The 576716-nt window shown below is 42.9% G+C and overlaps 1 protein-coding gene across 1 annotated transcript; it reads left to right on the top strand.

Annotated features, from left to right (window-relative positions):
- Positions 1-191686: 191686 nt before the first annotated feature.
- On the top strand, positions 191687-545103 carry LOC124597459 (the record flags this gene model as incomplete). The annotated part of the gene is made up of 10 exons (XM_047135941.1): positions 191687-191803; positions 323717-323902; positions 416758-416926; positions 443027-443198; positions 452264-452369; positions 463559-463784; positions 470043-470201; positions 487156-487338; positions 498521-498658; positions 540853-545103. Coding segments are annotated over 10 exons (4668 nt in total), but the record flags the coding sequence as incomplete, so codon positions are not given.
- Positions 545104-576716: the final 31613 nt, after the last annotated feature.

Genomic DNA, 576716 nt, shown 5'->3' with positions numbered 1-576716 from the left:
TCGTTGGGGAATTCAATATTCTGAGATCCACAGTGTTAAGACTGTGCCGAGACCACCATATTTCGGGCATCACCTCTCACCACTATGCCCGCACACCCACCGTCGTCGTGACTGCACAGATATCGCTTCGCCGTTCCTCCCCGGCGGCGGAGCTGATCTCAAAACTTTGTGTGTATATTGCCCCGGCTAGTTAAGATCCATTCCCTGCCGTATGGGTGGGGCACAAAACATCTCTGAATCACGTTGTGGATCTAATTGTGTGAACTAGCAGTTGAAAATTGATCTCTTTTTCAATTTCCAGAGATATTTCATACACTTTCAACCACAACGGATCCAGAGGCAGTGATTTTATTTATTACTCGGGAATAACATAGCAATCGGGTTCCAGTCTATTTTTTTCTAATTTTTGTTTCCCAAAGAATTTGATTTAGTTACCTTCGTAGTCAATATGCCTTCGTAAAATCCTATTCTCTGTTTTTAACAGGTTAATCAGCTTTTCTCAATAACCCTTGAATATTCACAGATATGTCTGTGTACTAGCTGATTTTTGGGATTTAGAAAACACGGAGAAAGTCTCGTATATACTCTGTTTTATTGACACAATTCACTTCTTAAACTAATGAGAAATGACACTGGTGAATCGATGAAGGAGGAGTTGATCCTAGTGTGTATCGTTTCGGTATAATAACAGTCAGTCCGTATCACATTCCTTCGCGTTCCTATCACGAACGATGTGATTTCCCATGAAACTGTCCTTTACCTTTAATATCTGATAAATCATAAATATGTCTCTGCCTGTACAATGTCTAAGCTTATTAATTCTCAGCTCACGATATTAATTATAAAGTCGAGTTCTTTCAGTGCCTGTTCAGCACGAATTTTGTCTTTTCACGGGCACTATATTTCACGTCTCGTTTATTAGCAGTATCGCCTTGACAACGATCGGCAAAGATATTAGTATGATAAGGCCCAACTATTTTCTGTCCCAATAACTCAAAATAATCTATTATCCAACACTCCAATGTCTAATGCAGTTATCAGAATGATATTTAATTAGGCTTATAATACCTAACTTCTGGCTAACGCGGAAGACGCCAGCAGCTGTAGCCGAGCGGTTCCAGGCGCTTCAATCCGGAACCACGCTGCTGCTGCGGTCGCAGATTCGAATCCTGCCTCGGTCATGGATGTGTGTGATGTCCTTAGGTTAATTAGGTTTAACTAGTTCAAAGTTCTAGGGGACTAATGACCTCAGCAGTTGAGTCCCATAGTGCTCAGAGCCATTTGAACCATTTTGTCAAGAAGGCAATGCGCAGGCTGTTGGTCGCTCCACAATGCTGTTAGTTGTGTTTACACGGAACCGATAATTGACTGGAAATGGTTCTGCTCAGCTACTAGAAGAACATTTGAAGTCGTCCATGGACTTCATGTTCCCAAACAACGATGGAATTTTTATGGATGACAATTTGGAGTGCCACCAGGCCACAGTTGTTTGCGATTGGTCTGAAGAACATTCAGGACAGTCGGAGAGAATGATTTGGTCATCAAGATCGCCCAACGTGAATCCCATCGGAAATTTATGGGACATAAACGAGAGGTAAGTGTTTGCACAAAATCGTGCATCGGCAGCACTTTCGCAATTATGGAAGACCATAAAGACAGCACGACTGAGTACTTCTGCAGGAGACTTCCAACGACTTGAGTCCACACCACGTCGAGTTGCTGCAGTACGCTGTGCAGAACCTAGTCTGATACGATATTAGGAGGTTCCCCATGATTTTTGTCACATCAGTGTAATTCGATGCGACAATACTGAAGTACGATTTTCTACTCGTTTTGAGATGCCTGACCTCTAGTGGTGCGCAACGGTGTTTATTAAAAAACAAAATTCCGACCGAACAGGCCATGAAGGCCCAACGGTACCGACCGGCTGCCATTACATCCTCACCCCACAGGCGTCACTGGATGCGGACTGCATGTGGTCAGTACACCTCTCTCCCGGCCGTAGGTCAGTTTGCGAGACCGGAGGCACTACTTCTGAATGGAGTAGCTCTTCAGTTTGCCTCACAAGGGCTGAGTGCACCCCGCTTCCCAACAGCGCTCGACAGACCGCATGGTCAACCATCCAAGTGCCAGTCCAGCTCGACAACGGAGATCATTAAGAATCGAAATTTGGAGAGATGTTCTTTTCACTGATGTGTGTTCGTTTTCCGTATATCTTGCACTTTGCACACAGTTGTCTTCTGAAACCCCGAAGAGACTTATGAATAATTCTGCACGTACACGACATGCCTAGTCAATTTGCATAGGAACTGTCCACATAAGGCGAGTTGAAAAAGAGGGGGAGGGAAGGTGAGATATATACGTGCGAATGATAAAACCCCTCGAAAATTTTCCTCCTTCATACCTGCCCTGTGTTACCACAGGCAATGTCTCATTCGTTGTAGGATTGCAGTATAGCGGAGGTGCCTATTTGCTTCCACCGCCCTGAGTGGAGTGGATAAGATGTAATTAATGTTTACCAACGTGCAGTCTTCTGTAGTTGTTGACCCCTGCGCAGAAAACGGCACGTAGATCGTGAATCTGTTATCTTCACTGATACCGTCCGCGACAGAGAACATGTCTGTCATTCGAGACGTCAGAACCAGCTCTCATCTTACAGCCGAACCACTTTGCCTGGTACTCGAAGATCTCCAAACTGTTTCGTCTGTTTTCTCGTTTAGTAGTTGTGTTTATTATTCTACTGGTTCTTAACACTTTTAATTAATGGAATGACAGCCTGCTATTGAGTGATGCTTTAATATAAAATGCAAGTAAATTGTGTGTTTACTTTTTAAAATATTTAATAAATAGCACAAGTTTATCATTTTGGCGAGCAATTTCCGAACTCAGCACGCTACATTTCGTCATCTTCCCACTGCTGCCTTCTCAGCTGATCTAAGAAGAGCTTCTTGTAGCTGAATACGATGGCTGCAAAGCAAGAAATATTACACACTGTCCATTTATGCGTGTCATTTTTTGTATGACTTCCAGTTCTTACACAGTCATCTTCTGAAACCCCGACAATCCTGTACAAATATGCGCGACATATCTACACATTTTCCTTAAGATCTACGTAGCCTTCATCTACCTATAATAGTAGCTCCTGAAAAGTTTTCAGCGTGACTGGTTTAAGTAAACAGCACCTTCATAACGACCAGATATTATATGCACATAAAGCAAATGGCTAAGAATTAGGTCAGGTAAACAAATACTATCCAGGTGGTTTGATGGCTGTATCCGGTGTTGGCTTGAAAACCAAAGCTTCGGATGTAAAAAAAAATTAACTTTTTGTTATTTTTACCGTTAACTTAATCTTGACGTACACGAAAAATATCATAGATTTCACTGGGATTCTCATCAAAGATTCGACGTAGAACTGGGGCTTCCTGTGTAACTGCCTGGCAGTATTACTGGTACATAACGGAGGACGACATGTGCGTACCGCGTCACCACGCCGGGTGCAACATTGTTCCGCCCACACACTCTAAAAATTCCTACACTTTTTTGCCGGACGCAATGGCTCGCATGCTGATGTTTCCGCGCGAATTGAGAAGCGATGTCTTGACTGGCGTTCTGGTTGACGTCGAGGCGCGCACCGTAGGGCACGTGTTTGATGGCGAAATGGATAAGGGATTGAATGTCAAATGAAACACCTTTCAGACGTCTAATTTCCAAACTGTCATTTTATTGGGCTACCAGTTTCCACGATACATTACGCCATATTCAGGCCCCGTCACCGACGTTTAGGAAGATTTCAACATCGGCTCTGATCAAAATAGGGGCGAGCATTCAAAGAATCTGTAGATTTCTGCTTGATCAAGTGATCACTTCAAAGATCATCTGGCGACAAGCAGAAATCCACAGATACCAGTTTTTGAATGCTGGCCCTTATTTCGATCGGAGCCGAGGTTAGAATCTTCCTACACGTCGGTCAGGGAGCCTGAAAATGGCGTAATGTATCGCCGAAACTGGTGGCCCAATAAAATAACACTTTGGAAATGAGACGACTTAAAGGTCTTTGATCTGACATTATGTACTAAACAACCGAGTACCGCAACTGTGGTGTCACTGCCAGACACCACACTTGCTAGGTGGTAGCCTTTAAATCGGCCGCGGTCCATTAGCATACGCCGGACCCGCGTGTCGCCACTGTCAGTGATAGCAGACCGAGCGCCACCATACGGCAGGTCTAGAGAGACTTACTAGCACTCGCCCCAGTTGTACAGCCGACTTTGCTAGCGAAGCTACACTGACCGATACGCTCTCATTTGCCGAGACGATAGTTAGCATAACCTTCAGCTACGTCAATTGCTACGACCTAGCAAGGCGCCATGATCCTTTGCTATATATATTGTGGTTATAACATGTACCGTCAAGAGAAATGTTCTACAATTGTGGATTAAAGTTAAGTATTACATCATCTACGTACTTTATTTGCAATTCTCAAGATATTGTCCTGTTCCAGACCTCACGCCAGTCAGCGTGTAATTAAACGCGTGCATTTCGGCCTCCTCTAGAAACACAGAGTTGGCTCTTCTGCCAACACTACAGCAACCATCTATGAAAAGGTGGACGTACAGAGATACAGCATTAGTCGAAAAGGATCTGCCCTTCTGTTAGAGAGAGGCACTATCGGGGGAAAAAAAACACGCTATTGGCGGAAAGGACCGTTCACGGCCTTCCATTGGTCGATTGCGCTTTTTGGAGCATTTCCACGTCGAGCATATATAGTTTTGGATGGCACTTAATTGCAGAATGTCTACGGTGATCTGGCAGTGGACAAAAGCACGGTGAGTCGTTGGGCAAAGCGTGTGTCATCATCGCCGCAAGGTCAAGCAAAACTGTCTGATCTCCCGCGTGCGGGCCGGCCGTACACAGCTGTGACTCCTACAGTGGCGGAGCGTGCGAACACACTCGTTCGAGATGATCGACGGATCACCATCAAACAACTCAGTGCTCAACTTGACATCTCTGTTGGTAGTGCTGTCACAATTGTTCACCAGTTGGGATATTCAAAGGTTTGTTCCCGCTGGGTCCCTCGTTGTCGAGCGTCAGCAGTGTGGTGAGCGGCGCGCCACGGCGGTGACTCGACCGTTCAGCGAGTACGGTGTGCGCCCCTGCAAACGGCAGCAGACGCAGTTCGACATACAGATGGCGCATAGTTTGCCGTTGACAATCTCTGTGAATCCAGTCAATTATTGTCAGATTGCGTTATCCACATTCCAAGTAGGACCGTGGTGCAGGATTCCCGACTCTGCCAAGTGGATTGCAGCAGTTTTCATATACCTTCCTACTATGTGTTTTTATGCTAGCTCGTCATATTTCACTTTTGTGTCTTTCTGACAGCAGATTTAAGTAATCACACCCAATATGTTTAATTTTAGTACAAATCAGAGGCTAAACACTTTTTAATACGTAGCGTGCGGGTGACGTAATGTTACCGCTGTTGTAGGAAATCGGAATGTGCGGCGAACGTATTATTACGCCACACCAGTTATGATTATTTTCCGCGGTTTCAAACGTATAATTAGGGCTCCTTCAAGTATCTGTTACGCCTGCAGCCTTCGTAGTTTCTGCTAGATGGTAACAGCGGTATCACTGGAAAAAATCGTCGTTTTCGAAACCTTTGTTATAGTCTCTTGTTTCCGGGGCGTTACCTGACGTTCAAATTCTCTCTGTTTCACGCGTTTTGTGTGCTTTTTCATTGCTCTTATGTTCAAAATGTGAAGTGAAGAGGAGGAAAGACCAGATGAAGAGAACAAAATATTTGATGACGATTCATCGACTTAGCCAGCCAACTGTGGACTTACCTACAGTTTCAGATGACTCCAAACCACGGTGCAGCTCGGCATTTCTCACATTGACAATCACTGACAGAGGGGGAAAAAGGCATAAGGGGTAGGAAAAATTGCAAGTACCGACGGGGAATCTGAGCTTAGACCTTCTGACTTGTAGTCTGGAACTTATCCACCGAGCCACAGCTAGTTATGGTAATCGCCGCAAAGTGTAAATTGTGGATTTTACGTTTGCGACAGCAATTTTATTGCTTTTGTATAACTATATGTTGTCAGTTTGCTGTAACTTACTATTCATTTCTATTGCACTATAGAGAAGGAACATTTGAGGGGAGAGAGGAGAGACAGACTTAACTCCTTTCTATTTCATAAGTTGGTCGATGTGTTTCTTCTTTATATGTGTTAATAGTCTTGTATAAAAAATTATAAAATTTCTGCCAAGATCCCCAGCGTTACAAATAAAAAAGTTTCCGATCAATGTGTGGTATAAATACTACAATTCTGATAGAAAATTTTATGAACAAATCAGTATACCGTAACGTGGTATATTCCTAGATATTTCACCCATGCCCAGTGCATTTGCGGGTGATCACGCACACAATCTGAGTTTTTTTCCTCTCCCAAATACATTATTATTTACGGACTGATTAGTTACTTCAGAAGATAAATTTAGAGCACATATTGTGATTGTGTGTTTGAAAATAAATAAATTAATAATCTGGTCCCTTTCTGAGAAAAAGTGCCTGTTCCTACAACAGTTGTTTTAGTATAAACTCAGTATGACTTGTATGCTTTGTATTCCCATTATTCCCATCTGAAAGTATCCTAAAAGCATCATAGAATTCTCCCCAGTTTCAATCGCTTTTGTTACAGAAGACATTTATTAAGTACAGTGTGATTACTTGGCTTTGCTCAGTCACTGATCAGTCTAAATCGCATATTAAACGGTAGTATAATTGTCTCCAATTCTCCAAGCGACCTCAAACCTGTGTTCTAGATCTCATATTGTTTGTTTTCGTTTTGCATCTTACCTCTTCCACACCTGCGCCTACTCAAAATATAGTTTTTTCCGTGTAGTTAGTCATATAATGCCTTAGATAGGATGATATTGCTTTAAGTCCACATTGTCATCCCCATCCCCATCTCCACCTGCACAAATAGGCGTGCTCGAGCGGTCGCCTCGCTCCCCACATCCCCTCTCTCCCTCCTCTCCCCCCCCTCCCCCCTACCCCCCCCCCCCCCGTCCGTCCACCCAACGTCCAGATAAAAAGTTGTACGTGTACGAAGTTTGGCAGAACTTGCTAGTCTTATTCCAGACTAATGTCTTACATGTCATCCGGTCCTATCACCACCTGCATCTCTAGTGGCAAATGCCAAAGGAACTGTTAGCCCAACGACATTAAAAAAACTGTAGATTCGACACTAAAGTAGTTCGTTTCAATAATTTTTTTTATGCAACCACTTCGAACCCCAAAAGTGGTAGGGGAATCATAAGAGAAGATTGGAGCTTAAGGTATCGTTGATAACAAGGTCATTAATGACGGAATTCAAGCTGGAATTGTGGAAGGAAATGAATTGTTTCGGCATTCGGATTCAATGATTTAGGGAAAGTTGGACAACTGTAGGGAGATTTGAACTGCCGTAGCTGTCTCATGATAATACATAGTGTGTAGACAACGTTTGTTTCAAATTCTCCAGACACACACACACACACACACACACACACACACACACACACACACACACACACACAGAGAGAGAGAGAGAGAGAGAGAGAGAGAGAGAGAGGGGGGGGGGGGGGGGGAGAGTGTGAGAGAGAGAGAGGGGGGGGGGGGTTACAAGTAGCGATCTTGACTTCCCGTTAGAGTGTGTTCCTGCAGCGTTTATGTAACCTGGGGCGACTCCGATGTGGATATGCAGTATAAGCACCGACGTGTAAGCAAGACGTTAGTGTAGCTTTCGAACGGGAACTTATTGGTCGCCCCTTATATGAGGACTATTCGGAAATTAAGATCACATAGGTCGCGAAATGGAAACCACATTGAAAATCAGAAACTTTTTATTTGCCACATTTTGCTACACCTTCCAGCTAATTCTGTACATAGTCGCCGCTCCGATTTAGACATTTGTCGTACCGTTGTACCAGCTTTCTAGCACTCTCGTCATGGAAGGCAGCCGTCTATGCGTTCCACCACTTCTCTACGCTGGTCTGCACTTCGTTGTTTGAGCCAAAATGTTGTCTTCATAGCCAGAGGTTCATATTAGAAAAGATCAAGATCAGAGGGAGCCGAGTCCGTGCTGTATGGTGGTTGATCAAACACTTGCCATGGAAAACGCTGCAGCGCCATCCTCGTTGCCCCTGTAGTATGCGGCCGAGAATTGTCATGTAGAAGGAAATGCATGACAGGTACAGAGAGACAGCAACAAATCAGGCGAAATATCTCAGCAGGCACCCATAATTGATTGGGGGGGGGGGGGAGGGGTTCACTACCGTTCTAGGCATCTTCACTGTTTGCTCGTAACTGAAAAGAGCGACGTGGTGTGATATACAGGCTTTTAGTAACGCTGCCCAAAACATCTGTGCAAACTATCATCCGATTTTCATTGTCGTTTCCATTTCACTCCCTATCGAACCTTACTTTCTGAATATCCCTCGCACAACGTGAGCAGACTGAAGTTGGCGCAGAAAATATTTCATGTACATTAAGGTGGGCAACCCATATTACTTCATCTGCCCTTGGAGCAGATGATATGAGTTGGGTGCTTGAAGTATGGTCCTAAGAAGGAAAGAAGATTAGGGTTTAACATTCAGTCGAAATCGAGACCTTAGAGACGGAGTGCAAGGTTGGACTGTTTCAAGCAATGGGGAGGAAACAGGCCATGCCCTTTCAGAGGAACCATCCCGGCATTTGCCTGGAGCGATTTAGGGAAATCTCAGAAAACATAAATCTGGGTGGCCGGACGTGTATTTGAACCGTCTTCCTCTCGAATGAGAGAGTCCAGTGTGCTAACCACTGCGACCTTCTTCGGAAAATGTATTCCTGGCTAGTTTATTTTCCACCCTGTATACCCTTTTTATGAATATATGTTTTACATGTTTCTGCACTTTGCGCAAGTACAAAGGCAGCAGCTGTCAACAGGTTCGCCTCTCGTCTTCGCCATTCTGAAAAATGCTTCTCAGACAGGAAATGCTCTGTAAGGTGAGAGCGTATCACGGTTCTTGTCAGTATCCCCACGTAGCCGCTTTCGCCGCGCCGCAATCCCTGTGACACGTTTTGTGAGCACCTCTCTCCTGCCGTGCTCTCCTCCAGAAGGAGTCCCTGAATCCTATCTACGTGGCAGCCTCCAGCTGGAGAGAAGGCGCCAGACTCCACAAACGCCGGAAATTGGAATCCGCACCCTCCGAGGCGGTTCTGCGCCCGTTGTGTGGTTGGGGGGTGGGGGCAGGCGGCACGCCTCGCTAAACCGACTTCCATTCGCCAGCAGCTTTCGCTCGCCGTTACGCAAATAATAGGATGGAGTGGCGAGGGCAGAATACCTCCAGACCTACAGAACTACAGCTGCATGTCCAACCGTCTCTGGCCATTCTGCACTGTACGGATACTTACATCATCTGGGAAAGAGTGGAAGCATATTCTGTTGTACAAGAATCCCACAGATAACTGAGAGCTATAAATATTTTAGGTAATTATTCCGAAAGTGCAGGGAGTCAATGTTGTTGTATAAGTGCATTGTAAGGAACAGTGTGCTGAGAGCAGGGTTTTCTTTTCCGAGTAGGTCGAGAATGACCTAAGCAAACAGGTCTTCTTCTGTAGTAGTCAATCCAAGGATTGGTTTGCAACGGCTACAATAGCAGCTTGTCTCCATTCTGGGCGTCTTTCAGCTTTTCTCTTCATTTCTTCCTCTAGGTCTTTTCCCCTTGACATATCCCTCTATGATTGTGTTCAGGAGTCCTTTATGTCTTAATAGATGGCCTGTAAATTGCTCTCTTCTTTTAACAATGAAACTCCAGAAGCTTCTCTTCTCACCTGCTCTTTCCAGAACCACTTCGTTTGTGACCTTGCCGATACATTTTATTTTGAGCATGCGCCTATAGCACCACATTTCAAAAGAATTTAGCTTCTACTGTTCCTCTGACCCGAGAGTCCATGTTTTACACCCATAGCATTCCACACTCCACTCATATGATTTAAAAAATCTTTTCCTGATTTCAAGACTGATGCTCTTAGATGTTAAGATGTTTTTCTTCTTGTTAAAAGCAGCCTTTGCTTGAGCAATTCTACTTCTCACTTCTGCCTTGCTCCTTCCATCCCAGGTAATATTACTGACCAGATAAGTAAATTTATCAACTTGTTCAGTTCACTGCCTACATAAACTTGGACTTTCACTTGATTTTTTTTTCGCATGCTTTACTTTTGTTTTTGCTTTATTAATAATCATATTATATTCTTCCCCCATAACTTTATCCATTCTATTCAGTGGGACTACAAGATCTTCTTCACTTTCAGCTAAGACAGCTATATCAACGGCATATCTTATCATATCTATTCGATGGCCGTGAATTACTACACCTGTCTGTGAATTTTTCCATACTTTTTTCAGCGCCTCTTCAATGTACAGGTTAAAGATAACAGGGGATAGTGCGCCATCTTGTCGGAGACCTCTCCGTATTTCCACCTCTTCTTGTTTTGTCCGTACACGGATAACTGCTGTCTCGTTCTTGTACAGGTCGTATGACATTAAATCCGTGGCAAACAATTTTTATTATGCTCAGAAGTAGGCTTAACACTCTGGATGGAAAGATATCATTGGTAAGGTTCGCCGATGATGTTGCTGTTCTCTGTGAAAGAGAAGAACGATTAGAGTAACTGTTGAGCAAAGTGAATAATCTACTGAGCACAAAATATACAATGAGATTAAACCAAAGAGAGACGAATATTATCAGCAGTATTATAAAAGAAATTAGCGAAAAACATCAGAACTGGGCACCACGTAGTGAAGGAAGTCAAGAAGTTCAAGTGACGGATGAAGCAAAGAGAGGCAAAATAAAAACGCGAAGAGAGCTTTCCTAGCCAGTAGTAGGTCGTAAATTCAGGGAGAAACTTCTGAGAATGTGCATCAGGATCGCACCAATGTATGGATGTGGTTCATTGGTTCAGTGGTTCAAATAGCTCTAAGCACTATGGGACTTAACATCTGAGGTCATCAGTCCCCTATACTTAGAACTACTTAAACCTAACTAACCTAAGGGCAACACACACGTCCATGCCCGAGGCAGGATTCGAACCTGCGACCGTAGCAGCAGTGCGGTTCCGGAATGAAGCGTCTAGAACCGCTCGGCCACAGCGGCCGGCTGTATAGATGTGAACGATGGACTCAGGGGAAAGCGAAAACTAAGTGAGTCGAACCTTTCGATATCTGGTATAGTAGAACGATGACAAAAATTGAGTGAGTAACTAGGAAAAAGGTAAATCGGTCAGGGAGTAAATGCGTGGAAAACACTGACTTGAAGAAGCTACAAGATGAAACGAAGTGTGTTCATACACCAAGAAAAGCAAAAATCGTCGAGGAAGGCAAAAATGTGTACAACAAATAATTTACATTTTCCATATTTGTGCTACTCTGAGATGAAGAGATTGGCGTACAAGTGCAAATCGTCGTGGGGCACATGAAATCAGTCAGAAGACTGATTAAATAGAGATATATTCCTTCAAGGAATTCATTTGTCTAGCGTTTTTTCTGTCTAGTGCGGGCTAGACTTTTTCAGGATTTAGCAAACTGGTAGGCCTGCAACAGCATGGGAACATAATATGTCCCAAAACGGTCCCAAAACGCTGTGCACAAAGACGGGATTTTTCCGCAACTCATACCTCGGGTTCTATTGACTATAGAAAGGTGGGGTCATGTGTTTTAGATAGCTATTACGCTGGGGTCATTTCTACACTCAACAGAGAAATCGTCTGTGTGACGCTGCAACAGCACAGGGTCAAAGTATGAATGTCACACATTTCCTCCAGCTTAGGCAAGTTGAGGGAATCGCTAAGTTCTTTTTGTACTTGATGTAGTCTACCATGGGCCTTAAGCGGCCTAGGGAGGTACCATTAATTCATCAGCGCTTTCTCAGAACCCTCCTCCCCCCCCCCCTCCCCCAAAAAAAAGGTTTGGGATTTTTTCGACAAAAACCGAGCCTCGAATTTGAAGATGACTATGCACAGAAAATGGCTGAAGTTTTTGCTATCTATTGTTAAAATTCTCGTCTCGAACAACCTCGAAAATTTTCGTAATATCTTTGTACGTGTTTGAGATACAGAAGTTCAAAATTACCCTACTTGTACACGTAAACTACGGTGGAAGGCGAAAAAGTAGTATATAAAGTGACGTAGCACGGGAAAATATGCTGTAAAGTGGCTCCGTTATCATTAAAAGGGGTCTAAAGAAGAACTCTGGGACCTCTGTTGTAGAACTCAACCACAAGCAAAGTTTTTCATCCAGTCTGAGGTATACTCTTTGCGTCATTTCAATTCCACATAGGTGAACTATAAAAATTTTACTGATCGATAAAGCTGTTTTCATGTGAGTGATGTGCCCTACAGTGGCAGGGGGAAGATGGGAACTAGGGAAAAATTCTCCTATCGGAGCACAAATAAGGCAAATATGCTTCTGTTTAAAAAACTCTGAGTGATAAGTCGGGTACCAGCTGTCTCATTCTCCTTTCTCAGCACGTTTAAATAGTTCCCCACAAACATTTTATGCTGATAGAGAAAAGGACAGGGACAGCACGAAAGAGACGGAAAAGTAATAAATATTTGAAGATAGTAGAGGTGGTTGTGGTATAGAAAGAGCTAAGGAGACAATGACAGTGTGAGAGAAGGAAAGGACACGGTGAGAGTGGAACATAGTTGATAGTGACAGAACAGTGCTAAGGAAAGAGTGAAGGAGACAGTACAAGTGGAAGAGGAATAAAGAGATGTAGAAAGTGGAAGTGGACGAGAGCCAGTGATAATGACAGACAGAGACCATGACAATGACAAGTAGTAAGAGAGAGATATTGCGAGTAAGAAGAGACACCAGCAGTGGGGAGGAATGAATAAGATAATACAGTAAAACTTGCTCAAATGTGCACGTGTATAATTCGGAAATCTGCCCAAACTGTACAAGTATTTCAGTCCCGACGCATTCAGTGCACTTTTACATGCTGATTTTTTGTATAAAGCGGAACGTGCCTAACGAGGATACGGAAATCAAATCTTAGAACATACTCAACAATTCAGTTTATAATGCGGATAAGAGCCTATACAGTACTACTGTATTATAGTTCATTAGTTATTGGCGACTCTATAAGGACGTTACTTTTAACACCTCTGTTAAGCGGCGCAAAACGAAGAAAAGAGATCCATCTCAGAGCGGCGCTCTTGGTGTGGACCCAAAACCGCGCCGCTCTGTGCAACAACGAATAAGTTACGCTCAGTGTCGATACAGTACATCAAAGGAAGCGGTTCGTTATCAGCGCTCTGTTTGTCGGCTTTCTCGTTTTCCTCATTATTGACGCACGCCGGCGCATACAGGAACATTGTTGCGCATTTACCAACACTTTGCTGCAATGTGTGCAGTGAAAGAGTGGGGTATTGTTCCGTTAAACAATGGGTTTACCCGGCAACATTATTTTCTGACAGTTTCAGTTGACTAGTAGCACTTAAAGAGATGCAGTAACATGATGTAGAAAAAACGGTTACGTGTCGTAAACACTGAACGAAAAGATTAATGTAACCGATTCGAGTGAGAAAGACAAACTCTCTGTGCACGAAATTACGTTGCATTTCAAATGCGGTAAAACACAAACTTATGAGACATTAAGTAACAAGGATAAGATTCGGGGCGAATAGATGAAATGGAAAGGGCAGATGAAAAGAAATGCGAAGAAGGCCGGAAATGAAGAAAGTAACGAAATAGTGTGGGAGTGGTTCGTGAGTGAGCGTGAAAAAAATTTACTTATGTTGCAGAGTGAGACTCAAAGTCACTCAAATGCTTGGAAATACTGAGTTTAAGTCATCCACAGGATGGCTGGACATTTTCAAAGCTAGGCACATCATTGTGTGGAATGAAGTGTGTGGGGAAGATAAGGATGTGCAGGAAAGTGTAGCAACAGAGTGGAAGACAACACTGTCCAACTTAAATCTGAACTGTGAATTATGACCTGAAAGACGGGTTCAGTGACGATGAAACGGGACTGCTTTATCTCGAGCTACGGTACCTTCAAAATCGCTAGCAGTTCGAGGTGAAAAGTACACCGGCGGAAAAATGTCCAACGAAAGACTCATTGTACTGCTGTGTGGAAACATGTTAGATGAAATGGAGAAGCCACTGGTGATTAGAAAGGCGCCAAACCCGACTAGACATCACTAAGCTTCAAGTCACACGGCGAAGCAATAAAAATGGGTGGATGGTTAGTGGTCTTATGGAAGAATGGCTGGGCTCTTTCAATGCCAAAACGAAAAAAGGAAATCGCCTAGTTCTTCTTTTCCTAGACAATGCAACCCGCCACTCGAAAGTAACGTTATCAAAAGTGAAATTGGCTTGGTTCCCACCAGGTTCAACCAGCCTCATACAATCCATGGACCAGGGGGTTATTTCCACATTCAAGTGTCATTATAGGCGATTATTGATGCAATCTCTTATTGTTAGTGTCGAAGAAGCCGAAAGTGCGTTTGCTCCTGCACGGTCAATTTCTGGCCTGGATGCAGTAAATTGGATTGGATTGGCAGTAAAGGAAATGTAACCGAAAACTGTCGCCAAGTGCTTCAGCAAAGTGGGGTTTGGGGGTCAAGAACAAGACTCTTCTATGGCCATCGAAGTTCAAGAAAACGCAGCAGCAATCGCTGAATTAATGAAAATGCAAAACATTTCATGTAGTGCAGATTATTACATTCTAAGTGATGACTTTCTGTCAACTCACTCCACTCTCACTTCAACAACAGATTTAATAGAAATCCGAAACACTGAAGAAGGTGAAGAAGAAACAAAGGAAGAAGAAGAGGAGCAAAATGATGTCCCTAGAAAAATTAATACGCCTGAAGACACCATTGTATGCATAAACGATTTTATGCAGTTTGCAGCACACACAAATTCTCCCAACTTGTTGGAACTATTGTATGGTGCAAAAAAAAAAAAATGCCTAGGAAGAACAGTTTTCAACAGGAAATTAAAACAAGTTTCCCTGCTTGATATGTGGCGAAAAAAGTGAAATGTTAAACAAATGAACATGGGAATAATATGTATGTACATACAATAGTAAACGAATTTAAAATTTGAGTAAAAATATAGAAATGCCGTTTTATTTATCAGTTATTGTAACAGTCCAGTGTTCTGTTGTCCAATATAGAGTAAATGAACGTCTACTGTGCTCGAGTGAAGGTACGTAAACACAGTATATGCATGGTTAAAAATTTTACTGTACTTTTGTGTATGATGCCTGACAAATTTCACGTAGCCCAGTGAGTTTTGTGTAATCGGGAAACTTGTCCAATTTGGAAAATTATTTTAGTCCCAGGCGATTCCGTTTTGAGCACGTTTTACTGTACCTGCAAGAGGGAGACAGTGGCAGTGATCAGAGACAGCAGTAGCAGGACAGAACGAAGGCGACTGTGGCTGTGAGACGGGGGACAGTGACAGAGAGACACAAAGAAATAATGACAATGAGTTCAGCTGAATGAGAGAGAGAATGGGTAAGTGTGAGTGGATGGGAATGAGCGACGTACGGCAATTGGCTAGAGTGTGTGAGGGAGGTACAGTAAGGAAAGATAGTGTGAGTGAGACATGAGGTGCACCTTAAAAGGAGCGCGAATACATTTGCAAGTCAAAATGTTTTGCGAAAGTATTTAATGGTGCTGAGGAAGGTACCCCACTTTTCAGTCAGTCTTTTAAATTGCAGCATATTAGACTTTTTTGTTCTCCAACAGGAGCCTCTTTCCGCTGATTCTGTTTTATTCTTTAATTTTGAGGCTGGATGCCACAGTCTTCAAAGTAATCTAAGGGAAGGAGAAGTCCTGTGCGCCATCTGTCTGTGAATGCTGTGAATTTCGTTCGGTGCGGTACCGTATTTTAACTGTTTGTGTGTCGTATTCTCTAATGCGGAATTTTGGAAACAGCCTTGCAGTTCATTAAACGAACGAGGGAAACCAGTTAAAATCCATCGTCGCGTTGGCCGGAGTATCAGCGCACGATCATCAAATCCGCCGGATTCGATCCTTGTGTAGCTCACCTTCCCGTAGAGCGCGTACACTGTACGAACAGATCGTCATCAAACTCCCCAAATCACCTGTATAAATTGGAGCAGTTTCTCCGTGACATTTTTACCCGTCAGTAAAAATGTCTCTCAGCCTAAATATTTCGCACAAAATTCGTTACTGAAGAACGGCGCTGACTGTGTACATGCTCACACAACATGTAGCCCCACAGGTTCATAAAATGACCAGAACCGTTTTTTCCGCCAACGTCAGTTGAGAGTCATTTATTTGTATTTATTAGTTTGTTTAAGTGTCTCGAATACTTTTTAATGACTAGATAACATGTGGGCACTGCATAACTGGTAAATTTCGTTTTTCGGTTACAAAATATCGTACTGAGGTGCAGATGATGCTAGTCAAGAGCAAATATGAAATTTAAAATCAATCGGTCTCTTGATGCCAGGTCTTGACGATCAGGCATCACCATAAAGTAACTGAGCTACTTCATCATGATATTGCGTAGATATTTAAGCTATCAATATAATTACCACAGTGAGTGTCTTCTGCTCCAAACGCAGTTTCTCGCTGCGGTATTCTTGTGTAAAGCTTTCTCGGTTTTCCAGTCATCTTATATTTAAGAGGCATCTCTTGTTTTCGACAACCATTTCCTCCTCATATTCGGGAGCTGATTCTCGTAACAGGTGCACCCCTACGTTTTTATATTGAACAGTCATCAGAGTTACGTTGTGACGACGTAATGCTGAGCCCAGGAAATTTTCGTGTACTACCGGAGATTATTTTGATGTTTACGATGGAGAAATGCTGGTAGAGCTACCTGTCTCAACGTTCCTGGCCTTTATAATATTCCTTGTGGATAGCTGTTACACTGGGCAGGCCGTCCGTACTGAGTCAGAACACTGAGCAGCACTTCGACGCAACATTACAGACCCATATTTGTACAAAGGAGCACTTTCCGAGTACTGACTCATAAAAAACACAGAATTATGTTTTGCAGGAGAAAAGTCATGCGTCGAACTGCTCAGATCCCGCCATTAAAAACGCCTCTGATATCAGGCTGGTTGTATGAAGCAGATCATCTTAGATTAGAACTTGGAAATAACTCGGAAATCTGCGTCGTATAAACGTTAATTTCGTATTATTTCATTGTAAACTAGGATCAACTCTGTGTAGCAAAATGTTGCAGGTCAAGTTCAGTTACAGTTGTTAGTTGACAACGTATTGACACTAAAAAAGAACGGATCCATTCGGCCAAAATACAAGTTGAAAACAAGTAAATATTAAAGAAGTAGTTGTAACTGAAATTGATACGCAAAATTCCTCCGCCTCACCCCTCCTCCGTATCGAAGCGAAGGCTGCTGCAGTAACGATCCGAAGCGCTATTCTACCATATGTTTAGTGATACAGAATGAGGCATATTCAATCCTTCGCGCAAATTCGTCATGAGGGAAACTGGCTGGCACTGCAGTTTTTATAACAATTACTTATTAATTTCTAGTTTCCTTTAGGTGCGGGCTTCGATGACAGCTTTGATACCCCATAACATACGCCATTGATTAGTCTGCATTAGCCAACGCAGCGAACAGTAGCAGGACTCTCCACTAACATTTGTGCTGTAGTTACTTTTTAAACTTAGTAAGTTCCTTAAACTTCTATCAAATTTGGTGGTTGTTTGTTTGATATAAAAAGCTGTGCTGCCAGTTTTCATACATTGTGTGTGTGTGTGTGTGTGTGTGTGTGTGGGTGTGTGTGAGTGTGTGTGTTTTCTACAGTGCTTAGTTTGTAATTTTCATGTTTCTTTTGTTGCAGGTAAGTAACAACATTATCTCTGGTAACAACACCGAAATACATAAGGAATATGGACCAGGATACCGCTACAGGTCTGGTAGTTCAGTAATACAAATATGTACGAAATATATTGCAGCAACAGCAAACTAAATTATTATATGTAATAATCAGAGTGATATCGTTTGTCTGTTGTGTTATGTTATAGCGATAATTGCATGCGTGTATGAATACGTTCCGTAACAAGACGCACACAGACAGTGTTCCACAAGTTGCTGCATTTTTTAAGCGTGCAGATTAAAACTCTAAATATTCTGTGCAGAAATTGCCCCGAATATATTCACGAGTTTTTGACACACTTCAGTGAGCTGATGCACGTTATCCTTGCTCCCGAGTTCTGCACTACGTGCCTTGTACACTATCTTCAAGCAGTGTATGTAATCTTTTGTGAATTACTTCTCGAAAGCAAAATCGTTGTCCTTCATCTGATGGACAGTCGAAAGAGCGCCTCACCTTTAGGAAATCACAAATAATATAACAACACTTGAGGGCTGAAATTTGATTTTTCCCCTCCAGTTACTCATTTTTTGTTCCTGTTTGCCCTTGAATCGTTTCTAGTAATTATCGAGGACCACCTAAATGACTTCAGAATTTCAAGGACTAGATAATGGATTCGGCAACTTCTCTTCCTTAAGAAAGCAACTAAGGTCGTGTGTGGAAGTAATGAAAGTGGTAATAGTAATCGTTGGTACTAATCACTAAGACAGCAGCCGCTGGCCCAGAGACAGCAGCAACAGATTTTGTGACATTTTCCGAGTTTCTATCCAGGAGTGAATGATTTAGTCTCACTGGTGTGCGTTGGTAGTTTAGTCTTTGAATCTCTGCGTGTTAATCTACTTTATTAGACACAGTTCTTGCATTTTCGACAGTGACTACAGCAGAGTTCCGCAGCGTGCGCCGATAGCCGTTGTTTGCCTGTGTAGTGCAGTTTTCCTCCGTCTTTAGTATGGATAGGGACTGTGATTGCTGTGTGCGGACGCGATCTGTGTTGCAGACACGTTGCCCTCAGCTCGAGGCTGTATTGGTTTAGGTGACATAGCTTGAGGCTGCAGTGGATGGGCATCACTATCCTGGGCTGGCTGATGGGCTCCAAAAAACATCCAGCACGATCCACGAATTCACTGATTGCTCCGCACCGGTTACCAGCCCAGTTACTGCTCGCAATGAGGTTGACCCCTCACACATTGTCTAGTGGGAGCTCGCCTCGGGGCGTGACAGGCTGCGAAAGATTTCTCGGGGTGCCAAACGTAAGGCCTCCCCGAACGGTCTGACCTACAGGTTCCAGGTGCTATCTGTGGCTGACAATGTTCCTCAGCCAGATGCTGCCGCCTGTCCTGTTTCAAAGGAAACCTCTCAGCCTGCAAGATCCAGTCTGTCACACAGGATGGAATTATTGGTGATTTAGAGCTCCAACGATAGGCGCGTTTGGGTCCCCTCAGAGACATGGCTGTCAAACAGGGGAAGAAAGCCAGTGTATGCTCTGTGTACACACTCGACGAAGTGATTCCAGATGTGGAGCGGTCCTTCCAGATGCCATGAAGAACAAAGGATGCAGCCAACTGCAGGTGGTGGCTCACGTCGGTACCAATGACGTGTTTCGCTTTGGATCAGAAAAGATTATCTCTGCTTTCGAGCGGCCACCAGAAGTGATAAAGGTTGACAGCCTTGCTCACGAGATGAAATCAGAGCTGACCATTTGCAGCATAGTCGCCAGGACCGATTGAGAACCTCTGGTACAGAGCCGAGTGGAGGCTCTCAATCAGAGGCTCAGACGGTTCTGCGACGGTGTGGGCTGCAATTTACTTGCGCCATAGGGTGGTTGGGTTTCGGGTTCCGCTAAATAGGTCAGGAGTCCATTACACGCAGAAGGCGGCTAGAAGGGGGGCGTGGACTGTATGGCGTGGACTGGACAGTTTTTTTAGGTTAGAGTGTCCCGGGGAAAAAATGGTGTTTCAGTCTCAAAGAGGGTAGGTCGAACACAGAAACAACGTAAATCTAGGAACCAGCGGTATAACAATTGTAAAATGTCTTATCTGTGTAGGAAAAGCACGAGAACTCCAAGCGCTTATAGAAAGCGCTGATACCCAAATCGGTATAGATTCTGAAAGCTGGCTGAAGCCGGAGTTAAGTTCAGCAGAAATTTTTAGAAAGGACCTAACGGTGTTCGGAAAGGATAGGCTAAATATAGTCGGTGCTGGCGTGATTGTTGCTGTTCAAAGTAGTTTACCTTGTAGCACAATTGAAGTAGATAGTACCTGTGAGTCAGTATTAAAAGAGGTTATTCTTGGCAACCGGAATAACACAGTAATTGCATTATTTTATAGACTTCCAAACTCAGATGATACAATAGCTCAAAGGTTCAAAGAAATCCTGAGTCTAATTTCAAACATGTACCCGACTCATACAATTATACTTGACGGTGACTTCAATTTACCCTCGATATGTCGGCGAAAATACATGTTTAAATCCAGAGGTACGCATAAAACATCATCCGAAATTGCGCTAAACGCGTTCTCTGAAGATTATTTCGATCGATTAGTACACGAACCCATTCGAATAGGAAACCACTCGGATAGTACACCGTTATGAAAACACACTTGACCTTTTAGCAACAAATAATCCTGAGCTAATAACGAGCATCAAAACCGATACAGGAATTAGTGAACGCATGATTGTGGTAACGAAATTGCATACCGGAACTCCCAAATCCACCAACAATAAACGAAAAATATATCTATTGAAAAAAGCAGATATAAATTCACTTGACGCCTTCCTGAGATACAATCTCCACTCCTTCCAAATTAATAATGTAAGTGTAGACCAGATGTGGCTTGAATTCAGAGAAATAGTATCGGCAGCAATTGAGAGATTTATTCCAAATAAATAACAAACGGCAGAGCTGATCCTCCTTGGTACACAAAAGGAGTCAAAACACTGTTGCAGCAACAACGAAACAAAGATGCCAAATTTAAACAGACGCAAATCCCCAAGAATTTAAACAGACGCAAAATCTCCAGAAGCTCGAAATATTGCGCTGACTTCAATGCGAGACGCTTATAACAGTTTCCACAACGAAACTTTTTCTCGAAACCTGGCAGAAAATCCAAAGAGATTCTGGTCATATGTGAAGTATGCCAGCGGAAAGACACAATTAATTCCTTGTCTGTGCGATAGCAATGGAAATACTATCGATGACAGTGCTGCTAAAGCAAAGTTACTATACACAGTATTCCGAAATTCTTTCACGAAAGAAGATGAAATAAATATTCCAGAATTCCAATCAAGAACATGAGTAACGTAGAAGTACATATCATCGGAGTAGTGAAGCAGCTTAAATCACTTAATAAAATCAAGTCTTCCGCTACACATTGTATACCAGTTACGTTCATTTCAGAGTATGCTGATTCAGTAGCTCAGTACTTAACAATCGCTTGAACCCATTCCAAAGACTGGAGAGTTGCATAGGTTACACCAACACTCAAGGCAATAGGGGCAATTCACTAAATTACAGACCCATCTGATTAACGTTGACAAGAAGCAGGATTTTGGAACATTATGAATGACCTCGAAGAGAACGGTCTGTTGACACATAGTCAACACGGATGTAAAAAACTTCGTTCTTATGAAACTCAACTACCTCTTTACTCACAAAAAGTGCCGAGTGCTATCGACAAGGGATTTCAAATTTATTCCGTATTTCTAGATTTTCAGAAGGCTTTTGACACGGTATCTGAAAAGCAGCTTGTAATCAAGTTGCTTGCTTATGGACTATCGTCTCGGTTACGCGACTGGATTCGCGATTATCTGTCAGAGACGTTACAGCTCGTAATAACTGACGGAAAGTCATCGAGTAAAACAGAAGTAATTACTGGCGTTCTCCGGGGTAGTGTTAGAGACCCTCTGCTGTTTCTTATCTATGTAAACGATGTAGGATACAACCTGAGCAGCCGTCTTAGGTTGTCTGCAAATTATACTGTCGTTTATCGTCTAGAAAAGTCATGTGGTACGAAAATTGGCAATTGAACCTGTATTATGGAAAGTGTTCGGTCATCCACACGAGTGTTAAAAGGAGTCCTTGAAACTTCGTAAACAGGGTAAATCAATCAAATCTCAAGGTAGTAAATTCATCTGACTACCAAGGAATTACAATTACAAACAACTGAAATTGCAAAGGACACACAGAAAATATTGTGGTGAAGGCGAGCCAAAAAACTGTAAAACTGTGTATCGTTGGCAGAACGCTTAGAAGCCGCAGCAGATCTACTAAAGAGACTGCCTACACTACTCTTATACGTCTTCTTTTGGAGTAATTCTGCTCGCTATGGGAGCCTCACCAGATAGGATTAACGAAGTACGTCGAGAAAAATCAAGGAATGGCAGCACGTATCGTATTTTCCAAAAATAGGGGCTAGAGTGTCACGGATCTCACACAAGATTTGGGATAAACATCATTAAAACATAGGCGCTTCTCGTTGCGACGGTATCTCCTCACGAAATTTCAGCCACCAACTTTCTCCTCCAAATGCTAAAATATTTTGTTGACACTGTAGAAGAAAGAACAGATGCCATCTTCATATAGATAAGGCCAACCGACCAAAGATGTTCTTCAGTGCGGACGCACTCGCATTGCTCAAACTCTTACGGGAATCGGTAGATCGACTGCCGCGAGTAATGAGTATAGTGGGCAGGGGCACTACAAATGTAGTGTGTGTTCGTTGGCGTCTGTAATAAAAAATCTGAGTGGAAGGATCAACAAACGAACTTTAACGGATGTCATGTGACGTCCGTAACGACAAAAAACAACGATATGAAAAAAGGGGGGGGGGCTCAGTCGGAAAGAGTGTTAGAGTGTGTGCCATCTAAGCAGGAGATCCCGGGTTCAAGTCATTTTCAACTGTCCCCGTTGATATTTATCAATACCTCTAAGCAGCTAATGGTCTAGATTTCATTATAATTTCATTAAAGATATAGGTGTCCATTTTTCCCACGCGTTGTTCAAGAGTGGAATAATAGAGAATCATTGTGAAGGTGGTTCTATGAATCCTCTGTCAGGCACTTAAGTGTTATTTGCAGAGTAGCCATACACAGGTGGATGCAGAACTCAGGACAGAATGGCCGAGTATTGTGCCTCGCTAGTACCGCTTAGCTCCGGACGAAGTAACTGAGATAGGAATAAGGTCGGTGCAGGTTCTGTGACGACATATTTGTGTTTCGTAACTCTAGTACTGTAGCTGTAACGAATGTTATGCCATCTTTCTTAAGCCAGTCCTCTTTTTTTAACTCTATGTGATGTAAACAGCTGTTTGCTGCTTTCAGCACTGGTACTGACGCAAGATTCAAAGCCAACAAAGAGTGGTTCGAATGGTGTGAGGAAACAATCTGTTTCAGTTTCTGGATAACTGTAACCATCTGGCTATGAAGAAACTGACATCCATCGTATTGTGGCAACAGTGCGAACGCACTGGACTCTTATATTGCGGGAGTTGAAATTCCACGGGAGGCAATGAAAGTGTAACTTAAAGTTTAATGGGATAAATTAAAACTGAGGTTTGCCGATGACACTGTAATTTTGGCAGAGACGGCAAAGGCTGTCGTAAAAGAGTTGAAGAAATAGATAGTGTCCTCAAAGTTATTACATGGTTAACAACAACAGAGGTGAAAAGTGGGTAAAGAAACAACCAACGAATAAATGAAGAAAAATAGACATAGCTAGCTCGGGTTTGTTGAAGCATATTGCTACATGTATATGCTTATGTTCAAATACATAAGCATCTATGCGCAGAAATTACAATATAGGAGTTTTAACAACGATTTAAGTTTATTTTACGATACCTAGATAGGCAAAATACGTACAGCTAATTAATCTTGATATGACATCGGCCGTAGGAAAGTTGAATATAAAAAGAAACTCAACGGAGACTGGGGAGCCTACGTCTGCAGATTAAATTGTTACTATAACCACTGATCGTAAAGTAAATTTCGTAGACGCACGTTATTGCTAGGCTGTTCAATAAGTAATGCAACACTTTTTTCTGAAAGCAGGTTGGTTTCTTTCAGCATTCCACTACACCCTATTATTCCCAACTCTTTTGGTTTCCAAACCCTGTTTTTCAGCATAATCTCCATTCGGCGCGACGGTCTTCGTGACCTTACTGGGCGGGCCGAAGGGCTGAAGGGCTGAAGGGTGGATGATGAAGAACGGTCCAATGTAATTTTGTGAGCTCCTCTCGGGTGCACAGACTTGTATGAGGCCTGGGGTTGTCATGGCGATCCGTCGATCACCTCGTCATAGCTGTGTGCACGTAGTCAGCACGTGGGAGATCGGATAGGTATGCGCGACCTTGAAGCGATGATGGCAGACGCCTCACCCAACAGTTCACCGTGCTTTTGTACACAGCCATGTCTCCGCAGACACTCTGCAGCGTCGATGAATCGCTGCGATGCTCCGATTTTCCATCAAAAGAAACTGAAAAACAGCTCTCTGCTTGGAACGCACGACTGTTACAGAAGCCATTTGAAAGGCTACGTATTGCGCCGCCACCTATCGGGACTTCATGAAGCCATACGAACTGGAGCGGGAATATTTCCCCTGCTCATCCTTTCTTAATCCTAGCTTGTGCTTCGTCTATAATGATCCCTTTGTCGAAGGGACGTTAAAACACTTATCTACCTTCTTTCGTTTTCGCAAACCAATTTTTTTTTATTTTATTCTACATTGCTTCTTCTGAGTACTGGCTAGAATTTGGATGTTCAGTGCAGTGTCCTGCTTCACGCTCTCAGTGGATTTCAAGTTCCGGAGCACCGAACGACGACCAAATTTTATAGCCTCGCGGATCGCTATCACTTCCCCAATAACATCTACATCTAAGTCTACGTGATTACTCTGCTACTCACAATGAAGTGCATGGCATAGGGTTCAGTGAACCACCTTCATACTGTCTCTCTACCGTTCCACTCTCGGACGGCAAGCGGGAAAAACGAGCACTTAAATTTTTCTATGCTAGCCCAGATTCCTCTTATTTTATTGCGATGATCATTTCTCCCTATGTAGGTGGGTGCCAACAGAATGTTTTCGCAGTCGGAGAAGAAAACTGGTGATTGAAATTCCATGAGAACGTCCCGTCGGAACGAGAAACGCCTTTGTTTTAATGATTGCCACTCCAATTCACGTATCATGTCTGTGACACTATGTCCCCTATTTCGCGATAATACAAAACGAGTTGCCCTTCTTTGAACTTTTCCGATGTCATCCGTCAGTCCCACCTGATGCGGATCCCACACCGCACAGTAATACTCCAGAATAGGGTGGACAAGCGTGGTGTAAGCAGTCTCTTTAGTAGACCTGATGCAGCTTCTAAGTGTTATGGCAATTAATCGCAGTCTTAGGTTTGCTCTACCCACAATATTATCTATGTCATCGTTCCAATTCAGGTTATTTGTAATTGTAATCCCTAAGTATTTAGTTGAATTTACAGCCTTGAGATTTGTGAGACTTCGAAAATTAGCTGATTTTTTTTAGTACTCATGTGAATTACTTCACACTTTTCCTTATTCAGGGTCAATTGCCACTTTTCGCACCATACAGATATCTTATCTAAATCATTTTTCAAGTCTTTTTGATCATCTTATGACCTTACAAGACGGTAAATGACAGCATAATGTGCAAACAATCTAAGACGGCTCCTATGTCGTTAATATAGATCAGAAACAGTAGAGGGCATATAACACTTCCTTGGGGAACGCCGGATATCACTTCTGTTTTACTCGATGACTTTCCGTCTATTACTACGAACCGTGACCTTTCTGACAGGAAATCACGAATCCAGTCGCACAACTGAGGCGATACTCCGTAGGCACGCAGTTTGGTTGGAAGACGCTTGTGAGGAACGGTGTCGAAAGCCTTGTAGAAATCTAAAAATATGAATCAATTTGACATCCCCTGTCGATACCACTTATTTCTTTATAAGTATAAAGAGCTAGTTGTGTTTCACAAGAACGATATTTTCTGAAACCGTGCTGACTATGTGTCAATGAACCGTTTTCTTCGAGGTACTTCATAATGTTCGAATACAGTATATGTTCCAAAACCCTACTGCAAATTGCCGGCCGCGGTGGTCTAGCGGTTCTAGGCGCGCAGTCCGTAACCGCGCGACTGCTACGGTCGCAGGTTCGAATCCTGCCTCGGGCATGGATGTGTGTGATGTCATTAGGTTAGTTAGGTTTAAGTAGTTCTAAGTTCTAGGGGACTGATGACCACAGATTTTAAGTCCCATAGTGCTCAGAGCCATTTGAGCCTACTGCAAATTGACCAATAAAAGTGGAACTGTATGGGTGCAAATGAACTGCATGGAATATTTCCGCTCTGGGACAAGAAATGCAAGTGCTACTAATGAAGTTGTTTTATATCGAGAACCATCTGTATGCACACGAAGGAAGTGCTGCCAATAAAGATTAATGTAACGCCGAAGCCATTTTTGATAAAATTATAATAATGAACGAAATTCGAAAATGGAACTAAGTGGCTGCCAAAGTGAATCCAACATTCGATCAGCGTTGATTCTGATGCAGTAACTAGGAAAGGGTAAAGATTCCGCATTTTCGTCGTAGATGTTACAAGCGGAAGGTTGTTTTTCATTTCTCGCAGGAGGGTGATTAATCTGCTGTTAGGCTGCTGACTCTTGTGACACACGGATTTAGTCGCCTAGTACTGACGTCGAAAACACGTCGCAGGATCACCAGTTTCTAATCACAGGGTGTCGTCGGAGTCGATCGCATAGGGCCACGACATATCTATCCACTGACACTGAAATCGCACAGTGTCCAGTTTCTAAAGAGCACGTTCTTTATGATATAAGAAGCATCCATAATCTATGACGTAGCAGACGTGGCCCTTTCACATCATCAAGAGGACAGAACGATCTGCACCATATCTGGTTCTAGCGATAGATCTCATTGCGTTAACGCTGTTTCCCGTTTCCCTGATTATACACTACTTGCTATTAAAATTGCTACACCACGAAGATGACGTGCTACACACGCGAAATTTAACCGACAGGAAGAAGATGCTGTGATATGCAAATGATTAGCTTTTCATAGCATTCACACAAGGTTGGCGCCGGTGGCCACACCTACAACGTGCTGACATGAGGATAGTTTCCAACAGATTTCTCATACACAAACAGCAGTTGACCGGCGTTGCTTGGTGAAACGTTATTGAGATGCCTCATGTAAGGGGGAGAAATGCGTACCATCACGTTTCCGACTTTGATAAAGGTCGGATTGTAGCCTATCGCGATTGCGGTTTATCGTATGGCGACATTGCTGCTCGCGTTGGTCGAGCTCCAATGACTGTTAGCGGAATATGGAATCGGTGGGTTCAGGAGGGTAATAGGGAACGCCGTGCTTCATCCCAACGCCCTCGTATCACCAGCAGTCGAGATGACAGGCATCTTATCCGTATGGCTGTAACGGATCGAGCAGCCACGTCTCGATCCCTGAGTCAACAGATGGGGACGTTTGCAAGACAACAAACATCTGCACGAACAGTTCGACGACGTTTGCAGTAGCATGGACTATCAGCTCGGAGACCACGGCTGCAGGTACCCTTGACGCTGCATCACAGACAGGAGCGCCTGCGATGGTGTACTCAACAACGAATCTGGGTACACGAATGGCAAAACGTCATTCTTCCGTTTACAGCATCATGATGGTGGCATCCGTGTTTGGCGACATCGCGGTGAACGAACATTGGAAGCGTGTATTCGTCATCGCCATACTGGCGTATCACCCGGCGTGATGGTATGGGGTGCCATTGGTTACACGCCTGGACCACCTCTTGTTCGCATTGACGGCACTTTGAACAGTGGACGTTACATTTCAGATGTGTTACGACCCGTGGCTCTACCCATTATTCGATCCCTGCGAAACCCTACATTTCAGCAGGATAATGCACAACCACATGTTGCAGGTCCTGTACGGGCTTTTATGGATACAGAAAATGTTCGACTGCTGCCCTGTCCAGCACATTCTCCAGATCTCTCACCAATTGAAAATGTCTAATCAATGGTGGCCGAGCAACTGGCTCGTCACAATATGCCAGTCACTACTCTTGAAGAACTGTGGTATCGTGTTGAAGCTGCATGGGCAGCTGTACCGGTTCACGCCATTCGTGCTCTATTTGACTCAATGGCCAGGTGTATCAAGGCCGTTATTACGGCCAGAGGTGGTTGTTCTGGGTACTGATTTCTCACGATCTATGCATCCAAATTGCGTGAAAATGTAATCACATGTCAGTTCTAGTATAATATATTTGTCCAATCAATACCCGTTTATCATCTGCATTTCTTCTTAGTGTAGCAATTTTAATGGTTGGTTGTTTTGGGGAAGGAGACCAGACAGCCTGGTCATCGGTCTCATCGGATTAGGGAAGGATGGGAAGGACGTCGGCCGTGCCCTTTCAGAGGAACCATCCCGGCATTTGCCTGGAGTGATTTAGGGAAATCACGGAAAACCTAAATCAGGATGGCCGGACGCGGGATTGAACCGTCGTCCTCCCGAATGCGAGTCCAGTGTCTAACCACTGCGCCACCTCGCTCGGTGCAATTTTAATGGCCAGTAGTGTATGTAACATGTGATCAGCCTATGTTAACTGCATGTCTTTCTCAGGTGAAACTATTAGGTCACTTAAACAAAATCAGCAGGTTATTCCGTAAATCGCGACACCTACAGTTAGGAAGAAAGATTCAGGAACTTGTTGTGTAGACGGAAGGCATAAATAAACATACTGGAGAGTTCTGAAGATGCGTTTTTAGTTTAAATCTAAAGGATGTAAATTATAAATAAGCGCATAAAGTGATTGAGAAAAAATAGTCCAGCTTTACCAGGGTAGCGAGAAAAGATCCAGCTTTCTTATCCGTAGCAGATGTTGGTGATTACATTCTCGAAAAGACATTTGCGCTCCCAAGAAATTAATAATGCACCCAGTATTTGAAATGTGCATGCTATTTGGAGCTTGTAAAACAGGCGGAAGCAACCATCGAAGCAAGACGGCTACTGCAGAGAGTCCTTTTCTTCAGTCTTATCCCTTGGGCGATCCATCATCCGTCATGACGCCAACGACGCTTTGATGAATAGGCTCTCCCTTAAGAAAAACCGCTCAGACACTTTGTCAGTCCTCCCCATCGGCTTCCTCAAAGTAGGGGTGAGAAGACAACCGCTTTCAGGTCCCACACTGTGGCTGCGACACAATAGACCTGCAGTAATCGATAAGGACTTTGCTATAGGGTCTTTAAATCATTTGAATGCTACGTTAAAATCATTCGAATGACATTGAGTTATATGTTATTTGACATAATTCACTTTTGTTTATGGGGACATGGTTTTCATTACTTATTTACGAGTCTAATTCTTTTACAACTAATACGGTCCCTTCATATGTTAGAGATACTGGGTTAACAGCAAGATTTTGTTGCATGTTCATTCTCTCGTATCACACCCACCTTGTACTTAGTAACATGCTCCATCATAAAATACACACATGTCCAATACATCATACGCAGCATGAATATTCTTAATGTAACTACCGTTGGGCTGTCACACAGTGTTTTACTGTATTGCCTTTACTTTTACTTTGATGAAACATCTTTTGTAGCACCTGTGTGCAACTATGTCAAGAGGACTGTACCTACTCGTCACCACTGATTCCGCCCAAATTTATGATATATCCAGTACTTGGACGGAAATGAAAGTGACAGAAGAGGAAGCTCCAGACGGCCAAACGTTTAGAAAAGATACAATTTTTGGCGCGGGTCGGGGAAGCATGAGCCAGTCATGTTAGCGCTGTTCCTGGCAGCATTTGCCGCTTCGGAATGAGAACAGAATGGTCACACAAAGTTCAAGTTAATATGCCTAATATATTACTTTTATTCTCCATTTTTACGTTACCTACGCGCAGACAAACCGAAATGATACGTAGTTATTGTAAATATTAATATTTTCATAAAAGGCACGAAAAGGAAAGGCAAAGGAAAATTAGTGACTGTAAATGAATTTCGAGGAAGGAACTGCAAGGCTTACGCGAGAGCTTCGAAATTGGATATTTGTATTATTTTACAGTTAATGATTTACATGTGCTAGGCTAATATTCATCGTAAAAACAAGCTCTGTTATGTCCATTTCTGGACAAGCGCTGGATATACCATCAATTTGGATGCAATCGAAGATATCAAGTAGCTGCAGTCCCTGTGTTGGTACGTTAATTGCTATGTTGCACACAGATACACGGATGAGAATTCATAGTCAACTCCAGAGGGAGGTTTGACGCTAAGGCAGTTATCTTCATCTCATTAGACCTAATATCATGTAATGGATTTTACAGACGAGGAAGACCTACAAAGTATTGGTTGGTAAAATACCGAAACTGAGTGAATGCCACCTTTATACAGCAGCAGTGATTTTCTCGGAGTCTTGCACGTGTTATAGCCACATTTTTAAAGCTACAAGGTTATTTTAATGTTTTTATACATTAATAAAAGGTTCTCTCTCATCACACAGATTGGCAGTAAATACCGTGTAACGCATAATTAGCGAGGATAGCCTGTGATGTACAGTGGAATGCATTTTTATGCAGTTTTATCGGGGTATGATTTCTTTTTCTCTGTGCCTCGGCGAGATGAGGGCAGTTTTGAAGCTTTTTGGTCAAATTCTTTAGCTGACGATAAATGTAGAAATCGTAGCGTTGCGCTAGTGGTGTGCATTTTGAAGGGCCAGTCACTCCAATATAGCACGATGTCAGACATTCATCTTCAAAAATCTCATCGTATAGTGGTGGATTTGTTTGTCCTATCCACGTGTCATTTAACAGAATAAATTTGCTATCCGGCACATAGGGCTTCATCACATCAAACACAGTACAATATATTGAGCTTTATCTCAATTTATTTGCAGTGTAACTGTTTACTCAGAGTTGTTTGCTGTTTACTCAGAGTTGTTTGAGTGTAAACAACTAGCTGTCAACCTTGGATTTCTACAACTGGTCAGATGGCTCCGTTAGTGCATAATAGAAATAACAATCCCTTCAACACGTTTATTAGTCGATTGTGTGTGGTTATCCATTGGCAGCTCTTATAGAGCTACTCATAGAAAGAAGATGCGCTTGAGATCATTCTTGTTTTGAATTTGGTCTATCCTTGAAGATATTGTACTTGGGACACACGCACCACCCTCCAGTATTCAAACAATCAAATATTATGAGTTTAGATTAACCAATGCGGAGGTAGTAAATCACGGGAACAACTGAAATAGCGCATCGCTTCACTGCACTTTGCATTTATGTGTTAGCACTTAATAACAAACGAAGAAAATGTCGCGTGTTACACTTGACAGATAGTAGCACTAGAACAATAATAAACACGTGATTCAGTTTTCTGCACTTTAACAGGGGAACACACTTTAAGTACTCCCATAGAAATAAATATGCGCGTAAGCGCGTTAAAGAACTGGTTATGAAACAGTGACTTATAACATCAAGGCAGGCACACTCCATGTAAAGAGTAAATGATTAGCAAGTTTACGCATTGACAAGAACATTAAAATGAATAACAGGAAAGTGCACCGTCCACAACACCTTACGGCGACAGTTAACCTCCAATAGGTTCCTTTTTTACAGTATCACATTAAGTACAGCTCAAAAGTAAAAAAAAAAGAAAAAGCGCATAAGTACAATTAAAACTGGTGGAAAAAGAATAAATTGGAAATTGACAAATCTATACTTAAAGGAGCAGCACTCCATCTAAACACCCCAAAAATGGCAACTTAATGGCTAACTAGAGTAACAATTTAAGACGAGCATGCCCATTGATTGACTAGAATAAAGGAATAAATAACACATACACGGCTTATGATGGCCGACTAACTGTGTTGGACTATTGAGCAGTGATTAATTTAAAATAGCCACAACATACGCTGAGTAGGTTAGCGGAGTATTTAAAGACAAGCGTCGAGCAAGGACCCTGGTCTGAAGGTAATCAAAACTAGCAGGATTCCCTTACATGGCAGACGCGCCAACACATCCGTTCATACCCCAGAATCAACTAGCGCAACATAAATCATTGACATATTTAAGATAATAATTTAAAACAACATACCTAAATAACTTTGTTTACCACAAGCCTTAATTAATTAACGATCGCACGTTCGATATGTATCGTTTGGACCCCGCGACTTCGATAGGCGATCATTCTTGGTAATTACGAAAATTAAGTTCACGTAAAATAATATATAAGGTTGCTATACTTTACTAAAGAACTGTCGAGATGTAAAAAACTGTTTCAAAGATTACTAAATAATTAACAGCGCCGGAACATGTACGCTATGCTGCAGACAATGGTGAACAATAAAGCGACGTAATTTCGAAAATGGTCCGGTTAGAGAAGAAGTCACCTGTATATGCAACGGACACAGCAGAGCCACCCACATCTTCGATGGGAGGCCGGCTTAGCGTTCCTAAATGGCGTTATCCCCACCGGAATCTTCTGATACTGCATAGAAGCTAGCGAAGTCCTCGTAGATGACGCTGGCGTCCGTTGCTAGGCGACAGCCATTGCCTTGGACTGGAGGGCGTTGCTGGGCAACGACAGCATGTGACATAGTGAGGTCGTGGCAGATCAACGTACATTAATGTTGGAAAGCATTCAGTATATACGGCAATCGTGCAGTATAGTAGATGTAGTAACAGAAAAAAAGGAGAAAATGCAAACAACAGACACTGATTTGTAAAAATAAACAACAGTCATCGGCATGTCAAAATATGTAACAGCAGGACAGTAGTCTAAAAGCAGGTGATTTAACGTGGAGTAAAAAGCGTTCCTGCTAGACCCATACTATCCATTAAGCAAGTTTTTTTAGAAATATTTTAAGTTTCCACATGCTGAAGAGCATTCATTAATTTGCCTTTTCGAGCACGATATGCATTTCTCAGTTATTGTATCAACCTGACGTTTGGATGTTATGTGGGATTTCTGAAGATATATTTAATAGCTGCCGTGCCTTCAGTAAGTTGTTAGAGTGCTATTAACCATATTCTACCCGTTTGCCCAACAGGCCAGCCGGTGTGGCCGAGTGGTTCTAGGCGCTTCAATCTGATACCGCGCGACCGCTACGGTCGCAGGTTCGAATCCTGCCTCGGCTGTCCTTAGGTTAATTTGGTTTAAGTAGTTCTAAGTTCTGGAGGACTGATGATCTCCGATGTTAAGTCCCATAGTGCTCAGAGCCATTGCTACCATTTTTGCCCAACATACATTTCTGAACAATACGAACAGCTGATCTGGCAGAGTCCAGAGGTTGTGAACTCATGAAAATCTTTTTCCTTATGTTTCATTTCAACGTGGTTAAATTGCAAATACGAGCTGATTACAGACTCTGGTACACAGGAGAGAGAGGTAGGCCACGAGTTTTTCTAAGCTCATGCTCAAGATGCTACAGAGGTTGTTGGACATCATACTGACAATTTTTGACACAATACGCCACATTTAACACGGATTCTACTGTCAGCAGCTGACATGTCTTGAAACACCGGCGATGTATGCAGTCGGGATAAAACCCACGAGCGGTATGATGCGCTGAGCCACGTGCCAATGACAACAGGTACGGCAGCCGGCACACCCTGACCAGGAGTGTGTGAACTGTGACGCCCTGACCGAGCGATCCCCAGAGGGAGTTCGTTGCAGAAGGCTCAATTATGTGCCATGTTCTTTTGGATTAATAAGTGCGCTTTTTTTACGCCAATGCATATGTAAATATTTGTTGCTGTGGTGAAGTAATTTCCAATCATTTCCATATAGTTTGACTATAGATTTTCTTCGTTACCACTACAACGCATATAAAATGAAATTTGCACTGTGCATCATGGGCCGGGAGGCCCCATCTGACATGATTGGCCACATGGAGCAAGTCGTTTTCTTTTGACGCCACTTTGGTGACTTTTGCGCTGATAATGACTTAACAACACACCACTAGCCCTGAGCGGAGAAAAACATGAACCCGGCCAGGAATCGAACCATTTTTAGCATATATGTAGTTTTATTTACAGACTAATGCCTACATTGATACAAACATTTAGGTACTTAGGATTTCAGAAAGCAAAGTTGTTTTTGTGTTATGGTCAGATTTTTTGTTACCAGCGTCATTTTCTCTTTTCTTACGTATCGCTCGCACTGAGTTTGCTAAAAGTTATGTTTAGTACATTAAATAAACTTCTTAAGATTATTTCTCTTTTTTTAAAAAAAAGTATGGGGGAGGTCACTTTCTGTACGTATTTCTTGTCGGTCATTATTAAGTTCAGTAGAGTCAAATTTTGTGGCATATGTTTTTCGTAAAAAGCATAAATTTGTAATTGATAATGCAATTTTTTTGGTTAGGGTATGGACAGATTAATGTTATGGGAATTATTATCATGAGGTGTGATAAAACATGGAGGCAACATATTTTCAGTTTGACACAATATGGTAGTATCTGTGGTGTCACCGCCAGACACCACACTTGCTAGGTGGTAGTTTTAAATCGGCCGCGGTCCATTAGTACATGTCGGACCCGCGTGTCGCCACTGTGTGATCGCAGACCGAGCGCCACCACAAGGCAGGTCTCGAGATACGGAATAGCACTCGCCCCAGTTGTACGGACGACGTAGCTAGCTAGCGACTACACTGACGAAGCCTCGCTCCTTTGCCGAGCAGATAGTTAGAATAGCCTTCAGCTAAGTCAATGGCTACGACCTAGCAAGGCGCCATTAGTAAGATTGCATGTATCTAGAGTCTCACTTGTATCGTCAATAGCGATGTATACAACAAGGATGGATTAAAGTTAAGTATTCCAGAAGCTACGTACTTTTCTTTATAGCATTCATCACGTATCCTGTTTCAGACCTCACACCCATCTGCGTGAGCGTAGCGCGAGCCTTTCGGCTTCCTCTCATTGTGTCTAGGCTGTCTTGTCTAGACACAACAGTATCAGTTCAAGAAATTAAATTGGTATACTGATTTACCTATACAGGGTGGTCCATTGATAGTGACCGAGCCAAATATCTCACGAAATAAGCATCAAACGAAAAAACTACAAAGAACGAAACTCGTCTAGCTTCAAGAGGAAAAACAGATGGCGCTATTGTTGACCCGCTAGATGGCGCTGCCATAGGTCAAAGGGATATCAACTGCGTTTTTTTAAAAATAGGAACCCCCATTTTTATTACATATTCGGGTAATACGTAAAGAAATATGAATGTTTTAGTTGGACCACTTTTTTCGCTTTGTGATAGATGGCGCTGTAATAGTCACAAACATATAACTACGTGGTATCACGTAACATTCCGCCAGTGCGGACGGTATTTGCTTCGTGATACTTTACCCGTGTTAAAATGAGCCGTTTACCAACTGCGGAAGAGGTCGATATCGTGTTGATGTATGGCTATGTATGCTGCTCGGTATCCTGGACGACATCATCCAAGTGTCCGGACCGTTCGCTGACAGTTCCGTTATTTAAAGAAACAGCACGTGTTCAGCCACATGTGAAACGTCAACCACGACCTGCAACAAATGATGACGCCCAAGTATGTGTTTTAGCTGCTGTCGCGGCTAATCCGCACATCAGTAGCAGACAATTGCGCGACAATTGGGAATCTCAAAAACGTCGGTGTTGAGAATGCTACATCAACATCGATTGCACCTTACCATATTTCTGTGCACCAGGAATTGCATGGCAACGACTTTCAACGTCGTGTACAGTTCTGCCACTGGGCAAAAGAGAAATTACGGGACGATGACAGATTTTTTTTTTTTTTTTGCACGCATTCTATGGTATTTAGCGACGAAGCGTCATTCACCAATAGCGGTAACGTAAACCGGCATAATATGCGCTATTGTGGGACGGAAGATCCACGATGGCTGCGACAAGTGGAACATTAGCGACCTTGGCAGGTTAATGTATGGTGCGGAATTATGGGAGGAAGGATAATTGGCCCCCATTTTATCGATGGCAATCTAAATGGTGCAATGTATGATGATTTCCTACGTAATGTTCTACCGATGTTACTACAAGATGTTTCACTGCATGACAGAATGGCGATGTACTTCCAACATGATGGATGTCCGGCACATAGCTCGCGTGCGATTGAAGCGGTATTGAATAGCTTGACAGGTGGATTGGTCGTCGAAGCACCATACCATGGCCCGTACGTTCACCGGATCTGACGTCCCCGGATTTCTTTCTGTGGGGAACGTTGAAGGATATTTGCTATAGTGATCCACCGACAACGTCTGACAACATGCGTCAGCGCATTGTCAATCCATGTGCGCACATTACGGAAGCCGAATTACTCCCTGTTGAGATGAATGTCGTTACACGTATTGCCAAATGCATCGAGGTTGACGGACATCATTTTGAGCATTTATTGCATTAATGTGATATTTATAGGTAATCACGCTGTAACAGCATGCGTTCTCAGAAACGATGGTTCGCAAAGGTATATGTATCACATTGGAACAACCGAAATAAAATGTTCCAACGTACTACATTCTGTATTTTAATTTAAAAACCCTACCTGTTACCGACTGTTCGTCTAAAATTGTGAGCCATATGTTTCTGACTACTACTGCGACATCTATCACAAAGCGAAAAAAGTGGCCCAACTAAAACATTCATATTTATTTACGTACTACACGAATAAGTAATAAAAAATGGGGGTTCCTATTTAAAAAAACGCAGTTGATATCCGTTTGACCTTTGGCAGCGCCATCTATCGGGCCAACCATATGGCCATCTGGTTTCCTCCTTCAAGCTAGATAAGTTTTGTTCTTTGTAGTTTTTTCGTTTGACGCTTATTTCGTGAGATATTTGGCCCAGTCATGATCAATGGACCACCCTGTATACTCATTACATCCATAGAGGAAAGCAAAAACACTTTTCATGTATAAATTAAAAAATGAAAAAGATACACAATGAACTGGAAGAAAGACAAAAATTTTAAATTAACAGAGATGGGGAGAGAGAGTGCAGTGAGGGAGAGAGAGAGAGAGAGAGAGAGAGAGAGAGAGAGAGAGAGGGAGAGATGGAGAAAGTAAGAATCAAAAAGAGACCAAATTTATACACGTAAGCACTAACTGAGTGCAGTGATACGCTGTAATGTTGGCGAGGTAATCATTGTTTTGGCTCAGGTTTTGTTTGCAGATGAAAAATTACAGAAATAAACATACATTGGAAAAAACAAGAGACACTTTGAGAATGAGAAATTAAAAAAGGAAAGAACAATTTTTCACTTTGAGGCACTTCGAAACACGGCGCTTTGAAACACGTCAAGCTCTAGAATTTTGTGGTGTGGTGAGACGGGAGGAGGGGGAGGAGGGGGGTTGGTGGTAAGGGGTAGGGTCGCCCGAAGCCACCTCACGTGTTGCTTCAGACATCCCCGCAGGCGGATTTCAGTGCGTATCCAGGCAGTTCCGAAACGTTTCACCGTAACTGGGCGCTGTTTTGTGTTCTTCCCACAACGATCTGCACTCTTTACGATTGTCTTTTCGGGATGACTGCGTGAGCTGTCATGGCTAGTATCCTCATCGTGGCAATGCGCTTCTTTGTAGGGGAAGGTTTCGCATCAGGGACGATGAGTGCCACAATTTGAATGGAACCCAGGACCCCGTGATCGATAGCCAAAACCTGGCGACATCCATTTCCACAAATTCTTGCATCTAGTTCAGTGAAACTGTAGTCTCTGAACTTAATTGTCAATAGTCATGCCTGTACTGAGCGCTACGATAATGGACAGTGTCCAGTCCGTGCGTTAGCTCTGAAGGGAAATGTGCGCGAGACTGCCACCACAATGCTTTCTCGTTTCTCTCTTAGGTCTCGCAGTTGCCAGCCAGGCTTTACCTTGAGAGAAGGTCGCGTGGTCGCACAGCTCCGCGCATGCGCACTGTCTATCTGCCGGCTGGCGGTGAATTACGGGAGCGCCGTAATGAAGGCGCCGCACTCGGCAGCCGCCGAGGTGTCAGCGCAGCCGCCGACGCAATTAGCCGGGGCAGCGTCCCTCAACACCAGTTCGAATATATTTTCTTGGGACTGAGAAGCTTGTGTCCTCGAATCAGCATGGTTTTCGAAAGCATCGTCCGTACGAAACTCAGTTTGCCCTTTTCTCACATGATATTCTGCGAGCTGTGGATGAAGAGCAACACAGATTTCCGGAAAGCATTTGGCACCGTGCCCTATTTCAACCTGTTAAAGAAGGTACAAGCACATAGAATAAGTTGACAGATATGTGAGTGGCTCGAATACTTCTTAAATAATAGAACCCAGTATGTTGTCATTGATGCCGAGTGTTCATCAAAGACAAGGGTGTCGTCACGAGTGCGCCAGTGAAGTGTGATGGACCGCCGTTGTACACTGTATGCATAAGAGATTTGGTGGACAGGGTGAGCAGCAGTCTGCGGTTGTTTGCTGATGGTGCTGTGGTGTACGGGAAGGCGGCGTCGTCGGCTGAGTGTAGGAGGGTACAGGATGATAGACGGAAATTCAATCTGGCGTGCTGAATGACAGCGTGCTCTAAATGTAGAAAAATTTAATTTACTGCATATGAGAAAGGAAAAAAAATCCGTAATTTTCGAATAGGGTATTAGTGGTGTCCCATTCACTTGACGCAGTCACGGCTATTAAATACCTAGGCGTAACGTTATGAAGCGATATAAAATAGAACGAGCATGTAAGGATGGCAGTACGAAAGGCGAATGCTCGGCTTCAGTTTATTGACAGAATTTTAGGAATAGGTATGTAATCTATGAAGGAGACCGCGTATAGAACACTAGTGAAATGCATTGTTGAGTACTGGTATCCCCGCCCCCCACACAACCAGGTCTGATTAAAGAAAGACATCGAATCGTTTTAGACGGATGCTACTAGTTTCCTTACCTTTGCATTCGATCAACACACGAATGTTAAGGGGATGCTTCAGTACATGAGATCTGCCAGATCCTGGAGGGAAGACGACATTATTTTTGGGAAACACCAATTGGGAAAATTAGAGAACCGATATTTGCGGCTAGCTGCTGCTAACGTACATTTCCCGTAAGGATGGGAAGACAAGACAACACAAATGAGGTGTCGTACGGAGGCATATGAAGGGTATTAAAGAGAGTGTCGAATATTTTCAAAGGTGGAAGTAACCACCAAAATAAGAAAAAAAGTCCAGAAAACATGTGCTCTAAACTGCATACCTTACGAGCTATGAGCTCTTGTTCATCTTCGATACTGTGAAACACACCTCTTCTACTGCAAGCTCTTTTTTTCCATATTTTGAGAGGAGGTAGTATGGACAAAAACAAGAAAAAAAAGTCCATCAGACGTGATCCCCATAAAGGGTACCTTGACAGATATGAGCACTTGTTCTCTTCCCTACTCTGAAACACATGTCTACTATTCAACAAGTGATCACAGGTCTTAAGCTGCGCATTTCAGAGAGCCCATGTTTATTTGACTTTATTCCTTGTTGTGCTCCGTACTACCTCTTTCCAATGTGCTGAAACCAAAGAGCTTGCAGTAGAAGAGATGGTGGTTTCACATTGTCAAATATGAACAAGTTTTCACAGCTTTTAAACTATACATATTAAACCCCACGTTTACTGGACTTTTTCTTGTTCTACCTCTCAGAAAAATCGAAATCTTTTTAACATGCTGTAGGCACTCGTTTTTCTTTCGCTCCGTTTAAGAGTGAAGCAGGGAAGGGAGTGGCTAACAGTGGCTAATACTCGGCCAAGTAGCGTGTGCTGGTTTGTGGAGTCTTACCAGCGACTGTTACAATATTATTATACACACTGTACTGTGTATAGAGCCCTGCGCATGTTTTCACCGCTGGCCTGCTCAGCCGGTATGAATTGTAGGTGGTTATAAACGTCTGCTAATCAGAATTGGTCTCATAGGCCTTAGGTATCTTGTAGAGTCCATATTACGAACAGTTGCCGACATCACAGCAACGAATTATCGTTTTATGTAAATGCTCATCCCCGCTATTTTTGCAGTTCAAAGCAGAGGTTTGGGCCCCCATGCATCTACATCCATACCCAGCAAGCCATTGTAAGGTATGCAGGAGAGTGTACCTCTGGTACTACCATCATTTTACCCATTCTGTGTTCCATCATTAAGCGGTGCGTGGGAAAAAACACTGTCAATAAACTTTCCTGTCAGCTCTAATTTCTCTGATTTTCTCGTCGCGGCCATTAGGCGAGACTGTGTGGGAGGTTGGTTGGTTGGGTTGGTTTGGGGGAGCAGACCAAACTGCGAGGTCATCGGTCTCATCAGATTAGGGAAGGATGGGGAAGGAAGTCGGCAGTGCCCTTTCAAAAGAACCACCCCGGAATTTGCCTGAAGTGATTTAGGGAAATCACGGAAAACCTAAATCAGGATGGCCGGACGCGGGATTGAACCGTCGTCCTCCGGAATGCGAGTCCAATGTGTGGAAGGAAGTAATATGTTGCTCAACCTATCTTCAAAGGAACATTCCCGGATTTTCAGAAGTACTTTTTCCGTTATACACAACGCCATTCTTGTAGCCACTGCCGGTGGAGTTTGTTAAGAATATCCGTGACACTATCGCGCTGACTGAACGATCTCTTGACGAAACGCTCAGCTCTTCGTTGGATGTTTTCTGTCTCTTCACTTAATACTACTTAGTAACAGTCCCAAAGTGATGGACAAGTGTTTTGCAAGCCGTTTCTTTTGTAGCTCAATTATGTTTGCTTAAGATACTTCAACTGAATCTTACTACGGCATCTGCTTTCCCTACAACTTTGTTTCACGAAATCCCACCACTTTACGTCGCTATGGATGTAACTTCTCGGTACTTTACGATTGCTAGTGGTTCTCAGTCACTTTTCCCAAACAGCGTAAGTTAACAGTAAATGTTACGTTTATTTACTTTCACCGTCAGCTCCAGTCCCTGCAGCAATCATCGAGCCGCTACAGGCCATTCTGCATTCGCTACAGCCTCCTGCTTCTGACATTCCAAGCTGCCAACAGACAACAGCGTCCTCCTGAAGAAACGTCATAGAGCTTCCAGCGTTACCCACTAGCCTCTTTATGCACATTATCTGGCCAAACGCATCCCCACGAAACGCGGAATTAACCACCAGCTGACAGGCGAGATGGACCGGCCAGTATCATAGGAGGCGGGAAATATTGCTTTGTCAATGAAGAAGCAATTGGATTGATCAGGAGAGCTCAGTTACTTCGAACATGAGCTAGTCATTGGACGTCACCTGGGTAAGAAATCCGTGAACAACATTTCAATTCTTCTGAAGCTGCCGAAGTCGATAACTTGACTGCAAAGTGCAAACGAGGAGAAACAACCATAGCTAAACCAAGATCTGGCAGATCTCATGTACTGACGGACGGAGAGCATTGAGCAGTGCGGAGGGTGGTAGTAAAAAATTACATTTAAATCAACGGATGGTAACGTTCATGAGTTCCAACCAGCAGTCCAGCTAGCACAATGGCAGTGCTTAGGGAGATGAAAAGAATGGAGGTACTGTGGTCGAATAGCTCCTGATGAGACACACATTTCTGTGCTCAGCGTTAACCGACGATTGAGATGTTGTAGAGGACGACGCCACTGGACTGTTGATGACTGGAAAAGAGTGATTTTGAGTGATGAATCACGCTACATCCCCTGGAAATCCGATCGGAGGATTTGGGTTAGACGGAACTGCCACCATGTCCAGTGTCGACAGTGACGTACGGAGGAAGCGGTGTTACGGTATAGGTGCAGTTCGTGATCAGCTTGTATTCATTGTTCATAATAAAACATTAAATATGAAAGGATATGAATGCATTTTAGAACATTGTGTACTCTGTATAGCAGAGGAATATTTCGGAGACGATGAGTGTACCAGCATGACAGTACATGTTGTTATAAAGCAGCGGTTTGTGGACAGTAACATTCCTGAATGGACTGGCCTCCCCACAGTTCCGAATTGAACCGCAGATTGATGCTCACCCTGTCCACCAAATCATTTGTGTACATAGAGAAGAACAGCAGTCCCATTACATTTCCCTGGGGCATTCCTGACGATATCCTTATCTCCAATGGACAGTAGCCGTCGAGGAAAACGTACTGCGTTCGATTACTTAAGAAGTCTTCGAGCCACTCACATGTTTGTCAACCTAACCCTCGTGCTCGGTGCTTCGTTAAATGTCTGCAGTGTAAGGGCTCTGTCAAACGTATCCCGGAAACCTAAAAATATGCAAACGTTCCTCTGGTCATCAGGATGCAGTAGCTCCTGTCTCGGCCTGCCGGAAGTAGAAGTCTGGAATCAGCAAGAAACCAAGGTCTGAGCAATACTCACTCTTAACACAGGATCTCACACACAGGGCGAAGATTATTGAAATACATGAAAAAAAAACGTAAATTAGTTACAAACTACGGTGTGCACACACTTTATTCGACATGTTAACGTCACTACAGATATTCAGATTTAGGTTATGACATGTTCGATATGCCTGCCATCAGTGGCAATCATGTGGCGCAGACGAATAGCGAAATTCTATATGACCCGCCAAAGTGTCGGAATATCGATCCTGCGATGACCTTCTCAGTGGCTGTTTTCAGCTCAGCACTGGTTTTGGGGTTCTTGCTGTACACCTTGTCTTTAATGTAGCTCAAATGGTTCAAATGGCCCTGAGCACTATGGGACTTAACATCTGTGGTCATCAGCCCCCTATAACTTAGAACTACTTAAACCTAACTAACCTACGGACATCACACGCATCCATGCCCGAGGCAGAATTCGAACGTGCGACCGTAGCAGCCGTGCGGTTCCGGACTGCGCGCCTAGAACCGCTAGACCACCGCCGCCGGCTTTAATGTAGCCCCACAAAAAATAGTCGCATGTATTCAGATCCTGAGAATGTGGCACCTAATCGAGGCCCATGCCAGTGGCCTCTGGGTACCCCAGAGCCAGAATGCGGTACCCAAAGTGCTCCTCCAGGACATCAAACACTCTACTGCATCTGTATAGTCGAGCTCCGTCTTGCATGAACAACATCTCGCTGAAATCAGGGTCACTTTGGATAACAGGGATGAAATCATCTTCCAAAACCTTTACGTACCATTCGGTAGTAACCGTGCCATTGAATAATATCGCACTGATTACTTCGTGTCCGCAGCTCGTGGTCGTGCGGTAGCGTTCTCGCTTCCCACGCCCAAGTTCCCGGGTTCGATTCCCGGCGGGGTCAGAGATTTTCTCTGCCTCGTGATGACTGGGCGTTGTGTGTTGTCCTTAGGTTAGTTACATTTAAGTAGTTCTAAGTCTAGGGGACTGATGACCATAGATGTTAAGTCTCATAGTGCTCAGAGCCATTTGAACCATTTGATTATTTCGTGACTGGACATCGCACACCACACAGTCACCCGTTGAGGGTAAAGAGATTTCTCGATCGCCTAATGCCGATTCTCAGACCCCCAAATGCGGTAACTTTGCTTGTTGACGAACCCATGAAAATGAAAGTGGGCTTCGTCCGTAAACCAAACCAAACTAATTTCCATCATGATCCGCGACTAATCGTATAGTTTGAATGTCCTAAAGCAAACTTTTCAGAAGTTATTACGGTTTTGTTTCGTATAGTTCAATAATAGTCATCCTGTACGTTTGCCGGAGACGGCACTGCATCCGTGTTACGCGGCAGTTGTGAGGCGTCGGCCTGAGACTCACGTGAAGCGAAGCTACGGTGCAGTATACGGTCAGGGCTGCAGCGCGCTTGTGCTGTCTGCGGCCGACCGTCGAGTTGGCTAGCGCGTCAGCCGTCGGCCGCAGCCCTGAGAAACGGCATTGTGGGGCGGTAGGGACGGGCGCGAACCCCAGACTTCAGCCAACTGCTGGCGGGCTGACGGTGAGTGACGGCTGAGGCAGCCAGTAGAACCGAGGCCGTCTAGCTACGGCCGCCGACTCCAACGTGCCTGGTAGCTGGATCGACGTGAGCAAACTGCGCCGCTATGACCGTTTGCTAGGCTGGTACAGACGGTAGAGTCGCTTGGCGACGTAGACGCAACGACCAGAATCACTTGTCACGTTACTCATTCACCAATAATAGACTGTGAGAGACTTACTGGGATTGCAATGTGGTCTGATGTAAAGATCCATCATACAATAATACAGACTGTGGTTATGATGATGATCATGACGATGATGACGATGAACTAATTGGGCGCATAATATCGTCGTCTTACGCAACCATCTTGAAGGTGATGAGTGTGGTAGAAACGACTTAACTGGAAAAAAAACTTGTACTAGAATGTAAAACATACACGCAAGAGTCAAAGAGCCTGGCACACTTGTCTAATATCGTGTAGCCCCCCCCCCCCCTCCCCTCGCCCGAGCGCGCAGAAGTGCCGTAACACGACGTGGCGTGTACTTGATTAATGTCTGAAGTAGTGCTGGGGGGAACTGACACCATGCGCTGTCCATATACACTCCTGGAAATAGAAAAAAGAACACATTGACACCGGTGTGTCAGACCCACCATACTTGCTCCGGACACTGCGAGAGGGCTGTACAAGCAATGATCACACGCACGGCACAGCGGACACACCAGGAACCGCGGTGTTGGCCGTCGAATGGCGCTAGCTGCGCAGCATTTGTGCACCGCCGCCGTCAGTGTCAGCCAGTTTGCCGTGGCATACGGAACTCCATCGCAGTCTTTAACACTGGTAGCATGCCGCGACAGCGTGGACGTGAACCGTATGTGCAGTTGACGGACTTTGAGCGAGGGCGTATAGTGGGCATGCGGCAGGCCGGGTGGACGTACCGCCGAATTGCTCAACACGTGGGGCGTGAGGTCTCCACAGTACATCGATGTTGTCGCCAGTGGTCGGCGGAAGGTGCACGTGCCCGTCGACCTGGGACCGGACCGCAGCGACGTATGGATGCACGCCAAGACCGTAGGATACTACGCAGTGCCGTAGGGGACCGCACCGCCACTTCCCAGCAAATTAGGGACACTGTTGCTCCTGGGGTATCGGCGAGGACCATTCGCAACCGTCTCCATGAAGCTGGGCTACGGTCCCGCACACCGTTAGGCCGTCTTCCGCTCACGCCCCAACATCGTGCAGCCCGCCTCCAGTGGTGTCGCGACAGGCGTGAATGGAGGGACAAATGGAGACGTGTCGTCTTCAGCGATGAGAGTCGCTTCTGCCTTGGTGCCAATGATGGTCGTATGCGTGTTTGGCGCTGTGCAGGTGAGCGCCACAATCAGGACTGCATACTACCGAGGCACACAGGGCCAACACCCGACATCATGGTGTGGGGAGCGATCTCCTACACTGGCCGTACACCACTGGTGATCGTCGAGGGGACACTGAATAGTGCACGGTAAATCCAAACCGTCATCGAACCCATCGTTCTACCATTCCTAGACCGGCAAGGGAACTTGCTGTTCCAACAGGACAATGCACGTCCGCATGTATCCCGTGCCACCCAACGTGCTCTAGAAGGTGTAAGTCAACTACCCTGGCCAGCAAGATCTCCGGAACTGTCCCCCATTGAGCATGTTTGGGACTGGATGAAGCGTCGTCTCACGCGGTCTGCACGTCCAGCACGAACGCTGGTCCAACTGAGGCGCCAGGTGGAAATGGCATGGCAAGCCGTTCCACAGGACTACATCCAGCATCTCTACGATCGTCTCCATGGGAGAATAGCAGCCTGCATTGCTGCGAAAGGTGGATATACACTGTACTAGTGCCGACATTGTGCATGCTCTGTTGCCTGTGTCTATGTGCCTGTGGTTCTGTCAGTGTGATCATGTGATGTATCTGACCCCAGGAATGTGTCAATAAAATTTCCCCTTCACGGTGTTCTTATTTCAATTTCCAGGAGTGTATCTGCAAGACTACGAGGGAGTGGAGATCTCTTATGAACAGCACGTTCCAAGGAATTCCAGATTTTCTCAATAACGGCCATGTCTGGGGAGTTTGGTGGCCAGCGGAAATGTTTAAACTCAGAACAGTGTTCCTGGAGCCACCCCGTAGCAATTCTGGGCCTGTGAAGTGTCGCATTGTACTGTTGGAATTGCCCAAGTGCATCGGGATGCAAAATGGACATGAATGGATGCAGGTGATCAGACAGAATGCTTACGTACGTGTCACCTGTCAGAGTCGTATCTAGGCATATCAGGAGTCCCATATCACTCCAGCTGCTGCACATACTCCACACCATTACAGTCTCCGCCAGCTTGAACAGTCCCCTGCTGACATGCAGGGTCCACAGGTTCATGAGATTCTTCCATACCCGTACACGTCCATCCACTCAATACAATCTGAAACGAGACTCGTCCGACCAGGCAACATATTTACAGTCATCAACAGTTCAATGTCAGTGTTGACGGGCGCAGGCGAGGCGTGAAGTTTTGTGTCGTGTAGTCATCAAGGGTACACGAGCGGGCTTTCGACTCCGAAAGCCCATATCGATGATGGTTCGTTGAATTCTTCGCGCGCTGGCGCTTGTTGATGGCCCAGGATCGAAATCTGCAGTAATTTGCGGAAGGTTTGTACTTCTGTCACGTTGATCTTTTCTCTTTACTGGTCGTATGTTCCGTTCTTACAGAATATTTTTCCGGCCGCAGCGATGGCGGAGGTTTGATGTTTTACCGGATTCCTGATATTCACGGTACACTTGTGAAATGATCGTACGGGAAAATCCCCACTTCATCGCTACCTCGGAAATGTTGTGTCCCATCACTCGTGCGGCGACTATTACCTCACGTTCAGACTCACTCAAATCTTGATAATCTGCCATTTTAGCAGCAATAATCGATCTAAGAACTGCGCCAGATACTTGTTGTCTTATATAGGAGTTGCCGACAACAGCGCCGTATTCTGCCTGTTTATGTATCTCTGTATTTGAATACACATGCCTATACCAGTCTCTTTGACGCTTCAATGTATTATAAAAGTCCTGGCAGATTAAAGCTGCTGAGGGGGTCGAAATTTGCAGCTTTGCAAATTCGCAGACAAGTGGACTATTGAGTGAGATACCCAAGCACGACTCACAATCCGCTCTCACAGCTTAAAGGCCTAGAAACGCTCGGCCACAGCGGCCGGCTGCAAACCAGTCGTTTGAGAGATAATCACCAACGAGTGGTTATTAGAAGCCACTGACTTCAGTTCATGGTACTGGCCTAGTTATTAAAAATGTATTTGAAGTGTATACTTTTCGATTAAATCGCCAGGTACATGGTCTCAAATTTGAGTGGCAGCCCTGAGTTGGAGAATGTGGTTGTGTAATGACGAACCGCCACGCTTCGCTGCTCATCTAAGACGACGTCTAATGTGAGGCTGTTCATGTAAGAGGACATCTAATACGCCACATTTCAGAGTTCACGTACGACGACGTTCAACGCGCCGCGTTTCGCTCATCATGTAAGGCGTCATCTAATGCGCTGCGTTTCAATACTCGTGTAAGACGAAGCCTAATGCACTGATATTGTCCCAGGTGAAAATATCGAGCAGAGCAGTACTGTTTCCTCCAGGAACACCTGACCTCAAACTTATGGGTTTTTCTGTCTGCAGTCATCTCTAACGTAATGTGTGCAGCAATATCGTTGATACGGTTGACCAATAGGAGTAGCAAACTGCACATTATTCTTAGGATTTAGGAGATGATCCAAGGGTATTTGAAATAATTCGTAGCTCACTGTAGAGACGAGTACGACACACGGAACACCTTCTTTAACGGGCTCGCGTGTACAGTGAACTGTAATGTGTAACCAACTGAAGTAGTATCGTATATCTTGTTAAGGTGGGCGTTGAGGATCTGACATTCTAAATAACCGCGAATATTACGACAAATTTCAGTAGGCGTTCGGGTGGTTACAATTCTGCCTTTCATATGGTATCTAACTACAAGAAAATTGTTAATAATTAAGTTGCAAATCAAAGCTTCTAAAGGTGTATTTACAACGCCATGATAAAGGATTCTCTGAACTGAAGAACTCTAAAATTTTAAATTACATTCTCAAAATCATGGACTTTGTAAGTTAGCGTTGATCATGATGATGCACTGCGCAAACTGATGCCGGTCTTATCGCAACTATACTCGAAGCGTTATTGACAAGCGATGGCAAAAAATATTATCTGAAAACAAGGACACGAGCGTGTACGAAATTTTAAATGAAAAGTTTTTTAAAGTGAAACACGGTCCAAGATGGCGACAGCGACCAAAATATCCGATAAGTTGCGGAAAAAAGGTTTTTCTGAAGGAAGTAAAAATGTTAAGTGAGAAGTTGCAGCGCTTAGAAAGACCAACCTGTTGCTTTCCATAGGTACCGATGGATTTCTTACGTTTAGAGTTATAGCGAAAAATTCGTTAAAACTCGAATTTTCTATAGCTCGTTTATATACACGCTCCCATACTATTTACTGGAAGTATAATCTGCAGTAAATCCAAAAGGGTACTCGTTTAATAAGTCAAAAAACTTTATTTTTTGAAGCATATATTTCTTTAAAAAATCGCTTTCGGTGATTGGTTCGAGAGAGGGTTTTAGGATTATTTTCTTCGCAAAGAGTTGTGCGTAATTTTTACGATTTCATTAATTGTAGGGTTCAAAAAATTATTTCGGATTTCACCACCTGTCTCAATTTTTAATTTATGAAAATAACATTTAAAGAAAGAAATTGCTGACATTTTTTCATCAGTTAAGAAAATTTTATACGACCTCCTGCAGCCGAGATAATTTATTTAAATAAATCTGTTGGACGCAATTAACATTTTACGGGGATGCGCTTGATGGAGACTAATACCGAATCGTCACATTTTAAGGTGCACTCGCGCTTTACCACTAGACCACCAGGATCCCCCTTCGGCTACAGAGAATGATTCTTTTTTTCCATCTTATAAGAGTGTAAGAACATCGAAGTATTTACTACATTTAACAAAACTTTAGATCTCTTTGTAAAATAACAAAATAGGAGAGCTCGAAAATGTAATATATGATATCAGTATTAAAAACAAATTCTAATTTTACACAGTAATTATATATTTGTAAACCTACAGCCTAGGGTTTTATTCTAGCCCATTGACTTTTGTAGAACTAGCGATCAACTGCACCATGTTCCTACAAATAGAAAGGAAAGTATGACTTTACTTCATTTTATTTAAGTCCTTTTGTTAACTTCACTTAGTGCCAAATAGTTTAATTGTAAAGAGTTATGACGGGTTTAAAATCAACTCGTTATAAGTGAATAATTCTCACATTTTCATATGAAAGGTACTTAAACTTTATGAAACTTTACAGAAAAGACACTGTTTCTTCTACTTGAAAAACACCGTCTTGTCAGCTGTTGGGACATCAGGAAGCTTTGGATAATGTGATGATCGAAGACGACAGCGAGAGACATCGCTGTTCTTTTTTCTACTTTTATGGAGATAAACTACAGAGCCAGTTAGTGTGACAGGTTGCCACTGCAGCGACGTGTGCGGGCGTGCATAATTTTTGTTTCCTGTCACCGGCAATTACTCTTTGCTTGTCTGCTAATTAACCATCGACAGGACCTCTGTCCGTCCGGGTACCATAGGCCGGCTTTCCGAGGTTATCCGCGGGTCGGTAAAGGCAACTGCCAGTGGACACGTTGCGTGGGGCGAACGGTGGCCGGTGTGGTAAGTAGGGCGTACCAGTTTTACACGCCACTTTAACGATTGTTAGTGTGATGTATTGGCCAGTTTGCGTCTCGTTCTCTGCGCACTTCCAAACTCATTAGACAAGTGTGTGGCTGATACTCAGTACCTGTAGCTCTAAGAAATCTGAGCGTTAGTTATCACTTGTGTTATGCATAGATGAACGTCACTGAACGTCGCTGAAGGGAAACACGTTTTCGGAAATCGAACAAGACCCGGATGGGAATACATAGAATGCAATGGGCAAAAATACCCTCCTGATGACTCTAAAAGTTACACAAGAAAACAATCCATTTATAGATGGGAGGAGGAGGAGGAGGAAGAGGAACTCTCAAGGCTGACAGTGTGAACTATAAACTCACCACCTTCTGCACCCTCGTAAACAATTGTAGGGTACTAGGTGATCCTATACACACTCTCAAAATCCAAATATTACCTTTTATAGAGACTCAGTGAGACATTTAGTGGCCGAAAAACACTAGAAATAAGGTAGTTATATTCCGTCTGCAGGGGAAAGATGAATTAAGTGAGAGAAATAACTGCTCGTAAAGTGCTGCTGAAGCTGAAGTTACTATCACGCGAAGACAATGTTGGAAGATTTGCAGGAAATTACTCTAGCGCCAGTGACTATGAACCTGCCCCTTGGCTCAGGTCGCTAAAATGCGATGCCCACTTAATACCTTCTTGGTTAGGACCTTTTAAAGAACAGACGCCACGCGGGATTAGCCGAGCGGTCTCGGGCGCTGCAGTCATGAACTGTGCGGCTGGTCCCGGCGGAGGTTAAAGTCCTCCCTCGGGCATGACTGTGTGTGTTTGTCCTTAGGATAATTTAGGTTAAGTAGTGTGTAACCTTAGGGACTGACGACCTTTGCAGTTAAGTCCAATAAGATTTCACACACATTTGAGCAAAGAACAGACATTTGGCTGCTTGACTATATGGCGTCACATTTGAGCAGGTCTTTCACGTTTTTGGGTAGCTTCCTTCCTCAGACTGATGTATTTACATCCATTAAGCAGATAGTGTAGGCTGTGATTAACCTTCTTTGCTTCTCTTTTCTTCTTCATATCCTTACACAATGGTTTTTAAAATTCATACTTTCTTGGACAGTACCCAATCCAGTTTATTTTTCTACGATCAGTTACATCCAGTAATTTCTTCACTCGTCACCACCTCTTTGTTTGGCGTTCTGTCTATTTAATTTACTTTTTCTTCCATTCCCCGCTGTGTCACATTTAAAAAGCTTGCAACCGTTTCCTGTCTTCAGTTCTCACGGTCCGCGTCGTCGTCTGTTCGATTGAAATTTTGTTTCAAAGTCCGATATATAGTGACGTATATCGGTGCTTAAATTTTTCTCACCTTTACATTCGTGATCGCTTTTCATTTGTTGGTTGATACTGCTTCACCTTGCAGTGAGTTAGGAGAGATCTCATTTTTATTTTGAGAACTCTGAAACAGTTCCGTACGAGTTTCTGTACTGAAGTGCTTACAAAAGAAGATAAATTTTTCCCTTACTGTTAGTTTCCGTGTGTGTGTGTGTGTGTGTGTGTGTGTGTGTGTGTGTGTGTGTGTGTGTACGCCGTATACTCCTCTGCAGCAATTTGGTATCTTTCCCATTTCTATTTCAGCTTTGAGGGCCTCAATGGGAATTTTTTCGGTCTCATTGTTCAATCTTTCCCAGAAATCGCCTATTTTGAGTTTGTTACTTTTTTCCCTGCTCTTTGGTGGCATGGATTTCATAATACAATCCTAAGACTGTAAGCTTTGTTACCAGGTGTGAATGGTGCGTGTGAAGTTCTTCCCAATGAAGATGAAGGCTGACTACACGTATATTTCATAACCACAAAAGGCTGTTCCTAAAATTTCTAATCATTCACGTGTAGGATGAATGGAGAAAGCCATGAGATCAGTGTGGCGAACCCCGTACTCTCTCTCTCTCTCTCTCTCTCTCTCTCTCTCTCTCTGTGATCTGTTACAGTTTGTGTAAACTGGGAACAGTGAGAGCAGCATGTGGCCAGAGGAGTTAAAGTATGTGAGCGAGAAGTTAAAATGTATGACCAGTACTGACTGGTAATGGAGGTTGTCGTCTCACACAGTATGGACAATGGAGACGTAGGTAGTGACTATCCAGATATTCCAGCTGGAATATCATCTTCAGACTACGGGTAAGGGCACAAAATAATTTTTTAATGTAATGATTATTTCAGTTATCGTGAATTTTAATGTTCCTACCAATTCTCGTATTATTTGTATCTGTTCCCACACAACAGAGTCTCTAATTACTTCGCAACGAATCTATCGGTGCAGTCAAACAACGAATCACGAAATAAAAGTTCCTCTATCGGCATCTCCAATAAACGTTGAAAAATTCAAATAAACGGGACACTATCGTTGTGTACGAACCTTTGGGTGAATGTAATAGGACAGCTCCACATGACAGGGAATTAAATCGTTAAAATTTTATGTAAAATACTGGTATATTCTCACAACTCGTGCATAAAATGGAGCGACGAAGTTCTTCTATCATTGAACTCCTGGCAGTTTCTAGTCAGCAGCACAATTTTTTCCCATCTGCGTCTCCAGTAGCCATGTAACACGAGTACCGTCTCCGTTCATCTGATATTTTCCCATCGTAAAGTGGAATCCGTTTATTGATATCTCTTACTGCACGTGGTATTTGTATCTGATAGCGGCCAGCATACAACAAAATAAGAAAGTAATGAAAAATTAAAGTTGACGGAAACAACCTATAACACTTCTGCCTGCCACTGTTATACCATACCCTCAAAGATGGAGGTAGTTCGTATAAATGAAATCATTTTTATTAAAGCAACTGCAGTATAAAGAAGCAGAACAGTGTTACCCTCTGAAAGGAATTAAGTTGTGTTGACCGCGATTTACCTAACGGAGGTGGCTTATCAGAAGTGAAAGTCAGAATTATGTAAATGTTCAGACAGTAACAAACAATATTTTACTTATGAACAGCGTCCAAATGATAATAAAGAAAACGGTCGCCAGCCGAATTAGGCAAGAGAATGATTAACATTCTTGTTCAAGAAAATAGGTATGAGTAACTTTAACGGAGAAACACAACCTCTACTTTGCCAACACGAGCGCAATGAACTCTGACACCTGCATATGTTAACGTTAAGGTTGGAGCTGACAGCTAGAGCAGAACAAACTATTTGCATAAATATAACAGATACGAAACACACTATTACCTTGAGGACTTAGTCAAACTGAATGGTCTCAATAATGTTACTATTAACATTCACTGTAGAATCGTAAATTGGACATAGGTTCATTATTACTTTTCAAACATATTCCTATCTGACATGAAATATGGATATGGTACACAGCAATATTACTTATTGTGCATAGATTACGTCTCTCACTAGTAAACACCTATCTACTTAGTATGAAAATTAAATGGAATTCACTAACAGATTACTTCTCACTGTCTTTTGAATAAAGAAGTTACTGTTTTCATAGATAGTGGTCTTTCTATTAATCGTTATCTAGCATGGGCATAACAGGCAAACTGTGGATCCTGTTACACCATTAATATGTACTTTTAATACGCAAGAGGAACCCAATATTGTACAGAATTTCACTTGAATAGCAAGAGCAATTCAAACTTTCTATAATTAAGTAACATAGTGCATTTTAACTACTTTCAATGGCGGGGGGCCCTTAATCTTGACCTCTGTAGCAGAGAAAAGTAAACACAGTTTCAATACACTAAAGAAACAAGCCCTTAACAAACACGAACATGTAACTTTCAACAGTAATAGTTCTCAACTTTACTGCAGTAGAACAAAGCTTGGTGTGGTTATAAGACAATAGCTCACCTTTGGGAGATTTTCAACAGACTGCACTGTGATCATTTAATTTGCAAAACTCTATAAGCCACAGTTTTGAGAACATTCACTTTACAAGTTGGCAGCAAAATATTAATAAGCAGTTTTAATAGAAAAAATATTTTTAGCAAGCATCATTTACTATATTACTCAGTTCTGCTACATTAACTTTAACGTAGTTTCTTCTTACTATCTTCAAGTGGCATTAATTAATAAAACACTGAGCTTTAATGTTCTTTCAATAAGGACACTCGGTAATCACTTTAGCGTGGGAAGAATCTTAAGATGTAATGTGATAGAGGATAAATCAAGGTAAGTTTTCATAAACAATCTTTTGGTTTACCTTATTATTGGAGACAATAAAGTTTGGAAGGTAGGAGACGAGATACTGGCAGAAGTAAAGCTGTGAGTACCGGGCGTGAGTCGTGCTTCGGTAGCTCAGATGGTCGAGCACTTGCCCGCGAAAGGCAAAGGTTCCGAGTTCGAGTCTCGGTCGGGCACACAGTTTTAATCTGCCAGGAAGTTTCATATCAGCGCACACTCCGCTGCAGAGTGAAAATCTCGTTCTGGAAACAAATAAATCATCCACATGAGCTGATCCTTCACTGTACATTTCTACTATTCCTAGGTTCCTTTTCAGTGATTGTGCAACGTGGTGGCGAGTGCATGTCGGTCTGTGGATTTGTAGGAGGAAAAGCTGGACTCTGTCATTTCTTGGTGGCGATTATAGGTATCAATTCCAGAATAGTTCCAGCTCTTTATTCATCCATCCATCCGAGGCATTGGAAAGCGGCGCGGAAAGCCTCTCTCGGCACCAGCACAATACACAACTTTTACATGAGCAGTTGACAGTTTGGTAGCTCGTCCCCGACTGACTCTCGATTCCACCTTTTTATCCATTCCAACCACATTTTGCACGCGCTACAAAGTTCCGTTCCCGAGGGGAACCGAGGTGGCTGAGCGGTTCTAGGCGGTACAGTCTGTCTGGAACCGCGCGACCGCTACGGTCGCAGGTTCGAATCCTGCCTCGGGCATGGATGTGTGTGATGTCCTTAGTTTAGTTAGGTTTAATTAGTTCTAAGTTCTAGGGGACTGATGACCTCCGAAGTTAAGTCCCATAGTGCTCAGAGCCATTTGAACCACCTTTTACACACAAAATAACTAAGAACCGTAAGTGAAGGTAAGCAGTTTACATAACAGCAACCAAACATATTAAATAAAACAGAACATTTGCACACATTGACATTCCCACAAAAAATTATTTAATCAAAATTACAATTATATATATTAAATTTTGTTCCCTCCAAATGAGGCAAAGAATTCAAATGATAGATACACTACAGTGCATAGAATCAAACCATGACATCAAAGTTTTTACACAGAAAAGAATAAACACTCTCATGGTATCGATTTAATCCAACAACATTACAGAAACGCAACGATATAACACCAACCACAACAAAAGGTAAAATGAATCAGTACAGCATTAGAGCTATGGTGTTACAAATCGTCATTCAAATTGTCAGTCTGGCCACTCAAAATTGGAGTCCGAGATGCGGAGACGTGCGACATAGCGGTCGCTTAATTTCACAGCCATAGACCCTCTTTATTTTTTATTTTATTTATTTTTTTCATCTTACATTCCTTGCTCAACAGAACAAGACAGGCTGTTGTAGAACTTTTTTCAGTCCAACATGCCAGCAGGCTGGGAATGGGCCAAAGAAGATCCCTATTCGAGATATTTGGGAGGGTATTTCTAGTTCCAGCCTTAGCCTGATGACCAAGGGAAACCTCCCGAAAACCTTGGTCGGAACTTGGGGATTGGGACTGTTTTATTTCTGGGACACACTTCCTGCTAAACTGCATCAAAACCTTAAATAACTTCACAGTTCATCGACAGATTCGAACGTCACTTCTGCTTTGTAGTGTAATCATTACTGCGAACACGCGTCAATCGACAGAGTAGACAGTGTTGCCGTGAGGTTAGGCAGCTTCCAGAACTCCGTAAAAATGCAAAAGGAGCTGTATTTGTCATTTGTCACTGAAATTATTTTTTTTTCCAAAGGAGAGTATCACCTGCTCAGTGACGCTGAGCAGAGTGTTTCACTCTCTATCAAAACAAGAGCCAAACGATTTTTCGATATCTGCAAAACGTGCAGTAAGAGAGTCAATGAGTTTCTGGAAGGTATCGACAGGGATGCATATCCAGCCAACTCCAGTGACGTGGCCAGCTGCGCTAGGACTCTCGCTTGAGGACCTGTGGCGCGAACTTCCCGATTGAGGTAGCTACACAGATTCTCAGTTGGGTTTAAAGCCGGGGCGGGTTTGTTGGCCTGGGGAGTGTGGTAGACACGCCCTGGCGCTCTTCGCACCACGCACGTATACTGCGAGATGTGTGATGTTGGATTATCCTGCTGGTAGATACCATGGTGCCGAGGAAAAACATACTTCATGTAGGGATTGAAATGGCCCCCAATGATACATGCGTACTTGTGTTGATCCATTTTACCTCCCAGAATGGCGAGATCACCCAGTGAATCCCAAGAAAACATTCCCCAAGCCATAGCGCTCCCTCCGTGTTGTAGGATATTTGCTTGCAGATGTTCCACGCAGAACACACCAATAACCCTCTGTCCGGTGGAGCATAAATCGTGATTCATCTGAAAACGTCACCTGTCGACACTCAGTGGACGTAAAGTTGCGGTACTGTTGTGCAGATTCCAGTTTTCGTCTCCGACGATACATGAAACAGGCGCCTGCTTCGAAGGCATTCGCTGTAACGCTGGCTGAACAGTCGTTGAACACACGCTGTAGGTAACACCTTGGTTCAACTGGGCGGTCACTAGCTTAACAGTTCCACGTCTGTTCCCCTGCACACATCCCCGCAGCCTTAGTTCACCCCTCTTATCTATGGCCCGTGGGACACCAAAATTGTGTCGGTGCAGATTTTGGATAGCGCCATTTTGCCACTCATGGTATACTTAAACAACGGCTGCATGCGAATAGTTCAGACTTAGCCGTTTCGGAAATGCCTCTACCCTTGGCCCCAAAGCCAGTGATCAAACAACAGCTGAGAGAAAATTCGATACGTTGCGTCGTTTCCAGTTTCCGAGTTAATTAGCATTGAAGTTGGCCAATCAGGCTTTAAGGGGAGGTTTACTATCTTTGGCACGAAAAAAGGATGTTCTTTGAGAATTTTGTTCACAGGATGTGTTATAGATATCAATGTCAAATTTGGTCAAAATGTTTATTGATATTTCCTCAAAAAACTGGAATTTTTTCGGTCGGAAATGTCGAAGAGCAAAGGTGGAAGTGCCGTCGGAACGAAACAAAATTTCGATATATTCCTCCACGCGAGGTGTGTTACAGGTCAGCCGGCTTGTCTGAAATCAAAATTGAGTTGACATTAGCGAAGTATTTAGGATTTGTACCTCGCTTAAGTTATTTGGACTATAGGAAACAAAATGGCGGCCATTTACAAATAAATAGGGTTTTTTAATAAATTTTTCTATTTCGTCGGCCAAGTAAAAATATTTATAGTTGATGGATCGAAATAAAAGTGGTACAACTCCTAGACAATTTAGTTAGCTATGTCGGAAACAAAGAATCATGCCAATCGGTTCGCTAGATTTGGAGTTACCATACCGTGCGATAAGAAAAAACGTCACTTCGAAAAAAACGCATTTGAAGTTTTGACTACATATAAATGCAATATTATGGAACGTACGTTCGATCTGATATTCCGGGTCCATAAACTAGTCCTTCCTCTTCCTCATAGGGGGCGTTCTGCTCGATGTGGGCCATCCTGCGCTGCTCCAGAGCCGCTCGTACGGCCGGTGACAAGCGGTTTTCGGCCGCTTGAATCCGGTGGTCGTACGAATGCTTGACGAACCGTGTCGAACAGAGTCCCAGGGTGACGTCCATCGTTGTCATGCTCTTCAGAATTGCTGAATGCCCTTCGTTGAAGCTCCTCACTGCCAGGAAAGTCGCAATCTCCACAGTCTTCGCACCAGAATGCAAATGCTTCGGGGCTAACTCCCAAACACACGCGATCAAAGTTTCATTTGAATTTTGTGTGTTTCGTCCCAAGCACCGGTACAATAACTCGTCCTCCGAAAGAACAAAACTGGTGCGTGAAAAAGGCCGATTGCAGGCAGGTGCATTTTTTGTTCAACCGCGAATAATAAACATTTCCGTTCCGTATTCCGAAAAATCGGTTCAGGGTTGGATTCTAAACACTTTTATGGATCCAAAAATGCAATTTAAAAAAAATAGATTTTTTTTTAACCAAAAGATAGTAAACCTCCCCTTAAGCGCGCAAATTCAAGCGGCCCACAGATACATGTCGCCAAACGTGTTCTTCGTTTGGTTTCCTAAAGCCGAATAAAGAGCGATGCAAAAAATGGGCATTGCACAGTAGGAAGGATCGAATCGGAGCCAAAGGCTGAGCAGTTTCGTGCACTGTCGTTTACGCTGTGAGAACAACTGACAGTAATTGTATCTGGCAGGCCGCGTGAATCTGAGCGCGCAGCAGTCTGATTGGCTTATGTCAATGCTAATTAACTTGGAAATGCCGCAACGTATCGAATTTTTTCTTAAGAATTATTTCTCAGCTCCAACACACTTATAAGACATTCACACAGTTTTCGACCACCCTGCGTACCGTACAGTTCTAGAGTTGCCATTTGCCGTCTGTGACTGGTTAATAGATGCCGTCCAATACAGACGTTGGTCACATTATTATGACTTGACCGTGTATGAACATCATGCTACAGTGTCATGTCTGAACTTCTTCAGTTAGCTCTATCGCTTAATTTACAATACACTAAGCTTGCTAATGTAATACATCATAGAGCAATGCCTAAAATAAGCGATTTATGTAAATTCGACGTTGAGGTTCATTATTTGCACCTACGTGCGGAACTCAATGTCTCTAGCTTGCTTCTATTTCGAATACCCTTGTAATGATTTTACCTCCTCAGTCGCTGCTTTCGTTCTGGTGGATCACTGTAACACCCCACGCGGCTTATTATCTTTTATATTATGCTCCTCTGCTCATGCCCTCATTGCACTGAATCAGAAGAGTCTTTTAGTGAGCATTGCAGTCTGTTTTGCCGCAAGTTAATCTTAAATTCATCTTACAAGAGAAGCATTTCCATTCGAAAGGCTGAAAACGAATAAAATTTATTATCAGATGCGGAAGCGTATCTCTTCTGCCATCTACATCTACATGGATACTCTGCAAATCACATTCAAGTGCTTGTCAGAGGGCTCTTCGAACCACCTTCACAATTCTCTATTATTCTAATCTCGTATAGAGCGCGGAAAGAATGAACACCTATATCTTTCCGTACGAGCTCTGATTTCCCTTATTTTATCCTGGTGGTCGTTTCTCCATATGTGCGGAGGAGAAAGTTGGTGATTGGAATTTCGTGAGAAGATTCCGTCGGAACGAAAAACGCCTTTCTTTTAATGATTTCCAGCCCAAATCCTGTACCATTTCTATGACACTCTCTCCCATATTTCGCGATAATACAAAACGTGCTGCCTTTCTTTGAACTTCTTCGATATACTCCGTCAGTCCTATCTGGTAAGGGTCACACACCGCGCAGCAGTATTCTAAAAGAGGACGGACAAGCGTTGTGTAGGCAGTCTCCTTAGTAGGTCTGTTACATTTTCTAAGTGTCCTACCAATAAAGCGCAGTCTTTGGTTAGCCTTCCCCACAACATTTTCTGTGTGTTCCTTCCAATTTAAGTTGTTCGTAATTGTTACACCTAGATATTTAGTTGCATTTACGGCTTTCAGATTAGACTGATTTATCGTGTAACCGAAGTTACACCATCAAGCTGATTTATCTAAAAAACTCTGCATTTATGTACAGTCGACGTTTTCAGGTTAAAGAATCTAGACTACGTAAGCACAGCTCGATGAAGAAAGGGTACCGTATAACAGGCTATGTCCGGCACAATTACATGAGTCATGAATCAGGTGTAACTTGGCTAAAAGCTGAACATTTGCTTGAAACAATATATGTTAGCACATGCAGTAGCTGCAGAGGCAGATTTCGAAAAGTAGAAATCACTATACAGTCGTGCATTCTTCTCCTATTCTTCGTCGATGTTCGGGTCTGAAGTTTCAGTGAAACTACTAAAACACAGAGGACTGGACCAATAGACCCATCTAACAGCGCCAACATGTGCACCTGCTACATCGTTTTGAGAGCGTGCGAGCTGCACTAATTCAGTATCGAAATCCAGGTAGTTCACATTATTCATATCTTCCCCCCGAAGCTGTTCCATTCTGCCATGTTGTAATCGCCTCACTCACACTCCACACTTGCACTTCGATGACGAATAAGGGAAGCAAAAACGACAACAAAACAACTTCTAATTTGGGATATACACTATGAGTCAGTAAGTTGTAAGTGTCGACATACAATGTTCGAAGCAAACTTGTACCTTTTTCCAATGTAATACCTCTCTGTTGTGGTACTTGACTGAGAAGTAGCAGCTCCCGTCTCGTAAACTGCCACACGGCAGGGAGAGCGGTGTGCTGACCACATGCTCCTCCATATCCGCATCCAGTGACCCCTGTCCGCTGAGGATGACACCGGTGGGCGGTCGGTACTGTTGCACCTTCATGGCCTGTTCGGACGGAGTTAAGTTAATATCTCTCTGTTCATTTTTGTGAATTTCCTGTCCGCAGTACTCTGTTACATGGTACTGTTTCTTCATCATCTAGTGCTCCCGTAGTCTCTATATTCGTTAAACTTCCGTTGCATTCAAATTCAGAGTTTTTTGTTCAGATGAATGACTTTGATGTATGGTACAAAAGACAAATCTCCGTGATTCTATAACTCCAACATAACGTTGGCGGAAGGACCAGCAACTGTAGTTACGATAATCTTTCTACACTACTGGCCATTAAAATTGCTACACCACGAAGATGACGTGCAACAGACGCGAAATTTAACCGACAGGAAGAAGATGCTGTGACATGTAAATGACTAGCTTTTCAGAGCATCGCGGTTCTAGGCGCGCATTCCGGAACCGCGCGACTGCTACGGTCGCAGGTTCGAATCCTGCCTCGGGCATGGATGTGTGTGATGTCCTAGGTTTAAGTAGTTCTAAGTTCTAGGGGACTGATGACCACAGCTGTTAAGTCCCATAGTGCTCAGAGCCATTTGAACCATTTTCAGAGCATTCACACAAGTTTGGCGCCGGTGGTGACACCTACAACGTGCTGACATGAAGAAAGTATCCAACCGTTTTCTCATATACAAACAGCAGTTGACCGGCGTTGCCTGGTGCAACGTTGTTGTGATGCCTCGTGTAAGGAGGAGAAATGCGTACCATCACGTTTCCGACTTTGATAAAGGTCTGATTGTAGCCTATCGCGATTGCGGTTTATCGTATCGCGACATTGCTGCTCGCGTTGGTCGAGATCCAATGACTGTTAGCAGAATATGGAATCCATGGGTTCAGGTGGGTAATACGGAACGCCGTGCTGGATCCCAACGGCCTCGTATCACTAGCAGTCGAGATGACACGCATCTTATCCGTATGGCTGTAACGGATCGTGCAGCCACGTCTCGATCCCTGAGTCAACAGATGGGGACGTTTGAAAGACAACAACCATCTGCACGAACAGTTCGACGACGTTTGCAACAGCATGGATTATCAGCTCGGAGACCGTGGCCTGCGGTTACCCTTGACGCTGCATCACAGAAGGAGCGCCTGCGATGGTGTACTCAACGACGAACCTGGGGGCACGAATGGCAAAACGTCATTTTTTCGGATGAATCCAGGTTCTGTTTGCAGCATCATGATGGTCGCATCCGTGTTTGGTAACATCGCGGTGAACGCACATTGGAAGCGTGTATTCGTCATCGCCATACTGACGTATCATCCGGCGTGATGGTATAGGGTGAACTCGCTCACATCTTGTTCGCATTGACGGCACTTTGAACAGTGGACCATACATTTCAGATGTGTTACGACCCGTGGCTCTACCCTTTATTCGATCCCTGAGAAACCCAAAATTTCAGCAGGATAATGAACGACTGCATGTTGCAGATCCTGTACTGTCCTTTCTGGATACAGAAAATTTTGGACTGCTGCCGTGTCCAGCACATTCTCCAGATCTCTCACCAATTGAAAGCGTCTGGTCAATGGTGGCCGTGCAACTGGCTCGTCGTAATACGCCAGTCACTACTCTAGATGAGCTGTGGTATCGTGTTGAAGCTGCATGGGCAGCTATACCTGTACACGCCATCCAAGCTCTGTTTGCCTCAATGCCCTGGCGTAACAAGGCCGTTATTACGGCCAGAGGTGATTGTCCTGGGTACTGATTTCTCAGGATCTATGCACCCAAATTGCGTGATAATGTAATCACATGTCAGTTCTAGTATAATATATTTGTCCAATGAATACCCGTTTATCATCTGCATTTCTTCTTGGTGCAGCAATTTTAACGGCCAGTAGTGTATTTCGTTATCTCTCTGTCCTAGTTACGTTCACACCTGAGATAACGGTGACTGGATCAGAAGGTACAGTATTTGTCTACTTACAGACCATTACGTCCGTCGTTTCCATGCGATTAAACGAAAAACTTCATGTTTTAACATTTATGTATTTCGAACTGTTCTGACCGTTCACATATGAGCATTCTGTGTCCTTGATGCCACTAACTACTAAACGCACAGACATCCGTTACTGAAATGTGACTAGGAATATTTGACAGGAACCATCTCCATTCACTTTGCATTCTTGCAATTGTCGCCATAGCATACTGCTAGTCAAGTACTCCCCACCACATTTCGCTAACAGATAGTGTGAGTGGTGGTCGGTAGCGTCAAAGACACGTAATGCTCAAATATGAGCGGTTCGGAACAGCTCGAAATGTATAAGTGTTATACTAAGAAATTTTTCATGAATCACATGAGAACGACTCAGCTAATGGTATAAAACGAACTAATACGTTCGAAACCCGACATCATTAACTCAAATGCCAGTGCAACTAAATCAATGAACTAATAACATTTCCGAATTTTAAAACCATTTTTTTCAGTTTCATAGTTTTGAGATGCGATAAATTACCTGTTAGTTTTTTTACATTATACCGTATTTCAGAATTTTACTTGACTTTATAAGCACTGTTCTTTTTATGTGAACTGAAGTAAGTTAGGGAAGTAGATGAGAATGTGACATATTGCCCAGTGGTGGAACAAATGCTATTTCTGTAATGTACTTATTGTGTTCTCACTGATTGGCTTAAGGTTCCTTAGAATGAGGAAATAACAGTTTATGAAGTTTAAGTGAGCGATTTCGGAGTAGAATGCGCCTCTATGTGCACTAGGGTATAACTACATCACAAGGCTATTCACCCCTGAAATTAAATTATGTTTCTTCATTTGTGTGGCCATAGTGTCCGTAGTTGCGTTATAATTCTTGAAGGTGCTGTTGTGCTGTCGTTGCAACTACAAAAATGAGTGATTTTTTTTTTCACCAGACGCGTTTCGCTTTATTGAGGTAAAGCATCATCAGTGGTCTGTAATTAAGTTATTTACGTTTTGGTTTGCTTTTAGATCGAAAAACAGTTCGTTAAGAATAGGTTGATTTGTAGTTACGGTGGTCTTTCGCTTACATCGGGAAATTACGTCTGCTAGCACATCGTCGTTTTCCTGTGTTATATTATGATAATTTTGGTCTAGTTCTTACATGTTCTGCAGCACTATGCATTTCTTATGTTTTTCGCAACACACTTTTAAGCACACCACTGTATTCTGTTTGCCGGCCGCGGTGGTCTAGCGCTTCTAGGCGCTCCGTCCGGAACCGGGGGACTGCTACGGTCTCAAGTTCGAATCCTGCCTCGGGCATGGATGTGTGTGATGTCGTTAGGTTGGTTAGGTTTAAGTAGTTCTAAGTTCCAGGGGACTGATGACCACAGATGTTAAGTCCCATAGTGCTCAGAGCCAGCCATTTGTATTCTGTTTGTTTTTGTACTTCAAGTACGCGTTTTTGTTTGTGTTTTGCAGTACTGCCAACACAAACTTTCCACTAATTTGTCTTTGACCTATGACATTTTTTTAACTAGATTATTGTATGCGCTTATGTTCACTCGTTATGGTTTCCTCTTCCGCTTAAAAAAATGCCTCCACCGCCATTCCTTCTTTTCTCTCACACAGTACATAAATACACAGTATGTTGTTGTTCTGGTCTTCAGTCCAGAGACTGGTTTGATGCAGCACTCCATGCTACTCTATCCTGTGCAAGCTTCTTCATCTCCCAGTACCTACTGTAGCCTACATCCTTCTGAATCTGTTTAGTGTATTCATCTCTTGGTCTACGATTTTTACCCTCCGCGCTGCCCTCCAATAGTAAATTGGTGATCGCTTGATGCCTCAGAATATGCCCTACCAACCGATCCCTTCTTCTAGTCAAGTTGTGCCACAAATTTCTCTTCTCTCCAATTCTATTCAGTACGTCCTCATTAGTTATGTGTTCTACCCATCTAATCTTCAGCATTCTTCTGTAGCACCACATTTCGAAAGCTTCTATTCTCTTCTTGTCCAAACTATTTATCGTCCACGTTTCACTTCCATACATGGCTACACTCCATACAAATACTTTCAGAAACGACTTCCTCACACTTAAATCTATACTCGATGTTAACAAATTTCTCTTCTTCAGAAACGCTTTCCTTGCCACCGCCAGTCTACATTTTATATCCTCTCTACTTCGACCATCATCAGTTATTTTGCTCCCCAAATAGCAACACTCATTTACTACTTTAATCGCCTAATTTCCTAATTTAATTCCCGCAGCATCACCTGATTTAATTCGATTACATTTCATTATCCCCGTTTTTCTTTTGTTGATGTTCATCTTATATCTTCCTTTCAAGACACTGTCCATTCCGTTCAGCATTTCTTCCAGGTCCTTTGCTGTCTCTGACAGAATTACAGTGTCATCGGCGAACCTCAAAGGTTTTATTTCTTCTCCATGTATTTTAATTCCTAATCCGAATTTTTCTTTTGTTTCCTACACTGCTTGCTCAATATACAGATTGAATAACATTGGGGGTAGGCTACAACCCTGTCTCACTCCCTTTTCAACCACTGCTTCCCTTTCATGCCCCTCGACTCTTGTAACTGCCATCTGGTTTCCGTACAAATTGTCAATAGCCTTTCGTTCCCTGTATTTTACCCCTCCCACCATCAGAATTTGAGAGTATTCCAGCCAACATTGTCAAAAGCTTTCTCTAAGTCTACAAATGCTAGAAACGTAGGTTTACCTTGCCTTAATCTGTTTTCTAAGATAAGTCGTAGGCTCAGTATTGCTTCACGCGTTCCACCATTTCTATGGAATCCAAACTGATGTCCCCCAAGGTCGGCTTCTACCAGTTTTTCCATTCGTTTGTAAAGAATTCGTGTTAGTATTTTGGAGCCTTGACTTACTAAAGTGATAGTTCGGTAATTTTCACATCTGTCAACACCTGCTTTCTTTGGGATTGGAATTATTATATTCTTTTTGAAGTCTAAGGGTATACAGAAACATAATTAAATAGAATTACACACATACTATAATCTAATTAAAAAATAACGTTATAGGTTAAAGTTATGTTGGCAACACTACAAAACACTAACAACAACACGTACGTGAAGTACAAAAACAAACAGAATACAGTGGAGAGAATAAAAACACGTTGTGAAAAACATAAGATATGTATAGTGCTGCTAAACGTCTAAAAAGTAAACCAAAATTATCATTGTCTAACACATAAAAACAACTATGTCCTAGCAGACGGCATTTCCACATGTAAGTAATAAATCATCGTAAGTACAAATCAACCTGTCTTAACGAACTGTTTTTCCATCTAAAAGGAAATAAAAATGTAAATAACTTAATTACAGACCACTGATGACGCTTTAACTCAATAAAGCGAAATGCCTCTGGTGAAAAAATCACGCATTTTTGTAGTTGTAACGATAGAACAAAAACACCTTCAATAAATTATATTTGTTTTCTTGAACTGTGGGTTCATATATATATATATATATATATATATATATATATATATATATATTCACTGAAGCGCCAAAGTAACTGGTATACGCATGCGTTTTCAAATACAGATATATGTAAACAGGCACAATGCGCCGCTGCGGTGGGCAACGCCTTTGTGAGACAACAGATATCTGGCCCAGTTGTTAGATCGGTTACTGCTGCTATAATGGCAGGTTATCAAGATTTAAGTGAGTTTGAACGTGATGGTATAGCCGGCGCACGAACTATTGGACACAGCATCTCCAATGCAGCGATAAAGCGGGGATTTTCCCGTACGGCCGTTTCACGAGTGTACCGTGAATATTAGGAATCCGGTAAAACATAAAATCTCCGACATCGCTGCTGCCGGAAAAAGATCCTGCAAGAACGGGACTTATGACGACTGAAGAGAATCGTTCAACGTGACAGAAGTACAACTATTCCGCAAACTGCTGCAGATTTCAGTACTGGGCCATCAACAAGCGTCAGCGAGGGAACCATTCAACGAAACATCATCGATATGGGCTTTCGGAGTCGGAAGCCCACTCGTGTACCCTTGATGACTGCCTGGGCCCGTCAACACCGAAATTGGACTGTTGATGACAGGAAACAAGTTGCCTGGTCGGACGAGTCTCGTTTCAAATTGTATCGAGCGGACACATGTGTACGGGTACAGGAAAAACCTCTTGAATCCATGGACGCTGCATGTCTGCAGGGGACTGTTCAAGCTGGTGGAGGGCCTGTAATTGTGTGGGGCGTGTGAAGTTGGAGTGATGTGGGACCCCTGATACGTCTAGATACGACTCTGACAGGTGACACGTACGTAAGCATCCTGTCTGATCACCTGCATCCATTCATGTCCATTGTGCATTCCGACGGACGTGGGCAATTCCAGTAGGACAATGCGACACCCCACACGTCCAGAATTGCTACAAAGTGTCTCGGGGAATACACCCCTGAGTTTAAACACCTCCGCTGGCCACCAAACTCCACAGACATGAACATCATTGAGCATATCTGGGATGCCTTGTAACGTGCTGTTCAGAAGATATCACCACCCCCATGTGCTCTGACGGATTTATGGGCAGCCCTGCAGGATTCATGGAGTCAGTTCCCTCCAGCACTAGTTCAAACATTAGTCGAGGCCATGCCACGTCGTATTACGGCACTTCTGCGTGCTCGCGGGGGCGCTACCCTTTATTAGGCAGATGTACCAATTTCTTTGGCTCTTCAGTGCATATACATGGTGACTCCCCTAAGAGTCGTTAGGCACATTTTCTCTGTTGTTAAGACAGATATTTGCAATTTTGTTTTTGTAACGTATAGCTGGAGTCGGCCCAAATAAACTCTGATCATCACGTCTTTCACAGGGCTTTCAGCTTCGGTTTGTTTCGCATTACAGACAAAGCGATTTTTAAGGTGGAATTTTACATGTCAATTTGACAGAGCGGTCCGAAATTAGTGTAGTGCGATGTTCGTTTTACCGATATGTGTTAGTAGGTACCAGTAAATCACAACGAATATCGAGCATTCCAGCAGTGATTGCACCACGCTGCCCCGCGCTGACTGATGCCGCCGTGCAGAAGCGCGTTGCTTAGTCTCTGCTTCATGTTTTACTGTGCCTCTTAACACGTATCAGTAAAACGAATATCGCTCTAGACTAATCTGGTAGTGCTGTATCGATTGGGCACGTAAAAAATTCCAATTTACAAATAGTTTTATTTGAATCAGAAAACAAACCGACGCTGGGCGCCGTATGAAAGACGTTACGACTCTTGGGAGGGACACCCGGTATATGGCCTGAGTGAGTTTGGCCTCCTTACGTTCAATCTTCTAGTGAAATATACCCGGACCTGTGCTGTTAAGGCTGCCACGAGCAGTTTACGCGGCTGAAGCATTAATCTGTTACGTAATTTGAACACATTCACATGGGTTGATTAGTTACAAACCTATCATCAAGCGATAGGGAATTTGTCGAAGTAAACGAATTCTGCGACCTTGGAAGCAAAATAATGTATGCCCGACGAAGAAATGAGGAAATAAAAAAACAGACTAGCAAACTCAAAGAGGACATTGTTGGCAAAGGGAGGTCTACAAGTATCAAACATCGGCCTAAATTTGAGAAATAAATTTATTAGTATGTATGTGTTGGAGCACATCGGTCTATTGCAGGGTTCATGGACTGTGCGAAAAACGAAATAGAAGAGAATCTCAGCATTTCAGATGTGATTAGAGATTTTGAATATTAGGACGGAAGAGGTTCTCCGCAGAATTAGAGAAGAGTGAAACATTTGGGAAACACTAGCAAGAAGAAGGCACAGTGATTGGAATACTTTCAAGAAATAATTTAGGACGTTTGGTGTTACTGTTCCTCTGAGCTAAGGAACTTGGCACTTTAGAGGAATTCGCAACGGGCTGCATCGAGATCAGGGAATAGCTTACATGATACTAAATAGAGCTGTAAATGGTAAAAGCTGTAGTGAACGACACCGAATGGAATACATTCAAGAAATAATTGAGGACATTCAGTGTTACTGCTCCTCTGAGCTGAAGAACTTGGCACTTTAGAGGAATTCGCAGCGTGCTGCGTCGAACCACTCAGAAGGGTCATTACTAAAGAAAATTTTTTTTGCGGTTCATCTAGTCGTCTTCTTCAACTACCGTAAATAAACAACTCATTAACTGGATGAACTTTCCACTGACAATATATTCAATATACATTGTTTTAGTGTTATTATGTACAAGTTATTTTGAGAATTACTCTCAAACTTGCCCTTCTATGCTCTTATATTCGCATTTGAAGTTAATCTACACTTGAGATAAAGAGACTAATGTCATGCTCCGTTTTTCCAGATAAGGAATTTGTAAAAAAAGTTTGTTTACCGGGTTTGATTTTAACTCACGAAGTAAATTTTAATGAAGTAACAAAAGTTTTCATTTCGTGTCAGCGGTTTTGGATATTACTCTTATACTGAAAGCAGAAAAATTAAGTTTCAACACAACATCCTGGATGAGATACTTTCAAGAAATCGTTTCATGTGCACTCGTTAGAATTTTAAAAAAAAATCCTGTTCAGTGATTACTTCATCGTCCTCTGAGAACAATTTTTATTGAAAAATTTCTGGGTCAGAATCTGTGTGCAGTATTATTTTTTGTTGTAGTTTAGCAACAGTTCTTGTTCAGTGATCCACGAGGTAAAGTGATGCACTATTCTATCTGCTGTATCATTCCATTTTTTTCATCACGATATGTGTGCTACCTCTAAACAGAGATATTTTTGAACAGTGGGACATGTTAATGGCAGATGACTGATTTGTAAACGTGGAGGAAACAGTGGACCTAGAACAGAGCCCTGTGTCACCCTCCTACAGCAATGCATTATACCAGTATTCACATTTGTTCACTATTTTTCCCACGTTTGTGTAGTTTCTGTAACTCGGGTGGTACAGTGGTTTCCGCAGAGCATCCAAATCGCCTGACCACGGCAGGCTACTGACCGAAAGGCGACGAGGTCCATTCATCAGCAGGGCCGAGCGATGACGTGCGGCGCACGCGCGGTGCTTCGCGGGTTGCCCGCCTACCGGGAGGCTGTAGCTGCGTTCCATTAGGGCGCGCCTAGTTAACCTAGTTAGCCGTGTTTTGCAACGTGCGCCCAAACTCAATAACCCGTCCAAAACGCTGCCAAAACTGGTTATGCCATCACCTGCGTGCGGGCGCGGCTTACATCCGCAGGGACTTGTGCGTTCACCGCCATCCCCAGGGAAGACGAGGAACTGGTCGTGTTTTCCTTATTCGAGACGAATCATGCTGAAATTCTGTTTTAACAGTGAACGAAATATAAAAAAAGTACTTTTCAAATTCTAGTTCTATATTTGGCACTCAAGAAGGTAAATGCAGCATGGCATTTACACTTCGAGTGGGCTCATGAAGTAACTGCATAAACGAGAAAGAATTTCGTACAATTTCGGAAGATATTTTATGCCAACCACAGGCTTCGAACATATGTTTTCGCCAACATATAGACACTAGATCGAGGTTGCCGCCAACAATAATTCTATGAGTGTGTACCTATTTGAGATGATACTAAAGTTGTCATTGAATCTTTCAGCATTTGTATCATCTGAGTTACGTGGTCTCTAAAAGAAAGCAATTATTAACCGCACTAAATCACTATTCTGTATTTCAATTCGCTATTGTTTCGCTGACATATATCATCAATGAATTTTCAGGTACGAAATTTTTGTCTTCAATCACTTCCCTGTTTAGTGAAGGGCTTTGTGTAAATGATGTTTTTCTGTAACGTTATCAGCTTTCTGTTATGATTGTTCACAGTAAGAGACTAAAGCCGAGGAGATTAATATAAAAACTTTTTAAAATGTTTACCAGGTATCTATTAGGGCGTATCAAAAAGAATCATCCTTTTTCTCACGTCTGTATTTCTGAAAACAAAAAAATAAGCAATGAATTATTTTTTTTTTTTTGTTAACTGGAAACTCAAAAAGATTTTTTTCATCACTTTTCATAGGTGTTCAATATGTCCGCCTTGAGATGCACGACGTATGTCAATGCGGTATTCAAATACTTCCCACACTGCAGCGAGCATGTCTTGAGTTACAGCTTCCACAGCCGCTGTTACTGAATGTCTCAGTTCATTAACTGTTGTTGGTAACGGAGGCACATAAATCCTCTTTTATAAACCCTCACAAGAAATAATCACAAACAGTCAGGTCCGGTGACCTTGGAGACCAGTAATGTAAGGCTGAATCATTTGGTTCAGTGCGACCCATCCATCGTTCAGTAATCCCTTGATCTAAGCCGGCCAGAGTGGCCGAGCAGTTAAAGGCGCTACAGTCTGGAACCGCACGACCGCTACGGTCGCAGGTTCGAATCCTGCCTCGGGCGTGGATGTGTGTGATGTCCTTAGGTTAGTTAGGTTTAAGTAGCTCTAAGTTCTAGGGGACTTATGACCACAGCAGTTGAGTCCCATAGTGCTCAGAGCCATTTGAACCATTTGAAGCCTTGATCTAAAAATTCCCGCGCTTCCAGATGCTAGATTGGCGGTGCCCCATCCTGTTGGTCAATTTAGTCGTTCGAATCAGTCATCAACTGTGGGAAAAGAAAGTTCTGAAGCATATCGATATATGTGCTTCCTGTGACAGTGTTCTCGGCAAAATAAAATGGACCATACATTTTATCTCAAATAACATAATAGCTATGATTTTTTTTATCGAATAATTCTTTTTTATGTACCATGTAAAACTCGTAAGTTTGCTCGTTCCAACAGTACACTGTTCATGCTCATATCTCATATAACATAATAGTTATGATTTTTTAAAAATCAGATGATTCTTTTAGATGCACCCTGCTTTTAATGTAGTAAGAAGAATACATGTTTTAGCACCTTGAGTTTAATGTAGTAAGAAGAATACATGTTTTATCGGCCCCTGGTAATGGTTTGAACATAGAAGAACCGAGACGTGTACGCCAGTCAAACAACTTTTTATTAAATTCCAGTAACTGATCTTGTACACTAAAGATATAGCAATAATCTTGCTAGCGTCCAAGGAAGGAGACAAACAGAAAATGATGATCGTTTGAAATACCTACGAATTACTTGTATGATATTTTTCGGTTGTCAGAGAATCGTTTGGTTTCCCTCGTGCTCTGCTTCGTCTATTGACGACAAAGTGGTGGTGGCATACACTTTCCTCCAATATATATTCATAATGGATGAAGTATGATTGACTTTGCATTTTGTCGCGAATTACTCTAGCATTTGTTCGCGTGGTCACTGATTTTGCTTGCTAGCCGCCATCCGCGCTTTTTGTGAGACAGCATGCACAGTCTCTTTAGGATATCGTCCATGCTGTTGTTCTCGCGCATTCTTTTTATAAATTGAAAGGCATGTCATCGCAACAGGTCCGTTGAGGACGGAGGGTGGAATAATGCGCTTTTTACGAGAGCTACCACTTAAGTTCCCTTATTCTGAGATGTTTACACCACGTTTACCCTGATGCAAACAGCACTACACTTGTAGCATTTTCATAAATAACTGCAGTATCGGGAATATTTTACTTATGGCTACACTGTGCATATTGAGAATTTAGCTGTTTAGCGAAAGTGTTTAATATGATAACATCAGCAAAAACAGATTTTTTGCTGTCCTTTTTCAGTCGACTGTCGATTATTCGAAGTTCAAGGAACCTCAGAAAAAGTTCGAGTAAGTGAGAGTTCGGTTCAACAAATGTCAGACTGAAAAAGGAAGTAGGGATATTCCCTCTAAAAACAAAGTTAAAAAAATATTGCTGTGATTTCAATAAAATTCGTAGTTCTTAAGAAAGCAACCATTAAAATTCAAAAGAAGGTTTGTATTTTCCTATTTTTATTAATTTTTATGTATTTTAACATTTCAAACGAAAGGCACGTTCGAATTTCCGAAAATACATAAGAATACTTCTGTTTTACTTTGCACACTAAATAGCAAACATTCTCTGATTCATTGATTCCAGCGTACTTGGTGAAGCGCATATTCTGTTATGACCAAAGCCGAAATTACGTCATCGTCTACACCTAGTCTAAGGATATACGTGCACAACGTTTCCAGTGACGGCTTTTCCTCTTGGAATCATAGATAGAATCGACTATTTCTTCTTCCTTATCTGTTTCGCCATCTTCGTTATTTCCACCCAGAGCACTGTATCAGGGGGCTGCAGACTTCTGTATAACAGTTAAAAGTACGAAATCACGAAATGTCACAATTTCTTCAAAATCAGAATTCCCCAAGTATCGTGGAACGACAAACCCATTTCTTCATTCGCCTTTTGTTGCAGCTGATTCCGTCGATCCTTTATGAGTGTGCATTTGTTGAAACAATTATAAATCGTCATCGGGGTAACATTCTTCCACGCTTCATCAGCTATGGATATCGTTGACAAAACTGTTACGTCGAGGAATGTCATCCAATACCATTGTCAAAACTTATTTGCGGTACAAAGTTTTGAAATCCTGATGTATTCTCAGGTCAAGAAGTTGTAATTTCAAAGCTGTGTTGGCAGAAAGCGGCAGCATTCTTCTGTCTGGCTTCGCTCCCTCTCTCTGTATGATACGCTTTCAGTAATTCGATATTTCTATTTCAGCATTGTCACCCATGCGGATAGTGGCATGCAGAATGTTTCCGCTACTTCCTTTTCTCCATTCCACATGCCACGGCCAAAATAACTTGCTTCTTTTCCGCGAGAGTCAGTCAATAGTATTTATTTGAATTCATCCTTAAAACTACGTTATGGCCTCAGTACTTTAGTCATTCTTGAGTATATAATGGAGCGAACGAATAGTTCAATGCCGAAACAAATATTAAAATAATACTGACGAAAAATACGAATAACTGACTGTTACATTGCCGTTGACTTCGAATTTCAGTTTGCTTCTGGGATGTCTGTCATGACAATCGCTTCGCTTTACCGTATGCAGAAGTATACACTCAAGTTGAGAAAAAAACAAAACACCTTGAGCGACTAGAGATACGTCATTCATATTCACATTACATGTACATTAGTATGTTCTGCAGAAATGTTTAGCATTTGAACCATGTTGGCCAGTGGGTGCAATGTCAACGTCGATTTTGCTGCGCATTCAAAAACTGGGGCCTGCGCGCTCGTTGACTCTATAAATCGAAGGTAATGGGTCAGCGTGACTTGAGCTGACGTACAGGATGCCTCTCAGACGTAAGCACGAGACGTACAACCAATCAGTTAGTTTGGCCGGCCGGTGTGGCCGAGCGGTTGTAGGCGCTTCAGTCTGGAACCGCGCGACTGCTACGGTCGCAGGTTCGAATCCTGCCTCGGGCATGGATGTGTGTGATGTCCTTAGGTTAGTTAGGTTTAAGTAGTTCTAAGTTCTAGGGGAGTGATGATCTCAGATGTTGAGTCCCATAGGGCTCAGAGCCATTTAAACCATCAGTTAGTTTGAAAGGCGCTGCAGTCTGGAACCGCAAGACCGCTACGGTCGCAGGTTCGAATCCTGCCTCGGGCATGGATGTTTGTGACGTCCTTAGGCTAGTTAGGTTTAACTAGTTCTAAGTTCTAGGGGACTAATGACCTCAGCAGTTGAGTCCCATAGTGCTCAGAGCCATTTGAACCATTTTTTAGTTTGAAAGACGGTGCATTATTGGTATGAGAGATTGTGATGCATCCACGCGGAAAACTGCTGCTCCTGTGAGACTAAGTGTTTGGGCAGTGCAACGAGTGTGTGCAAAATAGTTCACGGAGGGCCGTAGGGGTGTGTCAGGTCGCACCGCCAGACTACACCCCGAGAAGATCGACACCTCATCCGAATGGCATTGGAGGACAGATCTGTCTCCTCTCCCTTCTGGCGCAACAGTGGAACAATGTAACACGTCCTACACTGTTAGGGATGTCTGTACCTCGCCGTTTCTTACGCTATGGGTTACGTACGCGTCGTTAACTTCTGCAGTTACCTTTGACGAATGTGCAGAAACATGAGGGCAATGGTGTAGGAACGACATCACTTGGGACAGGAACTGCATCAGAGTTTTCGGACGAATCCAGGTTCTCTTTGTTTGAAAATGATGGCTGCATTTTGGATCGCAGCAGACAGGTGAAGGGGCGTCACAGCGTCAACTCGAGGCTTTGTGTTGTGGGGTGCTATTGGGTTGTTGCGTATCCAGGGCACGGTGACCAATGTGATCTACATAAATGACATCGCGCGACCCATGCCATACCCTTTCTGCGCAACACCCCAGACGCCGTTTTTTAGCAAGACAATGCAAGACGAGATGTTATCTCATGAAAACGCCCCTTCTTGGTGTCACAGGATGTCAGCGTTTTTCCCTGGCTCACCAGATCAGCAGACTTGTCGCCAATAGTAAATCTGTGGGAATGGCGAAACGACAGGTGCAGGGCTCTGATCCAATGCCAACCAACACAGATTAACTTTGGAATCAGGTGAATGCAGCATAGATGGCTGCACCACAGGACGCCATTCGCCCTTATACACGTCGATGGAAAAAGTTATCAGGGCCCATGGTGGACGTTGTGTCTCCTTGTCAACAGGACGCATGCTGACACCAGGTGATTGAAATACTAATCACGTCTGCAGAACATATTAATGTACATGTCCTGTGAATATCAACATCCTGTCTCTAGTCGTTCAATGTGTTCTGATTTTCGAAACATTAGTGTACATACAACGTTTTTCTTCTTTATCGATTTATTTCGTGGTGCTACAGAAGAATGCTGAAGATAAGGTGGGTAGATGACGTAACTAATGAGGAGGTATTGAGTAGGATTGGGGAGAAGAGAAGTTTGTGGCACAACTTGACTAGAAGAAGGGATCGGTTGGTAGGACATGTTTTGAGGCATCAAGGGATCACAAATTTAGCATTGGAGGGCACCGTGGAGGGTAAAAATCGTAGAGGGAGACCAAGAGATGAATACACTAAGCAGATTCAGAAGGATGTAGGTTGCAGTAGGTACTGGGAGATGAAGAAGCTTGCACAGGATAGAGTAGCATGGAGAGCTGCATCAAACCAGTCTCAGGACTGAAGACCACAACAACAACAACATCTACATTCAAATTACCAAGAGTCATCTGTTTATAATATAGCGCCAAAGCTATAGTGACTGCAACAGGTAACAAAAAGATTCTATTAGAGTTGTCCGAGAAAAATGTTGTACCGTTACTGATATGCCAGTAACGTCTACTTACAGATGTATACACAAAGTCAAATGGAAACAACAAACAGCAACGGTGGTGCATCGACCGATCAATTGAGGTACCTCTGTCCGTCGGCTGTAGCGCAACTGTTAACTACAGCATCTGAGTCCTGGAGAGGCGACGCTGAAATACTCTTCTTTTCTGATAATCCGTGGCAGCATTTTTCGGGATACGTGGACTCTCGAAACAGTCGAAATTAGAAATCTGGGAACCTCCATAATTTCCACCAAGAGCCGCTGAATGAACTGAAAATACGAATGTACTGTGCAATTAATGCAACAAAAATTATTACAACAATCTTTTTCCACCGAATCGTAAGTTCTGATTTGAACAATATGCTGCAACCTTTTCTTAGAAAACCAACCACTAACGAAAAGACCTAAGTTATTGCATACAGGGCAAAGTTAGAGGATACACCGACAATAATTTTACGGCAATATTAAAAGGTGTTTTTGATGATCGGAAATATGTTATCCTCCAGTAGTATCTTATCACACCAGTCGAAGCACTGTCGTCACTCGCTATGGTGTCAGTATGAGTTATAGTTTTGTGAGAACTTTCAAAGGCCGATCCTAACTTGTCTAACTTACTCGAGTGAAACCGATACGGCAGTGTTCCAACAGAGCACCGGGTCCACAAGCAGCGACACCACCAGGCAAACGCGGTGGTGGTTCCTCCTGCGACACTCGGAGCAGCGCTTGCTTGCGTCGTACGTAAAACACTCTGTGCTACTGGGGTCCACCATTGGATCGCCTGTACAACAATCAGGGAGAAATCAACTATACCGAAGGACAGCCACACTTGCTGTTGAAACAGATACTATCCAAATGATGTGGTACAAGTCAGTTTACAGGAAATATTAGTTTAAACGAAAGGCAACGTGCTGGCAATTTACAAATTTCTAAACAACACACTGGCCGAAATTTAAAGTTAACGAATGTATTTTTAGTCTCACTCATGCTACTTTTCTCAGGCGTTTATGGCATAGGAGTTACTCAGGAGAAATTATTTTCCTGTGATATACTCAAAGCCTGTGGGAGGGAAAATGGATGATCTGTACCTATTTATTTCCACATCCTGTCCCAGTCCTCTTGCGTCCTCGTACTCTTTCTGTGGTGTCACCGCCAGACACCACACTTGCTAGGTGGTAGCCTTTAAATCGGCCGCGGTCCGTTAGTATACGTCGGACCCGCGTGTCGCCACTATCAGTGATTGCAGACCGAGCGCCGCCACACGGCGGGTCTAGAGAGACTTCCTAGCACTCGCCCCAGTTGTACAACCGACTTTGCTAGTGATGGTTCACTGACGAAATACGTTCTCATTTGCCGAGACGATATTTAGCATAGCCTTCAGCTACGTCATTTGCTACGTCCTAGCAAGGCGCCATTACCAGTTACTATTGATATTGTAAGGAATGTACAGACAAGAGCTACGTTCAACATTAATGGATTAAAGTTAAGTATTCTACCAGTTACCTCCTTTTTTCTAAGTTCTGATCACCTTGTCCTGTTCCAGACCTCACGCCAGCCTGCGTGAGCTTAAACGATTGCCTTTCGGCTTCCTCCAAACTCCGTGGGTTGGCTCCTGCCGATCCACAACACTTTCCTAGATTTGTTGTGTGCGTTTGATAATTTTTCGATGTTTGAATTAAGTGTGGTAATCTGTGTGTCTGTTTCCGTCAGTGTTCGTCTGATACATTTGGAGACGAAAGTCATGATTTCTGCTACTGTAATCTCAAAAATGGTTCAAATGGCTCTGAGCACTATGGGTCAACATCTGAGGTCATCAGCCCCTAGAACTCAGAACTACTTAAACCTAACTAACCTCAGGACATCACACACATCCGCGCCCGAGGCAGGTTTCGAACCTGCGACCGTAGCGGTCGCGCGGTTCCAGACTGAAGCGCCTAGAACCGCTCGGCCACACCGGCCGGCCTGTAATCTCAATTCGTTACCAACTTGTGAACACCCCCTTCGGTGTAGAAGTCAAAGATGCGAAGGGACTTGCAGATGCAGTATGCTATGGTTGACTGACCTTGGGCAATCCAGCTCTCCACAAAGACCGGAAGGAGATTCGGTCTTGAAGAGCGCCATGTTAGGTACTTGGGCGCTGACTGTAAAGGAGTGAAGTTGAGTTTGGTATGTGCTCCGAATGATCTCAAAAATTTTGGTAATGTATGTGAGGTCTGTAAGATAAATTAGCTACAAATTCGTTTCTTTCGCAGGAAATGCTTGCAGAAAGCAATAGGAGAGATTTTTGTTGTCATTTCATATTAAAATTTTCAGCTAGGAAGGATTTTGTTATTTAGGTCTTGGTTGGAACAACTTTTCATTTAACGTATCAGAGAAAAGTTATTTTGCGTGCTCAGGTTAAATGGGGCACCCTGTGTAGAGACATGCCAAAACAATGACAGTAACTTACGAGGGTTATTCGGAAAGTAAGGAACGATAGGTCGCGAAATGGAAACCATAGTGAAAATCAAAAGTGTTTTCTTTGCTCATTTAGCTACACCTTCCAGGTACTTCTCTAAATAGTCGCCGCTCCGACTTAGAATTTGTCGGAGCGTTACATCAAATTTCCAACGCCATCGTCATAGAAGGCAGCCGCCTGTGCGTTCTGATAATTCTCTATGCTAGTCTATAGCGCACAGCCTGCGCCCAAGCGTAGTCTTCGTATCCAGCGTTTCATGTGAACAGAGATGATATTCAGGACGAGCCAATTAAGGCTGTGTTGTGGGTGATCGAACACTTCCCATCGAAAAGCCTACAGGAGCGTCTTCACTGCCCCTGCAGAGTGCGACTAGGAATTGCCATGAGGAAGGAAGCGCGTGGCAGTTGTGTTATGTGGGCTGCATTCATCAAGGCGAAGCTTCTCAGCGGACTCTCCTACTTGGAGGGAGACATTGTTGTTCTAGGGATCTTTAATCCCTCATAGTGCGCTCACAACTGAAAAGAGCGTCTTGATGCGGTCGACGGGCATACTAAAGACACTGCCCAAAAGTCTGTGAAAAGCCTCGTTGGATTTCACAGTGCTTTCCATTTCGCCACCGATCGTCCCTCACTATCCGAATAGCCCTTTTATTTATGTTCTGATGTTCGTGTTTTACTGACTGACAGTTGTATTACAAATGTAGCATATGTCAGTGTGCTTATTTGCGTTTGTAGGTTTTTGCTCGAAAATGAGTATACTCGCAATTGCAGTAACACTCGTAAAGGAAAATTACTCTGAAGGCTAAGGCCAAATCCCCTATAAAACTATCAGGTCTGATACGCTTCATGAATAGGAGAAACTGCGGAGGATTAACAGCTTGCAGACTGGAAAGTGCAAGAGTTTGCCCCAGGTATATCGGGAGTTCTAGGGCTCGAAGGGAATTATGCAATTTTATGTGGAACCGGGCGCCTCGAGTTGGCGCTGTAGGTTCGAATCCTGCCTCGGGCATGGATGTGTGTTAGGACCTTAGGTTAGTTAGGTTTAAGTAGTTCTGAGTTCTAGTGGAGTGAGGACCTCAGATGTTAAGTCTCATAGGGCTCAGAGTCATTTGAACCGTTTTATGTCTGAGCAGCTACATGAAACCTGAGCGCAGATCGGAAAATGGGTGAAATTAGAGTTTAGCAATTGGGTAAAAAGTAATGCAGTGTGAAATGCAGTGTATTATAAAAGAAGTAACACATGGAAAGGGAACTGGCTACTGATTTTTAAAACGGGAAAATTGAAGCAGAAAAAGGTATTTCTCGTTTTTGTTACGATATTTTTTTATTCTGCAGCCAGTGAATTTGCAGCACAAAGTCCACATCTGATGATGCAGATTGAATGCTGGCGGAGGGACACGCTAAAATTTCCTTCTGTCGGGGCCGATTGAAGCGTGAATCCGCCACCGGCTGCTAAGTGCCGCTATCGCGGTAATAACACGTGCCGGGCAAAGCGACGGACGCACGCGAGCAGCGCAGCGCACCGACCAATAGTGGGCTACCTCTCACTGCTCTCGGCAGGCCAAAGGGAGTCCGGGGCGCGCATACCTCTAATACAGCACCGCGCGCGTCTGTGTCAGCGGCAGCGCACCTGCACGTCACAAACGAGATCAGCCGGGCTTTTGTGTCACACCTACGTTCACACGGAGGTATGCCACTGCATACTAGTTCCAGACCCATACATCGACATATATTCAACGCAAGCCACCTTGCTATGTGTGATGGAATGTAATTTTGGTTCAATTGTCGTATCTGCTCTTTGCTGTTTCAGTCGCAAATTGTAAGTGGTAAGAGTGACTGTTGGTAAATCTAAGTATGATGTCTAATTGCAATTTCGCGAGATGTGTCTGGCAGGAAGTAATGCATCGTTACGCTCTGCTTCGACGCGCGCTGTCGGAATTTTATCACTAAAATTATTCGTGAGGCACAACGCCTCTCGTATACCGGCTGCCACTGGACTTTGCTAACATCCCCGTTACATTCTCAGGCCTATCAAACGATCCCGTGACGAAACGTGTTTCTCTTTTTAACATCTACTGTACCTATTGCAGGCGAGCTGGCTCGCAGTCACGTCAGCAGTGAGCAAACGGCTGGATCACGGTGAACAATGATGCTGGACGTGGAGGGAAGGGAAAGAGGGATCGGTACGACAAACTGTTGTCAAAGAACCTATTCTACGAGCGATGATGTTTGTGGTACAGAGATGTATCACTTCGCTGAGGCTGATGAATGTCTTCATTGACGAACAGATTTCCTAAGGCTCTTGCATTGGTGGAGCTGACAATGGAATGAAATTATTTGATAAGACGAGGAACATCGAGCGACTAAGTAGGAAACATCTTGAAACTTCCTGACAGATTAAACCTGTGTGCCGCACCGAGACTCGAACTCGGGACCTTGCCTTACGCGGGCAAGTGCTCTACCAACTGAGCTACCCAAGCACGACTCCCAACCCGGCCTCACAGCTTCAATTCTGCCAGTAACTCGTCTCCTACCTTCCAAACTTCACAGAAGCTCTTCTGCGTGAGCACGAGAGCTTCTGCGAAGTTTGAAAGGTAGGAGACGAGTTACTGGCAGAATTGAAGCTATGAGGACGTTCTTGAGTCGTGCTTGGGTAGCTCAGTTGGTAGAGCACTTGCCCGCGTAAGGCAAGGTCCCGAGTTCGAGTCTCAGTACGGCACACAGTTTTAATCCGTCAGGATGTTTCATATCAGCGCACACTCCGCTGCAGAGTGAAAATCTCATTCAGGAAACATCATATTCGTTACGACTGATGCTACCTTACGATGAATGTCGTTTTCGGACAAAGTTTAAATTAACATCAACTCGTAGTTCGTGACTATTTTATTCAAATCTCAAACATAAAAGCATTCGACGTCAATGAATTCAGCTTAGTTTGCTTTTCACTAAGGCATCAATGTCCGATACCGCTTTCAGAACAATGACAGTTCGAACATAAGCTTTTAGGTTGAAAGTCTGTGAGTGATCTTCGGTGGATGGATTTCATTCTCTTCACTGAGAAAAAAAGTTGTTCGATCAAGTATGTAGTTACAGGCATCGACATTATTGTAATTACGAACCTGTTGAGTTGTGGAAATATATGTATTGGAAAATTTTAATACGAGTCTACAAGACTTAATTCATTGCCAAATGTATCACGCAACTGCCTGTCACACTATAGGTCAGTAAGCTATAGCTGTAGCTAGCCATCCTGCACTGACGTCCTAACCCGGTCATAAGGGTGCTTTTCATCGACTGCTCTCAATTTTAAGCACTGCGCCCCCAATGAACCACGGACCTTGCCATCTGTAGCGTGGATGCGTTCTTCAGTGATACAGATAGCCATACCGTAGACGCAACAACAACTGGTGAATATCGGTAGAGAGGCCAGACAAATGTGCAGTTCCTGAAGAGGGCCAACAGCATTTCTAGTAGTTTCAGGCGGAACAGTCTAGACTATTGACTGATCTGGCCTTCTAACATCAATCATTACACCCTTGCCTTGTTGGTACAGCAAATGGCTGAAAGAAAGGGGAAACTACGACCTCAGTTTTCTCCGATGACATGCAGCAATAGTACATGGTTAAATGGTGACAGCGTCCTCTTGGGTAAAATATTCTGGAGGTAAAATACTTCCCCATTCGGATCTCCGGGCAGAGACTACTCAGGAAAGTGTCATCATCAGAAGCATAAAAACTGGCATTTTAAGAACCGGAGCGTGAAACGTTAGATCCTGTAACTGAATAGGCATGTTAGCAAATTTAGAAAGGGAAATGGATAGGATGAAGCTTGATATAGTGGGAAATAGCGAAGTTCGTTGTCAGGAGGAATAGCACTTCCGGTCAGACGAATACAGGGTTTTAAATATAAAGTCAGACAGGGGTAATGCACGACTCGGTTTAATGATAAATAAGAAAGTAGGAATGCGGGTAAGCTACTATGAACAGCATAGTGAACGCATTATGGTAGCCAAGATAGACACCGTAGTGTCCTGCGGTTAGCAGGGAAGAACTAACGATCAAGTTTGAACACACTTTCTTATAACTCAAACGCATTCTTGGTGTACGCTAATTTCAAAATGCAAGAGCAACAAGAAGGCAACAATCCTTGTGATTCCAAAAACCAGATAAGAGTACAAGACAATGAAAAGAAAATAATAACCAAAATACTACTCTACACAAAGACACAAAGACACAACTTCCTACTGAAGGCTACAGGCAGTGTCTATTAGGCTAGAGCCGGCCTAGGTATTGGCCAGAGCTGTCCTAGTGGTAGGTACACACTGAAGGTCCGACTCTGCCGATTCAGCGGAGTGCTACACGTAGTCACATTAGTTCCAGTTGGAGGATCTCTCTCACATGGCTTTTCACGAAGTAGTGCCGTGTTAAAAGGGAAAGTCTGTTGATGTTTACAACCACTGGCGATGTTTTGATCTGAGCTCTTGAAGGGCAGTCGGTAGCCCATCTTGTTTGTCTGTTGAGTGGGTCGCTAATAAGGGGCCGCTCCGACATTTCTCGCCTTGGAAAAAGAATACACAGCACAACACACGTCCATAGGTGTATAAGCGTCCTGGTCGACATCGATGGGTTTGTGGCTGGCATGGACTGGAGGTAGCTGGAGGTGGCGATGTAGTAGGGGCAGCAGGCGGCGGAGGCAGCTGTTGAGGCGGAGGTGGGAGCAAAGGTTCCGTCACAGGGTGGCCGGCGACAAGCACTGGCAGCTTCCCCGGGCATCATGGTCCATCAAACGGGAGCAGAGCTGGTTGAGGTGCTGGCAGGCGACAGAACCATTGGCCCACTGGAGAGTCGCCATCGCCCAGGTCCAGAGGTTGGTGATGATGACAGGCGCCCAGTGCACCTGAGGATGAGAGAAGATCCACGCCCAGACCTTCTGCCCGACGTAGAAAGAGTGCACCGCAGTTCGGGCAGTAGGGGGGGAAGTCTCGGGAACAGTTAAGGGAGAGCGGAATGGTCGACTGTGAAGTATCTCAGCTTGACGTTTACCGGCATGGGTGGCGGTGAGGCATGTTGCCTCAGTGAGTGATGGCTCAGCAACTTATCGAGCTGGGTCTTGAATGTAAGCTCAAAAGATTCCGCCAGACCATTTGATGCACGGTGAAATGGGGTGGTAGCATTGGCAGCACAGAATTGTTTAAATTCAGTCTAAGTAAACTGGGAACCATTATCCGTAGACATCATTTTGGGAGTCGCTCGATAGCAAAGAGGAGTTGGAGAATTTTGATAGTCTCAGCAGAAGTATCGTTCAACATGCGGGATATACAATGGTGTCAGACTCAGAGTCGATCAGGCTGAGCCACTGGGAGCCATGTAATAGCCCTGCGAAATCCAGGTGGAGACGTTCCCATGGGGCAACCGCATCTGGCCACGAAAAATATTGGCGCGGGGATGCTGCCTTACGTGTTTGGCACGTGGTGCAGGCCAACATGAGGGAGGCAATGTCTTTACCCAATCCGTGTCAGCGGCCAGTTGTTTGGTGAGGACAATTCCCCAATGGCCAGCGTGGAGGAGGTCGAGGACACAGCAGTATAATACATGTGGTATGACCACCCGGGGAACATCCGAATCCCTATGCCACTGCAGAAAAAAAGACTGTGCCGATGATCCCAGACATGCTGAACTTCCGCATTGTGGAAACTATGATGGCTGGTTGGCCAGCCCGCAGAGGTTTGGCAGCAGAGAACATGCAGTGTCGGATCTTGAGCAGTGGCTCGCCAGACCGCATCAGCATCCAATAGAAGGACCTCCAGAGCTGCATCGACATTCGATTCAACATGGACACAAACCAAGGGGTAGGCATCAAACACACCGTCCACCCCCAGGAGGCAGCCGGGAAAGGAAATCGGCGTTTGTGTGCCATTCAGAGATGCGATACACAATATCAAAGTCGAATGTTGCCAGGAAGAGCGTCCAACGCTGGAGGTGGCGCGCTGTCTGTGTGGACACTACGGCACCAGGGTGAAACAAAGAAACCAAAGGTTTGTGGTCGGTCTGCAGAGTGAAATGACGACCAAACACGAAAATGTAGAGTTTCGTAAGGGTGAAAACCAGTGCCATAGCTTCCTTTTCAATTTCACTATATTTGGTTTGAGCGTTGGTCACCGGCCTCTCAACAACTTTGACCACTTGCGAGAGGACCGCACCCAGACCATAGTCCGATGCATCAGTGGGGATGATGATGGGCAGGGAAAGGTCGTAAGCGGCCAGACAAGTGGGTGGGATAGAGCGGACTTTAGACGTGTGAAAGCCTGCTCACACACCACGTTCCAAACCCAACGCACACCCTTGCGCAAAAACCTGGTCAGGGGTGCTGAAATCTCGGCGGCGTGGGGTATAAAACCGTGATAATAGTTAATTTGACGGAGAATGGATTGCACTTGCTTCATGTTGGTGGTAGGAGGCAGGTTCTGAATCACCTCGACATGCTCCTTGGAGGCATTGAGGCCGTGGTCATGAATCGTGAACCCGAGGTAACTCACATTGCACGCAAAAATGTCAAACTTTTCTTTCCGACAATGCAGGTTAGCCTCGCAAAAAACCTGAAGTTCAAAAATGGTTCAAATGGCTCTGAGCACTATGGGACTTAACATCTTAGGCCATCAGTTCCTTAGAACTTAGAACTACTTAAACCTAACTAATCTAAGGACATCACACACATCCATGCCCGAGGCAAGATTCGAACCTGCGACCGTAGCAGTCCCACGGTTCCGGACTGCAGCGCCTAGAACCGCACGGCCACCGCGGCCAGCAAACCTGAAGTGCCTATCCAGTTTGTCTGCGAAGTTTACCGTGGACGAGCCACCGACGATGACAGCGTCCAGATAATTTTCCGCACAAGGCACCTGGCTTGTGAGGTATTCCAAATAATGTTGGAAAATGGCGGGGGCGCTGGCAAAGCCAAACGGGAGGCGGTTGTTCCAGAAAAGGCCACACGGGGTATTGATGTCTAGGATCTGCTGCGATTCCTTGTCCAATGGCAGCTGCACATAAGCATCGCGCAAATCAATTTTGGTGAAAACGGTTAAGCCCACAAGACGTGTAAGTATGTCATCAATCGATGGTACAGGATATGCATCGATGACGGACTGAGAATTTACCGTGATCCTAAAATCACCACAGATGCGTAAAGCATCGTTCGGCTTCTCAACTAGCACGATAGGGTCGTTCACCGATTGTGAGCTACGGAGAAAGGATGCCTTCATCTTGTAAGCTGCAAAGTTCTACCTGGAGTCTGTTTCGGAGAGCAAAGGGGACCGGGCGTGTCTCAAAAGAACGAGAGACAGCAGAGAGAAGAAGCTGAACATGTGCAGTCAAACTTTTCACCGCTGGTCTGGAGGATGAGAACAACGTTTCGTATTTGCTGAGCAACTGGGTGAGGAGGGTATCAGAGGAGGGGATCGAAACCGCCTGTACCTTGTCCTGCACTGACAAACGCAGACGACCAAAAATGTCCACACCCAGAAGGTTAGTAGCGCCGGGAGAGCCGACCACCAAAAACTGAGTGGTGAAGGAATGACCGTTGTAGCAGAGTTGTGTTGAAAAAACGCCGTCGATTGATAAAGGGTGATTACTGAAGCTACGCAAAGTGCGAAGGTGCTGAGATAAAGCTGGCGAGGCCAACCGTAGGTATGTGACACCATTCACAATAAAGACAGAAGATGCCGTGTCAATTTAGAAGACCACAGGAATATGCGCGACATCCAAGATAAGGAGAAAACGGGCTGCCGACTGGGGAATGATGAACAATACTTGTCCGTTAATGGAATACGAGGCTTCCAGGTCCTGTGCTGATGATTCGTGACGAGCCTGTGCGACTGCAGGTAGAGAGATATCTACGCGATATTTCTACGAAGCCTGACACACAACGGCGATATGGCCCGTTCGGCTGCAAGCCGTGCACCTTGCTCGCCGGTGGGTGCTCTCCGACTGTTGGTGAGTCCGGAAACAATCCAGAAAAGACAGAAAACGTGCGAAATATTTTCTGTCATGGGATGTACCAACGGACCGACGAGAGTCCCGCTCGGCGCAAGGCTACTGGCGAGCCGCGAAAAGAGCCGGATCGATGCTGTGTTGTAGCCGGTGAGACTGTTCGAACGCACGAATTATCAGTAGACAGAGGTCGAGGGACAGGTCCTGTGGCTTCAAAGTATCAGCCCGAAGACCCTCGGCTGGTACGTGAAACACCACCACATCGCGAATCAACGTAAGACTGCTTGCAGGCAACATTGGCGCACCGGAAATTGAAATCGCGGGAGAGACGCTGGAGCGCAGTGATCCATTCCCTGTATGTCTGACCAGGGGACTTTCCACAAGAAAAGAAAGTCTGGCGCGCGGAGGTGGCGTTTATTTGTGCATCAAAGTACCCAAAAAGGCAGCCCTTAATATGGACAATCGAGAGATCGCGAGGAGACTAGTCAGGTTGAATTAAACGATACACCTGTGGACCGACTGTTGTTAAAAAAAAACCTGACTTCGATTTTCGTCGTGGATCCAATGTGCCAGTAAATGTTGTTCCAACCGGTCGACATAATTTGACCATGGTTCGATAGACCTATCAAAAGCCGGAAACGTCGGTGGAGCTACATGCGAAAGTTCAATTTACCCACGATGGAATCAACTCTATGAGCTATCTCGTGCAACGCTAGGGAGTGAGGGCGATGTTCTGAACTTGTGCGCACTGCCTGAACTTGCTGTAGAGTTTCCACCAAGGACTGAAGAAGTTCCCTCTGAGGAGACCATTTCGATCGAAAATGTAAGTCCCACCCTCGTCGCCAATAACTATAGTGTCTTGTGGTCGGCAGGAAGAACTAACGATCAGTTTGAACACCCTTTTTTATAACTCAAACGCCTTCTTGGCATGCGCTAATTTCCAAACGCAAGAACAACAAGAACACAACAATTCTTGCGGTGGCGAAAACCAGAAAAGAGTATAATACAATGAAAAGAAAATAATAACCAAAATACTACTCCACACAAATACAAAGATACAGATTCCTACTGAAGGCTATAGCGAGTGCCTAATGGGCTAGAGTCGGCCCAGGTATTGGCCAGAGCTGTCCTAGTGGTAGGTACACACTGCCAGTGTGGCTCTGCTGGCATGCTTATAAAGCCGATTCAATGGAGTGCTACATGTAGTCACATTAGTTCCAGTTGGAGGGTCTCTGTCACATGGCTTTTCACGACGTAGTACCATGTTATGCGGAAAGTCTGTTGATGATTACATCCACTGGCGATGTTTTGATCTGAGCTCTTGTAGGGCGGTCGGCAGCCCACCTTGCTTGTCTGTTGTGCGGGTCCTCTAACTGATAAGGGGCCGCTACGACGGACTCGAAGCCCACACCTGCCATAGTACTACAAGTTTACTCGCCAACTAGCTCTTGAGATGATGAAGAGGTTGAAGAAATTTATGAGGACATATAATAAATTATTCAGATTAGTTAAAGGAGACGAAAATTTAATTGTGATGGGGTAATGGAATTCGATATTAGGAAAAGAAAGACAAGTAAAAATAGTAGTTGAATATCGACTAGGAGAAAGGAATGAAAGAGGAAGTCACCTGGTATAATTTTTCGGAGAGCATACGTTAATCATTGCTCACACGTGGTTTAAAAATCACGAAAGAAGGTTATATATGTCGAAGAGACCCTGAGACACAAGAGGATGACTGATTATGTTATGGTAAGACTGAGACTTCAGAACCAGATTTTAAATTGTAAGACATTTCCAGGGACAGATGTGGACCCTGAGCACAATTTATTGGTTATGAATTGTAGATTAAAACTGAAGAAATTGGAGAAAGGTAGGAAATTAGTATGGATAAGTTGAAAGAAGCTGAGGTTGTGGAGAGTTTCAGAGTGAGAATTAGGCAACGGCTGACTAGAATAGGGGAAAAATGCAGTAGAACACGACCGGATAGCTTTAAGAAATGAAACAGTGAAGACAGCAGGGGAAAATAGGTAAAAAGTCAAGGACTAGGAGAAATCCTTAGATATCACAAGTGATAATGAATTTAATTGATGAAAAGAGAAAATTTAAAAATGCAGCACATGAACGAGGCGAAAGGGAATATAAACGTTTAAAAAATGAGTGACAGGAAGTGCAAAATTGCTAAGCAGAAATCGCTTAAGGACAAGAGTAAGGATTTAAAAGCATATTTCAGAAGGGGAAAGATAGATACCACCTACAACAAAATTAAATAGGCCTTTTGGAAAAGAGAAGAAGCTGTGAAATCAAGAGCTCCGATCGAAAACCAGTCCTAAGCAAAGAAGGGAAATATGAAAAATGGAAGGAATATATGGAATGTCTGTAAAAAGGAGATGAACTTGAAAGCAATATTATAGAAAGAGAAGTGGACGTAGATGAAGACGAATTGGTAGAAACGATACTGCAAAAAGAATTTGACAGAGCACTGAAAGATTTAAGTAGAAACAATGGCCCAGGGATACAAGATATTCCTTCCAACTGATAGCCTTGGGAGAGTCAGCCATGATAAAATCTCTTCCATCTAGCGTGCAAGATGTATGAGACAGGAGAAATACCATCATATTTTAAGGAGAATGTAGTAATTCCAATTCCAAAGAAAGCAGGTGCTGACAGGTGTGTAAATTACCGAACTATCAATTTAATAAATCAGGATTTCAAAATACAGATATAAAAAAAAAGTTTTGCATCACCTTGATCCCAGAACTCCTGAAGATAGACGTTGACTGTGGATATTGTATCACAGACACAGTCCCCTTGACTGTTCAGAGGTGTCACTAAACCAACCCAAAGATGTAAAGAACCATGCATAACTAGCGCCTATTAGACGGAGGGGGTCCGACAGCCGATCAGTTCCAGTCATTCCACCAGAAAGGAGTTACACAGCTCGTGTTGTCTGTAGCTCAACTATGCCTAGACCGTCAGTGCCACGGTTCGATCGCGTCCGCATTGTTTCTTTGTACCAGGAAGGGCTCTCAAGAAGGGAAGTATCCAGGCATCTCGGAGTGAACGAAAGCGATGTTGTTCAGACGTGGAGGAGGTACAGAGCAACTGTCGATGACATGCCTCGCTCAGCCCGCCCAAGGGCTACTACTGCAGTGGATGGCCGCAACCTACGGATTATGGCTCGAAGGAAGACAGCAATGCCATCATGCTGACTAATGCTTTTCGTGGAGCCACAGGACGTCGTGTTACTATTCAAACAGTGCACAAAAGGCTGCATGGTGCACAACTTCACTCCCGACATCTATGGTCAGGTCCATCTTTGGAAACCGACAGCATGCAGCGCTGTACAGATGGGCCCAACAACATACCGAATGGACCACTCAGTATTGGCATAATGTTCTCTTCAACGATGCGTGTTGCATATACCTTCAACCAGGCAGTAGTCGGAGACGTGTTTGGGGGCAACCCAATCAGGTTGAACGCCTTAGACACACTGTCCAGCGAGTGCAGCAAGGGGGAGGTTCCCTGCTGTTTTGGGGTGGCTTTATCTGGGACCTACGTTCGCTGCTGGTGAATATGGAAGACGCCGTAACGACTGTACGGTACGTGAATGCCATCCTCCGACCGACAGTGCAACCATATCGGCAGCACATTGGCGAGGAATTCATCTTCATGGACGACAATTCGCGTCCCCATCGTGCACATCTTCTGAACGACTTCCTTCGGGATAACGACATCGCTCGACTAGAGTGGCCAGCATGTTCTCCAGACATGAACCCAATCGAACATGCCTGGAATAGGGCTGTTTATGGACGACGTGACCCACCAACCACATTTAAGGAATCTACGCTGAATTGCTGTTGCCGAGTGAGACAATCTGGACCAACAGTGCCTTGATGAACTTGTGCATAGTATGCCATGACGAATACAGGCATGCATCTATGCAAGAGGACGTGCTACTGGGTATTAGAGGTATCAGTGTGTACAGCAATCTGGACCACCACCTCTGAAGGTCTCGCTGTATGGTGGTACAACATGCAATGTGTGGTTTCATGCGCCATAAAATGGAATGGAATGATGTTTGTGTTGATCTCTATTCCAATTTTCTGTACACGTTCCGGAACTCTCGGAACCGAGGCGATGCAAAGCTTTTTTTTATGTGTGCACTAATTTGGAAATCTACATTTATAGCATCTGTAGACTTAGCTTTTGACAATGTTGAGTGGAATACTCTCCTTGATATTCTGGAGGTAGGAGTGGTAAAATACAGGGAGCAAAAGGCTATTTACACCTTCTGCAAAAACCACTGAACAAACAGTAAAGAAAACCAAAGAAAAATTTGTAATAGGAGATAAAGTTCGGGGAGAAGAAAAAAAACTTTGAGATTTGCCAATGACGCTGTAATTCTGTCAGAGATAGAAAATGACTTGAAAGAGCAGTTAAACGATGTGGACAGTGTCTTGAAAGGAGGATATAAGTTTAACATCAACAAAAACATAACAAGGATAATGAAATGTAGTCGAATTTAATCACGTGGTGCTAAGAGAATCAGATTAGAAAACGAGACACATAAAGTAGTAGCCGGCCGGAATGGCCGAGCGGTTCTAGGCGCTAAAGTCTGGAACCGCGCGACCGCTACGGTCGCAGGTTCCAATCCTGCCTCGGGCGTGGATGTGTGTGATGTCCTTAGGTTAGTTAGGTTTAATTAGTTCCTAAGTTCTAGGCGACTGATGAGATCAGAAGTTAAGTCGCATAGTGCTCAGAGCCATTTGAACCATAAAGTAGTAGATGAGCTTTGATATTTGGGCAGCAAAATAAATTATAATGGCTGAGGTGTGGAGGGTACAAAATGTAGACTGGAAATAGACAGGAAATCATTTATGAAGAAGAGAAAGTTGTTAAAATCGAATATAGATTTACGTGTTAGGAAATCTTTTCTTAAGCTATTTGGAGTGTAGCCATGCATGGAAATGAAGTAATGGTGATTAACAGTTTAGATAAAAAGTTAACAGAAGTTTTTAGAAATGTGTTGCTACAGAGGAGTGCTGGAGGTTAGATGGGTGGATCACGTAACTAATGAGAGGTACTGAATAAAACTGAGGAGAAAAGAAATTTTACCAAAATAGCAAGAGGCCATTTTCGTACATATCTCTTCTCCATGACTGCAACATCCCGATGAAATCGTTCTCCATGTTCTTCAAAACTGCTCCGCAATTTTCAGCGTAGATGTCGAAATGGGTATGAAGGAGGTGGATTTCAGAGACATTTTAAAGCCAAAATGACGACAATTGAGCTACAGGCGCCTTATAATTATGTGTTTTCTTATTCTCTAAAAAACTTAAGCAAACATATTTAAAACTTTCCCACGTAGTTTTCTTATCGCCATGCAACATTCATCAAATAGCTTGTCTTTCAAAAGCACCTGAATCTGTGGCCCAGGAAAGATACCCTCTTTTACTTTTGATTCACTCAATGGTGGGCTTTTTCGCTCAATTGCTTATACATCCAGCTAAGTAACGTAATGAATTATTATGACCTGAATGTTGTATAACATTATTATTTCTTTTGTTCTTATTATATTTTTATTACATTGTTTTATTCGTATTATATGTAGCAGTTATTACGTTGGCAATAAATTTCTGCAATTTTCTATCATAGATCAAAACCTTTGAAAACAAAAACCAGAGCTAACTTTCAGTTTTCTCTGTGATATTCACCAGTATAATACACTGAAGCACCAAAGAAACTGGTATAGGCATGGGTATTCAAATACAGAGATATGCAAACAGGCAGAATACGGCGCTGCGGTCGGCAACGCCTACATTAGACAAAAAGTGTCTTGTGCAGTTGTTAGATCGGTAACTGCTGCTACAATGGCATGTTATCGAGATTTAAGTGAGTTTGAACGTGTTATAGTCGGCGCACTAGCGATGGGGCACAGCATGTCCGAGGTAGCGATGAAGTGGGGGTTTTCCTTAGCGACCATTTAAGGATTGTACCTTGAATATCTGAAATCCAGTAAAACATCAAATCTCCGACATCGCTGCGGCCGGAAAAAGATCCTACAAGAACGGAACCTACGAAGACTGACGAAAATCGTTTAAATTGACAGAAGTGCAACCTTTCCGCAAATTGCTGCAGATTTCGATGATGGGCCATCATCTTGTGTCAGCCTGCGAACCATTCAACGAAACATCATCGATATGGGCTTTCGGAGCCGAAGGCCCACTCGTGTACCCTTGAAGATTGCACGACACAAAGCTTTGCGCCTCGCCTGGGCCTGTAAACACCGACATTGGAGTGTTGATGATTGGAAACATGTTGCCAGGTCGGACGAGTCTCGTTTCAAACTGTATCGAGGGATGGACGTGTACGGGTATAGATCTTTAGACCCTGCATGTCATCAGAGGACTGTTTAAGCTGGTAGAAGCTCTGTAATGTTGTGGGGCGTGTGCAGTTGGAGTGATATGAGACCCCCGATACGTATAGACACGATACTGGCAGTTGACACGCGCATAACCATCCTGTCTGATCACCTGAATCCATTCCATTGTGCATTCCGACCGACTTGGGCAATTCCAGCAGGACAATGCGACACCCCACACGTCCAGAATTGCTACAAAGTATCTCGGGGAATACACTTCTGAGTTTAAACTCCTCCACAGGCCACCAAACTCCCCAGACATGAATATTATTTGGCATATCTGCCTTGCTACGTGCTGTTCAGAAGAGATATCCACTCCCTCGTGCTCTTACGGAGTTATGGACAGCACTGCAGGATTCATGGTGTCAGTTCCTTCCAGCACTACTTCAGACGTTAGTCGAGTCCATGCCACGTCGTGTTGCGACAATTCTGCGTGCTCGCGGGGGAGCTACGCGATATTAGGCTGATGTACCAGTTTCTTTGGCACTTCAGTCTAGAATTGATAGGAAATAGCTAGCTTCATGCAATTTACATTTTCACTGTCGCATGGTGTAATGAGTCTCTTCGCCAGTTTGTGCGCGATACGTTACACCTATTTGAGGTTCAAGGTCAGCTACCCTCGGGCCCGGCACTTACCTCCAATCCTCCGCGAGTCTTGCTACTGTCTTCAGATGTTGACCACTAGATTACTTACATATACTGTGAACGGTAATGGCCGTACAAGACTCTACGATACTGCCGAACAGTATCGAAATCTTTCCGGAAGTCAAGCGGCGGCTGTTTGAGTCTTAAAGACAAATATGACAAGCTGATTCTCATAAGACGTCTTTTCATGTGTCACCATATGACGGAGTTTCTTTTAGTTTCTTTGAATTCATTAAGTTTGTAAGCAAGGCAATGTAAAGTTTAATAACACTAATTAAAATTGTCTTACGGAAATAATAAATGTCAGAGATTATGATTTGACTATATTTGTAGAAAATCATGCTGAAACCACAGCTGTTGACCAGAGGTTGAAATGGCCGTCTACTCAGGCCAGTCGTGGTCACGCATAAGTCTACTGACCCCTGATGAAGAACGGACAGTAAGTTCAACAGAACAATCGTATTGCTCGCTTACGGTGGTGTTAACTATGAGATGGTATTGCCGTTGAATTGAGCTTCATTGTTTGGGCCTCAGAATGATCTGCTAAGAGTAGAAAGTCGTCTTGAAGTGTCAAAAGAGACGTTACGTCGAAACTCACGAATAAAGCGTCCTTCAGCAGCCTCAAATTGCGAAGCTGTTCGATGATGTACTCACCACAACCTACTTTAAATGTGGCGGGAAGTCTTGTGAACAAGTTTTTAGAGTAGCCAGGAGCTCACCACTTGCCCCTGGGATTGTCAATCTCTATATGGAGTACTTTGAAGACATGGCGCTAAAAACTGCGTGGCTCAAACCCAGACATTTCTTCCATTAGACAAGTGATACCTTCATTGGGAACGTGGCAGATAGGTCCTGAATGAGTTCCGGGGCCACCTGAACGGCGGCCATCGCAAAATAAAATTCACAAAGAAGCTAGAACAGTACGGATGTCTTCCATTCTGGTCATACTAATAAGAAGAAAACCAGGCGGCGGTACCCAAGAACATGTAGTACACAGAAAGGTGACACACAGATTTGGACCATCATGCAACGAGTTTTCGTCATACCTCCCAGCGGTACACAGTCCTAACGTCTCTAGTACAAAAGAGCATGTTCCGCTTTTGACAAAGACAGTCTCCTATCTGAGTTGCAACTACTTAGAGATGTGTTTCGCCGAAATGTGTACAGGGAAGGGAAAATCAGACGTGCACTGAAGAAGACGAATTATGCAGCACTTTGTGAAGAAGAGGCAGGGAAAATGGCTCTGAGCACTATGGGAATTAACATCTATGGTCATCAGTCCCCTAGAACTAAGAACTACTTAAACCTAACTAACCTAAGGACATCACACAACACCCAGTCATCACGAGGCAGAGAAAATCCCTGACCCGCCGGGAATCGAATCCGGGCGCGGGAAGCGAGGACGCTACCGCACGACCACGAGCTGCGGACAGAGGCAGAGAAAAAAGAAGAGAATCTCCCCTGTATCCCCTGTTTGGGGGCCCTCAGCTAAAACTGTGAGCATCCTCGGACGGAAAAAAAACCAGCAAGGCCTTCTTTCGACCACCACGAAAAACAAGACAGGATTTCCACGGTAAAGTGTAAATATCCGGTATATATACAGTGGCATCCCTGCGAGTGTGACCGCCAATACATCGGACAAACACAGCGGTACATATCGCAACGCTACATGGAACGCGTTAGATAGGAACGTCGGGGGCATAAAGATAAGTCAGCAGTAGCAGAATACAGCCTTAACGAGGGACGTGCGTTCGAATTTGACAAAAACAAATGTTGTGCCGAGCTACCGGCTTTTGGTAGAGCATGATCAAAGAATCAGTTGAGATAAGACTACATGAGAATCTCTTCAGCGGGGACAATGGTTACCAGCTACATTCGGCATGGAAACGCGCAATCTCGACACTTCGCCAGAAGATGGTAAGAATTACACTCATCGACGTGTCGCGGAATTTCAACCGAGCTACCCGGCTGGAAGACCGAGAAGATGTCATCAGTAGTGTACGGCAGGAAAGTCTATACTCGTAAGAATTTTGTTCTCATTGTTTTGAAGTCACATACTCGCAAAGAGAGTACGTGCACGCAGCGCTAGGATTGAGAGCAGGATCTGCGTACAGCTTATGTCACGTGTACAGTGCTGGCCGTTCAGTTAGTATGAAAACTCAACTTACGTATATCGCCGATTAACGGACATTGACCATATTTTGTCGTATTTTAAAAAAGTATGCTCCGTCATGTGGAAGAGATACAGCTTTTAAATTCCGTGTTTTAATTTGCTTTTTATGTTTGTCATTGTACTTTCTGAAGATCTGGTCATAAGTTAAAATTAGGTAATTTCGTACAACATAAAATAAAATGAATTATGATCACTTTCAGTTATTGTAATTTTTGCATTACAGTTCTCGTTTGAGTATCTCTTAACCTCTTCGTCGGTAGTTCTTATAAACACCACGAGAGAGCCGCTGGCTGTGCTTCCTTCTGGGAAAGCTGCAGCGTTTGGCCACGGGGATTAGTGGACCTCTCCTCAACATTCTCTGGGCGCTGTTTACATGACATCTTTAACCTCTCAATACCGGAATAATTTCCTACTTGAAAGAAAAAAAACAAAAATCGTATTTTGTAACCAGTAATGTGATAGTACATAAGGTCAAATTTCAGGTATGTTGGACCTGCCGGATATCGTTGAGTATGAAACGTATTTGCGAGAACATACGTTTGAGAAACTGAACAATTAGAACACTTCATTTAGTAAAATATTTTAGTTAACATTCTAATGATATTTTATACGATTCACCCGGATAAAACGGAAATTACATGGCAACATATATTATAAATCAGTATATACGATACAATATAGCATTATTTGTGAAACTGTAGGAAACATTACTCTCTTGTTTCGATACAGATAAACATGACACTTCCTACACTTGAATACTGTCTGTCCTTCAAAATATCGTCTTTTACATCTTTGCCTTGTGTGTGACCTGAGATCAATGACTTACTACATCAGTTCGGGTAGACATATATGGAACCGGCTTTGTTGGATCCCGACGCCTCTTTCATAGCAGTTCTGCATCTGCACTGGCTGAGGTCCTAGACCTGCTTACGTTATATCTCTGCTACTATGGATTTGAGTCATAGTAGATCACTTTGCTTACTACTGAGAATTTTGAATCCATCGCAGGCCCATTAGAATTTCCGCATCGCAATAAGAGCGAATTGTAATCTGTCAAAACAGCGTTGAGATCGATTGTTCATATGAATTATTGAATATATATATATATATATATATATATATATATATATATATATATATATATATATATATATAAGGAACACAATCGGTCACTGAAGTATTTCGTTCGGTGCTACAAATCAACAGAAATACACTTACGGAAAAACCTTTACGTCAACTCGTTGTTTCTGTAGCGCTGTACCACAGGACCAAGGAGAGGATGTTGTTTGATGGCCGGTATCCCGTTCTACAACACAAACTGCACGCAGAGATTAACTGGGCTTTCTATTCATAAGAATGGAAATTTTACTTAACTTTAGATATTCGTTGTGCTACAAGCTCCTCTGTATATTCCACGTTTGCCTCATTGCTGGTGAAATAAAAAGTCCTCTATGTTCATAATTATGGTTGCTATGTGCTGCCTGTCTCTGAGTTAGTGGCAGAGCTAACTGCTACTGCGATTCTCTGCTGGGTTGTGACTGATAACACTGGAACTTATTCGGTGCGACAGACTGCGTCAGATTCGAACTAACTGGCCCTCCTGTCCGCGGCCTGTATCTAAATAATGGTGGCTGAGAGGGCGTTGGCGGCGCGTTTCCTCTGATTCTGTTTTTGGGATCTGTCGACCTTCTCGCAACCTCTTTGTCACCCAGTGTGCTGGCCCCAGTTTAAGCCACCACAAAAACAATCGCAACACCTAAAGATAGTTAATGTAGATTAATGAAATTTCGTGAATACATTTTTCTGGATAGCAAATTTAAGTGATTTACACTGCAAGATCACAGGTTAATCAAAGAGCGAGATAAGCCATTGCAAACGTGAAACGCTGGCACGTTATTAGCCTATGTAACCGCCACAATGTTGAATGCAACCATGCAAACGTGCATGCATTGTGCTGTGCAGGTGCCGGATGTCAAGTTGTGGGATGGAGTTCCATGTCTGTTGCACTTGGCCGGTCGATACAGGGACGGGTTATGCTGTCTGTGGGTGACGCTGGAGTTGTCGTCCAATGATGTCCGATTTGTTTTCGACTGGAGACAGATCTGGCGATCGATCAGGACAAGGCAACAAGTCGATACACTGTAGAACAAGTTGGGTTACAACAGTGGTATGAGGGTGAGCGTTATCCTGTCGGAAAACACCACTGGAATGCTGTTCACGAATGGAGCACAGTAGGCTGAATCACTAGACTAACGTACAGGGTGCGTGGGATAACAACGAGAGTGCTCCTGCTGTCATACGAAATCGCACACCAGACCATAGCTCCAGGTGTAGGTCCATTTTGTCTGGCACGCAGCCAGCTGATTGCAGTCCCTCAACTGGATTCCTCCTAACTAACATACGGCTGTCACTGGCACCGAGGCAGAACCAGCTTTCAGTAGAAAGCACGGCAGAGCCCCACCCTGCATTCCAGTCAGCTCTCGCTTCATAGCACTGAAGTCACAAACGGCGGTGGTTTGGGGTCAGTGGAATCTACGCTACAGGGCGTCTAGCGTGGAGCTGTCGTTGAAGTAACGGATTTGTAACAGTTCGTTGCGTCACTGTAGTACCAACTGCGACTCACATTTGCTGCTATAGATGTAGTACGATGCGCCAGAGCCGAACGCCGAACACGTTGTCGGTAGTGCCATGTGGCAGCCCGGGGTCCAGTTTTCTTGTGACTGTACATGCTCGTGGCAACAGCTGCCAGCAGTCATATAGGGTTGCTACATTCCTACCAAGTCTTTCTACAGTAATGCAGAAGAAACATGAGGCTTCTCGTAGCCATATTGCATGACCTCACTCAAACTCGGCGAGCTTTCACGAAGGCGTCTTTATTCCCTTAAAGGGATTCTTCATTAACTTCAATTCACCATATCTAATGACAAAGGTAACTAACGTTCTCAGCCCTTACAACATGTATTAAATTTTTTTTAAAAAAATCTGACTTGTGTTCTCACAGCAGCGCTCCCAGCGCCACTCTTATGCCACTGGTGAGAAATTAGATTATGTTGTGATTGCTTTCTGTCAGTGTATTTGCTTTGACTTCACTCGATTTTATATCTTGGATGCAATCACAAAGCTACACAGACGCATAATGATATGCATTTTACACAAACATTATTTTGGAAATCACTACGAATTGCAACTTGTTTTTTACATCAAAATGTGATTTACGTCACGTCACTGGTACTACCGCACAGGCAAATAATTTTCAGACTGGAACATACCTATGTATGTAGCTGTAGTGGTTCAAACAATGACGATAACTTTCCCCGTGTGTGTCGTGAACAAAGGCGCTAACAAATCGCTTTAGAAGTGTCCAAAACACTCAGGAGACAGAAGCAGATCTGAGAGGCCACACCTGTTATCACTAGCACTCAAAAACAATTAAGGTTCCATTTATTAGCGTGGCTTCAGTATGATGCGAATCCGCGACGTTCGCATTAAGGGATTAACGACAGCCACCTGTGTCAGCGTTGTCACGCAGGGTCTGCGCCGCACCTGTAACTCCTCCACTCTAAAGGCGTTTGCCCACCAGCAAGTAAGCTTTCGCAAGTTGCTTGCAGAAGCTACTTCTGCAAGTTCTTTCACGTGGGAACACCCTCAGAATGTCGATTACCACAAGTTTTGTCAAGTTGCAGAAGCAGCTCCGGCCAGTTGATGGAAAGAGATGCATCTTGCTGCAAGTAGCTTACTTTCCGGATTGCCAGTTGCTGGAAGTTTTTCTCAAACTTGCAGAAGTTTTGAGTGTTCAGTACAGGTACGTAAGTGTCAATCTCGAAACTGAGAATGGCGCGAAGACAAGTGTACCATTGGAGTCCCTAAACATATACGTATAATTGACCATCGCAACTAAGGATGTACGAAACGAATTTACCCATTTTTGTACCCCGTTTTCGTACATATGACTGTAGAACAGAGAAGAGATGTTAGGAACCATCATACGACATCTAAGAAAGTTTTTAATCTGTGCGAACTCCTCTGATTTTATTTCATTCAGCATCATTTCTGCATCATTTAAATAGGTACACCTCTTTATCCATTTCTTCACCTAAACATTTATTTTCCTGTTAATTTCGTTTTTTGTAACTATTTTTATTCAATAATAATAAAGCAGCAAAGGTTGCAGCTGCTGGTTTTTTTTTAACCAAGGCATTATAAACTTCCGCTTGCCTATCTTTCGATGTAATTCTAGTGAAAACACTTCTGCAACTGCTTGCAGCAAGTTCCTGAAATTAACGTGCCGAAGCAACTTGCAGAATTAAACTCGGGCAACTTTCTCTTCTAATGTAAACTCCTCAGCAACCACTTGCGGAAGTTACTTGCTAGCGAACACACGCCTTAAAAGCCATGCCTCGGCGGCTGAGCGTAGCAGCCTGTGGGTACATGTGAGAGCTGCAGCTGTAACTGGATGTGTGCAGTATCAGATGCACATCACGAGGTTCTTCACCTCGCCTTGCCTGTAAGGCTCAGGTGCCGTTGTGAAAATTACACACACGAAATAATCCACTACGTTCCACATGACTGAGTACTTCGTAAATCAGCATTTAACGCTTATTAATTATAATCTTGGTCACAGTTTATGATCACGGAATCAACACCAACGATCAATAAAACTATTCTTGGCATTTAACACACTTCAGATCACAAGAGCTCACGGTATAAACATTTCCTAACCACAACCTCATACTTGCCACTCAACTCTTAAAGCAGCTCCGTAATGCAATTAATATTTCCATGAGTAAATCTCGCACCAATTAAAAGACTTTACTGACTTCGTATCTAGTGTCCTCGCACTCGCTCGCGTTGGCTATCGCCATCTACCTCTCATGTCAGCGGCAGTGGATCTTCTGCGTCAAGTGCTTCGAAAGATCAGTGGCAAGGAAGAAAAAATGTTCAAATGTGTGTGAAATCTAATGGGACTTAACTGCTAAGGTCATCAGTCCCTAAGCTTACACACTACTTAACCTGCATTATCCTAATGACAAACACACACACCCATGCCCGAGGGAGGACTCGAACATCCGCCGGGACCAGCCGCGACAAGGAAGAGCAACGCTACCATATTTTATGCAGGCGCTGCGAACAGCCAATGACAACTGAAGGCGCTGTGGCCAAGTGAACTGACATGCCTTATGTTCCAACCAAAACACCACAACATGGGAAAATGCTACCCACACAATAGGGCTTGTGATTTATCGAACAATATTACGGTTGCTTGGAGGTAATTGACTACCAATGTTAGTAACCCCTGCCGGCCTCCATGCATCTGTAGCGTCCTTGCCCTACCGTAACAGTGTCCCCAGTGTACCAGCCAACAGCCAGCCTTATTGCGTTAGGGGCCGGAGCAGCTGCCCGGCAAAGCAGTTTACGTCCGGCGGCGACAGGCACCACGTGGCGGGATCAGAGAGGGCCACTGCAGCGCGCACCCCGCATCTGCCCTCCGTCGGCAGGGCACTCAATTATACACCTACCTGCTTTGAAGTCACACGCCTCAGAATTGGGCGTGGGCCAGCCCGACCCACACCCATCCGCCGTCACGTTCTGGGGGGGAGTGCCTACTCCACCGTAAGGCCGCATAGCTTCTGAGCATGTGTAGGCGTGGATATATGCGTCACTTATATCGGAAAAAAATGGACCATTTCCGATTTTACGTTAGGTATCTTGTAGCCGAAACACACACCTGTTAGGGATAAAACGGAACATGTCCTGCAGCGACCACTAACCACCGACAGATTTACTTCTAGGAAGAGATTTTCCGCATGTAAATTGAAGGGGATCACTGTTGCTACCTGCAACTGGACATTGCGCGGAATCATCGGCGATGAGTGAAAATGTGTACCGGATCAGGATCCCGTGCGCCGGCCGGAGTGGCCGAGCGGTTCTAGGCGCTACAGTCTGGAGCCGCGCGACCGCTACGGTCGCAGGTTCGAATCCTGCCTCGGGCATGGATGTGTGTGATGTCCTTAGGTTAGATAGGTTTAAATAGTTCTAAGTTATAGGGGACTGATAGAAGCTAAGTCCCATAGTGCTAAAAGCCATTAGAACCATTAGGATCCCGCGCTTACTAGGCAGGAGCATTAACCATTGCGCCATTCGGGACACAGTTGGTTGGTTGTTTGACCTGGGGGAGGTCATCGGTGCCATCAGATTAGGGAAGGATGGGGAAGGAAGTCGCCCCTTTGAAAGGAACCATCCCGGCATTGGCATGAAGTGCTCTAGAGAAATCACTGGAAACCTAAATCATGAGGCCGGACGCGGATTTGAACCCTCGTCCTCTCCAAAGCGAGTCCAGTGTGGTAACCACTGCGCCACCTCGCCCGGTCAGGACACAGTGTTACCACACTGCCTCCCGGCCGGTCCTCATTCCCACCGAGCGCCACCTATCTGCAGCCGCTGTCCATTTCCTCCATGCTCGCTACTCTGAGATTTCCGCAGGAAGTCAGGCGTACTTGTGTATCCTTCATTTAAGTGATCCATAGTTTGGAAACGGATCGACCTTCTTCAGTGCCGACGCACAAGTACGTCCTTCCGCATGTGGGAATCTCAGAGCAGCGAACATGGTGGAAATGGACAGGGACTGTGGATAGGTAGTGCGCGTTGGAAGCTTGGATCGGCCGTCAGGAGTACCGAGATAGTTCGCGCAGATGCGATAACGCTGTGTCCCGGTTGGTGCAGTGGTTAATGATGTGTTGGTAAATGTGCCAACACCTTGTAGATAGAGGAGGCCGAAATCTAACGCAGACGGGCGTGAATTCTGGAACAGGATAATTAGTGAATGCTAATAAGAAAAGTATGCAGCTCCTCGAATACTTAACTTTATTCTATCCTTCTGGTACATCGCTCTTGATAATACAAATAAGACTATCTTCAGATACGGTTAATGGCGCCTTGCTAGGTCGTAGCCATGGACTTAGCTGAAGGCTATTCTAACTGTCTCTCGGCAAATGAGAGAAGGCATCGTCAGTGTAGTCGCTAGCAAAGTCGTCGTACAACTGGGACGAGTGCTAGCCCGTATCTCGAGACCTGCCTTGTGGTGGCGCTCGGTCTGCGATCACACAGTGACGACACGCGGGTCCGACATGTACTAAATGGACCGCGGCCGATTTAAGCTACCACCTAGCAAGTGTGGTGTTTGGCGGTGACACCACATTCCTCCCCCGCAAATCGGCGAACGGTCGTGTTATAAGGCTTCCGCCCGCCGTGGGGAGGACCCCATGTTGACGTATGCGATGAGGTGGGGAGCCTAACAACAGGCGAGGCTGTGCCACCCGCACCCGGCCATTCGGTCCGAGGGGAGCTAGGAAACGCCTGAAAACCTAGTCCAGGGCGCACGTCAACATGCGGTGTATGCGCCCGTAAAGAGACAGGAGGGACCGAAGGGACGACCTCCATTGCGTCGGGGTAGCCGACGCGCGAAGACGCCATGTGGTCCGGAGCGGGCAAGAGTTCCATGGCGGAGGACAGCTGGTCACGGGAAGCGATCGGCGGCGCGTGACCCAGGGAGGCGCTTGGCGGCTGCAGCGAAGCGTCGAATGCGGGCGGCGCCAGCGGGAGAACAGGCGGCGGCGGCGGCGGCGGCTGCGGCGGCGCGTCGCCCTGAGGCAAAAGGGAAGGCATCGTCGGTAACACCTGGGGATGAGGCGAGCCAGTAGATGGGTCCCCAGGGCGCTGACCGGACGGCACCGTCGCTGAAAGTAGACGGGGAGCGGCAGAACCCGTGCGACGACAGAGGCGCAGCTGGTTGAGATGCCGACGCACCTCACCAGAGGCCCCCAAAACCAAATACATCGCGCGGCCGAGGCATCGAAGAATGCGCCCTGCGAGCCAACGCCGTGAACCTCGATAGGTGCGATAAAATACAACGTCGCCTGGAGCAAAAGCAGAAGTCTGCCGCTGCACAGGAACCTGATGCGGCGGATGCAGCAAAGACATCAAGGTTCGATGAGGACGACCGTGGAGCAACTCAGCCGGCGAGCGACCATCTCGGGGCGGAGAGCGATACGACGACAAAAAGAGCAACAATGCGTCCTCCCGAGAATGCGACTCTTTCAACTTCAACATTCGTGACTTGAAAGTCCGGACCAATCGTTCAGCGGCACCGTTTGACTGAGGCGAAAACGGCGCGGATGTCAGATGTTGAATACCATTGGCCTGGCAGAATGACTGAAATTCTGCGGACATGAAGTGTGGGCCATTGTCGGAAACAATAGTCTGCGGAAGACCTTCAATGCAAAAGATAGCAGACAACGCTTGGATGGTGGCAGAGGACGTCGTGGAAGACATCCGGACAACAAAAGGAAAATTACTGAAGGCATCTACCAGAACCAACCATCGAGCATTCCAGAATGGACCAGCAAAATCGATGTGCAAGCGTTGCCAAGGGGAAGTGGCTTTTGGCCATGCAAAGACTTTCCGCGGCGGTGCGGATTGTTGTTCGGCACACGCCATGCAAGAAGAACACATATTCGTAATCGCAGCATCGATTCCGAACCAAGTACAGTGCTGACGAGCAAGTTGTTTCGTGCGCACTATACCCCAATGTCCTTGGTGAAGGAGCCGTAACACAGAGGACTGTAATGAACGTGGGACCACGACTCTTGACTGATCATTATCAGAACGCAACAACAAAACACCACGTCGAACAAAAAGTCTCTCCTTGTGAGCAAAAAATCGGCGAACCAACGGATCCTCGATCCGTGACTTTGACAAGGGCCATTGCGTAGCAACAAAACGCAAAACGGTAGCAAGGACAGGGTCAGCAGCTGTGGCTGTAGCTACAAGACGAAAATCAATCGGAAACGATTCGACCACTTCATCGGTTTCCGAATCAATGAACATGCAAGCAAGTTCGGAAGAATCGAATGCTCTATCCTCAGCAACAGGCAAACGGGACAACGCATCGGCGTTTCCGTGCTTAGCAGTGGACCGATACAAGATATCGTAGCGGTACTGCGAGAGGAAAATAGACCAGCGAATGAATTTCTGCGCTGTACGCAGAGGTACAGATTTGTGCGGATGAAAAAGCGACGTCAGAGGTTTGTGGTCTGTGATGATGGTAAAGTGACGACCATACAAGAAATCATGGAACTTAGTAACACCAAACACGAGAGCCAAAGCTTCTTTCTCTATCTGTGAATAATGTCTTTGCGCAGATGAGAGCAATTTGGACGCAAAGGCAATAGGGCGATCATGCGAGCCAACTTTCTCCGCAAGCACAGCACCGATCCCGAAATCCGATGCATCTACCATCAACAAAAGGGGTTTCTGGGGATCGAATGGCGTAAGGCAAGTATTTGAAAGCAATGCCGATTTCAACTGGCGAAAGGCGCGTTCGCATTCCGTCGTCCAGAGAAACGGAACACCTGTACGGCGTAAGCGATGAAGCGGAGCTGAAATAGGAGAGACAATGCGCACATTCACTCACACCTTGTGAGTCTAAATCGTGTATCGTTCTTGCGACCTCATCACGCAATGCGTGAGGAACATTGCGCGCTCGGAAAAATTTCCGTTGCGCGTTTACTTTCAGTTCCAAGTGTGCTTCATAGTTCTTAGCGCAACCAAGCCCCGGGGCAAAAATGTCTGCAAATTCTTCACACAAACGAGAAACACTGTCAGAAGGCACAGTCTGATTCACTGATAGGACCTGATTTACTATAGACATGTTAAACAATTGAAATAAATCTAAACCAAACAAGTTCAGTGCAGTAGAAGAACGAAGAACGTAAAATGACAAGTTTTGTTTGTCCCTTGTATGTTGCAAGAAGAGTGCACTGTCCTAACACAGGGATTTGCTGTCCTGAATAACTTTTTAACTGAACATTTGCGGCACGCAATGGAGGTTTGTCCAGTTGTTTGTACGTGTCGTGATTGAGCAGTGAAACTGCAGCTCCGGTATCGAGCTGGAACGGTATGACCTTGCCATTAAAGTCCAAATCTACAATAAGTTTATTGTCCTGCTGACGACAAGAGCGACTGTCTCGTGCAATTTGAACTGATACAGGTACAGCATCACTTGCTAATTGACGTGATTTCCGGCGACGTCGACGCACACGTTTTATGGGACGAACACAGTCACTGTTAGAGAAAGTGGCACTGGACGAAGTGGAATTAACTACATGAATGTCCATGGGTGAAGGTTCACGAGCCCGAGTGTCCTTGGTTCGATTCCGGCGCGAAGCAAAGGGCCTGGAATGGTTGTGATTGTCTGATCTGAGCTTTTTCTGGCAAACACTTTGAACATGTCCTTTCTTATTACAGAAAAAGCAAATAGCTTGGCGTGACGGGCAATTGTCACGCGAATGTCTAGTTGCACACCGCGGGCATGATTTCACTGCATTTGTATGCTGGCGCGGCTCACCTGGGTTAAAGCGTGGCGGCAGCTGTGCGGACGTGTGCGAGGGCAGTTTACCGGGCCGCTTAGCGCGCCCGGCGGGCCGGTTAATGTTACACACGGCTGGCGAAGTTTCAAATGATTCCTGAGCAAAGTCAAGTGTGTCTTGTCTATCCAATATGTCTATCACTTGTTGAAGGAAGGGATTAACTAGTTTCAAAATTTGCTCCCGTATGCGAACATCAGAAATGTTCTGTGCAATTGCATCACGCACCATAGTATCTGAATAAGGGAGGCCACAGTCACATTCAAATGAACAATCCCTAGTAAGGCCTTGCAAAGTTGCAACCCACTCCCTATTAGTTTGACCGGCCGTACGTTTTGTACGAAAGAAAGTATACCTCTTTGCAACTACATTAACTGTTTCTTTGAAATAAGCGTCCAATGCCGACAAAATTTCATCGTAGGACAGAGTTGCTACGTCGCGTCGGGGAAACAATTTCACTATCACACGGTACGTTTGCACCCCTACACACGACAATAAATAAGGCTGCCGCTCGTTACCTTGAATTCTGTAGGCAGTGAGATGAAATCCAAACTGGCGGGGCCACTTGGTCCACGATTCCACGTCTGGGTCGTAGGGCCTAAAAGGCGGTGCAACTGCGTGTTGTGGCTGCGGCAGCGGTGAAGCGGCGGCTGCCGCATCGTTTTGCAGCGCACTTTGACCCTGGACGAGCTGTCCAAGGGCATCCAATAACGCCTGCGTCTGCTGATTCTGCAAGCGATAAAATTCGGACAGTACATCTGGCGAAGCCATGACACAAATAAATCAGAGCAAGTTACTATCAAAATGACTGCAACGCGGGCGCGTCACCAATACTCGTCGCCAATGATGTGCTGGTAAATGTGCCAACACCTTGTAGATAGAGCAGGCCGAAATCTAACGCAGACGGGCGTGAATTCTGGAACAGGATAATTAGTGAATGCTAATAAGAAAAGTATGCAGCTCCTCGAATACTTAACTTTATTCTATCCTTCTGGTACATCGCTCTTGATAATACAAATAAGACTATCTTCAGATACGGTTAATGGCGCCTTGCTAGGTCGTAGCCATGGACTTAGCGGAAGGCTATTCTAACTGTCTCTCGGCAAATGAGAGAAGGCATCGTCAGTGTAGTCGCTAGCAAAGTCGTCGTACAACTGGGGCGAGTGCTAGCCCGTATCTCGAGACTTGCCTTGTGGTGGCGCTCGGTCTGCGATCACACAGTGGCGACACGCGGGTCCGACATGTACTAAATGGACCGCGGCCGATTTAAGCTACCACCTAGCAAGTGTGGTGTCTGGCGGTGACACCACAGTTAACGCTCCTGCCTAGTAAGCAGGAGATTCCTGGTTCGAATCCTGGTCCAGTACACATTTTTCACTCGTCGCTGCTGATTCTGCGTAACATCCCTCTGTAGCTGACAGCTATGACCCTTGCAAATCACATGTACTGTTTCACAGCTACGGATCCTGCGTGGTACCTGTTCTTTCTGACATGTCCGAGAAAACAAAAAATGGCTCTGAGCACTATGGGACTTAACATCTGAGGTCATCAGTCCCCTATAACTTAGAACTACTTAAACCTAACTAAGAACATCACACACATCCATGCCCAAGGCAGGATTCGAACCTGCGACCGTAGCGGTCGCGCGGTTCCAGACTGAAGCGCCTAGAACCGCTCGGCCACTCCGGCCGGCCCGAAAGAACAGACATCACGCTTTCATACGAGTGATTTTCCTTTGTTCGGCCAAGTCATGAGTCATGTCCTTTGGGAGCTGAATGTCGCGGACTATCCTTTGGATCCTACGATTACAGTGGTTTTAGAGACAATGATATCAATACGTATTTGCATATTCCAGTTTTTTTAAGTAGACGTTTATCTACAGTGGTATAAGAAGGCCATTTCAGGGTACCGATTCGTACTGGAATTCATTTACTTGCTGTTACACCAAGTAAAATAGCTGAAAATTCAAAAACGTCGAACAGAACATACTTATCCAGTGGCAATGGAATTCAGATTCTCCACGGATGACAATGAAGATTGCTCTCAAACAGGCCAGAGGCTGTCTCTTGTATTCAAAGAAGAAAAAAAAGGTCGTCACATCAGAGAGAATACACAAAAGTGTTGGTATTGGTTAAAAACAGTCTTGGTTACAATTTTAGTTTTTTTATTTTTCAACGTCGCGTTTCGGATTATTTAGGAATCTTCAGGTTATCTACATAGAAAACAGAGAACACATACATCTATTTAAGAATCGCGATCGCGTTGTGCAGACTTGGATAACCTATAAGCATGTATAAACAGATCAACTATTGAAAGAGCAAAAACCTTAATTTGGTATTTCTTAGAAGAATGCCAAAGGGCATCGTCGAATATATCAGGCCAACATCGCCTTCATTAAACTCAGTAAAAACTAGAAGTAAAACTAGCACACGACGCTGTGGTGCATTATGCTTACTACCAGAACTCCCATCTTACTCTGTTACTCGCTCCTGTGAACGGGAACGCATTATGCAGATCTTGGTGCCTCTCGCGTCCATCTAGAAAAGGTAATGACTTTACTATTTTATATTTCTCGTTTTTACTGAGTTTAACGAAGGCAATGTTGGCCTAATATATTCGACGATGCCCTTTGGCTACACTGACTAAAGGATTCTTCTAAGAAATACCAAATTAGGGTTTTTGCTCTTTCAATAGTTGATCTGTTTATACATGCTTATAGGTTATCAAAGTCTGCACAGCGCGATCGCGATTCTTAAACAGATGTATGTGTCCTCTGTTTTCTATGTAGATAACCTGAAGATACCTAAATAAGGCAAAACGCGTCGTTGAAAATAAAAAAAACTAAAATTGCAACCGAGACTGTTTTTAACCAATACTGTTAATCACTGGTTTGCTGTATGCCACATATGGATGTCTCAAGAAACACTTTCTTAGTATGGACTTTACCAAGAACATTTCCGCCTCCTTAGTTGAGCGGTCAGCACGTCTGACTGCCGTGCAGCGCGCCAGGATTCGATTCCCAGCGGGGTTGGAGCCTAACTCCGGTCGGGAACTGGGTGTTGTGTTACCATCATCATCACCGACACACAAGTCGCCCAGTGTCGCGTCAACTTAAAAGACTTTGAACTCGGCGGTCGATCTTTCCCAGTTGGGGACTTCTGGCCACCGGTGACGCACGATCATTTCATCTCATTTATGAACGTACGATCATTTCATTTCATTTATGAACAAGTTGACAATGAGTAAACCAGCAACTCCAATATAGATGAAACAGGAAGTACTGTGGTTACGTGAACATGAGGACGTGTTGGACAGTAACGCCTCTGCATTTTTTATGTGAAACCTCTTAGAGCTATTTCAATAAAATAAACAATGTTAACCTCTATATACTTATTTCTCATGTTTTAGATAAAATAAACGTTAGTAACATGCTACACCGTTTTTCTTCATGTCTATATACACTACCGGCCATTAAAATTGCTACACCACGAAGATGACGTGCTACAGACGGGAAATTTAACCGACAGGAAGAAGATGCTGTGATATGCAAATGATTAGCTTTTCAGAGCATTCACACAAGGTTGGCCCCGGTGGCGAAACCTGCAACGTGCTGACATGAGGAAAGTTTCCAATCGGTTTCTCATACACAAACAGCAGTTGACCGGCGTTGCATGGTGAAACGTTGTTGTGATGCCTCGTGTAAGGAGGAGAAATGCGTACCATCACGTTTCCGACTTTGGTAAAGGTCGGATTTTAGCCTATCGCGATTGCGGTTTATCGTATCGCGACATTGCTGCTCGCGTTGGTCGAGATCCAATGACTGTTAGCAGAATATGTAATCGGTGGGTTCAGGCCCAACGGCCTGGTATCACTAGCAGTCGAAATGACAGGCATCTAATCCGCATGGCTGTAACGGATCGTGCAGCCACGTCTCGATCCCTGAGTCAACAGATGGGGACGTCTGGAAGACAACAACAATCTGCACGAACAGTTCGACGACAGACAGGAGCGCCTGCGATGGTATACTCGACGACGAATCTGGGTGCACGAATGGCAAAACGTCATTTTTTCGGATGAATCCAGGTTCTGTTTACAGCATCATGATGGTCGCATCCGTGTTTGGCGACATCGCGGTGAACGCACATTGGAAGCGTGTATTCGTCATCGTCATACTGGCGTTATCACCCGTCATGAAGATATGGGGTGCCATTGGTTACACGTCTCGGTCACCTCTTGTTCGCATTGACGGCACTTTGGACAGTGGACGTTACACCAGATTTGTTACGACCCGTGGCTCTGCCGTTCATTCGATCCCTGCGAAACCCTACATTTCAGCAAGATAATGTACGACCGCATGTTTCAGGTCATGTACGGGCCTTTCTGGATCAATGGTGGCCGAGCAACTGGCACGTCACAATACGTCAGTCACTACTCTAGGTGAACTGTGGTATCGTGTTGAAGCTGCATGGGCAGCTGTACCTGTTCATGCCATCCAAGCTCTGTGTGACTCAATGCCCAGGCGTATCCAGGCCGTTATTACGGCCAGAGGTGATTGTTCTGGGTACTGATTTCTCAGGATCTATGCACCCAAATTGCATGAAAATGTAATAACATGTCAGTTCTAGTATAATATATTTGTCCAATGAATACCCGTTTATCATCTGCATTTCTTCTTTGTGTAGCAATTTTAATGGCCAGTTGTGTATTTGCAGCCTTCCGCCGCTAGACAGCTCCGAATTTTAGCGTGCAACATGGCTGCGTGTAAGGTAACTATGACGGTGCGTGCGAAATAGCGTGCCGTAATCGAATTTCGAATTCGAAGAGTTCGTCCACACATGCAGCATCCTCTCATTTAGCATGACAATACCAGACGAAACATGACCTCTGTGGCATCTACAACAATCGGTCGCCTTCTATTCATTGCCATCGAACATTCTGCACGCAGTCCCGGCTTGGTTCCAACCGATTCTCATCTCTTTTAAGACTCAAAGAAGATCTACGAGGACTTCGCTATGGCAATGATGAAGTAGGGCAACCAGAGATAAGGTTGTGGCTCCGTCAACAGTGAAAGCGTCAACAAACTGGTCCTGTGTTGCGAGAAATGCGTTCGCGCCTGGGTGACTACGTTGAGAAATAACTATGTAGACATGAGGAATAAAGATGTACACGTTTAATAACTTTTATTTAAAAAACGTTAACAGTTTCCACATAAAAAATCCGAAGGTGTTACTTTTCAGGGTGTGCCGTTAATTTTAGATATTTGCTTGAAAACGTCTTGCAGTCAAAATATAACGCGGCCCTGATGAAGTGTTTTCCTCAAAATACCAGCTACTTTACAATAAGAAGCAGAACATTTTTTTTGTCAGGGTAACCACTGGACGCCTAATTCCAGCGTAACTGTAATTCTTAGTTTTATGATGTTCTAAAAAAATAATAAACTTGTATTTACATGTACACTTTCACATTTTTACTAACAAACAATGAAAAGTTCATGCGCGCATTTTTCTGCAAACTCGGAATATGGACGTGACCCATTTTGTTACTCAAGAGGCCAAATAACCTCCTTATCTCTGCTCTCAGCTGCCTTAAGCTTGAGAAATAGGGACGTGTTGGCAGATGACATGCTCCCTATTGTTGGTCATCGTGATTCTCCGCAGATCAGAAGTTTCAACAAGACTGACATAACTGACGAAAACTGTCAGAAACCTTGAACACCCTATGCAGAAACGGAAACAAACTAATAAAGAAATACTTTTGTTTCTTTAATCAATAAAAAACAAAATAGTTTACCTGTTTTTTCCCAATTACGGTCATACGACCTGCAACTTTTTACATAAAATTCCCCGTCAATTACCAACAGTACTTTAGATTTCTTTCTTATTTTTACTGTTACACTTTGTTTGATCCTATTTCAGTTTATAAATGTTTTATGGCACTTTATTTATTGCATTATAGTTGTTTACCCAAGTATCACATTTTGACATATTGACTCTATGTGAAAACCGAGTCCCATTTGGCCGTGGTTTACCATAATTTACGCAAAATGTAGCCACATTAATATAATTTCTTGTCCTCTTCTCCAAGTGTTTACACTTTTTATTGATACTCACAGCAACTTCTGGTTAATCTGCATCGGCCAAAACTCCTACAGCTACTTCACCTTTATCCTATAATTATGCATGAGCCCTTTTAAAAGTCACAGTTTCATCACTTTTTGTTTCAGATATCTGTATATATTTAAATGAGCACATTAGGAGTAAGGTGTTCTAATTTTCTTACCTTCAACAGCGCCTATACGTTCCGGCGACGGTTTCATCACCATCACTGCATTTCGCGTGATATTTGTTTTGTGGAATTTCCCTTGAGTTCTGCACAGTACTATCATTCAGTGCCTCTGAACGTGCCAATAAATGTCTAATAGAACTGTGGTGTTTCGACCTGCAAGCAAAAGATACCCCTGCCTTTTATTGCTCTGGGCTCAGTGTATTCGTCGTCCCCTTGGTATCCTTTTATGCCGTTCGCAGGGGTCGTTGGGATTCTTATAGCTTGCTGGCAGTCGTAGACAACTACATAAATACTGTTGTGAAGAGCCTTTACGCCTCGTGTCCCACTTCGCCTTCGTTTATGATAGGCATTGCCTAAACTACTACGAAGGAATATAAAGCATCAGGTTTCTTATTAGCGTGGGGAAAACTTTTTACCGCATACGAGTACGACACGTGTTCTTCCAACAAGCATCAGTTTTTAAAGATGGCCGCTGCAGCGCTGCGGTCGGCGATCCACGCACGGAACTCTGTTCCTGCAACAATAGGCAACTACGGAAGACATAATGGGAGAGTTAATCCACGTTTTCCTTATTTAATATTCCTGAATTAATTGAAAGGCCGAAATATCCACTGACTGCCAAATACGAGCACTTATGCCTTTTATGTCTGCCAAACTCGTGGAAGCGCACGAAATCCGTCGGCATGTTAGTGAAGTTTATCGAAAAGATGGGATGAGCGATTGAAATGTAACAAAATAGGTTAGAGCAGTTAAAGATGGCTGTTCATGATGGCGTGTAAAGTCTGGAGACCATTTGTCACAATCGGAGACGTAGAAAGTGGACACAAAAGTTCAAAACAAGTGACAATTTACAGTGTGTTTACTACTTGTTGCTGCAATTTCAAAATAAGTGACAATTTACTGTGTGTTTACTACTTGTTGCTGCAGCTGAACCAAAACTCACATAGCTAACAACACGACGCGACAACGATACAGTCTGAATGACCGTTAAACAGCGGTTAGCAGAACAGGCGGCACGGTTTTAGGAGACTGTAACGGCTGGTCTTTGTGGCCGAGCGGTTCTAGGCGCTTCAGTCTGGAACCTTCGGTCGCAGTCGCAGGTTCGAATCCTGCCTCGGGCATGGATGTGTGTGTTGTCGTTAGGTTAGATAGGTTTAAGTAGTTCTAAGTTCTAGGGGACTGATGACCTCAGAAGTTAAGTCCCATAGTGGTCAGAGCCATTTGAACTATTTTGAACCTGGACTTGATTTTGCTGAGTTTGTTCCTTCGCTTTCCCACTTCACAATGACGTCACCAACAGTCGACTTAGACAGCTTTAGAGTAGCTGAAATCTCCCTGATGGATTTGTTGTTCAGGTGAGATGTTCGAAGTTAATGAGTTCTTCTGACAGTTCCATTCTACTGTTACGGCTGCTCTGATGATAACGTGGTACCCCCCGTGTCCTTTTAGACTGACGGTATCGCCTCTCATGACATATGTTGGGCTGTTACTCATTACGTAGGGGTGTCCAGATACATTTAATAACAGTGTGTGTGCACCAGGTAGTTATAATTGAAGTGTGGGTACCCACAGAGGTCCAGTGTGGGCTGTAATTATCGTATGGCAGCGAAACTCGGTAGATATTCTAATGCGTTAATGCGGAAACGATTTACACTGGAGAAAATTATTTTGAAATTTGTGGTAAGGTCGTATGGAACCAAACTGCTCATGTCATCGGACCCTAAGCCTACACTCTACTTAATCCAACTTAAAATTAACTTACGCTATGGACAACAGACAACCCATGCCCGAGGGAGGACTGGAACCTCCGACGTAGCGAGCCTCACGACCGTGACAAGGCGCCCCAGACCGCGCAGATACAACGTACGACGGAGAAAATTAGTTCCAACTTTGACCACAAGGTGCACCTCTGATGGCGAGAATGCAAGAGAGTCGTATAGAAATATTTCCATATGTAATGGATTAGGAAAAGGATGTACGCAGAAAAGATGAGACAAGTGAGAAAGCCGTAATTACAGAACATTACTTCTCCACGAAACTTTACCTAAGAAGTTTGTTCTTCATAATTTAATGTAATATAAAATAATGGAACAGCTAGTCTAATGTACTACGTTTGTATATTTATAATCAAGAGAATTCCTGTAGATCTTACGTTTTAATATTAGTACACTTACTAAAGTAAGAGGCTTACTGTTACTTTTAATCACATGTGTAAATTGCAGTATGGGTGTATATATGGGTAACATTGTAAATATTGTGCACATTTGCTGTTCCCCTTCCCCCCCCCCCCCCCCAACTTTTACTTCATCTACTTCATCTGACTACCACATCTTTTCTCCCACATCAATACCCCTCCACGCCTTATCTATTTAATAACTCTGATCCATTCTAGTTCATCCTAATGTGCATCATTCCCTCACCCCCCAGAGGGTTCAACTCTCCTTGATGGGTTCGTGCTTACCTGCCACGGGGCCCCAGCCTTTGCTGCATGTTTTCCGTGCTGCATGTCTATCCTCTTGCTATTCTTTTTCCCCTCCTTTGGGGAATATGTCTGAGGCGTTATTGGGAATGTTCTGCATTGTCTGTCGATGATGTAAGAACAGTCTCACCACTGGTTTTCGCTTCCTTTACCTTTCTTTGTTTCCCTTCTCATCTCGTTCCTCTGCTTCGGCGTTTGAGGTCCCTCTTTTTCTTCTTTCTCCCAGTGCCCTCCTGAAGGCCGGCCCACGCGTCTGACAAGTAACAGGTAACTGCGTAACGCGTAATTTCCAGCCCCATGCCGCCGGCCGGAGTGACAGAGCGGTTCTAGGCACTACAGTCTGGACCCGCGCGACCGCTACGGTCGCAGGTTCGAATCCTGCCTTGGGCATGGATGTGAGTGATGTCCTTAGGTTAGTTACGTTTAAGTATTTCTAAGTTCTAGGGGTCTGATGACCTCAGAAGTTAAGTCCCACACTGCTCAGAGCCATTTGAACCATTTGAAGCAGCCCCGGATCGACAGGTAGGGTTCACACGTACCCTCTCGTACAGGCCAGGCCCAGGGAGGGGTGATTGTCCCATAGTACTCAGAGCCATTGTCCCATAATACTCAGAGCCATTTGAATCCAACACCTTGGGTCATCGTTTTTCGGACGTTTCGAGCTCTCCCCACTATTACCCTGCCTTCCTCCATCGGAAACGAGCGGAGGAGGCTCTGGCAATACCCTTCTCTTCTCAGAATCGCGTGTGCTACAATGCAGCCTTTACTACGAGGAAGCTAGATCATGATCTCAGTTCATCCTGATCCTCCGCTCCAGGGCCAGATGCTGTCCACATTCAAATGTTGCAACACCTTTCTCTTTCGGGCTAGCACTCTCGGCTTAACATGTACAACCACATCAGGGCAGAGGGCATCTTCCTCCGACTTTGGCGTGAAGCCGCCGTCGCACCTATACCTAAGCCCGGTAAGAACAAAACCTTCCTTCTAGTTACCGCCTCGTCTCTCTCACTGGCTGCATTTGCAAGGTGTTGGAGCGTATGATTCATGCCCGGCTGGTATGTTGGTTCGAGTGTCGCAATTTACTGACGACTGCAGAGTGTGGATTTCGAGCGCGGCGTTCTGCAGTCGAGTTGACTATCTCGTTACTTTGTCCACTCATGTCATGAATGGTTTTCTGCGGAAATTCCAGACTGTAGCCGTGTTTTTCGATTTGGAGAAGGCCTACGACACCTGCTGGAGAACTGGTATCCTCCGTACCCTTTACACGTGCGGCTTCCGTGGTCGCATGTCTTTGTCCTTCAGGAATTTTTATAAGACCGAGTTTCCAAGGTGCATGTGGGTTCTGCCTTGTCAGACACCATTATCCAGGAAAATGGCGTGCATTAGGGTTCCGCCCTGAGCGTCGTCCTCTTTGCTATCGCCATTAACCCTATAATGGCCTGCCCCCCGCCGGGCATCTCTCGCTCCCTTTTTGTTGTTGATTTTGCGATCTATTGTAATTCTACACGAACCTGTCTCACTGAGCGGCGTCTTCAGCGATGTCTTGATCGTCTTTATTCCTGGAGCATCGACAATGGCTTTCATTTTTACGCTGACAAAAGTGTGTAGTAATTTCTCACGGCGCAAATGGTTTCTCCCACCATCTCTACGTCTTGGGCCTGTTGCCCTTCCGTTCGTTGAAACTACGAAATTCCTGGGGCTCATGCTCGATAAAAAACTCTCTTGGTCCTCCCTGTGTTACCTGGCAGCTCGCTGTACGCAGTTCATCAATGTCCTATGTGTTCCTAATGGTACTACCTGTGGTGCCGATTGAACAACCCTCCTCAGTTTGTACCGGTCCCTTGTCCGTTAGAAACTCGACTATGGGAGCTTTACTTATGCGTCTGCACGTTCATCCCTCTTACGCCGTCCCAACACCATCCACCATCGTGGCATCCGTTTGGCCACTGGCACCTTTTGCACTAGCCTGGCTGAGGGTCTGTATGCTGAAGCTGCTGAACTACCACTGTCCTACAGCCGTAACTTTCTCCTCAGCAGGTACCCATGCCGTTTGTCTACCATGCGTGCCCACCCATCCTATGCCTCCTTCTTCGATGATTTCTTTGGTCGCCAGTATGGGACGCGTCCCTCCTCTGTTACCTCCTGGAGTCCGCTATCGGCACTTGCCATGGCGGCTTAACCTCACACTACCTGCGACTTTCCCGGTGGGTGTGAACCCTTCACCACCTGGACTTCGTGAAGCGGCTCATGTTACTCTTGGCCTTCATTCGCTTCCTAAGGACACTACTCCAGCCTCGCTCTATCGCCTTCAGTTTCACGACCTTCACGTGTAACTTCGCGTTAGTACCTTTGTTTACACTGATGGCTCTCGTAGTTATCCTGGATTTGGGTGTGCCGTCGTCATTGGCACCCGTGTCTTTCGATATTGGCTTCTCACACACTGCTCAGTATTTACAGCGAACTTTTCGCCCCGTATCAGGCCACGGAGTACATCCTGCGGCACAGACTTTCCAATTGTGTCCTCTCCTCAGACTCATTCAGCGTCCTTCAAGGTCTATGTGAGCTATACACTGCCCATCCCTTAGTGCATAGATACCAGGAAAACTATCACTTGCTCACACTTGGAGGAGCCAGTGTGATGTTTCTATGGGTCCCTGGCTATGTCGGTCTGCCAGCAAACGAGGCTGCTGACGCTGTTGCCAAGGCTGCAGTCCTCGTTTCTCAGCCCACTAGTTCCTATATTATCTCCTATGATCTCTGCATTGCCGTCTGTCTGGAGGTGGTGTCCCTTTGGAATCGCCAATGGCCCTCCCTTCACGGGAATAAGCTTCGTCTTATTAAGCCTCTCCCACTGGCTTGGACGATATTCTCTCGCCCATCCCGCCGGGAGGAGGTCATTTTAACTAGGCTGCGTATTGGGCACTGCCTTTTTAGTCATCGTCATTTGATAAGCGGCGCTACGCCACCACTTTGTACACATTGCGCCTAAGTTTAAACTGTCTGCCACTTCCTGACGGAATGTCCATTTTTTTTTAACCGCTTCCGTTCCCGCTTCTGTTTGCCGTCTGATTTATCGGCCGTTTTAGCAAGTGACGCGTGGGCTGTCGGCCGCGATTTACTTTTTATCTGACAAAGCAATATGGCGAATGCCACTTAATTTTTAGTTTTGGACCTCCGTTATGATGGAAACGCTGGCATCTTCCGCCCACTTCGAAGATAACGTAACCAGCTTGTATAATATATAATCCCACTGCCTGTTCCCATGACATACCAATGATCAAATGGTGCAGATTGGGACTTCTGTATGAACATCTTTGGCGATCGTTTCACTTACGTTTACAACAGTGGCTGCTTACATACAGTGTAGCGAAGCCTTAACTGTGATTTGGTCGTCTGTTTTATTCCACAATCTTTTCAAGTGAATAAGCCATGCTAAATTCCAGTAAATCAACCTTTACACAAATATTCTAGCATTTACTTTTGAAACAATTGGTTTATATAACCTAAGATACATACATTAAAGCGCCTAAGAAACTGGTGAAGGCATGCTTACTGAAATACAGAGATATGTAAACAGGCACAATACGGCGCTGCGGTCGGCAACGCCTATATTAGATAAGTGTCTGGCGAAGTTGTCGGATCGATTACTGCTGCTAAAATGGCATGCTAACAAGATCTAAGTGAGTTTGAACGTGGTGCTATCGTCGTCGAACGAGCGATGAGACACAGCATTTCCGAGGTAGCAATGAAATGAGCATTTCCCCGTACGACCATTTCACGAGTGTACCGTGAATATCAGGAATCTGGTAAAACATCAAATCTCCGACATCGCTGCGGTCGGAGAAAGATCCTGCAATAACGGGACCAACGATGACTGAAGAGAATCGCAGTGCATCTGTTCCGCATATTGCTGCAGATTTCAATGCTGGGCCATCAGCAAGTGTCTGCGTGCGAACCATTTAACAAAACATCATCGATATGGACTTTCGGAGCCGAAGGCCCACTGGTGTACCCTTGATGACGGTACGACACAAAGCTTTACGCCCCGCTTGGCTGTTGATGACTGGAAACATGGAGCCTGATCGGACGAGTTACGTTTCAGATTGTATCGAGCGGATGGCTGTGTACGCGTATGGAGACAGCCTCACGTATCTATGGACCATGCACGTCAGCAGGGGACTGTTCAAGCTGGTGGAATCTCTTTAATAGTGTAGGGCGCGTAGAGTTGGAGTGATATGTAATACCTGACACGTCTAGATACGACTCTGACAGGTGACACGTACGTAATCATCCTATCTGATCATCTGCACTTCTGATCGCCTGCACTCATTCATGACCATTGTGCATTCTGACTGACTTGGACAATTGCAGCAGGACAATGCGACACCCCACGCATCCATAATAACTACATAGTGGCTCCAGGAGCACTCTTCCGAGTTTGAACACTTCCGCTGGCCACCAAACTTACCAGGCATGAACCTTATTGATTGTATCTGGGATCCTTGCAACGTGCTGTTTAGAGGAGATCTCCTCCACCTCGTACTCTTACGGATTAATGGATCGCCCTGCAGTTCCCTCCAGCACTACTTCAGACATTAGTCGACTCCATGCCACGTCGTATTGCGTCACTTCTGCGTAGTAGCGGGGGCCCTACCCTATATTAGGCAGGTGTACCAATTTCCTTGGCTCTACCGTGTATTTTTTACAAGAGAACAAATCATGCAGCGGATACATTAATTTAACTGTTCGCCCAGCTATTTTTCTGATACTTGCACATTTCTTGCGCTTTGTCTGTTGCAGTTGTAACACTAGAAAGTGGACTAACGCCGAAATCTAGATTGTGGAATAAAACGTGTTGTTCAGTCAAATGGCGGCTATTTCTTTCATCAAGTTTTGTATAGCTGTGGCTCCATATCAAAGTAAAATCACTGAAGTAAAAAGCATAGTGTTGACTTTATCATTAACTGCCGCTTACACTATTCGTTCAATATGAGCACAGGAGACGTCAACGCGATAGTGTACAGCGCCCTATTTGCATCTGGTGGCCAAGATTGATACTAACTTTTACCCAGTGCAAGTCGGTTCTGCATTAACGCATCAGCACATCTACCAAGTGTAGTTGCCATACGATAGTTACAGCCCACACTGGGCCTCCGTGAGCAGTTGCACTTCAGTTACAATATAACCACCCGGTAGATGTGAGTTAGGCAGTCCAGTCCAGGCTGCTGTGCCTGTGATCGCGGCGTCGCTGCTGTGGTGGCCCTGCCTGCCGCTTCCGAAAATAGCGCCCCGAGCCGGCCAGCGCCGCGCGGCCAGCCAATGGGACGCAGCGCCTTTGTGGTGGGCCGCGCATTCAGCCCGCCTCGCTGTGCACAGACGGCGGTACAGAAGGGTACAGAGAGCCCAGGGCCTGCCTCTGGGCCGCGCTACAGCGAAAATATGTGCGAACACTGTAGCAGAATAAATGAAGTCGCACCGAGAGTTGAACACCTTAAAACGCGAAAGGCGCAAACACCTCGTCTTTACGCTTAGAGAGCAGTAAATGCATTGATTCGTAGCGGGGTGTAACGTCATTTTTAGTCTGTCGTCTCTGAGTTTCCGTAGCGTCTGACAGTCCCTCTCGCGGTCGCGTCCAGAGTCAGCGCTCTCATAGCGCCATGCGGGGCGCGAGGCCAGTCACTCGGCGTATTGCTCCGAAGAAACTTATGTTGGCGGATCCGGATTACTTCTGTGCACTGCTACACACATACTCTCATGCCAAGCAAAGGTCGCCAGCCAGCCTCATGTTGACCCACGAGACAGAGTTAAAAAAATTACGTCTTCTACACAGCTAATCATTGCCCTTATCAGTACCACTACAGGGTGACTATTACGAGGTCCGTTCAATAAGATTATTGTGTTTATAGACTGGCATGCGATGACGACGTTGACGATACGCACGTCGACGAGGCATAGTGCTTCAATGCTGTTGCAAATGGAGCTCACAGCGGAATGATGTAACGCGGCTGATAAAGGACTTAGATTCTGCACGCACCAGCAAGCAAGCGTTATCCCGTACGCGCGCTGTAGCCTTACTTTCAGCGCGCTTACCCGCTGGCGAGTCGGCCCAAGCGGGTTGCATCATGCAGCCTCGCAGGCGCTCAGCGGTCAACGCGGCACTATGTTTTCGATTTTTTTTTTCAAATTGTTGCAGATCAGACTTTATTAATAATTATAGTACAAGGTCACATCACCAGTTAACGTTACATTTTCAGAAAGTACACCAAGTCCTTTCATCCATATATGTATTTTTTCATCATTACTAACTTTACGACAGGAGCGGGTATACAATGTAAATGGCATATTACTATATGCATAACTACGTCTAGGTTGAGACTTAGCATCTATTCCACAATGCCAGGTCTTATAAGGGATGACATCTCGGTTAGTGCGGATGGTTTACCCTCGCTATCGTCCGATGTGAGAACGCCTCTCTACCTGGATTGGAGTCATTCGCAGACCGAGATGTCATCGCGTATAAGACCTAGCATTGTGGAATAGATGCTAAGTCCCAATTTAGACCTATTTATGTATATAGTAAAATGCTAAGTCCCAATCTAGACCTAGTTATGTATATAGTAATATGCCATTTACATTGTATACCCGATCCTGTCGTATCTGCCAATTTTGGTTAAAAAGTGAAAAATTTGTCTTGGGACATCGTGGAATATTTCCGCTTCAGCCGCTACAGTTTGATAAAGTTTCTACAGGTGCCAGAGCTAGACGTTCCCTTCAAATCAAGAAAATCACTGTGAGCCGTTGGGCGGGGCATCTGTCATCATCGTAAGAAACTCGCGCAAATCAGTCCGATCTTCCGTGTGCCTGCCAGCCGTACACAATTGTGATTGCTGCTATGTTGGAACGTGCGGACACACTCATTCGTGGAGATCGCGGATCACAACGAAGCACCTCGTGACACAACTGGACGTCTCTGCTGGTGGTGTTGACACACTCGTCCACCAGTTGGTGTACTCCAAAGTGTGTGTGCCCACAGAGTCCCTCGCCTCCTAACAAAAGATCGTAAGGAGGAATGAGGGCCATGTGTGCCGAATCGCTTGTTCGTTACGAGGCCAACCGTGACAATTTTTTCGCGAACATCCTGACAGGTGATGAATCATCGGTTCATGAGTTCGAACCGGGAACAAAATGGCACACCATCTGTCTTCTGAAGAAAAAGGTCAAAACCGCACACTCAGCCAGTAAAGTTATGGCGACGGTGTTCTGTGACTGAAGATTTTTTCTGTTTCATGGAGACCCTCATGGTGAAACCATCGACTCTGACGTCTAGGGTGCTACCCTCACGAAATCAAAGAAGCAACTTCAGCGTGTTCGTAGCCACAAAAAATGCAAACGAACTTCTCCTTGTCCGTGACAACGTTAGGCTTCACTCAAGTCTGCGCAGCCGAGAGGGGCTCACAAAACTTCACTGGATTGTTCTTCCTCATCCACCCCACGGATCGGATCTCGCACCTTCCGACTTCCGTTTGGCCCAATGAAGGATGCACTCCACGGGAAGCAGTAAGAGGTTCATGGGGACGTTACTGATGCGGCAAGACGGCTCCGACGTTGGTCCGTGGAGTGGTACCATGCGGGCATACAGGCACCACTAGCGAGGCGTTGTAAGGCCGTGAAAAATAAGGTTTTTTAGTGAAAAGAGTGAGGAATAATATCGTGTATTTTAATCCTGAATAAAACCAACCTGCTTTCAGAAAATAAAAAAGCTGTTGCAATACCTATTGAACGCTCCTCGCAACAACCAACGAATAGAGCTACTGTCATTGCACGCAGTATAATGCGTAAGTAGACTACAATAATTTCATTTCGACAGTTTCTCATCACAGAAACTGTTGTGACTTCGCAAGACAGCCAAGCCACTACGAGGTGAAGCCGAAAGGCACGCGTTTAAGCTCACGCAGGCTGGCGTGAGGTCTTGAACAGGACACGGAAATGAACTAGCAAAAACAGGACGTAGCTGTGGAATACTTAACTTTAATTCGTAATTGGTGAACATCGGTCTGACGGTACATGCATCACAAGATAAATAGCAATTGATAATGGCGCCTTGCTGGGTCGTAGCAAATGACGTAGCTGAAGGCTATGCTAACTATCGTCTCGGCCACTGAGAGCGTAATTTGTCAGTGACCCATCGCTAGCAAAGTCGGCTGTACAACTGGGGCGAGTGCTAGGAAGTCTCTCTAGACCTGCCGTGTGGCGGCGCTCGGTCTGCAATCACTGACAGTGGCGACACGCGGGTCCGACGAATACTAACGGACCGCGGCCGATTTAAAGGCTACCACCTAGCAAGTGTGGTGTCTGGCGGTGACACCACAGAAACAGTTTTATTAGGATGAACCTCTCTATGACACACGTCATACACAGCCTGCACCAACCAGTTGTAGCCTTCGAGAAATACATTTCCTCCAAGTTCGCGGAAGGGGTGCAGGCGTCATGAAGCAAGAGACTGCCTTTAGAGGTGAAACACATTAAGGACTTTGTGGCTCCCTACGGGGATCCTGAAATGTGAAGACCAACGTGTCTCTATTGCAGCTCTGATTGGCTAAGCAAGCCAGCAGTCAATGGAATACTGCTGTCAAACATGCAACGAGCCTCGGAGCACAAAAATTAACGATCGGGCAATGGGAAGAGAATAACAGTGAGCCTCCCTGATGTAAAAGCAATGAAAGGAAAATGGAAAGAACATTAGACCATATGGAAAGATGGAATATAGATGTGAGTGAATGTGAGAAAGAAAAGGATCTAAAACCATAAGGAAAGTTAGAAAGACATGGTGTATCGAAAATGGTGAAAGTCTGCGCTGCAGGGCATCCGAGAAGGACTGCAAGAGGAAACAAAAGGCGCTAAAAATATGATTATGAAATCTAAAAGCTGAGTAAGAGTGAGATCATGTAAATATATTCCCCACAAACACGTTCGATAGAGAGGTATAAGGTGGAATACCAAGAAGATCTGCTGGAGTTCTGAGCGCATTAAATGAAAATACTTCCAACAAATCTCAATCCGGATGTGAGGAAAAACAGGCCGGATATGAAGAAGCACTGGAACCAGAACAACAGACCCACTACAGCATGTAGGGAAAGTGGTTACTGGAAACGAAATCTTCCCTGGCTTCCATCCGAGTGGCTGCGTCTAAATTTTGCGTCGTTTCGATGAGTGTCATTCTGATCAAATTCACTAGAAGATGTTGAGAATGACACTCGTCGAAACGTCGTAGAATGTCGACCCATCCACTCGGATGGAAGCCCGACAAAATTTCATTAACAGTATACGCTGGTAAGATCTACATTCACATATAATTACTGGATCTTCGTATGAAAAACGGACTTCTTCCATGCAAATCAATTTACCAAAATCGCCTTTACCATCGACTGTCTACTTATTAACAAACAACTGACGGCAACAGTTAATGTAATCATGTCATTGCATCTAGAGCTCTCGTCGATAGCGAGTACCGCTGGTCCGTGGCCAATCTGCGAGAGAAGAAATACTGTCAGAGAGTATCTGAACAGGAGAGAAAGCCGTGGACCTCGCAGTGTGACACGTAAAACCGTTCACGTGAGAGTAGGTCTGGCGTTCTGAGGGTTCCATGCAAATTTTATCATGCATATAGACAGTTCATCTATAGGTTCTAATGAGTGAGTTTGTCGGTGTCAAAACATGTGACATAAATGGCCGTATGTTTTCACTGCACTGACTTAGAAGGTACATTTTATACACTGCAAGGGACTATAGACCTTTCTACTTGGCATATATTTGAACATGATACATCCAACCGTTCCACAGAAAAAGGACAGGCAGACAACAGAGTGATCCTATAAAGTTTCGGTTTCTGCCTTCTGAGGCACGGAATACTAAAAATTGATAAATGATGCGCAAATTATCAAGCACTGACGCCGTGACAGTGGGAGCAGAATGAAAGAGATTGAAATGAACTTCGGACACTCGAAATGGTCTGTGGAAGTACTGACTTTGGTTGGTTTGGGGAAGGAGACCAGACAGCGTGGTCATCGGTCTCATCGGATTAGGGAAGGGTGGGGAAGGAAGTCGGCCGTGCCCTTTCAGAGGAGCCAGCCCGGGATTTGCCTGGAGTGATTTAGGGAAATCACGGATAACCTAAATCAGGATGGCCGGACGCGGGATTGAACCGTCGTCCTTCCGAATGCGAGTCCAGTGTCTAACCACTGCGCCACCTCGCTCAGTAGTACTGACTTTTGGAGAAAGCAAATGGATATGACATATTCGTTGTGGCTGTTATCGTATTTAAATAAAGGGTTTATCAAAAAGGCCTGATGATCTTCAGTTAATAACAACTCGCATATTATACATAATTTTTATTGCAGCAAAGCGACACATTGCTGTCTGTGTGATGCCATTTCAGGAGCCTTGGAGCAGTGGACCTTTAATCGCCTTGCACTCGTCGCGGAAACATTTTTTAAAAGGAGCGATTCTTTCGTTTTAATTTATCATCAGTTTCGCCAGTACTTGAGCGTGGATCGAAGGACAGATGATCCACCCCACAACACAATCTTGTCAGAAGTTAAAAACTTCAGAGAACACTTCCAGCTCTGAAACGGAAGTCAGGGGGGCGACCAACGTCGGTCAGAACGGGAGAAAACATGAGCAGGTAAGACACGCTGTTGACAATAGTCCATGCCGACCAGCTCGCCAACACGCGTCCACTAACGCAGCATAAGGCGAATCCTTCATTACAGTAATCTACATTCGCGCCTTTACAAAACGGCCGTGGTTTAGCAACAGAACGGGTAACATATTCAGAGTATGGCGAAAGACTTGGTTCTCGTGATGAGCGACGAAGTTCATGTGTATGTAGATGGTTCCATTTGGAACCACAAATTTCACTGTTGGTTTGGTATAAACGTTTAAATATCCCCTTTACGGACAAGAGGCAATGGCTTAATGTCGAGTTATGAAAAGTGTGTTATTGAGCCGTACTTCCTTGAGGGATATGGTGGACAAACAGTCTCACTGAATGAAGCTTCCCTAGCATACAAACAAAGAAGATGGCGCCTAAATTCTAGTAATGGTGACGTTCGTTGACCCCTCATGTTTCCATATGTTCACATGAGAGTGACTTGTGTATGGTGGTGCCTTAACTCTGGGATGTATGTAAACAAATAACGTACATCTGACGATCTCCGTTATTCAAATAAAAGATTCGGGCGTGTTTCTGGCAGCTGAGGCGGGTGACTTGAACAGTGTATAGCCAAAACTGTCGTAGCGGCCCCTTATCAGTTAGAGGGCCCGCGCAACAGACAAGCAAGGTGGGCTGCCGACCTCCCTTCAAGAGCCCATATCAAAACATCGCCACTGAATGTAAATATCAACTGACTTTTTGCATGAACACTACTTCGTGAACAGCCATGTGACAGAGATTCACCAATTGGAACTAATGTGACTAAGTGTCCCACTCCACAGAATCAGTGTTACAAGGACGTCTGCAGAGTCAGACTGGCAATGTGTACCTACAGCTAGGACAACTCCGGCCAGTACCTACGCCGGCTCTAGCCCAGTAGACACTCGCCGTAGCCTTCTGTAGAAATTTTTATCTTGTTGGGTGTGACGTCACTTGGGAATCATGTAGCGTAGTATTTGGTTGTTATTGTTTCTTTTCATTGTCTTGCCATCACAAGAATTATTATGTTTCCTGTTATTCTTGAGTTTGGAATTAGTGCACGTCAATAAGGAATATTAGTTAAATAAAGTGAGTTCAGACTTGATCGTTGGTTCTTTTCTGCCGACCGCAGGACACTACAAAAACTGAAAACACTTAAATGACATCATTTTCAAATCCTAAGCTTTGTTTGATAGAAATTTGTATAAGGTTCAAATGGCTCTGACCACTATGGGACTTAACTTCAGAGGTCATCAGTCCCCTAGAACTTAGAACTACTTAAACCTAACTAAGGACATCACACACATCCATGCCCGAGGCAGAATTAGAACATGCGACTGTAGCGGTCGCCCGTTCCAGACTGTAGCGCCTAGAACCGCTCGGCACTCCGGCCGGCAATTTATATAAGTCTTAACATGAAAATACACTGTGAACATTAGTAAATTTAACAAACTGCATGGACGGTCTTCTGAGTGGAATTGGAGGAAAGAAGCATCCTATGAAAATGTCTCCGGAAATCGACGGTGAGCGTGCAACGACTCCAAATCGTTCCAGAACACGGTACAGAGTTGCATGGCATCCACGTCAAAAGGCATTCAAAGTGGCCTACATACGATGCAATGCATTCATTCACTCGTCGCTTCATGGACTGCCGCACTCTTTCGCACATTCTGGTCTCTCTTCGAATGGCGTCAAAGGCGTTATGAACATGCTGTTGAAAGATCTCCACTCAGGAACTGATTCAAGATACACAACGCTTTTCAGATCTCGCAGAGGTAAAAATCCAGCGGTTTAAGTCCGGTGATCTAGCAGGCCATGCTACAGGGTCTCTGTGTCTTGTCTAATGCCCAGAGATGTTTTGTGGTGTCGGCGAGCTGCAATGCGGAAGTGGGATGGTTCTCCATCATGCAGAAAGTACATAACCTATAGTATTGGCAAAGGCACGTTCTCAAGCAGTGCATGATGAGTATTCCGCAGGAAGTCCAGGTACGTTCCTCCATCGAGGCGTTGTGGAATAATAACTGGTCCAAGTATATGGTTGTTAGGAATCCCTGCCCACACATTGATGCTGAATCGGTGCTGATGAGATGCCTCAACCACTTTCTGAGGATTGCCTGTAGCCCCTAGACGATGACTATGCAGCTTGATTAAACCGGTTCTGGTTAAGGTTGCTTCATCGGTAAAGAGGACTGATGACAGAAATATCATAATTGCGATTGTCTGGTGCAAAAACCATCGACAAAATCCTTCCCGTAGAAGGACATCCATTCTGATAATCCTTGCTCTCGGTGCAGGTGACAGGGATAGTAGCGGTTGTCGTGCAGGATACACGTAGCCGTACTTTGGCTTACATCATGTTGCGGACCACTTGCCTGGAGCTTGTATTAGAGTTCGTCTCAATATTCTACAGAACACGGTCCTCCAAATCTGGTGTATGCACAGGCCACCGCCTTCCTGTACGTTCGTCCGTCTGAAAGGACCCATTCTCACACAAACGCCCAAGAAGGACTTGAAATTTTGTCTAATGTGCCTGTTGTCTGTGAGGGTACTTCTTTTGCTATAACTATGCTGCCTCTCATCGTTTCCACCTGCTTGGCCGTACAGAGCCACCATCTCGGCTTGTTCCCGACACGACTGCTGCTGCCTACAGAATTCTACTGCTTACAGTACACTGCTTCAGTCACACAGCCTGGAATACACAAGGAATACACGTCACGTGGTCAGAGGAACTTTCATTCGTCAGCACCATCTACCGTGGCAACGATGCATTTCCGGACATCTGTTCGTGGGACCTTTTTTCCTCTATTTCCAGTAAGGAATCCTTCCCTGCAGTTTGTCGGTTTTATTAATGTACAATATGTATACCCCAATATGTTGTATCAATAAAAATTTTATATGTATAATAAAATAAGTATTGTAAATTGAAAGTCCTTAGATCTTCTTGCATCGTCTTGTATAAGAGAATTTGTGTTCTGTATGGGGACAAATTTCCGTTCCCACAGAACATGAATTGGTATTAAATAAGTTCACCGGAGCAAATATTAGTCGCCCTCTTGGAAGAGCAGACTGGCCGCTTTGGAGCTCTATAGTCAGTACATGGTGTAGAATTGGTCACGTGACCCGACCATAGTTAGCGTAAATCATGCCATAGACGTTGGTCTGTGTGCTAGTCGGTTGTACGGGATCAGCGCAGTAAGGTGGGTCACGTGACAGAAACAGAAAAGAGACATCGTGTTTGCACATGGCTATGACCGGACCGCGAATGAAGTTGTGCGATTTGTTGACATAGCAACGCTGATCATTCGACGTGTCTACAAAGAATGACCTATCAATCGTAGCAGTGTAGCACAGCGCAAGAACAGTGTTCGTGAAACGCGCTAACAAACAGGGACCATAGACGACTATTACTGCTGCTGCTGTCAGTAAATGCAGGTTATCACATTCAGAGTGTACATTGCAAAAGAAGCTACATACAAGTACATCTGGAGACGACTACCTCGTAAAAGGGCATTGCTCGCAGCAGTTCATAATGTTCCATGTCTTCAATGGGGCAAACAACAGTCGCTGACTGGGGCAGGGTAATGTGATTCTGCGAATCGCAATTTTGCTTCATATCAAATAATGAAACGCGTCGAATGCGCCAATGATCCAGTGAAGCAATTAATCCGCAGTGTGTGGAGGTTACTGTGAACATAAACCAGCTTGTTTGTGTCATCAGTCTTCTCCATTTCCACTGAGGGCACACTGTGGACATTCCCATCTTCCAGGATAACAAGAACGGTGTTCATACACCGCGAACATAGGTTTCTGGTTTGAGGAACACTCAGTCACTCAGTCACACCTGGACTCCCCCGGTAAATCGCCCTACCTTCCGCTCGTGGAAAATGTCTGGCTCTATTTGGAACCGTGGGTGAAACGTGGTAATCAACAGCCCCGCAAACTGGAAGGTCTACGGAACGTAATCATCGGTGTCATTCAGTTGGATATGGATTCGTGAATAAATTTTTCGTCTGCCTTCCTCGCAGTACTGAGCCCATTATCAGGGCTAGACAATAGCAGAAATGGGAGCAGGTATGAAACGCATATGGAAGCCAGTATTAGAGGCAGCTTTGGAACACTTGCAAACAAATAACAACGATATTTCGAAATTCACTGGGGCAAGTGGTAACTAAGCGCCTATAAGTTAGTGTCGACGCTATGAAAGTGGAGAGGAAAAATATCATCCACACAGTCCCGGAGATAAAAGCGGTTCAAATGGCTCTGAGCACTATGGGACTTAGTGTCTGAGGTCATCAGTCCCATAGAACTTAGAACTACTTAAACCTAACTAACCTAAGGACACCACACACATCCATGCCCGAGGCAAGATTCTACACCTACATCCATACTCCACAAGCCACATGACGGTTTGTGGAGGAAGGTACTTCGAGTACCTCTATCGGTTCTCCCTTCTATTGCCGGCCGCGGTGGTCTAGCGGTTCTAGGCGCTCAGTCTGGAGCCGCGCGACTGCTACGGTCGCAGGTTCGACTCCTGCCTCGGGCATGGATGTGTGTGATGTCCTTAGGTTAGTTAGGTTTAAGTCGTTCTAAATTCTAGGGGACTGATGACCACAGATGTTAAGTCCCATAGTGCTCAGAGCCATTTCTCCCTTCTATTCCAGTCTCGTATTGTTCGTGGAAAGAAAGATTGTCGGTATGTCTCTGTGTGGGCTCTAATCTCTCTGATTTTATCCTCATGGTCTCTTCGAGAGATATACGTAGGAGGGAGCAATATACTGCTTGACTCCTCGGTGAAGGTATGTACTCGAAACTTCAACAAAAGCCCGAACCGAGCTACTGAGCGTCTCTCCTGCAGAGTCTTCCAATGGAGTTTATCTATCATCTCCGTAACGCTTTCGCGATTACTAAATGATCCTGTAACGAAGCGCGCTGCTCTCCGTTGGGTCTTCTCTATCTCTTCTATCAACCCTATCTGGTACGGATCCCATACTGGTGAGCAATATTCAAGCAGTGGGTGAACAAGTGTACTGTAACCTACTTCCAATTAATCTCAGTCTGGCATCCACTTTACTGACGATCAAGTTTATATGATCATTCCATTTTAAATCACTCCTAATACCTACTCCCAGATAATTCACGGAATCAACTGCTTCCAGTTGCTGACCTGCTGTATTGTAGCTAAATGATAAAGGATCTTTCTTTCTATGTATTCGCAGCACATTACACTTGTCTACATTGAGATTCAATTGCCATTCCCTGCACCATGCGTCAATTCGTAGCAGATCCTCCTGCATTTCTGTACAATTTTCCATTGTTACAACCTCTCGATATACCACAGCATCATCCGCAGAAAGCCTCAGTGAACTTCCGATGTTATCCACAAGGTCATTTATGTATATTGTGAATAGCAACGGTCCTACGACACTCCCCTGCGGTACACCTGAAATCACTCCTACTTCGGAAGACTTCTCTCCACTGAGAATGACATGCTGCGTTCTGTTATCTAGGAAGTCTTCAATCCAATCACACAATTGGTCTGATAGTCCATATGCTCTTACATTGTTCATTAAACGACTGTGGGGAACTGTGTCGAACGCCTTGCGGAAGTCAAGAAACACGGCATCTACCTGGTATCCCGTGTCTATGGCCCTCTGAGTCTCGTGGACGAATAGCGCAAGCTGGGTTTCACACGATCGTCTTTTTCGAAACCCATGTTGATTCCTACAGAGTAGATTTCTAGTCTCCAGAAAAGTCGTTATAATCGAACATAATACGTGTTCCAAAATTCTACAATTGATCGACGTTAGAGATGTAGGTCTATAGTTGTGCACATCTGTTCGACGTCCCTTCTTGAAAGCGGGGATAACCTGTGGCCTTTTCCAATCCTTTGGAACGCTACGCTCTTCTAGAGACCTACGGTACACCGCTGCAAGAAGGGGGGCAAGTTCCTTCGCGTACTCTGTGTAAAATCGAACTGGTATCCCATCAGGTCCAGCGGCCTTTCTTCTTTTGAGCGATTTTGTTTCTCTATCCCTCTGTCGTCTATTTCGATATCTACCATTTTGTCATCTGTGCGACAATCTAGAGAATGATACTGGGACCGTAGCGGTCACGCTGTTCCAGACTGTAGCGACTAGAACCGCTCGGCCACAGTGGCCGGCAGTCCCGAAGATAGCAAGAACAGGTAAGTGTAAGAATTGTCGCACCCTTAGCTTATCATCTCACACCTTCAAGTTGCTGACAAGAATACAATAGACAAATACGAACAAGGAAATTAAGCATCTATTAAGATGACTAAAAGATTGGTTTTAGAGAAATTAACACACCAGAGAGGCAATTCTGACGTTGTGCATCATAATGGAAGCAAGTCTTAAAAAGAAATCAAAACAGCCTCATAATTTTTGATGACCTGGCCACAGAGAGGAGGAGGAGGAAGACCTCGCAGCAGTAGACGGCCTGGCGACTACCGCGTCATTAGGGTTAGGCCCTTGAACCGGCGCAGCGCCCCCTGTCTATTCGCCTGCGTGTCGGCAGACGCATCGTGGTGTTTATCCGGGCAGCCCGCGGCGCAACCTGCTGAATAATACAGAAGGCGCCCAGACGCTACCCGCCGCGCACGCCAGGCGCCGGGATCTGTGACGCGAACATGCTGTAATAGCTGGCTCAGCAACACCTCCTACCACGCCCTGCCTTTACATCTACGTCTACATCCATTGCAGACCCCTGTGACGTGCGTGACAGATAGTATTTCCCACTGTACCAGACACAAGGCTCCCTTCCCGTTACATTCGCGTACACGCTGAGATGACAAAAGACATGGGACAGCTATATGCCCTTTTATAGATGACGGCAGTATTGTGTACACAAGGTATAAAAGGGCTGTGCATTGGCGGAGCTGTCATTTGTACTCAGGTGATTCACGTGAAAAGACCTCAGGTGTGAGTATGGCCGCAAGACGGGAATTAATAGACTTTCAATACGGAACGGTAGTTGTAGCTAGACGCATGAAACAGTCCATTTCGGAAATCGTTAGGAAATTCAATATTCCGAGATCCACAGAGTCAAGAATGCGCCGAGAATCCCAAATTTCAGGCATTACCTCTCACCACGGACAATAAAGTGGTCAAGAGCATTCTCTTAATGACCGAGAGCATCGGCGATTGCTTGTACTTGTTAGTGCTAACAGACAAGAAACAATGCGTGAAATAACCGCAGAAAGCAATGTAGGACTACTACGAACGTATCCGTTAGGACACTGCCGCGAAATTTGGCTTAATGGCAGCAGGCGACAGACGGAGCGCCACAGCACGACATCGCAGCAGTGCCTCTCTGCACTCATGACCATATCCGTTGGACGCTAGACTACAAAATCGTGGCCTGATCAGATGATAACACACACAGTGGTTTCGGTTACTACACGGCACATCACAAGTTGGGAAACGGGGCCAAATTTCTAGTAGTTTACTGTCGAGTTGAGATTTTCACAAATGTTTTATTCGTATCTTACAGAAACTAGCAGTACGGCAATAAACAACCTTTCAAAACACGCCACTAACGGCAATCAAGTAATTTATAGCAATACAACAGTTAAAAAAACAAAGCTTGCAGTACGGCAATAAACTACCTTTTAAAACATAAAACACGCAGCTAACGCCAATCACAGTAATTTATAGCAAAACAACAATTTAAAAAATTTTAAGAACGTTAGTAAACAGGCTACTAAAGTAAATACAGAACTTTGTTAATAAAGTACAGTGAGGTAGTGAAGCTACCAACACCGCCATTAAAAAAATTAAACAGGTCTCAGCAAACACACGATTAATGGCAATAAAAGGAATTTACAAACTTGAAGGAATTTAAAAAAATTTTAAACAAAAGTGTCCTGGAATATCATTAGAACATAACAGATATGACGGACCCGTGTAAGGCGGCCACTAATCACCCACTCAGGGATGCTCAGGCTAGACAGAATACCGACCAATTTAAATACGCCCTTAAACACAATCGCCACTCTCAGGCTGGTCACTGCACCAACTTTTAGACAGCGAAAACTTGTTATAAGATGGCTTAACTTGCTGACAGAATTAGAGCTAACCTCGTGCAAGGAAACATCACACCACACAGTCCTGAATGAGCGACCACATGATCAACCAACAGAAAGCATGAATTTACTCATAACCCATGACAGAATAGCGAAACAAGTAAACTGCCAAAACTACACCTCCCATCGGAGAGTAACGAGAGGAGGAGGAAAGATCACTGTCTTCACTAACACCGGTGCCAGGGACAGGAAACCCAGTCGCCGGAGGCCACAAGGCAGAAGAGACGCTGGTTACACAAAATTATTACTTAATGATTAGACCTTTCACGAACTTAACTCGCAATTACGCTCGAACAGGCAGTACACGACCTCCGATGGAAAGGATCCACACATCCCGGCCGTGCACGCGTCGCCAGCGTACCCAACACGCCACAGTCACGCGACAACATGCTCTGTCACCGGAGTTCACGTCTTCTCTGCAACGTTGACGGGTAGTGACCGCTCCTTCGTGTTAGGTGTCTCCTTTTAAACTCCATTGTTGAAACGGAAGATGTAAAGAAGCTTGTTAACGTCCCACCAAGGCGAAATGAACAGCAACTACTCGGGGGGCGATTCTGTATACAACCAAGACGCGGGGAGCTCTTCCGTCAACTCGACTCGCTCGGTACACACAAGCGACATACATCACGTGCCGACTCGGTACAACCGACCACGCCTGCTTCGCGCTGGAGAGCCACATGCCCTCCCGTGTCCACCACACTCTCTTCGCGCAACGCCCCTCCTTCCGCGCAACCACACGAGGTTACAACCGGTCAAAGATGTCACTTCCTCCATAGCAGTTTCCCGGAAGCAAAAACGCAGATATCGATAGCAGAGGGAAAACACAACCAAGCAGCCACTTAATGACATATCAAACAAACATTTCATGAGAAGAAAAGAAAAACCAAGGCAATCTAAACACAAGGTGTAGCACGAGTCGATACACGGCTCAGATGAGTTCCGGTTTTAGTTGGTAAGGGCTGATTGTAGGGTTCGTGTGTGACGCGCACCTGACGAAGTCGTGGGCCCAAGTTGTCACCAAGGCGTTGTGCAAGTTAGTGGTGATCCCTAATGATTTGGGCTGCGTTTACCATTGAACAGACTGGGTCGCCTAGCCCAATTGAACCGATCATTGACTGTAAATGGCTATGTCCGGCTACCTGGGGATCATTTACAGCGATTCATGGATGGAACTTTTTGGATGACAATCACCATGTCATTGGGCCTTAATGTTTCTCGTTTGTTTGAAGAACATTCTGGACACTTCGAGAGAATGATTTGGTCATCCAGATCGCTCGACATGAATCCCATCGAACATTCATGTGACATAATCGAGTGATTAGTTCTTGCGCCAAAATCCTGCACCGGCAAAACTATAATTATGGATGGCAACAGATGTACCATGCTCAGTATAGTCGCAGGGGACTTCCAACAACGACTTGCGAAGTTCATTCAACTCGAGTTGCTACACTAGGCCGGGTAAAGAAGGACCGACACAATATTCCAAGATATGCCGTGACTTTTGTCACCTCATTGTAGAGGACAGAGTACCAACACCTCAAATACCTCTTAAAGTGCATGTTGTGTCTTTCTGAGCCCTAAGGGAGCTATACATATATTCCTAAGTTCGTCACAGAAACTTTAAAAGCAGAGTTACGAGCAATACTTTATGACTATCAACTAGCGTTTGCGATTTTCGATTATTCATGGTTTCCATGATATCCACCCATGAGCCAAGCAAATCTCATTTCCACGTTCTCTGTTACTTCTGTTTGACATGAGTCCCTCACATCGTATCTGTACTAGTTTTCCACAAATGAAAAAATAAACAATAGCTCTCTACTCGCACACGAAATTAATGTTCCTCAGTCAAAAAATTAATAAAGTTACTCAACACGTGAAAATAATCAGGTGAAAAGTGAGAACACAACACTCTTTAAAGTTCAGCAAAATCATGACTTCTGAATGAATGTTAAGTTCAACACAAACTACACTCCTGGGAATTGAAATAAGAACACCGTGAATTCATTGTCCCAGGAAGGGGAAACTTTATTGACACATTCCTGGGGTCAGATACATCACATGATCACACTGACAGAACCACAGGCACATAGACACAGGCAACAGAGCATGCACAATGTCGGCACTAGTACAGTGTATATCCACCTTTCGCAGCAATGCAGGCTGCTATTCTCCCATGGAGACGGTCTTAGAGATGCTGGATGTAGTCCTGTGGAACGGCTTGCCATGCCATTTCCACCTGGCGCCTCAGTTGGACCAGCGTTCGTGCTGGACGTGCAGACCGCGTGAGACGACGCTTCATCCAGTCCCAAACATTCTCAATGGGGAACAGATCCGGAGATCTTGCTGGCCAGGGTAGTTGACTTACACCTTCTAGAGCACGTTGGCTGGCACGGGATACATGCGGACGTGCATTGTCCTGTTGGAACAGCAAGTTCCCTTGCCGGTCTAGGAATGGTAGAACGATGGGTTCGATGACGGTTTGGATGTACCGTGCACTATTCAGTGTCCCCTCGACGATCACCAGTGGTGTACGGCCAGTGTAGGAGATCGCTCCCCACACCATGATGCCGGGTGTTGGCCCTGTGTGCCTCGGTCGTATGCAGTCCTGATTGTGGCGCTCACCTGCACGGCGCCAAACACGCATACGACCATCATTGGCACCAAGGCAGAAGCGACTCTCATCGCTGAAGACGACACGTCTCCATTCGTCCCTCCATTCACGCCTGTCGCGACACCACTGGAGGCGGGCTGCACGATGTTGGGGCGTGAGCGGAAGACGGCCTAACGGTGTGCGGGACCGTAGCCCAGCTTCATGGAGACGGTTGCGAATGGTCCTCGCCGATACCCCAGGAGCAACAGTGTCCCTAATTTGCTGGGAAGTGGCGGTGCGGTCCCCTACGGCATTGCGTAGGATCCTACGGTCTTGGCGTGCATCCGTGCGTCGCTGCGGTCCGGTCCCAGGTCGACGGTCACGTGCACCTTCCGCCGACCACTGGCGACAACATCGATGTACTGTGGAGACCTCACGCCCCACGTTTTGAGCAATTCGGCGGTACGTCCACCCGGCCTCCCGCATACCCACTATACGCCCTCGCTCAAAGTCCGTCAACTGCACATACGGTTCACGTCCACGCTGTCGCGGCATGCTACCAGTGTTAAAGACTGCGATGGAGCTCCGTATGCCACGGCAAACTGGCTGACACTGACGGCGGCGGTGCACAAATGCTGCGCAGCTAGCGCCATTCCACGGCCAACACCGCGGTTCCTGGTGTGTCCGCTGTGCCGTGCGTCTGATCATTGCTTGTACAGCCCTCTCGCAGTGTCCGGAGCAAGTATGGTGGGTCTGACGCACCGGTGTCAATGTGTTCTTTTTTCCATTTCCAGGAGTGTAGTTGCTTAATTCTTTGGTTTGAAAATACGTCCACACCCTAGGTTGAGCCGACAGCAAAGACTTTCAAAGTATCTTACAGTCGTACCTCTTAAGAGGAGTTCCGACCATGAGGTTCAACCTATATTTTTTCTTTGTTTTTTATTTCATTTCCCCCTCGCCCCAAGTGGATGGGGGATGGGCTGGCAACTGTACAAGTAACTCGCTCTTCTGCCAGTAGAATTTGCCTGTAGGAACTTAAAAGCTTAAAAATAAGGAGACATACGTACAACGAATTTAAAATTATTTTAAAAGATAACGAGAATGAGAGAAACATAGATAATATAATGCTGTTATCATGAAGTGTTCTAATACAGTAATAAATATGTACAGACAGCATAGTTAAAAACACTTGAGAAACACTTGAAGAACACTAAAACAATATTGAATATGTCTGAAGATACACTGTCCATTAAAGACGGAGCACTATGCTCTTTCAATAAAACAGGAAAAGGACCTGATCTGGCATGGCACATTGTAGATGAAAAGAAGGGTGGGTATGGAGGGAGACAGAAGAGTGGTGGTGATGAGGACTGGTAAGAGGTGGTGATGAGATGTGGTTGGCTGTGGGGGACAAAGAAAGAGGGGTAACTGGTGTTGTGATCTGTATAGACTGGAAAGGATATGGCGATTGGGGGACGACAGCGAGAGGGGAAAGGGGGAGGGGGATGTGGGGAGAGGAGGAGGAGAAAACCCTTGCAAGGTGGATAGGGCATGTTGGATTCAGAATTAGTAGAATGGTGATGGGGCAGAGTTTGTGGTCCGGCAGAGGAAGATCGTTGAAGTTTCTTTGGGAAAGGACATGGAGAGTGTGCAGGTGGACGGTTGGTGGGCCGCAGTCCATAGCGAGGTGTTGCTGAAATATTCTTGTCTGTTGCTCGCTGCGATGCAACTTCCTTGCTAAGCTCTAGCGCCGCCCTAATTAGCTACCTTGCAGTAGGATCCAAGAGGCTTACTTTTGGCATGTGACACTGCGGATGCAGGAAGAGGTGCAGTACATCGGTGACATCTACTGTTGCTATAAATGCTGCCTGGAGGCCTGGCCAGAACGCTGATGTCACTTGCTGGGCTGGCCACGGAGTTCCAGGACTCAGATTTCCTGCAGCGTCCGTTCCATAGGTGTGCAGCTGGTGGCAACCAAACTCACTTAGACTTGTGCATGGTGCTGTCAGCCCTAAGTCTAACGTGTCAAGACAATAGATAGCATTCTATAGCTTGTGCCTGTATTCCGTGGTTGCACAGGGTCGGCATTATTAGGAACGGATTTGGCAACGTTAATGTTAAGGGATGGCTGGATGATCTTCCTGCCGCCACCACGTACCCCCCGGGATGGAAGTAGTGTACCCCAGCTGCCTGCGTATAATGTAATCCATGGAATAGTGTGAACTTGTTCAAATGTCTGCGAGTCGTGTAACTGAGGCGGGACGTGGGCACCAGGCCAGTATTCACCTAGGGGGATGCGGAAACCGCCTGAAAACCACATCCAGGCACACCGGCCCTCATCGTTAATCCGCCAGGCGGATTCGATTCGGGGCCAGCGCTCCTACCCGAGTCCAAGAAGCAGCGCATTAGCGCTCTCGGCTAACCTCGAGTCAGCACAATACGTAACAAATATGTTTAAAACTACTTGACTTTTTTCTATGTCTTCCAGTTACACCAACATATCACCCTGATCTCTCCCCTACTTTCCAACTTCATCTGTAAGAGTGTTAAGGGTGTCCTACAACCTCAATGTCTCTTCCCCAGATAGAAATCGTATGTGGGCCAACTCTGGTTGAGTTTGCCTCATTAATTTCAAAGCTGTGTTTAACATAAATCGCCCAATCTTACTGCAGTCCCCACCCTTAGAGGTCAAATGTCACCTAGCACCAGTTGTTTTTTTTTTTTTGTTATTTTTATTCGTCACCCTATCCACACACACCTCATCTCAAAGATTGCTGGAGAGGTATCTTATTTCTGTACCAAATTTGGTTCAAATTACTCGGTGTTGAATAGCTGACCCATACGCTCAAAGTTGCTAGACTGCTTTAATTCCTGGCACATAAGCAACGTCCATTACTTAACACTGCCTGCTCACAACTGACTGGTCTAATGCACATCTGTTGTCGTTAGTTCAAGCTGCATTGACATTGTACATACGCCAGGAATTAAAGCTGTCTAGCAGCTTTTTGGGCGTATGTTGCAGCTATTGAACACTAAGTAATTTGAACCAAACTTGGTACAGATGTGGCTTCCTATTTAGAAATCTCTTTCATGTACACAAGCTCCTGTCATGATTGCTACAATCTTCCCTTCTCTTCCGTTCCGCCGGCCGCGGTGGTCTCGCGGTTCGAGGCGCGCAGTCCGGAACCGCGCGACTGCTACGGTCGCAGGTTCGAATCCTGCCTCGGGCATGGATGTGTGTGATGTCCTTAGGTTAGTTAGGTTTAAGTAGTTCTAAGTTCTAGGGGACTGATGACCTCAGCAGTTAAGTCCCATAGTGCTCAGAGCCATTTGAACCATTCTTCCGTTCCACACCGAAAACCTGTCAGTCATCACATTTCTGCCTCTCTTAATTATCTTAATACTTGCCTGTGCCTCATCTTACATTCTTTCAGTCTCTTTATCAACTGCAGAGTTATTGGGTACAATAATGCATTCACTACATTGTTGGTAGTAGCTTAACCACATTCTTATATTCTTATTCATTAGTATCTGTGCCGAGTTACACATTGCTGTGACTGAGTCTGGTTAAATGGGTAAACGCTAAATACTTATGGGAATAGGACAAACGTCCAAATCTCCTTCTACTCCCTTCCTCTGCCCATCTCCCTCTCTCCTTTCCAACTTCTCCTCTCCCCTTTCTGTATCCTCCTGTATCTATCTTCTTCTTATATACATACACACACAGACACAGACACAGACACACACACACACACACACACACACACACACACATATATATATATATATATATATATATATATATATATATATATATATATGCGTGGTTTATGTCCATCCATCCGAATGTTCATTAATAAGACAAGAATTTTAAGTCAGTTGGTCAGGAAGTTCTCAAAATTGTTGGTGAAAACTTTCCCTGAATATCTGCATATATTTAATGATTATATACGGCGCTCCAGCAGATACATAGAAACATGCTGCAATTCTAATGCGACAGCATGTAAAGATTTCAAAGCCATTGTGAAGAAATGAACAAATGAACGTTTAGATTTTTGTCTATATAGCTGTAAATGTCCATTTGTTCAAAATCTTAAATCTCCTAAAGCTCTTCTCCAATTAGTTTTAAATTTCGACACAACGTTGCGTTCAAATACATGTGTATCTTTGTATAACTACTGTAGGGCAATACAGTATATAAATACATCTATTTCATGCATAATAAATAAAAATGTGATACATATAATACAGTGTGCATCAATAAAAGTGGCCTGGTGAACAAAGCTGCAAGGTGAAAAGAAAGCATAGGGAAGGAAATACAGTACTAACCGGACTATAGCAGATGCTGAAAGTGAGCCCCATTCATGTGTTGGCACTTTTGGGTCCTCCTCATCAAGTAGCTAAATGGGGATCTAACCTGATCTGTTGGAATTGCTGCAGTTCTTGAAGGCTATGATGGTTATTGCATTGCACTTTAGACTTGAGGGCTCCTCATACAAAGTAATCACACACTAACAAATCAGGTGACCTTGGTTGCCAGCTGGGACTGCAACCAGACTGACCTCTGCTAACATCTCTGTCAAGTATCAAGGTCGTGCAAATGTGCTCCAAGGTCCTGCCAGCTGTATGGGCAGTTGCCCCATCTTGTAACTGTAGCTCTTTTCCTCTGTCGTAATTGCTGCCTCAAATGATTTCAAAATGTTAACACTCATCTGGGCCACTTTAATTTGCCCCACCCTGTATGTATTTATATACCATATGATGCTATAATAATTAGTACATAAAAACATACGCATATTCGAATGCAACTTAGTGTCAAAATTTCAAAGGAATCACTGAATAACTCTTGGAGATTTAAGATTTTGAACACATGAACATGAGATTTCTAATGACAATGCATCCAATTGATATATAACATGTTTATTCAAATACCGTATAGCACTCCTGTAGGTATATAAAGCACGAACGTATTCGAATGCAATGTTGTCTCAAAATTTCAAAGTTATCAGTGAAGAAATTTCAGGGGTTTAAGATTTTGAACAATGCATTTGAAGTTTTTGCCAACAACGTATCGCCTTTATACATATACAATATGGCGCTCCAGTAGGTATGTACAAGACCAGCGTATTCAAATGCAACGTTGTGTCAAAATTTCAAACGAATCGCTGATGAACTTTTGGAGAGTTGAGATTCATAACAAACAAATGTTTCCAGTTTTGTGTGTTTACATTAGCCCTACTCCTACATTATCATTATTTAATTTTGTGTTGACAAGACTGTACTGACCAGCCCATAAGTCCTGTTATTCCCACCAACGCACTTCACTAGTTTGCGCAGTATCGAACATCAACCCATTCATTTCTCTTTCTACATTCTCTAACCTACCTGCCTGATTACTACGCTCCGACTGGTAGAAAACTAGTTATGTTTTGACTATATCGTCTTGAACAGTCCAGTCCAAATGAGGGAGTATATTACGTCCGGAATATTTTACCCAAGAGAATGCTATCATCATTAAACCATAAAGCAAAGGAGCATGCTCTCGGCAAATAAGAATGAAGATATGCATTGACATCGCGTCGACACATAAGCCGTTGACGATAAATCTTAAATCGGAATTTGATAGAAAGTAAAGGAGTGGCGTTAGATGGCTGCAAACTACTTTGCGGAGTAGTGAGTAGGCTTCGTGCTGTCAGTGGGCTCTCCTCATGCCTTCACGCCTTAAAAACACACGCTACACACTATCGTGATAGGCATCTGCAAAAAGGCAAATGCATTTAATACGTAACACGTGTCGTGAAAGTTGCCATCGTGGCTGGAAGAAGATTTCTTCACTTGTCGCAGCAAGTACCTATGTTGGACTTCAACTTCAAAGGAAACTGCTTAAAAAGCAGTTGCTCTGCCACATCCAGAATATTGTTCAGGTATGTGGGACCCATACCAAACAAGAGCAAGAGGGAATTTTGAAAGAAATAAAAAAAAGGAAAGCATAATGGTCAGAATATTGCTGTTATTATAGGAGAGCTTCTCCGAAAGCCCTGCAAGACCTGAATTATCAGATGCTTCAAAATTTACGTCAATCATCCCGCGAAAGTCTATGGTTCTAGGAACAGCATTCAAAATCGTACGACTACAATACAGCCCCCTATATATCGTACCTCAGCAACCGTGAGAATAATTACAGGACGCACACAGACATTTAATCAGTCATCTTTCCTGAGTTCTGTTCACGATTGTAAGGGGCAGAAACCTTAATATGTGCTACAGAGGAAATTACACGTAGGTGATAAGTCATGGGATGCCTCCTAATTTTGGGTCTGACCTCTTTTACTCGGCTTAGTACAGAAACTCGACGTTGTATGGATTCAACAAGTCCTTGGAAATCCTATGCAGAAATATTGAGCCAAGCTGCCTCTATAGCTGTCTATAGTTGCAAAAGCGCTGCCAATGAAGGATTTTCTGCGCGGACGATCTGGCTGGAAAATCTCGCTCGTACTGTTCAGAATGTACTTCAAACCAACTGCGAACAGTAGCGGCCTGGTGGCATGGCTAATTGTCAGCCATAGAAATTCCATCGTTGTTTAGGAACATGAAGTCCAGGAAGGGCTGGAAGTAGCAGAACATAATCAGGATCCAGTCTGTTTCTTATAAACACAGCCCATACCATTACGGAGCCACCACTAGCTTGAACAGTGCCTTCGTGACAAGTTGTCGCCGTGGCTTCGTGAGATCCGTGTCACACTCGAAACATACCATCAGCTCTAACTAACTGAAATCGGGATCATCTGACTGGACCACGGTTTTCCAATCGTCTAGGGTCCAATCGATACGGTGACGAGGCCAGGAGAGGCGCTGCAGCTGATGTCCTGCTGTTAACGAAGATACCCGCGCCGGTCGTCTGCTGCCATAGTTCATTAACGCCACAATTCGCTGCATTGACCCGGATACGTTTGTCGTACGTACCAGATTGATTTCTGCGGTTATTTCACGCAGAGTTGCTTGTCTGTTAGCACTGACAACTCTGCACAGACGCCGCTGCTCTCGGTCGTTAAGTGAAGGCCGTCGGCCACTGCGTTGTTCGTGGTGAGAAGTAATTCTTGAAATATTGTATTCTTCGTACACTCTTGACACTCTTGATCTCGGAATACTGAATTTCCCAATGATTTCCAGAACGGTATGTCCCATTTGTCTGGTTCCAACCACCATCCGCGTTCAGAGCCTGTTAATTCCCATCGTACCGGCAATAATCATGCGAAACGCTTCACATCAGTCACCCGAATACAAATGGCAGCTTCGGCAACGCACCACCCTTTTACACCTTGTGTATGCGATACTAACGCCATCTGTATCTGTACATATAGCTATGCCTCTACGTCTACATCTACATATATACTTCGATAGCCACCAAGCGGTTTGTGGCGGGGGGCATTATTTACGCCAAAGTCATATTCCCTCCCCTCCCCCTCTCGGATCGCGCGAGGGGAAAACGACTGTTGAACGCCTCGGTACGAGCTCTAATTTCCCTTATCTTTGTATGGTCATCATTGCGTGGTTTGAAAGTTGGTGATAATAATGTACACTACTGGCCATTAAAATTGCTACACCACGAATATGACGTGCTACGGATGCGAAATTTAACCGACAGGAAGAAGATGCTGTGATATGCAACTGATTAGCTTTTCAGAACATTCACACAAGGTTCGCGCCGGTGGCGACACCTACAACGTGCTGATATGAGGAAACGTTCCAATCGATTTCTCATACACAAACAGCAGTTGTCCGGCGTTGCCTAGTGAAACGTTGTTGTGATGCTTAGTGAAAGGAGCAGAAATGCGTACCATCGCATTTCCGATTTTGATAAATGTCGGATTGTAGCCTATCGCGATTGCGGTTTATCGTATCGCGACATTGCTGCTCGCGTTGGTCGAGATCCAATGACTGTTAGCAGAATATGGAATCGGTAGGTTCAGGAGGGTAATACGGAACGCCGTGCTTGATTTCAACGGCCTCGTATCACTAGCAGTCGAGATGACAGGCATCTTATCCGCATGGCTGTAACGGATCGTGCAGCCACGTCTCGATCCCTGAGTCAACAGATGGGGACGTCTGGAAGACAACAACCATCTACACGAACAGTTCGACGACGTTTGCAGCAGCATGGACTATCAGTTCGGAGACCATGGCTGCGGTTACCCTTGACGCTGCATCACAGACAGGAGCACCTGCGATGGTGTAAACGACGAACCTGGGAGCACGAATGGCAAAACGTCGTTTTTTTAGGATGAATCCAGGTTCCGTTTACAGCATCATGATGGTCGCATCCGTGTTTGGCGACATCGCGGTGAACGCACATTGGAAGCGTGTATTCGTCATCGCCACACTGGCGTATCACCCGGCGTGATGGTATGGGTTGCCACTTGTTCGCATTGACGGTACATTGAACAGTGGACGTTACATTTCAGATGTGTTACGACCCGTGGCTCTACCCTCCATTCGATTCCTGCGAAACCCTTCATTTCAGGAGGATAATGCACGACCGCATGTTGCAGGTCCTGTACGGGACTTTCTGGATACAGAAAATGTTAGACTGCTGCCCTGGCCAGCACATTCTCCAAATCTCTCACCAATTGGAAACGTCTGGTCAATGGTGGCCGAGCAACTGGCTCGTCACAATACGCCAGTCGCTACTCTTGATGAACTGTGGTATGGTGTTGAAGCTGCATGGGCAGCTGTACCTGTAAAGCCATCCAAGCTCTGTTTGACTCAATGCCCAGGCGTATCAAGGCCGTTATTACGGCCAGAGGTGGTTGTTCTGGGTACTGATTTCTCAGGATCTATGCACCCAAATTGCGTGAAAATGTAATCACATGTCAGTTCTAGTATAATATATTTGTCCAATGAACACCCGTTTATCATCTGCATTTTTTTCTTGGTGCAGCAATTTTAATGGCTAGTAGTGTATACTCTACATCCTCGGCGAAGATTGGATTTTGTAATGTAGCGAGCAGCCCGATCCGTTTAGCGCGTCGTCCATCTGCAAGTGTGTCCCACTATGAGATTTGTAACGCTCTTGCGATGACTAAATGTACCAGTCACGAACCTTGCAGCTCTTCTTCCGAATTTCTCAATCTCCTGAATCATACCCAACTGGTAAGGGTCCCATACAGACGAACAATACTCTAAGAGTGGACGCACTTAAGTATTGTAAGCAATTTCCTTTGTTCAAGGACTACATTGCTTCAGGATTCTACCAATAAACCGCAATCTAGAGTTCGCCTTACCCATTACTTGTGTATTCTGTTCGTTCCATTTGAGATCATTTCGAATAGTCACACCCAAGTTCTTGACAGATGTTTCCCCTACCAAGGACTGGCTATTCATTTTGTACTCGAACATTAATGTGGATTTTCGCCTTATTATACGCAGTAGGTTACTAATATTGAGACAGAACTGCTAGTCATTACACCACGCATTTATTTTCTGCAAATCCTCATTGATTTGTTCACAACTTTCGTGTTGTTCTTCTTTCCGTAGACTATAGCCTCATCGGCTAACAGTCAAATGCCGCTGTCGATACCATCAACCAGATCGTTTATGTAAATAATAAAAAGCAGCGGACCTATTACGCTGCCCTGGGGCACACCTGATGTTACTCTTGTTTCTGTTAAAGTCTCTCCATTCAGGACGACATACTGCTTCCTGTCTGTTAGAAAACTTTCCATCCAACCGCATATGTCATCGGATAGACCGTAAGCGCGCACTTTTTGTAGCAAGCGACAGTGCAGAACTGAGTCGAACGGCTTTCGAAAGTCGAGAAATATGGCATCAACCTGGGAGCCGGTATCTAGAGCCTCTTGTATATCATGCACAAAGAGGGCCAGCTGTATCTCGCAGAACCGCTGTTTCCTAAAACCATGCCGGTTTCTGCAGATGAGCTTCTCAGAGTCGAGGAAGATCATTCTCTCTGAACACAAAATATGTTCCATGATTCTACAACATATCTATGTTAATGAAATTGGCTGCTAATTAAGTGTATCCGATTTTCTACCCTTTTTATAGATTGCTATGAGCTGAGCCTTCTTCCAGTCCCCTGGAACTTTCCGCTGTTCCAAAGATCTCTGATAGATGATGGATATGAATGGTGCTATATTTGTAGCATTGTTATTATTGTTGTTGTTGTGCTCTTCAGTCCTGAGACTGGTTTGATGCAGCTCCCCATGCTAATCTATCCTGTGCAAGCTTCTTCATCTCTGAGTACCTACTGCAACCTACATCCTTCTGAATCTGCTTGGTGTATTCGTCTCTTGGTCTCCCTCTACGATTTTTACCCTCCACACTGCCCTCCAATACTAAATTGGTGATCCCTTGATGCCTCAGAACATGTACTACCAACCGATCCCTTCTTCTAGTCAAGTTGTGCCACAAACTCCTCTTCTCCCCTATTCTATTCAATACCTCCTCATTAGTTATGTGATCTACCCATCTAATCTTCAGCATTCTTCTGTAGCACCACATTTCGAAAGCTTCTATTCTCTTCTTCTCCAAACTACTTATCATCCATGTTTCACTTCCATACATGGCTACACTCCATACAAATACTTTCAGAAACGATTTCCTGACATACTCGACGTTATCAAATTTCTCTTCTTCAGAAACGCTTTCCTTGCCATTGCCAGTTTACATTTTATATCCTCTCTACTTCGACCATCATCAGTTATTTTGCTCCCCAAATAGCAAAACTCATTTACTACTTTAAGAGTCTCATTTCCTAATCTGATTCCCTCAGCATCGCCCGACTTAATTCGACTACATTCCATTATCCTCGTTTTCCTTTTGTTGATGTTCATCTTATACTTTCAAGACACTGTCCATTCCATTCAACTGCTCTTCCAAGTCCTTTGCTGTCTCTGACAGAATTACAATGTCATCGACGAACCTCAAAGTTTTTATTTCTTCTCCTCGGATTTTAATACCTACTCCGACTTTTTCTTTTGTTTCCTTTACTGCTTGCTCAATATACAGATTGACTAATATCGGGGAGAGGCTACAACCCTCCCTTCCCAACCACTGCTTCCCTTTCATGCCCCTCGACTCTTATAACTGCCATCTGGCTTATGCACAAATTGTAAAACTCTTCATGCAGTATCATATCTCCCATTTCATCTTCATCTACATCCTCTTCAATTTCCATAATGTCCTCAAGTACATCGCCCTTGTATAGACCCTCTATATACTCCTTCCACCTTTCTGCTTTCCCTTCTTTGTTTAGAACTGGTTTTCCATCTGAGCTCTTGCTATTCATACAAGTCGTTCTCTTTTCTCCAAAGGTGTCTTTTATTTTCCTGTAGGCGGTATCTATCTTACCCCAAGTGAGATAAGCCTCTACATACTTACATTTGTCCTCTAGCCATCCCTGCTTAGCCATTTTGTACTTCCTATCTATCTCATTTTTGAGACGTTTGTATTCCATTTTGCCTGCTACATTTACTGCATTTTTATATTTTCTCCTTTCATCAATTAAATTCAATATTTCTTCTGTTACCCAAGGATTTCTACTAGCCCTCATCTTTTCACCTATTTGATCCTCTGCTGCCTTCATTACTTCATCCCTCCTAACTACCCATTCTTCTTCTACTATATTTCTTTCCCCCATTCCTGTCAATTGTTCGCTTATGCGCTCCATGAAACTCTGTACAACCTCTGGTTTAGCCAGTTTATTCAGGTCCCATCTCCTTAAATTCCCACCTTTTTGCAGTTTCTTCAGTTTTAATCTACAGTTCATAACCAATAGATTGTGGTCAGAGTCCACATCTGCCCCTGGAAATGTCTTACAATTTAAAACCTGGTTCCTAAATCTCTGTCTTACCATTATATAATCTATCTGAAAACTGTCAGTATCTCCAGGCTTCTTCCATGTATACAACCTTCTTTCATGATTCTTGAACCAAGTGTTACCTATGATTAAGTTATGCTCTGTGCAAAATTCTACCAGGCGGCTTCCTCTTTCATTTCTTCCCCCCAATCCATATTCACCTACTACGTTTCCTTCTCATCCTTTTCCTGCTATCGAATTCCAGTCACCTGTGACTATTAAATTTGTAGCATAGTCAACATTAAATCTTATTGGGATGCCGTCTGAGCGATATGCCTTCCTGACGTCTAAAGATCTTAACTGTTTTACAGTCACAGATACACTGAACACTATGTCAGTCATCCTTGCGTTTGTTCGATAATCGAAAGGAGGAATGGTGCTGCAGTCCTCTAGTGTAAACAAGTTTTTGAAAGCTAGGTTTGGAATTTCTGCCATTTGTTTATCATCATCCGTTACATAATCCGTACTGTCAACAAGAGATGGTATTGAATTATTTGTAGCGTTCATATATTTTACGTACGACAACATTTTTTGAGATTTTTAGAGTCTGCAGATAAAATATTGCTTTCCAATTCGTTAAAAGAATCTCTCATTGACCTTTTGACAACTGCCTCCACTTCGCATAATTTCTGTTTCTCCGCGGGGCAGTGACTACTTTTAAAACGACTGTGCATAATTCTCTGCTTTCTTAGCTACTTCCTAATATGTTTGTTGAAACCAAGGTGGATCCTTTCCCTTTCCTACATTTTTGCTAGGCACATATTTCTCTAGCACATGGTGGACAATACGTTTAAATTCCGACCAAAGATGCTCAATATATTTGCGTCCCGCTGTAAATGCTTGGAGCTGACTATGAAGATATCCATTAATGACCCTTTTATTTGCTTTCCCAAACAAGAAAACTTTACACTGTTTCTTTGGTTTCTTGCAACTTCCACTGACATAGAAGCCACAAAGACATAATGGTCGCTAATACCTTCTTCTAGATTAACTTCCTCAAAAGGATGAGGTCTGTTAGTCGTCAAGATATCTAATATGTTCCCATCTCAAGTTGATTTTCGAACCAATTCCTCCAGGTTGTATGTTGAGAGCTCTCCTAGAATTACATCACGCGAGTATTTGCTTCTGCCCCCTGTGATAGACGTGTAATTATCCCAGTCAATGGAAGCCAGATTAAAGTCTTCACCTATAACTAATGGATAATTTGGATATTTGTTTCCTATGGACTCAAGACTTTCCCTGACACGTTCTGCGATGTTTGTTGCGGATGCTAGGGTTCTATAAAAACATCCTAATAGAATTGTCACTCCTTGTCTGACAGCTTTAGCCGGACTATTTCGCAGTCCGACCCAGTATCGATCTCAACAGCGTTTAAACAGCTTTTAACTGCAATGAACACGCCACCTCACATAGCATCAGTTCTATCCTTCCTAAACATTGACCAATCCGAGTTCAGAATTTCACTGCTATTCATGTCTGGTTTCAACCAGCATTCGGTACCTAATACAATATTGGAATTACTACTGTTTATTTCGGAGAGTAACTCGGGGATGTTCCTACAGGCACTTCGACCATTTACTAACATGAGATTTAGCATATTTAAATCCTTTTGTTACCTGTTTAGGCGAACCAACAATTTTTACAGTTGCACACCCGCATCAGTGTCATTAACTGGTAATTTTTCAGGCCAACGGTGGTTTTTCCTGTGGAGAGGAACCTAATCTAAAAAATTAAATAAAATAAAAAAAACCTTGGGAACGCCCCAAGTACTGTAGCTGCTTCCTGTGAGTAGTGCACCCCTGATCTATCGAGAGGCGTCGAGAGGCGTCCTACAGCCTTCCACCCCACAGCATAGGTCGAGGAATCTACAACCAATTTCGTCACAGAGTCGACGTAGCCTCTTATTTAGATTCTCCACTCAACTACAAACCATAAGACCCCGATCCACCTCAGTGTACTCTCTGCCGTGCACTTCACAATGGTTTGCAAAGGATGTTGATAGAGATGGAGGCAGCTGAACAGCTCCCTCAAGAACTCACTGGCCACCACAGTTTCTCTTTACTGGGCATGTGGCAGGACCATCGCATGCATGGGCATGGTGAATTATGCGAAACAGCGCACTCGTATTGTGGTGAGAAATAATTTTACGGCAAAAGGAACGAACGCAAGTGTTAACTCCTTTTCGGACGTGTTATAGTAGCGATGTAAGGGGAACGTTGTGTAACTTGAAATGAGGGGAATTATCTCGCAGTTACGGGGCAGGATATGAAGCTTCCTTTGGTGTTTAAGCGAGTGGACAATTATCCACTGGAGAACGCCTCGAGCAGCAGTCCTGTGTCTGAGTTCGCCTTTGTCAGAGGCGCCTTTCCCGTCTAACTCTCTCCGCGCCTCCCTTCTGCTTCTTCCGGCTTCTGTCGTGTTCTACTTTAAAGTTTACTGGCACCCCCTACTCGCCCCAAGGCTGTAACAGATAAACTTGTATTAGCTACTCTAAACTATCGTTGTTCGATACACATATTGTTGTAGAAATAAGATTAGCTAACCCTTGTTAAATTGGTATCACTAAATACGAAACTGACGTTAAAATTTGCACATCAGCGCCAGTTTATGAACTGCGGCCATTACTCTCCATTACGCTTACTCTCACTAAAGACTGGGTCCCACGTATAGCGAGTAGGCACCGGCGTCTGAGCATGTAGTAGTTCTCACAATGTAGCACCGTCACGTCATCTGGTTGGTGGTCTGCACATGTTCATGGCATTATCAATAGCTCTGTAGCCAGACAATGGTCGTCGGTTGTTAAGAGCTATTATTATGAAGTGAAGGCATTTTAACAATTCACGATGTTCTTTAATGATAATTGTATTCAACACAAGCATATCCACTGAAACTATAAGATTAGTGCCACTAATCATATTTTTTTATTCCAAACACTCATTTCAGAGGATTAAATCCCCATTGTGAGGTGGATTTATGTGAATTAGTGCGAAGTACATGCGGGTATCTGATGATGGAAGTTCAAATCTCTGAAACGCCTAGTGTAAATAAAATAAATTATGACTGATAACAGTAGTTTCAGTCGATATAAGTAGTAGTCACGGTACACCCTAACATGAAATGTTCGCATTTCAAGAAACATGCAAACATGAGAAACATCCTCATCGTATATGCGAGATATCATTGTGTGATGCTACACCATGTATTGCTGATTCTTGTGCGAGTGGGATAGCCATGCTAGGGACAATCACTACCCACAGAAAAGTGTGTCAGAGAAACAGTCGTTAATGCTTGGAATTAATTTGTTGTCCGCGGCCCCTTGATGGAGCCAAGCAGAACTTACTTTCCAACTCTACGTATAAGTATGGAGCTTATGAAGGTCTGTTTAATGACTTTAAATGCAAACGGCTCTGCATCTAGTTAGTTACGTCGGTAGTTCCCCAGGCATAGTTTCTAAAAAGTGAAAGAAGGTCCGCTTTTCGATTTACAAGTCTCAGAACTTTTTAAAGGCACTCAGTTTCAATTACTGTGATAGGAAAAGAAGAAAACAGCGCTCCAATCGTTAAAGAATGTTTCGAACAGATAAAAGAAGAAGTGAAAGAACTTTTAGATGGTCTGAACCGCTCTTATGAACTACAGTGTAACATGTCACTAGAAATGCATTTTTAGCAGTGAAGTCTGGATTGTGGTGATGATAATGATGAACATCGTCAGAGATTAAGAAGTATATTTTACTGTTGGTGCAGTACTTGCAAAACGAAATGGAGAGGTGCCATGTTAAGTGATTATTGATGTACGCTGAAAAGGCATGAGCCTACAACCCATTACCTGTGACGGCCCGAAAAACAGTCGCTCTTAAGACATTTAAAGCTTTTATCTTTTTCATCTATGTGACATATGCAATAAATACCTTTACCTCAAAATGAGAGCCAATCAATAAATTTATCACTCAATTTCGGGTTTATGTAACCCGAAAAACGTAAATAAAACACATATTCTTCACTAGAAGGTTCAACTTTTCAACATTTGCTATATAGCAGTTAAGAAACTTTTTTACCCCATTCATACGCAATGAAATGATAGATGTAGCTCTTTCTTCTTATACGCCTCAACTTGTCTGATGCCACAGTTAGGTCAGAAGTCGCGCTGGTATCTTAACAGTGGCAGTGAAATGAAATCCCCTTGAAATAATTTCTGATAACTCCCTGATACAAATGTTTGACAAATTGGTGTGGGATGAGCTATCTGAAAAGCACAGTACATCATGTAGGAGTTTAAATCAATATTTCAGGGAAGCTGAACAATGATTTTATCACCCTGCAGGAGAGAAACTGTGACTTTTGATTAAAACTAGATGCTACAATGCGTATTTCAACTTGTAGAGATTAAACTGGTGGTTCATTCTTCGGGATTTGTGATAGTTGCCGTTCCTCTCTTCTTCTTTCTTATCGCGTAACACGACTGACAGAGAGCTTAAAAAAATTTTAAGTGAAGGACCACATACTTAAATCTTTGGTAAAACTTAGTTAATTGTGTCCTCTAGGAGGTTGAGATTCCGAATATTCACATCACATCCGTCTTGCTTTTGTTTGTATATGGTGTACTGGGCGAAATAAAAACTTTGGGATAAGCAACAAAACATAATAATAATTTCTTGAGAAACGTACCCACAGTGAGACACTATGTACTCACTAGTTTGGAGTGATCTTTTTTTTGACATTCTATCCACTAAATCAATTGACCAAATCACTCCGATACAAATACAGCAAATAAAGTCGCTAAGATTATGACAGGAATGAAATGCGTAAAGTTTACTCTCGACCAGACTGTTGTGCTGTGGCTTGGGTTTGCTGACTTCTCTGCTGAGATCTTCACATTTGGAGTTGTGCTAGCCTTGGACGATTTATTGGCTTCACCATGCCATTGGCATGGTCCTTACGATTTTTTTGGAACTTACATGCCTTCCCACATCGAATTATTGGTGTGAAGTGAGGCTGTAACAAATGTGCACTGTTATAATATTTAACAGTTATAAGGGCAGTACAAATGGTGGCTAGTTTGTTTGATCCTCCGTGCAGTATCACGGAAATGCTGAAAATCTTTAACTGCAAGACGCTTGCAGACAGGCGCCAACTATACCGCAAAGTTACAGAATAAGTGTTAAGTGAGAAATATAGGAGTACACTCAGCCACCTATGCATCGTTGCCCTAAGAATCGGAAAAAAATTGGACGAAATGCAGCGAGCATAGGGCAATGTAAGCATCCTTTCCACGGTCTATGCTCCACAGAAAGAAGTATCCCAGTATGTGGTACCACTGAAAGTACCCTCTTTCATGTGCTTCAAGGTGGTTTGTATAGATTCAGATGTAGCAACACCAAACAATGGATTTTCTGACGAAGTTGGCGCTCAATCTGGAGACATTAAGGTAACAGAGATAAGAACAAAGCTGAACAAAATGTTGTTTTATTTGGAATGGAAGGCGGAAACAACTTTTGTCGAGCTAATGCTGGTGAAATGCCTGCGTGACGTGCTGTACATTAACGACAAAAGAATCTGGTCTATAGAAGATTACTGGTTACCTCAGTACATAGATCTGACCGGCCTTTCTTTTACAATAGGTACTCAAAATTTATGTGAAATTATATAAAATTCGTGTTTCCACGAAAATAAATATAACGTGTTTGTTGAAGGCATGTAGCCCCTGATATTGTAATGCTGTTTTCCGATTTCATATTTATTCGAATTCTGGATAATACAGATGACCTAGGTCCCATCTAATCGGCATGAAAAAGGTTCCACTATAATCGGAAATAAGGACAAAGAGCTGTTTGCGACAAAGAATCTTTTGCTACGTGACAAGTCTACAAATTTATCCCTCGCTTTTCCTCGCATTCCCTTGTGAGGCCGGCTGTCTCGGATAGCGCAGACAGCCCAGCCAGAAATACTGTCCTCCACCTCGTAGGAGGTCGGACGCAGATAACTACTTGGAAAACAAGAAAAAATTTGATAAGTGGCCGTCCATTTCTGCTGGGCTAACTTTCAAGGCTCGCGGCTCGTGGTTCTGCCTCCAATGTCCCACTGGGGACCCACGGCAAGTGCCTTCTCTCTCTCTCTCTCTCTCTCTCTCTCTCTCTCTCTCTTTCTCTGCCCTGCAAAACTTCCACCGCTGAATTTGTTATCCAGTTTCGCTCCTCCCGGTGTCGGCCGTCTGTCTGCTCCCTTCCTTTAGTTAGACTCATTACCACAAGGCGTAAGAGTTCAGTTCAACGCCTCACAGAAGAAGTACTCATACTCCAACGGCTGAAACAGAACGCAAATTATACTAGAACGCGGGGCATATGTCTGTTCTACGACCCACCGAGGTCATGGTTGATGGTTAACAGCCCTACAGCGTGCAGAAACACATGTCACTGAGGAAACAATACCACCTTACATACGATTCACGACGATATGAATAAGGTATTATTTGTCAAAAAGCTGAACATTTCCTGGTTACATGTGGTCCGCCACGACTTCGTGTTCTCTACCAACCTCTTCGTCTCCCAGCAGCTCTTCTACCAACGCCCTCAATTATTTCTTGGGTGTAATTCAATCACCTTCTTCCCCTACAGTTTTTTTTCTTTGTTCTGCAGCACACTCTTGTACCACGGAAGTTATTCCCTGTTGTCTTAATATATTTCCTTTCATCCTGTCCCTTCTTCTTTCAGTGTTCTCCATATGTTCCTCTCCTTGCCGATTATGCGGACCATCTCCCCATTTCTTACCTTATCAGTCCAGCTAATTTTCAGTATTCTTCTGTAGCACCACGTCTCACACGCTTCGATTTCCTCCTTTCCCTGTTTTCTCACTGTCTATGATTCACTTTCATTCAGTACTGTTTTCCAGACATTTACTGTCAGAAATTTCTTCCTGACATTAAAGCCGATTTTTTACATTCGTATTCTTTTGGCTAAGAATGCCGTCTTTGCCTGTGGTAGTTTTTATGTCGTCCTTGCTTCTTGCGGCACGTGTTATTTTGCTTCCAAGGTAGCGGAATTCCTTTACTTTGGGGTCCAAGAAGACGATGTTAAGTTTGTCGCTGATCTCGCTTCTTGATACTCCTGATGACTTTTTTTTTTTTTTTTTTTTTTTTTTTTTTGGAGTTATCTCAACCCATAATGTGTGTTCATTAGACTGCTCGTTTCATTCAACAAATCCTGCGATTCTTCTTCCCTTTCACTGAAGGCAGCAACATTATCATTGAATCGTTTCGTTGGTATCCTTTCACCTTGAATTTTAATTCCACTTCTGAAATTTTATTTCCGTCACTGTTTTTTTTGTTTTTTTCGATGTACACTTAGAAAAGCAGGGTCGAAAGGCTGCGTCCCTGTCTTACATTCTTCTAATCTAAGTAAATCGTTGTTGGCTCTCCATTCTTATTGTTCCGTCTCGATTTTCGTGCGTAAGGTCTTGCACAGAGGAATACTAACAGTAGCTTTCTCCCTCGCTCCATATGCGATTGGAATGGGACAGAAAATCGATATACTCGTACGATATACCGTCCACCATGTACTGTAGGCTCTATTGATTGCGTACTCGAGGGTCATATTGAATGTAAAGAGCAACAAATTTTTAAGTTTTTAATCTTTATTTTTTAGACAAACCAACTACATCATGGGGTAACCTACATCCTTTCTGTCACTTTTCAACATAGTTCCATTTCTTTGCATCCTTTTTTCCCATCGATCTGCAAGTTTGAAAACATCCTTAAGATAGAACTCCGTGCCAGCTTCTGGAAGAAAGTCAAGCACTGCTTGCCAATCATCCTCCTACGTCTCGTAGCTTTGTCCTCGGATCTGTTCCTTAAAAGAACTGAAAACACGGTAGTCGGAGGATGCCACTTCGCGACTGTAGGGAGGATGCGGGGGAGTTTGCCACTCAAATGTTCTGATCTTCTCCACAGTGGCACGGGCAGGTCGAGGACGTGCGTTACCCTGTTGCAGCATGATCCTCTTCCCAGTGCGTTTATGGCGGAATGAACGACGGAGCTTCGTAAGCTCCTGGATACAGCGAACAGCGTTTATGGTTTCCTCGGGTTCAAGAAAACCAAACAGGATCTTTCGTTAATGAGTTCTCCGGAGGCTGTTCGAAGGCACCTGTTACAAGGCTTATTGTGAATGCTATTGTTTCGATCTTTGAAATATTTCACCCAGCGCATAACACTACTGCCGTCCGTGCAGACACTCCATACGCACGTTGAGGTATGTGGTGAATTTTAGCAGCACATTTTCCCGTTTGAACAAGGCATTCAATGACAGCCCGCTGTTGAAATGAAATATTGATGTCGACCATCGTGTAAATACTGCCTGTGGTCATGTGTTAGACGCTAATGACGCACAATAAAATGTGGTGTAGTGTCTGTAGATTACGACCCTACAGCCGTTTTTGTTACATTTATGGAACGGCAATTTTAACGATGGGTTGCTCACGACTTTCAGTATGCGTCTCGTATGTAATATACACTCCTGGAAATTGAAATAAGAACACCGTGAATTCATTGTCCCAGGAAGGGGAAACTTTATTGATACATTCCTGGGGTCAGATACATCACATGATCACACTGACAGAACCACAGGCACATAGACACAGGCAACAGAGCATGCACAATGTCGGCACTAGTACAGTGTATATCCACCTTTCGCAGCAATGCAGGCTGCTATTCTCCCATGGAGACGATCGTAGAGATGCTGGATGTAGTCCTGTGGAACGGCTTGCCATGCCATTTCCACCTGGCGCCTCAGTTGGACCAGCGTTCGTGCTGGACGTGCAGACCGCGTGAGACGACGCTTCATCCAGTCCCAAACATGCTCAATGGGGGACAGATCCGGAGTTCTTGCTGGCCATGGTAGTTGACTTACATCTTCTAGAGCACGTTGGGTGGCACGGGATACATGCGGACGTGCATTGTCCTGTTGGAACAGCAAGTTCCCTTGCCGGTCTAGGAATGGTAGAACGATGGGTTCGATGACGGTTTGGATGTACCGTGCACTATTCAGTGTCCCCTCGACGATCACCAGTGGTGTACGGCCAGTGTAGGAGATCGCTCCCCACACCATGATGCCGGGTGTTGGCCCTGTGTGCCTCGGTCATATGCAGTCCTGATTGTGGCGCTCACCTGCACGGCGCCAAACACGCATACGACCATCATTGGCACCAAGGCAGAAGCGACTCTCATCGCTGAAGACGACACGTCTCCATTCGTTCCTCCATTCACGCCTGTCGCGACACCACTGGAGGCGGGCTGCACGATGTTGGGGCGTGAGCGGAAGACGGCCTAACGGTGTGCGGGACCGTAGCCCAGCTTCATGGAGACGGTTGCGAATGGTCCTCGCCGATACCCCAGGAGCAACAGTGTCCCTAATTTGCTGGGAAGTGGCGGTGCGGTCCCCTACGGCACTGCGTAGGATCCTACGGTCTTGGCGTGCATCCGTGCGTCGCTGCGGTCCGGTCCCAGGTCGACGGGCACGTGCACCTTCCGCCGACCACTGGCGACAACATCGATGTACTGTGGAGACCTCACGCCCCATGTGTTGAGCAATTCGGCGGTACGTCCACCCGGCCTCCCGCATGCCCACTATACGCCCTCGCTCAAAGTCCGTCAACTGCACATACGGTTCACGTCCACGCTGTCGCGGCATGCTACCAGTGTTAAAGACTGCGATGGAGCTCCGTATGCCACGGCAAACTGGCTGACACTGACGGCGACGGTGCACAAATGCTGCGCAGCTAGCGCCATTCGACGGCCAACACCGCGGTTCCTGGTGTGTCCGCTGTGCCGTGCGTGTGATGATTGCTTGTACAGCCCTCTCGCAGTGTCCGGAGCAAGTATGGTGGGTCTGACACACCGGTGTCAATGTGTTCTTTTTTCCATTTCCAGGAGTGTACTTATAGTACTTAACACCACAGTTACTTGCTCCATCTGGCTCCATGTGGCCTTGACCTGACCCCAAAGACGGGAACTCAACTAAAAGGATAGAGATTTTTACGGATTCAAACTCCTGGAGGCGTGGAGCAATGGGTGCACTCGGCTGTGAAGGAGCTCTCGGGAAAAGCGGTTTGACGAGTGGCTCGCTGCGGATGCTCGGCCAGGGTAATCGCAGCTCGAGGGCGCCCTTTCCACCACTCCGTGGCAAGGAAAATATGAGTCTTCTGAGGACTGCCACTCCAGAACTGTCTGCCGCGTGATTACAGAGAGAGAGAGAGAGACGGAGGGACGGGAGGGTCTGCGATTAGAGCTGCGGGCCTCGTAATTACAAAGGGAGGGACCGTCCGTCAGCAGGAGAGACCGAGCGCGAGTCGGCAGCGATTAGAGCGATTAAGACAGTTTAAAGCCGGGGCAGAGCGGAGCAGGCGGGCTGTGTCAGCCCCATTCCCTGCACAGAGCCCACACGCGCAGGCCGGGGCCCTGCGGCCAACCAAATCTCCCATGTCAGACTGTACAAGCTGTTTAGGGGTAACGACTGAATTTTGTACCAGAAGATATTCGCTACTATCAAGACGCATACCATTACAATGTATTCGTTACTTTCGTTGCTGAAAGCCATTACTGATGTTACCATCAGCAATACTTTTTTGTTTGTGAGTGCAGCTGTGTTTGGGAAGATAAAGTTTGAGTAGGTTCCCTTTCCAACACAGATTATACTCTCTTAGACAGCTGATTCAGCTACCCCTAATCATGGGAGCTATGCAGCCCGCAGCACCTTCAAATTCCCTGCATAGGTTTTCTTATACAGTCGCTCACTAGAAGCAAATCAGTAGTCCTACAATAAAAAGGAACAGGAATTATTTGTAGCTACTTTTATGTTGTTAAATTTTGTGCTGGGGTATTTCGCTAGAGGCCATAGTTTTCGAATTATTCAAGAGAAACATGCAAAAGTGTCTCACAAATGCGTTTCTTTTGAATAACTCGAAAACTGTGGCCTCTAACGATAATGTTTCAAAGTAAAAAACTAGCTACATTTAATTTCCTACAGAAAGGTCCTGTTCATTTTTTTCTGTAGGAGTAATAGCTTGCACAACGCGAGCGACAGAACATGAAAATCTTCTTGATGCAATAATTTACCAACAGCCGTATGTACTGTAGAAATTTATTTTATTTTATGAACTTCTATGTGCTACCAGTTTCGGCATTACATTGATGCCATCTTCAGGCCCCACTCGTCATAGTCTTAAAATCGCTATACAGGGAAGGAACCATATAACTGGATCCGTGTATCAAATCGTTATCAGACTGTGTCGCCTGGCCACCAGGAGCTGTTGCAGGACGATCTGATTCACGGATCCAGTTATATGGCTCCTTCCGTGTATAGCGATTTTAAGACTATGACGAGTGGGGCCTGAAGACGGCATCAATGTAATGCCGAAACTGGTAGCACATAGAAGTTCATAATATAAAATAAATTTCTACAACACATACGGCTGTTGGTAAATTATTGCATCAAGAAGTTCATGCCAGCCGTCGTCCCACGATCCATAATCGATCAACGAAGAAGAAGGACATGAAAATCTCCAGCGTAGTTTTCGAAGGTGTTGCGGATGCATAAAACCTATTGATGTGGGGCAGCTGAATCACCCTGTGTACTGGTTAAGTGGCAGTGGTTGTCTAGGTGGTAGTGCACTAGACTCCAGCCCTGGAAGACCTGAGTTCAATCCCAGATACGGCAGGGTTTTGTCTCGTTCCAGTTCCCCCAGGACGGCTCTACGTCCACTCAGCCAGCTATCAAATGAGTACGAGAGATCTTTTGCGGAGGAAGAGACAGCTAGTGCGATGGGCGCTCCACCCTCCCCTGCTACTGCTGCGGTGAAAAAAATTTGCACTCAACATGCATCAGGCCAAGGGCCCAGTCACCAGCTTCTGCCATAGACTTTACCTTCACTTTTACGTACTGATGCAGTGTCAACGTGACTGTACTGCCATTGACAGTAACACCTGACGTTGCATCAGTGGAATCGTCACATGAAAATACACTCTAACACAAAATACAACCGACACACTACGAAAAAATTATTCCAATGGTACGGAAATCGGTAGATGTGATGTACATGTACAAACAACAAAATAACAAATAATTACAATTTCAGAAAAATTAGATGCCTTATTCAAGAGAAAGAGCTTCAGAAATGGAGCAAGTCAATAATGCGTTGGTCCTCCTCTGGCCCTTATCGAAGGAGTTACTCGGCTTGGCATTGTTTGGCAGAGTTGTTGGATGTTGTCCTGATGGACGTCGTGCCAAATTTTGTCCAACTAGCAACTTACATCATTAAAATCCCAAGCCGGTTAAGGGATCTTGCCCATAATGTTCCAAACGTTATCAGCTGATGAGAGATCCGGCTATTGTTTTATAATTTCTCATTTCCTATTGTTAAAATATTGGCACCTCATAAATTGGCCGACTAGTTCGTTTTTAGTGACCATTTAAATAAAACACTTTCGTGGGAAAAATGGAAATATCGTGTGAGGGTTTTCGTTTGGTCGTTTTCCACAATTTTCGTAAAAGATTAGCTCATCGACAATGTCTCCAATTGCTACGTCCAACTTTCCATAGTCACTTACTTTCAGAACAGACTGTTTACAATTGGACTTCAGGTTTTGGCTCCCCTTAAGTCAGCGATATTTTTGTGTACATCGACTAAAACGGTTACTGTTCCAAAACAAAGTTCGATTCTGTGCTTATCATGGTTGACGAGTACCGGCACGCGACTTGCCTGTAGATATGGGCATCCTTCAGAAAATCGAAGACTGCATTACAGTCGACTTTGTGTGACCATCAAACAGAAAAAGATCTGTTCCCAATGAGCTCCGCTCAGTTTGACCGAACCTCAAAAACAGGCTTTTGTCGTTTGGAGTAACTAATGTTCTAAAAATTCGAGCGTCGGAATACGAAACCCTAATTGTAACGCAAGCCGGAAGTTAAATATATTATCGTCAGAAACTGGTAGAAATCGACTGTTTAGCTGTGCCCAGACGAATAGAAACGTTGACAATGTCAAGCACTTCGAGAAACGATTGTTTCTTTCTTTCGTTACACTGGAAATGTGGCCACTGCTTTAGAAAATCGAAGAATACACTGCCTAGTAAAAAAAACCTGTAGCACGTAGAGGAGGAGGAAGAAATGAAATGAAATTTCGCTGTTGGAGAGTAAATGTGACATTATTTCAGTGATTACAAAATCGAGTAAAATACACAAATAATTGGCACATTATGAGACCGCTAGATCCGTGCACTGATTCCGTTGGCAAGGGCGTTCATAAGCCCGTTGTATCATCTTCTTGAGGCCCCTCAGGCAAGCGGGCCCACAACTGTTGCAACTGGTCCCCGATATCCTGGGTACTGCCACTGGACGGAATTGTCGTCCGAGCTGGTTCCACAAGGTTCAACCGCGGACAAGTCTGGGGACGTTTTCGGCCATGGGGGTACCTCCGCATCACGCTGACAGTTCATGCCATGTGTGGACGAGCATTGTCCTGTTGAAAAATGGCACCACTGTACTGTCGCATGAGAGGTAAGACATGAGGGTTCAGGTTGTCCGTGATGTAATGTAGTGCTGCTCACAGACTTCCCTTGAGCACTGCCAATCGTGACATGTAGTACCCGACGTCAGAAATAAAGCCCCCGTGCCTCTTCAAAATATTGCCGCCATACTCGCCGACGATAGTCAAATGGTTCAAATGGCTCTGAGCACTATGGGACTTAACATCTATGGTCATTAGTCCCCTAGAACTTAGAACTACTTAAACCTAACTAACCTAAGGACATCACACAACACCCAGTCATCACGAGGCAGAGAAAATCCCTGACCCCCCCCCCCCCCACCGGGAATCGAACCCGGGAATCCAGGCGTGGGAAGCGAGAACGCTACCGCACGACCACGAGCTGCGGACGCGACGATAGTCAACCAGGATATTAGTGCTTTCAACACTGCAGCCCAGTCAGCAATCGCGATAATCTAATATATAAGAAACTATCAGCCTAGATTGCGGTAATGAAACGAACCATTTCCTAGGTTTCAGCCCAAGTAATTGAGCTTTCTTCAGAAGATATACCTGAATCCATGATATGTCTACGAGGGCATGGTCTAGAAATAAAACATCCAAAAGGCTATGCAAACATTCTATAAAAATGAATGTGTGTGTGTGTGTGTGTGTGTGTGTGTGTGTGTGTGTGTGTGTGTGTGTGTGTGTGTGTGTGCGCGTGTTCCACATCTCCTCCTCACCCAGTGGACAAATTTTGACCAAACTTGGTTCACATATCCTTCTTGTGAGACAGCAATCGCTACAGGAGTAAGAACCGCCTACCTACCATTGTTTAGGAGATATGACGTCATGAAAAATGACATGCGCGAAAAAAATGCCTCGTACGAGGGTATTCCCGAAAGTAAGGTCTCCTATTTTTTTATAAGTACATAGACCTGTTTATTTCTACAACGGTTTACATCAGTTTACAGCTTGAACGTTTAGCTATTTTTCGACATAATCACCGTTTCCGTCGATGCATTTTTGTAGACGCTGTGGCGTGTTTGTATGCTCATGTCATACCAGTTCGTCGCCATGCTGTTCAGGAAGTTATGAACCCCTTCTTTCACCTCGTCGTCGGAGCTGAATCGCTTTCCGGCCAAATGTTCTTTTAAACTACGGAACAGGCGATAGTCACTGGGCGCCAGGTCAGGACTATAGGGTGGATGGGTGATTATGTTCCACTGAAACTGTTGCAGGAGAGCAACGGCTTGCCGAGCGATGTGTGGGTGAGCGTTGTCATGGAGAATGTGTACGCCCTTGCTCAACATTCCTCTTCTCCGGTTCTGAATTGCCCGTTTGAGTTTTTTCAGAATCTCACAGTACCTGTCAGCGTTAATTGTGCTCCCAGAGGGCATAAAGTCACCAACAATACCCCTTTCCAATACCAAAAAAACGGTTGTCATGACTTTACCGACAGACTGTGTTTGTCTGAATTTCCGCGGCTTCGGGGAAGGAGGATGCCGCCACTGGCGTGATTGTTGCTTGGTCTCAGGTTTAAAGCGGTGTGCACAGGTTTCGCCACCCGTGACAATTGAGTGCAGAAAGTTGTCCTGTTCGGCTGCAAGACGGTGAAGAAATGTGCAGGAAGCATCAACTCGTTGCCTCAAGTGGTCCTCAGTCAGCATCCGTGGCACCCATCTTGCGCACACCTTCCGGTAGTTCAATGTTTCCGTTAAAATTGAGTGAGCGGTGCTTCGGGAAACCTCAGGAACCAACGAGCAGAGATCATCCAGGGTGATCCGCCGATCTTCACACATGCTTTGCTGAACCTTCAACACTGTCTCCTCAGAAATTCACGGTCTTCCGCTCCTTTGTTCGTCGTGAATTTCGGACCGACCGGCTGCAAACTCTCTACACCACTTACGAACATCTTTGACATCCATGCACGACTCACCATACACTTCTGTCAATTGGCGATGGATTTCAATCGGCGCAGTGCCCTTTGCGTTCAAAAACCGAATAACTGCGCACAGTTCGCACTTGGCGGTAACATCCAACGGGAGCTCCATTCTCAACGCCTGCCAAGCCAAGACTGAGCGCCTCAGCGCGGCGTGCGCATGTTTCCAGTGTAACGAAAGAAAGAAACAATCGTTTCTCGAAGTGCTTGACATTGTTCTTCGATTTTCTAAAGCAATGGCCACAACATTTCCAGTGTAACGAAAGAAAGAAACAATCGTTTCTCGAAGTGCTTGACATTGTCAACGTTTCTATTCGTCTAGGCACAGCTAAACATGGCCTATGTACCATCCGCTGCTCAGAGCAGTACTGTAATTCATCAATTGTCACCATGTTCGATAATTCTGCCGTTGCAGCTTTTAGCTATTGCGCAGACTGAAAATGTATTCCCTTCAGTGCACTTTCGTTTTTGAGAAGACACGGACATAGCATGAAATCAGTGTGTGGAATACGGAGGAAGTTGGTGAAGTGTTTCTAGAGTAGGCCGAAATGCACGCGTTTAATTACACGCTGACTGGCGCGAGGTCTGGAACAGTTAAAGGAATTAATAGTAGCAAATAAAGTAAGTAGTTGATATAATACTTAACTTTAATCCACAATTGTAGAACATCGCTCTTGATGATACATGCTTCACATAATATTAATTATCAATTGAATACGGCACCTTGCTAGGTCGTAGCAAATGTAGCTGAAGGCTATGCTAACTATCGTCTCGGCAAATGAGAGCGTATTTGTCAGTGAACCATTGCTATGAACGTCGGCTGTACAACTGGGGCGAGTGCCAGGACGTCTCTCTAGACCTGCCGTGTGGTGGCGCTCGGTCTGCAATTACTGACAGTGGCGACACGCGGGTCCGACGTATACTAACGGACCGCGGCCGATTTAAAGGCTACCACCTAGCAAGTGTGGTGTCTGGCGGTGACACCACAGTTGGGGAAAAAAACACGCATTTATCCGCTAAAAGCCATTCCGCAGATAAGGCCGCCACTGTCAGCTGGCCTCTTGGCCCAGTGCAGAGGCCGTTATCTTTTATCTGAAAAACCGATCCTTTCTTCCTTAATCGTTCCTTCAGTTTGATTAGCACTGTGTATCAGAGTAATGGTTTGACACCCAAGGAACCATGATCAGCATTTCCTCTAATGTTGACTTTTCATTCATGGCGATCCGAAGCTTTTTGAGGGCACCATTTCAAACTTTGATCATACAAGAATAACATATTTCATCGCCCTTGGTGTTGTTTATGAACAAGGCAGCTTGTTCTGTGTATTTTTCCATAATGTCAGCGCAAATGTTCCACATAGGTTGTTTCTGTTTGACAGTGATGCTTCTAGCGATCATTTCTGCAGGTAATGCCCATTATGTTCAATACACTATGCAATATTTGTCTTTCTGTGCCTTTGTTAATGTTTATGATGTCGAAGGTTATCCTCAAGCTCAGACAGTGATGTTTCATCAACGTTACGTTAATTTTCTAGACGGTTGTTACAGTTTTTCATTCCCAGGTAGTGGAGGACCTACATCGCCTTCGATGTCTTCCTAACGATAAAAGCGTTATGCGATGCTTTACTTTTGAGTCATCCTTGATAGAAACAGTACTACTCAACAATGCCTACAACAAGTAAACAGAAAGACGACACGACATTCGGGAACTCCAGAAGTATCGGGCTCCACGAAGCACACGGAGCCATTAGTCAGTCAGCCAAGGAGACATGATACTAGTATCGTGTCTCTGGCTTTGACAACGGCCTCGATTTTGCGATGAAAAGAGTTCCTCGGGTTTACTATATACAGCTAAAGCCACTCACTGAGTATTGGATCCCACAGAGCCGAAAAATTTCAGATTTGTTGACTATCGCGTTTCATTCACTGTTCTACATCGTTCCAAACATATGTTATGAAACAAACATCTGGTGATTTACTGGATGAGTCGAGGTGTGACAGAGTGCATGAGTGCTCGCCATTCCAGTGGTGTATGCACACAACCTTGTGAACTCAGCTGTTGCTATCTTGGAAGAGTGTCCACAACATGCTCATCATGCAGATATTGACGTGTAGAGGCTGTGGATAGGTCCTGGTGGAGTATAGTGGATCGGTGTGAGTCAACAGCTGCTCGGAAGCTAGATAATCGCTTTATTACAATCAGTAGTTTGTAGTACAACTCAGGCGCGCATCAGATGGTGCTGGAAAGCACGGCAGTGAAGCGTTGTGATGGGGCTCTAGCTATTGCAATACTATGCATGGGGTGACCTTGCCTAGTCAACAGTCCCAGCAGCGGGCGACGAACAACGTCAGGGCTGACGCGACAAGCTGATAAGCTTCAGTGAGTGCGTGATGAACCCTGCTGGGCTGTAGCAAGCGACGGGCGCAGACGTCCAGGGATTGAATCTCAGACCGGCAGTTGTCTAACGGCAACTGGCACCAGTGAGCGCCCCGGTGGCTCGGCGCTAGGAGGGCCTTAGTTCGACCCTCGTCACATCAGGCCCCATTGGCAGGCTGGCAGAGTGGGGGTGACCTCACGGCGGTTCATGACTTGATGCCTCGTTGCTTTGACACCAGATCAGCCTGGCCAGACGGCCAATATTTACTCGCGCCAAAAAGAGTTTGTTGTAGTGTTTTAGCTGGAGAAGTCGTATATGCTGCGTGCCAAAGTGTTCCTCGTTAGTGTAACCATCCGAACACTAACTAGTAGGAGGCCGGCGACGCCCAGTGAGCGCCATCGCACATTGCTGGATCAGTATAATGTTATAATTAGTCCGCTTCACACTCATATCGTCGCCACACTTCACCACCAAGAATGTTGAAGTAAGCACTTTGCTTTATTTTCACGGTAGTACGAGAAGCACACCCTAAATATCATACAACCGCCTCCAGTCCGCTACTTAGTTACTGTCCAGTTTCCGTGCCTCACTGTGAGCAACGGCCGTTTCTGAGGTACACACAAACTGGTTCATATGAGATTCAGTGCCATCTGGAGTTCTGGTTTGAAAGCATCGTAGTCGTCCCCAGGCACTGTTAGGCTAGTTGTACGTCTACAGTCCTTAGGCCATGTTACACGGTTGCAGGTTGTTCACCGCATCTTGTACACACGTTGGGCACTGTCATCAAATATACCTCTTCATACCGTAATGCTCCTGCATTATCCTGTATGCTGATAAAGTAGATTTTCTCGTTAGTTATGTAAAAATATTGTCGTATATTGTTCACATACTTCTAGCATGTTATGGCTTGGTGGAAAAAGATAGTTCAAATAATTATTGCTGCTCCGATTGCGCACCACAAGTCTGTTCTGACGTCCAAAATTGTTTCTTGACGTAACTGTTGGAAATCTTGAGAACTCCTGTGCAGGTTGTTCTGCAAACTCACGCACCCCAATAAACGCAGCCATAATTCATCACGAATAGGGTATTGCACGATCTACGTCTCCCTCATTCATATAATCCAATGGCCAGCAGCAAACTCTAATCAACAGTTTTCCGAACTGATCATTCCATGTACTACCAGTATTTATAAGATTTCAGTTTGAGTTTGTGCATCGCAGATGCTACTGACATCACAACCTGTAGTGATTTTTAGCAGAATGTATTCATCGTGATTTCGAAGGGTGCTCATAAATGATCTATTTCGACTAAATCCTATACCCCACCTGCCAGAGTCCGAGGAACGGCCAGAGCATACGCTATGGTGCCTGCTTCTCCGGTATTTTCACTCGCATGATGTCGGCCACAGCGACTGCGCCGTACGTAAAACAGCCTTTGTTAGTGCCTCGGAGCGACTACGGATAACATTAAACAATCTTTTATTTGCTGCCAAAGACAGATCTCATAAATAAAGGAAAATTACATGTTGTAGGCTTTAGATTGTTATGATGTGTTACTGATTTTTTCATTATTTGACTGCTTATAGACACATAGTACGCACACTCAATTCAGCCTGTCGTTCCATCATTAATAAATGGTAAGTTTAGTTTCTTTCATGTGTTTTCGAATCTTGCACAAGCTGCTACGATAAATATGAAAAGTTTGTTCCTCCCTGTAGGTTAAAGGTGACGGGGCTTCGGTTTTTCCAATGAGAGGAAATGAAAGTAAATAAGTGTCTTCTGATCGGACGAATGTAATGTAAGAGGAATCACTCGGGATCGTTGTGAAGCAGGAAGTGTGTTCTTTGAGGGACGAATCATCGCTTCAGAATTCAAACGAAAGCAATACCGTTATAGGTACGACATATTTCCGACCTCCAAGGTGAGTTGCATTAAGAGAATTTGAGAGAACACTTATTGAACTTTTGATCTCGGTGTATTCAACCGGTAACATTAGCTACCCTCACTGTTTGGTAAATCAGACGGAGTATTTATGCGCAAAGGGGAAATCCAGTACGTTACTGAACACTCAAACACATGCCGTCGGTCACAAAGACAGAATCTCGTAAACTGGATCGCTGTACATCCATCTAATGCTGACAGCATTGATAAACTGGATGTTCAGTCTGTGGATTTAATAATAAACTTGAAAGGGGGATGAACCTCTCACAGTAAATACGGGATGCAGTGTAAGCGACAGGGAAAAAAAGGACTCAGATGCTCCCCAATACTGTGATTAATATAAATTAATTACAGCGGGAGTTCTTTTCAAATATTACCGAATTATAAAATACAATTTTAAAAGACACGCATACAAAGATAGGCAGGTAAATCCTGAAGTGCATCTCATAATATAATTTATTAACAACCAAAAGAGCTTGAAACACAGAATAATAAAGAAAAACAGACATTACATACGATGATGAGGCCATGCGTATACCCAGACACATTGAGAAAAACTGGAAAACGTGTTATACTATGCACATTCTAGAACTATATGTGTGTTTTTTATGGCGCAAATTCTTACCAGCTTTCGATTGTTTTTCGAAGACACTGCAGATTCGACACTTGCATTGGAGTGTATGTAGTCGCTCCTCACTGATATTCATTCTGACTACTTAGTAGCGTATCACGAAAAGTAAATCTTGAGTAATAGAAATACTGCATACATTTATTGTAAATTCGTCAATAACTACGGGAGGCAAATCGAGAATTACATGTTATCTCGGTAGAATCTTCGAACAGGTATTAGAGATACAGAAGTATTCTGACATGGGGTAAATAGACCAGGAGCTTCTAATCAAATTGGGTGCCTGTGAAATAACATCTCAATTATCCGACTAGATTCGCGATTTCTTGTTATGAAGATCGCAGTATGTAATAGCTGACGGCACCTGATCTATTTAAACTGAAGTTCTAGTTGGCGTCCCCGAAGGACCTGCGATAGGCTTTTGTTGTACTTGGTCTATTAAATGATTAAGGAAGAAATTATCTGAGTAGCCCTTTTGGATCATTTGCGGATGAGCTGTTGTTTTATCGTGGAGTGAAATTAGCAGAGGATCAATATATGAGTACTAAAACAACTCCGCATGGATATCTGTTACATGATAAACGACACAAATGTAGCTGTGGATTACTGTTAAGATAAACTTAAATTGAGCAACCGCTTTGCTGGTAGAACAATCAGAAGTTGCAGAAAAACGACTATCGAAGCACCGAGGCTGAACTTTGCGATATGGGATACTTACCAGGTAGGATTGACGAAAGACATCCAAAATATTAAAAATTTGTGTTTTTTTCAGTTATAACGAAATAACGGAATACAATATCATGTTAGACACTGATGAGCCAAAATATTATGACCATCTGCTTAATAGCTTGTTTGTATATCTTTGGAACGAAAATACATCACTGATTCTGCGTATGAGGGATCTGTCAGTTCGTTGGTAGGTTTGTTGAGGTATGTGGCATTAGATGTCTAAGCACCGGTCATGTAAGTCGAGTAAATAACGGGCCGCTGATTTGCGTAGGAGTTGACGGCACCTGATAGCGATACAGATGGGTTCCATAGGATTTACAGCAGGCGAATTTGGTCGCCGAGACATCAACATGAGTTCACTGTTAACGCTCCTCGAACCACAGTAGCATGGTACTGGCTCCGAGACAGGGACAGTTATACTGGTGAAAGCGTGTCTTTATTACTGCCCCAAGTACCATGCAAGTGCAGGAGGATGTCTTCCATAGCATAATACTGCTCCCATCAGCCTACGTCCGAGGTGCGCTGCACGTTTCGAGCCACCGTTCACCTCGATGTCGGCGTTTGTGGAGAGGAACATAGACCTAGTGAACTGAAAATCTGATTCACCCGAAGAGCCGACACGTTCCCATTGATCGACGGTCGAATCCCGATGGTCGCGTATCCACTGTAATCATAGTTCACGATGTCGTTGAGTCAACATGTGAACATGTAGGGGTGGCCTGCTGCGGAACGCCTTGTTCAACGATCTACGATGAACGGTTTACTCTGGAACATTGTACATGCACCAGCATTGTGCTCTTTCTGCAGAGATGCCACAGATCGCCAGCTATGCTACTTTTACAGAGCAGACAAGCCTCCAAACCCTAAGTTCTACGAAGAGTCGTGGACTCCCAACCATTTAGAGCCTAGCGGTAGCCTCAGTGATCTTTTACCTCTTTCCGTAGATGCTCACGAAAGTAACACGTGAACATTCGATCAGCCTCGCGGTTTTCGAGATATTCGTCCACAGGCTCTGCGTAATATTAATTTGCCCTTTGTCAAAGTGGGTTATCTCAATGTATTTCCGCATCTGCAGCCCATATCCTCGCTAGGGTGATCCCCTGTCCGTGTCTGCTCCGCTTATATGCTTTTGTTACCGCGTCACGTTACCGCAATGTCACCGGCGCGGTGGCCAGTGGTCATAATATTTTCGCTTATCAGTGTGTTAAATGTTCTGGGATATAGTCATTAAAACAATGGCATTTTTATTACTTCGGTGTTTATTTACGAAATTTCCATTAATAGCCTTGTCCTCTCAACGCCAAAATATTTTGTTGGCTCCCACTTGCCCGGGGGAAATTATCATGGCCATAAAATAGCAGAAAGCAGAACTCAGGTTTCTTTTTCTCACACGCAGCTCGACAGTGTTCTAGGTGATCTTTTTAATCTCATCTGTTGACCTTACCGGTAAAAGTCCCAAATGGACGGGGAGTATCTTTTGTACAGTTGTTTTGTAGACCGCTTCTTACGCGGATGAACTGTATTTCCTTGGTATTTTTCCAATGAATCTCAATGTAACGCTTGCTTTTCCTACAGTTACTTTCACTATCTTGCATCCTCTGCGAAGCACTGAAGCGGTTAGGGGGGACGTGGGGGCGACTGCAGAATAATTGTCTAGATGTTGATTTTTGTGTTGTTTTAGGGAAGCTGCTGAGTGGAACATTTTAATTAACGTCTTTAGCGTCTACTGTTGTGTTTTTGTTAGCGCTCTCAATTTTGCAGTAGGCTACGCTGTAGCGACCGCTGTGGCCGTCACGGGTCCAGTGAAGTCGCTGGAAGTTGTGGCCATCTCTGGTCGTCCACGGCGACCGTTTCTCGGGCGAGGGCGGGCGTGCTTGCGTAGGCACCGCCAGAGAGGGCTCCCCGATTATTTATCCTGACACTCGACTGACTCGGTCGCTATGGCGACGTGCCTTTCCTTCGCTCTCCTGTCCTCCTCTCCAGCCCCTGGGTCGTCCATCTCCGCAGAGCCACTGCAGGCAGCCGATACTTGTGGTGCAGAGTTTGCTCGCCTCAGAACTCACTGTGCGGCCCTACACGACATTCCCCTGTACTGTGTTTCTTAAACCACGCTCCCACTCTCCCATAGTAGATGGGTAAAATTACAATAACAATACAAGAACTGAAGTAGATCTACTGACAGAATATTGAGTTCTCAAGTGCTGTTACAACTTACGCCAAAAACTGTGACGTATCAGACAGTCTGTTACAGAAAATTGTAATATACAGATACAGTACACTGCAACATTCTGTACTATTTACAGTTGTACTACCTAAAATGGGCTACTTTCTTTGGTCTCGTTTTCTGAAAAATGGAAAAAATATGTATTTAATCATGTCACTTGTACAGCATCTATCTTACTCAAGGTACATTGTTATAAAACACATTTGGCGTCTTGTTTTCGAGTGGAAAGATGCATAATTTGTATTGTAGCCCAACACGCGAACACGCTACATGTACACTATACGATCAGAAGTATGTTGAAACCCTTACGTAACCCGGAATCGGCCACTAGATGTCACGAGAGGTGGACCCGCTAGTACGAAAGGTGGTGGGGGAGCATTGTGACGTCAGCAGACGAGCAGTAACGGCAGGATGAGTCACCCAGCAGAGCTCAGTGTCTTCGAACACAAGAGATTCGATGTCACCTGAGTAAGAAATCTATCAACGACATTTCAACCCAATTCAGCTGTTGATGATGTGATTGTGGAATGAAAACGAAATGACACAACCGCAGTTAAACCAATACCAGCGTGATCTCATGCACTGACGGATAGAGCGTTGAGCATTGCGGAGAATCTTTGTAAACAACAACACGAAATCAGTGTAAGTAATCACCGGTGAGTTCCAAAGTGCTTCCAGCAGGCCAGCTGGGAAAATGGCTGTGAAAAGGGAGTTAAGGAGAATGGAGTGTAATCGTCGAACAGTTCCTCATGAGTGCTATCTTTCTGTAGAACCGAGCGAGGTGGCGCAGTACTTAGCACACTGGACTCGCCTTCTGGAAGACGACGGTACAAACCCGCTTTCGGCCATTTGATTCAGGTTTTCTGTGATTTCCCTACATCGCCTCAGGCAGATGACGGGATGGCCACTTTGAATGGGCATGGCCGACTTTTTTCCCCATCCTTCCATAATCTGGTGGACTGATGACCACGCTGTTTGGTCCCCTACCCACAACCAACTAAACCAATCTTTCTGTAGTCAGCGTTAAGCGACACCTGAGGCCGTGTAAAGAGAGCCCCACGATTCGATGGTGACCACTTCAAACACTCATGTCTCCACAGCCACAACAGCGCTTAGTTTCCTATAATACCCTGCGCAGAACAGTTTACGACCACTCGCACTTTTGCTCAGGCAGAGACCTTTGAAACGAACCTACGGTTCCTGCGGTCGATGATAGACGAGTTCACGATGGGAATGACTAGCCGGAAGCAAACTATAGAGTGTAGTGAAAGTCGTTGACGGCGTGCGTAATTCAGGGAGCGATCGGAATCGAAAAATGTGAACACCAGGTAGTTCAATCCCTCTGTCTATGACGCATGTCGAGAGCTTCAGGTAATAGCGGGACCTGCCACAGAAGTACGGAGCCGCTGCATTTACGGGCAGCATCGCTGGAGTGGACGCGCTCACGTCAAATGGCCGAGGTAGCGGCACGCTCCGCAGTAATACGTTGTGGCCGTGGTATGAAGCCCCAAATATCTCCGACCGTTCCTCGATATAGACAGCTGGCTGGGTGGTGAATCCGACTCACTGTGGGATACCAAAAACGCAAGCCAGTGATTGGCAGCGGGTGGCTCTGGAGACATCTAAACTTCACCCACCAACGCTTCAATTTTTATATATATAGTTCAGTCGCAATTAAGGGGACCACAACCTGCCTATCTAACCCATGTTGATTTAGGCAAGTATTTGATCCATTTCTGAAAAAAACTATTTGATGAAGGACCTTAATATTTTTATCGTATATTACATGATGCTAATAGAGTCAACTGCACTAAAATCTACTTTGTCCATTTTATAGTTTTTTAAATACATTTTTAAATTTATTAACAAAAAATATCAAGTTTTTTCTACAGAAAATATTTTTTGTGAACTTCCTAATTGGGGAATACTAATGAATGTAATACCAGAGGTGGCTTTTTATGTTATGCAGAGTCTCTGAAAATTTCATTCATTTATCTATGATTCTTTCTGATATAATGGGGCATATGTACTGAAAATTTTAGTTTGCGGGAAATCGACTTTAGAGAAAAACTTTTTTAATCTGTTACTTACAGTTAATTAAAACTGTTCTGCTCCATATGATGGCCCTTCTTTGGCCTCTAGCAGGTCGTCCAGCTCCTTTTTCACCTTCCTGGGTGTTTGATTGCTTTCTTGGCCATATTAGATGCAGATCTGTCTGCATCGGCTCTCCTCATTTTATCGCAATGTTGCAACCCAGTGATCATATTTTCACCAGGATTAATTCCCAGCTTTTTCAGTACCCAACACTTTCCAATATTACCACAATTTAATATAATAACAGCATCATGAACTCCCAAACGTTTTTGAACACGGCCTACACATTTTATTTTGCTAATAATGGCATCTCGATATGGCTCAGAGTTCACCACATTGTTGTTTGCCTTAACGTTACCATCGCCCAAATATTTGGTGTACCGTATGCCACTTGTTTCTACGGAGCGATGAAATATTTGTTGTACTCCATGAACTTCCATACCACCACTTGTTCCTCTAAAATTAGCCACACAGTTGTGTTCTTTATGTTCATTGACTTGACAACATTTGCAATATTTACACATTATCTCCACATCTAACACTTTACCGGTGTGTACAGTCGTGGCACTCACTACTCCATTCAGAGAAGAATGTCCTCTTTTCTGCCACCTTCAAGTGCAACTGCAATATCCGAATATCCATCATTTTCTTCCACTGCTTCCCTAGCAGCCAGTTTGATGCTTTCCTCACTGAGCTCACATACAGCTTTCTCTAATGTTGCAGTCAGTTTTTCAAATTTATTTGGGTGGTTGATGTAAGTTCATCACTGAACGAAATGTTCTCCCTGCAGCCATGCCCTTGCCAACGGATCGTAATGCATAAACTAATCTAGTATTGATTTCATAAGGGCCACTTGCATCTTATTTTGAGGAACTCATGAATGAAATCACAGCTGAGCATTTAGTGCAAATTAAATCCATAGCAATTGCTAGGCCTTTTCTCCCACTGGAACACTCACAAATTTTCACACTCTGTGATTCACCACACTTTAGAAACTACATCTGATAATATTCTCAGATTTATAATAATGTTGCTGCACCCCTTGTCAATTACAGTAAATTCCTTGTAACTCTCTTGAAATGGTGAGAGCTTCTTTGATGATGCACTTGTTCAAGAATTACAATTAGAAACATCGTTGCCAGGCGACATAACCTCTTACACAGAAAGTTTTCTAAACTCGTTTCCTCTAAATTGTCGTCCTTGAAATGTCTTTACGTTTCGTCATCTTCAATAAACACAATACACGTAAACAAGCACTGCAAACGTAAGTATAACAACTACTCGCAATCACACTTGAACAAAACTAACCGCGTGTTTGAAAGCGTGTTGTTTGCTAACAGCAGAAACAAAAGAATACCGACCGCTGCATTCCAAGGATAGCCAACACACTCGGGCGTAAAAAGAATCCCTAACGTGCAATGTAGGGGATATTAAGATCTAAAGTATTTGTGGAAAAGTGGGTGACAAAAAAGTGGGCGTGGCACTTAAACACACGTGATAGGAAAATGCTCTTTAAGCGCCCGTAAAAAAATTTGTCAGCAAAATCCTTTTCAGAGTACTTAAATAAAACCTTAAGCTATCGCAATATGATGAAAACCGAAACTTTTTTTTTTAGATTTGAACCACTTAATGCGACCACCGTCTATGTTAGACATCGAAGTCCAATAACCACACACAGACGGCTGATTGCAACACTACCGATGGAGGATACACAAAACACGTAGGGGGACGCGGAAAACAGTGCAGTCGTTATAATGCGGAAATGGAGCAATTTATCTGACATCATAATGGGCTAAAACATTGGTCCTTAGGCACCATGTCCAGCCCTACATGCAGTTTGTTTTCCCTCGGCACGATGGCATCCAGCAGCGGGACACTGCAATGTGTCAGACACCTCGCAGTTTGCGTGTGTGGTTCGAAGAGCACCGGGATATGTTTACAGTACTTCCCTTGCCACCAGACTCCACGGATTTCAACCCAAACGAGAATCTGTGGGACCACCCAGATCGGACTGATTGCGCAGTGGAACCTCAACCGAGAAATCTAGCGAAATAGGCCACGACGCTGGAATTGGTATGGCTCCAGATCCTTCTCGATGCCTTCCAGAACCTCACTGACTCTCTTCCTGGACGTCTCGCAGCGGTCATTGCTGCAAAGACAGGCTTCTGACACGTGCTCACATTAATGTGACTGGACAGTGGATATTTATTGATTAAGTACTACAACAGTATGACGAAACTAGAGGGTTTGAATGGGCTGAAGCGTGGGTCCTCAGTAGAAAGGAGAAAAATAGAGTCGAAGTTTGCAAAACCAGATTTTTTCTACCGTTCTGGGGTGTCGGTGCCGGGTGGGAGCTGACGAGATGAGACCGATAGAAAGATTAAGAATATGGCAGACACAAAACATTTATAGATAAAATAACGAAGAATGTTATCAAAATTTGATATCCTTTGTAGAATGAATGAGCGATGAACGTTTCTCAACTCGGTCTGCAGAGTAATCAGACCAAAGCGAATATGTAAAGGTGACGGTTAACGTTTACAACAGGTCGAAGTGCCTAATGCATGAAGATGAAGATGAGGATCTACTTATATTTAAACACCTTCCGTTCATGGAACACAGGAACCGAATCGTATAATAAGCTGAGAGCAAGAATAAATTTGCCTCTGACTACAAAAATGATCTCCAGTTTCATTTTATTATCATGATCGATTTAGAGCAAGCCAGCCCATGCCGACGGGATGGGATGGTAGCCCTGGAATCGATGTTGGTGATAAGAAGAAAAAACCTTAATTCAGAGGCGAAATTTATTCCTAATTGACCGATGTACTTACTTGATAAACCATTAAATTTAAACTGAATTTATGCATGTTTCATCTGTTGAGAGAGCAAGGAGAGTTATTAACGTGATTACTAGTTACTGTAGTATCTTTGTAAGTTAACAACTGATAATGGATATTCTCATTTCTAAATTTTAAACTTAACCGATTTTAATAGCCGGTTTCTCCGACAGCGCGTTTTCTGCCATCGTCCCTGTCCGTGTATCTCTGAATTTTCTTGCAAAATGAAAAGTGCCCTCCACCCCGTTTGTGCTGTATACAACACAGTTGAGTATTCAGGGTGCCCTCACGATTGTCCATTCAGTGGCGCAGATTGACGAATCTACAGCTGAGATCATCACAGAAGTCTCTTGCCTAAACAAGACAACGCGATATGGAAGAAGTTAACAGTGCGTTTGTTGCAGCGTTTTTCGCAAACTTTGACTGAAATTTTGAACGTGCGTGTAATCAGAATGAACGTGAATCGGTCCGTTTTCATCCGAAATCTTTTTCCGACTTCGGGCATAGTATATTCTATAGCAGAAGTGGAAAAGAGAGAATATCAGTTCAATTCTATCTCTGTTAGACATTGTCTTTTAGAGGCCTCATTGCTCACCTTGCACGCGGGACGAAATGCTTATCCTTTTTTCTTATTAAGCTAGAAACTGAGTACTTCGTGGCACCTGTCGCCATCCCACGGTCTCCACGCTCTCGGCGCTTTACTAACAGTAGCTGACACAAATCAGAGGACGTCACACTCTCAACACAGCTTCTGCAAGCTGTGAGGTCTGAGATCTTAATTCATGAATACCGTAACAGCTGCTGCGTCCGCAAAGAAGGTTAATGCAAACCGTGTGTAGTGGTTGCACTATCCCTATCGTTGCATTGTATTACGCCTGAGAAATGGTTTCTTTACACACATGGAGACAGTAAAAGTGATATGGACGTGGTCATGAGAACATAAGTGTACGTTTAAAACTAAGAAAATAAAATTTTCGACAACAACGTTATAGCGTGAGAAAAACGGTGAAAGAGATAACTTGAAGCATACTGCAAGCCGAAAATTTCAGTTTTAGAAACTGTTATTCCTGGAAGACTTTTTTGCAGCCCAAAAGCGTTTCATTATTTCTCTGTGCGCCTGCTTTTTTGCCTCTGTCCAGCCACTGTTTTCATTCCACTCGTCGTGGAAGCTCTTCAGGTTGTCGATCAGTTACCTGTACTTTTAAGGATTACACACGTCTTCCTCATTCATTCCAATGTTTTCGATGTCTATCCTTATTAATTCCGTTATCAGACACATTTTCGTATATAGTTCTTATTACTTTCACTAGTCAAAAAGAAAGAAGAAGTAAATGACCCCAGCAGCAGATGTTATAAAGAATGTGGGCTAGAGGATTCGAATGCCTATGATCTGAGACTAATGTTTCAGGAATCATTTCAAAACATTGATTGGAAATCTTATCGACACTTTTCAATTTGCCCCTATCTTCATCTGTATAGTAGGTCATAATATTTTACGATTGATAGATTATTTAACAGCTGTATGAATTAAGTTAGTTAATTTTGTACCTTCGAGTAGAAAAGAGAGAGAGAAAAATTTCAACTTTTACCCAATTATTACCCTTCCTCTACATAGTCCCTCACCTTGCAAGTATATAATCTTTTCTAGCGATGTGTAACTATTGTATGCCAAGTCCTCAATCTACCACCACAACTTCCGAGATGCACGCCTTATGGTTCTCTTGGTTTTCGAAAGAAGAACGCTTCGCTGTTATCGCTGCTTGCCAGATCGGGCGAATAAGGCGGAGGTGGCACGATTTGCTGGCGTAGGCGCAGACAAAGTGGCGCCGAGAGCGGGCGCACTCCTCCGGCAGCCATTGCCCATCTCTTCTGATTTATTTCAGGTCACAGATAGGTCAGGCGACTTTTGGTAATACTGCGCAGTAATCGTCTGTTCCTTTCTGGCTTTGTGGGTCTGGATAACTCTTCTGCTACCATAAAACAACAGACGGCACATCCTTCCCGGAAAAAGACTGTGTCGTTTCTGCCTTTTGTGGAACGAAATCTGTTTGTTTACATTGGCTCCTTGTCTCTTTCATTCCTAGGCCGTAACGGCAAACCTGTTGTGACTGAGAAACTTGTCTTCACTGTCGTTTCATTTCTTTATGTTCCAGTCTAAGATGTGCTGCTATCGTTTGATGGGCGTTAAAAAGCACAAGAGACACACTTCACTCTTTTTAAGTGCAGTACATTGTGCACTGTCTGTTGCATTGACGTAACACTAATGCTAAGGACAACTGTCTACGCGATAATGCGCCTCTCAGACAGCAACAGTACTACAACATTCTTACGGCCACTTGCCAAATTGCCTATTGGCTTCTGTCTCAGGTTTTTCGACCGACGTTTCTTCCGTGATTTTTCTGACGTTTCAGCAGCACGTGTGGCTGGCGTCGTCAAAGCTTCGCCCTGCGTGGCTGGTGGTGGACTAGCGTTCAAGGACTTCTCCATGGTCATTACCGCTGCGGTTCTCCCCTTGGCACCTGCAACAGTCGTTCACTGTAGCACAGGACTCCAGGATCGGTGCATCTTCAGGCTTTCTGATTTCCTGTTGAAGCTGTTGTCATGTTCGTGTATTTCCATAGGTTCCCTGAACAAGCTCCTCTTTACAGAAAGAACTTGCGTGTCGGCGAATTTCTCTATGTGGCAGGTCTCACACAGTGCGTGCTCCACCAAGGCAAATTTTTCCACCTGCCCCAACCTGAAATACGGTCTGTGTGAGACACAACGCGATCTTATTACAAACAACCACCATTCAGATGCAATTTGTTAGTGAGAAATACGCTGTGTAACTCTTTCCTTATATACAGAGTGTAGGGTGCATTTCTCCTACCTAATTTGTAGAGTTACACTGCAACGCTAATGATTTCCATATCCCAGCGTGCAGCACAGTTATGACTTTACCTCCATACTGATATACCTAGGTAATTGGGCTATGCACGGCTCTGTTCAAAAAGGATGCCTCGACAAAGTCATAGGGTCGAGCTGCACACGTTTCTTCTTATGCCCTGCACTTAAACTCGCTGCAAATAATATCACTTACATGCACTCTGCACTCTAAGCGTTGGCTAGAATTGCGAATTAATAAAATAATTAGAAATATTAAACAAAAGATAAATGGATAATCAATAAGACGGTTTTATTCCCAAATCTGAAATTGAGGTAGAAGACACGAGAGAACTATGTTGAATAATGTCGAATCATGTAGGTGAATTTAAATGAGTGAAAAGTGATCCTACAATTATTAGTTGTACAACAGCCAGAAAGATTATTAAAATGCAATAAAGTCGTGCTAAATACGTTAAAAGAATGGTAGCAGAATCCCCAAGGCGCGCGAGTGATCAAATCCGTTTCATGACGATAATAAACGAAATGTTTACCAGCTCAAAATACGAGTAATCCAGAGTCCAGCATGACGATTTGCGTACCAACACACGAGAGATAAAGAGAAGAAACTCATGCTGTCTCTAGTTTTAATTCCATAATACAGACAGAGAAAAAGTTCTGAAATGGAGCACATTCAGACTTCGCAAAAGTGAAATCTGTCGTAAGCTACATTGTTCTAGAGCCCGTTACCTCCCAGAATCTGTCATTTACATAACTGAATATGACACATTGCCTCAGGTAGGTCTGGCCTCTTCTAGATCTCAACCTTAAAATCTCTCAGCGTTCCCTTGAGCTCTCCACTCAAAAATTTCTGTATTCTCTTGAGTCCAGTAGTGTGCCACCTTTGCTTAAATCTAGTCGGCTGAAGGCCATTCCCACCATATAGAGATGTGATAGGACTCAACTTGACCACTTTCCACACTACACTAATAAATTATAAAAAAAAATTAACAAAATGAATGTTATAAATATTCTATCATACTCAGGCCATTGAAAATAAGTATAGATAATAGTTCATTCATAAATAATTAAGCCAGCATTGTTGCACACGTGCCCTCACGTTAAACGACAGTAAAATGTTGTTAACTACTGCCTGAACAATAACTTGGGTCTGCCTAACAGAAGCGCCTTTTTTCGGTACTGTTTTCAATAGGAATGTCAACTAATACATGCTGTTGGCCACTTTTAGACTTCAGAACCGTTTCTTATTAGTAACTTAATCAACATTAATTAAAGTTTCCAGAATGAGATTTTCACTCTGCAGCAAAATAGTAAAATAGTCATTAAATAAATACACAAGTGTGGCAGGATAAGAGGTATTCATGCTGCATTCAGATGCTGTGTTGTGGAGAATACGATGTTCTGACGGACTTTTCTATAATGAAAAGATATAAAAGTGCAATAAATGAATAAATAAAACAGATACAGATCATCCCCAAGGGAAGATAGCTACAGTGCTATGCTGTCATCTCAGACATTCTTACGACCCGTCCTAACAGCTTCAGTTCTGCCAGTACCTCGTCTCCTACATTCCAAACTTCACAGAAGCTCTCCTCTCCTGCGAACCTTGCAGAACTAGCACTCCTGGAAGAAAGGATATTGCGGAGACATGGCTTAGCCACAGCCTGGGGGATGTTTCCAGAATGAGATTTCTTGGTCCGGCACACAGTTTTAATCTCCCAGGAAAACGAAATTCCCGTTTTAGTAGACCTGTTGCCTCTTCTAAAAGTTCTGCCAATAAAACGCACTCTCTGGTTTGCGTTCCCCACAGCAGTATCTATGTGATCGTCTCAGTTTAAGTTGTTCGTAACTGTAATTCTATGTTGAATTGGCAGCCTATAGATTTGTATGATTTATCATTTAACCGAAATTTAACGGATTCCTTTTGGTGCTCATCTGGATGACTTCACACTTTTCCTTATTTACAATCAATTGCCACTTTTCACAGCACGTCTTGTCTAAATCATTTTACAATTGGTAGATGATCTACTAGATGATCTACTAGACAGTAAATGGGAGCATCATCTATAAGCTATCTAAGATGGCTGCTGAGATTGTCTCCTAAATCATTTATATAGATTACAAAAGAGCAGAGGGTCTATAACATTTCCTTGGGGAACGCCAGGAATCATTTCTGTTTTACTCGATGACTTTCCATCGATTACTACGAACTGCTATCTTTCTGACAGGAAATCACAAATCCACTCGTTGAACTGAATCGACAGTGTAGTGGCACGCAACTTGATTATTAGCCTCTTGCGAGGAACGGTATCAAAATCTTTTTGGAAAACATAAATATGGAATCTATTTGGGATCTCCTGTCAAGAGCACTCATTACTTCATGAGTATAAAGAGCTACTTGTGTATCACAAGAACGATATTTTCTGAATCCTTGCTGACCGCGTGTTACGAGATCGTTTCCCTCGAGGTATGTGTTTCAAAACCCTACTGCAAGCCGACCTCAGTGATACAGGTCTGTAATTCGTCGGCTTATTCCTACTTCCTTTCTTGAGTATTGGTGTGGTCAGTGCAATTTTCCAATGTTAGGATACGGACCTTTCGCCTAGCGAGCGATTGTATGTGATTAAGTACGGAGCTGTTATATCAGCATACTCTGAAAGATATCCGATTGGTGTACAGTCTGGACAGGAGGACGTGGCTTTATTAAGAGATTTAAGTTGCTTTGCTACACCGAAGGTATCTGCTTCTAAGTAATAGTGAACTTTGTAGTGTTGAACAATGCGAAAATAAAAGATGGAAACGAATTAAAATCTTCTGCCTAAGAAGCTGCTTAGAAAGCCAAACATCACACTGAGTATTAAGACACGAACCACACTGAGTCACCGTTTCCTAAAATAAAGGGCACTTCGGCTGGTAAGCTGGCTGCAGACCGCATATCTTGATATAAAACGCATTCAGTTTAAATATGATCTACTGTTATCTGTAAACCAGAAGCCTGTCACGGTGGTGGTTTCTCCGGCCGAAGGAGGAATCCGTGCATTTAAGTACAGTGCTCTGTCCTATGGTTTCACAGATCACAGGTTTTTGTCCCTCTGCCCGAACCATTTCCTCCTCCCACAGACGTGTGATCCTTTGCCTCGACAGCGACGTAACTGCCTGTACATGGGCATCATATTTGTAAATTGTATTTTGCTAACAGGCATCCTTAACTGTTTCACCTGCTGTTTCATTACCATGAATTCCCATATGACCTGATAACCAGCAGGATAACGCCGTTGTATCTTCCCGCTGTAAGTGGAAAACGGCGTCGTGGATCATCTGAATGTACTTTTGTTCTGATCACATGAGCAGGGTGGCCCGTACGGCACTTAGGGTGTCCGTGGGGATGAGAACTTTTGCAGCAGGGTTAGTTACTTCGCAACTGCTCCAATGCCATCAAGATCGCATAAATTTCGGGTGGATACAGTTTGAATGTACTAGGTAAGAAGATCACACGCTGGACATAAAACAGGGTAGCCGACGGAATTATCATGCTTAGACCCACCAGTGTCTACTACAATACAGCCCTGTGCCCACATAAAGTTCTATAAATATCGATTTAAAAACATAGCCTGGGATATAATTCCTTTAGTACATTGATCAATCTAAAATAAAATTCTTACCACCCAAGGTGGCGAACGATTCAAACATCGATGAAGGACAAAGCCCTGTTGTGCGCGAAAGCCATATGGCCGTGTCGATCATCACTTACTCGCGAATGTAGGATCATGCTCGATGAAACTAAAGTATGACCTCCTGCATCAACATACTGGGAATATCATTAAGGAAGCTGTAGTCCTCAGAATGCGCAACAATACGTAAAACTGAGACTATAATCTTAGTGGTGCACGGAAGGGAGCGGTAATGTTGAAAGACTATAGAGAAACTGAAGTGTAGCAGACATCGACAGTAATTGTGAGAAAGACGGTGGGGGCTATCATCGAAAGCTTGATTTTTTAAAAAAAATTTCTAATTTTCTACCAAGAATGCCGTCATTTATAGACTTACTAGCTGAGTACCTGATGATGCCCGTGTACATATTCATTCTATTCTTCTATTAGAACATCTCCTCTCACCCCCTCTCTCTCCAATCCTTCATTAACTTCATCTGTGTCCATCACCTCCAATCCCTCTCTCTGCCCACCTCCCTCTCAATCAATCCTCCCCTGCCCATCTCTCTGTCCATCTCCTCCTACCCCCCTCCCGCGACCCAATTTCTCTTAATCTCCTCCCATCTCTGGTCATCTGCTCCTTCCTCCTTTGTCCACCTTCTCATCCCCCTCGATCTCCTCTCTGTCCATACCAGTCTCTCTGTTCATCTACCTCCCTCCTCTTCCTCTTCGTCTCCTCCTCTGCCCTCTTTGTCCATCATCTCCTCTTTCCATTCTGTGTCCATCTCCTACTCTCCCCCTCTCTCCGCCTATTTCTCCCGTCCCTACGTATCCTCCTCCTCCAGTAAATGCCTATCTCTTCCTCCATCTACTTCCCCCCTTCTCTCTCTCCACATTATCATGCTCATCCGAAGAGCAGACTGGGGATATTACCTGTACAGTATTTCTTTCCAGATTGTAACTAATATATGTACCAAATTTCTTTGAAATCTTTTCAGGCGTTTAGGATGAGCTTTTTACCCGTGACTTTGCCCGCATAGCCAAATGTCAAATATATTTCCCATATATTTGGCTATTTCACAAATATCTGTACACGTATTTCATCTCTATGTCTAGCGAATTTCGCCCTGTTATTTCATTTTCAAGCACTTCATTGTTTATGATGTCGTATCTCCTTAACTATGTGCTTTACAATATAATTTTGCAGGTATATTCAGTTTTACATGGTTACTGTCTGACAAGTATGTTGTGAATAGAGTTAGTAGTAAAGAAGTAATAAATTCAAACGTGTAGGATGATGCGGCAGTTTTTCACGCATCTCAGTATTTTATGTGTCGTACAATAATATGCTTCTGCAGGTTCATTAGCGGCAGATGTGTTTACTGTCTTCGAAAAGTGTTGAGAATTGAATTAGTTGCCACAAAGTAATAAATTTTAACGTCTTGCAAGATGTGGTAGTGTTTCATACAGCTCAGTGTTTATGACGTAATATCTCCTAAAGTAAGTGTCGTGCAATGATGTAATTTTCCGGTAAATTCAGTGGTATATGTGGATACTGCTTGCAAAATGTGTCACGGATGCAGTTGGTAGCAGAGAAGTGTAAATTAAAACGTTATGTTTGACGTCGCAATTTTACTGCATCAACAGCGAAAGTATAGTAACCGATGAACGTTTTTCTTCTGATCATTTTGTGGTAGTCGTCAGCGAGAAAAAGTTTCAAAATATGTGTAAAGTTTTTTGCAAGTCTCTAACGCTCTCGTTCTCAGATACTGGATGACTAAACTATGGTATTCGCGCATCATGGGCTACATTGCTTTTCACTTCCACCCCTTGGAGAGGAGCATGATTCTTACCCCCACAGTGATTCTTTCCAGACATTAAGTGGCGTGGGTACCAAGTGTGGTTCAAATTGGTCCATTGTCTTAGAAGGAGATGTTGAAGATACGTACATACATATACATACAATACACACATACATTTTTACAATTTGTGTGGATTCCTTATTTGTGTAACTTCCGTGCGTGTGTAATTACAAACAGTTCACTCAGGGACTGTGCGGCTGGTCCCGACGGAGGTTTGAGTCCTCCCTCGGGCATGGGTGTGTGTGTTCGTCCTTAGGATAATTTAGGTTAAGTAGTGTTTAAGCTTAGGGACTGATGACCTTAGCAGTTAAGTCCCATAAGATTTCACACACATTTGAACATTTTTGAAACCGTTCACCCCTGACAGTATGTATGAATTACTTCCCAACAATTTTTACACTTGTGTCAGCAAGGTAAGGAGCTCCCGTGAAATCAGGGAAGAACCACACCATTACACGAGACACTCTTCCCAGAAGAGCAATTCACGCCGTCTTCACAACACGTCACGAACAGTACCAAACAAGGGTTCCTAGATATTGTACATGCTGCAGCTTACAGAACAGTGCTTCATGTGACAAGCTGTGGGTCGTGCAGACAGACTGGTAGTCCTTGAGTGCTCGCCTTATTATAGGCCAAAAGCTTACTGAGCGTAAGGAATAAACTGTCGCGTTGCTGGCAGCATGGTCTAGTAATTGGGTGCAATATTACGATTCACAAAACAACTTATTACCATCCCTTGCCAAATGTGAGTCAGTTGCGTCAACCCGCTGGTCTCCTCGTTCATTAGCAACATTATGGAAGAACGGAAACGTGAATTACATGGGAACTAGGTTTCACCCAGGTTCCCTATCAGAAAAATTAAATGCTAACCAATATAATGACAATACCATTAATCCATTTACCAATAAAACGGAGTGAAACTTTGAGATACAAAACGTTACGTGTAGCAGTAGTTACGCAGCGATGGAAACAGTAGCACAAGCTAGGAAGAGCTGCAGGATTGTATCTAACCACCAGAAAGACTGATAGCAGAAAACACATTCGAAATTTCAATCATGGCATTTTTGGAGACAGAGCGACACCAATACTGAGGTAATAAATGTCATATCGTGTTGGACCTCCTTTTAGTCGGCCGCTGTGGCCAAGCGGCTCTAGGCTCTTCAGTTCGGAACCGCGCTGCTGCTACTGTCGCAGGTTCGAATCCTGCCTGGGGCACGGATGTGTGTGATGTCCTTAGGTTAGTTATGTTTAAGTAGTTATGAGTTCTAGAGGACTGATGACCACAGATGTTAAGTCCAATAGTGCTCAGAGCCAATTGAACCATTTTTTGACCTCTCGTTTATGTCCCATAAATGTTCGATGAGATTCACGTCGGACGATCTGGCTGGCCAAACCATTCGCTCAAACTGTCCAGAATGCTCTTCAAACAAGTCGCGAACAACAGTGGCCCAGTCACATGTTGCATCGTTGTCTGGGAACATGAAATCCATGAATGGCTGCAAATGTCTCAGAGTTACCGAACATAACCATTTCCAACCAATGATTGGTTCAGTTTGACCAAAGGATCCAGTCCATTCCATTTAAACACAGGCCACGCCATTATGGAGCCACAACCAGCTGCTCAGTGCCTTGTTGAGAACTTGGGACCATGGCTTCATGGGGTCTGCGCCACAGTCGAACCCTACCATCAGCTCTTACCAACTGAAATCGGGGCTCATCTGACCAGGCCACAGTTTTCCAGTCGAGTCCAACCGATATGATCACAAGACCAGGAACCTGTAGCAGACGATATCGTGCTGTTAGAAAATGCACTCGCATAGGTCCTCTTCCAGCTCAATAAAGCCACGTTTCTCCGCACTGTCCTAAAGGATACGTTCGTAGTACAAGCCACATTGATTTCTGCGGTTATTTCGTGCAGTATTTTTTGTCTGTTAGCACTGAAAAATCTAGACAAAAGCCGCTCCTCTCGGTCGTTAAATGAAGACTGTCGAGCGCTGCATTGTCCATGGAGAGAGGTAATGTCTGAAAAATGGTACTTATTTTATTTATTTATTTTATTTGCACGTCAAGTTACGTAGGACCAAATTGAGGAGCATATCTCCAGAGTCATGGATCGTGTCAGTACATGAAATTACAACGTAAAAGTAATAACAGATAAAAATAATATGTTTATGAAAAAAGTCATTCCATAAATTTAAGTAAACGCAGTCAACAATGCAACAAGTATCAGCTTAATTTTTCTAGGAACTCCTCGACAGAATAGAAGGTGTGACCCATGAGGAAACTCTTCAATTTCGATTTGAAAGCGCATGGATTACTGTTAAGAGTTTTGAATTCGAGTGGTAGCTTATTGAAAATGGATGCAGCAGTATACTGCACACCTTTCTGCACAAGAGGTAAGGAAACCCGATCCAAATGCAGGTTTGATTTCTGCCGAGTATTAACTGAGTGAGAGCTCCTTAGTCTTGGGAATAAGCTAATACTGTTAACAAGAAATGACAGTAAAGAATATATATATTGAGAGGCCAATGTCAAAATACCCAGACTTGTCAACAGGGGTCGACAAGAGGTTCATGAACTTACACCACTTATTGCCCGAACCACCCATTTCTGAGCCAAAAATATACTTTTAGAATGGGAAGAGTTACACCAAAATGTAATAGTATACGACATAAGAAAATGAAAATAGCACTCCGTCTTCAGGCCACAAGTGGCCCATCGGGACCATCCGACCGCCGCGTCATCCTCAGTTGAGGATGCGGATAGGAGGGGCGTGTGGTCAGCACACCGCTCTCCCGGTAAGAAAATGAAAATAAGCAAAGTAAACTAATTTTCGTGTCGAACGATCACTTGCTTCAGATACCGTTCGAATAGTAAAAATGGCAGCATTGAGTCTTTGAACAAGATCATGAACATGGGCTTTCCACAACATTTTACTATCTATCTGAACACCTAGAAATTTGAACTCTTCAGTTTCACTAATCATATGCCCATTCTGTGAAAACGTCAGGTTTTGTTGAATTGTGTGTTAGAAACTGTAAAAATTGAATCTTACTGTGATTTAGCGTTAGTTTATTTTCTACAAGCCATGAACTTAGGACATGAACTGCACTATTTGATACCGAGCCAATGTTGCACATCCCTTACTACTAAACTAGTGTCATCAGAAAACAGAAATATTGTAGAGTTACCCATAGCTACAGTATATCATTTATATAAATAAGGAACAGACGTGCCCCCCCACTTGACCGTACCCCACTCAGATCTCACATCGGCGTCATTCTGAACATTGTGAATAATGACCTTTTGCTGTTTGTTGCTGAGGTAAGAGGTGAGCCAATTGTGAACTACTCCCCATATTCCGTAATAGTCCAACTTCTGGAGCAATATTTTGTGATGAACACAATCAAACACCTCAGTTAAATCAAAAAAAAAAAAATGCCTAGCGTTCGAAACCTTTTGTTTAACCCATACAGTACCTCACATAGAAAAGAGAATATAGCATTTTCAGTTGTTAAACGACTTCTAAAGCCGAACTGTACATTTGATAGCAAATCATGTGATATAAAATGATCAATAATCCTTACATACACAGCCTTCTCAATAACTATAGCAAACACTGATGGCATAGAAATAGGTTTAAAATTGTCTACGTTATCCCTTTCTCAATTTTATAAAGCGGCTTTACTACTGAGTACTTTAATCGTTTAGGATTCTCTGCACATTCGTGACACCGTGGGCCTTGGAATATTGAATTACCAAACAATTTCCCAGATAGAATGTCCCATGCGTCTACCTCCAACTACCATTCCGCGTTCAGAGTCTTTTAATTCCCGTCGTGTGGCCTGAAACACGTCGGAAACTTTATCACGTAAATCACCTGAGTACAAATAGCACTTCCGAAAATGCACTCCCCTCACATGCTGCACTGCCATTTATATTTTGTGTATGCGACACTACCGCCATTTTTACATTTGCATATTGATGTCCCGTTACTTCTGTCACCTCAGTGAATGTAATAATCACGATGGTATCCTCAAGTATCGGTCGTGTGAAACAGAACTTGGTTTCTTCGGCCCTGAAATCCAGTCAGACAAGAATAGAATAGAAGTTTTTGATATGCCGTGCTACAGCAGAGTGCTGGATATTATATGGGTATTTCGGATAACTAATGAAGAGGTAGTGAATCGAAATGGGGAGCACAAAGAGATATGGGACAGCTTGACCATTACGAGATATTGGTTTATAGGACAAATCCTAAATGTTCAAGGTTCCGTCTGTTTGGTATGGACGGAAGATTGTGTGTGTTAGGGGGAGGGAGGGAGAGAGAGAGAGAGAGAGAGAGAGAGAGAGAGAGAGAGAGAGAGACTGACAGACAGAGGAGGTGGAGGAGGAATTGTAAAGCTGTAGAGGGAGACCAAGACTTGTCTACGATAAGATGATTGAAATGGATGTTGGCTAAAGTAGTTATGAGGGGATCGAGGCTTGTATATGACTAAACAGCGTGCCGAGTTGCATCTGCATCAATACTCCGCAAGCCACCTGACGCTGTGTGGCGGAAGGTATTCCTGGGTACCTACCACTAATTGATCCCTCTTTCCTGTTCCACTCGCAAATGGCGCGTAAGAAGAATGAGTGTCGGTAAGCTTCCGTCTTAGTTCTAATTTAGCGAATTTTTTCGTGGCGTTCGTTTCGCGAGATGTATGTGGAAGGAAATAATATTTTGGCCGACTCTGTAATGCTCCAGCGACAATCAAACAATCCAGTAACGAAACGCGCCGCTCTTCATTTGATCTTCTGTATTTTTTCTACCAATCTTAGCCGGTAAGGATCCCAGACTGATGAAAAATACTCAAGAATCTCTCAAAAAAGTGTCTTGTAAGCCACTTGTTTCGTGGACGAGCTACTTTCCTCAAGATTCTTCCTGTGAATCTCGTCTGGTATTTGTTTTCCCTGCGATTTGTTTTATGTGGTCATTACCCTTGAAGTCGCACTGGATAGTTACTCCTAGGTATTTTACGGTGGTTGTTGTTTCCAGCAGTTTGTCATCAACATGCAGTTTTACAATAGTGGATTTCTTCTCCTATGTATGCACAATATGTTAGATTTACTCACGTTCATTGTCAGCTCCAGAGGCTCCACCATTCATCAACCATTTTGCAGATTTATACTTTCTTCTGGCGTTGCTTCTTTGTTATGGACAACTACGGCATCTACGAACAGCCTTAAAGAGCTTCTGATGCTTTTTACTAAATCATTTTTATACACCGTAAACCGTAACGGTCCTTGGGGTACTCCGAATATAACTTTAACGTTTGTTTCCGCTAAGAGTGACGTGTTGCGCTCTATCTGCAAGGAAATCTTTAAACCGGTTGCAAATCTGGTCCGATACCCGGCAGGCTCTTACTTTTTGACTAAACGGCAGTGCCTTCCTGAAGTCAAGAAATACGGCAGCAATCAGACCGCCATTGTTTACAACTCTATGGATCTCATGAGGAACAGAGCGAGCTGAGTGACGCAAGATCTCTGTTTGAGTAATGCTTATTGATTTTTATAGAGGAGATTTTCGTTCTCCAAAAACGTCATAATTCTTGAATATAAAACAAGCGCCATAATTCTACAACAGACTGACGTCTTGAAATTAACATTCAGTCACTGCTGATCCATTGCGGACACGGGACAGCAACTTGACAGATCTTTACCAAAGAAAAGTCGCCAAACAGCTGTATAGATCAGAAGTTATTTTATTTAGACAACCAGTTCTGACATCTCAGCCTCTATGCACTCCATGTATAGAGAAACAGATAGACCGATACATGGTTAATTTGAGCCATCAGTCTCTGGATTCTCTGAATTTTTTGTGGAACTTGACAACAGCTTGTCTAGTTCCACAAAAAAATCACGTAATCTAAGTGTTGATGGCGTATGTATCGATCTATCTGATTCTGAATGCATGGAGTGCGTAGGGGCCTAAAGATGGCGTTAATAACATACTCAAACTGGTTATGTAAATTAAATAACTACTGAAAATATAAGGCTGTTTGCCAACTTTACCTTTGTACATTAATATACCGCATATGTTTGTATTCCTGTTACTGACCGATCGACGTTGCACCAAGGTCTGTTTAGAGATGCTGTACAGAATTAGCATATTTGTTCCAGTAAGTTGCATGTGGTATGGCCTACATTTTTTTTATATGAAACAATGTAGCTTCCTTCGCTTGGCTTATTTTTTTACTGTATCATACTTACATACGGTGGCTAGATATGTTAGAACAGCGTTTGTACTCGCGTCTTGAATATGGTCATCATACAATTACTTTCACATCTTTTGTCCACAATTCCATGATCATTTGCACCATCGCAATGTAGATTCTTGGGAAACTATTTCATTCGGTAATCGCCGACCTCAGTTATCTTCTCTCCATCTGCAGAGGATGTTGTCCAGCCTGGGTGCCAGCATGATGACTTATGGATGAATGCCTCGTGAAGTCTTCCTTGGCCTTCCTGGATGATGCGGCTGCAGTATCGTCCAATTGCCTACTGTTTTAGACTGCCGTCTGAAACTGGAAGGTAGACATAAACAACAAATATGTCTGATCTAAAAACTACTGTACCCGTAAAACCCTGGTCCGAAGTGAATGAAGGTCAAAAAGCATTATTTATTTGTATATTTATTTATTCTTCAAAATTACAGCCTGTTGTCTGGAAAGTTAAAATAGGACATACAAATTACATTTCCCTGGATGGTGATAAATTATGTTGTAATTATTTCTTATACATAATTAAAAACAGGTATTTATTTAAAAAAAACTACGACTACTTCTACTACTATAAAAGTACATTAAATCTTTACTCAGCTACTAATCTACTACCAACACTACAGAATTTGTTCTCTGTTTGTTCATTTGTTTTGGTACATTTAACTTGTAGACCGTTGTCTCCGCTACTGGCTCCACCCTCATACCATTCCGGTCGATAGCCATCGTCTGCTGGATTCCTTGGGCGTCGGGCAGCACGTCAGCAGTGTTTCCACTATAGTAAGCAAGTCCACCCACCACATTTCCATGATCATTTGCACCAACGCAATGTAGATACTTGGGAAACTATTTCATTCTGTAGTCGCCGACCTCACTTACCCTTCCTGGATACTGCGGCTGCAGCATCGTCCAAGATGTGCCAGGTCGACTCACTGCTTAATGCTGCTTTAGTATCAAATATCCTTAATACCCGACGTCCGTTACCGGCTGCATTGTCATAGAGCGGGCAGCCCCACAGTGTATGTTCTGGTGTGCCCACACTGCCGTAGGCGCATCTATCATTCATCTGTGTTCTGATTTTGTACAGATACGTGGCAAAAGGGCCATGGCCCCCGGATAATGTATCAGTCCATTGGATGGATTAAGGAATCTCATTTTTAATCCCTCCCTGATGTTAGGGAGCAAACCGTATGTTGTCCTGCCTGCGCCTGAAGTGTCCCACTCATTTTGCCACAGTTGTAATATGCGATCTCTTATTGCCTTCTTCGACTTTGCCTCAGTTCCGAGCACCCTTCGTAATCCCATCTGACTGTCTGTCTTTAACCAGTTAAGGCATACGAGGTTGGACACACAAATACGGCTGCGGAGCGCTGACGGTCTGCCGTGTGTTTCAGCTGTGGCTAACGCTGGCCGAGCGGCACCTGGCGGCCCGCGGCGTGGACTGGGCGCGCGCCCACCGCCTCTGCTTCAACGAGTGGAGCAACCCGGACGACGAGGAGCTGGGCGTCCAGATCGTCAAGGTAGGCCACACTGCGGCGCACGCTGCAGCGCTCAACAGGTTGCCGCCACTGCAGGCGGAGGCGCGGCTCAAACTCTGCCCGCCGCCCGCCGTAGCTCACACATTGTCGCCACCTGCTGGTCCGTAGGCACTTCCAGTTACGTAACCTAGAGAACGGTTTAAGTGATGTTCCGTTATGCCCTATGACCAACGTTCTCCTTTCCTGCGAAAGGCGTGTAGCGCTACGTTTACTTGTACACTGCATTCCCTGCAGCGAGTGAAAACCACAACAAACCGCAAGCTCTCCCATTGCTATTTTCCGCCGCCCTCCGTAAACTCCTCATCATTCTTCATTACATGTAAGATTCGGCGTTTAGTGGAATGGTTCTGGGCATCAGTTAATTTTCTCACCAGTGGTACTAACGGCTGAATTAAATTTTTGTCTGTATCAATTTCTTCCTAAAGGCCCCCGTAAACGATCAAACAGTTTGCCAAACTTAACCTGCTTGCCAAATATTTGATTGTGTACGGAGCAGTTTGACGTGTTTGTCAAGCATAGATCGTGTTTGAGAGAAATTTTGATTGACAGAAAGTTAGACACGGTGGCGGACATTGTTTGTGTTGACGTTTCGCCGCATATGTTTAGTGAAAAATTATTTTATTACAATTTATCTCACAGTATTGTGAGTTTCCGTTACTATGAAAACTACGATCAAGTATAACAACAAACCAGCACTGACAATTACCAAAATGATAGAGGTATCACATCTTTCCCAGCCATATATTACGCATATAGAGGTTATGAACAAAATCAATATTTTACGAATACAGTGACATACAAGTTCTTCGGTTCTTCCACGCACGATGTGGGTTAACTGTTCCCACGATGCGGTATATTAATGACCTGTCATTAGAGAACCAAGTAGAAGGGAATAAGTTTTTACGTACTTTTTCAATGTGAGGGTGAAGTAACGCTAAACAAGTTGTTAAACGTTTCACTGTCCATCTGCAGAAAATTGATGTAATCATCAGGTTCTGACGTGAGTGAAACATTTCTGTCAACAGGTTTCCACCTGCATATTTCTCATTGTAAACCATACCCTGGACCAGCGTGTTCTTCTTTTCTTCTTTCAACACAGTGCTAGAGGCAATGTTAGAAATCCTCTATCTTTATTTGTTGCCGTTCTCACTAATTCCAAAATACAGCATAAACGAAAAGTCTATAGTGCAAAAGTAAGGTCAAATTTACGAGCTTTCTTAGTACGTGTACGGGCTTGTTTGACACATCCGTGGCTAGATGAGAACAAACTTAACAGACTACTTAGCTCTTTTAGAAGATCTTCATACGTTTTAAAAAGTTTCACTGTCCATTCGAAGAAAGCTGATGTAATCAGTGAGATCGCAGAGCAATATTTCCTTTTGCATATTTTCATGGGTAAATCTCTCATTTTAAGCCATTTCTTAGACTAGAGCCTTCTTCTTCTTCTTTAAACGCAGTGCCAAAGTCAATGCCAGGACTGCTTTGTCTGCATTTGTGGCCGTACTCACTACGCTCAAAATACACACGAACACTAATTGTCTCTGCTTCAAAGTGGGGTTAAACTGACAAACATTGTTTGAACGTGTACAGGCTTCCTTGGCAAACTCATGACTAAATAAGAGAAATTTTGTCAAGCACGTTAAATCGTTTACAAGTGCGTTAAGTTCCGTGCTTGTGGTAGGGAGCCGTATGTTATCTAGGATTTGTAGCTATTTCAGATTCTGTATTAGCCGTTTATGTTTCTGTCCATTTAGCTTCCTCATTGTTGGTAGTGCTGCTTATTCTGCCTCGCTGTTCCATCAATGGCACTAAAGATAACGACTTGTTTAATGCAAGAGAAAAGTATAATTAGCATTCTGAAGATGAAATTTATGAGTGCATTTTCCCAAGTTGCAACCCTTCTATAACAGGATTGATCAACAGCTGACATGGCACTTAAGACAGTTTTGAAAGTTCTTTCCCATTTGGGGTTTTCTGCTGTGGTAATACGACCGTACATTTGCTAATTTCAGTTATCAGAAGGATTTTAAATTGTTGATTTTGTGAATGAAAACGTTTTATAACGAGTACACGCTATTTCATTCATTAACAAGTAATTTATGCAATATTTATAAAACATACCCTAATTCTTTTTGTTCCTCTCATTGTATACATTTGAGCTACACATTGTAGCCAGTTTTTTCCCGAGGTTTCTGTCACTGTACTTTTTCAGCGATTTATTGCAGAAAGTTGCCCTTCCTCAAACTTTCGTAATTACCACTCCGCGCCGCGAGCAAAATGTCGCGTTTATTTCACCACTGCGACGTACTAGCTGCAGATGAGTGTGATGGAATGAATAGCAATGAGTTACAAAATAACGGAGAAACAAAATAACGTACGGCATTTCCGCCACGCGACAAAATACTGCTATGAGCACCTAGCCGTAAGTTTTAGGACTTTGGAACAGAAATTTGTATCTCCGTAACGTAGGTTAATGACTTGATAAAAGCCGGTCGGAGTGGCCGTGCGGTTGTAGGCGCTACAGTCTGGAGCCGAGCGACCGCTACGGTCGCAGCTTCGAATCCTGCCTCGGGCATGAATGTGTGTGTTGTCCTTAGGTTAGTTAGGTTTAATTAGTTCTACGTTCTAGGCGACTGATGACCACAGAAGTTAAGTCGCATTGTTCTCAGAGCCATTTGAACCATTTGACTTGATAAAAGAGGTGTTTAATGGGCCACCAGTATCGTAGTTTTGGCGCTTCACTGGGGCGTGCCGCTCAAATAGTCTGCATTTGTTATTTTGCCTTCAGCATTTTCGTGCGCCAAGTGACTCGAGACCCATCTCCTTACATACTCATCAGCGGCGACAGATACAGAATCCTTGCAAGGCCGCTTCTCCACACGTTCATGTGTTCTCCCGGTCACCAGCTATAGTGATGTACACAGAATAAGGCGGGTGGCCGGCCAGGTAACAACGGGCAGTGTACCCACCACTTAATACAATCATTCTGGTCGCCCCTGAATGTAGCCTGAACTTTGGGGCATGTTTGGAACAGTCAATATTGACTTTCATATTAGTTTATATTTGGCGATGTTACACAACCACTGGAGTGATATTTATGAGTGCCATAAAGCCAACACAAAAAGTATTATGCTAAGAAGTGACAGTGAAATCATCGAGTGGGAGTCAGGCCCAGAAATAGTTCCCATGTGGACATTATCCCAGTGTTGCCATTTACTATGGCAGTGTACAGCTGAACAGTGTGGCGTGGGACAAACGGAAAGAAAGATAGAAGGCAGAGAGGGAGGGAAGGCTGGGAAGAGGACGTTGGTGCCCCCACAAAGACGCATCACACGCCCACCTTCTTGCTTCCACACCACTATAACGCTCGCTGTCCACCGGAGATCCATTAATCAGTGTGTTGTCCCTAACTTCTCATTACTTTCGGAGCAAGTGGCCTCTTAGCACCAACAAGATTAACGATTTTTGGGGCCACACGTGTTTCGATTGCCTCCTTAATGATATTGTCCAAGAAACCACTCGCTCGAAATCGAATAAGTCTTCCTCCGTTAAGCGAGCTCAGACAGCAACGCACAAAGACTCAGCACTTCGTCTGTCCAAGGTATAAGACTTACCGTAATCATAAGAAATGCGATAGTGCACAGATGTACAGAGTTGGTGGTTTTTTCTCTCATGCTGCCCAAACTATTTCTTACTTCCACCGGTGATCATAAGATGGGCTTGACTTCATTTTTGTTTAAAATTTGATCGGTTTTTGCACAGACAGAATCCCATTCTGCACACAGTCATAGTGCTAAATGGACTGCCAGCAAAAAATACAAAACTCACGAGTGATTCCTTCAACTAATTTCATGGTATTTTTTACAACTACTTTCTGTAATTCTCGGTAGTTCCTGTTCGTCAGCACGTGAGGTCCGCCTGGTCTTTGTTTAGCTGTGGTCGATCCTTCGCAGCGACTGCTACGGTCGCAGGTTCGAATCCTGCCTCGGGCATGGATGTGTGTGATGTCCTTAGGTTAGTTAGGTTTAAGTAATTCTAAGTTCTAGGAGCTGATGACCTCTGAGGTTAAGTCCCATTTGAACCATTTGTCCCTTCGCATTCACGGTCGCATAACCAACAGTAGACTAGGTTAGCTTTAGAAGGGTTGAAATGTCCCTGACGAATTTCTTACGCAGATGACGTCCAATTTTGCACAGGTGACATCCAACAACTAGTCCACGGTCAAAGTTATTGAGCTCTCCTGACAGGCTCATTCTGCTTCTCTACTTTTATACTACATGTCCGCATCTCGTGACATCTGGTGGTGAATTCTACGTTAAATAGGGGGTGTCCAGATATTTTTGATCAGGTACAGCATCCACTGGAATAAGTTGTCTTTTTCAGATCTTCCCGCTCCATCGGTAAGTTTTCCTCGTCACATACATTTCCCAGGCGTCCCCCTATGCATTTGCGTCGTCAGACATCGAAATTGCTGTTCTGGATAATCGTACCTCATCACTGACAGATGCAGGTATATGTGAGAGGGTTTTCTGTTCACCCTCACGTCTTAGAGTGCGACCATTTTAGGGTGTTTATGTTGCCACTTTGCTGTTCGCGCGGCAACGATGAATCAAACCCACTGCCTCTTGTTGGTTCATTTAACCTCCATCATCGCTGCGTGCCCCGCTGCTCGCTGTAATGGCGAAGATATCAAGCTTATTTGTTTCTCGTGCTGCAACCTTCTCCAGATGTCCTGAAACGAGCCACGATTGGCTGCTTCAAGGTCGCTCTTGGAGTGCCTCTTGATATGTGAACAGCTACAAGGTAAAAACTCCTGGCCCGCTGCGAGCAGCGAGGCTGCAGCGTAAATGCAACAAAGCTACCAAATAGCAACAATGTGCCATGTGCCAGCGACGAGCAGCGAGGTGGCAGCAGCGAGAAATCGAGGACGCAGCGTAAACGTACCCTAACAGCTGTCAGGCATGCTGGCCCGTGCGGTCACAAGCTAGCTTGCCTAACCCAGCGGGCAGGCTGGTGAGACGAGTGTCGCCCGCAGAGGGCGACTACAGCAAGCCAGGCCGTCGAGTCAGTTCGTTCACTAACCAGTTGGGTTGTGCACCCTGCATACGGAGTCACCACTACAGCTCGTCTATTCTACAGGGCGTACATTCCATCTGTCTGCGACACACTAAACTTTATGGGAGGAAAATCTGAATCAGAGGTCGTGTATTACGTGAATCCTGCTGTGCACGAATAGTCTCTTAAGGCGCAATTCCAAGGAGACAACAGTTGCGAAGCATTGGCATGCGGCTATTTGCGTGCTACAAGGAGCAGTTTGAGCATGGCGACACATGGCAACACGCCGCATGCGGCATTGTATCATGGTGCACTAGGCAAATTGTTGCCAGTCCCATGCACCGCCTATCGACAAGAAACGACGTGTTGACGACATTTCACCAGCTGTCCAGCAGTCAGTGGATCCGAGCGGCTTGTTGATTGAGCCATGGGGAGGACAAACTACAAAACAGGATTTTTTTTATTGAAGATTATCACAGTTCTTTTGAGTTATGGGACATTAACAATAAATCAGCAAATTCAGTTCACCTTTGTAGTAGACTACTACTGTCCGTCACAGTGATCCACAAAAATAGGATGGTTTTACATCTACATCTACATTTATACTCCGCAAGCCACCCAACGGTGTGTGGCGGAGGGCACTTTACGTGCCACTGTCATTACCTCCCTTTCCTGTCCCAGTCGCGTATGGTTCACGGGAAGAACGACTGTCTGAAAGCCTCTGTGCGCGCTCTAATCTCTCTAATTTTACATTCGTGATCTCCTCGAGAGGTATAAGTAGGAGGAAGCAATATATTCGATACCTCATCCAGAAACGCACCCTCTCGAAACCTGGTGAGCAAGCTACACCTATTCACTTCCATGTCACTAGATCCCATTACAAATGATAACATAAGTACTCATTAGAAACTGCAAAAGAATTACAATTAAAGAGATGTAAACTATTTGCACTTACTTGGGCCAAATTTAACATAGTGTGTGTATTTACCACCAAAACGTTAAATTGCTTCTAAATTCCATATCTATTAAAGAAAAATACAAGGATCTAACGAAAATAATAACATGCGATATAAATAACCGAGCCTGTACGCTTTGTCTGTGTGAAAAATGCCCTACCAGTTCATTGCCTCAAACCCACTTAGAAAATGAAATAGAAGACTATGATCCTGATGAGATAGTTCACTCAGTCAATGGGTACCAACTGATAGAATGACTAAGTGTTCAAATAACTTCTCTATCAGAGAATTCTGTGACACACTAATTAAGAAAACTGAAAAACTTACTCCACACTCTTATTTCTCAGTCACAATCTGATTATCTGAAAATGAAGAAGGAACAATGGCAGCTGCACTCTTCATACTGTCTACATATATTTTAAAAAAGGACAAACACTTGCATGCAAAAAGTGTTTGTACTGTCTTTGATGATCTAGAACATGATGTTGCCTTGGTGTACCAGACTCCGAAGACTGTATTGAATTTTTTTAAGTATGAACTCCCAGAAATTCATCTTGTGTATGTTGAATATTTCAGTGATGGTGGTGCTGCACAATATAAAAATTGTAAGAATTTCAGAAACATCTGCTACCATGAACACAACTTCAACATAAAGTGCAGCTGGTCCTGTTTTGCTACCAGCCATGGTAAATCTCCCTGTGATGCTATTGGTGACACTGTTAAAAAACCTATCACAAAAACAAGTTTGCAAGGAGTTATAATGATCAAATATTAACAGCTTCACAGGTATTTGAATTCCGTTGCGAGAACCTGCAAGGCATTTCAGTTCTCTCTGTTTCAAAAGATGAAATGGTACAAGTCAGACATTATCTTTCTCAGCACTTCACAAGTGCAAAAACAATTCCTGGAACACGATCTATGCATCACATTGTCCCAATATCGCCAACCAAAACTGGAGCAAATAGGCTGAGCTGTGATATGGATTTTAGTATCATGCAGTATTTCTCAGATCCATTTCCTCCACTAATGCCAGAATGCACTGTGCAGCCAAACTGCTATGTTGCATGTGCATTTTTGATATTTGGGAATTGTTGAGAAGGTGAATTGTAAAGGAGATGTCACAGTAAGTTTCATGCATCCTCATGGTTCATACTCGTCCTTCTATTAGCCTGATAATGATTGTGATGTTTCTTTCTCTCATTTTCTGTGTGAAGTTGATATCATCACAGCAACAGGCCATACTAATTCTCTGAGCAAAGAGTCCTCAATGTCGGTGGAAGAAAAGTGGTTCTCACACAAACAATATTATCTAAGCATTAAACTGTCTTGTCACAAGTATAGTTTCGAATCAATTTGAATGCAGATTGCAGCACCAGCATTTTGTGCAGTGTTGACAATATAGGGTTCTGTCAAGAAGCATGGGACTTCACTTCCCCAGTGCCATTCATTTCTCAATGCTTTCCAAGAGGGGGGGGGGGCAATTGTCCAAAATATGTTTTCTAATTTAACAATAAAATTAATTTACAAAAAATTAATTGGACAATTCTAACATGTTTTCAGAAACTAAATGCCCACAAGGATATTCAGGGAAAAAGCTGTCAGCTTACCATTTTTTGTTTAAAAATTGCAACCAATTTTCAAATATTTACAGCTGACTTTGAAGTAATGCATTGCATCACACTTTCAGCAATTACTACCAAAAGAATACAGTACAGAACAAGATAATTGGTGTCATGGCTTGTATGACTGGACATGGAATGACCTGGCAGTACAAACACATGTAGTATAAATGTACTTGCAAGAGTGTCTAAAAATACCAATATTTTTGAAAACAATTAATTACAAGATGTATTTAATCAATTTTACACAGTACTGCTTGATTTTGTTGAATCAGGGATCCATACCCAGTTAGTAAAGACGGAATCGTTATGGGGTCACTTTGCTGTCTGTCTGTTTGCTTGTCTGACTGTTAAAAACCATTTTTCTGAGGAGCAGGTAGACACATCAAGTTGAAGTTTATGCTGCGTGTTAAGGTCTGCAGTCTCTGAACCGAAGCATCAAAAGTAACGAAATCGTAAGATATGCCCATTAATGTCTCATCTTTTGATATTCGAAAATCCATTCATCAATACATATATGACACTTCCAGTTGACCCGGAATCATGAAATTTGGCAAATAATAAGGCTTCACGATACTGATACAGGAAAAAATATGAAAACTCCTGAAATATAATTATATCACACAAAAAACTTCTCATTTATAATCCAACTATCTATCTGTCCGTCCATCTATTAAGACCTATTTTTCTCGGGGATCTGTTGACGTATTAATTTGAAGTTTACATCACACACCAAGGTCTAAGGTGTCTTCGTATTGTAATAAATGTAAGCTTCTAAACCAGACAAATCATACGATACGGCCATTTATATAATATAATTTAATACTCACAAACTCTCTCTTGAAAACTCTAGCGTACTTTCCTTTCACCTACAATCATGAAATTTGGCAAGAAGAAAGGTTTCGCAATGCAAGTAAGGATGAAATCTGAAAATTGTTAATTTGTTATTATCTCACACAAAAAATTCTTTGTTATTTGTGATAACTGCCTGTCTGTCCCTCCGTCTCTAAAGATCCCATTTTCTAAAGAACGAGTTGACATATCAAGTTAAAATTTGTGTCACACATTAATGTCTGTAGTTCCTTGGCGGTATAGTAAATATAAGCTTTTAAGTCGGCTAAATCCAAAGATTCGGCCATTTTTGTCGCATATTTTGATACTTGCAAACTCACTCCGCAAAACGTACTTCCCGTTGACCTAGAATCATGAAATGTGGCAAGACCCAAGGTTTCACATTACAAGTAAAGGAACAAAATCATAAAATTGTTAATAATTATATCAAAAATCATAACCTTGTCCCTAACGAACAGACACAGTTCCATTATTCACCCTCACTAAAGTAACAACAGCCAGTTACTATAGCCGTCAACATTAAATAATAAAATCGTTATAACTGATCCACTTCCACATTTCATAGACTTCTTTTTCCCGTGACCCTCCCTTTTCTCGACCTGTTCGTCACATTCACCAATTTGTCCATTTATTCACTTGTACAAATATTTGTCTTAGGCATTTATGTATTTTTAATATTTGAATATACAGTAATATAATATTTATTTGTACAGATTTTCTCTGAGTATTACTTCATGCTTGTGTTTTGATATCAATATACTCATAAAATATCATATATCTTTGTACAGCTATGAACTCTATCTAATATTTTATGGACTATCTGTCAGGTTTACGTTATCTAAAAATGGCCTAAGAATCCGAAATCCGGTTCGTAACGAACTACAAATATTGTTGTGGAGCATTAATACTGTGTATTCCAATTTTAATATGTCTTATCTTCTTCCAAGAATTGACGGAATATTCCTTAAAATCGTCGAGATTCTCGATTCCCGGGTTCGATGAACTGCTATATATGTAAATTAGTTTGCACAGAACCCTCGGAACGAGAGACAATTTTTTATTGACAGATTGCATAAAAAAATTTATAGTTCCGTTCAGAGTTTCCAGTTCGTCACATTATAAAAATTGCTAGTCCCTTTTGCAGTGCACTCATCACTTGTGATCTTCTAATGAACCTATGTGTGATGTATAGTAACACACTAATTTATCCCGTAATACATTTGCTTATGAACCTGATCTTTGTGGTCTGTGTTGCATATTTCCCATCCCAGTATCATTCTCAATTCCCGACCTCCATCATCCAAAATAAACATTTGCATTGCTTGTTTCGGTGTCAAATGTTCCCTGAGGCGAGTACAATGGTTACAGAGAGGAGCAAAATGAAGAATAATGACCTCTTGGCCATCCCTATATATTGCCTGCTTCATCAACAACATTTGTGTTGCAAAAGCGTAAAACTGAATCATGTAATGAGCTTGTTTGTGAAATTCAGTAATTCTATTGAAGCAAATGGATTCAATCATCGTTTGTTCAAAGCGTTCCTGAACGATGTCGATCGTGAATATGGAGATTTGCCTTATCGCTGTGATGTTCGCTTGGACACTGGTGCTAAAGTTCTGGAGCACTTCACGGAACTGCGCCAAGAAATATCGTTATTCAAGGAAATGAAGAGGGAAAGTGTTCCTGAACTGTCGGATGATAGGGGGATTTGTGATTTAACCTGTTTGGTTGCTGTTACTGGGTGTCTCCTCGACTTGTGTATGTCACTGAAAGGGAAGGATATTCTCATCATCAATTTCTGTGACAAAATCAAGACTTTCAAGATGACGCTGTCAATACTATCAGTATAGGAAAGGGAAAGGCATCTGGACGCTGGAAACGTCTCTTACTTTCCGAAGCTGTCCGCGTAAACAAACGTTGGCATTGCAGCAGATTTTGGAAGGCACACAGATCTTTTAAGAAAATCGCTTACTGAATTTGAAACAAGATTCTCTGATTTTCGCACTTGGAAAGAGATTTAGGAGCTTTTGCTATTCTGTACTCTGTGGACGACAATTCTGTAAGTCACCCTCTCCAAGCGTTAACTCTTCAGTGAAATTCAGAATTGACAGATATCAAAGCATAGGACTTTAAGTGACTATTACAGACTTTTGTTCTTTAGGTCCAGCAGAACAAAATGTCTTCTAATGGCATAATTATTACGAATTTCAGCCAGGAACACTGCGCCTTAAATGGATATTTCTTATAAATATTTCACGACGAGCATATTTCGACATATTGCCATCAACAACTGTTCTGTAAATACATAAGTAAGCGATGGTCTTAACATAACGGTCTGTAACAACGATCAGAAAAGTTATAATACATTGTTAGCTGCTTTAACCTTACATGTAATATCGTTGCTGCCATGCCCTGTCTTTCTTAAAATTATTAGTTTCTCCTTAGATGTGAATGTAAATACACACTAAATACGAAAGTTAATGGATGATGGCAAGCTGGAAGGCAAAACTAGGAAAGCGAGTAACAAGGAAAATATACGAAATTAATCCACTTTTGTTTTCTATTACTGCTCTCTAGATCTATTTACTTTTGTGTGTGCAGAAGGGAGTATTCATTAACATCCTTGAGGAAATAGATATATATTAACAGGTATGCAACAATCCTATAAATTTATTAAAAACAAACCGATCTAAACCACAGAAAGTACATAGAAAACTTTATTCTCATTACAAATCAAGAAAACGGGTAAAGTAATATATCAGAGACCTCAAATGACATATATCCATAGTAACAGCGGTAACAACATGAAAAGTATAAAACACAGACATAACACCAACATCAATCATAGACAATGACAAAATTATAACGAAAAAATTAAAATATAAAATAAAAATCTCAAATAAAACTAAAACAATTTACAGACAAAAACATAATTAGAAACAAACCTATAAAAATAATAAAAAACTTTTAAATTTCCACAAATCACTTACTTATAATAGTAACTATGTAAGCATGTAATATTGCTGATCCACTGTCATCAAAGATGACAAGAGAAAAATAGCATGCATAAAAACCAACTAAAATCAGATACACATCTCCAGTGTACATTTAAGGAAAAACTAATAATTCTAAAAAAGGCAAGGAATGGCAGCAACGATATTACATGTAAGGTAAAAAAACCTAACGATGTGTTATAACTTTTCTGGTTATAGTTATAGCCCATTATATTAAGACCGCCGGCCGCGGTGGTCTCGCGGTTCTAGGCGCGCAGTCCGGAACCGCGCGACTGCTACGGTCGCAGGCTCGAATCCTGCCTCGGGCATGGATGTCTGTGATGTCCTTAGGTTAGTTAGGTTTAAGTAGTTCTAAGTTCTAGGGGACTGATGACCACAGCTGTTAAGTCCCATAGTGCTCAGAACCATTTGAACCATTTTTTATATTAAGACCATTACTTACGCACATATTTACAGAGAACATGATGATGGTAATATTCCGAAATGGGCTCACTGCAAATAATTTATAAAACAAAAACCATATAAAGAGCAGTGTAGTTCGCTGAAATATTCGCAAATGGAACAGGAAAACGGGGAAACAGCAGTGGTACACAGGTACCCTCCGGCACATACCAGACAAGACAGCGAATTAATATTGCACTGTCATCCAATTCTGACCTTTTTTTTAAGCCTCTAGCTGATCTGATCAATTACAGGATTTCTACCAAACATACAGACAGCCGAAAAAGCAATCTAATGAGAACGCATTAAAAATATGGAGAACTATGGAACCTACAAATGAACCTTGTAGAGTAAATTCGCCGATAGACAGGAGCCTACAAGATGGAACTGCCCCTTTCCTATTAGACTGCGCTCTATTGGTGAAACAGAGGACACTGACATTTTTTTCAAATGGGAGCACCCATTTTAACAGCACATTCGTGTTTTAAAGGAAAAATTTATAAGTTTTTACGGCGACATGAGACACGAAAACAAATTTATAAACACAAATATTTTCGGAGAGTTTAAATGGACGGTTATACCGGCCCAGAGTATGGACACAATCCTCCACGGCACAGCGAACAACACTCCTGTCCTCTCAGGCGTGGTTTAGATATGGCACGTTCCCACACAATTACGCCACCTTCTGGTGGACGTTTGGACTTTTCTTCTTCTTACAAGAGCCATCATGACTTGATCTTCTCACAAACGAACAACAATCAGGTATGATTACTAAATGAGAGACCCGTTTCGTAATATTCCCTCACACACGGTATATAGATGGGTTAACCTATCTATCTTTACAGAAGCAGCTGAAATACTAGTACTGTACTTATAGACTGAGGCGACAAAATTCAATGGATAGCTATATATATATGACAGTAGTATCGCGTACACAAGGTACAAAAGTACAGTGCATAGGCGCACCTGTCCTTTGTACTCGAGTGCTTCATATGAAAAGGTTTCCAGCGTGATTATGGGCGCAAACGAGAATTAGCGAAAGCGAAACGGTAGTTCGAGCTGGACGCACGGAACACTCTAATTCCAAAACCGTTAGAGAATTCAATATACCAAGAACCACAGTGTGAAGAATGTGCCGAGAATATCAAATTTCAAGCATTACCTCTCACCACGGAAGACGCAGTGGGCAACGACCTTCGCTTAACGACCGTCAGCAGCGGCGTTTGCATAGAGCTGCCTGTGCTGACAGACAAACAACATTGCGTGAAGTAACTGCATAAATCAATGTGGGACGTACGACGAACGTATCCGTTTCAACACTGCGGCGAAATGTGGCGTTAATAGGCCATGGCGGCAGACGCCCGGCACGAGTGCCTTTCCTAACAGATGATCTGGTCAGATGTCTCTTGATTTCAGTTCGTAAGAGTTGATGGTAGCGTTCGACTGTGGCACAGACCCCACAAAGCCATGGAGCCAAGTTGTCAACAAGGCTTTGTGCAAGCTGGTGGTTCAAAAGATGGTGGCTCTAAGCACTATGGGACTTAACATGTGAGGTCATCAGTCCCCTAGACTTAGAACTACTTAAATATGACTACACTAAGGACATCACAAACATCCATGCCCGAGGCAGGATTCGAACCTGCGACCGTAGCAGCTGCGCGGTTCCGGACTGAAACGCCTAGAACCGGTCGGTCACAGCTGCCGGCGGCTGGTGGTGCCTCAATAATGTTGTGGGCTGTGTTTACATGAAACAGAATAAGTCCTCTGCTCCAACTGAACCGATCATTGACTGGAAATGGTTATATTCGGGTACTTGGAAACCACCACCAGCCATTCATGGACTTCATGTTCACAAACAACGATGTCAGGGGGCAACAGTTGTTTGCGAATGGTTTGAAAAACATCCTGGACAATTCGAGCGAATGATTCCGCCACCCAGATCACCCGACGTGAATCCCATTGAATATTTATGGGGCATAATCAAGAAATCAGTTCGTGCACAAAATCCTGCACCGACAACACATTTCGCAGTTATGGCAGCATTTCTACATCGGACTTCCAGCTACTTGTTGAGTCCATGCCACGTCGAGTTGGTCCACTACGCCGGACAAACGAAGGTCCGATACGACATGACGAGATGTCCCATGACATCGGTCAGCGCCGCGGAGTCGCCGCCCGGTTTGAGGTGTTGCGCGGCCCCTCCCGCCGGAGGTTCGAGTCTTCCCTCGGACATGGGTGTGTGTGTTGTTCTCAGCATAAGTTAGTTTGAGTAGTGTGTAAGTTGGTTCAAATGGCTCTAAGCACTATGGGACTTTACATCTGAGGTCATGAGTCCCCTAGACTGAGAACTACGTAAACGTAACTAACCTAAGGACATCACACACATCCATGCCCGAAGCAGGATTCGAACCTGCGGCCGTAGCAGCAGCAAGATTCCGGACTGAAGTGCCTTGAACCGCTCGGCCACAGTGGCCGGCAGTGTGTAATTCTAGGAACAGATGACCTCAGCAGTTTGGTCCCTTAGAAATTCACACACATTTGCACATTTTTACTTTTGTAAGTTCAGTGATATATCGAAGCCTGTAATGTTCTTGATGCCAATATGCGGTTTGTTGCATACCACCGTAGTGATACTACAGTTTCAATGGCAAGGAATATACATACAATAAATAACGTTGTTATGTGTTTATCTTCATTCTGCGCCGCAGAACATATTGCATCGCAAACTTTCATTAGCCCTTTCTCCCCTGTTCCTCATATCCGTGTGAAATAATGTGTGGCATATTTGTTGGGCCTTGTAGTGCTGCGGGCGTTTTAGGTGGACAAACGTATAAAATTTTCTGCAGGAAAAATCACCATTTTTTTCCTTTACTGTGTTTTACGTTTCACATTTAGGGAGGCGATGGATGCTGCACGAACTGAGTGACTAAAGGAAAGGCATTTTGAAGTGCTTGTTATTCCGGTGAGCGGCGTAGTGAGAAAGCGTCCCTGTTTATTAGTGGTTACAATTCAGCAGAGTGATTGATGCATCATTTCTTTATCGTCACGTATGTTATCTGTATAAAACATTCTCGGACTTCTTGCAGAGTCAGTTTAGGGTAAAACCACGAGCTTTTGACGATAAACTCCGTCGTCTTCATCAGGAGTACCTTCCTGACGAAAACGGTGAAGGTGATCGTAGACAGCTCGAGGTTTTACCCTGAACTGACGCGGCAAGAATCTGGGAATGTTTTGTACAAGGGTGCCGTCACGAAATACTTTGTTCTCATGTATATAATCTGTTGTACCAATGGTATTTCACTCACATATGTTACTGCTGCTGTTCTTTTCACACACATTAATGTAGACACAAGTAACTTTCGCTTCGTTTCTTGTGCAATCTGCAAGTAACACGGACGTTTTAATGCTGTGCTGTTAATGTTGCCACTCACCCGTCTCAAGCATCGTAAGTGTCCCTGCGAACTGAGTGGGACTCGCTCGTGACGTCGCTCTTGGAAACGCGGTTGCAGATGAATATTGAGATTATGGCGTAATCTCAGGTAATGATGCAAGACCGCCCAACGACCCCTGTAAAACGCTACTCGAGCCTTTGTTTCCGCCTTATTCCTTTTATCAGTCGTAAAAAAAAGATAGCGTCCGCGGTTATTACACCTTTACGGCGTGTCGGTACTTACCGTTTAGTGTGCCCACTGAGGCTGCACAAAGATTTCACCGTCTCGTCGCTCGTAACCACCACGACCGACCCCAGGCAAAATTGCCCCTGTCTTTTACGGACCAGAGGTTCTAAATGACAACATCAGATAAAGTGTTATCTTACATTCATTTTTCACCCATCACGATTTGACACAATAGCTGCAAGTCACTTCTCTGCCGAAACACTGCCAGTTTCGGTCAAACAACATATCATCCTCAGACTTCAAGATCATCATTAATTATAGGTCTTGGGTCTAAAAGCGATCATTTGTATCGAAATAGTCCTTATCCACCCGCTGCCTCAAAGTTATAAAATGCGGGAAAGCAAAGCGTTACACATCAGGCAACATGTTGTCAAGGTGAAGCACAAGGCACGGTAATATTTTAACCTACGATGACGATCGACGCAGAAGAAATTAATTAAAATTTGTGCTGCAGCCAGGACTCGAATCCGGGTCTTTTTGCTTGCTAGGCAGAAATACTGACCATTACACCACAACAGCACTACAGTCAACATTGCTGCACGACACCCAAGTTGAGTGCCCTTCCCAACACAAACGTCAATTTATATCCTCTGCTTATTTTCCCTTACATTGTCACTACTGCCAGGGCTCTATTGGAATAGCACCCCGGCATTGGACGTAATGGGAAAGTCCTGTACCATAGGTGATCTTGCAGATCTTATAATTATATTTATCCTTGAGACATTTACATCTCTTTCTTCTGCTTCGATCATTATCGTAGATAGAGAAGACACTTAAATGTCTCTAAGATCTACTTTATAAGATCTACTTTACCTAGATATCCTTCCCATCCTTATTTTATATCCAGTCTGGATTTCGGACAGGTACTGTCTACGTTAGAAGAACGTATTTCTTCGGCAGATACTTCATAAATTATTGCATACAGTTTTTACATGAAATATAAAATTTATTTTATGTAATAAACGTGAGGACGTGTTACTATATCTTCGCGCTGAAAAGGAGCACCCAGCTTTGTTTAACAATTACAAAATTGTTTTCCCGCATCACATATGATGGGTACTTGAATCACTATTTTTTCTGCGCTATATATGTAAATTTTAATTACAGGGTGATTATAGTTAAAGAAAAAGTAGTAATAGACGACGCTGCAAGCATCATAATTTAATATTGGTCGACTACAAGTGACAAATGAATCATACAACTATGCCAACGGTGTACGTCTGACGTTCAACAAACTGTACTGCTCACTGTGTATGTGTGTACAGGTGTGATACTGTTGGTTACGTTAGCCCATCCACTACGGCGAGGTCATATCTCATCGGGTGGGAAAAATCGGTTTTAAATTGTCCTGAGGCCAAAAACCGCATAAAAAGCATTAATCATATCTGTTTTCGATTGTCCTGAGGCCACAAACCGCATAAAAAGCATCAGTCAAAACCAAATCGGATTATTAATTTCCATGTGACTGGCGCAGAACATGTTCAGTATGCTGTCCACCGTTTTCTGCAACAAGCTGAGATCGAGAAACAGCATGTTCCACAATTGATCAAAAAGTTTCCGGGGTAACGTTCAATACGTGCCTTCAATGCAGCTAAGTTTGCAATCAGAAAAGTGAACACAACATCTTTCAGATAGCGCCACGGGCAGAAGCCACACGCATTAAGATAAGGTGATCGAGACGGCCAGGGTGTAGGAAAATGGTGGCTGATAATTCTAGCATTTCGGAAATGGCCCTTCAGCGACTGCTTAACTGGATTTACGTGCGGAAGTGCGCTATCTCGCATAAAAATTATCCCATCCACACATCCAAGCTGTTGGAGAGCTGAAACGACGTGGTTGCGCAAAAGACACTCATAGCGCTTATCAGTGGCGGTACAGGTAAAAGGACCGGAAGCACCTGTTTCTTCGAAAAAAATATGGCCCAATGATAAATGATTCCATAAACCCGCACTGCACAATAACCTTTTCAGGATGAAGTGGTACTGGTTGATTTGCGTGTGGATTTTCCGTTGCCCATGTTCGACAATTCTGTATATTGACATATCCTGTCAGATGGAAGTGAGCTTCGTCTGTCCACAAAATCTCCAACGGCCAGTTATTGTCCACTTCCATGAGAGCAAGAAATTCTAAAGCAATGGTCTCTATTGCTGGCAGGTCAACAGGAAGCAACTCGTGCACATGGGTAATTTTGAATGGATAGCAAAGAAAGATGGTTCGTAGGATTTTACGCTCCGTACTCACGGGTATGTCCAATGTTCGGGCAATTCTCAGCGCTCTACACGTTTGCACACCATCACACGTTTGCGCCTGCATTGCTGTGGCTACTGCTTCCACTGACGGCGAATCAATTCGTTTCTTCCCTCTACCAGGTTGCACACCAAAAGAACCCGACTTTCCGAATCATTTTCTCCAGACCCACGGCAGTCATCGGACCAACGCATTTTTTAAAACCATTCAGTGTCCGGAACTTTTACAGGGCGACGTGTGCACAGTCATCGTTCTTGTAATACATGTTTACAAGCAGAGCACGATCCTGCATTAAGAAAGTGATGGCGAACGTCGCAGTCGCGAAAAGTGGAAAACCCTTGTACCTGGCGTGTTTATACCAACTTCAATGGGTCGTGCGCATGGCAGGTGTTTTCAAAAATGGTTCAAATGGCTCTGAGCACTATGGGACTTAAGATCTGAGGTCATCAGTCTAGAACTTAGAACTACTTAAACCTAACTAACCTAAGGACAACACACACATCCATGTCCGAGGCAGGATTCGAACCTGCGACCGTAGCGGTCTCGCGGTTCCAGACCGTAGCGCCTAGAACCGCACGGCCACTCCGGTCGGCCAGGTGTTTGCATTTAGGTGTTCTGACACATACAGAGCCATCTATTGATCAATTCTGACACTGTTTTTTTTATCTGCTATACGTTTTCCCCATTTCTCGATAACATTCAGTTGCAATTTCACGTCCTTCTGACCAGTGGTGTTATTTCTGCAGCGATTTGAAAGTTTAACTTTATTTATAATCACCCTGTAAATGAACGATCCAAAGGATCGTGACAGAGAGTAGATTAAGAACAACACAGGTTAGTGTATACGTGGACGCAGCTTACACAGGACTGTAACCGTATCATACTGCGCTTCCCTCACGATGTGGTCTATTAAAAAAACCGAGCAGACAACGGGCCTTTGAACAATAATATAGCTAAAACGTAAGCCTATCATCATAATATACCGAAAGAGTAGTTCATATTTGATAAACTAATACCCAGGGTGTCGCAGGGGGAATGGTCAGTATTCAGGAATATGAAAGGAACGGTCATTTGAATCAAATAACTTAGTACGGATATATGCTCTATTCCTAATGGTTTCCGAGACAGAAGACTTTCAATGTACGTTGTTATTTATTTTTCGTATTATTTAATACAGCGTCAGGTTTACACATGTACACCTGTACAACTGCTACTAAACATTACAGCATGAGTTTCAGAAAGTATCAGTTGAAAAAAAAAAAAAAAAAACACAGGTAAAAGGACGTTCCCTCCGACACACTCTCAATCCCACGAACTACTTCACAAACAACACACTATGGACAACTGCGCGTTCAGTGGCGGAAAGACACCCCGAAAAAAGAGGTTGAAACTGAAAACAACGAAGTGGGTTGGGAAGGAATAAAACGTCAAAGCGGTAGGGTGGGCAAGATACATACATGCGCCGCTCTGCCTCAAAACCAAATGTATACTAAATGCGTTCTATCAAGAAAACCATTCGGAACAGGGCGTATGTTCATCTGAATGTTGTCGCTTCAGATGAGTGTTCCTCTCATACTCCTGAATACTAACCATTCCTCTGGGACCATTGTGTATTGTGGTGTCGATAGTTACGATACCACAACGTAGGTGCACGCTCTCGTAAGTTGGCACTACGAGAGAAGACGCCGACCACAGCGCCCTCTGTCCGACTGGCCGACGCCGTGGAGCTCAGGGAGTGCCGTCTTGATTTCTGCCCATTTTTCATCAAGGGCAGACGGTCTGGAAAGATCGCTTCTACTACCGAGTGGGGTTAGCTTGCTATTGAGACTTTGTATTAGTTACGTTCAGCTAAAGTTTGGACAACAGCGAGTATTTGTTAGTTTTGAGATTATACGGAACCGTCATCCTAACTTCACAGGATTAGACATGGACCACGGCTTCACACCTACGTGCTCATCCTAGCCAATGTTATGGTTCAAATGGCTCTGAGCACTATGAGACTTTACATCTATAGTCATCAGTCCCCTAGAACTTAGCACTACTTAAACCTAACTAACCTAAGGACATCACACAACACCCAGTCATCACGAGGCAGAGAAAATCCCTGACCCCGCCGGGAATCGAACCCGCCAATGTTATGTATGCATTTGATATTTACTTCTGTTTTTGACTCTATTAAAAGTGTTAAAGTGACATGCAGTATCGAAGCGCTTCACCTCTCCTGCTTCTACTTGCTTCCTTCACTCGCGGCCTATATTACAGAAGCAGTTCGCAGGAACAGAACCACGCACCACCTTACAGGCGGGATACAAAATGTGTAGTGACAGACAGTTATCATGACAGACCAGGAAAAACTTGATCTGTTTCTTGGTACTCTGCATAACGAGCAAAACGTAACATCACACGATTATTTTCTGATGAATGTTGGGTCCAGAAATACACCCGCCCTCTCGAATGATCTTTTGGTTCGTTCATTTTCTCAAAATTAAAATGAGTTATTGTTTTGTAAAAAGTTTCGCTTCTACGTAATTGTGATAGCACGATATATAGTGTCTACAATTTTATTATTTCATTATCAAGAAATAAAGAATTTTTTGTATTTTATTTAACAAAAAGTAAAATGAACCTACTGTCGACTGTAAAACTTTGCCGAAATACGTATGAACGTTAAATAAGAATTTATACAAATCAAGGCAGAACAGTATTCCCATAGCTATGTAAAGACGAAAGGAACTGAATCCTTAATTGGGTAGAGATCATTTTATAGCTTTAAATTGATGAAACTGAATAATTTAAAAATTTCGTTTAGTGTACTAGTGGGGTAACAGTCTAGTTGGTGCGTCTTACGACGGGTGTCGGGATTAAAGGATTCATGTTGAGGCAGCCATACACGTTGACGGAGTTGACTTTCACTGACCCGAAAATATATAATGTGGACAATTATGGCTGAAACCTCTAACCGCCCATATTAAATTGCATATCTGCCGGAAATAAATAGGTAACTATAATTGTGACTAAAATTACTTACAATACAGCTGAATAACAAGTTAACGTGCCGCCAACACGTAGATAAACAAATTGAGACGGTTAGCATGTTTTGCTCTTAGAAGCATCTGTCATTGAAGTGACCTAAAATCAAAAGTGTTGAATTATTTCGAATGTTATCATTCCCCCTTGTCTTTAGTTCCTTTAATAGGGAGTAAGAACTTTCTGTGAAGTAGGTAATCGCTTATCTTTTAGGGGCCTCTTTAAAGATCTTTATTCTTAAATTTACATTGCTATTCATTTATTATTTAATGATTTTTGTTGTTGATATTAAAAATCAGTTTCAGCTGTGCTGCATACATTTAATCCCAAAAATGATAGAAAAATTGTGTTCTTGTAGACTATGCCTCGTTGTCTATGGTTCAGAGTGAAATAGTATGTAAAGGAATTCGAGCTCCCACATTTAAAAAAGTAAGAATTTGGAGTCCCTACCAATTTAAAAGAAAAGTTAAATTTTTTCATTAGCTACTCCTTATACAAATTATCTGTATTGCCTGTTAGCTACACAACAAGTAGCAATGCTTATTGTATAGCTCCTTGACAATTGTGTAAACGGGTAATTATTTTCTTTGATAAATACCAAAGTAATCAAGTAAATATTGATCTACCAACAGAAGATAAAAACAAGCTATTCAATGTTAATGGAAAATTAGCAGCTGTTCTCAGTGAAGTGGCTTTACATTTGAATTATTATGAGACATTCCGCTAGCTTAAGCACAAACAGTACAAATCAGTGCAAGGATATTTCAGCACAAAATTCTCCTTTGTGTGTGACACCGTTATACGTGGTAAAACTACCGACCTTCGGCTATTGTCGCAGTCACACTGATGAAGTCTGTGTTTAATGGGAATTGAAACGTTTGTAGGTTTATCACACGTTCTACTGTATCTCACTCGCTACCGATTAACTCACGTTGGCACGAACTGAGCCCGCGCTTCAGACGACGTATGTTCGACGAAAACAATGAAAACTGATGCGTCGGAGCGACCCGGAAGCAAATTACTATAGCTGAGTCGATGTAAATTGATCTCTGATAGTTACGATAGACAGGGCGCGACAGCCTCACGCTACCAATAATGTACAGCCATTTTGTAAATGTCTCTATGGCGCGTTGCCACAACCCCGTGGATAGCTACTGTTTTCGCATGCACCCGATAGCGCTTCACTGCCGAAAGCCGGCAACAGCGCAGCGAGCTGTCACGGATTCTCTTACCCCGTCTCGACTATAGGGTTGAATCACGGCTGCTTCAAGAAACGTCTGCACTGCATCGTTCTTACCCCATCCCCAGCGTGAATCTTATGAAGAAGACGACACTAACAATTTCATTTCGGTAGTAAACTACCAACATTATTCCACAAATACTTTGCTGTAAGATTTGCTAAAAGTAAACCGTACCCTGCCGACTTCAGCAGCTACGTTGCTATTAACAGAATGAGAGTTGTATATTTTTGGTCAACTTAGAAATCAGTCTTTAACATGAGATACCAGTGAAGGATACACAGTGTCAGAAACACTTGAAGGATAGCTCGTAAACAAACGTAGGTGTATTTTTCACTGACAGAGCGGACAATGTGACAAATTTTGTAACGTCAGCAAATAATTTTTAACGCCTATATCTAGGCGCTCAGTCCGGAACCGCGCGACTGCTACGGTCGCAGGTTCGAATCCTGCCTCGGGCATGGATGTGTGTGATGTTCTTAGGTTAGTTAGGTTTAAGTAGTTCTAAGTTCTATGGGACTGATGACCACAGATGTTAAGTCCCATAGTGCTCAGAGCCATTTGAACCATTTAACGCCTATAGCTGCAAGATTATAGCATTTACTTTTTTAACGGCACTATGTAATTTTGCTGTATAACAATATAAGCCGTCGAAGAGAACTTCAACGACATAACATGTGTGGAACTTGATCAAACAAGACGAGAACGCAGCAAACCACTGTCCCAGCTCCAACAGAAGAGGTCCCAACAGTATCTCCTATGTTTCATCCTTTCCACATTTCCCTGCACCCGTGGCAACGACTGTCAAAAGTCATTGACGTAATCTGACCGGTGTCTACGGAAACTGTAAAGTGCTGCAGCGTTTATTTGAAGTTTTCGTTTACGGAGGATTGATTGTTTACAAACCATGGGCAAATATATGTTCTAACTATGCACTATTCATCACTAGCAGATACGCGCTGGTTGAGAGAAGAAACGACGACCTCGGCCTGCCGATGCGTTGTGTCAAAAATTACACTATTATTCCTTAGTTTATTACTTGAACTGTAAATAATCACCGGTGTGTACAGTTCCTAACAGGTATGCTGCCGCAGTTATTGGAAGACATCCAAATGGATATTAGGCAATTTGGGTAATGTCCCACATATCCAGTAAAGATAACTGCGTATATTCTTAACCGAACAATTGGAGATCGTTGGATCGGTCGTTTGTCAAATACATGGCCGGCACGCCTACTCCACTTAAGAAATCAGTGTATAAAATTAAAACAGGAGTTCAACAGCGAAACACCAACGACTTCCGGAGACATGAAATGTCATTTGACGCGAGCCTGTGTTGCGGTAAGTCCTGCTGGAGTTCAGCCTTCAGTACAGGCTGTCTGGAATCACTTTATAGCCTGTATTAACACTCAAGATCAATATTTTGAGTACGTGGAGTGGCGGTTATAACAACGAACACATCAACCGTGCCTGAGTTACGTGTAGGCTTATGTCTGGGACAGAGAGTCAGACAGGGGTTACTGGCGCTGTTGCCTTATTACTATGCACAATTCTGGTAAACATTTTTAGAAAACAGTGATCAATTAATTATTATATTTTGACTTAAGTTCAGTCTTGATCACTCCATTTACGTTTTAATGATATAGGTAACCGGTTTCGGTTCTTTTTACAAAACCATCATCAGACGCATGGCTCCCTTAGGATGGTAGACGGAGCTCTCCTCGCTGCTACGCAGTCAACTGATCATCTGAGCCATGGGTCTGATGATGGTTTTGTAAAAAGAACCGAAACCGGTTACCTATATCATTAAAACATAACTGGTGTGATCAAGACTGAACTTTAGTCAAAATATTATTACTATGCTCTCAACTTCTACACACGTTACGTTGTTCAAGTCCTCTTCGAAGTCTCTCCCCAGTGACATCGAAGAAAGCCGGCCGCGGTGGCCGAGCGGTTCTAGGCGCTTCAGTTCGGAACCGCGCGATTCCTACGGTCGCAGGTTCGAATCCTGCCTCTGGCATGGATGTGTGTGATGTCCTTAGGTTAGTTAGGTTTAAGTAGTTCTAAGTTCTAGGGGACTGATGACCTCAGATGTTAAGTCCCATAGTGCTCAGAGCCACTTGAACCATTTTTGACACCGAAAAACGTCTGTTGTTTTATTTAAAAATAAATTCGGTGCCATGGTTCGGCAGCTATAAATGCTAACAATTGTCCGAGTACGTTAAATGAATTCGCAATTGCGAATAAGGACAACCATCAGCTGTAGAATGGGTTGGCTACAATGAAAACTGTGCCAGACCGGGATTCGAACCCGGATTTTCCGCTTATCGCGAGCGGTCCCCTTACCATTTGGCTATCCGTACACGACTAACGGCCTGACCTAAACTTCCATACGTCGTCAACCATGCGTCTACGACCTGTACTCGTACATTCATTCTGTGTACTCCCGTACCGGTCAGACGTTATACTCGAAAGTCGCTTGCCCAGTATCGGCAAATACATACGAGATTGCAGAGTCTGTGTTATTCTGATTACTATGCAAAATTCCTTTTGACACGCATGCATGTCCAAAGGAACTTTGCATCGTAATCAGAATAGCACAGGCAATGCAATACCGTATTGCTCGAGTACGTCGGAAAATTCTCCACATTGCCCTGTATTGCTTATCACGATCTGCATACATTTTCCATGGGTTGTCTTTGCTGCCTCACATGCCTAATGTGTTGTGAAATCAGAATGATATTGTGAACTATTTATTGCATTGCATTGTGTTACAAGTTGTTACTGTAATAGCGCTGGCTCTGAAATATCTCCTCTGAGACTAAAAAGAGTAACAAAAATTTTAAAAAATGACACAACTGTTAGTCTGAAAACATAATGTCATCATCGTATATTTTCTGAGTGCAATACTGGCGAAATCTTAATGGCCTTCATTGTCATCTATGTTACAGCTGCATAAGAAAGAAAATTTTCCATTTGCGTCATTCATAGCTAGGGAGAAGATTAACGGGACTCACGACTTTGGGACGTACGTCCCAGCTGACACAGCAACTGTCGGCCCACTTAAAAACCCACTGTGGGCGTTTCCAGAAGCCGTTGGGCAGCAGAGCCTGATTTACCGAGACAGAATCAGCAGCGTTCCGGGAGCAGTACCGGAGGAGACACATGGCAAACGGCCGTTTTTCGCTGGCTCCGCGTTTCGTTAACGGCCCAGTGGCTTTGAAAGTAAGAAATTACTGCTCTAAAGTGCCCTCTGTTGGACTCTAACTGAGTTTTAAAGCGCATTACGATCCCTTCGAGATTGTCCCCAGCAAAGTACAGTAGGACCAATGCTGTTCCACATAGACATCAATAACTTTCCCATTAGCGTTAGTCGTACAAAAAAATTATCTTCGTTGATGACAGCAACATTATAGCTACTAGAAAAAAGCGATACAACGTCTTGCAGAAAAAGCTATTGAAATGTGCAGTAAAGTTATACTAAATATAAAGACACCCAGTGCCATGAATTTCAATCAAAAGAGGAAAGATAATACTGATTGATTAAATGTGGATGATGCGTCAGTAGACTTCGTAACAAATACAAAATTCATGGTAATGAAAACTGATTCTCAGTTGAATTGGTATGAACATGCAAAAGTACTTGCAAACAGAACGTAATCAGCATATGACGACTCTAAGTCCAGTCATCATCGTGTAACAACTAATGCTTCATAGTTAATAATTAGTACGTAATCTCATTTGTTATATATCAAATTCTTTATTAGGAAACAAATGCACAAAATGCGAACACAATTTTTAAGCTGCGGAATACGATCATAAGTGTAATAACAATAATTATTAAATAAAAGTGAATTTTTGGTTTTTAAATCGGACTAAGAAATATAAAATTATTTCTCCCATCCCCACACAGATAGTCCTGAAAATCTGTGAGTGTGAAGTAGTAATAACTATGAAAATACTTGTAACATTTAAAATGAAAACCATGGGGTGCATGCAATGGACAACAGTAAAGAGGTGAACTGTTCATGAGTCAGTTAGAAATGTCCCATGTTTTTCGTTTTAACTCTAACAAGTATTTCCACAGTGATTAAAAATTCTCAATCACAAATTTTCAGGGTTATCTGTTAGGAATCTGTATGGGGCTAGGAGAAATTATTTTACACTTTATAGTCCGATTTAAAAACGTGGTATTTTTCAGTCGATTTCAAACATTTTCATGAGATTACAAATGAGACATGTAATAAATTCCATGTTTCCTTCCATTTCTCCTCACCTGAGTCACCAATATATTGCTTTCTCCTACTTATAACTAGCGAAAAGGTGACAAAGGTAAAAAGTAAAGAGAGTCGAGCTCAAATGGCAGTTTACCGGCAGTCGTTCTCACTGCAAAACATTCACGACTGGAAAATGGAGAAATGGCAGTGGTACACAAGTTGCCTCCGCTACTCACCGGACAATAAAGCAAATTAATATTGCACTGTCATACAGTTTTGAGACATGTTGAAAATTTCAAGTCTCTAGCTCATTGAGAATTCACTTTAAAGTTAACGGCAAAATTTGTACCTAACCGTCAGACAAGAAAGCGACCTAATAAAAATGTCTTAAAAACATTAACTGGGCTCATAATATCGATCTGTTTAAAACATTGTTTTAAATACCCATAAAATACATTAATAATTATCACACAAATAGATTATCCATGACCTTGGTATAAACAGAATTTGTATTTATCAGAATTAATAAACATAAAATCTTAAACAGTATTTTCTCCTAACTAATAAAATTGCACAATAAATCGCTTTCGTAGATAAAATAGAATATTGAAACAAACACCTGTGAGAAGGCAGATAGAAGGCTGTCGTTAAGAAATACATTTTATACAATGGGTAAGTTAAATAATACATAGTAGGGGCCTGGTGAAGTGTAACACAAGGAAATAATGACAAAACAATTCTACAGTTTCACAGTTAGATTTTTTCTAGGAAATCTTACACTAAAGCTCTTCAGTGCATAGCACTAACATCTTACACTATTTCTGAACTCAAGATGTCTTTTTTTGTAGAGCGAAAATGACTGCTTTCGGGCAAGCACATCAAAAACTAGACACAATCATCGTAGTCCTGATGTCAGCGAATTGTGTGTACAGTGACTGGCGTACAGAAATGAATAAACGCTGTAGCCCTATCCTTTTACGTTTTGATGTAACTCCTTTACACGAATGAGTAAACAAAATTGAATTGTACTCTGGGTACAGACTGAAAGAGTTTTCAAAACACTGGCACTGTAATCGGAAGGAGTGAAGGGTCTAATTCTGTTTCGTCCTTCTGATTTAGGACTTCCGTGGTCTCCGTAAATTACTTCTGGCAAATGCTGGAATGGTTCCGACTATAATGTAATGGTTGACTACCTATCACATTAAAGACGTGAGTTGTAATTAAGAACATATAATCTCTTCTGATACGGATTTGAATTGCCCACGTTAGAATCTCAAGAGAGGAGTGGAGATGAGGCAAGGAATTGTTTATTCAATTTATTTTTTGTTGTCGTCCGGTACGTGTGCAGTGTCATGTGAACAAACTGTCTTATCAGGCCCAAATAAAGGTAACATATTTCATCACAACACACAACGCATAATTGCTAGAGGGTTTCGCTATGATCATGTGTTGTTGTTGATGTGGTCTTTAGTCCTGAGACTGGTTTGATGCAGCTCTCCATGCTATTCTATCCTGTGCAAGCTTCTTCATCTCCCAGTACTTACTGAAACCTACATCCTTCTGAATCTGCTTAGTGTATTCATCTCTTGGTCTCCCTCTAACATTTTTTCCCTCCATGCTGCCCTCCAATGCTAAATTTGTGATCTCTTGATGCCTCAGAACATGTCCTACCGACCGGTTCCTTCTTCTTGTCAAGTTCTGCCACAAACTCCTCTTCTCCCCAATTCTGTTCAATTCCTCCTCATTAGTTATGTGATCTACCCATCTAATCTTCAGCATTCATCTATAGCACCACAATTCGAAATCTTCTATTCTCTTCTTGTCCAAACTTTTTATCATCCATGTTTCATTTCCATACATGGCCACACTACATACAAATACTTTCAGAAACAACTTCCTGACTCTTAAATCGATACTCAATGTTAACAAATTTCTCTTATTCATAAACGCTTTCCTTGCCATTGCAAGTCTACATTTTATATCCTCTCTACTTCGACCATCATCAGTTATTTTGCTCCCCAAATAGCAAAACTCCTTTACTACTTTAAATGTCTTATTTCCTAATCTAATTCCCTCAGCATCACCCGACGTAATTCGACTACATTCCATTATCCCCGTTTTGCTTTTGTTGATGTTCATCTTATATCCTCCTTTCAAGACAGTGTCCATTCCGTTCAACTGCTCTTCCAAATCCTTTGCTGTCTCTCACAGAATTACCATGTCATCGGCGAACCTCAAAGTTTTTATTTCTTCTCCATGGATTTTAATACCTACTCCGAATTTTTCTTTTGTTTCCTTTACTGCTTGCTCAATGTATAGATTGAATAACATCGGGGATAGGCTACTACCCTGTTTCACTCCCTTCCCAACCACTGCTTCCCTTTTATGTCCCTCGGCTCTTATAACTGCCATCTGGTTTCTGTACAAATTGTAAATAGCCTTTCGCTCCCTGTATTTTACCCCTGCCACCTTCAGAATTTGAAAGAGAGTATTCCAGTCAACATAGTCAAAAGTTTTATCTAAGTCTACAAATGCTAGAAACGTATGTTTGCCTTGTCTTAATCTATTTTCTAATATAAGTCGTAGCGTCAGTATTTCCTCACGTGTTCCAACATTTCTACGGCTTCTACCAGTTTTTCCATTCGTCTGTAAAGAATTCAAGTTAGTATTTTGCATCCGTGACTTATTAAACTGATAGTTCGGTAATTTTCACATCTGTTAACACATGCTTTCTTTGGGATTGGAATTATTATATTCTTATTGAAGTCTGAGGGTATTTCGCCTGTCTCATACATCTTGCTCACCAGATGGTAGAGTTTTGTCAGGACCGGCTCTCCCAAGGCCGTCAGTAGTTCGAATGGAATGTTGTCTACTCCCGGGGCCTTGTTTCGACTCAGGTCTTTCAGTGCTCTGTCAGACTCTTCCCGCAGTATCGTATCTCCCATTTCATCTTCATCTACATCCTCTTCATTTCCATAATATTGTCCTCAAGTACTTCGCCCTTGTATAGACCCTCTATATACTCCTTCCACCTTTCTGCTTTCCCTTCTTTGCTTAGAACCGGGTTTCCATCTGAACTCTTGATATTCATACAAGTGGCTCTCTTTTCTCCAAAGGTCTCTTTAATTTTCCTGTAGGCAGTATCTATCTTACACTTAGTGAGATAAGCCTCTACATCCTTACATTAGTCATCCCTGCTTAGCCATTTTGCACTTCCTGTCGATCTCATTTTTGAGGCGTTTGTATTTCTTTTTGCATGTATCATTTACTGTATTTTTATATTTTCTCCTTTCATCAATTAAATTCAATATTTCTTCTGTTAGCCAAGGATTTCTACTAGCCCTCGTCTTTTTACCTACTTGATCCTCTGCTGCCTTCACTACTTCTTCCCTCAGAGCTGCCCATTCTTCTTCTACTGTATTTCTTTCCTCCATTCCTGTCAATTGTTCCCTTATGCCCTCACTGAAACTCTGTACAACCTCCGGTTTAGTCACTTTATCCGGGTCCCATCTTCTTAAATTCCCACCTTTTTGCAGTTTCTTTCGCTTTAATCTACAGTTCATAACCAATAGATTCTGGTCAGTGTCCACATCTGCCCCTGGAAATGCCTTACAATTTAAAACCTGGTTCCCAAATCTCTGTCTTACCATTATATAATCTATCTGGTACCGTCTAGTATCTCCAGGCTTCTTCCATGTATACAACCTTCTTTCATGATTCTTGAACCAAGTGTTAGCTATGATTAAGTTATGCTCTGTGTAAAATTCTACCAGGTGGCTTCCTGTTTCATTTCATACCCCCAATCCATATTCACCTACTGTGTTTCCTTCTCTCCCTTTTCCTACTCTCGACTTCCAGTCACCCATGACTATTAAATTTTCGTCCCCCTCCACTATCTAAATAATTTCTTTTAGCTCATCATACATTTCATCAATTTCTTCATCATCTGCAGAGCTAGTTGGCATATAAACTTGTGCTACTGTAGTAGGCATGGGCTTCGTGTCTGTCTTGGCCACAATAATGCGTTCACTATGCTGTTTGTAGTATCTTACCCGCACTCCTATTTTTTATTCATTATTAAACCTCCTCCTGCATTACCCCTATTTCATTTTGTATTTATAACCCTGCATTCACCTGACTAAAAGTCTTGTTCCTCCCGCCACCGAACTTCACTAATTCCCACTATATCTAACTTTAACCTATCCATTTCCCTTTTTAAATTTTCTTAACTACCTGCATAATTAAGGGATCTGACATTCAACGCTCCGATCCGTAGAACGCCAGTTTTCTTTCTCCTGATAACTACGTCCTCCTGAGTAGTCCCCGCCCGGGGATCCAAATGGGGGACTATTTTACCTCCGGAATATTTTACCCAAGAGGACGCCATCATCATTTAACCATACAGTAAAGCTGCATGCCGTCGGGAAAAAGGCGATTAATTCTCTTTTAGTAATCTACTTAAGAAACAGTTTTGAAATTTAAATATTCTTCCTTTCAGGGTTAATTTAATGGGAAAGTAAGGACAGGTGGCATGCCTATAGGGGAGACTGTACAGAAGGTTGTGCATGAATAAAATTGCTACTTACCAGCATAAACGTATATTGGCGATTTCGCTAAACACTACATATGTAACATTAACTGGAACCGATCCTTTAACATTCATAGGGATAGTTAACGGTATTATACCATCTGCGTATCAAATTCAATCTGCGTATCATTAGGAACACCTCAAAGGAGGGTTAGTGTACAGATTCTGGGAGTCTCCAGGAACTGAATAATTCTGCATGATAATTCGATTAATCACACACAAAGGAAAATCTAAGGTAACTGCTACCCACCAACACCCCTGCAAACAAGCTAACAAGCTACGTATGAATCCCAAAGGGAGGGGGGGAAGACATCACACTGTGGTAATTTCAGAATCCCCCAGAAAGATTATGTTATATTTAATAACTTCCGACCCATTAAAATTTATCCATGCAGATCAGAGTTCGTTGCACTCACAATTATTTTTGCTATTGAATGCAGTTGCCCACCATTAAGAGCACTGATTTGGTTGTATGTGGTTACCCACTCGGTCAAAGAGATGGTAATATCATAAAAATGAATTATACTCCGAAAATAGCTAAGATTAGACGTTTACCACACACGCGACAGTTCATTGTAATCTAATTCTTCTATGTTTTTGAATGGAGGGTACCTCCCCTGCCGATGTTGTTTTATGCAACTTGCAATGTTATTATGGCCTTCATCTTTCACACACGAGGTTTTCACGCTCTCTCGCTAGCTACTAGCAAACTATCAGTTCTATGGGGAAAAATGAACAGGACATTTTTGCAGAAAATTATAGTCAAATTTTGTACTGGAATACGTTTTCGCTAGAGGTCGTAGTTTTCGACTTATTCAAAAAAAGAAACGAACAAAAGTGACCTTCGAATGCACTCCTACTTCCATACTCAGACCCCAACGGTCAGGAATTCTAGTATGTTTTCGTGGCACTCCCTCCTACCACTGTATAACAATTTGTTGCTGCACGAGCTATTTTCCACATTAGATCATTTTTGCTCTCCATTGACTGGCCTTTTTGCTCCATCTTTTTAGCCGAGCACTTACAAACTGTAAAACTGATGTCTGTATAAATTTTTCCTAACAATTTTGTAGATAGCAAAATATAAGGTACTACATCCCCATATTTGTCAGTCCTTCTCACTACAGAACTACTCTTCTTGTAAGTGTTAAGTTTGCATCGCATTGCCAACGTAATTAGTTTTAGTGTAATACAAAAGTAGTTTTTCTTCGCTTAAATTAATGATGCCAACGAAATAGCCAACTATGCTAAAGGTGAAATAGCCCAATCAATAGAGGCTAAAAAGGTCGAATATCGGGTATAGTTCCCGTAGTCGGAAATTTTTGTACAGTGGTACGACGGAGTGCCACGAACAACGTACTGGAAATCTTGACGGATGAGTGTGGAGATGGAAGTGCGTTTGGATGTCATTTTTGTGCGTTTTTCCCTAATAACTCGCAAAGCGTGACATCCAGCGTAAACGTGTCCCGATACAAAATTTAACTGTATTAAATTTCCTACAAAAAGGTGTTCATTTTTTTATGTAGGGCTGGCCTAGCGAACTAGAGAAGACGAAAATCTCGCGTGTGGGTTTTGAAGGCCGTGTGTAACATTGTGGTTTGCATAAAAAGACATCGGTACCGGCAGCTGAATCACCCTCCACGAGTGTAGCAGATCGGCTCAGTCCATCAAAGAAATGTCACTGAAACCACGATCAACTCGACATAAAGCATGCGCAAGCGTAATGGAAAAGTCGCTGAAGGCGATTGATTTAATAAACAGTTAGGCTCTCTCACGACTTTATTAGAAATGTTCGAAAGCAGAGGGTTCTATCACTCACGGATCATTAAACAAATTGGGATCAACAAGTTCAGAGGAAACATTCAAAGGAACACTAATTGATCTGTTGAAGTCACATGGTCAGATCTTGACCAAAGACAAAGCACAGTTACATATTCACACATTACACCAGGATTTTAATGAAATATTTTTGGAAATTTAAGTAACTTAAATAAACGAACTTGTTCTCTAACCGAATCTACGAATTAAGTCCCACGAAAGCATCGGAGATTGGGGCAAATGGCTCTGAGCACTATGGGACTTAACTTCTGAGCTCATCAGTCCCCTAGAACGTAGAACTACTGAAACCCAACTAACCTAAGGACCTCGCACACATCCATGCCCGAGGCAGGATTCGAACCTGCGACCGTAGCAGTCGCGCGGTTCCTGACTGTAGCGCCTGGAACCGCCCGGCCACTGCAGCCAGCAGATTGTTGCAAACTATATTCCAAGGGACGAGTGTAATTAAAGTGCACCAGCAGGGCCCAAAGTGACTAAAAACCACGCAATGGCGGCTTGCCGGAGAGGGATAGCGGTATTGTGGGGGACTCTTCCGTTTGCTGAATTTAGCCAATTACATACCCAAAACTGCGGGAAACTGAACTGTCAGCAATATACATTACTGTATACCTGTTGTGGGGATCAAAGAGGGTCGGTACAGCTTCTCTGTGATTACCACCAGCACGTGCAAAATCATTCTACCACTCACCCACACTTTGAAAACTATGCAGGTGATGGTAGAAATTGTAATCAAATAAACAAAGTAGCTCAATCAGACGCCATGAAAACCTTTCTGTAAGACTTTGAAAATGAAAGAGAGAAACATAATAACTGAAACACTAGAGACCCGTTTCAACATTACCCAGACTGGGGTTGTAAGTCTGTAAAGGTTTCATACATGACTTACGTTTCTTGTGCCTAAACTGTAATAGCACTACAAGCCAAACATCCTTGAAGAAGTGATCCATGGATGAATAAAAATTAATATAGGTTCTCCTGCTTCTCGAGTTAAAAAGGGTGTAAGACAGGGATGTCAAGTTGAAACGGTATAAATGACAAATTCGCTGATGAAATTGCTACCTTCAGCGAAAGTGAACAAGAATTACAGCATCTTTTGAATGAAATGATCAATCTAATGAATACAGAATATGGACTGATATTAAATAGAACAAAGACAGAAGGGATGAGAAGTAGCAGAAATGAGAACAGCCAGAAACTTAATATCAGAATTGCAGATAACAAAGTGGACGAAGTTAAGGCATCTGCTATCTAGGCAGTAAAGTAACCCCTTAGCGGACGGAGCAAGGAGGACGTAAAAGACACACTAGCATTGGCAAAATTACCGTCCCTGGCCAAGAGAAGTCTGTTAGTAGAAACACAGGTCTTAGTTTGAGGAAGAAATTTCTGAGAATATGCGTTTGGAGTGGAGAGACATGATGGTAGAGAGACATGGGAAAACCGGAAGAGAAGAGAAGCGAAGTATTTGAGATGTAGTACTACATGAGAAAGGTTGGAAATTAAGTGGACTGATAATGAGTGTGGATGTTCTTCACAGAACCTTGGAGGAAAGGGCTATTTGGAAAACACTAACAAGAAGAAGAGGCGGGATGATAGGACATCTGTTAATACAGCAGGGAATAACTTCCGTGGCATTAGAGGGAGCAATAGCGTGTAAAAACAAAGACAGAGTTTAGAATATATCCAGCAAATATTTGAGGGTGTAGGCTGCAAGTGCTACTCTGAGATGAAAAGTTTGGCACAGGAAAAGAATCTGTGGCAGCTGAGGCTCCCCTTGTGACGTCAGTTCCACGGCGTCAAACAAGCCCTACATCAGAATAAAAAATCATGTTACGTCTAATATAATTTGAGCTATGCTGTGTAATTTTAAGCTATCCCTCAAAAGTTAACGGTTCTGTTGGCGCAAAAATTGTGTTCATAATGTATTAATTGGACCAGGGTGAAAGGGGGTGCAATGGCTAAAAACATACAAAAACAAAAGTTGCTGTAAAAATGCCAAAATGAAAATCTAACGATTCAGTTTGATCAAAGGATAACGAAACAGAAAGTGCATTTTGTGTAGGCAAAGTCTTACAAGAGTTAACTATGTATCATTGTCGATGTTTAATTCAGTGATTAAAACTTGGTATTTTAAGTACAAGAGAAAGAAAAAATGGATCGATTCCGGGGCGCGACCGCTGACGCTATTGTGACCGGCCCCCGGTGAATGGGAACTGTTCTCAAGCCGGAAGCGAAGTGGGCGGTCTTTGCTTAAATCCAGGTAACGTGTGTTGGCCTGCCCGACCAGCGGTGTATTCCAATGCGTTTCCCACAAAATGGCTGGCGTATCCTTATCCTATTTGGGAACGAACTACCGAAACTGTCGAACCGGCAGCAGCACTTTGCAGTATTAAAATGAGCCTAAACTGGAAATGGTCAATTGCAGAGACAACTTTCTGCTGTCTAGGCTGACTGACCGAAATGTCGGCATGTGAAATCAATGTCGTGGAGCTGTGAGAAGCTCGCGAATTCAAGAAGTCCGACGGTGGCCCTGATACGATGCAGGAAGCGCGTTTGAGCCCTCTGGACGGGGATGGTGTGGACTGGTAGGTAGCTTGGTTTATTTGGGGGGAGGAGGGACCAAACAGCCAGGTCATCGTCCCATCGGACTATGGAAGAATGCGGAAGAAAATAGGCCCTTTCAAAAGGACAATCCCGGTATTTGCCTGAAGTGATTTAGGGAAATCACGAGAAATCTGAATCAGATTGGGCGGACGCGGATTTGAGCTAACCACTGCACCACCTCGCTCGGTGGTGGTGTGGAGGGAGCATTAATTAGAGCGCATATTATGCAATTTGTGTTTCACGCTGGTTATGTGTCAACAGACCGTTCTCCTCGAGGTGTCTCATAATTTTCGAACGTAATACAAGTTTCAAAACCGTACCGCAAATCGACTTTGACGTACCTGATACCAGTACTATGTGGGATAGGATGTAATTATCGTTGTTTGCTGCAGAATCCTCACGCCAGCCAATAACAAATATTCAGTATCAGGCGAATAAACAGCTGAAAATGAGTATTTGAATAATATTGCCCAGATCTGGAAACAGAGCACTCATGTAGCCACACGCAAATGTGATGTCGCGTCACGCTCACTACGCTATGGATGGGAGAGACGGATATACGGCTACCGACGCATTTCCCGCATGAATGTTTGGCAGTGTGCGGTATAACATTCAGTAAAATCTGAAACGTGCGTTCTACAGCAACGCAAACTTCGACGCCACAATAGCTGTGCTGCAAACTCAGCATGATACGCCGCGCTTTATCGCTCACCTGATCCCAGATCATAAACTTGATAGAAGCTGCCCGCCCTGCAAAGCAATGAAGTTTGCTACCAGAAGCGATAGAGCTACACAGCTTGCTACACGGCGATGCACTAAACGTAGTGACGCTCAGACTTCATATTACTTCCCGTACAAAGAAGTAGTTAGAACAGCATTGAACCCGAATCGCATGTCAGTCGTTGAATTTGTCCTGTACTCCGTGTCGCAAGGAGAAAAATCTTCCTACCTGTTTTCGTATGGCATACAGAGGGGTACAAAAAAATGTATCCACTGTTTAAAAGTCCATAACATTCAAACTAATTGAAGGAGTTGTCTCATTTGTAGTTAAAGAGTAGCTTAAGTCTAACTTAAAGATATCACTGTAGGTTTCGAAATGGTCGCTATTAACATTCACACACAAACGATGCCGCCGAACCGCAGTTCGATCTGCAACGTGTTTCGTTGGATATTTTCACATCAATGTACGATGGATTCTCGAAGTTCATCCAATGTGCGTGGCTTTTGTCGATAAACGACGTCCTTTAGTGTTCCCCAGAGGTAAAAGTCCAGAGGAGTTAGGTCTGGGGAACGTGGTGGATACTCCACAGCACCTCTACGGCCTATCCATCTTCCTGGTAGATTTTCGTCGATATACGCCCTAACACGATTGTGGTAGTGGGCTGGGGAGCCATCTTGTTGAAAGTAAACTCTTCCGTCTCCATACAAGTCTCGGATGGCAGGTAAAATAGATGTCTGAAGCTTCTGAAGGTACACCTCACTGGTAACTGTGCCGTCAAAGAAGAATGGCCCAATCAAGCCCCAGTAAGACAACCCACACCACACATTTACTCCTGGCAACTTCACGGTTTTGTCTACATGAACGTTCGGATTTTCGGCGGCGCAGTAGATGCAATTGTGGTGATTTACTGTACCACTGAGTTTGAACTGTGCCTCATCAGACCACACAATCATCTCTGCAAACTCTTCATCGTTGCGCACCCTGGTTAGTAAACCACTCGCAGTACTCCATTCTACGACCTGGGTCGTCCTCGTTCATTGCGTGTAGCAATCGTGAGATGTAGCACTTCCACTTTGCTATCTTCAAAATTCGCTGAACACTTGAGCGACTCACTCCAGTTTCACGGGCACACTATCTCTCAGACTTATGTGGTGAGCGAGTGAATTGTTGTAACACACGACGGTAGTTAGCTGGACTTGTTACTGTTACAGGTCGTCCAGATCGTTGTTTGTGTACATCTTAAACACAGCCTTCGGCTTCAAATTTGTCTCGAATGCGACGAATAATTCAACGTGTCGTTGGCTCTGTTTGATACTCATTTCGTCATTGCCGTTGAATCTCAATGTTTCCGTACTTAAAATACCACTTCAAAACTGACTTCCTTTCATCGAATGTAAGCCTTGCGCCACCCATGTTTATTCGAGTAACTAGGTGCAACTAAGAACAAAACATTATCTGGCGACTGTCCTCTGACAAAACAGAACAACGCAATACAACGCTTGTGTGGCGATTGCCGGAACTACAAACTATTACACTACCAAAGATGAGACAACTCCGTTAATTAATTTGCCAGTTATGGACTTTTAATCAGTGGATACCTTTTTTTGGACCCCTCTGTATAGTACGTTCCACGTAGCGTTGAAAATTTTGCTATGTGGCACAATAGTTAGCGAACTGAGCTCGAATATGGGAGGACGTCGAATCAAGTGCCCGTCCGCAGGTACATAATTAAACAGATGCCAGGGTGGTTCCTTTGAAAAGACACGACCGGTTTGCTTCTACATCTCAGTTTTCATCTCTAATGACCTAGTCGTAGACGGGGTATTAAGCCCTCATATCCCTCCCCTTTTCATCTTAGTTTCGTTTACGTTACGATGCAGAACGCAGGCTTAGTAAGATCACGCAACCAGTCAATGTCGAACGATTGTTGCTTCTGGGGCATCTACGTGACGCATGTCGAACAGAGAAAAGCAGGCGACTTACGCCAACGTAACTGAAAGGTGAAGACTTTTTGGGGTTCAGACGTCAAGTAAAACATTAACAACAACCAAGTTTCCCCTAAGTGCTTTCTTGTACATTCGGTAGTTCATGAAGCTAATGTCTTGCGAAAGAAATTGACAATTTCATAGTTCTATTTACCGCTTACGTTCTGCAAATAAAGCAGAATACAAAGCGATCTATTGCTTATTATTCCAGTCTTTGATTACAATATCAATTCTTTAGACGATGACCGGTTTCAGTCCGTAATGACCATCCTCAGATATACAATATACAAATGTATACACCTAGTAAGCAGTGTGTCTTTCAACACAATACAGCAATACGTATCACAATATATTATCATACAAACAGGGAAATGTACAGATAAAATACGGCATAACGTACCTTTTTTACGCCATGTCCTAAAGTGATAGGGCCACAATGGCATCGTCAAAACATATTAATATAATCAGCACAGCATCGTCACATAGATCTAACATAAGGTGTAGAACAGGTCACATCGTCCACACAGTCATTATTGCAAATGGCTACTGAAGTACAGTCGCTACCAGAAATCTGTTTGCCTACATCCTACCTAAGACCGAAATTGGTAATTTGTTAAAGAAAAAAGATTGTAACCATAGACGTAAATTAAAGAAACTTAGGAATATTATCTCCCTCATCCTCATTCATTAAAGAATACCTAATTTGAGATGTCAGGGAGGTATCAGGGGAAATATCTGGCGTTCGACAGTTGGATTGTAGAGTCTCAGCTACCTTATCTTGAGCCATCAAGGAATAAATAATTTTAGAGTAGAGGAAGTGTAGGGGTAAAAATTCTGGAAGAAGACAAAGGCTTCGGTACAGTAAGAGATGAAGAGACTAGTAAAGAGTAGCCTAGTGTTGAAGCTGCGTCAAAACAGTATTCCGACTAACGGCCATGTATTATGAGGTGAAAAACGTTTCTGTCCTCCGCTATCTTTCGTATTGAATTCTCTTTAGTTATGGGCCGAGGCCATCCTGGCTGGGATGTGCTCTTGCGGACATAATCGCGTCCCATAAACTCTTTGAATCATGATATAGCCCAAAACTTTCGTGTAGAGGTTTGAGACCAAATTGTTTTGCTGATACTTCAAGTTGATAGCACACATTTTTATTCAATTAAATGTGTTTCAGTATTTCCGTTGTCATACATGGACTGACTAGGATTAGCAAGTCGCAATACAGCTAACAGATGGCTTCTCCTCCTGCAAAGCCAACAGACCGGTGGGTTTAATGTATAGCGCATATGTCAACAAGTATAGGCTCAGCGAAACATAACGCAAAAGTTCTTATTTGACGCTTTTCGAAAATCATACCTTCATAATTATAATTGCCTACATCAACATCTACATACATACTCCTGAAACCACCATAGTATGCATGGCGGAGGGTACCTTGTACCACTACTGTTCATTTGTCCGCAGCTCGTGGTCGTGCGGTAGCGTTCGCGCTTCCCGCGCCCGGGTTCCCGGGTTCGATTCCCGGCGGGTTCAGGGATTTCCTATGCCTCGTGATGACTGGGTGTTGTGTGATGTCCTTAGGTTAGTTAGGTGTAAGTAGTTCTAAGTTCTAGGGGACTGATGACCATAGATGTTAAGTCCCATAGTGCTCAGAGCCACTGTTCATTTCCTTTCCTGTTCCCCTAGCAAACAAAGCAAGGGGAAAACGACTAGGTATATGCCTCCGTACGAAAACTAATTTCTCTTAGCTTGTCTTCGCGGTCCTTAAACGAGACGTACGTTGGCGGCAGTAAAACTGTTATGCAGCCAGCTGCAAATGCCAGTTCTCTAAATTTTCTCAATAGTGTTTCGCGGGAAGACCGTCGTCTTTCCTCCAGGGATTCTCATTTGATTCACTAAGGGTCTCCGTAAGACTAGTTTGTTAATGGAGTATACAGGTAACAAATCTAGCAGCCCGCCTCTGATTTGCTTCGATGTCTTCCTTTAATCCGACCTGGCTTGGATCCACACAATTCGAGCAGTACCCAAGAATGGGTCGCACCAGTGTTTTATACACGTATGTGGTCTCCTTTATAAATCTACATTTTCCTAAAATTCCCCCATTACGCCGAAGTCGACCATTCACCTTCCCTACAACTTCCATTACGTGCTTGTTTTAATAGCGCACTGAGAGAAATGTTTCGTTGTAATAGGGATTTTGAAACGTCAGTGGTTTTTTTTTTGTAGTGAATAAATTTTGAAATTTGTTAGTTTCATCTAGATGAATGAGTACGATAGAGTAATGCTTCTTTTCTGCTGTTCAGGAAATGATCTTTTACTTTAGAAGAACCTTGCCATGTTTATGACTGATTAATTTTGCTGAAAATGAAAAGTCACGTTAAATAAAGTTGGGGTACAATTTAGTTTATGAAACTTCATGGGACATAAAAACTCTGTGGCAGACCGAAATTCGAAATTGCCCGCGAAACCCAACAGTCCAGAGTTCGAGTCTGGATTCAGCACACAGTTTGAATCTGCCAGGAAGTTTTATATCAGTGCATACTCCACCGTAGAGTGAAAATTTCGTTCTGCAATTTAATTTTTATGTGATTGTGTGTCACTCGCTAAAGTCCAATAGCCAACTATTTGGATCACGCTCAGACCATTTAAAATTACGAAGGAAGGTGGGAAGAAAGAGAGCTCACAGACCACAGTCCTCCAAAACTTCTTTCACCAATAGCGTTACTCTCACATTCCTGCTGGGAGAAGGTCTGATAACAGTGTTCAGGAGTCATAGGTGAAAACACCAGCGACAGTGGAATTGAGGCTGGAGGCGTGCTCGAAAACCCTAATTGTTGAGGCAGCTGCTTATGAAAGCAGGAAATCCTGGTTCGAGTCCCAGTGTAGCACAATTTTCATTAGGTTGGTGTGCAATTAAGAAGGCGTCTGCATGAAGGATTGTGCACAGAGAGACCTGGAGAGTACTTTGTGGCGTCGCCGGTGTGCGCTCTCTCTCTCTCTCTCTCTCTCTCCCTCCCTCCCCCCCCCTCTCTCTCTCTCTCTCTCCCCCTCCCCCTTCTCCCCCACATTACGCTCTTCAGCCATTGCTTGCCCTGGTAACTGGCAACGGTGGAATATGCGCCACACTGGGCAATTGTTCTGCTTCCGAGTCTCACTAGAAAGACTAATATGCTCGGAAACTGTCGTTGTCGATTGTTAATGTAATACTTGTCGTATAATGATCAGTACAGCGGCTGAGTTCCTTCACGATACCTAAAGTAAAATGAAAATCTACGGTAAATGTTGTATCCGCACCACAAAGCGCACACTACACTCGGACGCGGCAGAAAGACGATGTTTCCTGGAGCGCTTCCGGAGGTCTGTAAGTCCGTTAGTAGATGATGGGGTTCTTTATAAGAAGGCAGCAATGCCAGAAGACAGTAACGTTCTGAAGAAGGACCTACAGAGTACTTATGATTGGGGCAGGGACTGCCAGTTGACCCTGAACGTAAATAAATGTAACAGGCTGCGCGTTCATAGGAAGAGAAATCAACTACTGTACAAGTACACTGTTCATGGCAAATTGCTAGAATCAGTAACCACCGTAAAATATCTAGGAGCATCTAATCGGAGCGAGCTTAAGTGGAATGACCACGTAGAAATACTAGGAAATGCAGTTGCGAGACTGAGATTCACAGGAAGAATCTTAAGGAAATGTAATTCATCCACTAAATAAGTGGCTTACAAGCAGCTTGTTCTACTGATTCTTGAGTGTCGTTGATCTATCTGGGTGCTCACCCAACAAGAACTGATAGAAGGGATAGAGAAGATCGAACGAAGAGCGGCTCATTTCGTCACGGGATCGTTTTGTCGGCGCGAGAGAATTAACAGAGATTCTCAACGAACTACAGTGGCAGACGCTGCAAGAGAGGTTTTTTTAGCAATACGCAGATGTTTGCTACTGAAATTTCGAGAAACTACTTTCCGGGAAGAGGAGGACAACTTGTTACTTCCTCCCACACGCATCTCGCGAAATTACCATGACGAGAAAATTCGAGACATAAGAGCTAATACATAGTAACTCTCAGTGGGGATCAGATACTACACTCATGTAATGTATTGCGAATACATAGAAAGAAGGATCCTTTATTGTATGATTATATGATAGCGGAACAAACACTGGTAGCAGTTACTTCTGTAAAATATCTGGGAGTCTGCGTGCGGAACGATTTGAAGTGGAATGATCATATAAAATTAATTGCTGGTAAGGCGGGTACCAGGTTGAGATTCATTGGGAGAGTGCTTAGAAAATGTAGTCTATCAACAAAGGAGGTGGCTTACAAAACACTCGTTCGACCTATACTTTAGTATTGCTCATCAGTGTGGGATTCATACCAGATCGGTCTGACGGAGGAGATAGAGAAGATCCAAAGAAGAGCGGCGCGTTTCGTCACAGGGTTATTTGGTAACCGTGATAGCGTTACGGAGATGTTTAATAAACTCAAGTGGCAGACTCTGCAAGAGAGGCGCTCTGCATCGCGGTGCAGCTTGCTCGCCAGGTTTCGAGAGGGTGCGTTTCTGGATGAGGTATCGAATATATTGCTTCCCCCTACTTATACCTCCCGAGGAGATCACGAATGTAAAATTAGAGAGATTAGAGCGCGCACGGAGGCTTTCAGACAGTCGTTCTTCCCGCGAACCATACGCGACTGGAACAGGAAAGGGAGGTAATGACAGTGGCACGTAAAGTGCCCTCCGCCACACACCGTTGGGTGGCTTGCGGAGTATCAATGTAGATGTAGATGTAGATGCTCATAAATTAAGGATAATTGCAGAATGTGGTGCCACACAACGTGGCACTACACAAAACTGGCACTAATAGCATAGGCACATTGGGATCACACGCGACACAGTTCTGTAAGTCCACGGTATTGGTGATAAGTTGAGAAAACCGTCCAGAAACACATACAGTACAAAACGCCACGGTTTCCTACGAGTGTATCCCGACATCGGTATTGGATATGATGACCATGCACACGTACATAGGCCGCACAACGGGTAGGCATACTCTGGATCAGGTGGTCGAGCAGCTGCTGGGGTATAGCCTCCCATTCTTGCACCAGTGCCTGTCGAAGCTCCTGAAGTGTGGTAGGAGTTTGAAGACGTGTAGCGATACGTCGACCGAGAACATCCCAGACGTGCTCGACGGGGTTTGGGTCTGGAGAACAGGCAGGCCACTCCATTCGCCTGATATCTTCTGTTTAAAGGTACTCCTCCAAGATGGCAGCTCGGTGCAGCCGTGCGTTATCATCCATCAGGAGGAAGGTGGGACCCACTGCACCCCTGAAAAGCCGGACGTACTGGGGCAAAATGAAGTCCCGATACACCTGACCTGTTACAGTTCCTCTGTCAAAGGCATGCAGGGGTGTACGTGCACCAGTCATATAACCTCGCTGTTGTGCGCCCTAAAACACTAATCATCATCATCATCATCATAATCCCACCTCACACCATCAAACCACGACCTCCATTCAGGTCCCTTTCAAGGACATTAAGGGGTTGGTATCTCGTTCCTGGTTCACGCCAGATGAAAATCCGACGAGAATCACTGTTCTGACTATATCTGTACTCGTCCATGAACATAACCTGGGACCACTGTTCCAATGACCATGTACTGTGTTCTTGACACCAGGCTTCAAAGGCTCTCCTGCGACCACGGGTCAGTGGATGCACCTAGCAGGTCTCTGGGCGAATAAACCACGTCTGTTCAGTCATCTGTAGACTGTGTGTCTGGAGACAATTGTTCCAGTGGTTGCAGTAAGGTTCCGACCAAGGCTACCTCCAGTACTCCGTGGCCATCTGTGGGCACTGATGGTGAGATATCGGTCTTCTGGTGGTGTTGAACACTGTGGACATCCCGTACTGTAGGGTCTGGACACGTTTCCTGTCTGCTGGAATCGTTGCCATAATATTGAGATCACACTTCGTGGCACACAGAGTGCCCTTGCTATGATCTGTTGTGTTTGACCATCCTCCAGTCACCCTAGTATAACTTCATCAATATGTGTTCTTCGAGCCATTTTCAACACACAGTCACCATTAGCACGCCTGAAAACGTCTGCACACCTACTCGTTGCACCGTACTCTGACATGCACCAACACACCTCTGCATATGTGTAATGATGACGGTGCCACCGTGCGACGACCGCAGGTCAAATGCACCGTATGATCATACCCTGAGGTGATTTAAACCCGCAAACCGGGCACCAGAGCGTTGTTTCACCATTTATCAGCATTATTCTTAATTTATGAGCATGAGTGTAGAAGTACCCTCCGCCACACACCGTGAGGTGTATTGCGGAGTTTTGATGTGGAAGCAGCGTCTCGTAGTACACTGTTATTCGATTCTGCACATCGTCTAACCAACCACATTCTTACGTGCACACCACTGTTGACGCTACACTTTCACTTGTGCGTCCAGTTGCATTTTTAAATGTCTCCTCACCACCTTGGAATTGATGTTGAGAGTCCAGACAGTGGCGGCCCAGCCAACAGCGCAGTGGTGGACGAGAGGCGGCTTCCAGTGGTAGTGCTGGAATTGTCCAGGGCTGTGCCACAGTGCTGGCAGTCTTCCAGGCGAGGCGAGGCGCTGGCCGCGCTGCAGTATTGAATGCAGACCGCTTAAAGAGGAGCCCCGCCTGCGGCTGTCGCCCGCGGCTGGTGGCTGGTGGCTGACCTTGCCCACCAGGGTGCAGCTCCCACCCCTCCCCCACCCCCTCCCCATCTGGGTCCCGCTGATCGCTGCTCAGGACAGCACCGTGACGCACCCTGCTGTCATTAATAGGCTATGCTGCTCCAGTCGCGACGAGTAAAAACCCCTTTTACACGAACGATTTTCTTCTCTCCATTAGAGCCGCGCTCACCAAAACTACGGTTTGGTAGCTTGGGTAAAGTACGTAAATGACAGAGTAAATGATAGGAGAACCGGTGGTACTTGTACGTAATCAAATGGTAGGGAATCAAAATTGTGTAAGAGAGAATCTGTATGCCGACGAATTCTCTGCTTCTTTTCTTTCTTTCTTCTTTTTCACATAAATAGAACTGTCCATCATTAAATATTAGTCCACTGTGTACTTTATTATATCCTTACGGAATATAAACTGCATTTTACGAGTAATAAAAACTACATTAAATGAATTCGCAATTGGGAATAAGGACACCCATAGCTGTAGAATGGAATGACAGTCAAAATGTGTGCCGGACCGGGATTCGAACCCGGATTTCCCGCTTATTGCGAGCGGTCGCCTTACCATTTGGCTGTCTGTGCACGACTTCCATATCTCGTCAACCATCCGCCTACGACCTGTACTCGTATATCCATTACGTGTATTCCCGCATAGGTTAGACGTTGCACTCGGAAGTCGCTTCCCTGGTATCGGCAGATAAATACGATATTACAGTGCCTGTGTTATTCCAATTACGATGCAAAGTTCCTTTGGATATGCATGCATCTCCAAAGGAAACATCGTAATCAGAGTACCACAGGCACTGCAATATCCCAATAAAAATTAGTTGCCGTGTAGCTTCTGCTCCTTTATGCAACCGAAACAGTTACTTATGATATTGCTGATCAGCAACACAAGGTCGCAGTAGAAATATTTCTGTTACTGATAAATGAGATATATGTACAGTATTTAACAATCATTTTGGTTTCTACAGGGAATCATATGACTTTCTTGGCAAATAAATAATTAAATCACTGAAGATTAAGGACTCTCATGGTAATGATGGAGTGCCTAGCAGAATATTAAAGTACTGCGCACATGTTAGCCCTGTATTTAGCCATATTTGTAATTTTTCCTTTAGGAATGGTCAATTCCCTGAACGATTAAAGTACTCAGTAGTAAAACCGCTCTATAAAAAAGGGGGAAGGGGATAATGTAGATAATTTTGGACCTATTTCTATGCCATCAGTGTTCGCAAAAGTTATTGAAAAGGCTGTGATTGTAAGGATAATTGATCATTTCATATCACACGATTTGCTATCAAATGCACAGTTCGGCTTTATAAGTCGTTTAACAGCTGAAAGTGCTATATTCTCTTTTCTCTGGGAGGTACTGGATGGTTTAAACAAAAGGTTTCGGACGCCTGGCATATTTTTGATTTAACTAAGGCGTTTGATTGTATTGATAACAAAATAATGCTCCAGAAGTTGGACCATTGCGAAATACAGGGAATAGCTCACAATTAGTTCAGCTCTTACTTTAGCAACACACAGCAAAAGGTCATTGTTCACAATGTTGAAAATGGCCGTGATGTGGGGTCTGAGTGGGGTACAGTCGGGTGGGTGGTGCCCCAGGGATCAGAGTTGGGGCCACTCCTGTTTCTTATATATATAAATGATATGCGCTCTAGTATTACAGGTAACTAAAATATTTCTGTTTGTTGATGGCACTAGCTTGGCAGTAAAGGATGTGTGCAACACTGACTCGGTTTCAAATAGTGCAGTTCGTGACCTAAGTTCATGGCTTGCAGAAAATAAACTAACGCTAAATCACAATAGGATTCAGTTCTTACAATTTCTAACACACAATTCAACAAAACCTGACGTTTTAATTTCACAGAACGGGCATATGATTAGTGAAATTGAACAGTTCGAGTTCCTAGGTGTTCAGATAGATAGTAAGCTGTCGTGGAAGGCCCACGTTCGGGATCTTGTTCCAAGACTTAATGCTGCCATTTTTACTATTCGAACAGTATCTGAAGTAAGTGATCGTTCAACACGAAAATTATTCCACTTTACTTATTTACATTCGCTTATGCCGTAAGGTATTATATTTTGGGGTAACTCTATCCATTCTAAAATGATATTTTTGAGTCGAAAACGGACTCGGCAGAAATCAAACCTGCATTTGGATCGGACTTCCTTAACTCCTGTGCAGAGGGGTGTGCAGTATACTGCTGCATCCATTTTCAATAAGCTGCTACTCGAATTCAAAAATCTTAGCAGTAATCCAATCGAATTGAAACTGAAGAGTTTCCTCATGGGTCACTCCTTCTACTCTGTCGAGGAGTTCCTTGAAAAATTAAGCTGATTCTTGTTGCATTGCTGATTGCGTTTACTTAAACTTATGGACTGACTTTTTTCGGGCTCATAAACATTTATTTTTATGTGTTATTACTTTTATGTTGTTATTTCATGTACTGACACGTTCCATGACCTTGGAGTTTTGGTCCTCAGTTTGGTCCTACGGAAATTGAAGTGTAAATAAAATAAAATAAAATTTGTATATCCAAACAGAGTACATAAATAAAACTGACAAACTGCTGGGACGGATTCCTGACTTGAAGTGGGGGAAAGAAGGTCCGATTCACATGTGTCCGAAAATGGACGGTGGGCGTGCAACGATAACAAATCGTCCCAGAACTCAATATAGAGCTGTACCACATCCGCGTCACAATGGATGTTAACAATCATTTACATCTACATCTACATGGATACTCTGCAAATCACATTTAAGTGCCTGTCAGAGGGTTCATCGAATCACCTTCACAATTCTCTATTATTCCGACCTCGTATAGCGCGCGGAAAGAATGAACACTTACATCTTCCCGTACGAGCACTGATTTCCGTTATTTTATCGTGGTGATCGTTCCTCCCTATGTAGGTCGGTGTCAACAAAGCATTTTATAGAAGTTCTTCCAATCCATCTGTGGCATACGGCAAACCAGTGCTCACCAGTATTGACTGAAAACAGTCTTGGTTGCAATTTTAGTTTTTTATTTTTCAACTAGGCGTTTCGCCTTATTTAGGCATCTACAGGTTCATCTTAATTTGGTATTTCTTAGAACGATACTTTAGACAGTGTAGCCAAAGGGCTTCGTCGAATACGTCAGGCCAACATCGCCTTCGTTAAACTCAGTAAAAACTTTCCAAATGGACTTGAGTGACTCCAAGACCTGCATCCACTCGAATTTTCCAGAAACCGGTGACATGGCACACTGTCATCCTCAAATATTCTATCGTTGTTTGCGATCATGAAGTCCATGAACGACTGAAAATGGTCTCCAGGTAGCCGAAAATAACCATTTCCAGTCAGATAGCGATTCAGACACAGCCTACACCACTATGGAGCCACCAGCAGCTTGCAGAGTGCCTTTTTGGCAACTTGGGTCCATAGTTTTAAGGGGTATCCGCCACACTCGAATGTTACTGTTAGTTCTTACCAATTGAAATCGCGACTCATCTGGTCAGGCCATCTACGGTCCAACCGATGTGGTCACGAGTCCAGAAGAGTCACTTCAGGCGATGTCGTGCTGTTAGCAAAGGCAAGTGCGTCGTCTGCTGCCACAGCCCATTAACGCCAGATTACACCGCACCGTCCTGACTTTTTCGTTCGTCGTGCGTCCCACACTGATTTCTGCGTCTGTTTTACGTAGTGTTGCTGTTATGTTAGCAGTGAGAACTCTACGCAATTGCCGCTGCTCTCGGTTGTTAACTGAAAGCCTTCGGCCACTGCGTTTTGCGAGATCAAAGATGATGCATGAAATTTTGTATTCTCGGCACACTTTTGAGACTCTGAGTCTCGGGATCTTGAAGTCCCTAACCATTTCCGAAATGGAAACTCTATCTTCAACCACCACTCCGCGTTCAAGGTGTGTTAATTCCCGTCGTGAGGTCAAAATCAACTCACATGAATAACCTGAGTAAAAATGACAGCCCTGCCAATGCATTGCTCCTTTATACTTGGTGTACGCCATGCTACCGCCATCTTTATATGTGTATAGCACTGTCCCATTAAATTTGTCACCTCATTGTATCTTACATGGTGAACCTATAAATTGGACAGCAAATATTGCAGAAATGAAAAGTTCTGTTGATGTACGGTCTTACCAGAATGTATTGGAAGTCGGGGCTCGTATTGTTAGCCAATAAGCAGATTTTAATAATACTTGGAAAGCGTATTTTTTGTATAAACATACACATTTTTTTTAATAGAAAAATGCCTATTGATACCCATAAGCTAAAAGAAGGGTAAGTTAGAATGTCAGTGGTGTTTGTTGCAGGATTCTGTTCGAGTCGTTTAGAAGATATCGTATTTTGAAAAGTTTCCGCAGCGATGGTTGTTTGTGCCTCTCGACCTGCGTAGTTTCTAGGTGCGATGTTGTTACATTTGCTTGCGTGTTCCTTGAGTGCACTGAGACTTCCCAGCCAGTGTGAGTGACAGTCCAAGCTGCAGGTCTTGAGTGGAAGACGGGATTTACTTTGCAGAAGAAGCAAACATGCTCATGGAGTATGGAGAGTGTAGTTCGTTCTTGTAAGGTGTATGCGGCAAGATATCCCAATGGACGTCAACCACCACGGCGATTATTTATCAACCTCTTCAACCAGTTCCATGGAAGTGGTAGTGTAACACCTAGACAACGTAATACTAGGAAACAGAGACACAAGAGGAGGAAATTAATATTGTCGCTGGTGTTGCAGTTGATCCGCACGTCAGCACCTGTGCAATCGCACGAAGAAGTGACATGAGTCAGGCAAGTGTCATACGCGTTCTCCATCGACATAAGTTCCAACCCCATCACATCTGTCTCCATTGAGAGCCGCATAGAAATGACTATACATATACAAAACAAGAGCTGTTCTGTTGTCTTCCTCGCCGTCGGTTTTACAGAAAAAAGCAAGGTTGCATTTATGGCTTATCAGTTTATGATTTGAATTTGCTACGAAATCTGAATTGTCTGAAATTCTGTAATGCTACTTGTTGACAGATTAAAAGAATTCGAAATTCTGTCATTGAAGCTACTCTCCTCACGAACCCGCAGCTGGAGAGTCGTGTCCCTTACCCCATATAAGAATTGATCCCAACCAATTTACTCATCCATTTTAAGCGAGTTCAGTTCCCAGTCAGCTTGTCATTTACAATTACAGTAAACAAGGCTCAAGGTCATAGAGAATGATAGCAGGACAGCGGAGGAGGGGGGGGGGATGGGGGGGGGGCGAAGAAATGGAAGTAGACGGGAGGGTAGAGGAGGTGAACTGAGTGAAAGGGGGAAGGAGTTTAAAAGTTTAAAATGTATATCCATTTCTCGCACATATTAAGCAACTTAATTCATAAATAATAACATAAACAGACAATTTTGTAAGTCGTTGTTACTTCAACAATGAAGCAGTCGCAAGAGATGATCAACATGCGACGAGCTTGCGACTAAGTACTCGTTGGCCATTGTCAAGTGGAAAGACTGCTGATGGGCTGTTGGTACGCCCTTATAAATTCTAGCTGACTTTCCCACTACCTACTGTACCTTCATATACAATGAAGAGCAAAAGAAACTGGTACATATGCCTAATATCGTGTACAGCCACTGCGAACACGCAGAACTGCAGCAACACGACGTAGCATGGGCTCGGTAATGTCTGAAGTAAAGTAAAGTCGTCCTGAAAACTGAGAAGTGGAGGCGTGAAAACAAGAGCAAACAGCGGAAAGAGTAGGAAATTCATCAAAAATTGGCACAAGTGAACCGTGAGCACTGCATGTCCATTGCGATTCCGACGCTCGATCTGACCTATGGGGCAATGGTTGCCACCGTAACTCGCCGGTCTTTGATAATGAGGGCGACCACCCGCTGGAAAATGGTATCAGTAATGCAGTGTGGCCTTCTAAACCGTGCCTTCTCTCCCAACTACATCCATCCTTCCTTGAAGCGGTTGTGGCACACCTTGACCTTGCAACGGACAAGTATTGGTCTTCGTACACTTTTGCCATTCTTTGATGAATTTCCGTTCCCCACTCCTTCCACTATCAGGAAACACACCAGACCCCTTTGCTCTTCTTTTGAAGACTCCAGTTCTCTGCTCTGGGCGCGACAGTGGAGTGGATTGCCGACACGTATACGTGCTCACTTAGCCGTCACTTGCGTGTTCGCCCGTATCCCTCAAGAGGCCAGTTTGGGACCTTAGCGCTCTTACGGGTACCGCAGCTTCCACGATAGGCAATGACATTACGATCCCTTCCAGCGGTTTTCATTTCACAGCCTCCAGCTCGTTTGTTTTGTATGACACTTACACTACCTGGTAGGACTGCACGTGTTTCCATAACCATACGATCCATACGTTCACGCAGTGCTCTCCGTACACTTGTGCCAATTTTTTACAAATTTCCGACTCTTTCCTCTGTAAGAAAACGCGCTACACCCATTTGCTCTTGTTTTCACGCCTCCACTTCCCAGTTTCCAGGACGACTGAGTGCAGCGATACCTCCTTCAGCAACCAATGGCACTACGATCCCTTCGGCTGATTTCATTTTACAGCCTCCAGCTCTTTTCTTTTTGAATGGATCACGGAACAGGGCTCACGAGAAGCCCCACAACGGACTTGCGATGTCCCAGTGGTCGGCTTGTTCGCCATATTTAGTGAACACTGGCCTCCTTGCAAGGCCACGTGAAATCGATATGTCGATGAAAAATGTACCGACTAAACTGTGTCGTGTGCTATCGAGGGCTTGCATGCATTTAAGCACGCAGTTAAGAATTATTAAATTCGCCTAGAACAGCTACTCGCTCCCCGACAGAGACGGCTGCTGGCACTCTTAAGACCTAAGTTTTCTAAAACAGCCACCAGTCGTAGTTTGTATTTTTTAATGACCGGTTCGCTCTTCAAGTGAGCGAGAGCATAATCAGAATATACACTGTAAAAGATATAAATTGAGACAATAAGGAAAACTTCCCTTGACATTACGTAAACAACATATTATACGTCCAGTATGATGACTTACTTTCACAGTTGGCTGGCAGCACTAAAGATTAATCTGGCTGTAGTATAGCACTTAAGTTTAAAGTACAGTGGTAAACGATGACGGTAAACGATGACACTGACATTGACAGCGCCAAAGATGAAAATGACTCTGCAACGGTACTTCAACGTCCATGGTATAGTCTATCCAAGGATAATTTACAACTACAGGAAACGAAAGTTAAGTTAATCGCCTCTTTTATGCCCGTGTGTATAGACATCTCAGATCTGTACTTATGTCCTTATCTATAAAAAACACGAGTACATCTGTAAAAATAAAAATATCTTTCAGAATTCATTATAAAAACACTTATTTCAAGATGCCTATACAAAAATGGATTCAAAACTACCGTTTTTACAACTATTTCAATTAGTATGATACGTTAGGTATATTTTGGTTGCTTATCAAAAGCACTTCATCGAATAACTAGAAGAAAGCTTGTAGATTAAAGTCGTTTTGAATGTTTAATAAATTTTGTGAGTTTTTCTTCTTTTGTACGATAGTTTCCAATTCTTCCAAAATATTTAACAGCGGACCTTTATCGGGGGTGTTGACAATTTTCACACTATTTTGTATCTCACCTAATGTATTTTTAGTTGTTCTCAAATCTTCACCCAAAGCTGTATGATTTCAATTTCAATTTCAATGTTCCTTATAACCTGCTCTAAACGCCCTTCCGGTTTGGCCAATCTACGACCTCTGATAATTTTAGCGCTTCATTTTATATACTCCTGAGTTACTGTATTTGCTCTTATGAATAGTCTCCTTGTGTATTAGTGCATATTTAAGGGTGTTGCTAGTTCGAAATGCCACTTTCACTTTCTTTCTTGGGAAATATCTCGCAATAGGGCCTTTGTATGGGAGTGTAATATACCTTTTCTTTTCTTCTGGTTTGTCTATTCTAATGTCTTTGTTTCGTTTAATGTTGTTCTGTATAGTATGGTACAATTTCATAATATCGCGTTCTTGGTTGTTGTTCCTTAATGCCATCTTTCTTATTGCCTGTAATTGTGAAGCCCTGTCTTCATCTGTGAGCGGCAACTGTAACATTCTGTTTAAAGCTGAATAGAAATATTATTTTATGCTGGATTGGATTATCTGATATATTCCCAATAATTATACCTGAATATGTTGGTTTCTAGTAAACTTTAAAAATACGTCTTCCATTCGATCTGCTAATTCACGAGAAAATTGATGTTATTATCAGTTTCATGTTCAACGGTGAATTTAATTTTTAGGTGCATTTGGTTGAGTTCGTCTGTTCTTTCATTCAAATCTCGATTGGTTTCTCTAAACAGAACTATACTGTTTCAACATACCGGTGATAATAAAGTATTGTCTGCTTGATATTGGGGAATTTATCAAAAAATCTAATTTCCAAGTCTTGAAGAATAATTTCTGATAAGATGCTGGACAAACTATTATCCGTCGCTAGACCGTCTCCCTTGTGGTAAATTTTTCCATTAAAGGTAAAGTATCTGAATTTAACGGTAAACTGCGAAAAGTATAACAGCTCTGCAATTTCACCTACTGCCATAGTTCAATGCTGTAATAAATTACGTTTAATTATTTCTAATGTTTCGTCAGCTGGTATTTTCGTAAACGTGTTAGTGACACCCCAAGAGGCAAAATCGCATGTTCTGGGATATTCATATTTACTACATTGTTAGCAAACTGGATGCTATTTTTATGCTGAATGTTTTGCCAAAATTGAACATGCTATTAAGTTTTTTATCGAGTACATAATTGAATTCACCATTGGGAGCATATTCGTTATTATTAATAACTCGAATTGATTTGTCAGGTTTATGTGTTTTAATCTGTCCTCTTGCAGTAGGAAGCCTTGGATTCATTAACTTTAATTTACGTTTCTCTAAAGGGTCAAATAAAAATTGAGAGGTATCAGTTTGTCTTTTTAGTTTGGTTTGGAACTTATTGAGTGGATCTTTACTAATTTCGTTTATACTATTCTGTTCGAAATACTGTAATGTTCTGTAAGCTCCTATATCTAGAAATTTTTATTTAAAAGTTTTTACTGGGGTCAGTGTAATCTTTTTCATACTGCAATAACACTGCCGTGTTATCCTTATTAGATTTTATCACTGAAGCTACTGTATCTAGCAATTTTTATTTCAAGTTGTCCGCCCCCGGTAGCTGAGTGGAAGATATCGCAGCTTGGCATCGTCACACATTGGACTTTTATTACACGATGCTTCGCGAACTCGACAGCCAACCACCATCTCCAAACCGACAAATGGAAAGCCACCGAATTAAAGGTAAAATATTGTCTCTTACGAGGAAACGTTTGGAGGGGGTCGTAGTGCGATCGCGATGTCAAGACCGAGTGGAAGGAGAAAACCCGTCTATGCATCACATCGTGCTCGACAGCCGCCGACGCCGACAGCAGCTGATCACGGACCTCGTATTGCCAGGTGGTAGGGTCGTAATGACTCAGGCGGCAGTTACAGAAGCCTTCGCAGATCACTATCGCCGGTTTTACGACGAGGTGAATACAGAGGACGAGGGAGCGGACGATCACGACATACTGCAGCACGTGTCGCACACCCTCGACAATGCAGCAGCGGCGACGCTGTTAGGTGGGATTACACGAGACGACATCGAGGACGCGCTTAACAAGGGAGCACTCAACAAATCTCCCGGGCCAGACGGACTGCCGCTCGAGTTTTATCGTACTTTCCGCGATCTCATGATGCCCCGATGGATCATCATGTACCAAGAACTGATGACCCCCGGTTCTCACGTGCCACCTGCATTCGTGGAAGGTCTCCTAATACCGATACACAAGCCTTCCAGAGGTCGGACGGTCGAGGACTACAGGCCCATTACAATGCTCAACTCGGACTATAAAATCTTCGCCCGACTACTCGCCAGCAGCATGAAGACGGTTCTGCCCCTACTCCTCTCAATGGAGCAAACGACACAGGGCGGAGTGACCAACATGCAAACGGCAACCAGTGAATGCAGGGATTTAATAGCCATCGCCACATCCTGTCGCCTTCGAGCTGCTCTGATCTCCATTGATTTCGACCACGCCTTCGATAGAGTTCACCACAAGTTCCTTCTGTCCGTTATGGCCCGCATGGGCTTCCCGCCTGACTTTCTCGACATCTTTCAGCGCCTTTTCCGTGGAGCTGCATCCCGTGTATTGGTGAATGGACGGATTGCGGGTCCCTTTCCGATCCGACGGTCAGTTCGCCAAGGATGCCCTCTCTCCATGATCCTTTACGCGATCGCACTCGAACCACTTGTCGGAGGGTTGAAAAACAGGCTCTCGGGCATGTCATTGAGGGATCACACCTTTCACTGCAGGATATATGCTGAAGACCTATTACTTGTCCGATCTGGTGACGAGGTACGCTTGGTGATACAATGGATCAATCGCTATGGTTTGGCAGCGGGCAGCCTCATGAATGTGGCCACGTCGGCAGCGATGCCCATTGGGAGAGGTCTACAGGAGGACGCTTTAGCCCCACTCCCACTAGTTAACAAGATCCGGTTCTTGGGCATAACATTTACACAGGATGTGCGCCGCACGGCTGCCATGAACTATGCACGATTACTACAGGCAATACGCACAGAAGTTCGCCGGAACTTACTTCGACGGATGGACCTCCTACAGCGTGTGGAATACCTCAACCTTCACGTGGCAACTAAGATGATCCACATGGCCCAGGTCCTACCGATACCGACAGCGATGGCACACAGACTGCAAGCAGCGTTTGGATATTACCTTACCGCCGGACACCTATTCAAAGTCCGCTACGAAACACTCACCCTCCCTCCGCTTGATGGCGGACTGGGACTTATAAATGTACGAGCGAGGGCTACAGCATTATACTTGTGCACAATGATGAAATTGTGGACTCACAAAGATGCTTCCCTTACGGGTCGTCTGTTAGAGGAATTGCTGCCGGCGTCTCTTCTGCCACCTGTCACGGTTGCGCACAGTACACCCTCACTCTCGCACCTCTCGGCATTTATTCTTGAGTATAGTTACGTGCACCCAGACCTTCCCAACATTCGCCCTCCCAAGGCGAGAGACTTCTACAGACTGCTGCTAAGGTCCATCCCTCGCAATGTTATTGAGAGGAAGAGCCCTACGACCCTATGGCCTGCAGTGTGGAGAGCGGTCCAGAAGTCGTTCCTCCCCACGCGGGTACGAGCCGCGTGGTACCAGGTGGTGAACGGGAAGGTTGTAACACGACAAAGGCTGCACGCTATTGGGATGGCGGATTCCCCCCTTTGTCCACATTGCCACCTCGTGGATACTGACGACCACCGTTTTAACATGTGGATCGGCGTTAGAGGTATGGCTGCTAGTGCAGAAGATCCTCGCCTGCTACCTACGTATCGCACCTCGCACAATTGAGCCACGGCTCCTCCTTTGTCCAGAGGATACTTATTTCCCACCTGCGAAGACTCATTCTCTCACATGGTTTAAAGGCATGTCCATATACTACCTCTTTCGAGATGATGAGAAGATGGTGCTTGATCACTGGCAATTTCTCCAGGACAGTCATAGCACACTTGAGTGTACACCCCGATACCGACAACTATTTGCCAACTATTTACGCAGTGTCTTCGATAACCCCCCTCACAGTTGGGGAGTACTGGGCAGAGGATGACCGCCGTCATAGAGCTCAAAACGCTGCGAAATGTTGTACCAATTTGGAACATGGAATCTGTACGCAGATGGGCCATGCACATGGAATGGTGTGCGGGATTTGGTTACGTTTTTTCTTTCTCTATTATCTATTGGTTTCAAATTCTCTTTCATAGTTTAGAAGAAACTCTTGTTCTGTTGTTGCTACGGATGTACATTCTAATTTTGTTTGTCGTAACTGAAAGACGCCTTTTTCCATCTATATATAAAAAAAAGGTTGGCAGAGGAAACAAAATAAAAAATAAAACAAAAAAATACAAAAAATAAAAATAAAATATAAAAAAAGTAATAAGTAAAAAAAAAGTTCTTAGAGCACTTGCCCGCGAAAGGCAAAGGTAAAAAAAATTTTTAAAAAATGTGGTAGAATGCTCGCCTGCCACGCGGGCGGCCCGGGTTCGATTCCCGACCGATGCAACGTTTTTCATTATTTTCTTCCGAATCGTTCCAGAAACGCTAGTGAACCGATGAAGAGATATTCGCTTATTTCTTGACAGTTCCATTAAAAAAAAAAATGTGGTAGCGCGACAGACTGTCAATCCAAAGGGCCCGGGTTCGATTCCCGGCTGGGTTGGAGATTTTCTCCGCTAAGGGACTGGGTGTTGTGTTGTCCTAATCATCATCATTTCATCCCCATCGACGCGCAAGTCGCCGAAGTGGCGTCAAATCGAAAGACTTGCAACAGGCGAGCGGTCTACCCGACGGGAGGCCCTCGTCACACGACATTTCATTTCATTTTAAGTTTTTACTTCATTTTGAAACATATTTAAATTTTTACAGATGTACTCGTATTTTTTTAAAAATAAGTATGTATATACAGATCTGAGATATCTACACGCACTGGCATAAAAGAGGCAATTAATGTAACTTTCGTTTTCTGTAGTTGTAAATTATCTTTGGATAGACTACATCACGGACGATACAAGTACTATTGTAGAATCGTTTTCATTTTTGATGCTGTCAGTGTCAATTTGATCATTTACTACTCTACTTTAAACGTAAGTTTAAGTACTATAGTACAGCCGGAATAATCTTTAGAGCTGCCAGCCAACTTTAAAGGCAATCTTTAATACTGTCAGCTAACTCAGAACGTAAGTCACCGTACTGGAAGGAGGACATGTTCTTTACCTAATGTTAATGGAAGTTCTCCATATTGTCTCAATTTGTATCTTTTACAGAGTATATTCTGATAATGCTCTTGTTCATCTGAAGAGCGAAAAAGGTCAATAAACCATACAAATTACGACTGTGGCTGTTTTAGAAAACTTGGTTTTACCAGTCGCTCCCCCTGCAGGTAACGCCTGTTCTTGGTAAACTCTTAATACCAGCCGCGTCACGTTCTGTGACGCATCGTCGGGGCCTTTCTTTCCCGTGGGCCACGATCGCGGGGAGTGACGGGTTACATGTTAGTGAGCGTCCTGCGTTCAGTCTAATCGGTGTCCGTACGGAATCGACACGCTGGGGCTGAAGTAATTCCTAAGTTCTTAGCCTCAAACAGATTCTTGAAGCATTGCTAAGTTGAACTTCCTCTGAGCAGTTGACGTCTGTTTTCAGTCGTCTGCGAGTGCATTGTTTCCGGCGCCTCAGTGACGCACAGACCACACTTAAACAAACCTGTGACCATTCGTGCTAGCCTTCTTAGTGCGGTATGAGTTAAGTATCCTTTTTCAGCACTATTTCAAATGGGTCCCACAGACTGGAGCAATATGGGTCCCTCACCTGTTTTGTAAGCAGTCGCCTGTCTTTCGTGACGTGTTAAAAAGACAGAGATGTTGCAAAGTGAAATCGTTTTCCCCAAGACTTTGATGTTTGAGAATTGCCTGTCAAATTTGTTGTTCTCGCTACAAAACTGTGTGGCTGCACGAGCACGCCTCCAGATCCGGTCTAGATTCTCAATGTCCGATATATCCTCCTACAACATATTCCTTACATCGAAGTTCAGTATTTCTGATCGTTATTTCGATGATATCATTTCAACTTCATTGAATCTTCATCTATTTAATTACCATTACCGCCATGGCTTTAATTTCGGTTATATTGGCGTAATTGATTGGCTAAGAGTCAGAAATGTGGAAACCTGCAATATTTCTAGCCAGAAGAGAAACTTCTATTTGTACCGATGTATCGGCAGATTATGTTTCTTCCCATCTTACTTCGTATTTTATCATTCAAAATGAGCAATAGAAAGTTTAGTAAGTGCTCGAGCATCTAAATCAGGGGCGGGCAAACGTTGCACGCGGCTCATGAGCGCACAGCGCTGCACGTGTGCTGCTCGCGTGCAGGCGTCGACCGGAGCTGTGGCGACAGCCGGCAGGTTGCGGCAGTGTAGTGCCAGGCTAAGCTGCGGACGTTGATGCGAAGCGAGCACTATGTAGGGAACGTTGTATTTCAAGAAATGGAGAAGGGAGATTTGCTATCTTTTAAAAAGTAATGGGAGAATCATTTTTTCTTTGTGCAAAAACGTGAAAATTCGAAATGTTTAATATGTGGCAGTATTCTCGCTGGTCAACGGAAGTTTAGTATTGAAGGCCATTATAATAAATTTCACAAGGACGAGTACAATTTATTGTCGGATTCTGAGCGGATGGGGAATTGACTGAGCTTAAGAAGACCGATCTGACGGTACCAGATGAATCTATCGTAGTTGGCCGGCCAGAGTGGCCGAGCGGTTCTAGGCACTACAATCTGGAACCGCGCGACCGCTATGGTCGCAGGTTCGAATCCTGCCTCGGGCATGGATGTGTGTGATGTCCTTAGGTTAGTTAGGTTTAAGTAGTTCTAAGTTCTAGGGGACTGATGACCACAGCAGTTAAGTCCCATAGTGCTCAGAGCCATTTGAATTTGTCGTAGTTGCTGTTGTCACGTGAGATCTGCGACTTTCTCTTGTCATGTCTGTCATCTAACTGATCTAACATTTTATGGAGCACTGTTTCCAAGTTTTCAGGACGACAACAATAATAGCCCAGCGGTATGTGCAAGTTATAAGACTGCGCATAATATAGCGAGAGCTGGAAAACCATTTGCTGAATTAATAAGTCTCGGTTAAGAGCAAACATCAGTGATGAAAATTTACGTAACTGTTTGTGTTTGTCTGTATGTAGAAATTTTGTTCCAGATATTAAACGTATTGTAAACTCTACCTGTGATAATTAAATAAAACGTATCGTAGGTAATAGGTACTCTTTCAAACCATGATTTCTTTCAAGCACTCCTACTAACCTTATTGATTGACTCAATAAAGCAAGCTAGGAAACAAAACGCATTACAGAGGAAGGAGCGGACAGAAGGTATGGTGGGGATGGGAGATAAGCGGGTGGCCAGCTTGCCCCTGTGTGCACACAGAACATCTGTTAACTGCACGCGTGCAAGTACACCGCACATGTGCAGGATTCCTGCTCGCCCCTGATCTAAATTGTACCAGGTGTCAATTGCGAATCGGTAGACGTGTTTACGGAAGTACGTATCCAGAATCACGACAGAGCGCACAATAGGATGAAAACCCCTTTCGTAATAGCAACGGAGCGATACATAAACACTGAGTTTTGTTAAAATATATGAAAAAACAGCAACGGAATTACAGAGAAGACAATATGATCGTACAATGCGTCTATGGCTGGTTCATACGATGACCGGAGAAAAGTATTTTGATGTGCTATGCGAATGTTGTCCGTCAACAAGTACCGCGAAACATAACTGCAGCTGCCAGGATTAGTTCGGAAATCGAAATTGCGAGACATGGAAGCCATGCTGCTACCTCGAAATGCTGCGCCCGCTTAGCCACGCAGCAGAAGTCATCATCTCCAACAGAAAGCGGCTTCTGCAGTATGCGGTCTGGCGTTGGCGCTTTGTCCATTAAAAGCCATCCCACAGGCACCGTCCGTCCAGAACCTTTGATTTTATTCCTGGTATATAAGTAACGTCAGCGCAGTAACTACAGCTATACCTTGAACTATCAATTCTAAACAACAAGTGTGCATTCGACCTCTCTCTTGCGAACAGGCAGTGTTAAGTAGTGGACGTGTGTCAACGTTCCTCTGTCACAAATCGCAATGGAGCAACATCTCTAAATTAAGTGTTCAAGTCATTCTCTAGAATGTTTTGTCAAGGAGAAAAGTATTTGCAAAGCTTGTCCCGCGCACCTTTTCTCCTGACCAAAGACTACAACGCTTAGACGCCTGCCGGAGAGTGGATTGAAATACAAAACGCAGACTTTTTTTTTCTGGAAACAAAATCACGGGTGATGGGACATGGTGTTGTCACTGCGAGACTACCACAAGACGACGAAATTCACACGAAGTGTGAGTGTCCCAAAGAAGGCCTTCCACAAATATTTACATAGTTGCATTTAAGTTCTGTATATTGTGCTCAAACGGGGGTTAACTACGCTGCGCAACAGAATTAAAGAATCGCTTTTTCGAAATCCCGTAACTGCCTCCTATTCGACGCTTAAGTGTGAAATATGGCAGAAAGATGAATACAATATCCCTCTGCAACGGTGCAAAGACGTGCCGCCCTGTGATGTCACCCCCGGGCTCGACGGCGCTTCAAACAAAAAAGTATCTTCTCATACGAAGAAAGGACACAGCTCAGACGTTCGAGAAGTGTAAGGTAGATTAATGATGTCACATTAGCACCAAATTTCACCACAATTCTGCCCAATACCACCGTGGACGTCACGGCCCCTCTTACCCACATTTCAGCCCTTCTTTTGACGTCTCTGCGATCGAGGTCATAACCGAGAGGTCTAGCATTTACTGACGTATTTTTCTTATGAGTGGCCGAGAAAAACATTCCAGACACATTATCGCTCAGAATCGTTTCAAAAAAGGCCTCAGGGGGTGACGAAATGTGTACGAAACAACGCTCCAAAGGAAGGGGTGATTTCATTGGCACCTTTTATGTCACTCCCTGAGGTCTTCATGTCGATTCCGAGCAGCGTTCTGTCTAGAATGCTTTTCGCCGTGTCCCATAACAACACCGAATGATTTCAACTGTGGATGTTGCGTTTATGACCTCAGAAAAAGGGGAGAGATGTAGGTAAGAGGGGCTCTGACGACCTACCCATCGTGTTACATGTCCACGGCGTCGATGGCCAGAAGTGTTGTGAAATTTGGTTACAATGTGACCCATCTTATAGCTCGCAAGAACTTCTGAGCTATGGTCCTTTATTTTTCGCTTGTGTAGACACCTTGATGTTTCAAGCCAAGCCAAAGGGTGACGGTCGCAGGACGCCACGCTTTTACACCATTACATGGGAAGTTCGTAGGCACCTTTGAACCAAATTTCAAACTTATGCATCGCAATGAGAGACGATTACAGGTTTTCGATAAACTGAGCCTCTAATTTTTTTGCACGGTCTGTAAGGATCATCTGAAGCATGAAAGGCACCATCTTTCTCGATTTCTTTTTCCTTAATCCAATCTCTAAACTTTTTAGACTGAGTACACCAACATTTCATCACGTGGTCTGGCCCGCTAGGACCTGGACTTTTTCGTCTGGCCATGCACAGGAGCTTCCTACGAGTTCTTTTATCTCCTGTTGCTTGGCCAAAATCTGTAACTTACTGGTATTCCTAATTCTGTCCGGGCAACGAGCCGGAATGTCTTGCAGTGATCGCAGGCCCCCTACGAGGACACTGGCTCCTGCAAAACGCCGGAATCGGTGCTTGCTTAGCACATGAAATACGCTGTGTTATCTAATTTCCATCGCCTCTTCTCTGGGGAACGTACGGAAAATCGTTATGCAGAATATCTGTATACATCAATAATTACCTAACAAAATATAACACCTGTTATTTTGGCCTTGTTGTTGTTCTGGTCTTCAGTCCAGAGACTGGTTTGATTCAGCTCTCCATGCTACTCTATCATGTGCAAGCTTTTTCATCTCCCAGTACCTACTGCAACCTACATCCTTCTGAATTTGCTTAGCGTATTCATCTCTTGGTCTCCCTCTACGAATTTTACCCTCCACGCTGCCCTCCAATACTGAACTGGTGATCCCTTGATGCCTCAGAACATGTCCCACCAACCGATCCCTTCTTCTAGTCAAGTTGTGCCACAAATTTTTCTCCCCAATCCTACTCCTCATTAGTTATGCAATCTATCCATCTAATCTTCAGCATTCTTCTGTAGCACCACATTTCGAAAGCTTCTATTCTCTTCTTGTCTAAACTATTTATCGTCCACGTTTCACTTCCATACATGGCTACACTCCATACAAATGCTTTTAGAAACGACTTCCTGACACTTAAATCTATACTCAATGTCAACAAATTTCTCTTCTTTGGGCCTTAAAGAAGTGTTAAACACTCAGCTGCCTCGCATGTCGCTCTGGAAGCCGCCTGCCTGCTCCTGACTTTGACCTCCACTTGCTGCTGGCCTCGAATGGCGACCAGTGGCGACGGCGTTCCTCCCCCCCCCCCCCTCCTCCACCCTACCCACCACCCACGCCACGCCACCCACTGCCCTCTAGATGGGCCGACCAGATACGGCAGGCGGCGACGGCGGCGGTGCGCGGATTAAGACGGCGAGCTCCTTTTGGCGGCGTGATTTATCTGTTTACCCACACGAGAGGCCCTCCGCCCCGAGAGGGCGCCATACACCGCCCCGAGGCCGATATCGGCGCCGCCATTGTGTCCTTGTAACGCGTTTATCTCTCTCCTCTCCCCTCCCCCACTCCATCTGTCTCTCTTTTCCTCATCATCCTTTCCGAAAGCGTCCCGCTCATTTAATCTTCTTCACGTCTTCTTCTATCTCATCGTTAGTGAAACTTCCAAACCGCCGAAGACAAGAGTTCAGACGCATACTAGGCAGAAGCGACCGGACAGAATAAGCGATGAGGCACCACCCAAACTACACACCGCGCGACTGCTGGTGAACAGAGTGACCCGCTTCACTCGGTTGTGTTTGTCCCGTGAAAACAAAAGTGACCACTCATGGCTAAACGGCGCGCCCTTATCGAGGAGACCGCGAACTCTGTCCCAAACTCAGAGCCCTCTTTTAAATAAATTGTACGATACTGAGTATTGCTTTATTTCATCAATTAGAAATTTTTGGTGAAAGCCTGCCACTGAAAAAACAGAGGGCTGGTTTAGGGAAAACTTTTTCTGCTGCCAACCATGGTTTTCCTTTATTTCTCGGACGGCGCATTTCCGGGAAATAATTCCGATTTTCAAGTGCATTATTTTGTGTATCCTGCATTTACGACTCATATTTGCGGTGTTTGAGGTGCTGTATTATCCGTTGCCTTTACTGTAACACATAAATACGCATAATTTTATAATCATGATGAATCTTTATATTCAGTTAATTGTGAATTCGAAAAGGTCTATTTACTTATGGTTTTCATATAGGCTGTTTATGCTGTTATCACACAAATTAACACCAGTCACACAGTTTCAATTGCAGATTCCGTGCGATCAATAATTCGACACCGAGCTAGGTGGCGCAGTGGTTAGCACACTGGAGTCGCATTCTGGAGGACGTCGCTTCAAACCCGCGTCCGGCCATCCTGATTCGAGTTCTCCGTGATTTCGCAATGCAAATGCGATGGTTTCTGTGTTAGGGCACGGCCGACTACGTTTCCCATCTTTCCCTAATCCGATGGGGCCTATGACCTCACTGCTAGAACCCCTTCCCCAAATGGACCAGTCAACCGGCCAATAATTCGAAGAAATGTGGGCGCAACGTCTTTTATTTGCATTCGACCAAAATTCAAATTAGGATTCTGCGAAATGTTAGCGCAGCTGATTTACCATAGTCATAGGAATCAGACGTCATAGAACACTGCTAGTGTTATTCTCTGTATGCGGATCATTTAATATTGTCAAATACGTTTCAATTGTAATTTAAAGATTTTATTTTCATTCTGAGCATTTTCAATAATAATAATAATAATAAAGTAAATAATAATATTATTATAAGGTCGACTATAGCGTTCCTCTATTCTTAAAATATCAATTAATTTATCGTAAATTTACTTTGTTGAAGTACAGAGATCTTATTAGATTTTTATTATCCGTAAAATTCAGTATTTCAATTGCATTTCTATTCAGAATAATCAGTTTTCATTTAAATATATATTCTGAATATAATAAAATATATAACATATATTTTGAACCAGAAATAAAGGTTCAGAATGTTGTATGCTTTAAGACACCCAACACTGTGAACACTTTTCTGCACATGACAACTTCAAGCTGGGTTATTTCAAGCATTGAACAACATGTCTGTTATCTAAACCTTTAAGTACAATAACAGCAAGCAAGCGTGGCTAAGCTTGAAAATATATAAACTGATACCGAAAATTGTACAGTACATTCAGGGTATCACCTTTTTACATTGTTAAAATAATGGGCGTAGTAATGGAGTGCACCCTGCGACTTATTCTTGCGATTCACCGCCGTCGACTCTGTGAAGATTTCATCAAGAGACGAAACTAAATCCTAAAGAAGCGCAAAGAAACGCCGTTGGCTTCCGCTCGAATTTTGCACCAATCATGCAACATAGGAACAGTCCAAACGCTCCGTAGCTTTTTAAATATTAAATTAGTACAATTATAAAAATGATCAGCAAACGCAAAACAAATTAAAACATATCTTTCGATATGTGGTAAAGGCAGTTAGGCTGTTGGGTGATAAATCGTTATATGACGTACCAGCACGAAGTGACGGAATTCTACTACCTTGGAAGCAAATTGACATATGAAGAATGAAGCAAGAAGGACATAGAAAGCATACCAGTCCAGACAAATAGTGCACACCAAGCCGAAGAAATCTAAAACTATGGAACGTTAGCCATAATCTGTGATAGAAATTTCGGAGAATGTACGTTTGGAATGCAGCATTGTATGGTAGTACAATATAGGCTGTGGGAAGAACCTGAAAAAAATAGGATCAAAGCATTTGAGAAGTAATATAGAAGGGTGTTGAAAATTCGCTGCATTTGTGATATAAGAAATGAGGTTCTCCATAGAGTACGGGAAGAGATGTATATCTAGAAACCTTTGGCAAGAGGAAGGGGCAGTACGATAGGATATTTGTTAAGACGTCAAGGAATAACTTCCATGGTACCTCATGGAGCTGTAAAGGATAAAAGCTATACGTAACAGAGATTGGAATGTATCCAACAAATGACTTCACATGTGAATATCTTTGGTTAGGCTTTACCGTCAGTGTTATTGATATCGGATGAAACAGCAAGTTTATTGTCATCCGTCACTGTTTATTTATGTCCACGACACTTCCTTAAAATTAAAACCTCTATCAGGTGAATTTATGTGGATTAACTTGACATGTATGTATTAGATTACGACCTGTGGCACTGTCTTCAGAGGTCACCGACGGCTTTCCAGTATCCCTGTCGTGTACATCAGGTACACTATTGTTGTTGCTGTTGTTGTTGTTGTGGTTTTCAGTTCAGAGACTGGTTTGGTGCAGCTCTCCATGCTACTCTATCCTGTGCAAGGTTCTTCATCTTCCAGTGCCTACTGCAACCTACATCCTTCTGAATCTGTTCAATGTATTCATCTCTTTGTCCCCCTCTACCATTTTTACCCTCAGCGCTGCCCTCCAATACTAGATTGGTGATCCCTTGATGCCTCTGAATATGTCCTACCAAACGATTCCTCCTTCTAGTCGTGCCACAAATTTCTCTTCTCCCCAATTCTATTCAATACTTCCTCATTAGTTATGTGATTTACCCATCTAACCTTCAGCATTCTTCTGTAGCACCTCATTTCAAAAGCTTCTTCTCTTTTTGTCTAAACTATTTATAGTCCACGTTTCGCTTCCATAGATGGCTACACTCCATACAAATACTTTCAGAAACGACTTCCTGACACTTCAATCTATACTCGATGTTAACAAATTTCTCTTCTTCAGAAACGCTATCCTTGCCACTGCCAGTCTACATTTTATATCCTCTCTACTTCGACCATCATCAGTTATTTTGCTCCCCAAATAGCAAATCTCCTTTACTACTTTCAGTGTCTCATTTCCTAATCTAATTCCCTCAGCATCACCCGGCTTAATTCGACTACATTCCATTATCCTCGATTTGCTTTTGTTGATGTTCATCTTATATCCTTCTTTCAAAACAATGTCTATTCCGTACAGCTGCTCTTCCAGGTCCTTTGCTGTCTCCGACAGAATTACAATGTCATCGTCGAACCTCAAAGTTTTTATTTCTTCTCCATGGATTTTAATTCCTACTCCAGATTTTTCTTTTGTTTCCTTTACTGCTTGCTCAATATACAGATTGAATCACATCGTGGGTAGGCTACAACCCTGTCTCACTCCCTTCCCAACCAATGCTTCCCTTTCAAACCCCTCAACTCTTACAACTGCCATCTGGTTTCTGTACAAATTGTAAATAGCCTTTCGCTCCCTGTATTTTAGCCCTGCCACCTTCAGATTTTGGAACAGAGTATTCCAGTCGACATTGTCGAAAGCTTTCTCTAAGTCTACAAAAGCTAGAAACGTAGGTTTGCCTTTCCTTAATCTATTTTCTAAGATAAGTCGTAGGGTCTGTATTGCCTCACGTGTTCCAACATTTCTAGTCAATCCAAACTGATCTTCCCCGAGGTCGGCTTCTACCAGTTTTTTCCATTCGTCTGTAATGAATTCGCGTTAGTATTTTGCACCCGTGACTTATTAAACTGATAGTTCAGTAATTTTCACATCTGTCAACTCCTGCTTTCTTTGGGTTTGGAATTATTATATTCTTCTTGAAGTCTGAGGGCATTTCGCCTGTCTCATACATATTGCTCACCAGATGGTAGAGTTTTGTCAGGGCTGGCTCCTCCAAGATTATCAGTAGTTCTAATGGAATGTTGTCTACTCCCGGGGCCTTGTTTTGACTTAGGTCTTTCAGTGCTCTGTCAAACTCTTCACGCAGTATAATATCTCCCATTTCATCTTCATCTACATCCTCTTCCATTTCCATAATATTGTCCTCATGAACATCGCATTACACTTTGTAAACACTCACGTGTTTACAGAGAGTGATAGTGTATGTGATATAACAGAACAGGGAAAGGTGTCTGCGACCACTGGAGACAGTGCCGCAGCTCATAACACGATACATACATGCCTTATTAACCCACATAAATTCACCTGATGATTCTGGTTTAAACGTTCGGAAAGCGTCGTGGAAATAGATAAATAATGACCTGAGAGATAAATTTGTAATTTCATTCGTTAGACAACAAATAATTGGTACTGTGAGTGCAAGTGGATAAAAAGGAAATCGTTTCACGTCATAAATAAGAGAAGTATGAAATACGCCAGGGAAAGGGGTTTTATCCTGGGAGACAGTTTTGACAGTACAGTATGTAAGACGTAGAACTGGCATCAGTGGTTTCGTCCACCCGCTCGGCCGTGTTGGCTTTTTAAGTTGGCGTCTCGGCACGACGGCCCGACTGTCTGCCGGCGAAAACAAAGAAAAGCCGCGCGCGCGCACCCCCCCAGTCTGCCCATCTTCAGCGTCCTCTCCTCCCTCCCTCCCTCCTCACCACGGTCCAGGTTGCTAGCGGCGTGCCAATTGCCGGGATGCAAATGCCAGGCCCCGGGTAAGCCCCGGCTTCCAGCGCGCCATCTGACTTCCAAATTCGGGCTCCGGGATTGTTGCTTCCCTCGTTAAGCATGTAGATTAGGCCGCTGAACCCGTCGCTGGGTATCAGGCGGCGCGAATAATAAACAAGTGTACGTCGAATAAAGACGCGCCCTCTGTAAGGCAGACCGGCAAGTGCCGTCCGCTTGGGGCCTGTTGCGTTGTTTCAGGAGAAAGAGAGAGAGGTGGGGTGTTTTGAAATACGCCGTTGAACCGACAACCAAGATCCTTTTATGTGTGTGCAATAGCTGACAAACAGCTATACTGTTTCAGAACTTTGCCACCACAAAGGAGGAAGTATGGCACTACAAGACTTGAGTGGATGTTTAATATAACAACAGTTTGTTTATATGAGAACTCGGTAGTTGCTTTAGCACAACGTGCGCGAAACTGCGTTCAGTATTTTACTAACCACTGCAATTGTGCACACAGGTCTCTAACCTAGGGCTATGCTACGCTGTTTGTCTCAGTCGTTTATGCCCACATTTCTGTCTTCCACAGACAATTTCCAATTGTTTTCCGGTTCTACTTGCGGACTCTCGAATCGTGTCGGATTTGCTGTTGACAGTAGGTAGGTCAGCCTGTGAAAGTGCACCGTTACCTGGCTGTAATGTTAGTGTTCAGAAAGCAAGGCCATCCGTGTGGGCCAGCCCTTAGGAAAGCAACTCTAAAGTATTCTTTGATGTTGATCGTAGCTCGTGATGTCCAGAATTCCTTATCATTTTCGAAAGCCTTAGTTTTCATGCTACGTTATTCTCCGAAAGATAGCTGTGAAACTGTAAACAGATAATTGCAAAAATATGAATGCTTCATCTAAAATGTGTTGTTCCCCTTCGGATACGCGCTTGATGCGAGGGCGACCCACTACTCTGTGTGAGGGAAGACAGCCTGAGACACGTTGTTCATCTTAGATGAAACAAGAAAGCTGGCATACAAACGAAAATGCCGCGCGGGATTCGCCGAGCGGTCTTAGGCGCTGCAGTCATCGACTGTGCGGCTGGTCCCGGCGGAGGTTCGAGTCCTCCGTCGGGCATGGGTGTATGTGTTTGTCCTTAGGATAATTTAGGTTAAGTAGTGTGTAAGCTTAGGGACTGATAACCTTAGCTGTTAAGTCCCATAAGATTTCACACACATTTGAACATTTTTTTTTTTTTTTTTCAAACGAAAGCGAACAACAGGTATGCCGATTCTTGATAGGCAAAGACAAAATGGACCGCACAGAAAAACTCTGAAGCAAAGAGACAAAATGGTCGTACAGCTGTTGAGCCCTCCACACTATTCTATTCATACTGTGCTCAGGACGACAACATCGATAGAAAGGCTTTCGACCTTATATGAATAAATTAGTAACGAACGATTGACACAAAACAGATTGATAAAATAAAGGAAATACCGTTCCCTCTGACTAAGAAATAAAGGTTTTTTATATTCTTATTTTTAAGTACATTATCTGGTGTGACACAGTATTACATTGTACCCCCTGCACTTCCACAATAAGTGTGACGCGCAGAAATGACCAACCCATATATGGAACCTGTAGTACCGTAATTAGTCTGTGCCGGACGCTGTGGCCGAGCAGTTCTAGGCGCTTCAGTCCGGAACCGCGCTGCTGCTACGGTCGCATCCTCGGGCATGGGTGTGTGTGATGTCCTTAGGTTAGTTAGATTTAAGTAGTTCTAAGTCTAGGGGACTGATGACCTCAGATGTTAAGTCCCATAGTGCTTAGAGCCATTTATTTGAACCATTTTAATTAGTCTGTACACGATTATGGGCATCAGTTACTAATCATCCATAACATCAGCTGTGTGGTAGGCAAACAGTATATTTTAGAAGATCCAGAAGCAATACTACGTTTCGCGTACTTCTCCCCATATTTTGTCATTAGATCTTCGCTTCAGATGAAGATTTCTCAGAACATTGTAAATAGCACTTTGTCACTTTTGGCAAAAAACCATCTCTTTAAATCGTTATTGCCATGATAGATACATAACCACTCTTCTTTAGCTCACACGATTTCAGAATAGATTATAAACTGTATGAAACAATACTTCGTGAGCACTGAAGCCAAGCTGAAGTGTTGTGACACATTATTTCCTATAGTGAAGGGACAAGTTATCAAATGAGCAGATATTGATTTCGATTTTATATGCACCATAGTTTCATATTTATTCGAAATAGAACCAATATACAGTGTATTAGGACTGTCAGCAAAGCAACAGCAGGTAACCATCACTGTTTCAAAGACAGACCAGTCCACACGATATGGGTTAGCTATTTGTTTTTACCAGTAACAGGGAACTGACGGAATTTATTTGTATTGAGTGTGCTGTAGGGGAGATTCGTAATGCAGTTGTGTTCAAAGACAACAATGCTGTTTGCCTGACTTTCCGTTGGTTTCAGGTGCGCTCCCGATATCATTCAATTAAAAATAAAGCTGACTTAACTCTTGGTAGGAAGCAGCACTTTGCAGGAGCAGAGCTTCTAGCTGGATAAGGATATGGCATATGAGAGTGTTCACCTTTGACTAGAAGTCAGTCATTCGACACGCGACGTTTGACCGGCGGAAAGGGTTCAATGTTTGAACAATTTCGGGGTTTGATAAACCTGAGAGCAGGAGAAAAGTCGTCGGATGTCTCGGGTGAATCTGCTGTTTGTCAGTGTCACTGGTTACTGATGCCGCAGGTTAGTTACCAAGTATCGAAAGCTTACATGATTTACCGTGCCTTCCCTTGCGGAGGAATGAACTTCTGATCAAGGTTTCTCGTTCTCCGAACGCGAGTGTTTCGGCTATGTGGCTGCGCATACGACCGGAAAGCAAAGACGCCAAAGATTCTGGCCAGCATAGCACGGTCTTCAGCACCTGCTCGCAGAGTCAGTTTTGTGGCAAATTTTGTTTTGTTTCCGAATATTTCTTTCATGCAACGGCTGTTTTTCTGTACAAAGTAAAAGCCATTGCTTGAATTCACGCAGCAAGAGGCCACTGTAATCAAACAAAAACGAATGCACATCCGAGAAGCGAGAACTTCCGTGAGAACAACCAACAATATTGTTTCCAGAATGAGATTTCCCTCTGCAGCGGAGTGTGCACTGATATGAAACTTCCTGGCAGATTAAAACTGTGTGCCGGACTGAGACTCGGCACAACTCCTCATCGTAGCCCCCTCAGATTTAGTGGTGGAAGATGTGCTGAACTGTGAATAAAGAAGCAAAATCGAAACAGTGACCGGCCCATGCTCAAGATATGCAACATGGAGTGAACTGCAAGAACAACCACGTCGTGGTTGTGTGGACACGATGTCGGACTACGAGGCCGGTGATCTGCGTTCAAATCTCCCTGGTGGCCCAACTTTTTCGATAAGTTACAAACATTCTGTCCGGTCATCGACATGTCTGTACTCCTTCTGTAGTCTTGGTAACTGTCGTACTATACTTTGGTTATAGAAGATGAGTTACGTAGTAAGAGTATATTACTGTCGTAAGCAAGGGTGTTGAATAGTGAGAGGAGGCGAGATGCCCCACAGAGTCTCACAGAAATGAAAACAAGAAATAAAGAGGTGTGAACTATGTTACAACACAGTAATTCAAGAGTCAAAACTTCCAATACGGAACGCAAGAGCTATAACATGTGGTACTTAAGCAGAACAGATAGGACGTACGTACGTCTGGAGGTCCCTTTCTTACACGTTACTTTTGCAAACGAACTTTACACCACGACACAGACACAAATTTGAATACAGTAAACAGACACGTCACTGAAACTTCCTGGCAGATTAAAACTGTGTGCTGGACCGAGACTCGAACTCGGGACCTTTGCCTTTCGCAGGCAAGTGCACTACCAGGAGAGGTTCTGTAAAGTTTGGAAGGTAGGAGACGAGATACTGGCAGAAGTAAGGCTCTGAGGACGGGGCCTGAGTCGTGCTTGGGTAGCTCAGATGGTAGAGCACTTACCCGCGAAAGGCAAAGGTCCCGAGTTCGAGTCTCGGTCCGGCACACAGTTTTAATCTGCCAGGAAGTTTCATATCAGCGCACACTCCGCTGCAGGGTGAAAATCTCATTCTAGACACGTCAATGATCGGACGGTCAGTAAACATGGTAACCGATTTGCAGTATTATTTTCAGTTTTCTTTATTTATTCTTCTTTTTGCATACAAGTAAAATATGTGTCATGTTTTTTCGCCATCTCATCAAAAAAGTAAAAACATAAACCACGCACCAAAAAAATCGATGCTCGAAATAAAGGAAGTGACAGCCAACAATGTTTTTTTAATTTTTTTATATTGCACTGATCATATTGTCTAATCTCTTCTAAGTAATTATGTTCCAATGATATTGTATAGGTAGGTAACACAAGGGTTTGAGGACCTGCATAAACTGGAGGAAATTAATCAAACTGTCAAGTATAAATTTTAGCTCCATATGAACATAGCACAATATGTAAGCAGTGACTAACAATTTACTCAAACACGTTTCCAAATTTACCTAGCCCTAGCCTCGTACGCACATGGCCATAAAATCGCAGGAATTATCTCTACAAAAAAAAAAAATTGTTCAAATGGCTCTGACCACTATGGGACTTAACATCTGTGGTCATCAGTTCCCTAGAACTTAGAACTACTTAAACCTAACTAACCTAAGTACATCACACACATCCATGCCCGAGACGTGATTCGAACCTGCGACCGTAGCAGTCGTGCCGTTACGGACTGAGCGCCTAGAACCGCTCGGCCACCGCGGCCGGGATTCTCTCTACATTACAAGGCTTTATAATACCGTGCCTTGACATTTTTCAACATACAGAGCCCTTCATATCAATGCGATATTTACAATTATACATTTGGTTTACATATCTGTGAAAAGTAAACTGGTCTTGCTTTCCCATACACGTAGCGACGATAATACTGAACCTTACTTGTTACCAAATTCAAGTGCACAGAAACGTATATAAAACATAACGAATAGTGTAATATTCAAGTTTCGCTATTACCGCAAATTTTAGACAGCTAGTGTCGTCCAAAACTCACGTGAGTAGCCCGGTTTGATGTTGACAAAATGCTCAGTAGACTATGTCCATTTCATAGATACGTACCTTATGGTACCCCCACTGCTATTTAGTGCTACGTCCAGACGGTCATCCGCACTGCGCACCATGAATGAGCGCAATGAGAATTTAGAAACATATTGCGTAAATGAGAATGCAGGCTCTCCGGACGAAGTGCACTGATAAATTACACTCACGAAATCAGCCGAGCAATATCTTCGTTTCCGAGCGACATTTCATTAAGTTCCTTGTCTTTGGCAGAACAAGATATTAATCGTCTTATTTCCGAAGAATAATTAATCACATAGCACACAGGAACGTCTAAAAATAGGAAACCATCTCGGCAGTTACCTTAAGCTATTTAGGAAAATCCCAGAAAACCGTTATCTCGATGGCCTGTTGTGGGAACCACGAGTCCAGCGTCTCACTGCTGCAGCATATCGCTCGGCGGGTAAAAGAAGTTATCGAATCGGCGGCTGTGCAGAGAATGGTGGAATAAACGCGTAGTACCTGGGGTGGATGACGGTGCAGTTAACGAAGAGAATAGCTTGCGAAAAATAAGGTCTAGAGCGCATCGGAGCCGTCGTTAAGTGTGCACGAACAATGCAGGGGGCAATGCGAATCAAAACCTAGTACTGGCAAGGTCAATTACTCTACTATGTAATCTATGTTGTGGGTGGGGGGGGGGGGGGGAGGGGCGTACTAAAAAGAACAAGATGGAACGTGGGAAGTAAAGAAGATATACACTGAAGAGCCAAAGAAACTGGTACACCTGCTTAATATCGTGTAGGGCCCCCGCGAGTATGAAGAAGTACCGCAACACGACATGGCATGGACTCGACTAACGTCTGAAGTAGTGCTGGGGAGGGGGGGGGGATGATACCATGAATCCTGCAGGGCTCTCCATAAATCCGTAAGAGTACGAGGAGGTGGAGATATCTTCTCAACAGCACATTGCAAGGCATCCTAGATATGCTCAATAAAGTTCTTGTCTGGGGAGTCTGGTGGCCAGTGGAAGTGTGTAAACTGAGAAGAGTGTTCCTGGAGCCACTCTGTAGCAATTCTGGACGTGTGAGGTGTCGCTTTGTCTTGCTGGAATTGCCCAAGTCCGTCGGAATGCGCAATGGACATGAATGGATGCAGGTGATCAGACAGGATGCTTACGCACGTGTCACCTGTCAGAGTCGTATGTAGACGTATCAGGGGTCCCATATCACTCACACTGCACACGCCCCAGTACACAGCCTCCATCAGCTTGAACAGTCCCTGCTGACATGTAGGGTACATGGATTCATGAGGTTGTCTCCACACCCGTACACGTCCATCCGCTCCATACAATTTGAAATGACACTCGTCCGATCAGGCAACACGTTTCCAGCCGTCAACAGTCCTGTGTCGTTGTTGACGGGCCCAGGCGAGGCGTAAAACTTTGCGTTGTGCAGTCATCGAAGTTACATGAGCAGGCCTTCGTCTCCGAAAGCCCATACCGAGGATGTTTCTTTGAATGGTTCGCACGCTGACACTTGTTAATGGCCCAGCATTGAAATCTGCAGCAATTTGCAGAAGGGATGCACTTCTGTCACGTTGAACGATATTCGGTCATCGTTGGTCCTGATCTTGCAGGATCTTTTTCCAGCCGCAGCGATGTCGGAGATTTGATGTTTCACCGAATTCCAGATATTCGTACTGAAAAATACCCAGAAAATCCCCACTTCATCGCTACCTCGGAGATGCTGTGACCTACCGCTCGTGCGACAACTATAACACCACATTCAGACTCACATAAATCTTGATAACCTGTCATTGTAGCAGCAGTAACCGATCTAACAACTGCGCCAGACACTTGTTGTCTTATATAGGCGTCCGCAGCGCGATGTTCTGCTTGTTTACATATCTCTGTTTGAATACGCATGCCTATACCAGTTTCTTTGGGGCTTCAGTGTATGTGTGCTACTTTCACAGTGCCATATGCGGCGTGGGTCACAAATGAGGCATAATAGTGAAAGGACCATATGCTCATATCACAACAAGTTAAACACCGTTATTATTTGTTTCTCTCAAGGACTTATTGTTTAGAAAATAAAGAAGTAATGTTAGCCATTTAACGAGGCACTGCGGACTCTCGAAATCTGGAGATGTTACTCTCGCACAGATGCATCACACGAAACATCAAAGTTCTGATTTGTATCAGGCAGCTGTGGGAAGATACGAGAAAAAGTCAACTCATTACAGTGTACGAGTAATCGCTTATAGAAGTCTCTTTCCCGACATAGGCAGAGTGCGAAGGCTCCTATCGCGTGAAGTTTGAGCGGCCGATGGCTCGACGATAAATGCAGTTCTCAATGTTAGAAAGTTGAGGAGTATTACTGCTCTTTCCGTTTCGCTTATGTATGCGCGTAAGAGCTCTCAAAAGTTGCGTTCACAGTTATCGAGTTTATGAAATTCACCCCCATTGCCATTTATTGAGATAGGAACATAGAAACAACATTTATGTGTTCTTACTCACCGTACGTAGTAAATACTATAGTAGCAGCCACGGGGAAGAAATGAGAAACTAAATAACTATAAGCAAGGTAAATCTGCAGTCAATCCGAAGATCGGTTTGAACACGACTGTGATTCACTAGGCGCGGTATTACTGGCGACGTTCTGTCGTTGCATTCCTCAGATTTTTAAACTGACTGAACCAGCCAGAGTAGGATCTACATTTTAACGTGAACGTGAATCTTGTTTCTCACATTAAAAAAAAGTTGCCACAGGTGAAAGAACTGAAATTTACTGAGAGATTGAGCAACGAAGAAGTAGTTTTAAGAACAAAATATGGAATATGTTGGAAATGATAACGATGAAAACGTCTTGGCTGGGTCATTCACAAGAAGAAATTGCCTGCAACTACGAGGCATTGCAGGAAATAATTGCGGGGAAGATAGAGAGATAGCAGAAGGATGGTCTGGAATGCTGGCCGACGTCAGAAATGGACGAATTTAACAGGAGACTGGAGAGGAGGAAAATGGAGAGCGTCGAGTCATCACCTGTTTTAAGTGCATTAAATGTATTCGCAATTGCGAGTAACGACAATCATCAACTGTAGAAGGGAATGATAACAATGAAAATTTGTGCCGCACCACGACTCGAACGCGGATTTCCGGCTTATCGCGAGCGGTCACTTTACCATTTGGCTATCTGTGCACGACTCACGGCCACGGCCAAACCCATATGTCGTCAACCATGCGTCTACGACCTGTTCTCGGACACCCATTACGTGTGTTCCTGCACAGGTCAGTCATTGTACTTGAAATTCACTTGCCCGATATCGGCAGACAATCAACACAGGCACTGTAATATCGTGACTATCCCAAGACCGCTATACGACAACTGGAGGAGAAGGAGAAGAAGACGAAGAAGAACGGTGGAGAGTGACTCGCAGCAGCAGTTTGGCAGGGTATTCGCTTATGTTGTTATCCGCTGACAGTTGTCCATGGTGAGCAATGAAACAGTCGCTAATAGCCACCCCCGGACAGGTGTGCGTAACACTGGATCTGCTCTCGCCACATGCCGGGCTCTGCGTAGCTCTGCAGGAGTTAGTTACTCGGTGCTGCACATCGGCGCTTCATTACGGCAAGCAGAGGCCGTAGGCTAATCCAATCTCGGCTCAGCTTGGCCTGGCTTCGCCTGGATTGGCTGGGATGGTAAGGGTAGGTGGTAGAAGGTGGGGGGTGGGGGGTAGGGGGTAGGGGGTAGGCCTCATTTGACTACGTCAGCGCGCCGGCTGCCAACTGTGCAGGAGCCTTCAGCAGTCAGACAAAGGCCCAACCCTGCGTCACGTGATCGCCACCTCTGATTGTGAGCAGTGACAGTCAGTAGGGCAGTGGAAGTTTCAAACAGGAGAATGCGACGTCCTCTGGCTGGCCACGAAGCACGGAAATCTGCAAGAAATGGTTCAAATGGCTATGAGCACTATGCGACTTAACTTCTGAGGTCATCAGTCGCCTAGAACTTAGAACTAGTTAAACCTACCTAACCTAAGGACATCACACACATCCATGCCCGAGGCAGGATTCGAACCTGCGACCATAGCGGTCGCTCGGTTCTAGACTGTAGCGCCTAGAACCGCACGGCCACTCCGGCCGGCGGAAATCTGCAGTGGGTTCGTTAGAGCTGACTGCCTTCTGTTTCAGTCGAGCGTTTCTTGATACATTCGTATACGAAAATGTTCAGAAATGTTCGTGTCCATATATACTTCAGAGGGATTAAAAATGTAGGGCAACGGAGAAGTATTTGAAAAGTACTTTTGTTACATTTTTAATTCATGGGAATGGAAGGTCCATGTCGTAATGGGTAAATTCAGTGAAAACTGAGCTGGTGTTTAATGGAACATAGCCGGATTTGGTTGTGCTGAATCTGCCAAAAGTGTTTGGAAAGGTATTTTGATTGCGACTGGATTTAAATTACCAGAAATGTCGTTTGCTTTGGCATGGAAACCAGGAAAAAATTGCTAAAATGGCATGCGACAAAAGAAATAAGTCCCACGAAATGCATATTTTAATCGATAAAAAGAAAAATGGTCATTTTGAGAAGATATATTCAAAACAATGAAACGTAATTTAAAAGTCTGAATTTGTCCATTATAAACGGTTTTTTTTGAGCGTGTGATTGTGAAAATAGTCGCTTTGTTTATAAATACCAGTCATGATTTTCTTTTATTCGCATTTTATACGACGCATTTTGGGTAACGATTCCTGTGTTCAAATGTGTATTCTCCTTGTGCTATTCCATTTTTACGTATTGTTTTCGGTGTGTGAGATTCTGCTTTGTACTGTTGACTTTACTGCAATATATAAGAAAAAGTCGCAGTTTCTGGTTGGTTCATCGATTTTTGTATGTAGTTAGTGTCGAAATTTGAAAGAATTTGTACTCATAGTTTTGTTATGGTTCGTTTGAGCAGAGTCTCGCTCATTTTAAACGCCACACAACTTTCAATGCACAGTATACATCGAAAATAACTTACATAAACACAGTGTAGTTTCTAATAATTATACTGCTTCCATGGTTGACGCAGTTCTAGACAAAGTGAAGAAAGACCCAAGCACAAAGTGCACCTCATAAGAAAAAGACAAAAACAAATTCATATCTAGCTTCCCATACATTGGCATATGTCACACAAGATAGCAAATATTTTCAAAAATCACAAAGTAAAAGTTGGGTCTTCTAAATCAAAAAACTACAACAAAAACTAATACACAATATGAAGTGTAATCATGATCCGAACACAGACTCTCGAATATGCAAAGTAACACAGCAGGAATGCTCCATGTTCTACCCAGGAGAAACAGCCAGAATTTCATCAACACCAGGTACACAGAGCACATTGAAGCATGCACACCAAACAGACACACAATCTCGGCAATAGCTACACACATACATAATACAGGACACCAATTTGGAAAAGTAGAGCAAAATATCGAAGTACTCCACCGACTAAATACAGGGCTTAAATGGATTTGTTAGAAGAGCTGGAGATATATTCCCATTACAGAAAATATGAAGACAAAACGCGAAACGAAAAACTTGAAAGTGAATCGGTGAATTTCTTCAAATGTTTCCACAATATACTTAAATAGTTACACATAGCAATAAACACCATTGTAAAACAGAATAAGCAAATTATAATCCATATTGCTAAGATAAATAACTCCTGTACAACAGCGTATCATACTTTGTGGATGATTGTAACATCACTTCTCTCAACTACATCTTTGTAACTGTTTGATTATGTAAGTTATTCTCGATGTATGCCGTACACTAAAAGTTGTGTGTGATGTTTAACATGTGTGAGATATGTCACAAATAGACCATAAAGAAACTGCAAATACAAATTCTTCCAAATTTTGCCAACAACTACAGATAAAAATCGATAAACTAACTATAAATTACGAGTTTTTTTGTGTATTGCAGTAGAGTCAACAGAAAAAGCAGAGCTTCACACATGAAAACATTACGTAAAAATGAAATAGTACAAAAAGAAAAGACACTTGAAAATGGGAAAAGCGTCGTGAAAAATGTGAACAAAATAAAATCGGGCTGGTAGCAGAACATTTATTTATAAACTAAGTAATTTAAACGATATGAATAGCCGTGATCTCGGTACAGAAAAATGTTTTCTATCCCTCGTTTAAAAAAATGTGATCATGTCCTCAATCTTACACGTGTTTTAATCGCGTCTTATAATATCACAGAAAATACCCGACCGGTGTGCACTATTCGGTAACACGTCGTCCCCCGACCAGCTCTACTCACTGGTCAGATGACAGCACTGGCTGCTGCGTAAACTCCGGCAGGCCTAGTCGGTTGCTGCGGCAGTGCCGGAGATACGACGGAGGTAGCGCGCTAGTTGTGTAATCCAGCTTAGCCGTATTTCCTCGCATCACTTCATACGAGTCGGTTTTTGGCATTCGGTCAAATTGTGCGCAATCTTCTTCGCAGATAATTGTTCATGAAAATTCGAATATAATGCAATCTCTCGGGGAAGATCAGTTTGGATTCCGTAGAAATGTTGGAGCACGTGAGGCAATACTAACCTTAAGACTTATCTTAGAAGAAAGATTAAGAAAAGGCAAACCTACGTTTCTAGCATTTGTAGACTTAGAGAAAGCTTTTGACAATGTTAACTGGAATACTCTCCTTCAAATTCTGAAGGTGGCAGGGGTAAAACACAGGGAGCGAAAGGCTATTTACAATTTGTACAGAAACCAGATGGCAGTTATAAGAGTCGAGGGGCATCAAAGGGAAGCAGTCGTTGGGAAAGGAGTGAGACAGGGTTGTAGCCTCTCCCCGATGTTATTCAATCTGTATATTGAGCAAGCAGTAAAGGGAACAAAAGAAAAATTCGGAGTAGGTATTAAAATTCATGGAGAAGAAGTAAAAACTTTGAGGTTCGCCGATGACATTGTAATTCTGTCAGAAACAGCAAAGGTCTTGGAAGAGCAGTTGAACGGAATGGACAGTGTCTTGAAAGGAGGATATAAGATGAACATCAACAAAAGCAAAACGAGGATAATGGAATGTAGTCAAACTAAATCAGGTGATGCTGAGGGAATTAGATTAGGAAATGAGACACTTAAAGTAGTAAAGGAGTTTTGCTATTTAGGGAGCAAAATAACTGATGATGGTCGAAGTAGAGAGGATATAAAATGTAGACTGGCAATGGGAAGGAAAGCGTTTCTGAAGAAGAGAAATTTGTTAACATCGAGTATAGATTTAAGCGTCAGGAAGTCGTTTCTGAAAGTATTTGTATGGAGTGTAGCCATGTATGGAAGTGAAACATGGACGAAAGCTAGTTTGGACAAGAAGAGAATAGAAGCTTTCGAAGTGTGGTGCTACAGAAGAATGCTGAAGATAAGGTGGGTAGATCACGTAACTAATGAGGAGGTATTGAATAGAATTGGGGAGAAGAGAAGTTTGTGGCACAACTTGACTAGAAGAAGGGATCGGTTGGTAGGACATGTTCTGAGGCATCAAGGGATCACAAATTTAGCATTGGAGGGCACCGTGGAGGGTAAAAATCGTAGAGGGAGACCAAGAGATGAATACACTAAGCAGATTCAGAAGGATGTAGGTTGCAGTAGGTACTGGGAGATGAAGGAGCTTGCACAGGATAGAGTAGCATGGAGAGCTGCATCAAACCAGTCTCAGGACTGAAGACCACAACAACAACAATGCAATCTATGAAATGCACAAGTATGGCTACCTTGTAAGTCACGCGCTGATACTCTTCGATCGGCCTTCTCGAAATTCGTCGTTGTCGGAAGCAAGAGAACGACGAAATCTGCAGACCAATTATAAACAGTATTTTCTGAGGCAGATTCATTACCAAAAGTTGAAAGAAGCGTTTCGAGGCATTTCTTCCCAATTAGTTCTTTACGAAAATCGTAAAATATTGTTCAACGGAAAACTTCACGTGAAATTTCAACTTTTTAAGAACACTGTTTCTTTAAAGGCTCGCTATAGAGAAGCTACTTGGCCATTTTACAGTCGTCAATATTTTAAAGAAATCAAATGAAAAACTTTAAAACAGTAGTAATGTTACATTTCAATAACACCCTCGATGGGCGTTTCTGGAAACTTACAAGGCGACCCTGGTATGTGTGCGGAGTTTACAGTGAGCAAAGAAAGCTTCGGAAAACTTACTGGAAGACGAAACCGTCGATAACGCACGCAAGGGAGATACCTGAAGAGGTTGCTTCATTCCTGGAATGTCATGGAGTCTAAACCCATTGGCTCTTCCCACAGAGTAGGAATATCAACAGAGTGGGAGTACAGGACTGCACTATTGAAGCTAATGCCGAGGTACGTCGCTAGTGCATGAATGGTTATGCGCCCGTCTGCCTTAATGGTATCATCATTATGTTGTCCATAATGAGTAATGCTTACCACAACTCTGGTTTTCGACAGACCCATTGGAGTTGCATATATGCTGCAGCAAGGTTTTGATCGCCCCTTATTATGATATAATTTATAGATACGTATGTATTTTATGTTTATTCCATAATGTTTTGCAGCATCACTATAGAAACCAAAATAAAGCGTTGTGGGTACACTAATACAATGGATTCAGATCTACATTAGACACCTCGTTAAATGTGGTTTTCTATTTTAATGGTGCGGTTTTATGGTCATGACACATTTAATTGTGACTCTCTGCGGAATATGTAAAAATTAACAGGTGTAATTTAACTCTATGCTCTCACTCGTAAAAATATTTCCATTCCACTTGTAATAAGACAGAAAACGGAAGTGTCGAAGTATGCATCGCAGCGTTGTGCACTTCGTGTGTTTCCGTCACATGAAATAACGGAAAACATACATAGTATTACCGACTGCGGATATTTTTATTTAATTTTCGAAAATGACACAGCCCAAGTTTGCGGAGGTCGTGGTTGTTTTGGAGCAAATAAACTCTCTTTCAAAGCAAGGATGGCGTGTAATGGCACATTACATGTAGTATTAGTTCTAGCCCCTTGCTTTCGAGTGTTCTATTATCTAAAAATGCTGCTCCTGCCCTTCACCAGAAGATGGTTTTTCCTGACACTAACAGGCGCACGTTGCCAGTAAATTGGTTTCCTGGCGCTAATAGGCACACGTTGTCAGTATGTCGTATAGCTATCGATTGGTTTTTTGCCTCAATACTTCCCGTTCTCTTCTTCTTATCTGTCGTCCATCTGAAAGCTGCCTTGCAATATCGAAGCGGCCTGACTCTATGTTACCTTGACCGCCCTTATCACAGCGTCACTTAATGAAGCTAGTTTTGAAATGTAAAAAAAAACGCTGTTACCATATTTTAGTGACATAAGTACCACATGCTCATCAGGAGAAAAGAGAATTCATAGGAACACATACGACACAGAAATGTAGAGCCTTAGTTGTAACACAAGTAATGGTCAAAACGTGAATTTATCTACGTTCGCTTCAAAGTAATTTGTCAGCTAACGTACGTGTTAAACGGTATCAATGTAGTAAATAACGCGATGAAAGTAAGAAACTGACCTTATCTTTAACAAAACTCAAATTAAAATGCCGGAAACAGTCGCAACGAAGAGAAAACCAGCGCTTTAGGAGTCACGTAATGCATCTGCTGGCTTCAAGTATTTCGTAAATCCAATGGCGAATCTCATCGGCACATACAGGGGAGATATTCCTGTTCTTATAAGAACTGGGAACTAACTGTATGTATGCGGTGGAACTCCAGTGTCACACTCGTTAAGAAACGGTTAATCGACAGCATAATTCTTTTTCTTAAAAATAAACAGCATTTATAGCAGAAATGAACTTGTCATTGTTTAGTTGAGATTTTATTCGAGAACTGTTGATTTGTAACGAGAGACAGTTAGTAAAAATAATGAAAACAATACAGATTTTTCATATAGCGCTAGAAAACCCAATTTCCTCAACAAAAAGCTAAAATAGAAAAATTGAAAACAAAAGTAAATAGATCATCTCTTCAGTATTTCGTCTAACTTGTATAAAACATCTTTCTGTTTTTCATAAACAACTTTCGCTTTTATCAGTAACGCCAGAAGACTCTTAACTTTGATCATGACTGAGAACTGTTGAGTAAAAAATAACGACTATATATATATATATATATATTATGTTTGTGCATGCAAACTGTAGCTGCGTCAAAAGTAATATATTTGATTACATAAAAGCGCAGAAGTTAGGCAATCAACTAATTTTTATTACTTATAAAATTCAATTTATATTCTGTAAGGACATAAAATACACAATGGACTAACACTGAATGATGTATGGTTCTAATTATGTACAAAACAAACAACCAAACAAACAAAAAATCATAGAGAAATCGCCAGCTCCCAGGTTATCTTCCCCTAGCAATGCTACCAGTACTACCGGTAATCCTGTTATTTACTACGTCAGTTAAGACGTGAACTGAAGCTACCGATCTGAAGTTTTGATAGAGAACAATTCTCTGCACACATACAAATACTGTTTAGAAGAAATCATGTGCAATACGTTAGCAAGCTGCTTCGTTAACAAAAGAGAAAGAATGCAGTTCACAGTCAGTGTCCATAAGAAAAATACCAGGCAGCGAAGTGACGTCTTGGAGCAGATTAACACACTCAAAAAAAATAAAACCCGTAGCAGACATAGATCGGTGTTACGTGGACAGCAGGCAGTGGTTGACATCCAGACAAACTCCCGATAGCAACTGATGTGGCGTCAGCAGCAGGCGTCCCTATGAGGTAAGGTGCTTCTGCTTGTGGATTATTTGTTCGTGCTTGGAGGCACGGCCTGCTAGTGCCCCACTTCTTCCAGCTTTCGGTGTCTGCCAGCTTCATCCCACTGAGCCACTACTGTCGATAGTATAGCTTGGTCGGGAGCAGTTGAGCGCCCCACAAGCCAAACATCATCATAGTATAGCTTGGAAGGAAGATGGGTTTAACTTCCCGTCAACATCGAGGTCATTAAAGAAAGAGCACCACCAGCTCGGATTATGTCAAGGATGAGGAAGTAAATCAGCAGTGCCTTTCAATGGGACCATTCTGGCGTCGTCTTGCAGCGATTTAGGGAAATCTTTTTTTTTTTTTTTTTTTTTTTTTTTTCAGTCTACTGACTGGTTTGATGCGGCCCGCCACGAATTCCTTTCCTGTGCTAACCTCTTCATCTCAGAGTAGCACTTGCAACCTACGTCCTCAATTATTTGCTTCACGTATTCCAATCTCTGTCTTCCTCTACAGTTTTTGCCCTCTACAGCTCCCTCTAGTACCATGGAAGTCATTCCCTCATATCTTAGCAGATGTCCTATCATCCTGTCCCTTCTCCTTATCAGTGTTTTCCACATATTCCTTTCCTCTCCGATTCTGCGTAGAACCTCCTCATTCCTTACCTTATCAGTCCACCTAATTTTCAACATTCGTCTATAGCACCACATCCCAAATGCTTCGATTCTCCTCTGTTCCGGTTTTCCTACAGTCCATGTTTCACTACCATACAATACTGTACTCCAGACGTACATCCTCAGAAATTTCTTCCTCAAATTAAGGCCGGTATTTCATATTAATAGACTTCTCTTGGCCAGAAATGCCTTTTTTGCCATAGCGAGTCTGCCTTTGATGTCCTCCTTGCTCCGTCCGTCATTGGTTATTTTACTGCCTAGGTAGCAGAATTCCTTAACTTCATTGACTTCGTGACCATCAATCCTGATGTTAAGTTTCTCGCTCTTCTCATTTCTACTGCTTCTCATTACCTTCGTCTTTCTCCGATTTACTCTCAAACCATACTGTGTACTCATTAGACTGTTCATTCCGTTCAGCAGATCATTTAATTCTTCTTCACTTTCACTCAGGATAGCAATGTCATCAGCGAATCGTATCATTGATATCCTTTCACCTTGTATTTTAATTCCACTGCTGAACCTTTCTTTTATCTCCATCATTGCTTCCTCTATGTACAGATTGAAGAGTAGGGGCGAAAGGCTACAGCCTTGTCTTACACCCTTCTTAATACGAGCACTTCGTTCTTGATCGTCCACTCTTATTATTCCCTCTTGGTTGTTGTACATATTGTATATGACCCGTCTCTCCCTATAGCTTACCCCTACTTTTTTCAGAATCTCGAACAGCTTGCACCATTTTATATTGTCAAACGCTTTTTCCAGGTCGACATATCCTATGAAAGTGTCTTGATTTTTCTTTAGCCTTGCTTCCATTATTAGCCGTAACGTCAGAATTGCCTCTCTCGTCCCTTTACTTTTCCTAAAGCCAAACTGATCGTCACCTAGCACATTCTCAATTTTCTTTTCCATTCTTCTGTATATTACTCTTGTAAGCAGCTTCGATGCATGAGCTGTTAAGCTGATTGTGCGATAATTCTCGCACTTGTCAGCTCTTGCTGTCTTCGGAATTGTGTGGATGATGCTTTTTCGAAAGTCAGATGGTATATCGCCAGACTCATATATTCTACACACCAACGTGAATAGTCGTTTTGTTGCCACTTCCCCCAATGATCTTAGAAATTCTGATGGAATGTTATCTATCCCTTCTGCCTTATTTGACCGTAAGTCCTCCAAAGCTCTTTTAAATTCCGATTCTAATACTGGAGCCCCTATATCTTCTAAATCGACTCCTGTTTCTTCTTCTATCACATCAGACAAATCTTCACCCTCATAGAGGCTTTCAATGTATTCTTTCCACTTATCTGCTCTCTCCTCTGCATTTAACAGTGGAATTCCCGTTGCACTCTTAATGTTACCACCGTTGCTTTTAATGTCACCAAAGGTTGTTTTGACTTTCCTGTATGCTGAGTCTGTCCTTCCGACAATCATATCTTTTTCGATGTCTTCACATTTTTCCTCCAGCCATTTCGTCTTAGCTTCCCTGCACTTCCTATTTATTTCATTCCTCAGCGACTTGTATTTCTGTATTCCTGATTTTCCCGGAACATGTTTGTACTTCTTCCTTTCATCAATCAACTGACGTATTTCTTCTGTTACCCATGATTTCTTCGCAGCTATCTTCTTTGTACCTATTTTTTCCTTCCCAACTTCTGTGATGGCCCTTTTTAGAGATGTCCATTCCTCTTCAACTGTACTGCCTACTGCGCTATTCCTTATTGCTGTATCTATAGCGTTAGAGAACTTCAAATGTATCTCGTCATTCCTTAGTACTTCCGTATCCCACTTGTTTGCGTATTGATTCTTCCTGACTAATGTCTTGAACTTCAGCCTACTCTTCATTACTACTATATTGTGATCTGAGTCTATATCTGCTCCTGGGTACGCCTTACCATCCAGTATCTGATTTCGGAATCTCTGTCTGACCATGATGTCATCTAATTGAAATCTTCCCGTATCTCCCGGCCTTTTCCAGGTATACCTCCTCCTCTTGTGATTCTTGAACAGGGTATTCCCTATTATTAGCTGAAACTTGTACCAGGTTGAGATTCATTGGGAGAGTGCTTAGAAAATGTAGTCCATCAACAAAGGAGGTGGCTTACAAAACACTCGTTCGACCTATACTTGAGTATTGCTCATCAGTGTGGGATCCGTACCTGGTCGGGTTGATGGAGGAGATAGAGAAGATCCAAAGAAGAGCGGCGCGTTTCGTCACTGGGTTATTTGGTAACCGTGATAGCGTTACGGAGATGTTTAATAAACTCAAGTGGCAGACTCTGCAAGAGAGGCGCTCTGCATCGCGGTGTAGCTTGCTCGCCAGGTTTCGAGAGGGTGCGTTTCTGGATGAGGTATCGAATATATTGCTTCCCCCTACTTATACTTCCCGAGGAGATCACGAATGTAAAATTAGAGAGATTAGAGCGCGCACGGAGGCTTTCAGACAGTCGTTCTTCCCGCGAACCATACGCGACTGGAACAGGAAAGGGAGGTAATGACAGTGGCACGTAAAGTGCCCTCCGCCACACACCGTTGGGTGGCTTGCGGAGTATCAATGTAGATGTAGATGTAGATGTAGAACTCAATTAGTCTTTCTCCTCTTTCATTCCTTGTCCCAAGCCCATATTCTCCTGTAACATTTTCTTCTACTCCTTCCCCTTCAACTGCATTCCAGTCGCCCATGACTATTAGATTTTCGTCCCCCTTTACATACTGCATTACCCTTTCAATATCCTCATACACTTTCTCTATCTGTTCATCTTCAGCTTGCGACGTCGGCATGTATACCTGAACTATGGTTGTCGGTGTTGGCCTGCTGTCGATTCTGATTAGAACAACCCGGTCACTGAACTCTTCACAGTAACACACCCTCTGCCCTACCTTCCTATTCATAACGAATTCTACACCTGTTATACCATTTTCTGCTGCTGTTGATATTACCCGATACTCATCTGACCTTGTCTTCCTTCCACTTCACTTCACTGACCCCTACTATATCTAGATTGAGCCTTTGCATTTCCCTTTTCAGGGAAATCATAGAATACTTAAATTATGATGAACTCCAGTGTGCCAACCACTGCGCCACCTCGCTCAGTGATTTTACAGTTTGGCCACCCATCGCTGGATCCTTCCGATACAGCACTAGCAGTGACAAATTTTTTTGTCCAATGTCCATATATATTCCTTACTATATTTACTTAGGGTGCTTTATGTCTCGAGCACTGTTAATACTGATTCAGCTGAGACCAAAGCAAATGCTTGGGCTTATGCTTATCCATTACGGATATTTTAGAACCGTGTCTGTATATAGAATGTAAATAACTTGTTCAAAACTGCAACCAGTCACTTTTTTGAATAATTATGTTTTATTCCATGAACCGGTTTTCGAACCTTTCAGGTTCATCTTCAGATGGTTTCAGGAAGTTACATAATTATCGCTAGCATAATGCTGGGTGCTGGATCTATGACAAAAAGGTGGAACACACTTTAATGTATCGCCATGACTATAGCTTATCTGTCGATATGGATGTAAATTTAGTTTTTTAACTTACTGCGACAGTATAGCCGCTTATACTGTACTTGTATTACCTTGAAATAATAGTAAACTCTTAAATACACCGTCCACCAGCAGTCTCGCACAATGTGTCCGAGTATACGATGTATAAAACTTCTCATTCTCTATACAGATTCCTTCCTATAAAATACACTGACCTTAAACATTATTATCGTAGTGTCCTCCATTCATTAATTCTAATGCTGGATCATTACTCTCAAAATACACTCATTCTCTACAGACTGTTAATCAAGGCAGACAACTCAAAACCGCTTATTAACAATTTTCGTCTTCCTCTATAGAAAGGAGAAACATAAGAATGTCGCCTCCAATGTATCCTCTAGCTTGTCTGTGCCTAACATAATATCAAGCTGAGATTAATCGTTGAATTATTCCCGATACTTCACGTCTTATTGCCTTACGAATATAATTCTTACTCACAATGGAAGGGGGAAAGCATGTGAGGCGTTATATCGTATCCCTTTGTTACCTATAGATGTCTTCCGTTTCTTCACGCACAGGCAGTTCGGATAGGGTCTGCCATAGCTACTGAGGCCTTCCAGCAAAGCCGTTGTTGCCCGCGAGCTGGCGATAGCCGCCGTCCATGACGTTCGTCTCTCGGCAACGACTCTGACGCGAGCTGCTCGCAGTCCGCCCCCGGTTACTTGGAACCGCCAGTAAAACTGCTCTGCTCTCCCACCCGGCAGTAAACCTACGAAATGGCCCACTCTCTTCACAGGGCATCCTGTGACACGCCCAAATGCAAGCACTCCACAATAGTGGCCTCATGTCCAATGTTACCACTCAGCAGTTGCCTCCCAGAGCACTTTGTTCCAGGTGTGTTCAAATGTGTGTGAAATCTTATGGGACTTAAGTGATAAGGTCATCAGTCCCTAAGCTTACACACTACTTAACCTAAATTATCCTAAGGACAAACACAAACACCCATGCCCGAGGGAGGACTCGAACCTCCGCCGGGACCAGCCACACAGTCCATGACTGCAGCGCCTTAGACCGCTCGGCTAATCCCACGTGGCTTTGTTCCAGGTCATGTGTACACTCCTGAAGTTGCTATTGGTTTTTACTCATACGGTTACCTTAGTTAAATTGCTGTGTGTGTGTGTGTTTCCGTTGTTTCAGATAGCCCAACAGCGAGCTATTAACTAACTCACCAAAATAGCCTGAAACGAACTTCGTTAAAACAAGGAAAAGTAAACATGCATGCAATAAAATTTCACTTTAAGTTATAATCACTATTTCCCATTTTCAGTAACATTCACCGCCCAGTCGTGTAGAATATAAAATTGTAAACATTGTCAGTGTTAAAATGTGCAATAAAAATTTTAATTTGTAGAATATTAGACTTCTCCCCTTGGTTTTGCCCACATATTCATTTGACACATATATTGAACACAACTCCTCCTTACCCTCCCTGTGTCCACTACTTCAACCTTTGGTCTGTCCTTATCTGCCCTCTATCTGTCTCTTTCTGCCTCCCCACCTTCTCCTCCTGTCACCTTCTTTGGAAATTTCCTTCACCCACTCTCTATGACCATATCTACCTCCCTCTGACCATATCCTTCTACCCATTTTCATCTCCTCCTCCCCCTCTTCCTTTTCCAGCTGCTCACTATCCCTCTACACCTTCCACCTGCCTCATGCATCTGTCCATCCTCTTCTCTCTCTCTGTCCATTTCCTTCTCCCCCTCATTTTGTCCATATCGTCTTCTATCCTCAGACATCCTCAGCGGCAGATGTAGCCCCTGAAACACAGTTCAGCAACACAGGCCGATACTACTCCCACAGCATACTGTTATGCAGGCAGGCTACATATCAGGGGCTTCAAAATCATTTATTTGCCCCTGGCGTACCGGCCGCCATGCAATGCAGGTCGATAGGGCAGACTGGTACTACTCCAACACAACATGCTTATCATGCAGGGCAGGCTACACATCAGGGCCCAGAAAACCATTCTTTGCACCTGATATCTAGGCTATCGTACAATGAGGGTTGATTCAGCAGGCTGATATTGTTCCCACACAACATGCTTGTCATACAGGGTAGCATATTTGGCAGGGGCTGAGAAGAACACGTTTTTGCCCTTATCCCCACTTCTATTGGAGCAAGGAAGTTATAAATCCCACACAGCTGATACTTGTGAGATCTGCTGTTTCTGTGCCAAATTTGGTTGAAATCTATTGAGAGATCCCAGATACACACACACACGCATACAAGCTGCTTTATATATTTATATGACTAGCTGAGAAACCTAGCTTTGCCCAGGCACTCATTTTGCCAATTTCTGTTAGAAATGAAAACAAAAAATGAACTGTATATTGTAATATAGAAAAAAAATTTCATTTCCATTTACTCATGAAAATACCTTCAAAATTTTGAAGTGGACACGGTGTGAGACGGTACCATACAGTTTTTGTACATTGGACGCAGCTGCTTTGCATATGCAGTACGATTTTGTAAACATTTCTGTGGCAACGCCTCTTCATAGCTCTACACACAGCTATTGATTTCCCCTACATCCGTTTGTGCTCCACAGTATAAAGCCGTCAAAAGCACTGCCGAGTGTCATAAACTACCCGAAGTTGACTCTACTTTGGGAGTGTCGTAGCAACAAAGAATAAATGTAGTACAACTTCATGTATGATGTGGTATTCTTCACTTATCTCAGTGTTTATGACATAATATCTCTTGAGCTACGTTTCGAACAATGACACATTTGTGTATGTACATTAAGCAGCATATGTGACACTGTCTGCAAAATATGTTGCAAATAGAGTAAGTAGCAAAGAATCAACAAATTTAAACTTGACGCACAATTTGTCAGTTTTTCATGCATCTCACTGTTTATCGCCGTAACTGCTGAACTATGTGTGGTGCTATTTTGTAGGTACATTTAGCGGCGTCTGTGGATACTCCTACGAAATTCATTGCGAGTACACTTAGTAGCACGGTAGTAATAAATTTATAGATCATGCTTCATGTGGCAAATTTTCACGCCTCCCATTGCTTATGTCGTCATATCTCCTTAACTGTGATATGTAGGTGGTTCTTACAGAGACGTCGATTCTTGCCTGATAGTATGTGTATCAAGTTTGGTTGAAATCGATCCAGTCGTTTGGAGGAAACGTGGAACAACAAAGTGCACTCTGCGTTTGCAAATAACGAATTTCTCAGCATGAATACACTGATCAGCCAAAACACTATGACCAGCCGCCCACTATCGATATAAACTCCTCCAGGCCATAGCAATGTTACCTGACCAGGAATGACTGCTAGTAAGAGACACGGACGGTGCATGTAGTATCAGTGGAGCGTCACTCGAATTCAACTGTTCTAAAAACTCTGCCTATCATTATTTAAGACAGTGTAGGAGATACATCCTGATAAACAAATTTTAAAAATTTATGATTCAGAAATATACGAGGACGTGATGAAAAGTACTGCTTGCGAATTTTTTGTTCGGTTCTCATTATTGGTTGAGGCATTACACGTCATCCATGTTACTCGGTCGAATTTCCCGCTTCGCCGACGCAGGTTCCAGCTGTCTGGCGCTAGAGGGCTCCGAACTCTTTAGAGTGTAGCATGCCGGTGTATAGCGTAACTATGGCGGTGCGTGATAAATCGAGTTTCGAATTCAAAGAGTTTGTCCTTCGATGGAGCACCCTGTGCTTCAGCATGACAATGCCAGACCATGCACGTGAGCTGCGACATTTGCAACGATCAGACGCCCTGGATTCACTGTCATCGATAATCATCCGTACATTAACAGCTAGTTCCATGCGATTTTAATCTGTTTACAAGACTTAAAGAATACCTTCGAGGACTTCACTTTCATAGTGATGCAGCGGTGGAACAGAGGTGAGGTTGTGCATCCTTCAACAAAGACAAACAATCTACAGTGACTGTATCAACAAACTGGTCTCTCATTGGGAGAAATGTGTTAGTCCAGAGTATGTCTGTGTTGAGAAATAAATAGCAGACATGAAGAATAAAAATTTAAAAAAAAGTTTGTTTTATTTATTTTACTTACATTAAAAAAGTCGGAGCATTACTATTCAGCATGCTGTCCTATTTGAGTACATATTCTGATAACACCTCCGTCTTTAAGTCTTTAACTGCAAGCCCTGCATGACATGCATTATTGCATGCCGGTAAGTCATAATAATACACACACGAATCGTAACTGAATTACTTGTTTGCTTAATTTTTGTACAGTAGGGCAGACGTCTGTGGCATGTTTCCTCCAAAGGGTTGCAAAGTGGTTTACAGTGTTGTTACCTCGCTAGTACTCGATCAAGTTCCACATGTGTTATGTCACTGAAATCCTTTCCAAAGGTCCTTCCAGTGCCATAGATGGAAATATCCTGTTCTTTAAAAAGACATAAAGCTGATCTTATAATTTGGCACACACAAACTTCAAAAATTGCTTGTGTACATCAGAAAATTTCCCACTTTGCAGTGAAAACAGGACTTAGATTTATTTACTCATACTGGTCATGCTTTGGGCGGCCTCTCCTCGATTCCTCATCGTTTGTGTTCGCCGTACTGATTCAAAAGGTCGTGAAAACACACCTTAGATACAATAGTGTTCAAACCAGTACATTTGTAACCAACGGACACATTTTATGTCGCGATATTTGAATGAACAAACACCGAAGCAGATAGAACTTGATCTTTTGCTACAAACGCATTACAACAACTTTCGTATTTATTTTAGTACGGCTTCCCTCGAAAGTTCATTTCTGCAGCGGCAGTGTTCTACACGAAGCTACATTTTAACAGCAATCAACTATCATACAACTCCAGGATCAGAGACCTCCCTAAACAACCCGTGTAGCAAATACGACACTGTAAACAAACTCTTGCTCACTCTTTTTACACTGCATTTTCGCTCAGTTCGCCGACAGTGACACGTGCTATCTGGCAAAGCCGTGAATGTTCTGCATGCAAGTCTCTGTAGCTGTCGACCAAAGCGCATTCTTCGCAAGTTTCCCACAAAACATCGGAAAGAATCCCGCTGGCGCAGCGCGCGCGAGAGCCGTGCAAAGCGACGTCAAAGCGTCGGACAGTGACGAGGGGGTGGAGGGGGGAGTAGGAGAGCGCAGAACGCGGCAGTCAGCCAGCCGGTGTATTTTCGCAGCACCCTCCACCCTCCACTGTCGTTGTCTGCAGAGTTGCGGCCGCTGCTGTGACAGCTCGCTTCCGCGCCCACGCTTCCTTTGTGTTGTGGGTCATCGCTGACGTCACATTCCTCTTGACGGGCCACAACTCCGGAGGCCCGGAGGACCGATCCGCAGCGTCCGCGAATCTTGACTGACACACGGCGCAACTTTGAAACAAAAACGGCGCCACGTTGAATGTCCAAGTCGCTCCAGTACCTCTCGCTAAGCCCGTAGTACACTTAAGCGCCAAAGAAATTGTATAGGCATGCGTATTCAAATACAGAGACATGTAAACAGCCAAAATACGGCTCTGCGGTCGACAACGCCTATATAAGACAAGTGTCTGGCACAGTTGTTCGATCGTTACTGCTGCTACAATGGCAGGTTATCGAGATGTAAGTGAGTTTGAAAGTGGTGTTACAGTCGGCGCAGGAACGATAGGACACAGCATCTCCGAGGTAGCGATGAAGTGGGGATTTTCCCGTGCGACTATTCCATGAGTGTACCGTGAATATCAGGAATCCGGTAAAACATCGAATCTCCGACATCGCTGCGGCCGGAAAAAGTTCCTGAAAGAACAGAACCAACGACGACTGAGGACAATCGTTTAACGTGACGGAAGTGCAACTCTTCCGCTTTCGGAGCCGAAGGCCCACTCGTGTCCCCTTGATGACTGCACGACACAAAGCCTTACGCTTCGTCCGGGACCGTCAACATCGGCATTGGACTGCTGATGACTGGAAACATGTTGCCTCCTCGGACGTATCTCTTTTCAAATTATATCGAGCGGATGGACGTGTACGGGTATGGCGACAAACTTTTGAATCTATAGACGCTGCATGTCAGCAGGGGACTGTTCAAGCTGGTGGAGGCTCTGTAATGGTGTGGGGCGTGTACAGTTGGAATGATATGGGACCCCTCATACGTGTAGATACGATTTTCACAGGTGATTCGTACGTAATCATCCTGTCTGATCACCTGCACCCATTCATGTCCATTGTGCATTCCGACGGACATGGGCAATTCTAGCAGGACAATGCGACACCCCACAAGTACAGAATTGCTGAACACTTCCACTGGCCACCAAACTCCCCAGACATGAACATTATCTGGTATGCCCTGCAACGTGCTGTTCAGAAGAGATCTCCAACGCCTCGTACTCTTATGGATTTACCGACATCCCTGCGGGATTCATGGTGTCAGTTCCCTTCAGCACTATTTCAGACATTAGCACGTCGTGTTGCGGCACTTCTGTGTGCTCGCGGTGGCTGTACACGATATTAGGCGGGTGTACGAGTTCCTGGCTCTTTGGTGTATAAACTTTCAGAGGCGGTATTCGCTACCTGTTTGCAAAACCGACTACACAAGTTTGCTACTGCTCTTTTAGGGTTCCGTACCTCAGTCGGTAAAAACGAAACCCTTATGGGATCACACTGTTGTCTTTCTGTCCGTCTGTCTCTCTGTCTGTCCGACTGTTGAGGCCCCTTGTACTCAGGAACTCACAGTGGCCACAATCCTAAAAAAGTCCTCCTAAATTTAAAAAATAAAAGGTTCTGACTTAGGAACTTTAGCTTAATAGGTTAGCCAGAGTAATGAACCTTCTTCCGAAGGTTGCATTTCACATCCAACGCGTCATTCATTTGTGAACCGCGCGCCGAGCTAGTCGCGCTGGAAAAATATTGCGTTGTTGTGATGAAATATTTTCCTTTAGTGAAATCATACCGAAATATTTTAAATGGAGGCTCTTTTAGGAAGTATGTACTGAATTACAAACACTTATTTCATTATTAAATCATTAACTATCAGTTGGTTTTATTGATTAACTTCTTATCGGAATGCAAGCAAAGAAATTGAAAATCAGTGCGATAAAAGGGATAAGTTTCAGATTCCACGACGTTCTGCTTTCAGCTACATTCAGTCCATAAGTATATAGTATTATCTCCTTGAATCAGCCTCAGGATCCAGCTACCAGCGGCAGCTCCGGCTTTGAGCCATTTCTTATGCGACAGTTGCAAAATGCCGTTATTTACACTGAGAAAATAGAATTGAAAATTTTACTAAAAACGAATAAAGCCCATATGCACAGGTAATCATACAATCGTTATTTCTGTAACACTGCTAATGAGCTATTACAGAATAAAAATATAATAACTACAATTTAAAAAACCGTCGATTGTCTGAAGATGCGCAGAAGTCAACAAACAAGTTAATAAGGCATTATCGCCCAAGTTTTGCCCAAAAGTCATCTCGTTTGAAAACATGGGCAATGTGTTCTGGAGAGTCCTCGCAACAACCGACCTCTGTATTCTTTTATATGGAAATTATCTGCGAGGAAAGTGAAAACTTTGTCGTCAGAAGCTGTTGCCCTATTGGGACCTGCTGCAGAGGATTACGAGGATCAGATGCTGAGGATGATGAAGAAGATCCAAATGTCGGCGAGTGAGAAGATGATGTAGGAAATGAAGATATAGAACAAGAAGCACGAAAGGAAAAGATTAAGTAAACTCACAAAACTCTCAGTTCTGGTTACTAATATTATGTTTCCCGTAATAAAGACAGAAACAGAGGCATTTTAATAAACTTTACCATTAACATTGTAAATGTTCACCGAAAACATTTTTTGTCCACTTCATTAATTTTTTCCAAATTCTTTCTCGTCACATTGAATCTTCCGTTCAAGTTTTTCGATTAAGATGTAGAATTGTTATCACAATGAGCAGATACACCATTATACCCGTTGTTGGCTATACTGGAGAAGTTTTGAAATTTTAGCCAATCTTTCAGGATTCTGGCCCGAAGAGGTATCGAATTGAAATTTATGTCCCAAACTGAAGTCCACAATCCTTTGGAGGTGTAAGAAATTTAAGTTTCTAATTAGTGCTATCAAAAGATGCGATCACCTTTTGATAGTCGCTAACTCACTCACCAAATTACGAAATTTGGCAAGTAGCAAGCTTTAACAGAACAAGTCCAGGAAAAATCGGAGAATTGTTACTTTGTAATTACATCTTATAAAAAAATTGTTTGAAATTGTAAATGTACATTGCATTTGGAATCCGTCAAAAATATCATGAACTACTGCAGGGATTTTGATTTGGTTTTCAGTAATAGGGAGAGTGATTCACGAGGAAGGTTTGTGTATGTAATTTACAAACTTTACGCGTTAATTGTATGAGTGAAGTGCTCTGCCACTGTGAAAACGATGCCTGTACCATCTAGCGGTGATAGGCGTAAGGCCGCCCGACTACCGCGTCACAACGCCGTTAGCATCGCAGGTCTTTTACGAACTAGTCATTCCACAATACACACAAATTTTCCCTGCAGTATATGCCTACCACACGTACAATACATGTAATGTTTCAAAATAAAATAATGCTGGTAACTGACTAAGCACTGCACTTCCATTTCTAGGTAAGAATTCCGATATCCCATAATATATCCGTTGAAGCCTTCCAAAGAACAATTCGACGTATGTGTAACAGAAGTAGCTACAGCCCCCTCTCTCTGCCTCCCTACTCTCCCCCGAGTCCTTTTGCATTTCCCTCTGCCTTTCCCCATTCCCTCTCGCGTCTGCCCTCCCCGCCACCCTTATGAATCCTCTCCCTCCGTCGGTTTCCCCCCCCCCCCTCCCAACTTTCGTTTTTCCTCTCTTCCCCCCTTTTGTCCCCTCATCTGTCCAGGTGTCCCCCCCCCCCCCCACCATCTGCCCTTGGCTGTGGTGTGTAATCTTCGTGCTGACTTTTTAGTGCAGTGTTTCCAGTGATTGTTAAGTGTAGTGCGTCTTTTCCGAAGTGTTGCGAACGGACAGCATACTGTCGCTGGGTGTGTTTGTTATATCTCTTGCGAACAGAAACCAGACTGTCGTCGTGTTTTTGTAATTGTCTGTCTACTATTTTACCTGTCTGCTTCCTGTGTATTTTATTAGCCTCGCCCACCCCATGTTTTATGTTTTAACTTTCCATAATTTTCCTCCGTTTTACAATTTAAGTCACCGTTTTATCGCCTGCTTTTATTGTTTCTTATCTTCATATGTTATAAAAATTCTGTGGGCTGAAAAGCAGCGTACTAAGCTGCTGCCAGCCTGCTCCCTCAGGGAGAATCGTAATTTAATAAAGGAAAAAAAAGTAGCTACAGGGCTTGGTGTGCTGTTTTCTTCTCTGGAGGCATCCGTTAATAACTACCAGTAACCGGAAATGAAACGAGAGCTGACGACGTAACCACGCCTGTAGCAACTGACTACCGTAGAATTATTAATGTAACTCCGAACTTAATGTTAAAAAAGTGGTTGAAATGGCTCTGAGCACTATGGGATTTAACATCTGTGGTCATCAGTCCCCTAGAACTTAGAACTACTTAAACCTAACTAACCTAAGGACATCACACACATCCATGCCCGAGGCAGGATTCGAACCTGCGACCGTAGCGGTCGTGCGGCTACAGACGGAAGCGCCTAGAACTGCTCGGCCACACCGGCCGGCGAACTTAATAAAACAAATGAAAAATTACAGTAGCAAATGCGAAGTTACACAAAGACTTTAAACTTAAAATTAACCCTTGGAATTTCTGCGACTGATATCTTGCCAGTATCGATACCGATAACAGGAAAAAGTTGTCGAGGTACACGATGCACGGGATGGATGAAGTTTCAGGCAAAACATTTATGACCACCTACCTAACAGCCGGTTTGTCCACTTTTGGCACGCATCACAGCGGCAACTCGTCATGGCATATAAGCAGTGAGGCATTGGTAGGTCGCTGCAGGGACCTGGCACCACATCTGCACAAACGTTTCACCTAATTCCTGTAAACTCCAGGGAGGGGAGCGATGAGCTCTGACGCCACGTTCAGTAACATCCCAGATGTGTTCGATCAGGTGCAGACCTGGCGAGTTTGGGAGGCCAGCACATCAACTGAAGCTCGCCGTTGTGTTCCTCGAACAACTCCATCACACTCCTGGCATTACGACAAGGTGCACTATCCTGCCACTGCCGTCGGTAAACATGATCGACATGAAAGGGTGCACGTGGTCTGCAACTAATTTACGATAATTCTTGGCGGTCATGGTATCTTGCACAAGCTGCACTGGACCCTTGGATACCCACTTGAATGTTTCCCAGAGCATAATGGAGACGCCGCCTGCTTGTCTCCGTCCCTCACTGTCAAGGAGCTGTTCCCCTGAAAGACGACGGATTCGCACACTCACATCGGCATAATGAAGAAGGTATCGGAATTCATCGGACCATGCAACGCTCAGCCACTGCGGCAACGTCCAGTGCCGGTGGTCACGTGCCCATTTCAGTCGTAGCTGCCGATGTCGTGGTGTTAATACTGGCGCGTCGTCTGCGGAGGCCCATCGTCAGGAGTGTTCGGTGCACTGTGTGCCCAGACACACTTGTACTCTGCCCAGCGTTACAGTCGGATGTTAGTTGCGCCACAATTCGCCGCCTGTCCTGTTATAACAGTCTACCCAGCCTACGTCGTCCGACGTTTGAAATGTCGGTGGCCGTCAAACTCCACGATGTCTGGATGTGGTTTCACTTTGGTTTCGCTAAGTTTTGAAGACACCCACCCCAACACTCCTTGTTGGATCCTGCCCAGCTGTCAAAAATGGGGTGTCTAGGAAACCTGCTTCTCGAATCGCTAGACGACAAATCAAATCTTATTAAAGAGTTTTGTCCGCAGCTCGTGGTCGTGCGGTAGCGTTCTCTCTTCACACGCCCGGGTTCCCGGGTTCGATTCCCGGCGGGGTCAGGGATTTTCTCTGCTTCGTGATGACTGGGTGTTGCGTGATGTCCTTAGGTTAGTTAGGTTTAAGTAGTTCTAAGTTCTAGGGGACTGATGACCATAGATGTTAAGTCCCATAGTGCTCAGAGCCATTTGACCCATTAAAGAGTTTTATTACGAAATGACTCAATGACAATAGTTAACTTTGACAATAATACAGAAGTGTCGCAAGCAAAGGGAGACATGCAAATAAGAAATCTCTTCAGTATCTACAATGCCTAAGTCGCTGGTCCTGAAGTGCCTGTTCGTGGTGCTGCTGCAGAAGTGGGCTGCGACCAATTGGCGCGGCGCTTACGTCCTCTTTGACAGAGGTCGCTGCTGTCGCGTTGTCGTCCTGGAGAGCGGTCGGTCAGCGTGCGATTGGCTGACGTCTTCTTCACAGCCCTCTCTGCTCTCTCATTTCGGACTGGTGTACGGACGCTTGACTTTACACCAGAACACTCTTCGCACGCCCAACAAGTCGTGCAGTTTCCGAAGTGCTCGTGCCGAGACTCCGGGCCATCACAGTTTACTCTTGGTCGTGAGACAGATAGCTCGCCCTCCCCATTCTACACACAGACATCACTCTCACTGATACCACATGCACCGTGTGGTTGTCTGACTAGCAGTCATTCCTTGCCAAGTGACGCTGCTATCTCCCGGGCGGCTTTATATCTATAGTAGATTTTTGGTCACTATATTCTGGCTGATCAGCGTATGTACATAATTAAGTTTCCATGGAACCCTCGGAGCACGGGCCTACTAGCACTTGGTCATTGTTTTTGTCATGATTTGCTCGATACACTTACTTCGATAGTTCTCTAAAATGTGACAGCTGGTTTCTGACGTACAAGTACCCCTGAGTGGTAGCCGAGCGGTCTAACGCGCGGCTTTCCGGAGCGGGAAGGAGCGCCTGGTTCCCGGCACGAATCCGCCCGGCGAACTTGGGTCGAGGTCCGGAGAGCCGGCCAGTCTGTGTATGGTTTTAGGCGGTTTTCCATCTGCCTCGGCGAATGCGGGCTGGTTCCCCTTACTCCGCGCCTCAGCTACACTATGTCGGCGATTGCAGCGCAAACAAGTCTCCACGTACGCGTACACCACCATTACTCTAGGTACCCGGTTACCATGCAACATACTCCCGAGTGGCGTGCTAACAAGTACTCCAGTTCGAATGCCTAAAACCAAATAATTTTTTTTATTTTAAAATACGGAAACGTGTCTGCTTTACCTCTCATCGTAGTTATTGATCCGTAAACCTACGCAATTACTACGTTAAAGATACTGCCCCAAAGGCAACCAAAAACTGGCCACTACCGGATGTACGTCTTTTTAACAGTAAAAACAGACGTCTTGTTGATTTTATACGTTGGCAAATTGCCACGTTGAAAGTACTGTTATTTCATCGATATTTCTTTATTCGTCTTTACCCTGTTATCTACTACAACCATCTTTCTTCACCGAGATACAGAGCTATGTTCACATAGACGTCACGTTATACTTACAAAGGTGATATTTCTCTTGCATTATATCATAATATTATCCCTGTGGCTTTGCATTATGGGATGCTGCAATGATGTTCGATGTCCTCATGTTACCCTTGTCGTATGTGCTTCCTGTTCCATTCCTTTGAGTTTTATTCACTTCGTTGAACCTCCACATTCGAACTTCGATGATGAATGAAGGAAGTACGCCGCCAGCCGCTATATAGGTCGGCAACAGAGCTTCACAAGATGACACCGCCTTCCTAGCCCTTTTTCCTACCCTTCAACGGTTCCAACGTACCCTCCAAACCCATGTTGACCAATTCGCCGCTTGGTGCAACCAGTGGTTCCTCCGTATCAATCCCTTCAAGACCCAGGCGATCATCATAGGCTGCACCACTTGCTCCCTCTGTCTCCATGATTTCTACCTCACCATTTATGGCTGTCCTATCCACCTCACTCCTACTCTCAAATACCTTGGCCTCACCCTGGACCGCCTCCTCACCTGGACTCCCCATCTCCTTACCATCCAAAACAAAGCCCACAGCAGACTCCGCGTCCTGAAACTGTTCGGCCAGATGTGGGGTCTGCATCCTTCCACCATCCTTCACACCTACAAATCCTTGATCTGCCCCATCCTCTGTTATGCCAGCGTAGCTTGGATTTCCGCCCCTCCTCGGTTCTATAAAGCCCTCCAAATCCTCGAACGCCATGTGCTCCACCTCGCCCTCCACATCCATCTTCCGCCCTCCATGCGCATCCTCTGCGACCTCATCCCCTTTCCCCACCTTCTCCTTTTCCTTGAACACATCCGCACACTATATATTGTCCGCCGCATTGATTTCCCCTCACCCCCTGGTGTCTCCCTTCCTCTCCACCCTCAATCCGTTGCCGCCCCTTTACCGTTGTGTCTCACCCTCTCTCCATCTCCACACCCTCCGCCTCCTTTCCCAACACAACTTCCACCATTTACCCTCCTGGATGATGAGCTTCGCCCTGACATCTACCCTTCCTACCCCATCTTCCTGCCTCAGGTCTTCCCCTCCCTTCTCCTGAGCGGATTCTCCTTCCTACTCCTCCTCCCTCTCTTGTGCTCCCTTTCAGTGTCTCTGCACTCCCTCCTGCCTTGTCTTCCCTCTTCATCTCCTGCCCCACCATTCTCCTGCCTCTTCGTGTACCTGCTGACGCCCCTACTCTCTTCATCCCAACGCTTCCCCTGCTGCCCCTTGCTCCCCCGTCCTTTTCCATCCTCTCCTTGCCTCTCCCTCGGAAGGTCCCACCTGGCAGTTTTATTCTTCATTGTGTGTCCTCCAAGTGGGTTTTAAGTGTGTTGTTCTATAGTGTTTTTAATACTGTGGCCGACTATTAACCTGTGCATGTGCCTTCAGTGTCTTCTTTGTGTTTTAAGAATCGCCAACTGTGTTTTTTTTTATGACGACTTTTTTAATTGTCCCCCCCCCCCCCCCGCCATGAATGTCTCCATGTCAGTGTATTTTTACCACCATTATCTCCCCTTACTCTGTTTTATGTTCCCCTTTTTTATCACCTAATATATGTAACGTTTTATCTGGTCTTAGTTGTCATGTCACTCGGCTGGAGAGCGGTGGGTTGTGCCGCTGATAGCCCTCCCCTGCCCATATGGGTTAGGGGAATGAAATCACAATAAAGGAAAAAAAACTGCACAGGACAGTTCTGGCTTTGAGAGCCTCTCCAAGCCTCTGGGCGCTAGCTACTCTTCCCATCGTCTTGGGACTGACGCTGTTGTATTCAGCATTCATTGTTGTTTCCCATGGTGCAATCAAACTGTACCTTGAAAGACTTTTCGGTTCCTGTGCTGGTATCATTCAGGACATCTTCCTCAGAATATTTTCCATACAAATGTATTTGTCTATGAACATGCTAATTATATCACTTTGTCAGATTCTGAAATCACCATACCGTCAAGTCTTCATATCTGTGAGACACTATAATTGTGATTGTGTTGTTATCGTCGAAGCAGACGTTTTCTTTCCTTGGACAATAAAATTTTGTAAACTTTGATCACTGTTTCCTCTTTCCCGATGTGAGCAACACATCACTCTGCAATTCAAGTCACAGGCATAACGGCGGTACGACTCAGTCCCTTGAGTCCCCGAGCTCGATTATTTACATCCTTATAACTACACTTCTGACGTAGTGCTCCTGGGGGATGGGGACTAGTGTTTTTGCCACATGACTTGCCCTGTCCACTTTTCCCAGGTCATTCTGCGCCGAGCACGGGTTACTAGGTCCCGTTAAATTTGTAGCATGCGAATTTATCAGCAGCATGTAAGTGCTCAGAGTTAGAAAGTACTAGTCCTCTCTGCCTGTTACGGCGTTCGCGGTACTATGCCCCTTGGCCGTGACCGATGTAGCAATCTCGTCTGGCCGGAATGTTTAGACGAAATGTCAGCAATACCGTCCAGTCGATTACTTGATTAGCACATCGCCCGAGATCGGCTCTACTGCCTGGCCGTGGCGAGAATTAAACTTCAAAAATTTACAATTTCTGCGCCAAGCTATTTCAGGGTGCAGCACTTCGTAACAAAGGGGATAAATTAGAAATAAACAATTACAGGGGAATTTCCTTGCTTTGTTAGCTATTAAATTCATTCTAAAGCCATAGTTACAGGCTTTAAAAACATGCTAAGCATTTAATTAGAGAATGTCGAGTAGGATTTCGTAAAATAAAATCATGTCCGGAAGACATCCTAAACCTAAAAACCATCCTTCAAATGCTGAAAAGTAAACACACATTAATCATATTTGTTTCATAACGACACGTGACACAGTAGAGAGACAAGAAGATTCTAAGGTAAGGAAAAAAAAGGATAAAAGGAAGAGAACTGGTGATTGGAACTCTGACCAATACGACATCGAAAATTAAATTTATGGGACAACTTTCTGAGCCTGTTGAGATGTTGTAACTGAATGTTACTATAAATTTAGCCTAAACATCCAGAGTAACAGAAAACTTGTTTACTGATGTAGTTCAGTGAAATACTGGTAGCTAGCATCACTAACTAAATGCTTGCTTGACTGGGCGGCACTAGAACAGAAATGTGGCAACACAATAAGAAATAACCAATAACATTTATTAACATATGTGATTCAATATGGTACGTAACTTTCGTGACAGTTTGATGCATGGCACTTTATCTCCTACGCCTAGGCCCGTTTCACGCTGGGACACTGTTGACGGTCGCCAGTGACGGTCACCGGCAATTGTGGTGAACACTCCTGGATGACCGGTGTCCGACACCGCAGGTATTGCCAACTGATTACTTAGTGAAATCGACTCGAGCGAGAAGTAACTTTTGTTAGTACTTCCAAGCAAGAGGAGGAGGAGGAGAATGAAGACAAAACGTTCGTTACACTTAAATTCACTGCTACGAGACCGGCTGGAGATAATAATGTCTTATACTCTTTGTGTCTATCTGAGACAAGATGAGAAGAAGTTTTTTCAGTATTTTCGAATGTCGAAAACTCCATTTGATGAACTGCTGAGAGAAGTGAAAGAAGAAATCACAAGAATGGACAATAATATTTTAGCTGTATATTTCGGACGACGATAAGATGCACACTTAATTTTGTTACGAAAATTTTGAAATATAAGTATTTTTTTGGATTTCTTCTTCATTCGCCCTGTAGGGGTAAGTTCATGGTTTCCACGCTCATCCGTTTTGTCCCTTCTTATCGCATTAAGAGTACGTAAAGGTACACTTAATACTGGTAAATTCGAAAGAAAAGGGCTGAGGGATGGAAATGTGCTTGAAGGTTACTACCCTCCTAGCCTTCACAGGCGTAGCAACTAAATTTAGCTACTCTTTTATGGTCCGAAAAATAAGGTATTAAATTTGAAAAAAGAGCATACAACTTACCAATTTTCTTTTTTTCATCCACGCTCTTCTCATTGAAATCAGGCAGTAACTTCGTTATAATTTCGTGCCACGCATTCGTTTTCACCACTTTGTTGCTATAGGCATCGCATTTGTCATCTCAGATAGCAGGACGACTTTCTACTTATAAAGTCTTCCGTCTTAACCAGATCCAAACTCATGGCTATAATGTGTACAGTATAATGTAGAATGAATTTTTCGCGTCACTCTCTCAAAAATGACTGCCGTCTGTTGGCAAATCTGCAGCGCTGTGTCTGTGATCTGTGTCCCAGTGCGAACACTCCAACTCAAACTAATACATGTCCGGCTGTGACTGCTGTGAACACAGTGGCCTTGTCCGTCACATGTGGCGAGGGTGAGTCAGTGCTGGTCACAGTGGATAGGTGAGGCAGTGTAGTGTCCCGGTGTGAATGCTCCAGCTCAAACGAATGTATCTCTGTCAGTGACCGTCACCAGTGTCCCAGTCTGAAATGGAGCTTAATAGAACGAAATCTAAATAACTTGGATGTCTCCTGGCAGTCTATGATATTGTCACTAAGGATGCTAGTAATTATGCAGATACTCGCTTTACTGTCGTTTCACTCCATGAACAGTGACTGCTAAGACAGAATGTACGGAACTCGTAGAGCTGTACTGAGTAGCTACAGATACTGAACTGTACTGTCTGACCGCAGGATCCGAACCATATGAGTGTCCGTAGCGTGTCATCTTTCTACCTGTCGCCAAAAGGATTTCCATACCCGCCACTGCTAGGTGGAAGCTAAGTAGTCCCTGGTTGACAGCCCTCTCTTCGTCTGCGTGCACAGTATCAGTGGACCAGTACGATGTACCGATGACTGTAGTGCAGAAGCAGATAGTAGTCCAGGCTTGTGAGCGTCACCTGGAAACTGGTGTTCGGAACTGAGTGGCGCCAGGCGAGTGGTTGTGGCTGTGTGCTGGTGGCCTCTCGTATTTGTTGCGTACCTCTTGCGTACACAACACAACAATTCTAAACCCAAAAAGGGACTGGGCAGATGATGTATTATCGCCATCGCTCGTTAATTTAGTTTCAAAAGAAAGGGGTAAATATTGACAGATGACTCCAAAACAGAATTCGCCATCCTTTTCTAGTATTTTAGGTAACGTTACAATCCATTCCAAGAACAAACCAGATGCAGTGTTATATGTACTGAAACTCTATGAAACAGCGACAAAAGCTTGGCTCCAGATTTTGTATGAGAAGTTGCACTATATGGAAGAGACCAGATTCGTAGTCAACAGTCAGCCAGTAATCTCAACATCCGCCGTTATCTCGCAAGTGGCCAAATTCAGTTAACTAGGAGAAGTTACTGAGCCAGCGGGACTACCTCGGATTGGCTGAAATGGCTCTGAGCACTATGGGACTTCTGAGGTCATCAGTCCCCTAGAACTTAGAACTACTGAAACCTAACTAACCTACGGACATCACACATACCCATGCCCGAGACAGGATTCGAACCTGCGACCGTAGCGGTCGCGCGGTTCCAGACTGTAGCGCCTAGAACCGCTCAGCCACACCGGCTGGCCGTTCCTCGGATTGATAACAAAGAAAGAATAGCAATTTTGCAAAATGTCCTCAAACACCAATAAAAAATTTATATCTGAAAAGGAAAATTACGACCTTGTTACGCAGTTGTAAATATGGAAAGTATTTACTCATCGGAAACCATGATAAGGGGTGACAGATCCAAAATCAAACTCATTGACAAAAAAGTAAAGAAAAATCTCAAAACATCTTAAGATCGCGAAGTGTCCAGTAGCGCCGTTTTGTCCGAGTGATCTTCCGCTGCATTGGTGAGGGTGCCACCAATCTTTCTAACACGATTTTACTTAAGAATTTAGGGTATTTTCTGTAAAATATGATTTGAGAAAAAAGAACGTTTAAAATTTCACTTTTGTTTACTTCAACATGAATATCTTATTCACGTCTACTGATCTACGGTACTCACTGTAACAAATGTTCGTAGATGCTCTCCATGAGTCAACAAGAATTAAAACGGATGGCCTTTCAGTTTCATTAATAATGGTAGAGCATTTTACGTAACCAAATATCGACTACCTTAGTGCATTACCGTTTCCTTAGTACGTCTTATTGTCTTAAAAAAATCATGGACTTACTTGACTTTCCCCGCAGTTGATTTAAGCGAGTTAGCTGTCGCTCTTTTAGAGAACCAATACAGGAAATTCGCGTTCTCCGCTTCGGTGCTAGCGGTACGCAAACCTTTCATCTATTATCTTGTCTACTTCTGTTGCTGACGTGGGTCGGGTGAGGAATGAAGTGGGGTGAAAAGAATACAGTGTTTCTAATAGCAGGATATAGAGAGAGATCAAAGAGATTCACAGCATAGGTGTTAAAGGAAAAGAAATATGATTGGCAGAAACTTGCCGAATCGCTCAGAGATAGAGTTGGGGACGTGAGAAAGACGATAAATTCATTAGATGCTTGTATCAACGTGGAATAGTGACTAACCACAAGCCCTGGATTTCTTCTTGTTAAAAATTTCTCCTTGTTGAAAATTAAAATGATTAAAATTGAAAATACACGAAAGACATGATCGTTTGCGTTGATTACGTTCACGATAGCTGTAATTGCAAGGCAGATATGTCATTGAAGAATATCTCTAAATTCTTCATTTAATGGAAAACTTTGGTAGTATATTTTCGCGGAATAGCTGGTATCTTCAGGTGTCTGCCAGTTCGGACGTTCCAGCACTTCCACGATTCGGCCGTGCGACCAATCGCGCTGCCCTTCTTTGTAGGCGTGCTGCTCCGCTGCGTCAACTGCTGTGGCGGGCGACGCAGACTCTGGGAGGGCGTAGGCCGCAGATACGGCGCCGTACTGCTCACCCCAGCGTTGCCCCAGCGCCACGGCGAATGGCTGGGTGTGGCCTTTACACTTCTGTAACGGGTAGCGGAGTTCAAATGGTTCAAATGGCTCTGAGCACTATGGGACTTAACATCTGTGGTCATCAGTCCCCCTAAAACTTAGAACTACTTAAACCTAACTAACCTAAGGACATCACACACATCCATGCCCGAAGCAGGATTCGAACCTGCGACCGTAGCAGTCGCGCGGTTCCGGACTGAGCGCCTAGAACAGCTAGACCACCGCGGCCGGCGGTAGCGGAGTGTTGTTAATTCGTACTCCTGCGAGCGACATTCTAATTACGTCCTAGGGCAGCAGCTACCAAACAAGAACAATGCTCCCACAGTATAATAATAAATTCCACTAATGTGCAGAAACTCAGTGTTCCTCATAGTGTTTCAAGAGTTTTTCCTTAGCAACAAGTGTTATCTGCGTAGTGAATTTTCACTCTGTAGCAGAGTGTACCCTGATTTTGTGGCAGATAAGCTAAACTCTGCACCGGACTGGCACTTGAAGCTGGGACCTTTGCCTTTTGCGGAGAAGTGGCCTGCCGACAGAGCTATCCAAGCACGACTCACGACCCGCCCTCAGACCTCTACGTCGGTCAGTACCTCTCTCTTTCATTCCAAACATCCAGGAGTGTTAGTCGCGTAAGGTATAGAGAACTTACGTGAAGTTTAGAAGGTATGATATGAGGTACTGGCGGAATTAAAGCTGTCAGGGCCAGTCGTAAGTCGTGCTTGCATAACTCAGTCGGTCAGGAAAAAAAAAAAAAAAAAAAAAAAAAAAAAAAAAAAAAAAAAAAAAAAAAAAAAAAAAAAAAACGGTAGGACACTTTCTCACTAAACTCGAAGGTTCTAGATTCGACACCTTTTCCGCCACACAGTTTTGTTCTCCCAGGAAGTGTCATTGTTTTGTTTTTCCTGTCTTAAGCGTAACGTAAGCTCAGAAGGTTTTGCATCAAATGCGCTTCGCTGCGCAGCGTACGTAATAACAGGCTACATCAACGGAAATCAACTACAAGATCGCGATGAATGTTGCTCCAGTAGCATTGACTTGTTTCGTGCATGTCCTGGTCATAATCATTTCTTTTTTTATTTCATGAAGATTGGTGCTCTCTCAGAGGTAACCCGTAGACCTTCATACGAAACCGTTTGCAACCACCATACACAACGATTTGTTGAAGACAATATCATATGACCATTTCTAATTGCCAAATGTTGTTTGTGATAATCTTCCACGTGAAGAGGTTGAAAAAATCATCCAACCAGTTGCAAAACAAATGTTTATTAGCCCTTGATCTAGGTTTTGATATTTCTAAAAATATCTTATTCAGAAGGAGTGGGCCTTGTCATATATAAATTTGACGAAACAAGAATTATCCCAAGCCATGGTTTTAGATAGCAGCAAGATTATATTTGGCGATCTTCCGAATGAATGTTCACTAGTAAATGTCCACAGGTAGAAGCTCTTGTCAACATAAAATTGTAAGGTCTTAGTCTCTGGTATGATGTACGAGTACACGTAACTTATGCAAATATTTTGTCCTGTGACTCCTGTTACAATTCTATGGTGACAAGAGCCTCTACCTGTGGGAATTTCCTAGTGAGAATTCGTACTGAAGAACGCTAAATGTAATCTGGCTGATATCTAAAGCTATGGCTTGGGATAATTCTTGTTTTGTCAATTTTGTATGTGATAAGAGCCGCTCGGCTTCAGCTAATCTAATGTACATAGGGCGTTCAAAAAGTTTTGCACAGTCGTCCCTAATTTTCTTATTTATTGCTGGAGGAGAATGAAATTTTTTGTCAACATACTTGGAACATTTAGCTACAATGTGGTATATAAAAGTATTTTCTTTTATCTGCAGGTGAGCCGAAGTGGACCGTGAAGTAGATGTCAGATTGCGATAATGGTAAGTGATGGAGTTCCTCTTCAAAATCGGCCATGACTTTGCCACACCGATTCACAGGAAGTTTCTCCCTGTTTATGGGAAGGACACAGTGGATCGCATCAGTATCCAGCGGTGGTTTAAAGAGGGTGATTTCTCTCTACTGGACAATCCATGACGCGGTAGATCATCGAATGCAGTGAGTGATGTGAACAAGGAGACGGTTGATCAAATCATACAAAATGACAGATGTGTGACTGTACCAGTGACATCACACTACCCAATGAGAAACGAGTCATTTCAGCAAGCTGTCGTGTCATCACACATCTGTCATTTTGGATGATTTGATCAATGCTCTCCTTATTCACATCACTGCCGTCGATTGTCTACCGCATCATGGATTGTCCAGTAGAGAGAAATCACCTTCTTTAAACCTCTGCAACCACCACTGGATACTGCTGCGATCCACTGCGTCCTCCCCATAAACACAGAGCAACTTCCTTTGAATCGATGTGGCAGAGTCATGGCCGATTTTGAAGAGGAGCCCCACCACCGACCGTTGTCGCTACCTGACATCTACTTCACGGTCCATTATGGCTCACCTGTAAATAAATGAAAATACACTCCTGGAAATGGAAAAAAGAACACATTGACACCGGCGTGTCAGACCCACCATACTTGCTCCGGACACTGCGAGAGGGCTGTACAAGCAATGATCACACGCACGGCACAGCGGACACACCAGGAACCGCGGTGTTGGCCGTCGAATGGCGCTAGCTGCGCAGCATTTGTGCACCGCCGCCGTCAGTGTCAGCCAGTTTGCCGTGGCATACGGAGCTCCATCGCCGTCTTTAACACTGGTAGCATGCCGCGACAGCGTGGACGTGAACCGTATGTGCAGTTGACGGACTTTGAGCGAGGGCGTATAGTGGGCATGCGGGAGGCCGGGTGGACGTACCGCCGAATTGCTCAACACGTGGGGCGTGAGGTCTCCACAGTACATCGATGTTGTCGCCAGTGGTCGGCGGAAGGTGCACGTGCCCGTCGACCTGGGACCGGACCGCAGCGACGCACGGATGCTCGCCAAGACCGTAGGATCCTACGCAGTGCCCTAGGGGACCGCACCGCCACTTCCCAGCAAATTAGGGACACTGTTGCTCCTGGGGTATCGGCGAGGACCATTCGCAACCGTCTCCATGAAGCTGGGCTACGGTCCCGCACACCGTTAGGCCGTCTTCCGCTCACGCCCCAACATCGTGCAGCCCGCCTCCAGTGGTGTCGCGACAGGCGTGAATGGAGGGACGAATGGAGACGTGTCGTCTTCAGCGATGAGAGTCGCTTCTGCCTTGGTGCCAATGATGGTCGTATGCGTGTTTGGCACCGTGCAGGTGAGCGCCACAATCAGGACTGCATACGACCGAGGCATACAGGGCCAACACCCGGCATCATGGTGTGGGGAGCGATCTCCTACACTGGCCGTACACCACTGGTGATCGTCGAGGGGACACTGAATAGTGCACGGTACATCCAAACCGTCATCGAACCCATCGTTCTACCATTCCTAGACCAGCAAGGGAACTTGCTGTTCCAACAGGACAATGCACGTCCGCATGTATCCCGTGCCACCCAACGTGCTCTAGAAGGTGTAAGTCAACTACCCTGGCCAGCAAGATCTCCGGATCTGTCCCCCATTGAGCATGTTAGGGACTAGATGAAGCGTCGTCTCATGCGGTCTGCACGTCCAGCACGAACGCTGGTCCAACTGAGGCGCCAGGTGGAAATGGCATGGCAAGCCGTTCCACAGGACTACATCCAGCATCTCTATGATCGTCTCCATGGGAGAATAGCAGCCTGCATTGCTGCGAAAGGTGGATATACACTGTATTAGTGCCGACATTGTGCATGCTCTGTTACCTGTGTCTATGTGCCTGTGGTTCTGTCAGTGTGATCATGTGATGTATCTGACCCCAGGAATGTGTCAATAAAGTTTCCCCTTCCTGGGACAATGAATTCACGGTGTTCTTATTTCAATTTCCAGGAGTGTACTTTTATATACCAACTTATAGCTAAATGTTCCAAGTATGTTCACAAAATATTTAATTCTCCTCCTGCAAAAAATAAAAAAAAATAGAGACGACTGTGCAAAACTTTTTGAACGACCTTTGTACTATCACGTGATGTAACAAGGACCACTCCTTCTGAATAAGATATGTTTACAAATATCGAAACCTAGGTCAAGGGATAGTAAACTTTTGTTTTGCAACTGGTTGGCTGATTTTTTTCAATCGTTTCAGATTTACAGAGTTGCTGTTTCGCAGCCATGTTTATGATTTTGACTATTCCATGTTTTACATCCGTGTGTCAGGCGAGAAAGATAGCGTATTTGAAGAAGTGTTGCATAGTTCGTGAACGTAGACCACCCGACCACTGTTTGTCGCCAGCCCCAGACAGCAATTTATAAAGCGCTTGAGCGCTTGCTCTTGTTTACAGGCCGGATAAAATTAATATTCCACTGGGATTTAAATTAATTTCCCGCTATCTCCACCATGGAAATTTGCAGGGGGGTCATTGATTAATTGGGAGACTGGAGGAGGTGGACAGGACTTACAACACCAATTAAGAAAAACAGCAAACAGGCTGACCATTAAAAATGAGATAGATTCTGACAACAGGTGGGATCAGAGTTCATTGATATTACATCAAATAAAGAAACACAGTGACAATAGTTACCTGAACCAGACACTAATAGTATCAACATACATGTACAGTAATGAAATCCTGGAATACATTTGCCTAGTACTATATTGCAATGATTAAAAATGTAAGATCACGGGTTAATGAAAGCGCAAGGTAAGCCATTGCAAATGTGAAATGCTCGTAAAAATGGTTCAAATGGCTCTGAGCACTATGGGACTTAACATCTGTGGTCATCAGTCCCCTAGAACTTAGAACTACTTAAACCTAACTAACCTAAGGACATCACACACATCCATGCCCGAGGCAGGATTCGAACCTGCGACCGTAGCAGTCGCGCGGCTCCGGACTGAGCGCCTAGAACCGCTAGACCACCGCGGCCGGCGAAATGCTCGTACATTAACAACCGGTGTAACAGCTAGAACAGCTAGGATGTTTAATAAAAGCATGCAAACGAGCATACATTGTGTTGTGCAGGTGCTATTTTTTAGCCTGTGGTATCTGAAACCTTCCGCTTCCTCCAGCTCTATTCCACGTATAAAACCTTGTTTAATGATTTTAAAACTAACTTTTAGCTATGTAAAAAATTCGACCAGGCGTCATCTTTCATGCCTTTCCCCTAAGCCAAATCCTACTATTTTTCCTTCTCTTCCTTTTCCTCTTATTGTCGTATCCCAGGCCACAGTACAAATAAAATTTTTGCCTCTTTAAACCACCTCAATACCTTTTTATCCAATCATACGTTCTTTCAATCATCATCCTGAAACGATCGTGTAGCCCACGCTCCGAAGCTTTCGTGGTGTCGCTCGAAGTAATACCCACGTTGATCGCGACGTAGGGCCCGCGACGCAAATTATGCTACGTTATGTTCGGATATGTTGGGTGAAAGTCCCCGATCAAGTCTCTGCAGTGCTACACTTGTAAAAATTAGTATCAATAAGGGTCGCTAGCCTCACTTTGGCCAGCGAAACAGGGTTAAGATCACACTACTCCGATGTAATTAATTAAAACCTCGTAGCACTCCAACTACTTTCAGAATATTCCAAAATCCGACTTCTAGACACATCGCTAATAGTTCATACACCGCCTTCAGCTGACTCCTTGCAATTTCTGCCAGTAATATCAGTACCTACAAAAGACGAATACATCTCAACTTCAATGAGGGAACGAAAACACCACACTCAAATTTCGAAGGAAATAAATTAATATAACCGCGTCGATCTCGCCAAGTGTACTTCCTTCTCTAAAGCTCCACTTTGCGGCTAGCTACTGGGGTGAAAAACCTATCTTAAAGTGTCTTTTCTTGTCTAGGGGATCTTCTTAAAAAACTAGAAAAGGACTAAACACAATTCTACTCCCGCGCACGGCAATGCCCTTCCAATTATCGTAGTCTGTCCAGATTTGGAAAGTAATTTCGTTTTTGTCGAAGGTTCGCCGGCTCTCGGCTTGAGATAAACACTCTAAAGCAGCTGCTACAGGGCTTCCACCGGCTTCGGAGCACACGAAGCGCTCAACGAAATCGTATAACACTCAAGCCTTTCGGCAACTCAGATTTAGGAGCAGCATGAAGGCTGTTTTGATTGGCCACTTACCCTCTCTACAATCATTCCACTCCAAAGTACTACTTCCCGGTGCGGCCGGGAAATGATATATTCTAGTCTACTAGAGGGTGTTTGTTTCATATCTATTGAGACGCCCGCTAAATCCACTGGGCAGAACAGGTAGGATTTTGGAAAGGGCCAAATAGGTTGAGGTCAGTTTCTCCGTCTAATTGCCATTTATTGTAATTTAATAACCTTTACAACTAAAGCGGCACATAGCAGGACCTTTACCGAATCCCACTCTCTCACGGCTGAAGGCCTCCAAACAAGATAAAAATTCAATTAAGATAGCAATAAAATAACTTAAAAAAAAACAGCAAAGTGAAATACAAATCGCTGAGGGCCACAATTAAATATCAAAATTTTAGAATACCTTACCATAAACTTTTCAATGAAGAAGGCCGCAATGTTTAAGCTTGAAAGATAAATTTACAAATAAATTTTGCAAAATTTTTAAGAAAATAAAAAAATAACGACAAGCCTTGAATTTAACGTAGCTGACAACAGATAAACACAGGTGGCGCTCAGAAGCCTCCAGGGAGGTCAGTCTGCCCTCGTTCACTTAGGCGAGACAGGTGGTGAGCCCAACTACACTTTATCCGTCGGAACCCAACCAGTGGACAGTCACGGACCGGCCGATGCAACGGCATGCTTGCCACCAATCAGTACATGAGAACTCAAACACAAAAGGTTACGAACGTGATCATCCACAATGAACTATGTATTAGCTCTCAAAACTACACTCAACTTTGACGTCCTGGGTCGGTGAACCGCGAAGCTCGTAGCTATCGGACAACTCCATACACGCTGCGACATTGCACAGGGCCCGGCAGCGGACCCAAGCGACTGCAACGCGCGGAGATATCCTCCTTGGTCCGCAGCAACCGACCGACCGACTGCCTGCTGATCCGTCCGCGACTGCTGCTCCGTCGCGACTCCACTGGTGATGCGTCTCCGACTCACTTCCAGACACACGACGGCGGAAATATAGGCTCGGGCCCAACCATGCACAGGAAACACGCCCACTGGCTAAACGACATCCCTGCACCAGAAAAGGACCGACCCAAGTTCCACAAGATGGTAATTGAAGGGTCCCAGAAGCGCTCGGGGAACTAAATACACGTCGCCCGCTGAGACGACCGACCTCTCAGAGCCAGTATGCCGACAACATTTAAAATAACTTGTTAAACGAAATCACGCCAACTACACACACAACCTGACAAACACTTGTACGAAGACCTGAACGATACACAACAGTAACTAAGCATACACGAAGACAAATCGGCAGGCGATGCACACACACACACACACACACACACACACACACACACACACACATACACAGCTGACTCATGAACGATCGGCGACCCAAAACGCGTTGTCCGGTAGGACGACCGACCGACGATCCACCAAGACCGAGGCCCGGCTCAAGTGGTGCGTGGCGACAATGGTCGGGCGAGCCATGTGGACGCAGACCTCGCTGCTGCTCCAACCCGACTGCACTAGTGCCGCATTGCAACTCCCCGACTGGCAGGTCCGGACTGCGCTCCAGACGCGTTCCAACTGAATGGCAGACCGAACTCGCGACCCGAACTCGCTTACGACAGACAACGACCAGGAAGTAATAGCAGTCGAGCAAAGATACTGCGAGAGGAGATATATCGATACGCGCTCTAGCGCCTGTCACGGTCAGGCAAAGCAGCAACTCAGTGACAGCAGTAATTTAAATTAACGTAGTGAGGTGGAAGTACGTTAAAACAGGGTGTAAAAAACATGATGGTGAGAACACGAGCCAGGCACGGTTCATCTATCTTTGGTACCATAATGCTTTTACTGTGTTTGTCATAACAGTTTACCCCACCCTTATATATTTCTTGTTACCACACTTCACTAATACCCACTATATTTAAGTTCAACCTATCGATTTCTCTTTGTAAAATATCTAATCTACCTACCTTGTTAAGGGATCCAACATCCTACTCTCGGACTTCTAGAGCACCAGTTTTGTTTTTCCTGTTGGACAACATCCACCTAAGTAGCCCCACCCGGAGGACGTGAATAGAGGACGGTTTTTATCATCATTAAACCATACAGTAGAGCTGCATGCCCTCGTTTCAGGCGCTCGCAATACTAGCACATCTTAGTTACGTTGGCTAATATTGCAAGACCAATGCAGTCCCATGACGATATTGAAAAGTATGCTTCTCCCCTTCTGACTTCTTGACAGATATCCATTCGCTGTGGTTGCATCTATGACACAGCTATTTGTACAGAGAAACCCAAGCCACTCTGTGGTGTCACCGCAAGGCACCACGCTTGCTTGGTTGTAGGCTTCAAATTAGTCGCGGTCCGTCAGTACACATCGGACCCGCGAGTCGCCATTATCGACGCTAGCAGACCGAGCGCCGCCACTCGGCTGGTCTTACGAGACAAGCTAGCGCACTGGCCAGTTCTACAGCCGACTTTAATAGAAATGGTTCACTTGTTACAGCTCATTTGAAGAGACGCTAGTTAGCATAGCCTTCAGGTAAGTCAGTAGCTACGACCTAGCCAGGCGCCACATACAGTTTATGCATTCCCAATTGATCTATATGTGTGAAGCAATCAGAACTGTAAAGAAGTATTCGCAGTTCAGATTATAACAACACTTGTATATATTATTCCACAAAGTCAAGATCGACATTCACCGCTGATACTGAATTAAAGCTAAGTAGGCCTATTTAATTGTATTCCTGTCTATTAAATTTCTAATCACCTAAGATGTTCCTGATACATCCCGTCAAGTATAGATCATTGATCCTCACGTCAGCCTACGTGATCAACGCGTGCAATTAATGGGCACACCTCGTGATCAGACTAAGAGTCAATTGCGTGACTCAGCCGGGTCACCCTTTTTGTCATGAGGCCCATAGTTCCGCCTCATACATAACACACTCCACCGTGGCAACGTCCAACACAGAGGACATAATGAAATTTTTAAAAAAGTATTTGTATCACTATTTTTAATTCTACATAACACTGATTTGTTGGTAATATTCAGCACTCTATTTCTGAATGAAGTTACTGCAATGGAAATACTATCCATGACAGTACCGCTAAAGCAGAGTTACTACAGCCTTCCGAAATTCCTTCACCAAAGAAGACGAAGTAAATGCTACAGAATTCGAATCAAGCACAGCTGCCAACATGAGTAACTTAGAAGTAGATATTCACTGAGTAGTGAAGCAACTTAATCACTCTATACAAACAACTCTTTCGGTCCAGACTGTATACCAATTAGGTTACTTTCAGAGTGCGCTAATGCAATAGCTCCATATTTCACAATCACATACCACCGCTCGCTCTACGAAAGATCCGTACCCAAAGATTGGGAAGTTGCTCAGGTCACTCCAACAATCGAGAAAGATAATTGGAGTAATCCATTAAATTACAGACCCATATCATTAATGCCGATACGCAGCAGGATTTTGGAACATATATTGTGTTCGAACATTATGCATTACCTGGAACAGAACGGTCTATTGACACGTAGTCAACATGGGTTTAGAAAACATCGTTCTCGTGAAACACAACTAGCTCTTTACTCACACCAAGTGTCGATTTCAAATTGATTCCGTATTTCTAGACTTCCAGAAACCTTCTGACACAGTGCATCACCAGCGGCTTGTAATCAAATTGCGTGATTATGGAATATCGTCTCAGTTATGTGACTAGATTCGTGATTTCCTGTCACAGAGGCCACAGTTCCTATTAATTGGTGGAAGTCATCGAGTAAAACAGAAGTGATTTCTGGGATTCCTCTGGTGTTTTTATCTATATAAACGATTTAGGAGATTATCTGAGCAGCCGTCTTTGTTTGTTTGCACATGATGCTGTCCTTTATCGTCTAGTAAACTCATCGGAAGATCGAAACGAATTGCAAAAACATTTAAAAAAGATATTTAAATGGTGCGAAAATTGTCAGTTGACCATAAATTATCAAAAGTTAGGTCATTCATATCAGTGTTAAAAGCAATCCGTTAAATTACGGTTACACTATAAACCAATCAAACCTAAAGGCCGTAAATTCAACTACACTACTGGTCATTAAAATTGCTACACCAAGAAGAAATGCCGATGATAAACGGGTATTCATTGGACAAATATATTATACTAGAACTGACATGTGATCATATTTTCACGCAATTTGGGTGCATAGATCCTGAGAAATCAGTACCCGGAACAACCACTTCTGGCCGTAATACCGGCCTTGATACGCCTAGGCATTGATTCAAACAGAGCTTGGATGGCGTGTACAGGTACAGCTGCCCATGCAGCTTCAAAACAATACCGCAGTTCATCAAAAGTAGTGACTGGCGTATTCTGACGAGCCATTTGCTCAGCCACCATTGACCAGACATTTTCAGTTGGTGAGAGATCTGGAGAATGTGCTGGCCAGGGCAGCAGTCGAACATTTTCTGTATCCAGAAAGGCCCGTACAGGACCTGCAACATGCGGTCGTGCATTATCCTGCTAAAATGAAGGGTTTCGCAGGGATCTAATGAAGGGTAGAGCCACGGGTCGTAACAATTCTGAAATGTAACGTCCAGTGTTCAAAGTGCCGTCAATGCGAACAAGAGGTGACCGAGACGTGTAACCAATGGCACGCCGGGTGTTACGCCAGTATGGAGATGACAAATACACACGTCCAATGTGCGTTCACCGCGATGTCGCCAAACACGGATGCGACCATCATGATGCTGTAAGCAGAACCTGGATTCATCCGAAAAAATTACGTTTTGCCATTCGTGCACCCAGGTTCGTCGTTGAGTACACCATCGCAGGCGCTCCTGTCTGTGATGCAGCATCAAGGGTAACGCAGCCATGGTCTCCGAGCTGATAGTCCATGCTGCTGCAAATGTCGTCGAACTGTTCGTGCAGATGGTTGTTGTCATGCAAATGTCCCCATCTGTTGACTCAGTGATCGAGCGTGGCTGCACGATCCGTTACAGCCATGCGGATAAGATGCCTGTCATCTCGACTGTTAGTGATGAGAGGCCGTTGGGAGCCAGCACGGCGTTCCGTATTACCCTCCTGAGCCCACCGATTCCATATTCTGCTAACAGTCATTGGATCTCGACCAATGCGAGCAGCAATGTCGCGATACGTTAAACCGCAATCACGATAGGCTACAATTCGACCTTTGTCAAAGTCGAAAACGTGATGGTACGCCTTTCTCCTCTTTACACGATGCATCACAACAACGTTTCACCAGGCAACGCGGGTCAACTGCTGTTTGTGTATGAGAAATCGGTTGGAAACTTTGCTCATGTCAGCACGTTGTAGGTGTCGCCACCAGCGCCAACCTTGTGTGAATGCTTTGAAAAGCTAATAATTTGCATATCGCAGCATCTTCTTCCTGTCAGTTAAATTTCGCGTCTGTAGCATGTCATCTTTCGCGGTGTGCTCCCTGCCGCCGTTGGATAAGCAGCTGCCAGCAGCAAAACGTACGGTCCTAGCTCACTTATTTGTTACCTAGTTTAATTCTTAATTTCTTTGCGTGTTTTTGGTACTAGCATTGTTTAATTCATAAATTTCTGGCGTATTATAGTATTTGAGAGTGTAGCATCGCGTTTTAGTACCTGAATAGTGTAAAATCGCGTAGTCTCCTTCCGCAGCCGAGTAGTGTCTCAGCAGTGCGCAAGTAGCAGCATTACTGCATCTACTAGGCAATCTTGTATTTTAATAACCGTTTAAATTTTGTGTCGAATTGTTTGTGCTCTCTGTAGATTAGTTCAGACGTTCTTTGCACAACAGTTTTTAGCATGGATAGGGACTGCAACTGCTGTGTTCGGATGCAGGCTAAGTTGGCATCCCTTCGCTCCCAGCTTCAGGCAGTGTTGGCTTCGGTCACACAGCTTGAGGCCGTTGCCAATAGGCATCACTGTGGGGGTCCAGATGGGGGTCTGTCGGGGATGGCCAGCTCGTCCCACGCATCCCCCGATCGGACTACGACTGTGGCTGCCCGGGATACTGCCCGCATTGAGGCTGATCTCTCACCTGTGGTAGAGTGGAAGGTCGTCTCGAGGTGTGGCAGGGGGCGAAAGACATTCCTGAGGGCTGAACGGAAGGCCTCTCCAGTTTGTCTGACGAACCGGTTTCAGGCTCTGTCTCAGGCTGATACTGATCTTCGGCCGGACATGGCTGCTTGTCCTGTTCCAGAGGTTGCCCCTCAGTCTGCAAGATCCGGGCGGTCGCAGAGGGTGGGCTTACTGGTAGTTGGGAGCTCCAACGTCAGGCGCGTAATGGGGCCCCTTAGGGATATGGCAGCAAGAGAGGGGAAGAAAACCAATGTGCAGTCCGTATGCATACCGGGGGGAGTTATTCCAGATGTGGAAAGGGTCCTTCCGGATGCCATGAAGGGTACAGGTTGCACCCATCTGCAGGTGGTCGCTCATGTCGGCACCAATGATGTGTGTCGCTATGGATCGGAGGAAATCCTCTCTGGCTTCGGCGGCTATCTGATTTGGTGAAGACTGCCAGTCTCGCTAGCGGGATGAAAGCAGAGCTCACCATCTGCAGCATCGTCGACAGGACTGACTGCGGACCTTCGGCACAGAGCCGAGTGGAGGGTCTGAATCAGAGGCTGAGACGGTTCTGCGACCGTGTGGGCTGCAGATTCCTCGACTTGCGCCATAGGGTGGTGGGGTTTCGAGTTCCGCTGGATAGGTCGGGAGTCCACCACACGCAGCAAGCGGCTACACGGGTAGCACGGGTTGTGTGGCGTGGACTGGGCGATTTTTGGGTTAGATGGCCTCGGGCAAGTACAGAAAGGGCAACAGCCTCAAAGGGTGCGGGGCAAAGTCAGGACATGCGGGGACCAAGCAGCAATCGGTATTGTAATTGTAAACTGTCGAAGCTGCATTGGTAAAGTACCGGAACTTCAAGCGCTGATAGCAAGTACCGAAGCTGGAATCGTTATAGGTACAGAAAGCTGGCTGAAGCCAGAGATAAACTCTGCCGAAATTTTTACAAAGGCACAGACGGTGTTTAGAAAGGATAGATTGCATGCAACCGGTGGTGGCGTGTTTGTCGCTGTTAGTAGTAGTTTATCCTGTAGTGAAGTAGAAGTGGATAGTTCCTGTGAATTATTATCGGTGGAGGTTACACTCAACAACAGAGCTAGATTAATAGTTGGCTCCTTTTACCGACCTCCCGAATCAGCAGCATTAGTGGCAGAACAACTGAGAGAAAATTTGGAATACATTTCACATAAATTTTCTCAGTATGTTATAGTCTTAGGTGGAGATTTCAATTTACCAGGTATAGGCTGGGACACTCAGATGTTTAGGACGGGTGATAGGGACATAGCATCGAGTGACATTATACTGAGTGAACCATCCGAAAATTACCTCGAGCAATTAAACAGAGAACCGACTCGTGGAGATAACATCTTGGACCTACTGATAACAAACAGACCCGAACTTTTCGACTCTGTAAGTGCAGAACAGGGAATCAGTGATCATAAGGCCGTTGCAGCATCCCTGAATATTGAAGTTAATAGGAATATAAAAAAGGTAGGAAGGTTTATCTGTTTAGCAAGAGTAATAGAAGGCAGATTTCAGACTACCTAACAGATCAAAACGAAAATTTCTGTTCTGACACTGACAATGTTGAGTGTTTATGGAAAAAGTTCAAGGCAATCGTAAAATGCGTTTTAGACAGGTACGTGCCGAGTAAAACTGTGAGGGACGGGAAAAACCCACCGTGGTTCAACAACAAAGTTAGGAAACTACTGCGAAAGCAAAGAGAGCTTCACTCCAAGTTTTAACGCAGCCAAAACCTCTCAGACAAACAGAAGCTAAACGATGTCAAAGTTAGCGTAAGGAGGGCTATGCGTGGAGCGTTCAGTGAATTCGAAAGTACCGACTTGACAGAAAATCCTAGGAAGTTCTGGTCTTACGTTAAATCAGTAAGTGGCTCGAAACAGCATATCCAGACACTCCGGGATGATGACGGCATTGAAACAGATGATGACACGCGTGAAGCTGAAATACTAAACACCTTTTTCCAAAGCTGTTTCACAGAGGAAGACCGCACTGCAGTTCCTTCTCTAAATCCTCGCACAAACGAAAAAATGGCTGACATCAAAATAAGTGTCCAAGGAATAGAAAAGCAACTGGAATCACTCAACAGAGGAAAGTCCACTGGACCTGACGGGATACCAATTCGATTCTTCACAGAGTACGCGAAAGAACTTGCCCCCCTTGTAACAGCCGTGTACCGCAAGTCTCTAGAGGAACAGAAGGTTCCAAATGATTGGAAAAGAGCACAGGTAGTCCCAGTCTTCAAGAAGGGTCGCGAACAGATGCGCAAAACTATAGACGTATATCTCTGACGTCGATCTGTTGTACAATTTTGGAACATGGTTTTTGCTCGCGTATCATGTCGTTTTTGGAAACCCAGAATCTACTCTGTAGGAATCAACATGGATTCCGGAAAAAGCGATCGTGTGAGACCCAACTCGCTTTATTTGTTCATGAGACCCAGAAAATATTAGATACAGGCTCCCAGGTAGATGCTATTTTCCTTGACTTCCGGAAGGCGTTCGATACAGTTCCGCTCTGTCGCCTGATAAACAAAGTAAGAGCCTACGGAATATCAGACCAGCTGTGTGGCTGGATTGAAGAGTTTTTAGCAAACAGAACACAGCATGTTGTTATCAATGGAGAGACGTCTACAGACGTTAAAGCAACCTCTGGCGTGCCACAGGGGAGTGTTATGGGACCATTGCTTTTCACAATATATATAAATGACCTAGTAGATATTGTCGGAAGTTCCATGCGGCTTTTCGCGGATGATGCTGTAGTATACAGAGAAGTTGCAGCATTAGAAAATTGTAGCGAAATGCAGGAAGATCTGCAGCGGATAGGCACTTGGTGCAGGGAGTGGCAACTGACCCTTAACATAGACAAATGTAATGTATTGCGAATACATAGAAAGAAGGATCCTTTATTGTATGATTATATGATAGCGGAACAAACACTGGTGGCAGTTACTTCTGTAAAATATCTGGGAGTATGCGTGCGGAACGATTTGAAGTGGAATGATCACATAAAATTAATTGTTGGTAAGGTGGGTACCAGGTTGAGATTCATTGGGAGAGTCCATAGAAAATGTAGTCCATCAACAAAGGAGGTGGCTTACAAAACACTCGTTGGACCTATACTTGAGTATTGCTCATCAGTGTGGGATCCGTACCAGATCGGGTTGACGGAGGAGATAGAGAAGATCCAAAGAAGAGCGGCGCGTTTCGTCACAGGGTTATTTGGTAACCGTGATAGCGTTACGGAGATGTTTAGCAAACTCAAGTGGCAGACTCTGCAAGAGAGGCGCTCTGTATCGCGGTGTAGCTTGCTCGCCAGGTGTCGAGAGGGTGCGTTTCTGGATGAGGTATCGAATATATTGCTTCCCCCTTCTTATACCTCCCGAGGAGATGTAGATGTAGATGTGTAGCAATTTTAATGGCCAGTAGTGTAAATACGTATTTGCGAACAACTTAAACTGGAAAGAACACATATAAAATGTTTGAGGGTAGGCGAACCAAAGACGTATTGGCAGAACACTTAGAAAATTCAACAGATCTACTAAAGAGACTGCCTACACTACGCTTGTCCGTCCTCTTTTGGAGTATTGCTGCGCGGTCTCGGATCCATAACAGACAGTTAAGGGACTACATCGAGAAAGTTCAAAGAGGGGGCAGTACATTTCTTAGTATCGCGAGATAGGGGAGAGAGTGTTACGGACATGATACAGGAGTGGACATCATTAAAACAAAGGCATTTCTCCTTGCGGTGGGATCTTCTCACGAAAATTCAATCACCAACTTTCACCTCAGAATGCGAAAATGTTTTATTGACGCCGACCTACATAGGGAGAGACGATCATCACAATAAAATAAGGGAAATCAGTGCTCGCAGGGAAAGATGTAGGTGTCTGTTTTTCCCGCGTGATTTTCGAGAGTGAAATAACAGAGAATTATTGTGAAGGTGGTTCGATGAACCCCCTGCCAGGTACTTAAATGTGATTTGCAGAGTATCCGTGCAGATGTAGATGTAGATGTAGATGTACTGTAGACGGAAAAGCACGTATTTAGTTGGTGGTGACAACGAACTTTCGCTAAATGTTAACTACCCTTTCCTAACTAACTACCTTTTCCTAACTAAGGGAATATAGAATAAAAAAACCGTTTGCTCGACTCGGTCAAATCATATGTTTTCTTTTCATACGCTGTGAATATTCAATATGTGTGATGCTGATGCTTTCTTGACTCTATACGTAAACAAATAAAACACATGATGCACTTCTGATTTATTGAAAGACGAATGTAGGCGATAGAAAATAATTGGTACCACGAACACTATTCTTTAATTCAATTACTACGAGTTACTCAGTAAGCTGAAGTGGTTGACCTAGCATAAAACTCCCCAAATCACGATAATGAAGCTGTCCCGAAAGTTTAAAAATTGATAAAGAAATTTCCGTAAGTGCCTCTGCAACTTTCATCCTACGACACGAAAACGCAGTCTTCAGTTTCAGTAGTGGGCATGTACACTAACTGTTTCCGCAAACAATCCCGCTCTTCAGTTCCAAGGAAATTGTTCAACTGCACGTCAAATTATAGAAGAAACTCCTGTCACTATTAACAGCACACCAAACAGCTTCCTACCTTCAGTTCTCATATAGGAAATGATATGCGAATGTACATACAGGGTGACAATTATTGAAATAAAACCGTCATAACATCTGAACGGTTTGCGTTAGGACGTTCAAACTGCACGGTTAGCCGTGGGCCCTGACGAGAATTAGAACGCGCTGTACGATTTGTTTTAGTGACTAGACCCACTTTCATTGGGATGGGTTCATCAATAAGCAAAATTGGGGCATTTGTGGGACTGTGAACACAACTGTGTGGTGTGCACTGTGCAGTCACGGAATAATCGGTGGGATATTCCTTGATGGCACGTTGCGTACCGACCAGTATGTGAGGGTTGTGGAAGATAATTTCATCCCAGTTATCCAAAATGACCCTGATTTCGACACGATGTGGTTCATGCAAGTCGGAGCTCGACCCCACCGAAGAAACAGGGTACGATGTCCTGGAGTAGCATTTAGGTGACCGCATTCTGGCTCTGGGGTACCCAGAAGCCACTGGCGTGGGCCTCAATTGGCCGCCATATTCTCCGGATCTCAACAAATCAGTCATTTTTGTGGGGATATATTAAAAACAAGGTGTACAACAATAAACCCAAAACTATTGCTGAGCTGAAAACAGCCATTCAGGACGTCATCGACAGGAGATCACGCATTATTCCGCTATTAGTCTGCGCCACATCATCGCCAATGATGGCAGCCATAACGAACATTTCATAACCGAAACCAAAATGTCTTTAATGACGTTTACATGTTGAATAAAGTGAGTGCACGCCGTAGTTTGTAACTAATTTACGTTCTTTTCATATTGTTTAATGATTGTCACCCTGTACAAACGTTGGGCGTTGGACCTTAATACACTTTTCACACATCCGCCACTAGCCAGTCGCGTAATAGATACTTATTATATTTTTATAATACATTTTAAACGATGGTATTCTCTTTCTAAGTGTTGCAGTCTTTTTCTGAAATTGCAAAATATTACTCCAACAACTTAAGGTTTCTTCAAACTTGAAAACACGTTTCAAGAAACAGCATGGTCATGTATCTAGAAACAAATATTCTAATGGAATTTAAAAGCGTCGTATTCGAGATAATCTTGTTAGTACTGTATTTAGTTGTATATGTGTTAGGTTTCTACTCAACTACAGACCAATCAATCCCCAATAAATGAAATCAGATTAAGCATAGGTATTATCAAAAACCATTTACAAGTTAAATACATTTTTAAATAGGATGTGTAAGTAACTAACTCAAATTCGAATTTTCAAAAGAGGTAGAACTAATAAGACATTAAAGAAACTCAGTGCTTTTGCAAGTATCACATGTGGCAAAACACCTTCTTCTGTTTCAAGGTGCAAAATGGTGCACGAATGATGCTCAACTTCTCACATGTTATACAAAAAGTTCTAAAAATATATAGGATTTTACTCACTAAAAAATTCTGTTTCCGAAGAATTAGCAATATATTTCAAACAGCTCTAATATATTGCACAGCACTTTAATGTAGACCCTAAATATTTACAAATGCTGTACAAAACACAACTTTACGTCTGACAAAAATAGAAACTGTAGAAAATTGCGGAATCTGCTTATAGCTGTCTGGTGAGCATTCTTCTACGTGATTCTAAAATTTTTCACTAGACTGAAGTACCGCCCGAAAAACAGCGTGTGTTCCTGGGTACACAGACCTCTAGGTTAATATTCTTACCATCGCATGGTACCATAAACAGCATAGTCAAGTAAACGTGAAAACAGATCACATCGTATAACAGTTTCTTCCAGATGGGTCAGATGCTTCAACTCTTCTTCCAGTATTCCCTGTTATCTATTCTGCTCTGTGCACGACAGTTTTCTTGCACTTGTGAGTTTTTCTCGTGTTTCATCAGTTGCTCCGCTGTAGTTCGAAAATTGTGCATATGCACTACATTATGACGCCACAACTTTCAGTATTTCCGTGGCTGTCCGTATGGAAAGTTGGCAACGAAAACTAAGGGGTCTGGGAGGGCCCCTCCCACACACTTCACGAACAAGTTCCGAGCCGTTGCAGATGGGGTAGCTCTTTTGGAAAATGTGTGAACTGGACGGGATTTCTTGGAAAATTTTTCAAATAAAAAAGCAATTCACTGGAAACATTATCTTCACCTCGCACCACAATTTCAAACAATATTCCAAGCTACAAACACAATCGTATTTCAGTATCTGTGATCCGTCCCATCCAACCAATTCCTAAGGCTAAATGCCCCACCACCAAACCTTGATCTACTGTCGCTGTCTGCACATCTGACATGCCGCTTCCCCCTGACAACTCCATACATCTTCCACCCACACGACCACCACTTTGTCATCACATTCCTACAAATTATCCATATCTTTCTCCGTGCGCACGTACTCCAACAAATCCAGCTGGCTGCCAATTCCATCTTGCACCTCAATACCACTACTAAATTTTTCCTAAACCGTTCCCAGAGCTAGCTATTACTGTCAAAAAGTCTCTGTTTGCTCCTGCGCACCGCATCCCAGACAACTCTAGCCAGTCATCTCCAACCATGACAAGCTTATCTTTTAACGCATCCTTCACATCTAGAGTGATAAATACTTCCTTCTCCAAACTAAACCCTCGCCCATCTCCTTATTAATATTAGTTTCAAGTTCCTCCTCACAGCTGTTCCCATACTCCTGCTTTATCTGGAGCTGATCATCAGTCCTTCAGAGCCTATCACAGGACAATCAACAGCACCAGCATATTCTTCGTCAACAGCACAACAATAACGGCACATCAGTCATTATCGCCGGCCGCGGTGGTCTAGCGGTTCTAGGCGCGCAGTCCGGAACCGTGCGACTGCTACGGTCGCAGGTTCGAATCCTGCCTCGGGCATGGATGTGCGTGATGTCCTTAGGTTAGTTAGGTTTAAGTAGTTCTAAGTTCTAGGGGACTGATGACCACAGTAGTTAAGTCCCATAGTGTTCAGAGCCATTTGAACCATTTTTCAGTCATTATCGACGTCGTCATCACTGCACCAAAATCATCAGTTTTTAATTTCAACATCTGTTTTTACCAGTTTTGAATGTATAATTGTAAATCTGTACTGCTGACGCGCTAGGACATTGCCTCTACCAGCTCAGCCCCATTGAGAGAATGAAATAATAATAAAAGAGAGACGTTGTCAAATGGTGTATGTCGTACGGTTTTATTTGGAATACTCAGCGATTTCCTGGGCGGAGGTTAGTTTATAATCGTCATGGTTATGTGCTTTTAGTGCTTCTTTGAGAATACGTTTTGATTTCCGACGCTGTGGCAGAGATTTGATAGTACAGCGACAATGGAACTCCACATTCTGCTCCTTGTCATTTTCTACGAAATTGTTTCATTACGCCATTGCATATCGTAGCAAGATTTCTATAACGAATCTGCTTTGTTTTCGTTATGTTCATACAGGTGGCGTCCGGATGACGTTTGTCGAACTCATTCTTTCATCGGTTCCTTGTGTTATCACTCAACGTCACCGTTTACATATTGTCATCTCGTATTTCGCATACTTTGCTAGAAACTCATTTCTGGCATATGTTATGGCACCTTTTATGATCTGAAGCATTAGTTAAAATTACTGTATAGCGTTCCGCGTCATATGCGGAGTGTTTCCATAAGATCATGCAAAAATTTAATAGGACATAGAGGATGCCCCAATGAACAATTTGAAGCAGGCAACCTATGGTCGGAGAAGCCAGCTTAAGCAAATAATAGGAATAAAATCACATTACTGTGTATTTTTTATTTACATTAGATACAGTTAACTGCAAATGCTATCACTGAGGCAATGAACTTATCATTTGTAACCTCACGAAATATGCTGAAACTGACGGCCATCGACCGCAGTGCAAGCATGACGTCGACGAACAAGATTCTGACGCACTCTAACAAATATCCATGGTACGTTTCGAATCACGTAGCAGACAGATACAATTATGGCAACCAATTCTTTCCGGTGAACTAGTCTTCACATCTGTCGATAGAGAGAAATAAATACTCGTCGCGACATCTGATGCCAGTTAGGAAATCGTTCCCTGTGCAGCCTTTCAGAAGCGAGAGCATTGTAACGCACTTCCCATACAGAAGGCGCATGGCAGTGAGTTATGCGAAATTGTACCGGTACTGCTCCATCGTATTGTGTTCTACCGTACGTCTCTGAGTAGCACTGAGTAATAATGGGGTCTGCCGTTGATTCATAGCACGTTCTATCACGGGCCAATGTAAACACGATACAAGAGTGTCACCTCACGGATATGTAAAGAAAACAAAACCTGCATCATGACTTCCTTGTAATCGGGCTCGTCCTCCTCCTTTCCTTGCAGGAAATAAAGGCGTAAAAAAAGCACATTCCGTGTAAACTTGTACACATGTTAGTTGTAAATAAACTGGAAAACAGTAGACAAGACTTCCACATCTCCTTAATCTGGCTTCTCCGACTCCAGGTTCCCTACATTAAATTGTTCAGTGGTGTATTCTCTATGTCCTGTTACATTTATGCACGTTCTTACGGAAACATCCTGTATATACTGATGAGCGAAAACATTCTGACAACTGCACGCCGTTGATTGAATGCCGTCCGTTGGCTTTTCGGGCACGTGACTAGGTAAGGAAAGTGTACAAGCGAAGAATCATTCTAGCGACGATATGACCTGCAAATGGGGAATCCATTGATATAAGAAACATTGACAAAGTACATACTGTTGCGGTCTATCATCTGGGAACTAGCACCTCCCAAGCTGCGAAACTAGGATCTGCTCGTGCTATTGTCTTCACCATCTGTGTAAAATGGTTGAAGGACGGTGAGCTTACGAGCAGGCGAGAGGGTGTTACACGTCCACGCCTCACCACAGAACGTGGAAGCCAGGTGGATTTCCCGCTTCATAAAACAGAAGAGATGTGGATGTTTTAGCAGATCTGAATACAGAGTATGATACTAGTGCAGGAACCCACTGTTCAGTACACGTTGCTGAACATGCAGCTCTACAGCAGAAGACCGCTACAAGTTCCAACGTTGACCCGACAACGTCGTCAATTACGATTGTAGTGTGCACGGCATCGTCAAGATGTAACGGTGGATTGACGGGAATGTGTCGCGTGGTCGGATGAATCAAGTCGTTTGCCACATCAGGTCGATGGTCGTGTCCGGAAACACTGTCGGCCAGACGAGACATAAACCACAACGTGCAGTCTGAGTCTGGTGACAGTATTTGCTAGGGGCCTCCCACGGGACCTACGGTCGTACGTGAAGACACCATGGCTGCTGTGGACTACGTGAACGCAGTTACGAACCACGTGCTTTACATATTCCACAACGGTGAAGGAGTGTACCAGCAGGATAAGTGTCCGTCAGAAGGTCAGAAACTTTCTACAGTGGTTTGAGGAGCATGAAAGTAATAGCACGTTCATGTTCTGGCTATCAGATTCGCCTCGGATACTACCATGTGCCATCTCCACGCCCACGAACCACCGGTCGCTAATTTACGGAATTTCGTGGCCTATGATTTGACATCTGGTATCACGTATCACGTACGTTCGGAAAGCTACGAAATATTTGTCGACCAAAAGCCACACAGAATCGCTGCTATATTACTTATAAAGCACACCAACACGCTTTTAAAAAGGTAGTCATAATGTTTTGCATCATCAGTGTATGTATGTATGACTACATCTTTTGATCTGTTGATTGCTTTTGGACTTTTGTTAGACTTTTTGACTCTCTGGTATTATACGAGGGTTGTTCGGAAAGTAATGCCTCCTATTCTTTTGTGGCGACTTTCGACGTCCGCGCCAAACGTCGTTGGTGTAGTGCTAATGCTTGAACCTTCCTGTTTCATTTGCAGGTGGTTCCGTTGTTCTGCGGTAGTTGGCGCCAGGAGTGTTCTAAAATGGAGTCTCACATGGACGCGCGTATAAAACAGTGACGTGTGATTGAATTCCTCGCAACTGAAGAAACTGCACTCATTCAAATCCACCGACGCTTGCTAAAGGTGTGTGGAGACGAACAATAGCCGTGAGCAACGTGAGGCGATGATTGCGGCATTTTCAAGGTGGTGACACGGCCGGGTCGATCCTGCACAGATGTCATCCCTCGCAATAAAGAGCGTCTTGATCATCTCATCCGTGCTGAGCGGCGGATAACGGCCAGAGAATTTTGTGTAAATCTGAATGTCTGCTGTAATGAATTGGAAACAATGCTCGAACAGCTTGGTTATCGCAAAGTCTATACGAGATTGGTTCTGCGGATGCTTACAGAGCAACATAAACTCATTGAATGGAAATTTTTCGGGACCTGCTCGCCAATATGAAGCTGAAGGTGACAATTTTCTGAATAGCATCGTCACCGGACATGAGACGTGCTGCTGCCACCAGAAACCGGAGTCCAAAAGACAGTCCATGGAATGCTGCCAAGCAAATTCTCCGTCAAAGAAGAAATCAAGACACAACCTTCTGCATGCAAAATGATGTGCACAGTCTCCTGGGATATCGAGGATGTGGTTTTTTTGGATGTCCTGGAGCCTGGAGAAACTGTCAGTCCAGCGCGCTACAGGACGACACTGACTAACCAGAAAGCCCGAATTTATAGGATGAGGCCAGAGAAGAAGACCAACTTTCACCTGCAACATGATAACGCCGGGCTCCACTCTAGTTTTGCGACTACACATCCCTTGGCAAAATTCAGTTTGACTAACTTACGACATCCACCGTACGGTCCAGATTTAGCGCCTTCAGACTTCCATCTCTTAAGGCCACTGAAAGATAGACTACGTGGCGAAAATTTTCAAGACAGAGATCCTGTTGTCAAAGGTGTAAGGAAGTGGTCAGTCTCGATTGGTTCCGATTTTTACAAGCGTGGTGTGCAGACTCTGGTCCATCGTTGGCAAAAGTGCCTAACGGATGGTGGTGACTGTGGAAAAATGACAGCATGTATCTGAAATATTGCTCTATTTAGCTGTCCTGTTGTGATTTATGTATCTCCTGTAGTTTCCATGAATAAAAATTGGAGGCATTATTTATGGAACGGCCCTCGTACATGTACGGATTACTCGTACTGCAGCCCTCGTTGTTCCCTACCGATGATGCGAACTGAACTGACTATAACGTTATTCTTTTATTTATGTCATTCTTTTATTTAAATTCACTGTCATTTGTTATTTATTTCCTTAAAGTCAGTACCCCCCATTATACTGTTGTTTATTTACAGCGTCACGTTTACACTTACACAATCATAATTTCGGCCTAAGATCGCATACTGTCGTATTAAAATACACTATTAGACACATTGTCTAAGAGTCGACATTTCTGGCAGAGCCTACTGCTTTGTTTCATTACTGAGTACGCCAGCTTGACTATGAAGATGCTCTAGTCAGTAATGAAACAAAGCAGTAGGCTCTGCCAGAAATATCGACTCTTAGACAATGTGTCTAATAGTGTATTTTAATACGACAGTATGCGATCTTAGGCCGAAATCATGATTGTGTAAGTGTAAACGTGACACTGTAAATAAACAACAGTATAATGGGGGTACTGACTTTAAAGAAATATATAATGACTGTAGCCCCGCATTATGAAAAAATTATTTTTTATTTATTTTTGGGACATCACAGTTAGGTGTTTGTATGGTTGTTTTAGGATCTGCACCGCACCGGCTGTTCGCTGTTCTGCGGCGCAGAGGCGGAACAGAACCAGGCGCTGCTGAAGCGGGTGCTGCTGGCCTACGCGCGCTGGAACAAGGCGGTCGGCTACTGCCAGGGCTTCAACATGCTGGCCGCGCTCATACTGCAGGTCATGGACCGCTCCGAGGCTGACTCCGTCAAGGTAGGCAGGCCCGCCGCTCACTGCACTCCGGCACTCTGTCTGGCACTCTCATGATGCCATCATTATCCAGTCGTCGTTAAGTGGCCTGACTGCGCTGTTACTCAATTCTCGTAAGCATGTTTTAGACAGGAGCGAAACAGCCAAACAAGAATCAGGGAACGAGAATTCTCTTTAGTGTAAACGGTATGCTCGAATGAGCAAATGGGATTGGTAATTGTCGGCTCGCTCTCTGCTTCGGCGTTAGCAGAAAAGGAAGCTTTCGTCTGCTATCTAGTCTACTTTTCCTGCTGCCGATATGAATAGTGTCAGCGATGGAGTGATTGAAAGGGAATTTTACGTTCCTGATAGAAGAATATGCGAGGGACGTTGAATCAGCAAAGCAACATCTATTTTTCTTCTGAAAGCAGGTCGGTTTTATTCAGGATTCCAACACACTCGTTTGGCTACAAAATCCATTCTTCAACGTAATCTCCGTCAAGTGCAACTGCCTTACACCACCTTATGGGGTGGGTCTGTATGCCCGCCTCGTACCACGCTGCTGGTCGACTTCGTAGCTAACGTCCTGCATCCTTCATCATTGGGTCGAGTCCTTCCTCGAGCATGGGTGTGTGTGCTGTTCTTAACATAAGTTAGTACAGGATAGTGTAAGTCTAGGGACCGATGACCTCAGCAGTTTGATCCCTTAGGAATTCACACACATTTGAACATATTGGAGTGATGTTCTGAGGTTACATGGGTCCACCGTGCATCTCTCTTGGTTGTTGAGGCCAGTCTCACTACCCTACGGTACGGGGATGAGATTCTGCAACCAACAGTTGGGCCATATCGCCAACATTTAGAAGGAAATCTCATCTCGGTGGATGGTAAATCATGTGCTCATTGTGCTGTTCTCGTGATCACGTTCCTTCAGAAAGCTACGATCACCACAATGGGGCCTGCCTGTTCCCCTGACATGAATACAGCCAAACATGCGTGGAACTGAAAGTAGCTGATTTCGGACAACGATCGCGTACTCTGTGCCACTTAGGCTGACTCGCCATTGAAGAGTTGGACAATTTGCAGCATGAGTTTGACGAACTTATCGACGGTACTCCACGATGGACTGAAGTCTGCATCTGCTCAAGACCACGGTTAACAACGTACTGACGATGCACAAGTGGCAACAGAAAAATGGGAAATAGACTATTTTGTCGTTAAACAAATGCTTCAAAAATGTGTGTGAAATCTTATGGGACGTAACTGCTAAGGTCATCAGTCCCTAAGCTTACACACTACTTAACCTAAATTATCCTAAGGACAAACACACACATCCATGCCCGAGGGAGGACTCGTATCTCCGCCGGGACCAGCAACACAGTCCATGACTGCAGCGCCTAAGACCGCTCGGCTAATCCCGCGCGGCAAGATATGTTTATATTTTTGATTTGATGAACTGGACACACTGCAAATGAATATTTGCCCATGCGTCACAGCCAATTTTTTGTTTTCTGTGCCACGAATTTTGAAAGAAATGGATGTCACAAAAATTTTGTTACTGTGTGCATTTCACATTTCATTAACGATATTTTGTTGAGATTAGCTCTTGTAGGCAGTTTAATAAAATCCTCGAAATGCTTCACATAATTTACTGCAGATATTAATAAATACCTGATATATAGCAACTACTGAAATAAGAAACATTAAGGAAAATGTCTGCGGTTGCTAATAACCATTTATTATCGTTTCATTAATTATTCACAATCTGGTATATATGGAAAAAAAGGAGTATTCGACTAAGCAGGAAGTTATTCATTTTCCTTATGCAGTTGCTGAGAAGCACATTTTTTGTTCTTTATTAACTGAAAAGCGGTACAGAAATTACTACACACTGGCTGCGTTAGAAAAATCGATCTGATTGTCAACAACCCTGTATTTTGCGTAGCTGGCTAATTCGTCATCTGCTGTACCCACACTCTTTTTTAGTGACAGTGGCTTTCGTACACAAACAAAGGCTTGTGACAAATCATTCCCTAATTCTGTGTGGAGGAATGCAAAAGTAACTTTACTCGCTCGGAACTTTTCAAGACATTTCAAACATCCGAAAGTAGAAGTAGAAAAATTTTTTCACCGTTAACCATTTTGGATTTTTTCTACAACACACGTAATTTCAATGGTTTAATGTAACGTTTTCTATGGCATTAATCTGCGTTGAAACTATTTCTGAAGGATTCTTGTGTAATCTCACGTTCATTCTCCTACTCCTCCTCCTCCATATGACTCCAATAACGTCTACAAAGAAACTGTGCACTCTCTATGTTAAAAATATTACTCTTGTACTGATAACCTCGGTTCATGGCGCAGACGATTTACAGACACCATTCGTGTAAAACAGCCGATGCTCAGGGAATCGATATTTGATAGTGCTAGCGTAATCAGTTCAGACATAACAGATAAACATGACAGGGGAAAATGGTTTCCGAAAATTGGTTTTCTGCCTGCCGGAAGTTCTGTTGTGTGTAAACGCAGCAAAAGCGTGGGCGATCCTTCCGCGGTGACGTTCATAATCATGACTATTTCCTACTTTCGGCGCTTGTTCCCAGAATACGTCGTTATTTTCGAACTGTGTTTAGACAGGAATCTAACAGCATGAGTTCATTTATAATCACGACTGTCACCTGCTAGTGGCATTTCTTTCGGAATGTGTCGCATATTTTTCCTACAAAAATTACGTTTAGCGTACGATACGACAAGTTTATATAATTTCAAGCAGTAAATGTACTTCTAGCACATAATTTTGATTCATTTTGATTAACAATGTTTACCTCCACGTCTTTTGATCCCCATCGGGCTTAACTTCGTTTTATCTCCGAAATCGAAAGAATATAGTTTCCTCGTTACGTCCTTAGCAACAGCAAAACAGTTGATACTTCGACATCTTAACTTCCATGATCGCTTGCGACAGACGCCAGCTACGTACATTCAAAGGTAGGTGCTTCGGCATGCCGCGGTAAATTTTTAAATTGTGCCGAAGTGTTTTTTGAAATGTTTCTTAATTAATTCGCACACATTTTAGGGCAGTTCTTCCATATTTCATTGTCTACCATCACGTAATGTTCTCCTTAACACTCAGTCAACTAATATCGGCCGTAATCAGTTCGACTCTCTCTGAAAGAAGAATCGTGGGCCTAGCTAGACGTCAAATTAAGCGTGTCCCTTCTCGGCAGAATTTATTTTGGAGGCGCGTTAACAATGACGATGGTCCGTTATAGGCTAAATTCACAAGAAGACGGCATGACAATCTGTTTTCTGTAATTTTTTAATAATTATTGTTCGTGATGTCCAGAACTCAAATATCAGTCAGCCAAAGCATAAGCAATTCGATGCACCACAAAATCGACTCTGCAATTTAGGATGGTCTTTAATTCAGTAATTTATGGACTGTTTTGTTGATGGGCCACGTGAGTCTGTGGTAGAATGCTTACAATATGGGTGGATGAGGTTCAATTACCAACTGAGGGCTATTTTATAACAATTGTGCGTGTCCTAAGAGCATTTCCATTAAGTGAAAAATACCTAAAGATGGGGAAAAAAAGCATTGGTAGTGCTGGAGAGTGGTAATCGAAGATTCCAGTCATGATTTTCTCGTCTTTTCCCTTCACACCTAATACTTACGTTCATTTACATATGAAATTCATCAAACATTCGCTAATTAACAAGTACATTTTTGTGGTCACTCTCTCTCTCTCTCTCTCTCTCTCTCTCTCTCTCACACACACACACACACACACACACACACACACACACTCTCTCAAAAGAAACACACATACAGAGAGAGAGAGAGAGAGAGAGAGACAGTTAAAGAGAACAGAAATAAACAGACGTTAGTTTTCAGTGTGTACTCCGTTAGGTTGACAACATGTACATAAACAAACCAAATAGGAACAGACATAAAGTGAACACAAAGTAATTAAGACTCTCAACCACAGTTTTCTATAAAATAGCTGCAGTTAGTGACAAGAATAATGATGCTCCACAGCAGTTAGTGCAAAGAACATGAAAAGTATGAAGAAAAAACTTCGTAATGTGGAAATGTGTTTATCTTTCATGAACGAAGTTATAGCGCGACCTCCAGTGTGACCAGATGAGAGTAAATGCTGTCAGTCAGAAACTCGAATAACTGCAAGTAATTATCTACACTCATGCTCATAAATTAAGGATAATGCTGATACATGGTGAAACAACGCTCTGGTGGGCGGTTTGCGGGTATAAATCACTTCGGGGTATGACCATGCGGTGCATTTGACCTGCGGTCGTCGAACGGTGGCGCTGGCAGCAGTCCACATACACAGAGGTGTGTTGGTGCATGTCAGAGTTCGGTGCAGCGAGTAAGTGTGCAGACGTTTTCAGACGTGCCAATGGTGACTGTATGTTTAAAATGGCTCAAAGAACACATATTGATGACGTTATGAGGGGCAGAATATTAGGGCGATTGGAGACTGGTCAAACACAGCAGGTCGTAGCACGGCCCTCGGTGTGTCACAAAGTGTGATGTGAAGATTATGGAACGATTCCAGCACACAGGAAACGTGTCCAGGTACTACACTACGGGACGTCCACAGTGTACAACACCACAAGAAGACCGATATCTTACCATCAGTGCCCGCAGACGGCCACGCAGTACTGCAGATATCCTTGCTCGGGATCTTACCGCAGCCACTGGAACAGTTGTCTCCAGACGACTGAACAGACACGGCTTATTCTCCCGGAGACCTGCAAGGTGTATTCCACTGACCTTTGGTCACAGGTGAGCCCGTAAGCCTGGTGTCAAGAACACAGTACATGGTCATTGGAACAGTGGTCCCAGGTTATGTTCATGGATGAGCCCAGATATAGTCTGAACAGTGATTCTCCCGGGTTTTCATCTGACTTAAGCCAGGAACCAGACACCAACGCCTTAACGTCCTTGACAGGTACCTGTAAGGAGGTGATGGTTTGATGGTGTGGGGTGGAATTATGATTGGCACACGTACACCCCTGCATGTGTTTGACAGAGAAACCGTAACAGGTCAGATGTATCGGGACGTCATTTTGCACCAGTATGTCCGCCTTTTCAGGGGTGAAGTGGGTCCCACCATCCTCCTGATGGATGATAACGCACCGTGTTCTCCAGACCTAAACCCCATCGAGCACGTCTGGGATGCTCTCGGTCCACATATCGCTGCACGTCTGCAAGCCCCTACGACACTTCAGGAGCTCCGACAGGCACGGGTCAAAAATGGGAGGCTATACCCAACCAGCTGCTCGACCACCCGGCGAGACGTAAAGCTTTGTGTAGTGAAGTTCAAAAATGGCTCTGAGCACTATGGGACTCAACTTCTGAGGTCATCAGTCCCCTAGAACTTAAAACTACTTAAACCTAACTAACCTAAGGACATCACACACATCCATGCCCGAGGCAGAATTCGAGCCTCCGACCGTAGTGGTCGCGCGGTTCCAGACTGTAGCGCCTAGAACCGCTCGGCCACCCGGCCGGCTGTAGTGAAGTCATCAAAGGTACACGAGTGAGCCTTCGGCTCCTATCGTCCATATCGATGATGTTTCGTTGAATGGTTCGCGCGCTGACACTTGTTGATGGTCCAGATGTGAAATCTGCAGCAATTTGCGGATGGGTCGCACTTCTGTCTCGTTGAATGATTGTCTTCAGTCGCCGTTGGTCCCGTTCTTGCAGGATCTTCTTCTGGCCGCAGCGTCGTCGGAGATTTGATATTCACGGCCCACTCGTGAAATTGTCCTACGCGAAAATCCTAACTTCATCGCTGTCTCGGGGATGCTGTGTCGCGTCGCTCGTGAGCCGACTGTAACACCACCTTGAAACTCACTTAAATCTTTATAACCTGCCATTGTAGCAGCAGTAAACGATCTAACAACTGCGCCAGACACTTGTTGTCTTATATAGGCGTTGCCGACCGCGGCGCCGTATTTGGCCTGTATACATATCTCTGTATTTGAATACGCATGCCTATACCACTTTCTTTGACGCTTCCGTGTGTATTTGTACTGACTAGGATAGCATTTCCTATTCGGATCACCTCGACCAATTGCTTGTTTGCGGACCCGTGTTTACTGAAACGTTCTTGCTAATATTATCGTAAACTTTCACCTTGAATGAGATTTTCACTCTGCAGCGGAGTGTGCGCTGATATGAAACTTCCTGGCAGATTAAAACTGTGTTCCGGACCGAGACTCGAACTCGGGACCTTTGCCTTTGGCAGGTAAGTGCTCTACCGTCTGAGCTACCCAAGCACGACTCCCGAGTTCGAGTCTCGGTCTGGCACACAATTTAAATCTGCCAGGAAGTTTCAACTTTCACCTTGTTTACATATTCTGCAGTTTGGACGTCTCTGGCGACCCTCTAAACCAGGCACTTGTGCCGCTAGGTTCTTAAACCGGCCCTGCACACTAATAAGCTCGCCAGCTTCATTCGCGGCGTGGGCAGGTACACGTCCAAAGACAATAACTCCTTCCTGCCATTCTGTTAAGTCTACAGCTTGACGCGCCTTACTGTGCTGTAGAATCACCTGGCAGCCCATACACGATCTTCGGCATCTTCAGCGATACAAGGCGGTCACTACCGCCTTTAAGTGGGTAACTCATATTTTGTCCAATGAGCTATCGAGTATCAGAAGCCGATCTTGCTCTGGTTTTGTTCTGCAATCAAGTGCATGCCCAAAGACTCATATTTGAAAGAGACTCCACACTTGATCAACTGAGCCTTTTTCAGTATTCATCCTCCACGTAGGAAAATCTTTCGGTCGGTAGATCAGAAACCAATTTCTCTGTTCCCCCTTGACCGAGTTTCCTCCCGCAGTGAGTTCCACCAGCCTCCGACTTCCCTCCTAGGAAGCCTTTATCACACAGCCCCAGGCTGCAGTCATTCTGCGGCTTGATCGCTCGCTGGCCGCGACGCCATTTGCCAGCACGGACTGGAGTGCACGCCCCCGCAGGGCGAGCGCAGTCAGCAGGGGTGCTGGGTGCGGTGCCCAACGGCGCGGGCCCGCAATAAAGAAGGCTCGGTCTTAAATCCCAGTGACGTCACGCCGGCGGAAAGGCGAGCCGGTTATCGACGGCGGGGAGGCGGCTGAAGATCTGAACCCATAGCTCACTGCACCGCAGTTGGTAGTAGTGGTGAGGCAACCGATTGCGTTCAGCAGACAATCGGACACTCGATTGTGTTCTAGTTCCGTTGTTTTATTTTTCAGTCTAATGAAACAACTGAACGACACTAGTCTCTACGGCCACGTCAGCTATGTGAATGTTTTTCACTCACTCTCTGGTGCCACTTGATACGTGAGATCTGACGGAACCAAGACTCTGACGTTTGTCAGTTACACGAATGGTTCCACCACGGTCTCCACGTTTGAGTTTTACGTATTAGGCCAGTCTCTTCGATTATACATGAACCATAACTAGGATTACTATATTTTGGAGGGACAAATGACGTATCTTATGTCACACTCTCCACGCTGAGTTTTACTTATTAGTCCAGTCTCTTCGATTATACATGAAATACAATTAGGGTTACTAACTTTTGTACAAGCAAATGAGGTACCTTATCTCAAGCAGAGGAGAATAAAAAGTACACTACTGGCCATTAAAATTGCTACACCAAGAAGAAATGCAGATGATAAACGGGTATTCATAGGACAAATATATTATACTAGCACTGACATATGATTAAATTTTCACGCAATTTGGGTGCATAGGTCCTGAGAAATCAGTACCCAGAACAACCACCTCTGGCCCTAAGAAAGGCCTTGATACGCCTGGGCATTGAGTCAATCAGAGCTTGGATGGCGTGTACAGGTAAGGCTGCCCATTCAGCTTCAACACGATACCACAGTTCATCAGGATTGTGACGGGCGTATTGTGATGAGCCAATTGCTCGGCCACCATTGACCAGACGTTTTCAATTGGTGAGAGATCTGGAGAATGTGCTGGCCAGGGCAGCAGTCGAACATTTTCTGTATCCAGAAATGGCCGTACAGGACCTGCAACATGCGGTCGTGCATTATACTGCTGAAATGTAGGGTTTCGCAGGGATCGAATGAAGGGTAGAGCGACGGGTCGTAACAGAGCTGAAATGTAACATCCACTGTTCAAAGTGTCGTCAATGTGAACAATAGGTGACCGAGACGAGTAACCAATGACACCCCATACCATCACGCCGAGTGATACGCCACGCCACCTGTACCAACCTTGTGAGAATGCTCTGAAAAGCTAATTATTTGCATATCTCAGCATCTTCTTCCTGTCGGTTAAATTTCGCGTCTGTAGCACGCCATCTTCGTGGTGTAGCAATTTTAATGGCCAGTAGTGTACATTTCTAGATATGAGTTATTTCCATAATTTATGCATTTATTTACTTAAATAAGAATTTTTGGTTCTCTTGGCATAAATATCAGTTTTTGGTTGCTTTTAAAAGTTTTATTCTAAATTTATGTTAAAATAAATGTAAAAATCCTTTTTTTAGTTTCAATGTTTTGAAGCACTCTCTCTCTCTCTCTCTCTCTCTCTCTCTCTCTCTCTCTCTCTCTCTCCCTCCCTCTCTCTCTCTCTCTTTTCACTTTCCTGGCACCCAACACCGATAATTTTCTTTCGGTAAATGCTGAGGTGATGTGAAGAGTAAGCGTATAAGGTTTTTTTAATTATTTGGTGATAATAACTTGCTTTTTGGGTGTAAACAGTCATTTCTCAGAAGTATTTATTCGCAAAAAGTATTAGTCATCATTCGTTAATTTTCTTTGGGTTTCTCTAATTAAAATAGGGTAAGAATATGAATCTTCCTTGCAGATGCAGTATATTCCATTTATAGAAATTATCTTGAGGATAATCCTTTTCATGCAATCAAACGATTTTTCCGATTTCTAGACTACTGAGTGTTTCGGCAGTTTGATCCAGATTTAAAGTTCACTGCTTAGTAAACGCACTGTTCATGAAAAAAATGGTTCAAATGGCTCTGAGCACTGTGGGGTTTAACATCTGAGGTCATCAGTCCCCTAGAACTTAGAACTACTTAAACCTAACTAACCTAAGGACAGCACACACATCCATGCCCGAGGCAGGATTCGAACCTGCGACAGTAGCGGTTCCAGACTGAAGCATCTAGAACCGCTCGGCCACATCGGCCGCCCACTGTTTATGAACATGGACGATAAACTGAACTAATAGCTACTTATTGCAACAAAATGAAATGTAAATACCGTAACGACAGTAACAGCTACGACACGCAGTAACAGAGTACAGTCGGTAATAATAATAATTTAACAACACGAAAATGATCGATTGTTTACGCTCAGGACTGAAAGCGCCGGAAGTCAGGCGTGTCCAGTTCTCACTCCCACCGTTCTATAAGGGTCCGAACTTCCTTAAAGACTCTTTACATATTACAGTGATAGATAGAGACACGCGTTCAACTGTGAAGTTGACGTACCAGTGTATGACTGTGAATAGTACTCACTTGTATCTGTGAAATAATATACCGCTACTTTTCACAGGCTGTGAACTGAAAACAAGTTTGTGTGGATTGCATATGATTTGCAAGGGCATAGCAGGTGATGTAATTTTCGGTACACAACATTTACCTCCCAAACTATGAATGACTGAATAAGTGCTTAAGAGCAACAGTCAAATGGTTTTTAATTTACCTATATTATCTCGCCTTTTTAATGAAACGGAATGTAAATTGTGCTAAAATTTGGCAGTGTTGATTTCTTCATAACGTACACCTTATATGAACACTCGACTTTTCACCCCTAACGATATATCAGCTTAATTAGTTACAGTATAATTGTGTCTCAACTAACGTAATCCACAGCAACATATTAATAAGTTTCAAATTACGAAATGAAGAATTGGACAATTGAATACGTAATTAACATATATAATGCTTACTTTAACTTCAGCCTATCCCCTGAGAAGTCTTCGTTTACAACTGGGAGTGTGAGTTCCTCCTTGGATTATGCACACCACTATTGTACATTACTGCTCTAATACAACCAAAGAAATTACTACAGAACAGTTTGACTGAGAAGAACGAATGGGTAGCACAGTCAACTAATACATTAACGGGTGGTTTCATTAGAAAGAACAAGTACGTTGTTCAACCGAAAGAAAAAATTCAGTGAGTTCTCTTGAAAAGAAAGAGTGAACAATTCAGTCACTATCCAAATCTTAAGTCCACTGTGTCGATAGACTTTATTCTGTTGCTCCTACAGACAGATTTCTCTTGAAAGAAAGAATGATAATAGTCCACCCGATACGTAAAACTGCAAATAACTGAATCCAATGTTTTCCAGCTACCGACGGAATCAGTTATTTTCCATTCGGTTGTTCCCATCACTAGCACCTGGCTGGCACACGAGGCGAGCATTGAATCTCAAGCCAGCACTGCGACCACTTTTCGTCAGTCGCGCTGGGCGAGTTCATTCATTCATCTCTTCAGAAGGGCAGGACGACAGTGTCTGCCCCCTTTAGACCGGTCGGCGATGCCAAAATCGTAGCGCATACCCTGCAACCCTCCTCAAACGATTTTACAGAAACTATTTGGTAAAAAAAAATTCATTATTGCGATAGTTACAGCTTTACTTGTCAGCTTTGTGATGATGTGCCTATCATTTCGTTACTGGCCATAGTTATTGTGATATTTGCATGTAAGTAAAACAATACGCGAAATTAGAAATAGTTTGCAGTGAAAAAAGGGGCCGCTATGATTTTGTGTCTGATGCATATTACATAACATGTTGCAGCATACGAAATTTAGCTAGCAAATTGAATTTTTCTTTAGACTTGGTAGGAGGTCACCAATCTGGAGATAACTGATCTGATGTAGAACACTCATTTGCGATCACGCATGCCACCAATAAAGACAGAGTGTGATGTCCACACCATTCCTTGCATTTCATAAACCCTTCGAGATGTTGAAATGAGATTTTGGAAAATGATAGCACTGTTTATTACGCAAAACTTCATTATCTACCCTGTTATTTCACTAACTATAGACTTTTTGGATAAAATATGAGAGAATGTAAATTTTAAGGGCCATTGGTTGCTGTTGCTATGGGTTTTAAAACAACATACGACATTACACATTTATGTACTGAAGTTGTGCTTTTTCATTAGCTATTTACGTTATTTTTCTCAGTTCCTCACTTAACAACCTCAATAAACCACTGTTTCAGAATTCTCTCGAAATTGCGTCTGCACATGTCAGTGACATAATATCGGTTAACTACGCTGCATTTTGGAAAAACAAGCTAATTTTACCATGGCGGCAAGGGAAATGTGTCGGTTTTACTCAAAATTCGCCACTCCTGGCGCTTCTCCCAAAGGCACAAACTCTCAACATGTCAGTAGGATGTAAATCGCTGCTTTTGTTCCATTTTCGGCGGAAGATGTAAATCGCTGCTTTTGTTCCATTTTCGGCGGAAGTACTTTTGCATACTAACCAAAGCAGAGGTGACAGATCTTTTTCAATGGTCGCCATGAAAATGTGGGCTTGGAGGAGCTTCACTACAGGTACAAAAAATGTTGTCACAGGCTTCAGTTTAGAACGGCACATCCCCTCCAGCGCTCAGTATTTCCCCTACAGCGCCTGCCCATAACCCCCACCACCACCGCTCTGCCCACACCTGTCTATTGCTCATGTACCGAACACGTTATGTTGCGCGCCCTCTAGTGGTTGGAGAGGATGGAATGCTTACAGTGCCACATGTGGACAGTCTTTAATCAGTGCTGTTTCTGTACTATGGTTTATTATCTTAACAGATTAATAGCATTCCGTTACTTCTAGCTTAGCTGACTGAATAGTCACTAAATATCATAGCAAATTCTAAAGTAACCAGCCAATAATAGGAATTTAAAGTTTACATCACTTTTAGTGTTCATCTGTAAACAACACCCTTCAGGAAATTTAGAATGACAGGTAGTGGGTGGGGCAAGTTAGTTGAAATGTACACACTTCTGCATGCCTGTCACTGTTTGGCTACTGTTCTGTCACCTAGGTTACACAACGGTGCGTTTCCGGCCTGTGGTTATTGAGAAGGTTCTTCAAAGTCCCTTACCCTGCTCTGACCCTACTATCATGTTTATTCCTCCACCCTGTGTAATATGTGTTCACCCACAATCGTTTTATAAAATTTGTATATGGCATTATTGGCCGGGAGACTCCATCTGCGGTGCTCGACCACATAGTGCAGATCTTTCTAATTGATGACACTTCGGCGGCTTCCGTGTCGATGATGATGATAACACCCACACCCAGTCCCGAGCAGAGAAAATCCCTGACTGGCCAGTAATCGAACCCAAGGTCCTGTGATCGAAAGTCAGCAACACTAGCCACATGACCGCAAGACCGCGAAATGCTGACAATCATCTCATAATGACCTCTTCAAGGAGTTAAGAATTTCAACCACTCCTTGACAGTATGTATATTCAATAACAAAATTCGTCACAATTAAACCATGACAACTTGTGGAGAATAGCATTGTCCACAGTCCTTTGTGTTTTTCAGTAGGAATGACTGATCTGATGCAGCTCTTGACGCGAATCTATTCTGCGCAAGTCTCTTCATCTTTGCAAAACATCTATTCGAACCTGCTTACTGAAGTCAAGCCTTGGTCTCGTTCTAAAACTTTTACCCCCCCCCCCCCCCCATACATCCATCCACCATCTAACTGATAATTCCTTGATGCCTTTAGGATGATTTGTCAGCCCGTCGATTCATTTGATGAAGGGGTGCCACAACTTTCTTTTTTTACCAGTTCCATTTAGTAACTCCTCATTACTTACTCGATCTACCCATTTCATCTTCATAATTCTTCTTTAGTATCACATTTCAAAATATCCTCTTCTTGCCCGCACTCTTTATCATACAGGTTTCACTTCCTTATAAGGATATGATCCAGACAAATATCTCCAGAAAAGACTTCCTAACATTTACATTTATATTCGATGATAACAGATTTGCCTTTTTCAGAATCGCTTTTCTTGCTATAGCCAGCCTCCATTTTCTATTCTCTCTTCACCCAGCGATAGTTATTTTTCTGCTCTAATAACAAAATTCACCTCTTAGGATCTCTTTTCCTAATCCACTTCCCTGAGCATGATGTAACTGAACTACATTCCATTAACCTTCTTCTCCTTTTGTTCATGTCCGTCTTACAACTTGTTTTCAAGACTGTCCATTCTGTTCTCCTGACCTTTTAAGTAACCTTTAATTACTCATCACTAAAGCTGCCAGTGGTTCATAAAGGATTTCAACATGCAACCGCAAAAACCTTTGTTAATCTGATCAGTAATGTAAGATGTCTGACGAGTAGTGAACCGCTTTTTAAATCATCCGTAAAATAATTTCTTTTTGACATCTCTTGTTCGACAGACGAATTTTCATTTGATAACTTGTAGCATATGCAGGTTAAGATACACATAAGCATACCATTGCTTACATGAGTGGTACAGGCTGCTTCGTGTACGATGCAGGGTCTCTCTTCGACGATTTGAGGGAGCCATATCGGGGATACTCGCTTCAATCACCGCATGATGCTGCGGCCAGTTGCTCGGAGTGATTCTCAGGTGGAGTATCGGTTGTCATAGAGAATAAACTAGACCAGTTACTGGCAGCCTTCTAAAGGAGCCTCTGAAGAAATATGCGTTATTTACCACTTCTGATTGGCCTGTCAGCAGCGTCTATTCACGGAGGTGTGCACAAACTCGGACTGGAAACCATACAAAGTTAAGACAGTGTATTGTTTGCCCAATTCAGCTGATGTCACTCGACGTTACTACAGCAACTGCATTCTCTACATGACGGAGGTCATTACTCTGAAATGTTCTTTTTTTCTGATGAAGCATGGCTGCATTTGTCGGGGAACGTGAACTTGGAGGACATCTACGTTAAAGTTCTGCAAGTACTCATCACCTACGTCAAGAGCCTTTGCTAGATTTGAAAACAGGAGTGTGCTGTCCAGTCAGTACAACACAAATTACTGGTTCTATCCGTAGAATGGTTTCTATGATTAAAAATACCTCCTAATACCCTCACAGACCACTGTTAATGTGTGCAGTTGTATGAAATAACCTCACATGAAATAACAGTAAATATTTTTGTTAGTTCGAACAGACATGCAGTATACTATTCAAATATCTATCAGAAATGACAGATGTCTATTAGGGTCAGGCCAGGAGTCTCTTATACCACAGAGCTATTCTCACATATCCCACTGAAGAACCTCTGATAATCGAGTTCGGAAATCATAGATGGAAATATCAGTGACAATCAAAGTCTGAGGCAGTCATTGAGACATGATCAAATAACCAAACGGTTGCGTCTGCATTTGGCAGCGGTGGCTTGAGGCGCTCGGAGCTCTCCTTTGTTCCGCCATCAACTTCTCCACCCTGGTAAGTCCACGTGCTTCCCTTAGATAACTGGAAGAATATCAGCTTTAGAACCACCTTTACCTACGCTATACAATAATGTCCCCACCAGTTGCGAAAGATACACGGAAGTCTGTCTTTGAACAAAACTCTGTACTACCAAAATATACTGATGGGCCAAGACATTATGATAATCTGTTTAGTAGCATGATGGTCCATCTTTGCAACGCAGTACGTCAGCGAGTCTGCCTGGCATGGATTTTGCAAGTCCTAGGAATGTTACCGGAGGTATGTGCCACCGTGTGCGTACGCAGACCTCACGTATTTCCCATAAATTAGTGAATTCCATCTGGTACAGGACTTGTCAAACCCGTACGAAGCAGAACGTCTGCCTTATCGCGTCTCAAAGGTGGGCCAGCACTCAAACAAGTCGTTGTCATTTTTCGGCTCTTCAGTGCATGTTCGTAGAAAGAGTCCGCCACGAAGAATCGCCGAAGCGGACATTACAAAAAAAGAAAGGGAGCGGGAGAACAAGATTTGGAATGCTGGATGTCTTTCAAAATGAATGAAGTAATCGTCACATTAAGAAACGGGATCAGGAGCGAAGAAAGTGGAGAGCGTCCAGTCTTTATAAAAATATACGAAATAATGTAAAGACATTACATCCAGCTGGTCAGAACTTGTTATATTGGCCAGTCATCGTATGTACCCTTAGAGACCTCCACGTATTTTGTATCATGTAATGCGATCTGAAGTTTAAAAAGTTCGAGGCCGATACTGGGGATCCACGTCCGACGCGATGGCCGTGCAGTTGCGCTAGTGTGAAACGCTGCTCTTGGGTTGATCTCACTATTAGTCAAGTGCGGTATAAATTTTGTGTTTTTCTCGGGAGTTATCCAAAGCGCTGCAGTTCTTTAGCCCATCGGCACGAATTTACGTCTGGATCGACGTTGAGTATCAGAGAATTCTGCCGAAATTAGGTTATGCAAATGGAGAGCTCCGCGGCCTCGCTTGCGAAGTCCTGGTCCCCCTTGACGTGGTGGTCTGGGAGGGAGGGAGGGAGGGAGGGAGGGAGGGAGGGAGGCAGTTGCTACTTTCCGAGTTGGGCACGTCAGGCGCGACCAGGAGTCTGGAAGCCCTAACGCGTTCCAGTTTCATTTTGATTGCTTCAAAAAGAGTCGAGCGCTGTCCAGCGGTGCATTACAGGAGGAACAGAAGTCCAGTTTCTGCAAGACTCATGGGCATTTGTTCTGACTGTACTTGTCATGTTGATCGAAAAGGGCATCAGAATTAAAGGTTTGCCTGAATGAGGAAATAAATCCGAAGTCGTCACGTTAGAGGCGGTTGCAAACAGCCACTACAGGGTGCTATTGAAATGTGACATCGTTGTTTTAAAATTTGTAGCTGTCGTTAAGATGCAGAAATTGCAATGCACATATTTTATTCGAACCTCTAACCCTGCCCCGTGTCATTTGATGTAAGGAAAGGCTTGAAACATTCAACTGAGGAAATTCAAAATACTTATCCAGTTTCGTGACAGAACGCGTAACTTGGATATATTAGCTATTCCAACGTGAAATGAGCCCAACGGATGTTGTTCGTTCAGGAAACACTTCCAAGCACATGATCGCTTTTTTCTTTGCTTACGTCCATTGCTTTAGGGCAGCGGTCATCAAACTTTTTTGCTCAGGAGCCAATACTAATATCAGGGGGACGGCATCTCAGCCCCCATATATACTGATCTTGTTATTAATCGGTAACATGAAACTTCCTGGCATATAAAAACTGTGCCAGACCGAGACTCGAATTGCCCGCATCTCGTGGTCGTGCGGTAGCGTTCTCGCTTCCCACGCCCGGGTTCCCGGGTTCGATTCCTGGCGGGGTCAGGGATTTTCTCTGCCTCGTGATGGCTGGGTGTTGTGTGCTGTCCTTAGGTTAGTTAGGTTTAAGTAGTTCTAAGTTCTAGGGGACTGATGACCATAGATGTTAAGTCCCATAGTGCTCAGAGCCATTTGAACCATTTTTCGAGACTCGAACTCAGGATTTTTGCCTTTCGCGGGCAAGTGCTCTACCATCTGAGCTACCCAAGCAAGACTCAGGCACCGTCCTTACAGCTTTACTTCTGCCAGTATCTCGTCTCCTACCTTCGAAACTTTACAGAAGCTCTCCTGCGAAACTTGCCGAACCAGCACTCCTGAAAGAAAGGATATTGCGGAGACATGGCTTAGCCACAGCCTGGGTAATGTTTCCAGAATGAGATTTTCACTCCGCAGCAGAGTGTGCCCTGATATGAAGCATACTGGCTGATTAAAACTGTGTGCCGGACCGAGACTCGAACTCGGGACCTTTGCCTTTCGCGGGCAAGTGCTCTACCATCTGAGCTACCCAAGCACGACTCACGCCCCTTCCTCACACCTTTACTTCTGCCAGTATCTCCTTTCTTTCAGGAGTGCTAGTTCTCCAAGGTTCGCAGGAGAGCTTCTGTAAAATTTGGAAGGTAGGAGACGAGATACTGGCAGAAGTAAAGCTGTGACGACGGGGCGTGAGTCGTGCTTGGGTAGTTCAGATGCTAGAACACTTTCCCGCGAAATGCAAAGGTCCCGAGTTCGAGTCTCGGTCCGGTACACAGTTTTAATCTGACAGGAAGTTTCATACCAGCGCACACTCCGCTGCAGAGTGATAATCTCATTCTGGAATTGGTAACCTACATAAAGTATTATGTCAGGAGCCAACAGTATACATTTTATAGGACGATTGCGAGAAGTTGGCCGACGCCCTCAGCTACTGATCGTTAAAAGACAGCACCATTCGGTACATTTCGAGACGACTGTTCTCCGTTTCAGATTGCTGCCACCTTCAGCGGCCTCGAAGTGGTGACACTGTAACTCGCTGACGAGTTGTTGTTGTGGTGTTTGTGTCAGATGATGAACAGTTGATTAATAACAGTAACTGTACTTATATTTCAGTGCATTATGCAATATGAGACATGATCATTAATATTTATAGAATGTTTCGAATGCCATTTCTGTTCTACTCTTCCTTTTGTATTATAAGAACCTTAATTTAATTTCATATTCGTTGCTAAAAATGTGTACTGCATTTGAATGTGACAGACTATTGCGTGCGCATTCACGAGTCTACGTCACTTATGTGGCGTAATTCATGCCATATCAGCTGCGAGTTGTCAGCATTGGAAGACAAACAATAAAACATTTCACCTCTCACATCCTTGTAAGTCCTCAGAGGCCGCGCTAGTTATCCCCTTGTTTCTCAGGTAAACGGCCAACTTTACTGAGTTCAAGGACGGATTCTCCAGCGTCAATTAAAATCAAACGCATCATAAAATACTGCAGTCTATCATTTTTTTAGCGTGAAAACTACACTTTTAAGAGCAGTCACAACATATGACTCTTTCCGTTAGTTGACGTTTTTGGATTCGGCTGTTAGTTGCTAGATGCATTTCAGTATAAAATATGGCTGAGTACAGCGGCCCGCAGTTTGACGACCACTCCTTTAGAGGATCAAAGAGCATTCAGTACTAAACGGTACACAACAATTACCAATTACTGCAATGCTAGCCGTCACAGGGTACGTCAGATAGATGAGAAATGAACAGAACTAACGGTTCGCCGCTGGTGTTCATCTTATTTGTCGTTTAACGAATACTTCTTCTTCCTCATTTTTCGTGAACAGCGATTTTACCACCTCAAGAAGGTGTTGAATACTTCCAAAGCTATGTTTTCGCAGTAGCATCAGAATGCAAACAATGTACACAACTAGGACGCATGCAAAAGAATACCAATATCAACGGTGAATATTATGAGAAACAATAATGTGAGTTACACTGGAAAATGTATTGTTAATCTTTCTTAACTCATTTGGGCCACCTGTCAACCACGGTGTTTGTATCTTTGATGTGTTGTTGCCATCTGTCACTCGATCTAGGGGCGTCTTCAATATCGGTAATGAATTCGTTCTTTCCAATGTTGATCAACAGATCTGTTGTCTCTCCTATTAACTGCAGTGCGTGTAGTTGCACAGAGGCCACTTGCATGTAATTTGCCAGTAAGGTCAAGTCGCTGTACGGAGTGGCCGCGCGGTTTGAGGCGCCATGTCACGGATTGCGCGGATCCTCCCGCAGGAGGTTCGAGTCCTCCCTCGGGCATGGGTGTGTGTGTTGTCCTTAGCATAAGTTACTTTAAGTAGTATGTAAGTCTAGGGATCGATGACCTCAGTAGTTCGGTCCCTTAGGAATTCACACACACACGCACTTTTTGTAAGGTCAATTCATCAGCAAGAGCCAAGCTTGGGATCCCTAAGTTGTCTACTGTGATACCCATCCTTAATCCGATGTCCGCTCTTAGAGATCTGGTGCATTCCCTGACGATTTGTTCCAGGAGATAGTTGAACATTTTGTATGAAATAGTGTCTCGTTCCATGACCCCCATATTTATACGGAACTCTTTGAGAGTTGTCTTACAAAAATTTGCTTTGGATTTGGTGTTGTACAAGGGGGCCTCCACCAACCCATTGAGCATTTCGTTGAGACCTAGTTGTGTTAGTATTCCAAAGAGAGTGGTTCTATCCACGCATCGCACGCCTTTTGGAAGTCTACGAAAGAAGCTACCCATCATCTGTCACATTTCTTGCTGTCTTGAGGTTCTGTATTTTTTCAACACAAGATCTCGTTTTTCTGGAAACTGCTTCATATTCCACCAACTCATTGTCCAACTATATCGTTAGGTGTACAGACCAAACTCTGAATAACGCTTTCGCCGTTTTGAGCCATATCATGAAATCTCTGTTTTGTAAGCTGACATTCATGTAGCCGCTTCGGATCCAGGCCATGGTAGAAATTCCCGTTTCTGTAACTCTGCCAGGAACAGGAAAATAATTGGCGAAAGGCGTTTTCTGGCCACCAGAATTTGAGCCAACGAGAAAAGTTTCCCGCTGTCTCCTCTGCGTTACGGGGATATTACTCCATTTTTGAACACATGGTACGACGAGACTCTCAGTATGTTTACTATTATTTGATCTCTTCTTCTCGTCAGGTTGTGCCATGAATCTCTTTTTTTCTTCAGTTCGATTCAGTTCCTCCTCATTTTTATCCGATCTACCCACATAATTTACGCATTCTTATACAGCGCCATGCTGCAGTAGGTTCTGTTCTCTTCTTGTCTGAACGTTTTATCGTCTACGTCTCACTCCTGTACAAGGCTACCCTCCAGACAAATACCTGGAGGAAAGACTCCCTATCACTTAAATTGATATTAGATGTAACAAATTCATCTTCTTCAAAAATATTTGTCTTTCTGTTGTCATTTCATATCCTCCCTACTTCGGCTACTTGGGTTGCTGCTCGAACAGTCCACGGGTGTGCTGCCGGTCCGTAGTGTCCATAGTGCCCTTTGGACCCTATGTACCGGCAGTACACCCGTGGACTGTTCGAGCGAGAAATACGCCGGGAGAAGTTGAAGAATCACAGTTACGTTGCTGCTCAAATAGCAAAACTCACCTACTGCACTTAGTTTCTCATTTTATAATCTAATTACCTCAGCATTCCCTGGCTATTTCGATTACTTGCTTTACTTTTGCTGACTGTCTTACAAACCTCTTTTCAAGACACTATTCATTGCATTCAACTGTTCTTCCAATTCCTTTGCGACTCTGACAGAACTGCATTCCTTTTCATAATTTCTCTTTGGTTTCCTTTGCTCCTTTCTCATTGTACATCGGGGAAGAGCTACAGCCTTGCTTCCATTTCATATCTTTCGACTCTTATAATCGCGATGTGGTTGGATATAACTTGTAAATAAGCTTTCGCTGCCTGTATTTTATCCCTGCTACCTCCGAAATTTCAAAGAGTGTATTCCAGTCAACATTGCCAAAAGTTTTCTGCAAACCCATAAATGCTATAAACGTAGGTTTGCATTTCTTTATCATACCTTCTAGGATAAGTCTTGGTACCAGTATTGCCTCGAGTCTCCCTACATTTTTGCGAAATCCAAACTCGTCTTTCCCTAGGTCGGCTTCTACCTATTTTTCCTATTTTCTGTAAATAACTCATGTCAGCACTGCAACAATTTGCTGATGCTTCTCTAAAAATGGTTCAAATGGCTCTGAGCACTATGGGACTCAACTGCTGAGGTCATTAGTCCCCTAGAACTTAGAACTACTTAAACCTAACTAACCTAAGGACATCACACACATCCATGCCCGAGGCAGGATTCGAACCTGCGACCGCAGCGGTCTTGCGGTTCCAGACTGCAGCGCCTTTAACCGCGCGGCCACTTCGGCCGGCTGCTTCTCTACTATTCACACCTGTCATTGCTGACTCTTCTCATGATATCAATAACTCTGAGCGGATGTAGTCTATTCCTGGGGTCTTCCTTCTACATAGGTGTTTCACTTCTTTCTCAAGTTCTTAATGCAGGGTCATATCTCCTATCTCATCTTCTCCTACTTTCTCTCCTCTTTCTATAACATTGCCTTCAAGTTTGTTTTCCTTATATAGATGGTTTTTCTTACATAGACCCTCTACACAAGGCAGTGGAAAGGTCCATAGCTCGCATTTGTGACGACGCATGCTGGAATTCCAGTTCAACCACACAGATTTATGTTAACAGAATCTTCCGTCGGTTCTGTTATGTTTTCGTGATTTCCAAAAATCACTTAAGGCAAAATCCTGGCCCATACCGTTTCCCTAATCCACTCGGTAAAGCATGGTAATATTTATTTGTAACTGATGACTGAAAATTTATTCTGAGAAAATAACAATACAGTTGCTGAAAATTACAGCCATGAATAACATAATAGAATAATATCGAGATTATCATTGGTACTTATGGACTTATGAAAGTATATGTAGCCCCCACTAAGACAATAGCTCAACAAGATTGATGCATTGTCAGAAGAGAGTATATTTTCCGGGTGACCTGCAAACAAAATTCTACTGCGGCACGGGTAGTAGGCGCCTCTCAGTGTGCGAATGAAATGGCCCGCCAACTGAAATCGTACTCCAGAGTTGAAGTACTCGGTACAATACAATTCTTGTGGGCAAAACATCTCAATTTCAAACAGATTATTCATGAAATTCTGCCGGTATTTGGACCAAATGCAGTGTCGCGTTCAGCTACAGTGAATAGGTGCCAACAGTTTGACCAAGGCTGCACAGACGTGGGTAATGCTGCTGCGCCGTGCAGTCCAGATGCTGCGCCAAGCTGTAGAAACATCTGGGGGAAAGAGATTTTCCACCGAAAAGAACGGTCACACAGTAGTTCTCGAATGGCTCTGTGACCAAGGAGCGGATTTCTATTGTCGAGTGACCGAACGACTGAGAGTACGTTCTGACCATTGTTTGCAGTACCTCGATGACTAAGTTGAAAAATAGTGTCTTGTATCTCTACCGTCTTGAATTGTAGTGGAGTGTTTAATAAAAGTTTCTTTGCCAAGCATGATAGTGTGTAGCTTACTTTCTGAAGTCCCCTCGAACTTCTACTCTGCAGCAGATAAAATATTATTCTGTTATGTTTCTTGTTTCTCGCTACGCGTTTTAGCGACTTAGACATAAAAGCTGTTGGGGAGACAGATGGAACACTGCACAATTAAAGGCTCAGTTTCTCGAAACACCGAAGTTCGCGTAGAAGTGTGAAATTTGGCTCAAAGGCGCCTGCAACCTTTCTCTGCAACGGTGCATAAACTTGGCGCGCTCCGACGTGACACTCGGCTCGGAGATGCTTCAAACAGAAATATGTCGTCACATGCGAATGATGTCACATTGGCACTAAATTTCACTGCAGTTCTGACCAACGCAAACCGAGGACGTGTCCCGAGATGGGAAGGTCGTCACACCACCTTATACCTAGATTTTGACATCTTTTTGATGTTCATTAGGACCACGAAGCGCAGATTTGAAATCAAGCATTTTTTCTTGTGGGTGACCAAGGAAAACATTTCAGACACACCGCAGCACGGAATCAACACTAAAAGGGCGTAGGGGGTGGCACAGAGGTCGTCAATTAAACCACCCCTTTCCATGGGTCTTAGGTTCCCACACATTTCACGGGCGTAAATGAACGCCATGAGCAACAAGACAACGTTCGTGACTACTTTTCACACTGCTCACACCCACCAGACGATTCAACACTTCTCTAAGGCTATGGTAGCCTGGCAACCCCACCAAACGTAATACGACCACTTTAGAGTGCAGTTTGACAACATTTTTTGCGTTGGTGTACAAGGTGGGCACACGAGGGACCGTTCAAAATCATTCGACGAAGTCTGAATTCGGTCCGAAGCAGCAAAGAGGGCTTATGGGTCCTCACTTTGCGCTCTCAAATGTTTCAAATGGCTCTGAACACTATGGGACTTAAAATCTGAGGTCATCAGTCCCCTAAAACTTAGAACTATTTAAGCCTAACTAACCTAAGGACATCACACACATCCATGCCCGAGGCATGATTCGAACCTGCGACCGGAGCGGTCACGCGGTTCCAGGCTGTAGTGCCTAGAACCGCTCGGCCACTCCGGCCGGCTTTTGCGCTCTCATCTAGCGTGATCATTGAGGGATGCACCACTGACACATGCGTGAATGAAACGGCATAGGATCCCTCTAAGACCACCCACCAATTAGGCAACGCCTTCGGTGTCACCCACTAGCTTTTGTTGAGCGCTTTAGAAATGTATCTGTACCAGACAAGGAGAGAAACTGTGATGAGAGTGCTAGGCACCTGCAAGTAGGCAACCCCTTGAAAGCTCTCCAAATCTATATGGGTTCTTGCAGGTGTAGGAGCAGCACTGTAGCGTGCCTGCTGGTGCCTAAAACTCTCATCATAGTTTGTATAGGTTTTCAAATTACTCAGTAATGGCAACTCGGTGGTACCAAGTGTTGTCGGCTACTGTGGGAGTCAGCCAATAGCTAGTTGACAGAGGGCGCTGAACTCCATCTTCCTAGAGATGTGACGCTGCCCGCTCTTTCCACTGGCGTGCGGCTCACCACCTTCTTGATGCCGTTTCGCGGCGCTGCGCTGGTCGGTGTGCAGTCGATGCCTTAGGACTACACAGCAACTGGGAGGGAAAGGGGGCGGGATGTTAGAACTACCCTTTGTCGTTTTATTCACACATTTGTAAATGTCACACCCCTCCTTAATCGCATCACAGTGGGGCCAAAACAACATAAGCATCTTTTGCTGCTTCAGATCGCATTCAAATTTCGTCGAAAGATTTTTAACGGTCCCTAGTGAGCACATACCATAACCCAGAGCAAAAACTGCGGTCGCACTGCACTCTGAAGAGGTCAGGTCACGTTCAGTGGAGTTGCTGATCACGATGTCCTTACAGAATGTTAGTATTTTCTGTGAGGTTGCCAGCAAAGTTTGTGAAAGTCTTCGTTCTGTTGCTCATCGCACTGTGAACTGTCTCTCTCGACACAGAAATGTGTAGAAATCAACGCCCGAAGGAAAGGCATGGTTTCATTGACTCCCTTTATGCCACCTCATAATACGTTTTTGTGTCTATTCTGAGCGAAGGTGTATCTGAAATTTTTTTCCATGACTACCCGCAAGAAAAATGCGTGCATTCAACTCTAGATGTTGGGGTTCTGACCTCCATCACAGAGGTGTCAAAAGAAGGGAACAAAAGTGGGCATCAGGGGACGTGACCACTTTCCTATTGTACGACATGCCCTCGATGGCGATGGCCACAATTCTGGTGACATTTAGTGTCATTGTAACATTATTCACCTCACATAAAGCTCTGAGCTTTTTTTTTTTTTTTTTTTTTTTTTTTTTTTTTTTTTTTTTTTGCATGTGTCAATACATCCCTGTATGAAGTGCCGTCTAGCCCGAGAGTGATTCATGAGGCTAGAAGCTCTTCTGCACCATTACAGAGGAAAGTTGTAGCACCTTTGAGCCAAATTTCAAACTTCTACGTCGCAATCGGAGACAAGTAGGGCATTTCGAAGAAGTCGCCCTTCAATTGTGTTGCGCTGCGTATTTTCGTCTAATGCGCTTAATTCCTGTGTCAAGCATTCAAATACATCCCTATATCTTGATACCTCCTCAACAAGATGGCGGAGGCGACACACTCGGAGGCAGGAGAAGAGCCGTGGGATCCTGTTGGGTAGCGTAATACACCCCCAAGGTACAAAACACATCATTGTAAAAGCTGAATAAATTTATGAGAAAGCAAAAAAATCGTAACTTCAGGAGTTTAGAGGCAAAAGTGCAAGGTAGAGGTGGACTATATGAAATAAAATTGACGAAATGAAAAAAATAGCTTTAACGCGGCTCAACACCAACTGAATATACATGTAGAGAATTTTGCCAGCCCATTTTGGATTTTGCTTCTTTTTGAATCGTCAGTTATCAGACTTGTTTGATGTGGCTCGTCACGACTTTTTCTCCTATGCGAATCTTAGAACAGCAATTACTCTCAAATCTTCGTTTTCTTATTTCCATCTGTGTCTTCTCCTAGAGTTTTTGCCCCTTATAATTCCCTAAAGAGCCATGGAAATAATTCTGCTATAACACGTCCCCTCACTCTGTCGCTTCATCTAGTTAGTGTTTCCCACATATGCTTCCTTACCAATCCCTCGTTTCCTGTTTTATCATACCACTTAACTTGCAGCCAATTTCTGCAACACAACACCATGAAACCTTCGAATCTTTTCTTTTCCGGTTTCCCCATAGGCAATTTCGATTCTGATTCTGTACTCCAGATGTGGATTCTTAGGAATTTATTTCTGGAATTATGGCCAGTGTTTGATACCAGCTGACTTCCTTTTGCGAGGAATGCTCTCCTTCTATGTGCTAGTTTGCTTACGTCCCCTTTGCTCCGTACGTCATGCATTATTATGCTTGGAAGGTAACAGAATTCCTTCACATTTTTCTACTATGTGGTCCCCAGTGTTGATGTGAAACTGGCTGATACTCTCAGTCCTGCTTTCCTTGATATTTTCGTTTTTTAATATTTTTAACTCTCAGTTGTGTAGTCCATTCAAGAGGTACTGCAATTCTTCCTTGGTTTCGCTGAGGATAGCAGTGTCATCAGCGAATCTCATCACAGATATTCAGTACCTTTAATTTTTAACCTCATTGCTGAAACTTTCTTTCACTTCTATTCATTGCGTTTTGTGTATACAAATTGAACATTAGAGGAGTGAGAGTGCACTGCTAACCTCTTCGTTGAGCGCCCCTAACCCACAAACACACAGGAGTCAAGAGTTCATTCCTGCTGCAAGTCCATTGTAATCAGAGACTCTCTCTATGTCTTGCATTCTTATTGTCCCCCCCCAACCTGGTTCCATCACGTATTGTAAATTACCATTCTTTCCCAGTAGCGTTTATCAAACTTAAACTCTGAACCTCTCCTACTTTCTAACTAATCGTCATTTAATATATCCTCAATTTTCTTTTCAAATCTGTATGTTAATCTGCCAGTCATGACAAAACTCTACCATCTGGTGAGCAAGATGTATGAGACAGGCGAAATACGCACAGACTTCAAGAAGAGTATAATAATTCCAATCCCAAAGAAAGCAGGTGTTGACAGATGTGAAAATTACCGAACTATCAGTTTAATAAGTCACAGCTGCAAAATACTAACGCGAATTCTTTACAGACGAATGAAAAAACTGGTAGAAGCGGACCTCGGGGAAGATCAGTTTGGATTCCGTGGAAATGTTGGAACACGTGAGGCAATACTAACCTTACGACTTATCTTAGAAGAAGGATTAAGAAAAGGCAAACCTACGTTTCTAGCATTTGTAGACTTAGAGAAAGCTTTTGACAACGTTAACTGGAATACTCTCCTTCAAATTCTGAAGGTGGCAGGGGTAACGTACAAGGAGCGAAAGGCTATTTACAATTTGTACAGAAACCAGAGGGCAGTTATAAGAGTCGAGGGGCATGAAAGGGAAGCAGTGGTTGGGAAAGGAGTGAGACAGGGTTGTAGCCTCTCCCCGATGTTATTTAATCTGTATATTGAGCAAGCAGTAAAGGAAACAAAAGAAAAATTCGGAGTAGGTATTAAAATTCATGGAGAAGAAGTAAAAACTTTGAGGTTCGCCGATGACATTGTAATTCTGTCAGAGACAGCAAAGGACTTGGAAGAGCAGTTGAACGGAATGGACAGTGTCTTGAAAGGAGGATATAAGATGAACATCAACAAAAGCAAAACGAGGATAATGGAATGTAGTCAAATTAAATCGGGTGATGCTGAGGGAATTAGATTAGGAAATGAGGCACTTAAGGGAGTAAAGGAGTTTTGCTATTTGGGGAGCAAAATAACAGATGATGGTCGAAGTAGAGAGGATATAAAATGTAGACTGGCAATGGCAAGGAAATCGTTTCTGAAGAAGAGAAATTTGTTAACATCGAGTATAGATTTAAGTGTCAGGAAGTCGTTTTTGAAAGTATTTGTATGGAGTGTAGCCATGTATGGAAGTGAAACATGGACGATAACCAGTTTGGACAAGAAGAGAATAGAAGCTTTCGAAATGTGGTGCTACAGAAGAATGCTGAAGATAAGGTGGGTAGATCACATAACTAATGAGGAGGTATTGAATAGGATTGGGGAGAAGAGAAGTTTGTGGCACAACTTGACTAGAAGAAGGGATCGGTTGGTAGGACATGTTTTGAGGCATCAAGGGATCACAAATTTAGCATTGGAGGGCAGCGTGGAGGGTAAAAATCGTAGAGGGAGACCAAGAGATCAATACACTAAGCAGATTCAGAAGGATGTAGGTTGCAGTAGGTACTGGGAGATGAAGAAGCTTGCACAGGATAGAGTAGCATGGAGAGCTGCATCAAACCAGTCTCAGGACTGAAGACCACAACAACAACAACATGTTAATCTGGTAAGCAGCTTGAATTCATGAGTAGCCAAGAGTTTCTGCACTTATTTTTCCTTGTTGTTTACAGGATTGTGTTTCAGCAAGTGCGGTGGTATGTACTGCATAATAAAAACATTCTAGTCATTTTCCTTCGAGGTTCATTTGCTCGATGTCACACATTGGGTAATTACGGGGAAAACCCTGAAGGGAGAAAGTGCAGGTCTGCGCCTGTTCATTCGCTTCGGCGCTACAGTGGAAAGTTGAGGCGACAATATCTTCAACTCATGACCAGAGGCTTCACTGTTTTTCAACAAAACTACCGACTATTTGTTAAAATGTGTCGCTAGACATTATTAGCTTCTCGAGCACCGTCTTATGAGGAACCTCCACACTGATGACCAATTGAGCTGGACGTCGTAAACGTGTCGATAACACTGCGCAGCCGTCGCCTCGGTGAATGAAACTACCCTGCGTGTACCATGGCCGCAATCTCCCCACCTTTGAGAGTTGTCTGAAACGTAACAATTTCCAAACAACGGGGTGGTCACTATTTAAAAAATACGACGATCTTACTAAGTCCAAAATATCTGTCAACAACGAAATATCAAAATGCCATCTGACTGTGTCGCTGGAATGTGATAAGGGAAACGTTCGTCAGTCTCAGTTGAAACCAGCTTTCTCGTTCAAATGAAACTTGGAATTCAGCTCTGTCCTGCTCCAGATTTCGAGTATTGGAACGGATGCTGCGTTAAATCTCTCTGTCATCTTCTCAGGCAAAATATCAAGTCACATAAGAAACTACCTCGTGAAAAGAGCATCGCTGTTCCATTTATCGTTTTCTTCTAACGATAAAAAACGAATCAAGGTTTATTGAGGTTCGATATTCATTCCTTCCTTCTCCAAAAAGACTTTCATACTTTGTGTGCTCCACGCGGTGCTCTTTACGTTTAGTGCCTTGGCTTTTCTGGTATGCTCTACAATTCCTGAGTCCCAACTGAGAACCACAACGCCGCAACTCACAGTGCGCCACAAGTACGTATGTAACAGAATACACAACAAACATTCACTATTTTGTTGTGATTTTCTATTTTAAGACTGGTTTGATGCAGCTCTCCACGCTGATCTATCCTGTGCAAGCCTCTTCGCATCTGCATAACTAGTGCAGCCCACATCTTTTTGAACCTACTTATTGTAGTCAAGTTTTGGTCTCTGTCTACAATTTTCACCTACGACGCTACTCTCCCTTATGAAGTTTCAAGTTTCTTGATGCCTCAGGATTGATCCTACCAATACAATCTTGCTTTTATCCAAATTGTTCCATAGATTTACTTCCTCTCCATTTCGACTCAACTCCTCTTCATTAATCATCCGATCTACCCGTCTAATCTCCGGCGTTCTTTTCTACTGCCACTTTCCAAAAGTTTCTATGTATTCTCTTCTAGTGTCAATCGTCTATCATCCAGATTTCACTTCCGTATGAGGCTATACTGCAGTCAAATACCTGCAAAAAGACTTCGCAACGCTTAAATTTTTATTCTTATTTATTTCATACCGTCCCAGCTTCGCCCATCGTCAGTTATTTTTCTGCCCAAATAACTAAAATAATTTTCAATTTTTAGTGTCTCATTTGCTAATCAAATTTTTCACCACCACTCGATTTAGGTTGACAACATGCCATTACTCTCTTTTTACCATTATTGATATTCATTTTATGACTTCTTTCGAAGACTTCATTCCTTTCAACCACTCTTCCAAATCCATTGCCGTCTCTCGCAGAATAAGAATGTCATCAGAAAACCTTGAAATCTTCTCGCTGTTCTATAATACCCTTTCCAAATTTCCCTTTGGTTTCCTATACTTCTTGCTTAAATCACAGAGTAAATAAAACAGTGTACAGGCCATAAGCTTATCTCATTCCTTTCTCATCTACTATTTCCCCTTCATATCCTACAACTTTTATAAATGCAGTCTGTTTTATGTACAAATAACTTCTCATTCCCTCTGTTTTATTCCTGCTACTTTCAGAATGTAAAAGAATGTAGCCCAGTCCACATCGTCAAAAGCCTTCTCTGAAATTACAAATGCTTTCATCTGTCTATCGTCTTAGCTAACTCGTATTCCTCCATTTCTCTGGATCCAAACCGATCTTCCCCAAGGTCGTGCAAGTACTTTGAAGTAAGACTTTTAAACTAATAGTTCGGTAATATTACGTCAGGATGTGCCTTCTTTGGAACTGAAAGTATTACACTATTCTTTAAGTCTGTCTCAACATACCGTGTATACCACATAATGTATGTTCTCCAAAGGATCTCAACTATTCTGAGGAATGTCGTACATCACAGATGCCTTGTTTCGAGCTAGGTCTTTCAATGCTCTGTCAAATTCCTCTCGCAGTGTCGTACTTCCCATCTCATCTTCGTCCTATTCCTCTCCCCTGTTTATATGAGGCGTGCTGAAAAGTAATGCCTCCGAATTTTTTTATTTTAATTAAATATTCGCGTTTGTGGTATAGTGTTGGTTAACACAGGCGCCATACAAAAACTATTATATGACCCTCTGAATAGCGTAGTTTTCTGAACAGTTTCAAGAAAAGAAACTACAACTTGATGTCCTCCTACTTTCTGAGAGGGTGTGTGTGAACTCGTGTACTGGATCACTGACACTTCTGCCGACGAGGAGATTGTTCTGATAACAGTATCAAATAGGCGAAACGAACCAGACAATAAAGTACTCCATTTTGTAAGCTTTACGCAACAGTATTAATTTTGCACCATCTTTCCATATGAAGCGCGGAAGCTGGTAATGTTTCCTTCCCTTGTAACATATTTAAGGCTGCATGAAGTACGCTGTTCCATTCATGCGTAACTGTTTGACCGGAACACAGTTTACCTGAAAGTTTCACACCTACACTTTCCAAGAAAATGTACCTGTGTATGAGATGAAAAGGACCCGTTGGCGTTTCCGGTAATGTTGCCATATATGGTGAAAGATTGATCATGAGCAACCGTCCCTTTGCGTACATTATCGCGCTAGAGTCCTGTAATTTAACACACTATATCGCCCAGCCATTCCCAACTTGCTGTAGACATTCGCGAAATAGTACGTCGGCAATCTCGGAAAATGAGGGTGAAATATTACACCACTACGACTTATTTTGCCCTCTGTTGGCAACTGATTGCCACAGAGAAGAATTTGTTGAAAATACCACAAATGTATCTCTTCCATACATATAAATAAAAGCTCCCTTTGCAGTGCCGGTATTACAATACAGACGTATGAAGAACTAACTCTTTTATTTCTTAATCAAACTATTATCGTTATGCCATCATGTACATAATTGACAACTAATAGTGTCAGAAAATAAAATTAGGAACTTGTCGGTTTAGATCAGTTATCAGCTCACAAATCAAGCTACACTTCCTTCGTCTGGTCTGCCTAAATTATTATTACGATGGCAGTTTTCGTGGGATCCCTGCTGTAACAGCTTCACATGTCTGTGCTAACCACGCTTCGGAATCGTAGTTATGTTCATTAGCGGCAATAGCTTAGCAACGAAAATTCAGTTAACTGTACTATTTGGTTTTAATGAGCGCATTCAAAGCGAAACTAAATGCAGACAGCTTCAGATCTCATTTGGGTGAAGCAGTTATCATAATGCCCAAATGTATCATACAACTGTCATTAAAGTTCGATAATTATCGTAATGGACGTATAACTGCTTACACTGGCTATAGGGCTGCGCATATAGTTTGAAAAACGAGCACTTGCGATGTACCTACCGTTTATTTGGAAACTACGCGGATGTAAGAATGCAGATACACAAATTCACCAGTTCCGCAGACGTCACCTCGAAATTTTTCTTTGTCTTTTGTGCAATGAAATATGTGTGGATCAGTGTCGTCATTCTCAGATATGACTCACACGAACGCACTGTTGTCAGACAAAGGCACGTGGTTTTCCTACTACCACACAGACCACGCTCTCGTTTCCTTAAATTAAGGCGGTTTCCTTGAATTCTGTGGCTCGTCGTGACATTGTGCGAAAGTCAGACGAACCCTACACCATGACATGAATTAAAAGTCAACTGAAGTTTTGTTAATCGTATTCCATCGTAATACAAATGGAAATCACTCATAGTACGGTGGCTCTGTATGTATGCGGATCATGTTTACAACACAACATGAGGAAAAGTTCTAAGAAATATTGAAAAAATTAGCAATAAAATTATCAAAATAAAAATTTTGCGTAATATTGGAGTTACATGCACGATAGGGTTTGATTTATGGAGCGAGGAACTGGAATCAGTTTCTGTCAAAGCAACACATTTTGAAAGTAACAGATACTATCTTAAGTGCGTTCGTATGCTTCTCCATAACGTGTTCTTCAGCACAATAGAGCAACAGTACCTTTTTCGTACTTAATTGTCGGCACTACACATGCTGGCAGGCAATGTTGTCCAGACATTCGCCTAGCCCGCTTTCTTCCACCGAGCAGTCACAGGGTATATTAGCGTGAGCCATCATTCAACTTCAAATCACCCGTTTCCAGTCATCCACAGTCCAGTAGCGGCACCTCAAGTATCGCTTACAACTGACTACGGAAACGTGTGGTTTGTGAGGAGTAGCTTGGCCGTTGTACGCCATTGTTTTCAACTCTGTACGTACAGTCACTGTGCTAGCTCTGGACTGGTGGTAGCACTCTGGAATCTTACAGGTCGATTCTCTCGGTGATATCAGGCGATGTGTTACAAACACCCTCCGCTGTGCTCGACTGTCCCTCTCGGTCAGGAGATGAGATGTGCCACATCATCGTTTAGTTGTCGTTTCTTCGCGTTTCCACTTCGCAGCCACATCACCAACATCGACTTGGGCAGCGTTAGAAAGGTCGAAACGTCCCTGACTGATACGTTACTCAGGCGACATCCAATGTCTGGCCAACTTTCTAACTCATCGAGCTTTCGTGACTGACCCGTTCTGCTGCTACTGCGTCTCCAGTCCTTCTTATACCAGCGGTTCCGCCTCTCGTGACATTTAGTGGTCAGTTCCACATTACGTTGGATGTCCTGATTAGTGCTGTTGATACAGCTTCGATATGTAGACTTCTTTCAGAAAAAATATATACCGTCAGTATTTTACAACCGACATTTCGATCATGTTGATATTGTGGCCTTCAGTCCCGAGACTTGTTTGATGCAGCTCTCCATGCTACTCTACCCTTTGCAAGCTTCTTTTTTATCGAGCAACTCAAATGGCTCTGAGCACTATGGGATTAACATCTGAGGACATCAGTCCCCTAGAACTTAGAACTACTTAAACCTAACTAACCTAAGGACATCACACACATCCATGCCCGAGGCAGGATTCGAACCTGCGACCGTAGCAGTCGCACGGTTCCTATCAAGTAACTATTGCACCCTACATCCTTCTCAATCTGCTTAGTGTATTCGTCTCTTTGTCTCCCTCTACGAGTTTTACCCTCCACGCTGCCCTCCTATACTAAATTGGTGATCCATTGATGCCTCAGAACATGTCCCACCAACTGATCCCTTCTTCTAGACAAGATGTGCCACAAGTTCCTCTTCTCCCCAATTCTATTCAGCATCTCCTCATTAGTTACGTGATCTACCCATCTAATCTTCAGCATTCTTCTGTAGCACCACATTTCGAAAGCTTCTATTCTCTTCTTGTCCAAACTATTTATCGCCCATGTTTAACTTCCATACATGGCCACGCTCCATATAAATACTTCCAGAAAAGACTTCCTGACACTTAAATCTGTACTCGATGATAACAAATTTCTCTTCAGAAACACTTTTCTTGCCATTGCCAGTCTACATTTTATATCTTCCCTACTTCAACCATCATCAGTTATTTTGCTCCCCAAATAGTAAAACTCATCTACGACTTTAAGTGTCTCACTTCCTAATCTAATTCCCTCAGCATCACTTGATTTAATTCGACTGCATTCCATTATCCTCGTTTTGCTTTTCTTGGTGTTTATCTTATGTCTTCCCTTCAAGACCTCGTCCATTCCGTTCAACTACTCCTCCAGGTCCTTTGCTGTCTCTGGTTCAAATGGCTCTGAGCACTGTGGAACTCAACTGCTGAGGTCATTAGTCCCCTAGAGCTTAGAACTAGTTAAACCTAACTAACCTAAGGACATCACAAACATCCATGCCCGAGGCAGGATTCGAACCTGCGGCCGTAGCGGTCTTGCGGTTCCAGACTGCAGCGCCTTTAACCGCAAGGCCACTTCGGCCGGCTTTGCTGTCTCTGACAGAATTACAATGTCATCGGCGAACCTCAAAGTTTTTATTTCTTCTCCGTGGATTTTAATTCCTACTCCAAATTTTTCTTTTGTTTCCTTTACTGCTTGCTCAATATACAGATTGAATAACATCGGGGATGGGCTACAACCCTGTCTCACTCCATTCCCAACCACTGCTTCCTTACCATGCCCCTCGCGACTCTTATAAATGCCATCTGGTTTCTGTACAGATTGTAAGTAGCCTTTCGCTCCCTGTATTTGACCCCTGCCACATTCAGAATTTGAAAGAGAGTATTCCATTCAACATTGTCAAAAGCTTTCTTTATGTCTACAAATGCTAGAAACGTAGGTTTGACTTTCTCTAACCTATCTTCTAAGAAAAGTCGTAGGGTCAGTATTGCTTCACGTGTTCCAACATGTCTACGGATCATTTTGATCGTAGAATCGGCAATATCGAGCGCCGATATTTTTATTTTGTATTATATTTTTTTCTCAATTTTCAGTAAATTTTAGAAATTGTTCGTTTGAACATAATTTTACTTTCACTCTGTGGAGGTGTGTTACTACTTTTTAGGCTTTCATCGCCTCCAGTCTTTCTTTTTGACTATGTGAAACAAGTATAGGTGCCACAAAGAAGAAGTCCAGTAGCACTGGGGTGGGGTAGGAGAGGGGCGGGGAGAGATGTGGCGCAGTGTGAATGGAATGACAAGATAAATACCACCCTAGTCGCATTAAAAAAAAAATTAACGCAACTGGTGTGCTATTTCTTCACATCGACATATTTCAAAAACAGTTGCTGAACATAACAAAAAAAAAACCTAAATGATCTTTGCGGTGGGCGCGGAGACATATGAAAGGAAATGCTGACGCAATCGGCTCTCGGCGCTACTAACACAAACTGCAACGTCTAACTTCGCCACGCTATTTTGACATTACAGCTGCTAGTTCACTGGCGTTGGCATGAAGTGTTGCGAACAAACCGAACGACGGACCCACCGGACTCCTTTTGTTGTGCCGTTTACACGCAGTTACCATTGCTAGCAAGGTAGTTATCACCAAACTAGAACGTGCATCGTTTCCCTTTCAGTTCTCGCTCTAAGGCAGTAGGCAGGCTGCTAGCTTGTTAATATACAGCGTATTTAATAATAAAACAATACTTAAATATACAGCTCTGAAACCGGCAGTATACTGTATTTCAAATGGCTCTAAGCAGTATGGGACATAACATCTGAGGTCATCAGTCCCCTAGACTTAGAACTACTTAAACCGATCTAACCTAAGGACATCACAGACATCCATGCCCAAGGCCGGATTCGAACCTGCGACCGTAGCAGCAGCGCGGTTCCGCACTGAAGCGGCTTGAACGCTCGGTCACAGCGGCCGGCGCACTATATTTACAATGTGCAGCCGATATTTTTATAGGGCAGTAGGTCGCTGTTTCTTCCTTCGATACATCGATACCTTTTTAGATAGGTCGAGAGCCGACATTGTCTTTTCTTTTAAATATTGAGTTATCAAATTCCCAGTACTTTTAAAAACATCAACAGTCCGAGTCTTGATGCTACCGATGAGATAGTGCATATCCAGCGGACTTGAGGATTTGTGAATGTGCTGATGGGAGCTCGTCCTTTTGTAAAATGGAAATATGTTTAGACATAAAGATAAAAATAAACGACGTGCTTAGTTGTTGAGGTTTTTCTCCTGCGCGGTGGGTAGGCGCGGCAGCGTGTCCATTTTCCGCTGCAGAGACTGGCGTCACCGCCCGACAACAAAGCGAAACGTGTCTGGGCCGTTGCGCGGACCTCCGGGCGTGATACGGCACAGGTCAGCGGGCAGTACCTGCTGCCCTCTCCACCTGCCGGCTGTGACGTCATTGAGGACGCGGGCGAAGCAGACAATTTCCCGTGAGGCCACGGAAGCCAGGGCGCGAATGCCCGTCGCCCCGTGGCGGTGTCCACTCTCTCCAACAAACACAACCTGCCCCTTTTTAAATCGTTAACCAGTGTTGACAATAGCGATTTTATGTCAGCTGCATTGGCCAGCCAGGGTGGCCGAGCGGTTCTAGGCGCTGCAGTCTGGAACTGCGCGACCGCTACGGTCGCAGGTTCGAATCCTGCCTCGGACATGGATGTGTGTGATGTCCTTAGGTTAGTTAGGTTTAAGTAGTTCTCAGTTCTAGGGGACTGATGACCTCAGATGTTAAGTCCCATAGTGCTCAGAGCCATTTGAACCATCAGCTGCATTTGAACTGTGAACCCAACACCGACAAAGATCAACACAAGCGTCGCTAGTGCTCTACACAGCGGCTGACAGTAAAACTGTGCCACTTCATTATTCCTATTTTCACATACACAATCAACAAGGAAACGAAATTACAATAAATGAAAAAAAAACATGATTGTCTTAATACGTGTAAATTATGGCTTACAGTGTCTTAAATAATACAGCAAGAAAATGTTTTCTTAAATAATATTTCAGGACCTAACACTTAGAGTCTTTAATATTCGGTCATAATATACTTTGGTTACCACCACCTGTCTAATGGCACGTTGGTCCACATTTGGAGTGCAGTACAGGAGCGATTCCCATGGCGTGTAGTGAATGACAGAACGTATCTTGCAACAGGCGGCAAGACGCAATTATAGCATCCATTTCAGTCTCTTGGTGCTTACACACTGACAAATGCAACAGGGAACTGACTGACGCAACGTGAACCTCAAACTCTTCTTGTTCAACCAGGCAACATCAGGACGTTACAAGCACATGTTTTATTTTCAGCAGCCTGTCGGTGGTTAATTTATGAATCGTTGTCGTACTAATCTATTTTTGCATTTGGTGGGGTTCGTTAACGGGTGAATATTTGACTCACTGCGTACTGACATCCGTATCTTTTTGTCTTTCTTTTATTTAGTCATGTTAAGCTCTACTTATTGCTTTTTGCAGACACGGTTCTTGCTTGAAAATGAATGTGAGCCTGAAACGTGTCGCACTTCACTGTGTATTAAACATTCGTGCTGGAGTACTTCGTTTTATGAACAGTATCTTACCTCCTCATCATTCGGCTTACACAAAATATGAACTCCCAGGGTACCACACCTTGCACCAAACTTGATTTTTCTCAAATACGAGGTCTGTTCAAAGAATTCCAGAACTTTGTCCACAAAATATTTCAACGCTTGCCTTTTAATTGTTGTGCATGGTCTCTTTTGAAATACTCTCCTCCACAAGTGATAAACCGCTCCCAACACCGTTTTCACTTCCGGAAGCAGTCTTGGCGCGGCTCTTGCTGGATCGCGCGAAGCGCCATCTGCGAATTTTCTTTTATCCCGTCTACCGTTTCAAATCTTCGTCCTTTCAACAGGGTTTTCAACTTTGGAAATAAAAAAAGTCCGTAGGGGCCAAGTCTGCAGAGTACAGAGGGTGGGGCAGCACAGTGATCTCATATTTTGTGCAACAGTCACGCACCAACGGGGATGAATTTGGCTGTGCGTTATCGTGATGAAAGAGCCACAAACTGTTTCGTCACATTTCAGGCCGTTTCCTTCTCATATTTCCTCACAGGCGCCGCAGCACGACCCGATAGTACCATAGATTTACAGTTTGTCTCTGTGGCACGAATTCATGATGAACTAATCCTTCAAAGTCAATGAAAACTACCAGCATGGCTCCTCTAACTCTCCCATCTCGAAATTCGCAAACTGTGCGTCACAACGTTCTACTCAATACAGCACTGGACAACAACTAACAGTTACACAACGGTGAAACTTTCGACATTTACACATCAAACACGGGCCTGTGCAGGGATGCTAACCTAATTTCACTCCAGCGCTCCATTGGCGCGAAATTACGAATGTTCCGGAATTTTTTGAACAGACCTTGTATGCGTTTCTCATCTAATCAATAAGAAATGCACCACTTCTCGATGTGATCGTCCTTATTTTCAGTACATTACCCACTTTTAAAGTCATAACTCTCAGTGGTGTCGTCATCGTCGTTTCACAAAGCATCTTTCGAGGATGGTGCAACCCGGAGCCGGAAGATGTCTGTTGAGGCGTATGTTGAAAAATCTTAGAAATCAGGCCGCGCGTAAGTTAGTTTGAGTTAGATTAAATAGCGCGTAAGCTTAGGGACCGATGACCTCAGCAGTTTGGTCCCATAAGGCTTACCACAAATTTCCAATTTGAGACTTCAGTTTCCGAATCATGGTAGGAGTTTCAGATAGAGTGTAGAGTCCAATATTATGCTGAATGAGAAGGACGCTTCCAGATGACTTCTTTTTAGCGTCTTGGACATGCCATGTACTAGACACTGTTCACTGTTACTGTGCACTCGTGAGAGTTCTGCAGGGTCTGTTCATTCGTGTTCCGTAAGAGAGAGAAAAGCCTTCACAGGTGGACCACAGAGACTTAAATTCCTTCTTGGCCCGAGAGAACATGAGCCACATTTCTGAAAAGTATGTATTACATCCATAACAATTCTTACCACTAACTCGTCTATTTCACAGTTACATCGCGTGTATGTCTACATCTATACTCGGTGAGTGACCTTACGATTGTGGCCTAGAACACTTCTGGTAGCATCCATATTTCCCCCTCGACCAGTTTAATTCACCAGTTGTGCACGGGAAGAAGCATCATGCTCATCTCGGCAGATGTTATACTCAACGTCCCCCAAATAACGTCTGTCAGTGAAGTCTCATGAGCATTAATGTAAAGAACGAGCCCGTGAGGAAACGTTCTGCTCTTCTTCACGTCTATTCTGTCTTCTCCATTAATCCTACATGATAAGAACGCTATGATGGCGAGCAGTACTCAAGATTCGGCTAAACGAGTGTTTTGTAAGCCACTTCTTGGGCAAATGCATGACATTTCCGTGGGGTTCTTCGAGTGAATCTCAGCCTCGAATCTCTTTTTCTCACAACCACACTGAAGAGCCAAAGAAACTGGTACACCTGCCTAATACCGTGTAAGGGTCCCTGCGAGCACGCAGAAGTGTCGCAACGCGACGTGGCGTGGACTCAACTAATGTCTGAACTAATGCTGGAGGGAACAGACACCATGAATCCTGCAGGGCTCTCCATAAATCAGTAAGAGTACGAGGGGGTGGAGATCTCATCTGAACAGCACGTTACAAGGCATCCCAGATATGCTCAATAATTTTCATGTCTCTGGAGTTTGGTGGCCAACGGAAGTGTTTAAACTCAGAAGCGTGTTCCTGGAGCCACTCTGCAGCAATTCTGGACGTGTGGGGTGTCGCATTGGCTTGCTGGAATTGCCCAAGTCCGTCGAAAAGAAAAGTGCACGTGAATGGATGCAAGTGATCAGACAGGATGCTTACGTACATGGCACCTGTCAGAGTCGTATCTAGACGTATCAGGGGTCGCATATCACTCCAGCTGCACACGCCCCACACCATTACAGAGCCTCCACCAGCTTCACAGTTCCTTGCTGATATGCGGGATCCATGGATTCATGAGGCTGTCTCCATACCCCTACACGTCTATCCGCTCGATACAATTTGGAACGAGACTAGTCCGACAAGGCAACATATTTCCACTCATCAACAGCCCAATGTCGGTGTTGACGGACCCAGCTGAGGCGTAAAGCTTTGTGTCGAGCAGTCATAAAGGCTACACGAGTGGGCGGGCCTTCGGCTCCGAAAGCCCATATCGATGACGTTTGTTTTAACGGTTCACACGCTGACACTTGTTGATGGCCCAGCAAAGAAATCTGCAGCAATTTGCGGGAGGATTATACTCCTGTCACGCTGAACATTTCTCTTCAGGTGTCGTTGGTCCCGTTCTTGCGGGATCTTTTTCCGTCGCAGTGATGTCAGAGACCTGATGTTTCATCGGATTCCTGATATTCGTGGTACACTCGTGAAGTGATCGTGCGGGAAAATCTCCACTTCATCGCTATCTTGGAGATAGCTGTGTCCCATTGCTAGTGCACCAACTGTAACACCACTTTCAAACTACTTAAATGTTGATAGCCTGCATTGTAGCAGGAGTAACCTATGTAACAACTGCACCAGACACTAGTCTTCTATAGGAGTTGCGCGACAGCAGCGCCGTATTCTACGTGCTTACGTATCTGTGTATTTGAATATGCCTACCTATACGAGATTCTTTGGCGCTTCAGTGCAATTTTGCATGTTTTCCGCTTTATGTCGTTCCGGATGATTAACGCTAGATACTGCACATTTCTTAGCGTTTCCAGTGGTTTAGCGCCAATGGTGTAATCTAAGAGTAGTAGACGCCTTCCAAGTTTTTGCGTAGTACTTTGCACTTATTTAGGTTCAGTGTCATCTGCCAGGCCCCACGTAGCCTTTGCTTTCCTTGCTCAAATTTATCACTCCCGAAAAAGCCAACATTTTAACTGACTTTGAGGATTTTAATATGTGGTAACTAACAGACCCACAGGCGTCTGTGCATTGCCGCCTTTTAGCGGGTGCAAGTGCTTGAATTTCCGCGCACAACAACGTAATTGGCTAACCTCAGTGCTAAACAACTCGGAAAAGGCGCAGCGTATCGAATTTTTTTCTCAGCAGTTAGTTCTCAGCACAACCTCACCTGCAACACTTTCACAAGTTTTTCACACTGTTTCTGTACACCCTGTATATACCGGCTGTTTGTTCCTCCTAAGAGTCGTGTTTGATTGAAATTGCTCTTATTGAGAAAATGGAAAGGGTGATCTATATTTAGCTTCAAAAGTTCTTACAGCCAAGATCGCATTAATTAGTGTCTATTGTTGGTGAACGGTTTCGACAGGTGAAACCTGTCATCTTCTCGTCTCCAAAAAGTTTTTGGTTATAAATCGTGTTCCATTATGAATTTACCACGACATGGCACAATGATAAACTGATAATGGTACATTATATATAACCAAATTTTTTTGAAGATAAGATTATGACAGTTTCAGATGTTGAAACAGGTTCTTAGTAGTGAATATTAATTAACGTGATCTTGACTATAAAAAGTTTCTACAAGCATTTTCTCTACTGTCTCGGCAGATATTTGCCATTTAGATTTTGCAATGTGTAGCTGGAGTCAGCCCAGACAAATAGCGCTCGTCAAGTCCTACATGCGAGACCAAGTGTGGACAGAAACCGTTGCTGCGTTTCCTATTTACAAAGCAAAAGATTTTTAATTTTTATTAAAAATTAAATTCCTCCAGCTGTACTTAAGATTTTTTTTATTTACTTCGCTACTAGTTTCGGCATTGCGTCAACGCCATCTTCAGGCCCCTACACTTTGTTGAAATCGTTTGTGTGTGGCTCAATCTAGAAGTCCGCAGTGCGATCAACACGTGCTCTACATGGATGGCGGGCAGTAAGTACAGCTGGAGGAGTTTCATTTTTAATAAAAATTATACCAGCTGTGTCTCACCTTCATCCAGTTTAAATATGGCTGTACGAAGAAAGATTTTTAAAACGGAATTTTAGGTCCTTATTCGACAGAGCGTTCCTAGAATTAGTCTTGTACGATATTTCTTTTATCGATACGTATTAAACGGGAACACTAAGCAGTACTCCAGCAGCGACTGAGCAGCACTGCTACAAAGTGGCAGTAATCAGCGCGGGGCAGGCCGGTGCTATCGCTCCTGTACTACTGGTTATTCTTCAAGCTTTATTGTTCTGGAGGACAGGGTAGCCGGTGGAGGCTACAGAAAAATGACCTTTACCAAGGAAGCGTGTTGGCTCGAGTTGTGTTCATATATTTACTAACAACTAATCCACAGTCGCCAACTGCATGAGTTTCTTGTATGCAGATTATCTCGCTGTGTCAACCCAAAGCACAAACTGCGATCTAATAAAAATCACCCTGAAGAGTGATCTTGAAGATCTGTCAAAATACTATAGAATAATCTAGCTTAAACCATAGACACAAATGTGTGATTTCCAGCTGAGAAATTGGGAAATCACCCGCAAGTTAAAGATAGAACGATCATGTGTTAAACGGGAACACTGTGACACTCCAAAATACAGATCTCTAACGTTCAAAAAACACTGCATGAATTTCAAATCAAAAGTCTCCACCAGGAACAACCTACACAGAAAAGTGGCCGAATCACAGTGGGACAGTCAAGCCGAAACCATCAGAATTTCTGCATTTGCATTATGCTACTCCCCTGCAGAGGATGCTTGTTCTCTTTGATGTAAGCCAACAAATACCAAACAGGTGGATACTGCCCTAAACGACATATGTAAAGTTATACCACGCTGCTTGAAGTCAGCTCGAGTCGAATGGCTCTACCACCTTTCAGGAATTGCACCACCTCCTATTCGGAGAGAAATAGCAGCAAACAGGAAAAGAACGAAACTGGAATAGGAAAAAAACGCATCCCATGCACGGGCAACAACCCTACCCAAACGATTAAGGTCAAGGAAAAGTTTCCTCAGAACATCGGAGAAACTAACAACCACTGATTAAGAAGCCAGGCTGCAACTATGGAGGGCTGAGACGTCCCACCCTCCTGGCTGGAAAAGATTTTCAGAATCTTTACCCCCTGGTCGTGATGTGAACTGGCCAATAGAAGTCCTTGAACAGGTTGAGGTCAGGAATGGGCAGATCACGGGTTAACCTGGCAAAATGGGGATACCCTGAAGAAAACAATGCCCAGTGTAACTGCGGGGAACAACAGACTGTTCAACATATGCTTCAGTGTCGCCCGTGTCTAGCCGCCTGCACAAAAGACAACCTTCGCCAGGCAACGGAAAATGTACCGGAAGTGGCCAAATTTTGGTCCAGGGGTTATATAAACTGTGTTGACCTGACAACAATTGTGTACACTGTGTTAAATGTATGTTTCTGACACGAGAATAATAATAATACTAATGTCGCTGTTAATATGTATCGATATAACAAATAACGCGCTAGACTAATCTGCGAACGCTCTGTCGAAGGGGTACACAAAATTCCGCTTAGAAAATCATTTTGCTTATAACGGAAACCAAACCAAATCTTGCCCTAGACGCTGGGCGTCGTATGAAAGGCACGATAGGCGGTGTTTCTTTGGGCTGAATTCAGTAACACACTCCGAAAACGAAACTGGAAATTTCTCCCTAAACGCCAGAGAACATGCGCCTGACGCCTCTTAGGAGGGACACCCTGTGTATGTACCGCACAATCTCGACACGTGATACACCAAAGTTCTGATCAGCGTCAGCCGGTGCTGGGCAGACGCAGGAGAAAAAAAATCGCCTCATTGCGGAGATCGCACAGTATGAGCAGTCGCCTTAGAAGCAAAGGAACTCAAAAGTCCCCGTCACATTTCTTAGTTTTTGCATTTGAATCGGTACTTATTGGCATAGGAACATGGAAAAATAATTTTGTGTTTGCAGCTTAATGTTTGACGCTAGAGATTACATATTTTCCTTTATTTATGACTAGCTCTGCATACGAGTACAGTGAACTGTAAGGGCCTGAGAACACTCCTTTGGCGATCTCCAGAACGTGTCTTCAAGGTTACGATTTCGCTAATGCAGCTACCGCCTTATCTTTCCAATATCTTCCCGTGAATGTCCCTAGATTGCATACCGCTAGCAGTGGAAATGCTCTAACCGTTCGCCATGTTTTTATTCTGAACACTGTCAGAGGTACGACTATCTCGTTTCAAGTGCCGTAATCTTTACGCCGGCGATACCATTCGCTAACGCAGGTCACGGCTTCCTCTTTCCCTGGTGCGAGTTTGAAATATCTGGAAAGTCTGCTTTCTGCCATACTGGGCGTGTACTTCTAATTTTTTTAAAATACCCTCGTAATTCTGGACGCTTGAATTTTCGTCGTTGTAGTATTACCCGTGTCTCTGGCGCGTAAGAACTGTGCTTCTTTACGCGGAGGCAGAAAGCGTTACGGCGACACAGAGGGAATTTCGAGCCGACTTAAGGATACACAACTCTCCACTCGCACCACATGTTTCAGGGAAAAGAGAAAAAAGATACCCCGACAGCAGCAGTGCGGAGCAGTTTTGGGAGATCCGCATAAGTCTGCTGTTTGAGCTGCAAAAGAGGAGAGAGCTTACTTTCCTGTGAAGCACTCCGGTTCTTACGCACGGCTCGAAAATTGCTTCTGTTTTATGCAAGCTGAGTTAACCTAACAGGGAATTCTACGTTTTCACGTACGTCTCATCCACAGTGCTGCCAAACTATTATCATTTCCTGGAGGTAGATTTCTGGACTGAAAGTCGTGCGTGTAAATTTGCTGAACAAATTTCGATTATTTTTCAACATATAAATCTGCAAAATATTCAAGCTAAACCACAGAAGAATAACCAATATGCAGCGATTTCAAGGATTTCTGTAGATAGACTGTAGCAAGAAAACTCAGCCAAACATCCAAAACTTAATTTCATTTTCAAATTCAGCACCCACAACTTAGCAAAGAACACTCTTCACATTTTTTGTAACAAAAACGTTGGTGACCAGTGTTATACTCGTTACAAGTCGATGTTTCCGGCGAAGAAATGAAAGTAGGCAATAGCCTCTTTTTAGGTACTTCCCTGAATTACAGCTCCAGTTAAAATGTTTTTCTACCTAAACAATTTCGTGTCATCAGTAAGTCCTAAAACGTCAGAGAAATTTTCATTCGATCCTTGGACTTTCTTCTGTTCCCTGGTTTCATGCACGGTTTTCATCGACATCTCAATACTTCTACGTCTTTTTTCATGCATTACCGCTTTGCTAATTTAATTCATTCTTGAATCTGTCTTTGCAAGTTTCCGCTTTCTTCCATCCAGCTCGTTATATGCTTCATAATGCTGTTCTTCATCTATTTCAACCTCTTGTGTGATAGACAATGATGTTGTACACTTTCCGCGCAGCGTGTTTCTTCCTTTAATTTTTTATTTATTAATATATAATAAAATGATGAAAATACCCTCTGTTGGTCTTAAAGTGCACGTACAAAAAGTACTTCACATTCACAAGGCCAGTTCATACCAGAATGTTCAAATGTATGTGAATTGCTAAGGGACCAAACTGCTGAGGTTATCGGTCCCTCGACTTACACGCACTTAAACTAACTTATACTAGCAACAACACACACACCCATGCCCGAGGGAGGACTCGAACCTCCGGCCTCACAATCCGTGACACGGCGCCTCTAACCAGGCAGCCACCCCGCTCGGCAGTTCATATCAGCTGCTGGCCTGGTCGCCCATAATAGCTTACCGGTTCTGCTGTCGACACCCTGTGCCGGGCAGTACTGCGTAACATTAAATAAGCTGGGAGTGACCCCTGTGCGTGGCGCCGCAATTACCGGGAGTTTTATTTTGTCTCACTGCTTACCATGACGTCACACTGTCTGCCGCCTTTGCCTTACGTATTGCTGGCACGGTATACTTTTTTTTTTTTTTTTCCTTTTCTAATTATCGCCTGAGGTAGATATGTTCCTACAATGCCTGACAAAAAAGGGCAGGAGGACACGAAATGAATCTTCATGGGTTTAGTGGGTACGTGATGATATTTCAGTGATTACAGTGTCGAATCAAATTTACAGATAATTTGATAGTATGAGCTCTCTTATCAGTGTGCCTCTGATCCGGCTAGGAAGGGTTTCGTAAAGCTGTTCTGCCCTCTCCTGGTGAAAGCTGGTCCACAGCTGTTGTACCTTTAACTGTTAACAATGAAATTCGCGAACAGCCGTGTAGTTGAATTTTTTTTTTTTTCTATCAGTTTCGGCATTCCGTATGTCATCTTCAGGATCCATACGTATCTCTCAAAAATAAACGATATTGGCATACTGGGCCATATGTTCCTGGTTGTCGTATCCCAAGTGCTTCCTTCGAGGACTTGATTGCAATCAGATCTTTGGAGGAAGCGTTGTGTCCCAGGTACAAACTGCCAAATGCAAAGCCGGAATAAAATACAACTTAGAAGATTGATTCTGAAAACAAGGTGAAACATAACTCAGCATAATCACTCGTGTGCAGGTCCGTAGCCAAAGTTCATCTCCTGTAAACACTACCACAGCAACGGCATCGCGACTGAGCGGAGACCTCCTCGTTCTCCAGGATGACCAACAGACGACTCCGCTTCCGGGCCGGGACGACGCGACTTAATCACGTGGGGCTGCATTCTGACTGGCTCCGTCGACTCCAGCGGTATGACTGCTGCATCATTTGTGGCGCCCCCACTGTGAGCCCTTTGACGTGAGCCGCGCTGCTGCCACTGGAGCGTTGGCACACGCTGCTCGAGAAGGCGGTGACCGCGTCTTACGTGCGGCGACCGCGCTTTGTGACTGTAAGGCACAACAGCAAGCACTTGCGATACGGTTTAGAATTCACGACATCCAGGAACATATGGCCCAGTATGTCAGTATCGTTCATTTTTGAGAGATGCATATGGGGCCTGAAGATGGCATAATGGAATGCCGAAACTTGTAGTAAAAGAAATAAAAAATTCAAAAACGAAAAAAAGCCTCAACTGCACTGCTGTTATTGAATTTCAATGTTAAATACTTGACTAGCTGCTGTCTCATGTTCACAACGGATCAACAGAGACTGTTGCAACTGGTCCTTGATATCCTGAATAGAGGCGCTGCTAAGGATTTGACATCCGAGCTGGTCCAATACATGTTAGTCACGGGAGTGCCTCAATATCACGCAGAAAGTTCACAGAGACATGTGCCACGTGTGAACGAGCATTGTCCTGTTGAAAAATTACGTCACGATTCTGTCGCTTAAGAGTTAATACGTCAGGAAGCAGGGTATTTGTGTCGTACCGTTGTGACGTCGGAGATCCCTCAACCGCTACCAGCTGAAGTCAAAGTCAATGGCTCCCCACTCCATGACGCCAGCACTAACACCGTTGTGCCTCTGCAGAACACAGGAAGAAAGGGACCTCTCCCTAGGTCACCGCCATGCTTGTAGACGGTCATAAGGGGTAATGCAGAACCGCGATTCGTCGCTGATCACAATGCGATGCCATTCATCAGCAAACCATGCTTCCTGTTCCAAGGACCTCTCCAAATGCAGCTGTTTGCGTTGTGACGTTAACAGCAGCCTATGCGTGGGGTGGTAATTCGTTAGTCCGCCTGCTGTTAGTCCCCGAATAAGGAAAGGTACGGGATGACCCACAATGTTTCAGAACGATTATTACCTGTTCTCTAATGGCAAGCCCAGCTGTGAAAGGATTCCTATGTGCTTGCTGCGCAACATGGCAATACTTCAAAATGGCTCTGAGCACTATGGGACTTAACATCTATGGTCATCAGTCCCCTAGAACTTAGAACTACTTAAACCGAACTAACCTAAGGACATCACACACATCCATGCCCGAGGCAGGATTCGAACCTGCGACCGTAGCAGTCGGGCGGCTCCGGAGTGAGCGTCTAGAACCGCTAGACCACCGCGGCCGGCCATGGCAATACTCCCTTGTAGTGGACGCATGTGGTCGACCGGATCCTCGGCGACGAACATGCCCAGCCTCACGTTACAATGCCGTCCAGGTTCGGGTGACTGTCACATCCGGATACCCCACAAACCTGGAAATGGCACGCTTTGACAAGTCGACCAAATTAAGTCCCAGTATGGAGTCTGTTTCAAACACAGACAGGTGCAGAAATAACGCTGTGTTACACAAGTACCCGGCGTCTCCTTGTTCTTCACAGTGAGACTCGTCATACACACCATCAGACATGGTAAGAACATAAACACTTTGGTGGCCGTTCACCAGAAGTGCAGCTATACTAATTTTACATACCGAACGGCAGTGTATACACTATTTGATCAATAGTATCCGGACACCTGGCTGAAAATAGCTTACAACTTCGTGGCGCCCTCCATCGGTAATGCTCAAAATCAGTATAGTGTTGGTCCACCCTTAGGCTTGATGACAGCTTTCACTCTCGCAGGCATACGTCCAGTCAGATACTGGAAGGTTTCTTGGGGAATGGCAGCCAATTCGTCACGGAGTTCTGCACTGAGGAGAGTTATTGATGTCGGTCGGTGAGGCCAGGTACGAAGTCGACGTTCCAAAACATCCCACAGGTGTTCTATAGGATTCCGGTTAGGACACTGTGCACGCCAGTCCATTACAGGGATGTTTTTATCGTGTAACCACTCCGCCACAGGCCGTGCATTATGGACAGGTGCTCGATCATGTTGATCATGTTGAAAGATGCAACCGCCATCCCTAAATTGGTCTTGTACAGTGGTAAGCAAGAAGGTGGTTAAAACATCAATGTACCCCTGTGCTGTGATAGTGCCACGCAAAACATCAAGGAGTGCAAGCTTCCTCCATGAAAAGCACGACCACACCATAACACCACCGCCTCCGAATTTTACTGTTGACACTACATACGCTGGCAGATGGCGTTCACCGGGCATTCGCCATACCCACCCACACCCTGCCATCGGATCGCCACATTGTGTACCGCGATTCGTCACTCCATACAAAGTTTTTTCACTGTTCAATCGTCCAATATTTACGCTCCTTATACCAAGCGAGACGTCGTTTGGCATTTACCGTCGTGATGTGTGGCTTATGAGCAGCCTCTCGACCATGAAATCCAAGTTTTCTCGCCTCCCACCTAAGTGTCATAGTACTTGCAGTGGATCCTGATGCAGTTCGAAATTCCTGTGTGATTGAAACTTCCTGGCAGATTAAAACTGTGTGCCCGACCGAGACTCGAACTCGGGACCTTTGCCTTTCGCGGGCAAGTGCTCTACCAACTGAGCTACCGATCCTGTGTGATTGTCTGGATGGATGTCTGCCTATTAGACATTACGACCGTCTTCAACTGTCGGCGGTCTCTGTGAGTTCAAATGGTTCAGATGGCTCTAAGCACTATGGGGCTTAACTTCTGAGGTCATCAGTCCCCTAGACTTAGAACTAGGTAAACCTAACTAACCTAAAGACATCACACACATCCATGCCCAAGGTAGGATTCGAACCTACGACCGTAGGAGCAGCGCAGTTCCGGACTGAAGCGCCTAGAACCTCTCGGCCACAATGCCCGGCCTCTCTGCCAGTCAACAGTCGAGGTCGGCCAGTACGCTTCCGTGCTCTACGTGCTCCTTCACGTTTCCACTTCACTATCATATCGGAAACAGTGGACGTAGGGATCTTTAAGAGTGTGTAAATCTTGCGTAAAGACGTATAACAGAAGTTACACCCAATCATCTGACTACGTTGGAAGTTCCGCAGAGCCCCCATTCTACTCTGTCACGATGTCTAATGACAACTTAGATCGCTGATATCGAGTACCTGGCAGGAGGTGTCAACACAATGCACCTAATAGGAAAAACGAATGTTTTCGGAGGTGTCCGGATACTTTTGATCAGATATTGTATGTGTACCAAGTTATATTGTCTTTTTTTGTCAGGACAACTCCCATTACAGCCATCTAGAGGTTGCAGAGGGGACTTAGCAGGTAAAACTTTGATAAGGAACCCATGTCCGCAACTTAGCGTTTGGATGTGAAATGACTTTGAAGAACGAATCGGTTTCATATATTCCGCCCCACAGTTCACACACACAGCGGAGACAACAAGCTCTGACCCATGTGTACAGCCGCGCGGGATTAGCCGAGCGGTCTTAGGCACTGCAGTCACGGACTGTGCGGCTGGTCCCGGCGGAGGTTCGAGTCCTCCCTCGGGCACGGTGTGTGTGTTTGTCCTTAGGATAATTTAGGTTAAGTAGTGTGTAAGCTTAGGGCCTGATGACCTTAGCAGTTAAGTCCCTTAAGATTTCACACACACCCATGTGTAAAATAGGACCCCATGGAGTGCACAGTGCTTCTAGTACTCGTCGTACGGTTCTCTTCCACGTGACGGAAGATGTCCTCTCCAAAGTATAGATTGCTGTATGTCCATGGTGCACCGGAGTCAACTCTCCTAATTGCTAACCTAGCAGTTTCTCACTGCCGCTGTTGAAGTCTGGACGAAAATGGTACGTCAGGTCATAAATACAACAGGCAGTGGCGACGGTCCCCTCTTTTCACTTTGTATGCGTACCGTGAAGCGGATCTACATCTACACCTACATCTACATACATACTCCGCAATCCACCATACGGTGCGTGGCGGAGGGCACCTCGTACCACAACTAGCATCTTCTCTCCCTGTTCCACTCCCAAACAGAACTAGGGAAAAAATGACTGCCTATATGCCTCTGTAAGAGCCCTAATCTCTCTTATCCTTGTGGTCTTTCCGCGAAATGTGAGTTGGCGGCAGTAAAATTGTACTGCAGTCAGCCTCAAATGCTGGTTCTCTAAATTTCCTAAGTAGCGATTCACGAAAAGAACGCCACCTTTCCTCTAGAGACTCCCACCCGAGTTCCTGAAGCATTTCCGTAACACCCGCGTGACGATCAAACCTACCAGTAACAAATCTAGCAGCCTGCCTCTGAATTGCTTCTATGTCCTCCCTCAATCCGACCTGATAGGGATCCCAAACGCTCGAGCAGTACTCAAGAATAGGTCGTATTAGTGTTTTATAAGCGGTCTTTTCACAGATGAACCACATCTTCCCAAAATTCTACCAATGAACCGAAGACGACTATCCGCCTTCCCCACAACTGCCATTACATGTTTGTCCCACTTCATATCGCTCTGCAACGTTACGCCCAAATATTTAATCGACGTGACTGTGTCAAGCGCTACACTACTAATGGATTATTCAAATATTACAGGATTCTTTTTCTTATTCATCTGTATTAATTTACATTTATCTATATTTAGAGTTAGTTGCCATTCTTTACACCAATCACAAATCCTGTCCAAATCATCTTGTATCGTCCTACAGTCACTCAACGACGGCACCTTCCCGTACACCACAGCATCATCAGCAAACAGCCGCACATTGCTGTCCACCCTTTCCAAAAGATCATTTATGTAGATAGAAAACAACAGTGGACCTACCACATTTCCCTGGGGCACTCCATATGATACCCTCACCTCCGATGAACAGTCACCATCGAGGACAACGTACTGGGTTGTATTACTTCGAGCCACTCACATATTTGGGAACCAATCCCATATGCTCGTACCTTAGTTAGGAGTCTGCAGTGAGGCACCGAGTCAAACGCTTTCCGGAAGTCAAGGAATATGGCTTCCGTCTGATACCCTTCATCTATGGTTCGCAAGATATCATGTGAAAAAATGGCGAATTGCGTTTCGCAGGAGCGATGCTTTCTAAAGTCGTGCTGATGCATCGACAGCAACTTCTCTGTCTCAAGGAAATTCATTATATTCGAGCTGAGAATATGTTCGAGAATCCTACAACAAACCGATGTTAAGGATATTGGTCTGTAATTTTGAGGATCCGTCCTTCTACCCTTATTATATAAAGGCGCCACCTGCGATTTTTTCCAGTTGCTCGGGACTTTACGTTGGGCAAGAGATTCGCGATAAATGCAAGCTAAGTAAGGAGCCAATGCAGTAGAGTACTCTCTGTAAAACCGAATTGGAATCCCATCAGGACCTGGCGAATTATTTATTTTCAACCCATTCAGCTGCTTCACAACCCCAGGGATGTCTATCACTATGTCCTCCATACGTGAATCTGTATGAGACTCAAACGACGGTATGTTTGTACGATCCTCCTGCGTGAAAGATTTCTAAAACGCTAAATTTAAAATTTTGGCTTTCGTTTTGCTCTCTTCCGTTGCCAGGCCAGACTGATTAGTGAGTGACTGGATGGCCTTCGTCCCGCTTACCGATTTTACGTAAGACCAGAATTTACTTGGGTTTTCAGCGAGATCTTTTGCTAAGATATGACGGTGGTGGTGGTTGAATGCTTCGCGCATCGCTCTTTTTACAGCAGCACGAATCTCTACTAACTTTTGCCTGTCTTCATTCTCCCGATCCTTCTTGTACCGCGAGTGCAATTGCCTTTGCTTCCTGAGCATTCTCCGAATTGCGCTGTTAAACCACGGTGGGTCTTTTCCGTCCGTAACCCACTTTTTCTGCACATACTTGTCCAATGCGTGATTTGCAATGTGTTTAAAATTAGCCCATAATTCTTCCACGTCCATCGTACCGGAAGTAAATGAAGTCGATTCATTTACTAAGTGGAATGCTAACAACTGCTTATCTGCTCTTTCTAGTAAGAATACTCTCCATTTCCTCTCAATTCCTACTCTAAAAGGGATATGCAAGCTGCTAGCTTTTTGATGTACAGAATATTTAATAATAAATCAATACTTAAATATACAGCTCTAAAGCCGGCATTGTATTTACAATGTGCAACCGATATTTTTGTAGGCAGGTATGACGAGATTTTCCCCGTCGATATATCGATACCACATCCGATATATCGAGGGCCGACAACTTTTCTTTTAAATATCGACGTATTGGATACCTGATATTTTTAAAAATATTAACAGTCTCAGGTAATACCCTCCACAGCCCCGAAAGGCCTGTGACAGGAATTGTGAAGCACCTCGCGTTATCTTATAACTTGCAAATAATAGTAGTAAGAAAACTCATTAAAATTACAATAAAGTTAATCTGCCAAAAGCGAACACACTGCGATGAGAAACAGCATTTTTTCCATTGGGAACCATGTGATATCCAGAGAGGACAAGCGAGTGGCAAATTGACACAAGGGAGAGAAATGTGCAGTCCTATATGTAGCTTGTTGTTCTCCGTCTTGTTGGCTGAGACACGTTTGGCTACAGTGCATCTGGCAGCATCTTGACGGTGCCTCGTGTCACTTGGTCGTCTTGACATGTGCCGCGGTCGTCTCTAGCTAGTAACACAGAGTTGTGTATTGTTCCTGTTAATGATCGCACAGAAGTGAGTCTGGGGGCACCGAGGTCCAACGTTTAAAAAGACAGGAGACGTCCTCGACGTGGATGAAGCGCTGTGTTTCGTTGGCCTCCCGCTGGGAGAGAAACATCAAACGTCCTCCACGGCTGGAGTCTTCTGTTGGCTGACTTTTACCACTGTAAGTGCCAAAACGTCTCTCAGTCATGCAATCCGTCACCGAAAAGAAGGACGAGAAGGCCATTTTTAATGAGACAGCCGTTTACTCTTTAATAAACGATGACGCCTATCGATCTGTAACTCGATGCCTAGTTACTTCAGTGATTGCGGCAGTAACTCCACTTGACCTGTCAACGGGTGGGAACACACATAAATTCGCAGATTAAAATTATCATGTTATCGAATAACTAATTCCAAAAATTCTAAACGGTACTGAATGTTCCAGTAAGCCTGTGCATTAGAATAAGTCGTCGCGTCGCAGTCTGCGCCGTGTCGCTTCCCTCTTTGGAACATTCGTCCCCTAGGATAGCACCCGCGTAAGAAATGCCAAGTATTCACAGTGTAGCTGTCCTTCAGGCTCTTTAACACTCAATCTGTTTTCGTACCTCTAAAATAATCAATTTCGCATTTCAATTCGCCGGTCAGCTTATCCCGACCTTAAATAGCGGTTACCGTTACACCGGTATTAATTGTAATTCCGCCTCACTCTCGTTAATTCTTGCCTGCTTGCTGACTGCTAGGTCGATTTCAGCTCCTCATCTTGCCCTCCCACTGCTCTGGAGAATCTTTACAGAGCGTCCTTGAGTCTGTGTCGGAGTGTATGAGGAAAATTTTCAGAATAGGTGATCTACATCGACATCATTACTCTGCCATTCACACTTAAGTGCCTGGCAGAGGGTTCATCGAACCATTTTCATACTACTTCTCTACTATTTCACTCTCGAATAGCGCTCGGGAAAAAGGAACACCTAAATCCGTTCGAGCTCTGATTGCTCTTATTTTATTATGATGATCATTTCTCCCTACGTAGGTGGGTGTCAACAAAATATTTTAGCACCCGGAAGAGAAAGTTGGTGATTGAAATTTCGCAAACAGATCTCGCCGCGAAGAAAACCGCCTTTGTTTCAGTGACTGCCACCTCAACTCGAGTATCATATCAATGACACTCTCAGCCCTATTGCGCGATAACACGAAACGAGCTGCCCTTCTTTGCGCTTTTTCGATGTCCTCCGTCAATCCTATGTGGTAAGGATCCCACACCGCGCAGCAATATTCCAGCAGAGGACGGAAAGTGTAATATAGACTGTCTCTTTAGTGGGTTTGTCGCATCTTCTAAGTGTTCTGCCAACAAAGCGCAGTCTTTGTTTCGCCTTCCCCATAATATTATCTATGTGGTCATTCTATTTTAAGGTGTTCGTAATTGTAATACCTAGGCATTTAGTCGAATTGACAGCCCTTAGATTTATGCGACTTATCGTATACCCAAAATTTATCGGATTTTTTTTAGTACCCATGTGGATGACCTCGCACTTTTCTTTGTTTAGTGCCACTTTTCGCACCATATAGAAATTCTCTCTAGCTCATTTTGTAATTGGAATTGATTCTCTGATGATTTTACTAGACGGTAAATTACAGCATCATCTGCAAACAGTCTAAGGGGGCTGCTCAGATTTTCACCTAGATCATTTCCGTAAATCAGGAACAGCAGAGGGCCTATGACAGTACCTTGCGGAACGCCAGATATCACTTCTGTTCTACTCGATAATTTACCATCTATCATTACGAAATGTGACCTCTCTGAGAGGAAATCATGAATCCAGTCACACAACTGAGACAATACTCCATATGCACGCAATTTCATTAATAGTCGCTTGTGAGGAACGTTATCAAAAGCCTTCTGGAAATCTAGGAGTTGGAATCGACCTGAGATCCCTTGTCGACAGCGCTCATTAGTTCATGGGAATAAAGAGCTAGCTGTGTTGCACAAGAACGATATTTTCTGAATCCGTGTTGGTTATGTATCAGTAAGTCATTTTCTTCAAGGTGATTCATAATGTCCGAGTACAGTAAACGCTGCAAAATCCTACTGCAAACTGAGGCCAGTGATATGGATCTGTAATTCAATGGGTTACTCCTATTTCCTTCCTTGAATGTTGGTGTGACCTGTGTTACTTTGCAGTGTTTAGGAACAGACCCTCGCCCAGACTACTGAATTCGGCCGCCTCGGAATTCAAGTCCCATTCAGGTACTGAATGTCTTAGTCTAATAAAAGCCCGGGGAGGTCATGCCTCGACCCGCGCCACAGCTGCTGGAGTGGAAGCGGAGAGGACGGCGCACAGCTGGAACATCACCTGTTGCACACGCCGTGCGGAGGTCGAGGAAAGGTCGGGTCAGCTCAGAAATGGCGCGCCTGGCGCCAGGGTCACCCCTTAAAGGCCACCCCCACTTGCGGAATCCAATGAGCCGTGTCAGCCCGCGACGGTGATGACGTCACAGGCCACTGGACGACTGCGATTTGAGCCGGAGCGCAGGGCGGCCTCCTGCCGCCGTGGTACTAGTAGCTACCGTCCAGAAGCCGGCTTTCAGCTGTGTACAGAAAGCACCTCACAAGACTAAAAGCTGCTGTTCACAAGCTCTACTAGTTTCATCTTCTGCAGACAAAGTCTTCGATACCACTTTGCGTGCTTTACGTACTTATGCCTAATTTCTTTTGCAACGAGTGCAGAAATATACCATTTCGACAAAAACCGCTAAAGCAGCAACAAAGTGCCGTCAGGAATACTCCTTCTCTGTAACTCAATTTTCAGCCAATTTTCAGTCCTCATCATGATGTATTGCCGACTCGTTTCTAGGAGAGATTTGAATTATGGTGCTTCTTTGCTTCTGCTCTGACGGTTAACAACTAATATTTTAAAATTGCCGCTCTCTGTACTTGAATCTGGTCGATTTTTTATTACATACAAGCTGTTCCCTATCCACCTCCCACTCTTTTTCTATCTCCTCCTTCTTCCCCCTCTCTCTGTTCATCACCTCCTCCCTCCTCTTTCTCCATATCCTCCTGTCTCCTCTCGCTCCCCTTCTATCTGTCCACTATCTCCCTCCACTTTCTATGTACATCTTCTTCTCCTCACCGCGTGGGGTAGCCACGTGGTCTGAGGCGTCTTGTCACGGTCCACCCAGCTGTCCCGTTGAAGGTTCGAGTCCTCACTCGGGCACGGGTGCGTGTGTTGTGCATAGCGTAAGTTAGTTTAAGTTAGCAAAATCCCACCTGAGTATATTTGTTCTCCTAATACTGCTCTTTATATTGAAATAAAGTGAGCCACGTTCATAATTACGGGAATGCAGCCGGGTGATGTCTTCGACACTCGCCGATATTTCGACAGGAGCACACCTGCCATTTTCAAGGCCGTCATCAAAATGGCAAGGTGCGCTCATGTTGAAATATCGGTGGTTGTCGACGACATCACCCGGCTGCATCCCCGTAAGTTATTTGAGCATCGTATACTCCGGAAGAAACTAAGGTTGCACATTCATAATATTGTTTAGCATAATATTGTTTAGCACCGAGACCGATGTGGCACAAAGTGAAATGCAAGAAATTGTGTTTGTCAGAGGTGAAATATCTTTATTATATTGTTGTCTGAGAAGGTCATTGCCCTATTCTTTCGATTTACATTTAACATTTTTGTAACTCCTGTCAGCTGCCTCCGTATAATTCCACTTTTATGTGCTGTACCTCGTCTTCGTCTCTGATATGTTCTCCTCATTGAGGCTACTGTTGCATCCAGTGGAGTGGGGCTCTTTAGAATGGATTTTTTGAGATATAGGGTGGGAAGAGGAACTGTAATGTCAGTGGCAATTCTTTCTCTGAAAATCTGTAAGCTGTGGCTTGTCATTCGTTGCGTGAAAATGAAGATGCAAGGACTTAGTTGTTTTGATGGTCACGTATACAACAGATGAATTATTTTGCTGTCGAGGCAATTGAATATCAGGCACGAATTATATCCTATTCAGTTTCTCCCGGGGATTCCGGCTGTCTCCGTGGCACAATATTTCGACAGCATAACTTGTCGCCATCATCAGGTGCTCCCTGACGTATTGTCAGGCAGAATCTATTGATGACGAGAAGTTATGCTGCCGAAATATTGAGCGAGGAGACATCACAAATCGGCGGTATTTCCGATTGGACATCATCCAACACTTGCGCCGGGAACACTTCATTTTACTGTATTTATTTCCTTATTTGTGATTTTTTTACTCACAATTTTATTATTCTTCACTTAAATTATGTAAGTAGGTTTTCACGGGTTAGCTCTCCCGTGAATCCATACCTTTTCTCGTATGCGTTCAATATTCCCTCTTAATCCTATTTGAAATCGCTCTCACACGTTTAAGTAATATTCTAGGATTTGTACCAAGAATGTTTTGAAAGCAGTCTCCTTTGTAGACTAACTACATTTGCCCAATAGTCTACCAATGAACCTTAACTTTGCCACCTGTTTTACCCAAGACGGGGAGCCTATGTGATCATTCCATTTCACATGCATGCAAAGTGTTACTGCCGGATCCTTCTATACGTTGTCTGATTCCGATTGTGACTAACTCATTCTAGTAATAGTGGTGGCAGTAGTAGTAGTAGTTCTATTCATATATAGATCACTTTTACGATATTGGACATGTTGTGATATTACAATTTAAGATCAACAAAAGGTAACCTAATTTGTACACGTTGGTAAATACATACTGACGGGTACAGTTTCATAAGAATGAGGCAAGTAGTCGGTCACGGCCTTAAAATACGAACAATCCTGCCATTTGTTTGAAGTAATTTAGGGAAACCATGGAAAACATAAATCAGAATGGCTGGATGAAAATTGGAGCCCCCACCCTTCCTGACAAAAGGCCACTCTTGTTATAACAGTGCTATATCATTCGTTAAAAACCATTCAAAAACCAAGACCACATAAAAATTTCTTTATTTAAGACGACCAATCTAAAGAGTCATTGCTCTCATCGTCAGATCTTCAACGTCTGTTTGTTGTAAAATATGTTCATTTTACGCTGCATCTCACGCACAAAATGTCAAGTGCATAAAATCTAGCACATTGTAAACACAGCACATTATAAATGTTTGTCATCGCAGTGCGAATCCACTTGCACTGCGTTGACAAACGTATATGATGTACTGAGTTTTGTTCCGCTCACATCTTGTGCGAGAGGTGCAGCGTAAAATGAACACGTTTTACAACAAAAAGACGTTGAAGAGCTGAAGATGATAGCAATGACTGTTGAGACTGGTCGTCTCAAATAAATTTTTTATGTGATCTTGGCTTTTGAACGGTTTTTAACAATTAAAACAGATCGCCCCTCAGTACTCTGAAAATGAGAAAAATCTACCTCGTCCGATTTATCACTAGTACACAGTAGTTGTGCAAAAATATTGTAAACGACTAGTGGTATATTGTTCATTGATTTCTCACTCCCAGTCGCTGCACACACTATGCACTATTACACGTATTATTTCGTAACGTAGACCTAACACTACACATACTGTCAACTAAAGTCCGACCATAGCGACGATGTTTGGTTTCTATTTTGAGTACCGCAGCTTCCCATTTGCTTGCCCGAAAAATTGAGTCAGCGTCCCTCTATGATGACTGCGATCTTGAGCTCAGGAAGGGAATAAGGTGTTAGTACTACACACTGCATAGCTCTGGGAATAAAGTTTCCAGAAAAGAAGATAAAAGCACAGTGTGGAAGTTTTACGTGGAGGTATATATGTTTTACTGCCGTCATTATTTATTTGTGTTACATTTATACTTTTAAGCAATCCTTCACCACATAAAATGTATTACTTAACAGCTACTTTGTATTTGTAACTCCCTTTGTAAGTAAGTTCGTTTTGATAATCTCTTTAATCTCACTGAGTGATTTAGTGAACAGTTTTATCCTGTGGTATAAAATGCTATTTCGAATTTTTTGTTTGTTGTTTCTTGTCAAATGTACTTTCAGTCCAGATCTTGTTCCATGGTCGTGGACAGAGCTGTTTGTGCAGCAATTATTGTGCAGTACCTAACGCCATGGTGTAATTCACTCAAGCCAGAACTGAATTATAAGACGGTATTTCTCTTTCGGGCAGATAGTTCCCATTATATCGTTGCCGAATCACTTGCACAGAGTCATTAGCAATAAGCTAGTGATCACACTGACGTAAATTTTTCCGAATATCCCCTGAAGCCATAATTCAGCTGACAAAGGGTTTGGATCATACTGATAATTTGTACAGCATCATTGGCAGCGTAATTTAATTTATGATTCTGTTATACGGATCAGTGTCACGTTTTTATTCACACAAACATGTAATTACAGTTGGCTTTCAGCTCAATGGAAATATCCTTTATTGTTTGCTGATGAGTGTATTTGAAGCGCACGACGCACTGATCGAATCTTCAGAGCTGGTCAGTGCCATTCGATAGAAATTAATGTTACTCCTGAAAAGTCGTTCTACAAAACTGACCACTCAATAACATATAAAGTCGAAATGGTTTCTTGCGATAAGATGAAGAATCTAAAGCGCTCAAAAACCATAATTATGTATCAGCTTCACATATCTAAAGGAAGTGATATTTATTACCTACGTCTCATTGTAATTCGGATTACCAACAAATAAAACGAAATAACCGCAGTAGCGCCTCCGTTTCCTATTTATCAACAACATTCGTCGGAGTGCAGTAGTTAGTGAAAAAACCGCATTGCTGATAATTTTCCAGGTGGAAAAATGTTTCCAGAGCCAAAGGTAAGGCCATAGTGCTGTGCGCCTTCCTGTGTCCTAGCTCTTGTTAAAAACAACTGAGTTCGCTTCTCAGGGAGGGGCAGAAGCCATAGCTGCACTTGCAGATTTACAGTATATCCAGAACCACACAACAAAATAATTTTTAATTAAAATGGATTGCGGAGGCTTGCTCCAGGATCTGTGGACCCCAGCCCTTATCAAGAAACATAATCTACTGGTAATCGGCTACAAAAACCCATCACAGAGAATATAAATTTTCGGAAGCAGGTAAAATAACTGTGTCTCAAGAACACGTTAACATTAAATATGATGAAACAGTCGATGACTTGGCGAAGACTAACTTGAAAGGGCACAGTTAAAAATAATAAACTGCCATCAAGCCTAAAGGCTTCCTCATGTGCATGAAGCAAACAGAAGTTCTATAAGTACTGCAATCGACATGATATTTAGTTTGGTTCACACCCCAATCGTCTCCACCAAACATATGTACGATATAATCTGCCCTATTAGCATGACGAAGTGACAATAGGAGTTTTGACGTATATTTTTTCGCATGTAGGTTGTAAGGCAGTAGTAAGCGGAACTAACACAGAGATTAGTCTCATATGTTCAGTAATTACGCACAAATATGGGAATTATCCTTCATCAAAATGACATACTGATCTTAAAAACAATAATACAAATAAACACCGACCGAACAGACCTTGAAGGCCCAATGTACCGACCGGCCGCCGTATCATCCTCAGCCCTACTGCGTTACACCGAGCGAGGTGGAGCAGTGGTTAGCACGCTGTACTCACATTCGGGAGGACGACGGTTCAATCCCGCGTCCGACCTTCCTGATTTAGGTTTTCCGTGATTTCCGTAAATCGCTCCAGGCAAATGCCGGGATGGTTCCTTTGAAAGGGCACTGCCGACTTCCTTCCGCGTCCTTCCCTAATCTGATGACCGATGACCTCGCTTCCCCCAAACAACCCAACCCCAACCCTTAGGCGTTAACAGACGTGGACACGGAGGGCCTGTGGTCAGCACACCACTTCCCAGACGTTGTCAGTTTTCATGACCGGTGTCGCTGCTTCTCAATCAAGTATGTCTATTCAATTGGCCTCACAAGGGCTGAGTGCAAATCGGTTACCAATAACACTCGGGAGACCCGAACAGTGAGCCATCCAAGTGCTAAACAAGCACGACAGCGCTTAACATCGGTGATCTGACAGCAACGTGTGTTACCACTGTGGCGAGACCGTTGGCTTTATAACCTATAATAAAATTTTGAAATAAGTGCAACCTCACTACGTAAACTTCCTGAAATACTAACAGATACTATACGGATCACAGGCCAGAAGCCAATTAAAAAACAAAATCGAACATTGCAAAGTGTGTCTTGTTTAAGAATGCATCCAGCATGAGAAGTACAAAATTTAATTTACTGTCTTTGCTAAGTTATACCTTTGAGGCAGATAAAAACTTTAACGACATAATGAGACAGTGGAAAAATGAGGACTAAAGAAACGGAGAGTTAATACTCAGTTTGTGTTAAAGAAAGAGGTATGAGAACAACATTCAACTTGTGACGCGAATGAAAGACATTAGCTGCTGGCATTGACATCAAACGGAGTACAGACGTGTGTGTGTGTGTGTGTGTGTGTGTGTGTGTGTGTGCTTGAGAGAGAGAGAGAGAGAGAGAGAGAGAGAGGGGGGGGGGGGGAGAAGAGGTGACCAGGGATGGAGGTTGGAGTCCGCTGCCAGGTAGTGAATCATACTCCATTCAGCCTGCCTTCATCCAGGACATCCGTGCAGAAACGGGGAGTCACATGTTCTGCAGTTTGTGAAAAGTTCAGGATCTATTAATACTGAGCTTTCGAAATGATTTAATTCGATACCACATCGACGCCTTCTGAGCAATGTACGATGCTATTGTATCCCTAACCAGGTTTGTGCACAAGGTCGATCGAAAATTTCCAAACAGGTCGTAAGCAGCACATTGTCTTGGTGGAGAGGTATTTCAGAAACATCAGGTGTGTCCGATGATACTATTTCGTACAGAGCTGTTGCAGCTCATGTTGTGCATTAACGACTTAGTTGGTAGTATTAGTTTTCAGTCTCCGGTTTTTCGGGTATTGCACACTTACTATGGTAATCTATAAGTTAAAAAATGCCGTGATGTCCAGATAGACCACGCCAAAACACGAACCTGACAAAGAGTGTCCACAGGTGCGTCTTCGTGCATATAAATGCACAATCAGATGAAAATAAAATCATGGGACAGCGATGTGCACATATCCATATAGTGACAGCATCGCATGAAAGGGCAGTGACTGGCGGAGGAGGCATTAATACTCAGGTGTTACACGTGGAAACCTTTCCAACGTTGTTGCGGCAGCACGACGGGAATTAACATACTTTGATCGCGGAATGCTACTTTGAGTTAGACGTATCGTTAGGGATATCAATATTCTGGGGCCCACACTTTCAAAAGATTAGATTAGATTAGATTAATACTAGTTCCATGGATCATGAATACGATATTTCGTAATGATGTGGAACGAGTCAAATTTTCCAATACATGACATAATTAATTTACAACATACTTAAGTTAATACAACAACTTTTTTTAAAAAAAGAGCACTTGCCCGCGAAAGGCAAAGGCCCCGAGTTCGAGTCTCGGTCGGGCACACAGTTTTAATCTGCCAGGAAGTTTCATATCAGCGCACACTCCGCTGCAGAGTGAAAATCTCATTCTGGGAGCCTTTTTTTTGTGGTTTTTTAAAAAAAAATTATAATTTTTTTTCTTAATGTATGTCTAAAAATTCCTCTATGGAGTAGAAGGAGTTGTCATTCAGAAATTTTTTAATTTCTTCTTAAATACTTGTTGGTTATCTGTCAGACTTTTGATACTATTTGGTAAGTGACCAAAGACTTTAGTGGCAGTATAATTCACCCCTTTCTGTGCCAAAGTTAGATTTAATCTTGAATAGTGAAGATCATCCTTTCTCCTAGTATTGTAGTTATGCACACTTCTATTACTTTTGAATTGGGCTTGGCTGTTAATAACAAATTTCATAAGAGAGTATATATACTGAGAAGCTACTGTGAATATCCCAAGATCCTTAAATAAATGTCTGCAGGATGATCTTGGGTGGACTCCAGCTATTATTCTGATTACACGCTTTTGTGCAATAAATACTTTATTTCTCAGTGATGAATTACCCCAAAATATGATACCATATGAAAGCAATGAGTGAAAATATGCGTAGTAAGCTAATTTACTAAGATGTTTATCACCAAAATTTGCAATGACCCTTATTGCATAAGTAGCTGAACTCAAACGTTTCAGCAGATCATCAATGTGTTTCTTCCAATTTAATCTCTCATCAATGTGCCGAGAGTACCAAATTTCATGTATTATGCAATTCAAATGGTTCAAATGGCTCTGAGCACTACGGGATTTAACATCTGAGGTCATCAGTCCCCTAGAACTTAGAACTACTTAAACCTAACTAACCTAAGGACATCACACACATCCATGCCCGAGGAAGGATTCGAACCTGCGAGCGTAGCGGTCGCGCGATTCTAGACTGAAGCGCCTAGAACCGCTCGGCCACTACGGCCGGCTAACAATGCAGTGGCCGACGGCCTTCACTTATCAACCGAGAGCAGTGGCGCTTGCATAGAGTTGTGAGCACTAACAGACAAGCAACACTGCGTGAAATAACCGTAGGAATCAATGTGGGACATATCCGTTAGGACAGTGCGGCGAAATATGGCGTTGATGGGCTACGGCGGCAGACGATCGACGCGAGAGGCTTTGCTAACAGCACGACATCGCCTGCAGTGCCTCTACTGGGCTCGTGGTCATTTTGGTTGGACCCTAGACGACTGGAAAACCGTAGCCTGGTTGACAATCCCCAATCTGAGTTGGTAAGAGTTATTGGTGGGGTTCGAGTGTGGCGTGGACCCTACGAAGCCATGGACCCAAATTGTCAACAAGGCACTGTGGAGCTTGTGATGGCTCCGTAATGGTGGACGCTATGTTTACATAGATCTTTGACTGAACATGATTATATTAGGATACTTGGAGACAATTTTTTGCCATTCACGGGCATCATGTTCCCAAACAATGATGGAATTTTTATAGATGACAATGGAGCATGTCACTGGACCACACTTGTTGGCGACTGATCTGAAGAACATTCTGGACCGTTCGAGAAAATGATTCCGCCACACGACTGGCCCGACATGAATGCTGTCGGACTGTTATGACACATACGAGAGAGGTCAGTTCGTGCACGACATCCTGCACCTTTCGCGATTACGGGCGGCTATGGAGGTAGCGTGGCTCGATATTTCTGCAGGGGATTTCCAACGACTTGTTGAGACCACGCCACTTCCAGTTGCTGCAGCACACTAGGAAAAAGGAGGGCCGACACAGTAGTAGGAAGCGTCGTGACTTTTGTCACCTCAGTGTAAAGTTGCGAACTTCCAAAAATTCACGTCGTCCAGTAGGACCACCGACCGACGATCCACGAAGACCGTCCCCGGCTCAAGTGATGCGTCGACAACGGTCAGGCGAGCCATGGACATCCAGGTTTCACTGCTGCCCCAACCCGACTGAACTAGTGCCACGCTCCAACTCCACGACGGGCAGGTCCGAACTGCCCTCCTGGCAGCTTCCAACTGACTCCACGACAGACGACAACCGGGCAGTAATAGCAGTGCAGCAAAGATAACACATGAGGGCTATATCGATAGGCGCTACTGCTGCCGCTCAGTGACAACAGAAATTGAAACTAACTTAACGAGGTGGCAACGCGAAAAAAAAAGAAAAAAACAGGATGTAAAATAAGAGATGGCACGAGCGCGAACAATGCACGGCTCAGTTATGCGACAGTAGTGGTGGTGGCAGTGGTGGTGGTAGTAGGTGGAAAAGGATGACGGCTGACGCCAACGGAGAAACTGCTCTGGTTTGTGAACACAGATTGCGGAATTCATCCCAGTAGTTGCATCTTTCTCTTCTCCATCAGTGGTGAGGTGCATACTTATTATTTAATTTTCCTTCTCCATTGCCGGCCGCGATGGCCGAGCGGTTCTAGGCGCTACAGTCTGGAACCGCGCGACCGCTACGGTCACAGGTTCGAATCTTGCCTCGGGCATGGATATGTGTGATGTCCTTAGGTTAGTTAGGTTTAAGTAGTTCTAAGTTCTAGGGGACTGATGACCTCAGAAGATAAGTCCCATAGTGCTCAGAGCCATTTTTTTAACCCTCTCCATAATAATCTGCGCCGGCCGGAGTGGCCGAGCGGTTAAAGGCGCTACAGTCTGGAACCGCACGACCACTACGGTCGCAGGTTCGAATCCTGCCTCGGGCATGGATGTGTGTGATGTCCTTGGGTTTAAGTAGTTCTAAGTTCTAGGGGACTGATGACCTTAGATGATAGGTCCCATAGTGCTCAGAGCCATTTGAACCATTTTTATAATAATTTGCGTTTTCGGAAAAACCTGGAGTTCCGTGTGTAGCAAGTGGAAAGCTTCCCCAAACACATTCTTATGCTGACATCTGATTCAGCGTGTCGATGAATCAGTAATTTAAACGGGAGGAAGGGGGGGGGGGGGTGGACGAGGACTTTGGAAATGCAGAAACGAATATTCGTAATTTGGCTCTGGAAGACTAGTGTGTGACAACAATATGGAGATAACTGCATGAATATACATGATGTGCAGGACTGAAACATTGATAGCCCCCCAGCGCGGGCGACAGCCGCCGTACAAAAATGCAGCGGGCGCGCCGCCGCTCCAGAGCAATTATCAATTCCAGGGCCGTCCGGCGGAACCTCGCGGCGTGACACGCACGTCAAATGGCCACAGCTTCCGCATGCAGGCGGCGAATCGACGACTGGAACGTTCGTTCGTGAATACGTGGTCGTCGTCCTGCAACAGCGCTCGAATGTTTACATAACCGCCCGCTCCAGGAATAATTTACACCAATTAATTGTGCGTCACCTCCTCATCTTTTTTTATTTTTTCTTGGTCATCTGCTAAAAAAACGAATAATGTGTAGAATTAAAAACATCCGATACACTCTCCATTGAATTCGAAACTATAAAATTTAACAGAAATATAGCGAACAGTTTAGAAAGGGCGACGTCCGAAAATACTTTCAGAATAGCAGAGAAAGGCCACGTGATGCACCATATGTAGCGCTCACTTTGTTCCTCAAGGTACTCTAAACGGTCCCTTAAATTTTGTAGTTACTTCTCAGTACTCCCTATACAGCCTGTTTCCGTAAGTGTGTGCTAAAATTTAACCGGATATAGAGGATGCTCCACTGAACAATCTGAGATAGGAAACGTGGTTCCGGAGAAGCCAGCTTAAGAAGATAATCTACATCTACATCTACATCTACATGATACGCCGCAAGCCACCTAATGGTGTATGGTGGAGGGTACTTTCGGTACCACTATCTGATCCTTCCAACCCTGTTCCACTCGTGAATACTGCGAGGGAAGAATGATTGTCGGTAAGCCTCTGTATTGGCTCTAATTTCTCGAATTTTCCACTCGTCGTCAATACGCGAGATGTACGTGGGAGGAAGTAATATGTTGTCTGACTCCTCCTTGAAATTGATGACCCGAAATTTCAATAGTAGCTCTCTCCGTGATGCACAACGACTCTCTTGTAACGTCTGCCAGTTGAGTTTGTTTAGCATCTCCATAACGCTCTCTCGCGAGCTAAACAATGTTAAGTCCCATAGTCCTTGGAGCCATTTGAACCATTTTGAGGGCAGAGAAGCTAGTGATGTTAGACGCTGGGTTTGTAGTGAAGTCCACGTTCTAACACATCTCAAAGTGTCCTATTGGGTTCAGGTAAAGACTGGGAGGCAGCCTGTCCATTTCTAGAATGTTAATGTTACTGTCCGCAAACCATCGCCTCACTGATGCTACTTTATGACAGGCTGTTCTGTCATGCTGATTCAAACGATCATCATTTTCCAACAGTTCCTCTACTGTGCACAATACACAATTTTGTAAAATATTTTCATATCCTTCCGCTATTATAATTTTCCTAATTTTAGGCTTAGGCTTAGACAGAGAGACACCGAATGGAACACCTATGGTTCCCAAAATCCTTCAGTGTCCACGGTGGCAAAATCTTTTCGAAAGATCTCCCAAAAACGCAAAGAACTATAAGCTATGTTGGTGATGTGATGCTCTCGTGGCCATCAAGATTCCCAGAGACGTCCTCGATAGAACAAGTGTGGGGTCAGCTCGGACGTCAGTTCTGTTCCAGCGGCAGTATGCAGGATGTCAGGGACCAGTTACCAATAGTCGTAGGCCAGCTTGCCTCAGGAGTGGATACAACACCTTTAAGGCATGCTTCTCGACTGAATCGGTACATACATTCGCGCCAAAGGCGATGCAACGTCTTGTTGATAAATTGGTCGATGCTGTCAAGTTCATTGTAAATCTGATGCGATCTTGTAATCATTGAAATATCACCTACCATCTCGAACCTTAAAGTGGCATTTCGTTTCCTTCTGCCCTTTTGGGCGCTCCACTCTTTTTGTCAGGCAGTGTAAATGTATTACCAGTGAAACGAACGGTATCCGCAGGAAGGCTACGCCACTAGCGACAAACATGATTAACACTGAGCGCAATGGCCCGTACCCACTGCACAATGATGAAAGCAGTGGAATGCAACCATAATTATGGATCATGCGAACTGTGATATCCATATGTGCTCTTTGCTGGGCGAGAACACCTACCGGGAGCTCGAAGCAACCCACAGATTATTAAGCACTCATAGCTGAAAGAAACTGTGGTCAAGAATATTCTCCTTAAGGCTCCATGATCATCTACCATATATGCTGTCTGAGATCCACAAGGAGTGGATGTCCTTCCGCCTCACTGTACACACCATTGGCTCACCAACATAGGGAACTTCAAATGGTTCAAATGGCTCTGAGCACTATGGGACTTAACATCTATGGTCATCAGTCCCCTAGAACTTAGAACTACTTAAACCTAACTAACCTAAGGACAGTACACAACACCCAGTCATCACGAGGCAGAGAAAATTCCTGACCCCGCCGGGAATCGAACCAGGGAACCCGGGCGCGGGAAGCGAGGACGCTACCCCACGACGACGAGCTGCGGACCATAGGGAGCTGGCGAAGTACTTGGCCAACGTCCTCGCTCCACATATGGCTGTGCGCATCATTTTAAGAATTCAGACGATTTTATCAGTCGAATTACCTGTCCTCTACTTCGTGAGGGTTACATGTTTTGATTTGGTGACGCTGTTTACGAGTGTGCCTGTCGGAAACCCTTTGAACCTACTACCCCAGTTCTCTGCAAATGCCGTGGTCGGTCTATTTAGGCACACTTTTAAGTCATCTTATTTTTTGTACGACTGCCAGTATTACAATTAAACTGACGACATTGTGATGGGAAGCTCGTTAGTTCCAGCAGTTGCAAACCTCTTCACAGAAAACTAGCTGTGTGCACGGCATTGCCTCGCTATGTCTTTATTCCAACGGTCTATTAGTCCACTCTCCCACACTCCACTATATGTCCATCTCCTCCAATTTGCTTTCACTGTCCATTTCCTCCTTCCTCTCTCTCTGTGCATCTCCCCTCTCCCTCTCTCTCTCTCTCTCTCTCTCTCTCTCTCTCTCTCTCTCTCTCGCTGTCCAGCTATTCCTCCCCCTCGTCTCTGACGTCTCCTCCTCTTTGCTTTCTCTGTCCTGCCTTTCTCTGTCCATCGCCGGCCGAAGTGGCCGTGCGGTTAAAGGCGCTGCAGTCTGGAACCGCAAGACCGCTACGGTCGCAGGTTCGAATCCTGCCTCGGGCATGGATGTTTGTGTTGTCCTTAGGTTAGTTTGGTTTAACTAGTTCTAAGTTCTAGGGGACTAATGACCTCAGCAGTTGAGTCCCACAGTGCTCAGAGCCATTTGAACCATTTTTTTCTCTGTCCATCTGCTTCGGCCCTGCCCTCATCTGTCCATCTCCTTATCACCTTTATGTGTGTTTATCTCCTTCTTCCCCCACTCTGTCTATCCATCTCCTCCTCCCCCTTTTTCTCTGTGAGTTATCATCCCTCCCTCTAACAGAAGGCTTCTGGTTCTTGCCGCACAGTATTTCTTTCCAAAATGGTAAGTAATAAATGTAGAAAGTTTGGTTGAAATTGATGCAGAGTGTAGGACAAGTTTTTCACTAGTGGGTTTGCCTGCATGCGCACATGTCACATATTTTTACATATATTTAATATGCTTCATATATATTTTACACATATTTGTACACATATTTCACCTGTATCGCTATCGAATTTCACTCTGCAGTTTCGTTTTCATGCAGCTGAATGTTTACTATGCCATAGCTCCTCAACACTGTGTTCTACAATAATATAATTTTGGGAATACATTCATTTCTATATGTGAATATTTTCGGCAAAATATGTTGTGAAAACAGTTAATAGTAATGAAGTAATAAATTAAAACGTCATGCTCCATGCGACAGGTTTATTGCATAAACAGCGAAACAGCGATAAACTTTTTTTATTGCATCATTTTGTGGTAGATGACAGCAGGAAAAAAATCTTTAAATGTTCGAAATTGTGTGTGAAGTTTGTTGCATGTCACAAAGTGCTCTCATTTTCAAATACTAGTTGGAAACAGGCTACCCACCCCCTCTTCCCCTACCCCCTACCCCCCCCCCCCCACCCCCACCCCTTTGCGAGGTACGTGGTTCCTACTCCACATCGATTTTTTCCAGACCGAACGTGACATGTGTACCAAGTTTATTGAAATCAGTCCAGTGGTTTAGGAAGAGATTTGTAACTTACATGGCTCCTCTTTTATAATACCGGTACTCGAAAGTATGATTTCGAGGATATTGCCTTAGAGTCCCATTAAAGCCTAGTTTCTCCTGTCGGTACATCGAAAATACGTACGTACATCTTCATATTTTCGCGGTGCAATTATTGTTCCATAAAATTACTGGCGTACAGCCGCACAAATTTGGCTTCTCGGATTTTGGTACGATCCAAAGATGATGACACTTTGGGACATGCAGTATATCGGAAACCGACGCATACGGATTTATATTTACGTGCAAACAGATGCCACCATCCTTCGTAGACAATGAATGTTCTCAGATCTCTGGTTTACAGAGCACACGTCACTGCTGACGAGCGTCTGCATTAGGGAAGAGTTTTTGAAGCCAACAGGTATCCTCCACAGCAGATACATAAGGCACTACAAATGAAACCAGCAGTGGGCATAGGGAATGCACAAGAAGAAATGGAAAGTTTTAAATCCATGGTTTTTCAGCCATGCGTGGGAAGACTATCGTCAGCCGGCCGCGGTGGTCTAGCGGTTATAGGCGCTCAGTCCGGAACCGCGGGACTGCTACGGTCGCAGGTTCGAATCCTGCCTCGGGCATGGATGTGTGTGATGTCCTTAGGTTTGTTAGGTTTAAGTAGTTCTAAGTTCTAGGGGACTGATGACCTCAGTAGTTAAGTCCCATAGTGCTCAGAGCCACTTGAACCATTTTTTTTGACTATCGTTAAAAATTGAACGGACCCTTAGCAAACGCAGAGTGAAAGTGATTTTTCGCCTCCACCAAAGACAGCAGCACTCCTGGATTCTGTTAAAGATGATTTGGTGCTCCGGATGCCTTGGGTTTACAATATCCCCTGCAAGTGTGGCCCGTCCATACATCGGACAGACGACATGTAGAGTCCAGGAGAGAACCACAGAGCACCGCAGGTACACCCGGCTCTTACAACTTAATACACCAGCGGTGGCAGAGCGCTGTATTGACACTGGGCACTCTATGATATACGACAACGTCGACATTTTAGCCTCGACTTCATCTTTCTAGGTCTCAGTAGTCGGCACTTCCTGTAATAAAGCTCGCAGTGATACATCGATGTCACCGTGTGAATCGGCCGCGCAGCCATAGATCTAATTCCATGCATATGTCATATCTCTCTGCCGCCGATCACCGTCTCTGGCGCCTTGTGTATCTATAGCCGCATGCACAGTGGCGCGGTCGGCGGGTTTAAAAGAACGGAGCAAGAGCTGTAGCGTCACTCACCTGGCTCACCCTGAAGATGGCTGGACAGTATACAGCCGAAATATCAGAGAAGAAGTCAAATTTATGCGGCTGCACACCCGAAATTTTATGGAACAGTAACGGAACAATACGTACGTAATTTGCCCGCATGTGAAACGTTGCCGAATTCTTGAAACATCCCAACAACATTCTTAGTAACATACAGTTCACTGTGGAAGTAGAAATTGTAGATACGTGCTCTTTCTCAATGTCTTCGATCGATGAAAACAAAATAGATGCTTTAGCCACAGTATACACAAACAACTTACACACAGCGATCTGTAATTGCACGCCATCAGCCATTTTTGCCCAACACAAGAGCGTATTGTGATGCAAACGTTGGTACATCGTGCGAAAACGATATCAGACGCAGGTAACCTACGCAGTAGGACCACCGATGAAGAACACAAAAAGGATTTTGTATTTTTATCCATCTTCAGGCTTCGATCGAAAATCCAACAACTACTGAGACCACTTAAAGATACGGCAGGTCTTAGTACACGCAGAGTTTACAAAATACCATGCCAGTGTGGCCACTCTCACGTCGGATAAATAGTGTGCACTAACGTAGGAAGGAGCATGCGAGTTTTCATCGCCTTTTTACCCGGAAACTCTGCGTTAACTGGGCATGCTCTTCAAAACGGTCACCGGATCCAATTTATTGACACCTCTGTCGTGGCTTTCACTAACGGCTTCAGGGACAGTGCAATTACAGGATCCATTGAAATAAAAATCACTGACAACACTCTCAATAATGACGTTGTCCTACAGCCCACGGTGACGTGGGATTCGGCGACCGAGAGGGTGAAGCAGTGCATCGAACGCGGACTGAACGTACCTGCGGCGGTAACAGTGCACCAGTGACGTCATAGCTGGCAGCTACAGCAGACCACTAGCATCATTTCAGTTGAGAATGGCCAGGGAGTGCTAGGTCGAAAGCTTTTGGCATTTTAAACTCTTGACACGGCTGGAAGTAATCTAGCAATTCACTACAGTGCTCAGTACTAAGTGAGGAGTGCAGGAATATACCATAGTCTTCTACGTATTGTCTCCGTTAAGAGCAAATAAGGTTAGATTAATTACTTCACCAGTCATCCTTCACGCGTTCCCTGCGCGAATATAGCGGAAAATAAAAAATAATTGCAGTCTAAAATTGCAAATGTTATCATTTCAAAAAATTTATTGGACTGTGGTACTTGCCCGAAGAAAAGGAACGAGAAGGAACCCTTATACACTATGTCATCGACAGTATCCGGATATCCCAAAAACTTACGTTTTTCATATTAGGTGCATTGTGTTGCCGCCTACTGCCAGGTACTCCATATTAGCTTCCTCAGTAGTCATTAGACATCGTGAGAGCGCAGAATGTGGCGCTCCGCGGAACTCACGGACTTCGAACGTGGTCAGGTGATTGGGTGCCACTTGTGTCGTACGTCTGTACGCGAGATTTCCACACTCCTAAAAATCCATAGGTCCACTGTTTCCGATGTCGTAGTGAAGTGGTAACGTGAAGGATCACGTACAGCACAAAAGCGTACAGGCTGACATCATCTGTTGACTGACAGAGACCGCCGACAGTTGAAGATGGTCGTAATGTATAACAAGCAGACATCTATCCAGACCATCACACAGGAATTCCAAACCGTATCAGGTTCCACTGCAAGTACTATGACAGATAGGCGGGAGGTGAGAAAACTTGGATTTCATGTTCGAGCGGCTGCTCATAAGCCGCACATCACACCGGTAAATGCCAAACGACTCATCGCTTGGTGTAAGGAGCCTAAACATTGGACGATTGAACATGTGGAAAAACGTTGTGTTGAGTGGCGAATCACGGTACACAATGTGGTGATCTGATGGCAGGGTGATGGCGAATGCCCCATGAACGTGGTCTGCCACCGTGTGTAATATCAACAATAAATTCGGAGGAGGTGGTGTTGTGGTGTGGTCGTGTTTTTCATGGAGAGGGCTTGCACCGCTTGTTGTTCTGCGTGGCACTATCACAGCACAAGCCTACAATGATGTTTTAAGCACCTTCTTGCTTCCCACTGTTCAGTTCTGGGATTACGATTGCATCTTTCAATACTATCGATCACCTGTTCCTAATGCACGATCTGTGGTGAAGCGGTTGCACAAAAATAGCGTCCCTGTAACTGACTGGACTGCACAGAGTCCTGACCTGAATCCTATAGAACACCTCTGAGATGTTTTGGAACGCCGACTTCGTGCCAGGCCTCATCGATCGACATCGATACCTCTCCTCAGTGCAGCACTCCGTGAAGAATGGGCTGCCATTCCCCAAGAAACCTTCCAGTACCTAATTGAACGCATTCCTGCGAGAGTGGAAGCTGTCATCAAGGCAAAGGGTGGACCAGCATCATATTGAATTCGAGCATTACCCATGGAGGGCACCGCGCATGTATAAATCATTTTCAGCCAGGTGTCCGGATACTTTTGATCACATAGTGTATGTGGTTGAATATGATGTATCGAGTGTTCATTTGTTTGAATTTATATATCTCGTTTCCACTCTTTAAAATTATCTTCATCAAGCGCAGATACGAGTAAAGTAGTAGACTGTTTCAGAGATCACTAAATTCAATTTAAAATAATTCTGTTAAATCAATAATACTGGAAAAGGGATTTCCGTGGACACATTCCATGACTCTTTAACGTAATAATGCAAAGACAGACTCTACATGTAACCAGCCACACGTTACAATACATTAATCCAGTACGCTTCATGTTTTATAACTTCATTTTCAGATGAACGTTTGTTTCTTTACCCTTATTTAACGGATATACACGGGATGAATGTTCCTGAATTAACCACTAAAATTAAAATGCTTCTAAAAGTAACCTATCATTTGACTCACAAAGCCGGCCACGGTGGCCGTGCGGTTCTAGGCGCTCCAGTCCGGAGCCGCGCTGTTGCTACGGTCGCAGGTTCGAATCCTGCCTCGGGCATGGGTGTATGTGATGTCCTTAGGTTAGTTAGGTTTAAGTAGTTCTAAGTTCTAGGGGACTGATGACCACAGCAGTTGAGTCCCATAGTGCTCAGAGCCATTTGAACCATTTTGACTCACAAAAATAATTACTTCAGGCAAAGTTTACTGAACTAGCGATTTAATATCGGCAGGATAATTTATATGCAGAATAATATTATCACATTTGCACTTTTAATAATTCCAGTCAGAGATTATATTGTCAAAATCCAGTTCTGAACAATATGTAGGTACGGAGATAAACCAGGCAAATAAGAAGAGTCGTAGTAATTCCATCTACATCTTCAAGATTATTCTGCAGTTCAGACCCAAGTGTTTGGCGAGGGTTCAAAGAACCACCTTCGGACTCTTTCTCGAACCGTTCCAGTCTCGAATACCACGAGGGAAAACTGAAAGCCTATATCTTTCCGTTCGAGCTCTGATTGCTCTTATTTCATTACAATAGCCGTTTCTCCTTACGCAAATGGGAGTCAATAATATATTTGTTTTAATGATTGCCACGCCAGTTCGCTTGCCATATCTGCGACACTTTCTCCCGTTTCGCGCTAATACAAAACGCGTTGTCATTGAACTTTTTCTATGTCCTGTGTCAATCCTATCCGGTAAGCATCCCATACCGCGCAGAAATACTCCAGGACAGAACAACAGGCGCAGTGTGAGCAATCTCTTAAGTAGATTTGTTGCATCTTCTAAGTGCTCTGCCAATAAAACGCAGTCTTTGGTTAATTTTCCCACTTATTATTGTTTAGGGTCAATTTCCACTTTTCCCAACAGCTAGATATCTTATCTAAATAATTTTGTAGTTCATTTTCACCTTGTGATGAATTTAATAGATGTCAGATCATCTGCAGACGAGATAATAGGGCTACTCAGAATGTCTGCTAAATCGTTTATATAGATTAAGAACGGCAGACGTACTGCAATAACATCTTGCGAAACGCCAGATATCACTACGGTAGCACTAGATGACTTCCCTCCAATTTCTACGAATTATGACCTTGCTGACAGGAAATTACACATCCAGAATTACTTGGGATTGAATCTGATTTGAATCTACTTGTGGGGAAAGGTGTCAACGGCATTATGGAAACGTAGAAATATGGAAAAACTTAAGATCTTGTGCCGGTTGACATGGTGTTTTGGGACAGTTAAAGGCAAACAAGTGGGCATACATCCGTCACCCACTCCTCCCAAAAATACAGCACCCCTATTATTGTATTGAGTCTCGTGGAAAGAAACTGTGGTCGGTTACAGAATTTCCGGTTTCTATATGTTTCGGGCATCGTGGAATACAAAATTTGTGAGACTGCCGTACACATTTCAGCCTTCTACACTTTCATACGGCTATATAATTTTAGGGCGGTTCTTGGGTTTAAAAATGTCTCTTGAAATTATTTGCCGCGAGCCGAGTTAACTTTCTTTCTTTTAATTTTGTCTAGCCATCGTTTATGTCGTGCTGGTTCCTCGGACCTCTGGATTCCAAGCGCGATGCGTCTGACAGCGACTGAAAAGTTACAGCGGTCTTCCGATACACAATCGATGGTGTGGAACCACTGCCAAAGGAAACAAAAGACGAGAACGCCGGGTATGGAGTGGTAGGCGTGAGGAAAGAATCCATCCGCACAATACGTACTCGAGAGCAGAGCACAGGAGAGCAGAAGAGGGACAGAGACAGAGGGAGGGGGGGGGGGGGAGGCTGAGAGAAAGAGGAAGAGGAGATCATTATTCGTACTTGTTAATATCTACAGCAGCGCTATACCACTGTGGAGCGGATAGCTGCTTCACGTCCTTACGGTGAAAGACGGGCCTTCATCGATTTTGATCCTGTAGTCTTCAATCTCGAATCACACAGAACGACACAGGAGCAACACTTCACTTAATAAGAATTCTTTGCACTCCTCCACATTATTAAATTAAATATGATTCAGAGGCAAAGGAAATCCAAGTCCATTAAGACATTAACAAAGGGCAAAAACTGTTATGCTATGGTACGACATCATGAAACTGGAACTTTTTCTCGTTCGTATGTCTGTGCTTTTGATACCATGCATCATCATTGTTATCATCATCACTCATTTCACATTCACAGTTGGATAACTGCTTCCTCTAGACTTTTCACTTCATTTCAGACCTCAGCTTTGCACATACATGCCGCTTCTTTATGTTTTCTAACGGCAACCGCTAACATTCCGTTAGATCGTCTCATCGTTTCTTCGTATCCCTTTGATTCCAGCAACATGCTTCCTTGGTCCACCTATCATCTATTCACATGACTATAATACTGACAAGCTCAATCACATTGCATGTCCCATTGTGATAAATAAAATCTTGGAATACACACAGACAGAAAAATTTCAGTTTCAGGCGTATTCGAATCTTTATTATGAAAAGTCTGTTTAGTTTGTAACAAGCACAGCTAGACTTTTTTTTTATTCTTCTATTTGTTTCTTATGCTGACCATCAGGTTGTTGGCCTCATGTGCCCCCCACGTAAAAACTCACGAATTGGTTGTGCGTCTTCGCTGTTAAGTTATAACGTTTTATTTTCAAAATGCCTATTGTACGTTATTTTCGGATTATTATAGTTTGTTTTATGTCCACTTTAAAAGTTGCTCTATTAAATTGTTCCATTAGCTTTTTAACTTTATCTGAGACAACAGAAGAGTTTCGTTAGCAAAACGAAAGCGCTGACGAAAGTGCTTCAGGTATGTTTCATCTGCACCTATTCATTCTTCGCTTACCCAGCATAATAACTAATTATAGCTTTCATGCGACTAGTATTGGTAGTAAAGAATTTTGTCTTACTTCAGTTTCAAATCTAAATTTCCAACCTTTCCGTAATTTCTAATTCAACCTATACAACTGGTGTGCTACATTCTTCAGTATACTGACAGGTTGAATCACACGTTTCCGAAGCCGAGATCTCTAAAGCACCCTTCTGTACTCGACTAGGAAGTAACAGACTCGAATCCCGGGAAGAAAGAAATTTTCATCTCAATTATTTGGCCCGCCAGGCGTAAAGTTCCTGAGTGCCACAGTTTCTGCCAAGGTCATGGATTAAACTCCAAACCTCTCCGCAGTATCCACCTACACTGAAGAGATACACCCAAGAAAGTATACTCTCAAATCTTCAGGAAAGGGACCATTGTGCGCGAGGGACGAAAACCCTCTCCATTAGGCGGCTGAACCTACCCCTTGGAATCTGCCTGCCCACAATGACTCTTTCTTTTATCTCATTTATCAGCAATTACTTCGTCTACTCACAAATACCGCTGTCAGACGTCTATTTCAACTTCAATGTCCTTACCTCACGCTCACAGCGAACGGTCACAGAAGATTGATATCCTTCACAATTTCTTTGCAGTTTACTTTCCCGTAGACAACGTGACTGACATTTATATACACCATATGAACGAAAGTATCCAGACACTTCCATGCAATGCGGATCTGACCACTAAATGTCGCGGGAAGGACAGCAGAATGACCTCGAACGTGGATTAGTCATTGGAAGTTACCTCTGCAGTAGATCCATCAGGAATATTTCAGTCCTTCTGAGGCTGTCCAGGTCGGCTGTTGACGCGATTGTGAAGTGCAGGGTACTTCTTCGCCTTCTTCTTCTCGCGTCTGGAACAAACATGCCCCCAGTAACTGCAGATATGAGGGAACAAAAACAGCTAACTCAAGCCCGAACAAACCTCATGCAGGAGAGCATGTTGGAAAGTAATACCTCCGAACTTTTTTAAGTTTATTTTTCAAACGAAACAAACGTTGTTAACGTTCTGTACTTTTATTCTTTATCTCAATATATGTGTGACAGCCATCTGCAGCTAGAGGGCTCCGCATAGCAGCTTGCACAATATTGGTAAAGTAACTATTGTCAGTGTGTGATCTGACAAGTACCCTTTGGCTCCTGAAAGAAGCAATTTCCACCCCACACTAATATAGAAGTCGGACAGACGCTCCTAAAGTACCAAAAAGAAATGCCTGAAAACTTTCAGCAATAAATATCTTCTGGAGTCGTCCGTTGTAAGGAAAAGACACAAAAATATTCTATTTTCTTACGCTCGCCCTATTTGCCCAAGAAATTCACAGTGCCGTAGACACTGGCGTGCAGATTGATGCCGTATTCCTGGACTTCAGGAAGGCATTTGATACGGTTCCGCACTTACGTTTAGTGAAAAAAATACGAGCTTACGGAATATCGGACCAGGTTTGTGATTGGATTCAGGATTTCCTAGAAGAAAGAACACAACATGTCATTCTTAACGGTTCAAAATCTGCAGATGTAGAGGTAATTTCGGGAGTACCGCAGGGAAGCGTGATAGGACCTTTATTGTTTACAATATACATAAATGACTTAGTTGACAACATCGGTAGCTCCGTGAGGCTATTTGCAGATGACACGGTTGTCTACAAGAAAGTAGCAACATCAGAAGACTCGTACGTACTCCAGGAGGACCTGCAGAGGATTAATGCATGGTGCGACAGCTGGCAGCTTTCCCTAAACGTAGATAAATGTAATATAATGCGCATACATAGGGGCAGAAATCCATTCCAGTACGATTATGCCATAGGTGGTAAATCATTGGAAGCGGTAACGACCGTAAAATACTTAGGAGTTACTATCCGGAGCGATCTGAAGTGGAATGATCACATAAAACAAATAGTGGGAAAAGCAGGCGCCAGGTTGAGATTCATAGGAAGAATTCTAAGAAAATGTGACTCATCGACGAAAGAAGTAGCTTACAAAACGCTTGTTCGTCCGATTCTTGAGTATTGCTCATCAGTATGGGACCCTTACCAGGTTGGATTAATAGAAGAGATAGACATGATCCAGCGAAAAGCAGCGCGATTCGTCATGGGGACATTTAGTCAGCGCGAGAGCGTTACGGAGATGCTGAACAAGCTCCAGTGGCGGACACTTCAAGAAAGGCGTTACGCAATACGGAGAGGTTTATTATCGAAATTACGAGAGAGCACATTCCGGGAAGAGATGGGCAACATATTACTACCGCCCACATATATCTCGCGTAATGATCACAACGAAAAGATCCGAGAAATTAGAGCAAATACGGATACTTACAAGCAGTCGTTCTTCCCACGCACAATTCGTGAATGGAACAGGGAAGGGGGGATCAGATAGTGGTACAATAAGTACCCTCCGCCACACACCGTAAGGTGGCTCGCGGAGTATAGATGTAGATGTAGATGTAACTAGTGGGATACTTGGGTACTGGAGTATTGCTAGTTAGTGTAAGAAAAACATGAAACGAACGGAAAATATTATTAATTGCAAAATTTAAGAAAAATCAAATGAAACTTTTATTTATAAATCAAAGGCTAAAGGAAGAAAACCTTGAGTAAAAATTACCTGGTCCTCCGGGTTGGGGGTTGTGCAGTGGGCCAGCTCCTCGCTCACATAAAAATATAAAAATGCAAAAACACCTAATAATATGTCTCGGAAAAATTGGAACTTTGGACGACGAACTGGCGATGAGAAACAGAAAATGATGTTTGGATGCTGGAATGTGCAACGTATTTCCACTAAAATAAATTTAGTACCTACATAACCTGACATGTTCAACATTGATGTTGTCGTACCCTCTGAAACAAAGAAGAAAAGCCAAGGAGAAAAATAACTGGATAATTATGTACATATCTGGAGTGGATTATCAAAAGTAGGAGTCTCCATTATGGTAAAGAAATCATGGTAAAAAAGAATCACAATTTGGACTTTCATCAATCAACGTATTATAACTGTTGAAATGAAATTATTTCCCAGGGAAGTTGTGATTATTGGCGTATATGCACCCACGAACGAGACAAAAGATAAGGAGAAAGACACATTCCGGGCCATCCTCAGGGAGACTATTGAAAAAATCCCAAGAAAAAAGGAACTGATTATCATGGGAGACATGAGTGGAGGGTAGGAATCAGATAATCCTGTAGAATAGTAGGAAAACATGGAGAGGACGAATGGGGAACGATTGATTGCAATTTGTGAACAATTTGATCTAAAAATTACCAACACATTCCTCAAACATAAGGACACCCATAAATATACTTGACAACAGAACACTAAAGAACTTCGTTCTATAATATATTATCATTAGGCAAACAAGTAGTTTCAAGGCAGTAGACGTCAGATCTTATAGAGGAGCCCAGTGTGGATCAGACCACTATCTAGTAAAATCTTTGTGGCCATAGAAGAATGCAAGGAATGATACAAGTAACATAAATAAAACGAGTCAGACTGAGAAAGATGAAAATTTACCTTTTAATATTGACAGCCTAGAAGACGAAAGTATCAGATTACTCTTTGCGGCCAGGATGGAAAGGAAACTGGTTGAATCACTTGAAGGAAGTACATAGGAAATATATGACTATATAAAAACTAATGTGAAAATCATAGCAACAGAGGTGTTGGGTAAAAAAGATAGCAACCACAACCGTGGAGCAGAGTGGTGGTCAGAAGAAATACAGATCCTCGTTAGAGAAAAGCGAAATGCGTTCCATCGGTGGTTGAATGATAAATCAGAAGAAACAAGATCAATATACAAGGAAAAGAAGAATGAAGTGATGAAAAAATAAGGATGGAAAAAAATTAAGCATGGGAAAAAAATGGTTCAAATGGCTCTGAGCACTATGGGACTTAACATCTATGGTCATCAGTCCCCTAGAACTTAGAACTACTTAAACCTAACTAACCTAAGGACAGCACACAACACCCAGCCATCACGAGGCAGAGAAAATCCCTGACCCCGCCGGGAATCGAACCCGGGAAAGCATGGGAAAGAACATGTACCAAGGTGAATAGCAAATTAGGATTTGGGAGAGCAAAAGAAGCATGGTCAGTATTAAAAGGGCTTCGACAGAATACAAAAAGCAAAACCAATCTCCAACTGGCAACACAAAAGGAATGGGATGGATATTTCCAAAAATTATTAAATGAGGACAGAGAAGAATATATAGAAGAAGGAACAGTGGAAGAAAAAGGACATTAAGATGATGCGATCCAGATTTTAGAAAGTGAAGTACTTCAGGCGCTGAGAACAGGAAAGAATGGTAAATCACCGGGACCAGGCAATATCAGTCTGGAGTGTCTGAAATATGGTGGTGACAGAATTGTGAAACTGATAACACAGCTCTTCTACAAAATGATACATGGAGATTTAAACGAGATGAAACTAGGTTACATCAATACCATATTTAAGAAAGGGGATCGCAAAATTTGTTCAGACTATCGAGGAATTTGTGTTACAAACACATTAAGGAGAATTTTTGTGAAAGTAGTTAAAAACAAACTGAAAAAAAAATTTAGAACCCAAGAAGAACAATGTGGATTCACGGCTGGGAAATCATGTGTAGATCATATGGAGAACCGTAGGGAAAAATCAAAAAATATAGGATTAATTTTCATAGATCTAGAAAAAGCGTATGATCCTGTTTCGAGAAAATTACTTCGGAGAGCACTACATATGGCAAACATAAACCCTTCCTTGATTAAAATAATACAACAGATGTATAAAGATAACATTTGCCAAGTGAAAGTTGGTAATAAACTTTCAGAGAAATTTAGAACAAGCAAAGGCCTTTTACAGGGCTGTCCCATGTCACCATCATTATTTAAAAACTATATAGATATTAGCCTTAGAACATGGTCTCGTAAATGTAATAGTATGGCACTAGAAATAAGAGATGGAGTTTACCTGCAACATTTACTGTTTGCTGATGATCAAGTAGTCGTAGCACAAGATGGGGAGGATGCTAACTATATGTGCAATCAACTAGCAGTAGCATACAAAACTTGGGGTTTGAAGATTAATTACCAAAAAACAGAATACTTGACTAATGATTCGGATGAGCTATACAGTGAAGGAAAGAAAATCAAAAAGATAAACACTTTCTGTTATTTGGGATACATTTTAGAAATCGAGGGAAAATCGGAGTCAGAAATCAATAAAAGAATTAGTAGCAGACGGAAAGTCATTGGGATGTTTAACTCAGTCTTGTGGAGCAGAAATGTAATGAGCAGAACTAAAAAAATGATATAAAGATCCATATTAGGGTGTGTGGTTCTGTATGGAACGGAGATCTGGACAATTATCCTCAAGCACATTAAAAAATTACAAGCACTAGAGATGGACTTCTGGAGAAGATTGGCAAGAATCTCCAGGAAAGAAAAGATAAGAAACACCGAAATAATAAGGAGAATGGAAATAAAAGAAAGAATATATGGCGTAATGGATAGGAAGAAATTACAGTGGTACGGGCAAGTACGACGAATGGAGAAAGCCAGAACACCAAATTGATACTGGAGTGGGAACCGGAGGGAAGAAGAAGAAGAGGATGACCTATAACCGTCTGGCTCCAAAATGTACAGCACACAATGAGGAGAACGGGCGCAGAGGAAGAGAACACACAAGATCTAAACATCTGGAGGAATATTTGCAAAATGTAGTTTAAGAACGATTATTTTTTGTATTGTAATTTCCGAGTAAATTATTATGTTGGAGATAAGACTCTGTAATGAGGAAAAGCTCAAAATAATAAAGAAAATTATAAACTGTTAAACAAATTTCCAGGCTTTTATCAGAATAGGAGGTTACCTCTTATGGATAGGAAACCTGTTAATGACAAAGAGTGGGAAAGCTCTTTTATCCCTTTTCTTTAAGAATATTATTTACTTAGCAGAATGGCTGAGAGCCGTGCCTACTCAACTTGAATAATTATCCGATTGAATTTTTCTAAGTACGGTCGAGGCTGTCACGTGAGAAATGTAATGGAGGAAAGATGGGGCCCACCTATGCTGTAGTGCACAATACCATGAGCTGCGACAACTGCTGCCTGCGTCGTTTGCAGCTGAAAAATAACAAAACTGTCTCTTTCTATCTGGATTGACCTTCGCCAATCGAACTCTCACTATGCCTTGATGCAGCCAAGGACTCCTATCCATGCCTAGTCTAGCTATTAGCCTGGTACACCAGTCAGATAACCAGTCCACCGCGATGCCACTCATTGTTCGCTCACAGCCGCTAACTAATACTCTGTCTGTGTTCACACCGCACATTAAGTGTCGCGGCCAACACAGTAAACAAATGCTTAATCGCGAGCGACTCAATATAGAGTATCACTACAATTCGTTAGCAACAGAACTGCTCTCTCAGTGCAGTACTGAGTAGAGACTTTGTTCCTCCCTCTCTGCGTACACGCACGAGTGCACTCGCTCCTGCTAAGTGTTCCTGCTACAAGAGCATCACCGAAACCAATTCCCTCCACGCAAAAAGCGAAAGGGTACATCATCCGCTGTCTTTCTCTCATTCCTCTGGCTCATTGCGTCAGAAATACTCAACTAATCAGCGTTACTCTTACAAATGGGAGAATGGCTAGGCCGACCAATCCAGAAATATATAGCACCTGCGTTAGGCTTTTACTGTCCACTTGTGAGGACTCTGAAACTGCGCACTATATCCGTCAAAAAAATGCGTATGCTGGGGCTCTCCCAAACAATACAGCGGGTTTTGCTTTTAAGGTGAACACGCAGGCCATTATCCCTTTTCTCTGGCAAAAACTGCTTTGGTCCATGGACGGTCGGCCGGTCGGCGCTGCTGCATGCTAACCCACCGTCCTACAGACTTTCCAGCGGGCTGGTTGCCTCCACCGAACAAAAACTCCTGTAGTTGTCGTGTCTTGAATGTTTGTGTGCGCCAGCCTCGACTTTTTAATCTGGGTGCACACTTGTGATTTATTTATTAGATCTGCATATCGATGAAATGGAAATACGTAAAATTGACTCTACCCTATCGAGTTTGGGCTCGAATGAAACGTCTTGGTACGCAGAATACGATGGTGAGGTCGGAATATGTAAGAAATGAAGGCCAGGAGACCATGCCACCTTACACTATGTCGCTGAGTGAGAAACAGTGTGCTGTAATGGAATTTCGAATTCGAAGAGTTTTTCCACACATGGAGCACTGTCTCGTTCAGCATGTCAATGCCGGACCACGCATGATCGCTGAGACGTCTGCAGAAGTCCGACGCCTTGAGTTCACTGTCATTGTTCATACTCCATACAGCCCTAGCTTGGCCCCATCCGATTTTCGTCTCATAATCTGTATTTTGGCTGCAGCCGCAGTCGTGGTAAATTGTTTGGATGATGCTGCAGCTATAATTTTTATTTTAATATTATAAAAAACGTATTTTCGTACTTTAAAATGGCCCAAGGCCAAGCAAAATAAAAAGTATTTCAGTCCAATGGCGGTAGCACCTTCCAAACGATTTTCATCTGTTTCCAAAACAAAAGAACACTTTCGACGACTTTACTTTGGTAGTGATGCAGCGGTGCCAGCAGAATTGAGGCTGTGGCTCCGTCAAAAATGTCAAATGTTCTACACTGGCGGTACAAACAAAGCGATCTCTCGTTAGGAGAAATGTGTTTGTTACCGGTGTGACTATTTTGAGAAAATAACATGTAGAGATGAAGAACAAAGAAGTAGAAGGTCAATACTGTTTATTTTAGTTAAAAAGCTTGACGAATTTTCACATAAAAAATTCGGTAGCATTACTTTTCAGCAATCCCTCGTGCTTCCAGACAGTGACATTACGGAGGGTGAATGTAAAAATTGCATGAAATCAGCGGAAGCAATCACTTGTGAGTGCTAAACTGCTGCCAGCAATCTAGATAGTACAATGACCGTGCGTTGGGAGTTAAAAAGATTGTGGTAACGTGGTCAAGCAGCTTGTCATAAGCCACACACGTCTGCAGGCAGTTGTAAGCGACGGTTGAGACGAGGCAATTGGCGCCGCCATTGGACAATGAATTACTGCGAACGAGTGATTTGGAGTAATAATTCATGCCATACCTTGTGGAAAAATGATGGGGAGGTTTAGGTTTGGTGAATGGATGGAGACCGTTACTTGCCACCACATGTAGTGTCAATGGTGAAGAGCAAGGGAGGTAGCCATGCAGGGCTTTTCCGCGCTTAGGACGTGCTGTGTCGTCCGAACAAGACACAGCCAGGGTAAAAGCACTACAGGCGGAAAGATGCAAGTTGGTGTCAGTGCCATAGAGACCCGTCACTTGTGCGAGTTCCACTACCGTTAAGAGGACCGCTGAGGATGAAAACACCTACTTCGCCTCGGCCAACTGCCGCCCGAGTACAATACGCCAATGAACGGATGGCAGTAGACATTGCGAACTGGCCACCGAGTCGTCACAAAGAAAGTTACAATTTACTATGTAAACGATTGCAATTGAGACTGGAAATTCGAAGAATTAACGCAAGAGAGGAGCATATTAAAGTGCACAACACGCTATCTGACATTGATATGTTCACCTTGCTATGCAACTAACTTGAGTGTGACCACTTTCCTTATATAAGATTATGTAAATCTTTATCTTTTTTTAATAGTCCTTCAGAACTGACTGTTAGGGACCAAGGATCGGATATTCTGAAAAGATAGTGTTGTGAGTAATTATTAGATTTATTCAGTTCAGCAGAGACAAATTAATTACATGTTGTATGTTGTATGTTAACCAGCGACCTAGAAACGACAGAGAGGCTCCGTCCCCGCCGCAAGCCACAGTGGTCCACAACCCCAGGACGACTACCGCAGTCCACTTCACCCCTCCGCCGCCCCACACCGAACCCAGGGTTATTGTGCGGTTTGGCCCCCAGTGAACCCGCCACCCCCAGGGAACGTCTCACACCAGACGAGTGTAACCCCTACGTTTGGGTGGTAGAGCAATGGTGGTGTACGCGTACGTGGAGAACCTGTTTGCGCAGCAATCGCCGACATAGTGTAGCTGAGGCGGAATAAGGGGAACCAGCCCGCCTTCGTCGAGGCAGATGGAAAACCGCCTAAAAACCATCCACAGACTGGTCGGCTCACCGGACCTCGACACAAGTCTGCTGGGCGGATTCGTGCCGGGGACCAGGCGCTGCTTCCCGCTCCGGAAAGCCGTGCGTTAGACCGCTCGGCTAACCGGGCGGGCTAATTAATTACATTGTTATTAAAAGTTTTCCCCAAGTAATAAGAAGGGAACAGTTAAAATATACACTGTAAACTTTGAAATAGCTTCTGTGTCGGCTGTCACTCTCCAATCCAGATGTACAGCACAAAATTCTGTGTGTATCTTATCAGAAGTCTGTCGAAAGAAAAAAAAATGTGAAGTGGCGATTACGAATGTTGTGAACTGGTAATCAAATGTCATGAGGTCTATCGTTCTGTCAAGATGGAGCAAGGCGCTAACCAGAAAACACAGGGCGCTAACCAGAAAACACAAGGCTGATCACAGCACGCCGGTGCTGCGTATATTTATTATAACAATAATTGCAGCAGTACGTGGTGTTGTCGTCGACTGCTGCCTTGCTCGATGTGTTGTTATGTAGAAGACCCACGCAGCTGCAACTGCGACGATGCGCGATCGCGGCAGTCCGGACAGGTAAGACTACCATCTCCATTCTCCGTAATGGACAATACAGAGTAATTCGACTGCTCGCTAAAGCAGTCATAACAAGAATCGTTGTTTCTGAGATCGAGCGTAGCCTCAGTTTCTCCTACTCAGCACCAGCGGCTGCCCAATCATCATCTCGCAACCAAATTTCCGCCAATCGCCTGTCTTCCCCCCAGACACTGTGTGCACGGGAATCAGCCCCATGACACATAATTTCAGCCAATGGGTGACATCTAGGAGGCATTTTAAGTTGAAACGTTCTCGAGGCTTCTGCGTCGCTACCGGAACCATCGGAATGTTTCTTGAGTCGCACGCCAAGAGCGGGCGTGTGAGGGGCTTATAAAAGTGCGCACCTCGTCAAGACTGCCCGTAACGGCGCCAGACCCGTATTTTGTGTTAACACAGTGCAAAAAAACTGAGTCTGGGCCAGTTTTTTTCACGTAGTGGAGAAATCCCGGCTTTAAGTTTTACGGTACAGGACTAGGACGCCACCCCACCTCCTCCCTGTACAAAGGCTGCCGCCCGCCGAGGGGTCGTGTCCACTGGCTTTCTCTCGGGCCACCCGTGGAGGCACTATAAATCGCCACGACTAGGCAGTTTCCTCGAGACCTTTGCCTTTCGCGGACTAGTGCTCTACTGAACTCAGCTGTCTAACCATGAGACACCACCCGCCATCACGCCTAATCTGCTTTAACTCGCCAAGAATTCCCATAAAATTTTCTCTCATACATCCCATTACTCTCAGTTTTGTCATCTAGGCAATGTTCTGTTGCGAATATAATGTGCGCCCCGTTGCTTTTGAGAAGCGCATTTTTGTACGAATTTTTCTATGACTGATAACTAACTATTTATAATTCTCCTATTTATGAAGCATTTTTCGGCCTCTTAATACGAGTATTTTGGAACTATGTACAGCTACGTTCATCCTGAATAGACGGAGATTTACCTGATTAAAAAGAAAACAAACAGACGTACGTATTACTCACAAGTTGCAGTACTTCCCCAGCTGTCGATGATACAAGTTCTCACTCTTTGTGAGTACATTGGGGATATTGAAGTCCAGGCTTCGCCTTTTGACCTTTCTGTGTAAGTTGGGAGCGGCTAGTTATGGACAGGATCGCTCTCTATCGTTTCCACTGTCCCCACACTGTTAATTCAACTGCTCAACCAACTCATTCCAAAATACCTGAGAGTTGCTTTGAAACATTAACTTTTCGCCCCACCGCGGGAACACAGCAGTGGCGAGTGACCCCAATTAAGAAGCTTGCGGAAATCTTTGTGACGAGCGGAAACATCCATCACTGCCGGTTATTCCAAATAATGGAACGAACAATGAACAATAACAGCAGTATTAATTATTATTATTATTATTATTATTATTTTAACAGCTAACAATCAAATACTGTCAAATCAAGAGTAATTATCCGCAAACTTTTTCGAAATGAACACTTCACACTAGGTTTTTAATGAAGAATCAATTACGCACATGAAAAATTTTGTAGTTATATCCCATTTTTAATGTGTATTAAAACTTAATGCAGGCGATGTCCCTTTTATTGAACATAGTTTTCAGACCTCTGCTGAAAGTCCTCGTATGTGCGTTCCAGTATTTCACAATAAGTGTTTCCTCTCCCTGTCTGATTGCAACCTTCATTTCGGCTAATGTGTAGACTTTGTGACTGGAAACATTTTATTTAAAAATGTTCAAATGTGTGTGAAATCTTATGGGACTTAACTGCTAAGGTCATCAGTCCCTAAGCTTACACACTACTTAACCTAAATTATCCTAAGGACAAACACACACACTCATGCCCGAGGGAGGACTGGAACCTCCGCCGGGACCAGCCGCACAGTCCATGACTGCAGCGCCTGAGACCGCTCGGCTAATCCCGCGCGGCTTTTATTTAAAACACTGCCACAACAAAAAATTGCAAAATGTGAAATGACCATTCGTGGAAACATGCGAGGCGCTACATCGATTGACAATCGTACAGCAGCATCCTGTTGAAAATAAACATTTTGACCGCTGAGTACACGTCAGCTTCTTAACTGTGGTTGTACAAAAGTGCTGAGCATAAGAACTTCGTTCAGTGGTGGCAATTGCACCATTTTCACCTTGAACCAATACAGGCCAATGGCGGCGAAAATCGTAATCGCATAACACTATGTTGCTTACTCTGAATGAAAAGGTATGTAATCGAATTTTATGAGATCTCTAATTAACTCATTACCGGAAATTCTATTTATTGACCTCCCCATCCAAATAAAAATGCGTCTTGTGACGACTGCTGCGTTCATTTTCTTTGAGCAGCTCCCTTGCATTTCAGTCCTATCGTCCTATCGTTGCTCATAAGCTGATGTCTTAAGCTGTTGAATAACACGTGTCTTATATGAATGGAATTTTAAATATTTTCGCAAAATCGTGCCTAGTGATTCACGACTTAGCCTTAATCAGATCAGTTTATGCTCAGTCAGCGCTTGTTCTACCCTTGGTTGTTTGCAAGACTCTAATGGTATACCAATAATGGCTAGTTGTCCCACCGTATCTACCTAGACGCCGCAAACATAATAGCTGTTTCAAAAACTTCCGAATGCCGTCGGCCACTATGTATAAAGAAGTGGCTCATCGTCGCTTTCTTTGAGGACACACGAAACACTTGTTGACGCAGATGTACTTCCGATACAAAACCCGGAGTGATGGAACGTTTTCAAGCATACTGTTAGCCCTACGGAAATAGGAGACGTCTCGTCGTGTCTCCCGAACACCGGCTCCGCTGAGAGACTTCCTTGCAGAAATCGGATTTGTTCAACTGTGTGTAAATTTCTAAGGAATCAAACTGCTTAGGTCATCGGTCCATAGACTTAAACACTACTTAAACTAACTTATGCTAAGAACAACACGCACACCCATGCCCGAGGGAGGACTCGAACCTGCGACGGGAGGTTCAAATGGTTCAAATGGCTCTGAGCACTATGGGACTTAACATCTGTGGTGGTTGGCTCTGAGCACTATGGGACTTAACATCTGAGGTCATCAGTCCCCTAGAACTTAGAACTACTTAAACCTAACTAACCTAAAGACATCACACACAACCATGCCCGAGGCAGGATTCGAACCTGCGACCGTAGCGGTCACTCGGCCGACGGAAGGGACCGTGCAGTCAGCGACATGGTGCCTCTAACCGCGCGGCCACTCCGCGCGGCAAATCGGATTTGTTTAGGTTTCCTTGTTACTGCCGAGGCGAGCAATTTAATGGCTGCTACCGGTTCTTCTCAGGGGCCGCTTAATAACTGCCTCTCCGTTCCACCGTAACGATGCGGAGGCCTGCTATTTTTGTTTATAGGCCCGAGGTGCCGTCGTCAGTAGCCGCCATGTAAAAGGGGTGTAACAAGACGGTCCGCCGCGAACGAAAAACATTATCAGCGCGGCAATAGTTCGCGGTTTTAAACTGTCGTGAATCCGCGCATGCGCACTAGACGGAATAGCACGCGTATGCGCAAAAGGGGGGAACTCCGAGTGTGCTTTCTGCTTGTTAACTGTTAGTGATAAAATCTGAGCAGCTAACTTAAGGCTTTGTATACAAGCTTTTGCGCATTTTTCAGCGAATAAATTTTCATAAATTAAGTAAACAAACGAACGTCATATCTTTTACCGACAGACTTTATTTTTGTATATTGTTGTTGTGAAAAATATTCTTTGTACTGCTTCGAATTATAAAGGGTGATTTTTTTTCCATCGCGTACAAACTCGAGGGATTGATCGACGAAAGGATACGAAACAAAAAAGTCTAATGAACTTATGTCCGGAAATGCATTGGTTCCATGCTAGAGACCATTTATTCAGTCATAATTTGTTACAGAGACTGAAGTCTAATACGCGCTGTACCAAGCGGCCACAGTTACAGCATGCATAGCCCCGTCCTATAGGGTGGTACTGTTCCTCATAAGTCATGCCCTAGCGCCCTCTCCTGACATAGTAGTAGGTAATGTTGTGTCCGATTCACTGCACTTGCTGACTCACCTTGTAGTGGATGTGATTCAGCGTTGTACACAATGGTTCCGCATTCGAATCGAGAGCTTGCCAACACGGTGTTTACTTCCAGAAAGGCAGATGGCAACAGGTGGTGGGCAGCAAGGTTGTATCAGGAGACCTGTCTCTGCCGACAATGTTCGGGCATCAGACTTGGAGGAAAATGTGATTAACACTGTGGAAGGCGACCGCTGTGTCAGTACCAGGCAACTGGCCCGCCACTATAGTTGAACATTCTCCATGACAATTGTTACTACCGTTATCACTTACAGCGTGTGCAGGCCTTACTAACGACAGATTTTCCACATCGGAGGCAATTTTGCCACTGGTTTCTTCACCAGGCAAGCACGATTTCGGGATTTGTGTCATCCATCCTATTTGCAGCAGAGGCCACCTTGACGCTGAGTGGTATCTTCAGCTTTCATAACAGTCATCTGTGGGACAGTATGCAGAACCCCCATGGTATGGTGACAGCGAATCATCGGCATCAGTGCAACCGGAATGTGTGGGTCGGGATAACTGGCGACCTTCCACGTCGCCTAGCAAACCGGATCTGTCGGCTTTTCTTTCGGGTAATTTTGCCTCCCCTGGTGACAGAAGTATCATTGACGATTCCAAGGGTTATGTGGCTACTACACGATGGTGTTCCAGCTTACTTAGCCGTTATTGTCCGGACGCATCTCACTCGTGTCTCTCCCGATCGATGGATCGGACGAGGGGGTCCAGTTGCATGGCTGCTCGTTCACCGGATCTCAACCCGTGCGATTTCTGGTTATGGGCCCCATGTCAAAAATACCGTACGTGCAGAGCCCATTCCAGATGTGGAGACACTGGAGCAGCGTATTCATGCTGCCTTTGACACTGTTCGTATCCAGCCTCGTCGATGTGAACGTGTGAGGCAGAACATGCTACGGCGCGTACACGCATGCGTTGAGACACATGGAAACCATTTTCAACGAAAACGGCACGTATTAGACCGCAGTCTCTGTAACAATATATGACTCAACAAATGGTTTCTAGGATGGAAAAATGCGTTTCTGGACATAAGTTCATTAGACCTTTCTTGTTCCGTATCCTCTCATCGATCAATCTTCAGTATTTTGTACTCGGTGGAAAAAAAATCAGCCTGTAGAAATGGAATGCAACATACAAGGCTTGAGCATACTAATCTAGGTGCATAGAGAGGAAAGGTCAGTGTAACCAATTTAGTTGTTTTTCATATAGATCAAGTTTTTCTGAAAGGTCATGTGGTTGGAAAAGTTAAGATATGGTTGCTAGTGGGAAATTTAGTCCTTTTAAAATGTTGCCTGATTGAATTATAGTGTTTATAAATATTACGTTCTTCGAAAAATTTGTTTTGTTCAGTCCTAAAGTTCAGTGCTGTATTTCAATATTTCCAACTTGCTCTTTTTATGTCACAGAAAAAATTACTTTCTAGCGTCTGCTTATACTGTAAAATCTGTTGAGAAACATAAGCTTAACTGCTACTTGGGTGTGAATGGCAGAATAGGGCCTGGCATTTTCAGACAGCACCCAAACTCCAGACGCCAGAAGACCACGTCGCTTATTCTGTATTACACTTGGAAGATTAGTCAGGGTAGCGCAGTAAGCGGTTCCGTTTATTGCTGTCACTTGCTGCATAAACTCGAATAGTTTTGCTCTGTTTACATTTATTTTTTTTTTTTTTTTTTACATTCGGTCGTGTCTCTTGATATTTTACTACAGCTTGGGACGCAAAAATATGCTAACAAGGGGAGGTCACGACGCTGGGATCACAGATTTACTTCAAATTTTGTACACCTTTAGCAGTCCATTAACACGACATAATGTGCAAGCAGTAAGGTGCACTACTTGGGCAATTCCGAGAAAATCGCAACAAAAACGCTGCGTTTCCATTGTGTAACATGTATTTGTGCGGGCCTTAAAAAGTCAGTGTGGTAAAATGATGTCGGCACGGTACCTCAAGAGTGTTTGGTCAGAGGGTTAGCTGCCCCCTCTCTTTTAAAAAAAGAAAAAAAAGAAAGAAAGAAAGAAACCCTGAATTAATGGGTCAACGATGAGCTTGAACAAGCGTCGTGGGACGTCCGCCCCGAACAAATACAACGACCAATAACGAACAAAAATGGGATGAACAAAAAAAAGTGTGGTTAGCGTTCGCGCTTCGCAAGAAGGTCGTGGACGAGGCAACGGTTCGAATCGTCATGACAATCTTTATCTGCACTAGTTGAAGAACACGGAGTCACCTTCGTTGTTGTGGTGAAAGTGTAAAATCAGTGATATTCAAATAAAAGGCGGGTACACTGTTCGTTCTTACTACATAAGCAACGTCTCACCGCTATGCAGGTTAACTGCCAAATGGGGCCCGCCTGTGTCGGCAGCTCGAAGCGTCGAGGTGGAAAGTAGTTCCGGGTACCAGATAGCGTGTATAAGGGATTTCGCAAATCACGAGAGGCATACATTTTCAGTGAAACGCTATGCATTTCTTCGTTTGGTTATCGATAGTTATAAACATTCTTGTTCTAATTATTAAATTTAATTGAAAATTGTAAGTAGTCAAATAACATGAAAGAGACTAATAAAACTCCTTGCATATGCATGTGGTTTTTCTTAAAATTGCATTAGTTCTCAAATTGAACAATATGTCCAGTGAGGAAAAAAATATACAATAAAAATTACATTTGAGCGGGAGTCGAGCCGTCTCCTCACATATGTTCGTTCGTTTTAGGAAGCTCGAACGCTAACCATTTTTTTATTTTATTTATTTATTTATTTATTTTTGCTCATTATTGTTTGTTGCATTTGGTCGGGGTGGAAGTCACAAGGCACCAGTTCACGTTCATCGTAGATCCTTTCATTCAGCCTTTTTTTTTCTTTTTTTATGTTCAGCACCTACGCACAGATACATAAGTCACATAATAGACGCGTAAAACTTCTCTTGCGATTTTCTCCGAAGTGCACCTTACTACTTGCACTTTGCTATTTTGAAGCACATCTGTGATCCCAAGGTCGTGGCCTCCCCTTGTAAGTACTGCGCAAATTACGTAAGAAAATCATAAAAACTAAATATAATTCGTACGGCACATATGACTGTAATAGAGAGCTTGCTTTCTCGCCGCTATGAGCGCTAGTGTCTCTTCATCTGTCATCAGATGGTAACAAGTGAGAGTAGCGACTGCGTACGTTACACTAGGTACTGTAGTTAGGTGTCAGAGTGTGATCGGCGGCCCCTTGGCGTGCGCAGGTGATGATCTTCCTGGTGGAGGGCGTGCTGCCGGAGAGCTACTTCGCCAACAACCTGCGCGGCCTGTCGGTGGACATGGCCGTCTTCCGCGACCTGCTGAGCCGCCGGCTGCCCGCCCTCTCCCGCCACCTCGACCGCCTGCAGGTCGCCGCCAACGACGCCTCCTCAGGTCAGCCGCTGCGATGCGCTCACGCCTAACACTCGAGCTTCTCCACACACTGGTGCAACACAATGGGCGCGCGCCTGCCATCCTCAGTTATGACGTCCACTCTTCCGGCTAGTGATGGCAGGGACTGGGCATATGTGCTTACAAGCGATTTACACTAATGCTTATAAATTACGGATAATTGCAGAATGTGGTGCCACACAACGTGGCACTACACAAAACTGGCGCTAATAGCGTAGGCACATAGCGAATCCACGCGACACAGATCAGTGAGTCCACGATATTGGTGATGTTGAGAAAACCGTCCCAAAACACATGTACTACAAAACGCCACTGTTTCCTGCGCATAGCATTATAGGATATGATCACAATGCACGTGTACACAGGCCGCACAGCGGGTTGGCATACTCTGGATCAGGTGGTCGAGCAGCTGCTCGAGCCTCCCATTCTTGCACCAGTGCAATAGACATAAATATAAGCAAACATAGTGAAGGTTTTCCATAGCACATTGGTAATATGACTGTTCAACAGACTGAATGTCCTGCGTTCGAATCCTCTCACATGACAATGTTTCATTTATTTTTACATCTTTATCAAACTTATTATTATTATCAATTAATTGCTTTAAATATGATTTTTTCAATCTTTTGTCGCATCATTTTCATCATCGTATTCACTTTTTTATTTCCTCTTATCTTTCTTCCTATCATTGTTTTTCGTTTACAGTCTGCCTGTGCCATCTGTAACTCGTGAGTTCCAACCAGGAGTGCTCGTCGGTCAGTATGCGTCAGCTCGCGTAGAAAAAGCGAGATGTTATAGTTCACTTTTGGTGCAGAAACTGAATATTTTGTCTCTTGAGTTTTCTCGCACACGTCATCTTCACTATGTTTGCTTATATTTATGTCTATTGCACCATTTGCAACGATCATTTGCGGTCTTCACGAAGTTCGATTCCACGTCGTGTCATAAATGAAGTTTATGTACTGTAGGTCGGTCCCTATGATGATAGTAACTGAGTATGTAAAGCCGAATCGCTTGTTGTGTGGAAGTATCCAGTAGTCTTTGACCCGTCGTGATCAAAGCAAGCGTGATTAATACACACATCAAAAAAAGTTTTGCATCACCTCGGTTCCGAGATTTCCCGAACCTGTACAGAAAATTGGAAAAGAGATCAACATAAACATCATTTCCGCCCTTTTTATTGCTCATGAAAACCACACATTGAATGTTGTACCACCATACGGAGTGACTTTCAGAGGTGGTGGTCCAGATTGCTGTACTCACCGGTAACTCTAATACCCAGTAACACGTCCTCTTGCGTTAATGCATGGCTGTATTCGTCGTGGCATACTATTCACAAGTTCATCAAGGCACTGTTGGTCCAGATTGTCCCACTCCTCAACGGCGTAGATCCCTCAGAATGGTTGGTGGATCACGTCGTCCATAAACATCTATCCCAGACATGTTCGATATGGTTCATGTCTGGAGAACATGCTGGCCACTCGAGCGATGTCGTTATGCTGAAGGAAGTCATTCATAAGATGTGCACGATGAGGGAGAGAATTGTAGTCCATGAAGACGAATGCCTCGCCAATATGCTGCCGATATGGTTGCACTATAGGTCGGACGATGGCATTCACGTATCGTACAGCTGGTACGGCGCCTTCCATGACCACCAGCGGCGTACGTCGGCCCCACATAATGCCACCCCAAAACAGCAGGGAACCCCCACCTTGTTGCACTCGCTGAACAGTGTGTCTAAGGCGTCCAGCCTGACTGTGTTGCCTCCAAACACGTCTCCGACGATTGGTTGAAGGCATAAGCAACACTCATCGGTGGAGAACATGATGCCAATCCTGAGCGGTCCATTCGGCATGTTGTTGGGCCCATCTGTACCGCGTTGCATGGTGTCGTGGTTGCAAAGATGGACCTCGCCATGGACGTTGGTAGTGAAGTTCGCATCATGCAACCTATTGCGCACAGTTTGAGTCGTAACACGACGTCCTGTGACTGCACGAAAAACATTATTCAACATGGTCGCATTGCTGTCATGGTTCCTCCGAGCCATAATCCACAGGTAGCGGTCATCCGCTGCAGTAGTAGCCCTTGGGCGGCCTGAGCGAGGCATGTCATCGACAGTTCCTGTCTTTCTGTATCTCCTCCATGTCCAAACAACATCGCTTTGGTTCACTCCGAGACGCCTGGACACTTCCCTTGTTGAGATCTCTTCCTGGCACAAAGTAACAATGGGGACACGATCGACGAGCGATATTGACGGTCTAGGCATCGTTGAACTACAGACAACACGAACCGTGTACCTCCTACCTTGTGGAATGACTGGAACTAGTCGGCTGTCGGACCCCCTCCGCTTATAATAAGCGCTTCTCATGCATGGGTGTTTACAACTTTGGGCGGGTTTGGGTTTAGTGACATCGCTAAACAGTCAAAGGGACTGTGTCTGTGATACAATATCCATAGTCAACATCTATCTTCAGAACTTCTGGGAACTGGGGTGATGCAAAACTTTTTCTGATGTGTGTGTAGTTCTGCTGCAGGTTGCTGACCGCCGCTTTCTCGGATACATTGCGCCTGAAGAAGTTGAGGTTAGCTTAGGACACGAGTGTAAATTCAGAGATACAAAATGGGTTGTCCGCCGTAGTTCAGTCATTGGTCATTTAAAATCAGCTGAGGACAGAACATCTCGCGTTCCCACCGTACCTGATGGCAGCAGCTTCCAGCATCGCTCTGCGTTACGTGAACAATATTTCAGCTCTTATCAATTGAAATCGGGCTCCATCTGCCCGGGCCATGGTTTTCCTGTTCTCTAGGGTCCAATCTACATGTCAACGAGCCCAGAGGAGGAGCTGCAGAGGACGTCGCGCTGTTAGCAAAAGTGCTTATGTCGGTCGTCTGCCGCCATAGCCAATTAACACCATATTTCACCCCACTGTCCCAACGGATACGTTCATCGTATGCCCACATTGACTTCTGCAGTTACTTCACGCAGTGTTGCTTGTCTGTTAGCACTGACAACTCTACGCAGACGCCGTTGCTCTCGATTGTTAAGTGAAGGCTGTCGGCCACTGCGTTGAATGTGGTGAGAGGTAATCTCTGAAATTTGGTAATCTCGGCACACTCTTCATATTGTGGATCTCGAAATATTGGATGCCCTAAGGATATCCGAAATAGAATCTCGCATGTGTGGAACTCTAACTGCCAATCCGCCGTCGACGTCTGTTAATTCCCATCGTATGGCCATAAACCATAAACACGTCGGAAACCTTTTCACATGAACCAGTTGGGTACGAAAGACAGTTCCGCCAATGCACTGCCCTTTTATACCTTGTATACGCGATACTAATGCCATCTGTATGTGTGGAGATTGCCATTCTATGACTTTTGTCACGTCAGTGTATGCCTTTGGTCTGTGCTACTCATTGAAGCAAGCTTAAATTTTGTCCACAGGCGCATCTTCTAGTGTTTGATGCAGATAAATCTGTGCTCCAAGTTGTCTGTTTCTTCTCAGTAAGGAAAGTTGATAGATTTAGTTTAATTGAGTTAAGTTTTTCATTTCTTGCTATTTTTTCACTGACAACCCAACGTCAGGTTGACTGCAAAGGTCTGTATTTGTTGGATACGTTTGCTCATACTGCTATCCAGTTTCTGTCCGTATACTTTCTTTCCATCCTATTCACTTCGGATTGAATTAGCATCTCTTCATACACCTCCGCAGCTTTTAAGGAAGTTTTATGTCTTATCTTGTCCAATATGTAACTGTGTTCTCTGTAACATAGCTTACACAGTCCAAGACGCGAGTGATATGTGATATATTCACCGGTGGGCTCAGGCTTTCTGGTCGCATCTGTTTCGATATTCCACCTGTTAAACCATTTGGTAGCGCTTTTGCTTCCTTCAGCGATCTATACAAAATTATCGCATTGCATCACCTTTTAAGAACCCCGCAGTCCTGATCCTCCTCCACTCTGCGGTAATGCTAAAGTTGACCTTAGACTACCAAGTAAGCCAGTTTATTCTAGACTTCATCCTATTTGCGATTAATTTCGATATTGGCGCTGTCTCTACCATATACCTAATTTCAGCCAAAATATGATTATCAACAATCTTCACTTTTTGGAGTTATGAAAGATCTCTGTCGACATTTTCTTTCACTTTCCCTCTAACAACTCGCAGCATCTTTCTCCACTTACCTGCAGCCACTTATTTTGGGTTGGTCTACATGTCTATACGTTGTATTTTAAGGTACTGTCTCTTGAACTCCATGACTGTGGCTAATCGAATACCCTCTCTACACAAAAGAATCTTGGTCCCGTGGAGGTCAACTTTAGTAGCACCTGACCTCCACTGTAATTTTCGAGTATCTTCATAACTTTCGTCAGATCTTCTTGGTTCCTTGCTGCCATTCTGACATCGTCAGCATAAACTTTACATGTGAATCCTACACTAAACGCATTTAATGGTGAAACGTGGTGTTCTACTGCCAACAAAAGGAGATCCAGCACTATCGTTAACATCATCATCGATAAGGGTTATCCTTGCTTTACAGATCAATTTATATTTATGAAATCCGTCATTTGACCATTTACCACGATTTCCGAGCTTGACAAACTGTACAGTCATTTAATGACGTTTAATAAAACTTGGCTACTTCCTTTTGCAGTCATTGCGCTATATAGGTACTTGTGACTTATCCTGGCTAACGCTTTCAAGAAGTCAACTGATAATATGGCTGCTTTCATCCTAGTTGTCGACGTTACCCCTGCAACACGACGGTCCATGAACCCCTTCCCATTTGAAGCACGTAAACCAAATCCAAGATGGCCGATCTTAAGATGGCAGCCGCTGCCGCCATAGCTCCTGGAAGTTGCCCCCCCACCTACAGACAGCCCATACCAGATGCCATTAGCATTCCTCACACAGCTCGACCTTTACAGGGATGTACCCAGACTTTTGCCTCACTCTGTAGAATACATGGTAGGCATGATGAGGTGTATGCACAGTAGGAAGCCGCGCTGCTGACGTCATAGTGAACCCAACCAGCACTCAGTAGCCCGCAATATTGCCATAACATACTGTGTTGTAATTACGTTTACAAGCGAGAATATGGTTATTTACGGCAGTGTGAATTTTCGTTCGTGACTGTTGAATCCTGCCTAGTCGTCAACTATGGGGAGTCTACGAAACCTGCTTTCTCGGATCGCTAGACAATATTCAAACAAATCGCATTAATGGGTTTTTATTACAATAAGATAAATGACGATACTTAAGTCTGAGAAGTACATAGATGTGTTGCAAGCAAAGGGCGACATGCAAAATAGTGTGTGTGTGTGTGTGTGTGGTTTGAGGTTTTCGGGCGCTAAACAGCGTGGTCATCAGCGCCCAAACGCATAGAAACAGGAACACATGCAGTGAAGGGACGAAGACGGACAGCGAACAAGGAGAACAGCTAAAAGACACAGACCTGACGCAGTTACAAATCCTCACATACAGAGGCAAAACAAGAGGAGAAGTAACGCACTAAAAAAGGAAAGGAAACACAAGGAAAAGAGAACAGCAATCGAAGTGAAACAAGTAGGTAATCGTGACTGGCGGACCTCTTACCTAAAGCCTGGGTGAGCTAGTCACCCAGCATCACATTAAAATCCTCTCCCTAAAATCCGAGGCAACAAATTGGACAGGACACAAAACCGTAAGACCTTAACCACAGTCGTTGCGTCGTCTTGCAAAATAGAGGGCAAATCCGGTGGCAAGGAAACCACCGCCCTCTGGTCAGAGAATAAAGGACAGTCAAGTAAAATGTGGCGGACAGTTATCTGGAGCCGGCCACGGTGGTCTAGTGGTTCTAGGCGCGCAGTCGGGAACCGCGGGACTGCTACGGTCGCAGGTTCGAATCCTGCCTCGGGCATGGATGTGTGTGATGTCCTTAGGTTAGTTAGGTTTAAGTAGTTCTAAGTTCTAGGGGACTGATGACCACAGAAGTTAAGTCCCATAGTGCTCAGAGCCAGCCAGTTATCTGGACGCCACAAGCACTGCAGATTGGGGGGTCCTCCCGCCGGAGTAAAAAACCGTGCGTTAAGCGACTGTGCCCGATGCGGAGGCGAGTGAGGAGAACCTCATCCCGCCTGCATGACTGGTAGGACGTCCGCCATGGCCGCGTGGTGGCCTTGACCAAACGCAGCTTATTTTCACCGACTGCCAGCCACTCTTCTTCCCATTGACGCATAACACGAATACGCAAAAGGGAGGTAACAGCATGGAGGGGGACGGCACATTCAACAACGTGAGGGAGGGAACATGCATCTTTGGCAGCCACATCCGCCAGTTCGTTTCCCCTAATACCCACGTGCCCCGGCACCAAGCAGAAAGAAACCTCCTTCCCCTGCCGTTGCAGGTGGAGTAGAAATCTCTTCAGTATAAACAATTCCTAAGTGAAGTAATACAGTTGACACTTCTATTCAGGTCGCTAGTCTTGAGGTTTCTGCTCAACTGGGCCGCGGCCAGTCGGGAGCGGCGCTTATGTTCTCCTCGCATAGAGGCAGCTGCCGTCGCGTTCTCGTCCTGGAGAGAGCTCGGTCAGCGTGCAATTGGCTGAAGTCTTCTTCAGAGCTTTCTCTGCTCTCTCGTTCCCGACTGGCGCCTGATTTTACGCCGTAGCAGTGACTTGCGACTGAGTACAGAGTTACGCCATAATTAATCAGTGTACTGTATTGAGGGTTTTTTTTAGAGTAAGTTTATAAGTGAAAAATAATGGTCCACTGCGCGATCGCCTGTTGTTCGAACCATAGCAGACAAGTATGTAAGTTACGAATTAAGTTTCACACATTTCCTAAAAACAAAGAGACGAAATGAAAATGGATAAATTCTTGTAAACTTGTAGATTCGTTTTCAGTTGAAAGTGCTCGTGTGTACTCAATACATTTTACTGTTTCGGATTATGAAAGGGATTTGAAGTGAACTGTTGAATATACCTATGAAACGCAAGCTGGAGACTGTCGCTGTTCCAACTCTAAATCTATCGCCCCCAGAGCTGATTTATAGCGTAGTAATGAGTCTAATAATGAAAGAAACATTCGGGCGCAGAAACGAAGCTCCGTAAAGAAGGAGAAGATATTTTACACGTAAATATATTACCAATTAATGAAGAAATTGCTACTAGACAAAACGTTAAACGTGAAAACAAACGCTGCTGTGAACGACAATGTGTGCTTATGCCAACAATTAGAAATTAAGGAAACAGAAATAAAAGAACTTATGTAAATAAATACAGATTTACAGGATCTTCTCTATCGATGTAGCTCTGAGTTACTGAAATTAAAACATGTTCAAAAAGTGATTGAAGGCTATTTTTCTGACTGTCAACAAGAATCGGTTACGAAAGCAATGTGTGCTAACTGGTCATCTGAAGATATTGCAAACGCTGCGACTTTGCGTTTGCGGTCTTAAAAAGCGTTATCTTTTGTCAGAACCTTGTTGTAATGTGTATCCTAAGGACACGTACTTTCATCAGAATGAAAGCCATCAGCAAGGAGAAAACTGAAAAAAGTTGCAACATAACTTCCCAGAATAGAAAAAAAGAATCCTGTTAATAAAGTTAACAAGTTTAAAATGGCATTATATGGGGTCTCTCTGTCCTACAGGTCTATGTGGTGTACGCATGTGTGTGGCTCTTCTCCCCAGAAGCAAAAGTAGAGCCCTCCAAGATGACGAGAGAGGTTGATGTCATTCAGAGGCTTTACACTAGCATTTCACCGACCATAGAGAGAAATAGCCTAACTAATACACAGCTTAATAGCAATAACAACAATAACAATTCATTGAAACATGGAATATCTCAACTACATTCGTACCTGCGTATGAGTTAAACATGCGTGCCTCTGCTTCAGTGCAGTGCGGCGAGGCAAGAGGGTTCACGGTGAATTCATGAAGCTCCGTGTACTGAGATATGGCGGCCCTACAGCCTCTTGGCAGTCCGGCTTGGCCGACCGCTGGCTGGCGTGACACGCGGAACTGTCAAAGTTTGAAAACGGGCGGACGTGACGTCGGATCTGCTGCTGGCGCACACAGTAGTGTCTCCGAATGTTTTTCTCCTAGCAGCTCCGCTGAACTTGTGATTTTCTTGTGATGTCGATTTGGGTTTCTAATTCTGAACGCTGAGACTGAATTTTGACTCAGTTTGCCTGAGTTAGACAGATTATTTCATTCGGACTCTGTTTAGGTGTGAGTTGGTAAGCCTATTATTTTCAATTAACGTTTAGCTGAGGACACAGTCTGCGATTTATTCAGCAGTTTTAATTTATTTAATTTTTATATAGTGAGTTAACTAACAGCTATAGTTGGTTCTCAAGTCACCACTTAACAGAGACGCTGGTTTCACCAGCCTTCGAATTAAAGAAAATGTTGAAGACAATAAACTTTATTTAGTGAACATTTATTATTGCGTGGCTGATAGTTATTTTACGTCTCTTGCTCACAGATTCAACCTAGTTATATTTGTCTTGTTCGCTAATAGCATCAGGGGCAAATTAATTTGTTTATTTTAAAATTAAAGCGCACATAAAGAGAGCAAAGCGAAGAAAGCTCACTTCCAGACATATGAGCAACGAGAGCCATGCTTCCGCCAAGCATATTATGTGACACTCCTATCAAGTTTTTGTAATCAGTACAACCTGGCTACTATGCACTTATGAGCCAAAACATTATAATTACCTGCTTCATAACTGCTTTATCCGTCTTTGGAACGGAAAGATCAAAAAGTCGGTATAAATTTGAAAACTAAATAAATCACGGAATAATGTAGCTAGAGAGGTACAAATTGACACACATGCTTGGAATGACATGGGGTTTTATTAGAACCAAAAAAAAAATACAAAAGTTCAAAAATGTCCGACATATGGAACTTCATCTGGTCAGAATAGCAATAATTAGCATAACAAAGTAAGACAAAGCAAAGATGATGTTCTTTACAGGAAATGCTCAATATGTCCACCAACACTCCAACAATAGCTGTAGTCGAGGAATAATGTTGTGAACAGCACTGTAAAGCATGTCCGGAATTATGGTGAGGCACGGGCGTCGGATGTTGTCTTTCAGCATCCCTAGAGATGTCGGTCGATCACGATACACTTGTGACTTCACGTAACCCCAAAGCCAATAATCGCACGGACTGAGGTCTGGGGACCTGGGAGGCCAAGCATGACGAAAGTGGTGGCTAAGCACACGATCATCACCATACGACGAGCGCAATAGATCTATCACGAGTCTAACAATATCGGGGAGGGGGGGGGGGGGGGGGGGGAGCGCCACCCTGCATAAACATCGTACGTTCCAGCAGGTGTTTATCAGCCAGGCTGGGGATGATGCGATTCTGTAACATATCGGCGTACCTCTCAACCCGTCACGGTAGCAGTTACAACACCAAAATCACGCATTTCCTCCATGAAAAAAGGCTCGATAACGGTAGATGTGGTAAATCCAACCCATACCGTGACTTTCTCGTCGTGCAATGGAGTTTCCACGACAGTTCTAAGATTTTCGGTAGCCCAAATCCTGCAATTGTGGGCGTTGACAGACCCTCGGAGTGTGAAATGAGCTTCGTCGGTCAACAACACGTTACTCAACCAATCGTCATCTTTCGCCATCTTTTGAAACGCCCACACCACAAATGCCCTCCGCTTCACTAAATCACCAGGTAACAGTTCATGATGGAGATGGATTTTGTACGGATAGCATCGGAGGGTACGCCTCAGTGCCAACCAAACGGTAGTGTATGGAATGCAGGTGCGACATGCGACTGCACGAGCGCTGACTTCCCCGTGCATAGACGAACCAGCTAAGTCTCCATTTCTTCCTGAACTGTCTCAGCAGCATTACGCCTTGTGCTCGGTCGGCCACTACGGGGTCTATCGTCTAAACAACCCGTGGCTTCGAACGTCGAAATCATTGTCGCCACAGCTGCATTTGTCAACGGACCTTTACCCGTTCGAATCCCCTTCCTATGGCGATAGGATCGTAACGCTGAACTAGCACTAGCCTTTTCAGGTAACGTCAACATGCTGCGACTGCTGGCGCATCTGATTCTCTCTCTCATTACAGCTCCTTTTATACACGATTATCACGCGCAGTCACTGACGTTTTGCGCCATCTGTCGGACATTTTGTGAACTTTGTTTTTTTTGTTTTTTTTTTTTTTTTTTTTTTTTTTGTTCTAATAAAACCCCATGTCATTCCAAGCATGTGTGTCAATTTTTACCTCTCTATCTACATTATTCCGTGGTTTATTAAGTTTTCAAATTTATACTGACTTTTTGATCACTCGGTACAATACTGACTCGACGTATCAGGGATCCGATAGTTTGTTGGTAGGCTTGTGGAGGTAAGTGGCATTAGATGTCTACGCGCAGGTCATGTAATTCGCGTAAATGCGGACCTCTGCTTTGTGCACACGGAGATGGCGCCCAATAGCGACCCCGGATGGGTTCCATAGGATTTACGTCAGGAGTATTTGGTCGCAGAGACATCAAAGTGAATTCACTGTAATGCTCCTCAAACCACTGTAGCACGGTTCTGGCTCCGAGACACGGACGGTTATCCAGATGAAACACGACATCGCTGCTGGGGAAGGCATCAAGTATTAAGGGATGCAGGTAGTTCGCTGCTGTCAGCGTGTCTTTGATTACTACAACAGATCCGATGTAAGCCCAGGAGAATACCTCTCATGGCATAATACTGCTCCCACCAGCCTGTGACCGTGGCGAGCCGTTGTTCACCTCGTTGACGGCGTTTGCGGAGACGACCATCGACCTAGTGTAGCAAAAATGGATTCGCCGGAAGAGCCAGCACCTTTCCATTGATCGACGGTCGAATCCCGATGGTCCTGTGCCCACTGCAGTCGTAATTGACGACGTAGGAGTGCAGTGAAACTAGCACTAGGCGCTAAATGGTCAGACGTCCACGACGTGGTGTTCGGAGGCTTGACTGATCTGTAAAGTAGTCTTCGTGTCAACGAGTAGGGGTGGTCTGACGAGGATGTACGATGAATGTTGTGCTCCGAAACGCTTATAAGTGCGCCAGCATTGTGCTCTTTCGGCAGAGATGCCTGTCCTACTTTACAGATCAGTCAAGCCTCCGGACACCACGTCGTGGACGTCTGACCATTTAGCGCCTAGTGCTAGTTTCACTGCACTCCTACGTCGTTTTGTAGACGCTGACGACAGTAGCACACGAACATTCGACCAGCTTCACAAGTTCTGCGTAATAATAATTATCCCTTTGTCAGAGTCGCCTTTTTTAATTATTATTGTAGAGATAAGCCTCTATGGACTGCGTGATAACAACCAACTTCACTCTATTGTCAAGAGCTTGTTCTTGTTCCAGCTTTGACTTCCTGCCAGTATCTTCTGAGCCCACCGAGAAGTGCCTGTTTACGCTCTTCAGACAATGGTCCTCTCCGTCTTTTGGACGTTGATGCCATTTTAAAACCTTGGTAGTTGTTCACCAGTCTTCTAAATTTGTTCCTGACGGGAATTTCTCTCTCACTCTCATGGAATCTCATCAAAGTCGCTTATTTAAGTTTCCCCATTTGCAGTCCATATCTTCGCTAGGGTGAACCCCGTCCGTGTCTGCTCCGCTTGCATACTTCCGTTGCCGCATCACGTGCTCGCAGTGCCACGTTGCGGTCGTCAAAAAAATGGTTCAAATGGCTCTGAGCACTATGGGACTCAACTTCTGAGGTCATTAGTCCCCTAGAACTTAGAACTAGTTAAACCTAACTAACCTAAGGACATCACACACATCCATGCCCGAGGCAGGATTCGAACCTGCGACCGTAGCGTTCTCGCGGTTCCAGACTGCAGCGCCTAGAACCGCACGGCCACTTCGGCCGGCCTGCGGTCGTCAGTCGTCATAATGTTTCGGCTTATCAGTGTAGATTTGCCTGGAACAGAGCCTGAGGGTAGCCTGATATTTTCTTCACCGCCTGTTTCAATCTAATCTCCAATGCTGTATTTAACATCTTACGTATAACATCTTAGATAAATGTCTCTCGTTCGTCTCTTTTCGAATGAGCACTACTGCTTTAAAATCTCACGGAATATCTTCGTGTATCTAAATACAGTTCATGGCGTCAGTGATATGCTATTTTATCGCCTCTCAAAATTTTGTATATAACTTACTGGGTATTCCGTCCGAGCCTGGTGGCTCCTCTTTTGCTGCTTGTCTTATTGAGTCAAGAATTTCTCCCGTGAATGGGCTGCATAGCGACAGAATATCTTCCACATCGAGCTTCATTGTTACATGTCTCAAAAGATTATGAGCTTCTTTATCATCAGTAACATCCTCTCCGCAGAGGTTTCGAAAGTACTTACGAACTTCTTGTAGAATGCCTCTCTGATCTCGCATCACATTGCCTCGGTCTGTATTTCGTATACTGTCTGTTGATTTCTCATTTTGTTATGCCTTGGAAGATTGTACAAGGATTTTTGTTTTCTTGCTCGACGCCGTTGACTTCTTTGGCTCCTTCTTACAGATCATCCAGTTTTTGCGATTTGATACGTAAAATTTTAGTCTGAACCTTATTAATACTATGCCGATCACACATTATGTCTGTACATCTTATACATAATTCAATAATTCACAGAGACAGGAATAGCAGACGCTTAAGATGCCTTCTTGTTTCCTACGCCGCGCGGGATTAGCCGAGCGGTCTAGGGCGCTGCAGTCACGGACTGTGCGGCTGGTCCCGGCGGAGGTTAGAATCCTCCCTCGGGCATGGGTGCGTGTGTTTGTCCTTAGGATAATTTAGGTTAAGTGGTGTGTAAGCTTAGGGACTGATGAATGGCTCTGACCACTATGCGACTTAACTTCTGAGGTCATCTGTCGCCTAGAACTTAGAACTACTTAAACCTAACCAACCTAAGGACATCACACACATCCATGACCAGGGCAGGATTCGAACCTGCGACCGTAGCGGTCACTCGGTTCCAGACTGTAGCGCCTAGAACCGCGCGGCCACTCTGGCCGGCCATGGTAAGTCAATCGAAGCGACATCACTCCCCAGTGTAACGATACTGAGGTCAAATAAGTTCACAGCGTGCAGGACAACACGGTCGTATTGTAAATAATATGTTGCTCCCAGCCACACTCACACGCTATGTGACCGGCGTTCACGCGTAATGTATTTTGTTGTATGACGTATGTGGATCATTTGAAAATGGACTGAAAAGATCCGAAACTAGTCAACAGTTGATAAAGACAAACGTCTGTGGAACTTTGACCATTTTTCTTTACAGTTTTGTTCAAATTTTTATTAACTGTAGAACGGGTTCAATGCTAAAGATAATATTGTTGGAAGCTTACGTAATTAATGTTATTCTTTGACGCTGTCAATGGAGGAAGATATGTGATCAATTGATTTAAAACGTATACGGATAGAAAACCTACTTCAAGATCGCTCCTTACTGAGCCATCTTCAACTGAATCTAAAATGCTGTTCAGTGTGTGGCACTCGTATTTGGCATTGTGCGTGGCATTATCGTATTTTTGTAGAGCTAAGTCGTTCTAGTTAAATAAAACCCTAAAGTGAACATCTTTGTCAGTTCATATAATCAAATAAAACATTAGCTTTAGTATTTTATTTAACTAGGACGACGTGTAATGACTGTCACTTACTGAACAATATTTTAGACTGATCTGAACATGGCTGGGTAATGAGCGGAAACCGGCAATCAGCGAAGAAAATTTGCAAACTTCGGATTTTAAACCAAATATGTTTTCGTAACTAAATTAGAGTGAATTATGTTTCCCTGTTATATTTTCCGCATACTTTAGTTCTTCGTCTAAACATTTTCTTAAGTTCTGGAATCCACGAAAAAACTCAGATCTTCTTCATTCACAGCCTGCCATTTAACCTCCATCATAAGAATATAATCTTCCTTTACTCCACTCTCCTGACCGTGAAATTGATCACACCGTACAAATCAGAAACTTCGAAGGAATATATCGTTTCTGGTGGCGTGGTAAGCTGACATTTGTCACTGAAGTGACAAAAGTCATGGGATACGTCCTAATATCGTGTCGTACTCTCTTTTGCCCGGCGTAGTGCAGAAACTAGAAGTGGCATGGACTGAATTAGTCGTAGAATGTCCCCTGGAGAAATATTGAGGTACGCCGCCTCTATAGCCATCCATAATGGCGAAAGTGTTGCCAGTGCTGGAGTTTGTGCATGAACTGACCTCTCGATTACGTTCCACAAATGTCCAGTGGGGTTGATGCGGGCGATTGTATGGCCAAATCATTCACTCGAATTGTCCAGAATATCCTTGAAATCAATCGTGAACAACTGCGGCCTGGTGACATGGTCGCGTTGTCACCCACAAAAATTCCATCGTTGTTTAGGAACATGAAATTCATGTAAGGCTGCAAATGGCCTCCAAGTAGCCGAACATTTCCAGTCAATTACCGATTCAGTTGGACCAGAGGACACAGCCCATTCCATATAAACTCAGCCCACACCATTATGGAACCACCACCAGCTCGCACAGTGCCTTGTTGACAACTTGGTTCATTCGCTTGGTAGGGTCTGCGCCACACTCTAACCCTGCCATCAGTTGTTACTAACTGAAATCGGGACTCATCTTCTCGGGCCACGGTTTTGCAGCCGATTAGGGTCCGGTCGATATGGTCACGAGCCCAGGAGAAGCGGTGCGGGCGATGTCGTGCTGTTAGCAAAGTTACTCTGACCGGTCGTCTGTTCCCATAGCACATTAACACCAGATTTCACCGCGCTGTCCTAACGGATACGTTCGTCGTACGTCCAAATTGCTTTCTACGGTTATTCCACGGACCATTGCTTGTCTGTTAGCACTGACAACTCGACGCAAACTCTGCTACTCTCTATCGGTAAGTGAAAGGTTGGTTGGTGGTTAGTGTTTAACGTCCCGTCGACAACGAGGTCACTAGAGACGGAGCGCAAGCTCGGGTTAGGGAAGGATTGGGAAGGAAATCGGCCGTGCCCTTTCAAAGGAACCATCCCGGCATTTGCCTGAAACGATTTAGGGAAATCACGGAAAACCTAAATCAGGATGGCCGGAGACGGGATTGAACCGTCATCCTCCCGAATGCGAGTCCAGTGTGCTAACCACTGCGCCACCTCGATCGGTTGGTAAGTGAAAGCCGTCGGCTACTGCATTGTTGGGTGAGAGGTGATGCCTGAAATTTTGTATTCTGGATACACTCCTGACGCTGTGGATCTCGGAATATTGAATTCCCTAACGATTTCCGAAATGTAATGTCCAATGCGTCTACTTCCAGCTACCATTCCGCGTTCAAAGTCTGTTAATTCCTGTCGTACGGCCACAATCACATCGGAAACCTTTTCACATGAGTCACTTGAGAACAAATGCCAGCTCCGACGATGCACTGCCCATTTATACCTTGTGTACGCGATACATCCACACAATTCCGAAGACGGCAAGAGCTGACAAGTGCGAGAATTATCGCACCATCAGCTTAACAGCTCATTCTTCGAAGCTGCTTACAAGAATAATATACAGAAGAATGGAAAAGAAAATTGAGAATGCACTAGATGACGATCAGTTTGGCTTTAGGAAAAGTAAAGGGACGAGAGAGGCAATTCTGACGTTACGGCTAATAATGGAAGCAAGGCTAAAGAAAAATCAAGACACTTTCATAGTATTTGTCGACCTGGAAAAAGCGTTCGACAATATAAAATGGTGCAAGCTGTTCGAGATCCTGAAAAAAGTAGGGGTAAGCTATAGGGAGAGACGGGTCATGTACAATATGTACAACAACCAAGAGGGAATAATAAGAGTGGACAATCAAGAACGAAGTGCTCGTATTAAGAAGGGTGTAAGACAAGGCTGTAGCCTTTCGCCCCTACTCTTCAATCTGTACATCGAGGAAGCAATGATGGAAATAAAAGAAAGGTTCAGGAGTGGAATTAAAATACAAGGCGAAAGGATATCAATGATACGATTCGCTGATGACATTGCTATCCTGAGTGAAAGTGAAGAAGAATTAAATGATCTGCTGAACGGAATGAACAATCTAATGAGTACACAGTATGGTTTGAGAGTAAATCGGAGAAAGACGAAGGTAATGAGAAGTAGTAGAAATGAGAACAGCGAGAAACTTAACATCAGGATTGATGGTCACGAAATCAATGAAGTTAAGGAATTCTGCTACCTAGGCAGTAAAATAACCAATGACGGACGGAGCAAGGAGGACATCAAAAGCAGACTCGCTATGGCAAAAAAGGCATTTCTGGCCAAGAGAAGTCTACTAATATCAAATACCGGCCTTAATTTGAGGAAGAAATTTCTGAGGATGTACGTCTGGAGTACAACATTGTATGGTAGTGAAACATGGACTGTGGGAAAACCGGAAGAGAAGAGAATCGAAGCATTTGAGATGTGATGCTATAGACGAATGTTGAAAATTAGGTGGACTGGTAAGGTAAGGAATGAGGAGGTTCTACGCAGAATCGGAGAGGAAAGGAATATGTGGAAAACACTGATAAGCAGAAGGGACAGGATGATAGGACATCTGCTAAGACATGAGGGAATGACTTCCATGGTACTAGAGGGAGCTGTAGAGGGCAAAAACTGTAGAGGAAGACAGAGATTGGAATACGTCAAGCAAATAATTGAGGACGTAGGTTGCAGTGGCTACTCTGAGATGAATAGATTAGCACAGGAAAGGAATTCGTGGCGGGCCGCATCAAACCAGTCAGTACACTGATGACAAAAAAAAAAAAAAAAAAAAAAAACGCGATTCTACCGCCATCTGTAGATGTGCATTTCTCACCTCAGTGTAGTGCTGTTTCTCAGAATGGTTTCTGCAGCTCTGATGTTCTCATAACAGAGCAGCCATAGGTGTCCGCAGTCTTTTTTACGGCCAGTTTCGTTTCGGTGCTTTTCTGCAGTCAAGGTATGCAAGCATTTGGCAGAACGTTACCAAAGTAGTGTCTACATCGTTTCCCTATCGTGTCCGCGTGCAGCGTACAATGAGCTACAGACAGGGACAGTTCCAAACACAAACTTACGAGAGCGTGCACCTACGTTGTGGCATTGTAACCATCGTCGCCACAATTACGATGTTAAAATGTCATGAAAGAGTTGAACATTACAGATATAACGAACTCAGGCATTCATAACCAGTCCCAAGGGCCGTGAGCTTTCCTGAAAAAGACCTTGCAGGATAACATCACTGTAATCAATAACTGCAAGTACAAGTGTCTGTACAAATGTCTTCTGCAGGTATGGAGAGACGCTGATGCCTTCTTGCACATAAGTTACGTGCTCAGACCAATTAAGACTTTCGCCTATTATGTATAGCTTCCTGGACTCTTTGCTGAAGGAGGGAAGTTAATCTTCGTCCCATATTATGGATTCGCTATAAAGTGGTTCAAATGGCTCTGAGCACTATGGGACTCAACTGCTGTGGTCATCAGTCCCCTAGAACTTAGAACTAATTAAACCTAACTAACCTAAGGACATCACACACATCCATGCCCGAGGCAGGATTCGAACCTGCGACCGTAGCAGCAGCGCGGCTCCGGACTGGAGCGCCTAGAACCGCACGACCACCGCGGCCGGCCGGATTCGCTATATTTCGGGCTATTGAGCCTACAATGAGCAACCAGTACCACTTGGGTTTTGGATGGGTGGATAAGGCAAACGGCAAGCAGGCTCTTAGCGCATACACATACACGGATGGCAAATAAAAGTGGCTCGGAGAACAGAGTTCAAGAGTGCAAACAAACACAGTAGAGAAAAGGAAATACAGTGGTAACTTGATTATAGCATATGATTAAAGAGACTTGACACTTTTGGGACTTGATCAGAAAGTTGCTGAAAGTGGATCGAAGGTGGACTGCTGGAATTGTTGCAGTCTCTCCTAAATGTTCTGGAAGATTATAAGGATTGCTGCGATACACCTTAAACTTGAGGGCTCCCCACACAAAGTAATCGCACAGTGACAGATCAGGTGACCTGGGTGGCCAGCTGGGGCCACGACCAGACTGACCTCCGCTATATGCCCTTGCCATCAAATAGACTGGTTCTTCTATTACGATGTGGTGCACTTACCTCCAAATATTTAGTTTCGTCAAGCCCTTTGCTTCTAACCAGCTCAATTGATAAAAATACGGTAAGTTTAGTGTACTCCATATCAAATTTAATTAACGAGGCACAGCACCTGTCAACTTTAGATTATTAAACCTCTTAAAATTTACGATTGCAGTATGGTATAAAACAGAAAGTTTTGTATTCAGTTTGGTGTGTAACATACTACTAGAGATCTAATAATTGCAATTAACTAATGTGTAATCTATAAATTATGACCTCCTTTGAATAAAATTGGGGTAGTTAAATTTACCATGGTTTAATAGCAATTAGAGTTGTAGAACTATCAAAGGACATTGTAAGCTACCATAAGCAAGCATACACTACTGTAGTTTTCCTAGTGGCTTTGGTCAGTTACGGTTATACACGCATAACCTGTACATTGGATGTGTTGCATACCTATTGGGCGTTACCTCATGACGATCACTTTCCTTACGTATGCAATCAGTGTCTTACTAGGGTCCCCAAAAATCGGAAGCGGTGAACCGTCTAGAAACTGAGTCAGGACATATAATTGGCTAGGTAAAATACGGAGCATTTTTGTTCTGCATACTTATCCTCCTGTCTGGTACTTAAGAATAAACAGTATTTATTGCAAAACTGAAATTGTCTATGTTCCATTCAAGTTTTATTCGAAAATTGTTTATTTGTTGTGTGAAACAGAGGGATGTTGTAGTAAAAATAAAGAAAACTATACATATTTATTATATACATAGTGAATCACCTAAAAGTCGCACCACAAATATTGCGGAAATGGAAAGTGCTACTTATGTGTGGTTTTCACGGAATGGATTGGTAGTCAGTGGCTCGTATTGTTAGCCAATAAACAGATAATAATATTTAGAAAGTATATTGTTTGTGCAAACGTACACTTTTAAATGGTACAATGCCTCTTGAAATTAAAAAAAAATAAAAGTAAGGTACATTGGAATGTCAGTGGTATTGGTCACAGCATTATAGGAAGGAGGAAGGAGGTTAGTGTTTAACGTCCCGTCGACAACGAGGTCATTAGAGACGGAGCGCAAGCTCGGGTTAGGGAAGGATGGGGAAGGAAATCGGCCGTGCCCTTTCAAAGGAACCATCCCGGCATTTGCCTGAAATGATTTAGGGAAATCACGGAAAACCTAAATCAGGATGGCTGGAGACGGGATTGAACCGTCGTCCTTCCGAATGCGAGTCCAGTGTGCTAACCACTGCGCCACCTCGCTCGGACACAGCATTATAGTGCGAGTTGTTTACAACATATCATATTCTAAGCAATTGCCACACCGACACTTGTACAGTACCTGTGGTAACACATGCTAAAGTGCATACATCAGTCATATGCATTCTGACCAACAACGAGACAACTGACCATCACAGGTCGCGTTCACAATGGCTACCGGCAGCGGCGATACACGCTTCCAGTCTGGTATGGAACAATTGCTGCACACGTGCTAGCATTTCAGTGGAGATGTCCGAGCAGGTTGCAGCAATTCGTCGTTGCATATCATCGGGTGTAGCTCATATGTCCTTGTAGGCAGCGTCTTTCAGCATTTCCCGCAGAGAAAAGTCTACAGGCGTCAGATTCTGGGAACAAGCCAACCAGGATACAGGTCCTCTGCGTCCAATCCAACAATTTGAAAACAATTCGTGAAGACATGATGTTGTACTTCGTGGACTATAGCCTGAACAGCCATTATGTTGGTACCAGTGGTTCCTCCTAGTCTGCAGAGGAACGTCTTCTAGCTTCCGTGGAACATGGTCTGTTTGGAGGCTGCGATACTTAGGCGCATTCAGTGTTCCGTCTATGAAAAACGGGCCTAAGGGCTCCTGGTTCACTATTACACACCACACGTTCACACTCCATGGACGCTGACATTCCCCATGACGAAGCCAACGATGGTTTATCTGGCCATGATTGGTAAATATGGTTTCCTCAATGAACAAAATACATGATACATCTGGAGTATCTTGTCTTAATGTCCATGTACAAAAATTAACAGTAATTTCATAATCATTTCCATGCAGCTCTTGATGGAGAGAAATGTGATAGGGATGGAACCTACGTCGACGGAGAATGAGTGAGACACTTGACTCACTCATGCCACTTTATTGTACGATTGCGCGGGAGTTAAGATGGAGATCTACTGCAACAGCAGCAACAACATGAACTTCCCCCTCTTCCGTCATTACTTCTTTCATTCTGTTACGTTGTCTAGGTGTGACACTACCACTTTCATGTAACTGGTTGAAGAGATTGATAAATAATTGCCGAGATGGTTGATATCTGTTGGGATATCTTGCCCCATACACGCTACAAAACGAACTACAGTCTTTCTACATTCTCCACACACCAAGAACATGTCTGCTTTTTCTGCATTGTTAAAGCCTCCTCTACTTCTGGACTGTCACACACTAACTGACAAGCAAGTCACAGTGCACTCAAGGAACACACAAGCACACTGTAAGCAAATATAACAACATCATAGCTAGCAGCTACGTTGGCAGAATGGCACATACAGTTGTCGGTGTGGAAAGTTTTGGGAACACTTATATCTCGTGAACGATTCGCACTAGGATCCTGCAACAAACAACGCTGATATTCTAATTTACCCTACTTTTAGTCTGTTAATGGCAATAGGCATTTTCCCTTTAAAATTTGCACAAGAATTAAACTTGTTAAATGCTATTACAATCTGTTTATTGGCTAACAATACGAGATCCTAACAACCAATCCGTTCTGTGGAAACAGTAGATCAATCGCACTATCCATTCCCGTAATATTTGCGGTGCATGCGTTAGGTGATTCACCCAGTAGTGTTAGAAAAAGCAACTTCCTGAAAAGAAGAAGTGACTTTTTTTATCAGTACTCATTGGAACTTGTATGACACATGATCAATAATAAGAGGAAACTCTTGGCTTTGATCGCGATGAAAAACGTTCTGTTGAGTAGAAAATAAGATCAACAATCGTATACTACTGGCCATTAAAATTGCTACACCACGCAGATGACGTGTTACAGACGCGAAATTTAACCGACAGGAAGAAGATGCTGTGATATGCAAATGATTAGCTTTACAGAGCATTCACACAAGGTTGGCGCCGGTGGTGACACCTACAACATGCTGACATGAGCAAAGTTTCCAACCGATTTCTCATACACAAACAGCAGTTGACCTGCGTTGCCTGGTGAAACGTTGTTGTGATGCCTCGTGTAAGGAGGAAAAATGCGTACCATCACGTTTCCGACTTTGATAAAGGTCGGATTGTAGCCTATCGCGATTGCGGTTTATCGTATCGCGACATTGCTACTCGCGTTGATCGAGATCCAGTGACTGTTAGCAGAATATGGAATCAGTGGGTTCAGGAGGGTAATACGGAACGCCGTGCTGGATCCCAACGGCCTCGTATCACTAGCAGTCGAGATGACAGGCATCTTATCCGCATGGCTGTAATGGAGCGTGCAGCCACGTCTCGATCCCTGAGTCAACAGATGGAGACGTTTGCAAGACAACAACCATCTGCACGAACAGTTCGACGCCGTTTGCAGCAGTATGGACTATCAGCTCGGAGACCATAGCTGCGGTTACCCTTGACGCTTCATCACAGACAGGAGCGCCTGCGATGGTGTACTCAACGACGAACCTGGGTGCACGAATGGCAAAACGTCATTTTTTCGGATGAATCCAGGTTCTGTTTACAGTATCATGATGGTCGCATCCGTGTTTGGCGACATAGCGGTGAACACACACTGGAAGCGTGTATTCGTCATCGCCATACTGACGTATCACCCGGCGTGATGGTATAGTGTGCCATTGGTGACACGTCTCGGTCACCTCTTGTTCGCATTGACGGCACTTTGAACAGTGGACGTTACATTTCAGATGTGTTACGACCCGTGGCTCTACCCTTCATTCGATCCCTGCGAAATCCTACATTTCAGCGGGATAATGAACGACCGCATGTTGCAGGTCCTGTACAGGCCTTTCTGGATACAGAAAATGTTCGACTGCTGCCCTGGCCAGCACATTCTCCAGATCTCTCATCAATTGAAAACGTCTGGTCAATGGTGGCCGAGCAACTGGCTCGTCACAATACGCCAGTCACTACTCTTGATGAACTGTGGTATCGTGTTGAAGCTGCATGGGCGGCTGTACATGTACACGCCATCCAAGCTCTGTTTGACTCAATGCCCAGGCGTATCAAGTCCTTTATTACGGCCAGAGGTGGTTGTTCTGGGTACTGATTTCTCAGGATCTATGCACCCAAATTGGGTGAAAATGTAATCACATGTCAGTTCTAGTATAATATATTTGTCCAATGAATACTCGTTTATCATCTTCATTTCTTGTTGGTGTAGTAATTTTAATGGCCAGTAGTGTACATATACTTTTTATGTTTGTGCGTGTAAACTGCACTTGCATCAAAAGAAACTGCTTTCGCTACATAGAAGCGCAGAAGTTACCCAATTTTTTATTAGTTATAAAATGCAGTTTATACTCTGTAAGGATGTAAAATGCACAGTGAACTAACAATGAAAGATGTGTGATTCTAATTATGTGCAGAGCAACCAACCGAACAAACAAACAAATAAGGAGAAGTCGTCGGCTGCCAGTTCCTCTCTCACACATTCATTTACGATTCTTTCCCTACCAATGCTACCAATACTATCGGCAGTCCCGCCATTTACTACGTTATGTATGTATAGTCCGTGAGACGAGTGATTGGTACTGACTATTCCGTCGGGCAGACGGCGCTGTTGCCAAACGTGGCTCACAGCACGCGGCGCCCTGTCTGCTACACGCATTCTCTAGCAGCAGAAATAAAAGCGAGACAAAATACAAGTCGTATAGGTACGCGTGAATTTATTTAAAGTTGATGCTTGAAATATATTAACTCGAAAACTGGTAAGAGCTATTTAGTACAAGTATCTAAGATGCTGAAACATACTAAAGTTATTTGTTAAACTTCACAACTGAAATGAAAACTATTTTCGCAAGTTGTTGAACATTAGCAGTTTTGGTTTCCTTTGTTAAGTATTAGCATTATTAATTTGTTCTACTACAAGCTACAGAATAATTGGTCAGTGTATTAAGAGTTATAATCTGAAGACAGTACTCACAATATGATGATATGGTTGTAGATCGATAGCAAACTCCCTCCTTACATTCCTGAATACGTTGTAGTTACTGTAATGGAAAAACACCACTCACATCACTGTCAGAATCTGATTTGACATTGTCTTCCTCAGCCCTACTCGAACTATCACTGCTCTCTCCCAGATGTATAATTAAATTTTCGATGCATTCTTCCACAACCCCTTCGGTTTTGGCCGCCTCTCTGATGGCACTTGCAGTCATCATCATCATCTTGGACAGTTTCCAGCCACTGGCTGGGTCTCTCGGGAACACAAGCCTCTCCATCGTGTTCTGTCTTTCCACCATTCCCCCTCTTCCACCTTCGTCCAGTTCTCTCCTCTTCTCGTCACACATTCCTTCACTCCCTTCACCCATCTATCTCTTGGTCTTCCTCTGGGCCTCTTCCCCTCCAGTTGCAGATCAAACATCCTCTTTGGAATTCTTCCCTCATCCAATCTCTTCATGTGTCCATACCACTGCAGTCTTGATTTTTCTATCCTGTCCTGTACTGGTTCCTCCTTTAGTCTTTCCCTCACATACACATTTCGCAATCTGTCTCGTCTTGTTACACTCAACCTGCTCCTCTGGAACTTCATTTCACTAGCCTGTATTCTACTTTTGTCGCCTTTGTGCATTACCCATGTCTCACTTCCGTATGCCAATATGGGGACAAAGTAGGTTCGGTATATAATTCCCTTGGATTTCTGTGGCACCTCCTTGCTCCAAATAAGCCCCCTAATGCATTTGTAGAACTGCCCTGCTTTTCTGCACCTTTCATTTATTTCCATTGCGTTTCCCCCCTTACTTTCAATCATGCTTCCCAGGTACTTGAAGTTCTCTACCACTTGTAGTTTTTCCCCTTCACAAGTTATATCCACATTTGGCCTATTCTTCTTCCTTGTTGTGACAATTATTTCACTTTTCTTTGCAGAGAAATGTATTCCATATTGTGCTGCCGTTACCTCCCATACATCTAACTGCTCTTGCACCTCCTTCTCGCAATTTCCCCATAACATCAGGTCATCGGCAAAAAGCACTGATTTCATTTTATGATCTCCAATTGCATCTGATACTTGCTGTAGGATTTCATCCATAACAATAATAAACAATAAAGGTGAAAGTGCACTTCCCTGTCGCAGCCCATTTTCCAGCTTGAACCATGCAGTACGTTCCCTCCCCACTTTCACACAACTCTCACTTCCCTCATACATTTTTCTGACTTTTCGTGTTATCTCTTCATCTATCCCTTTTGCGTTCAGCACATCCCAGAGCTCGTCCCTACAGATACTGTCATACGCCTTCTCAGTATCTAAAAAGGCCATGATTAAGTCCTTCCCGTACTCATAGTGCCTTTCCTGCAGTTGCCTTACCGCAAATATGAGGTCCGTTGTTGATCTTCCCGGTCTGAAACCATACTGCTCCTCTTGCAGTCTACTTTCAATACTGCTTCTTATTCTCTTCTCCAGGATCTTTTCATAGATTTTTCCACAGTGGCATAGCAGGGTGATTCCTCTGTAGTTCTCACATCTCCTTTTATCCCCTTTCTTGAATATCGGGACTATAATTCCTTTCTTCCAATCCTCAGGAATTCTGTTCTCCTTCCACACCACCCTCAGCACTCTGTATAGCCACTGGCTTCCCACTTCTCCTGTTGCTCGTATCATATCCACTGTTACTTCGTCCCAACCTGGTGCCTTGCCCCCTTTCATTCTCTTTATGGCTTCTTCCACTTCATTCCAAGTTAGATCATCAATTTCCCCACTATTATAATCGTCTGCTGCCTTAGGCTCTCCATCGCTGTTAGTTACCCGCTTCGAATTCCACACCCACGATCCTGCGCAGAAATCTGCACCGCCATGCAACTACATCTGTCCTTTCCATTAATATTTTGCGTCCGTTAAACAGTGAATAGCTGAAGCCTATGTCTTTCAACACTGTACGCAATGAAAATTTGCTCCCTTTAAAAAGATCGTCTTTCTGAAGCGACACCTGTAATTTAGGTAGAGTGGGATGTTCCCTTCTCTTATAATAGCTGTATATATGACGACGAATAGCGTCTTTCTGAAACTCGTCCAAAGCTGTCATCTGCTTATTTCTCGGTCGCTTCTTTCCTGGTGTGTGCAGCTTTGTTGTGCCACTCTCGTCACAATCTACACTATACTGTTCTTTCCCTATCTTTACAACAGTGTCCTCACTTATTTTCAATGCTGCTGCAGTTCTCTTCACAACCTGAACAACAGGAATTAAGGGCCCACCTTTGTCCTTTTCTTTCTCAAAGTAATCCCTCACAGAGCACACGAATTCACGGGCCTGGGTGTGCAGCACACTTTTCTTCCTCCGTTTCACTTCTTGTGTTGGGCTGGTACTACCCGCCGCACTAGACATTGTTTACAACGAAACATAAACAAAGAAACACTAAAAACAACGAAAACGAAATAAACTGCGAATTCAACTTCAGACAAACGACGAACGACCGCACCGCCTGCACGCGAGACACTGGTAAGTTTCATAAGCGCGCGCGACCGGGTTTCAGAGCGGCAACGTGGCCCTTGCTACCCGCTCAAAGTCAGGCCGTCATTGGCTGCCTGCCTGCGGTCGCTAGGCAACGGAAAGACGCTACCGAGCTGACAATACCAAAGACTCGTCTCCCAGACTATAGTGCACCAAAATTACCGAACCACAGCGTCGGTAGAGCGCAACTCTAGCAGCAACTTGACGTTATCCCCCCCTTTAGTGTTGCAGGGTTAAGATTCTGCATATCATTTAAGCGGGACTCGGCCCCTCTTGCTGACGCGCATGTCACTAGGTAGGTGTCCGGTGTTGCAGGTACGAGCTACGAGCCGCCGCTGACGAACGTGTTCACGATGCAATGGTTCCTGACGCTCTTCTCCAACTGCCTGCCGCAGCCGGCCGTGCTGCGCGTCTGGGACCTCATCTTCCTCGAGGGCAACGAGGTGCTCCTGCGGACGGCGCTCGCCATCTGGGACGGACTCGCCGAGTAAGACACACACACACACACACATTATCACCTAAGTACGTCACCTTTTACTCTGAAGTTCTTACAAACCCGCACAAAGTACAGAGTGGTTATAATCAAAGTGCAGCTACTCACAGAGGTCCAGTGTGGACTGTAATTATCGTATGGCAGCGAAACTCGGTAAACATTCTAATGCATTAATGCGCAACCGATTTACTCTGGAAAAAAAATTAGTTCCAATTTTGGCCACCAGGTGCAAATCTGGCGCTTGAATGCAAGAAAGATCCACAGAAGAAATATTTCTATGCGTAATTTATTAGGAACATGACGTGGACAGAAAATGTCAAACAAGTGAGGAAGGCATGATGTTCACTTTATTATTTAATGCCGCTTAAACAGTTTGTTCAATACGAGGACCGGACATGTCTGCTGTACAGCGCCAGATTTACATCTGGTGGCCAAAATTGGAACTAATCTTTTCTAGCGTAAATCGCTTCCGCCTTAACGCATTTACGTATATTCTAGGTTTCGGTGATAGATGGTGTTATTGAGATGTGACATTATCAATGTTTTAAAATCCGAGGGATGTTATAATCTTCAGCTTCTTCTGCTGGAATAGTTCGATGAGTCTCATACCATTTTTGTCTGTATGTTTGCGAGCGGGAAAGTTTCCCACAGTTACCTGGGACTTTGTTCTCTGCCGATATGTGCACTGAAATCACCTAGCAAAAATTTTATGTCGTCTTGGCCATCACTCTCTCTAATGTCTCTGTCACTACACATACGGCAGTGGGTAGGCTACATACCGAATTTAGTATTATTGGCATATGTTTCTGACCTCCAAAAGGGCTTAATTTCGGCCGAAACGGCCTTCCTCCTACTCCCAGGGACTTTTTTTTAAATTTGAATTCACTGGACGAATTATTAGAATAGTACATGTGCATTACATCGCAACGTACATATAACGTGCGGCGTGGAGCGAGGCGTTGTGTAACTAGAATAACATTTTAGTTAATGAAATATTTCAGTCAGAAAATTCATGTTTCCAGAAGAATCATGGTTAGCTTTTCTAAAAGATAGTAATACATACATCTGTACACCAAAACCCTCCGCTTCACCAAGCAGCTACGATGCAACTGTTTTGTCTTGTGTTTCAACGTTGCGGTTGGTAGCAGCTGAAAACATGACGTCATACTCACGAAAACTGCCGACTTGTGCCGATATATAATGAGCAGGACTAGTGACCAGTGAGCATAGTGGGACTGTTACGACTTCAGGGGTAGCACAAATTGTTTATGTTAAATCGTGCAGTTTTTAGTGCTTTGATTATAAGAAATTATGTTTTAAAAAACTGCATTCCAGAACATTATTTTGTAAAAGAATGGCTTCTCATTGTAAGTTTTAACTCAAGGGGGCGGGTGTTTGCATGGCTGAAGAGGTGCGTTCGGACACCTAAAATTTCATAAATTAAGCACTGCTTCCGATATAGTCATAAATTGCACGAGGTAATGTAGTTTCAACTATTGCATCCGTATACTACACAAATACTAACACATTCTCATTCTCGTGAAACTAGGAACGATAGGGCATTATTTTCGCCCACATTATCGATACAGGGACTTTTGATGAAGTATTTATAACTCCGATATTCGCATAATAGGAACATCTATGGAGCGTTCTTCTGAGCGTTAAGGTGATAAGGTTTCTCGAACCAAGTGAGCAGCATGTCAACTGCCATAGATTCCAAAATACTGACAGAGCACATATAACTAAAATGCAGTTGCTTCCACAAGAAGCTGTTTACCTTACCAACCATATATGTTAAATTATCGCTATGTGATTCACTAATAGTTGGCATAAAGTTCTGTTCACAACACTCACCACTCAGACTCTCTCTGTCATATAATGCGAGGTCAAGAAAAAGTAGATATTTTTGTACTAGCTTCGTCATGTCATATTGCTGCGTCTTGTGTCTCAGATTTACTTCATTTGTCAGATAAGCAAACATCAATGAGTGTTGTGTCACTGCCCGCATTTTTTGGATCTTCTTAGCAGACGCAGTAATAAGGTTTTCGATGTGCTTGTTGCAGATTGTCTTATTGCATTACTTGTCCTATTTCTTATCAAATGAATCACACCACTCAATCTTTTTTTTGACGGCTGCCTTATAGAGACATTTTTAAAACATGTTTTATTCGACTCAAGGTACAATGTGATCATGTGCCATAAGCCACAGTTGAAAATAAAACAACAAGCCATTTATTATAAATTTATTCAACGTAAACACAGGGCTGCTAAACGCAATGTACAAATAAACAGTCATTAGTTCTACGGTAAAACTATTGCAGACAATTAGGCATCAAAATGAATGCTAATTAACAGTTAAAAAACAAAAAAAACCTATGTAGCTCTTAACACATTGCTAATCTCCATTTGCATATTGTTAATGTCTATTAGAAAGTTTAATCCATTTCTGATTAATTTATGTTGTAACCATGATGATGAAGAGGGAATCTCAGTTCCCCGTGCTTTCCCGATGCTGGTTCTTGAAGTAATCTGACAACATGTTCTTGCAAAATTTCACCAAAATCATTTAGTAAAGACGATACAAATGTTCCATTTATTCTTCCCTTTCGTAGAAATTTCAGTCAAGTCTCCATATTTTACCGAAACAATCCTTCCCACAAAATGTTTTCTTGTTGTCCAGAATGTAGTGGTTCCTGTAAGTCTGTGTCTACATCAAATGAAATATCATCAGCTTCATTTTTGTCTGACTGCCTTTGCAACAAGAAAGCTTTCAAACTTACGTCACTGTCACTGCCCTCATACAAATCACTTGAGCTGGAGTCACTGTCTGACGTAGAGTCATCTATAATTTTCTTCTTAGTTAGCCTTCCTTCTGCATTTGACTTCAGTTGTTCCTTTTGCTAGCTGATGACCCTTTCTTTTTCCTTCTCATGCAGTTTGCTGTGTTTCTGTTGCCTACTTTTGAGATGTGTCAGTCAACACTCTTGATGCACCACACTTTCTTTTCCCTTCTGTACGCCCATTGCTTTGTGGAAGAGCTTTCAGTAATGGTCATAGCACCTCAATAGGGGATGACTGTAGTGGCTGAGTAGAAATACCAGTTTGTCCTGCTGCCAGTTCATCATTCCTAGATGCAGCCTATGTTGTTGTCTATCCATCACATGTAGCACGAGGAATTCATCATCCTGGAATATGCTCCCATTTATGAGTCCTATCCCAGTTGCTCGAAGTCCAGATTGAATTTTTAGAATGCTGATGGATAAGCTCGACGACCTGCAATTTCAGCGACATTTTAAATGGTTATAGGCTTTCCAGGATGTGACTGCAGCCATTCTGCACATGCAGTGTTGTGGAAATTTTTGTGTGGACCAAAGACAGTTTTATCTAGAGGGGGCAGCTTGTGGCTACTATGTGGTGGTAATGTAAGGAAGATTACACCATTGTCCTTTGCTAGTGTAATAGTGTCCATATATATATATATATATATATATATAAAAAAAAAATCAAAGATGAGGTGACTTACCGAACGAAAGCGCTGGCAGGTCGATAGACACACAAACAAACACAAACATACACACAAAATTCAAGCTTTCGCAACAAACTGTTGCCTCATCAGGAAAGAGGGAAGGAGAGGGGAAGACGAAAGGAAGTGGGTTTTAAGGGAGAGGGTAAGGAGTCATTCCAATCCCGGGAGCGGAAAGACTTACCTTAGGGGGAAAAAAGGACAGGTATACACTCGCACACACGCACATATCCATCCACACATACAGACACAAGCAGACGTGGTCTTTAAATATGTCTGCTTGTGTCTGTATGTGTGGATGGATATGTGCGTGTGTGCGAGTGTATATCTGTCCTTTTTTCCCCCTAAGGTAAGTCTTTCCGCTCCCGGGATTGGAATGACTCCTTACCCTCTCCCTTAAAACCCACTTCCTTTCGTCTTCCCCTCTCCTTCCCTCTTTCCTGATGAGGCAACAGTTTGTTGCGAAAGCTTGAATTTTGTGTGTATGTTTGTGTTTGTTTGTGTGTCTATCGACCTGCCAGCGCTTTCGTTCGGTAAGTCACCTCATCTTTGATTTTATGTATAATTTTTCCCACGTGGAATGTTTCCTTCTATTATATATATATATATGTATAGTGGTTGTCAAGTATTAGCATCACCTTCTCATTTTCATTTAGCTTCACATGTGAAATGAAGTGTTCCAAGTATTTCCAAGAAGTACTGCCATTGGACCAGCCACTTAAAAGTGTACAATCTATAGATCCAGGTGGTGTACCCTTCAACATATGTTCCTTAAAGTTGACTCTTGGAAATATGAACACGGGTGACACACTGTTGCCTAATGCTTTAATGCATGCAATCATTGTAACATTACTGCCACACTCAGCTGATGTCATAGATCCAACCTGCTTGCATCCTTTAGCAGCTGATATTTTTCCTGGCCCATGCACATTCAAGTTACCACCCCCATCAACATCAAATATTCTTTCTGATGTTATTGTTAGTTTGTTCACTATTGATTGCAAATTTCCCAAGAATGCTGCAACAGTGTGCTTATTAAAACTTGATGAATGAGCTGGGCTCATTGTTTCAGGCTTTCTTATGCTTAGTCATTCATGGTTTTTCATGAAGTCAGTGTACCTTTGTTTACCAGCTTCTCTATATTTGTCCCAAAATTGAGGCATGTTTTTATTCTGTGATATACCAAACTGGAATGCCAGTTTTCATAACTCAATTCGGGACAATTCATAGTGCATTTTAGAGGCAGTTATGAGGTAATCAACAAACTCATTTTCTTCTGCAGAATTGAATACCTTTGGATGGCACAATTTCTGTAAGATGCATATTTAGGCTTTTGTAAATATCTCTGTAGAGTGGCTCTTGAAACATGAAAATCTTTCGCTGCTTTTCTCAATGATAGTTCAACCTCCACAACAGTTGCAACTTCTTACAGAGCTTACAGAGACAATTGTCATCTTGTGTTACCCATCTTGCTCCTTGGCATCTGTCAACATTAATACTGCAGTTGTTGCAATACATTCTGTTACCTAACAATGCTTTGTTCCTTGGGCCATGCTCAAGGTACAGTACAGTCGACTGGCACAAGATACAATTTTCCACCCACTTTAATAAATGGTTTATGTAATGTACATTAACAACTTGGCAGGAATATCATAGTATGGTTACTACGATATATGTTTATCAGAAATAGTAACCATTCCGGTTTCCATTCATTGCTACATATGTAGCTGTACTAACACTGAATTAAGGAGAGAAAAACTTACTTTTAGGTGACAAAATGACGATTTTCGTAGGAAATTGAAACTGTTGTTCCTTGCTCCTGTAACAACTTCTGATTATGCTCATATCAGTGTAGGCAATCTTTGGTGCAAAAAAGAATGACGTCAGAGAGTAATGACCAGAGATGTAATACTGGCTCAAGGTGTGTGCCAACTCAAAGCACAAGCTTCTCCCCCTGCTAAAGAAAGCAAACCATTCCATTTAAAACTTTTCCTTCATAACCTCAGTTAATATAGGAACTAAGGCTGTTGAGCATTATAACTCCACTTTGAAAGGACACAATATTTGTGCAACTTTTTTCACACAGTAATTCATTGTAAATGATTGCATCGTCTGTGAAAAGTCTGAAGTTACCGGTACTATTAACATTGTATACCATGTCATTAATATGCATCATGAACTGCAGTAGTCCCAAAACACTTCCCTGGAGCAGGATTGAAGTTACTTTTACTGCCATGGTGACCCTCCCTCCAGCATAACACACTGCATCATCCCAACTGTCCACAGCTCGTGGTCTAGTGGGTAGCACTGCTGCCTCTGGATCACAGGGTCCTGGGTTCGATTCCCAGCCGGGTTGGAGATTTTCTCTGCCCGATGACTGGGTGTTTGTATTATCCTCATCATTTCATCATCATCACCATTTGAGACAGTGGGTAGATTGGATTTTGTAAAAAATTGAACTGTGTAAAAATTGGGAGTTTGTACAGGCACTGATGACCATGCAGTTGAGTACCCCACAAACGAAACATCATCATCCCTACCAAGAAATCCTGAGTCCCCTCATACATTTAGTTTTACCTCTCATTATGACCCTACCTTTGTTAATTGTGTTGAGGTGGTACTGATACAAATGTTTAGTGTTGGCAGGTATCTACACTCTGCAAACCACAGTGAAGCAGTGGTATCTACCTGACTGCCTCGGTCCATGGCTTTCAGGATTTCATGTGAGAGAAGTGCCAGTTGGAGTTCGCATTATCCAAGTATACAATTTTTGTGGAAACAGTTGCTTTACTATTATGGTTGATGTTGGAATTAACAGTGTTAACCATAATGTAAACTGACATGACCCTAACAAGGAAAACTCGCCATCGCACCCCCTCAGACTTAGTGGTAAGAGGGCCCAGTGGACAGCCTGTCAAAAACTGAGCGCAGAATGAGCATGAAAACAGGAAGAAGGTGTACTGGACTGTGAAAGAAAAAGCAAAATAGAAACAGTGAATGGTCCAGGAACAAGAAGTGCAATAAAGAGCAGCCTGGAACAGCAACAGTGTCATGGGTAAGTGATTATGATGTTAGGCTGCCAAGTGGGCAAATCGTGTTTTTCCACTGTTCGCTTTATTCAAATTTGTGTTTGTTTTGTGGTGCAACATCTGTTTGCAACAGCAAGGTGTAAGGTAGGGACCTATAATGACAGTTGATTTTGCACAACTACTCTGTTAGCAGAGGAAAGGAAGTGGCTTTTGAATGGGAACTGCAAACATTTGATGACAAGGCAATAGATCAACTGAATCCTCCACTGGAAAACACGTGTGGTGTGTCATACATGGCATTAGTGACAGTATGTGTGTCATATGATAGGAATCTCTTATTAACACACCTAATTTGTATGATTGGCAAGTGAGTGAGACATGCCTCCTTGCCTGGTATAGGTGTCTGTATCAATGTGAATGTGATCATTCCCAAGGAAATGATGAAAACGTAATAGTTTGTCACATTAGTTGCACCAGATGAAGCAACAGTTTCATAATCACACAGTTTCTCTGTGCTCTGTCAAAACATACGTTTTTAATGTTCTTGAAGTTGTGTTCCATTTTGGAAGTCTTAACTCTTGAATTCCTTTGTTGTAGCATAGTTCACATCAATTTATTTTTTATTTTGATTTCTGTGAGCCATCTATGTGGTATCTTGCATACTCTCACTATTAATCGCATTTACTTCTGACAGTAATGTATTCTTACTGCATGACTTGTATTCTATAGTCAGTGTATAGTATGACAACTGCCAAGAAAGAGAACAAACATTTCAGTGACCGGATGGACAGTTGATAATGTTGTGAATAAATAAATAAATAAATGGCACAAAGCAGTTTTGAACAAACATTTCAGTGACTTGATGGACAGTTCATAATGTTGTAGAAAAGATAAAGAAATAAATGGCACGAAGCAGTTTTGAACATGGCTCGCCCACTTGGCAGTTCGACACCAAGGCCATGTACCCAATATGCCAATGCTATGTCAGGTTCCTCTTATAGCACTTCTTGTCCTTGAACCATTCCCTGTTTTTATTTTGCATTTTTTTCACAGTTCAGTACATCTTCTTCCAGTTTTCATGCTTTGTCTGTGTTCAGTTTGTGATGGGCCACCCACTGGGGCATCTTACCACTAAATCTGAGAGGATGTGATGGGGAGTTTCCCTTGTATGCATACTGTCATATGCCAAAAACCTAGTTTTATTATTTTGAACCATCCGTGAAATGGAAGGGGTGTTATATCTCCTTGGGTGTCACCAATTTCTTTTGAGTTGTGAGATACACATGTCAGACTTCAGGAAAGTGAAAACACAGTGATCTTAGTATCATTCACTGCAGCAGAAAACCCTAAAAACTAAAGTAAAGTAAATGTTGAGAAAAATTATGTTTATCTGTGCAACAGGTCTGCTTCTGTCACGATATGTTTCTTGAGTAGAATTATATGTTCTTAAATTTTAGTAAAGCCAAAATACCTAATATTTTTTAGTTACTGTTAATGTAACACATTATATGTTATGCACTGCAGAATTCTCCAAGATAATAATACTTCATACCCAGACCAGGAGCAGAAAATAGATCTTAGACTTTTGGGCCCCAAAAACACATCCTTAATGATTTACATATACCACTATGACCCACAAGCCACATTACAGTGTGTGGAAAAGGGTACTTTTCGTACTACTATCCTGTCTCCCCTTCCTTTCGGTAAGCCTTCCTCAAAAGAATTCCCACTGATGGCAGTACCTGTAACCACAACTATGTGGCAGAAGCAAAGAGAGAAAGCAATTGCATCATTCCTCATCAATCAAACAAAAGATGATGTGAGCTCAGCCATTAGCAGAGAAGGTTATGCAGACCATGTTTTGTGATGAAAAAGACATAATCATGATACAAGAGACTGCTATCAAGGTTTTTGCTGATTAATTTCTGTATCTTTGGGCCACTCAGTGATGCACCAGACAGGAAGTGGTTGTTTTTTGATGAGGAAATAGGTCACATAACGCACAAGTGATTATGCAGACTTCCATAGGAAATGTTCTCTGTTGTAAGTGAGGGCAAACTCATATTGAATATGGGAGAAATCATGTCAAAAAGTGATTAAGCTTCATGCAACATGTGCACGATATTATATTTTTATTTTTAAAAGTTTACTGTTGACAAACCCCTATATTTTGTTTGGTATGAACTTTAATGATAATGGAATGGTAATTAGCAAGATAGCTGCTACTACATACAAACTACTGCTTGCTGCCGTACCACATCTGGAGCATAATATTACTACACTTTAATACAAGCACTCCATGGATTCTGGTAGAAGAGACTAAGCTTGAAGAAAAAGAAAACACAATCACTAAACATTCCAGTGAGTGTAATGGTCAACAAATCATATTTTTCCTGTCTTTAATTACCATCTAAGTTCAACATCTCATGTACTGCAATGAAATTTCTAGTACAACAGCTGGCTAGAAATACAAGTAATTAATAATCAAATATAATTTTATTGCACAGCCGCATATTGGCAGTCAACAGTGCTGATGAGTTCTACAGTATCATGGGTGTTCTCACACGAGAGATGTTGGAATTTGGACTGATGGATACCAACAATCTTGTTAAGGTATGTGTAAATGTAATATGCCTCTTCATAAACCAATATTTTCAAAAATTTTACTTGTTATTCACTTAAATAATTTTAGTTTTTTATTATAAAGACCAGCAACTAGGGGTTTTTATCTCTGAAATCATTAAAGGAGGAATTTTCATTGTGCTCTATAAATATATGTTGTTAACATATTTCTGTATTCCAAATCCCAGGTATAATATACTGAATCCCCGATTTTTGAGTAAGCTTTTTATAAGTCAGAAGTGTCATGACACTGCTGTAAAGAGAGATTCCCTCAGATTAGCAGTTCTATCAAAAGCAAGCAAAAACATACTTTTATTAAATAACAAATAAGATGACACATTGCTATTCTTTAGCAATGTGTACATTGCAATGAACATTTATGTTGAGTTAAAATTCTCTGCTTGACTGAGACTCAAACTCCAGTGCTAGCCTTTCACAGGCATTGCATTACCACTACTCTGTCCCCGAGCTCTACTGCATGGAGCTAACTGGGATTTCAAGGCACAACTTTAAGGTTAGCTGGTACCTGTTTCAATAACATTACTTGATATCAACAGTTCCAAGCGCATTAACTGTCGTTGTTTAAATCCATATGGGAAATATTCTAAACATGCCCTGATAATTTAAATTATGTAATACATTACTGAGACATATATTTAAATATGTCTTTTGCAGCAGCAGCACCTCAGAGCTGTTAACTACAAGCTGTAACTGAGCTCCTCAATACAGTAACTTGGCTTGTCATGTTGGGGCAATGACATGATATGACCTCTCCTGTTTAGAACTTTACTACAATTATCCATCTAGTAATCTAAGAAATCAACATCTGAGATTGTTGCTGAACTGTCTGATCTCTCCAATTTAACTCTCCACCAGCTCCAAACAACAGAACTGCAGATGCTTTCTGGATATGATGATGCAGATAATAGCTGCACTTCCACACCACTAGTTGTCTTTGTCACTTCAACTCAGTAGTGTATAGGAACTAAGGATAGCAAATTACTCCAAGTAGGAGACATTATTCATGCTGACATGAGCTGAGATTTAGATTTGTAGCTGACTGGACCCAGTGCATGCAGTTGGCACAACAAGAGCCACCTCCACATTTATTAACTAACTATGGCCTTACTTGCTGATCTACCAGCTGTTTTCCTGTTTTGCTCCATAACCCAACTGATGTTGGGGACAAATGTACAGAGTAACTATGGTCTTACTTTCCGTTTGCTCCATAACCTACCTGATGTTTGAGCTCCCAGTGACCAGCATACCAAAGTTCTGTGCCTTTCTGGACCCTCCAGAAAGATCGGTTACAATCTCAACACATGCAGTATCCTGTTCTGGTTCATCTCAGCAATTGACGGTCAACTGCTGAGACATTATGAGACAATTATGCAACCAATAACCACAGTTAGCGTGCCCGGTTAACCGTGCAGTCTAACGGACTACTTTCTGGGTGGGAAAGCATGCTGGTCCCTGGCACGAATCCACCTGGCGGATTAGTATCGTGGTCTGGTGTGCCGGCCAGTCTGTGAATGGTTTTTAAGGCAGTTTTCCATCTGCCTCAGCGAATGAGGGCTGGTTCCACTTATTCCGCCTCAGTTACACTATGTCAGCGATTGCTGCGCAAACGTTTTCTTCAGTGGTGTAAGACGTTCCTGTGGGCGAGGGGGGGGGGGGGGGGGGCACTGGGGACTGAACCGCACAATAACCCTAGCTTCAGTGTGGGGCAGCAGTGGGGCGAGTGGACTGATGTAGCCTGTTGTGGGGTTGCGTACCACTGAGGGCTATGGCGGGGACGAAGCCTCTCCATCATTTCTAGGTCCCCGGTTCCGTATAATACAATATCCTCAGTTACCTTCTGCCCAAATTATTGTGAAATTGCCATAGTATATCACTCACCCTCCGGTCATGTACATCAGAAGGGGCAGCAACAACAAGGATCTCAGGCACTGCCAGAGGCACCACACTCTTTGCCCAGCGTCAACACCGCTACAATCCAGAGTCACAGCTTGAAGCCTGTTAACAATAGCTTCTGTTTCCTGACATCAGGCAGTTTTTAGTTGTTCACCATTAGAATTTCGTCATCAGCAAGTGACATCCAGAATTTGAATACAGTTAATACTGACATTAATAGTGCAATAATAATTAATATAACATAACTGATTTGTGACACTTTCAACATTATATCAAATTTTAAGAATGTTCTATCTCATTAAAAGAGAAGAACCTTATTAGATAAGGTACAGGAGATCCAGGCTCTGCCTAAAAAATTATCAGATTGATGTGAGCATTGGCTATAGCAATGATAAGTAATTGCACATGACAGACATAATACAGAGGTGGGCATGTGCATACACATTTTGAAAATGTCTGGGTGCTGCAACTGAAGTCTGGTGACTGGGTCAATAAGCTTTGAGGTAAATGACCAGGGTGCCACCACAGGGTGACTGACTGACCACAGTGGCTTGTGAGCTTATTTGAGAGAATAAAGCCTTCCCCCTTCCCCCCCCCCCCCTCTCTCTCTCTCCTTCCCTCTCTCTCTCTCTCTCCTTCCCTCTCTCTCTCTCTCTCTCTCTCTCTCTCTCTCTCACACACACACACACAAATTATGATTATGATGGGCATATGTATGTACCTCTCACTATAATGGACATGAATGGCACGTTACGAATGGCACAAGACAGCCCTGACTGGAGGTGCTTGCATTGACATCTTTAAACTTTAATTCTTGAAACTTTATATTGTCCTCAGATTTAACTGAAGATATGATGAACTGAGAACAGCCAAGCAGCCTACATATAAGTGTCTGGGAAATTTTTTCAAGTGAAAATTGGCAATAAGTGCCTAGGCCTACTTATTTTTTAACAAACGCAACTGTCTATGATGTCAAAGCAAATACAGCTGCCTGGCATTCATGTGGTCTTGATGGCAACTGATTGTTACTTATTCACACTATCCATGAGTAACAGAATCCAATATTGTCTGCAAATTAACGAAGTCTAGCCTGTCAACATAAATTAACTAAGCCAAAACTGAATGTTTCAAACCTGGGTTCAGATTGTAAACAAAATAATCTAAGTCCCCAAAATGTCCTCAAAACATTTAGAGTCCTAAACCATATGAAAATGCATTAAAGGCTGAACTGTGTGGCTGTTATGGCTTGCTTATTGGCAATTCAGCTTCTCACATCTTGCTAGTGCTCACATTCCTCAGATCTTATACACTGCAGACACTGGTGCAAATACCATTACTAACAGCCATCAAAGTCAGATTTTGTCACTCATTGCAATATGTCATATTTCACATGGTCATGTTACATATCAATTGAGGGATGTTCTTGCCATGCACCTGGTCACACATCCAGAATTTTGATATTATTAACAGCATTTGAGTATTCTTTAAAGGATTGGTGTGAATTTCTGCTTACTAAACTATATGCCCCACCCCCATGGACCATGGACCTTGCCACTGGTGGGGAGACTTGCGTGCCTCGTCGATACAGATAGCCGTACCGTAGGTGCAACCATAACGGAGGGGTATCTGTTGAGAGGCCAGACAAACATGTGGTTCCTGAAGAGGGGCAGCAGCCTTTTCAGTAGTTGCAGGGACAACAGTCTGGATGATTCTGACCTGGCCTTGTAACACTAACCAAAATGGCCTTGCTGTGCTGGTACTGCGAACGGCTGAAAGCAAGGGGAAACTACAGCCGTAATTTTTCCCGAGGGCATGCAGCTTAACTGTATGGTTAAATGATGATGGTGTCCTCTTGGGTAAAATATTCCGGAGGTAAAATAGTCCCCCATTCAGATCTCTGGGTGGGGACTACTTAGGAGGACGTTGTTATCAGAAGAAAGAAAACTGGCGTTCTGCAGATCAGAGCGTGGAATGTCAGATCCCTTAATTGGGCAGGTAGGTTAGAAAATTTAAAAAGAGAAATGATAGGTTAAAGTTAGATATAGTGGGACTTAGTGAAGTTCGGTGGCAGGAGGAACAAGACTTCTGGTCAGGTGAATACAGGGTTATAAATACAAAATCAAATAGGGGTAATACAGGAGTAGGTTTAATAATGAATAGGAAAATAGGAATGCAGGTAAGCTACTACAAACAGCATAGTGAACGCATTATTGTGGCCAAGATAGATGCGAAGCCCACACCTACCACAGTAGTAGAAGTTTATATGCCAACTAGCTCCGCAGATGACGAAGAGATTGATGAAATTTATGATGAGATAAAGGATATTATTCAGGTAGTGAAGGGAGACAAAAATTTAATAGTCATGGGTGACTGGAACTTGATCGTAGGAAAAGGGAGAGAAGGAAACATAGTAGGTGAATATGGATTGGGGGGAATAAATGAAAGAGGAAGCCGACTGGTAGAATTTTGCATAGAGCATAACTTAATTATAGCTAACACTTGGTTCAAGAATCATAAAAGAAGGTTGTATACATGGAAGAAGCCTGGAGATACTGACAGGTTTCAGATAGATTATATAATGGTAAGACAGAGATTTAGGAACCAAGTTTTAAATTGTACAACTTTTCCAGGGGCAGATGTGGACTCTGACCACAATCTATTGGTTATGAACTGTAGATTAAAACTGAAGAAACTGCAAAAAGGTGGGAATTTGAGGAGATGGGACCTGGATAAACTGAAAGAACCAGAGGTTGTAGAGAGCTTCAGGGAGAGCATTAGGGAACGATGACAAGAATGGGGGAAAGAAATACAGTAGAAGAAGAAGAATGAGTAGCCTTGAGAGACGAAATAGCGAAGGTAGCAGAGGATCAAGTAGGTAAAAAGACGAGGGGTAATAGAAATCCTTGAGTAACAAAAGATATATTGAATTTAATTGATGAAAGGAGAAGCAGGCAAAAAGGAATATAAGCGTCTCAAAAATGAGATCGACGGGAAGTGCAAAATGGCTAAGCAGGGATGGCTAGAGGACAAATGTAAGGATGTAGAGGCTTATCTCACTAGGGGTAAGATAGATACTGCGTACAGGAAAATTAAAGAGACCTGTGGGGAAAAGAGAAGCACTTGCATGAATATCAAGAGCTCAGATGCAAACCCAGTTCTAAGCAAAGAAGGGAAAGCAGAAAGGTGGAAGGAGTATATAGAGGGTCTATACAAGGGCGATGTTCTTGAGGAGAATATTATAGAAATGGAAGAGAATGTAGATGATGATGAAATGGGAGATATGATACTGCGTGAAGAGTTTGACAGAGCACTGACAGACCTAAGTCAAAACAAGGCCCCAGGAGTAGACAACATTCCAGTAGAACTACTGACAGCCTTGGGAGAGCCAGGCCTAACAAAACTCTACCATCTGGCGAGCAAGATGTATGAGACAGGCGAAATGCCCTCAGGCTTCAAAAAGAATGTAATAATTCCAATCCCAAAGAAAGTAGGTGTTGACAGAGGAGAAAATTACCAAACTATCAGTTTAATAAGCCACTGCTGCAAAATACTAACACGAATTCCTTACAGATGAATGGAAAAATGTAGAAGTTGACCTCGGGGAAGATCAGCTTGGGTTCCGTAGAATTGTAGGATCACGTTAGGCAATACTGACCCTATGACTTAACTTAGAAAATAGGTTAAGGAAAGGCAAACCTACGTTTCTAGTATTTGTGGACTTAGAGAAAGCTTTTGACAGTGTTGACCTTTCAAATTCTGAAGGTGGCAGGGGTAAAAAAACTGGGAGCGAAAGGCTATTTACAATTTGTACAGAAACCAGGTGGCAATTATAAGAGTCGAGCGGCATGAAACAGAAGCAGTGGTTGGGGAGGGAGTGAGACAGGGTTGTAGCCTCTCCATGATGTTATTCAATCTGTATATTGAGCAAGCAGTAAAGGAAACAAAAGAAAAATTTGGAGTAGGAATTAAAATCCATGGAGAAGAAATAAAAACTTTGAGGTTTGCCGATGTCATTGTAATTATGTCAGAGACAGCAAAGGTCTTGGAAGAGCAGCTGACCGGAATGGACATGGTCTTGAAAGGAGGATATAAGATGAACATAAACAAAAGCAAAACGAGGATAATGGAATGTAGTCGAATTAAATTGGGTCATGCTGTGGGAATTAGATTAGGAAATGAGACACTTAAAATAGTAAAGGAGTTTTGCTATTTGGGGACCAAAATAACTGATGATGGTCAAAGTAGAGAGGAAATAAAATGTATACTGGCAATGAATGGCAAGGAAAGCGTTTCTGAAGAAGAGAAATTTGTTAACATCGAGTATAGATTTAAGTGTCAGGAAGTCATTTCTGAAAGTATTTGTATGGAGTGTAGCCATGTATGGAAGTGAAACATGGACGATAAATAGTTTAGACAAGAAGAGAATAGAAGCTTTTGAAAAGTGGTGCTACAGAAGAATGCTGAAGATTAGATGGGTAGATCACATAACTAATGAGGAGGTATTGAATGGAATTGGAGAGAAGAGAAATTTGTGGCACTATTTGACTAGAAGAAGGGATCGGTTGGTAGGGCATATTCTGAGGCATCAAGGGATCACCAATTTAGTGTTGGAGGGTAAAAATCGCAGAGGGAGACCAAGAGATGAATACACTAAACAAATTCAGAAGGATGTAGGTACTGGGAGATGAAGAACCTTGCACAGGACAGAGTAGCATGGAGAGCTGCATCAAACCAGTCTCTGGACTGAAGACCACAACAACAACAAACTATCTGCAAAGAAAGTGACCTTATTCTCTATGTAATACTAGAATATTATTAGATCAAGTGAAAAGAAAGATCATCAACTTTTATTGGTGTATAAAACTGGATTGGGTTTTAATTTGTTGCTTGCTGTAGTTTCATATGCTGCTTTGTGATTTTCTGTGTTAATTTTATCCATGCTACTATTCTTTAAATAAATACAAGAAATGCAAGGAATTCATTACATACCCTGAAACACAAAATTTACTGCAATTGTGTGACTTGCTCTATCCATTCTGCTACACTGCCTTTAAAATGACCCATTGTTCACGTCTGTACTGTATATTTATGAAGTTATTAATTTTCTAAGGTTATAAGTATGTTCTGTAACTCCTGAAGAAATAATGCTGTTACTAACTGCCTAGTCTTATTCTCTTTGTGTCTCTGAGACATTTCTGTTAGTATATCACATTGTTACATAACTACACTCCTGGAAATTGAAATAAGAACACCGTGAATTCATTGTCCCAGGAAGAGGAAACTTTATTGACACATTCCTAGGGTCAGATACATCACATGATCACACTGACAGAACCACAGGCACATAGACACAGGCAACAGAGCATGCACAATGTCGGCACTAGTACAGTGTATATCCACCTTTCGCAGCAATGCAGGCTGCTATTCTCCCATGGAGATGATCGTAGAGATGCTGGATGTAGTCCTGTGGAACGGCTTGCCATGCCATTTCCACCTGGTGCCTCAGTTGGCCCAGCGTTCGTGCTGGACGTGCAGACCGCGTGAGACGACGCTTCATCCAGTCCCAAACATGCTCAATGGGGGACAGATCCGGAGATCTTGCTGGCCAGGGTAGTTGACGTACACCTTCTAGAGCACGTTGGGTGGCACGGGATACATGCGGACGTGCATTGTCCTGTTGGAACAGCAAGTTCCCTTGCCGGTCTAGGAATGGTAGAACGGTGGGTTCGATGACGGTTTGGATGTACCGTGCACTATTCAGTGTCCCCTCGACGATCACCAGTGGTGTACAGCCAGTGTAGGAGATCGCTCCCCACACCATGATGCCGGGTGTTGGCCCTGTGTGCCTCGGTCGTATGCAGTCCTGATTGTGGCGCTCACCTGCACGGCGCCAAACACGCATACGACCATCATTGACACCAAGGCAGAAGCGACTCTCATCGCTGAAGACGACACGTCTCCATTCGTCCCTCCATTCACGCCTGTCGCGACACCACTGGAGGCGGGCTGCACAATGTTGGGGCGTGAGCGGAAGACGGCCTAACGGTGTGCGGGACCGTAGCCCAGCTTCATGGAGACGGTTGCGAATGGTCCTCGCCGATACCCCAGGAGCAACAGTGTCCCTAATTTGCTGGGAAGTGGCGGTGCGGTGCCCTACGGCACTGCGTAGGATCCTACGGTCTTGGCGTGCATCCGTGCGTAGCTGCGGTCCGGTCCCAGGTCGACGTGCACCTTCCGCCGACCACTGGCGACAACATCAATGTACTGTGGAGACCTCACGCCCCACGTGTTGAGCAATTCGGCGGTACGTCCACCCGGCCTCCCGCATGCCCACTATACGCCCTCGCTCAAAGTCCGTCAACTGCACATACGGTTCACGTCCACGCTGTTGCGGCATGCTACCAGTGTTAAAGACTGCGATGGAGCTCCATATGCCACGGCAAACTGGCTGACACTGACGGCAGCGGTGCACAAATGCTGCGCAGCTAGCGCCATTCGACGGCCAACACCGCGGTTCCTGGTGCGTCCGCTGTGCCGTGCATGTGATCATTGCTTGTACAGCCCTCTCACAGTGTCCGGAGCAAGTATGGTGGGTCTGACACACCGGTGTCAATGTGTTCTTTTTTCCATTTCCAGGAGTGTATATTGGTTCATGTACAGTCATTGTGTGAGTTGTACTTCCGCAACCCTTATGGGACCTCTCCCCAGGCCTGGGCACATGGTCCACATTCGACAATGGCTGCAGTCATTTTTGGACACAATAGGCCACCTCCTGACCTGTGCTTACATCAGCGTGTGTTCTGTTCATCAGTTTGGACAGAAAAGTGACCAGTTTGTTTATCTGGAGTATTTTGTTCCAGCAGATTCCTCAATCTGCTATGCATTGTGACTTCCTGTCAAGGACTTGCCTGTTCTGTCATGTCTTCCTTTCAGTGGCATAAACCAAACTCGCGCATGATCTTTCATGCATAACTCAGAGGACTATTGTCTTACAGGCTATACAAGGTCTGAGAGAGCAGAGCTCATTCTCATTTTCCTGGTGTTCATTCTTCTGCTCATATGAGTTACTGGCTGGTTAAAGGGGTTGGTCATCTGCTGTCATACCTACGATGTACAGTGGTTAATTCGAGGATAACATTTGACACATTACGTATCTGCATGCAATGTGGCCCACGTGCTCTGTGCCATTATCAATCTGCATAATGAAGTGAGGCTGTACTTATGGTCTGTGAACCATGTTGCTAGTTAAGTTTTCTTTGTGATCTCCATGCTTCTCCTCCCCCTCAGGTAGGGACAACCCCCCTTTTAGATACTGGCAATATTTGTGCCCTGACGTTTAAATTAGTGTGTGACTATTCTTTCTTTTATATTTATTTGTTTCTCATCATTCACTCACACAAAAGTATGCTGTTTTTTGTGTGGGAATAACAGTGCCTGTCCTTTGTACTTTATTGCTAATAACACAATATGTGGTGTGTCTGTACATTAATTATTTTCTTATTATGTCCTCCTATTCCTTTCGAAACTCCACTGCTCCAGGAACCATGATCAAATCACTGCTCCAGGAAGCATGAGCAAATAAATTTGGAAGCTACAAACTTGTTAATGAGATGGATTCCAATTGCACTTTATGGTAGACTGTTGTATTGCATCTTGGCATTATTAATACGCATATATAAAATGGGGAAAGAGATTATTGACATTACAGATTCCTCACAATAATACACACAGTAAACATAGTTCCGATTCACCGTTTACCACGTACAGTTATATAATAACATGAAAGAAGGTACTAATCCAGATTGTTGGAAGAGAACAGAAGACTATAATGAGAACACTATAATAAGAGGTCACACTACATGATTGTAGCACTTCGGGTGATGCAAAGCTATACTACTAAAAATATGAACAACAGAGAATGAAAATAAGAAAACAAAACAAGATCTTGTGGCTTCTTACGTGTTGATGACAGTCTATAGACTACCCCATAAAACAAATATGCAAGTTGCTGGGTAAGCATTTAGTTTCACTGCTGCGCACACAGGCCTACAGCCATCCTTATGATCTTATTTATTTTGTGGCTACCATTTTCGCCACCCTAACGTGCAATCTTCAGGCTGTAGTTGATGCTGAAGGGATTGACACGATCCCTATATATACCGCATCAGTGGCCAATATAACTGGTTATGCAGACTATCTATAAACTTTGATGTCAGCACTCCAACCATCAACTACACACTGAAGATAATGCATTGAAGTGCTGAAACTGGTAGCCAAGCATTTCATTTTCTTACAATAGTAAACGGCTGTGGTCCCTAAGACTTCTAGTCAAAAGGAAGAACGTACAAAAAATTCCCTGGTGTCTTTTAGACAATGCTAACATGATCCACAAAATTCAGGGGATTCTGCTATAACCAAACTTTGTCTTCGGGCCATATACCACTCTTTTAGTGGTAATATTTAATGAACTGCTCCCTAAACTGATCCCTGGTAAATTATTTTCTTATTCTTTAGTTGAAGCCTATCTTCAGATGGTTTCCTTTCCAAAACCCAATTAAAATAGTGAAAGAGAAGGAATAGCAATGTACTATCGCCAAAAGTTTATCTGGAATTTTTTTCCACAAACTGGAAACATCTCGTGAAATCTGATGATACAGAAGAATGATAAAAATGAAATAGGTAGACACTGTAATTAATGAAGAGGTACTGAAGTGAATTGAGGAGAATATAAATTTCTGATGTAACTTGCTTAAAAGAATATTTTGATGGAATACATCCTGCAGTATCAATAAATAGTCAATTTGATAACTGAGGGAAGTGTGAGAGGTAAAGTTTCAAGATATACTACCATGGAGAGTTGTATCAGCCCAGTCTTTGCACTGATGTCCACAACATCAGTAGTGGAAGAACCACTCAAGGCTTATTTAGATAAAAATTAAGTCATTTCAATTGGAAAAAGTCTACATGAAGTTAAGCACCCATAAAAACTCTTTTTATGAAAGTCTAGACTTGTTTGAAAACACATTTATAGGAAAATTATGTTAATAACTTTGAGGTCTCCATTAAAAATGTAAAGAAAATTTGGTAGTTGTATGTCTGCTCTGTTAACATAAAATATTAATACCATGCCATGTTTATTGACTTATAAACAAAAGATAATATTCAGCAGAATTCTAAATGTAATGTTTCACACAATCTGTAATTTTAATGTGAAAACATTTATTAATGTTCTGATATTGTCTCATAAGCTTTCTTACTTCCAACAGACTGTAGTGAATCTTGCACCATTTCCATTCCCGGAGCTGAATGAATTGCGGGACAAGTACCTGTACAACATAACACCTTGGACACAGAGTGTTTCCACTGCAGCTAAAAGAGGTCTAAAGATATTTTATAGTGATGATGATGATGAAACAGATGAGGATGATGAGAAGATTGCAGTAGCTGCTGCGTATGGCATTTCAACCGTTTTCAGGTCACCAAGGAGAAAAGGTGAGAAGTGCACTAGGAAATGATAGCAGTCTGAGAACTGTTAATAAATTGTAATTTTATGTCTGTTGAATGGCCAGTTACTTTCTTCTGCTTGTGCTGGTGTTGTGTACTACTGTGTATTGACAAAAACTTGCACTACCTTTTGAGTGCATTTGACAGCCAACACCCAAGATAGTTGCATTGGTCTGTTTCCATCTTACACATTATAAGCCTCCAAAGAGTAAAAAAAAGTTAATGTTATTAATTGATTCATTCACACATCATATTTCATAATAGCCATCGTGAAGGAGACCCATTGGGGATGTGGAACCAGTCAACTCATGTATTAACAGATACAAAGCAACCACTACTTGGGCTACTCCAGTAGAGTAGACTCACAGCGTATTATGAGTAGTTCTAATATACTTGCACTCATAATTATGGTAATACTTCTAGGTTATTTATGTATGCATATTAGGGGGAAAAACCAGTTGCTTTGAAAAAAGAAAAGAAAACAGCTGTTTCTTTTCGTATACTACTCAATTGGTGTTTGCTCAGTGTTGGATAATAACACCGAGCATTTGTGTAACTTCACATAGAGCACTATCAGCTGTCCATATACTGACAAAGTTAAGATCTATATACTTATATGAATATGTTGTCTTTTCTTTCAGACATGTCCAAAAGAACAGACACCATTGATGACCTACAGCTGTCTAGAACGAAATTAGAATTATGTATTAATACCTTCAACTGCTGACAGGAGTTGATACATATCAACAGGGACAGGTGAAAATGTGTGTCTCGACTGGGACTCGAACCCAGGATCTCCTGCTTACATGGCAGATGCTCTGTGCATCTGTGCCACTGAGGGCACAGATGATAGTGCGAGTGCAGGGACTATCTCGTGCACGCCTCCCGCGAGACCCACATTCTCACCTTATATGCCCACACGCTACATTCATAGTGTCCCTACCCAACACACTCATTACTCATGGAAGACATTCTTACCAAGTCCCGTAAGAGTTCAGGTAAATATGTGTGCATTCGCACAGAAGAGGAAGGTCATGGCCGGTATTGCCAGAACTATATACTTATATGGATATGGTGTCTGTTCTTTCAGACATGTCTGAAAGAACAGACACCATTGATGACCTGCAGCCATCTAGAATGAAATTAGAATTATATATTAATACCTTCAGCTGCTGTCGCGCGTTGATATATATCAATGGGGCACGTGAAAATGTGTGCCCCGACCGGGACTCGAACCTGGGATCTCCTACTTACATGGCAGACACTCTATCCATCTGAGCCACCAAGGGCACAGAGCATAGTGCGACTGCAAGGACTATCTCCTGGATGCCTCCCACGAGACCCACATGCTCACCTTATATGTCCACACACTACATTCTTAGTGTCCCTAACCAACACACTCATTACTTGTGGAAGACATCCTTACCAAGTCCTGTAAGAGTTCAGGTAAAAATGTGTGCATCCACACAGAAGAGGAAGGACATGGCTGGTATTGCCAGAACTGTATACTTATATGGATATGGTGTCTGTTCTTTCTGACATGTCCTTGCACATGCACAAATGACATACACATGGCTCTGTTATCCCTGGGTGCTGAAACCTGACTGCATTGAGTAGTGATATTGGCTGGGATGGGTAGTGGGAATACAGAAGAAGCATAGCGTGGGAACAGGGAGGGGTAGCAGGCAGGGGTTGGGGGAGGATATGGTAGTGCTGAATGTGGGAGTGTGCACGGATGTGGTGGGAATAGAGCATCATCTGCTAGGTGTAGCAAGGGGAGAAGAGGGCATCTATCCTTTTATTTTTCTTTACTTTTCTCCTCTCAAAAATCACTCACTTCTCACCTGCTTACCATGCATCCTGCAATGCACTGACACCATGCCACCATGTGGCAGTTATCCCACCCATGTACTTGTGTAATACACAGCAATGTGCGAACATGAATCATAGGTGCTGGAACACCTTGCATCTCATGTTCTCACTTATATAATTATTCCTAGTCCCTCAGATATGAATATTTTTGCATGTTGTTGTGGTCATGCCTGCATGGAACATGTATTTCTCACACCTCGTCCCTTCAAAACCTCTCCCCTCTCCTACCCCACGTTCATGTACATACCATACTGACCTTGCTCACTCTTTTTATACCTGCTACCCATTCTCTGCACTCATACCTACGCACTGACCTGCATACTTGTACAATTACCTCCCTTATTTTTTTATTTCTTATATTGGTTTTGATCTCATGCCATTTTCACAATGAGTCCCCCTCCTGTCCCTACCTTTATGCTCTTCCCTGCTCTTTTTCCAAACTCACACATGCCTTCGGGGTCAACTGCTTAGTCCTTTCCCTATCTCTGCTTCTTTCCTTTCTCTTTTCCTTTAAACCCCTCCCACACACACACACACACACACACACACACACACACACACACATTTCCTCAACAGGCAGCACTACATCATCTCTTCCCACCCCTATCCTGCTACCCCTTCCCCTCCCTGCTCCATTTCTCTCCTGTACTTCCATTTGTACACACTAGCTAAGATCACTGCTCGTCCCAGAGGGGTAACAGTGCCTGCACAGATGAGTCATCATCTGTGTGTGAGTTGTCCATGCATGCGCGTGTGTGTCTGTGTGTGTGTTTCTCCATCTAATGAAGGACTTTGTCTAACAGCTAAAAGCTATCAATCTAGTGCTTCTTCTACATTGAATAATGTCTAACAGCTAATAGCTGCACCAAGCGAGGTGGCGCAGTGGTTCGACACTGGACTCGCATTCGGGAGGACGACGGTTCAATCCCACGTCCGGCCATCCTGATTTAGGTTTTCCATGATTTCCCTAAATCGCTCCAGGCAAATGCCAGGATGGTTCCTTGCAAAGGGCACGGCCAATTTCCATCCCCGTCCTTCCCTAATCCAATGAGACCGATGACCTCGCTGTCTGGTCTCCTTCCCCAAAAACAACCCGACCCAGCTAATAGCTATCAATCTAGTGCTTCTTCTACATTGAATAACAAAGTCTCCTAATATTCATATCATTACTGAAGTACAGCAGTCAAAGAGCTGCGCAATACAATATTCACAGAGGTCTAGAACTTAATCCCACTTTTGTCTTTATAGCCCCTCCCCTTTTTCTAATATTATCCTGGCAGTAATGTGATACTAATTTATATCCATTTAGATGCATCTGTCTTACTTTTTGTGAATTTAAAACAATGTTCTGCCATGCAGTACATCTTTATATACAGGGTGATTATAATTAAAGTTACACTTTCAAACCACGATAGAAATAACACCACTGGTCCAAATGACATCAAATTGCAATGGAATATTATCGGAGAAGGGGGAAAACGTATGGCAGAAGAAAAATAAATAGTTCAAAATGTAGCAATAGATGGCACTGTAAACATTTTAATAGTGGTCAACTACAAATGACAAATGAATCATACAATAATGCCTAAGGTGTACGTTTGACGTTAAACAAACTGTACTACTCAGTGTGCATGGGTATACAGGTGTGATACTGTTCGTTATGTAAGCTCACCCATCATGGCAAGGGTCATATCACATTGGATGGCAAAAATTGGTTTTTAATTGTCCTGAGGCAAAACACCACATAAAAAGCATCAATCATAATCAAATAATATTATTAATTTCCATGTGACTGGTGCAAAACATGTTGACTACGCTGTCCACCATTTTCTGTAACAAGTTGAAATCGCATGTTCCACAACTGATAGAAGTTTTTCCGCAGTCACGTTCAGAATGTGTTGCACGATGCGTGCCTTCAATGCAGCTGTTTGCATTCGGAACACTGAACACTTCATCTTTCAGATAGCTCCATAGCCAGACGTCATACGGATTAAGATCAGGTGATCGGGATGGCCAGGCTGTAGGGAAATGGTGACTGATAATTCTAGCATTTCTGAAATGGTGCTTCAGCAGCTGCTTAACTGGATTTGCAATGTGCGGAGGTGTGCCATCTTGAGTAAAAATGACCCCATCCACACTGTCAGAGAGCTGGAGTGACGTGGTTGTGCAAAAGACACTCATAGCGTTTAGTAGTGATGGTACAGGTAACAGGACCGGAACCACCGGTCTCTTTGAAAAGAAATGGCCCTATGATAAATGATGCAGTAAACCTGCATGACACAGTGACCTTTCCAGGATGAAGTGATACTGGTTTATTTTCGTGTGGATTTTCCATTGCCTATATTCGACAATTCTTTGTATTGACATATCCTGTCAGATGGAAGTGGGCTTTGTCTGCCCACATAATCTTCCACAGACAATCGTTGTCCACTTCCATGTGAGCAAGAAATTCTAAAGGAAAGGTCTCTCTTGCTGGCAGGTCAACAGGAAGCAACTTGTGCACATGGGTAATTTTGAATGGGTAGTAAAGAAGGATGTTTCGTAGGATTTTATGCACCGTGTCCATGGGTATGTTCAATGTTCCGGCAGTTCTCCACGCACTACATGTTTGCACACCACCACTTGTTTCCTCCTGCATGCTGTGGCCACTGTTTCCACTGACATCAAATCAATTCGTTTCCTCCCTCTACCAGGTTGCACAACAAAAGAATCTGTCTTTTTGAATTTCCTAATCATTTTCTCCACACCCACGGCAGTCATCGAACCAGTCCCTTTTTTCAAACCTTTCAGCATCTGGAACATCTACAGAGTGACATGTGCACTGCCATACAGCTTTACAAGTAGAGCACGATCCTGCATTGAGACAGTCATGGCGAACATCGCAGATGTGAAAGGAGGAAAAGCCATGTACACGGCATGTTTATACCAATTTCAATGGGTCGTGCGCATGACAGGTGCTTTCATTTATGTATTGTGACATATACAGTGCCGTTTATTGATCAATTTTCACACCATTTTTTTTCTACCATACATTTTCCCCCTTCTCCAAGAATATTTTATTGCAATTTGACATCTTTCTGACCAGTGGTGTTATTTCTACAGCATTTTGAAAGGTTAACTTTAATTATAATCACCCTGTATATGATTATATTTTTCAATAATTTTCAATAATAAAGACTCAAAGCTTTTCTGTCTGACAAAATTCGTTTCAATAGCTCTTTTGTTATATTTCTGGTAAGCAGAATAAAGTATGTGGCTTAAATTTACATTCTGTTGTAATCACAATAATAAACAATGACTTGTTTGAAGAAACAAAGGAATAACAGGCATTAGCTGCAAGAGCAGAGTCATTTAAATCAATGGGGAAGGTTGAAAATTTGTGTTGGATTGGGTTCAGACATGAATCTCCTGCTTGCTAGGCCGATGCACTGACCACTGCACCATCTGGACATAGTGGTCATCAGAACTGCACGAACTGCCCTAGCACCCCTCCCATCAGACCCAAATTCTGAAACTATCCACATAATGTGAATTTAGTGCCTCCTTGCCCTGTAAGGACAGACAACACATATATATAAAGAAGGTGAGGAAGGCAAAGATCTCTTCAGTGCTGATGCACACCACGCTTGAACTCTTATGGGAATTGACGAAATGCTGCAAGTAGTGAAGATAATGGGCAAGGGGCATGACGTTCGTAGTATGTAGAGAGGTTCAGAATTCGGATCTGATGTTAGGTGTTCTAGGACAGTCTGTGCAGTTGCAATGACCACTGTGTCCGGATGGCACAGTAGTTAGCGCATCTGCTTAGTAAGCAGGAGACCCGGGTTTCAGTCCAAGTCCAGCACAAATGTTCAACTTTCCCTATTGATTTACATCAATGTGCACTGGCAGTAAATGTCATTAATACTTTGTGTCTCAAATCATAGTGGCTGCAAAATTTAAATGGTGTCTCTTCTTTCAGGCATGTCCGAAAGTACACACACCACGTATATACTGACTGTTTTATTTAACAAAAAGTTATTCTTAAAATATAAAAACAGTCACAGATATGAATCAAAATAATTCAGTAGACATTTGTTATACTGCTTTGTGTAATTAATAATTGGAAGTACAGTGATCTCGAGATTCTATGACGCACAAAATATCTTATCGAAAAATAGTGCATTATATGTAATGATTAAATCGTTGGATAAATTCAATTATTCAGTAGAAGTTACGTTACTAAGCAGAACAATACTGTATTAACTATTTACCATCATTATTTTTATTAATTTGTAAAAAACTGTAAGTTACCCACAAAAAATAGTGTTAAGAGCTGAATTATGCCTCACAATTATTTTTTGTCTTATGAATTCCTGTCAAATTGTTAACTAGATGGCACCCAACGTGAACAGACATCTTCAAGTTTATCAGCTCTGAACTATTCAGGGACAGTGCCTGACAGAGAAAGACTTGCATTAGATATCTCAGCACTGAAGCAGCAATACGCCAAGTTACGTGAGCGACAGAGGCAGGCACACATAATACTTACAGGTAGGTGATGTCTTATGTTTACTTTGATAGTACTTTGTTGGTTACTAGCTGAAGATTCCATTTTGCATCCAGTTTGATTGAAGTCCAGCCACACGCACATATAACTTCATTACTCAGAGCCACTGAAGGATGCACTTAGGATAGTCATCATAATATTGTGCATAAAATTGAATAGTCAGCTTGGTTGCTACCCTGAAGACTAGTTGGATGCAGCTGTCCACGCTAGTCTACCCTGTGTAATTCTGTTTCTCTCAGCATAGCTACTACAACCTACTTCTGTTTGAACCTGCTTGTTGTATCTCCAACCCCCTCCACTACACACACACACACACACACACACACAGAGAGAGAGAGAGAGAGAGAGAGAGAGAGAGAGAGAGAGAGAGAGAGAGAGAGAGATAGTCCTGCAGTGTCAGATTAACTATTTCTTGATGCCTTAGGATGCACCCTATCAGCCTATTTCTTCTTTCAGCCACATTATGTCAAAAAGATCTTTTCTCCCCAAAGTCACTACCTTCTCATTAGTTAATGCTTCTGCAGATCGTATCTTCAGCATTCTTCTGAAGCAACACATTTCAAAAACTTCACTTTTTTCTTTTATGTAGCATATATAGACCACAAATCTCCTCCATATAATGTTTCTTCTTCCTTTTCTTTGATATATCTGCCTTGTGGCAGGTACCCATTGGCCACTCTCGACTTCTCTCTGTCCTCTGCCTCTCCTGTAATCTGCTGCTAACTTCAACCATTTTTAATGTTATTTAACATTCCAAGCCTTCTGCTCCCACTTCTCCCTCTTCCTTGCAATCATTTCCCAGTGTCTCTCCAGAGCAGGCAATTTCTAGAAAATATGTGTCCCAGCAAAGATGTTTTCCACATTTTAATTATTTTATCTAGTTTTCTTTCCTCTCTGATTCTTAGAAGTTCTTCTTCATTCTTCATTCTGTCAGTCCACTCATAAATATCTATGTATTTTCCTCCGTTTTGACTGTCATTGATTGACAAAGCACTTGGTGAACCTTTTTTCCAAGTTCTGTCGGAATTCATTCTGCTCCCCAAAAATCTTTCACCATTTCAAAAGCTATTTGAGTCATATTTTTACTTTTCTTATTTTCCAGCACAGTTTTATAGGTACACTACCTAAGAGATTTTACTTGTTCCATCATATTTCCTTCCCATTTTGATGGAACCTTCATATTTAATGTTTCTCATCACTTTTTGTCTTTCTTACATTTCTGTACATTCCATACACTTTTCCAACTTTTGCTGTCCTTTTCCTCTGTTGTTTGTTGTTGTTGTTGTGGTCTTCAGTCCTGAGACTGGTTTGATGCAGCTCTCCATGCTACTCTATCCTGTGCAATCTTCTTCATCTCCCAGTACCTACTGCAGCCTACATCCTTCTGAATCTGCTTAGTGTATTCATCTCGTGGTCTACCTCTACGATTTTTACCCTCCACACTGCCCTCCAATGCTAAATTTGTGATCCCTTGATGCCTCAAAACATTTCCTACCAACTGATCCCTTCTTCTAGTCAAGTTGTGCCACAAACTTCTCTTCTCCCCAATCCTATTCAATACCTCCTCATTAGTTACGTGATCTACCCACCTTATCTTCAGCATTCTTCTGTAGCACCACATTTCGAAAGCTTCTATTCTCTTCTTGTCCAAACTAGTTATCGTCCATGTTTCACTTCCATACATGGCTACACTCCATACAAATACTTTCAGAAACGACTTCCTGACACTTAAATCTATACCCGATGTTAACAAATTTCTCTTCTTCAGAAACGATTTCCTTGCCATTGCCAGTCTACATTTTATATCCTCTCTACTTCGACCATCATCAGTTATTTTACTCCCTAAATAGCAAAACTCCTTTACTACTTTAAGTGTCTCATTTCCTACTCTAATTCCCTCAGCGTCACCCGATTTAATTTGACTACATTCCATTATCCTCGTTTTGCTTTTGTTGATGTTCATCTTATAGCCTCCTTTCAAGACACTGTCCATTCCGTTCAACTGCTCTTCCAAGTCCTTTGCGGTCTCTGACAGAATTACAATGTCATCGGCGAACCTCAAAGTTTTTACTTCTTCTCCATGAATTTTAATACCTACTCCGAATTTTTCTTTTGTTTCCTTTACTGCTTGCACAATATACAGATTGAATAACATCGGGGAGAGGCTACAACCCTGTCTCACTCCTTTCCCAACCACTGCTTCCCTTTCATGCCCCTCAACTCTTATAACTGCCATCTGGTTTCTGTACAAATTGTAAATAGCCTTTCGCTCCCTGTATTTTACCCCTGCCACCTTCAGAATTTGAAAGAGAGTATTCCAATTAACATTGTCAAAAGGTTTCTCTAAGTCTACAAATGCTAGAAACGTAGGTTTGCCTTTTCTTAATCTTTCTTCTAAGATAAGTCGTAAGGTTAGTATTGCCTCACGTGTTCCAACATTTCTACGGAATCCAAACTGATCTTCCCCGAGGTTGGCTTCTACCAGTTTTTCCATTCGTCTGTAAAGAATTCGCGTTAGTATTTTACAGCTGTGACTTATTAAACTGGTAGTTCGGTAATTTTCACATCTGTCAACACCTGCTTTCTTTGGGATTGGAATTATTATATTCTTCTTGAAGTCTGAGGGTATTTTGCCTGTCTCATACATCTTGCTCACCATATGGTAGAGTTTTGTCATGACTGGCTCTCCCAAGGCCATCAGTAGTTCTAATGGAATGTTGTCTACTCCAGGGGCCTTGTTTCGACTCAGGTCTTTCAGTGCTCTGTCAAACTCTTCACACAGTATCTTATCTCCAATTTCGTCTTCGTCTACATCCTCTTCCATTTCCATAATATTGTCGTCAAGTACATCGCCCTTGTATAAACCCTCTATATACTCCTTCCACCTTTCTGCCTTCCCTTCTTTGCTCAGAACTGGGTTGCCATCTGAGCTCTTGATATTCATACAAGTGGTTCTCTTCTCTCCAAAGGTCTCTTTAATTTTCCTGTAGGCAGTATCTATCTTACCCCTAGTGAGACAAGCCTCTATATCCTTACATTTGTCCTCTAGCCATCCCTGCTTAGCCATTTTGCACTTCCTGTCGATCTCATTTTTGAGACGTTTGTATTCCTTTTTGCCTGCTTCATTCACTGCATTTTTATATTTTCTCCTTTCATCAATTAAATTCAATATTTCTTCTGTTACCCAAGGATTTCTATTAGCCCTCGCCTTTTTACCTACGTGATCGTCTGCTGCCTTCACTACTTCATCCCTCAGAGCTACCCATTCTTCTTCTACTGTATTTCTTTCCCCCATTCCTGTCAATTGTTCCCTTATGCTCTCCCTGAAACTCTCTACAACCTCTGGTTCTTTCAGCTTATCCAGGTCCCATCTCCTTAAATTCCCACCTTTTTGCAGTTTCTTCAGTTTCAATCTGCAGTTCATAACCAATAGATTGTGGTCAGAATCCACATCTGCCCCTGGAAATGTCTTACAATTTAAAACCTGGTTCCTAAATCTCTGTCTTACCATTATATAATCTATCTGATACCTTTTAGTATCTCCAGGATTCTTCCAGGTATACAACCTTCTTTTATGATTCTTGAACCAAGTGTTAGCTATGATTAAGTTATGCTCTGTGCAAAATTCTACAAGGCGGCTTCCTCTTTCATTTCTTCCCCCCAATCCGTATTCACCTACTATGTTTCCTTCTCTCCCTTTTCCTACTGACGAATTCCAGTCACCCATGACTATTAAATTTTCGTCTCCCTTCACCACCCGAATAATTTCTTTTATCTCGTCATACATTTCTTCAATTTCTTCATCATCTGCAGAGCTAGTTGGCATATAAACTTGTACTACTGTAGTAGGCATGGGCTTTGTGTCTATCTTGGCCACAATAATGCATTCACTATGCTGCTTGTAGTAGGTAACCCGCACTCCTATTTTTTTATTCATTATGAAACCTACTCCTGCATTACCCCTATTTGATTTTGTATTTATAACCCTGTATTCACCTGACCAAAAGTCTTGTTCCTCCTGCCACCGAACTTCAATAATTCCCACTATATCTAACTTTAACCTATCCATTTCCCTTTTTAAATTTTCTAACCTACCTGCCCGATTAAGGGATCTGACATTCCACGCTCCGATCCGTAGAACGCCAGTTTTCTTTCTCCTGATAATGACGTCCCCTTGAGTAGTCCCCGCCCGGAGATCCGAATGGGGGACTATTTTACCTCCGGAATATTTTACCCAAGAGGACACCATCATCATTTAATCATACAGTAAAGCTGCATGTCCTCGGGAAAAATTACGGCTGTAGTTTCCCCTTGCTTTCAGCCGTTCCCAGTACCAGCACAGCAAGGCCGTTTTGGTTAATGTTACAAGGCCAGATCATTCAATCATCCAGACTGTTGCCCCTGCAACTACTGAAAAGGCTGCTGCCCCTCTTCAGGAACCACATGTTTGTCTGGCCTCTCAACAGATACCCCTCCGTTGTGGTTGCACCTACGGTACGGCCATCTGTATCGCTGAGGCACGCAAGCCTCCCCACCGACGGCAAGGTCCATGGTTCATGGGGGGGGCTCCTTTTCCTCATAAAATGTAATTCTGCCACTGATACAGATCTCACTGCTTGATGATATGAGTGCTTTGTTTTCTTTGTCCATTATACTCCAAGTATTGTACCTCTTGCTTTTTCTAATGCTTTGTTGTTAGTTTTTCAGTGTAAATAGTGAAAAACATTTATAGATACTCAAGTCTAGCACTTCTTCCAAATCTTGTGTCATCTGTTTCTTCATTGGCCATCCTTACCACCGCATTTTGTCTCCTTTCTTCTGACCTCTCTGTCAAATGCTTTTTCCAGTCAGCATAACAGATGTACATACAGGATGACAATTATTGAACAATTATTGAACTAAATTAGTTACAAACTACAGCATGCATACACTTTGTTCCACATGCAAATGTCACTACAGGTATTCGTATTTGGGTTATGACATGTTTGATATGCCTGTCATCATTGGCAATGATGTGGCGCAGATGAATAGCGAAATTGTGCATGACCCACTCAAGTGTTGGAACATTGATAGTGTCGATGACATCTTGAATGGCTGTTTTCATCTTGGCAATGCTTTTGGGATTATTGCTGTACACCATGTCTTTAAATATAGCCCCACAAGAAGGAGTAGCATATGGTGGCCAGTCTAGGCTCATGCCACTGGTCTCTGAACACCCCAGAGTCAGAATACGGTCCCCAAAGTGCTCCTCGAGGGCATAAAACACTCTCCTACTTCAATGGGGTTGAGCTCCAGCTTGCGTGAAACACATATTGTCGAAATCAGAGGCACTTTCAATAATGGGATGAAATCGATTTTCCAAAACCTTCATGTACTGTGTGGTAGTCACCGTGCCATCAAGGACTATCACCCTGATTATTCTGTGACTGGACACTGCACACCACACAGTCATCATTGAGGATGATTGAGTGATTGATTTTGGCAGGGAAGCTAAAAAAGCTTTGGTCTAGCCCGCCACTGCCTGCACCGAAACCGAGTTTATCGCTCCCTGTATATCTAGTAAAGCCAACTAATGCCCTTGAATAGTGCAAGGAGTCCCTTTACCAGTTTTTTTTTGTTAGACACAATTTCTTTAGGTCTAGTCCCAAAAATTCTGTATCTCTTGCTCTCCAATGCCATGCATTCAAAGATTTTATGTGATTCAGTTCCTTCACTCGCATTACAGATCCTATATTTAGGATCTTCTCCATTATACCCATTGTATGTAGATGTTTTTTGAAATTCCCAAGGCCGGTCATCAGTCCAGTCATGAATTGTTTAATCTATTTCCTGTTCAATCCCAGGATTGCAGAGCTTCTTTTAAAACACGGCTTAGGCATCATTACCGTACTGTGTTTTTGTTTATAGACCTTGGTCCAGTATTCTACATGCCGTTTACTAAGCCAGTTCTGTAGTTCTAGTTTGATCATAGCCTTTGTCAGGACATGTTCCAGTCCAATGAATGGAGTCTTTGCCCCCATCCTGGGCAATCTGTCAGCTTGTTTATTACCACTGCTCCCTGAGTGGTCAGGAACCCACACTAGGTTTACCCTATTGCTTGCTGCTAGCTCCACCAGAGCCCTATGACATTCTAAAACAATCTTAGATCTTGTTTGCAGGAGCTGCCAATGATTTCAGGGCTGCCTGGCTGTCTGAATAGATGTAGATGCTATGGTCATTGTAGCACCTATGCATATTCTCCTCCACACACCCCCTTATTGCAGTAATTTCAGTTTGGAATACCAAGGCCAGTTTTCCCAGAGAGATGACGCCCTCCAATCTTGGCTTTACCCTGTACACCTGGGCCCCAGTGCCTTGGTCTGATTTTGGCCCATCAGTGAACCAGACAATGTCCCCTGTACAGTGTCGAACTGTTTTTTTCCCACTGCTCCCTGCTTCCTATTGTAATATTGTAAGGCTTGTTGAAGCAGTTGGGAGTTATTATACAGTCAGCTGGCATTTCCCCAGCCATTCCTATATTTACCTCACTCACTATTTGAGTGTGTGATTCTGGATATCCCAATGAGATCCAGTTTTTTCCAGTCTTAAGTCTGTATGCCCAGCTGCTGCCTCCATCTTGACACAAAGTTATAGTGGAGGCATGTTCAGCATTGCTTCCAACCCAGTGGTTGATGTGCTGCTAATTCCACCTGTTATGGCTGAGCAGGCCAGTCTCCGCACCTTAGCAAGCTCCTTAGCTGCAACTCGCTGTCGTACCTTCTTCCACCACACTACGGCCCTGTAGCAAACCCTAGGTCTAATCACCGTGGTGTATATCCAGTGCATACCTCTGGGGCTTAGGCCCCAGTTTTTACCACAGTCCCTTCTGGTACTCACTAGAGTACCTTTTGCCTTGGAGCAGATGCTCTTAATGTGAGGGGTCCATGGTCGTTTCTCATTTAAGGTTACCCCTAGATACTTCACTATCCCCTTCACAGGTAGTTTCATCAAATAGCTTTGGATTCCAACTTGAGTCTTGGATATGTTTCTTCATGAATGGCATCACAACAGTCTTCTTAGGATTAACCCTTAGATCCTGCTTAATGTACCAGTCTTGCACAATGTCCAATGCACCTTTTGCCATATTCCTAACTGTGTCAGTAAATTTGCCAAGTATTACTATGACAAGAGACTTCTCAATCGCGAAATGTAGGTTCTCAGTCCCACAAATGTGCCAGTTTTGCTTATTGATGAACCCATTCATATTAAAGTGGGCTTCGTCACTAAACCAAACCACATTCACATCAGAGCCCTGTTCATCAATTCTGTGGACAATAGTGTTGACAAAACACAATTGCTGTTCAATGCCCCTGTGGCTTAGTGGCTGATGGGTTTGAATTTTGTGCAGGAAGAGATGCAGGGCTTCAACAACAATTTGTCACAGTGTCTCTGGTCTAATGGTTCAAATGGCTCTGAGCACTATGGGACTTAAGAGCTGTGGTCATCAGTCCCCTAGAACTACTTAAACCTAACTAACCTAAGGACATCACACACATCCATGCCCGAGGCAGGATTCGAACCTGCGACCATAGCAGCCGCGCAGTTCCGGACTGCGCGCCTAGAACCGCGAGACCACCGCGGCCGGCTCTCTGGTTGATTCCCACCTGTTGTGCAGCTCATCTGATCAGTTTTCTGGGACTGGTTTGAAACACAGTGTGTGTCTTCTCAGTGTTTTCACCATTTTTGGATGACTGACATTGCCAACACTGTCATCATGAACACCACCCATTCTTTCAAAGTTGCAAATCAAATTCTGGATTGTTAGCACAGTTGGACCAGTTGTTTTCAGCCTGAACTTGCTCACAAACTTCGTTTGAGCCACAGTTGGGCTGTTACTGCTCGCATAGTAGGCCTTCACAAGCGCTATACACTCAGGCATGCTGTACCGTGACATTTACATGTGCAAATGCCAACAACAACAAGGCATGTGTGCATGTGCATACAATTCCCATCATGCTTCTCAGCCAACCGTGCAGTTTGAATGTTCTAATGCAAACCATTCAGAACTTACAACAGTTTTATTTCATATAGTTCAATAATTGCCTGCACATACATCCCTGTTAATTTTTGGGTTTCATTGTCCTATCATCCTCAGACATTCAGTAGTATCTTGGTATATCTCGCACAGAGAGAAGCTTTATAAGCAATAATAAAACACAGGTAAACAAAAACAAGGGTTTATTATGGCCACAGTAGAGAGATTTAATAATGAAGGAAAAGCTCTTCTCAATAAAAAATAATACACCTCAGACACTAGTAGGCATATGCCAGTAACACACACAAAAAAAATACACCTCAGACACTAGCAGGCATATACCAGTAACACACAGCGAATAAATGTAGTGGGCCCTGAGGACTACGCCACTGATAATCCCTAATGACATAGGTTTAGCGTTCGGCATAGTTGGCCAACACGTACATCTTATCACTGGAAAGTCATAGGTCCCGCAGCAGTGGCTTCCGACTAGGCTCTGACTGATGCCTCTAAGAGCCAGCACATGAATTGGCACAGAGCTTCAATGGAGTGAACTGCTGATGTGTTGGCTGGATCCGTGCTATACAGCCAGGGTGCAGAAAAATTCATGCTGATCCAGTTCAGCACATGTGACATGGTGGAGGAAATAGGCCCCTGACACGGAGGACCTATGGTGGCACTTGCCCTACTGGTTGTCCCCTTGTGTTCGACACAGTCTGGGGAGGCAACACCTTGTGCATATGCAACATCATGATGCTCCAGTGTCTGAGGGGGCCGATCCCTTTAGGCGAACATCCAGTCTGTGGCACATCTTGTGCTCCTTTTCCTTTTCGCATCCGAACAGAACCTCTCACATGTTTTCCTAATTTATTCTTCCTAATATTCTGAGCAAAAGGCTACATATGCAATTTGTTAAATGTCATGCAGAATTAATTATCCTATAATGTTTGGATTCTTTGATGCTTTATTTCTATGCAAAAGAAACTGCAATAGTTTTAACTAAATCTTCAGGCCATACACACTTATCATGTATCGTGTTGATAAGGTTGGTCAGTCTATATATTGCTCTGTTTCTCAAGGCCTTTAGAGTTTCAGCTGGTGTTTTATCACAGCCTATAGATATTATCTTTCTGAGATTCTTAATGCCTTCTAATTTCACATCTCTATATCTTTGCTCCACAGTCCATTTTGTCACATTGCAATTCATGTATGACCTGCTTGTGCTTTGTGTATTTCTTCATTATACTTCTTCCATACCTGTTTCTTCTCTTCTCTGCATGCTTTCATCTTTCCGTTTTTATTGGGTATGCCCTGTATACTGACTTTTCTTGGATCTTGATTTGTTCCATCTTGGGATATCAACTAACTTTTCCTCCTGATTAGTTAATTTTTTTAGTTCATTATTCACTATACTGTCCTTTTTTCTTCTACAGAATGGCTATTCTTCCATTTAATATGTTTATCAATTTTATCTAACATGGTCCTTTACTTCTCCAATATCTTCATCTAAGACTTTCATAATTTTATTTTCAATAATATTCCATCTGTCTAGTACAGTGATACTTTCTGCAGAATCTTCCTGGTTTGCTTCAGCGGTTTGAGAGTAGGCATTCGATCATTCAGAGTTCAACTAAATCACATCCTATTTTCTTATCAGCTGTCTTCTTTTAATATGCTTCACCTTTGTACATACGTCTGCTGCCAGCAAGGTATGATCTGTATCAGGATCTCTTCCAAGGAAGGTTTCAGCCAATTTGATACCGTTTTGGAATCTCTGATGGCTTATAATAAAATCTATCTGTTATCTTTTCCTGTCATTACAAGTTGTCTACGTATGTAGCCTTCACCAATGGGTCTTAAACAAAGTGTTTTAATCCAGAACTCAAAGCAATCACAGAATGCTATTAGTTTTTCATCACTTTCATGTCTTCCCCGGTTCGTATTCTCCATCTATACTATTCTGTTTACTTATCCCTACTATGATATTCTAGTCATCCATCATTTTTTCATATAGTTCTGTTACATGTTCATATTTTTTTATCTACTCCCATGTCCTGTATCAGATATTTGCACGCAGACTTAGATTCTCAGCACCTTCATTGCTAGCACTCTTTCCTTCAATAGTATAGCATTTTTTATGTTTGTATCCAGATTTTTCTTCTTTATGAGTCCAGTGTTATTTGTGTTTTCCTCTCCTCCTCTGGATATTATTATATAGTGTCCAAATAAAGTTCTTCTTCCCCTACCCACCATACTTCATTTAGTCTTAAAATAGTAGTGTTTTATTTTTTCATTTCCTTTATCATGTTCTTCAGTTAACTCCCTTCGTCCATCCCTGCTTATTATTCACTAAGACACAACAATGCTCTCTTTAGATTTCCAGCAATGGAAGTATTGCTGTATTATTCCAGAACTCTTCATCTCAGTACCTACCGCACTTGAGATTCATCTGGTGGGATGAGGGCTACCACTAAAATCTTTAATTTCCTCACGTTCATCCATCTTCAAAGATTCCTTTGGCACTTGTATAGATGGGGTCTCCTAGCCATAAGAGATACTTGTCCATGTGACATTCGCCATTTGCAGAAGTGTTGCTCCCATGCTATCATGGGGAGTTGAATTAGAATTTTCCCTTCCTTGAGTCCAGGATAACTTCAGTACTTTGAGAGAGTATGCTGCACTTTAGACAAAATTTTGTAGCCTTCAAATTTGTATAATGTTTACAAATTTCTAATTTTCAGACAAGCTTCTCTCACTATTGCCAGTCTGTATTTAGTACCCTCTTTATTTCTGCCACCATCAGTTATTTCGCTGTACAAATAGCACAAACTGATATACTAGTTTTAGTGTCTCATTTTGTGATGTCATTCCCTCAGCATCACCTGATTTACTTTGTAAAACCATATTATGCTTGTTTTACGTTTGTTGTTGTTCATCTTACAACCTTTTTTTCAAGACGCTATCCTTTTCATTGAAGTAATCTTCCCAGTTCTTTGCTGTCATTGACAAACCTGAACTGTAATTCATTTTCAAAATTTTACCTTCATATCCTTCCCTGTTTATTCCACGTACAGGTTGAATCACATTGAGGACAGACTACACTGCTGTCTCACTCGTTTCCCACCTCCTGCTTTATTTTCATGTCCTTTGGGTCTTCCAACTGCAGTCTGGTTTCTGTACAAGTTGTACATAACTTTCACTCCCTGTATTCTATCCATAACTCCATAATTTGGAAAAAAGAAGTATACAAGTTGAAGGTTTGAGCCATTGCATAGAGCATATCTGCATGGCTCAATTGGTAATGTACTGCCTGCAAAAAGTTGGAATCTAGGTAAAGTCCTAGTCTGGCACACCCTTTAAACTTGTCATATTTTTGTTCATTGTATATAGGATGCTACTGTGCCACAGATGTAACAACTGTGTAGACACTATAAATTGCTATCAATAAGTCTGTGAAGTCATATACTGGAGGATAAAAACAACACCTTTAAGATCACAGATACACTTTCACAGTGATAAGCAGATGACTAGTGTGTGTTCCACCTACCATGGTGGGTGGCAGATGGTAGGGATTTAAAAACATTTTCGTTGGGAGTTGAATTAGAATTTTCCCTTCCTTGAGTCCAGGTCCACTCCAGTACTTTGAGAGAGGATGCTGCACATTAGACAAAATTTTGTAGCCTTCAAATTTGTATAATGTTTACAAATTTCCAATTTTCAGACAAGCTTCTCTCACTATTGCCAGTCTGTGTTTAGTACCCTCTTTATTTCTGGCACCATCAGTTATTTTGATATCGAGCATATGGTAAGTAATTCTTGTTACATGTTTTAATTTGCTGTAACTCTGTTTTGTAAATTTTGTAAAGTAACATTATTTCCCTACTTTGTTATTTCTTGCAAAGTGTCATTAAACTTATACATTTGTTTGAAAGACTGCCTTTAGAATTAGGACTTACAATTTTTGACTGACAGCCTTTTACAGTTGATACCATCATCTAGATACCAGTTTCAATTATGACATTTCCCCTACCTAACCTGTTATGACAGCCAAACAATGTCATGGTACCTGCTAAATATTTACTGTTGTTTGCATAACATTAATAGTGCAACTCTTTATGCACAGTCCAGTCACATCAATGTTTTCATTACCTATGTTCAGTGTAAACATGCAGTAACTACTCACAGATGGCAAGTGGTAGCACTAACATTGGAGGATATATGAAGTGTATTTGGTGTATGCAGAAAACAATGCAGCTGTCATAAGGCAGAAATGGAGCAATTTACTGACATCCACAAAGGCATTATTACTAGCTTTTGGGGCAAGAATGGAAGCATTTCTGAAATGGCTAAGTATGTAAACTGTTGGCGTGCCATCAGTGGTTAAAGTGTACCATACATGGCAAAATGGCACTGTTCAAAACAGGTGCCAAGGCATCTGTGGTGCAACATAGGCCCTAGGTGACTAAAGTGAAAAATGGCTGTGGAGATGTGTATGAGAGAAAAAATGTGCAACTGTTGAGCAACTGACCACTCAGATGAACCAGGGGGCTACCAACAGTGTCTCCTCGATGACTGCTCAGTGAACATTGCTGCATTTGGATCTCCACAGCTGGTACTTGGTTCACGCACCCATGCTGACTACTGTTCTCTGGCAATGAGTGCTGGAATTCACACACCAGTAGTGCAACTGGACATCCACTAAATGGTGACAGATGGCCTCTTTAGATGAATCATGTTCTATCATCCATCAGACAGGCAGCTGTTGTTATGTACAGAGTGAAACATCTAAAAGTAAACACCCTGCAACAATCGTCAGAAGGGTCCAGGTTGGAGGGAACACAAGTACCAGATGGTTACAACTAACACTCTCAGTACCAGGCCTATTTTATTTACCTGTCCATAGAAACCAGGCAATTTTACCAATATTTAAAAAATCTCTGCATCAGATCTGCTGATAGGATTGTGGGAAATTTAGTACCATTTTAATGCTGCACTTTTCTGATTTAATACTATGTGAAAAAAACTTCATTGCAATGCACAGTTTTGAGTTACCATAATAGAAATCACTTACGGTAGGTGTGTTTAAGAATTTAGGAAAGTCATACAAAGAAGAAAACTCAAACTTTGATTTATTTTTAACTAATTTTATGTTATTACATTATGTCTTACTATCTATCTACAATCATTGCACATAAATTTCACATAGAATCATATTGGTTTTTGGTGTGGAAAATTTTAAAACAAGATTCCAGACGTATTGCAACACGACATTGTTCACACTGGTAGCATGTCTATTTGCAAGAAGCCTTGCAAATTCGTTTGTTGCTTAAGGAACTGAACACAAGACACATTTCTTAGTAATTGGAGGTATATGCTACAAAAAGTATCTCTGTTAGCCATCCTACAATTCTTTCATTTCTTTGTATGGCTTCAAGTGTATTAGCCACAACAACCTGAGCTTGAAGCGTTGTTATACATTCTATTTTGTGAGTTTCTCACTGTGCAGTGCATTGTGCAAACAAGATGCATTTGATGCCTCCATCAGCAGCAGATGGAAATACAATTTTCATCACCATTTCAGAGTTCTGGGGTGGAAAGGATTATACAGCAGGTGTTGGTCTCCAGTATCCACTCCAATTTTATTATTCAGATTGTGCTCCACTACCTGATGTGGTTTGAACACTACAGTCACAATCTTCTTAGTGTGTGTACCCATTGTGCCCTGATGCCTTGTAGATAATTTTTACATATCTCTTTTATTCTTCCACTTCACTGCCAATTCATTATCTTTACACCTAAAAGACATATCACCCATTTTTAGCTTATTAGTTACTAAATCTTCAGGTATACCTATCCTAAACTTGTTCACAGTTCCAACAGCCCCAATGCTTTTCTCAGCCAGCTGTTGGAATAGCTCTGGACTGGAGTAAAATTGGTCTAAATACACATTATGCCTGTTCTTTTGCAAATAGCTGTCAGACAACAATCGCGCTATAACTACTGTCAAAGAATATTCAACAATATGCTTACCAGCATAAACATCAAAATTTATAACAGCAACAGCAAACACCTTCAATCCATAATTACGTCACTTATTCTGCATGTAAACACAGAAGCTCACATGAACTTGAAATGGCATATCCCTTCATCAATTGTCAGTTTTTCTGAGGGATAATATACATGTATGTAACACTCCTTCCAATTACTATAATGTGGTAAAACTTTGTAAAGTGGATGAAATCCATCTTTTCCTGGTATTTTCTGTTTGGAATTATCAATAAGATGCAAGAACGACAGTATATGAGTAAAATAAAAATGGCTCATAACTTGGGGACAGAAGTTACAACTAAGAACAGCATTAGTCCTCCAATTAGCCACAAGTTTTGGCTTTCATCAAATACACAAGAAATGCATTGTCTCGCCTGTAGTCATTGGCTTCCAGGAACTCAAAACTGAATGAGGCTTCAGTTTATTTCCCTTTCTTTTCTTCTGTATTGTATGTGTGTCACATACATATTTGGCTGCATTGTAAGTTCCTTTATGTCATTGTCAGTAACGAAGACTTCAATGCAATCCATTACAGAACTTGAGTGATCAATTTTTACTAAAATCTCCTAGGGTGTTGTGTTCAAAGGCAGTTGTTAAGCATCAAATTCAGTGTCCAGTCTCCATCTTTCAGATATGGCACAGCCATTGGGTTTAACTTCAAGACCTTCAACCATCATTCTTGTTGCATCTGAAGACAAGCTGTCATTGACCTTGTTTATTAAAAAGAATATCACATTATATGAAACTACATGTCTACTTACAGAACAAACATAGTCAACAGAGATGTGTGTACTGTACAATTACAAGCAGTGATATACTGTTGGAAATCAGTGAATAAAAACCTTAAGACACACCACTGTATTCAAAATCATCTGAACCACTCTGTACATTATCTAGGATGTTGCTATTGTTGATCAAGTCCACAATTTTTGTGTCTGATACACCTTGACAATACATGATTACAAATGAAATATGGATATAAGGAGCACTGAGATTGGAGAAATAGGTTCTAACATGAATTATGATGCTGTAAACAATAATGCCATGCCATCAACGGATGCATTTTGTTACTGAACATGTGTAAAATCTGTAACACTGACCAAACCCATTAAAGCAACATTGCATTGTTTTGTACTAAATTAAATGTAGCAGCTGTAAAATTTACAGGCCTTGTGATTTTTGCATGACTCCAGCCCCGTAAATCTTACAGGTTTGGCACTTTGTTAAATTGCAGCTACTCATGGAGGACAAGTGTGAGCTGTAATTGTCATATAGCAATGAAACTTAGTAGATTGTCGTGGTCTTCAGTCCAGAGACTGGTTTGATGCAGCTCTCCATGCTACTCTATCCTGTTCAAGGTTCATCATCTCCCAGCACCTACTGCAACCTACATCCTTCTGAATCTGTTTAGTGTATTCATCTCTTGGTCTCCCTCTGCGATTTGTACCCTCCACGCTGCCCTCCAATACTAAATTGGTGATCCCTTGATGCCTCAGAATATGCCCTACCAACTGATCCCTTCTTCTAGTCAAATTGTGCCACAAATTTCTCTTCTCTCCAGTTCTATTCAATACCTCCTCATTAGTTATGTGATCTACCCATCTAATCTTCAGCATTCTTCTGTAGCAACACATTTCGGAAGCTTATATTCTCTTCTTGTCCAAACTATTTATCGTCCATGTTTCACTTCCATACATGGCTACACTCCTTATAAATACTTTCAGAAACAACTTCCTGACACTTAAATCACTTGGTAGATATTCTAATGTATTAATGCAGAACCAATTTATACTGGAAAAAAAATAGATCCAATTCTGTCCACCAGGTGGAAATCTGGCATTGTAAATGCAAGAAAGATGTATAGAAATGTCCCCACATGTAATGAATTAAGAGTGGGAGGTGGGCAGAAAATGTCAGACAAGTGAGAGAGGTGTAATGTTGATTTTATTCTTAACTGCCACTTACACAGTTTGTTCGGTAAGAGCACCAGGTCTAGATGCTGTACAGCACCAGATTTGTACCTGGTGACCAAAATTGTAACTAATATTTTCCAGCTTCAGTCAGTTCCACATTATTAACCCATTAGCATATCTATCAAGTTTCACTGCCATATGATAATTACAGCCCACCCTGTACCTCCATGAGTAGCTGCACTTTAATTATAACCAACCAGTATGTATCTGCTATTGGGACAACATCCACTTCTACATACAGTTTGTTTTTCCTCAGCATGAAGACACCTACCAACAGGTAAATGCAATGTGTCATACAGCTCACAGTGTACATGCGTCATCCAAGTAGCACCATTATGAGTTTACCGTATCCCCCGGCTACCAAACTCCATGGATTTAGACCCAATTGACAATCTGTGGCTCCACCTCAAACAGGCTGTTCATGCCATGGATCCTCAACGGAGAAACCTAGCACTGCTGGCCATGGCACTGGAGTCAGCACGGCTCTGCATCTCTATCGGTATCTTTCAGAACCTCACCGATGGTCTTCCTGCATGTCTCACACTGGTCCACACTGTGAAAGATGGTAATGCGGGCTTCTGACAGTTGGTCAGATGGGTGGTATCAGTGTATTCAGTATAACAAAAATTTATCCACAGTGATAAGATGTATTGCACCACACTTAAGATCACTGAGTTTAGCATTGTCTGAAACTGTTAAAGTTGAAATTCTTGGTGTTATGTACATAAACAACTGAGAAATATAGTTGTTGAGAATTGAAGATGAGGCATGGACTCTGTCGTTTCCTGTACCCCCTTGTGGTACTGTGAAGTGCTATAGGAAACGTTTTAACATGAATCTGTGAAATTGTAATGACTGCAACAGTGTGTCAAGATTATTAGTACTAACTTACTTTACTAACAGCGGCCTGCACAAGACAACCACTGGGTCCCACCTCATCAACTCCAGTTGCAATGAATCATTTGCTGCTGGGAAAGAGTGCACTGATGAGCATGAAGGGCCGACGGGTTGGGCCACCACCGGGGGCTGTTCCACCTCCTGTCAACCTGAAAGCCACACGACCTGGCACCAAACCACCTGTCAGAGGTATGTGATCAAAATTCTTACCGTTTGGTCCAATGTCAGCACTCCACCAATGGTAACACAATTTATTTGAATCTTGTTTCACAGGAAATCTTACTGAATAAAAATTGTCTTCTGCTGTACATACACTTCGCTCTAGTCCTGTATTTATTATTACTCATTTGGCCTCTGGCAAAAATCTGCTATTTAGGCAGATAAAAGGTATGTGCTTTGTCACAAACCTTTTTATCAAATGATGGGAAATCCAAGAGGGACTAATGACAATATTATGAAATGGATAGATTGCTACTCTCAGTATAGAAAAGACTTTGACTTGCAGACAATGAAAAGACTGCTACGCACTTAAGCTTTCAACCAAAATGGCTTTTTCTTAATTATAAAACAGGTACACATTCACATAAACACAACACACACACAAATTATCACTGTCTCTGGCTGTTGAGGCTGGATGTAGACTCCAACTGTGCCTCCATGAGAGGAACAATGTGACTTGGATGGTGGGAGGTAAGGAGGAGCCAAGGTGGGGAGGGGAGGGATAGCAGGTGGGAGCATGCAGGGATGTTATGGGGACAGGTCAGCTAGGTGTGGTCAGGAGGTTTTAAGAGGAAGGGTGGTGGAGGGGGGGAGGGGGGGGAGAGCTATCCTACCCTATCCTACCCACTATCCTCCTCCCTCTCCTCGCAGTGGTATTCTGCTGCCAACTAAACCTACACAATATCCTTAGCCGTAGCTACTCCTCTCCTCCTCCCATCCTCTTATCTCATGGCTCACATCCCCACAATAGACCTAGATGCAAGACCTGTCCCGTACATCTTCCCAACACCATCTACTTCAATCTGATCATAGGCAGGGCTACAAGTGAAAGCCGTAAGGTGATATACAAAGTAAGCTGCAACTGCTGTGCTACTACATGAGCTGACAATCAACAAGCTACCATCACATGAATGGCCACTGACAAACTGTGGCCAAGAGACAGCTGGACTATCCAGTTGATGAACATGCTGTCTGACACAGCATGCTTCACTTCGGTGATTGCTTCGCAGCCTACACCACCTGGATGCTTCCTACCAGTGCCTGCTTTTCTGAACTGTGCAGGTGGGAACTCTCCCTGCAGTGTATCCTATGCTCCCACAAGCCCCCTGGCCTCAACCTTTGCTAGTCCCTGTCATCCACCTATTTACACCCTTCCCTACTTTCACTCCAGCACTACACATCCTTCTTTTCTGCCAGTGCACCCATCAGTTTTTTTCCCTTCTCTACTTCTCTTCTTTGCCACTCCCCTGGCTCCCTCCTCCCTAAAACTTTCGGACTGCACCTAACAACCCCATCCTGTCCAAACCATGTCCGTGTGTGCTCCTCCAAACAGCACTATGTCTTCCCCCACTTCTACCCTGCTATGCCTCCACAACCCAGCCTCCTCTGTTCCCCCACATATTTTTGCAATTACCTGTTGGTTATAACTAAACAAGTTCTGCTGTGTGGGCTATATAATTTACAGAACACTGAAGCATTATAGGTATGTTCAATAATCGATGCACTCACGGAGTATGCTGAAAAAATAGTAGTTACACTTTCTGCCACCAGGTGAAAATATGGCACTGTAAGCAATCGTAATGTGAAATGTTTCCTGTTTCGATATCAATACGCTGTATGTCGCATGGTGATGCATGTTGATTTTTTTGTTGGAAGTGACTTTTGATGTCAAGAGATAAGAAGATTGAAATTTACTGTACAAAACACCATAGCTATTGAGAAGAAATTAGTTTTATCAGAACACTAGCAATTAGTGTTGCCAACTTTGTATAGAGAAATTAAGAGATCGAGGAGGAAGCCTACAAAATAAACTATTCAAATAGTGTTTCCTACAAAAACATATATTTAAAATGTGGATACATGTTTTATTTTACATTGTTGCTTATATTTATTTACAGACTTTGCTTCTTTTTGCAAAGATTTATTTAATTTTACATATGTAAAGAATTCTCTACAATTAAAATTAAAATTCACTGCTACTTGCAGTTCTGCTTTTATAAGCTCAGTGGTACATTTATTGTGCACCTCTGTCCATTTGTGATTCATTAGGGAAAAAAAATCTTTTTGCCTCAGAGTTTGAAACAGAAATGCTTAATACAAACCCAACCACTTTCAGCAAATTGCAAACCTGAACATTTTTGGCTCTCTAGGTACAAAAATCTTTAACCCACCTGCTGTTTGCATTGCCTTCCATAGATACACTTTGCTTCAAGATCTTCTTTACAGTACAAAATTCCTCATACAAACAATCTTCATCCACATCATCTGTCTGCACTGACTCCATTATTCCTTGAAGATGCTTAAATTTTAGCTCAGAACTTAGACGAGGAGGTATCCAAGACTCAATTGACTTGGCAGTTGACCTAAAAATTTGAAATTCTTGACCAAATATGTTTTCAGTGACACACAAAATTCCATAAGATTATCTTCAATGCATTTCCTGGTTATGGAAGAAGCTAACTTATTTAAAACTTTATATGTGCCACTACCAAAATATTTGTCACTCATTGTTCAATTTTACTGACCAAAGTCTTGACTTCCTCAAAATTTTCCGTTATAGTAACATCAGAGCATTCTGAAAACTTAGAACAATCTAAAATGACTGCACCAACATGGGAAAAAAGTTAAATAAATCTCCAAAGTTAACTCTTTTTCAATGTCGTCAGAGCTTTGGGACAATCATCAGTACTTTTCATATAACTTTTAATGGGTTCCCAATTTGTAATGATTCTATCAACTGCTTGTGTGAAAGAAATCTATCTAGAAGGTACATGTTGGAGAATTTCATTCCATTCTACAGCTACAAATTCAAGAAAGGGTTTTAGAACTTCCCTTTGCTTTGCAGAAAGGGAGATGTGACCGTATAATATTTTAGGACTAAATTTTTGAGATCAACATCTAGGGTATCACAGGCACGTTTCATAGCATTGTGCAAAATATGATTTGAACAGTTTGCCTAGAATATTTGTTTATTATCATCATTTAACAGTTTTAATACTGAATTGTGGTTTCCAAAATCAACATTGGGATTATCAGCACAGAAAGCACTACAGTTGTTTATATTGAGTTTGTGGGAATGTTGTAGCAAATTGTGAATAGACATTTCTGTTTCACTGCTCTCTTCTATAAAATCCAGAAGTTTATTTTGAATTCCAATTTCGGGATCACAATGTCCCAAAACAATTGGAAATGTCTTCCTATTTCTATGGTTTGAAGCATCAGTTGCTATAGAGAAAAATTTACTCGACTTACTGGGATCATTTAAAATTTAACAAAATCTGAAACACTTTTTGGAGCTATAACTTCTTTCACTATTGCTTTAGCTTTAGTGCAACCACAATACTTAACATTGCAGTCCCAGCTATTACAACTGAGATTATGTTTCACTGTGTGATACACAAATGTCAGTTCTGCTGCAACAGCTCTGTGTAATCCACTTGTGGTGGTGCTACCACTAGCAGAAAAGAAACTGGGGATCTCTGAAGACTCCTTCAAGTCTTTCTCCTTGTTTGTATGGCCTAATGATATTAAAGATATTTCTAACTACATTAAATTCATACTTATGTAATTTTAAATTGCACCAAACAAAGTAATACAATTCCACTACAAAATTGCTTGTAGCTTACCTGTAGTTTTTGCATGTTGGGAACAGTTATTATTGCCTCTATGTGCTACACTAAATTCCTGTATGCAGATACAGAGAAGGCTTTGAAACAATTAGCGTTCACAGGATGAATCTAGGAATATGTTTCTTCCCAACATGAATGGTAAACACACATTTTTAGTTCTCTTCCTTATGGGTGATTTCACCCTATCTTCGTGACAACTCATCTTAAATCAAGAAATCACAAACTCCAAATCTAATCACATCAATGTCACGTCCTCTATTAATGTGTTTTCAGCTTTCACAAAAGCAGCTATGTGCACAACTGAAGTAACCAGTTAAATACTTGGTGCATTGGTGGCATTGAAATTGATATCACTATTAGTACTGATGGATCAAATAAGGAAAAAAGCTTTCGAAAAGTACGTATCGGTTTTCAAAATAAATGCAAAATTAGAAGTAGATATAAGTAGGAAAGTTGATGACAATGCAGTCAACACCGACTAATAGTACACTGCATAGTTGGCAACAAACATCTGTAAATCGCTACGACACGAAATCCCCCGACAGCTACAGACAGCCACCGATCAGAAGCTAAGGAGCCCATGTGTCAAGTTATAGTTTTGCGTACATGTACAGCCCGACAAGCATTTATTACATGTGCGGTTCTGCCAGTGCTGGCCACATGGGCCCCTCTCCCACGCAGTGTGAGTCCCCTCGGCCATGGCCACGTGAGCATTTCTTTCACACACATTTGTACGGCAAATCATGCCGCCAATATAGATAACTATTTGCTTTGGTACTGCTTTGGTGCAAGCTGCAGCAACCTTTACTGCGTACAGTTAGTACCAACTATGAGCGTGTCAGGCAAAATAGATTGTTTGAACTGCTATAGCAAAGGATACGAAAATACGGGATAAATTCGAAATAATGCGGGGCACAGGATCTGACAAAAAAAGATTCAAAATACGGGATTTCTGGGGAATACAGGATTGTTGATGGCCCTAGCAGCAATAGCATTGCATCATTGTGGAAACATCACCAATAGAAACAGCTGTGGAAAGACCTCATATTGATAAATGGGCTAAAGAATATGATCAAGAAATTTGAAGAAACTGGTGAATTTGGTGGTGTGGCAAGGAGAGTGACACACACTATTTTAATTGCAGTAGTTGATGAAGTTGCTGTAGGTAAAGCCGACCTTGCAGCAAATGCCTCAGATTCTACAGCCACTGCTCGAGCTGTGTCACAGGAATTCTCTCTTCCCTAGTCAACAGTTCAAAAGATTTTGCTGTGCGTTTTACACTGGTATCCCTACAAGATCCAGAATGTGCACCAGGTGAAGCCCCAACACAGCCTGCAATGCTGTGCCTTTGCCCTTTGTGTTTTGGCACACATGGAAATGGATGACACATGGCTGGGGAATATTCATGGGATGGACAAGACAGATTTTACTGTACATGGTGCCATGAATGCACAGAACTGTCACATACGGGGTCACACGCAACCACATGTTGTGCAGAAACATCCACTGCACTCGTCTTATGTTACAGTGTTGTGTGATCTCACAACCTCCTTCATTCTTGGTCTGGCTTCTAAATGTGCCAAATATTGCATAATTTCAAATGTTTTTTTTAAAAAAAGATAATTTTAACTGTAAATTCAGAGCTAGTACATATTGATTGTATTAAAGAAAATAAGGTAAATTCTTTTTATAGATTTTAGCTTGAAATATAACACATCATGTACAAAACCTCATATGAAATTTTTTTAGAAAAGTAGCTGAGACCTGTTGAAAATTCAAAAATTAGTTCTGTAATTGACTACTTCTGTTGAAGAAAAGTAATGCTAGAGGAGGGTGTCCCTTTACAATATCCACCTCAAAAAATTTGGAAACAATGTGTTTACAATATTTTGTGACCTACTATAAGGTTTGCCAAACGGTGTACAAAATGATGCCAAAAGATAAAATACAGATGTGTAGAAGTATCTGATACATAACATATTACAGAAAACATAAGAAGAGTACCTACAATAGAAGTCATATTTTATGCACATATCAGGACATAGCATTCAGATTTTCAGGTCTGTGGAACGTTCTGTCACAAGACAAATGATACAAAGTCAAAACTATTACATTACAACACTTAAACTATAGAAATAAGTGCAGAGACAAAGTAAATTACTAGGATTACAAATTGCAAGTTTACATCTATAAAAAGGATATATCCAGTCATCAGTAGGAATGTAACACAAAATCAGTCAGCCACATAGTACAAAGTATGCCATGATATGTTGACTCATGAAAGGACAAAATAATGAAAAAATATTATTGCCTAAGCTTATGATGTGGGGCTGACCCACGAATCCAAACCACACTGGGTACACACCAGCAAAAATGTTTTGACACAACAAAATGAATAAAGCTCACAATCATATATCAATAAGTTCAATCGTGCATAAAGAGTAATTACAGGAAGCATCTAGCCTCAATCAATAGTTGCATGCTCTCCTTGAGTACACACGCACAGTCCCGATGATCAGGGGTACCCAAAACAGAGTTAAGCGTGAGTTTGCCCAAAATTCAAGTTCCGGTGAGATACAATATTGCAGTACTCAGGATAAATACAGCTAATCAGAGTCATAAATAGCTTTGAATGATGACATAATCGAATAGCTTCAGAACCAAAATCAGTGTGTGAAATCAGAAAAGTATACATTTTTTTACACTGTCTATACTCGTAAACGTCTTTCACACTATTTGGTAATTGTTCATACAAACTAACCTACTACATAGATGCCTAGAATGTGCAATTGATTAAAAAAGATATATACTGATTTAAAACTACTTAATGTGTTAGGAGGTTAATCCCCTACTTGAAAACACATACATTTATGTGGAATAACACTGCCCAGGCCAGTGACGATTTTTCTAAACAAATAGTTCCATGAATTCTTCATATAAGGTAATTTCTTGGATACCAATTTACAAAACTCAGTCACAGCACTGATCTAGCTGACAAATGCTTGAGTACATTTCCAGCACGTATGGTCTCTTGTAACTCGACTGGACCAGGAAGGGTACAGCCATACAGCAGTGTGGGAATGGAGTCACCCACATCTTTCAGTTTCCTCCCTAGATTTCTCATCACACACTCCAATGGATATGTTACTTCCTGTCTATCACTCACATCAAATCCTGAGTACTAAGTATGCTGTTCAGTATCGCCCTCACATCACACAGCATATGCTCTGCCTATTTATATTGAAAAAACAAGTATACAGGCTTTACGTCAAATGGATTAAACATGTTCGTGTATGAAACTTTAATAAACAGACCTAAATGCAATGAAAAAAAAATGATCTAGTAAGATGATACACACAGATATACTAAGATACTATTCCAAATCTGTACAGTACAAGATATGAAAATTTATTACTAGATATTTAATGGCACTGTTCCATTTCAAAGTTGTGAAAGGATCTACTCATTTAGTATCATAACATATATGTATCACTTTAAAGTCAGTACCCACCATTAGACTGTTTTTTATTTGCAGTGTTACATTTTACACGATCGTGTTTTCAGCTTTACAATGCCATTATCAAGTGTTTTAATGTTATACAGTGCCAAGATGGCATATTGTCGTATTTAAAATACACTATTAGACACATTGTCCAAGGGTCAATATTTATGGTAAAAGCCTACTGCTTTGTTTTATCACTGAGTATACCATCTTGACTGTCTTTACGCATACAATGTACATTTCCACAAGATTCTTACTATATTTGACCTTGTCTCTAAGCTATTCAGATATACTACAAATCAGGCTACCTCTATCAATCAAACAGTTACCTTCCCAATGATCAATCTCAATTTTAATGTAAGGACACCCAGAATCTGAATCATCTCTGTTGTCAGACACTTCATGCAAAAGATCACTTTCAATTTCATCAAATGCTACATCCACGCTGTTTTACAGGGTTTTATCAACTTTAGTGATATCATAACATTACTTTGGTTACTCATGTTGTCAGGTAAGGATTGAGCACAATGAATGGATTCCATAGCACAACTAACTTCATTTGTTACAGAAGGAACAAAAAACACATTGCTGTCAAAATTACACTTCCTGCTTAGATCTTCTTTCACTTCATTCACCATTTGGGATACAAATTCTGACTAATCACAGCTAACTTATTTCAGAATGCACATTTATATATGTTATCATCAATCTGGTCCCAAACAAACTTCAAAAAGTTTTCAGTTTTATTCTCTAGGCTCACAGATAACTCACCTACTGTTTGGACCCTTACTCTGCATGCCATTAATGAAAAACTGTTTTGACTGGACTGGTATTGCATGACTCTCACTTACAACTTCACATACATGACTTATGTTACCTGTATTGTCAACATCAGTTACAAATAACTCTGAAACTTCATTATTTTTAAACTCCTCAAATACCTGATACTCGTCATCATCCTCCAATGGTACTTCATCAACATCATTATTAACAATACAAGTCTCATCTCCATAAAAGTTGCTTATCTCACCTACATTCATTTGCAATAAGCCACCAGTCTCAGACTTAACAATATCAGTTATTTCATAGCTCTCATTCACATCTACATCAAAAATACCATCTAGTTCCGATCCAATACAGCCATCGCCGGATTTACATACATCAGTAAATCCGACTAAGAGAAGAAATCATTAGTACATACTACATCAAAATTCTCACTACTCTCACATTCTGGTTTGTGATTAGCACCTACTTCACCATAATTAAAAAAGTATCCCAAACCTTTTGATAAAATCACAAATGAGAAATCTGATATTCCTTCTGTTCAATTCCAGGTACATGTGCCATATCATTAACACTGTTATTATTGTCTAATTGCAAGTGTAACTTACCCCAAAACTGTGGACCTTTATTACTGAGTATTTTTCTTCTATTAAAATGCCCGTAGTTATCCCCATTATTTCTATCCTGCTGATGTTCAAAATTTCTCTCTCTATTGACACTTTGATCCTGATAGAAGTTACCATTATCTCTGTATCTGTAATTACTCCCATTGTGATTTTTGTCACTATGATTATTATGGTACATACTTATTTCACTGCCTATCCAGCCTGTCAACATATTGTAAAAATTATTCAAGACCATCATCAGGTCCGGTTACTTGATCCCACTGCAATCTTTTTCGTAATCTCCTTTTAAGTGCGTTAGAAAAGGTCATTTTGTCAAATAATTTGTCAAGGTGTGTTAATTTTTTAAGTTAGTTCTTACAAAACACTTTCAAAGTACTGTCCCTATTCCTATAATCAGGACCATTCAAAAATTCACTTTTAATTCTCCCGTGTTCAGCTTCTGACCAAAATTTATTTTAAAAACTTTTCTCAAAACTTTGATATGTTTCCCACTAACTTAAATTTAAATTTACCCATGATAGAGCATTGTCTTCAAGACATCTTCCAACAAATTTAATTTTTTGATTGTCATTCATGCCTGACACAAAACTATCTGTTCAGTGGTGCAGAAACTCCACTGGATGTAAGTAGCCTGATTGAAAACTTTTGATAGGAGTGTTGGGCCACGCAGTACCATTGTTTGCACATAGACTTTGGTTCACATATGTTTCCTGAACTGCTGAAATTCTTTGATCTAAAACAGTTTGCATATTGTTTGCAGCATTTAAAATTTTTTGGTTTAAACTGACGATGTTTTGTTCCATTTTTCTACTATGGCCTTGTGTTCAACTCTGACATCATCAATATTCCTTGATAGTCTTGCAGGCTCAACTATCAACTCATTTTCCAAAACAATACATTTATTTTCTAAAACATCAAATTTTTCATTGATACTTTTTAACCCCTCTGACAACTCATTTTTTAACTCTGAAACTTGGTTACTAAGTTGACCAATCTGATCTTGTACTTTGTCTATTTCACTATTGTTTTCAGTTCTTATTTCAGTCAACTGGTCATTAACTGCACTAATTTGCTATTGTTATCTGTCTTCATTTCCTCTAGTTATTCCAAAATTAATTGCAAAATATCAGTTTTTACTGTTTCTTTACTGACTACAATTTCACTCAAATCAGACATGTCCTGGATTTCGCTTCTACTTCATTCCTACCCTCATCCCTATTCATTTTGTTTACAAATAGTTTGCACTTATCTTCCTTTTTTGATGTCACTGATTGTCATTGTAAAGTCCTCCTTCATTCGATCTGGTACTTCATTATTGGTAGTACATCATCACTGTTGATATGATTTACTTTGTTGGGCAGCCCTCAGTCTTCTTTCTTCATGCGATCGGAAATCCATTCATACATAAACGACAAATTACACAAATCACCCTTCCTTCTGCAACAGATCCTGGATGATGCCACCACTTGTAATCTCCCCCTCCCATAATTTGTTGATCTCACTACTATTGTCAATGGTGAAGTCTCTGTGAGATTTGCAATAAACGTTTTACTTATCTTCTTTTCTCATAGTTGGCTCCAGTTCTTCATGTCTAGGGGTTTGATTCTCGAAGCTGAAATTTTCATCTTTTGGGTTCTCGTGGTTCTAATTGACATAATTAACTTCAAAGAATGCCTACGTGCAAATCCTTTGTTTTCATGGTAATTTATTGCCACACATTTTATGATATCATGCTGTCTTTTGAATTTTCGCATTAATAAAGCCAAAATTACATTGTTCTTCCAAAAAAATGTCTGATCAAATCAGAGGCATTCCCACTACTACTTCACTCTGCGGTAATAACAGGATTCCAAGGATCTTACAATCTTTCTTGACAAATGAATTTCTAGTAGTTTATATTAGTAGTTTATATTATTATTTTATAAATGTATCCAGAAATAAACATAATAAACAGTATCATATTGCATAATTAATAATAGAAATTTTAAATGAGCCAAATATTTTATAATTTCCAATGTTTCTAAAAAAAAAGGATAATTTTAACTGTACATTCAGAGCTAGTATATATCAATTGTAACAAAGAGAATAAAGTAATTTCTTTTTATAGATTTTAGCTTGAAATATAACACGTCACGTACAAAACCTCATATGAATTTTTTTAGAAAAGCAGCTGAGACCTGTTCAAAATTCAAAAATTAGTTGTTTAATTGACTACTTCTGTTGAGAAAAAATTAGGCTAGAGAAGGGTGCCCTTTACATTTTCCAGTCCTCTTGTCAGTTCTGGGAGGTATAAATGGTAACCAAAAGACACAATTCGAAGAGTTGTAGCCTACCTTAAATTGGAAAAGCAGTTTTTGTGGCTTCTTTAGAGGCAAGTCAACTTCTTCATTACGAATACTACTAGAATGAGAATTAATCCACAGCAATTCCATCATCTAATTTCAGATTTCAGACTAAATGCATTTCCAAATTATAGCTGATGTCTACTCACTTGTCTTAGAATTACACTTTTATGCTTTGTAACATCAAAAACAAGCCCTACATTTTAGAATAGCATATGTTATGAGAACTTTTGTCATGGATTTTTTCAATGGCATTGCTTTATATTACAGAGAAGCCAACAAAACCATCCAGTGATCTCCTGTCACCTCAGTCACAACTTGCAAAGGATGAAGGGGAAACACTGCACTGGAAAGATGCTGCAAGCTACAAGAAACCAAAATCTGTTAATATTACATCCAGTTCTATGGGTAAGCAGTTTGAATTGCTTTGTGATGCTTGTCTTTACCATCAGTTTGTGCATTGGCAATGCTTTCATTATGTATCAGTGTGGCAATGCTGATGAGACTGCTATCCTCAATGAAAGTGATGAAGAGTTACATGAACTTTTGGGTGGACTGAACAGTCCAATGAATGCAGAATGTGAACTGTGAGTCAGCTGAAGAAAGACAAAAGTTATAAAAAGTAGTAGAAACAATAATAGCGATGAACTTAACATAAAAACTGGTGACCACAAAGCAGATGAAGTTAAGAAATTCTCTTGCTTTTGAAACAAAGTAACACATAACAGACAAAGCATGGAACACAAAGAAAGCAGTCTAGCATGGGCAAAGAGGGCTGTTAATAAAATATCGATACATTGATATTTTCCAAAACATATCAATATATATTGACAGTATTTTCCCCCCAATAGATCAATATCAAAAAGTAAATATTGAGTGCCAATATTTGTATTTTATATTATATTTTTTCACAGATTTTAGTAAATATTTGTAGTTATTCATTTGCAATTGTAGTAGAACATAACTTTACATTCACTGTGTGAAGAAGTCTTAATACTTTTTGAACTTCCATTACATCCAGTCTTTCTCTTTGACTGTGTGAAACAATTACATGTGGCACAAAAGAAGAAGTCCGATTGCACTGGGGATGATGGTGTGAAAGGAATAACAAGATTTCCAGTGTAAAGAAATAGCGCACCAGTTGTGTTAAAAAACAATTTCAGTGCAACTAGTGTGCTAATTCTTCACATCAGCATTCTTCAAAAACAGTTGCTGAAGGTGATGAACTAAAATCTAAATGACAAGGCTGGTCTTTACAGTGGATGGAGATGTGTGAGGGCAAATGCTGCCGTAATTGGTATTTGACACTGCCAACAGAAACTTCAGTGTGTAGCTTCATCATGCAGTTTTGACACTACAACTGCTAGTTCACTGGCGTTGGCAGAAATGGAAAAAACAGGGAAGTTGACATATTGTGTTCCAGACAAATCCAATTTGTAATAAAACCAAACGACAAACCCATTGGACATCTTTTATTGTGCCACTTAGATGCAGCTATCGCTGTTAGGAAAGTAGTTATCACCAAGTGTGAATGTACATACACAACTCTAAGACATGCAGAATATTTACAATGTGCAGCCAATATGTTTATAGGCAGGCACGTTGATATTTTTTTCGATCAATATATCGATACTTTTTCCCTATATACCGAGAGCCAATAGTGTTGTTGTTGTTGTTGTTGTTGTCATTGTTGGCCTTCAGGCAAGAGACTGGTTTGATACAGCTCTCCATGCTACTCTATCCTATGCAAGCTTCATCATCTCCAAATAAGTACTGCAACCTACATCCTTCTGAAACTGCTTAGTGTATATATCTTGTGGTCTCCCTCTTCGATTTTTGCCCTACACACTCATGCCCAGTACTAAATTGGTGATCCCTTGATGCCTCAGAACGTGTCCTACCAACTGATCCCTTCTTCTAGTCAAGTTGTGCCACAAATTCCTCTTCTCCCTAATTCTGTTCAGTGCCTCCTCATTAGTTAAGTGATCTACCCATCTAATCTTCAGCATTCTTCTGTAGCATCAAATTTTGAAAGCTCCTACTCACTTCTTGTGTACACTATTTATCATCCATGTTTCACTTCCATACATGGCTAAACTCCACACAAATATTTTCAGAAAAGACTTCCTGGCACTTAAATCTATACTCGATGTTAACAAATTTCTCTTCTTCAGAAACACTTTCCTTGCCATAGCCAGTCTACATTTTGTATCCTCTCTACTTCGACCATCATTAGTTATTTTGTCCCCAAAAACCAAAACTCATTCACTATTTTAAGTGCCTCATTTCCTAATCTAATTCCCTCAGCATCACCTGATTTAATTCAACTACATTCCATTATCCTTGTTTTGCTTTTGTGGATGTTCATCTTACATCCTCTTTTCAAGACACTGTCCATTCCGTTCAGCTGCTCTTCCAGGTCCTTTGCTGTCTCTGACAGAATTACAATGTCATCGGCAAACCTCAAAGTTATTACTTCTTCTCCATGGATTTTAATTCCTACTCCCAATTTTTCTTTTGTTTCCTTTACTGTTTGCTCAATATACAGATTAAATAATATCGGGGATAAGCTACAACCCTGTCTTACTCCCTTTTGAACCACTGCTTCCCTTTTGTCCCCCTCAACTTTTATAACTGCAATCTGATTTTTGTAAAATTTGTTAATAGCCTTTTGCTCCCTGTTTTTTACACCTGCCACTTTCAGAATTTGAAAGAGAGTATTCCAGTCAACATCATCAAAAGCTTTTTCTAAGTCTACAAATGCTAGAAATGTAGGTTTGCCTTTCCTTAACCCATCTTCTAAGATAAGTCGTGGGGTCAGTATTGCCTTGCATGTTCCAACATTTCTATGGAATCTAAGCTGATATTCCATGAGGTTGGCTTCTACCAGTTTTTCCTTTTGTTTGTAAAGAATTCATGTTAGTATTTTGCAACCATGCCATATTATCTGACAGTTCAGTAATCTTTATGCATGTCAACATCTGCTTTCTTTGGGATTGAAATTATTATATTCTTCTTGAAGTCTGAAGGTATTTTGCTGTCGCATACATTTTGCTCACCAGATGGAAGAGTTTTACCATGGCTGGCTCTTCCAAGGTTATCAGTAGTTCCAAGGGAATGTTATCTCCTCCTGGGGCCTTATTTTGACGTAGGTCTTTCAGCGCTCTGTCAAATTCTTCATGCAGTATCATATTTCCCATTTCATCTTCATCTTCATTCTCTTCCATTTCCATAATATTGCCCTCAAGTACATCACCCTTGTATAGACCCTCTATATACTCCTTCTACCTTTCTGCTTTCCCTCCTTTCCTTAGGACTGGTTTTCTGTCTGAGCTCTTAATATTCATACAGGTGGTTATCTTTTCTCCAAAGGTCTCTTTATTTTCCTGTAGGCAGTATCTATCTTACCCCTAGTGATATATGCTTCTACATACTTGCATTTGTCCTCTATCCATCCCTGCTTTGCCATTTTGCACTTCAGGCATTTGTATTCCTTTTTACCTGCTTCATTTACTGCATTTTTGTATTTTCTTCTTTCATCAATTAAATTCAATATCTTTTCTGTTACCCAAGGATTTCTACTAGCCCTCATTTTTTTACCTACTTGATCCTCTGCTGCCTTCACTATTTCTTCTCTCAAAGCTACCCATTCTTCTTCTACTGTATTTCTTTCCCCTGTTCTTGTCAGTCATTCCCTAACGCTCTCTGTGAAACTCTCTACAACCTCTAATTCTTTCCGTTTATCGAGGTCCCTTTGCAGTTTCTTCACTTTTAATCTACAGATCACAACCAATAAATTGTGGTCAGAGTTCACATCTGCCCCTGTAAATGTCTTACAATTTAAAACCTGGTTTCTAAATCTCTGCCTTATCATTATATAATCTATCTGAAACTTTCCAGTGTCTCCAGGTCTCTTCCACATATACAACCTTCTTTCATGATTCTTAAACTAAGTGTTAGCTATGATAAAGTTATGCTCTGTCCAAAATTCTACCAGGCAGCTTCCTCTTTCATTCCTTACCCACAGTCCAGATTCAGCTACTGCATTTCCTTCTGTTCCTTTTTCTGCAATCGAATTCCAGTCTCCCATGACTATTAAATTTTCATCCCCCTTAACTATTTGAATAATTTCTTTAATCACATCAGACATTTCTTCAGTCTCTTCATTATCTGCAGAGCTATTTGTCATATAAACTTGTACTACCATGGTAGGCATGGGTTTCATGTCTATCTTGGCTACAATAATGTATTCACTATGCTGTCCATAGTAGCTTACCCGCATTCTTATTTTTTTATTCATACTCTTGCTTTACCATTATTTGATTTCGTATTTATAAGCCTGCATTTGCCTGAGCAGAAGTCTTGCTCCTCCTCCTGCCAAACTTCACTAATTCCCACTATATCTAACTTTAACCTATCCATTTCCCTTTTTAAATTTTCTAACCTATTTTCCCGACCGAGAGAGCTGACATTCCACATCCAATCCATAGAACACCAGCTTTGTTTCTCCTGTTAATGAAGTCCTCCTGAGTCGTTCCCACCCAGAGATCCAAATGGGGGCTGTTTTACCTCTGGAATACTTTACCCAAAAGGACGCTGTCATTATTTAACCATATAGTAAAGCTGCATGCCCTTGCGAAAAATTACAACTATAGTTTCCCTTACTTTCAGCCATTCACACTACCAGCACAGCAAGGCAGTTTTGGTTGATATTACAAGAACAGATCAGTCAATCATCCAGACTGTTGCCCCTGCAACTACTGAAAAGGCTGCTGCTCTTCTTCAGGAACCACACATTCGTCTGGCCTCTCAACAGATACCCCTCTGTTTTTGTTGCCCCTAATGTACTGCTATATGTATCGCTGAGGCACGCAAGCCTCCCCACCAACGGCAAGTTCCAAGGTTCATGGGGGGCTGATAATGACAATGAAAAAAATCTGACAATGATATTTTTTAAAATATTGATTTATCAGATTCCCAATATTTTTAAAAATATCAACAGTCCTAGAATCCTTGACCAAAAGAAGTCTGCTTGTATGAAACACAGATCTTACATTGAGGAAGAAATATCTGAGAATGTATATTTGAAGCACAACATTGTATGGCAGTAAATCATGGACTGTGGGAAAACAGAAAAGAAGATAAATGAACCATTTGATAATCTTTGCAAACATATTGGGCATAGCAGCAATCACAGTGAACAGTAATAAAATATTACATATAACAGTGTTGTTGACATAAAAACACTTTTATTCATAAGTGTGACTGGTTTCAACATGATGTGGATCATCTTCAAACCATACTCCAGTGATGACATGTGGAGAATGACATGGAGCAGGAACCCCCTGTTATAACCTTTAATCACTAATAAATTGCGTGGATACATAAAAGTAGAAACACTAGCGGGTTACATGCTACTAACTCGGTATCTGTCATTCGACTCCCGTGCCATGACATGCGGCCGGCGCCGTTCATAGCCAGGTGGCGCTCCCGCGCTCGGCCGAGCTGCGGAGCACCTCTATCGCCGTGTTCGCATACTTACGTAGCGGCACTTTTAAATCTCATGGCACGGTCACAACACTTTTCCCCCCTGTGAAAAAAAAAAAACACTCACTTCCTTGGAGACACGGACAGTGCGGAGACATCCATGGCCTCTTGGGAGGCACCGAGAAGATCCCGCGGAGAAACACGAGAGTATGGTCAAAAGTGTCCAGGACGGAAGCATGCGCGTGGAATGTGCCTCCTGGACGAGATGATGGGTGAAAACTCCGGAGCAGCATCCATAGGTGTTGAGGACCTGGGGGTGTGCTCCAGCGAGATGGGTCCCGGAGAAGGCTGCGTCGCAACTGGGGCCGGTTCCGGCGTACTCGGAAGCGGTAGCAATGTCGGCTGCAGCAACACGCACGGAAGATCAGCAGCAGCGACAGGACTAGCTTCTCGGGCTGGTGGAGGCGAAAGAAGGGGCGGTGGCACCGGCGTGGCCACCACTCGTGGGCGCATCTGGTCGTAATGGTGAACAACCGTGCCGTTGTCCGTACGTATTTCACAAAGCCGGCGGCCGCGAAGAGCCTTGACCACCCCTGGAATCCATTTAGGGCGAGATCCATACCCTCGTGCCCACACGTCGGCGCCCACCGAGTATTTTCCCGCACTAGGGGACACAGTACAAGGCCTGACAGGGTGAAGCAGGTGCAGTAGAGTGCGCGGTTGGCGGCCATGCAAGAGTTCAGCCGGGCTGCGATCACCCAGAGGCGTGAAGCGATAAGAACTCAGAAATTGCAACAGCACGTCATCCGTGGAATTTTTTCATCTGGCTTTTGAAAGTGCGGACAAGGCGCTCGACCTCCCCATTCGATTGCGGATGGAAGGGTGGCGCTGTAACATGATGAATCCCTTGTCCAGTACAAAAATCACGGAAGCCCTGCGAAGAGAACTGAGGGCCATTGTCCGTGACAATCGTGGATGGAAGACCATCTAACGCAAAGACTTTGGACAAAGCCAGCGTCGTCGCCGCAGTGGTGGGCAACGGACATCGAACAACAAACGGAAACTTCGAGAAGGCGTCAATCAACAGTAGCCAATAAGTGCCGAGGAAGGGGCCGGCAAAGTCAGCATGCACTCATTCCCACGGCTGCGCCGGATCAGGCCACGGAGAGGGCATTGTACGGGGTGCAGCTAGTTGTTGAGCACACTGACCACACACAGCGACCATGTGGGCGATGTCCGAATCAATACCAGGCCAATAAACGTGCCTGCGGGCCAGGGACTTAGTCCGAGAAATCCCCCAATGGCCTTCATGCAATAGTTTGAGAACAGCTTTGCGAAGAGAGGCTGGCACCACCACCCGTGGAGATGCGCCATCCGTGGCCAGAAGAACAACACCCTCATGAACAGACAGACGAAGGCGCAAGGCATGGTAGTTGCGAAGGGGATCCGATGCCCGGCCCTTGGTCCTGTCCGGCCAACCCCGTTGAACAAAACCGATCACCTGACGCAGGACCGGGTCCCGCACAGTAGCCGACGCGACCTGCGAACCTGTAAGTGGAAAACCCTCGACCGCACGACGTTCTTCCTCATCAACGTGGAAACAGAGTAGTTCATCTCGATCGAAAACCGGGTCGGGGCCCATCGGCAAACGCGACAACGCGTCAGCGTTGGCGTGCTGAGCCGTGGGGTGATAGTGAATCTAATAGTGAAAACGAGACTAGTATAAGGCCCAACGTTGCAGACGGTGAGCTGCCTTATCCGGAAGCGACGCCGAGGGGCTGAACAGAGAGACCAGCGGCTTGTGGTCGGTGATGAGGTGAATCTTAGAACCATACAAAAAAACGCTGAACTTTTTCAGAGCATAAATGATAGCGAGTGCCTCCTTTTCGATTTGAGAGTAACACCGTTGGGCATCGTTGAGGGTCTTGGAAGCGTAGGCGATGGGTCGTTCCGACCCATCCTCATACCGATGGGCGAGAACAGCCCCTAGGCCATACTGCGACGCGTCAGTCGCCAGAACCAAGTGCTGACCCGGACGGAATGTGGCAAGACAAGGCGCCGACTGCAAATGAGCCTTCAGGTGGACAAAAGCCTGCTCACACTCGTCGGACCAACAGAAAGGAACGTTTTTGCGTAACAGCTGATGCAGAGGATGAGCCACCGCCGCCGCGGATGGAATGAATTTGTGATAATAAGCAACCTTGCCTAGAAACGCCTGAAGTTCTTTGACCGTAGACGGCCGGGGTAGAGCGGTAATGGCCGCAACGTGCTGTCGTAGAGGACGTATACCCTCACGGGACAAGTGGAAACCAAGATACACAATGGAGGGTTGGAAGAACTGTGACTTGGCCAGATTGCACTTCAACCCAGCTGAATGCAGAACCCGAAACAGTGAACGCAAATTGCGAAGGTGCTCCTCAGTGGAGGCCCCCATGACAACAATGTCATCCAGGTAGTTGATGCAGTCGGGAACGGAAGCCGTGAGCTGTTCCAAAAACCGCTGAAAAATGGCCGGCGCGCTAGCGACGCCAAAGGGTAACCGCTGGTACTGATACAACCCACAAGGAGTGTTGATGACGAGAAATTCCTTGGAAGAAGCATCCAACGGCAACTGATGGTACGCCTCCGACAAGTCAAGTTTGGAAAAGAACTGGCCCCCAGCGAGCTTGGTAAATAACTCCTCAGGACAGGGAAGAGGATAAGTGTCAATGAAGCTCTGAGCGTTGACAGTGGCTTTAAAATCACCACACAATCGCAGACTCCCATTTGGTTTAGAAACCACCACGATGGGCGATGCCCATTCACTGGATGTAACAGGAAGGAGAATCCCCGAAGCTGTTAACCTGTCTATCTCAGCTTTGACAGGTGCACGCAACACCATCGGAATAGGGCGAGCCCGGAAAAACTTAGGGCGAGCTGTAGGTTTAAGAGTAATCTGGGCTTCAAAATCCTTGGCACGACACAGGCCAGCAGAGAACACAGACAAGAATTCAGAACACAAGCCATCCAGCTGCTGATACGGAATATCCTCAGATATGAGGTGCACATCATCATCAGTGGAGAACCCGAACAACTGGAAAGCATCATAACCGAACAGGTTTTCAGTGCCCGCATGATCCACCACATAAAACGTGAGGGGCCTAACAACAGACTTGTAGGCAGTGGAAGCATCAAACTGGCCAACGATAGGAATTTTCTGCTTATTATAAGTTCATAGATTTCGCGTAACTGGAGACAAGGGAGGGGAGCCCAACTCCAAATACGTGCGAGAATTAATGAGAGTTACTGCAGAGCCAGTGTCCACTTGCATGCGAATGTCTTTATCCAGAACACGAACAGTAACAAACAACTTATTTGTTTGAGAAAGCACACAGTTAACATCCATGTCCGATGCCTCGTCCTTGTCGACAGGAACTTTAGGGGACTGACACACAGAAGCAATGTGGCCTTTTTTCCTACATGAATTACACGTGGCCCAACGTTTTGGACACGCGGCCCTGTCATGCTGTACGAAGCAACGTGGACAAGAAGGAAGTGCGGAACGAACCTGCTTCTGTGGTTGCCGTTTTCGCTGCGAGCGTGGCGAGTGCACCGCCGCCACATCGTCGTTTCCCTGTGAAACAGGCAAACTGTCCGCGTCGAAAGTGGTGTGTACAGTGCCTACATCACACCACGCGTCTATTTGCACACCAGCAGCGTGAGACACTTCAAAAGATTGAGCGATGCTGAGAACTTCCGACAACGACGGGTTTGGCAATTGTAAGGCACGTTGCCGAACTTCTTTATCAGGAGCAAGCCGTAGAATAGCGTCCCTAACCATTGAATCAGCATAAGACTCATGATGAGTGTCCGTGACAAACTGACATTTCCGACTCAGACCGTGTAGTTCCGCCGCCCAAGCCCGGTAGGATTGATGGGGCTGTTTACGACACCGGTAGAATGCCATGCAGGCGGCAATGACGTGGGTGTGTTTTTGGTAATAGTTAGACAATAAATCACACATTTCTTGGAAGGACAGAGAGGCAGGTTCCCGCAGAGGGGCTAACTGAGATAGCAGCTGATAGATCCGTGGGGAAATCCAAGATAGAAATAACGACTTACACATAGGAGCGTCGACAATGCCAAAAGCCAAGAAGTGTTGCCGCAAACGCTTCTCATAATCCTCCCAGTCTTCAGCGGCCTTGTCGTAAGGAGGGAACGGAGGCGGAGAAGAGGAAGACAGACGATGAGTAAGCGACGTCGACAACGCCTGAATAGCAGCCGTCAGCTGCGTTTGTTGTTCAATGAGCGCTTGCATAAGCTGTTCCATGTCTGCCCCGACACGAACACACAAGTCCACAACGCAGGAAAAAAAATATCCGACCTCGTCGCCAAAAAGTGTTATAACCTTTAATCACTAATAAATTGCGTGGATACACAAAAGTAGAAACACTAGCGGGTTACATGCTACTAACTCGGTATCTGTCATTCGACTCCTGTGCCGTGACATGCGGCCGGCGCCGTTCATAGCCAGGTGGCGCTCCCGCACTCGGCCAAGCTGCGGAGCGCCTCTATCGCCGTGTTCACGTACTGACGTAGCGGCACTTTTAAATCTCGTGGCACTGTCACAACACCCCCAGATGTCAACTGCTCTTGATGGGAGTATGGTCCAAAAATGACCCACATTAGGTTGAAACTAGTCACCCCTCATGAATACAAGTGTTGTTATACTCTCAAGACTGTTCTATGTATAGTATTTTATTAGAGTAGATTAGAGGAGATTTGGTTTTCATTCCATAGCTCCAAAAATGGGATAATTTTCTTGAGTGCAGAACATGTCAGAAAATATAACATAAAAAACATAGAACATTTGAATATAATACTCATTTCTCTGATCATTTGTTGGGAGATTATCAAGATATGCGAATATGTCACAGTAAACTAGAACTGCTAATATTTACAGAATTAATGCACTCTCAGAATTAAAGATAGTTATACACTTTTAATAAATTTATTGCTCACAAAGTACCTAATCTTGTGACCAAGTGCTATCAGAATCGAAATCTAAGAGACATTTTTATTTAACCTGGTCTAACAGTCCTTATTAAAATATTCATCTCTAGAGAAGGAAGAATTTCCTCCCAAAATGTCTCTCAAACTTTGTTTAAACTGTGCTTTATCTGAAACCAAGTTTTTAATAGTTGCTGGCAATTTTTTGAAAACATGAGTTCATGAATATTGGTCCCCTTTTTGGACCAAAGTAAGTTATTTTAGTTTTATATTTATATCTCCTACATCTGACATCATTCACATTGTAAATAGAGACTTGTTTAGATCCTTCAGCAATATTGTAGTATATCCTTTGCAACTGAATTTTTTATCAAGTTGTAATTCCAGAAATTTAACACTGTCAACCTCTTGTAGCTGTGTGTCTTCATATTTTGCACATATGCTTGAAGGAAATTTCTTACAGGTTCTGAACGGCATATACTGGGTTTTTTCAAAGTTCAATGGCAGTTAATTAGCTTTAAACCATTTATTAATGTCAGTGAAAATTTTATTAGCAGCCATTTCTGAATTGGTACTTGACTTGCTATTTATTGCAATATTTTTATCATCTACAAGCAAAACAACTTTAACATCTGGCAATGTAACAGATGAGAGGTCATTAATGTACACAAGGAAAAGTAGCAGACCCAAAATGGAACCTTGAGGAATGCCACATGTAATTAATTCCCAATCAGATGAAGGCTGATTGCAGTGACACCATAATTCTCTAATTTACTTAAGAGAATGCTGTGATTTAAACAGTCATAGGCCTTTGATTGATCACAGAAACTGCCAGTAGCCTCTAATTTGTTATCTAATGAATTAAATATATTCTCACTCTGTTTAAATAGCCTTCTCTATATCAGAACCCTTAGTAAACCAAAAGTGTGTACTTGGTCAGTATATTCTTTGCAGTCAGGTGCTTAAGAAGATGCTTGAACACAATATTTTCAAATATTTTTGATAAAGCCGGCAAAAGTGACATTGGTCCACAATTTTATGGTATCTCTTTATCCCCCTTCATCTAAAGAGGTTTAACTTCAGCATATTTTAGCCAGTCTGGAAATGTTCTGCTAATAAGAGACTGATTACGCAAACAACTAAAGGTAGAACACAACTCACATGATCACTCTGATTAACTTTGGTGATATGTTGTCATAATCACTAGAACACTTTGATTTTATGATGTATGCCACTTCCTTGGAAAAGTGAGCATCATTTCCATTTTATTGAAGTTATTTGTAGAGAATGGTCTCAGATATTCCATTGCACTGTTTACTGAATCTGATAATCCTAAGCAGCCTGTAACAGAATCAAAGTACTTCTCTAAGAGGTTTGCAACAGTACATGCACTTGTTACAAATATCTGATTTATTTTTAGAGCTATCCTTTCTGGTATCATCTGCCTCCATCTTCACTATATCCCATACAGTTTTTATTGTGTTTCCTGATGTAATTATCTTTCTCTCTTAATAAAACCACTTAGATTTCTGGATTATTTGCTTCAGTATTTTGCTGTAGTCTTTGTAATGCATTATAATTTTAACATCATAGTTGTTCCTTGATAATAGATATAGTTTCCATTTTGTCCCACATGATACCTTTATTCCTTGTGTAATCCACAGTTTATGTTTAGACTTTATTAATGAATGTTTTGTATTCTCCATTTGAGTCAGAAGTATTGTAATTGTCTATCCAGTTCATGTCTTTGAGCTGTCTCCCAAAATTCTCAATTTTTGATGGATTTATTATCCTCAAGTACTCAGATTTAATAGCTTTTGTACCCTGACTAGTTTCAGCATTTAACATGAGATGCTGCATCTCATGATCAGATAGCCCATTTACTATTGATTTTTTTATATGACTTTTTCCCCTGGATTGTCTATAAAGATATTATCAATAGCAGTCTCAGAGTATTTGCATATCATTGTTGCAAAGTTCACAGGAGGAATTAAATTGAATGATAGTGTTACTGGTTGCAATAATTGTTCACTGACATAGCTTTTCAATAAATCCACATTTAAATCACCAGCAACCATTATTTCCTTGTTTTTTACTGTGAGATGGGACAATAGAGCTTCCAAATTTTTTATGAAGAAGTTAAAGTGTTCTAAAGGTGCTCTGTATACACTTACTGTTATAAAGGACTTATTATGAAATACTACTACTGTTGCACAATCTTCTAAATGTGGCTCTGAGCAAAATAATTATAATTATTGATACCAATATTTTTGACAAGTATGGCAACTCCTTTTTTCTACACATTTTCTCTGCAGAAGTAAGAGACTGACTTAAAGCCTATAACATTTTACATATCTCTACTAGTGGTCACATGATATTCAGAGAAGCAGATTATATCAACTGGTTTGCTCAACTGCAATCCTTCAACACAAATAAGCAACTCAGTAATCTTACTCCTCAGTCCTCATATATTTTGATGCAAGAAGGTCAACTGATTTTGTGCACTGGCTAAATTACAGATGGGTGAACCTAATTTTTCTATCAATTTCTGAACATCTCCAGTTTCATCTATGGGCTGTGTGCATGAATTGTGTATGCTATAATTGATTTTCTGGCCACCTCTTTTATCAATGTGAATTTCATTTTCAATCTGTCTTGGAACAGCTTTTGTTTCTGCCCTCCATACCCTAAAAAAATATTGCTGTTCTGTCACTTGTAACAAGTGGTCCTTTACCACGTGTGATACTGCTCCCTCCTTCAGATATTTTCTGCTAGCCTGGTTGGTTTTCCGTTTCCATTCCTGTTGAGGTGAAGATCATGCCTAGTATAGTCCCCCCTAATGACAGAGTCAAAAGGAACCTCATCAATACAAGATCCCATACCTGATCCAAGCAGCTGTCCCAACTCTAAATTAATTCTTCTAACAGAAGAGTTTAAATGAGGCTGGTTGTGCCACCTAAGAACAGACACAAGCTCAACTCCAATATGTCTCATTGCTGAAACTATCTTTACCAGGTAACCCTCAGTTCAGTAATTAGGGTCCCTGTCTGTGCTGTTGCCTGCACCATCCACTTTTACCACAGTGTCTTCCTTTGTGAAGTCATTTGCAGAGTGAACCCATATCATCTATCACCTGACCTAGACCTGCATTTGGTTTAAAACAATTGTGATCTGGTAACTTGACCCTAGCTCATCTTGCAACAGCTGACCAACACCTCTACCATGTGATCTGCCTAAAAAAAACTTTCTCTTTCTTCACAACTTTTTCTGACCTCTTACTTATCAGACACATTTTGAAAGTTTGTTGTGTCCTGTTTACTCCTACATCTACTTGTGGCTCATCAGTTTCCAACTGTGACAACAGATCAAACCTGTTTTCCAGATTAACAACAAAACTATCTGAGAAAGGCCTGTTCATATTTCTTCTATAACCTGTTGTCACTTTGCACCACCCTTTTCGCTTCTCCCCACTTAATCTTTCCAGATCTTGTTTTACTTATCTAGTCTGCCTGAAGGGCAGCAATTTTCTCTTCATGTTCTACTATCTTCTTATCTCTACAGCAAGTCCTACCAAAGCACTGAGTGTTGTTTATTTCCCCAATTCGCACGCCACTGCAGTCACCCACATGAAAGGCAATTCAACAACCATCACACCACACCTGGGAACTAACAATCTTATGGCAAGTCACACACTTCTCTGTCATGACAAACAAATTTTAGCCTTATCAAACAACTGAAACTCCACTTACTAATATCAACAATGTAAGAAAAGATAGATTGCTACTTAACATAAAGAAGACACATTAAGTTGCAGACACACACACAATTACTTACACAAAGCTTTTTGCCACAACCCTCAAGAGCAAAAGAGAAACAGAGAAACGCACATGATTCATGCACACAAGCAAGCATGGCTCATGCACACATGACCACCAATTCCGACAGTTTGGTCCAGAATGAGGAACCTGACACTTTCAGCACAGGGCAGGAGCATGTAGAGGAATTCTGATCCAAGTTTTAAAAAATGGTTGACCATGCACTGGAAGATATGTACCCAGTAGAACAGTTCATAATGGGAGGGAACCTCCAATGTATAAAGTCACTGTAAAGAAACTTCTGGAGAAACTACTGCGTAATAGGTGTAAAACAAAGCTTAGGGCTATAGATAGATAGGTGCAGAATGAAACACATTTGGCTGTTAAGAGATGCCTTCAGTGACTACCACAGCAGAATATTGTCAGGTGGTCTTTCACAGAACCCAAAGAAATTCTGGTCATATGTAAAGGCCAAAGGGTCCAGTCCCTAGTGAATGAGACAGTTACTGAAATTGAGGGTAGCAAAGTAAAAGCTGAAATGCTTAACTCCATTTTCAAATTCCCTTTATAAAGGAAAACCCAGGAAAAATGCCCAACTTAATCCTCATACCATTGAAAAAAATTAATGAATTAAGTATTAGTGTCAGTGGGATGTCCAGGGCCCAATGGACACCCTATCAGATTCTGTACTGAATTTGTGGCTGAGTTAGCCCCTCTTCTAGCTATAATCTATTGTAGATCCCTTGAACAAAAAACTGTGCCCAGTTCTTGTAAAAAGGCATCACACCCATCTACAAGATGGGTAGCAGAAGTGAGCCACAAAACTACCATCCAATATCCTTGACATTGATTTGTTGTAGAATCTTAGAACATATTCTGAGTTCAAACATATGAGGTATCTCGAACAGAATTACCATGTCAATACCAACCAGCATGTATTCTGAGAACACTGATCACATGAAACCTAACTTACAATTTTCTGACGTAACATACTGAATGGTTTGGATCGAGGCTATCAGGTAGATGCTGTATTTCTTAATTTCTGAAAAGCATTTGACTCAGTACCATACCTACGCTTATTGTGAAAAGTACAATCGTATGGAGTATTGTGAAATTTGTGTTTGGGCTGAGGACTTTTACGTAGAGAGGATGCAACATGTTATCTTGGATGGAGACTTATCGTCAGGTGTAGAAGTTACTTCGGGTGTGCCACATGGAAGTGTGCTGGGACCCTTGCTGTTCATGTTGTATATTAATGGCCTTCAAGGCAGTATTATTAGTAAAATCAGGCTTTTTGTAGACAATGCAGTTACCTATAATGAAGTACGATCTGAAAGAAGCTGCTTAAATATTCATTCAGATCTTGATAAGATTTCAAATTGGCAACTTGCTTTAAATGTTCAGAAATGTAAAATTTTATACTTCAGAAAAAAAGTAGCTTCCTTTGACTACAATATAAGTGAGTCACTGTTTGAATTAGCCAACTCATACAAATACCTGGGCATAACACTTTTTAGGGATATGAAATAGAATGATCACATAGGTTCAGTCATGGGTAAAGCAGGTGGTAGACTTCAATTTATTGGTAGAATACTGGGGAAATACAATCAATCTCCAAAAGAGTTTGCTTTAAATCACTCATACGATTGATTCTAGAATATTGCTCAAGTGTGTGGGACCCATACCAGATAGGACTAACAGGGGATATTGAAAATATACAGAGAAGGGCAGCCCGAATGGTCACAAGTTTGTTTAATCCCTGGGAGAGTGTCACAGAAATGCTGAAGGAACTGAACTGGAAGGCTCTTTAAGATAGACATAAACTACCCTGAGAAAGTCTCTTAACAAAGTTTCAAGAGTCGGCTTTAAATGATTACTCTACGAATAGACTACCGCCCCTACATATTGCTCAGATAGGATCATGAAGATAAGATTAGAATAATTACTATGTGGACATAGGCGTTCAAACAATCATTCTTCCTGCACTCCATACATGAATGGAACAGGAAGAAACCCTAATAACTGGTACAGTGCGATGTACCCTCTGCCATGCACCTCACGGTGGTTTGCAGAGTTTAGATGCAGATGTAGAATGCACCTATAATGAGAGATGGAAGCAGAAGTTTGCAGGGGGAAGGGATAGTAGTGCATGGGAGGAGGGAAGAGGAATGCTGCCTGGCAAAGTGTGCAAGAACGAGAATGCCAACAGGTGCAGCACCAGAAGGTTGCGGGGCAGGGAGGAGGGGGAAAAAGGAGTGAAAATGGAGAGGAGCAGAGTAAGATCAGCAGGTATGTTGGCAAAGGGTGGCAAGCTAAGAAGGTGAGAGATGAGAATTGGGAGGAGATGATAGGACAGAAGGGATAGAAACAGCTGGGTGGAGGGTGTGTAGAAAGCATGTTACCGTAGGTTGAGGCCAGGATAATTATGGAAGCAGAGAATGTGTTGTACAGATAACTCCCATGTGCACAGTTCAGAAAGGCTGGTGGTGGAGAGGAGGATCCAGTTGGCTTAGGTAGTTAAGCAGCCATTGAAATCAAGCATGTCATGTTCAGCAGCATGTTGTGCAACAGGGTGGTATACTTTGCTCTTGGCCACAATTTGGAGGTGGCTGTTCATCCTAGTGGACAGCTGGTTGGTAGTCATATGAATATAAAAAGCTGTGCAACGATTGCAGCAGAGCAGGTAAATGACAAGGCTGCTTTCACAGGTGGCCATGCCCCTGATGGGGTAGTATAAACCTGTGATAGCACTGGAATAAGAAGTGCTGATTGGGTAGATTGGGCAGGTCTTACACCTAGATCTTCCATAGGAATATGATACTTATGGCAAGGGATTGGGATTGGGAGTGACATAGGGACAGACTAGTATGTTGTGGATGTTGGGTAATCAATGGAACACCACTTTAGGAAGGGTGGGAAATATCTCAGGTAGGATGTCCCTCATTTTGGGGCATGATGGTAGGCAATCAAAGCCCTGGTGAAGGATGTGATACAGTTGTTCCTGTCCGTGGTGGTACTAGATAATGACACTCCTTTGTGTCCAGTTCTTGGGGGTGGTGGAAGATTTGGAATGTGACTGTAAATGGCCCGAGAGAGCTGTTTATGGGCTAGGTCTGGGGGTACTAGCTGTCTGTGAAGGCCTTGGTGAGACCATCAGCATGCTGAGGAAGGTAATTTTCTGTCATTGCAGATGGGCCATCCCCAGGTGGCCAGGCTATATGGGAGGGATTCTTCTGTGTGAAAGTGATGACATCTGTCGAAGTGCAGGTACCGTTGGTAGGTTTAATGTGGGAAGAGGCGTGGATGAAGCCATCAGAGAGGAGGAGGTCAATGCCTAGGAAGGTACATGCTGGGTTGAGCAGGACCCGGTGAAACAGATGGGAGAGAAAGTGTTGAGGTTGTGAAGGAATCAAGATAGGGCATCTTGGCACTGAGTCCAGATCATGAAGATATCATCAATGAACCTGAACCAGACTAGGGTTTTGACATTTTGGGTGGCTGGGAAGGTCTCCTCTAGATGGCCTATAATCCTTTTGGCATAGGAGGGTGCCATGGGCACCTGCATAGCCCGAGGTGCAAGAGTTGGTGATCATGTGTACATGAGATGTGCTTGCTTGTGTGTATGAATGGTGTTTGTTTCTCTGTTCCTCTTTTGTTGATAAAGGCCATAGCCAAAACCTTTGTGTAAGTGTCTTTTAATTGTGCTTGTCTGCAACTTATCGTGTCTTCTTTATGGTAAGTAGCAATCTATCTTTTCCTGCATTCCTGAAATTTTAGGTTTAGTCTAAATGAAACAACAATAACTTCCTAGAGAACTCAATTAATGTATTAAATTTCTTAGAAAGTGTAGGCCTAATGTTTGGATGCTAATTCTGATTGATAAGTTACATATAAAATTATAAAATTACATATAACTTTTTTTTTTGAGTCATCAGTCTTCTGATTGGTGATGAGATCCACCACAGCACCACAAACTCCTCTCCTGTGCCAACTTTTTCATTTCAAACTAGCACTTGTGACCTGCTTCCCTAAAACTTTTGTCTTCCTCTTCAGTTTTTCCCTCTGCAGCTCCCTTTGGTACCATGGGAGTTATCCCTGATGTTTTAGCAGATGTCTTATCATCCTGACCATTTCTCATGGCAGTGTTTCCCATAAATTCTTTTCCTCGACAATTCTGCATAGAACCTAATTGTTCCTTACCTAATTTTCAACATTTTTTTGTGCAACCACATCTGAAATGCTTTGATTCTCATCTGTTCTGGTTTTCCCACAGTCTGTTTCACTACCATACAACACTGCACGTGAAATCTACATCTACATCTACATTTATACTCCGCAAGCCACCCAATGGTGTGTGGCGGAGGGCACTTTACGTGCCACTGTCATTACCTCCCTTTTCTGTTCCAGTTGCGTATGGTTCGCGGGAAGAACGACTGTCTGAAAGCCTCCGTGCGCACTCGAATCTCTCTAATTTTACATTCGTGATCTCCTTGGGAGGTATAAGTAGGGGGAAGCAATATATTCGATAGCTCATCCAGAAATGCACCCTCTCGAAACCTGGTGAGCAAGCTACACCACGATGCAGGGCGCCTCTCTTGCAGAGTCTGCCACTTGAGTTTGCTAAACATCTCCGTAACGCTATCGCAGTTACCAAATAACCCTGTGACGAAACGCGCCGCTCTTCTTTGGATCTTCTCTATCTCCTCCGTCAACCCGATCTGGTACAGATCCCACACTGATGAGCAATACTCAAGTATAGGTCAAACGAGTGTTTTGTAAGCCACCTCCTTTGTTGATGGACCACATTTTCTGAGGACTCTCCCAATGAATCTCAACCTGGTACCCGCCTTACCAACAATTAATTTTATGTGATCATTCCACTTCAAATCGTTCCATACGCATACTCCCAGATATTTTACAGAAGTAACTGCTACCAGTGTTTGTTCCGCTATCATATAGTCATACAATAAAGGATCCTTCTTTCTATGTATTCGCAGTACATTACATTTATCTATGTTAAGGGTCAGTTGCCACTCCCTGCACCAAGTGCCTATCTGCTGCAGATCTTCCTGCATTTCGCTACAATTTTCTAATGCTGCACCTTGTCTGTATACTACAGCATCACCGTGAAAAGCCGCATGGAACTTCCGACACTATCTACTAGGTCATTTATACATATTGTGAAAAGCAATGGTCCCATAACACTCCCCTGTGGCACACCAGAGGTTACCTTAATGTCTGTAGATGTCTCTCCATTGATAACAACATGCTGTGTTCTGTTTGCTAAAAACTCTTCAATCCAGCCACACAGCTGGTCTGATATTCCGTAGGCTCTTACTTTGTTTATCAGGCGACAGTGCGGAACTGTATCGAACGCCTTCCAGAAGTCAAGGAAAATAGCATCTACCTGGGAGCCTGTATCTAATATTTTCTGGGTCTCATGAACAAATAAAACGAGTTGGGTCTCACATGATTGCTGTTTCCGGAATCCATGTTGATTCCTACAGAGTAGATTCTGGTTTCCAAAAACGACATGATACACGAGCAAAAACATGTTCTAAAATTCTACAACAGATCGACGTCAGAGATATAGGTCCATAGTTTTGCGCATCTGCTCGACGACCCTTCTTGAAGACTGGGACTACCTGTGCTATTTTCCAATCATTTGGAACCTTCTGTTCCTCTAGAGACTTGCGGTACACGGCTGTTAGAAAGGGGGCAAGTTCTTTCGCGTACTCTGTGTAGAATCGACTTTCCTCTGTTGAGTGATTCCAGTTGCTTTTCTATTCCTTGGATACTTATTTCAATGTCAGCAATTGTTTCGTTTGTGCGAGGATTTAGAGAAGGAACTGCAGTGCGGTCTTCCTCTGTGAAACAGCTTTGGAAAAAGGTGTTTAGTATTTCAGCTTTACATGTGTCATCCTCTGTTTCAATGCCATCATCATCCCAGAGTGTCTGGATATGCTGTTTCGAGGCACTTACTGATTTAACGTAAGACCAAAACTTCCTAGGATTTTCTGTCAAGTTGGTACATAGAATTTTACTTTTGAATTCACTGAACGCTTCACACATAGCCCTCCTTACACTATCTTTGACATCATTTAGCTTCTGTTTGTCTGAGGGGTTTTAGCTGTGTTTAAACTTGGAGTGAAGCTCTCTTTGCTTTTGCAGTAGTTTTCTAACTTTGTTGTTGAACCACGGTGGGTTTTTCCCATCCCTCACAGTTTTACTCAGCACGTACCTGTCTAAAACGCATTTTACAATTGCCTTGAACTTTTTCCATAAACACTCAACATTGTCAGTGTCAGAACAGAAATTTTCGTTTTGATCTGTTAGGTAGTCCGAAATCTGCCTTCTATTACTCTTGCTAAACAGATAAACCTTCCTCCCTTTTTTTATTTTCTTATTAACTTCCATATTCAGGGATGCTGCAGTGGCCTTATGATCACTGATTCCCTGTTCTGCACTTACAGAGTCGAAAAGTTCGGATCTGTTTGTTATCAGTAGGTCCAAGATGTTATCTCCACGAGTCAGTTCTCTGTTTAATTGCTCGAGGTAATTTTCGGATAGTGCACTCAGTATAATGTCACTCAATGCTCTGTCCCTACCACCCGTCCTAAACATCTGAGTGTTCCAGTCTATATCTGGTAAATTGAAATCTCATCTACATTCCCAGAATTTTGTACTCAAATTTATGCTTAAGTGTGATACTTCTTATGGCCAGGAATGCCCCTTTTTGCCAGTGCTAGAGCTTTTTATGTCCTCCTTGCTCCATCTATCATGAGTTATTTTGCTGCCTAAGTGGCAGAATTCCTTAACTTCCTCTACTTCTGATGTTAAATTTCTCGCTGTTCTCATTTCTGATACTTACTGTGGTCTTTCATTGATTTACCCTCATTTCATATTGTGAGCTCATTAGGTCGTTCATTCGATGCAACATATCCTGTAATTCTTCTTCCCTTTTGCTAAGGATTGCAATGTCATAAGGGAATCTTATAATTTATATCATTTCACCTTGAATTTTAATCCCACACTTGAACCTTTCATTGCCCCCATTGCTTCTTGATTGTGTAGGTTCAACAGTAGGGGTAAAAGACTACATCCTTGTCTTACACCCTTTTGAATGCAAGCACTTTTTTGTTAGTCTTCCACTGTTATTGTTCCCTCCTGGAGCTTGTAAATAGTGTGTATTACCCATCTTTTCCTACAGCTTACCCCTGTTTTTCTGAGAATTTCAAACTCTTGCACCATTTGACACTGTCAAATGCTTTCTTGGTTGCCAAATCATATGAATATGCTTGATTGTTCTTCAGTCTTGCTTTCATTACCAGTCACAATGTCAGAATTGCATCTCTGGTGCCTTTATATTTCCTAAAGCCAAACTGATCAACATCTAACAGATCTTCAATTTTCTTTTCCATTCTTCTGCATATTAATTATGTATATTTATCATGTCTGTTAAGCTGATAGTGTGATAATTCTCCCATTTGTTGGCTCTAGCTATCTTTGGAATTGTATGGATGATGCTTTTCTGAAAGTCTGATGCTTTTCTGAAAGTCTTGTACATTCTACACACCAACTTGAATAGTTATTTTGCTGTCACTTCCCCCAATGATTTTAAAAATTCTGATGGAATGTTATGTATCCCTTCTGCCTTATTTGATCTTAAATTGACCAAAGCTCTTTTAAATTCTGACTCTAATACATCCTCGATCTCTTTCCTCTTGATTCTTTCTTCTTCTCTCATGTCATCAGACAAGTCCAGCCTCTCATAGAGGCCTTCAGTACACTCTTTCCACACATCTGCTCTCTCCTCTACATTTAACATTGGAGTTCCCACTGCACTCTTAATGTTACCGTCCTTGATTTTAATTTCATTGAAGGTAGTTTTGACTTTTCTGTATGCTGAGTCAGTCCTTCCGACAATCATTCCTTTCCCAATGCCTTCACATTTTCCATGTAGCCATTTCATCTTAGCTTCCCTGCACTTCCTATTTGTTTCATTCCTAAGTGACTTGTGTTTCTGTGTTCCTGAATTTCACTGAACATGTTTGTACTTCCTACTTTTGTCTATTAATTAAAATTTTTCTTCTGTTACTCATCGTTTCTTCGCCTTGTACCTTTGGTTTTCTTTACAACTTCTGTGATAGCCCTTTTTAGTAATGACCATCCTTTTCAACTAAACTGCCTACTGAGCTATTCACTATTGCAGTGTCTGTAGCTGAAGAGAATGTCAAGCATTTCTCTTCACTCCTTACTGCTTTTCCATCCCACTTCTTTGTGTACTGATTCTTCCTGACCAGGTTCTTAAACTCCAACCTACTCTTCATCATTACTAAATTATTATCTGAGTCTACACCTGCTGCTGGGTATGCCTTACAATCCAATATCTGATTTCTGGAATCTCTGTCTGACCATGATGTAATCTAATTGGAATCATGTTGTATCTCCCGACCTTTCCAAGGAAAACCTCCTACTCTTGTGATTTTTGAACAGAGTATTTGCTATTACTAACTGATATTTATTGTAGAACTCAGTTAGCCTTTCTTATCTTTCATTCCCACTACCATATTCTCCTGTAACGCTTCTTCTACTCCTTCCCCTTCAACCGCATTCCAATCTCCCATGACTGTTAGATTTTCATCTCCCTTTATGTACTGAATTACTCATTCAACAACCTCATATACTTCGTCTGTCTCTTCATCTTATGCTTGCAGTGTTGCAAGCTATTGTTTTTGGTGCTATTTTGTTGTTGATTCTGATGAGAACCACCCTGTTATTGAACTGTTCGTGATAACTCACTCTCTGCCCTATCTTCCTATTCAAATGGTTCAAATCACTCTAAGCACTATGGGATTTAACATCTGAGGTCATCAGTCCCCTAGACTTAGAACTACCTAAGGATATCACACACATCCATGCCCGAGGCAGGATTCGAACCTTTGACCGTAGCAGCTGCGTAGTTCCAGACTGAAGTGCCAAGAACCGCTCGGCTACCGCAGCCGGCTTATCTTCCTATTCCTAATAAATGCTACTCCTGTTATACCATTTTCTGTTGCTGTTGATATTCCTCATGTCATATTTACTCATCTGACCAGGAATCATTGTCTTCTTTCCACTTCACTTCATTGACTCACACTTTACCTAAATTGAGCCTTAGAATTTTCCTTTTCAGATTTTCTAGCTTCCCTACTGTGTTCAAACTTCTGACACTCCACACCCTGATTTGTTGAATGTTATCCTTTAATTGGATGTTCAGTCTTTTTCTCATGGTCACCCTCCCCCAGGCAGCCCCTTTCTGGAGGTATGAATGGGACACTAGTCTAAAATCGTTATGCCAATGGAGAGATCATGATGACATTTTTCCAATTACAGGTCACATGTCCTGTGGATACACATTATGTGACTTTAATGGAATGATTCTCATTGCCTTCTACATCCTCATGCCACTGATCATTGCTCGTTCTTCCGCCTTTTTGGGGCAGCTTCCCGCCTTAAGGGCCAGAGAGTGCCCTGAACCTCTATCCACTCCTCTGCCCCCTTTGACAAGTCCTTTGGCAGAATGAGGGCAACTTCCTGTGCTAGAAGTCTTCGACTGCCACTGCTGAAGACAATGGGTAGTTATAAAGATGCCATTTTTCATGAAATTAGTATATTACAAAGGACAACTAAAATTAGTTGAAAGCTTTATATGTTCAGAAAAATGGACAGAGAGAAAGAGGCAGTAGTGTCATGTCATAAGGAATAAATAGAAACATTTAGTTCACGACAAGCACATGTAGAGGAATAGTGGCTCACTTTTAGACAGTTAGTTGACAAAGTGGACAGATATGTAATTTGTAGAGTAATTGATGCTGGAAGGGACTCTACAGGGTATATAGTGTCTGTAAAGAATTACTACACAGTAGGTGTAAAGCAAAGCATAGGGCTATTGATAGAAAGATGCTAAATGAAATATGTTTTGCTCTCAAAAGTGGAATGTGTGAAGCCTTCAGTCATTACTCTAGCAGTATCTTGTTGAACTATCTCTCACAAAACCCAGAGAAATTCTGGTCATATAGAAAAGCTGTCACTGGCGTGAAATCTAGTGTCAAGATGCTCATGGATGACATAAGAAATGAAATTGAGGGTAACAAAGTAAAAACATAAATGCTGAACTTAGTTTTCAGATGTTCATTTATGTAGGAAAGTCTATGAGTACTGCCCCAGTTTAATTTTTGCACCACTGCAGATATGAGTGATACAGATAGCAGTGTCATTGGCATTGAAAAACAGTTGAATTGCTACAACTGAACAGAGCTCCAGGATCTAATGGAATACATGTCAGATTTTACACAGATTTTAGGCTGACTTTCCCACCTGTTAATCTTAACATATGGCAGATTACTCAAACAAAAAACTTTGGCCAGATATTGAAAGAAACCACAGCTCACACCTATCAACAAGGAGGGGAGCAGAAGTGATCCATAAAAGATAGAACATATTCTGATGTAAAACATAATGCTGTATCTTGAACAGGATGACCTTCTCCGTGCCAGCTAGCACTGATTTGGAAGTTATGCAAAATGTAACTTTACTTTCTTCACATGACACTCTGAAAGCCATAGTTCAAGGCAGTCAGGTAGATGTAGTATTTCTTGGTTTCCAAAAATCATTTGGCTCAGATCACACAAAAGCTTATTAACAAATATTAGTGGTATCAAATTTGTGACTGCAATATGGAAAAGATAGATTGCTATTCACCACATAGAGGATACACTAAGCTGCAGACAGGCACAATAGAAAAGAATACTAGAAAGAAATATTTAAGCTTTCGGACAAAGGCCTTCCTCAGAAATAGAACTGTCCCACATCACACAAAGACTTGCACGCACATGACTGAAGTCAGGCCTTAGTGCCTGGAGACAGTATCAGTGTGAAACTTCCTGGCAGATTAAAACTGTGTGCCGGACCGAGACTCAAACTCGGGACATTTGCCTTTAATGGGCAAGTGCTCACAGGAGAGCTTCTGTAAAGTTTGGAAGTTAGGAGACAAGATACTGGGAGAAGTAAAGCTGTGAGGATTGGGCATGAGTCATGCTTAGGTCACTCAGTTGGTAGTTGTGACTGGATTGACAACTTCTTTGTGAAGAGAATACAGCATGTTATCATGGGTGGGGGACATCAACGAATTTAGAAGTAACTTCAGGCATACCCCAAAGAAGTGTATTGGCATTGATGTTGTATATTAATGTCCTGGCAGACAAGGCTAATAGTAATCTCAGATCTATCAGTGCTTATGCAGCTACAGTATCTATAATGATGTACTGTCTGAAATAAGTTATGCAGTTCACAAAACATACAAATGTAGTAGCCTATGATAACAATATCAGGGGTCACAGATGGAATCAATCAATTCATTCAAATACTTGGTGTAGCAAGCTTGAATGATATGAAATGAAAAGATCACATTGGATAAACAGTAGGTAAAGCAGGTGACAGACTTCAGCTGATTAATAGGTTACTGGGAAACTTAAGACAATCTACAAAGAAAATTGCATACAAAACGTGTGAGCCTCCTAGAATATTTCTCAACTGTAAGGGGCCCATACCAAATAGAATTAACAGATGGATGATGAACATATTACTATGAAAGATATGAACTTTAAGATAATATTATAGGATGAGAAGGGAAAGTAGATGAAGACAAGATTGATGATATCGTACTGTGAGAAGAATTTGACAGAACACTGAAAGGTCTTAGCTGAAACAAAGGTACCTGGACTAGATGACACTCCCTCAGAATTATTGAGACACTTGGGAGACAAAATCATGACAAAACCCTTCCCCTAGTATACATGATGTATGACACAGGCAAAATATCCTTAGCCATAAAGAAGAATGTAATAATTTCGTTTACAAAGGAAGGAGTGTGAATATTAAAGAACCATGACTTTAACAAGTCATGCTTGCAAAATACAGGCATGAATTTTTTACTGAAGAATAGACAAACTGCGGAACCCTACCTTTGGGAGCATTAGTTTGGCTTCTGGAGAAATCAAGAAGATACAAGACAATTCTAACCCTACAGCTCATTTTAAAAGATTAGACTGAAGATGGTCAAACCTGTGTTATAACATTTGTGAATTTAGAAGAATCTTTAGGCAACACTGACTGAAGTCAGTGCTTTGAAATTGTGAACATATAGTGGGGATAAAAAACAGGGATTGAAAGGTGATTCACAACTTGTATAGAAAACAGACAGTAGTTACATGAGTCAAAGGGCTTGAAAGGGAAGTAGTATTTGAGAAGTGAGTGAGACATGTTGTCATTTCTCCCCATGTTATGCAATCTACATATTGTGCAAGCAGTAAAGGAAACCAAGGCAAACTTTGGAAAAGGAGTTAATTTTCACAGAGAAGAAATAAAAACATTGAGGTTTTGATTTAAATGAAAACTATAATGATCCAGTTGTTCTGTTCATAAATCTGAATAAATTCTTGGGCAATAAATGTTTGGGTAGAGACCGTCTGCATTTAAAGAGGTTAGTATCCAAAATTTTTAGTGAAATGTTCACTGATACATGTAAAATTCTGCAAAATAGGGTAAACTTGTAAGAAATGATGAGGATGAGAAACAGAGTTTGGTAACGAACATAGCAAGACCAAAATGGTACCCAAGAAAAAGTATGCTTTAGACTATAAATAGAAAAAAAATGTCCCTACATAATGCACTAGAATATAAATGGTCTAAGTGCTGACTTTCAGACAAAAGTCATAAAGTGGATGAAATACAAATTATTCTATCTGAATGTGGAAATATGAAAGTTATTTGCCTTAATGAACATCGTCTTGCATCTGATAATATTAAAGTTCTTAATAAAACTAAAAATTTCAAATTAGCCAACAGCTTTTGTAGGCGAGAGAAATCACATGTAGGCTCTTGCATACTTACTCATTCTGATATAAAATATGAAATAAGAAATGATTTTAATAATTTGAATGAACAGTGTATATTTGAAAGCTGCTATATCGAGTTAAGGGATCTAAATGTCATAGTAGTTTCTATTTATAAAATCCCAGAGAAAGCTACAATTGAAGCTTTCCTGGTGAAATTTAGTTACTTGCTTGAAAAACTCAGTAAAGAAAAAAGGAAAAAAAGATAGTAATAGCTGCTGTCTTCAATATTAATATCATAATTGAAAGCAATGACATGTCCAAATTCACTGACTTAATAAAAAACTTTGGCTTCAAAATAAAACTTCATGCAACCCACTGGAATAAATGCACAGTCACCTACCTGTATTGATAATGTTCTAACAAGATGTTTATAAATTTTGCATGGATTTAAGAATCTCTAACCACTCTGCATTATTCATTGAACTACCTACCAAAAATTAAGAATGAAAAAAATGGCTCTGAGCACTATGGGACTTAACATCTGAGGTCATCAGTCCCCTAGAACTTAGAACTACTTAAACGTAACTAACCTAAGGACATCACACACATCCATGCCCGAGGCATTAAGAATGAAATTTCATGTAACAAAAGTCATATGAAAAAGAAGTTCAATGAAAAAAAAAATCTGTTACATTTAGAAATAAGATAAGAGATGTAGAATGGTCTTACAGCAGCTGTATTTTGAGTAATAGTAACTTTAACAATTTTTATGTAGCTTTTTTGAAGTATTTAATGAAACTTTTCTACTTATCAACACATGCAACAAGATAACTAATAAACCTAAATGGATAATGGAGGGTATAAAAATTTCTAGTACCGGAAAGAGGAAACTCCACAATGAACTGAAATATAATAAAAACAGGCAGTTTACTGAGTATGTGCATCATTATAAACCTAAATTTTTTTTAAATATTGTGAAAGCACCCAAACAAATGGCAAACAAGAAGTTCATTGTACAACATAAAAGTAAAACAAAAGCAGTGTGGTCTGTTGGCAAATCAAATCAGAGTTAGGTGTTAGGGTTAGTAGTAATGAATTATCTATGATTAAAGTAGATGATAGCTTTATTGTAAACCCAGCTCAGGTATCAGAGTGTTTAAATGAATTCTTCATAGTAAAGGATGTGGAAAACCTTATTTTATCATTAAAAAAATAAAAACTGTGCTGGGTGGAGTGGGGTACCCACTAAAGTTATTAAAACAGTGTATGGCATAATAGCACCTCCCCTAACTAAAATATTCAACCAGTCAGTTGAACAGGGATGCTTTCCCGATGTTTCAAAGTATTCCGAAGTCAGACCTCTGATCAAGAAAGGGTCAATGGAAGACATGGGAAAAACTATTGGCCTATTTCTGTTTCTCCAGTTGTGCCAAAAGTATTAGAGAAAGTGGCTGCAAACCAGATCAAAAACTTTATTGTAAAAATTGATATAATTATAAGTAATCCATTTGGATTTTAACCAGGAAAAACACTCTGGATGCAGTGAATAACTTTATTGAAAAGATAGGCAAATCATTGTATCAGAGGAGTAAAGTTGCACGTTTCTTCTGTGATCTCACAAAAGCATTTGACTCCATGAACCATGACTTGCTTATCTACAAATTAGACAGATATGGGATTAAGCACAATGCTTTAAATTGGCTAACATTATACTTACACAACATAAAACAAAGGGTAACTATCGACTCAAATACAGTGAATTATTTTTATAAATGGAGTACAATATCACAAGGTGTACCTTAAGGCTCCATTTTGGGGCCAATCCTGTTCCTATTTTGTGTAAATGACTTACCCGTAAATATGAATTATCAACACATGCAACAAGATAACTAATAAACCTAAATGGATAATCGAGGGTATAAAAATTTCTAGTACCGGAAAGAGGAAACTCCACAATGAACTGAAATATAATAAAAACAGGCAGTTTACTGAGTATGTGCATCATTATAAACCTAATTTTTTTTTAAATATTGTGAAAGCACCCAAACAAATGGCAAACAAGAAGTTCATTGTACAACATAAAAGTAAAACAAAAGCAGTGTGGTCTGTTGGCAAATCAAATCAGAGTTAGGTGTTAGGGTTAGTAGTAATGAATTATCTATGATTAAAGTAGATGATAGCTTTATTGTAAACCCAGCTCAGGTATCAGAGTGTTTAAATGAATTCTTCATAGTAAAGGATGTGGAAAATCTTATTTTATCATTAAAAAAATAAAAACTGTGCTGGGTGGAGTGGGGTACCCACTAAAGTTATTAAAACAGTGTATGGCATAATAGCACCTCCCCTAACTAAAATATTCAACCAGTCAGTTGAACAGGGATGCTTTCCCGATGTTTCAAAGTATTCCGAAGTCAGACCTCTGATCAAGAAAGGGTCAATGGAAGACATGGGAAAAAACTATTGGCCTATTTCTGTTTCTCCAGTTGTGCCAAAAGTATTAGAGAAAGTAGCTGCAAACCAGATCAAAAACTTTATTGTAAAAATTGATATAATTATAAGTAATCCATTTGGATTTTAACCAGGAAAAACACTCTGGATGCAGTGAATAACTTTATTGAAAAGATAGGCAAATCATTGTATCAGAGGAGTAAAGTTGCACGTTTCTTCTGTGATCTCACAAAAGCATTTGACTCCATGAACCATGACTTGCTTATCTACAAATTAGACAGATATGAGATTAAGCACAATGCTTTAAATTGGCTAACATTATACTTACACAACATAAAACAAAGGGTAACTATCGACTCAAATACAGTGAATTATTTTTATAAATGGAGTACAATATCACAAGGTGTACCTTAAGGCTCCATTTTGGGGCCAATCCTGTTCCTATTTTGTGTAAATGACTTACCCGTAAATATGAATTAGTCATCAGCTCTGTTTGCAGGTGATACTTCTGTTTTAACTTAAGATGATGATGCAGAAAAAATTCCGAGCTCCATCGTAAGCACACTGGATACCCTAGAAAACTGGTTCCAGTCAAATGGGTTGAAACTGGACATTGCAAAAATGCATATGGTACATTTCAAAACCAAACATTCAAAATGTGTGCAACTTAAAATACAACATGACAATCAACTTATGAAAGAAGTTGACAAGATCAAATTCGTGGGACTAAATGTGGACAAGAGCTTAAGCTGGAATACACATATTGACTTACTATCCAATAATCTCAGCAGTTTTGCAGCAAATTCCAGTGACTTGAGTACGTGCAAAATTGATTATCATAGTTATTTTGAATCTTTCATTAGATATGGGATAATTTTTTGAGGTAGTTCAAGTAGTGTATCTCGAATACTGAAACTAAAAAAGAAAATTGTCTGGTACCTGTGTCCTGCACAGCAAGCAGAGTCTCGTCGCCCGTTATTTTGGAAACTACAAATCCTTACTTTCCCTCCATATACATTTATGAAATTATAATCTTCTGACACAGGAGACAAAAGTTATTTGAGAAGAATCATTTAACCATGCATATTGCACAAAAAATAAAAATAATTTTATACTACCCACACCGCAGTTGAAATTATATGTATGGACTCCACAGTACAAGGAAATGACAATGTACAGGTTAATGAGCAAAAGCATGTTTAATATAAAGTCAGAAATTTTAAAAATGAGGATACAGCAGACCCTGTGAGAGAAATGCTACTATTTAGTAGAAGAATTCATAGAGGATGAAATGATAATTTGAACAAGAGGTAATTAAGTGTTAGATTTTATTTTGTATATATATCACAAAATCATGTTATTACTATGATACTGTTTGTTAACATCAACTGTTCTTTATTTATGGTGAAATTTTACCACTATTTGATGTGTGTCCTGCACCTGAATAAAATGATTTAGATTATGTACATTATGAGACAAATAAACCACAATTCAAAATTCAGTCTGCCAATGACATTGTAATTCTGTCATATAAAGCAAAGGACCTAGGACACCAGTTCAATAGAATGTACGATAGTATCTTGAACAGAGGTTGTTAAGATGAACATCAGCAAAAGTATAATAAGGCTAATGGAACGTAGTTGAATTAAATCATGTAATGCTGAAGGAATTATATTCAGAAATGACACTAAAAGTAGTAAATGAGTCCTGTTATGTGAGCAGCAAAATAAGTGAAGATGGCAACAGTAGAGTGGATGTACAACACAGACTGGCAATAGAAGAAAATCATTTCTGAACAAGAAAAATTTGCTAACATCAAATACAAATTTTATACATTTATGCATTGTTCTGCAATGTAGCCTTGTACAGAAGTGAGATATGAACGATAAATTCAGACAAAGTGAGAATATAAGCTATTGAAATTTGGCACTACAGCTGAATGCTGACAATTAGATAGGCAGATTGCACAACTGATGAGGAGGTACTGAATCAAATTTTGGAGAAAAAAATTTATGATTTAACTGGACTGAAAGAAGGGATTAGTTGACAGGACTGAGGCACCAAGGAATCATGTTTGGTAATGGAGGGAAGAGTCAAGGCCTTGAATTTTTTTTCTAATTGACGAATTGTTAAGTGAAAGCATGTGACCTCTGTCAATGTCTGTATAATAAATTACCAGTTTTACATGATTGGCCACAGGAAACAGTCAAATTACCCCTTCCCCCTATTTTCCTGCAGCTCCTCCTTCCCATATCCCTATATAAAAGTACATGGTGTTATTCTAGTTTCAGTCTTTTTATTATGTGATGATATTATGTACATTCATTGCAATATATTAAACAACATCATGACATTAGAAGTGCCTAACTACATTTGTTTGTACGAGGGTTGACTGAAAAGTAATGCCACCAACTTTTTAAATCTTCAACAGTTGGCAGCATTGGTATGTGGCAGGTACTGGCTTGCTTTATAGCCTCTTCTCTACAGCTCCAGTTGGCGGGAAGCCTTAGCATTGAACAGTTGTGTTGTTACAGTGTAAAGTATGGAACTCTGCGCAGACGGTTGGTCAATCGATTTAAGCAAAGTGCAGTCCTTGAATTCTTGACAGCAAAAGGTGTCACCCCAAAGGAGATTCGTCAGAGAATGAAAGCAGTTTATGGTGATTGTGTTGATGTGAGTAAAGCGTGTCATTGGGTGAGTAAGTTTGAAGATGTTGAGGCGGGAACATCTGACCCGTGTGACAGACTAGGACTTGGATGTCCTGTGACAGCAACCACCGAGCTTCACATGCTAAATGTTGACATTTTTGATTCAGGATGATCGTCATATCACTCAGAGAGAAATTGCAAGCACAATCAGTATTTCACAAGAACATGTGGGTCACATTATTGCTTTGCTTGGCTATTGGAAGATCTGTGCATGATGGGTACCCCGTATGCTGACTCCTGGAATGAAAGCACACAGACTTGAAATTTGCCAGGAACTCCTCTCACATTACGAGAGTGAAGGTGATGCCTTTCTCCATTCAACTGTGACAGGAGACAAAACGTGGGTACACCATTACAACCCGGAGATGAAATGTCAGTCTACGGAATATTGAAACAAAGACTGCCCCAGAAAAAGAAATTCAAGATGCAGCCCTCAGCTGGAAAATTGATGGCCACAGTGTTCTGGGACACAGATGGTGTTATCCATGTTTATTTCCTTGATCGTGGAACAACAATAAATTCAGAGCATTACATCACATCGCTGCGAACTCTGAAATGACGGCTAACAAGGGTCCAAAAGGAAAAGGGAAATGTTTTCCTGCAGCATTAGAATGCCAAACCACACACTACATGTGCCACTGCAGCAGAACTTCGGAGACTGAATCTCACCACCTTATCGCATCCTCCATACAGTCCACATTTAGCACCGTCTGACTTCCATTTGTTCCAGATAATGAAAGATGATCTGTGGGGACATCATTATTCTTCTGATGAAGATGTTGAGAGAACTGTGAGACTGGTTGCAGAAACAGCATTGACTTCTTCTGTGATGGCTTCAGAAAACTTGTTGATCATTGTCAGAAATGTATCTAATTGACTGGTGATTATGTGGAAAAGTGAATATTGGTAATTAAAGATCATATCTGAGGATTATTTCTGTGTTTGATTTATTAAAATATTCCCATCCAAACGCAATTAATGATGATGGAGACATTACTTTTTATTCAACCCTCGTATATCTGTATGAAGCTTTTTAGTAGGTTGAGCACATCTTAAGATGGAAACTACTTGCTGAAACTAGTTCTGTGAATATTTTTATATATCCAAGTAACTGTGACATAATAAATTATTATAGAAGCCTTGAACGGGACCATGAGAGTGCATCAAATAAGTCATAAGACTGAGAACCACAGTCATGACAACAGTGAATATATACAACAAAAGGCAGAACGAGCGTTCGTAGGTTTGCTTGACTCATGGGGAAGCATCTCAGAAGTGATGAACTCTCAGACACTTAAAGACAGACGTCAGCTATCCTGCCAAAAACCTGCAAAGTTTCAAGAAGCAACATTAAGTGATGACTCTTGTAATATATTACAGACACCAATATATTATATATTGTTCCTCTGGCAAACACAAACATGAGATGAAACTTATTATGGAGGGTCATTTAAGTGGTCATTCCTCCCACACCTCATCCTTAAATGGAACAAGGAGAAACCCTGATGTGTAGTATAATGAGGAGTACCCTCTGCCATACATTTCAGAGTGGTTTGCAGAGTATGGATGTAGATGTAGAGCTTGTGTCCAATTCAGATGATGTCAGCAACATTTCAGATAACATAGTCTTTATTTTGAAATGCTGCTCCCTAAAATTTTTACCGTTATCATCAAATTACATAATATATTGAGTAAAAAAGCTTTCCATTTTATTTTATTTTTATTTTGCTGCAGTTGCAAAAAGTTGTTTGCACCATATGCAATGTTGGAAGTGAGCATCTTATTATTACATAAATTGTTTAGTTTCAGTACCAGACGATGTTGAAAAGTCTTCAGGTTTTAATATTATTATACCAGTCATGTTTTCTTCACATACATTGTTTGTGTCATATTTTCAGTCAACAAGTTTCAATGAAGTGAGAAACTAAACCAAACTATTGTGCCAAGGCCTGAAATAATAATAATAAGACATGCAATTGCAGCCACAATAAACAATGTGCATCGTCCTTTCTTTGTTAAATATTCAGTTCTAATTACTTTTGTTATAAAATAACAATATTTTGACAGTATTGATGTGACAACTATTTTAACAATCCCATCTAAATTTGCTTACATCGCAGTGTTTTGCAAATCTAATCTCCATACTACACATTTGTGATCTTTAGTTGAATTTCATATTCAGAAAAAAGATTTTAATCAAGTAAAATATTATAAGCTGTCTAGGATGGATAAATTTTGCCTTCCATCTTCTCGTGAAGAAAATTGCTCAGCATAAGAATGAAAATTGCATGTGACTGTATTACAATCTGTTTATGGCAGATGTATTTTACCTTCCATCTTCTGGTGAAGAAAATTTGCTCATTATAAGAATTAAAACAAAATGTGATTTTGTCAGGAAGTAGGAGGAGATAATGTGCTTCCCAAAATACCACGGACGCCCTGCTAATTTACAGTCGGTAACGTGAGACCATTGTATTGGAGGCTATTGTATGGTATGCAGCAATGCAAATGACATTCTCTGTAGAACAACCCCAAGAAATATGCAGACATTTGCATCAATCTCTCTCTTAAGCCTTCTTTAACCTGGAAAATAATTTGGTTCAGTCTCAAAACCTGCTCTGTGGGCAGCACTGAATTAAGATTCTTTATATACCTTAGTTTAAGTTATTTGTGATGGACATGACTGGATGCTGTTGTATTCACATAATGTCTCTGAATATTTTCCAAGCCCCCCAAAACAGCAGAGATGCAAGAGACAGTAAACCACTACAGAAATGCATAAGCTGATGTTTTCAACAACCTGTCACAGTATATTAAATTTCATATAGACGATGTGGTGAAATTGAAGAGTGAACTAAAGACATTTCTGTTGGGCAGCTCCTTCTGTTCCATTGCAGCATATCTTCAAAGTAACCCTTGAATGTTAATGTTTTAGATTATTTTATAATTCGCATTATCACTGTAACACAACAATATTCTCTAATGTTAATTCATTATAAACATTATATTGTAACACATTTAAAATAAATTAAATTAAAGGTGAATCTTTGATGTCCTTCAACATCCCAGGGACAATTCTTTATGGTTTCCATGGACTATGACTGACGCAATGTAATGATATGAGTCCACTATTAACTACCTACACCAGAGATAAGCTTTCCAGCACTGACACTTATTTTCCTACCTGACTGCATCATATGCATCTGAAATATAGCATATGAGTGCATAGGTTAGTTTTCATACCTAGGTTGTATCATTTGTAAGCATGGGACCTATGAACCAGATGTGGAGAAAAGGATTTGTGCAGTTGATGCAGCCTTTAAAATACTTCCATTTAACATCTTTAGTAGGAGAGATGGACTGTGCACCATAAAACATGGTGTGTAAGACATTATTAACAACTATAAAACTGAGACATCACAAGCTTGGGGCTCAAATATTTACAGTGAGCAGAAACTTAGGTTTCTTTTGAAAATCATGCAAAAGTATTAACCTCACCAGCATCCAGCTGCTACAAAGAGTGCATGTTGACAGTATTGGTGCCACTGTTGTCAGAAATCAGCTGAGATGATTGGGATATGTTTGCCACATGAATGATAACAGGCTTCCTCACCAGGTGCTTTACTTTGAAATGTGCTCTGGTTCAAGGTCTAGTTTATACATGAACTACAAGTTGCAGAAAGGATATTTTTAACAATACTGAAAGTTTTCAGTAGACACAAGTACTTTGTAGATAGTTTGAAACACAAAGCTTGCACATGAAACTTTTCTGCAGATTTGCAGTCATGTTTTGTCACAATACTGACAGGAACATTACTCTGACATGTGATGTACCATCCCATTATTGTGCATTGTATGTATTATACATATGCCTTTTTTGCAAAGTGTGAGTTTTAAAATTATAGAAAGTTTAAAAAATTAATGACATAAACAATAAACTGTCAGAAAAAGCTTTTATAATAGTATTTCACATGACTGTATTAGGAATCGAACAAAATTAATAATAATCTTCAGAGAAACATATGACTAGAGTAGTTACCGGCAGTTTTTCTTCTCATTCATTGTCCTAGTTTCCTGCATATGGTGTGGATATTTGAAAAGGGTCTCATAAAACTTTCTGTATCCTGAAGGAATATGTTGTGCATGTTTTTGCAGCTGCTTCACTTTTTTTTATCATTTTTGGAACACTACAAGTGATTAATGCTTCCTCATGAGGTAGACTCAGAGACATATTGTAGCACTTAAGAGAAAATGTGTGCTTGGCTAGTTCATCATTATACGTAAAAGCAACAATCGTCTCTTTTATATCTGATTTATATTTGATACACTTCAGCTTAGAAAACTGTAAAGTAATTTTATTTTCCTTAGAAATACCTCTTCCTGCTTTCTCATCTAATAGACACAACATTTTATAGTGCCTGGGCCATCATTTCTTGAAAGCTAGAATATCATCTGAATTGTCCACATACTCTTCTCAGCACTGTGACATTATGAATGGAGAGGCTGCTATGCAGTTGAACTACAACATGCAGAAAGGACATCTTCACTTTGCAGAAAGGAAACAACTATGCTAGATGTACCCATTCTGCATCTTTCAAGATAATCAGCAGCCAGCAAAATCATGTTCCAGTGGGTATATGTGAGACCTTTCTCCACAGTGCTTAGAGTTACACTCCAGCTATCAATTTGTGCAAAAAAAAAAAAAACTTCACGCAGTTTTTTCGAAATTTTCCCGAATTTCTGCACCCTTTAACGTGTTTTGGAGGCAGCACAACCACCTAACCTTTGTGCACATCGTTGTTTACCAACCTAAGTTCACTACAGGATCAACATAGCTTAGCTTTAACCAGCACTTTTTCGACTTTTTTCACACTAGATCTCCAGTTGCTTTCTAGTTCACCTTTATCTCTCCCCATATATTTTTATTTTTATTTTCATTTCAGCCTCATGTTACACTTTCAGCCTTCTAATACCATGTCATCCTCACAACATCCCCACAATGACCCCATTAAGTTTTATTTACATTCCCTCCGCAAACATGCCTTCGCCCTAGCCAGATTACGCTCCCATATTTTATTTACTCAGGCTTGTCTGACATTTGTCATTACCCCCAAAGGCCTCACACTTAAAGTTCCCATCTCTGGCTGTAACCCTTCTTTCCATCAGTCCCTATACCAGTTCCAAACTGAACAATCCATAGCCCTCACCCACCTAATCCTTCACCTACACATCAACTAAGCCAATGAACACACCCGTCAACTCCTATACCTAGTAAAAGTCCTCAATCTTTCCTCTCCCACATCCACACCAGCTGTTCAGAGCATCCTCCTACAGGCAAACTGCAAATTAGGACAGCATGCCACCCTCCACCTCAAAAAACTATCCAGTCTCCTGGTTTCCCTCCTCTGGAAAGGCAACTCACTCACCCTCCACACCCTTTCCAACAAACCTCAACCTCCTCTCATTGCACACAGACCCAGTCGCTCCCATCTACTCAATCTCCCACTTCCAGCTCCACTCCCCCCAAAACCTCAAAATTCTAATCAATGCAATCTGGAACCACAACACCCCAATTCAGTAGTTAACCTTTCCTCCAAACCTCTCTCCCAATCTGAAACCTCTGTCCTATCCAAAGGCCTCACCTTCAGCCCTAATCCCAGATTCAACCAAACAGCCCTCGTCAAAGATTTACTGTCCTACACTCGTACTCTCTGCTGGAAATATCACTTTGCCACAAATAAAAATAATCCTAATCCTACTCCTAATGATCCAGCTCCCCAAGACACTATCCAAACTGAACCCTGCCTGGAACAGTTCCGTCCTCCATCACAGTGGGACTCACCTCCTCTTCCTCAAAATCATTCTCTCCAAACCTTCCAGGAATTTCTCACTTCCAGCCTTGCCTCTCAATCCTTCTTGAAAAACCTTAATCCTACTCCCAGCATCACCACAGTTGAAGCCCAGGCTATCCGTGATCTGAAGGCTGACCGATCTATCGTTATTCTTCCGGCTGACAAGGGGTCCATGACCGTGGTACTTGATCGTCGGGAGTATGTGGCTGAGGGATTGCGTCAGCTTCCAGACAACACTATGTACAAAGTTTGCCAAGGTAATCCCATTCCTGATGTCCAGGCAGAGCTTCAAGGAATCCTCAGAACCTTAGGCCCCCTACAAAACCTTTCACCTGACTCCATCAACCTCCTGACCCCACTGACACCCCACACCCCTACCTTCTACCTACTTCCTAAAATTCACAAACCCAATCATCCTGGCCGCCCCATTGTAGCTGGTTACCAAGCCCCCACAGAACGTATCTCTGCCTACGTAGATCAACACCTTCAACCCATTACATGCAGTCTCCCATTCTTCATCAAAGACACCAACCACTTTCTCGAATGCCTGGAATCCTTACCCAATCTGTTACCCCTGGAAACCATCCTTGTAACCATTGATGCCACTTCCTTATACACAAATATCCTGCACGTCCAGGGCCTCGCTGCAATGGAGCACTTCCTTTCACGACGATCACCTGCTACCCTACCTAAAACCTCTTTCCTCATTACCTTAGCCAGCTTCATCCTAACCCACAACTTCTTCACTTTTGAAGGCCAGACATACTAACAATTGAAGGGAACAGCCATGGGTACCAGGATGGCCCCCTCGTACGCCAACCTATTTATGGGTTGCTTAGAGGAAGCCTTCTTGGTTACCCAAGCCTGCCAACCCAAAGTTTGGTACAGATTTATTGATGACATCTTCATGATCTGGACTCACAGTGAAGAACTCCAGAATTTCCTCTCCAACCTCAACTCCTTTGGTTCTGTCAGATTCACCTGGTCGTACTCCAGATCCCATGCCACTTTCCTTGACATTGACCTCCATCTGTCCAATGGCCAGCTTCACACATCCGTCCACATCAAACCCACCAACAAGCAACAGTACCTCCATTTTGACAGCTGCTAACCATTCCATATCGAACGGTCGCTTCCCTACAGCTTAGGTCTTCATGGCAAACGAATCTGCACCAGTCCTAAATCCCTGAACCATTACACCAATAACCTGAAAACAGCTTTTGCATCTCGCAACTACCCTCCCGACCTGGTACAGAAACAAATAGCTAGAGCCACTTCCTCATCCCCTCAAACCCAGAACCTCCCACAGAAGAACCCCAAAAGTGCCCCACTTGTGACAGGATACTTTCCGGGACTGGATCAGACTCTGAATGTGGCTCTCCAGCAGGGATACGACTTCCTTAAATCCTCTCCACTCCACCAAGAGTGTCTTTCCGCCGTCCACCTAACCTCCGTAACCTCTTGGTTCATCCCTATGAAATCCCCAAACCACCTTCCCTACCCTCTGGATCCTACCCTTGTAACCACCCCCGGTGTAAGACCTGTCCCATGCACCCTCCCACCATCACCTGCTCCAGTCCTGTAACCCGGAAGTTGTACACGATCAAAGGCAGAGCCACATGTGAAAGCACCCACGTGATCTACCAACTGACATGCCTACACTCTGAAGCGTTCTATGTGGGAATGACCAGCAACAAACTGTCCATTCACATGAACGGACACAGGCAGACAGTGTTTGTTGGTAATGAGGATCACCCTGTGGCTAAACATGCCTTGGTGCACGGCCAGCACATCTTGGCACAGTGTTACACTGTCCGGGTTATCTGGATACTTCCCACTGATACCAACCTATCAGAACTCCGGAGATGGGAACTTGCCCTTCAGTATATCTTCTCTTCCCGTTATCCACCTGGCCTCAACCTCCGCTAATTTCAAGTTGCCGCCCCTCGTACATCACTTGTCACTCAACAACATCTTTGCCTCTGTACTTGCGCCTCGACTGACATCTCTGCCCAAACTCTTTGCCCTTACAATGTCTGCTTGTGTCTGTATATGTGCGGATGGATATATATATCTGTGTGTGTGTGTGTGTGTGTGTGTGTGTGTGTGTGTGTGTGCGCGCGAGTGTAGTGAAAGCTTGAAATTTGTGTGTGTGTTTGTGTGTGTTTTTATTGTCTCCTATCGACATACCAACGCTTTCGTTTGGTAAGTTACAGCATCTTTATTTTTAGATATTTAAATGTTTGTTAGATATTCCCTTTCTGCCCACATTTAATGGCAATGAATAGTATCAGTTGTGACAGGAACTTAAAAAATATTGTACAGAAGTACCACACATGAAAAAGACAAACAATGAATATGAAATAGGATAACCAATAAACATGAAAGCTTTGCCAGCTTCTGTAATACACACACACACACACACACACACACAGTGCCATTTCTGCTCATCATATAGTGTTGGAGGTAAATTCTGTGAATTTCCAGAACAAGACTATGATAAATTTTAATGTTTCCCCACTACAAATTTAGTGTTACAAGGTGTACAACTTTGCTTCCGCTGTTTGCCGATAGGTGGCAACAGTGGTAAGTAGCGGTCAAAGGAAACAGACCGCAGATATCAGGCAGTCAGCTTGGACCTCGGTTAACATAACCTCATTCAAACATTAGTTGATTTGTGTCTGCATCATAAAGTTGTTCTTGATTGAAAGTGTCAGTTTACGAGCCTAATTCTTGTCATTTGCGGGGGGTGTTATTGTTTTGTTTCAATATGAAGAAAACAGCAGCTGAGTCTCATTGAATGCTCTCAAGTACATATGATAAGGACACTATTAGTGAAAGAACGTGTTGGGAGTGGTTTCAACACTTCAAGAATGGTGCTTTTAATGTCGTAGATTGGCATAGTGGTGAAAGAGAGAATGTTTTCAAAGATGCAGAATTGGAGACACTGCTGAGTGAAGACTTGCGTCAAACTCAAGAAGAATTGGCACAATCAGTGGGAGTGACACAGCAAGCCATTTCAGAAAGTCTTAAGGCTATGGGCATGGTTCAGAAAGAAGGAACTTGGCTCCTGTTTGAACTGAAACCAAGAGACATTGAACGGCATTTGTGTGTTTGTGAACAGTTGCAAAAACAGAAGGGATTTCTGTGTCGCATTGTGATCAGGGACAAAAAATAGGTTCATTATGATAACACTAAATGCAAAAAATCATGGGGATATCCGGGCCATGCTTCCACATTGACAGCCAAACCGAATATTCATGGCTCCAAGATCACACTCTGCGTTTGGTGGGACCAGCTCGGTATCGTGTACTATGAGGTGTTGAAACCAAGTGAAACAATCACAGGTAGTTGTTATTGAATGCAATTAATGTGTTTCAGCAGAGCACTGAAAGACAAACAGCTGAAATACAGTGAGAGACACAATAAAGTGATTTTGCAGCATGACAGTGCTCGACCGTACATTGCAAAAGAGGTCAAAACGTACTTGGAAACATTAAAATGGGAAGTCCTACCCCACCCACCGTATTCTACAGGCATTGCTCCATCTGACTATCATCTGTTTAGATCAATGGCGCATGGCCTGGCTGACCAACACTTCTGATCTCATGTAGAAGCCACAAATTGGATCAATTCGTGGATCGCTTCAAAAGATGAACAATTTTTTTGAGATGGAATTCATACACTGCCCAAAAGATGGGAGAAAGTAGCATCCGGCGATGGAAAATACTTTGAATGATACACGTGTAACCAATTTGTTTCATTAAAGCCTCAAATGTTGGGGAAAAAACGGTGGAAGCAAAGTTTTACACCTTGTAAAATTGCACATTTTTTTCTCTATCACAATCATCTGTTCCTTTTTACCCAATAAATAATCTGCCCAAGGAAGATATGTATTCTTAATGCCAAAACATGAAAATTTTTGCACTGATGTGTTATTGTTTGTACTGTCATAAAGCTATATCAGGTTACCAAAAATATCCATAATATGCCTTTACAGTTTAGTTCACTTACAACTACTTTGTAAGAATGGAAGTAGCTGTTTCTGTAGGTGACATTTCTACAGTGGCTATGACTGGTTTACACTCATAAAATATAAAGGAAAAACATATGCCTTCAGCCACACTTATTAAAAGCATATCTTACAAAACTTCAACACTTAAAAAGGTGGCGAAAAATATTTTCATAACTAAAGGTTAATGTTTTTCCTATATATCCTGTAGGAACTGAAATAAATCAATAATTCCACATAGCTCTAGTACATCAATTAACAATTTTTGTCTAGGCTATCACAATACTGATATCTTGATGCATTCATGCCTGCTGATTTATAGTTATATATGTTGCTGCTTTTTCCTGTAAAAGCCTTTTAAATTCCTACTGGTGGGTATTGCATTGATTTTAATGTGCTCACATTTATTGCAGATGAAAAGAGCCGTGACACTGAGGCAGAAGCTGACATTCCTCAGGTGTCGAGAGATCTGGAAGATGACAAAGAAAGCGACAGCAGTTCATCTACAGAACTATGTGATGAACCTGATAGGCTGAGTGACTTTGATTCAGAGGAAGCAACCAGTCTCAGTGAAGCGTCATCCTATGTGTCTGGTCATTCTCTTTCTGTGCCACTTCCATGCAAGAAAGATGGATCAACGAGGAGCCCCAAGAGTATGCAGTCACCACTGAGTGAGAAAGCCCCATCCCCTATCAGCACACAGAAAAACCTCATATCTCCTGTGGCAGAAGAAGTTGTGCCAGAAATTCCAGAAGAGGTTGTAAGTGTCTTTCCAATGGAGGAACTGAAAATCCAAGCAGAACAGCAAGAGTTGGAGAATGGTGGTGTGATACACACAAAAACTGAGAGTCAGCTGACAGTATCAACAGAAGCTGGACACCTGCAGAGTGTACTTCCAGTTGCTACTGATGGAGATGACTTAATGGTAAAGGTAACGGTGCAAGATAGTGTTAAAAGTGAAAAATCAGTCACCATAAATGGAAGCAACAAGTATTTTCACAGTTTAGAGACTGTTACATTTTTAGAAAGGAACTTAATAAATTCAGACATATTAAAAGTACCTGAGTCAGAAAGTGATAAAACAATAATTTCACAAGACATCAAGGAAAACTTCCAAGATACCTCTAATGTTGAAATCCTTCCAAGTATCATTCAGATTTCACACGAGGCATCTGAAAACCAAGAACTGGATATTTCATCTTCAAGGATGCATAGTATTAAGGAGTCCGAGCGGTATGTAACGACAGCCACAGGCGACAATATTTTTTCATCTGTGATATTGGAATCAAAAAAGACTGAAAATTTAAGTACAGACATGGAACAAATCTTTCCAGAAACTAGTACAGTTCCTTCTATTGTTACACAATCCATAGATAAAGACATTATTTCTTCAAAAGATACCTCAGCAAGTGATTCTAAATATATTCTTGAACCTAGTGAAAAAGAAAGAAGTGTTGATTATGAAGACATGTCAGTCATTCTGGAGTTCAATCAGAGACTTCACGGGCTGCATGACAAAGCATTAAGCAAAGCTCCAGGGACTGAAGGTGATAGTGATTACCTGCAAATGTCTGAACTTCTGGAGATAGACCACAAGATGCACTCAGGGCGTCGTAACAGTGAACGAGCATTAAAAATCATACAAGAAAACTCTGAAATTCTTCAGAGAATACTGCAGTGTCAAATGAGACGTGCCAGTAAGTTTTCAGAAGAAGGTTCAAATGGTACAAATGGTGTGTCAGAAGATGACTCAGATTCTGTGAAGGCGCCATCAGTGCCATCATCAACAAGTACTGAAAATGTACCATTTTTTCTAAGTGCCGAGTGTAAAAAGCTGAGTGAAAGTATACTGTCAAAAACTATTGTGAATGACTCATTTCAGGAACATCACACGTTAACAGATGAGCACAAAGTTCCAATTCCTGTAATTGTTTCTGCAGTGTCTAAAACTGAATCTCAACCTGTAGATGTCATGACTAGTTTCCACAATGATAAACAAACCAAACAAAGCTCAATGCATTTCATCTCGTCTGTCCCGATTAGTGCCTCTTACAGTTCTGACAGCACAGTTAATCCAACTGCTCTTGATGACATAAATTCCAAGATTTTCCCACAAAATACTGAGGCAACAACATTTGACAAGGAAACAGGGAGAGAAAAAAGTTTTTCATTTTCTTTCCCTTCTTCTATACTTGCCTCTGATGAAATACCCACATCTCAAAAAGAAGATAAACCATTCTACACTGGTGAGGAGAACAGTACCATGTCTATGAGTTTTCCTGACACAACTTCAAAAGCAAGTGACAGTTCAACAGATTTCAAAGTAAAGTCATCCACTGTGGAGAGTGAAGATCATTCCAGTTTTTGGGGGCTGTGGAACATTTCCTCTACAAGTGATGAGAGTTCCATTGACAGCCAAAAACTAATTAAATCGTGTGCTTCACACATGCTTAAAGATGATCATTCAAGTTCAGAACGTAGTTTTAGGCCTATAATTGTTCATTCTTCATCTCTCGATAAAACAGGATTTCGTGATGAAAAGCTGCCTCGGCCTTTGTCAGAGGGTGATTCCCAAGATCCCCATTACAGCAATATAGGGAGGAAATATGTTCCGACAATATCAGCAGTAGACTGCCCTGTTGAAGAGCCTACACAGGTGTCAACATCTGAAGCTTTACCGAGAAAACACTTTGAACAGTTTTCATATACACGAAGTTTTGCTGTGAAAGAAACCCCTGTAACAGCCTCATTTAGTCCTAAAAGTTCAGTTCTAGATCTGAAGCATCCTGTGCAAGTATCAGACATGCACTCCAGTTTCTCATCACAGCAAGAAAGTAGAAGCATGTCCAGCTGCATCACTGAGAAACATCAGCAACCTCTTGAATCAACCCAAAGAAAACTTGCTTCCATAGAGTCGGAGTTAGAATTTCAGCCAGTATTAACACATTCGCTGTCAGAAACCAGGGAAGATGAAACTTCACACAGAAGTGGGAAAGAAAGTCGACCATTGTCTCCTACTGTTACAGAGATGCTAAATCGATCATCGTCATCAGGGTCACTACAAGGTAGTCGATCCAAACTTAAGAAAGATTTTGTTTCACCACCTCCATCCCCTTTCCGCAGGTACACATCGCCTGTTAGGAAAACTTCAAGTCTTGAGCGTCCAGTGTCTTTACATTTCTCTAAGGGAAGTTCATCTTTTGATTCTTCTGAAGATGGTAAAATGAGATACAAAACTTCACCTTTGTACAAATCTTTCAGTATGCTTTCTGTAAATGAAGCAGGTGAAATACAGCACACACAATATGACAGTGCACCAAGGCATAGGAAAAAAGACCCCTTGAGAAGACGAACGTCAACAGATCTGTCTATTTCTTTTTCATCTACTAAAAGTAAGTCCCCAAAAGCCACTTCTCCAGTATTCTCTCCATCAAAACTTAAGGAGACAGGTGTTTCTTTCCCTCCAATTAAGTCCATACACCAGGCTGACAGTCCTACAAAATCAGCAAAGTTCAGCCCATTTCCAACAAGAGCAGGTTCATGGCAGCCAAAAGAGCTTGGAATAAAACTGGGCCTATACTCTTCAACTGAGTCATCTGGAAGATCCTCCAACAAGAAGTTGTAAAATAAACCATAACAGAATACGTCTAAAATGCTGTGATGACTGACATAGAGCACTAGTATTTTGCATGCATGACAAGAACAATTTCAGCCCAGATGGTATGAGACAAGTATGCACATGCGAAGCTTTAGGATAACTAGGTCTGGTGCTAACAGCCCAGTAGTGTGAGTGCATGCAGTCTTGAATGCAAACAATAACTAGTATTGTGTTCCACTGTGCTTTAACACAGACTAGAGCTGCTGAACTTATTTTTAAATAATTTTATAAATCATAGTTACAGCCCTGTTGTTGCTGACATTGATACAATGCCTAGTTTATATAAATATGTAAAAGTTGTTGAATTATTTAGACTGGAAAATAGGAGAATATTTGAGTATCACTGTCAGGTTCCGTGCAGTGTGTGCCTTATTTCTCAAAGAAAAACATAAATTTGGATTCTACAAATAATTTTGCACGTATCAGTATGTAACTTAAACAATTTTTGTTGATTTCTAACCAAATTCATAATGTGATTTATAAATGACACACAGTATGAATAAGGCACATGATATCAATTTGCCTGGCAGTGGAATTGCACTGAACTGATTGAAAAGTTATTTTTCATTGAAAAGCTAAAAAAGTTACACTATTTAACAGTTTTTCTCTACAATACACAACAATATATAAAAATCATGTCTTATTTCTGATGTACGTTATATGTAAATGGACGTAATTATACAAAAATTGTTATTGCATTGCAAATAAATTGTTTATACTGTAAAGACACCCGTGCTCACAGTAAAGTTAACTTGGTAACCAGACTACCAATAACATATTTTTCATTTCGATGTGAATCATCTTGGCACAGTTACATATGTGATGTTATCCAGGCAGTTCCATCTTATTAAAGCCATATGTAAAATTGCAATATTTCTGAATCAATTTTTGTGAATATTTTAATATAATTTAGTGCTCTGAGTATTTAAATATACATATCCTGTGAAAAAAGTGTATACATATATATTACTATACCCCTGATTTTAAGTTTATTAGTGCCACATTTGTAATTTTGTCTATATTTTCTGTAATAAATATGGTAAACATACCCAAAATATACTGTGATTTGCATAAATTATTTGTTCAGTTGATTATATTAGGACACATGGCTTACTAGAAACAGGTCTAACCTGAGCTGTATTGACCAATAATCTCAGACAGGCCACATAAATGATATGTGACCAGTCTGATATGTAGACTGACTGCATTTTCCCAGTATGCTGCCAATGAATCAAACTCTTGTCACTTGCCTGAACTATGACCTAGTGTGTGTCATCATCCAATGACATATCCTTACAAATTGTTATTCCCAGGTATGTGCTTAGATTGACTGATTCTAATTGGGAATAGGATACTACTCTTTTTTTATTTTGAGAAATGCATAATTTTACATTCCTGCACATCTTCAGCAACTTTCATATTTACATCACTCTGAAATCTTGTCATGATCTGTCTGAATATTTCTGCAGCTTTTTTCAGACAGTACTCCATTACGAATGACTGTACCATCTGCAAATGTCCAAGGTTGCTATTAATATTGCCAGCAAGATCATTAACGTACAACATGAACAACAAGGATTCCAGCATACTTTCTGGGACATGCATAAAGTTGATTCTACTTCTGTAGAGGACTCTCCATCCAAAATATCAAGCTGAGTGCTGCCTCCCAAGAAATCCTCATCCAGTCACAGAATTTTGTTTCATACCCAATGAAATCATAATGTTTTAATAAACGTTGATTTGGTGCCAAGTCAAACGGTATTTGGAAGTCAAGGGATTCTGGATCTATTTGATTTCCTTGATCCATGCTTTTAGGATGTTATGTGAGAAAAGTGCAAGTTGGGCATCATATTATTGGTATTTTTGGACTCGATACTGGTTGGCATAGAGGAGGTCATTCTATTCGAGATACCTTATGTTTGATCTCAGACTATGTTCTATGGTTCTATAACAGATGGATGTGAAGGAGATTGAGTAGTAGTTTTGTGTATCATATCTGTTACCCTTCTTACAGATGAATGTGATCTGTCCTTTTTTCCAATTACTGAGCACTGTTTTTTGTTAAAAGAATCTGTGGTATCTTAACATGAGAGCTAACGCAGCTCAAAATTGTGTATAGATTCTGATAGGGGTCCCCCTGGTCCTTATATCTCACATATCATGTAAGCTACATTTTCAGTTCCACATGCCACATTTTTTAATCCCCCTGTAGCAGCAAACACCAAATGGAGATCTATGCCACATCATATTGAGATGTTCTAAATGTGCTCCACACCAAAATAAGCTGTAGGAGTACGTAGTAAAACTGTGGATTCCCTTTTCAACTAATATTAAAATACCATTAGGTCAAAAATCCACAATATTAACAGTTTTATAGCACACTACCTTCAAAAAGCAAACATCTTGATATTTTACATATAGAAATTTATAAATTTACATACAGGGTGTCCCATTTATCTTGATCATCCCAAATAACTGTTTGATGATTGCCTTCATCGTAGCTTTGTTTTTTTACAAAGATATGAACAGTGGTATGACTTTTTTTAAATGGCACCCTGTATTTTTTATTTGGTAATTAATTTCCTCTCCAAAGGACCTATTCAAAAATGTATCACAGTGTACTATTCACTGAAACACATTGTTATTAATTACATAACACAACATTGACGTTGACTCTCCCAGCGCTTAGTGCAGGTACTCGGGGTAATGGAACACATCCACATGCTGACATTGACAGATGCCAAATGTAAACATAATTAGAATGCACACCCGTCATTCCATCAACCATTGTCAGTTGAAGAGTTGTGTGAGTAGAATGTACACCAACGAAGAGAAGGTAGAAATGCTACTCATCTATAGGGAATGTAATTTAGCAGAACAGTAATTACAATACTGTTTTCTTATGTACAAGTACATTTAGTACAGTAGTTTAGTCCTTTTAAATACTGTTGTGTAGAGTAGGCATGCAGTAAAGGCTGTCCTTCCTACTAACTGCATCAACATAATGTTTCTTTTATTGTTGTTGTTGAAGGCAGGCGGAATGCTACGCAGACAGTGAGACTGTACAGAGAGTGATATCTTGACAAGAACCCACCATCCTGATGTATGTTTTCTCATCATGTTTTGACTCTTCAGGAAATGGGAAGTTTCAACCCATGACAATGCAATCATCGTAGCACTCGCACAGATGAAGCTGCCGAAGTTACTGTTCTCGCTTCCATCGCTATGAGTCCACATGTGAACACACAACAGTTTGAAGATGAGATTGGCATTCCTAAACCCAGTGTACATCGTATTCTTACACATCACTGGTTCCATTCTTACCATGTGCACCTACATCAAGAATTGCATGGGAATGGTTTCCAGAATCGTGTACAGTTCTGTAAGTGGGCACAACAGCAAATCCTTGCCAACCTGAACTTCTTCTCCAATGTTCAATTTACCGATGAATGTTCCTTCTCAGACAAAGGATGGGTAAATACAAGGAACATGCATTATTGGTCCAGCAACAACCCATGATGGCTTAGACAGGTGGAACATCAGCATCAATGGAGAGTTAATGTCTGGTGTGGGATGCATGATACTACAAGTATTGATCCTTATTTCATCAATCGCAGTCTAAACAGCACAGTGTATCCCAGCTTCCTCAGACAAATTCTTCCTCCTCTTCTGGATGAGGTGCCGCTAAGAACCAGAATGCTTATGTGGTATCAACACGATGGATGTCCAGCACATAATGCCTTGCGTGTTCTGAACCAAAGGTATCCTGCCAGATGGATTGGTCAAGGAGGAACAGTTACTGGGCCTGCTAGGTTTCCTGATTTAAATCCTCTGGACTTTTTTCTTTGGGAATGCATTAAAGATATTCCAATAACTCCAGAGGAAATGCAGGAATGTATCCTGCTTGCTTGTAATTCTCTTCAGCAGGCAACACTGGAAGCAGTAAATAATTCTTTCATTCAACGAGTGCACCAGCGTATCAGTGTCTGGGGTCACCACTTTGAGCACCTTTGAACGTTCTACTCCTGGACAATGGTATTCGACAGTCAAAGTCAATTTTGTGTTATGTTTTTACTTGGTTTTCATCTGTTTTCTGACAACTCCAGCATATGGCCGAGTTTGTGATCCTGGGCCAAAGTCATTGTTGTGTTATGTAATTAATGATGTTGTTTTTCAGTGAATGGTACACTGTGATACAGTTTTGAATAGGTCTTCAGGAAAGGAAATGAATTACTGAATGAAAAACACAGGGTGCCATTTAAAAAAAGTCATACTGCTGTTCGTATTTTTGTAACAAGAACAAAGCTACAATGAAGGCAATCATGCTGATTGATGTCCCCCTGATGGCTAAAGAAGATTTGCTTGAAATATTTTTTAATTTGCATCTGGACAAACAGTTATTTAGGGTGGTCAAGATAAATGGGACACCCTGTATGTATAAAATAGCTTTATACATAAGATGTAACTATCCTCACTAACATCAATAAGCAGTTGTAATGGCTGTACTAATTCCAGCAAAAATCCAATAACTTTTTTATTTTTTTCCAATTCATATTCAACAGCTTCTACTGAAGCTTCTTCCACACAGTCCGGTACAGGCACAAATAGATGGAGATATAGAGCACTGAACTTACAAGGTTTCAGTGAATGCACTCGCACTTCTTATGAGACATTACAGTAGTACATACTCCTTTTCTTGCTGTCTATTTACAATACACCAGCCAGTAATGCCAATAGCCAAATCATGTAAAAAAGAAATGACTTGCAGAGACCCTTCTTTAACTTCCACTGAAGATCACAAGCACATAGTTAATTTATATACAAGACAACTTAAAACTGCATGCAGTACTGGGATTCAAACTGAAATCCATGTCTGTAACATAGTTCTAACATGTCACATACAATCATTGACATCCTTGGGAGAGCCAGGTATAACAAAATTATTCCACCAGATGTGCAAGAAGTCTGTGACAGGTCAAATAGCCTCAGACTACAGGAAGATTGTATTAAATCCAGTTCCAAAGAGGGCAGGAGCTTACAGGCATGATTACTATCAAAACATCAGTTCAGAAAATCATTGTTACAAAATACTGACACAAATTATGTATTGCAGAAGCGAAAGCGAGTGAAATCAATACTTGGGAAGATCAGTTTGTGTTCTGGTGAAATGAAGGAACACATGAAGCAATATTGGCCCTACAGCTAATCCTAGAAGACACTGTGAAGAATATAAAACCTATATTTCTAGCATTTGTAAATTTAGAGAAAGCTTTTGACAGTGTTAACTGCACTACACTCTTTGAAATTTTGACAGGTTATTTACAACTTGTACAGTTATTTACAACTAGTACAAAAGCTAGACTGGAATTGTAGGAATCGAAGGACATAAAAGTGAAGCTGTAGTTGTGAATGCAGTGAGCCTATCCCCAAATATCAATATATTGATTAAGCAAGCTGTGAAAGATACTAAGGAGAAATTTGGGAAGGGAATTGGTGTCAGGGAGAAGAAATAAAAACATTAGGATTTGCCAGTGACTTTGTAATTCTGTCAGAGATGGCAAAAGACTTGGAAGAGCAGTTGAACAAAATGGACAGTAACTTGAAAAGAGACTATAAGACAAACATCAACAAAAATTAAACAATGGTAATGGAATGTGGTTAAATTAAATTAGGTAATGCTGAGAGAATTAGATTAGGAAATGAGCCACTGGAAGTATGGTACCATAGTAAATGAGCTTCATTATTTGGGAAGCAAAATAATTGGAGAGGACATAAAATGCAGACAGGCAACAGCAAGAAAAGAATTTATGGAAATGAGGAATATGTTAACATACAATACCAGTTTAAGTGGTAGGATGTCTTTTCTGGAGATTTCTGCCTGCAGTGCTGCTTTACATGGAAGTGTAAAGCAGACAATAAGTATTTCAGACAGGAAGAGGACAGAAGCTTCTGTAATGAGCTGTTATATAATAATGTTGAAGACTAGAGGGACAGATCAAATAACAGATGAGGAGGCAGTGAATTGAAGTGGGGAAAAAATCAATTAGTGGCGCAGCTTCACTAAAAGTGAGGATAAGTTGACATAACACATCCTGAGGTATCAAGGAATTGTCAGTTTGGTAATGGAAGGAAGTTCGAGGGGTAAAAATTGTAGAGGGAGACGAATGCTTGAATATGGTAAGGAGGCCCAAATGGATGTAGATTGCAGTAGTTATGCCTAGATGAGAATGCTTGTGCAGGATAGGCTGCCATGGAGAGCTGCATTAAACCAGTCTCCGGACTGAAGCCCAGAACAACAACAAATAATCACATATGAATATGACTGGAAAGACCTGGGTGGAATGTAAATAAAAGAATTAGTAAAGGTAATTCCTCACTTTATATTTGAGGTGTCACATCGTTGATAACCACTTGTGCGTGTCTGTGTGTGTGTGTGTGTGTGTGTGTGTGTGTGTGTGTGTGTGTGCGCGCGCGCGCGCGCGCGTAACTTATATGTAAATGTACTTCACAGTTCAAAGTAGTCCCTTCCTCACACTTCTCTGGAAATATTTATAAATGTAATTACTTGCACAGCAAAATATCACTTCCTTTTAAGTATTCTGTACAATCTGAGAAACAGCCAAATGTCACTTAATTGAAATATATGGACTACAAAAGTGGGTAATATTTTGTCAAAAAAATTCCATAAAAGTATTGAACCTTCCAAGCTAGTATATTGTTCATGCGAAAGAGCCTATCTACATACCATACAGATAAGATCTTTTTCTTATGCATCTCCTAATCCACATCCTTATTTACTGTTTGGCTCTTTGTATTTTGAGCAACATCCTAGTTGTTAAAGAACACTAATCAGCATAACCTTAATTTTGTAATGACACTCCCGTACTTTTTCAACCTCAGAAAGCATGTGTTTTCCTAGGACAGGACTGTATGCCCATTTCAATGCTATTGAAATTTAATGTTCTGTTTATTGCAATGACATTTTTGAGGAATTCTATGCCATTTATGGCTATTTCAATTAAGTTGATGCAGTGCACATTCTGAAAGTCCTTTTCATCTGCAATTAGAAGCCATGAAACTAATTTTACATGTTTATCTTTTGCCAAATTGTGAAAACAAATTTTTGGCAAGTGTTGATATTCACATCAGAAAATATTCACATGGTTTTCCTACACAACCTCTCTTGCACAATCCGCATTTTTTAGAACAGTCTTCTTTTGGAACAGTAATTACCACTTTTTTTATATCTACATACCTTATTCCATTTTTCATGAATCCCTTCCTTCGCTCCAAAGAATTTCCAAGAGCATGTCACCCACAATTTGATTCAAATACATTGCTTAACATAATTCAGTTCATTTATATGATTCTCACTGAGTACCAAAGATTGCTAGACATGTAGAGGAAGCATGTATTTCAATGGTTGTTGAGCCACACAAAGATAACGTCACCAGTGTTTGGGCAGCTGCGATCCTGGTTACAGAATAAATCATCAGTTAAGAGCCAAACAACTTCCGAACACCAAAGCGTTTCCTTCAAAAAGTGTAAAGTCTGGAATCCCAAACTCTTATTAACAATTAAATTAGTGTATTTCACATACATTCTTTCCTTGATCCTGTGAGGTAATATTCTTCTAGCCACTGAAAATGGAATATGAGGAAGGATGTTAATTAAGAAATATTGTGTGTTATGGATGTGCAGTATAGCAGGGAGAATCCGCATTTAAATTTGTAAGTGATTTGGGGCCCCAGTTTCAAACATGATCCTATGGATTATCACTAGGTACATGACACATACATCTCTCGTTTATAAAACTGGTCATTTGGATGGCAGCCATTACATTTCTGACATGTCAATGCTGATTGCTGTGCCCTGCTTTCAAGGTCCCATGATGATGTCCTCCAGCAAGATAATGCAAGACCACATGTTACTAGTGCTGTCCTGATCTTCCTTTATACAATGGGTGCTTGGACCTTGTCCTGGCCTTCATGTTCTTCAGATCTCACTACCATTGAAAACATATGGTCATGTGTTATCAAGTGACTGCCATGTCAACGCTAACCAACCACTATAACTGATGAATGTTGGCTTAGAGATGAAGCAGGATGTGATGATGAACTTGTGACAGCCAGAGCGAGAACACCAGCAGCAGCGAGTACTGTTTGTATAAAGCGTTTATTTTGCATTTTGTTTACGACCTTCCACTAAGGAAGGGATTCTATTTGTGTTTATCTGCTCTGCATAGTAACTAACAGTTCTTGATAAAACTTTACGTAGTTTTCGTGTTAGATTTCTTAGTGTTTTCTTGATCGTTTAGAACAGAAAGCGCCCTAAAACCGTCTTTTGTTTGTTTCGCGGCCGTTAGCCACTAGTCACTTGAATCAGCAGTTGTCTTGTGACAGCCAGAGCGAGAACACCAGCAGCAGCGAGTACTGTTTGTATAAAGCGTTTTTGTACTTATTTGCTGCGCTTAGCTTTTAAATAGTTTTTCTTGGAAAACCTAGCGTAGTTTTCGGGTCTCGTATTTCGGTGAGTGTTTCTTGATTATCAGAGTAGCTCATCAGAAGATTATCTTGGGAATTTGTCACCGTATAGAGTAGGGTAAACATAGTCATGTGTAGGGACTGTGGTTGTTGTGAGCGGACGCAAGGAGAATTGGCCACTCTTCGGGGGCAGGTGGAGGCTTTGTCTGTTAGGCTCATCGAGCTCGAGGCGCAGGCGTCGGCTCGTAGTGGCGTTGGGGCAACTGTGGTGAGACCTATGCCTACTTCGGTGGCCTTGGAATCACATGGAACCCCTGATGTCGCTGCGTCTTCCGGCAGTGAGCATCTTACCGGTCAGCCATCACTCCAGGGTGAATGGCGGACAGTGGTGGGCTCGCGCGTGCCTGGCCGAAAGGCGAAGGTGGGATCTGGCCGCGTGGCAGCTGCCTTACCCCTTTCCAACAGGTACGGGGTGCTTCCTAGTGGTGATGACATCGTTTCCGAGCCACCACAGGATGCCTCGCCTGTTGGGCCAGTGGCCGATTCTCCGGCAAGGTCTCGACAGTCACAGAGGGCGGGCCTATTAGTTATAGGGAGCTCCAACGTTAGGCGGGTTATGGAGCCCCTCAGGAAAATAGCGGGTAGGTCGGGGAAGAATGCCAGTGTGCACTCGGTGTGCTTGCCGGGGGGTCTCGTCCGTAATGTGGAGGAGGCCCTTCCCGCAGCTATTGACCGGCTGCAGATAGTAGCACATGTCGGAACGAATGACGCCTGCCGCTTGGGTTCTGAGGCCATCCTTGGTTCCTTCCGGCGGCTGGCTGATTTGGTGAAGACAACCAGCATCGCACGCGGAGTGCAAGCTGAGCTTAATATCTGCAGCATAGTGCCCAGAGTCGATCGCGGTCCTCTGGTTTGGAGCCGTGTGGAGGGTCTAAACCAGAGGCTCAGACGACTCTGCGACTATAATGGTTGCAAATTCATCGACCTCCGTTATTGGGTGGAGAACTGTAGGGCCCCCCTAGACAGGTCAGGCGTGCACTACACACGGGAAGCAGCTACTAGGGTAGCAGAGTACGTGTGGCGTGCACACGGGGGTTTTTTAGGTTAGAGGGACCCCCCCTTGGGCGAAACGATAAAATACCTGACGGCTTACCAGAGAGGACATTATCATCGTCGATAAAGAACGTCCGTCCTCAGAGACCAAAAACAGGAAAAGTTAACGTAATATTGGTAAACTGCAGGAGTATCCAGGGCAAGGTTCCTGAATTAGTATCTCTTATTGAAGGAAATAGTGCGCATATAGTATTAGGAACGGAAAGTTGGTTAAAACCGGAAGTGAACAGTAACGAAATCCTAGACACAGAATGGAATATATACCGCAAGGATAGGATAAACGCCAATGGTGGAGGAGTATTTATAGCAGTAAAGAATTCAATAATATCCAGTGAAGTTATTAGCGAATGCGAATGTGAAATAATCTGGGTTAAGTTAAGTATCAAAGGTGGGTCAGATATGATAGTCGGATGCTTCTATAGACCACCTGCATCAGCAACCGTAGTAGTTGAGCGCCTCAGAGAGAACCTGCAGAACGTCGTGAAGAAGTTTCGTGATCATACTATTGTAATAGGGGGAGACTTCAATCTACCAGGTATAGAATGGGATAGTCACACAATCAGAACTGGAGCCAGGGACAGAGACTCTTGTGACATTATCCTGACTGCCTTGTCCGAGAATTACTTCGAGCAGATAGTTAGAGAACCAACTCGTGAAGCTAACGTTTTAGACCTCATAGCAACAAATAGACCGGAACTTTTCGACTCCGTGAATGTAGAAGAGGGTATCAGTGATCATAAGTCAGTGGTTGCATCAATGACTACAAGTGTAATAAGAAATGCCAAGAAAGGAAGGAAAATATATTTGCTTAACAAGAGTGATAGGGCACAAATCGCAGAATATCTGAGTGACCACCATCAAACGTTCATTTCTGAGGAAGAGGATGTGGGACAAAAATGGAAAAAATTCAGAAACATCGTCCAGTACGCCTTAGATAAGTTCGTACCGACTAAGGTCCAAAGCGAGGGGAAAGATCCACCGTGGTATAACAATCATGTACGAAAGGTACTACGGAAACAAAGAAAGCTTCATCATAGGTTTAAGAGTAGTCGAATCATAGCTGATAAGGAAAAGCTGAACGAAGCGAAAAAGAGCGTAAAGAGAGCAATGAGAGAAGCATTCAACGAATTCGAACATAAAACATTGGCAAACAATCTAAACAAGAACCCTAAAAAGTTTTGGTCATATGTAAAATCGGTAAGCGGATCTAAATCCCCTATTCAGTCACTCGTTGACCACGATGGCACCGAAACAGAGGACGACCGAAGAAAGGCAGAAATACTGAATTCAGTGTTCCGAAACTGTTTCACTGCGGAAAATCGTAACACGGTCCCTGACTTCAGCCGTCGCACGGACGCCAAAATGGAAAATATTGAAATAAACGATATCGGAATTGAAAAACAACTGCTATCACTTAGTAGCGGAAAAGCATCCGGACCAGACGAGATACCCTTAAGATTCTACAGTGATTATGCTAAAGAACTTGCCCCCTTTCTATCAGCAATTTATCGTAGATCGCTGGAAGAACGTAAAGTACCTAGCGACTGGAAGAAAGCGCAGGTCGTTCCCATTTTCAAGAAGGGTCATAAATCAGATGCGAATAATTATAGGCCTATTTCGCTTACGTCAATCTGTTGTAGAATAATGGAACATGTTTTGTGTTCTCGTATTATGACGTTCTTAGATAATACAAATCTCCTTCATCATAACCAACATGGATTCCGCAAACAGAGATCATGTGAAACTCAGCTCGCCCTATTTGCCCAAGAAATTCACAGTGCCGTAGACACTGGCGAGCAGATTGATGCCGTATTCCTGGACTTCAGGAAGGCATTTGATACGGTTCCGCACTTACGTTTAGTGAAAAAAATACGAGCTTACGGAATATCGGAGCAGGTTTGTGATTGGATTCAGGATTTCCTAGAAGAAAGAACACAACATGTCATTCTTAACGGTTCAAAATCTGCAGATGTAGAGGTAATTTCGGGAGTACCGCAGGGAAGCGTGATAGGACCTTTATTGTTTACAATATACATAAATGACTTAGTTGACAACATCGGTAGCTCCGTGAGGCTATTTGCAGATGACACGGTTGTCTACAAGAAAGTAGCAACATCAGAAGACTCGTACGTACTCCAGGAGGACCTGCAGAGGATTAATGCATGGTGCGACAGCTGGCAGCTTTCCCTAAACGTAGATAAATGTAATATAATGCGCATACATAGGGGCAGAAATCCATTCCAGTACGATTATGCCATAGGTGGTAAATCATTGGAAGCGGTAACGACCGTAAAATACTTAGGAGTTACTATCCGGAGCGATCTGAAGTGGAATGATCACATAAAACAAATAGTGGGAAAAGCAGGCGCCAGGTTGAGATTCATAGGAAGAATTCTAAGAAAATGTGACTCATCGACGAAAGAAGTAGCTTACAAAACGCTTGTTCGTCCGATTCTTGAGTATTGCTCATCAGTATGGGACCCTTACCAGGTTGGATTAATAGAAGAGATAGACATGATCCAGCGAAAAGCAGCGCGATTCGTCATGGGGACATTTAGTCAGCGCGAGAGCGTTACGGAGATGCTGAACAAGCTCCAGTGGCGGACACTTCAAGAAAGGCGTTACGCAATACGGAGAGGTTTATTATCGAAATTACGAGAGAGCACATTCCGGGAAGAGATGGGCAACATATTACTACCGCCCACATATATCTCGCGTAATGATCACAACGAAAAGATCCGAGAAATTAGAGCAAATACGGAGACTTACAAGCAGTCGTTCTTCCCACGCACAATTCGTGAATGGAACAGGGAAGGGGGGATCAGATAGTGGTACAATAAGTACCCTCCGCCACACACCGTAAGGTGGCTCGCGGAGTATAGATGTAGATCTGGCAACAAAGCTCAGTTGTATTTTATGCCCATTATTGCTGCCAGAGATGTCAACTCTGTGTACTAATTTGTGCACTCTGTATGCCCCCAAATGTGGATTCTTCCTGCTATACTGCACATCCATAACACACAATATTTCCTAATTAACATCCTTCCATTTTCAGTGGTTAGAAGAATATTACACGACAGGATCAAGGAGTGAATGTACATTAAATACACTAATTTAATTTTTCATAATAGGTTTATTCAAGAGTTTGGAATTCCAGACTTTACACTTTTTGAAGGAAACACTTTGAAGTCAGGAAGTTGTTTGGCTCTTAACTGATGACTTATTCTCTAACCAGGATCACAGCTGCCCAAACACTAGTGATGTTATCTTTGTGTGACTCAACATCCATTGAAATACATGCTTCCCCTACATGTCTAACAATCATCAGTACTCAGTGAGAATCATATAAATGAACTGAATTATGTTAAGCAATGTATTTGAATCAAATTGTGACTGACACTTGGTGACATGTCTGTGGAAATTCTTTGGGAGCTAGGGCAGGGATTCAGGAAAAATGCAATAAGGTATGTAGATATAAAAAAAAATATGGTACTTACTGTTCCAAGAAGACTGTATGTATGCATTGTTGAAAATGTGTGCGTTATGCAACAGCATACTGTCATGTCATAACCATACTCAAGTCCAAAACTGAAAGCAGGCTCATCTACAATGTATAAGACTTTGCATTGAAAGCATGCTTATTACAAACACCAAGATACAGCCAGAAGAGACCTGAACTCCTGGAAGAAGAGTGCTGCTGTTTATAAAAAAAATCGAATATTCCAGAACATACAAACATTAGAAATTTTGGAAACCTTCCAGCAGTGATAAATAAAAAATTACTGCTGATGGCTGGATCTGAACTGGTGATCTTCTGCACGCCAGCCAGCAAAGCTAACTGCAACATCACAGTGCATACACCACACACCACAGCATTTCTCCCTGTCCTGAAGAAACTGTGGTACAATTTCAGAAGTTCTCTTTGGAGCCAACTACAGCATCCTGGATCCAGATCTTTTCACTAGTCCTCTGTAAGGCATTGTGGACTGTTCCTCACATTCTTGTCAAATTATTACTTCCTCTTCACTATGGTGAGTATCAAAGGTAGTCTGAAGCTTCTTTCCACTGATCAAGTCTTCAGTTTCCTTGAATGAGATGCTCTAACCGTTGACCTGTACCTCAGGACTGTAGTGGAGCTTCATACAGAAGACAGAGACAACATCTCAGCACTTCTATCCTCTTGATGAAGGGTCATAATTCTCGATTTTGTATGTGATGCCCAACAAAATGAAAGAATACTATATAGTCCAAAACAGTGCTTTAGTAACTTCTCCACTAGTACAATTTTCTGCACAGGCATAAAAATCTATGCCAAGTCTCACAAGCTGTATCTCACTGGCCACTGCCCAGCATTACAGTGCTCTCAGTCTTTCTCCTGGGTGTCCAGGTTCCACATGCAAATCAGCTGTCTTCCTTTCTCATTTACATGGTCGTCCTGAGTATCATCTGGATGAAACTGGAGCAGTGTATCCACTGTTGTTTCACTCTCATGGCCTTGGAGCAGAAAGGACTGTGTTAAGCCTGTAGTGTCTTGCTGTGCTGTGTTGGGCAGGAATGTACCCCAGTATCTCTGTTCAAAATTAGTGAACATGAAGAGCATATATGTCGGTGTCTTATTAAAGTGTTCAATGAGGCCATTTGTCTGCGGATTGTAGGGAGTAGTTGTTATTGTGTGGCCAATGTCCCAATGTGAAATTACTCTGATATTAGTCTCAACTGGAAAACTTTTCCACTGTCAGAGATCATCACACAGGGTGCCCTTTGCTTAAAAATTACATCCTCTAAATGGAAATTTGCAATTTATGGAGGTTTGGCAGTTAGCTCAGCTTCGGTGACAGCATAGCGACTAAGGTAATCAGTACAGACTATTATCCATTGATCACCATTTGTCAACTTCAGGAACTTTTCCAAGAGGTCATTTTTAGGTCTGTGAAATGGTGCTGCCACAAGTGGGTTTCGTAACTGTGGTACATGCTTCCATTGCTGGCATTTCCTACAGTGGCTTCCACAGTGCCTATTGGATCTGTAGGGACCTGCCAAATGATACCTGTATCTGACTCTGTCATTAATCCCATGTGAACAGATGTTAGAGCTTCATGGAAATATTTCAGAACAGCTGGCGATAGATCAGCTGGGTTGACACGCAACTGCATCCATAATGCTCCATTTAGTAATTGGAATTCTTCTTTTGGTCAGTTCCTGCTTCTTCAAAGTTTCTGTGGTTTTCTGAAGTGCTGGATCTTCCCTCTGTTCACCAGCAATGTCATTTAATGCAGCAAGACTGAGATTTCATCCAAAGTGCTGTGGTCTGCCAAAGGATTCCTTGAAAGGCAATCAGCATCCTTGTGTTTATATCCACTTTTGTATACCACTGTGATGTCGTACTACTGAAGTCTCAGTGCCCATATTGCCAGCTGACCTGACACATCCTTCCGGCTAGTCAGCTGGCATAAAGAAGGAACTGAAGTAGCAAATGCTTACAGATAGATGCAACCTGTCCCATGAAAATCTACTTAGAAAGTTTCTAGCACCAACCTTAAGTGATGAATCTATGAATATATTACAATCCCCTATGTATCACTCCCACAGGGATTGAGAAGACAAGATTAGGCTAATTACAGTATGCACAGTGGCATTAAAGCAATCATTTTTCCCACAATCTGTATGTGAATGGAATGGGAGAAAACCATAATTATTGGTACAATGAGATGTACACTCTGCCAAGCACTTCACAGTGGTTTGAAAAGTATATACGTAGATGTTAATGTACATCTAGAATGGTGGTCTATCACAACAGTGAAAGCAAAATTAATGTGGTCAGAACTTCTTGGTGGCCCAAATAACTGCCAGAGACTCCTTCTCAGATGTAGAGTAGTTCATCTCTGACTTGGAGAGTATGCTGGTAGCATAAGTTACCAGCTTTTCAGCATCTTCTTGAATTTACAGTATGATTGCACCTATCCGCTAACCTAGCATCAGTGTGAAGTTCTGTCTCAGCGTTCTCATCACAAAGTGCTATAACTGCAGAAAATCTTAGCAGCTCCTTAAGGACAGGGAGAGATATTTTTCTCATCCTATTCCTGAACAATTTAATGTCTCCCTGCACTAAATGTTGCAAAGGACATGGCTTGGTAAGGAAGTCCTTTATGAATCTCTGGTAGCACGAGCACATTCTGAGAAAATTTTTCATTTTACAAATGTGCCAGGGAATCAAAAAATCTGTAACTGCTCTTATTTTCTCTGGATCATGCGTATTCCAACACCATTCACTAGATGCCCAAAAATTTTATTTCTTGGGTGGTGAACAGGCACTTTCTAGGAATCAGTAAAAATGGAATCCTTATAATCACTTTTTTGTTCATCTGCCTGTCTATCCAAGCGTTAAAAACCCTTTCCCTCTTGAATGGGTAGACGTATCAAGTTGAAATTTATGTCAGATACTGAGGTCTATAGGTTCATGGTGATCTAGCTACAGGCTTCCAAATCAATGTGGCCATTTAGGTCACATATTTTAGTACTTGCATACTCACTCATCAAAACCTATAGGGTACTTCTCATTGGCCTAGAATCATGAAATTTGGAAAAAGAAAAGTTTCACAGTGCAACCAAACGAAAAATCTGAAATTTGTCAATTTGTAATTACACTACTGGCCATTAAAATTGCTACCCCAAGAAGAAATGCAGATGATAAATAGGTATTCAATGGACAAATATATTATACTAGAACTGACATGTGATTACATTTCACAAAATTTGGGTGCATAGATCCTGAGGAATCAGTACCCAGAACAACCACCTCTGGCCGCAATAATGGCCTTGATACGCCTGGGCATTGAGTCAAACAGAGCTCGGATGGCGTACAGGTACAGCTGCCCATGCAGCTTCAGCACAATACCACATTTCATCAAGAAAAAAGTGACTGGTGTATTGTGACGACCCAGTTGCTCGGCCACCATTGACCAGACGTTTTCAGTTGGTGAGAGATCTGGAGAATGTGCTGGCCAGGGCAGCAGTCTAACATTTTCGGTATCCAGAAAGGCCCGTACAGAACCTGCAACACGTGGTCTTGTATTATCCTAGTGAAATGTAGGGTTTCGCAGGGATCGAATGAAGGGTAGAGCCACAGGTCGTAACGCATCTGACATGTAACGTCCACTGTTCAAAGTGCTGTCAATGCGAACAAGAGGTGACCGAGACGTGTAACCAGTGGCACCCCATACCATCACGCCAGGTGATATGCCAGTATGGCGATGACAAATACACGCTTCCACTGTGCGTTCACCGCAATGTCACCAAACACGGGTGCGATCATCATGATGCTGTAAACAGAACCTGGATTCATCCAAAAAAATGACGTTTTGCCATTCGTGCACCCAGGTTCGTCTTTGAGTACATCATCGTAGGCACTCCTGTCTGTGATGCAACAGCAAGGCTAACCACAGCCATGGCCTCCGAGCTGATAGTTCATGCTGATGCAAACGTCATCGAACTGTTTGTGCAGATGGTTGTTGTCTTGCAAACGTCTCCATCTGTTGACTCTGGGATCGAGACGTGGCTGCACGATCCGTTACAGCCATGCGGGTAAGATGCCTGTCATCTCGACTGCTAGTGATTCGAGGCCGTTGGGATCCAGCACGGCGTTCCGTATTACCCTCCTGAACCCACCGATTCCGTATTCTGCTAACAGTCATTGGATTTCGACCAACGCGAGCAGCAATATCGCGATACGATAAATCGCAATCGCGATAGGCTACAATCCGACCTTTATCAAAGTCGGAAACGTGATGGTACTCATTTCTCCTCCTTACACGAGGCATCACAACAACGTTTCACCAGACAACGCCGGTCAACTGCTGTTTGTGTATGAGAAATGGGTTGGAAACTTGTCAAGCACGTTGTAGGTGTCGCCACTAGCGCCAACCTTGTGTGAATGCTCTGAAAAGCTAATCATTTGCATATCACAACATCTTCTTCCTGTCGGTTAAATTTCGCGTCTGTAGCACATCATCTTCGTGGTGTAGCAATTTTAATGGCCAGTAGTGTATATCACATGAAAAAAAATTGTCATTTCTTATCCAACTCTCCGTCCGTTCATCCGTCTGTTAAGACGCCTTTTTCTTAGGGATGGATAGGCACATCAAGCTGAAATTTATGTCACATTCTAAGGCCTTTGATTCCTTGGTGGCATATCCGATTGAAGCTTCCCATTGGGCTAGAATCTTGAAATCTGGCAAGAAGCAGGGTTTCACAGTATAACCAAAGGGAAAACCGAAAAACTGTAAATTTGTAATTATGTTGCACGAGAAAAGTATTTCTTTTGTAATTTGTTATCTGATGTCAAACTTGAAATTATAACATTCCGTGGCTCTGCATTCAGGCTGATTGGGTCACATTGGCCAAGGAATGACTTTACCACTCGTATGACGTGTTTCAGAATTTATCCATTATCGGCTATCCGCGTGTGTGAGACAAACATTCGCAGTCTAGTTTGAATTTATCCACCATCAGATATCCATGAGCGATTATTGTATGTAGATGTGGTGATTCAAGTTGTGTGTGAAACAAACATTCTTGTTTCACATTCAACTTGAAACGTCATATCTATGTGCAGAAATCATTCTTGGACATCTCATGATGGATAAGTTCTTAAATGTGTGACATGAGCAATAAAGTCATTCCTTCCCTGATGTCTGATTTTTACCATAGCGACCCAGTCAGCCAGAATAGAGATCAACTGATTATTATAGTAATGATGGCCTGCCTCCTGCATGACTTTGAAAGATTTATATTACTGAAATTAAAACATTCTCGACTATCATGGAATCCCTAGGACCAATGTCTTGCCAGTATCAACGTCGATAACAGGGAAAAATGGTCGAGATTCTCGATTTTCGAAATAGATGAACTGTCCATATACATAATTAAGTTATTAATGAACCCTCAGTGCACAAGTCCTACTCGCAGAGATATGTCATCCATTTAAGGTGTCAAGGCAGGTTGACCAGCAGGCCCGGATCTTTGGCGAGGGGGAGGGCAGTGACGGACACAGAAATACCTCAAAGAGGGGACCTTTACTTTTACCGTAATAAAAAATGCATAGATGAATGACATGCAAAGTTTAAGAAAGTTTTATTTAAACTGATTATACACACATACAGGACAATGCCATCTTCTGATATAAGAAAGTTACAATTGTGGTTCTCTTCCTTAAATGATGAATTCTATGCCCCTATTCTTCCTGGCAAATTGGTTAATTACATCGTCAATAGGACAACCAATGTCAAGGTGAATGTTCAACAGAGCTAAACTATTCAGTCGATCCTCCTCCATTGTCGACCTCAGCCATGTCTTTGTACGCCGCAATGTTGAAAAGCTATTCATATTCTAGAAGAAAAAAAACTTTGTTTCACAAAGCGCCTAGCATGCAGCTCACGTTGGTGTATCTGTTATTCACGTGGTTTTGAAACGCATCCCTGTTGGGTTTTGAACGTTTTTGACTACATTGTAAGTCGATTTCTCAACGGTTTTTGAATGTTCATTTTTGAATGCGGGCCAGAGGAATACCCATCGCATCTACAAATTGAAAAACTCTCCCGCAGACAAAAGGGGACGGAATAAACCCGAACGAATGAATGTCAATCGCTGTTTGTTTATGTTGTTTACTTGAGTGTACGAATGATAAGCGTTATTATAATTATCAGTGAAATCCATAGATTCAGACTACCAGAGTGGAAATAAGCAACTAATAGGTAAGAAAGCGTAACCAAGAAAATGAAATTTTGACGGAAAATTTTTGGCAGAACGTTACACCACTAAGGGCCAGTCCCCGGTAAGCAAGTTCTGTTCTCGGAATAGCATAGAAAAGGCATTGTAAGAACACGTAATAACGCCTAACCGGAGAATAAACGCGAGAAAATTAAACCAGTGATTCTGGTAGAGTTAGTGAAGTTAACCGGAGAATCAATTTTGACATTTGCAGTTACAGAATTAGTGATGACAAGATTGTGTTTTAGAACGAGGAACAAGAAGAAACAGAGACCACACAAATCAAATGGAAGAATACGACAATTCCAAATTTATACAAAAATTTCGCACTACTACTTCTACTTGTCTGTCTCACGCATGAGAAACTGGAGCATTTCAGTGAAATATGGAACTATTTCCTAACATAAAACTTTTTGATTGTAGTAGGCCCAATAGGCATTTGATATTGGTACTTCGTGAAGTTTATTCTGTCGTGTTTTTTATGCAAATGAGATGGATAAAAATGACCATTTGTGCCAAAAAAGTCTCGCTTATTTGGCATGTGTTGTAACTGCTGCAACATTAGAAAGGCCTAGCAGATAGTGACAAAATAGACGTATTCAGATCGAGAAACCACACCAGTTTGGATACTATTCATACTAACAGCGTTTTCATGTAGCAAAATGTTTGACGAATTTTGATGAGGTAATAGATTCTTTCGCAGAAAGGAAAGCACGCCGCGTAAAGCTGTAGCATTATTAGAGAGAAAAGGACCGTGGGACATAAGGATTCAAATAATGTGTACTGTCTTGCCTGTCTCTTGTCTTTACAGGTTTTATGTTTCCTATATTTAATTTTATGTCACACAAATGAGAAAGTTATTAACTAATAGGCCATAAAGAGTGACAAATTTTCTGAATTGCTCTTACTCCCCCTGTTAAAAATAATCCAACCCAGTATTAATTGTGAGTTCTTTTTAAGGGGGTAGGATCTCAAACCGGCCGACTGGGAGCAGGAGAGGCACCTTAGGACATTTTAATTTCCACTGTCCCGAATGTAGGTTTGATGGCTTCCATTAAAAATATATAAACATTTGAATTCCACAGAACGAATACAGTGACTTGCAATAGAAGAACGCTGCGTGAAGAGGTGTGCCACTGTACTTTGGCACACGTAAGATCAAATAACGTGTCTTACAATCCCTCAAACATATATATTTTATATATCAAGCAGTTCAGAAAGATATGCGCTACAAAATGAACATATTTTTGAAAATTAGATTTTTTAAAAGTTTTTGATGTCATATCTCAAACACTCATGGGGGGGGGGGGGGGGGGGGGACCGGCACTATCAAGTTACTTTTTTTTTTTGCCCACGTTCGGAAATATTGTAAATCTGGGCTGGTTATCCAACATACATTCGAGGATGCCTGAAATGTTACACAATCCAAAAAACATAATTTTGAAGTTACAGAGGCCATAAGGTGTTATAAAGGCAGTGTTATCTCAATCAGCCTCGTCAACCTTGATTTTCCAACAGCCCATCTCCAAATCCATATTTGAGAAATATTTGGTTCCTTTAAAGCAGTCTAGGGTGTCATCAGCATGCGGTATTGGTAGAAATCTTAATTCGTGATTCTGTTCAGTCACTGGTAGTCCCAGCAGAAACACCATGTGCATTCTTTCTTCTTCTCATGGACCGCAGGAGAAGACCAGGGACTCTCTGAAGCTTCAATGATGTCATCTTGCAGCATCTTCTGCACCCCCTCCCCTCCCCCAGATTATCTGTCGACATCCTATATAAGCGCTAACTAATTAATGAATGATGCCCATTGTTGATACGGAGTTTTGCCTTGTGTCACTTGGTCTATGTTTTCTCCACTCTGAAAAGCATCCGAAAATTCGTGCAGTATGGCTAACAATGGCCAAGGTTGTCCCTCAGTCAGGCCAGATCCTATTGGCAGTTCCCTGTGTCGCCTCTAGTTACAGTGGAACTCAGTTCTGCATCAATGGTACTAAGCTGGCTTTCCTGAACTGATTCAGCTGTCGCTGTGGCTACTCGTCACAATTAGTGATGCAAAGTACTCATTATGTGTGCTTTTTGGATAGCTTTGTCTATTTGGAACTCTGATCTTCCATACTCTATACGACTGCTTGTGATTCCTGCAAGAAATCCCAACTGAAAATAACATTGTGACTACAGTCTGTGAAATTGACAAATTCGAAGAGCTGTATTCTGTCATTGATAGTTATTCTTGTAAGACATGTTCCTGTTGGCTGGATATACACACATTAAAAAAAAATTGCATCACCTCGGTTCCGAGACTTCCGGAACCTGTACAGAAAATTGGAATAGAGATCAACATAAACATCATTTCCACCCTTTCTATTGCTCATGAAAACCACACATTGCACGTTGTACCACCATACGGCAAGACCTTCAAAGGTGGTAGTCCAGATTTCTGTACACACCGGTACCTCTAATGTCCAGTAGCACGTACTCTTGCATTGATGTATGCCTGTATTCGTCATGGCATACTATCCACAAGTTCATCAAGGCACTGTCCGTCCAGATTGTCTGACTCCTTAACGGCGATTCGGCATAGATCCCTCAGAGTGGTTGGTGGGTCAAGTCGTTCATAAACAGCCCTTTTCAATCTATCCCAGACATGTTCGATAGGGTTCATGTCTGGAGAACATGCTGGATACTCTAGTTGAGCGATATCGTTATCCTGAAGGAAGTAATTCACAAGATGTGCACGATGGAGGCGCGAATTGTAGTCCATGAAGACGAATGCCTCACCAGTATGATGCCGATATGGTAGCACTGTCGGTTGGAGGATTGCATTGACGCATCGTACAGCCGTTATGGCGCCTTCCATGACCACCAGCTGCGTGTGGTGGCCCAACATAATGCCACCGCAAAACAGCAGGGAGCCTGCACATTGCTGCACTCGCTGGACGGTGTGTCTAAGGCGTTTAGCCTGACCGGGTGGCCTCCAAACACGTCTCCGACGATTGTCCGGTTGAAGGCATATGTGACACTCATTGGAGAAGAGAACGTGATGCCAATCCTGAGTGGTCCATGGTGCATGTTGTTGCGTCCATCTGTACCGTGCTGCATGGTGTCGTGGTTGCAAAGATGATCCTCACCATGGACGTTGGGAGTGAAGTTGCGTATCATGCAGCCTATTGCGCACAGTTTGACTAGTAACACGATGTCATGTGGCTGCACGAAAAGCATTTCAGGGTTCCTTCGAGCCATAATCCGTTGGCAGCGAACATCATCTGCAGTAGTAGCCCTTGGGCGGCCTGAGCGAGGCATGTCATCGACAGTTCCTGTCTCTCTGTATCTCCTCGATGTCCGAACAACATCGTTTTGGTTCACTCCGAGACACCTGGACACTTATCTTGTTGAGAGCCCTTCCTGCCACAAAGTAACAATGCGGACGCGTTCGAACCGCGGTATTGACCGTCTAGGCATGTTTGAACTACATACAACTCGAGCTGTGTACCTCCTGGTGGAATGACTGGAACCGATTGGCTGTCGGACCCCCTCCGGCCAATAGGCGCTACTCATGCATGGTTGTTTACATTTTGGTCGGGTTTAGTGACATCTCTGAACAGTCAAAGGGAGTGTGTCTGTGATACAATATCCACAGTCAACGTGTATCTTCAGGAGTTCTGGGAATAGGGGTGATGCAAAACTTCTTTTGATGTGTGTATTTTCCATTTGAACCTTTCAGCACAACTGCTTTCGTATTGCAGAACGTTGTCTTCTTTAGCTGACGATGATAAGCATCTAACATTACAGAAGAAGAAGTACCTGAACCGACTAGCACCCAAAGTGTTTGGCTGTCAGTGATAATTCAGTGAGAGCATCTTGGTGACTACTGTGGGTGCACGATTTGCATCGGTAGCGGTCTCACTTTCATATATGGTACCTTGGTTAGCTTTCCTAAAGTGGCTAGACGAGCAACTGATATCTCTGTATTACGACTGGGAAAGGCTACAGCATGCTAGGTAGCCACCTCGTCCAGGTACGGTAATGGGCTTCGTCCCGTATGTCGACTATAATCGTCTGCAGCTGACCGGCGTGAATAGAGCTGTTGTGATGATTGCTTTCTGGCGGCTTTGTAATAATTGAAAACTCATGTTCTTTCTCTGAAGCTCTATAGTAGCATAACACGTGTCCCAGGTGTACACAGTGGAAACACCTCAGTGTGTTGTCCTCCTTCTTCCAAATGTCTGTTCTTCTGCAGGGTGTTAGATAATTCGCCGTTCCGAAGGAACAATGACATGTCAGAATGAAAAGTTTACGGGAGACACAAAAAACCAAACAATATTGTTTAGAAACTTCATTAAACAACAGTAAAATTATCTATGGAACTGAGAGTCGGCCTAATTTTGACACAAGTGTTCCCTACAAGTGTTCTGCTAAATTGCACCCCATTCATCCCCTTGCAACGCTTTTGACAAATACGGCCAAAAAAGGTGTGTGGGAAAAACTTCAATGTATCTCTAAATCATTATTTTGTGTCAGTCCTTCAGAGTTTCGTTGTCCTCTATTATCATTATTATTTGCACCTTACATAAAATAATATATTGAGCGAAAGAAAGAACTTCCAAACATTATAAAAATTGCATTTGTGTGGAAAGAGAGTCCTAGAGCCTTGCAACATTTAGGAATGATGTTGCTGTTAACCAAATAATTCATATCTCGAATTTGTTTTCTTAGTGTTATATCGTTGTATACGCAGCTTTCAAATCCAAATTAGTTTCATCTACATTAACTGTTAAACGCCTCTTTCTACCTTTAAATTGAACTTGTCTCCTTGTGGACTGTTCGTAGCTGTTTTTATATTGAAGCACACGTGGAAATAATTTCAGATCCTTTGAAGACATTCGCGTCAACGTCCTTGGCCCTGTAAACCATCTCGTCATGCTAAGCTCATATGTCCCTGAAACCCGAAAAATCCGTTTCTCTGAGATGCACAAGATATCTCTTTTTTGCATTTCGGATAACTGATATGTACTGATTAGGAACTTAAATTGGCCCTCACCTCTTAGCACTTTTAACTGATCTCTCAGTGATGCTGTGAACTGCATCTCCCTCTTTTGGGTGTGACCACGAATGAAATACTTGTGCATAATGGGCCGAATATCCAGCCTTTGTACCGAATACAAATACATTGCAGTCATAAACCTGTAACATAAAATGAAAATTTTCTTCCATGTGATTTTTACAACAGAAATATTGTGTCACATAATTTCTGCAAATTACAATCTAGGGTTTTGGTACTTATTTGTTCTGTTGCGCTCCATAATAGTCGCAGTAAAACACGACATTTGTTCCAGGAAGGTTCTTACATATTTCTTCAAGATATTTTAAGACACAAGCTGCTGTTTCTACCACACCTCTATTTCCAGTTCCCGCAAGCAAAAAAAAGCAGAAACTTTTGCCATTTCCAATCTTGGTCACCAGCAACAAACAACAAGAACACGTAAAGCAGTCCTCCAACAGCAACAACAAATTGTAAAAACAATGTATGTATGTACACTTTGTACGAAATTGTTAGAGTTGAGCTTCGACTTGTAGAAAAAGGCAGATGTTTGTCCCGTTGGCACTGATACGACAGCTTGTAAATCGTCAGCCGCTAATTTTATTTTTGAGCCGACTCCTTGTCCATGTTTTTCTCTATGCGACTCAATTCTTTTTTTTTCCGAGAAATGCATCTTGGAGCTTTGTCTTCTCTTCATCTGTAGCTTTTTTTGTGAGCTTCACAATGGTTGCACTGATATTTCTTTGGCACAAAAAATCCCATATTAAATTCTGTATTGAATATACCCGTGTAGGCGTAATAACTCGCAGCTGGCAGGTTAACGGAAGATCGTCCTGAAGAGTAATTTCTGTGCATTTCTGCGATGGATAAATCACTGTGGATGAATTATCTTGTTGTCTCACTCCTTAAATGGTGACTCTCAATACTGGGAACTGGATTTATGTGGTTACTAAGGACTCCAAGATTTCTGGACCAGTTTTCCATGATACCCACTTCTATCCACAGGTGCCATCTCACTCCCAATCGCTTTTGCTTGGATAACAGTATGTATATGCCTTTTGGTTATTCCCAAAGCTTTTTTCATCAAGTAGAAAGCGCTATTTGGCTCTCTAAATTCTCAGGCAGTAAGGCGACGATATTTGAGAACAAGCGTTTCAGTCACGAATTCAGAAAATCCCGTTGTCTTTGTAATCCCAGTGCCCAGTAATTCGTGAACTGCCGACGTCTGTAGTCTTCTAGTAGTTTCTTTGTACAAGAGAGGATGCATTTATCAGTAGACGCAGCACCCATTTTTCGAATCCTGACAGTTTTACCTGTTCTTGATTAAATAGATTTCCCACTGTTTTTCAACGTTTTAACTTTTACTCTGCGCCAGTTGCTAACATTCCTCGTTCTTTCTTTAGGTTTTTAACGGAACATTTTTCTTTATGGGTGAGTGATCTTTCACTTGAATTCGACAATTCATCGCTGTTTGGTGGTTGATAGTTGTTACCTGAACCAGATGACAAATATGAAATGCTTCCGGAACTGCCGGTCGGCAAAGTAGATATTACTGTCACTCTTTTCAAAAATGGTTTTGTTGCGCTTGTCCTTTCAACCGCATGCGCATTTAAAGCTCTCGTCATTTGTTTTGATTGTGATGCCTGTGGCTCCACCTTACTCATTTCTTTTCCAGTATTTCACAGTTTGGGACTGATGGCTGTTCCTCTGACCCGTCTTCGTATTTCACTTATCGTGGAACAGTTTACATCCTTTGTCTTTTTGTTATCCTCTATTAGCCCTTAAGGATACAAGGAACTTATATCTGGTGGAAAAATCGAAATTTTTTATAACTTTATTAAATTCTATAGTCTTTCCTGATTACGCTGATATATACATTACAGGGTTTCAAATGAAAAATGACCCATATATACCAAATTTAAAAGTTGTAGTTTTGTATGCCGCCAAGCTTTCAATAAAATTAATGAGTTCATTGTTTATGGTGATACCTTGGTAACAAAACTGAAGTGTTTTGGGCATGTGCAGAAGAGAATGGGTGCCAGATTGAGGAAGCTATGAAGAGAAATGAAAGGAAAGTTGCTAACTGATGGAAATTTTCTGTCTGGCCGAGGCAGAGTGACAGAAACTGAAATAGACTTTCTTCAAAGTTATTATGGACTAGCCATTAGACGAACTTCACCTCTGAATGATGTTACAGCAATGAGAAAAGCTGTATGGGCCACCTACTTTCGTAAGTTGTCCACAGATGACCACCCTGTTCGCGGACTTTGCCCTACCAAAAAGCAAAAGAAATGGACAAATGTACCATCATAAGCATTCTCTTCCTGAGCCTGTTATGAATGAAATAAAACCAATTTTTAGAGTCCTGAGTGGCCCTGTTTTGCTTAGTAAATGTCTTTATGGGGTCACTCAGAATAGAAATGAAAGTTTCAACTATTGCATATGGGAAAGCTTACCCAAGAACGTTTTTATAGTACTAAATACATTAAAAGTTGGTGTACTAGATGCAGTAATATGTTTCAATGGTGGAGTGATAGGAAGGTTGGAAGTCCTGTGAAATTTAGGCATAAAATGTGGCTCTAATGTGGAAGATCAGTTTCTTGCGCGTGACAGACAATAGGTGCATGAACCTGAAAGATTCGCTCTTCAAGTTACCAGAGAAGCAAGAAGTGCTAAAAGAAACGCCAAGAGGAAGCTTGAAGATGAAGAAATGCTGCAGGATGAAGACTATGTTTCAGGAATGTTCTGAGGCACAGTTTAATTGGACTCATATCTTCATTCGCTATTTCCTGCTAGTTGTATTTTTCAGAATTCAGGTACAAATATTTCCTAAAGTTTATAAAGCATTGCTATAATCTTTTTCTGCAACTTTCAATAGTCCATACTTATGTATTAGACCTAAGCTTTATTGCAAAATCAGCTAAATTATAGAAAAAATAACATTTTTACTAGGAAAAAATTATAAAAATTAAAATGTAAGATGTGATATTTTTTATCCTTGTAATATACCTAATAGGTGGAATTAAATAGGGCTTGTACCTTAGCCATCATATCATGAATACTTGGTAAAAATTTGGTCTACTTCAAATGTATAACATTGGATTAAATGGTATCTCAATTTGAGGAAGCATTTGGGAGAAAAATTGCATCAATTTCTTTATAAATTTTTTAATAACCCTAAGATGGTTCAAAAATATTGAAAATACTTCTAATATGTTTATAAAGTGTGCTGCATTACCTGATATCAACGAAAACTCTGTAAAACATATACATTATAAACAGTGTCTGAAAGAAATAGGTGTTGATTTTTACATAATACTTAAACAACAAGCTGTATAATCTTTGCTCGGTCGCTCATTTTGCCCCTATAACACAGATATGAAATTGACTTAGATCTATCAAAGACATTTTGCACACATCAGCAATGAAACTAAGAACTGCTACGACACAAATGTTATTTAAACATCGAGAAAACAGTGCCGCTAAGAACGATTATGAAGCAGAACTCCAACGTCGGAAAAACAGCGGCACAAGATACAAGGTGTATCAAAAAGAATCCACCGATTTAAAAAAATCGTAACTATTATATTATTTGAGATATGTGCGTAAACAACATACTGTTGGAAAGAGTTTTACTAACAGGATGGGGCACCGCCACACTGGCATCTGGGAATGTGGGAATTTTTAAATCAAAGGATTACTAAACGATGGAACAGTCTCACTGGACCAAATGATTCAGTCTTACATTACTGGCCTTCAAGGTCACCGGACCTGACTGTATGTGATTATTTCTTGTGGGGGTTTTTATAAAAGAATCTGTTTATGTGCACTCGTTACCAACAACAGTGAATGAACTGAGACGTCGCATAACAGCAGCTGTGGAAGCTGTAACTCAAGTCATGTTCGCTGCAGTGTGGGAACAATTTGAATACCGCTTTGACATTTGCCATGCATCTCAAGAGGGGCATATTGAAGACGCACGAAAATGTATAAAAAAACTTTCTGATTTTCCTGTTCATGAAAAACCATGTTTATTAGTTTCAGAAATGTAGACTTGCCAACTTGCATGATTCTTTTTGATACATCCTGTTACGTCTTATCGCACCTAGGATTTCAGTTGAAATGATTCTCAGATCGCAATATTCAACACTTCCGTCGTTGTTTCTGTGGTGTCACCGCCAGACACCACACTTGCTAGGTGGTAGCCTTTAAATCGGCCGCGGTCCATTAGTATACGCCGGACCCGCGTGTCGCCACTGTCAGTAATTGCAGACCGAGCGCCACCACACGGCAGGTCTAGAGAGACGTCCTGGCACTGGCCCCAGTTGTGCAGCCGACGTTCATAGCAATGGTTCACTGACAAATACGCTCTCATTTGCCGAGACGATAGTTAGCATAGCCTTCAGCTACATTTGCTACGACCTAGCAAGGCGCCGTATTCAATTGATTCTTATGATGTGAAACATGTATCATCAAGAGCGATGTTCTACAATTGTGGATTAAAGTTAAGTATTATATCAACTACTTACTTTATTTGCAATTCTGAAGATATTGTCCTGTTCCAGACCTCACGCCAGTCAGCGTGTAATTAAACGCGTGCATTTCGGCCTCCTCTAGAAAAACAGTGTTGGCTCTTCTGCCAACACTACAGTTTCTCTGGGTACTCATCAAACTGAAAAATACAACAGACAGTTATGACGATATTCTTCCCAACCTAAGGCCCGTTTCACACTGGGACACTGGTGACGGTCACCAGTGATGGTCACCGGTGACTGTGGTGAACACAGCAGGTATTGCCAACTGATTAGTTAGTGAAATGGACTCCTGCAGGAGTAGCAACTAAATTTCGCTAGCCTTTTATGGTCCGAAAAATAAGGCATTAAATTTGAAAGAAGACCCAATTTTGTTTTTCTTATCCATGCTCTTCTCATTGAAATCAGGCACATACTTCGTTATAATTTCTTACCGCGCATTCGTTTTCATCACTATCTTGCTATAGTCATTGCTTTCCATCTCCCAAACAGCAGGACGGCTTTCTACTTCACTTACAAAAGCTTCCGTGTTAATCAAATCTAAACTCATGGATAAGTTTGTACAGTTTATTGTACAATGAATATTTCGCGTCACTGGCTCAGAAATTACTGCCTGTCGGTTGGCAAATCTGCAGCGCTGTGTCTATGATCAGTGTTCCAGTGTGAACACTCCAATTCAAGCTAATCGATGTCCGACGGTAACTGCTGTGAACACAGTGACCTTGTCCGTCACATGTGGCGAGGGTGAGTCAGTGCTGGGTCACAGTGGCTCGGTGAAGCAGTGTAGTGTCCCGGTGTGAACGCTCTCGTTCAGACGAATGTATCTCTGTCCGTGACCGTCGCCGCTGACCGCCACCAGTGTCCCAGTGTGAAATGGTCCTAGGTCACAACATTCGTTATCACCACAAAGAAGCAACTACCTTCTAAAAATGGTTCAAATGGCTCTAAACACTTTGGGACTTAACATCTGAGGTCATCAGTCCCCTACACTTAGAACTACTTAAACCTAACTAAGCTAAGGACTTCACACACATCCATGCCCGAGGCAGGATTCGAACCTGCGACCATAGCAGCAGTGCGGTTCCAGACTGAACCGCCTAGATCTACCTTCTAACAGCACTACGTATGACAGCATCTCTGACGATGTTTCACTGTGCACGCTACCTATTTCTGAGATGACTGAAGCAATAAAGTCCATTTTTTCGAATTTTACAGTTGCGTCATTGTTCTTCCAGAACGGCGGGTGAAGGAGTTGGTTGTACCTGCGTTGGACAGGTGCTAGGTTGTTACACAGCTGTGGCATAAGTCTGAATTGGCCGAATCCATTCTTCCGCGCACACATTCGACTGGTAGTGGAGACTGGTACTAAAGATCGATACACTTCTCCAACATTTTGTAATACCTCCGGATGTATGGGGTCGACTTTCATAGCTGCTAACTCTTACTGCCTTGCTCTGGTATTTCTTGCTGTACCTTTTCTCCTACTCCCTGATGTACAAGATAGGTGAGGTCATGGTGATTTTCCACAACTACCACAGGGAGTACATTCGGGAGTTGATCACACAGGCTGCTGATAATGAAAGTGCAGCTACTCACAGAGGTCCAATGTGGGCTGTAATTATCTTGTGGTAGCGAAACATAGTAGATATGCTATGCAGAACCAGTTTGTGCTGGAAAAATATTACTTCCAATTTTGGCCACCAGGTATAAATCTGGCACTGTACATTGTTTATAATATGGCCTTCCCACTATCATTTGACAAGCCGTAACGTGAGTGAACAGTATGACTATCGAGAAGAGAGCAAATGCTTTGTTAGTGAAACTGTTTTATGTGAATGGCAGCCGTTAAAGTGCTGCGTTGAGAGATTATCGCCAACTGACGGTCTGAGGAGACGCCTGGCGTCATTAAATGATTTAAAGAAGATGATAATGGAAGTCGAAACCACAAGTGAGCTTGGCGTGGTACCAGGAAGAGGAGGGTGGAAGTGGAAGTTGCTGGTGAGTCTGCTGTTGCTGTAACTGACCATGCAGCATGTGCCCTAAGTAGTGCTAATGCTAGTGCATTGTCTCAAAAAATGTCCATGATCGACAGTATGAGAAGTTTTCGATCTATGTTAGTCTGGTACCCATACAAGATACAGATGGTGTAGCAACTGAAGCCTCATGATCCACAGCAATGTTCTGAATTTGTTCTTCTATTTCTCACATGCATTGAAGTAGATGGCATGTGGCCAGGAATATTCCATGGAGTGACAAGGCACATTTTGCACTACAAGGTGCAGTGAATACAAAGGACAGCCGAATTTGGGGTACTGTTAAATCAAGAGTTGTGCACTTGTTGTATCTGGCCATGTGGTGTGCATACACGCTATGTTTACTCTCAGTCCATTCTTCTTTGAAGAGAACATACCCAGAGGGCCTGTCAGGGGTATTGTGACATTAGAACATTATTGAGACCTCCTTGGTCATCATGTGAGTCATGCTTTGGAAGAGCACAACTGTGTGGAAACCACTGCCAAGATGGGGCAACACTCATGTTTCTCACCCAGCTACAGATCTACTTAATGCAACCTCCCATGACCCTGCTGCACTAGGTTTGTCAGTTGAGGGTCCATGGTACAAACAGCTCGATCAATGTGGTACCACAGATTCTCTATTTGGTTTACATCCAGGACATATGATTGGCGGTGGAGAGTGGTAAACTCATTCTGTCAATCTTTAAACCATACACGTTCTTGGAGAGCTGTGTGACGCATTGCCTGTCCTGTTGGTAGTTGCCATCATGCCAAGGAAAAACAAACTGCACCTAGGGATGGACTCGTCCCCAAGGATAGATGCATACTTGTGTTGATCCATTGTGCCTTCCAGATTGGCGATGTCACCCAGGGAATGCCACAGAGACATTCACCAGACCACAACACTCCTTCCTGGTTGCAGGGTATTTGCTTCCAGACATCTAACACAGTACATGCCTATGGCCATCTGGCTGATGGAGCATAAAACGTGATTCATCTGATAAGGCCACCTGTCCCTGCCACTCAGTGGACGTCCAGTTTCAGTATTGGCGTGCAATTTCCAGCCTTCATCGACCATGAACAGCATTCAGCATTGGTGCATGAACCAGGCACTAGCTGTGGAGGTCCATATGCAACACTGTTCACTGAATGATGCTTGAGAAGACACTGGTAGTGGCCCCTTGGTTCTCTGGGCTTTCAATTGCTCAACAGTTGCACATCTATTTGGCATAGACATCTCCTGTCATCTATGACTTCTGGTGTACCACAGTTGCCTCAGTGCTGGTTTCCTAAAGCTATGTGTGGTATGCTTTAATCATGGTGACATGCAAACAGTTAGCGTTTTCGGAAATGCTTCCACACTTGGCCTGAAAGCCAATAACCATGACTTTTCAGATGTCAGATAAATTGCTCTATTTCCATATTACGACAACTGCACTATTTTCTGCATCCCCCGACATCCTTTATATGTCTTCCACTGCTAGTGCTGCCACCTAGCGTCTGTGAGTGGATATGGCACGTTGACATCTAACATTAATGTGACTGGGCCATGTATCTCCAACTGTCTGCCCCCACTCATTTGTGGAGTAGCCATGATGGGGTGGCATGCATGTCTCAGTATACAGTTAGCCTTACTACAGAGGTAACCACATTGGAGAGGCACCTGTGTA

The sequence above is a fragment of the Schistocerca americana genome, chromosome 1 (genome assembly GCF_021461395.2).
Source record: "Schistocerca americana isolate TAMUIC-IGC-003095 chromosome 1, iqSchAmer2.1, whole genome shotgun sequence".
Lineage (NCBI taxonomy): Eukaryota > Metazoa > Arthropoda > Insecta > Orthoptera > Acrididae > Schistocerca > Schistocerca americana.
This window is presented reverse-complemented; position numbering and strand designations above follow the sequence as displayed.